This window comes from Schistocerca nitens, chromosome 7 (assembly GCF_023898315.1).
Source record: "Schistocerca nitens isolate TAMUIC-IGC-003100 chromosome 7, iqSchNite1.1, whole genome shotgun sequence".
In the NCBI taxonomy this organism is placed as follows: Eukaryota; Metazoa; Arthropoda; class Insecta; order Orthoptera; family Acrididae; genus Schistocerca; species Schistocerca nitens.
The window spans coordinates 455,692,412-456,269,127 of NC_064620.1; the positions used below are offsets into that span (position 1 = coordinate 455,692,412).

The 576,716-nt window shown below is 41.6% G+C and overlaps 132 non-coding genes and 4 pseudogenes across 132 annotated transcripts; all 136 read left to right on the plus strand.

Moving 5' to 3' along the window:
• Positions 1-107,353: 107,353 nt before the first annotated feature.
• On the plus strand, positions 107,354-107,460 carry LOC126196775 (U6 spliceosomal RNA). Its single transcript, XR_007539219.1, has one exon. It is a non-coding gene; the product is annotated as a U6 spliceosomal RNA (small nuclear RNA).
• Positions 107,461-109,953: 2,493 nt separating this feature from the next.
• LOC126196673 (U6 spliceosomal RNA) lies at positions 109,954-110,060 on the plus strand. The gene has a single exon (XR_007539130.1). It is a non-coding gene; the product is annotated as a U6 spliceosomal RNA (small nuclear RNA).
• Positions 110,061-112,553: 2,493 nt separating this feature from the next.
• On the plus strand, positions 112,554-112,660 carry LOC126196674 (U6 spliceosomal RNA). Its single transcript, XR_007539131.1, has one exon. It is a non-coding gene; the product is annotated as a U6 spliceosomal RNA (small nuclear RNA).
• Positions 112,661-115,153: 2,493 nt separating this feature from the next.
• Positions 115,154-115,260, plus strand: LOC126196675 (U6 spliceosomal RNA). Its single transcript, XR_007539132.1, has one exon. It is a non-coding gene; the product is annotated as a U6 spliceosomal RNA (small nuclear RNA).
• A 2,493-nt stretch (positions 115,261-117,753) lies between these two features.
• Positions 117,754-117,860, plus strand: LOC126196676 (U6 spliceosomal RNA). The gene has a single exon (XR_007539133.1). It is a non-coding gene; the product is annotated as a U6 spliceosomal RNA (small nuclear RNA).
• Positions 117,861-120,352: 2,492 nt separating this feature from the next.
• On the plus strand, positions 120,353-120,459 carry LOC126196677 (U6 spliceosomal RNA). Its single transcript, XR_007539134.1, has one exon. It is a non-coding gene; the product is annotated as a U6 spliceosomal RNA (small nuclear RNA).
• A 2,493-nt stretch (positions 120,460-122,952) lies between these two features.
• On the plus strand, positions 122,953-123,059 carry LOC126196678 (U6 spliceosomal RNA). Its single transcript, XR_007539135.1, has one exon. It is a non-coding gene; the product is annotated as a U6 spliceosomal RNA (small nuclear RNA).
• Positions 123,060-125,551: 2,492 nt separating this feature from the next.
• On the plus strand, positions 125,552-125,658 carry LOC126196679 (U6 spliceosomal RNA). The gene has a single exon (XR_007539136.1). It is a non-coding gene; the product is annotated as a U6 spliceosomal RNA (small nuclear RNA).
• Positions 125,659-128,151: 2,493 nt separating this feature from the next.
• LOC126196680 (U6 spliceosomal RNA) lies at positions 128,152-128,258 on the plus strand. The gene has a single exon (XR_007539137.1). It is a non-coding gene; the product is annotated as a U6 spliceosomal RNA (small nuclear RNA).
• Positions 128,259-130,751: 2,493 nt separating this feature from the next.
• LOC126196681 (U6 spliceosomal RNA) lies at positions 130,752-130,858 on the plus strand. The gene has a single exon (XR_007539138.1). It is a non-coding gene; the product is annotated as a U6 spliceosomal RNA (small nuclear RNA).
• Positions 130,859-133,350: 2,492 nt separating this feature from the next.
• On the plus strand, positions 133,351-133,457 carry LOC126196682 (U6 spliceosomal RNA). Its single transcript, XR_007539139.1, has one exon. It is a non-coding gene; the product is annotated as a U6 spliceosomal RNA (small nuclear RNA).
• A 2,493-nt stretch (positions 133,458-135,950) lies between these two features.
• LOC126196684 (U6 spliceosomal RNA) lies at positions 135,951-136,057 on the plus strand. The gene has a single exon (XR_007539140.1). It is a non-coding gene; the product is annotated as a U6 spliceosomal RNA (small nuclear RNA).
• Positions 136,058-138,550: 2,493 nt separating this feature from the next.
• LOC126196685 (U6 spliceosomal RNA) lies at positions 138,551-138,657 on the plus strand. Its single transcript, XR_007539141.1, has one exon. It is a non-coding gene; the product is annotated as a U6 spliceosomal RNA (small nuclear RNA).
• A 2,492-nt stretch (positions 138,658-141,149) lies between these two features.
• On the plus strand, positions 141,150-141,256 carry LOC126196686 (U6 spliceosomal RNA). Its single transcript, XR_007539142.1, has one exon. It is a non-coding gene; the product is annotated as a U6 spliceosomal RNA (small nuclear RNA).
• Positions 141,257-143,749: 2,493 nt separating this feature from the next.
• Positions 143,750-143,856, plus strand: LOC126196687 (U6 spliceosomal RNA). Its single transcript, XR_007539143.1, has one exon. It is a non-coding gene; the product is annotated as a U6 spliceosomal RNA (small nuclear RNA).
• A 2,492-nt stretch (positions 143,857-146,348) lies between these two features.
• On the plus strand, positions 146,349-146,455 carry LOC126196688 (U6 spliceosomal RNA). The gene has a single exon (XR_007539144.1). It is a non-coding gene; the product is annotated as a U6 spliceosomal RNA (small nuclear RNA).
• Positions 146,456-148,954: 2,499 nt separating this feature from the next.
• Positions 148,955-149,061, plus strand: LOC126196689 (U6 spliceosomal RNA). Its single transcript, XR_007539145.1, has one exon. It is a non-coding gene; the product is annotated as a U6 spliceosomal RNA (small nuclear RNA).
• Positions 149,062-151,553: 2,492 nt separating this feature from the next.
• Positions 151,554-151,660, plus strand: LOC126196690 (U6 spliceosomal RNA). The gene has a single exon (XR_007539146.1). It is a non-coding gene; the product is annotated as a U6 spliceosomal RNA (small nuclear RNA).
• Positions 151,661-154,152: 2,492 nt separating this feature from the next.
• Positions 154,153-154,259, plus strand: LOC126196691 (U6 spliceosomal RNA). Its single transcript, XR_007539147.1, has one exon. It is a non-coding gene; the product is annotated as a U6 spliceosomal RNA (small nuclear RNA).
• A 2,492-nt stretch (positions 154,260-156,751) lies between these two features.
• On the plus strand, positions 156,752-156,858 carry LOC126196692 (U6 spliceosomal RNA). The gene has a single exon (XR_007539148.1). It is a non-coding gene; the product is annotated as a U6 spliceosomal RNA (small nuclear RNA).
• A 2,496-nt stretch (positions 156,859-159,354) lies between these two features.
• LOC126196828 (U6 spliceosomal RNA) lies at positions 159,355-159,450 on the plus strand (annotated as a pseudogene).
• A 2,492-nt stretch (positions 159,451-161,942) lies between these two features.
• On the plus strand, positions 161,943-162,049 carry LOC126196693 (U6 spliceosomal RNA). Its single transcript, XR_007539149.1, has one exon. It is a non-coding gene; the product is annotated as a U6 spliceosomal RNA (small nuclear RNA).
• A 2,491-nt stretch (positions 162,050-164,540) lies between these two features.
• On the plus strand, positions 164,541-164,647 carry LOC126196695 (U6 spliceosomal RNA). The gene has a single exon (XR_007539150.1). It is a non-coding gene; the product is annotated as a U6 spliceosomal RNA (small nuclear RNA).
• Positions 164,648-167,123: 2,476 nt separating this feature from the next.
• Positions 167,124-167,230, plus strand: LOC126196696 (U6 spliceosomal RNA). Its single transcript, XR_007539151.1, has one exon. It is a non-coding gene; the product is annotated as a U6 spliceosomal RNA (small nuclear RNA).
• Positions 167,231-169,724: 2,494 nt separating this feature from the next.
• On the plus strand, positions 169,725-169,831 carry LOC126196697 (U6 spliceosomal RNA). The gene has a single exon (XR_007539152.1). It is a non-coding gene; the product is annotated as a U6 spliceosomal RNA (small nuclear RNA).
• Positions 169,832-172,308: 2,477 nt separating this feature from the next.
• LOC126196698 (U6 spliceosomal RNA) lies at positions 172,309-172,415 on the plus strand. The gene has a single exon (XR_007539153.1). It is a non-coding gene; the product is annotated as a U6 spliceosomal RNA (small nuclear RNA).
• A 2,477-nt stretch (positions 172,416-174,892) lies between these two features.
• On the plus strand, positions 174,893-174,999 carry LOC126196699 (U6 spliceosomal RNA). The gene has a single exon (XR_007539154.1). It is a non-coding gene; the product is annotated as a U6 spliceosomal RNA (small nuclear RNA).
• Positions 175,000-177,491: 2,492 nt separating this feature from the next.
• On the plus strand, positions 177,492-177,598 carry LOC126196700 (U6 spliceosomal RNA). The gene has a single exon (XR_007539155.1). It is a non-coding gene; the product is annotated as a U6 spliceosomal RNA (small nuclear RNA).
• Positions 177,599-180,091: 2,493 nt separating this feature from the next.
• LOC126196701 (U6 spliceosomal RNA) lies at positions 180,092-180,198 on the plus strand. Its single transcript, XR_007539156.1, has one exon. It is a non-coding gene; the product is annotated as a U6 spliceosomal RNA (small nuclear RNA).
• A 2,477-nt stretch (positions 180,199-182,675) lies between these two features.
• LOC126196702 (U6 spliceosomal RNA) lies at positions 182,676-182,782 on the plus strand. Its single transcript, XR_007539157.1, has one exon. It is a non-coding gene; the product is annotated as a U6 spliceosomal RNA (small nuclear RNA).
• A 2,477-nt stretch (positions 182,783-185,259) lies between these two features.
• LOC126196703 (U6 spliceosomal RNA) lies at positions 185,260-185,366 on the plus strand. The gene has a single exon (XR_007539158.1). It is a non-coding gene; the product is annotated as a U6 spliceosomal RNA (small nuclear RNA).
• Positions 185,367-187,859: 2,493 nt separating this feature from the next.
• On the plus strand, positions 187,860-187,966 carry LOC126196704 (U6 spliceosomal RNA). Its single transcript, XR_007539159.1, has one exon. It is a non-coding gene; the product is annotated as a U6 spliceosomal RNA (small nuclear RNA).
• A 2,493-nt stretch (positions 187,967-190,459) lies between these two features.
• Positions 190,460-190,566, plus strand: LOC126196706 (U6 spliceosomal RNA). Its single transcript, XR_007539160.1, has one exon. It is a non-coding gene; the product is annotated as a U6 spliceosomal RNA (small nuclear RNA).
• A 2,493-nt stretch (positions 190,567-193,059) lies between these two features.
• Positions 193,060-193,166, plus strand: LOC126196707 (U6 spliceosomal RNA). The gene has a single exon (XR_007539161.1). It is a non-coding gene; the product is annotated as a U6 spliceosomal RNA (small nuclear RNA).
• Positions 193,167-195,659: 2,493 nt separating this feature from the next.
• LOC126196670 (U6 spliceosomal RNA) lies at positions 195,660-195,766 on the plus strand. Its single transcript, XR_007539128.1, has one exon. It is a non-coding gene; the product is annotated as a U6 spliceosomal RNA (small nuclear RNA).
• A 2,493-nt stretch (positions 195,767-198,259) lies between these two features.
• On the plus strand, positions 198,260-198,366 carry LOC126196824 (U6 spliceosomal RNA). The gene has a single exon (XR_007539262.1). It is a non-coding gene; the product is annotated as a U6 spliceosomal RNA (small nuclear RNA).
• Positions 198,367-200,859: 2,493 nt separating this feature from the next.
• On the plus strand, positions 200,860-200,966 carry LOC126196708 (U6 spliceosomal RNA). Its single transcript, XR_007539162.1, has one exon. It is a non-coding gene; the product is annotated as a U6 spliceosomal RNA (small nuclear RNA).
• A 2,493-nt stretch (positions 200,967-203,459) lies between these two features.
• Positions 203,460-203,566, plus strand: LOC126196709 (U6 spliceosomal RNA). The gene has a single exon (XR_007539163.1). It is a non-coding gene; the product is annotated as a U6 spliceosomal RNA (small nuclear RNA).
• Positions 203,567-206,059: 2,493 nt separating this feature from the next.
• LOC126196804 (U6 spliceosomal RNA) lies at positions 206,060-206,166 on the plus strand. Its single transcript, XR_007539244.1, has one exon. It is a non-coding gene; the product is annotated as a U6 spliceosomal RNA (small nuclear RNA).
• Positions 206,167-208,659: 2,493 nt separating this feature from the next.
• Positions 208,660-208,753, plus strand: LOC126196834 (U6 spliceosomal RNA; annotated as a pseudogene).
• Positions 208,754-211,246: 2,493 nt separating this feature from the next.
• On the plus strand, positions 211,247-211,340 carry LOC126196836 (U6 spliceosomal RNA; annotated as a pseudogene).
• A 2,493-nt stretch (positions 211,341-213,833) lies between these two features.
• LOC126196710 (U6 spliceosomal RNA) lies at positions 213,834-213,940 on the plus strand. The gene has a single exon (XR_007539164.1). It is a non-coding gene; the product is annotated as a U6 spliceosomal RNA (small nuclear RNA).
• A 2,494-nt stretch (positions 213,941-216,434) lies between these two features.
• Positions 216,435-216,541, plus strand: LOC126196713 (U6 spliceosomal RNA). The gene has a single exon (XR_007539165.1). It is a non-coding gene; the product is annotated as a U6 spliceosomal RNA (small nuclear RNA).
• A 2,494-nt stretch (positions 216,542-219,035) lies between these two features.
• On the plus strand, positions 219,036-219,142 carry LOC126196714 (U6 spliceosomal RNA). Its single transcript, XR_007539166.1, has one exon. It is a non-coding gene; the product is annotated as a U6 spliceosomal RNA (small nuclear RNA).
• Positions 219,143-221,635: 2,493 nt separating this feature from the next.
• LOC126196715 (U6 spliceosomal RNA) lies at positions 221,636-221,742 on the plus strand. Its single transcript, XR_007539167.1, has one exon. It is a non-coding gene; the product is annotated as a U6 spliceosomal RNA (small nuclear RNA).
• A 2,493-nt stretch (positions 221,743-224,235) lies between these two features.
• Positions 224,236-224,342, plus strand: LOC126196716 (U6 spliceosomal RNA). Its single transcript, XR_007539168.1, has one exon. It is a non-coding gene; the product is annotated as a U6 spliceosomal RNA (small nuclear RNA).
• A 2,472-nt stretch (positions 224,343-226,814) lies between these two features.
• On the plus strand, positions 226,815-226,921 carry LOC126196780 (U6 spliceosomal RNA). Its single transcript, XR_007539224.1, has one exon. It is a non-coding gene; the product is annotated as a U6 spliceosomal RNA (small nuclear RNA).
• A 2,472-nt stretch (positions 226,922-229,393) lies between these two features.
• Positions 229,394-229,500, plus strand: LOC126196781 (U6 spliceosomal RNA). Its single transcript, XR_007539225.1, has one exon. It is a non-coding gene; the product is annotated as a U6 spliceosomal RNA (small nuclear RNA).
• Positions 229,501-231,993: 2,493 nt separating this feature from the next.
• Positions 231,994-232,100, plus strand: LOC126196793 (U6 spliceosomal RNA). The gene has a single exon (XR_007539235.1). It is a non-coding gene; the product is annotated as a U6 spliceosomal RNA (small nuclear RNA).
• Positions 232,101-234,572: 2,472 nt separating this feature from the next.
• LOC126196717 (U6 spliceosomal RNA) lies at positions 234,573-234,679 on the plus strand. The gene has a single exon (XR_007539169.1). It is a non-coding gene; the product is annotated as a U6 spliceosomal RNA (small nuclear RNA).
• Positions 234,680-237,172: 2,493 nt separating this feature from the next.
• LOC126196719 (U6 spliceosomal RNA) lies at positions 237,173-237,279 on the plus strand. Its single transcript, XR_007539170.1, has one exon. It is a non-coding gene; the product is annotated as a U6 spliceosomal RNA (small nuclear RNA).
• Positions 237,280-239,772: 2,493 nt separating this feature from the next.
• Positions 239,773-239,879, plus strand: LOC126196795 (U6 spliceosomal RNA). The gene has a single exon (XR_007539237.1). It is a non-coding gene; the product is annotated as a U6 spliceosomal RNA (small nuclear RNA).
• A 2,492-nt stretch (positions 239,880-242,371) lies between these two features.
• Positions 242,372-242,478, plus strand: LOC126196720 (U6 spliceosomal RNA). Its single transcript, XR_007539171.1, has one exon. It is a non-coding gene; the product is annotated as a U6 spliceosomal RNA (small nuclear RNA).
• A 2,492-nt stretch (positions 242,479-244,970) lies between these two features.
• On the plus strand, positions 244,971-245,077 carry LOC126196721 (U6 spliceosomal RNA). The gene has a single exon (XR_007539172.1). It is a non-coding gene; the product is annotated as a U6 spliceosomal RNA (small nuclear RNA).
• Positions 245,078-247,647: 2,570 nt separating this feature from the next.
• Positions 247,648-247,754, plus strand: LOC126196722 (U6 spliceosomal RNA). The gene has a single exon (XR_007539173.1). It is a non-coding gene; the product is annotated as a U6 spliceosomal RNA (small nuclear RNA).
• A 2,496-nt stretch (positions 247,755-250,250) lies between these two features.
• On the plus strand, positions 250,251-250,346 carry LOC126196830 (U6 spliceosomal RNA; annotated as a pseudogene).
• Positions 250,347-252,838: 2,492 nt separating this feature from the next.
• On the plus strand, positions 252,839-252,945 carry LOC126196725 (U6 spliceosomal RNA). The gene has a single exon (XR_007539174.1). It is a non-coding gene; the product is annotated as a U6 spliceosomal RNA (small nuclear RNA).
• Positions 252,946-255,436: 2,491 nt separating this feature from the next.
• Positions 255,437-255,543, plus strand: LOC126196726 (U6 spliceosomal RNA). The gene has a single exon (XR_007539175.1). It is a non-coding gene; the product is annotated as a U6 spliceosomal RNA (small nuclear RNA).
• A 2,476-nt stretch (positions 255,544-258,019) lies between these two features.
• On the plus strand, positions 258,020-258,126 carry LOC126196727 (U6 spliceosomal RNA). Its single transcript, XR_007539176.1, has one exon. It is a non-coding gene; the product is annotated as a U6 spliceosomal RNA (small nuclear RNA).
• Positions 258,127-260,620: 2,494 nt separating this feature from the next.
• LOC126196728 (U6 spliceosomal RNA) lies at positions 260,621-260,727 on the plus strand. The gene has a single exon (XR_007539177.1). It is a non-coding gene; the product is annotated as a U6 spliceosomal RNA (small nuclear RNA).
• Positions 260,728-263,204: 2,477 nt separating this feature from the next.
• Positions 263,205-263,311, plus strand: LOC126196729 (U6 spliceosomal RNA). Its single transcript, XR_007539178.1, has one exon. It is a non-coding gene; the product is annotated as a U6 spliceosomal RNA (small nuclear RNA).
• A 2,477-nt stretch (positions 263,312-265,788) lies between these two features.
• On the plus strand, positions 265,789-265,895 carry LOC126196730 (U6 spliceosomal RNA). The gene has a single exon (XR_007539179.1). It is a non-coding gene; the product is annotated as a U6 spliceosomal RNA (small nuclear RNA).
• A 2,492-nt stretch (positions 265,896-268,387) lies between these two features.
• On the plus strand, positions 268,388-268,494 carry LOC126196732 (U6 spliceosomal RNA). Its single transcript, XR_007539180.1, has one exon. It is a non-coding gene; the product is annotated as a U6 spliceosomal RNA (small nuclear RNA).
• A 2,493-nt stretch (positions 268,495-270,987) lies between these two features.
• On the plus strand, positions 270,988-271,094 carry LOC126196733 (U6 spliceosomal RNA). Its single transcript, XR_007539181.1, has one exon. It is a non-coding gene; the product is annotated as a U6 spliceosomal RNA (small nuclear RNA).
• Positions 271,095-273,587: 2,493 nt separating this feature from the next.
• On the plus strand, positions 273,588-273,694 carry LOC126196734 (U6 spliceosomal RNA). The gene has a single exon (XR_007539182.1). It is a non-coding gene; the product is annotated as a U6 spliceosomal RNA (small nuclear RNA).
• Positions 273,695-276,166: 2,472 nt separating this feature from the next.
• On the plus strand, positions 276,167-276,273 carry LOC126196783 (U6 spliceosomal RNA). The gene has a single exon (XR_007539226.1). It is a non-coding gene; the product is annotated as a U6 spliceosomal RNA (small nuclear RNA).
• Positions 276,274-278,745: 2,472 nt separating this feature from the next.
• On the plus strand, positions 278,746-278,852 carry LOC126196784 (U6 spliceosomal RNA). The gene has a single exon (XR_007539227.1). It is a non-coding gene; the product is annotated as a U6 spliceosomal RNA (small nuclear RNA).
• A 2,493-nt stretch (positions 278,853-281,345) lies between these two features.
• Positions 281,346-281,452, plus strand: LOC126196794 (U6 spliceosomal RNA). The gene has a single exon (XR_007539236.1). It is a non-coding gene; the product is annotated as a U6 spliceosomal RNA (small nuclear RNA).
• A 2,472-nt stretch (positions 281,453-283,924) lies between these two features.
• On the plus strand, positions 283,925-284,031 carry LOC126196735 (U6 spliceosomal RNA). The gene has a single exon (XR_007539183.1). It is a non-coding gene; the product is annotated as a U6 spliceosomal RNA (small nuclear RNA).
• Positions 284,032-286,503: 2,472 nt separating this feature from the next.
• Positions 286,504-286,610, plus strand: LOC126196799 (U6 spliceosomal RNA). The gene has a single exon (XR_007539240.1). It is a non-coding gene; the product is annotated as a U6 spliceosomal RNA (small nuclear RNA).
• Positions 286,611-289,103: 2,493 nt separating this feature from the next.
• LOC126196736 (U6 spliceosomal RNA) lies at positions 289,104-289,210 on the plus strand. Its single transcript, XR_007539184.1, has one exon. It is a non-coding gene; the product is annotated as a U6 spliceosomal RNA (small nuclear RNA).
• A 2,492-nt stretch (positions 289,211-291,702) lies between these two features.
• LOC126196796 (U6 spliceosomal RNA) lies at positions 291,703-291,809 on the plus strand. The gene has a single exon (XR_007539238.1). It is a non-coding gene; the product is annotated as a U6 spliceosomal RNA (small nuclear RNA).
• Positions 291,810-294,513: 2,704 nt separating this feature from the next.
• On the plus strand, positions 294,514-294,620 carry LOC126196791 (U6 spliceosomal RNA). The gene has a single exon (XR_007539233.1). It is a non-coding gene; the product is annotated as a U6 spliceosomal RNA (small nuclear RNA).
• A 2,586-nt stretch (positions 294,621-297,206) lies between these two features.
• Positions 297,207-297,313, plus strand: LOC126196790 (U6 spliceosomal RNA). The gene has a single exon (XR_007539232.1). It is a non-coding gene; the product is annotated as a U6 spliceosomal RNA (small nuclear RNA).
• Positions 297,314-299,806: 2,493 nt separating this feature from the next.
• Positions 299,807-299,913, plus strand: LOC126196785 (U6 spliceosomal RNA). Its single transcript, XR_007539228.1, has one exon. It is a non-coding gene; the product is annotated as a U6 spliceosomal RNA (small nuclear RNA).
• Positions 299,914-302,405: 2,492 nt separating this feature from the next.
• Positions 302,406-302,512, plus strand: LOC126196737 (U6 spliceosomal RNA). Its single transcript, XR_007539185.1, has one exon. It is a non-coding gene; the product is annotated as a U6 spliceosomal RNA (small nuclear RNA).
• Positions 302,513-305,005: 2,493 nt separating this feature from the next.
• LOC126196786 (U6 spliceosomal RNA) lies at positions 305,006-305,112 on the plus strand. Its single transcript, XR_007539229.1, has one exon. It is a non-coding gene; the product is annotated as a U6 spliceosomal RNA (small nuclear RNA).
• Positions 305,113-307,604: 2,492 nt separating this feature from the next.
• On the plus strand, positions 307,605-307,711 carry LOC126196738 (U6 spliceosomal RNA). Its single transcript, XR_007539186.1, has one exon. It is a non-coding gene; the product is annotated as a U6 spliceosomal RNA (small nuclear RNA).
• A 2,492-nt stretch (positions 307,712-310,203) lies between these two features.
• LOC126196739 (U6 spliceosomal RNA) lies at positions 310,204-310,310 on the plus strand. The gene has a single exon (XR_007539187.1). It is a non-coding gene; the product is annotated as a U6 spliceosomal RNA (small nuclear RNA).
• A 2,492-nt stretch (positions 310,311-312,802) lies between these two features.
• Positions 312,803-312,909, plus strand: LOC126196740 (U6 spliceosomal RNA). The gene has a single exon (XR_007539188.1). It is a non-coding gene; the product is annotated as a U6 spliceosomal RNA (small nuclear RNA).
• Positions 312,910-315,400: 2,491 nt separating this feature from the next.
• Positions 315,401-315,507, plus strand: LOC126196741 (U6 spliceosomal RNA). The gene has a single exon (XR_007539189.1). It is a non-coding gene; the product is annotated as a U6 spliceosomal RNA (small nuclear RNA).
• A 2,491-nt stretch (positions 315,508-317,998) lies between these two features.
• Positions 317,999-318,105, plus strand: LOC126196743 (U6 spliceosomal RNA). Its single transcript, XR_007539190.1, has one exon. It is a non-coding gene; the product is annotated as a U6 spliceosomal RNA (small nuclear RNA).
• A 2,491-nt stretch (positions 318,106-320,596) lies between these two features.
• LOC126196744 (U6 spliceosomal RNA) lies at positions 320,597-320,703 on the plus strand. The gene has a single exon (XR_007539191.1). It is a non-coding gene; the product is annotated as a U6 spliceosomal RNA (small nuclear RNA).
• A 2,491-nt stretch (positions 320,704-323,194) lies between these two features.
• Positions 323,195-323,301, plus strand: LOC126196745 (U6 spliceosomal RNA). Its single transcript, XR_007539192.1, has one exon. It is a non-coding gene; the product is annotated as a U6 spliceosomal RNA (small nuclear RNA).
• Positions 323,302-325,792: 2,491 nt separating this feature from the next.
• On the plus strand, positions 325,793-325,899 carry LOC126196746 (U6 spliceosomal RNA). Its single transcript, XR_007539193.1, has one exon. It is a non-coding gene; the product is annotated as a U6 spliceosomal RNA (small nuclear RNA).
• Positions 325,900-328,390: 2,491 nt separating this feature from the next.
• Positions 328,391-328,497, plus strand: LOC126196774 (U6 spliceosomal RNA). Its single transcript, XR_007539218.1, has one exon. It is a non-coding gene; the product is annotated as a U6 spliceosomal RNA (small nuclear RNA).
• Positions 328,498-330,990: 2,493 nt separating this feature from the next.
• Positions 330,991-331,097, plus strand: LOC126196671 (U6 spliceosomal RNA). The gene has a single exon (XR_007539129.1). It is a non-coding gene; the product is annotated as a U6 spliceosomal RNA (small nuclear RNA).
• A 2,492-nt stretch (positions 331,098-333,589) lies between these two features.
• Positions 333,590-333,696, plus strand: LOC126196747 (U6 spliceosomal RNA). Its single transcript, XR_007539194.1, has one exon. It is a non-coding gene; the product is annotated as a U6 spliceosomal RNA (small nuclear RNA).
• A 2,491-nt stretch (positions 333,697-336,187) lies between these two features.
• LOC126196748 (U6 spliceosomal RNA) lies at positions 336,188-336,294 on the plus strand. The gene has a single exon (XR_007539195.1). It is a non-coding gene; the product is annotated as a U6 spliceosomal RNA (small nuclear RNA).
• A 2,491-nt stretch (positions 336,295-338,785) lies between these two features.
• On the plus strand, positions 338,786-338,892 carry LOC126196749 (U6 spliceosomal RNA). Its single transcript, XR_007539196.1, has one exon. It is a non-coding gene; the product is annotated as a U6 spliceosomal RNA (small nuclear RNA).
• Positions 338,893-341,383: 2,491 nt separating this feature from the next.
• On the plus strand, positions 341,384-341,490 carry LOC126196751 (U6 spliceosomal RNA). Its single transcript, XR_007539197.1, has one exon. It is a non-coding gene; the product is annotated as a U6 spliceosomal RNA (small nuclear RNA).
• A 2,493-nt stretch (positions 341,491-343,983) lies between these two features.
• On the plus strand, positions 343,984-344,090 carry LOC126196752 (U6 spliceosomal RNA). Its single transcript, XR_007539198.1, has one exon. It is a non-coding gene; the product is annotated as a U6 spliceosomal RNA (small nuclear RNA).
• Positions 344,091-346,582: 2,492 nt separating this feature from the next.
• On the plus strand, positions 346,583-346,689 carry LOC126196753 (U6 spliceosomal RNA). The gene has a single exon (XR_007539199.1). It is a non-coding gene; the product is annotated as a U6 spliceosomal RNA (small nuclear RNA).
• A 2,493-nt stretch (positions 346,690-349,182) lies between these two features.
• LOC126196755 (U6 spliceosomal RNA) lies at positions 349,183-349,289 on the plus strand. Its single transcript, XR_007539200.1, has one exon. It is a non-coding gene; the product is annotated as a U6 spliceosomal RNA (small nuclear RNA).
• A 2,493-nt stretch (positions 349,290-351,782) lies between these two features.
• Positions 351,783-351,889, plus strand: LOC126196756 (U6 spliceosomal RNA). The gene has a single exon (XR_007539201.1). It is a non-coding gene; the product is annotated as a U6 spliceosomal RNA (small nuclear RNA).
• A 2,493-nt stretch (positions 351,890-354,382) lies between these two features.
• LOC126196757 (U6 spliceosomal RNA) lies at positions 354,383-354,489 on the plus strand. The gene has a single exon (XR_007539202.1). It is a non-coding gene; the product is annotated as a U6 spliceosomal RNA (small nuclear RNA).
• A 2,493-nt stretch (positions 354,490-356,982) lies between these two features.
• LOC126196758 (U6 spliceosomal RNA) lies at positions 356,983-357,089 on the plus strand. The gene has a single exon (XR_007539203.1). It is a non-coding gene; the product is annotated as a U6 spliceosomal RNA (small nuclear RNA).
• Positions 357,090-359,582: 2,493 nt separating this feature from the next.
• LOC126196668 (U6 spliceosomal RNA) lies at positions 359,583-359,689 on the plus strand. Its single transcript, XR_007539126.1, has one exon. It is a non-coding gene; the product is annotated as a U6 spliceosomal RNA (small nuclear RNA).
• Positions 359,690-362,182: 2,493 nt separating this feature from the next.
• Positions 362,183-362,289, plus strand: LOC126196759 (U6 spliceosomal RNA). Its single transcript, XR_007539204.1, has one exon. It is a non-coding gene; the product is annotated as a U6 spliceosomal RNA (small nuclear RNA).
• A 2,493-nt stretch (positions 362,290-364,782) lies between these two features.
• Positions 364,783-364,889, plus strand: LOC126196669 (U6 spliceosomal RNA). The gene has a single exon (XR_007539127.1). It is a non-coding gene; the product is annotated as a U6 spliceosomal RNA (small nuclear RNA).
• Positions 364,890-367,382: 2,493 nt separating this feature from the next.
• On the plus strand, positions 367,383-367,489 carry LOC126196760 (U6 spliceosomal RNA). Its single transcript, XR_007539205.1, has one exon. It is a non-coding gene; the product is annotated as a U6 spliceosomal RNA (small nuclear RNA).
• A 2,493-nt stretch (positions 367,490-369,982) lies between these two features.
• Positions 369,983-370,089, plus strand: LOC126196761 (U6 spliceosomal RNA). The gene has a single exon (XR_007539206.1). It is a non-coding gene; the product is annotated as a U6 spliceosomal RNA (small nuclear RNA).
• Positions 370,090-372,583: 2,494 nt separating this feature from the next.
• Positions 372,584-372,690, plus strand: LOC126196805 (U6 spliceosomal RNA). The gene has a single exon (XR_007539245.1). It is a non-coding gene; the product is annotated as a U6 spliceosomal RNA (small nuclear RNA).
• Positions 372,691-375,183: 2,493 nt separating this feature from the next.
• Positions 375,184-375,290, plus strand: LOC126196762 (U6 spliceosomal RNA). Its single transcript, XR_007539207.1, has one exon. It is a non-coding gene; the product is annotated as a U6 spliceosomal RNA (small nuclear RNA).
• Positions 375,291-377,782: 2,492 nt separating this feature from the next.
• LOC126196825 (U6 spliceosomal RNA) lies at positions 377,783-377,889 on the plus strand. The gene has a single exon (XR_007539263.1). It is a non-coding gene; the product is annotated as a U6 spliceosomal RNA (small nuclear RNA).
• Positions 377,890-380,361: 2,472 nt separating this feature from the next.
• LOC126196763 (U6 spliceosomal RNA) lies at positions 380,362-380,468 on the plus strand. Its single transcript, XR_007539208.1, has one exon. It is a non-coding gene; the product is annotated as a U6 spliceosomal RNA (small nuclear RNA).
• A 2,491-nt stretch (positions 380,469-382,959) lies between these two features.
• On the plus strand, positions 382,960-383,066 carry LOC126196764 (U6 spliceosomal RNA). The gene has a single exon (XR_007539209.1). It is a non-coding gene; the product is annotated as a U6 spliceosomal RNA (small nuclear RNA).
• Positions 383,067-385,558: 2,492 nt separating this feature from the next.
• On the plus strand, positions 385,559-385,665 carry LOC126196776 (U6 spliceosomal RNA). Its single transcript, XR_007539220.1, has one exon. It is a non-coding gene; the product is annotated as a U6 spliceosomal RNA (small nuclear RNA).
• Positions 385,666-388,144: 2,479 nt separating this feature from the next.
• Positions 388,145-388,251, plus strand: LOC126196811 (U6 spliceosomal RNA). The gene has a single exon (XR_007539251.1). It is a non-coding gene; the product is annotated as a U6 spliceosomal RNA (small nuclear RNA).
• A 2,493-nt stretch (positions 388,252-390,744) lies between these two features.
• LOC126196821 (U6 spliceosomal RNA) lies at positions 390,745-390,851 on the plus strand. The gene has a single exon (XR_007539260.1). It is a non-coding gene; the product is annotated as a U6 spliceosomal RNA (small nuclear RNA).
• A 2,493-nt stretch (positions 390,852-393,344) lies between these two features.
• Positions 393,345-393,451, plus strand: LOC126196778 (U6 spliceosomal RNA). The gene has a single exon (XR_007539222.1). It is a non-coding gene; the product is annotated as a U6 spliceosomal RNA (small nuclear RNA).
• A 2,479-nt stretch (positions 393,452-395,930) lies between these two features.
• On the plus strand, positions 395,931-396,037 carry LOC126196813 (U6 spliceosomal RNA). Its single transcript, XR_007539252.1, has one exon. It is a non-coding gene; the product is annotated as a U6 spliceosomal RNA (small nuclear RNA).
• A 2,493-nt stretch (positions 396,038-398,530) lies between these two features.
• LOC126196822 (U6 spliceosomal RNA) lies at positions 398,531-398,637 on the plus strand. The gene has a single exon (XR_007539261.1). It is a non-coding gene; the product is annotated as a U6 spliceosomal RNA (small nuclear RNA).
• Positions 398,638-401,130: 2,493 nt separating this feature from the next.
• LOC126196820 (U6 spliceosomal RNA) lies at positions 401,131-401,237 on the plus strand. Its single transcript, XR_007539259.1, has one exon. It is a non-coding gene; the product is annotated as a U6 spliceosomal RNA (small nuclear RNA).
• A 2,493-nt stretch (positions 401,238-403,730) lies between these two features.
• LOC126196810 (U6 spliceosomal RNA) lies at positions 403,731-403,837 on the plus strand. The gene has a single exon (XR_007539250.1). It is a non-coding gene; the product is annotated as a U6 spliceosomal RNA (small nuclear RNA).
• Positions 403,838-406,330: 2,493 nt separating this feature from the next.
• Positions 406,331-406,437, plus strand: LOC126196807 (U6 spliceosomal RNA). Its single transcript, XR_007539247.1, has one exon. It is a non-coding gene; the product is annotated as a U6 spliceosomal RNA (small nuclear RNA).
• A 2,492-nt stretch (positions 406,438-408,929) lies between these two features.
• On the plus strand, positions 408,930-409,036 carry LOC126196814 (U6 spliceosomal RNA). The gene has a single exon (XR_007539253.1). It is a non-coding gene; the product is annotated as a U6 spliceosomal RNA (small nuclear RNA).
• A 2,475-nt stretch (positions 409,037-411,511) lies between these two features.
• On the plus strand, positions 411,512-411,618 carry LOC126196767 (U6 spliceosomal RNA). The gene has a single exon (XR_007539210.1). It is a non-coding gene; the product is annotated as a U6 spliceosomal RNA (small nuclear RNA).
• Positions 411,619-414,090: 2,472 nt separating this feature from the next.
• Positions 414,091-414,197, plus strand: LOC126196768 (U6 spliceosomal RNA). Its single transcript, XR_007539211.1, has one exon. It is a non-coding gene; the product is annotated as a U6 spliceosomal RNA (small nuclear RNA).
• A 2,493-nt stretch (positions 414,198-416,690) lies between these two features.
• On the plus strand, positions 416,691-416,797 carry LOC126196808 (U6 spliceosomal RNA). The gene has a single exon (XR_007539248.1). It is a non-coding gene; the product is annotated as a U6 spliceosomal RNA (small nuclear RNA).
• Positions 416,798-419,289: 2,492 nt separating this feature from the next.
• Positions 419,290-419,396, plus strand: LOC126196815 (U6 spliceosomal RNA). The gene has a single exon (XR_007539254.1). It is a non-coding gene; the product is annotated as a U6 spliceosomal RNA (small nuclear RNA).
• A 2,475-nt stretch (positions 419,397-421,871) lies between these two features.
• On the plus strand, positions 421,872-421,978 carry LOC126196769 (U6 spliceosomal RNA). Its single transcript, XR_007539212.1, has one exon. It is a non-coding gene; the product is annotated as a U6 spliceosomal RNA (small nuclear RNA).
• A 2,472-nt stretch (positions 421,979-424,450) lies between these two features.
• On the plus strand, positions 424,451-424,557 carry LOC126196770 (U6 spliceosomal RNA). The gene has a single exon (XR_007539213.1). It is a non-coding gene; the product is annotated as a U6 spliceosomal RNA (small nuclear RNA).
• A 2,469-nt stretch (positions 424,558-427,026) lies between these two features.
• LOC126196771 (U6 spliceosomal RNA) lies at positions 427,027-427,133 on the plus strand. The gene has a single exon (XR_007539214.1). It is a non-coding gene; the product is annotated as a U6 spliceosomal RNA (small nuclear RNA).
• Positions 427,134-429,602: 2,469 nt separating this feature from the next.
• LOC126196772 (U6 spliceosomal RNA) lies at positions 429,603-429,709 on the plus strand. The gene has a single exon (XR_007539216.1). It is a non-coding gene; the product is annotated as a U6 spliceosomal RNA (small nuclear RNA).
• A 2,469-nt stretch (positions 429,710-432,178) lies between these two features.
• LOC126196809 (U6 spliceosomal RNA) lies at positions 432,179-432,285 on the plus strand. Its single transcript, XR_007539249.1, has one exon. It is a non-coding gene; the product is annotated as a U6 spliceosomal RNA (small nuclear RNA).
• Positions 432,286-434,765: 2,480 nt separating this feature from the next.
• Positions 434,766-434,872, plus strand: LOC126196667 (U6 spliceosomal RNA). Its single transcript, XR_007539125.1, has one exon. It is a non-coding gene; the product is annotated as a U6 spliceosomal RNA (small nuclear RNA).
• A 2,491-nt stretch (positions 434,873-437,363) lies between these two features.
• LOC126196831 (U6 spliceosomal RNA) lies at positions 437,364-437,469 on the plus strand. The gene has a single exon (XR_007539266.1). It is a non-coding gene; the product is annotated as a U6 spliceosomal RNA (small nuclear RNA).
• A 2,492-nt stretch (positions 437,470-439,961) lies between these two features.
• LOC126196817 (U6 spliceosomal RNA) lies at positions 439,962-440,068 on the plus strand. Its single transcript, XR_007539256.1, has one exon. It is a non-coding gene; the product is annotated as a U6 spliceosomal RNA (small nuclear RNA).
• Positions 440,069-442,560: 2,492 nt separating this feature from the next.
• On the plus strand, positions 442,561-442,667 carry LOC126196819 (U6 spliceosomal RNA). Its single transcript, XR_007539258.1, has one exon. It is a non-coding gene; the product is annotated as a U6 spliceosomal RNA (small nuclear RNA).
• A 2,491-nt stretch (positions 442,668-445,158) lies between these two features.
• On the plus strand, positions 445,159-445,265 carry LOC126196779 (U6 spliceosomal RNA). Its single transcript, XR_007539223.1, has one exon. It is a non-coding gene; the product is annotated as a U6 spliceosomal RNA (small nuclear RNA).
• A 2,486-nt stretch (positions 445,266-447,751) lies between these two features.
• On the plus strand, positions 447,752-447,858 carry LOC126196787 (U6 spliceosomal RNA). The gene has a single exon (XR_007539230.1). It is a non-coding gene; the product is annotated as a U6 spliceosomal RNA (small nuclear RNA).
• An 8,038-nt stretch (positions 447,859-455,896) lies between these two features.
• LOC126196773 (U6 spliceosomal RNA) lies at positions 455,897-456,003 on the plus strand. The gene has a single exon (XR_007539217.1). It is a non-coding gene; the product is annotated as a U6 spliceosomal RNA (small nuclear RNA).
• A 2,660-nt stretch (positions 456,004-458,663) lies between these two features.
• On the plus strand, positions 458,664-458,770 carry LOC126196788 (U6 spliceosomal RNA). The gene has a single exon (XR_007539231.1). It is a non-coding gene; the product is annotated as a U6 spliceosomal RNA (small nuclear RNA).
• Positions 458,771-461,681: 2,911 nt separating this feature from the next.
• Positions 461,682-461,788, plus strand: LOC126196826 (U6 spliceosomal RNA). Its single transcript, XR_007539264.1, has one exon. It is a non-coding gene; the product is annotated as a U6 spliceosomal RNA (small nuclear RNA).
• Positions 461,789-540,500: 78,712 nt separating this feature from the next.
• Positions 540,501-540,575, plus strand: Trnas-uga (transfer RNA serine (anticodon UGA)). The gene has a single exon. It is a non-coding gene; the product is annotated as a tRNA-Ser (tRNA).
• Positions 540,576-576,716: the final 36,141 nt, after the last annotated feature.

A 576,716-nucleotide genomic window follows, 5' to 3' on the forward strand; every position in this document is an offset into this window, starting at 1 on the left:
TGTCCTTAGGTTAGTTAGGTTTAAGTAGTTCTAAGTTCTAGGGGACTGATGACCATAGATGTTAAGTCCTGTAGTACTCAGAGCCATTTTAATCATGAATGCTATGGGTAAATCCTTTCCCATTTTTCCCTGTTTCTGACCGCATGATTGCTGGCGTCCCGTGGTTATTATAAATTCTTTTTCAAAATCCAGGTATTGCAATATCGGTGGACTAAACAGTTTTTCCTTCAACTGCTGGAATGCTTCTTCTTGGCTCGACCCCCACTCATATGGAATTTCCTTCTTCAATAAATCATGTAGCGGTTTGGTCATTTTGCTAAAATTCTTTGTAAAGCGCCTGTAATATGCAGTGAGCCCCGATTTCAATTGCTTTGTCTGACGCAGTTAGGACGTGACCCAGAAAAGTTACCTCTTTTCTTAGAAACTCACATTTATCTATTCTTAATTTCAAGCGTCCTTGTCTCAGACGTTCGAATACCTCTTCCGGGTGTGCATTATGTTCCTCTAACGATGCACCCACTACTACTATATCATCGAGGTAAATAAAAACCCTGTCGCCTTGTACTCCACTGAGTACCATATTCATTAGTCTCTGGAACGTCGACGGCGCGATCTTCAGTTCCATGGTCATTTTATTGTACTCATAATGTCCTGTGGGAGTCCTAAAAGCTGTTTTCTCTCGGTCCTTATCGTCTGTCAAAAATCTTGGGAAGGGGATAAACCATATTTAATGAAATGCCGTTTAACTTCCTATAATCCTTTCTTTGGCAATACTAATATGGGGAAATTCCATGGGCTATTACTATCGGGTATTATCCCATCAGCTAGCATCCCTTCTACTTCCTTTTGTAGCGATTCTTGCTGCTGGGGTATTCTATACGGACTTTGATATATTATCATTCCTTTCGCTTCTGGTATTAACGGTATACTATGTTTCACTACTGTAGTGTGAGTCAATACGTCCCCAGGTAATTGAAATACATCATTATGTGCAGCGCATTTCCTCTCGAGAGCCTGTTCTTCCTCACTATTTAAATGTTTCGTTCGCATGTTTTAACATGCTGAGCCTTGACTTATTTACGTTCTTCGCCCTGGTGGACACTTGACTAATTTTATAACTACTTGGTTGCGGCAAATCTTCTGCTGACACTTCTGGCATGTCTAATTGTACCTCTTCTTTGCGAATATTTAATATACTCATAAAACAAGTTCCTACTTGGACTGTTATTATTGCCTAGGGGATAATCAAGCCCCGCCTTACTTCTTGTTTCGGAATTATCACTTCTGTACCGTTCACTTTCTTACGAATATTTCCTCCCTGGAACAGATCGTAATTTTCCGCGATATTAGCCCCTGCTGGCTACGTTTATCATACTTAAAATCTTTTACTGGTTGCCCCTGCTGGCTACATTTCACTGATTAACCCTTACTGGCCTTAAGTACCCATTTCTCTCTTGTGAACATGTTCTTCCGACTTCTCTGTGCTATTCTTTCTTTTAATTACCTGCTCTTCAAATGATTTCCTTGGATGAGCTATTTCCCTTCTCAGTTTTTCCATCTACTTTTTGGCAGCTTCTAATTCACTTTCCATGAAATACACTTTAGCTTTTAAATAACGGTTTTCCTTCCTTATTTTATCGTCTTCTCTTCTTTCATCTTCATACTTTTTATTTCTGTATTTAAATTCACTTTCAGTGCATGGCACTCTCTCTTTATCTGTGAGATTCCCTCTATGCCCCTCGATATCACCGTGTGTATTCGGTCCACGCGGCCCTCGCCTTGCATACCTCACTTTCTGCTAATGGTGACGCTCCCATTCGTCCATGTTTGGTAACTGCTGCTTAACTGGCCCGTTCTCTGTTTACTACTCGATCTGGCTTCAATAACAGTGCATCCTCTAACCATTCACCTCGTAACTTAAACTTTCTACGTGCATAATCTAGCACTACTCTGTGCTTTTCTAGGAAATCCCTTCCTAGTAACCCTTTGAACGGCAAATCCATTTGTGTCCTTACAACTTGAAATTCATAGTAATATCCTTTACTAGTTTTCGTCCGCAGCTTTACTCTAACCTCTTCTTCAGTTCTAATTTCCTCATTTGCGATACTCCTTATCGTCACTGCCTTTCTGCTTCTCCTATTTTCTGCTTTAACACCTCAGCTTTAATTGTACTTATGGTCCGCTCCGCTGCTCGCTAACAGCCCTATATTGCTCTCTATTGTGTCATTGCTACTTAGCTGTACGTAATCATTTTTACTAATGCAGTTTGCTGTATGTGATATTCCTGTCGCAACGTAATGGACCATGTTTCAGTGTGATCTCTAACAATAAGTTTACTGCGGGCAGAACCCATTATTTGACCTACAATATATTTAAGAAACAATCTTTTAGACTTTGGTTCTACTAGTTCGTAAGCACTGTCGCAATTGTCTATAAATTCAGAGAGTTGCTCTCTGTCTCCATCAAATTTTCTAGGCACTAACTTCGTTGCTTCACTATAGTTTAAATACAGTCAGTTATTACTATCGTTGGGAGTTGAATAGGCTGTAGAAGTCATTTTCACTAATCTTCCTGTAGTCTTGCGCTGCGTGCTGTAGTGTTGTGAGCCTCTTGCTCACGTTTGCTGGCGATGCTGACGCCTTGCTGGTTTTCGCGAGCCGCCTCCTCACGTTTGCAGCCGATGATGCTTTTGGTACGGTGGGCCTCTCACCAATATCTGCAACCGATGTCGCTTTCAGGAACGGTGGGCCTCTGCCCACATCTGCTGCCGCTGTTGCTTCTCGAAATGTGGACCTACGTCTGCAGCTACTCTCTGTCCTAATCCTCTCATACTCCGTTACTCCTTCCCTTGCACCTATTCCAGTACCCTGGATATCTGTTTCCCTTAGACAATCACCTAGCATACCCCACATCTGACACCAATTTTTCTTCCGCCCCTGTCGTGTCGTGAGAGGGAGTTAGATCGATACATGTTATATTTAGGGGTCTTACCTCATTCGTTCTGCTCGAAGAGTGGAAGCAGGCGCAGGCAGCTTCAACTCCGACATCTAGAAGGAGTAAGCTATTGCTAATGTGCAGGATACAGAACTCGGTTAGGAGTGGTTACTTATTCAGGGCAGAATTCATTTCTATAGCTTGACAACTGAAAAATGTCCTACTGGCACTGCCTTCTATTAATTTTATCAGTTGAACACCTTGATCTGGAATCTGCCTCCGTAAATGCTACGGAGCCTAGGCTGGCATGTCGGGTGCTCTTTTATAGTCGGGGCACACAGTTTCAAATACCGGCTCCATGGCCATTGTTCGGTCTTCACAGCTGAACTATTTGCCCTCTATCAGGCTGTTCTTTACATCCGCCGCCACCATCATTATGCTTACGTCGTCTGCTCTGATTCCCTGAGCGCCATCCAGAGCCTCAGTGATCCGTATCCGGTTCACCCTTTCGTGCACCGGATCCAACGTTCTTTTCAGCAGCTGGCGGACGACAGTTCTCCGGTTACCTTTATGTGGGTTCCTGGCCATGTTGGTATCCCTGGGAACGAAGCTGCAGATGCCGCGGCCAAGGCTGCGGTCCTCCAGCCTCAGACAGCTTCTTGTTGTGTGCCTTGATCTGATTTTAGCAGGGTCATTTGTCAGCGCATTTTATCGCTGTGGCATGCCGATTGGTCTACACCTTCTGAAAACAAGCTTCGGGCCTTGAAACCTCTCCCCACGGCTTGGACGACCTCTCCACGCCCTTCTCGGCGGGAGGAGGTCGTCTTGACCCGGTTAGGGATTGGACACTGCCGGTTCAGCCACCGCCATCTGCTGACGGCTGCACCGGTGGCGTTCTGCCCACGTGGGCAATTGCTGACGGTACGCCACATTTTAACGTCATGTCCGAATTTTAATACACTGCGCATTGATCTTGGCCTGCCATGTACTCTGGATGAAATTTTAGCGGATGACCCAGGAGCAACTGCTCGCGTTCTTCGTTTTATCCACTTGACAAACCTGTCTAAGGACATTTGATTCTGCTGTTTTCTTTTGATCCCTTGCCTGTTAATGTGCCTTTTATAGTGATGTCCTTTTTTGTTGCTGTTTTAACATTGTGCCTCGCAGTGCATTCATAATTTAGTCTGGGCGCTAGTAACCACTGTAGTTGTGCGCCCTAAAACCACAAAAAAAAAAGAGGCTGGCAAATCCTACTGAGTTCCCATATCTGCCGTAGAACAGCACGGAGCTTGCGTCGTTATACTCAGCAGATCTCGACTGACTACAGGCTCCTCCTGACCCCCTATTTATACTGCTTTCGTGCATCACAGAAGTCTACTAGGACATTCTATATCTCCTGCTGAGAGGCTGACCACTTACTTGGTGTATTTCCATCATCATGTGATATGTGAAAGCTACTTGGATCCCTGTTTTGAGTCTGGCCGCAGCGGTCATTTAGTCACGTAATGTTGTTTGTCTCCTGGCACCGCTTCAGCGGTGCTGGTCAGCATCATCTACAAATAGTTGCAAAGCTTCCGGGAACTTGAGCCTAGCTGCTTTTCCTGCTGAACAAGTCTTAATACAGTTAATTTATAATCGTCGCTGGTTGAGATTCGCAACAAGGATCCTATCAGCACTATTTAGAACCAATTTCAAATGCACATATCGTACACTTCAAACTTTTCTTTTACTCTTCCCTTGAATACTTCATTGGTGTTGTTGTAAATTACCTTACGTAAAATGCTTATCACATAAGTAGCACTGGTAGGCAGAGGTACGTTCATTATTTGTAACAGGAAGCATTATTTTGCTCAGCTTTGTGGGCTCGCTGTAGAAATATGGCACTTCAGAGGTCTACGGTAACTGTACTCATTTTCTCAAATTTCACATTTAAAAGCACTCATTTCAAAGTACTGTTGCAACGTAGAAGCATAAGAGGCAAAACAATATTATGACGACGAAGCAAACGCTGTAAAAGCCACAAAGGAAATTTGTTAAAAACGCAAATACTGCTACAATGCACAAGTAGAAGCGGTAAAACACTGCTAAGATGTCCGAGGAAATGTGTTAAAAGATACAAATACTGCGACGATGCAAATACTGCCAAGGGTAAAACACTGTTCGCTATTGTAATGTGCAAAGCGGCAAACAAACGGAGTAAATCACGTGATCAATCAATAAAATGTGGTGAAAAACAGAGACTGTGCACTCTTTGGGAAGATCCCAAAGCATATTCTTGGGTGCACTTAGTCGCTGTGGTGGGGGTAAAAGGGTGGGACTTTTTCTGGTACTTGTTCATTTCTGTGGAGGGCAGTGAATGAGTGGGATCTGTTTCCGGTGAAATCCTGGCGCTAACTATTCCTGACTCAGCGACACTTCCCACCTTGCGTAGCGGCCTGGAGCCACGTGCCGCATTGTCCGCCTCCTCTCTCCTGGTTTGTGACAGGAACCTGTTGGTCCCCCCCCCCCCCCCCCCCCGTACGCATCTGCTGGGCGCAGCGCTGAAGGCGTGCGGTTTTCTAGGCATGAAATGCATCCAAGACAGTTTCTTCTACAATCCTTTACAAATGAAATGCGACCAACACAGTAGAACAAACTAGGTTTATTACACGGTGACAAATAACGTCTTAAACATCAGGGGGTTGTAGTGTTATCGTAAGGATAAAAAGTAACTTATGTCGAGGTATCCCTATAGTTCTAGAACTAGTGTGATGAAGGAGTGCATGTGGGAGAAGTTGAAGAAGAGAAATATGCCCAACCCCGTGCAAAGGAACCATAATATCTTTGAGTATGCGACCTTATAAATTTAGTGTACAAGCACATACTGTAGCATGAAATTATTAGCATTGGTAAGGTAATAATACTTGAAATACTGCAGGCCTGCGTAAATAACTACGGAATGCGCAAAAGTAATTATTATTATTATACAAGCACATTTTTACCGTCTCCTGTGGATAACATAGTTAAACAAGATAAGAATATATGAAAATTGCAAATTTTTCTGAATGCGGGATTGTCCACTATGGTTTTTGACGACTATTCTGCAGAGAGGGCTCACTGCAAGGTCGTACGAATCTCTGCAGGGTACACAAATGCTGCGCCGTAGTAAGCCTTCCCATCTTGTGAAGCAGGTTGTGTATCTGAAACTTTTGCAAGTGGCATAGAAACGGTGAAATTTTTGATATGTCACGTATATCATATTGGTCAAACTGTGGTGCATGTGCATTCCCAATTACTGAGTAATTTGCTTGGTACCAGTTAATGTCGTGGTGAAGGTTTGTGGATAAGGTGGATAGTACAGTGCCGATATTGTTCATAGTCGGCACAACGTGACGAATGCGCAACGCCTCTTGAGGACAATAGTACAACCCAGACGCAACTAAGGCTTGGGTGAGTTACACGAGCGAAGAAAGTGGGAAGAGCGTAGCTCTCCCTATAACGGCAAGTCCATATGTGCTCATGCGTCAACAGTGTTGTTTATTGCAACTAGGGCATATTTCCGTCGTGGGGGCCATTACGTCAGTGGTAGGCCACATCGACATGACCAAGAAATAGCTAGTTTCCGAGCACCAGATTCCCTCAACTATTTGCGTAAAGGGGTACAAAAACGGCACAGTAGCTCATTAACAGCATAATTCGGCGCAGCTACCTCCTTCAAAACATTCCGCATATTTTTCAATATCGGAGTCCCCACTCCATCACCTGAATGCCTTGTAAAACTCCGCTGAACATGTGAACATTATGTCATGAGATCCAGAAGTAGTTAGTGATATTTTATCTTAAAAATGATGCAATTGTTGTTTGGTTAATGAATGTTGAGTATTGTCAGTAACAAATCTCCCAGTTAAAATGAATTGCTCAACCAATGTGTTCAAAGATGCGCTGACGAAAGCAGCAGGTGCAACACCAAAATAACAATGGATATTTATGCCATGAACGAAATTCAGGAGAGAAAAAAAATAAAGTTAGAAATCTTAACAGTAGTCCAATCAGGAGACTAAATAAGGAAAAATACGTACCTAACCTAATACTTGGATACCACTGCGTCCAGAAACAGCCATTTTAATTCACATTCCAACAGCATGAGCCAGAGAGAAGAAAAAAACGTTAGCCTAATGTATGCAAGAAAAACTTGCTGCTTCTAATATGTATATTATCTGTGAGGACTAGCAATGGACATTGTTCATTCCCAGAAGTGTTTCATATGGCTTATGTGATGTAACCCAATAGACGTGTGTAACTTCACAAATTGTAATTCCAACGCATTTGCATGAGCTACTCTCTGGACATGGAACGGGCCATTGTAAACGGAGAAGAACTTGGGGCATTTGGACTAGGCCTTATTGGATAGGCGGAATGATTTGAGTTGGACCTTTTCACCCACGTGAAACTCTCTAACGTGTGCCTTCTTATTGGCATGTGGATTCCTACTGAGCACCGCTGCCTTTATTCTTTTGAGCACTAATTCGACAATGGTGTCGTGTTGCTCTCTACCCCCATGGAAAGTCTACCAACTTTCGAATGAAGTCGACGGCTTGTTTGTTTCTGAGCACAGTAAGAGGGGCAATGTGGGTAACACCATGTGTGGTCTCACTCAGTACGTTATGGAAGTCTGGAAGAAAGACATCCCAGGATGTATGCTGTTTGGAGCAGTATGCCCTAGACATGTTTCCGAGCTCTTACATGATACGCTCCGCCGGTTTTGAGCTCTGGTGGTGCGAGGATATGTAAACAGGCTTCAATCTGTGTCTTCGTAATGTATCCTTCCAGAGGTTAGAGCGAAACTGTGGACCATTGTCCAATATCACCTTATCTACATGTCCAACTTGGGGAAAAAAGTCCCTTTGAAAGACTTATGGCCGGCCGAAGTGGCCGTGCGGAAAGGCGCTGCAGTCTGGAACTGCAAGACCACTACGGTCGCAGGTTCGAATCCTGCCTCGGGCATGGATGTTTGTGATGTCCTTAGGTTAGTTAGGTTTAACTAGTTCTAAGTTCTAGGGGACTAATGACCTCAGCAGTTGAGTCCCATAGTGCTCAGAGCCATTTGAACCATTTGAAAGACTTTTGATACAGTTAATGATGTTGCACGTTTCAAGGGAGCTAGGGTAACAAATTTGGATGTTAGTTCCAGAAACAAAAGTATGTGGCAGAATCCTCATTTTGTTCGTGGCAACAATCCCATGAGGTCCATTGCAGCCAAGTGTTTTAGTTCGTTCGGTACGATTGGGTAGAGAGATACCTGAATGCTCGTCTCGTGGTATGTTTAGATTTCTGGCAAGACTTGCACATTGATAGCACTCTTCTAACACTCCTCTCCATATTGTTGAAGTGCACAAGGGTCCTCAGCTTGAGGAAGCACTTCCTGTCACTAAAGTGGCTGTAGCTCAGGTACGTGTGCCAAATGACTTTCTCGACTAGATGACCTATTTTGTTTTATCTAGCAGACAGTGACAAAATAGACGTAATCAGATCGAGAAACCACACCAGTCTTGGGTGTTATTTGCGTTAACAGCTTTTTTAGTATTAGATAACGACATTTCGACTTTTCATGTAGCAAAACGTTTGACGAAATAATAGATTCTTTCGCAGAAAGGAAACCACACCATGTAAAGCTGTAACAAGATCAGAGAGAAAAAATGCTAGGAGCTAAGGATTGAAGAAATGTGTACTTTCATGCTTCTCTCTTGTCTTTATTGGTTTTATGTATCCTGCATTTAATTTTATGTCACACAAAGCAGCAAGTTTTTAGCTAATGGGCATTAAAGAGTGAAAATTTTCTGAATTTTTCTTTAAAAATAATCCCATTCGCTATTAATTGCGAGTTTATTTATTTATTTATTTATTTTTAAAAGAAAAAGAGGGACAGGCTGTCATACCGGCCGACTGGGAGCATGAGAGGCACCACAGGACACTTCAATTTCCACTGTCCTGAATATAGTTTGATGCATCCATTACAAAAACTAACGTTTCAATTCCACAGAGCGAAATACAGTAACGTGCGATAAAAGAATGCTATATGAAGAGGTGTGGCACTGCACTTTGCCACACTTAATACCAAATAATAACTCTTACATTTCCTCGAACACACATGTTTTATGCTTCAGGCTTTTCAGAAGGATGTGCGCTACAAGATAAAGATATTTGTGAAAATTCGATTTTTTTTAGTATTGACCCGTTAGCAAAAAATATCGTAGATCCGGGGATTATGCGTAGAACAGTCTGAGTTATAGTGGGTAGTATCCTCGTGACACTTGTTTACATTTAGTGATTTTTTGCTGTTTCCCCTTCGGTTACTGTCAAGTCAAATGAAAACAAAACTGATATCTCTGGCTGGGAGCTATCAAGTGAATTAAATTACGTTCACATAATTACGGAAGGATAAAATATGTTTTTAGTTTCAGATTTTATTTCCACGTTTCCGACAGTCAAGCATTAATCGCCTTTCAGAACAAAGAAGTTATTTTTGTCTGTTTGCTAAAGAAATTTGACTTTTAGTAACCTTTTCCGCAAAGGCAGTCAATGTATTTGAAACGAAATGTTTTATTCCACAATACTGGCTAGTTTCAACTGTCCGCTGCATTTCAAGTGCACGTTTTCATCTTCTCGCACGTATGGCATTATGCCATAATAAAGAATCAAACCTGATGTAATACAGTACTGGTGGTCCAAGAAAATTTACGTCCCGAAAATCACACTGAAAAACTTAATATGAGGTCGAGGTCTACTTCATTAGGAATCTGGACATCCGAATGTGCACTTTAAGTACGCACTTAAAATGTGCACATTTTAGAATGGTTCATGAACTTCCGATGCTCTTAGAATATCCTCTTATGTCTTGTTTATTTTATGACATGATGTATGATCTTTCACATACATACATACGGGCTTACTACGTCATGGTAGCTGCTCAAGTGCGGTGTCGCCTGTTACCTGCACTCTCTGGTAACTACTGAAACGAACCTATTTCTAGCAGGTCACGGAAAAATGTTGCGAATGTTGGTTTGAAAAGCGTTACTTTCCAAGTAAATATCCTTTCAATTAAGTTGAACAATGTGCGATAATATACCATAAATTCTTAAATCACAGAGTGTTTGACTCTCATTTAAAAATCAACTCTTTGATGATGAGCCATTTAGAAGAATTTCGAACCCTGGAGATCAGACATTTATGTCATTATTAAAAATTTTACTGGCACTTTTGTGTTATATATCTTAAAGTGTAACACACGCAAAAAAGATAAAAATTATATGTGAATGCTTACCTTCTCTTACAGCTTATTAACCTTAGAGATGAATATTATATGTAAAAGCTTCGCTTATATTGTAGCAACACTATGTATATTAATTTAAACTATTAACTTTCCCTGTTTGTTTGTTTGTGCTACTTAACAGTGATGTTGCTATTGGCTGACTACATCACATGTCCTATGCTCTGAATGTCCGCTGCCATCGACTGGCGAGATCACGTTACATGAGCTATGACTGGCTTACAAAAGCGCATCACAATCTCTATTTCAATGATTCGGAAAGTGACATGCGGTGTTTAGTGGAATTCCAATGTATACTTTCATAAGCGTACATGTTGCTGCACATCAAAGATATTTGCAAAACGTGTCTTTTCCCCCGAGTTTTGTTTTCTAAAGTGCCGGGAAATTCTACGTCCGTGTATAAAACTATAACCATTCAAAGGATTGGTAAGTTGTGCAGTTCCGAGGGAAAATATATTGTCGTTTAACACAGTAAAAGTGTATTTTCACCCGGGAGAAAGTGTATTTTAAATCGGGAAATCCGGGAAAAATTTTTTCCTTGCCCACGTATACACCCTGTGTAGACTTCCCTCGTTGGCGACCATACATTCGACCAGTAATTGCTTCACAATGCCTCGACGGAGGAACGTAGCTGGAATACAGTGCCTTGGCTGCTTGAGAATGTGCCTTTGGCAGTGCAGCAGGTTATGTGGTTTCTGCGTGTTGGAGCACCACCCCACATCTGCATTACAATTTTCTGAAATCTCAACAACTTCCCTGGACGTTGGATAGGACACGGAGGCCGTGTAGCATAGCCTGCCAGATCACTGGAGTTAAACCCCCTGGATTTTTCCCTCTGGGGACATCTAAAAAGGTTGAGTATACTGAACCATTTCCTTTTGTGCAGACCCTCCAACAGCATGTTCACGACGCCTGTGACGGTACTCGGAGAGGGGCCATAACATGCAAAAGAATGCGGCAATCCATGATGTGAGATGTGAACGTGTCCACTGCAACCCATGGAGGCCATTTTGGGCATCTGTTGCGAATTGGGTGCGATACAACTCTGTACTGTGTTCTGGGACGATTTGTATCGTTACATGCTCACTATCCATTTCTGCACACATGTTCATCGGACCTTATTTCCTCCATCTCCAGGCAGGAATCCATTCCTGCAGTTTATTGGTTTTATCAATGTTCACCCTGGATAGTGAACGATCGTTTATACTGGAGCGGATGGGAGACAACACAAGAGAACAAGCATAATTTTTCAACTCTATGAAGTTACAAACACTGCACTTTTTTTTTTGGAATCATAGTCGTCACAGACGTGTGAATTAATACAACACTATTAGTACCACAATGCAGAACTAAAATTGAGATATGGTTCTTGTGGTGTGTGTGTGTGTGTGTGTGTTTGTGTGTGTGTGTGTGTGAGAGAGAGAGAGAGAGAGAGAGAGCACTACATAAGAGTCTCTTGTTTCTCATTATACTTTGGTTATTAGCAACTGGAAACATTTACATTACAAATAACTTCCCATTTCTGTAGATGCTGTACCTCAAACAGTTCCTGACATCTGCAGTGACATACGCGAAACACTTAAGGATTTTATTAAAGTACTTCTAAGGGAGATAATATCAAAAAGTACCAGTGCCGGTACTAAAATATGAAATATTTTAAAATTTTCTCGGCGAATTAAATGTTCTAAGAGATTTCGTCATTGCAGCTGGCGGTCGTAAATTTCATTCCACGCTTCCACCGGACACCTGCCAGTTATCTTCAGGTGAGCCATCGAAGACTGACAAAGACATTCTCCGCTCCGCCTTATATAGCACGCTGATTGTATTGCCACGCTTGTGTCAGCGTCATGGTGACAGAAGGATCATGCTGCCCAGTGGCAGCACCACTGCAAGGACCAGCTGTCTTTGGCGTTGCCGCTTGTCGCAGTTATTGGAGTATTCTGGCGTCTTTGTCTAGAGCAAATCTCGGAGATGATGGGATTCCACGCACTATCCAGCTAGTAACCGCTATCGGGGTTAATCAGATTTTCCTCGATGCATATTTCAACATACTCTTTTATAACGGAGTTCCAGAAAGATGTTTCTGTGGCCAAAATTAATGTTTAGTCACACTCCATAAAATGTCTGTTGGAGATACAATGTTCAGCTACTGCAGACTTGCTGTGTTGCAGAAGGCGCGTGCAACGTATGCTTTGTGCAACGTTCTTCCACTTTGTGTGTTCTTCATTATCTCCAGAGACCATCAAGCGGTTAAGACCACATGGCAGCGTACCACCAAGACTGTTGGTACTACTGGCTTCTTGGACGGTCCATTCAGTATTGTTCATGTTGAGGAGGCTATAATCTCTCAGGCTTTATTCTCCATCATCCTTTAAGAGGTAAATCATGAAATTTAATCGTCAGGGTAAAAAATCACCCCGCCATCAATTTTTTTTTTTACCAAATAGGTGGTACTTTCTTTTCTAGACATAGAAAATGTCTTCTGGCAAAATATTAGGAACTCCAGAGGAAATAATAAGAGAATTTGAGTGTCAAGGGGCTGAAAACGTATATTACAGTGACTCAAGCGAAGATGAGAGTGAGCCGGCCGGGGTGGCCGAGCGGTTCTAGGCGCTTCAGTCTGGAACCGCGCGGTCTCTACAGTCACAGGTTCGAATCCTGCCTCGGGCATGGATGTGTGTGATGTCCTTAGGTTAGTTAGATTTAAGTAGTTCTAAGTTCTAAGGGACTGATGACCTCAGATGTTAAGTCCCATAGTGCTCAGAGCCATTTGAACCTTTTTTTTTAAAAAAAAAGATGAGAATGAATCTGAAGATGGGTCGTATCACAGACGACAAGGAGGATTACGAATTCGATGTAATGCAATTTTTGGTTGATTCATCAGATGAAGATGATTGCCAAGTAAGTAGAAATTTATATGGCAGAAATGGGTATTGTTGGAACACACACCCATTTCATAAAAAAGCGTCGAGAGTGCCAGCAAAGAATATAGCAGTACAAGTAACCTGGCACACTAGGCGAGGCAACAAACGAAATGTCTTCCCTGAAATTATTTGAAATGATGTTTACTAATGACATGGTTTCACTATTACGTATACAAACCAAAAAATTACTGATTCAAGGGCAAAATTGACATCACCACAATGGCATATTGGAAATACCAACCAAAATGAAATAAAAGCATTATTTGGTTACTTTTTATGAGTGGAGCTGTAAAAAATGCACTTGTCAATATTGTACTGATGCGTGATCCATAGTATACAGCCCCCCTTTTTCTGAGGAGCTATGACGAAAAACCTATGTGACTTTTTGATCAGTAATCTAAGATTTGATGACCAACATGCTAGATTGCAAAGAAGAACGGCAGACAAGTTCGCTGCATTCCTTGATTTATGGTGTATGTTTTTCTAGCATAGTCAAGAACTGTACACTCCCTGTGCTCCTCTAACCATTGACAAGACACTCCTTAGTTTCTGAGGCAGATGCCCATTCAAAGTGTATCTGTCAAGGCGGACAAATACGGGCTAAAGATAATTTCATTATATGATGCGAAGACATATTGCTTTTATAGGGACATCCCATAGTTGGGGAAACAAGACTAGGATTAAATGTGTTTCAATTCCTAAATATTATGTGATGAAATAATGTGGACTTATATATAGAACCAACTGGAACATTGCTATGGACAACTGGTTTGCTTCTTGTCAAATCGCCAGCAAACTGGCCGACAAAATGACGACAATGATTGGCACCTTACGCAATAAGAAATCTGAAATTCCAGAATCCCTGCCACAGACCAAGAATACGCCAGTTTCTTCATCTGTATTCATCTACAGGAGAGAAAAAAGTTGGAGTCATACGCTCCAAAGAAAAATAAAAAAGTTATTCTTTTGTCAATGATGCATGAGATAGGTGAAATAGATGAGAAGGCTAACGAATCGATACTCTGCCTCAACAAGACCTCTGCACGAAAAACCAGGCACTGGCCAATGCGATACTTATATGGGCTATTAAATGCGCTAGAAATAAACGCGTATGCCTTGTAAAAGGGCAATGACGGCACAAACAGTGAAAGCAATTTTCTGGTCATTGGCTTTTGGGCTGATTAAAACAGAAATGAATGACAGGCTAACGAGAAAAAATTCACTCATAGAGCTTTGCATACCCATGGGACAGAGTTTGACTCATTCTGGGAACGATATTCCAATATCAGCAGCACGACTAGGAACAGTCTTTTCTTTTACATGAGGAGCTATTTTTTCATAGTTGTTAGCTTTATATTTTTTACCAATTTGCATATTATTTCTGATATGCAAAACAATTTCTTCAATGATTCTTATGCTTTATGATCTGTTGTGTTTTGCAATGTTATAACAAAAAGCTTAATGCAAAACAATTTCTTCAATGATTCTTATGCTTTATGATCTGTTGTGTTTTGCAATGTTATAACAAAAAGCTTAATTGAATACAATAGATACGTGCAGTCTCATATTTCCATGTATGACAACCATGATACAATAAAATACATTGATATTATAATTTTTATTTGCTTTGTCATATTGTAAAACATTAACAATACTTGTAATAAATGTTGCATATTGCTTGATTATTACTTTGTATTACTCCAGAACAATTTTTTTTAACAGAGATATTTTAGAAAAACGTAGTGTAAATTTTTACCCCACTTTATTTATGTCTTGGGATTCGCACCTTGTTGCTGTAGGGTTAATCAACACAATCGCTGCAGCACGGAAGTGGTGTAATACGAAAAGGCTGCACGCAGAATGGCAGTTTCAAGAGTTTTGGTGCTCAGTTCCTATTTGAGCTAGGAACATGGGCTAAAAGTTCTTTGTTTAGCATGAACCAGCAGCCATTTGTATAGCTATTCGAATGTAGCAGTGTTAGAGTATATTGAGCAAGGTTTGAATGTCGAACTGGAGCTGGCACCCAGGCAAACTGTGTGGATAGATTAATTCCTTTTCCAAAGGCATTAACTGGGTTGAAGATAATGCTCAGCTAATGGCACTATCCGTATCTGCATCTTTCGGATTTTCTGTCCAAAAAAGTGCAAAAAACGTTCTTCTGGGAGGATTTTGAAGCGTGTCACTTCTATATTTTGAACTTGTACAAATCGGCCGAAACTTTGCACGAAGGTAGATAAACGGATAAAGTGGAAACGGACTTTTTTTAATCCAATAGCCTTTATCCGTTGTCGACATATGATGGTTTAAAGTCGAGCTCAATGTAGCACATAAAATTCGTTCTTAAGTGAACTGAATGTGTGGAAATGATTTGTAGTGCATTCTTATTATAAAATTGAAAACTCGCTTTCAAAAATATAGCACTTCTGTATTTCAGACTTTTGGGAATTGGTTCAAATTATCTAAAAATAGACTACAGTCCCTGATTCTGTGCCCAATATCTAGAATATTCACCAGCCATAATAAACAATATCATATGGCTGAAGATCATACATGTAATGGCAAAAACAAGTTCCTGTGGAGGGATAAAATTTCTAGTGGTGAATTTGTTCCAGGGCTTGGGAGGGGGGGTGGGGGGGCTTATTAGAATAAGTTTTTGGTTTATATTTAGGGGAGAGGGTAATTGCCCCCCACTCCCCCCCGACAGGACCACTTCTCCTCCAAACCAATCTCATGTTACATATATGGTGAGGGGCGTAAGAATAAAAAGACACAAATTAATGTTCTTGTAGCGAGTGGGATGCATCTTCAGTAAATAGTATCTGAGGGTGGGGGTGCATCTACAGTATAATAGGAAGCGTACCAAAATAGGGTTGCCTGCGTTATAAACTTTAATGATATGTTGTGTCATATTACAAGACATGTCATATGCCATGTTGGATGAAGTGATGGCATTTGATGACATGACATCATGTATCATGTTACTTTACTTAACATTTCAACGTGAAAGTCACCGAAGTGGCATCAATTAAAAAGACCTGCACCAGGCAACCGGTCTACCCGACGGGAGGCCCTAGCCACACGACATTTCATTTCACTTGACATGATGCTTTATATTACATGATATGGGCACAAGCACTAATGAGTAAAAAAAATGCGAATTATGTCAAGAAGTTCGAAGCTGCCAGATAAGTCAAAATCTAGTTCCCTTGTTTTACATCCCTAACTCTGCCCAGGACATATGACGTATTCATTTTTTCGTGCTGTGATAGGAACATTTTTCATTCTGGTAGATTCATATTTGCACTTAACTTACTTCCAAGGAAATTAATTGTGCGTACCATTTTAATAAAAATAAATACAAAGCTTGTGCTTATTACTCTGTTCCCACATGCTTATCACTGTTCCCACCTGATGGAAGCATCTAATCTAATGAGTTTGTCATCTTTCCCATGTCCCCAGTTGGACATTTGAGTGCTTCAGTAATTTTCTACCATCAATATTTATTTTTATTTGGCACTTGATGTTGGGTCCTGCTAGCATCTATTATATCTATGTTCGCATATCACCAGCATTATGTTCTCTCCAAACCACTCCATCGCTCATGCAATTCTGCTAGCACTTAAGTCCAGAGCATGGCAAATTTTTTGTTGATTTGCCGGTAGTCAACAATTAGCAGAATAGCAGCAAGCACCACTGAATGCAAACGGAATGTGACCAAAAGCTATTCGACAGCCCTCGCCTACTGTCACTGGCTTCCAGCATGAGGGTAATTACCCCCTGAGGGCTAAATTTGATGCGAAGGTAAAAACAAAAGGGTTCAGCTATGTTTTGGTCCCAAAAATGAATAATTTAAAAGCTCATTACTATTATTACTATTTTCTTAGACTGTAATACCCATTACATAAGTCTCATATAACGACAGTTTTTATGTTAAATACTAGCTTTAACGTGTGACGCAGTGGAGTGGAGGCTGCAGCTGGTGAAGCAGATGTGTGAACAACTTCCTCACATAGTGTGGAGAAATAAGCAGTATCAATTGTCTCTTTGGCTTATTAGTTTGTGGTTGAATAGAACACGTTCAGAAACTACATATCATTTATCTTTCGTCGTTTTCAAAATAAGGCTGTTGAAACAAAAATCTTTTACATTTTCAAGTTTAATTAGGAACCAATGTTGTTGGTGATGGGTAGGGGGCACAAGCTAATACCCGACTGCATGCAGGAGTAATGCTCTTATAAAAGTTGGGAACCACTGGTTTACAGCATATTCCTGTTCGCCGATGTGTCGTTCCTTTGTGTTTGGTCGTTTGTAAACCAGCTTATACGAGCATAATGTATTAGCACCACATCATGGAAAACCCAAAGAAACACTCAACTTCCCCAATAACCCTTGGTTGTTCGTCATTATTGGTGGCACGGAAGACACATGCTTCCACTGCTTGCTTTACTCTTTTGTTCCGAGCTAGTAGTGATACACTGAGTACTCGTCTGTGGGACTAGGTGCTTTAAAAAATCATTTGGATTGGACCGACACAGTCGCACCATTAATGGTGCTGCCACACTTTGGCAGCGGTGTGAGCGGTCATGGTACCCAGCGAGCAGTGACCTGTGTCACATTCAAAATACTCTTTAAGATATTGGAAACCCATCTGTTACTAATTCACTTTTTCCACTATCACCTAGATTGTGACAGCTGGTCTTTGAACACCAGGGCTTCCACTTCTCTGGCAATACCCGTTACCTTACAGACAGATACTGTACCACTTCGTTTTTGGTAATTCCAACTTGTCTACCAGACTGGAAGTGTCTGCATCACCTAACCAGAGTGCGATATGATGGTACATTGTTGCCGCATCCTGCCACCATCTCAACATGGATGGTCACAGCATTCTTACCTTTCAAAAGCAGACATAAAAGTTATTGGAGGATACTCCATTTTACCATAGACTATGCCTTTTAGTTTTGGCCCCTCTGCTGTTGTGCTGTGAGACTATGGTGTGGGGATTTCAATGTGTACCAGGCCTGCAGACATGCACGTGCAAACAAACAAAAATTAATTATGTAATTTCATTGCCGGCCGGAGTGGTCGTGCGGTTCTAAGCGCTACAGTCTGGGACCGCACGACTGCTATGGTCGCAGGTTCGAATCCTGCCTCGGGCATGGATGTGTGTGGTGTCCTTACGTTAGTTAGGTTTAAGTAGTTCTAAGTTCTAGGGGACTTATGTCCTCAGATGTTGAGTCCCATAGTGCTCAGAGCCATTTGAACCATTTTTGTCATTTCATTTTTTCATGGTGGTAATTTAAACTTAATATAAGGGGTGGTAAAAAAAATTTCGTTCTACGGTTTTACAGTCCATAATTGGTATGCCAATCAGGCAACGTTAGTGTGAGCATTGTGGCAGTCATATCTCTGATGCACCAGGTTGATGATACCTGTTTGGTGAACACTGTGCCCTGTTGCGAGAAGATGCCTGCTGCACAACCTCATCCAACTGAAATCGTCGACCCTTCAAGGCCTTTTTTAACACTATGAATACCAGAGGTGGGTGTGGGGTGGGGCAAATACTTTATGCTCATTTTTTGAGCTCATTTATGTTTTACAATTTTGAAAAACAAATTTATTGTTAGTAAGAATTCTTGTATCAGATTCCATAAATGTTTTAAATTTTTCAGTTAAACGTAATCCAGAAATAAATTTGTGTCACTTTCCCCAGTTGAGTCATATTCGGTATTCTCAGGTTCAGGACCTTATTTGTACATCAATATATCTCTAAAAAAGAATGTTGTGAGGAAAAACCAACACCAAATAATGAAATTAGCATTTTGACTATTTTAATGATGGACACAAAGAATCCCCCGTCCTCCATATTTGTAGTAAATGTTATTGAAAGTGTTTGCTGAAAGTATGCTAAAGAGTTTGCTAAAAGATATTTGCAGGTTCTGGACCGGATGTACACATCAGTATCTCTTTCAAAAGTATGTTGTTAATATAAGTCAACAACAATAAAGAAATTTTTAAATTTTTGTAGGTGAGCTTAAAATACCCTCCTCTGCCTCCCACCTCGATAATGAGTGTTACAGAAAATTCATTGGTATTGCTAGGGGAGATGTCTTAAGACTAAAGGGTGGGTGCTTGAGTGTCTCCCATTTGAGTTGGCATAACTTCTGCTGGCCTCCCAGATTGACTGGCTCCTTGTCTTGAGTCGCGACCAGCACGGAACTTGGCGCACTATTCCACATCAGTGGTTTTTGACAGATGTGCCTCATACACATTCACCATTCTCCATCATCGGATCATATATATTGGTGTTTGTCCTTCAGTAGCCAAGAAAAGAATATGTTGGTCCTGTTTGGACGCATTTCGTAATAATGTCACCACAATTCACGTGTCCATATTTACCATATCCATGTCAGAAAGACACGAATGGCACACTAATCCCTTGCCAACATGTTGGTGCTTATACATCTGCACTTGAGTCACTCAACATTGCGTATATACTGCAGCAATGCTCTCAAATGGAACCTTTTTGATCTCCCCTAATTCTATGTGTCATACATATGCTATGCAGGAAGTATCATTCTTCTAGAAATGGAGGTTATACTTACGTTAAAAGCACTCTTGTCGTCAGGCCACAAGTGGCCCATCGGGACCATCCGACCGCCGTGTCATCCTCAGCTGAGGATGCGAATAGGAGGGGCGTGTGGTCAGCACACTGCTCTCCTGGTCGTTTTCTTTGACTGGAGCCACTACTATTCGGTCGAGTAGCTCCTCAATTGGCATCGTGAGGCTGAGTGCACCCCGAAAAATGGCAACAGTGCATGGCGGCCCGGATGGTCACCCATCCGAGAGCCGACCATACCCGACAGCGGTGATCTGACGGGAACCGGTGTATCCACTGTGGCAAGACTATTGCTATACTTATGTTAACTACTTACATAATTAACTGCTCTTGACTTGCCTGGTGTCTTTAGTGTGTAGTGTAATAGAACCAAAAACAATCAATAAATAGGTGACCCAACTTCATTATTTTTGACACTGTCTGTACAGTTACTAAAACGGGCTTTTTTTCTTCTCATATCTAACGAAAATCCAGATATTAGCAGATTAGCAGGACGAAAGTTGAAGGAGACTAACAGCACATAGGTTCGGCTACATAGTATAAGAGAGCACGCAGCGTTCTAGGGCAAGAAACAAATTAATAAATGAGATCACGACTGTGTGTAGTATTGTATTGTAAAAGCTGCAACAGCTGTGAAAACCAGTAGGCCAACGTTCATATCTGTTTTCCTGCTTGTTGGTACACTTCATCATAAGGTGAATCCCAACAATCTTCAGGGATTGGACAAAAACACGTAAACATCACGAGAAATGCATGCTTGAACATATATGCAAATGCTAGCCAAGCCTGCAGGTTGCGCTGCTGTATTTGAACATTAACTGCACTTCTACAATAACTGAAAATGTCGCAAGTGCCATAACAAACATTGTTCTGTGTAGTTGTGAATGTATTATGTAGAAACCAAGTGAATTCGAACGTGGGCACATTGTTGGTGCTTGTATGATAGGTACTTCTCAACCAAGGAAGCCGAACTGTTCTGCGTTTCAAGAGGCACTGTATCGAAGACACATACCAGATAGAGCAAAAGCGGAAAAACATCATCCGCTAAGTCAGAACGTGGACGAAAGTGGGTGATGAGCGTTTGTTGCAGACAGTCATTGAAGAGGACTCCGATGAAAAATAAGACAATGACAGCTGCAATAGTCACTGCAGAACAGAATGTCACACTTGTGAACCCTCACAGCACCGAAAACAAAATAAAGAGAGCTCCATAAGATGGGAATTGCAGAGTAAGCTGGAATTCCAAAAATCGCCCATCAGTGGTGCAAATTCCCGAATGAGCTAAAGACATAAAACCTGCACTATCAAGCAATGGAAAAGTCATTTGGCTGGACAAGACTTCATTCACACTGTTTCTGATGTCTATTCGAGTTAATGTCCCAAGAGTGAAACGTGGTAGCGGTTCGATAATGATTTGGGCAGCCATGTAGTGGTATTCCATGATTACTCTGAAATGTCATTCATATGACTGTGTGCCCATTTTGGCTGGTTGGGTTCATCCCATGATGTAGTGTCCCTTTCCTGTGTTCCAAGATGAAAGGGTCCCCGTTCACATAATTTGCGTCATCCAAGACTGGTTTTGCAAGCACCAGGATGAATTATTTCTTCTACCCTGCCCATCACAGTCATCAGATCTCAATAGTATTGAACCATTGTTGATCGCTTTTGAGAGAAGGGTGAATGATGCTATTCACCTCCAACAGTGTTACTTGATTGTGCCACTATTTTGCAGGAAGAATTGTCTTAGGTCGCGTTGGAAACCATTCAGAACCTGTATTTATCCATTCTGAGGCGATTGGAAGCTGTTTTCAGTGTCAGTAGGTTTCCTACACTGTTTGTGGCATCGTAATATGTCGTGTTTTTGGAGTTAACATATTTTTGTCCTGACGCTATACATCTGGATCTATGTGGGCCACCTGTTAAGTCTATAAAAAAGCTGTTAGAAAAACATTGTTAGTACAGATCTTGTTGTTTCACAAAATATTCGCCATATTTGTCTACTTCTGTACCGTACACGTATGAAGCAGTTGCGAAAATATTGTTCCCAGTCGGATTTTGTTACCTCAGAAACATTGTTTGGCAAGTATTCAACAGATTGTTGAGGAGATTAAAATCTCTGATACACATTTTTGTTTGACATAATGGAATAAAAACGAGTCGTTAGGGAAGATCAGTTTGGATTCCGTAGAAATGTTGGAACACGTGAGGCAATACTGACCCTACGACTTACCTTAGAAGAAAGATTAAGGAAAGGCAAACCTATGTTTCTAGCATTTGTAGATTTAGAGAAAGCTTTTGACAATGTTGATTGGAATACTCTCTTTCAAATTCTGAAGGTTGGTTCAAATGACTCTGAGCACTAGGGGACTTAACTGCTACGGTCATCAGTCCCCTAGAACTTAGAACTACTTAAACCTAACTAACCTAAGGACAGCACACAACACCCAGCCATCACGAGGCAGAGAAAATCCCTGCCCCGCCGGGAATCGAACCCGGGAACCCGGGCGTGGGAAGCGAGAACGCTACCGCACGACCACGAAGGTGGCAGGGATAAAATACACGGAGCGATTTGTACAGAAAGCAGATGGCAGTTATAAGAGTCGAGGGGTATGAAAGGGAAGCAGTGGTTGGGAAGGGAGTGAGACAGGGTTGTAGCCTATCCCCGATGCTATTCAATCTGTATATTGAGCAAGCAATAAAGGAAACAAAAGAAAAGTTCGGAGTAGGTATTAAAATCCATAGAGAAGAAATAAAAACTTTGAGGTTGACCGATGACATTGTAATTCTGTCAGAGACAGCAAAGGACTTGAACGGAATGGACAGTGTCTTAAAGGAGGATATAAGATGAACATTAACAAAAGCAAAATGAGGATAATGGAATGTAGTCGAATTAAGTCAGGTGATGCTGAGGGAATTAGATTAGGAAATGAGACACTTAAAGTAGTAAAGGAGTTTTGCTATTTGGGGAGCAAAATAACTGATGATTGTCAAAGTAGAGAGGATATAAAATGTAGACTGGCAATGGTAAGGAAAGGGTTTCTGAAGAAGAAAAATTTGTTAACATCGAATATAGATTTAAATGCCAGGAAGTCGTTTCTGAAAGTATTTGTATTGAGTTGTAGCCATGTATGGAAGTGAAACGTGGACAATAAATAGTTTAGACAAGAAGAGAATAGAAGCTTTCGAAATGTGGTGCTACAGAAGAATGCTTAAGATTAGATGGGTAGATCACATAACTAATGAGGAGGTATTGAATAGAATTGGGGAGAAGAGGAGCTTGTGGCACAACTTGACTAGAAGAAGGGATCGGTTGGTAGGACATGTTCTGAGGAATCGGGGGATCACCAATTTAGTATTGGAGGGCAGTGTGGAGGGTAAAAATCATAGAGGGAGACCAAGAGATGAATACACTAAGCAGATTCAGAAGGATGTAGGCTGCAGTAGGTACTGGGAGATGAAGAAGCTTGCACAGGATAGAGTAGCATGGAGAGCTGCATGAAACCAGTCTCAGGACTGAAGACCACAACCTACAACAACAACAACAACAGGCAATAAATCAGGCCATTAATGAATATGGACATGTGAAGGCCACTTTGCCAGATTAGAGGATATTGGGAAATTTATTGTTAACTTAAAATTTTTTTCGATTCAGATATTCATTCTCAGTACTTACGCACCAGCTGTTGTGACTCATGTGTTAAGTAGAAGTATTGCATCGGCAGAAGTAGTTTGTTGTGAGAAAACATTGAATTTCTTAGACCCTACACAACACAAGAACAGCCAATGAAGAGCATGGGAGAGGACTCCTTGTCGGCTGCAAGAAGCGACCAGTGTGTCGGACCAACAGATGGATGTTCTCTCTGGCATTCAGCTAAGCATGACATCCAACCTCTCCTCCCTCTCCTAACTGTTCTTGGACTTCTGTTCTGCTATGAAATGACATGTTCCGTGACTACTGCATCTGGCTGGTGGTCTGTTCTTCAATGCCAGGGCGTCTCTGATTGTACACCAATATTTCAGAATGTAATGACTTTTCTGTAATTATGGATTTCATTCGATAGACTCTACCTTTGGATGCCCAATCTCCTAATAACTATTAAATTTACTACGTTGCATCTGTACAGACAACCACTACTGTCTTCACCATGAACACTCATCCTTCCACTATTATACAAACGATACCATTGGCTCTTCAACACCTTCACTCACTACAGTTGATATATGGCACAGCTTTGGTGATGATTGTCAACAGCTTGAAATTTTTCCATGCTGAAAGATTTTTTAAGAACAGATTTCACATTTGGTGTGTTTTTTCTGTTGCAGCCCTCTTTTTTAAACGTCGTCTGTAGGTGAATAAAGGCAATATGATTTTCTCACTGCCGCAGCTTTAAGCTCGCTGACTGACTGCATTAAAAGTGTAGGGGCTGCTCTGTCCACTATGTCCACTTCCCGTCCTACATGAAAACTGAAATCCATGTATACCTAAATAAACAGAACACAAGCACAAGAAGCAAACTCAGGATGTGACGAAGCATACCGTTTTCACAGTGCCTGTGTCCAACAAAATATAATTCTCATCCCACCAAACACTTCATGAACGACATGGCTTATTATATGTTTCAAACATACTTCACATACAGCTTTAAGTGCATATATATCTTGAATGGGTAGCTTGAGAGATGAAACATTGAAGGCAGCAGAGTCTAAAAAAATGGCTCTGAGCACTATGGGACTTAACTTCTTTGGTCATCAGTCCCCTAGAACTTAGAACTACTTAAACCTAACTAACCTAAGGACATCGCACACATCCATGCCCAAGGCAGGATTCGAACTTGCGACCGTGGCGGTCAGAGTGTAAAACACGACCTAGAAGAAATTCTTGGGAATCAGAGGATATATTGAATTCAATTGATGAAAGGAGATGCTGAAATTTAGTGCAAAAGAAACAGGTGGAAGGGAATACAGTCGTCTAAAATATGCCGACGGAAAAAAATCACAACACCAAGAAGGATTTGTGCGACATAAACAAAAGTTTGTTAGCATGTTTCTACATCTGAAAGACGATGTCTGTTCTGATTTCGCACCAGTCGCATGAAAGTGGCGTCAGTAGCGCCACTATGAGGACGCAAATCGGGTTTGCCTTAAATACACGCTGTAATGGTCATGATCGTTAGTTACCTTTGAGATTGGACATGTTAAGTTGGTGTTAGTTAAGAATGTCTTTAAGGTGACAAAGAAGTCATTGTTAACACCTCTTGTATGTTCCTTCTGTCATATTGCAGAAAGAGCTGGCAGGACTAGCCACTCTACGATTGCTCGCAGCGGTGTTCATGAGAATGTACGGTTGTAGGAATGCTGGCATCCAGACAGACAATTGGTGCTATGTAGAGGGAAGACCATCACATTCGGCATACAGCCGTGGTGCATTGTACTGTATCTGCAGCAGCAATTTGAGCAGCAGTTGGCACCACAGTGACTCAATGAACTGTTTCAAATCGGTTACTTCAAAGATAGCTCTGGTCAGATGCCCTGTTGCATGCATTCCACTAACCCCAAACCGCTACCATTTGCAATTTCAGTGATGTCAAGTGACGTCTCATTGGAATGCAGGGTGGAAGTCAGTTGTGTTTTCTGATGAAAGTCGATTTGGTCTCAATACCTGTGATGGCTGTGTGTTGGTTAGGAGGAGGCCGGTTGAGGGCCTGCAACCAACCTGGTAATATTGTAAACACACAGGACCTACATCTTTATGGTCTGGTATGCAAGTTTGTATGACAGCAGGAGCACTCTCGTGGTTATCTGATGCACCTTTACAGCAAATTTATGCACCAGTTTGGTGATTTGATCTGTTGTGCTGCCATTTATGAACAGCATTCCAGGGTGTTTTCCAACAGGATAATGCTTGCCTACTTACCACTGTTGTGACTCAGCATACTCCACAGTGTCAACATGTTGTCTTAGCCTGCTTGATCATCAGTTCTGTCTCCACTCATCACATACAGGATATCATGGACAACTGTAGCAGCATCCACAACCAGCATTGACTGACCCTATATTGACCTACAGGCGTGGAACTCTTATCTCACAAACTGGTGTCTGACACCTGTGCAACACAATGCATGTATGTTTGTATGCTATGAATAGTGGCAGGAATAGGGGGTGGGGGTGGGGATAAAATATATTATATAATGGAAACTGATTAATAATTGCTGCTTGATTAATCAAAAAAATTGAAAAGAATAATTGAAAGAAATTGGAAGGTACAAAATTCCTGAGTGAACTTTAACTCACAATAATATCAACAGACCTTTAAAGTCAATACATTTTTAGATTATCATTAATCATTTAAAATTACATTCTTCTTTTTCCTGCTACCTATGACAATACTAGTTCTGATTCGCCCCTCCTCTGGTCACACAAATTCTTCTTGTCTGCTTCGATCCTCTTGATACAGGATTCTCGGCGTGGGCAAAGTGATCAACAGATGCAGTTATTAATAAACTTCGTCTCCGTAATAACTTTTACAACACTTCTTTAATGTACGGTCAGAATACACGTTTTTGAACAATATAATGCGGCAGAACTCTTTATACATCCGCTCGCTACTACTGATAGAGACAAACAGGTGAAGATACAGAAATTAATCAATTGAAGAGTGTATCTCAACTTGTTTTGTTTTTATCTCAAGATTGTCACTGGTAAAAAATAGGCCGAAATATCAGAACCCTTCGAAATCAAAACTGGAGTCTGACAGGGGGACGGACTATCCCCAATGCTTTTCAATATTGTTCTAGAAAAGATCATCAGGGAATGGGAATCTCATGTAAAAAGCTACCAAATTGGTATCAAAAAAGAGAACCGAATTAAAGTCAAGTGCCTTGCTTTTGCTGATGATATTGCAATTATCACCGATAACGGAACAGAAACGATTCACACAGTGGAGAAACTACATGAAATTTCACAATAAAACCGGACTACAGACATCTTATGAAAAAAAAACACTAATATATGGAAAGACAGCCAGAAACTAAATCCCCTTTAACCACAAAACACGGTAAAATTGCACAAGTCTGCCATTTTAATTACCTCAGAGAAACTATAAAGTCCTCAGGATTAAACCTAATCACCAATGAATAAAGAATCATCAAGCTCCAGAAGGCCTACAAGCTAACATGGATGCATTACAACAAGAACTGCATGTCGACAGATGCAAAATTAAAGCACTATAGAACACTGATTCTTCCAGAAGGAATCTATGTAGCTGAAACAATGGTGATTGATGGTCATTCAAAAATTAGGGAAATAGAAATGCAGGAAAGAAAAATTCTCAGGAAGATTTACAGGGCAGTCAACAAAAATGGTATTTGGATGAAGAGACCACAAAATGAGCTCTTTATAAAGAGCAACACAGTAACAGATGAAATCGGAAAATGACGAGCCTAATTTTATGCACATATCTACAGGATGGAAGACTCCAGAACAGCAAGGAAACTTTTCAGTATTATAACAAAGAGTAAATGCGGCACGGAATGGCTGAAAGAAGTCCAGAAGGATCTGCTGCAGCTCAACATAGTTAAGATTATTTATTTCCAACTAGCTAACGGTTTCATTACATACTCGAACACCAACTTATAAAAGACAGAGATGAAAAAACACAGTTTTACACAGCTCAGATTCAACTTATCTTACATGCCAAAGATATAAAGCATCACAGATATGACAAACTTTGTAATTTTAATTTCCAATTTTAACACTTCCTCCAAATAAAAAATATGAAAGAAAACCACTAAATGTCACATGGATTTAATCTTCTGCACTCCCAATTCCTTCATGCAGCATCTCAAATCAGACCATTTCCAGTTTCTTGGTTAGTAGATCAGCTGGTTGATATGTCCTGTCGATGTGTTCTAATCCAACTAATCCAAGATCCCCATTCAAAAATCTCTCTCTGATGTAAAAGTGGCGGACTTCAATGTGCTTTGACTTTCAATGATACATTGGATTTTTAGACAACTTCACTGTACTTGCATTGTCAACACAGTACGTGGGGTGTGCCACTTGTTTGGATGTTCAAGTCAGTTCATACAGCAACCTTTCCAGCTAGAGTAAATTCCTTTGCTCCTTCACTGGCTAATATTATAGCAGATGTTGCCACTGTCTTTTGTAATTGACTGGTCCATGATACAGCCCCATGGGAGAGTGTTGTGACAACACCTGTAGTTGAATGGCTTGTGTCCTTGTCACCAGCATAATCAGCATCACTATAGACTTTTAAAACAAACTGCATTGTTTTTGTAAATAATTCCACAAGTCATCGTATTCTTCAGATATCTAAAAATTCTTTTCACTTGATTCCAGTATTCAACTGCAGGATCTTCCATGGCTCTAGCCACTTTGTTCACCGCAAAAGCAATATCCGGATGGGACACTGTAGTCAAGTACATCAGACATCCCACTGCTTCACGATAAAGAACTTTGGCTGTGATCTTCTCCTTGACATCACTTTCTTCACATCCATTAACTGCTATTGACCCCTCTTTCATTTTGCTGTATTTTCGTACCTAAAAGGTTGTTGAGAGATCCCCTAGTTTTATGAAACTCCAACTTCAACATTTCCATGAACTCTTCAATATCCGCTTTATTGCTGCCCACAGCTAAACCGTCATCAACATAGATTGCAACATATAAACAATTTTTGTTGCTCCGATGTTAGAAGAGACAATGATCAGCCCTATTGTTTCCAAATCCAGCTTTGTTCATGAAGTCTATGAAACACTTGTTCCAACAATATGGCGCCTGCTTGAGACCATACAGACTTTTCTTCAGTAAACATACACGTCTTCAAAACTTTCAGGTTGTTCCATGTATACATATTCTTCTAGTACACCATTGAGAAAAGCTGTTTTGTTGTCGAACTGGTTGAGTTTCATTTTCTGTGCAGCAGCTACTACCAACAGGGTTCGAATCATACCATAGCGTGCAACAGGGCTGAATGTTTCTTCATAGTCAATTCCCTCCCTTTGTACATGTCCCTTGGTCACAAGTCGACCCATGAAACGTCCATTCCCATTTTCTGCAAGACCCAAGCATTCTGCAAAACCTGTGTATGACTTGGGCAGTCAACTAATACCCAAGTATTATTCTCTTTGGGGGACTTCAGTACTTCATGAATAGCCTCCAGACACTGAATTTTATTGCTAGACTGCAAAGCTTCAGTATAAGAGCTTGGATCCTTATCCCTGATTATAGCGGTTCCAGCCATGTACACACAATCTCCACTGGTCATCAATTCTGGTTTTTTCTTCTCACATTTGCTTCTTTGCAACTTGCAGAACTTAACGTTGTGTCTAAATCTTCTTCCTCCTCACGTAATCATCCTGTCCTTTTGTTATGATTGACGTTTTCTGATTCCTTTTTCTCATCAGAAGTCTCATTAGGTTCACTTTGTCTAATGGTTTCATCCTGAGCAACTTAAAATTCAGTAACATTGGTTTGCAGATTGCATACAACTTCAGCCTTAAATTTCACACCATGACTTAACACAACCTTCTCCTGAGATGGAATCCAGACCCAGAAGCCACCTCTGTCATTCACATATCCAACCAAATGTCCACGCACAGCTTTGTCGTCTGACTTTGTGTGAAAATTCTTGTTTTCATGCACATAACTTTCTGTTCCAAAGATTCTCAGATCATTCAGGTTGCCTACTGGTTGTCCATACCGCAGTTCATATGGAGGTTTGTTTTCAGTAGAGGACTTCCAGTGCAATTCAAAAGGTATGTATCAGTATTGCATGCTTCTGCCCATAGTTCTTTTGGCAGTTTCCTGGGGATCAACATAGAATGTGCACATTCCACAATGGGTTTCTCTTTCGGCAACACCATTTTGCTTTGGTGTTAAAGGTAGGGTGATGCAGTGCTCGATGCCTCTGTTTGCCAGCAATTCCGAGACATTCTTGTTATCAAATTCTTTTCCTCCATCACACCTGAACTGTTTAACAATATGACCATCTGTCTTCGCTTCATTCAAGAACTTTTCCAATACTGAACTGACTTCACTCTTGTGCTTCAGGAAGAAAATTTTTCGAAATTTGCTAAAGTCAACTTTAAAACATACACAGTAACAAGATTTTCCAAGAGTTTCTATAGTCATAGGTCCATTTACATCAGCATGGATTTGTTCACCAGTAACCATTGGTCGATTCATTCGAGTCCTGAATGGCAATCTATGCATTTTACCCACTGCACATCCATCACAAAATTCTTCTTTGCGCCCTTCCGCATTGATGTTCATCTGCTTCAAAACACTTTTCACATGTAGTTTGTGTTGGGGGCCAGATCTATCATTGCAAATTTGCAGCGTATTTGACGTGTCACCGAGTTCACTTGAACTGATTGGAATTGTTTAAATACACGTATGTCAAGAACCATTATTGACATGACTAGTCATCATTGTTTCATCAGTCACTTTGTCTTCAATGTGGACACTTTTGTCATAAAGTCTTGAGCAAAAACCTTTTCGTGCAGCTGCTTTTACAGAGAACAATTGAGCACTTGCTTCAGGAACATAAAACACTTCTCTCAGTTCAACATTCTTTGTGGAATTATTCAACTGAATCTGAATTTTCACAGTTCCCTGTCCATGAGCCAACATGCTTATACCTCTTTTCCCAATTGAAATCTTTTTCAGAAACAGAAAATTTTGTATAAGACACAAAATATAGTTTATTTGCTGTGATATCATTTGTGGCACCACTATCACAATACCAACTGTCGACTTCAAAATCGTTATTGACTGAGGCACCAAAAACATGTGCCAAAACTGCAACATTATTTTCAGACTGATTGATGCAAATGTTTTCATCTGACTTTTTCATTGAACTCTCTGCTGCCCAATGCCCCACCTGCCCACATTTATGAGATGGAAATATTCATTTGCACATTCCGGTTCTACATTCTTTTTCAATTTTTCACTATCGTCACATTTATTTCGCTGAATTTTCTTCTTAGGGGTACTGTGTACAACAAATGCAGCTGATTCAACCATACTTTGATCACGCAAAGTGGTGTACAATTTTTCAATCAGAAGACTCACACTTTGATTTTTGGATGGAATTGTATCCCATAAGTCCTTAAAGTTGTCATATTCTTTGCCTAGTGTGGATAAAATTCGGCCATTTAAGATTCTTTCAGACAAAACATTTTCTTCGTGCTTCTGAAGTTCATTGATCAAGTCCACAAAAAGCTTCTGCAATTTCGAGACATGAGTGGTAATATCCTCTTTGTCATCATGTTGAACAAGAAAAAATGACTATCAACATGTTCAGTCATTGCGTACCACTACACTCGAACTGTGCACATAATTTGTCCCAAATTTCACTTGCATGAGTGCATGTTAAAACGAGTTCAGCTACTGACTTCCCTAGCGCACATGCTAATAAATAGCTGCTTTTGCATTGTCTTTCATCCACTGGTGATTTGCCGCCCTTTTTTCCACGTTCGCATCGTCTCCCACTTCAGGACACTTGTTCATACCTGTGACGATGTCCTCAAGTGCATATGCTCACAACAGCATCTATATAATGCCACTTCCATTTCGCCCAGTCTTCAGGTGCTTCGAGCGTGTCCACATGTATTTTATAGTAACCAATGCTGCCTGCCATTTCCGTTGAACACACACAAATATAATGGGCAAATTCACATTATTTGTTATAAATTCACGGGCGAGCAAAAAGAAACGCTTCACTGCTTTTCATGCGCTGTCTGGGCCCATAATCTGTTAAGATTATTTATTTCCAACTAGCTAACAGTTTCATTACATACTCGAACACCAACATATGAAAGACAGAGAGCTAAAAACACAGTTTTACATAGCATAAATTCAACTTGTCTTACATGCCAAAGATATAAAGCATCGCAGATATGATGAACTTCGTAATTTTTATTTCCAGTTTTAACAAACATAAAAAATTTGAAGACCACATTGAATGCCGGAATAAAATAACAAGTGTGAAGTTTGAGGAAAGAACATCGCACCAGCCTGGTAAAAAAATGGACAGAAGAACAGAAGAAGGAGCATTCTGAGAGGAGTATGATTCATTACAGCTAGTGTTCAACATTCTGGCGATGACGCTGGTTATTAATGTACCAGCATTTCAGATTTGCAGTGTTTTATCTCATGCTTCCATTAACCTGTGATCTTAGAACATTAGTCATTTAAATATGTTACCTAGCCAAATGTATTTCAAAAGTTTTGTTGCTCTACATTAACTATTTTTTGGTGTTGCATGTTACTGTCAGTGTATGTGACTGACAGGAAGTGCAAAATAACTAAGCAGGAATGGCTATAGGACAAAAGCAAGGCTGTAGAAACATTTATAATTAAGCAAAAATAGTCACTGCTTATAAAATGTGATATCCCACCCTGGTGAGTTTGAAGGCCTACTGGGAGGTATTAAAATCGAGGACAGCCGCGAACAGTGCTGCCACACTTGGGGGTGCTGGTGTTGCCAGTGGAGGCGCCGTCTCAAGGATATGCTGCCTCACCACCCTACCAGCACCCGTAGCTGTCCTTTAAAGCCAGCAGCTCTGCCATCCCTCTTGTGGGGAATTGAAATAAATGAAAGCTGTGTGGCCAGTCGTGATTTCTCTGTGCTGTTGTATTGATGTTGCAGAACGTAGTTGCATGTTTTGATTCTGATTTGGCTACATCTTAGGTTTTCGATCCTGTTTTACTAACTGGGCTTGTATTTTGTCGTGCTGTCTCCTTTGTTTGCCTTCTTCATGTTGTTGTCCACCATTTTACTCCCAGGCAACTCACTGTGGCACCCTAGTTCTTGAGTCGTTCCTGATCTTGTCAATTTCTAGTCACTATAAGTGGGAATGGGGTAAAACGTTAGCAGCATCCCATGGACACAAAGCTCATACAACTCATGAGACAGCAACAGCACCACTAACAACAGATAGAGTTTCTGTGCCAGGAACTGGATCTTTTAAAGGATCAGCTGCAGGTTCAGGATATCCAACCCCTCGAAGCTGTGGTCACTTCCCAGGCAGAAAGCTGTCCACCCACATTTCCGCCATTTAATGATGCCAAAGAGGATTGGGACATGTATATGTAGCGGTTGAAACAGCATTTCATTGCCATTCGGGTTTCTGATAATGCTCACGAATTCTCACTCTTCCTTTCTTGAACTTCCCCAGATATGTTTTTCTTACTAAAGTAGTTGGCTCTACTCTTGAATCCTGTCATGCAAATTTTCAAGGAGATGTGTTCACTGGTGTCAAATTTATTGTTCTCATGATTCCATGTGGTCATCTTGCATTTTAAATTGCACCAATACAACAAGCGACCTGATCAGTCATAATGCTTGTGGGTGGTGTATTTGCAAGGGTTGAGTTGACATTGTGATTTCACTTGCACATACTTGGCTTGCGAAACCCCATATGCAGATACTTTGATTTGTGACATAGGAGTGCAGTTACCCTGATCTGGAAGTATGTACCATAGCCCTGATAATTGCACCCTCTTTCCAGATGACACTGGTAGCAAATGAGTGCCTCATGGCTCAAACCCCAGGTACAAATGGTCCAGCCCCATCTCGGGCAGAGTTCCTGTCAGTGTCTTCATGATTAATTGGTTTCAGATGTGTCAATCACCTCTGAACCACCAGTCACATCTCATTGATGTAAGCAGCGGCATCCTGACTGCTTCACAGCACAATAATGTGTGCACTGTCTGGATCACTGGGCATACTGCACCAATTGTGGAGAAGATAGGCATCTTGGACTGTCTCTCATAGATCATTGGGACAGTTGGATCGCATCCACATGTCTATCAAGGGACAGTGCATGAACTTAAGACAGTTGTTCCCCACCGCTACCACCTTATTTATTAACCTAGTGAGTGTACACCAGGATGTTCATTTTCAGGTGGACACAGGTGAAAACATTCCTTCATAAACATCAAAACATATGCTTTCATTCCCCTGATCCCCCCACCCAACCCCTACGTTGGTTCCAGTTCAATCCATACCATTGTCAATTCACAATCACTGCTGACTACAGAAAAGTCACATGGTTGATAACACTGTGGTCAATAGCCATTTGGCTGGCAACTTTTTTGGTCAGGATGCCTTCTTACTGTTTGGCACAGTTCCCTTCTATAAACTTGACACTCTCTGTGCTGCCTCCATGCCTCATTTGAATCTGGCTGTAGGTGAGCCAAAAATTTCCAGGCTTATATTCCCTTATGTCCAGATGCAGAATCCTTTTCTTGCCACGTCCTATTCTGGGCTCCTTATGGATGGCCATTAGGTATGAATGTAATCACCTCCACAAAGCTGGGGTAACTGAACCAGTTAAAACCAGTGCTTCGGCCACGCCACTGATAGTGGTAAAGAAGCCCAATGTCTTCCTCTATGCGGTGATTTTAAACCGAACATCAGTGTCCAGTCACAAGTGAAAACCTACCCTATACTGCGTACAGAGGACCTCCTAACAAAGCTAGTCAAAGGTGAATATTTGTCTAAGATTGATCTTGCAGATTCACATTTGTAGATCCCACTGAATGAGGAAATTAAAATGCATGTGGTAATCAACATTCTCTTTGGATTATAAAAATCAAGTACTTGCCCTCTGAGATCATTTCCACACTGGCAAGCTTCCAGAGATACCTGGAACAGTTAATAGTGTCCATCCCTGCTTGTACTAATTACCTTCATGGCTTAATTGTCATGGGCACTATGCATCAGGACCATTTGTGCAACCCTGCACCCTCTTTACCTCGTTGTGCGATACAGAGCTCAAGTGTCACCTTCATAAATGCCAGTTGCTTCAGGAGCAAGTAGAATACCTTGGACACTGGCTCAACAAAGAAGGGATTCAGCCCACTGATGACAACAGCTTTCTATTGACTTTCTACCCTGCCCCAAAATTTACAAGAGCTGCAGTTTTCTTTTTTGGAACAATGAATGATTAGTCTTAAGTTTCTCTCACAAGTGGTCTCTGCTGTGCATCTGCTTAACCAGTTCTGGAAGAAGGGCATTCGGTATAGGTGGATGGCTGCCTGCGATTGTGCTTTCACACAGGTGAAGCATCTGCACTCGGCACCCTGCCTTATGCCACTTTCCATCATGTCCTCTGGTTGTGGCTGCTGATGTTTCCCATTATGGCACTTGTGCAGTGCTGGTGCATAGGAATGATGACTGTACTGAGAAATGGATTGCCTATGAGTCAAAGATGCTGACACACATACTTAAGAAATACATATCGAAAAGCAAGCTTTGGCAATAATCTTTGCGATTAAGAAGTTTTATGTTTACCTATTTGGGACCAGGTTTACCCTACTTACAGACCACAAACTGCTGGTAACTCTTGGCTTTGAGTGGACAGTACAATGCCTCCAATGTTGGAGGCTTTTCCTCAGCTCCTACAATTATATCATTAAATACTGTCCGCCTTGATAGCTGAGTGGTCAGTGTGACAGAATGCCATGCAAATGGGCCCAGGTTCGATTCCTGGCTTCGTCGGAGATTTTCTCCGCTCAGGGACTGGGTGTTGTGTTGTCTTCATCATCATCTCATCCCCATCAACGCCCAATTTGCCGAAGTAGCATCAACTAAAAGGACTTGCACCAGGCAATTGGTATACTCAACGTGAGGCCCTAGCCATATGACATGTCTTTTTTTTTCGTTAAATACTAGCCTACAGCAAAAGACACTAATGCAGATGGTCTCTCTCACCTGCCATCAAAACCAGACCCCGCATTTGACCACAGGGAAATCTCCTGTTTACACATAGACATGAAACAAGAGTGTGCCTTGGACAGACACAACTACTCTCATTGCTAAATATAGGTATCACAAGCCTATCTTACTGTGCATCATCCGCGCGGTCTGAGGCGCCTTGTCATGGTTGATGCAGCTACCCCTGTCGGAGGTTCGAGTCCTTGCTCGGGCATGGATGTGTGTGTTGTCCTCAGCGTAAGTTAGATTAAGTAGTGTGTGAGCTTAGGGACCAATTACCTCAGCAGTTTGGCCACATAAGACTTACCACAAATTTCAAATTTATTGTGCATCATGCACTATGTGTTCCAGAGGTTGTCCACCATATTTTTCCAAGTCTGCTGATCCTCAACTCTGGATCTGGGCTCTACTCTCCCGCTGTCTGAGTCATCTCCAACATTCTTGTACTTAATGCGGAGGCAAATAATCATCGTGCCATCATCCTGCCTATCATGCCTCTTGTTGTTGTTGTGGTCTTCAGTCCTGAGACTGGTTTGATGCAGCTCTCCAAGCTTCTTCATCTCCCAGTACCTACTGCAACCTACATCCTTCTGAATCTGCTTAGTGTATTCATCTCTTGGTCTCCCCCTACGATTTTTACCCTCCACGCTGCCCTCCAATACTAAATTGGTGATCCTTTGATGCCTCAGAACATGTCCTACCAACCGATCCCTTCTTCTGGTCAAATTGTGCCACAAACTTCTCTTCTCCCCAATCCTATTCAATACTTCCTCATTAGTTATGTGATCTACCCATCTAATCTTCAGCATTCTTCTGTAGCACCACATTTCGAAAGCTTCTATTCTCTTCTTGTCCAAACTATTTACCGTCCATGTTTCATTTCCATACATGGTTACACTCCATACAAATACTTTCAGAAATGACTTCCTGACACTTAAATCTATACTCGATGTTAACAAATTTCTCTTCTTCAGAAACGCTTTCCTTGCCATTGCCAGTCTACATTTTATATCCTCTATACTTTGACCATCATCAGTTATTTTGCTCCCCAAATAGCAAAACTCCTTTACTACTTTAAGTAAAGTCTAATCTAATAGCCTCAACATCACCCGACTTAATTCAACTACATTCCATTATCTTCATTTTCAGTAGTTGCAAGGGCAACAGTCTGGATGATTGACTGATCTGGCCTTGTAACAATAACCAAAACGGCCTTGCTGTGCTGGTACTGCGAACGGCTGAAAGCAAGGGGAAACTACGGCCGTAATTTTTCCCAAGGGCATGCAGCTTTACTTTAAATGATGGCCTCTTAAGTTTTGCAATTCCTCCATTGGACTATAACATGGATGAAAGCCCTCACAAAGTGACATGCCTATTGGCCACGACTAAACAAAGACGTGGAGGCCATGGTGCACAGCAGCTTTTCGTGCACCTGACATCAGACTGCTCTAATCGCAGTCCCCCCCCCCCCCCGCCCCGCCCCCGCCCATTCCCTGGGGCCCCATTCATCTGGACTTTAATGGTCCCTTTCCGGCCTCTACATGGCTTATTGTTGTGGATGCTTTTTCTAACTACGACTATGTGGTCAGCACGGCATCCACGACCGGTGACACCACTCCCCACAATGCACTCTAGCCATCAGAGGGGTTTCCTTGCACTATGTGTCAGGCAGTGGACCCCAGTTCATGGCGAGAACTTTTTAATGGATTTGCACCTTTACAGGCATCAAGCACTTGTATAGACTGTTGTTTCACCCATCCTCAAGTGGTGAAGTTAGTATATTTAAACAACAGATGTTTAAAGCAGTGGGCACTCTCACCACCACAGCTGTGCTTCTGATGTTTCTGAGCATCTACAGGACCACCTCTGTCCACTCACCTCCATCTCATGGCCACACAGCCAATGGAATCTCAGTTACAGCACACCGAGTGCCACATGCTTTCTGTGGGCTCAATTGTGTGACCACAATCATATGGGAAAAACCCTCATGGATGTCAGCCTTGGTGGTTGCCACCCATGGGTGGCACTCCAAGACATTTGCTACTCCCTGCATGCATGCAATTTATGCTCCAGAGCACCAGTGGTGATTCTTGTGGATGTGAGCATGGAAGTGGAGGCCTCAGTCCAACCACTGTCCTCTTAACCGTTGTCACCTGTACTGTCATTGGCCATGGTACCATGCCCCAGAATGTCGTCCTACCAACTGATGGGCTTCTGTGCCAAGACTCCATTTGTGCCATTGGTTTGCCCTCCAAGTGTCATCCAGGTGCGACAGGAGTGAATGTTACCTAAGTATCAGTCTAATACGGCATGATTGCAAAATACAGAAGAATGGAAAAGTGGTAGAAGCTGACTTGAGAGAAGATCAGTCTAGGTTCTGGAGAAACGTATGAAAATGCAAGGCAGTACTGACCCAATGGGTTATCTTAGAAGATAGGCTAAGTAGAGGAAAACCTACATTTATAAATTTGTAGTCTTGGGTAAATGTTAATTGGAGTACACTGTTTGAAATTCTGAAGGAAGCAGGGGTAAAATGCAGTGAATGAAAGATTATTTGGAACAGAAATCAGATGGCAGTTACAGGAGTCAAAGGGTATAAAAGAAAATGGTACAGGGCTTTAGCCTACTTCCAATGTTATTTGGTCTGTACATTCAGCAAGCAATAACAAACAAAGGAGGATTGAGAAGAAAAGTAGAATGGAATGGGTGTTATCTTGAAACAGAATAGAGAATGAACATCATCAGAAGTAAAGCAGGGGTAAAGGAGTGTAACTAGATTAAATCAGACGATTCTGAGGGAATTAGGTTATGAAATGAGACACTAAAAGTAGTAGGTCAGGTTTGCTATTTGGACAGCAAAATAACAGATGATGGTGAAAGTACAGAGAGTATAAAATTATGATTGCCTGTATCACGGAAAAAAATTCCTGAAAAATAGAAATTTGTTAAAATGTAGTATAAATTTAAGTGTTAGGAAGTATTTCCTAAAGACATTTGTCTGGAGTAGCCTTGTGCAGAAGGAAAACTTGAATGATAAACAGTTCAAACAGGAAGAGAACAGAAGTTTTTGAAATGTAATGCTATAGAAGAATGCTGAAGATCAGATGGGTAGATTGTGTAACTATTTAAAAGGTACTGAATAGAATCGGGGAGAGAAGAAATCTGGGGCACAACCTGACTAAAAGAAGGGATCGTTTTCTGAGACATCCAGGACTCACCAATTTAGTCCTTGATGTCTTAGAAGTTATTTGGAAATGAAGAAGCTTGGACAAGGTGGAGTAGTGTGGAGAGCTGCATCAAACCAGTCTTTGGACTGAAGACCATTACAGCAACAACAACAACAGTATCAAGCATCACAGTTTCAACAGTGTTATAATTTTATACAACATAAGATGGAAGTATGCATTCACCATTATAATAAATACTCATAATTGCACCATAATTGTGAACACTGTTCTGGAGACTATGGCAGTTGGCTACCTGAACTTGAAATGGGTGGACACTGATTTTAGTAAAATGTTAATTATTATTATTATTATTTATTATTTTTTTTTTATTTTGTGGTGGGTGTGATCATGATCGCCATGGTCCTCTCCTCTTATCTACACATGGATGTAAAGGTGTCCACATTTTGGCTTTTGGAGAGTTATATTGTGGAACAATAAAAACAATGAAAGTAGAATTAGGCTTGACGAATTGTAAATTACAGTGTTACAACAAAGAAGATCCCCCTAATATGACACAACATTTGAATTTTGTGCTGCATGTACATCTGATTATTGTAATAAATCTTTGTGAATACTAGTTTCATCGAAGTTAAACCTCGGGTTCTGTGCTTGCAGATGACTGATTGTGGAGATATACCCAAACCAGAGATGAGAGGACTTGCATTAAAGCATGCCAAACGTGGCTTTAGCTTTGGTCTGGCACTGGCCGTAGGTGCAGCTCTGTCATACAAGATACTTGTAGCTTCTGCAAGGAAAAGGGATTTTGCAGAATTTTACAAGTAAGTATTATGTTTCTTCATAATGAATTACTAGGAAATAAATAATGTCAAATGAAATGAATTTGGCTGCTCTGCTGTTCCAGGAGGAATCATCAGTATTCAGGGATATGAAAGGAACAATCATTCGGAGCAGAAAGTCTAGTAAACATGGGCTCTGAAATGCATACCTGAAGAGCTGCTCATAGCTCTCAAAGTACTTTGCTTCAGATGATCATTCCTGCTGTATCCCTGATTACTGACCATTCCTCATGGGATACCCTGTATTAGTACTGCATTCCAGACCAAATGTAACCTCAGTAAATGAAGTACCAACTAATGTAATGATGTTTTGTCCTATTTTAAGTTTATAGTATATTTATGCTATTTCTTTGCATTTGGAATTTATGTTGTTATGTGCCAAAGTCAAGTGATGTTCCGGTCAGGCTGATAGCACAGTTATGAGACCAAGAATTTTAGATTCTAAGAACTGCAAACAATAATCTGTAGATGAAGAATTACATATCTACAGCCACATTCATGTAACTGATCTGCAGGTCATACATTAGTATTTGGCAGAGGATTCGTAGAACATTTTTCAGAGTACTTCATGACTGCTCCACTCTGAAATAGCACAAGGGAAGATGTGAGCACCCAAATCTTTCTATATGAGACCTGACTTATCTTATTTTATTATGATGGCCATTTCTCTCTATGTAGGTGCGAATCAATACGATATTTTTGCATTTGGAAGAGGAAATTGATGTCTGAAATTTCTTGAACAGATCTCAAAAATATTTCATCGTAATACAAAACAAGTTACCTTTATTTGACCTTTTTTGATGTACTCCATTGAGTCTATCTGGTAACGCCAAGAGGAATAGTATTTCCAATGAGAATATTGAGTATAAGAAGGAGTACTTTAGTAGAAGAGATGCTAAACATTTAGCCTGCTAAACGTTTAACATGCTTTACAGTCTTCAGTGAAAAGCATCTATTTGATCCTGCATATTTTGTAATAAAATCTATTTACCTCCTGTTACAGGATGTATACGACCCGGGACAACCGGGAGGTCCGGGCAAACCCCGGGAATTCTTTTAGAATTCCGGGAATTTTTCATTGTTTTAGTTTTCAGTTCAATTTTTGTAACTGACTGGTAAGAACCAGTACTCTAACAAAGAATGTTACTGCATCTTGCTACTGCAGAATAATACTGCAGCAATAAAACAAGAACGAGAGAGAAAAAAACGAAAATAAAACTTAAGTTGCAAAGGAAATGCACCATATACAACAACAAAACACAGTGCTCATATAAACGTCTGCCAACAGCTAAATGTGTCAAAAGGCTTTAGGAAGACTATGCAATGCTCCATAACAACAAATTGCCTCCAATGAGCGTGACGGCACAACTGTTTACATTAGATTCGTTTGAGTAGTTGTGAGCGAGCTTATGCGCACGTGCAGTTTAGTCGCGTGTCAGTAGTACCACAGTCTAACATAGACTGTGGAAGTACCTTCCCCTGCTTCTGGCTACAGAAGTGTGGCAGTTAGCTGTATCAGTAAAAGCAGCAAGCAGCCAGATGCTATCCAGAAAAAATTCACTGGCGCGCCTAAGCCGTCAGATTCGCGTATGTGCAACAGGCCCGGAACTAGGGGGCAGGGGCAAACCGGCGTATCTGCCTTGGGCGTTTAGGCAGGGGGGGGGGGGGCGTCAAATTCATATTATTGAGGAAAAAGACCTTGTATCACGAAGCACCTAGCAACCAGCGTACGTTGGTCTATCGACTACTCATATGATTTTGAACGCATCACTGTTGGTTTTTGAACGAATTGTAAGTTGATTTCTGAATGTATCATAAGTTGATTTTTCAATGTGTACATAGTGTACGTGATGTCTCTGGCAGGGGAATCCCTGTCACATCTAGAAGTAAACTTACCTGCAGACAAAAGTGGACGGGTCTATACGAGCTGAGCGGAATAAAGCCAAACGGGTGAATGCCAATCGTTGTTTATGTGGTTTACCGGGTTTGCAAATGATCAGTGTTGTTATAAATAATAGAGAAATCCATAGATTCGGACTACCAGAGTGGAAATACATGACTAACAGGAATACAAATTGTCTTATCCGTGTATCCAAGAGGATGAAATTTTCACAGAAAATTTTTGGCCAGACCGCTACACTACTAAGGACCAGTTATACAGACCCCGGCTAGCAGCCGCTAAAGTTCTATTCTGGGATTAGCATGGAAAATGCGTTGTACGAACAGATAATAACGCCTAACCGGAGAATAAATGCAGGATACTAAACCGGTGATTGTGGCAGGGTTAGTGAATTTAATGAGAATAAGTTTTGACACTGGCAGGAATAGTTACAGAATTAGTGATGACAAGAGTGTTTGCTAGACAGAGGAATGAGAAGAAACAGGGACTCACACAAATTACGGAAGAATATGACGATTCCAAATTTATATAAAAATTTTTTACTACTACTCTTCGATCTCGTGCTTCAGAAGCTAGTGAGTATGAATGAAACATGAAACTATTTCCTAACACAAAACTTTTTGCTTTTAGTAGGCTTAATAGGCATATGATATTGGTGCTTTGTGAATTATATTCTGTCGTGTTATAAAAATGACGATTTGTGGCAAAACAGCCACGTTTATTTGGTGTGTCTAACAATTGCTGCAATATTAGGCCTATTTCATTTTATCCAACAGACAGTGACAAAATACACGTAATCAGATCGGAAAGCCACACCAGTCTTGGGTACTATTTGTATTAACAGCTTTTCTAGTATTAGACAACGACATTTCGGTTTTTCATTTAGCAAAATGTTCACGAACTTTGATGAGGTAATAGATTGTTTCCCAGAAAGGAAAGTATGCCACATAAAGCTGTGGCAAGATTAGAGAGAGGAAAAAAAAGCTAGGACTTAAGGATTGAAGAAATGTATACTGTCTTGCTTGTCTCTTGTCTTGACTCGTTTTATGTATCCTATATTTAATTTTGTGTCACACAAAACAGCAAGTTGTTAGATAATAGGCAGTAAAGAGTGCAGATTTTCTGAAGAGTTCTTGTTCTTTTGATTACAAATAATCCCATTCGCTGTTAATTACAAGATTTTTTTTAAAGGGGCAGGCTGTCAAACCGGCCGACTGGGAGCAGGAGAGGCACCACAGGAGATTTTAATTTCCACTGGCCTGAAAATAGTTTGAATGGCACCCATTACAATTACACGTTTGAATTCCACAGAGTGAAATACAGAGGCGTGCGATGGAAGAATGCTGTGTGAAGCACACAGACCAAATCATTTGTCTTACATTTTCTCAAACATATATGTTTTATGTATCAGACTCTTCAGAAAGATGTGAGCTACAAAATGAAGATATTTTTGAAAAGTTGATTTTTTAAATTTTTGGTGTCCTACCTCAAACGCTTGAGGGAGGGGGAGTGCCACTATCTGTTACAGGGTGTATACGACCCGGGACAACCAGGAGATCAAAGCCCGTGATTTTTTTCATCCGGGAGAAAACCGGGAAAAACCTGCGATATTTTAAGAATTCCGGGAATTTTTCATTGTTTGAGTTTTGAGTTAAATTTTTGTAATTTTGACTGGTAAGAGCCGATACTCTAACAAAGGATATTACTGTATCCCGCTACTGCAGAATAATACTTCAACAATAAAACATAAACAAGACGAGAAAACAAAAATAACTTAAATTGCAAAGGAAATGCGCCATATACAACAATGACACACAGTGCTCATGCAAGCATCTGCCAATTGAAAATGTGTCAAAGGCTTTAGGAAGACTATGCAGTGCTTCATAACAACAAATTGCCTCCAATGAGCGTGAAGTCACATTTGAGTAGTAGATTCTCCCGCTTCTGGCTTCAGGAATGTGGCTGTTGGCTGTGCAAGCAGTCACAGCAAGCAGCTAGATGCTACCGGAAAAAGGGGCGCCAAATTCATATTCTTGAGGAAAAACAATTTGTTTCACAAAGCGTGTCTATCGATTATTCATATTATTTTGAAACGGTTCCCTGTTGGTTTTTGAACATTTTTGAACACATTTTAAGTTGATTTCTGAATGAATCATAAGTTGACTTTTGAATGCATAGTGTAGGTGATGTCGCTGTCAGGAGAATCCTCGTCGCATCTTGAAATAAACTTTCTGCAGATAAAAGGGGGCGGGGCAATACGAACTGAGGAAGTAAAGCCGAATGGATGAATACCAACCGCTGTCTGATTATGTGGTTGATTGTTTTTGCGAATAATCAGCATTGTTACAATTACTAGTGAAATCCATAGATTCAGACTACCAGAATGGAAATAAACGACTAACAGGAATAACAGGTGAGAAAGATCATGTATTATCTTCTCAGTGTATCCAAGAAAATGAAATTTTGACAGAAAATTTTGGCCAGACCGCTACACTACTAAGGCCCAGTTATACAGTCCCCGGCTAGCAGACGCGTAAGTTCTATTCTATTCCGGAAAACGTGTCGTTCGAACACGTAATAACGCCAAACCGGAAAATAATCGCAGGATAACTAAACCTGTGATTCTGACAGGGTTAGTGAAGTTAATCGCCAAACAAATTTTGACAATGGCAGCAATAGCTACAGAATTGGTGATGACAATATTGTTAGAACGATGAAGGAGAACAAACGGGGACATCACACAAATTATGGAAGAATAAGACAATTCCAAATTTATATAAATATATATTGGTACATTTTGTCTGCTTGTGTCTGTATAGGAGTGGATGGATATGTGTGCGTGTGTGTGCGAGTGTATACCTGTCCTTTTTTTCCCCTAAGGTGAGTCTTTCCGCTCCCGGGATTGGGATGACTCCTTACCCTCTCCCTTAAAACCCACATCCTTCTGTCTTTCCCTCTCCTTCCCTCTTTCTTGATGAAGCAATTGTTGGTTGCGAAAGCTTGAATTTTGTGTGTGTGTTTGTGTTTGTGTTTGTGTGTGTGTCTATCAACATGCCAATGCTTTTGTTTGGTAAGTTACATCATCTTTGTTTTTAGATATATTTTTCCCACGTGGCATGTTCCCTCTATTATATTCATATCATTTGTATAGTTTGATGCATATAAACAACAAACAAGTGTGAATGATGTAAGGTTACTGCAAAAAATGATTTGCTTTACATGTTTTCTGGATGTGTTGCTTATTGATCGTGATTCACTGAAAATGCCTGGCTTATGATTTGTATCTTTAAAGAGTAAAAAAAGTTCTAGAAATATTTTACTGTATTTCCAGTTTTATGTAATTTTTGGCTGTCATTGTAAGTTATTTTCAGGCATGTGAAAACTCCTTTTAGCCCATTTTTATCACTGCAGTACTGCTTTGGGCATATTTGCGTAGGTCTGAAGTGCCCATTGTACACAGACAGTGCATCATACAGTTTTATTGATGAGAAGATGCTGACTAAATATATAGTTTCATGATCTCAGAATCCTTACAATGACCCTTTAGCCCTTGCCATGTGTTCACAATGCCAGTTAAAACTACGTTTACTTCTCAGACCTGATATTACATGCCAAGGTATGATAAGTTTCAAACTCTAGATTTAACATATAATGTTATCGAAAATAGGTTCAAAATTCACTGAAAACTTCATCTTGAGAACATATGTTAAAAATTTGCTATGATTAGGTATTATAGAAGTGGCCATCCCCACAGTTTGTCTTTTGGTATCCAAAAATCATGATCTTTCCAGGTGCATCTGATAAAAAATTTTGAAAACAGAAAAATGACATTTCTAGATCAAGAGATAAAGAAAGTACAATTAAAAATTGAGCAACTTCATTGGTTAGTTATTTCGATAAATGCAGCCTATAGTGCCAAAATGGATAAATATGGGTCTTTGCAGTTTTCTGCATAAGTAGAATAACTTAGAACCTTTGGATCTTGGAAATGGAAATTGACAATGAAAAAAAATTGAAGTTATTGAAAATTTATTCTTAAACCCATTAGATAAAAATATTGTTAATCTGCCATGAATAGAAGTTATAGAAGTGCCCAGCTCCACAATTATCACTTTTGCATACCCAAAAATCACAAAATTTGGGGCTTTCTCAGGAACTGCCCATGAACAAATGATAAGGCAATAAGCCACCTAAGGTCCACCCTGGACCACACCTAATACAAAAGAATGTACTGGTTGTCTCAGTGCAGAAATGTGTTGTCATCCTGAGCACTGAGTAAGTCGTTCCCTTTGTTCCAGTGGGTCACTGGCTCAGTTGACTGTGCCCTGCCGAACTGCACACTTAGAGCATTATCATTGCTATCTCTTTACTATATATCATTGAGCTACAGTTTTCATGCATTGTAGCATCAATGGAAGTTCTTTATAAGCAGACACATGTAATGAAGTTCTTTATAATCAGGCATGTGTGATTCTTTGCAGCATCATTAGATTTATTTTGATAGAAGGAAGCAGGTAAGTGAAAATCTCATTGAAAAATATTGCAGGAATTGTTAGCTATTTCAATTGCAATACTTGAAGATGTTTATTACAGGCTAGCAATGAATCCCCTAGATTCCTTCTAACAGCTAAACCTTTCATTGTTTCTGGTAGGCTATTAAAATTTCCTGCTCATGAATAATAGACATCTTTCTGGGCCAAAGTGAGTGACAATAAGTCTTTATAAAGATTTTTTTTTGTGTTCTGAGTATTGGTCCTGTGTACAGAGCCGTAGCCACTTGTTTGGAGAGGCTTCCATATGAAGTTTCGAATTCAGGTCACTAGCAAAGTAAGCAAATCATGGCAGAATTTTATATTTATATTTTTTTCTGTCTGGTTGCATTCAAACTGTGGATGAAGATTTTTAGAGTATGCTTCTCCCCTCTGAATGTATTATAAAGCTATAATCCCAATAAAAAACCTTTTGTACCTTCAAGTCATTATATCTTGGGCTATTGTCATATTTCTTACATAATTAAAACTTACGGTTAACAGAAGCCAAGAAACACCAGAGAAAAAAAATTTCTGGGCAAAATTGTATGTCTCCTCTTTTGTGGGAGAGCCAAAGTGCAGATATTTATGACCTTTCTTTTTCAGTGAACGTTCTTTTCTATTACAAGTTGTGACTCTGAAAATTAGTTGAATGATTTTTGATATTGGTTTGTAAACTAGTGTCTGTCCGAAGAACCCAAGAATAGATCTGGATATGGTTATTTGTGAACAAATTGGAAGATTATATACATCAGTACAGTTTCACTGACATTTTTCTGGCTGTGATTCTGCCTCATAACATAAAATACTTGTACTATTGAAGTAACAAATGTTTCAACTGTGTTGCAGCTGTCTTCCTTAGGAAATGATCTGTTAGTGTTGGGGGAATTACTATAAAAAAAAAGTTGAATTCTTTTATCTTGGCGGCTCGCGCATGCCCGCCTAGATGCGGGAGATTGCTGCGTTGCCAGTTGCACACGACGCACGCGCCAAGAGAAGCAGCGCCATAGTATAGCATAGTTCGCAAGCTTACGTTTAGGGGGGAGCGCGCAGTTCATGAAGTAAAGCCACCACGGCCGCATTAACCCTTTCGCTGCTACAAAGACGTGCTCCCTGCATTCCGCGCTGTGGGCGATTTTGTCACTGCACTGCTCGCCTGTGCAGACACATTGTTTTCCGACTGCTTTGACACTCTTTATCATTCTATTCCACAAAAACTATTTGGCTCAAAAATTAGATTTTTACCTATCTTCTTGACTGATACCTTCCCCCCATAAATGACTTAATTTTGTTTCGATGTTCAACGCAGTTATTATGCAGCATTAAATATAGTAAACCATTGCACGAAATTTTGAAGAGTTGGCAGAAGCAAAGTCCATGGAGTATACTTTCCGGATGGTCGATTTTAGTTGCCACAATGTTGAGAATGAAATGTGGATAAGATACCTATATATTTCATTTAATTTAAGTACCACATAAGTGTCGTATGTAATATTGAGAAATATTCCACCTTTCGCGACTGTAACAAAAGTTTTACTTACACTGGGCACGTTTGGCTTTATTTCAAAGCACTTCAATCAATCAAAAGGAAGTAGACAAAATACATTAAACAAAACTGCGGACTTACAAAAACATTAGGACTTCAATGTACCGTCTGTCAGTGAAGTGCTCAGAGCTATGTCAAATATAATTTGGCACACACAAACAGCATTTATTTGCTAAAACACTGATGAGCCAACACAAATGTTGAATATTGTGCTACCACAGCACAAAACTACGAAAGGTGACTTGGCAATGGAGGACACAAAATACAGTCCTCTTATGATGCTTCAAAAGAGAGAAACGCGTCTGGTCTAAATAAGTCGCTTATTACAGTTGCAGAAGAGGGATATATTACAATACCATTGGTAAAACTGCGACTGTGGAACAAAAACAAGAAATAGAACATGAATACCATTGTGTATGTGCCATACCTGACGATGGAAGTGCTTTAAAATAAAGCCAAACGCGCCCTGTGTAAATAAAACTTTTATTACAGTCGCGAAAGACGGAATATTTCTCAATATTACATACGACACCTATGTGGTACTTAAATTAAATGAGATATTGTTATACAGTAAATACTGTATGAAATTTAGGTATCTTGTCCACATTTCATTCTCAACATTGTGGCAACTAAAATCGCCCATACGGAAAGTATACGCTATGGACCTTTACCTCTGCAAACTCTTCAAAATTTCGTGCAATGGTTTACTACATTTAATGCTGCACATCAAAACAAAATTAAGTCATTTATGGGGGGAAGGTATCAGTCAAGAAGACGTGTAAAAATCAAATTTTTTGGCCAAATAATTTTTGTGAAATCGAATGATAAGTGTGGCAAAGCAGTGGGAACACCATGTGTCTGCACAGGCGAGAAGTGCAGTGATGACAAAATCGCGCACAGCGCGGAATGCGGGGAGCACGTGTCTGCAGCAGCGAGAAAGTTAATGAAGAGGCAAAGCACTAGAAATTTCATTCAAACTAATAAAATTCGTGAAGTAAGGCACTCCAATATTGTTTTTGAATAAAGAAAATATTAAGCACCACACAAGGTTTGAACTCATAACCTTTCACTTGGCAGCCCAACACCTTAACCGTTCCGCTACCTTTTTTTTTTTTCCTTTATTAAAACAACCATATATCTACATAAGCACAAAACAAAATATTGAAGTGCTGGAACTGATTCAACACAAATTGTACCCTACAAGAGACTGAAGAACACATTTCAATATAGTGCCATTTGTAAGCTTACAAAATAGAACACAAATAGTAAACTGACAATTGCCTCCTCAGTTCAGACAGAGACATAGATCCGAAACGCAAACATATATATAATTGATTGTCTTAACTGGAATGACAGTTCTGTCATTTGATTCATAACCGTCCAAACTCAAAGTCATTTGGAGCACACAAACGGATAACAAGTGATGCACAGGAACATAAATTAATGAAAACGTCATAATGAAGTTAATAACACCATTGAGAAGTCGGGAGTAGTCCTAGAAACTGGTATAACCATTTACTCGTTGTGTATTTTGTTCGCTACACAGTCTTGCATGTGATTTGTGTCCTTACCGGCATCGAGAATTACCCTACGCCTTGTTTTTCAAAAATTATGTCTAACATGTTAGCAAACATCTTCCTGAAATTTGGGTAACGTTTCATCTTCCAGCGTGCCGTTCTCATGTAAGCCTCGAAACTAATGAGATTATCTTCACTATTGTGGATGATGATATATGTCACAAACTTTCCTAACATCCACATCACGGTGTTGTTCTTGGTAGCGGGAAAATGTTTCGCGTCCGGCCAGAGCAGGATGTCGGTGCAGTGGCTGGCTGGGCTGCTGCGGGTAATCAGGCCGAGTCTCTGCTGCACCCATTTCCAGTTAATGAGATGACCGCCACAAGTGAAGCGATGGCGTAAGGTGTCGACCAGGCCACAGCGGACGCATTTATCACTGTCACTTAAACCGATTCTATGCAACCTTTCATTAGTGGGTATAACATCGTTTACCACTTTATACCATGTGGACGCCACTTCAGCAGTGTGGACGGTTAAACTTATGTTGTCCCAAACTGCCTTCCAATGAACACCCGGGTATTTAAGTTCAATGGGATTCTGGACTATTGGAGATGTCCATCTTTTTAATAACAGGTGCGTCGTCGGTAAATTCTGCGTGAAATAATGCCCATCAATATAGCTTACTTTAAGAAAAAACTGCTTGACATGTTGTAGTTTGTAATGTATTTTACCTACATCAATGGGTGGATGCGTATCGGTGGGTTGTAAGGTTAGGAAGAGCCAACTGGTTACGCTGAGAGGTTCCTTGTCCAACAAATGGGTGATTCGTTTAATATATAACGCAGTACACTTTCGGTTTATGTCAGGCATGTTTAGTCCGCCGGCCTGTCTGGAAGACGTCAGCGTGGTATATTTCACTTTGAACAGATGCCCTTGCCAGATAAATCTATTAGAGAGTTTCATCACGTGTTTGGCCTGCATCTTGGGGACTGGAAATAGTTGGGCCATATAGTACGCTTTACTGAATATATAACTACTGAGGAGTCGTATGCGTTGGAGAATGTTAACGGACCGCCAATTGTTTTCATAGATGGCACCTTGCATTTTATTGGTGACCTGCTTCCAATTTTTTGCATTCATTTTTAGCGGGCATTTGTCGATAATCATCCCCAGAGTGGTGTGGTTTTCGACACGCTTCGCCCAAGGTATAATAACTGCGTCGAATCCTCGAATGTTGACAAAGGTGCATTTACCGGCGTTGATTTTAGCACCGGAAGCACGACAGTACTCGTCTACCGCGGTCTTGAGGGTTGATACGTCTCCGTCGTTGCGCAATAACACTCCGACGTCGTCGGCGTAAGCACGAACCACGAAGGACGTCCCGGCGATCGAAAGGCCTGCAAGTTTGTCATGAATAGAGCGTAAGAGCGGCTCGAGCGATAAAACAAATAACATCATGGAGAGAGGGCTCCCCTGCGGCACTCCTCTTTGGACCTCGATAGGTTGAGTAAGCTGTCCATTTACGCTGATTCTGGTTGTAATGCCCGTGACGAAATGTTGCACGACCTTTATAACCCGTTGCTCAAAACCACACCGCTGCAGTAGCTGTAGGAGGTACTCGTGGCGGACACGATCAAAAGCCTTGCAAAAGTCGATAAACAGCAATGCGAGATTCACGTTAGTGACTGACGCTATGGCTATTACATCTCTATATTCCGAAAGGGGCGTCATAATTGTGCGACCAGGGATGCATGATTGATGGTTGTGAATCACTTGCTTCATTAACGGAGACAATCTGCTGTTGAGTGCTCTGGCGAAGGTTTTGTAATCAAAATTGAGTAAAGTAATAGGTCGGAAGTTATCTAAGGTTTTTCGGTGTTTGCTTTTTGGTATCAATACAATTCGGCCTTCCTTCATTTCGGCCGGCACGTCACTCCCTCGCATCACTTCATTGAGAACATCTGTAAATGCGTGTCCGATTATGGGCCAGAAGCGCACATAAAATTCCCGTGGCAAACCATCAGGGCCAGGGGATTTATTTGATGCCGAGCCAGAAATCAGTTCAAGGACTTCGTCTGGAGCAAAATCGTGTACGACCGCCAAGTTGTCCGCAGGCGTGACTACGGTGGGCAGAACACTCACGATATCGCCGCCGTCATCACCATATGTATCGCATTGTGAGTACAGATCCGTGAAATACCGGTAAACTGCAGTAAGAATATCACTCTGTCGGGTCAAACGGAGTCCATCCTCTGTGTCCAGCTCCCCGATAAAAGCTCGCTTGCGATGGGCACGATGTTTTATGAGGTGATACAGCGATGCGAGTTCGTCCTCTTGGAGCGATTTTGCTTTAGATCTGATCTTCAGTCCTTCAAGCTGCGTTCGCTTTATGCCTATAAGCTTCGCCTTTATTTGTTTGATGGTCGTCAGCTGTGTGTTGGTTGGTGTCGTAGTCGCATACAACTCTCGCAGAACTGTTTGGTAAAAATCAATCGTGCGTTTGACATCTTGCGCCCGTTGCCAACTGTAGTTTCTTAAAGATAATCGCATTTTCCGTTTGACCACAGCATTCCACCAGGCTATCTTGCTCGGATATCTACAGCATTGCTTGAGACAATCCGCCCATGTCGTGGAGATGACATCTTGTAGCAAGGCATCGGCGAGAATAGAAACATTTAGGCTCCACGGAATCCTATGCCATTTAGTATGCTGTTTGTTCAGATTTATTGTGACACAGAGGGCGCAGTGGTCGGAGAAGCTAGCCGGAATGACATCGGCGTCCAGAACATGTTGGCAAATGTTCTCAGAGATGTACAAACGGTCTAGACGGCTACATGCGGTGGTGGTCAGGTACGTGTACTTTACCAGGGTAGGAAATTTTAGTTCCCACGCATCCTTCAGCTGCAGGTGACGCACCAGATCATGTAGTTCCCTACAGTAATTAAAGTTTGGCGATTGGTCTTTCCTGTGGATCACACAGTTGAAATCACCACTAATTATCAACTGGGTTGGGTTGCGGCGTAGCAAGTATATGATGTCTTGTTTAAAGAAGTTAGCTCTTTCTGATTTTAAGGTCGTTCCAGATGGAGCATAGATATTGACGAGGGTGACGTCAAAAATTTGGCAAGCTATGCCTCTACCGGAGTCCAACATTTCGATATTGCTCACTGGGATTCCGTCTCGTGATAGAATGGCCGTACCTGTACCCCCGTCCGCCACGGTGTTTACGATTGTTGCAAATCCTGATACATGAAAACTTAGGATAGACACTTCCTGTAACAGAACTATATCAGCTTCGGACTCATAGATAAACTGCCGTAGCATTGCTAATTTTAAATCTGTCCTAACTCTATTAATGTTCAGGGACAAAAACTTATAAGCTTGACTCATGATCGTCCGAGACTTGTGGGTGATGGGAAGCGTAGGAAGCCCAGTCCATCTCACCGTCGGACTTCGAACCTACATCCGCAGGTTTTGTGCCAGTTTTTGCACTGACTTTACTTTTTGAGTTACTTCCAGCCACGGAGTCCTTTGATTTAACTTTATTTTGCCGTCGCAAAGGCGTCCGAAGTGTCATTGAAGACGGCGGAGTCGGCGAGTCATGGCTGTAAGCAGTATGTGAAAGTCCTTGCTTCGGAACGGGTGACGGCAAGTCCGAAGACGCGGCTTCAGTAGGCTCACTGTGTTTGTTTGGAGCCGCACTGACTGTATACAGCTGTCCGGGTCCTCGTGTTGTTTGGTAGCAGTTTCGAGGTGGCGGCTGTTTATGTTATGCTCTACACCGCGTGCTTCATCCGCCGTGTTTACGAGTTGCAGTTGACTGCCTGCCGCCTCTTGTGTGTTGGCCACCTGCGGCGAGTCGGCCAGCGGCATCGGAACGGATTGCTGTAAACACTCGGCTGCAATCGCATTGACAGTTTCTGCGTCGGGCGGTTGAATGGGAATTTGGCGGGTCGTAACTGAGCCATCCGACACCTGCGTGTCCTGCGTGGAGGCCCGTGGCTCCGCGTCATCGGTTTGATTTTTTACTACTTGTTCGCCGGAACCACTACCGTCACTTATAGTACGTCGTCGTTTGTTACCTACAGATAATGCAACACCGGTGGCTAAGGGGTGACTGGCCACGGGTTTTTGAGGCAAGGGTGGGAAGGTGCTGTTACCGAGATCGTTGTCCTCTGACACAGATGCACTCGGTTGGGAGTCAGTCACAGAAGGCGTCTGATTTTGAGTTAGGATATCAGCCAATGTTAATCTCTGTCGTTGTTGCAGATTGTTTCGAAGTACGACAACTCGCCGTGGGCAATCCTCTCGTAAATGGCCACTCGTGTTACAGATAAAACAAGTGCCTACTTGCCCATCGTAAATGACATGAGCCTTATAACCATAAACCATTATATAGGATGGGATATTGACTTTAACGGCCATGTCAACTGAGCGAACCCCACTATAACATTGGAGTTTGTGACGGCTCGACCATTTTTCGTTTCTAATCTGTCGGATGTCACCGTATTTGGCGAGGACATCTCTAAGAAAACAATTCTCAACCTCAGGTGGCAAATTGAACACTCGCACTTGTTTATACTCAATGTCAGCGTTAGTTATTGAAACTGTACTCACCGACTGATCACGATGTCGGAACTCTGCTTTCCCACCAGTATTCACCAAAATTTTCTCCAGTTGTATCTGGTCTAAAAACTTCACAAAGAAACAGTATTCTGCCATGTCATAATATGCTGTGTGGACCTGATCAGATGTGATGCCAATAATATCTACTATCCAGTCATGGATTTCTAGAGAACTCGGTTGCACATTCCTGGAAGATTTCTCAAATGCAAAACACAGGCTATTCTTACGAGGTACACTGGGAGCCATAACTGCACTATATGAGCGGTCGGGACCGCTGTGAGTAAATTAAGAAGATTGTGTACGACGGTAGTGATGAAGCACTGAGAATATCACAGGTCACAATCCAAGAATTATTATAAACACGGCTTGTGGCGCTACGACTACGCGGAAGTACCGACACGTCCGGTCGCTGTCGCGTCCCAAGCGGAACTATACCTCAGCTCATCCAACAGTGTAACACCATAAATCGAACAGTGTAACTCCATAAGGACTCTAACACCTCACGCAACTACTTATAAACACTGTTGGTATGACTATGAATTACTCACGCTTCGTCGAAGTACAATAGGAAACAAACAATTACCGCTGTTCTTTATTGTGAAAAGCGATTAGTGAGAATGATACAAACACCTTTCCTTGCTGTCGCCTAAATTAGGAGGCTTATTGGTTGTTTGGTTTAATTAATTAATAGAATATGAAGCAATTGGTATAAAGAATGCTTTTTCCAAACTTTCTATAAAAGAAAGTCTGCTATCAAGACATTGCTTTTGTTTAATTACTTTATTTATGACTGAACGTTTCTAAAACCGAACACACTCGTCCGTGCTCTGCATTGCAGTCGAGATCTGGCAACGTCGTTCTCTGTTCATTGGCTGACTGTGTTTTGTGACGTCAGATGCGCAGAACGAACCTAAACTCGGCCGCCAAGATATATGACACGCACTTTACTACACAGCAAGAAAGCTGCTGAGTCTCTACCAGTGTTGTTGGACTACACACTTGATTGTTATAAAATTTTAATGCCTCTAAAATATCACCTGTGAATTGTGATTTGTAGTCTAATATTGCACTTTCCTCCTTCAGTCATTTTTATATTTATTTCACAAAATTATTTCCATTTCAGAAGCATGCTTCCATTTTTGCATTGTAAGAATTGCCTCTACCAATCACACGCCTCAGGGAATTTCATTGCAATATGGACAAGTTGAATTGGTTTCTACTAGAAGTGGATAACTTCTCAAAAACTGAAAATGCAGATTTTGTTGGTTTTATATAGGTGAGACATAGATGCATCAAATGGAAATAAAACAAGACACCATAATTATCTTGCCATTTCTAGAGACCGGATTTAAACCCACAGTTGTTTCTAATAGGTGATAACTCCAAGTTCAGGAAATAAACATGTGACTGGTCTTGAATATTGCTGAATGAATGAACGAATGTTGTAAACTTTGAATAACTATTCCACAAGAAAACAGATGAAAGGTGAACTTGATTAGCTTTTAGTATGCTTTTGTATTTTCTGTGTTTTGTGTCCCACAAAGGCTTTCATTGCACTGTAATAAGAAGTGCTTACGTAAAAAAAAGCATTGTTTGAAAAAAAGCATTGTTTGCTCCCAAGCAGTTTCTGTGTGATGAGCACAGTTCAGGAAAGAAAGGGCAAGGATATTGGAGGAATGAGAAGTCCATACTTTTACATCAGCTTAACACAGGACATATTGTACCACCAAGAACATAGGGCTTCTTCAGACAGAAGCATATGATGGGAAAGTTCCCATAAACAAGAAGGAGGAAGATGATGTTTTAAATGCGAAATTTTGCACCTACCAGTTTCTAGACGTAATTTTTGTTTACAAAGAGTGACAGTTTATGTGTGATGTATTACGGCAGAGAAAGAAGCCTGAAACCACTGGAGGCAATAGAACAGTTTACGCCAAAGTCGTAACGCAACACACTGGTCATGAATGGTGAAGGTTCGAACCATTGAAACACATCGTGGAAATAAATTAAACAGTGACTGGTATTATGCAGACAGTACATCGTGTCAGTCAACTGCGGCTGTGAACAAATGAAAACTTTGACTGCCCAAGAGGACAGCAGCAGTGTGGGGGAATAAGCCCCACCTCTCTCTTGAATGGCTGCTTTCTGTGCTTCCATGAAAGCAGAACTGATATAATGGTCATAGGGACCAGTGATTACTCAGTGATTACTTTTTTTGTGGTGAGAGATGCATTCGAATCCCTTTATGCACCAGCATTAGTCCTTCCACTCATTTCACAATATGAAAAGAAAACAAGCAATCCACATCACAAAGTAAATTGGAGTGCGAACAGCATTTGGTAGGGACTACAGCGGAATTGTTTGTGTTTGACAGGTTCAAAATACTCCCCACCTGAAACTGCTATGATACAGTGTCCAGTTAGAAGCAGTAGATTTGTTGTTTCATTTGAGGATGGTACAAACTACTGTCAGATCTTTTTTTAACATTTTTGCATTTGTTTCTGCATAAACTTAGGGCAGTTTTCTGAACATGTGGGCTGAAGTGTTATATGATTAATACGAGACATATCCAGTGGTTTAGGGTCAAAAGCATTGAGAAACAGTGTTATTTGGTTATCTTTAACTGTATTCAATAACATGCTTTTTTGTATAATTGTATGCTCAGGACAGCCATATTTACTTAGTATTACATTTATTGCCATGTAAATACTGTCATTCATTTTTATAAGTTACTTCTTTCACGTAATTTAAATAAATGCCTTACAATATGTTTGCTTCCTAATTTATGGCTATTGTAGTAGCCACCAGAAAGATCGCGGGAGGCGCACATTGGCACGGCGCGTCACGGACGGTAGTTGCCGCAAGTAGAGTCCCGTCCACCAGAGGGCACGCGAGAATTCGGACGCGACCTCTGCCGGCGTAACAACAAGAACAACAACAACTCCGGCAGCACGGGCCGTGCCCAGTCAGTTAACATCGGGCATGCCTAGGACACAGTCCCGGTCTACGCTAAGTGAAGTGCGACGTAACGTGAACAGTGTTACTACACAATTGGCGACGAGGATGGGATGTTCTTTCGCGTGTTGCGTCGTTGTTCCGGTTTCGCAGCTTCTCCATGGCATGGAGGATTTGGTGCGGGTTTTGGTGGCGCAGCAGACGGAGCTCATGGCCACCATGAAACAAGTGCTTCCGGCGTTGCTCTCCACGCCGTCTGCTCCGACGCAGTTCCCTCCTCCCTTTCCCCCGTATGACGAGACAGCGGAGGATTGGAACGCATATGAACATAGCCTTCGGCAGCATTTCCAGGCGTTTCATGTTGCCGATGCGGAGGTATGTCGTGCTCTCTTCTTGTCTTGGATATCTCCCTCGCTGTATCAAGTTTTGCGGCAGCTAGCGCCGTTGCAGGAACCCTCGTCCTTGTCTTTTGACGCATTGTGTTCATTGCTGTCTTCATATTATCGCCGCCGCACGCATGTTGTGGCGGCTAGGGTCGAGTTCTGTCAATGCAAGAAACAGCCCCATCAGTCTTACCGGGCGTGGGCCGCTACCCTGCACGGTCTTAGTTGCAAGTGTCATTTTGTCACGGAGCAGTCGCGAGAGTCGTATGCCCACGTTATGGTACGCGACGTCATTGTTTGTTCGGCCCCTGATAGGGAGGTCCGGCAACGGGCCCTGCAGTTAGAAGACACTTCCCTCGAGGAAGTCCTGTCCATTGCTCAATCGTACGAAGTCTCTCACGCAGCAGGTCAACAGCTGGAAGCGTGGTGCGACGTCGCGGAGGTTCAGGGCGGCGCGGCCGCGTCCACTGTGTCCGGGGTGGACGACGTGCGAGCGGTACAATCCGGCCGTTACGGCCGCTCCCGCACGGCGCGTAAACAGAATTCCGGCCGCCGGCCCCTGTTGCCGTCCTGTGCGTCGTGCTATATACATCATGATCGGTCAGAGTGCCCCCAGCGTTGGGTCGTTTGTCGCAAATGTAATAAAAAAGGTCACATTGCTAAAGTTTGCCGCTCAGCCTCAAAAGAATCGAAGGAAGCAAGTACAGAGGACATGGACGTTGACATTCAGGAAGTTTCATCGGGCCAGGCTCCCGACGCATCGGCACGCAAACTCTTTATTGAGGTGTCGGTTCGGTCGCGCCGGTTACAACTGCAAGTAGATACGGGCGCGGCAGTTTCGTTGTTGAATGCACAAACTTATTCCGACCTTGGATCGCCCCCGTTGGCGCCAGTTTACCGGCGTCCACGCGGTTATGGTAAACAGTTCATTCCCCTACTGGGTCAATTCACTACCGACGTGACTTACAAATCAGTCACTCGGCCTATTACTTTTATTGTTGTCAGTGATGCGAGCTCCGCTAACCTTTTTGGCCTGGATGCCTTTCAAGCTTTCGGTTTTTCTATCGCTGACACCATACAGTTGGTCTCCGCAGACGTTCCCTATCACTCATTGGAATCTTTGATCTCAGACTTTCCAGATATTTTTGAGGAGGGCCTGGGGCGTGTTTCCGATTTTGAAGCTCACTTAACGTTGAAGGCGTCGGCTCGCCCGCGTTTTCTACGCGCGAGGGAGATCCCCTTGGCTCTCCGCCCTCAGGTAAAGGAAGAGCTAGACCAGCTGACAGCCCTAGGGGTCGTTCTTCCCGTTTCTTCCAGTGAGTGGGCTTCGCCCCTCGTTATTGTTCAGAAGCCCTCGGGAAAATTACGTCTTTGTGGCGATTTCAAGGCCACCATTAATTCCCAATTGGTGGTGGACACCTATCCTTTGCCTCGTGCTGATGAATTGTTCTCCGCCATAGCGGGAGGCCAATATTTTTCGAAAATCGATCTGTCGGAGGCTTATCATCAGATACCACTTGATGAGGACTCCAAGCGGCTGGCGGTCGTCAACACCCCGTTTGGCCTTTACCAATACCAGCGGTTGGCCTTTGGAATATCCAGTGCCCCGGCGATATTCCAGCGTTATCTTGAGCATGTCACGTCGACAATCCCTCATTGTATTAATTACCTGGTTGACATAATTGTCACAGGCCGCAGCACGAAGGAACACTTGCACAACCTTCGCACCCTCTTTCTCAAATTCAGGTCTGTGGGCTTGCATTGCAACCTGCATAAGTCAACCTTCTTCCAACCGTCCATTGAGTATGTGGGCTACACCATATCTCGGCATGGCATCCAGCCACTAGGAAGTTTGGTCCAAGGTATCCTCAACCTTCCTCGGCCCACTTCGCTGAAAGAGTTACAAGCTTTTTTAGGCAAGATAGCCTATTACCACCGGTTAATTTCCAGGGCTTCCACTATAGCCCACCCCCTGTACTGCCTTCTGCATAAGGGTGTTCCTTTTGATTGGTCGCCTGCATGCGAGCGAGCGTTCACCTCGTTGAAGGGCCTCCTCACGTCAGCCCCTTGTTTGGCTACTTTTGATCCCCATAAGCCGTTGGTCCTGGCTACAGATGCTTCGCAGTATGGGGTGGGGGCGGTCGTGGCCAATCGCAATGCAGATGGTTCCGAGCAACCACTGGCGTTTGCGTCTAAAACGCTTAGGCCCGCGCAGGCCCATTACTCCCAGGTGGAAAAAGAGGCTTTGGCCATTGTCTACGCTGTTACCAAGTTTCACCCTTTCTTGTATGGCACGAAGTTTCAGTTAATCACTGACCATAAGCTGTTAATATCATTATTTGGCCCCGCCTCTCAGATTCCGGATAGGGCGGCCCACAGACTACAGCGCTGGACCTTGTTCCTCTCTAAGTACCATTATGACATTCATTTTCGCCCTACAGGACAGCATGCCAACGCCGACGCTCTTTCCCGTCTTCCGGTGGGCCCGGATCCTACGTTCGATCGAGAGGAGATTATGTGTTTTCATTTGGATGTGGCGTCCCGCCAAGCGGTTGATGGCTTCCCGATCACTAGTTCTCGAGTCGGCAGGGAAACGGCGGCTGACCAGGTTCTCCGGCAAGTAGTTCGCCTCATTCAGCAGGGGTGGTCATCCCACCCTCCGGGCTGGGCCTCGGACCCTCTTCGTAATTATTTTCTTCTACGAGACCGCCTCTCAGTCTTGGAAGGAGTTCTCCTTCTGGCTACCGATGATACAGCTCCTCGCGTGGTTGTTCCTGCAAGTTTACGAAGGGAGGTCCTCACGTTATTACATGCAAGGCACCGGGGTGTTTCCCGTACTAAAACCTTGGCTCGCAGACATGTGTACTGGCCCAGTATTGACAGAGAAATTGAGCACTTGGTGGCCGCCTGTTCCCAGTGTGCGAGCCAACAAGCATCTCCCAGGGCAGCGTTCTCTTCATGGCCGCCGGCAACCCAAGCATGGGAACGTGTTCACATCGATTTTGCGGGCCCGTTTCTCAATGGCTTTTGGCTCATTGTCATTGATGCTTATTCCAGATTCCCATTGTGGTTCGCTGCTCCTCAACCACTTCAGAAGTTGCAATCCAGGCACTAGCAAAAATCTTTTCTGTGGAAGGTCTGCCAATCACCCTGGTCTCGGACAATGGACCGCAGTTTATTTCGCAGACCTTCCAGGATTTTTGTAGGCGCTTCGGTAGTCGGCACGTTTGCTCTCCCCCCTTCCATCCACAATCGAATGGTGAAGCCGAGCGCATGGTGCGCACATTTAAGACGCAGATGAAGAAGTATGTGCACGACTTTCCTGCAGAGGAAGCATTGACGTTTTTCTTGACGGCATACCGGACCACACCAATGGGAGAACGCAGCCCCGCAGACCTCCTCCATGGGCGTCAACCTAGGACTCTGCTGCACCTCCTCCAGCCTGGTCCTCGCCAGTCTTCACAAAACGGAGTACCTGGCTTTCCACTGGGTATGTAGGTCTGGGCCCGTGGGTTTGGTCGCAATCCACTTTGGATACCGGCGGTGGTCCTGCGCCGAAATGGCCGCCGGCTCCATACCTTGCAGGCGGGGGATCGGGTGGTACGTCGTCACCAAAATCAGCTACGTCCACGTTCGGGCACCCACCCTCCGACCTCTCGGACACCAGCTTCCCCGTTGCCGGCACCTGTATTGGTTTCACAGGGGACGTTACCTCCTCTCCCCGCTGTGACTCTGCCGCACTGCGATGGTTCTCAGCCTTGGCAGCCTCCAGTAGCTCCAGCACCGGCATCGCCATCATTCGAGATGCCCCAGCAAGAGCCGGCCCCCCTAGCAGGCCCGGTTTCTCAGGGGGCTAGTTCACCTGTGGTCGTCCCTTCCCCTTCATCCCCGCCACTGGGTCTTGCCCTCCCGAGGTGGAACAGGATCCAGAGTTCGACAGCTTGTCGCCCGTTCTGTCCCGGGCTCCGGTTGTGGGACGATGGGGGCCTCTTCGTGTGGGTCACTTCCAGCCGTATTAGACGGTTCCGGCTCGAGGGTTGGCAGATCCCCTCGACTCCGGCCATCCAATGGATGTGGAGGTCAACGCTCCTGCCCGACGCTCCACCTTCCGACGCAGTGGATCACAGTGGCTTCACCCCCCGAAGGAGGTGGAGGAGTGTAGTAGCCACCAGAAATATCGCGGGAGGCACACATTGGCACGGCGCGTCACGGACGGTAGTTGGCGCAACAACAAGAACAACAACAACTCCGGCAACACGGGCCATGCCCAGTCAGTTAACATCGGGCATGCCTAGGACACAGTCCCGGTCTACGCTAAGTGAAGTGCGACGTAACGTGAACAGTGTTACTACAGCTATAAAGAGAGAATTCCAGGTCATAAAAAATCATATGAGCTACAAATATTTTATAAATAAGGCTATCCTAGCCAAGGGGCCAGCTAAGTACTTCAGGAGCCAAGTTACCGAACAGCTTACGGAACTGCACAGAGGCTCATTTGTGCTAACTCGACCATTTGGTGTGCTCACCGACCAACCTGATCGGCACAGTGATTAAAAAGTACAGAATAGGGCTGCTAACCAAGAGTAATGTCTTCATGTTGGAGCATTACAATGGGAGTGATTCCGTCTTCATTAGCAGTCCAACATCATTTGCAGCTGACTGGGCTGATTAGGTTGCATGTTTCATAAACCACAAATGCATTACACTGTAGTGGGCAGTAGAAAAAGTGTTAATCAAGTGCTGTATGGCAAAGCATGTTTTTGGAGAGCCTTTTGACAATGGATACATATATGGTTGGACACAATCTTGGTGCCTGAAATCTTGCAGCCTATGTTATAGAGCAGAATAACAGTCATCAAGAGTGATAGTTTGGGTGCCATTTAGTACACATCCCTCAACTTGGGGCAACTCCATATCCTATATTCTAACAATACAGACATAATAATTTTCCAGTGACTGCTGTTGATATTTTGTGAATTTGCATGCAGTCCACTCGAGAGATTCCCCAAGAAAATATCTGTGCCCTTTTGGATTCCATGCTATGACAATTACAGGCTTATCATTGTAGAATGTAGCAGAGTCACACTGTACCAATTTTTCAAACCCAAATTATGTTAAGTTTTATAATCCTAATGATAGTTATGTTGCCATGTACGCTACGCTACAAAATTAAAGGATAACATGTTTGAAACTACATAATTTTCTCTGTCTCATGCCTAACTTCAAAATTTGGCTCAGAATGTCTACAACATTTCTCTGTAATAGTGGAAAAGGGTGGTGCCATGCAATGTCACTCTCGGGTTGAGTGCCACTTCAAACAGCACCCCAATGCTACTGTGGATGTGTCACATGACGGGCAGTTATCAAGTCCTCTCTGACATTTCACCCCTGCTTCTGCTACCTCTGCAGAGAACAGAACCCAGACACCCAGCATTGAAATCACACAGTTTTCTTACGGTTGGCCAAGGCAAACATTTAAGACACATTGCTGCTCAGATTTGACACGAAAAGGCTTCAGGGGATGACATAAAGGGCGCAAAGGAAACCACGTCTTCCCTTGGGGCATTGATTCATACACACTTAGCTGTTGAAAATGACAGTTTGTAATGCAGTGACAGAGGACAGTGTTCTTGACAGCATTCAACACTGCTGCCATCCTCTGGACGTTTCTATTCTACTCTTAAGAATATTGTGTGGTGCAGCCTCATTGTACATGGTTAAAATGGCTCTGAGCACTATGGGACTTAACTGCTGAGGTCATCAGTCCCCTAGAACTTAGAACTACTTAAACCGAACTAACCTAAGGACATCACACACATCCATCCATGCCCGAGGCAGGACTCGAACCTGCGATATACAGGTTGGAGCCAGTGGCCTTGCTGCTGTAGTAACACTAGTTCCTGTCAGATCACCGAAGTTAAGTGGTATCAGGTTTGGTTGGCATTTGGATGGGTGACCATCTGGGTATTACAAGTGCTGTTGGAAGGCTGGGTGCATTCAGCCCTTGTGAGGCCAGTTGGGAAGCTACTTGACTTGGAAGTGGTAGCTCCGGTCAAGAAAACTGACAGTGGCTGAAGGAGCACTGTGTTGACCACGTGCTCTACCATATCCACAACCAGTAATGCCTATTGGCTGAGGATAACACAGCTATTAGTTGGTACCATTGGGCCTTCCCAGGCCTGTTAGTTTAGTTTTTAGATTTTGTACAGGGTGGAACCATCAGGGACTGTTCAGAACCATTCGACAAAATTTGAACATGATCTGAAGCAGCAGTTGGTTTTATATTTTTTATGTGCTTCTGTTTCATGCCCTACAGTTCATCAAGGATGAGGGATCGTTGCTACATTATTGTGTGTGAATAAAATGACAAAGGGTCCCCTAAGACACTCCCCTCCCCAGTTCAGCAAGACACAAAGTGCCAGCCATGCACATTTGTTGAGCATTTTAAAAATGTACCTGTCCGAAACTCTGACATAAATTTAGTCTCATGGTTGCTCTAATTACTGAAAGTTGGGCAACCTCTTTGACATTCAATAGGTGAGGTTTATCTACCATCAGGTATTAGAGCAGTCATGAGACTAAATTGGTGTAAAATTTTCTGACAGGTACATTTTTAAAGTGGTCACCAAAGGTGTGTTGTTGGCACCGAGGATGTTGTCTAACTGGAGAATCTTAGAGGAACCCATTCTTGTTTTATTCATGCACATAAGTATTGTAGCTGATGATCCAGCTGTCTCTACCACTGACTTTTGTGCAATTCGCAATTCCTTAAAATACCACATGCAAGGTTTTTGTGTTTTCTCTCTCACTGTGCCTAAAATATTAATTGTACACAAAAAATGAGCAGGACCTTTTAGTACGAAATTTAATGTAGTTACGATTTGTACTGGAATATGCTTTTGCTAGAGGCCATAGCTTTAGAATTATTTAAGAAAAACGTACAAAAGTGATCTTCAAGTGCATTCTCCTTGAGTAACTCGAAAAATATAGGCTCCAGCTAAATGTATCCCAGTGCAAAATTTGACCAGATTAAATTTCCTATAGAAAGGTTCTGTTAATTTTTTTCTTGGGGTAATAGTTTGCACATACCAAGTGGGAGAATATAAAAATTTTTCACATTGTTTTTAAAAGCATTGTGGGTTGCATAAAACCAAACAGTGGGGGCAGCTGAATCTCCCTGTGTATTCTGAAGATGCAGGCAAAACTCATAAAACATTGAATAGGGCCGTGCAGTTTGAGGCGCCATGTCACAGATTGCGTGGCCCCTCCCACTGGAGGTTAGGGTCCTCCCTCAGGCATGGGTGTGTATGTTGTTCTTAGCATAAGTTAGTTTAAGTTAGTGTAAGTAGTGTGTAGGTCTAGGGACTGATGACCTCAGCAGTTTGGTCAATTACGAATTCATACACAATTGAACATTGAAGAAATATCCAGAAGCTGACTGCGAGTGAACACCACATATTATTCCTGCTGCTCACATTTCTGTAATCGATACTTGCATTCTAGTACTAAGTTACCCCAGAGAATTATTCCCTATAACAGGTTATCAAGCAGAAGTATCCAAAATATTGTAGGAGGATGATACGTTGGCTTGCAACACTAGCAGTTACACAAAAATCAAAATTATCTGAACTTAACAGGCTGAGCAGCAGAGTAATATGCTTCTTCCAATTTTCATAAATATGTTCACCCAGAAATTTGGATCATTCTGCCCTGTTTACCGACTCCTGCATATTGCTACATCAGTTATTGGAATGACTGTTTGTTTGGTGTACAGAACTAAAGATAACGTGTTTTCTCAAAATCCATAGTGCTCAGAGCCATTTGAACCATTGTCTCAAAATAAAGACAGTTTGTTTTCAGAGAAAGTCTTAATAATTTTTTGAAAAACAAGATCAATTGTTTCTTCTGTTGCTTCCTCTCTAATGAGGTTTATTGTGAGACTAGTTTAGCCTGCAAAAAGTACCAGTTTTCTTCAAAAATGTTAAGTGAAAGGTCATTCAAGCAAACCAGGAATAGAAATAGACTCAAAATTAATCCTGTCACTGAAAATCTCTCAAGCTGCAACATAAGATCGTGCAGAAGGCATACAACCATGATGTAAAATTGGGAGTACTTCTTATGTCAATGCAAAATGGATCACTAGAAATGAACTGGTCACTAGTTGAAAAATTTTATATTGATGCTTTTCAGGTACTGCCTATCTTCAGAATGTCAAATAGAATTGCCTACATACAAAGTATGGCAAAAAATGTATCCGTCCTCACTACCAGTGCTATTTGACATTGAAGATGAGCTGCAACCAAAACATGTCAGTATAAAATTTTTGATCAACTAATGACCATTTCTAACGACTGATTTAGCACTGAAAAGAGAAGTGCTCTCAACTAAAATCTCCTCTGCTTACAACATTGTTTGCATTATTCAGAATAACATTTTGCATACTATTATTTAAGTATGATTCAAATCAGATGTTCATAAATCCATCAGTTCCACAAAACTTAGAAACGTTTTTTAAAATGGAGTTACATGATCTACACATTCAAATGCCTTGGGAAGACCACAAAAAATACCAACTGGTGATGCTAAGGCTTGTAGTAATTGATGAATTAGAATTCTCAGTCGAGAAAACCTTCTGGAATTGAAACTGTGATGCGCTAAGTTAATTATTCTGGACCTACTCTTGAGTACATTTCTTTTTTGAATATTTTGAAACAGACACCAGAAAGGAAATTGATCTATAATTGTTCAAGTACTTCATGTCACCTTTCTTATAAAGAGCTTTAACAGTTATATGTATTAAGACTGATCTGGCCTTCTAACATCAACCAAAACAGCCTTGCTGTGCTGGTACAGCAAATGGCTCAAAGCAAGGGAAAAATACAGACGAATTTTTCCAGAGGGCATGCAGCTCTACTGTATGGTTAAATGATAGTGGCATCCTCTTGGGTAAAATTTTTCGGAGATATGATAGTCCCCCACTCAGATCTCCAGGCAGGGACTACTCAGGAGGACGTTGCTATCAGGAGGAACAAAATTGGTGTTCTATGGATCGGAGCATGGAATAACAGATGCCCTAATCAGGCAGGTGGGTTAGAAGATTTAAAAAGGGAAATTGATAGGTTACAGTTAGATATGGTTGGAATTAGTGAAGCTTGGTGGCAGGAGGAACAGGACCTCTGGTCAAGGGAATAAAGGGCTATAAATACAAAATAAAGTAGAGGTAATGCAGAAGTAGGTTTAATAATGAGTAAAAAAATAGAAATGTGGATAAATAAAAAAATAGAAACGCAGATACGCTACTACGAACAGCACAGTGAACGCGTTATTGTAGTCGAGATAAACATGAAGCTGGCACCCATCACAATAGCAGTATATGCCAACGAGCTCTGCAGATGAGGAGTATATTGAGGAAATGCATGAGATAAAAGAAATAATTCTGATAGTTAAGGGAGCTGAATATTTAATAGTCATGGGGGACTGGAATTTGATAGTAGGAAAAGGAAGAGAACGAAAAGTAGTAGGTGAATATGAACTGTGGTAAAGGAATGAAAGAGGAATCTTCCTGGTAGAATTTTGCACAGAGTATAATTTAATCATAGCTAACACTTTGTTTAAAAATCATGAAAGAAGGTTGTATACATTGAAGAGATCTAGTGACACTGGAAGGTTTCAGATTGACTGCATAATGGTTATACAGAAATTTAGGAACCAGATTTTAAATTGTAAGACATTTCTAGGGGCAGTGTGGTCTCTGACCACAATTTATTCATTATGAACTGCATACTGAAACTGAAGAAACTGCAAAAAGGCAGGAATTTAAGGTGATGATACCTGGATAAACTGAAAGAACCAGAGGTTTTAGAGGGTTTCATAGGGAGCATTAGGGAACGATTGACAAGATCAGGAGAAAGAGGTACAATAGAAGATAAATGAGTAACTTTGAGTGATGAAATAGTGAAAGCAGCAGACAATCAAGTAGGTAAATGGATGGGTAACACAAGGGATATTGAATTTAATCAATGAAAGGAGAAAATATAAAAATGCAATACATGAAGTAGACAAAAGGGAATACATATGTCTAAAAATATGAGATCAACAGAAAGTTCAAAATGGCTAAGCGGGAATGGCTAGAGGACAAACGGAAGGAGGTAGAAGCATATATCACTAGTGGTAAGATAGATACTGCCTACAGGAAAATTAAAGAGACCTTTAGAGGAAAGAGGAACACCTGTATGAATATCAAGAGCTCAGATGGAAAACCAGTCCTAAGCAAAGAAGGGACAGCAGAAAGGTGGAAGCAGTACATTGAAGGTCTACACAAGGGAGCTGTAGTTGAGGTCAATATTATGGAAATGGAAGAGGACATATAGGAAGATGAGAAGGGAGATGTGATACTGCGTGAAGAATTTGACAAAGCACTGAAACATGTAAGTCAAAACAAGGCGCCAGGAGTAGACAAGAATCCATTAGAGCTCCTGATCACCTTGGGAGAGCCAGCCATACAAAACTCTTTCATCTGGTGAGCAAGATAAATGAGACAGGCGAAATACTCTCAATGAGACAGGCGAAATACTCTCAGACTTCAAGAAGAATATAATTATCCCAATTCCAAAGAAAGCAGTTGCTGACAGGTGTGAAAATTATGGAACTGTCTGTTTAATAAGTCATGGCTGCAAAATATTTACATGGATCATTTGCAGAAGAATGGAAAAACTCTCATACAAGATAGGTTAAGGAAAGGCAAACCTACATTTATAGCATTTGAAGACTTAGAGAAAGCTTTTGATAATGTTGACTAGAATACTCTCAAATTATGAACGTGGCAGGGGTGAAATACAGGGAGCAAAAGTCTGTTTACAATTTGTAATGAAATCAGATGACAGCTATGAGAGTCGATAGGATTGAAAGGGAAGTATTGGCTGAGAAAGGAGTGAGACGGGATTGTAGCTTATCCACAGTGTTATCTAATTTGTATATTGAACAAGCAGTAAAGGAAACAATAGAAAAATTTGGAGTAGGAATTAAAGTCCAGGGAGAAGAAATAAAAACTTAGAGGTTTGCTGATGACATTGTAATTCTGTCAGAGACAGCAAAGGACTTGAAAGAACAGTTGAACAGAACAGATATTATCTCACACCCCCCCATGAACCATGGATCTTGCCATTGGTGGGGAGGCTTGCATGCCTCAGTGATACCGATAGCCGTACCGTAGGTGCAACCACAACAGAGGGGTATCTGTTGAGAGGCCAGACAAACGTGTGGTTCCTGAAGAGGGGCAGCAGCCTTTTCAGTAGTTGCAGGGGCAACAGTCTGGATGATTGACTGATCTGACCTTGTAACACTAACCAAAACGGCCTTGCTGTGCTGGTACTGCGAACAGCTGAAATCAAGGGGAAACTACAGCCGAAATTTTTCCCGAAGGCTTGCAGCTTTACTGTATGGTTAAAGGATGATGGCGTCCTCTTGGGTAAAATATTCCGGAGGTAAAATAGTCCCCTACTCAGATCTCCGGGTGGGGACTACTCAAGAAGATGTAGTTATCAGGAGAAAGAAAACTGGCATTCTACGGATCGGAGCGTGGAATGTCAGATCCCTTAATCGGGCAGGTAGGTTAGAAAATTTAGAAAGGGAAATGGCTAGGTTAAAGTTAGATATAGTGGGAATTAGAGACGTTCGGTGGCAGGAGGAACAAGACTTTTGGTCAGGCCAATACAGGGTTATAAATACAAACTGAAATAGGGGTAAAGCAGGAGTCGGTTTAATAATGAATAAAAAAACTAGGAGTGTGGTTAAGCTACTACAAACAGCATAGTGAACGCATTATTGTGGCCAAGATAGACACGAAGCAAACGCCTACTACAGTAGTACAAGTTTATGTGCCTACTAGCTCTGCATATGACGAAGAAATTGAAGAAATGTATGATGAAATTAAAGAAATTATTCAGATAGTGAAGGGAGACAAATTTAATAGTCATGGGTGACTGGAATTCGGCAGTAGGAAAAGGGAGAGAAGGAAACGTAGTAGGTCAATATGGATTGGGGGGTAAGAAATGATAGAGGAAGCCGCCTGGAAGAATTTTGCACAGAGCACAACTTAATCATAGCTAACACATGGTTTAAGAATCATGACAGAAGGTTGTATACATGGAATAACCCAGGAGATACTAAAAGGTATCAGATAGGTTATATAATGGTAAGACAGAGATTTAGGAACCAGGTTTTAAATTGTAAGACATTTCCAGGGGCAGATGTGGACTCTGACCACAATCTATTGGTTATGACCTGTAGATTAAAACTGAAGAAACTGCAAAAAGGTGGCAATTTAAGGAGATGGGACCTGGATAAACTGACTAAACCAGAGGTTGTACAGAGTTTCAGGGAGAGCATAAGGGAAAAATTGACAGGAATGGGGGAAAGAAATACAGTAGAAGAAGAATGGGTAGCTCTGAGGGATGAAGTAGTGAAGGCAGCAGAGGATCAAGTAAGTAAAAAGATGAGGGCTAGTAGAAATCCTTGGGTAACAGAAGAAATATTGAATTTAATTGATGAAAGGAGAAAATATAAAAATGCAGTAAATGAAGCAGGCAAAAAGGAATACAAACGTCTCAAAAATGAGATCGACAGGAAGTGCAAAATGTCTAAGCAGGGATGGCTAGAGGACAAATGTAAGGATATAGAGGCTTATCCCACTAGGAGTAAGATAGATACTGTCTACAGGAAAATTAAAGAGATCTTTGGTGCAAAGCGAACCACTTGTATGAATATCAAGAGCTCAGATGGAAACCCAGTTCTAAGCAAAGAAGGGAAAGCAGAAAGGTGTGGGGGGACTGATGACCTTCGCTGTTTAGTCCCCCTTAAACATCCCAACAACCACCACCGCAGAAAGGTGGAAGGAGTATATAGAGGGTCTATACAAGGGTGATGTACCTGAGGACAATATTATGGAAATGGAAGAGGATGTAGATGAAGATGAAAAGGGAGATATGATACTGCGTGAAGAGTGACAGAGCACCGAAAGACCTAAGTCAAAACAAGGCCCCGGGAGTAGATAACATTCCATTAGAACTACTGACAGCCTTGGGAGAGCCAGTCCTGACAAAACTCTACCATCTGGCGAGCAAGATGTATGAGACAGGCGAAATACCCTGAGACTTCAAGAAGAATATAATAATTCCAACCCCAAAGAAAGCAGGTGTTGACAGATGTGAAAATTACCATACTATCAGTTTAATAAGTCACGGCTGCAAAATACTAATACGAATTCTTTACAGATGAATGGAAAAACTAGTAGAAGCCGACCTCAGGGTAGATCATCAGCTATAGCCTCAGCAACGACCCATACCAATGTTGGACTGGTGCTTGCTTTCGTGCGGCGTGATCAGCCCCAGTTGAAACACTCTGTCAGGAGGGTAAATATGGAGTTGGATCAGTTGCGTAGGGCGGCCACTCTGTCAGACAGTGGATTGGCTCCTGTCGAGGCTATTGATAGGGGGGATTTCACAAGGCATGGCCTACATCTCAATAGGAAAGGGAAGGGTAAACTGGCAAGGTTGTTAGCAAAATCCATAAGGGGGGGACACTAGTACTCATTGATGTACCTCTTTTTTAGGCTAATATCAGTGTTCAATGAGAAGTTCAGGCAGGCAGGTGCTAAAGAGGTCCAAAACTCAAAAAATTCTCACAACAGGAAAGTAAATGATAATGTTACCACATTTAACCAAAATATTGGTGGATTAAAGAAAAAAGTAGATTCTCAGAAAAGTAAAGTAAAAAATGTTACCATTTTTCACCAGAATATTCCGGGATTGAAGAATAAAGTAGATGAGCTCCTGGTTTGTTTAGATGGCATTGAATTTAATAAGGTAATAGATATACTATGCCTGTCTGAGCATCACATTGTGTCTGATATGGAAAAGGTAAATATCAGTGGTTATAAACTAGCTGCACATAAGAGTAGAGAGAATAAGGTGAGAGGAGGAGTTGCCACATATGTCAAAAGTTATCACTGTGTAGAAAGCTTAGATACAAAAAAGTTTTGTCTAGAGCAACATATAGAAGCATGTGCCTGTCAACTTAAACTGAAGGAGGGCTCTTTTACAATTGTAACAGTACATAGGTCCCCTTCAGGAAACTTTCATTTATTCCTGGAAAACTTGGATGCCTTGTTGTGCTATCTGTCAGATAGGTGAAAGCAAATTATTATTTGTGGGAACTTCAATGTTGATTCATTGAAAGAGTGTAATAGGAAGAATGGCCTGGAAGTCTTGCTCGGTTCTTTCAATTTGACATCTGTCATTAATTTTCCTACTTGGGTAGTAAAGGACAGCAGCACATTGATGGATAACACTTTTATAGACCAAGATAGGTTTAAAAACATAAATTCTTGTCCTGTTGAGAATGGGCTTTCTGATCATGATGCTCCGCTAGTTACAGTATATGACATAGCTCCATTCAGTAATCAAAACTACCCTCCAAAATTGTGCGTTCAATTAATGACTCAACAATTAGAAATTTCAGAGAAAATCTTCAGCAGTTAGACTGGGATGAGGTGTACAAGGAACCCGATGCTAATTCAAAATATAACTTATTTCATGATACACTCGTAAGAGAATTTGAAAACTGTTTCCCCAAGAAAGTAGTTAAATATAATTACAAGAAACTATGCAAAAAACCTTGGCTTACTAAAGGAATAAAAATATCTTGTAACCATGAAAGGGAACTGTATCTAACATCAAGAAAGAGTAATGATCCAGAAACAGCCAAATATTATAAAAACTACTGTGCTACATTAATAAAGGTTATTAAAAAGTCCAGAAGCATGTGCATCATGTCTGAGATTAATACCTCTGATAACAAAATCAAAACAATTTGGAATATTATTACAAGGGAGACAGGACAACCAAGAGTACAGGATGATGGCATCACCATCAAAGCGAATGGAAACTTGATAAACAACAAGCCGGAAGTTGAAAACATTTTGAATAATCATTTTTTAAATGTTGTAGAGAAAATAGGATCTGAATGTTCATTAGAAGAAGCAAGGCAGTTAATGGAAGAGGCCTTACCCACACCATTTGATACAGTTGAAATTCCACCCACTTCTCCGTCTGAAATTAGGAAGATAATAAACTCTCTCAAGAATAAAAGCTCACATGGGATTGCTAGCATTTCCAGCAGGATAATAAAAGCTTTTTCCCAAGAAATACGTGGGATTCTTAGCCACATATGTAATAGCTCTCTGAGGCAGGGTATTTTCCCAGATAGACTGAAGTATGCCATTGTTATACCACTGCATAAAAAAGGGGATATGTCTCATGTCAACAACTACCGCCCAATCTCTCTTCTGACTGCCTTATCCAAAATTCTTGAAAAAGTAATGTATTGTAGAGTAGCTTCACATCTTTGTAAAAATAAAGTTTTAACAAAATGTCAGTTTGGTTTCCAGGAGGGTTTTTCAAAGGAAAATGCTATATATACTTTCACTAATGAAATATTAAATGCTCTGAGTAACCGGAGTCACCCGTTGTGATTTTTTGTGATCTATCAAAGGCTTTTGATTGTGTAAATCATGGAATACTTCTAGATAAGCTCAAGTACTGTGGTATGAATGGGACAGTGCTCCAATGGTTTAAATCATACCTAACTGGAAGAGTGTAGAAAGTTGAAATAAGCAGTTCACATAATATGCAAAAAATTGGTGATTTCTCGAACTGGGGACCAATCAAAAATGGGTGCTGCAAGGTTTGGTCTTGGGTCCTCTGCTGTTCTTAATATATATTAATGACTTGCCATTCTATATTCACGAAGATGCAAAGCTGGTACTTTTTGCCGATGATACAAGTATAGCTATCACACCGACAGACAAGAATTAACTGGTGAAATTGTAAATGATGTTTTTCAGAAAATCATTAAGTGGTTCTCTGCAAATGGGCTCTCATTAAACTTTGACAAAACACAGTATATAGAGTTCCACACAGTAAATGGAATGACCCCATTAATAAATATAGACTTCGATCAGAAATCGGTAGCTAAGGTAGAATATTCAAAATTTCTAGGTGTATGCATTGATGAGGGGTTGAACTGGAAAAAAACACACTGAGGATCTACTGAAACGTTTGAGTTCAGCTACTTATGCTATTAGGGTCATTGCAAATTTTGGCGATATACGTCTGAGTAAATTAGCTTACCACGCCTATTTTCATTCTCTGCTTTCGTATGGCATCATATTCTGGGGTAACTCATGATTGAGTAAAAGAGTGTTCATTGCACAAAAGCGTGTAATCATAATAATTGCTGGAGCTCATCCAAGATCAAACTGCAGACACGTATTTAAAGAGCTAGAAATCTTCACTGTAGCCTCACAAAATATATATATATTCACTTATGAAATTTATTATTAACAATCCGAACGAATTCAAAAGTAATAGAAGTGTACATGGCTACAACACTAGGAGAAAGGATGATCTTCACTACTCAAGGTTAAATCTAATTTTGGCTCAGAAGGGGGTAAATTATGCTGCCACAAAAATCTTTGGCCACTTACCTAATAGTATCAAAAGTCTGACAGATAGCCATATAGCATTTAAAAGGAAATTAAAAGAATTTCTTAATGGCAACTCCTCCTACTCATTAGTTGAATTATTCATGATCTACGGAACGAGTACTAATCTAATGTAATCTAATCTCTAATCTAATCAGTTTGGATTCCGTAGAAATATCAAAACACGTGAGGCAATACTGACCCTACGACTTATCTTAGAAGCTAGATTAAGGAAAGGCAAACCTACGTTTCTAGCATTTGTAGACTTAGAGAAAGCTTTTGACAATGTTGACTGGAATACTCTCTTTCGAATTCTGAAGGTGGCAGGGATAAAATACAGGGAGCAAAAGGCTATTTACAATTTGTACAGAAACGAGATGGCAGTTACTAGGTATTAGAATCCATGGAGAAGAAATAAAAACTTTAAGGTTCGCCGATGACATTGTAATTCTGTCAGAGACAGCAAAGGACTTGGAAGAGCAGTTGAACGGAATGGACAGTGTCTTGAAAGGAGGATATAAGATGAACATCAACAAAAGCAAAACGAGAATAATGGAATGTTGTTGAATTAAGTTGGGTGATGCTGAGGGAATTAGATTAGGAAATAAGACACTTAAAGTAGCAAAGGAGTTTTGCTATTTGGGGAGAAAAATAACTGATGATGGTCGAAGTAGAGAGGATATAAAATGTAGACTGGCAATGGCAAGGAAAGCGTTTCTGAAGAAGAGAAATTTATTAATATTGAGTATAGATTTAAGTGTCAGGAAGTCGTTTCTGAAAGTATTTGTATTGAGTGTAGACATGTAGTTTGGACAAGAAGAGAATAGAAGCTTTTGAAATGTGGTGCTACAGAAAAATGCTGAAGATTAGATGGGTAGATCACATAACTGATGAGGAGGTATTGAATGGGATTGGGGAGAAGAGAAGCTTGTGGCACAACTTGAATAGAAGAAGGGATCGGTTGGTAGGACATGTTCTGAGGCATCAAGGGATCACCAATTTAATATTGGAGGGCAGCGTGGAGGGTAAAAATCATAGAGGGAGACCAAGAGATGAATACACTAAGCAGATTCAGAAGGATGTAGGTTGCAGTAGGTACTGGGAGATGAAGAAGCTTGCACAGGATACAGTAGCACGGAGAGCTGCATCAAACCAGTCTCAGGACTGAAGACCACAACAACAAAAACGTTATCTCGAAAGGAGGATATAAGACGAACATCAACAAAAGCAAAATGAGGATAATGGAATGTAGTGAAATTAAATCAGGTGATGTTGAGGGAATAAGATCAGGAAATGAGAAGTGAGAAATAAAAACGTGTAGGTTTGCTGATGACATTGTAATTCTTTCAGAGACAGCAAAGGACTTGAAAGAACAGTTGAACAGAACGGATATTATCTCAAAAGGAGGATATAAGATGAACACCAACAAAAGCAAAATGAGGATAGTGGAATGTAGTCAAATTAAATCAGGTGATGCTGAGGGAATAAGATCAGGAAATGAGACATTTAACTAGTAAATGAGTTTTGCTATCTGAAAAGCAAAGTAACTTATGATAGTTGAAGTAGGAAGGATGTAAAATGTAGACTGGTAATGACAAGAAAAGCGTTTCTGAAGAAGAGAAATTCGTTAATATTGAGTATAGATTTAAGTGTCAGGAAGTGTGAACTGTAGCCATGTATGGAAGTGAAATATGGATGCTAAGCAGTTTAGACAAGAAGAGAATAGAAACTTTTGAAATGTGGTGCTATAGAAGAATACTGAAGATTAGATGGGTAGATCAAGTAAGTAATGGGGAGATACTGAATAGAACTGGGAGAAGAGAAATTTGTGGCACAACCTGAGTAAAAGAAGGGTTCGGTTGATAGGACACATTCTGAGGCATCAAGAGATCAGAATATAGTACTGGAGTAAAGTGTGGGGGTAAAAATTGTAGAGGGAGACCAAGAGATGAATACAGTAATCAGATTCCGGGGGATGTAGGTTGCAGTTGTTATTCTAAGAGTAAGAGGTGTGCACAGGATAAAGTAGCTTGGAGATCTGCCTCAAACCAGTCTTTGGACTGAAAACCACAACAGCAACAACAATCTATTAAGAGAAAAAAAAAAAAAATTCCCTATGCCAGAGTTGCACTTGTGGAATTCAGTTTGAAATTCCATCAACACCACACCATATTTTATTTTTGAGAACTTTATCTTGCAAATTCAGAAAAGGATGTTGGTGCTTCTTCTTATAGTTTCTGTAGCACAACTTGCGACTGTTCAAAGTTAAGCCTGCGATACACATACAAATTAGTTATGCTCCAGACTCACATATGTGATTCATTTGCTGTATAAATTGAGAGTGTAATTGAAATTCTGCTGTGCTATCCATACATTACTTTCTTCACTTCCCTTCTGATGTATAGTATTTTGCTGTGGGGAAGCTCACCTGGATCTAATACTGTATTTAAATGACAAAAAAGGCCATCAGATGCATTGTGGGACTCTCACCAAGAGAATCATCTAGACACTACTTCAAGGAAATGAAAATTATGAGAGTACCAAGTTTATATATTTATAGTTGCCTAGTGTTCATGAAAGAAAACGTGGATAATTGTGAGCTTAGGATGTCAGTACACCATCATAACAGTAGACAGAGACATACAATAGAAGCCTCATGCCAGAATAGCAAAGATCCACAATAGCTATAAATATCTTCGTGTCACATATTTTAACAAACTACCCAAAAATGCCCACTCAGTGCCTCTGAATAAATTCAACAATGTAATAACAAAGTGGGTAATAAACAAAAGCTTATATACAGTGAAAGAATGTGTAATAGATGATTGGAGTTTCGAGATGAGACTATGCTAAATTATAAATTGTAATATTTTATGAAGCTACCAGTGTGGTATGTTGATTCATTGTGCCATATTTTATATGGCAATATAGAGATAAAATGTATGATTATTATAACTGTATACAGAATATTCAGATACAAAGAGTCTAACATGATATGCTGATTCATTGTGGCATACTGTATTTGGGTTGCAAAAAGTGATCAGTATATGTTACAATGTACTTTTCTGAAGTTGTTACTTATATAAAAAGCCTCCTTGCAACACAATTAAGCAAGGATAATTGTAAAATAAGTGTAATGCTATGACTATAAAACATATGATGACACCAAATACATGTAAACATGTTCAAAGGTGAATAAATATTCTATTTTATTCTATCTATCAGGACAGGGAAGTTAGCCTGATCAAATTCAGATATTGAATTAATGATGCCAACCTTCCTGAGCATCTTCATAAGCAGGTTTCCATTCTTGCTTATGCAAATCATGGGCTAGGACCCTCAGTGGCATGACACAGTGTGTAATTAATTGAACTACGAAAATTCGTAGTTCACATACAGATGGCAAACATACCATTTCTTTGCATAGATTATGTCTGTCATGCAGCGATGAGGAAGGGTATCTGACCAATGATTCAAGAACTTTTTAAGAACCATCAGGTACAGAACTCAGGAAGCAGGAAAAAATGTGATGGACTAAAAGGCAGTAGAGTAGTGATAACACTACTACGAGTACCAAGAGACTCATTGTGGGGACTGATCAATACTGCACAATCTGTGTGCAAGTTGTTTTGGGATAATGTCTTGCTGACAATGAACAAATTTGCACAGAGGTTTGATGAGGAACTGCATAAACATTCTGTGATGTTTAGCAATGACCCATTTACACTGAGGTGACAGAAGTCATGGGATAACTCCTAATATCATATTGAACATATTTTTGTCTAGCATAATACAGAAACTCAATGTGACATTGAATCAACAAGTCATTGAAAGTCCCCTGCAGAAATGTTCAGCTTTGCTGCTTCTATAGCCATCCATAATTATGAAAGTGTTGGCAGTGCAGGATTTTGTTCGTGGACTGATCTCACAATTATGTCCCATAAATGTACAGTGGGATTCATGTCGGGTGATCTGGATGGCCAGATTATTCACTTGAATTGTCCAGAATGTTCTTCAAACGAGTCACTAACAACTGTGGCCTGGTGACATTGTACATTGTGATCCATAAAATTCCATTGTTGTTTGGGACATGAAGAGCTTGAATGGCTGCAAATGGTCTTCTAGTAGCCAAACAGAACCATTTCCAGCCAGCGATCAGTTCATCTGGACCAGAGGACTCATTCCATTCCATTCCTTTCCGTGTAGTCACAGCCCACACAATTATGGAACCACCCCTAGCTTGCACAGTGCCATGTTGACAACTTGGGTCTGTGCCACATGTGAACCCTACCATCAGTTCTTACCAACTGAAATCTGGACTCGTCTGATCAGGCTATGATTTTTGTTAACAAAGACTCTCACACCTGTCGTCTGCTGCTGTAGCCCATTAATGCTAAATTTTCCTGCACTGTCCTAAAAGACAGGTTTGTCATGCATCCCACATTGATTTCATGGATTAGTTCACACAGTATTGCTTATCTGTTAGCACTGACAACTCTACTCAAATGTTGCTGTTCTTGATTGTTAAGTGAAGACCTTTGGCCACTGTGTTGTCCGTGGTGAGAGGTAATTCCTGAAATTTGGTATTCTTGGCATACTCTTGGCACTGTGGATCTCAGAATATTGAACTCTGTAATGACATCTAAACTGAAATGTCCCCTGCATCTATCTTCAGCAAGCTTTCTGCTTTCAAAATCTGTTAATTCCCATCATGAAGCCATAATTACGTTAAAAACCTTTTCACATGAATCGCCTGAGTATAAATGACAGCTCTGCCAGTGTACTGTCCTATTGTACCTTGTATGCATGATACTCCTGCAATCTGTATATGTGCATATTGCTATACCATGTCTTCTGTCACCTCAGTGTATGTCAGACCATGAACATCAATATGTAGCCTCTCTACACTACAGCTTGTCTTTAAGGAAAGGAAGATTACCTAGGAAAACTTGTGATCACACAATTACAAGTTTGGGTGGAACATATTTTAAAAGTGTTACACGAAACATGCCCTGCAGATAAAATTGATAATATTTCAACGTGCCCCTCATGGTTTATTCTGTAATACTTCTTTTTCCCATTTATCTATGGGTTGGTATTGTCACATTGGTTGTGCTAGTGTTAGTGGTGGTTGGTAGCTGAAAGCCCTGCATGAGGCCACTATCCCCCCCCCCCTCCTCCTCCTCTCTCACCACCTGTAACCCTGACTGAATTTGTGTACCCCATCTGCTTCTAGAGTCAAGAGTTAATCTTATATTAAAGTGTGAGACTATTTTTTAAGTGTTTACATATCATATAACTGAGAGGGGATATGTGTACTGCTCTGGTATTTATCTTGTTGGATGTGAGAAACCTCCTAAAAATTACATCCATGCTGGCCAGCAAACTGTCCCCAAACATAAATTGCTGTGTGGATTCAACTCAGAGCATGTGCACCTGCCCAGGTCCAGGAAGTGGGCACTTTTAACACGTATGGCTATCTAAGGGGGGGGGGGGGGGCCTCACTTTTTTCCTCTAGTATATAGCAGAAATATAACAAGACAGTGATGCTGAAAGGCAGCACAAATTTTGAAGTTACAATAAAGTTAACTGTATGCAGATAAACTAAGCTTGTGGTGATATTGTTCTGTAGAAAATTGGCTACTGATCTATCACCTATTGTTTGTCCACCGAATGCTTATTGGACATCAATACTGGTTGGACATGCAGGCGGCAAACTGCCCTCTAATTTGTTGATGCCAGCTTTCGAATGCAGCACTACTACTTTCTTCTAGTTGTTCTTTGCTTGCTTTTGAGCTTATGTGGACCAAATTTCTTTCGTCCCAAAAAGAAAGAAAAGGCTTTGTTCCGTATGATGTCAACCAAAGGTACGTTGTGTGGGAGACCTATACAGGTTGTGTAAATTTGTGGGAGGGTAGTACTGATGTCAACTTCATGTGGAATCAATGATGAGGAGTTAAAAAGTATGCCATACCAGGATTTGAACGAGGAGTCTGTTGCTCTTGCTTACTAGGAAGTTGTGTTAACTGTTCTGCAGTTCGGACACAGTGTTCATTGCAATTGTGTGGACTATTTCTGCACACCTCTCAGCTGACCCACATTCCCATGAAGCACCATGTATGCACAGTCACCAACCATGACTTCCATTCTCGCTACTTTGAGATTCCTGCAGGAGGTCAAACATAATTCTGCATCCACTCAGTAGGTAGTGGACTCATTGCCAATTGAGGGGAATCCATTGTGTGAATGCATCGTGTCTGTTCTCTTGGACATGCCTGAAAGAACAGACATCATGTGCTCATATGAAAGACCTATACAGGGAGCATCACCTAAAACTTGCACCACAGATATTGTGGAAATGGAAAGTGCTTTTGATGTGCAATTTTCACAGAATAGATTGGTAGCCAGGGGCTCTCATTGCTTAGCCAGTAAATGGATTGTAATAATGTTTAGGAAGTGTATTTTTTGTGCAAATGTATGCTTTTAAATGGAACAATGCCTATTGACATTAACAAACTAAAAGAAGAATATCAATGGTGTTTGTTGCAGGATTCTAGTAAGAGTCATTTAGGAGCTATTGTGTTTTGAAAAGTTTCCACACCGACACTTGTTTGTGCCATTCAAACTATGTAGTTGCGGGGTACAATGCTGTTATGTTTGCTTACAGTGTGCTTGTTTGTTCCTTGAGTGCATTATGACTTACTAGTCAGTCAGTGTGTGATAGTGCAAGCAGTAGACTGTGAGTGGATGATGGGGTTTACCAATGTAGAGAAAGCCAACATGCTCATCGTGTATGAAGAGTGCAGGGACAATGCAGTTTGTTCTTGTACAGTGTATGTGGTAAGACATTCTAATAGACATTAACCATCTTGGCAATTATTTATCAACCTCTGCAACCAATTATGTATAAAAGTGTAGTGTAACACCTAGACAATGTAATAGAAGGAAACAAGTGACAATGACAGAAGAGCAGTAATTAATGTTCCTGCTGCTGTTGCAGTTAATACATACATTAGCTCCTGGGCAGTTGCCTGAGGAAGTGCCCTGAGTCAGGCATGTGTGCTACACATTCTCTATTGACCTAGGCTTCATCCCTATTGCATATCTTTCCATGGTGAGCTGCATGGAAACAATTGTGAGATTCATGTTAACTTGTATACATAGGCATTAAGACACAATAATTCAGTTGTCTCATGTATCTTGTTTAGTGACGAAGCCACATTTATCAGACATGACCAGGTGAAATGCCGAAACAGGTGCTGTTGGTCAGTTGACACTTCCCTGTTGGCTTCTTCAGGTGGAACACTAGCGTCCGTGGGAATGTAAACTTGTGGTATGGGATATTGCACCATCAGCTCGTAGACCTGTTTTTCATAGACAGAACATGGAACACGCACAAGTATCACACCCTCTTAACAGACCACCTTCCATGGGTGCTAGATGTTCCTCTGCAGACTGGAAGGAATCTGTGGTAGCAACATGATGGCTTTATTTGGTGCATGAAGTGCTATAGCATGTCTTCATGAATTGTTTTCACATTGCTGGATTGGAAGAAGAGGACCTATCCCTTGCTGACCCGTTCCCTGGATTTGATACCTGTAGACTTTTTTCTGAGTGGAAAGTTGAAAGATGCTCTCTACAAGAGCGAGCTACACCTGATAATATATGAACATATTATTGCAGTCAGTTTGCACATCTGTGCTGAAATGCTACCACGTATACAGCAGTAATTCCATATCAGACTGTAAGCAAGTATTGCCACTGCCGGTGATTATTTTGAGCACAACTTGTAATGGTCAATTGTGTCATTACTTGTGAGAATCCACATAACTAGTGTATGCGCTTGTGTTGGTCTTCAATGTGTGCTACGACATGTATTTTACAAGTGTCAGTGTGGGACTTTTCAAAATACGATATCTGATAAATTACTCTTAGTAGAATGTTGCAACAAATGCCATTGACATCGTAATTTACCCTACTTTTAGTTTTTTAATATCAATAGGCATTGTTCCATTTAAAAAGTGTGTGTTTGCGCAAAAAATACACTTTCTAAGTGTTATAATAAAGTACACTCTTTTGATTGGCTAACATGTGAGGCCCAGGCAACCAATCCATTCTATGAAAACTGCACATCCATAGCACTTTCCATTTCTGCAATATTTGTGGTGCACGTTTTACATGAATTTCACTCCGTACAGTGACTGATCCATCAAGGCAATGAACAGAAGGTAGTTTTCCATAAAACCAAGTACAGCTGGAATTCACCTCGTCTGAAATGTAGTTATTTTAGTGAATTTCCGGTTTGAGGAAAGGAACATAACACAGTCTTATGTCATGGATAAAAGGTACCCCTCTTTGTGGTGAACATATAAGGTATTTCAGAAGGAAATTGATGAACATTAAGAGAGAGTAGTATTGGAAATTTTGAAGAGGAAACATGGTAGAAACATACTGTGTGTTCTTAATGCCTCTCGAGATACACCTGTTTGAAACAGGTTTTGCATGTAAAATCATAACATTACTGTGTATTTAATGTCGTGAGGAGTTAATGATAACCAACTAATTGGTCCAGATATTGCAAACAACTGTCTGAAAAAGAGGGTGATATTTACAATTCCCTGTTTGTTACTGTAGAACTTGTAGATGTTAATCCGACAAAAAAGGGAAACAAGGGAGAAATGTTTTGATTACATTCCAAATGCTTTTGTACACGTTGAGGAAAACTGTAGACAGTAATTCCTAATACCTAAACTGTTTAAAATACAGTAAAGCTATGTATAGAATTTTCTAACATGCTTTGTCAAAGGATATTGGCCATAAAACACAAGAATAAAAAATCTGTCGTTTTACCTTTACCTGCAATATATCTGACTCTATATTAGAAAATTACATTGAGAATAGATTGTATAATTGTGCAATGACTTCCCTGTAGACTCCTCCAAAGCATCAGATTTTTTGTGTATGTTTGCATCTGTGTGAAACACCATGTATGTAAATTTTCATTTTGAGCAGGCCTTAGTTCGGTTGAGCCATAACTAGAGACTAAACAGCTCATGTTGAAAGTGCTCTCTGTTTGTCACCAGTGAATCAGTGTGTTGTTTGTCAGATTGGGGGGAGCTGGTAGGTAGTGCCGATATTATTAAGATTATCAACGTTTCAGTACTAACGTTGTACCATGTGAATGCGGTGTAGGATTTGCCTATTCCCATTATTTTATTGCCTCACCTTGTAAGTATTCTGGAAACTGCTGAAAGATGTCAAAGAATATTAAAAGGGAACAGATAAGGTTCGACTCCTGGCAATGACACAGTCCGTGGTTCTCGCTCCTAATGATGATCGTGGAGACAGCTGGCAAAAGCTTGAGTGTTTTATTTGATTTGACATGGCTTGAAAACCGAGAAAAGTTTCACATTTTCAGTTTCAGTCTTTGGGTGACAAGAGGCGAAGAGTTGGTGGCATAAACTTCCTGATCACCAAATTTTCAGTTAATGCCCTCCATCAAACCTTGTCCAGAGTGGATGAAACTAAGGATATGATGCTGTTGATGGTCTGCCGGTTAAGGACATCAAACTCAGCAGTCTCCTTGGAGCCATTTGAGAGGAACGGACTTTGTGCCAGCACTGGAATTCAGACTGTCCCTTCTCTTTCACCATCATTACCAGCACTCATCACAGTTACCAAGAACAACAGTGCACTTAAGGCACTCATGCTTTGCAAATGGAAGGAGCCCAGTGGTTTTGAATAAATAAAGCATTTCTGATTTAGTTGACCAAACATCCACTGCATATTACAGGCAACAGGGTCATAAAGTATTGAAATTTTCAATGTGATATTGTTTTTCGAACTTCTACATCTATATCTACATGGTCTGTGAGAAGAGTGATTTTTGATAAGCCTCTGTGTCATTCCAAGTCTCTCAAATTTTACCTTCATGGTCTTTTGTAAGATATACATAGGGGGAAGCAATATATTGACTCACTCTTCTAGAAATATGCACTCTCAGAGTTAAAACAATAACCAAACCACATTGTAGAAGGCCTCTCTTGTGTTGTCTGCAACTGCAGTTAGTTGAGCATCTCCATGACTTGCCCCTGTCACATTTACTAGAGGAGCTTGTAACATAACATGCTGTTGTTTTTTTATTTTTTATTTTCTTTATTTTGTCTGTCAATCCTATCTGGTGTTGATACCAGATTGACACACAGTATCAAGGTGTTGGTTAAATGAGGGTTTTGTAAGCTTCTTCTATTGTGGGTGGACTACACTACTTCAGGATTGTTACTACAAATTTCAATCTGACATTTGCATTACATGCAATTAGTTTTATGTCGTGATTCCATCTTAATTCACTGCATAATGTCTCTTAGATATTTTTATAGATGTGACTGCTTCAAGTGGTTGTCCTGCAATCCTACAATAATGGGTCATTCTACCTATATCTGTGTAATATATTGCAGTTGTTTATGTCGAGGCTCAATTGCCATGCTTTCCACCAGACATAGGTCCCTTACATTACTTCCTGAATTTTGCTACAATTTTGTAGTGTTGTGACTTATCCGTGTACAACAGTATCACCCTCAAAAAGTCTCGTGAAAGTTCTGACACTTTCCACTAGGTCATTCCTATACACTGAGCTGACAAAAGTCATGGGATAGCTTTACACATACACAGATGGCAGTATTATCATATATACAAGGTATTAAATGACAGTGTATTGGCAGAGCTATCATTTGTACTCAGGTGTTCCATGTGAAAAGGTTTCCAATGTGATAATGGTCACATGAAGGGAATTAACAGACTTTGAATGTGGAATAGCAATTGGAGCTAAAATTCATTAGACATTCCATTTTGGAAATCGTTAGGGAATTCAGTATTCTGAGACCCCCAGTATCAAGCGTGTGCTGAGAATACCAAATTTCAGCCATTACCTCTCACCATGGACAACTCAATGACCAACGGCCTTCACTTAATGATGGAGAGCAGTTGTGTTTGCTTATAGTTGCCTGAAATAACTGCAGAAATAAATGTGGTATGTACAATGAACTTATTCATTAGGGGCAGCAGACATCTGATACAAGTGCCTTTGCTATCAGCACAACTTCACCTGTAGCGCCTCCCTGGGCTCATGACCATGTTGGCTGGTCCGTAGATGACTGGGAAACTGTGGCCGTGTCAGATGGATCCCAATTTCAGTTGGTAAGAACTAACAGTAAGATTTGAGTATGGCGTAGACCATATGAAGTCATAGACCCAAGCTGTCAACAGGGCATAATGCAAGCCAGTCATGGTACCATAATGGTGTGGGCCGTGTTTACATAGAATTGACTGAGTCCTCTAGTCCAACTGGACTGACCATTGACTGCCATTGATTATGTTTGAGTACTTGGAGACCATTTGCAGCCATTATGGACTTCATGTTCCCAAAAAATTATGGAATTTTTTTGGATGACAATGTACCATGTTACTAGACCACAGTTGTTCGCAATTGGTTTGAAGTTCTTCTGGACAGTTGTAGCAAATGATTTGGCCACCCAGATTGCCAGGCATCAATTCTGTCAAAGATGTAGGGGACGTAATACCACCTCATTGTATATTGTGAAAAGTAATGGTTCTATAACACTCTCTTAGAGCATGCAAAAAGTTATGTTTACATCTGAAGATTTCTCTGCGTTAAGAATGACATGCTGTGTTCTGTTTGCCAGAAACTTTTCAATCCAATCACACTGCTAAGCAGATATTCTATACTCTCTTAGTTTGTTCACTACTCGGCAGAGTGGAACTGTATTGGAAGCCTTCTGGTAGTCAGTGAACAGGGCATCAACCTGGGTGGCAATATCTACTGCTCTCTGGGGCTCGTGAATGAATGGAGTGAGCTGAATTTCACATGCTCAGCTGAACCACATTCTTACTGACAACTGTAATAAAAATTAATTGACACAATAGCAGAGGCCATTTTGTTGAATATACGTATATCATTCCTCGGTGATCTCTTGCCAATCTCAAGAAAAATGAGATGCTCAAATGTTTAGAAAGATGGAAATAATGAATATGCGTGTGGACTCAAGTGATTTCTAGTTGTCATGCGACCACAATTAATTTAACATGTTTGGCAAATACAAAAATTTGCAGCATCAGTCTTGAATTCTTTCCTGTCAGTACTCATACTCATCATTTTCCGGTGGAATGCTATGCATCTATAGTCACTTACTCATCCACTCCATGGGGACTATTGATGTGATAAAACTTGTCACTGTGTAAGGACACAGTTAAAGGTTGTAAAGGTGGCATGCTAATATGCGAGGACAAATAAATCCGTAACAATGTGAGCAAACTCTTTTCTGATGTGTACGAGGGGCATTCAGTAACTAATGGCTCTTTCTTCTGTGGATGGGGGGGTGGGGGTGGTCAGTTTCACTTGAAAAGATGCGGAATTTGTCGTGGGATATCATGGAATATTCCCTCTTCAGCCTCTATAGTTTCCAGAAGTTTCAGTAGTTGGTGGCCCTATTCATAGCTTTCAAAAAGGCAGCTATAACGGGAGCGCATTCCAAGCAGAGCGCTGTCATTGAGTTTCTTTTTGCGCAAAATCAGAGCAAGTCAGATACTCATAGGCACTTGCAGACTATCTAAGGAGATCTGATAGTAAGTCATTGGGCATTGCATCTGTCATTGCAAGCTTGTGGAACACAGCTGTGACACTTGCAATGTTGGAAGGTGTGGACACTCTCATTCAAGGTGTTTGATGGATCACAATCAAAAACTCGTTGCACAATTGGATGTCTCTGTTGGTAGTGCTGACACACATATCCGCCAGTTGGGGCACTCAGGAAAGGACTGTGCCCGCTGGGTTCCTTGCTGGCAACAGAAGACCATAAAGAGCAACAAAAGGCCATCTGTGCAGAATTGCTTGAGCATTATGAGGCTGATCATGACAATTTTTTGTCGAACATTGTCACAGCCGATGTAAAATGGCAATACATGGAGTTGTGCCACACCACCTCTCATCTGAAGAAGGAGTTCAAAGCTGCACCCTCAGCCATTAAAGTAATGGTGACAGTATTCTGGGTCCCTGAAGGGGTTATTCTGTTTGGTATCCTACCTCATGATGCAGTGATCATTTTTGAAGTTACTGTGCTATCCTCATGAAATTGAAGAAATGACTTCATCATGTTCATCTCCACAACAATGCAAATGAACTTCTCCTTCTCCATACAACACAATGCTTCACATAAGTCTGCACATTTGAGAGTAGCCTGAAAAACTTGATTGGACTGTTCTTTGTCATCCCCCCACAGCCTGGATCTCACATCTTTCAACTTCCATCTGTTTGCCTGAATGAAGTATGCACTTTGCAGGAAGCAGTACATGAATGATTGGGAGGTTATTTATGCTGTGAGACATTGGCTCTGGCGTCAACCAATAGAGTGGTACCATGTGGGCATACAGGCCTTCCCCAGCAAGGTGGTGTAAGGCCTCGTTGTACAGAGATTATGTTGAAAAATAGGGTTTTGAAGCCAAAAGAATGGGGAATAATGTGGTCTGCTGAAATCATGAATAAAATCAACCTGCTTTCAGAAAAAAAGTGTTATGTTGCTTATTGATCATCCCTTGTACGATCACTTACAGCAAAGCATATTTCATACAATCACTACTTTTTGTCTTCCATTTCTGAATGGTCTGAGAGGAATTTCACCGTATGTATGAGGATGAGTCAAATGAAAACTTGAAATTTATAATAACAAATCGAAATATCATGCCATTATCCTGTAAGTTGGTAAGAGTGCTACAAACAGCATGCAGAATGCCTTGTAGGTGGCAGCATAGTGCAGATTCATACATACCGTCACAGTATCAGTATAAAGATGGCCACCCCACTTGCTGTTCTTGCAACAGGGAAGAACAGCATTCTGTTATTTGGTTTTTGCACAGTGAAGGTGTGAAACCTATTGAAATTTATCAACGAATGAAAGTTCAGTATGGTGATGCACGTTTGTCACAGCAGCAATTTTATGAATGGAGTAGAAAGTTCGCAAATGGTGTGACTTCAGTGGAAGACACTCCTAGTCCATGTCAGGCACAATGAGTTGTGACTCCAGAGAACATTGCAGCAGTTGAAGCCATAGTGAAGGAAAACCACTGAGTGACACTGAATGACATTGCAGCATGTTTACGGATTAGTCACGGGTCAGCACAACACATTGTGCACGATGTGCTCCAGTTTCACAAAGTGTCTGCAAGGTGGGTGCCATGGCAGCTGACTCCTGAAATGAGAGAACGAAGTGTTGATGCTTGAGAAGAACTTCTTCGGCTCTTTGAATGGGAAGGTGATGGATTACTTGCAAGAATCGTTACTGGGGATGAAACCTGGGTTCACTTCCACCAACCGGAAATGAAGAGAGCAAGCAAAGATTGGCACCATTCCTCATCACCAAAACCAAAGAAGTTTTGAACAGAACCATCAGCAGGGAAGGTTATACTGACTCTCTTTTGGGATGAAAAAGGCATCATTTTGGAGCATTACATGCCTAGAGGGACCACTGTCACCAGTGCATCACACACAGATGTCCTAAAACCTCATCTGCGGCCTGCAGTCAAATCAAAGTGACGTGGATTGCTGTCAGCAGGTGTCCTTTTGTAACATGACAATGCAAGGCCCCACACTGCCCTTACAACAGTTGCAACAACCACAGACCTGCATTTTGAGTGTCTTCCTCTTCCTCATCCACCATACTCACCAGACCTTGCCCCAAGTGATTTCCATATGTTTGAACCACTCAGAGACGCAGTGTGTGGAAAGAAGTTCCATTCTAATGAAGAAGTATGCCATGTGGTGCATGAGTGGTTGTGTGGACTACCAGAATAATTTTTTTGTAAAGGAATTTATGCACTTTGTAAGCGCTGGAGGACTTGCGTTTAGTGTGGGGGAGATGATGACGAGAAGTGATTCAGCTTTGTACCACTTCTGCACAATAACTAATATTTAAAAAAAATATTTAAGGTTTTCATTTGTCTGACACTCGTATCTTTGTAAGTTCTCACAGAACTGTGAAAACAAGTGAATCATTTTACCCGACTTGTTGGTTATTGATCTTTTAAATTTAAATAGTCATAAATTTAAACCACTGTAGATTTAAGCAATTCATCCTAGAAACATGAACCAAAATATTGCTTCCTCCTACGTGTATCTTGTGAAAAGACCATAATGTAAAATGAGAAATATTTGAGCTCAAGGAGGCAGAACACCAATAAATCTTTCCACAAACAAACCATGACTAGAACAGGAAACAATGGAAGTGAGAGTGGTAACAAAATAGCCTCTGCTACACACCATAAGGGTGTCTGCCAACTGTAGATGTTGATGTAGGAACGACCTTTACATGTTACAGCAACCACACACAGAGAGAGAGAGAGAGAGAGAGAGAGAGAGAGAGAGAGAGAGAGAGAGATAGTATTTCAGCACTGTCTTCTTACTATTTCAGGAACTACGATCCAGAGGCAGCTGTAGAGCGGATGGTTGAAGCAGGTGTCCTGCAGTCAGGAAAATATGCTGACAAGAAAAAGGGGACATTCTGGTGACTTATTCTCTCACTTGATGTCAGTTCTTATTAGTATAGTTATAAATGTATGTATGAGTAAAATAAAGATCTCTTTGTTACTTTATGTAAAGGATTCTTTCTTTGTGCATTCTGCAAGTCAATATAACCACTGTCTTTCCAGGTCTTATCTCCGCCTACCTTAGCATTGCCCAGTTCTACACTGTCCTTTCTAAATGCAGTCCACTTGCAGTGCATTCAGACTGAGACCATATGTCGTACAGGAACCTAAGTATGTGGTTGTGACATATCTAGTAATACTTCAGACTTGTGATAAATACAGGGTGGCACACAAAATGTGCTACAATTTTGTTTTTGAATATAAACTTTACTGTCAGTACAATCTGAAAGGAACATATACTACAATGAAGAGCCGTCCGTGGAGATTTATTCTAACTCCGCACATGCTCAATATGTCCACCAATTTGTTTCCTAACATCCTTCAAACGAACACTGAAGTTAGTGATTACCCTACGGCACATGTCTTTCTTAATTTCACTGTAAGCTTGAAGAATAAGTCTTCTGAGCGCCATTAAATAACGTGGACGTTTCGGGAAATTTTTTTCCTTTAGGTACCCCCAAAGAAAAAAGTCACATGGATTGAGGTCTGGACTATTGGGGGGCCAATTTTGTCTATCATTGAAGGGACCTGGAAACCTGCGTGAAATGATCCGTATGTCAAAATGCTTGTGTAAAAACTCCAATACAGTGTTTGCAGTAAGTGACCTTGCTCCATCTTGCATGAACCACTGCGTGTTGAAGGGCAAGGCAGTAGCAAGAAGTTGTGGAATGAAGCTATTGCCAACCATGCTCAAATAACACTCGCTGTTCACAGTTTCTTCAAAGAAAAAGGGTCCAATAAGTCCGTGATTAGAAATTGCTGCCCACACTGTAATCCTCAGAGCATAATGTTGTCATTCATGAAGCACTTGCAGGTTTTCAGTAGCCCAAAAGCATACATTTGTTTTGTTAACCACACCATCTAATTGAAAATGCACCACGTCTGAAAACCAAATGTTGTTGAGAGTTTCTTCCCTATCCTCCGCCCACTGAGCAAACAGTAGTCTTTGCTGCTTGTGTTCTTCAGTGAGCTTCTGTGCACAGGTCATCTGTAAGGGTACATGTGGAGGTCACTGTTAAGAATGCGCTGAACGGAACACGATTTCCTGGGACACCTCTGTACAGCAACTCATACCGCTTCAATATGCTCCGGCAAACAAACAGGCTTAGGCCACGGTCGCTTTGCTTCCAATACTGTTCCTTCCTGTACAAATTAGCATACAACCTAAGGATGTTCTTCTTGCAAGGGACCCATTGTGTGTTAAACTGTTGTCGAAAATGCCTCTTGAGTCCCAACAAGGCTTTTCGTTTCGTGAAAAAGTAACACAATTGCTGATCGTTGCTGTGTCGCCAGTCTTCCATTGTCAGCCATTGCTGCTTACTAGTCTCCTAGCGGCAGTATCGTGAATTACACGTCATTTCGTAACTCATTTGTTTTTCCAAGCTCTGCTGGTACTGCTGTAGAGATCCCAGCGGGATATCTAATGTGCGTCATAAATTGTGAAAGAAACAATTGGTAACACATTTCATGCGCCACCCTGTATGTTTTCAAAAGATCCTGCCTTGAGCAGAAGATGGTTTGTCCTTAATTATTTAGCTGATATTTCATCATCATCCTCACTAAATTCCCTCTACTTTTCTTAATAGCACATATGCTGTCAGTCCAAATAGTTTTGAGACTGGATTAACAAAAAATAGAGAAAAGTCCTGATGATGACTTTAGCTCTTCAGGTGTTTTATGAGTCTCCTCTCACTTGAGTGTGACACGTGGAATGCTCATACAACCGTGCAAAACTATCAGGAAAGTCCTTCTTTGGGTCATTGTTCAACTGGTGCATTGCATTGGCTTGATTGTCTGTTACGTCATCAAAGAGGTGACACTTCATGTGAATTTCTGCACTGTGTTGTTTTGTGGAAGATATGCTGGAAGATATGACATGCTAGCTTAATTGCACTTAGAAGTGTAGCATATTTTGTATTTGAAAAGTTTATGGTTATGCGGACTGATGAAGAATTTTGTAAATATGTTGCTATGGTTTGTAGTTTCTTTCACAGTGAGCAAACCAGCATTCCCATTGCCAAAAGGGTCATGCCTCATAACTGTGCTGTAGCAGCCACTGGTGGGTTTCTTTATTATAGATTTCAAACCTGATGATACATTTCTTTGCATGCCAGAGGACAAAGTTACAAGATATCTCTTTTAGGAACCTATATTTCCTTAAAGCTACTTGATTTTTTTTTTACAGGTTTCATTAATTTGCTGCAGAATTTTATGAGGAAGACTATACTGCCGATCAGAAGATGCCAGTGAGGGCGCTGGTGTAATTGCGATAATGTACTGTGCTGGAACCCAGTACTTGTCACTCCTTGATGCCTAATAAAATGAATTTGCTAGGCCTTGTGTGTACATACAACTTACTAAAGCATCTGTCTACCCAGTGGAAGTCTCACGGATATTTCCAATCCACCATTCTTTTTCATAAATAGATGCAGCAAATTTTTCTTTCTTTCTACAGATCTAATCTGTTTTGCTTCTGCTCTGAGAGCATTAATGGCATTGAATTCGCTTTCATCAGCAAGGAAGAAATTGAATGAAATAAAATTTCTCAAGAAGAGCGATTTCAACATGGGCATACTTCAGCAGAAACTAGAGAAAAATCATAATTTTTTGCCGATTGATGGAACAACAATTGAGGTCAGCAGATTTTTCAAATGACGCATCATCTTTTTTCTGGCTAAAATTAGTGACAGTAGTGAAGGAGTTGTATTAACATTAGACCTCTAGCCAGTACAATTCACTGAATGCTTTTATAAATAAACGAGAGGTGGGTTGGAAATATCAGTGAGACTTCCACTGACAAGGGAAACTCCGCATCACATTCCCCCCCCCCCCCCCCCCCACACACACACACAAAAGTAACTGAGTACATCAAGGAAAATTTCATCTATTTGTGTGCTTGTTATGGCACAGATTGTCAGCTAAGGAAAAGAACTTTGTCAAGGATACATCCAACCCCATAATTAATTCACATCTTTTTTTGAAAGCCACCACATATTCACTCTCATTGCTGGTGTACAGGTAAACTTTATTTCCTGGAACATCACCTTTGAAGAAAGCACCAGCTCACAGATTTCCATTGATGCTTTTAGAGCAATTTTACAAGTATTGTCCTTTGTTTAAGTTCCACATTGATACTCATTTGGTTTATAAAATGGCTTTTCCCCAATGCTTTCACTTATTCAGTGGTGGCTTATGAACTAATTCAGATGCACTCCTTGTTGAACAGAGAGTTGTTAAGAAGCATTCATCTATTCTTTGCAGAGTTAAATATATGCTGTCATTCACACTTTTGGGCGACGTGTGTATATATCAAAACACAAATATTCTACATCTGTCAAAACACTTGTAATCCAAATGCATATGTATATACATTCCCCCCCCCCCCTCTCTCTCTCTCTCTCTCTCTCTCTCTCTCTCTCTCTCTCTCTCTCTCTCTCTCTCTCTCTATTGCATTCATGTGATTAACAAAGATCACATACATTTCTGTAAATGGTGTAAGAACTATACGTACATCACAAGTAATCCAAATGTATAAGTGTGAGGGTTATCCGAAATCATTTTCATTGCGTGTGTTTGTGAGCATAACAAAAATTGTGGATGTGACACTTGACAATGGTGAAAGAATTGTACTAAAGCATATATGTATCAAAATAGATAATATACACTGATAAACCAGAATATTATGATTACTGGCCAACTATCAATATAAACCTGTCCAGGTGAAGCAGTATTACCTGGTAAGGAGTGACTGCTAGTCAGACACATTCAAAAGGGTGTATACGCCCTGGGACAATGAGGAAATTGACAAACAACTGGGAATAAATTTTTGTTACTTTGTATTGTATTGTATTGTATATTTATTGGTCCTGTGAATCATAGACTGAGCAGGGGTACATAATGATATAGTCAAATAATTTGCAATAAAGTTTAACAGAAAAACTGTTGTATGGTTTTCAGTATATAGCAGTATAACTCTAACATATGGGAATAACATTTCACAAATACACAAATAAATTTTACACATGCACATTTCATACTTTATATATATATATATATATATATATATATATATATATATATATATATATATATATATAATACACAGATAAATCTACATGTACATATTTCTTATTTTGGCCTTAATTGTATGAACTATTTAAATTTTTCACATATTTAGATTGCAGATGAAAATTCATAAACACTATACTAGCAATTCTGTAGCAAGTAGTCACTCGCTGCAGTTTTGAATTTATACATGTCAGTTATTGCCTTAATTTAGTTTTAGGTAGTTTGTTATACAGTTTTTTTCCTGCTTGCAAGGGTCCTTTTTGTTTTAGTGTTGTATGTGAAAACTGCATATGTAAATCTTGATTATTCCTTGTGTTGTATGAATGGATATTTTGGTTTTTTGGAGTAATCTTGCTATTTTCATCTACGATTTTCCTTATAAACATTATTGTTTCTAAGATATATAGGCATGGTAATGGAAGAATATGAAACTTTTTAAATGAGGCTTTGCATGAAGATTGAGGTGCTGAACCTTCCATGGCTCTTATAATTCTTTGTTGTGCAATAAAACAGCTTTTGCTGGGTGGTGAATTTCCCCACCAAATAAAACCATATCTTAGTAGTGATTCTACTTGGGCATGGTACACATTTTTTATGGCTTGCATTGATGTGCATCCAGCAAGAATTCTTATACTATAAAAATGGTATTTAATTTACTGCATAGGTGTTGTGTGTGTTTCTGCTATCTTATGTCATCTTGGATCCAAACTCCCAAAAATTTGGTGCTATTTACAATTTCAAGTCTTTTGCCTAACAGTTCTACAGTTGGAGTTAAAGGCTGTTTATTGTGCACTGTGTGTAGATGCATATTGTTTGTTTTATGTGTGTTTATTATTAAGTTGTTCATTGCGAACCATTCTGATACATGTGAAGTGCTTTTTATTATTTAATTTTGGGGCTCTTCTGGGGTATTTCCTTTGATAAGTATATTTGTATCATCGGCATATTTAATGTACTTTTAGTTAGGGCTGGATTGTTCCAGGTCATTTACAAACAGAAAGAACAAGATTGGTCCCAGTACGGAACCCTGTGGCACACCGTATTTACCACACTGTTTTTCTGATTGATAGGAAGTTAAAAATTTTTTCCTTCTTTGTACAAGACTTCAACTATTTTGTATCTGTTTTGTAGATATGACTTTACCCACTCATAGGCTGGGCCTCTGACACCAACATTTTCTACGTTTCAAAGCAATAGACTGTGGTTAATGATGTCAAATGCTTTTGAAAGATATAGGAATATTGCTGCTATGTGTTCTTTTTTATCTAATGCAATTAAAGCTTCATTTAAGAAATCGATAATAGCTGTATCAGTGGATTTACATTTTCGGAAACTATGCTCTGTAGCTGAGAAAAGTTTATTTTTTTCAGTGAAATCTACGAGTCTTATAAAAGATTTTTTCAATTAGTTTAGAAAAAACTGGTAAGAACTGATAACTAACAAAGAATTTTACTTTAGCCTACTACTGCAGAATAATGTGCAGCAATACAACATAAACGAGAGAAAAACACCAAAGTAAAACTTAAGTTACGAGGAAAATGCTCATTTAGAACAACAAAATGCAGTATGCAAAAAAAGTCTGCTGACAGCAAAATGTGTCAAAGCCTTTAGGACGAAGACTATATGATATTTTGTAACAACAAACGGCTTTTAATGAACATGACATCACAACTGTGTACATTTCTAACAAGTAACTGGAAAATTTTACGAACGGTTGTTTGAGAGGCATTACTTACAAAGTAATTTTTCTTTTATGCAAGATGAATTATGTGACATGTAAGAATGGACAATGAATTTCTCAGATTTGACTCTCATTCAAAACTTAACACTTTGAGGAGCAACTACTTAGCAAAATTTTGGACCCAAAAGACCAGAGATATATAACATTATTTAAAATTTTACTTGACCTTTGTGTTTGATATATTTTAAGGGATAACACATGCAAAAAAGGTTGATATTATACTTGAAAGCTTAGCTTTTCGTCTAGCTAGACTCTTTAAGTATATTAATTTAAATTGTTAACTTTTCCTATTTGTGCAAGATGGCCGCCGAGTAAGTGACGCCAGAAAACATCTCCAGAAAGTTAAGTGATTTAGACAGGAATATAATTTAGTTTAACGCCGACAACAAATTAAATACGTGCATTAGTGTATCGTTTAGTCTTGCCGTTAAAGGTTTGACTTTTCTTTGCGTATTTTTTCAGAAAACACGAAAAGATCGTAACTTCGCGAAGTCGCGCTTAGGCTTAAATTTTGTAAACTTGTTTATTTCTTGTTTCACGGTAATTTAACTAGTTTGTCGGTAACAAATAAATTAACTACCGTAAACAGCGAATAACTTCATTGTTTTAATACAGATTTCAGAAAAACAGCGGAATTTTAAATCAGAAACTTGCTTATATACATTTGTGAATAGGCTTAATTCTTGTAACGTCTTTTATGATTTTCGGTAATTTAATTGATTTTTTTCTAGCTAAAGTATTATTTTTGCCATGAGTGAGAAGTGCCTGACTTGCCGTAGAATTGTTAGTTCCGGGGTTTGGTGTGATGGATGCAGTAGTTTTTTTCACTGGGGGGACTGCAGTGGCGTGGGTGTTGGGAAAGTGGATCAGGCTCATCAGTGGTTATGTAGGATTTGCAGCAGAGATAGGAAGATAGTGGAACAGGAGGGGAAAATTGCTGCTCTTCAGGCTGAGCTAGATCAGGCTAGGGAAGATCTGGACAGGTTAAGGAGGGAGAAGGGCAAAGAGAGGTGGGAAGTGGCAACAGGTAGCAGAAGGAACAGGCCTAGAACTAAGTCTGACAGTTTTGTGGTGAATGTCCAAAATAAGTTTGACCTGTTGCTTCAGTTAGAAACTGATGAGCCTCAAGCAGAGGTAGGTGTAGACAGGACACAACAAACTTTCAATAGGAAATTGAAATAGAATGTAGGAAAGTCATCGAAAAGGAAGAAAGTTTTGTTGTTAGGCAGTTCTCATGCCAGAGGTGTAGGCCAACTTCTGCAGGAGGAATTAGAACCAGAATACCAGGTCACAAATTTTTTCAAACCAAGTGCTAGTCTGGATCAGGTGACAGAGGATTTAGGTTCACTCTGTAAAGGATTTACCAGGGAATACACCGTGGTTATTGTGGGAGGGCCAGGGAACAGCATCGACAGAGATCCTGGGTACAGTATAGAGTGTGACCTGGTAAAGATTGCGTCGGCATCGAGACACACCAATGTTGAGTTTGTATCTGTCCTGAGACGCCATGACCGGCCTCATTTGAGCTCTTCTGTTGGGAGAGTTAATTTGGAGTTGGAACGGCTGCTTGGGTCGGGTGCGGGGGCTCATATTGGTGTGGTTCCTGTTGATTATCTCAGTAGGTGGGACTATACTAGGCACGGCCTACATCTCAACAGGAAAGGGAAGGGAAAACTGGCTGGGGTAATAGCAGGAAATTTAAGGGGGGGAGGCACTGCCATGAATGGTAAAATACCAGTGGTTACAGGTGTTGGAGCAGCACCTTTTTTAGGATAGGTAAGACAGAAAGATGTCAAGTTCTACGGGAGGTTAGGATTGAAACAAATCTTCAGTTTAGGAAAGAAATTAAACAGCACAATTCTAGCACATTGGATCACCAATCACAGCTGTCAATTATAAATTTTCACCAATCACCAGAAATTTTATCTCCACCAAGTTGTATCTCAGTCCTAGGTAATTGCATTGATGAATTAAAGTCACCCAACCCAGTTGACATAATCTGCCTCTCTGAACACCATGTGACCACTGGTATAGGAACTAGGCCTAAGCACAATGAGAAACTCAGACAGGAGAGTACTGCAAATGTTAGAATAAGGAAAGGTTCTCATAAAAGTATAATTAAAAATAATGTAAGTATATTTCATCAAAATATTGGGAGTTTAAAGAATAAAGTAGATGAGCTTCTGGTTTGTTTAGAAGATTTAGAAGCTGAGAATGAAATACACTCCTGGAAATTGAAATAAGAACACCGTGAATTCATTGTCCCAGGAAGGGGAAACTTTATTGACACATTCCTGGGGTCAGATACATCACATGATCACACTGATAGAACCACAGGCACATAGACACAGGCAACAGAGCATGCACAATGTCGGCACTAGTACAGTGTATATCCACCTTTTGCAGCAATGCAGGCTGCTATTCTCCCATGGAGACGATCGTAGAGATGCTGGATGTAGTCCTGTGGAACGGCTTGCCATGCCATTTCCACCTGGCGCCTCAGTTGGACCTGCGTTCGTGCTGGACGTGCAGACCGCGTGAGACGACGCTTCATCCAGTCCCAAACATGCTCAATGGGGGACAGATCCGGAGATCTTGCTGGCCAGGGTAGTTGACTTACACCTTCTAGAGCACGTTGGGTGGCACGGGATACATGCGGACGCGCATTGTCCTGTTGGAACAGCAAGTTCCCTTGCCGGTCTAGGAATGGTAGAACGATGGGTTCGATGACGGTTTGGATGTACCGTGCACTATTCAGTGTCCCCTCGACGATCACCAGTGGTGTACGGCCAGTGTAGGAGATCGCTCCCCACACCATGATGCCGGGTGTTGGCCCTGTGTGCCTCAGTCGTATGCAGTCCTGATTGTGGCGCTCACCTGCACGGCACCTGTCGCGACACCACTGGAGGCGGGCTGCACGATGTTGGGACGTGAGCGGAAGACGGCCTAACGGTGTGCGGGACCGTAGCCCAGCTTCATGGAGACGGTTGCGAATGATCCTCGCCGATACCCCAGGAGCAACAGTGTCCCTAATTTGCTGGGAAGTGGCGGTGCGGTCCCCTACGGCACTGCGTAGGATCCTACGGTCTTGGTGTGCATCCGTGCGTTGCTGCGGTCCGGTCCCAGGTCGACGGGCACGTGCACCTTCCGCCGACCACTGGCGACAACATCAATGTACTGTGGAGACCTCACGCCCCACGTGTTGAGCAATTCGGCGGTACGTCCACCCGGCCTCCCGCATGCCCACTATACGCCCTCGCTCAAAGTCCGTCAACTGCACATACGGTTCACGTCCACACTGTCGCGGCATGCTACCAGTGTTAAAGACTGCGATGGAGCTCCGTATGCCACGGCAAACTGGCTGACACTGACGGCGGCGGTGCACAAATGCTGCGCAGCTAGCGCCATTCGACGGCCAACACCGCGGTTCCTGGTGTGTCCGCTGTGCCGTGCGTGTGATCATTGCTTGTACAGCCCTCTCGCAGTGTCCGGAGCAAGTATGGTGGGTCTGACACACCGGTGTCAGTGTGTTCTTTTTTCCATTTCCAGGAGTGTAGATATACTATGCCTGTCTGAGCATCACATTGTTACTGATATGGATAAGGAAAATGTAAGTGGATATAAGCTCTCTGCACATGTAATGAGAGAAAATATGGAGAAAGGAGGAGTTGCCATATATGTCAAAAGTTATCATTGTGCAAAAAGTATAGAAACAAAAAAGTTTTGTGTAGAGAAACATATAGAAGCATGTGCCTGTGAGCTTAAATTAAATAAAGGCACATTTATAATTGTAACTGTATATAGGTCCCCATCAGGAAATTTTCATCTATTTCTGAAAAATTTGGACTCCTTGTTGTGCTATCTGTCAGACAGAGGGAAACAAATTATTATTTGTGGGGACTTCAATATAGATTCTCTTAAAGAGGGTAATAGGAAAAATGACCTTTAAGTATTACTTGGTTCTTTCAATTTGACACCCGTTATTGATTTTCCTACTCGGGTGGTAAAGGATAGCAGCTCACTGATAGATAACTTCTTTATAGACCAAGATAAGTTTAACCAGATTAATGCTCAGCCTGTTGAGAATGGTCTTTCTGATTATGGTGCATAGCTAGTTACAATATATGACATAGCTCCATTCAGCAATACTAAACAGTCCTCCAAAGTAGTACGTTCAGTCAACAATTTAACAATTGCAAATTTCAGGGAAAGCCTACAGCAGTTAGACTGGGATGAGGTGTACCGTGAACCTGATGCCAATTTAAAATATAATTTATTTCATGACATTTTTGTAAATGCATTTGAAAACTGCTTCCCCAAGAAAATAGTTAAATATACTCGTAAGAAACCTTGTAACAAACCATGGCTTACTAAGGGTATAAAAATATCTTGTAACCGGAAAAGGGAAATGTATCTGACAGCAAGAAAGAGTAGTGACCCAGAAACTATCAAAAATTATAAAAACTACTGTGTTATATTAAGAAAAGTTATTAAAAAATCCAGGAGTATGTGTATCATGTCTGAAATCAGCAACTCTGATAATAAAATTAAAACAATTTGGAATATTATTAAACGAGAAACAGGTCAACCAAGAGCAGAGGAAGAAGGTATTACCATCAAATTGAATGAAAACTTTACGAACAAAAAGTCAGAAGTTGAAAATATTTTTAATAATCATTTTCTAAATGTTGTGGATATAGTAGGATCCAGGTGTTCATTAGAAGATGCTAGGCTGTTAATGGAAGAGGCCATACCTATGCAATTCGATACAATTGAAATCTCACTCACTTCGCCCTCTGAAATTAGGAAAATAATAAACTTGCTTAAAAGCAAAAACTCACATGGAATTGATGGCATTTCCAGCAAAATACTAAAAGCTTGTTCTCATCAGATAAGTAAGATTCTCAGCCACCTGTGTAATAGCTCTCTGCAACAGGGCATTTTCCCTGATAGACTGAAATATGCTATTGTTATACCTTTGCATAAAAAGGGGGATAGATCTGATGTCAACAATTACCGTCCAATCTCCCTTCTAACAGCTTTATCCAAAATTTTTGAGAAAGTAATGTATTCAAGAGTAGCTTCACATATATGTAAAAATGAAGTACTAACAAAATGTCAGTTTGGTTTCCAGAAAGGTTTTTCAACAGAAAATGCCATATATGCTTTCACGAGTCAAATTTTGAATGATATGAATAACCGAACACCACCCATTGGGATTTTTTGTGATCTCTCAAAGGCTTTTGATTGTGTAAATCATGAAATTCTGCTAGACAAGCTCAAGTATTGTGGCATGAGTGGGACAGTGCACAAATGGTTTAATTCGTACCTAACTGGAAGAGTGCAGAAAGTTGAAATAAGTAGTTCTCATAACATGCAAAGATCAGCACATTCCTCAAACTGGGGAACTATCAAGAATGGGGTTCCACAAGGGTCAGTCTTGGGTCCTTTGTTGTTCTTAATATATATTAATGACTTGCCATTCTATATTCATGAAGAGGCAAAGTTAGTTCTCTTTGCTGATGATACAAGTATAGTAATCACACCTGACAAACAAGAATTAACTGATGAAATTGTCAATACTGTCTTTCAGAAAATTACTAAGTGGTTCCTTGTAAACGGACTCTCACTGAATTTTGATAAGACACAGTACATACAGTTCCGTACAGTGAATGGTATGACGCCATTAATAAATATAGACCTTAATCAGAAGCATATAGCTAAGGTAGAATATTCCAAATTTTTAGGTGTGTCCATTGATGAGAGATTAAATTGGAAGAAACACATTGATGATCTGCTGAAACGTTTGAGTTCAGCTACTTATGCAATAAGGGTCATTGCAAATTTTGGTGACAAACATCTTAGTAAATTAGCTTACTACGCCTATTTTCACTCATTGCTTTCATATGGCATCATATTTTGGGGTAATTCATCACTGAGGAATAAAGTATTTATTGCACAAAAGCGTGTAATCAGAATAATAGCTGGAATCCACCCAAGATCATCCTGCAGACATTTATTTAAGGATCTAGGGATATTCACAGTAGCTTCTCAGTATATATACTCTCTTATGAAATTTGTTATTAACAACCAAACCCAATTCAAAAGTAATAGCAGTGTGCATAACTACAATACCAGGAGAAAGGATGATCTTCACTATTCACGATTAAATCTAACTTTGGCACAGAAAGGGGTGAATTATACTGGTACTAAAGTCTTTGGTCACTTACCAAATAGTATCAAACGTCTGACAGATAACCAACAAGTATTTAAGAAGAAATTAAAAGAATTTCTGAATGACAACTCCTTCTACTCCATAGAGGAATTTTTAGATATAAATCAAGAAAATAAAAAAAAAATAAAAATAAAAAATAAAGAAAAATTAAAAAAAAACAAAAAAATAAAGTTGTTATATTAACTTAAGTATGTTGTTAAATTAACCTAATTATGTCATGTATTGGAAAATTCGACTCATTCCACATCATTACGAAATATCGTATTCATGATCCATGGAACTTGTATTAATCTAATCTAATCTAATCTGTGTGTTCATGTAGCGTTACAGTGATGTTGCTGTTGGTTGGCTACATCATATATCCTATGCTCAGAATACCAGCTGTCATTGGCTGGTGAGATGATGTGACATGAGCGGTGACTGGCTGACAAAAATGCATAACTGTCTCAATTAAAGTGCTTCAGAAACTAAAGTGCCAAGACGTGCTATGTTGGTGTATAAGATACCATTCAAAGGTTTGAGAAGTTTCGCAGTTCTGAGGGAAAGTTATACTGTCACTTGAAATGCAAAAAGAGTATTTTTACCTCAGAAAAAGTGTCTTTTTAACAGGGAAATCTGCGAAAAATCTGGAAATTTATTTTCCTTGTCAACATATATAACCTGAGCATCATGCATGTAGCGTCAATAAGAATGCTGTTCTTGTGTAGAATGGAGAAGGCACGCGATCTGTCTTAGTTTGACTTAGGGCAGGTTATGAAGCAGTTTGCTCAGCACAAGCATTTTGAAAACTGTATGACTTGTCAGGTATTTGAGAAGTGCTGTGGTGAGTGTCTTCAACATGAGGCGAAACCAAGGTGAAACTACGTCCAGATGTGCCACCCCTTATTACAGATGTTTGACATTGTAGGCTGGGCAGACTGGTAAAACAGGACAGGCAGTGAACTGTGGCAGAACTAACATCAAGCTTTAAAGATGGGCAGAGTACAAATGAGTGGCACAGTGGCAGAGCACCGCATGGTCCAATGAACCCTGATACCTTCTTCATCAAGCTGATGGGAGGGCATGAATCTGTTGTCTTCCTGGGGAACAGTTCCTTGACACCAGCACTGCGGGATGCAATGCACCATCTCACAAGCCAAGGAGTGTGATGGAGTGGTCTGAGGAACATAGTTGCGAGTTCCAATGGATGAGCTTCCAGATCTGAGCCTGATCGAACACATCTCGGGTGTAATTAAACTTGGTGTCAGAGCTCATTGCCCCCTTCCTGGAATTCATGGGAATTAGGTGACCTGTGTGAGCAGATGTGGTGCCAGTGACCTAACAAGGCCCCACTGCTTCCATGCCATGATGCATCACCACTGCTATGCGTGTCAAAGGTGGACATACTGGCTATTAGGTAGGTGAGCATAATGTATTATCGTATGTGTACGACACAGGTAATGCAAAGGCATGGGTATACATATTACAAAAGTAATTTTCACTGCATGTGTATCATGTGTGCAATGGAAAACTGGAACTTGTCTGAATAGTGGCACTAAAAATAATATTAAAGTTACACTAATGCATCGTATAAGCGTTACATCTTCCATATGGAGCTAAAGATTGCACAATAATAATGTCGCAGGTGAAGCTGAGTAGCACCTTCACTGTGGTGTAGCGGTTATTATACTAGACTGTTGCATGGAGGGGCGTGATTTCAAAACTCACCTGAACTGTAAAATGTCAATTTCTATATTTGGTTCGAGGACATTCTAGAAGTATCCACAAATATCAAGAATCATTGTACTGGAATGTTCTGCAACTGTGTATATACTGTATATGTTCTGGCCAGAGGCTGTTTGCTCTGTGCTCTTTTATGTGCAAGTGCTGAATAAACCTTCGTTAAGTTAGTGTTCGTCATTCATCTAATTACACCTTCTTCTACGTGAAATTATTCTGCTGGAGGCGCTGGGTATTGGAACTTGTGATAGCGTACTATATTGATGACACAGTGGCTCCCATCAGGCCACAACAGAGCCGCCGTTTACGTGGCGAGTTCGAGCCATATTCAACATATCGCAATCTATTGGAAACAGAAGAAGAAGAAGAGGATGTTACGATGACAACAACTGTGTGCCACCACATGAGACATCCTTCCGGGTTCTCTGGTGACGATGGCCAAGATCCAAACAAGTGGCTGAAGGTATATGAGGGTATAGCCAAATTTAACAAATGGGATGACACTGTGTGTTTGGATAACGTATTTTTCTACTTGGAGGGCAGTGCCAAGTAATGGTATGAGAACAACGAGGAGAAGTTCACAAGCTGGGAAGTATTCCAGGCGAAACTGTGCAAGTATTTTGGTGACACACAATGACAGAAGAGCAAGGCTGAAGATAAATTAAACTGTAGGGCACAGTGTCCAAGAGAAACTACAGCTTCCTACATGCAAGACGCCTTAGAGCTGTGTAAAATAGTGGATTCTAGAATGAAGGAGGAAGATAAGGTTGCACATCTCATGTAGGGTGTTGCTGAGGACATGTATGAAACCCTACTCCTGAAGGAGGTTTCGACAGCAGATGACTTAATAAAATGATGCCTGTATATCGAGACAATGAATCAAAAAAGAATTACACGCAAGGAGTTTGAATGGCTTCCAAACATCGAATCAATGACTGTGATGGAGGAAGAAACTGATTTCACAAGTGTTCTTCGTCAGATAGTGAGAGAGGAAGTTCAGAAGGCACTTGGATTGCGTGGCGAGCAAAAACCGAGACACTTCAAGAAGTCATTAGGGAGGAAGTGGAACACAAATTGAACCCAATCTGTTGTCCTTCATTTCCCTTTAAAACGGTGAAACAGTTGAGATCCAGGCGAAGTTTCGTTACCACAATGCCGCATCAGGAACCTATTAGGGAAACAAGGAAGACTGACGTCTGGAGGACTGAGGATAACCAACCAGTTTCCACTACGGACGACCTGGACATGTGGTGCGCTATTGTCGAGAAAGCTGACAGATATTTGATGATGCCTGTGCCCGAAGACAGCAGATCTATCTTAGCCAATGCCAAATTTGGGATGACGAAGATTAACAAGAAGATGTGGGTGCAGGATGATGTAGGTCACCATTGCCGCAAGCTAGTAGCTGGAGAGGTCGCTCTCCAACACGCCGATCAAGGTCTCCATCGCCGTTTACAATCTCCAGCCAATCACCTAGCTGCCGCAACCTGGAAAACTTAAGGGTATGACCTTCCTTGGAGGTGAGGCCGCTGTAGAGAAAATTCCTCCGTCGTCGATCACTACAAAAATGCTAGATGAGATAAGATACTGTTGACAGGAAGATGCGCATCCGAGTGTGTGGAGACTTTGTGATACAGATGAACTGATCATTCCTGCATTCAGCACTAGAAAGGTAACTGTCGTGTGTCATGCCAAGCATCAAATTATTGATCTTGTAGTGGAATGGAAGACAAGCATACCACTGAAGAGTAACTTCATCAACCCAGTCTCTGTTGTTTCATTTAAGAATGGATTCGGTGAGTTGCGGATAGTTCACTGTCGCCGAGAAATGCAGATCCTTCCAAGACGCATGTGCATAGCAAATGCTCAGCTGTTGATTGCAGAACAGCTGAGCATCATAGAAACCCCCCATGCCAAGTCTGTGGGCGAAATTAGTGCTACCACTATGAGACAAGATCTTATAGCTCGACTATCACCAGATCTCACTAACGAACAACAGAAGTAGTATTTGACATTCTTCAAGAGTTCTCTGAATGCTTCAATCGACAGGTGAAGAGCAAATTAGACAAATTGATGGTGAAGCACTGGATTAGCACAGGAGACCATCAACCAATAAGCCAGAGAGCATCCAGAGAGCATATCATGTGTCAGCAATGGAACATCGAATGTTTCATGACGAGGTAGAGAAATTGATGAATGACGTCATTCAGCCTTTGCAGAACCCATGGTCGTCACCAGTGGTTCTCATCAGGAAGAAGGATGGCAATTGGCGCTTTTGTGTTGATTACAGGAAGCTTAATAAGACAACTAAAAAGGACGTTTACCCTCTTCCACGAATTGACGATACAATAGATTGTCTGAAGGGGGCTAAGTTTTTCTCAACCATGGACATGTACTCAGGATACTGACAAATCGAAGTAGATGAGGCTGATCGTGAGAAAACTGCATTCATCATCCCTGAGGGCCTCTATGAGTTTAAGGTAATGCCATTTGGTTTGTGTAATGCAACAGCAACTTTTGAACGGATGATGCATAATCTTCTAAGTCAGCTGAAGTGGACGATGTGTCTTTGTTATTTAGGTGACATTATAGTGTTCTCAGATACATTTACCGAGCGAGGTGGCGCAGTGGTTAGCACACTGGACTCGCATTCGGGAGGACGACGGTTCAATCACGCGTCCGGCCATCCTGATTTAGGTTTTCCGTGATTTCCCTAAATTGCTCCAGGCAAATGCCAGGATGGTTCCTCTGAAAGGGATGAGACCGATGACCTCGCTGTTTGGTCTCTTTCCCCAAAACCAACCAACAACCAGACACATTTGATGATCACATAAAAAGACTGAGGGCTGCTCTTAATTGTCTCCAACAAGGCGGACTGAAACTTGTGTCAAATGAAGGTGAGTGGCCAAACCCAGAAAGGGTGAGATATATAACGGAATTTCCTATTCCTAAAAGTAGTAGAGATGTGAGAAGCTTCCTCGGATTATGTTCTTATTACCGTCATTTTATCACTGACTTTCATATTAAAGCCAGGCCTCTCCAAGAGTTGTTAAAAGCTGATTCTAAATTTATCTTTGTTGGTGCTCAGCAAGATTCTTTTGATGTGCTGAGAAAAGCTCTGCCAATTGACCCTGTACTTGATCTGTATGATGAAAGAGCACCTACAGAACTACACACAGATGCCAGTGGGTATCGGATTGGTGCTGTTCTGGTGCAAATTTCAAATGGAAAGAGAAGGTTATAGCCTGTGCTTCTACTTACAAAAGCTGAGAGAAACTGCTCAACTACAGAAAGAGAATGTCTTACTGTGATCTGAGCCAGGTGCAAATTTCGACAGTGTCTCTATGGAATGCCATTCACAGTTGTTACAGACCATCATTCACTTTGTTGGTTGACAGATCTTAAGGATCCAACAGTATGATTCTCCAGGTGGGCACTATGTCTTCAAGTGTATGACATTATGGAAGAAAACATCAAGATGCCGACTGTCTCTCAAGAAACTTTGTGTAATACCACCAAGACTTTGATGAAGATAGTGACTGTCTCGCTGCACTCCAGGCTTTCTCTGCTGAGCAGAAAAAAGACGCCAAGATATCTCAAATTACGCGTGCCTTAAATTGGTAAGAGGATGTCAAAGAACAATTTAAGGTAGGTACTGGAATACTTTGCAAGAAAAACATTGATCCATTTGGAAAGAGGAGGCTACCGGTGATTCCTAAACACATGCACTTACATGTTCTACAGAAATCCCAAGACACACCTGAGGCCAGACATTAGGATTTGTCAAGATATACCATAGGATTCGCAAGAGATGTTTGTGGCCGGGATTATTTAGGAGTGTCCATCACTATGTGTCACACTGTTGAGAGTGCCAGAGCAGAAAGGCCAGAGTAATGCAATTTGTGTTAGCATCGAAGACAGTTTCGCAAAAATATTCGCTACCTGCTCCAATCAGAGTCATTTATCCCACACATTAGAGAAGTATGTTTCATAGGTATGCCTATAAGACACTAAACTCGGGATGTGAGAACATGGTGACAATAGGTGCCAACACGTCTTGCTGCCGCCTAGTGGCAGAGCAGCTGCTCTGGGTGGATGCTGCGAGAGCAAGCGACTCTACGATCTAAGTTTTACATCCAATACTGCCAAATAATACAGTTGACAGAGCTGCCACTTACTAAGAACGACACCTCGCAGTAATTAATTCACAGATTAGCACTCGGCAGGCCTTGTGATCCTCGCCAGAGCTGCGTAAAGCTACGTCCAAGCCGAACCATGTTTGACGCGACGCCATAACTATATATACAATTTCAGAGGGCTCCTCGAATGTACGCGCTTCGGCGGTACATATACTAAAATTGGAACGATACAGAGAAGATTAGCATGGCCCCTGCGCAAGGATGACACGCAAAATCGTGAAGCGTTCCACATTTTTTTCGCAATCTCACTCTCTCATGTCTCACATCAGCTGCTAATACCCTCAGCCACCTACACAAGTTTCGCTTCATATCTGCACCCACTTGTCACAAACTATGCTGTCCATTTACGCAGTTCTCCTCCACTCTCTTTCATTCACAACAGAACATGATAAAACTGGCAATAAACCTATCCCTTACATCACCAATGCACATCTAAAATGTCACTCTAATAACAACTCAGCAAGCACACCAAAACCACAACTACACTGACACAAGTACATGTCACTAGCACCCCTTCAGCTCATTCGCAAACGTGACACAAATCACAGCGAGTCTAAGACTAAGCCTAGCACAGGCAAAAGCCTCTTCTCTTCCTCAGTATCACACTCTGCTGGCACAACATCTCTTCCTACTGTCTCAATCACGTCATTTCATAACACACACCTACTGCCACACACAACATTTGGAAACCTGACATCAACTTTACACAAGATAGCTGCATGTTCCAAGTCTTTCTCACTCACATACTTTCACTCAGACTATTGCTTAAATACACTCTAGCGCTCTAAAATTAGCTTGCATTACCTAATATTTATTTTTCTCTAACGCCTACAAAGCTTCTGGTGCCTGTATGCCACTATCACATACTTTCTGCACACAGACCCACAACATTTAACTTTATTCATCTTCATGGCTGCAGCTGATGCCATAATTGTTTCAGCAGCATAAATAAACATGTGAAGGTAGATGTCTCTTTAATCATTAAGTGTGCAAGTTACCCCTTTACAGGAAGTTCATTTAACATTATGTTTCAAGTAACTCTCCTAGTGGCCTTGCTGTCCAGCTGCAGCCTCATAATACAGACTGCAGGTGACACCTCATCAGATTCTTAACTGAAGCATATCTGCCTGTGTAATAAGCCACTGCCCTTCACCTAAAAACCAACTATTACAGCAAATCTGTGGTGCACCAGCATGTCATGTACAAATTTCACTAGTGCGACACACAAAGTATTTTACAAACATGTCTGGCAATCTGCCACTACATATAGTTACCTAAATTAAATTCAAAAGTGTCAGCCAATGAATGCCACAACACTGAAGTGTTTAGAAAGCAGACCAGTATGCTAATATTAACATATAGTATTTAGATGTGAGGCTCTACTATTTTGACAGCACTTTGAATCCCATCAATGTCATACAAGTCGATGCTGTTCACAATTACAGCTGATGCACCTCTCATCCTGTGTCTAGCAGAAAGATTGGACAAACCCTGCATGCAATATTCATCATGTCACATACACAGAAGCTCTAGCACATAAGCAAATACAGAGGCAGTCAAGACACAAAACACTAGCAAGCTTCAAGATTTTGGAACAGACAGCAACATCACAAACCAGTTTGTGTCACATGACACCAGTAGCTACTCAGTTATTAACTGCTTTCAGATACTAAACCTATCACTCTTTGTTTTGCACTAGCAATTCTTCCTGCAATAACAACATTCACCAAACTGGATTACATCTGATTGACATTTCACAGGAACATAACTACAGCTACTAACACAATGCTAACCTGGTTTCTCTTACCACATGTCCGCTCAATATTTTAGGCTCATTCACCCATCTCCATCACAGTGTTTCACTCTTGCCAAGTAGACCTGCCCTGTGTAATCTTGGATCAACACAAATATATCACCTGGTATTGTACTGAAAACGGAACTATGTCCATCATTCCTACTACTATCTCACACAACTCGCATTCACCCATCCATGCGCTAGTAATGGCCTACACTGCTGTGTTTCAAAGTGTGCAATATGAATGGTGGTTTTAATGGTTCGTGAGGCTACTGTGTCTCTTTTTGCAGTCACTATTGTCTTCTGGCACCATTGGATGAATAGGAGTTACTCAATAATGTACATGGTCACAGACTGTGTCTTCTTGTGGTGTACTTGATGTGTGAGTTAAAAGTTGCCTTGCATATGCGCACTCTGTCATTAAATCGATTAGTATCGTAAGAAAGTACCACTGAAAGAGTAATGCAATTTGTGTTAGCAGTGAAGACAGTTTCGCAAAAATATTCGCTTGTTTTGAGAGTCTTCAAGACCTGCTACCAGCTCCAATCAGCGTCATTTATCCCACACATTAGAGAAGTGTGTTTCATAGGTATGCCTATGAGACACTAAACTCGCGATGTGAGAACATGGCGACAATACGTGCCAACACGTCTTGCTGCCGCCTAGCGGCAGCTGTGTGAACCTGCTGCTGCTCTGGGTGGATGCTGCGAGAGCAAGCGACTCTACGATCTAAGTTTTACATCCAATACTGCCAAATAATACAGTTGACAGAGCTGCCACTTACTAAGAACGACACCTCGCAGTAATTAATTCACAGATTAGCACTCGGCAGGCCTTGTGATCCTCGCCAGAGCTGCGTAAAGCTACGTCCAAGCCGAACCATGTTTGACGCGACGCCATAACTATATATACAGTTTCAGAGGGCTGCTCAAATGTACTCGCTTCGGCGGTACATATACTAAAATTGGAACGATACAGAGAAGATTAGCATGGCCCCTGCGCAAGGATGACACGCAAAATCGTGAAGCGTTCCACATTTTTTTCGCAATCTCACTCTCTCATGTCTCACATCAGCTGCTAATACCCTCAGCCACCTACACAAGTTTCGCTTCATATCTGCACCCACTTGTCACAAACTATGCTGACCATTTACGCAGTTCTCCTCCACTCTCTTTCATTCACAACAGAACATGATAAAACTGGCAATAAACCTATCCCTTACATCACCAATGCACATCTAAAATGTCACTCTAATAACAACTCAGCAAGCACACCAAAACCACAACTACACTGACACAAGTACATGTCACTAGCACCCCTTCAGCTCATTCGCAAACGTGACACAAATCACAGCGAGTCTAAGACTAAGCCTAGCACAGGCAAAAGCCTCTTCTCTTCCTCAGTATCACACTCTGCTGGCACAACATCTCTTCCTACTGTCTCAATCACGTCATTTCATAACACACACCTACTGCCACACACAACATTTGGAAACCTGACATCAACTTTACACAAGATAGCTGCATGTTCCAAGTCTTTCTCACTCACATACTTTCACTCAGACTATTGCTTAAATACACTCTAGCGCTCTAAAATTAGCTTGCATTACCTAATATTTATTTTTCTCTAACGCCTACAAACCTTCTGGTGCCTGTATGCCACTATCACATACTTTCTGCACACAGACCCACAACATTTAACTTTATTCATCTTCATGGCTGCAGCTGATGCCATAATTGTTTCAGCAGCATAAATAAACATGTGAAGGTAGATGTCTCTTTAATCATTAAGTGTGCAAGTTACCCCTTTACAGGAAGTTCATTTAACATTATGTTTCAAGTAACTCTCCTAGTGGCCTTGCTGTCCAGCTGCAGCCTCATAATACAGACTGCAGGTGACACCTCATCAGATTCTTAACTGAAGCATATCTGCCTGTGTAATAAGCCACTGCCCTTCACCTAAAAACCAACTATTACAGCAAATCTGTGGTGCACCAGCATGTCATGTACAAATTTCACTAGTGCGACACACAAAGTATTTTACAGACATGTCTGGCAATCTGCCACTACATATAGTTACCTAAATTAAATTCAAAAGTGTCAGCCAATGAATGCCACAACACTGAAGTGTTTAGAAAGCAGACCAGTATGCTAATATTAACATATAGTATTTAGATGTGAGGCTCTACTATTTTGACAGCACTTTGAATCCCATCAATGTCATACAAGTCGATGCTGTTCACAATTACAGCTGATGCACCTCTCATCCTGTGTCTAGCAGAAAGATTGGACAAACCCTGCATGCAATATTCATCATGTCACATACACAGAAGCTCTAGCACATAAGCAAATACAGAGGCAGTCAAGACACAAAACACTAGCAAGCTTCAAGATTTTGGAACAGACAGCAACATCACAAACCAGTTTGTGTCACATGACACCAGTAGCTACTCAGTTATTAACTGCTTTCAGATACTAAACCTATCACTCTTTGTTTTGCACTAGCAATTCTTCCTGCAATAACAACATTCACCAAACTGGATTACATCTGATTGACATTTCACAGGAACATAACTACAGCTACTAACACAATGCTAACCTGGTTTCTCTTACCACATGTCCGCTCAATATTTTAGGCTCATTCACCCATCTCCATCACAGTGTTTCACTCTTGCCAAGTAGACCTGCCCTGTGTAATCTTGGATCAACACAAATATATCACCTGGTATTGTACTGAAAACGGAACTATGTCCATCATTCCTACTACTATCTCACACAACTCGCATTCACCCATCCATGCGCTAGTAATGGCCTACACTGCTGTGTTTCAAAGTGTGCAATATGAATGGTGGTTTTAATGGTTCGTGAGGCTACTGTGTCTCTTTTTGCAGTCACTATTGTCTTCTGGCACCATTGGATGAATAGGAGTTACTCAATAATGTACATGGTCACAGACTGTGTCTTCTTGTGGTGTACTTGATGTGTGAGTTAAAAGTTGCCTTGCATATGCGCACTCTGTCATTAAATCGATTAGTATCGAAAGAAAGTACCACTGAAAGAGTAATGCAATTTGTGTTAGCAGTGAAGACAGTTTCGCAAAAATATTCGCTTGTTTTGAGAGTCTTCAAGACCTGCTACCAGCTCCAATCAGCGTCATTTATCCCACACATTAGAGAAGTGTGTTTCATAGGTATGCCTATGAGACACTAAACTCGCGATGTGAGAACATGGCGACAATACGTGCCAACACGTCTTGCTGCCGCCTAGCGGCAGCTGTGTGAACCTGCTGCTGCTCTGGGTGGATGCTGCGAGAGCAAGCGACTCTACGATCTAAGTTTTACATCCAATACTGCCAAATAATACAGTTGACAGAGCTGCCACTTACTAAGAACGACACCTCGCAGTAATTAATTCACAGATTAGCACTCGGCAGGCCTTGTGATCCTCGCCAGAGCTGCGTAAAGCTACGTCCAAGCCGAACCATGTTTGACGCGACGCCATAACTATATATACAGTTTCAGAGGGCTGCTCAAATGTACTCGCTTCGGCGGTACATATACTAAAATTGGAACGATACAGAGAAGATTAGCATGGCCCCTGCGCAAGGATGACACGCAAAATCGTGAAGCGTTCCACATTTTTTTCGCAATCTCACTCTCTCATGTCTCACATCAGCTGCTAATACCCTCAGCCACCTACACAAGTTTCGCTTCATATCTGCACCCACTTGTCACAAACTATGCTGACCATTTACGCAGTTCTCCTCCACTCTCTTTCATTCACAACAGAACATGATAAAACTGGCAATAAACCTATCCCTTACATCACCAATGCACATCTAAAATGTCACTCTAATAACAACTCAGCAAGCACACCAAAACCACAACTACACTGACACAAGTACATGTCACTAGCACCCCTTCAGCTCATTCGCAAACGTGACACAAATCACAGCGAGTCTAAGACTAAGCCTAGCACAGGCAAAAGCCTCTTCTCTTCCTCAGTATCACACTCTGCTGGCACAACATCTCTTCCTACTGTCTCAATCACGTCATTTCATAACACACACCTACTGCCACACACAACATTTGGAAACCTGACATCAACTTTACACAAGATAGCTGCATGTTCCAAGTCTTTCTCACTCACATACTTTCACTCAGACTATTGCTTAAATACACTCTAGCGCTCTAAAATTAGCTTGCATTACCTAATATTTATTTTTCTCTAACGCCTACAAACCTTCTGGTGCCTGTATGCCACTATCACATACTTTCTGCACACAGACCCACAACATTTAACTTTATTCATCTTCATGGCTGCAGCTGATGCCATAATTGTTTCAGCAGCATAAATAAACATGTGAAGGTAGATGTCTCTTTAATCATTAAGTGTGCAAGTTACCCCTTTACAGGAAGTTCATTTAACATTATGTTTCAAGTAACTCTCCTAGTGGCCTTGCTGTCCAGCTGCAGCCTCATAATACAGACTGCAGGTGACACCTCATCAGATTCTTAACTGAAGCATATCTGCCTGTGTAATAAGCCACTGCCCTTCACCTAAAAACCAACTATTACAGCAAATCTGTGGTGCACCAGCATGTCATGTACAAATTTCACTAGTGCGACACACAAAGTATTTTACAGACATGTCTGGCAATCTGCCACTACATATAGTTACCTAAATTAAATTCAAAAGTGTCAGCCAATGAATGCCACAACACTGAAGTGTTTAGAAAGCAGACCAGTATGCTAATATTAACATATAGTATTTAGATGTGAGGCTCTACTATTTTGACAGCACTTTGAATCCCATCAATGTCATACAAGTCGATGCTGTTCACAATTACAGCTGATGCACCTCTCATCCTGTGTCTAGCAGAAAGATTGGACAAACCCTGCATGCAATATTCATCATGTCACATACACAGAAGCTCTAGCACATAAGCAAATACAGAGGCAGTCAAGACACAAAACACTAGCAAGCTTCAAGATTTTGGAACAGACAGCAACATCACAAACCAGTTTGTGTCACATGACACCAGTAGCTACTCAGTTATTAACTGCTTTCAGATACTAAACCTATCACTCTTTGTTTTGCACTAGCAATTCTTCCTGCAATAACAACATTCACCAAACTGGATTACATCTGATTGACATTTCACAGGAACATAACTACAGCTACTAACACAATGCTAACCTGGTTTCTCTTACCACATGTCCGCTCAATATTTTAGGCTCATTCACACATCTCCATCACAGTGTTTCACTCTTGCCAAGTAGACCTGCCCTGTGTAATCTTGGATCAACACAAATATATCACCTGGTATTGTACTGAAAACGGAACTATGTCCATCATTCCTACTACTATCTCACACAACTCGCATTCACCCATCCATGCGCTAGTAATGGCCTACACTGCTGTGTTTCAAAGTGTGCAATATGAATGGTGGTTTTAATGGTTCGTGAGGCTACTGTGTCTCTTATTGCAGTCACTATTGTCTTCTGGCACCACTGGATGAATAGGAGTTACTCAATAATGTACATGGTCACAGACTGTGTCTTCTTGTGGTGTACTTGATGTGTGAGTTAAAAGTTGCCTTGCATATGCGCACTCTGTCATTAAATCGATTAGTATCGTAAGAAAGTACCACTGAAAGAGTAATGCAATTTGTGTTAGCAGTGAAGACAGTTTCGCAAAAATATTCGCTTGTTTTGAGAGTCTTCAAGACCTGCTACCAGCTCCAATCAGCGTCATTTATCCCACACATTAGAGAAGTGTGTTTCATAGGTATGCCTATGAGACACTAAACTCGCGATGTGAGAACATGGCGACAATACGTGCCAACACGTCTTGCTGCCGCCTAGCGGCAGCTGTGTGAACCTGCTGCTGCTCTGGGTGGATGCTGCGAGAGCAAGCGACTCTACGATCTAAGTTTTATATCCAATACTGCCAAATAAAACAGTTGACAGAGCTGCCACTTACTAAGAACGACACCTCGCAGTAATTAATTCACAGATTAGCACTCGGCAGGCCTTGTGATCCTCGCCAGAGCTGCGTAAAGCTACGTCCAAGCCGAACCATGTTTGACGCGACGCCATAACTATATATACAATTTCAGAGGGCTCCTCGAATGTACTCGCTTCGGCGGTACATATACTAAAATTGGAACGATACAGAGAAGATTAGCATGGCCCCTGCGCAAGGATGACACGCAAAATCGTGAAGCGTTCCACATTTTTTTCGCAATCTCACTCTCTCATGTCTCACATCAGCTGCTAATACCCTCAGCCACCTACACAAGTTTCGCTTCATATCTGCACCCACTTGTCACAAACTATGCTGACCATTTACGCAGTTCTCCTCCACTCTCTTTCATTCACAACAGAACATGATAAAACTGGCAATAAACCTATCCCTTACATCACCAATGCACATCTAAAATGTCACTCTAATAACAACTCAGCAAGCACACCAAAACCACAACTACACTGACACAAGTACATGTCACTAGCACCCCTTCAGCTCATTCGCAAACGTGACACAAATCACAGCGAGTCTAAGACTAAGCCTAGCACAGGCAAAAGCCTCTTCTCTTCCTCAGTATCACACTCTGCTGGCACAACATCTCTTCCTACTGTCTCAATCACGTCATTTCATAACACACACCTACTGCCACACACAACATTTGGAAACCTGACATCAACTTTACACAAGATAGCTGCATGTTCCAAATCTTTCTCACTCACATACTTTCACTCAGACTACGGCTTAAATACACTCTAGCGCTCTAAAATTAGCTTGCATTACCTAATATTTATTTTTCTCTAACGCCTACAAAGCTTCTGGTGCCTGTATGCCACTATCACATACTTTCTGCACACAGACCCACAACATTTAACTTTATTCATCTTCATGGCTGCAGCTGATGCCATAATTGTTTCAGCAGCATAAATAAACATGTGAAGGTAGATGTCTCTTTAATCATTAAGTGTGCAAGTTACCCCTTTACAGGAAGTTCATTTAACATTATGTTTCAAGTAACTCTCCTAGTGGCCTTGCTGTCCAGCTGCAGCCTCATAATACAGACTGCAGGTGACACCTCATCAGATTCTTAACTGAAGCATATCTGCCTGTGTAATAAGCCACTGCCCTTCACCTAAAAACCAACTATTACAGCAAATCTGTGGTGCACCAGCATGTCATGTACAAATTTCACTAGTGCGACACACAAAGTATTTTACAAACATGTCTGGCAATCTGCCACTACATATAGTTACCTAAATTAAATTCAAAAGTGTCAGCCAATGAATGCCACAACACTGAAGTGTTTAGAAAGCAGACCAGTATGCTAATATTAACATATAGTATTTAGATGTGAGGCTCTACTATTTTGACAGCACTTTGAATCCCATCAATGTCATACAAGTCGATGCTGTTCACAATTACAGCTGATGCACCTCTCATCCTGTGTCTAGCAGAAAGATTGGACAAACCCTGCATGCAATATTCATCATGTCACATACACAGAAGCTCTAGCACATAAGCAAATACAGAGGCAGTCAAGACACAAAACACTAGCAAGCTTCAAGATTTTGGAACAGACAGCAACATCACAAACTAGTTTGTGTCACATGACACCAGTAGCTACTCAGTTATTAACTGCTTTCAGATACTAAACCTATCACTCTTTGTTTTGCACTAGCAATTCTTCCTGCAATAACAACATTCACCAAACTGGATTACATCTGATTGACATTTCACAGGAACATAACTACAGCTACTAACACAATGCTAACCTGGTTTCTCTTACCACATGTCCGCTCAATATTTTAGGCTCATTCACACATCTCCATCACAGTGTTTCACTCTTGCCAAGTAGACCTGCCCTGTGTAATCTTGGATCAACACAAATATATCACCTGGTATTGTACTGAAAACGGAACTATGTCCATCATTCCTACTACTATCTCACACAACTCGCATTCACCCATCCATGCGCTAGTAATGGCCTACACTGCTGTGTTTCAAAGTGTGCAATATGAATGGTGGTTTTAATGGTTCGTGAGGCTACTGTGTCTCTTATTGCAGTCACTATTGTCTTCTGGCACCACTGGATGAATAGGAGTTACTCAATAATGTACATGGTCACAGACTGTGTCTTCTTGTGGTGTACTTGATGTGTGAGTTAAAAGTTGCCTTGCATATGCGCACTCTGTCATTAAATCGATTAGTATCGTAAGAAAGTACCACTGAAAGAGTAATGCAATTTGTGTTAGCAGTGAAGACAGTTTCGCAAAAATATTCGCTTGTTTTGAGAGTCTTCAAGACCTGCTACCAGCTCCAATCAGCGTCATTTATCCCACACATTAGAGAAGTGTGTTTCATAGGTATGCCTATGAGACACTAAACTCGCGATGTGAGAACATGGCGACAATACGTGCCAACACGTCTTGCTGCCGCCTAGCGGCAGCTGTGTGAACCTGCTGCTGCTCTGGGTGGATGCTGCGAGAGCAAGCGACTCTACGATCTAAGTTTTACATCCAATACTGCCAAATAATACAGTTGACAGAGCTGCCACTTACTAAGAACGACACCTCGCAGTAATTAATTCACAGATTAGCACTCGGCAGGCCTTGTGATCCTCGCCAGAGCTGCGTAAAGCTACGTCCAAGCCGAACCATGTTTGACGCGACGCCATAACTATATATACAATTTCAGAGGGCTCCTCGAATGTACTCGCTTCGGCGGTACATATACTAAAATTGGAACGATACAGAGAAGATTAGCATGGCCCCTGCGCAAGGATGACACGCAAAATCGTGAAGCGTTCCACATTTTTTTCGCAATCTCACTCTCTCATGTCTCACATCAGCTGCTAATACCCTCAGCCACCTACACAAGTTTCGCTTCATATCTGCACCCACTTGTCACAAACTATGCTGTCCATTTACGCAGTTCTCCTCCACTCTCTTTCATTCACAACAGAACATGATAAAACTGGCAATAAACCTATCCCTTACATCACCAATGCACATCTAAAATGTCACTCTAATAACAACTCAGCAAGCACACCAAAACCACAACTACACTGACACAAGTACATGTCACTAGCACCCCTTCAGCTCATTCGCAAACGTGACACAAATCACAGCGAGTCTAAGACTAAGCCTAGCACAGGCAAAAGCCTCTTCTCTTCCTCAGTATCACACTCTGCTGGCACAACATCTCTTCCTACTGTCTCAATCACGTCATTTCATAACACACACCTACTGCCACACACAACATTTGGAAACCTGACATCAACTTTACACAAGATAGCTGCATGTTCCAAATCTTTCTCACTCACATACTTTCACTCAGACTACTGCTTAAATACACTCTAGCGCTCTAAAATTAGCTTGCATTACCTAATATTTATTTTTCTCTAACGCCTACAAAGCTTCTGGTGCCTGTATGCCACTATCACATACTTTCTGCACACAGACCCACAACATTTAACTTTATTCATCTTCATGGCTGCAGCTGATGCCATAATTGTTTCAGCAGCATAAATAAACATGTGAAGGTAGATGTCTCTTTAATCATTAAGTGTGCAAGTTACCCCTTTACAGGAAGTTCATTTAACATTATGTTTCAAGTAACTCTCCTAGTGGCCTTGCTGTCCACCTGCAGCCTCATAATACAGACTGCAGGTGACACCTCATCAGATTCTTAACTGAAGCATATCTGCCTGTGTAATAAGCCACTGCCCTTCACCTAAAAACCAACTATTACAGCAAATCTGTGGTGCACCAGCATGTCATGTACAAATTTCACTAGTGCGACACACAAAGTATTTTACAAACATGTCTGGCAATCTGCCACTACATATAGTTACCTAATTAAATTCAAAAGTGTCAGCCAATGAATACCACAACACTGAAGTGTTTAGAAAGCAGACCAGTATGCTAATATTAACATATAGTATTTAGATGTGAGGCTCTACTATTTTGACAGCACTTTGAATCCCATCAATGTCATACAAGTCGATGCTGTTCACAATTACAGCTGATGCACCTCTCATCCTGTGTCTAGCAGAAAGATTAGACAAACCCTGCATGCAATATTCATCATGTCACATACACAGAAGCTCTAGCACATAAGCAAATACAGAGGCAGTCAAGACACAAAACACTAGCAAGCTTCAAGATTTTGGAACAGACAGCAACATCACAAACCAGTTTGTGTCACATGACACCAGTAGCTACTCAGTTATTAACTGCTTTCAGATACTAAACCTATCACTCTTTGTTTTGCACTAGCAATTCTTCCTGCAATAACAACATTCACCAAACTGGATTACATCTGATTGACATTTCACAGGAACATAACTACAGCTACTAACACAATGCTAACCTGGTTTCTCTTACCACATGTCCGCTCAATATTTTAGGCTCATTCACACATCTCCATCACAGTGTTTCACTCTTGCCAAGTAGACCTGCCCTGTGTAATCTTAGATCAACACAAATATATCACCTGGTATTGTACTGAAAACGGAACTATGTCCATCATTCCTACTACTATCTCACACAACTCGCATTCACCCATCCATGCGCTAGTAATGGCCTACACTGCTGTGTTTCAAAGTGTGCAATATGAATGGTGGTTTTAATGGTTCGTGAGGCTACTGTGTCTCTTTTTGCAGTCACTATTGTCTTCTGGCACCATTGGATGAATAGGAGTTACTCAATAATGTACATGGTCACAGACTGTGTCTTCTTGTGGTGTACTTGATGTGTGAGTTAAAAGTTGCCTTGCATATGCGCACTCTGTCATTAAATCGATTAGTATCGTAAGAAAGTACCACTGAAAGAGTAATGCAATTTGTGTTAGCAGTGAAGACAGTTTCGCAAAAATATTCGCTTGTTTTGAGAGTCTTCAAGACCTGCTACCAGCTCCAATCAGCGTCATTTATCCCACACATTAGAGAAGTGTGTTTCATAGGTATGCCTATGAGACACTAAACTCGCGATGTGAGAACATGGCGACAATACGTGCCAACACGTCTTGCTGCCGCCTAGCGGCAGCTGTGTGAACCTGCTGCTGCTCTGGGTGGATGCTGCGAGAGCAAGCGACTCTACGATCTAAGTTTTACATCCAATACTGCCAAATAAAACAGTTGACAGAGCTGCCACTTACTAAGAACGACACCTCGCAGTAATTAATTCACAGATTAGCACTCGGCAGGCCTTGTGATCCTCGCCAGAGCTGCGTAAAGCTACGTCCAAGCCGAACCATGTTTGACGCGACGCCATAACTATATATACAATTTCAGAGGGCTCCTCGAATGTACTCGCTTCGGCGGTACATATACTAAAATTGGAACGATACAGAGAAGATTAGCATGGCCCCTGCGCAAGGATGACACGCAAAATCGTGAAGCGTTCCACATTTTTTTCGCAATCTCACTCTCTCATGTCTCACATCAGCTGCTAATACCCTCAGCCACCTACACAAGTTTCGCTTCATATCTGCACCCACTTGTCACAAACTATGCTGACCATTTACGCAGTTCTCCTCCACTCTCTTTCATTCACAACAGAACATGATAAAACTGGCAATAAACCTATCCCTTACATCACCAATGCACATCTAAAATGTCACTCTAATAACAACTCAGCAAGCACACCAAAACCACAACTACACTGACACAAGTACATGTCACTAGCACCCCTTCAGCTCATTCGCAAACGTGACACAAATCACAGCGAGTCTAAGACTAAGCCTAGCACAGGCAAAAGCCTCTTCTCTTCCTCAGTATCACACTCTGCTGGCACAACATCTCTTCCTACTGTCTCAATCACGTCATTTCATAACACACACCTACTGCCACACACAACATTTGGAAACCTGACATCAACTTTACACAAGATAGCTGCATGTTCCAAATCTTTCTCACTCACATACTTTCACTCAGACTACTGCTTAAATACACTCTAGCGCTCTAAAATTAGCTTGCATTACCTAATATTTATTTTTCTCTAACGCCTACAAAGCTTCTGGTGCCTGTATGCCACTATCACATACTTTCTGCACACAGACCCACAACATTTAACTTTATTCATCTTCATGGCTGCAGCTGATGCCATAATTGTTTCAGCAGCATAAATAAACATGTGAAGGTAGATGTCTCTTTAATCATTAAGTGTGCAAGTTACCCCTTTACAGGAAGTTCATTTAACATTATGTTTCAAGTAACTCTCCTAGTGGCCTTGCTGTCCAGCTGCAGCCTCATAATACAGACTGCAGGTGACACCTCATCAGATTCTTAACTGAAGCATATCTGCCTGTGTAATAAGCCACTGCCCTTCACCTAAAAACCAACTATTACAGCAAATCTGTGGTGCACCAGCATGTCATGTACAAATTTCACTAGTGCGACACACAAAGTATTTTACAAACATGTCTGGCAATCTGCCACTACATATAGTTACCTAAATTAAATTCAAAAGTGTCAGCCAATGAATGCCACAACACTGAAGTGTTTAGAAAGCAGACCAGTATGCTAATATTAACATATAGTATTTAGATGTGAGGCTCTACTATTTTGACAGCACTTTGAATCCCATCAATGTCATACAAGTCGATGCTGTTCACAATTACAGCTGATGCACCTCTCATCCTGTGTCTAGCAGAAAGATTGGACAAACCCTGCATGCAATATTCATCATGTCACATACACAGAAGCTCTAGCACATAAGCAAATACAGAGGCAGTCAAGACACAAAACACTAGCAAGCTTCAAGATTTTGGAACAGACAGCAACATCACAAACCAGTTTGTGTCACATGACACCAGTAGCTACTCAGTTATTAACTGCTTTCAGATACTAAACCTATCACTCTTTGTTTTGCACTAGCAATTCTTCCTGCAATAACAACATTCACCAAACTGGATTACATCTGATTGACATTTCACAGGAACATAACTACAGCTACTAACACAATGCTAACCTGGTTTCTCTTACCACATGTCCGCTCAATATTTTAGGCTCATTCACACATCTCCATCACAGTGTTTCACTCTTGCCAAGTAGACCTGCCCTGTGTAATCTTGGATCAACACAAATATATCACCTGGTATTGTACTGAAAACGGAACTATGTCCATCATTCCTACTACTATCTCACACAACTCGCATTCACCCATACATGCGCTAGTAATGGCCTACACTGCTGTGTTTCAAAGTGTGCAATATGAATGGTGGTTTTAATGGTTCGTGAGGCTACTGTGTCTCTTATTGCAGTCACTATTGTCTTCTGGCACCACTGGATGAATAGGAGTTACTCAATAATGTACATGGTCACAGACTGTGTCTTCTTGTGGTGTACTTGATGCGTGAGTTAAAAGTTGCCTTGCATATGCGCACTCTGTCATTAAATCGATTAGTATCGTAAGAAAGTACCACTGAAAGAGTAATGCAATTTGTGTTAGCAGTGAAGACAGTTTCGCAAAAATATTCGCTTGTTTTGAGAGTCTTCAAGACCTGCTACCAGCTCCAATCAGCGTCATTTATCCCACACATTAGAGAAGTGTGTTTCATAGGTATGCCTATGAGACACTAAACTCGCGATGTGAGAACATGGCGACAATACGTGCCAACCCGTCTTGCTGCCGCCTAGCGGCAGCTGTGTGAACCTGCTGCTGCTCTGGGTGGATGCTGCGAGAGCAAGCGACTCTACGATCTAAGTTTTACATCCAATACTGCCAAATAATACAGTTGACAGAGCTGCCACTTACTAAGAACGACACCTCGCAGTAATTAATTCACAGATTAGCACTCGGCAGGCCTTGTGATCCTCGCCAGAGCTGCGTAAAGCTACGTCCAAGCCGAACCATGTTTGACGCGACGCCATAACTATATATACAATTTCAGAGGGCTCCTCGAATGTACTCGCTTCGGCGGTACATATACTAAAATTGGAACGATACAGAGAAGATTAGCATGGCCCCTGCGCAAGGATGACACGCAAAATCGTGAAGCGTTCCACATTTTTTTCGCAATCTCACTCTCTCATGTCTCACATCAGCTGCTAATACCCTCAGCCACCTACACAAGTTTCGCTTCATATCTGCACCCACTTGTCACAAACTATGCTGTCCATTTACGCAGTTCTCCTCCACTCTCTTTCATTCACAACAGAACATGATAAAACTGGCAATAAACCTATCCCTTACATCACCAATGCACATCTAAAATGTCACTCTAATAACAACTCAGCAAGCACACCAAAACCACAACTACACTGACACAAGTACATGTCACTAGCACCCCTTCAGCTCATTCGCAAACGTGACACAAATCACAGCGAGTCTAAGACTAAGGCTAGCACAGGCAAAAGCCTCTTCTCTTCCTCAGTATCACACTCTGCTGGCACAACATCTCTTCCTACTGTCTCAATCACGTCATTTCATAACACACACCTACTGCCACACACAACATTTGGAAACCTGACATCAACTTTACACAAGATAGCTGCATGTTCCAAATCTTTCTCACTCACATACTTTCACTCAGACTACTGCTTAAATACACTCTAGCGCTCTAAAATTAGCTTGCATTACCTAATATTTATTTTTCTCTAACGCCTACAAAGCTTCTGGTGCCTGTATGCCACTATCACATACTTTCTGCACACAGACCCACAACATTTAACTTTATTCATCTTCATGGCTGCAGCTGATGCCATAATTGTTTCAGCAGCATAAATAAACATGTGAAGGTAGATGTCTCTTTAATCATTAAGTGTGCAAGTTACCCCTTTACAGGAAGTTCATTTAACATTATGTTTCAAGTAACTCTCCTAGTGGCCTTGCTGTCCACCTGCAGCCTCATAATACAGACTGCAGGTGACACCTCATCAGATTCTTAACTGAAGCATATCTGCCTGTGTAATAAGCCACTGCCCTTCACCTAAAAACCAACTATTACAGCAAATCTGTGGTGCACCAGCATGTCATGTACAAATTTCACTAGTGCGACACACAAAGTATTTTACAAACATGTCTGGCAATCTGCCACTACATATAGTTACCTAAATTAAATTCAAAAGTGTCAGCCAATGAATACCACAACACTGAAGTGTTTAGAAAGCAGACCAGTATGCTAATATTAACATATAGTATTTAGATGTGAGGCTCTACTATTTTGACAGCACTTTGAATCCCATCAATGTCATACAAGTCGATGCTGTTCACAATTACAGCTGATGCACCTCTCATCCTGTGTCTAGCAGAAAGATTAGACAAACCCTGCATGCAATATTCATCATGTCACATACACAGAAGCTCTAGCACATAAGCAAATACAGAGGCAGTCAAGACACAAAACACTAGCAAGCTTCAAGATTTTGGAACAGACAGCAACATCACAAACCAGTTTGTGTCACATGACACCAGTAGCTACTCAGTTATTAACTGCTTTCAGATACTAAACCTATCACTCTTTGTTTTGCACTAGCAATTCTTCCTGCAATAACAACATTCACCAAACTGGATTACATCTGATTGACATTTCACAGGAACATAACTACAGCTACTAACACAATGCTAACCTGGTTTCTCTTACCACATGTCCGCTCAATATTTTAGGCTCATTCACACATCTCCATCACAGTGTTTCACTCTTGCCAAGTAGACCTGCCCTGTGTAATCTTAGACAACACAAATATATCACCTGGTATTGTACTGAAAACGGAACTATGTCCATCATTCCTACTACTATCTCACACAACTCGCATTCACCCATCCATGCGCTAGTAATGGCCTACACTGCTGTGTTTCAAAGTGTGCAATATGAATGGTGGTTTTAATGGTTCGTGAGGCTACTGTGTCTCTTTTTGCAGTCACTATTGTCTTCTGGCACCATTGGATGAATAGGAGTTACTCAATAATGTACATGGTCACAGACTGTGTCTTCTTGTGGTGTACTTGATGTGTGAGTTAAAAGTTGCCTTGCATATGCGCACTCTGTCATTAAATCGATTAGTATCGTAAGAAAGTACCACTGAAAGAGTAATGCAATTTGTGTTAGCAGTGAAGACAGTTTCGCAAAAATATTCGCTTGTTTTGAGAGTCTTCAAGACCTGCTACCAGCTCCAATCAGCGTCATTTATCCCACACATTAGAGAAGTGTGTTTCATAGGTATGCCTATGAGACACTAAACTCGCGATGTGAGAACATGGCGACAATACGTGCCAACACGTCTTGCTGCCGCCTAGCGGCAGCTGTGTGAACCTGCTGCTGCTCTGGGTGGATGCTGCGAGAGCAAGCGACTCTACGATCTAAGTTTTACATCCAATACTGCCAAATAATACAGTTGACAGAGCTGCCACTTACTAAGAACGACACCTCGCAGTAATTAATTCACAGATTAGCACTCGGCAGGCCTTGTGATCCTCGCCAGAGCTGCGTAAAGCTACGTCCAAGCCGAACCATGTTTGACGCGACGCCATAACTATATATACAATTTCAGAGGGCTCCTCGAATGTACTCGCTTCGGCGGTACATATACTAAAATTGGAACGATACAGAGAAGATTAGCATGGCCCCTGCGCAAGGATGACACGCAAAATCGTGAAGCGTTCCACATTTTTTTCGCAATCTCACTCTCTCATGTCTCACATCAGCTGCTAATACCCTCAGCCACCTACACAAGTTTCGCTTCATATCTGCACCCACTTGTCACAAACTATGCTGACCATTTACGCAGTTCTCCTCCACTCTCTTTCATTCACAACAGAACATGATAAAACTGGCAATAAACCTATCCCTTACATCACCAATGCACATCTAAAATGTCACTCTAATAACAACTCAGCAAGCACACCAAAACCACAACTACACTGACACAAGTACATGTCACTAGCACCCCTTCAGCTCATTCGCAAACGTGACACAAATCACAGCGAGTCTAAGACTAAGCCTAGCACAGGCAAAAGCCTCTTCTCTTCCTCAGTATCACACTCTGCTGGCACAACATCTCTTCCTACTGTCTCAATCACGTCATTTCATAACACACACCTACTGCCACACACAACATTTGGAAACCTGACATCAACTTTACACAAGATAGCTGCATGTTCCAAATCTTTCTCACTCACATACTTTCACTCAGACTACGGCTTAAATACACTCTAGCGCTCTAAAATTAGCTTGCATTACCTAATATTTATTTTTCTCTAACGCCTACAAAGCTTCTGGTGCCTGTATGCCACTATCACATACTTTCTGCACACAGACCCACAACATTTAACTTTATTCATCTTCATGGCTGCAGCTGATGCCATAATTGTTTCAGCAGCATAAATAAACATGTGAAGGTAGATGTCTCTTTAATCATTAAGTGTGCAAGTTACCCCTTTACAGGAAGTTCATTTAACATTATGTTTCAAGTAACTCTCCTAGTGGCCTTGCTGTCCACCTGCAGCCTCATAATACAGACTGCAGGTGACATCTCATCAGATTCTTAACTGAAGCATATCTGCCTGTGTAATAAGCCACTGCCCTTCACCTAAAAACCAACTATTACAGCAAATCTGTGGTGCACCAGCATGTCATGTACAAATTTCACTAGTGCGACACACAAAGTATTTTACAAACATGTCTGGCAATCTGCCACTACATATAGTTACCTAAATTAAATTCAAAAGTGTCAGCCAATGAATACCACAACACTGAAGTGTTTAGAAAGCAGACCAGTATGCTAATATTAACATATAGTATTTAGATGTGAGGCTCTACTATTTTGACAGCACTTTGAATCCCATCAATGTCATACAAGTCGATGCTGTTCACAATTACAGCTGATGCACCTCTCATCCTGTGTCTAGCAGACAGATTGGACAAACCCTGCATGCAATATTCATCATGTCACATACACAGAAGCTCTAGCACATAAGCAAATACAGAGGCAGTCAAGACACAAAACACTAGCAAGCTTCAAGATTTTGGAACAGACAGCAACATCACAAACCAGTTTGTGTCACATGACACCAGTAGCTACTCAGTTATTAACTGCTTTCAGATACTAAACCTATCACTCTTTGTTTTGCACTAGCAATTCTTCCTGCAATAACAACATTCACCAAACTGGATTACATCTGATTGACATTTCACAGGAACATAACTACAGCTACTAACACAATGCTAACCTGGTTTCTCTTACCACATGTCCGCTCAATATTTTAGGCTCATTCACACATCTCCATCACAGTGTTTCACTCTTGCCAAGTAGACCTGCCCTGTGTAATCTTGGATCAACACAAATATATCACCTGGTATTGTACTGAAAACGGAACTATGTCCATCATTCCTACTACTATCTCACACAACTCGCATTCACCCATCCATGCGCTAGTAATGGCCTACACTGCTGTGTTTCAAAGTGTGCAATATGAATGGTGGTTTTAATGGTTCGTGAGGCTACTGTGTCTCTTATTGCAGTCACTATTGTCTTCTGGCACCACTGGATGAATAGGAGTTACTCAATAATGTACATGGTCACAGACTGTGTCTTCTTGTGGTGTACTTGATGTGTGAGTTAAAAGTTGCCTTGCATATGCGCACTCTGTCATTAAATCGATTAGTATCGTAAGAAAGTACCACTGAAAGAGTAATGCAATTTGTGTTAGCAGTGAAGACAGTTTCGCAAAAATATTCGCTTGTTTTGAGAGTCTTCAAGACCTGCTACCAGCTCCAATCAGCGTCATTTATCCCACACATTAGAGAAGTGTGTTTCATAGGTATGCCTATGAGACACTAAACTCGCGATGTGAGAACATGGCGACAATACGTGCCAACACGTCTTGCTGCCGCCTAGCGGCAGCTGTGTGAACCTGCTGCTGCTCTGGGTGGATGCTGCGAGAGCAAGCGACTCTACGATCTAAGTTTTATATCCAATACTGCCAAATAATACAGTTGACAGAGCTGCCACTTACTAAGAACGACACCTCGCAGTAATTAATTCACAGATTAGCACTCGGCAGGCCTTGTGATCCTCGCCAGAGCTGCGTAAAGCTACGTCCAAGCCGAACCATGTTTGACGCGACGCCATAACTATATATACAATTTCAGAGGGCTCCTCGAATGTACTCGCTTCGGCGGTACATATACTAAAATTGGAACGATACAGAGAAGATTAGCATGGCCCCTGCGCAAGGATGACACGCAAAATCGTGAAGCGTTCCACATTTTTTTCGCAATCTCACTCTCTCATGTCTCACATCAGCTGCTAATACCCTCAGCCACCTACACAAGTTTCGCTTCATATCTGCACCCACTTGTCACAAACTATGCTGTCCATTTACGCAGTTCTCCTCCACTCTCTTTCATTCACAACAGAACATGATAAAACTGGCAATAAACCTATCCCTTACATCACCAATGCACATCTAAAATGTCACTCTAATAACAACTCAGCAAGCACACCAAAACCACAACTACACTGACACAAGTACATGTCACTAGCACCCCTTCAGCTCATTCGCAAACGTGACACAAATCACAGCGAGTCTAAGACTAAGGCTAGCACAGGCAAAAGCCTCTTCTCTTCCTCAGTATCACACTCTGCTGGCACAACATCTCTTCCTACTGTCTCAATCACGTCATTTCATAACACACACCTACTGCCACACACAACATTTGGAAACCTGACATCAACTTTACACAAGATAGCTGCATGTTCCAAATCTTTCTCACTCACATACTTTCACTCAGACTACGGCTTAAATACACTCTAGCGCTCTAAAATTAGCTTGCATTACCTAATATTTATTTTTCTCTAACGCCTACAAAGCTTCTGGTGCCTGTATGCCACTATCACATACTTTCTGCACACAGACCCACAACATTTAACTTTATTCATCTTCATGGCTGCAGCTGATGCCATAATTGTTTCAGCAGCATAAATAAACATGTGAAGGTAGATGTCTCTTTAATCATTAAGTGTGCAAGTTACCCCTTTACAGGAAGTTCATTTAACATTATGTTTCAAGTAACTCTCCTAGTGGCCTTGCTGTCCACCTGCAGCCTCATAATACAGACTGCAGGTGACATCTCATCAGATTCTTAACTGAAGCATATCTGCCTGTGTAATAAGCCACTGCCCTTCACCTAAAAACCAACTATTACAGCAAATCTGTGGTGCACCAGCATGTCATGTACAAATTTCACTAGTGCGACACACAAAGTATTTTACAAACATGTCTGGCAATCTGCCACTACATATAGTTACCTAAATTAAATTCAAAAGTGTCAGCCAATGAATACCACAACACTGAAGTGTTTAGAAAGCAGACCAGTATGCTAATATTAACATATAGTATTTAGATGTGAGGCTCTACTATTTTGACAGCACTTTGAATCCCATCAATGTCATACAAGTCGATGCTGTTCACAATTACAGCTGATGCACCTCTCATCCTGTGTCTAGCAGACAGATTGGACAAACCCTGCATGCAATATTCATCATGTCACATACACAGAAGCTCTAGCACATAAGCAAATACAGAGGCAGTCAAGACACAAAACACTAGCAAGCTTCAAGATTTTGGAACAGACAGCAACATCACAAACCAGTTTGTGTCACATGACACCAGTAGCTACTCAGTTATTAACTGCTTTCAGATACTAAACCTATCACTCTTTGTTTTGCACTAGCAATTCTTCCTGCAATAACAACATTCACCAAACTGGATTACATCTGATTGACATTTCACAGGAACATAACTACAGCTACTAACACAATGCTAACCTGGTTTCTCTTACCACATGTCCGCTCAATATTTTAGGCTCATTCACACATCTCCATCACAGTGTTTCACTCTTGCCAAGTAGACCTGCCCTGTGTAATCTTGGATCAACACAAATATATCACCTGGTATTGTACTGAAAACGGAACTATGTCCATCATTCCTACTACTATCTCACACAACTCGCATTCACCCATCCATGCGCTAGTAATGGCCTACACTGCTGTGTTTCAAAGTGTGCAATATGAATGGTGGTTTTAATGGTTCGTGAGGCTACTGTGTCTCTTATTGCAGTCACTATTGTCTTCTGGCACCACTGGATGAATAGGAGTTACTCAATAATGTACATGGTCACAGACTGTGTCTTCTTGTGGTGTACTTGATGTGTGAGTTAAAAGTTGCCTTGCATATGCGCACTCTGTCATTAAATCGATTAGTATCGTAAGAAAGTACCACTGAAAGAGTAATGCAATTTGTGTTAGCAGTGAAGACAGTTTCGCAAAAATATTCGCTTGTTTTGAGAGTCTTCAAGACCTGCTACCAGCTCCAATCAGCGTCATTTATCCCACACATTAGAGAAGTGTGTTTCATAGGTATGCCTATGAGACACTAAACTCGCGATGTGAGAACATGGCGACAATACGTGCCAACACGTCTTGCTGCCGCCTAGCGGCAGCTGTGTGAACCTGCTGCTGCTCTGGGTGGATGCTGCGAGAGCAAGCGACTCTACGATCTAAGTTTTACATCCAATACTGCCAAATAATACAGTTGACAGAGCTGCCACTTACTAAGAACGACACCTCGCAGTAATTAATTCACAGATTAGCACTCGGCAGGCCTTGTGATCCTCGCCAGAGCTGCGTAAAGCTACGTCCAAGCCGAACCATGTTTGACGCGACGCCATAACTATATATACAATTTCAGAGGGCTCCTCGAATGTACTCGCTTCGGCGGTACATATACTAAAATTGGAACGATACAGAGAAGATTAGCATGGCCCCTGCGCAAGGATGACACGCAAAATCGTGAAGCGTTCCACATTTTTTTCGCAATCTCACTCTCTCATGTCTCACATCAGCTGCTAATACCCTCAGCCACCTACACAAGTTTCGCTTCATATCTGCACCCACTTGTCACAAACTATGCTGTCCATTTACGCAGTTCTCCTCCACTCTCTTTCATTCACAACAGAACATGATAAAACTGGCAATAAACGTATCCCTTACATCACCAATGCACATCTAAAATGTCACTCTAATAACAACTCAGCAAGCACACCAAAACCACAACTACACTGACACAAGTACATGTCACTAGCACCCCTTCAGCTCATTCGCAAACGTGACACAAATCACAGCGAGTCTAAGACTAAGCCTAGCACAGGCAAAAGCCTCTTCTCTTCCTCAGTATCACACTCTGCTGGCACAACATCTCTTCCTACTGTCTCAATCACGTCATTTCATAACACACACCTACTGCCACACACAACATTTGGAAACCTGACATCAACTTTACACAAGATAGCTGCATGTTCCAAATCTTTCTCACTCACATACTTTCACTCAGACTACTGCTTAAATACACTCTAGCGCTCTAAAATTAGCTTGCATTACCTAATATTTATTTTTCTCTAACGCCTACAAAGCTTCTGGTGCCTGTATGCCACTATCACATACTTTCTGCACACAGACCCACAACATTTAACTTTATTCATCTTCATGGCTGCAGCTGATGCCATAATTGTTTCAGCAGCATAAATAAACATGTGAAGGTAGATGTCTCTTTAATCATTAAGTGTGCAAGTTACCCCTTTACAGGAAGTTCATTTAACATTATGTTTCAAGTAACTCTCCTAGTGGCCTTGCTGTCCACCTGCAGCCTCATAATACAGACTGCAGGTGACATCTCATCAGATTCTTAACTGAAGCATATCTGCCTGTGTAATAAGCCACTGCCCTTCACCTAAAAACCAACTATTACAGCAAATCTGTGGTGCACCAGCATGTCATGTACAAATTTCACTAGTGCGACACACAAAGTATTTTACAAACATGTCTGGCAATCTGCCACTACATATAGTTACCTAAATTAAATTCAAAAGTGTCAGCCAATGAATACCACAACACTGAAGTGTTTAGAAAGCAGACCAGTATGCTAATATTAACATATAGTATTTAGATGTGAGGCTCTACTATTTTGACAGCACTTTGAATCCCATCAATGTCATACAAGTCGATGCTGTTCACAATTACAGCTGATGCACCTCTCATCCTGTGTCTAGCAGACAGATTGGACAAACCCTGCATGCAATATTCATCATGTCACATACACAGAAGCTCTAGCACATAAGCAAATACAGAGGCAGTCAAGACACAAAACACTAGCAAGCTTCAAGATTTTGGAACAGACAGCAACATCACAAACCAGTTTGTGTCACATGACACCAGTAGCTACTCAGTTATTAACTGCTTTCAGATACTAAACCTATCACTCTTTGTTTTGCACTAGCAATTCTTCCTGCAATAACAACATTCACCAAACTGGATTACATCTGATTGACATTTCACAGGAACATAACTACAGCTACTAACACAATGCTAACCTGGTTTCTCTTACCACATGTCCGCTCAATATTTTAGGCTCATTCACACATCTCCATCACAGTGTTTCACTCTTGCCAAGTAGACCTGCCCTGTGTAATCTTAGACAACACAAATATATCACCTGGTATTGTACTGAAAACGGAACTATGTCCATCATTCCTACTACTATCTCACACAACTCGCATTCACCCATCCATGCGCTAGTAATGGCCTACACTGCTGTGTTTCAAAGTGTGCAATATGAATGGTGGTTTTAATGGTTCGTGAGGCTACTGTGTCTCTTATTGCAGTCACTATTGTCTTCTGGCACCACTGGATGAATAGGAGTTACTCAATAATGTACATGGTCACAGACTGTGTCTTCTTGTGGTGTACTTGATGTGTGAGTTAAAAGTTGCCTTGCATATGCGCACTCTGTCATTAAATCGATTAGTATCGTAAGAAAGTACCACTGAAAGAGTAATGCAATTTGTGTTAGCAGTGAAGACAGTTTCGCAAAAATATTCGCTTGTTTTGAGAGTCTTCAAGACCTGCTACCAGCTCCAATCAGCGTCATTTATCCCACACATTAGAGAAGTGTGTTTCATAGGTATGCCTATGAGACACTAAACTCGCGATGTGAGAACATGGCGACAATACGTGCCAACACGTCTTGCTGCCGCCTAGCGGCAGCTGTGTGAACCTGCTGCTGCTCTGGGTGGATGCTGCGAGAGCAAGCGACTCTACGATCTAAGTTTTACATCCAATACTGCCAAATAATACAGTTGACAGAGCTGCCACTTACTAAGAACGACACCTCGCAGTAATTAATTCACAGATTAGCACTCGGCAGGCCTTGTGATCCTCGCCAGAGCTGCGTAAAGCTACGTCCAAGCCGAACCATGTTTGACGCGACGCCATAACTATATATACAATTTCAGAGGGCTCCTCGAATGTACTCGCTTCGGCGGTACATATACTAAAATTGGAACGATACAGAGAAGATTAGCATGGCCCCTGCGCAAGGATGACACGCAAAATCGTGAAGCGTTCCACATTTTTTTCGCAATCTCACTCTCTCATGTCTCACATCAGCTGCTAATACCCTCAGCCACCTACACAAGTTTCGCTTCATATCTGCACCCACTTGTCACAAACTATGCTGTCCATTTACGCAGTTCTCCTCCACTCTCTTTCATTCACAACAGAACATGATAAAACTGGCAATAAACCTATCCCTTACATCACCAATGCACATCTAAAATGTCACTCTAATAACAACTCAGCAAGCACACCAAAACCACAACTACACTGACACAAGTACATGTCACTAGCACCCCTTCAGCTCATTCGCAAACGTGACACAAATCACAGCGAGTCTAAGACTAAGGCTAGCACAGGCAAAAGCCTCTTCTCTTCCTCAGTATCACACTCTGCTGGCACAACATCTCTTCCTACTGTCTCAATCACGTCATTTCATAACACACACCTACTGCCACACACAACATTTGGAAACCTGACATCAACTTTACACAAGATAGCTGCATGTTCCAAATCTTTCTCACTCACATACTTTCACTCAGACTACTGCTTAAATACACTCTAGCGCTCTAAAATTAGCTTGCATTACCTAATATTTATTTTTCTCTAACGCCTACAAAGCTTCTGGTGCCTGTATGCCACTATCACATACTTTCTGCACACAGACCCACAACATTTAACTTTATTCATCTTCATGGCTGCAGCTGATGCCATAATTGTTTCAGCAGCATAAATAAACATGTGAAGGTAGATGTCTCTTTAATCATTAAGTGTGCAAGTTACCCCTTTACAGGAAGTTCATTTAACATTATGTTTCAAGTAACTCTCCTAGTGGCCTTGCTGTCCACCTGCAGCCTCATAATACAGACTGCAGGTGACATCTCATCAGATTCTTAACTGAAGCATATCTGCCTGTGTAATAAGCCACTGCCCTTCACCTAAAAACCAACTATTACAGCAAATCTGTGGTGCACCAGCATGTCATGTACAAATTTCACTAGTGCGACACACAAAGTATTTTACAAACATGTCTGGCAATCTGCCACTACATATAGTTACCTAAATTAAATTCAAAAGTGTCAGCCAATGAATACCACAACACTGAAGTGTTTAGAAAGCAGACCAGTATGCTAATATTAACATATAGTATTTAGATGTGAGGCTCTACTATTTTGACAGCACTTTGAATCCCATCAATGTCATACAAGTCGATGCTGTTCACAATTACAGCTGATGCACCTCTCATCCTGTGTCTAGCAGACAGATTGGACAAACCCTGCATGCAATATTCATCATGTCACATACACAGAAGCTCTAGCACATAAGCAAATACAGAGGCAGTCAAGACACAAAACACTAGCAAGCTTCAAGATTTTGGAACAGACAGCAACATCACAAACCAGTTTGTGTCACATGACACCAGTAGCTACTCAGTTATTAACTGCTTTCAGATACTAAACCTATCACTCTTTGTTTTGCACTAGCAATTCTTCCTGCAATAACAACATTCACCAAACTGGATTACATCTGATTGACATTTCACAGGAACATAACTACAGCTACTAACACAATGCTAACCTGGTTTCTCTTACCACATGTCCGCTCAATATTTTAGGCTCATTCACACATCTCCATCACAGTGTTTCACTCTTGCCAAGTAGACCTGCCCTGTGTAATCTTGGATCAACACAAATATATCACCTGGTATTGTACTGAAAACGGAACTATGTCCATCATTCCTACTACTATCTCACACAACTCGCATTCACCCATCCATGCGCTAGTAATGGCCTACACTGCTGTGTTTCAAAGTGTGCAATATGAATGGTGGTTTTAATGGTTCGTGAGGCTACTGTGTCTCTTATTGCAGTCACTATTGTCTTCTGGCACCACTGGATGAATAGGAGTTACTCAATAATGTACATGGTCACAGACTGTGTCTTCTTGTGGTGTACTTGATGTGTGAGTTAAAAGTTGCCTTGCATATGCGCACTCTGTCATTAAATCGATTAGTATCGTAAGAAAGTACCACTGAAAGAGTAATGCAATTTGTGTTAGCAGTGAAGACAGTTTCGCAAAAATATTCGCTTGTTTTGAGAGTCTTCAAGACCTGCTACCAGCTCCAATCAGCGTCATTTATCCCACACATTAGAGAAGTGTGTTTCATAGGTATGCCTATGAGACACTAAACTCGCGATGTGAGAACATGGCGACAATACGTGCCAACACGTCTTGCTGCCGCCTAGCGGCAGCTGTGTGAACCTGCTGCTGCTCTGGGTGGATGCTGCGAGAGCAAGCGACTCTACGATCTAAGTTTTACATCCAATACTGCCAAATAATACAGTTGACAGAGCTGCCACTTACTAAGAACGACACCTCGCAGTAATTAATTCACAGATTAGCACTCGGCAGGCCTTGTGATCCTCGCCAGAGCTGCGTAAAGCTACGTCCAAGCCGAACCATGTTTGACGCGACGCCATAACTATATATACAATTTCAGAGGGCTCCTCGAATGTACTCGCTTCGGCGGTACATATACTAAAATTGGAACGATACAGAGAAGATTAGCATGGCCCCTGCGCAAGGATGACACGCAAAATCGTGAAGCGTTCCACATTTTTTTCGCAATCTCACTCTCTCATGTCTCACATCAGCTGCTAATACCCTCAGCCACCTACACAAGTTTCGCTTCATATCTGCACCCACTTGTCACAAACTATGCTGTCCATTTACGCAGTTCTCCTCCACTCTCTTTCATTCACAACAGAACATGATAAAACTGGCAATAAACGTATCCCTTACATCACCAATGCACATCTAAAATGTCACTCTAATAACAACTCAGCAAGCACACCAAAACCACAACTACACTGACACAAGTACATGTCACTAGCACCCCTTCAGCTCATTCGCAAACGTGACACAAATCACAGCGAGTCTAAGACTAAGCCTAGCACAGGCAAAAGCCTCTTCTCTTCCTCAGTATCACACTCTGCTGGCACAACATCTCTTCCTACTGTCTCAATCACGTCATTTCATAACACACACCTACTGCCACACACAACATTTGGAAACCTGACATCAACTTTACACAAGATAGCTGCATGTTCCAAATCTTTCTCACTCACATACTTTCACTCAGACTACTGCTTAAATACACTCTAGCGCTCTAAAATTAGCTTGCATTACCTAATATTTATTTTTCTCTAACGCCTACAAAGCTTCTGGTGCCTGTATGCCACTATCACATACTTTCTGCACACAGACCCACAACATTTAACTTTATTCATCTTCATGGCTGCAGCTGATGCCATAATTGTTTCAGCAGCATAAATAAACATGTGAAGGTAGATGTCTCTTTAATCATTAAGTGTGCAAGTTACCCCTTTACAGGAAGTTCATTTAACATTATGTTTCAAGTAACTCTCCTAGTGGCCTTGCTGTCCACCTGCAGCCTCATAATACAGACTGCAGGTGACATCTCATCAGATTCTTAACTGAAGCATATCTGCCTGTGTAATAAGCCACTGCCCTTCACCTAAAAACCAACTATTACAGCAAATCTGTGGTGCACCAGCATGTCATGTACAAATTTCACTAGTGCGACACACAAAGTATTTTACAAACATGTCTGGCAATCTGCCACTACATATAGTTACCTAAATTAAATTCAAAAGTGTCAGCCAATGAATACCACAACACTGAAGTGTTTAGAAAGCAGACCAGTATGCTAATATTAACATATAGTATTTAGATGTGAGGCTCTACTATTTTGACAGCACTTTGAATCCCATCAATGTCATACAAGTCGATGCTGTTCACAATTACAGCTGATGCACCTCTCATCCTGTGTCTAGCAGACAGATTGGACAAACCCTGCATGCAATATTCATCATGTCACATACACAGAAGCTCTAGCACATAAGCAAATACAGAGGCAGTCAAGACACAAAACACTAGCAAGCTTCAAGATTTTGGAACAGACAGCAACATCACAAACCAGTTTGTGTCACATGACACCAGTAGCTACTCAGTTATTAACTGCTTTCAGATACTAAACCTATCACTCTTTGTTTTGCACTAGCAATTCTTCCTGCAATAACAACATTCACCAAACTGGATTACATCTGATTGACATTTCACAGGAACATAACTACAGCTACTAACACAATGCTAACCTGGTTTCTCTTACCACATGTCCGCTCAATATTTTAGGCTCATTCACACATCTCCATCACAGTGTTTCACTCTTGCCAAGTAGACCTGCCCTGTGTAATCTTGGATCAACACAAATATATCACCTGGTATTGTACTGAAAACGGAACTATGTCCATCATTCCTACTACTATCTCACACAACTCGCATTCACCCATCCATGCGCTAGTAATGGCCTACACTGCTGTGTTTCAAAGTGTGCAATATGAATGGTGGTTTTAATGGTTCGTGAGGCTACTGTGTCTCTTATTGCAGTCACTATTGTCTTCTGGCACCACTGGATGAATAGGAGTTACTCAATAATGTACATGGTCACAGACTGTGTCTTCTTGTGGTGTACTTGATGTGTGAGTTAAAAGTTGCCTTGCATATGCGCACTCTGTCATTAAATCGATTAGTATCGTAAGAAAGTACCACTGAAAGAGTAATGCAATTTGTGTTAGCAGTGAAGACAGTTTCGCAAAAATATTCGCTTGTTTTGAGAGTCTTCAAGACCTGCTACCAGCTCCAATCAGCGTCATTTATCCCACACATTAGAGAAGTGTGTTTCATAGGTATGCCTATGAGACACTAAACTCGCGATGTGAGAACATGGCGACAATACGTGCCAACACGTCTTGCTGCCGCCTAGCGGCAGCTGTGTGAACCTGCTGCTGCTCTGGGTGGATGCTGCGAGAGCAAGCGACTCTACGATCTAAGTTTTACATCCAATACTGCCAAATAATACAGTTGACAGAGCTGCCACTTACTAAGAACGACACCTCGCAGTAATTAATTCACAGATTAGCACTCGGCAGGCCTTGTGATCCTCGCCAGAGCTGCGTAAAGCTACGTCCAAGCCGAACCATGTTTGACGCGACGCCATAACTATATATACAATTTCAGAGGGCTCCTCGAATGTACTCGCTTCGGCGGTACATATACTAAAATTGGAACGATACAGAGAAGATTAGCATGGCCCCTGCGCAAGGATGACACGCAAAATCGTGAAGCGTTCCACATTTTTTTCGCAATCTCACTCTCTCATGTCTCACATCAGCTGCTAATACCCTCAGCCACCTACACAAGTTTCGCTTCATATCTGCACCCACTTGTCACAAACTATGCTGTCCATTTACGCAGTTCTCCTCCACTCTCTTTCATTCACAACAGAACATGATAAAACTGGCAATAAACCTATCCCTTACATCACCAATGCACATCTAAAATGTCACTCTAATAACAACTCAGCAAGCACACCAAAACCACAACTACACTGACACAAGTACATGTCACTAGCACCCCTTCAGCTCATTCGCAAACGTGACACAAATCACAGCGAGTCTAAGACTAAGGCTAGCACAGGCAAAAGCCTCTTCTCTTCCTCAGTATCACACTCTGCTGGCACAACATCTCTTCCTACTGTCTCAATCACGTCATTTCATAACACACACCTACTGCCACACACAACATTTGGAAACCTGACATCAACTTTACACAAGATAGCTGCATGTTCCAAATCTTTCTCACTCACATACTTTCACTCAGACTACTGCTTAAATACACTCTAGCGCTCTAAAATTAGCTTGCATTACCTAATATTTATTTTTCTCTAACGCCTACAAAGCTTCTGGTGCCTGTATGCCACTATCACATACTTTCTGCACACAGACCCACAACATTTAACTTTATTCATCTTCATGGCTGCAGCTGATGCCATAATTGTTTCAGCAGCATAAATAAACATGTGAAGGTAGATGTCTCTTTAATCATTAAGTGTGCAAGTTACCCCTTTACAGGAAGTTCATTTAACATTATGTTTCAAGTAACTCTCCTAGTGGCCTTGCTGTCCACCTGCAGCCTCATAATACAGACTGCAGGTGACACCTCATCAGATTCTTAACTGAAGCATATCTGCCTGTGTAATAAGCCACTGCCCTTCACCTAAAAACCAACTATTACAGCAAATCTGTGGTGCACCAGCATGTCATGTACAAATTTCACTAGTGCGACACACAAAGTATTTTACAAACATGTCTGGCAATCTGCCACTACATATAGTTACCTAAATTAAATTCAAAAGTGTCAGCCAATGAATACCACAACACTGAAGTGTTTAGAAAGCAGACCAGTATGCTAATATTAACATATAGTATTTAGATGTGAGGCTCTACTATTTTGACAGCACTTTGAATCCCATCAATGTCATACAAGTCGATGCTGTTCACAATTACAGCTGATGCACCTCTCATCCTGTGTCTAGCAGAAAGATTAGACAAACCCTGCATGCAATATTCATCATGTCACATACACAGAAGCTCTAGCACATAAGCAAATACAGAGGCAGTCAAGACACAAAACACTAGCAAGCTTCAAGATTTTGGAACAGACAGCAACATCACAAACCAGTTTGTGTCACATGACACCAGTAGCTACTCAGTTATTAACTGCTTTCAGATACTAAACCTATCACTCTTTGTTTTGCACTAGCAATTCTTCCTGCAATAACAACATTCACCAAACTGGATTACATCTGATTGACATTTCACAGGAACATAACTACAGCTACTAACACAATGCTAACCTGGTTTCTCTTACCACATGTCCGCTCAATATTTTAGGCTCATTCACACATCTCCATCACAGTGTTTCACTCTTGCCAAGTAGACCTGCCCTGTGTAATCTTAGACAACACAAATATATCACCTGGTATTGTACTGAAAACGGAACTATGTCCATCATTCCTACTACTATCTCACACAACTCGCATTCACCCATCCATGCGCTAGTAATGGCCTACACTGCTGTGTTTCAAAGTGTGCAATATGAATGGTGGTTTTAATGGTTCGTGAGGCTACTGTGTCTCTTTTTGCAGTCACTATTGTCTTCTGGCACCATTGGATGAATAGGAGTTACTCAATAATGTACATGGTCACAGACTGTGTCTTCTTGTGGTGTACTTGATGTGTGAGTTAAAAGTTGCCTTGCATATGCGCACTCTGTCATTAAATCGATTAGTATCGTAAGAAAGTACCACTGAAAGAGTAATGCAATTTGTGTTAGCAGTGAAGACAGTTTCGCAAAAATATTCGCTTGTTTTGAGAGTCTTCAAGACCTGCTACCAGCTCCAATCAGCGTCATTTATCCCACACATTAGAGAAGTGTGTTTCATAGGTATGCCTATGAGACACTAAACTCGCGATGTGAGAACATGGCGACAATACGTGCCAACACGTCTTGCTGCCGCCTAGCGGCAGCTGTGTGAACCTGCTGCTGCTCTGGGTGGATGCTGCGAGAGCAAGCGACTCTACGATCTAAGTTTTACATCCAATACTGCCAAATAATACAGTTGACAGAGCTGCCACTTACTAAGAACGACACCTCGCAGTAATTAATTCACAGATTAGCACTCGGCAGGCCTTGTGATCCTCGCCAGAGCTGCGTAAAGCTACGTCCAAGCCGAACCATGTTTGACGCGACGCCATAACTATATATACAATTTCAGAGGGCTCCTCGAATGTACTCGCTTCGGCGGTACATATACTAAAATTGGAACGATACAGAGAAGATTAGCATGGCCCCTGCGCAAGGATGACACGCAAAATCGTGAAGCGTTCCACATTTTTTTCGCAATCTCACTCTCTCATGTCTCACATCAGCTGCTAATACCCTCAGCCACCTACACAAGTTTCGCTTCATATCTGCACCCACTTGTCACAAACTATGCTGACCATTTACGCAGTTCTCCTCCACTCTCTTTCATTCACAACAGAACATGATAAAACTGGCAATAAACCTATCCCTTACATCACCAATGCACATCTAAAATGTCACTCTAATAACAACTCAGCAAGCACACCAAAACCACAACTACACTGACACAAGTACATGTCACTAGCACCCCTTCAGCTCATTCGCAAACGTGACACAAATCACAGCGAGTCTAAGACTAAGCCTAGCACAGGCAAAAGCCTCTTCTCTTCCTCAGTATCACACTCTGCTGGCACAACATCTCTTCCTACTGTCTCAATCACGTCATTTCATAACACACACCTACTGCCACACACAACATTTGGAAACCTGACATCAACTTTACACAAGATAGCTGCATGTTCCAAATCTTTCTCACTCACATACTTTCACTCAGACTACTGCTTAAATACACTCTAGCGCTCTAAAATTAGCTTGCATTACCTAATATTTATTTTTCTCTAACGCCTACAAAGCTTCTGGTGCCTGTATGCCACTATCACATACTTTCTGCACACAGACCCACAACATTTAACTTTATTCATCTTCATGGCTGCAGCTGATGCCATAATTGTTTCAGCAGCATAAATAAACATGTGAAGGTAGATGTCTCTTTAATCATTAAGTGTGCAAGTTACCCCTTTACAGGAAGTTCATTTAACATTATGTTTCAAGTAACTCTCCTAGTGGCCTTGCTGTCCACCTGCAGCCTCATAATACAGACTGCAGGTGACATCTCATCAGATTCTTAACTGAAGCATATCTGCCTGTGTAATAAGCCACTGCCCTTCACCTAAAAACCAACTATTACAGCAAATCTGTGGTGCACCAGCATGTCATGTACAAATTTCACTAGTGCGACACACAAAGTATTTTACAAACATGTCTGGCAATCTGCCACTACATATAGTTACCTAAATTAAATTCAAAAGTGTCAGCCAATGAATACCACAACACTGAAGTGTTTAGAAAGCAGACCAGTATGCTAATATTAACATATAGTATTTAGATGTGAGGCTCTACTATTTTGACAGCACTTTGAATCCCATCAATGTCATACAAGTCGATGCTGTTCACAATTACAGCTGATGCACCTCTCATCCTGTGTCTAGCAGACAGATTGGACAAACCCTGCATGCAATATTCATCATGTCACATACACAGAAGCTCTAGCACATAAGCAAATACAGAGGCAGTCAAGACACAAAACACTAGCAAGCTTCAAGATTTTGGAACAGACAGCAACATCACAAACCAGTTTGTGTCACATGACACCAGTAGCTACTCAGTTATTAACTGCTTTCAGATACTAAACCTATCACTCTTTGTTTTGCACTAGCAATTCTTCCTGCAATAACAACATTCACCAAACTGGATTACATCTGATTGACATTTCACAGGAACATAACTACAGCTACTAACACAATGCTAACCTGGTTTCTCTTACCACATGTCCGCTCAATATTTTAGGCTCATTCACACATCTCCATCACAGTGTTTCACTCTTGCCAAGTAGACCTGCCCTGTGTAATCTTGGATCAACACAAATATATCACCTGGTATTGTACTGAAAACGGAACTATGTCCATCATTCCTACTACTATCTCACACAACTCGCATTCACCCATCCATGCGCTAGTAATGGCCTACACTGCTGTGTTTCAAAGTGTGCAATATGAATGGTGGTTTTAATGGTTCGTGAGGCTACTGTGTCTCTTATTGCAGTCACTATTGTCTTCTGGCACCACTGGATGAATAGGAGTTACTCAATAATGTACATGGTCACAGACTGTGTCTTCTTGTGGTGTACTTGATGTGTGAGTTAAAAGTTGCCTTGCATATGCGCACTCTGTCATTAAATCGATTAGTATCGTAAGAAAGTACCACTGAAAGAGTAATGCAATTTGTGTTAGCAGTGAAGACAGTTTCGCAAAAATATTCGCTTGTTTTGAGAGTCTTCAAGACCTGCTACCAGCTCCAATCAGCGTCATTTATCCCACACATTAGAGAAGTGTGTTTCATAGGTATGCCTATGAGACACTAAACTCGCGATGTGAGAACATGGCGACAATACGTGCCAACACGTCTTGCTGCCGCCTAGCGGCAGCTGTGTGAACCTGCTGCTGCTCTGGGTGGATGCTGCGAGAGCAAGCGACTCTACGATCTAAGTTTTACATCCAATACTGCCAAATAATACAGTTGACAGAGCTGCCACTTACTAAGAACGACACCTCGCAGTAATTAATTCACAGATTAGCACTCGGCAGGCCTTGTGATCCTCGCCAGAGCTGCGTAAAGCTACGTCCAAGCCGAACCATGTTTGACGCGACGCCATAACTATATATACAATTTCAGAGGGCTCCTCGAATGTACTCGCTTCGGCGGTACATATACTAAAATTGGAACGATACAGAGAAGATTAGCATGGCCCCTGCGCAAGGATGACACGCAAAATCGTGAAGCGTTCCACATTTTTTTCGCAATCTCACTCTCTCATGTCTCACATCAGCTGCTAATACCCTCAGCCACCTACACAAGTTTCGCTTCATATCTGCACCCACTTGTCACAAACTATGCTGTCCATTTACGCAGTTCTCCTCCACTCTCTTTCATTCACAACAGAACATGATAAAACTGGCAATAAACCTATCCCTTACATCACCAATGCACATCTAAAATGTCACTCTAATAACAACTCAGCAAGCACACCAAAACCACAACTACACTGACACAAGTACATGTCACTAGCACCCCTTCAGCTCATTCGCAAACGTGACACAAATCACAGCGAGTCTAAGACTAAGGCTAGCACAGGCAAAAGCCTCTTCTCTTCCTCAGTATCACACTCTGCTGGCACAACATCTCTTCCTACTGTCTCAATCACGTCATTTCATAACACACACCTACTGCCACACACAACATTTGGAAACCTGACATCAACTTTACACAAGATAGCTGCATGTTCCAAATCTTTCTCACTCACATACTTTCACTCAGACTACTGCTTAAATACACTCTAGCGCTCTAAAATTAGCTTGCATTACCTAATATTTATTTTTCTCTAACGCCTACAAAGCTTCTGGTGCCTGTATGCCACTATCACATACTTTCTGCACACAGACCCACAACATTTAACTTTATTCATCTTCATGGCTGCAGCTGATGCCATAATTGTTTCAGCAGCATAAATAAACATGTGAAGGTAGATGTCTCTTTAATCATTAAGTGTGCAAGTTACCCCTTTACAGGAAGTTCATTTAACATTATGTTTCAAGTAACTCTCCTAGTGGCCTTGCTGTCCACCTGCAGCCTCATAATACAGACTGCAGGTGACACCTCATCAGATTCTTAACTGAAGCATATCTGCCTGTGTAATAAGCCACTGCCCTTCACCTAAAAACCAACTATTACAGCAAATCTGTGGTGCACCAGCATGTCATGTACAAATTTCACTAGTGCGACACACAAAGTATTTTACAAACATGTCTGGCAATCTGCCACTACATATAGTTACCTAAATTAAATTCAAAAGTGTCAGCCAATGAATACCACAACACTGAAGTGTTTAGAAAGCAGACCAGTATGCTAATATTAACATATAGTATTTAGATGTGAGGCTCTACTATTTTGACAGCACTTTGAATCCCATCAATGTCATACAAGTCGATGCTGTTCACAATTACAGCTGATGCACCTCTCATCCTGTGTCTAGCAGAAAGATTAGACAAACCCTGCATGCAATATTCATCATGTCACATACACAGAAGCTCTAGCACATAAGCAAATACAGAGGCAGTCAAGACACAAAACACTAGCAAGCTTCAAGATTTTGGAACAGACAGCAACATCACAAACCAGTTTGTGTCACATGACACCAGTAGCTACTCAGTTATTAACTGCTTTCAGATACTAAACCTATCACTCTTTGTTTTGCACTAGCAATTCTTCCTGCAATAACAACATTCACCAAACTGGATTACATCTGATTGACATTTCACAGGAACATAACTACAGCTACTAACACAATGCTAACCTGGTTTCTCTTACCACATGTCCGCTCAATATTTTAGGCTCATTCACACATCTCCATCACAGTGTTTCACTCTTGCCAAGTAGACCTGCCCTGTGTAATCTTAGACAACACAAATATATCACCTGGTATTGTACTGAAAACGGAACTATGTCCATCATTCCTACTACTATCTCACACAACTCGCATTCACCCATCCATGCGCTAGTAATGGCCTACACTGCTGTGTTTCAAAGTGTGCAATATGAATGGTGGTTTTAATGGTTCGTGAGGCTACTGTGTCTCTTTTTGCAGTCACTATTGTCTTCTGGCACCATTGGATGAATAGGAGTTACTCAATAATGTACATGGTCACAGACTGTGTCTTCTTGTGGTGTACTTGATGTGTGAGTTAAAAGTTGCCTTGCATATGCGCACTCTGTCATTAAATCGATTAGTATCGTAAGAAAGTACCACTGAAAGAGTAATGCAATTTGTGTTAGCAGTGAAGACAGTTTCGCAAAAATATTCGCTTGTTTTGAGAGTCTTCAAGACCTGCTACCAGCTCCAATCAGCGTCATTTATCCCACACATTAGAGAAGTGTGTTTCATAGGTATGCCTATGAGACACTAAACTCGCGATGTGAGAACATGGCGACAATACGTGCCAACACGTCTTGCTGCCGCCTAGCGGCAGCTGTGTGAACCTGCTGCTGCTCTGGGTGGATGCTGCGAGAGCAAGCGACTCTACGATCTAAGTTTTACATCCAATACTGCCAAATAATACAGTTGACAGAGCTGCCACTTACTAAGAACGACACCTCGCAGTAATTAATTCACAGATTAGCACTCGGCAGGCCTTGTGATCCTCGCCAGAGCTGCGTAAAGCTACGTCCAAGCCGAACCATGTTTGACGCGACGCCATAACTATATATACAATTTCAGAGGGCTCCTCGAATGTACTCGCTTCGGCGGTACATATACTAAAATTGGAACGATACAGAGAAGATTAGCATGGCCCCTGCGCAAGGATGACACGCAAAATCGTGAAGCGTTCCACATTTTTTTCGCAATCTCACTCTCTCATGTCTCACATCAGCTGCTAATACCCTCAGCCACCTACACAAGTTTCGCTTCATATCTGCACCCACTTGTCACAAACTATGCTGACCATTTACGCAGTTCTCCTCCACTCTCTTTCATTCACAACAGAACATGATAAAACTGGCAATAAACCTATCCCTTACATCACCAATGCACATCTAAAATGTCACTCTAATAACAACTCAGCAAGCACACCAAAACCACAACTACACTGACACAAGTACATGTCACTAGCACCCCTTCAGCTCATTCGCAAACGTGACACAAATCACAGCGAGTCTAAGACTAAGACTAAGCCTAGCACAGGCAAAAGCCTCTTCTCTTCCTCAGTATCACACTCTGCTGGCACAACATCTCTTCCTACTGTCTCAATCACGTCATTTCATAACACACACCTACTGCCACACACAACATTTGGAAACCTGACATCAACTTTACACAAGATAGCTGCATGTTCCAAATCTTTCTCACTCACATACTTTCACTCAGACTACGGCTTAAATACACTCTAGCGCTCTAAAATTAGCTTGCATTACCTAATATTTATTTTTCTCTAACGCCTACAAAGCTTCTGGTGCCTGTATGCCACTATCACATACTTTCTGCACACAGACCCACAACATTTAACTTTATTCATCTTCATGGCTGCAGCTGATGCCATAATTGTTTCAGCAGCATAAATAAACATGTGAAGGTAGATGTCTCTTTAATCATTAAGTGTGCAAGTTACCCCTTTACAGGAAGTTCATTTAACATTATGTTTCAAGTAACTCTCCTAGTGGCCTTGCTGTCCACCTGCAGCCTCATAATACAGACTGCAGGTGACATCTCATCAGATTCTTAACTGAAGCATATCTGCCTGTGTAATAAGCCACTGCCCTTCACCTAAAAACCAACTATTACAGCAAATCTGTGGTGCACCAGCATGTCATGTACAAATTTCACTAGTGCGACACACAAAGTATTTTACAAACATGTCTGGCAATCTGCCACTACATATAGTTACCTAAATTAAATTCAAAAGTGTCAGCCAATGAATACCACAACACTGAAGTGTTTAGAAAGCAGACCAGTATGCTAATATTAACATATAGTATTTAGATGTGAGGCTCTACTATTTTGACAGCACTTTGAATCCCATCAATGTCATACAAGTCGATGCTGTTCACAATTACAGCTGATGCACCTCTCATCCTGTGTCTAGCAGACAGATTGGACAAACCCTGCATGCAATATTCATCATGTCACATACACAGAAGCTCTAGCACATAAGCAAATACAGAGGCAGTCAAGACACAAAACACTAGCAAGCTTCAAGATTTTGGAACAGACAGCAACATCACAAACCAGTTTGTGTCACATGACACCAGTAGCTACTCAGTTATTAACTGCTTTCAGATACTAAACCTATCACTCTTTGTTTTGCACTAGCAATTCTTCCTGCAATAACAACATTCACCAAACTGGATTACATCTGATTGACATTTCACAGGAACATAACTACAGCTACTAACACAATGCTAACCTGGTTTCTCTTACCACATGTCCGCTCAATATTTTAGGCTCATTCACACATCTCCATCACAGTGTTTCACTCTTGCCAAGTAGACCTGCCCTGTGTAATCTTGGATCAACACAAATATATCACCTGGTATTGTACTGAAAACGGAACTATGTCCATCATTCCTACTACTATCTCACACAACTCGCATTCACCCATCCATGCGCTAGTAATGGCCTACACTGCTGTGTTTCAAAGTGTGCAATATGAATGGTGGTTTTAATGGTTCGTGAGGCTACTGTGTCTCTTATTGCAGTCACTATTGTCTTCTGGCACCACTGGATGAATAGGAGTTACTCAATAATGTACATGGTCACAGACTGTGTCTTCTTGTGGTGTACTTGATGTGTGAGTTAAAAGTTGCCTTGCATATGCGCACTCTGTCATTAAATCGATTAGTATCGTAAGAAAGTACCACTGAAAGAGTAATGCAATTTGTGTTAGCAGTGAAGACAGTTTCGCAAAAATATTCGCTTGTTTTGAGAGTCTTCAAGACCTGCTACCAGCTCCAATCAGCGTCATTTATCCCACACATTAGAGAAGTGTGTTTCATAGGTATGCCTATGAGACACTAAACTCGCGATGTGAGAACATGGCGACAATACGTGCCAACACGTCTTGCTGCCGCCTAGCGGCAGCTGTGTGAACCTGCTGCTGCTCTGGGTGGATGCTGCGAGAGCAAGCGACTCTACGATCTAAGTTTTACATCCAATACTGCCAAATAATACAGTTGACAGAGCTGCCACTTACTAAGAACGACACCTCGCAGTAATTAATTCACAGATTAGCACTCGGCAGGCCTTGTGATCCTCGCCAGAGCTGCGTAAAGCTACGTCCAAGCCGAACCATGTTTGACGCGACGCCATAACTATATATACAATTTCAGAGGGCTCCTCGAATGTACTCGCTTCGGCGGTACATATACTAAAATTGGAACGATACAGAGAAGATTAGCATGGCCCCTGCGCAAGGATGACACGCAAAATCGTGAAGCGTTCCACATTTTTTTCGCAATCTCACTCTCTCATGTCTCACATCAGCTGCTAATACCCTCAGCCACCTACACAAGTTTCGCTTCATATCTGCACCCACTTGTCACAAACTATGCTGTCCATTTACGCAGTTCTCCTCCACTCTCTTTCATTCACAACAGAACATGATAAAACTGGCAATAAACCTATCCCTTACATCACCAATGCACATCTAAAATGTCACTCTAATAACAACTCAGCAAGCACACCAAAACCACAACTACACTGACACAAGTACATGTCACTAGCACCCCTTCAGCTCATTCGCAAACGTGACACAAATCACAGCGAGTCTAAGACTAAGGCTAGCACAGGCAAAAGCCTCTTCTCTTCCTCAGTATCACACTCTGCTGGCACAACATCTCTTCCTACTGTCTCAATCACGTCATTTCATAACACACACCTACTGCCACACACAACATTTGGAAACCTGACATCAACTTTACACAAGATAGCTGCATGTTCCAAATCTTTCTCACTCACATACTTTCACTCAGACTACTGCTTAAATACACTCTAGCGCTCTAAAATTAGCTTGCATTACCTAATATTTATTTTTCTCTAACGCCTACAAAGCTTCTGGTGCCTGTATGCCACTATCACATACTTTCTGCACACAGACCCACAACATTTAACTTTATTCATCTTCATGGCTGCAGCTGATGCCATAATTGTTTCAGCAGCATAAATAAACATGTGAAGGTAGATGTCTCTTTAATCATTAAGTGTGCAAGTTACCCCTTTACAGGAAGTTCATTTAACATTATGTTTCAAGTAACTCTCCTAGTGGCCTTGCTGTCCACCTGCAGCCTCATAATACAGACTGCAGGTGACACCTCATCAGATTCTTAACTGAAGCATATCTGCCTGTGTAATAAGCCACTGCCCTTCACCTAAAAACCAACTATTACAGCAAATCTGTGGTGCACCAGCATGTCATGTACAAATTTCACTAGTGCGACACACAAAGTATTTTACAAACATGTCTGGCAATCTGCCACTACATATAGTTACCTAAATTAAATTCAAAAGTGTCAGCCAATGAATACCACAACACTGAAGTGTTTAGAAAGCAGACCAGTATGCTAATATTAACATATAGTATTTAGATGTGAGGCTCTACTATTTTGACAGCACTTTGAATCCCATCAATGTCATACAAGTCGATGCTGTTCACAATTACAGCTGATGCACCTCTCATCCTGTGTCTAGCAGAAAGATTAGACAAACCCTGCATGCAATATTCATCATGTCACATACACAGAAGCTCTAGCACATAAGCAAATACAGAGGCAGTCAAGACACAAAACACTAGCAAGCTTCAAGATTTTGGAACAGACAGCAACATCACAAACCAGTTTGTGTCACATGACACCAGTAGCTACTCAGTTATTAACTGCTTTCAGATACTAAACCTATCACTCTTTGTTTTGCACTAGCAATTCTTCCTGCAATAACAACATTCACCAAACTGGATTACATCTGATTGACATTTCACAGGAACATAACTACAGCTACTAACACAATGCTAACCTGGTTTCTCTTACCACATGTCCGCTCAATATTTTAGGCTCATTCACACATCTCCATCACAGTGTTTCACTCTTGCCAAGTAGACCTGCCCTGTGTAATCTTAGACAACACAAATATATCACCTGGTATTGTACTGAAAACGGAACTATGTCCATCATTCCTACTACTATCTCACACAACTCGCATTCACCCATCCATGCGCTAGTAATGGCCTACACTGCTGTGTTTCAAAGTGTGCAATATGAATGGTGGTTTTAATGGTTCGTGAGGCTACTGTGTCTCTTTTTGCAGTCACTATTGTCTTCTGGCACCATTGGATGAATAGGAGTTACTCAATAATGTACATGGTCACAGACTGTGTCTTCTTGTGGTGTACTTGATGTGTGAGTTAAAAGTTGCCTTGCATATGCGCACTCTGTCATTAAATCGATTAGTATCGTAAGAAAGTACCACTGAAAGAGTAATGCAATTTGTGTTAGCAGTGAAGACAGTTTCGCAAAAATATTCGCTTGTTTTGAGAGTCTTCAAGACCTGCTACCAGCTCCAATCAGCGTCATTTATCCCACACATTAGAGAAGTGTGTTTCATAGGTATGCCTATGAGACACTAAACTCGCGATGTGAGAACATGGCGACAATACGTGCCAACACGTCTTGCTGCCGCCTAGCGGCAGCTGTGTGAACCTGCTGCTGCTCTGGGTGGATGCTGCGAGAGCAAGCGACTCTACGATCTAAGTTTTACATCCAATACTGCCAAATAATACAGTTGACAGAGCTGCCACTTACTAAGAACGACACCTCGCAGTAATTAATTCACAGATTAGCACTCGGCAGGCCTTGTGATCCTCGCCAGAGCTGCGTAAAGCTACGTCCAAGCCGAACCATGTTTGACGCGACGCCATAACTATATATACAATTTCAGAGGGCTCCTCGAATGTACTCGCTTCGGCGGTACATATACTAAAATTGGAACGATACAGAGAAGATTAGCATGGCCCCTGCGCAAGGATGACACGCAAAATCGTGAAGCGTTCCACATTTTTTTCGCAATCTCACTCTCTCATGTCTCACATCAGCTGCTAATACCCTCAGCCACCTACACAAGTTTCGCTTCATATCTGCACCCACTTGTCACAAACTATGCTGACCATTTACGCAGTTCTCCTCCACTCTCTTTCATTCACAACAGAACATGATAAAACTGGCAATAAACCTATCCCTTACATCACCAATGCACATCTAAAATGTCACTCTAATAACAACTCAGCAAGCACACCAAAACCACAACTACACTGACACAAGTACATGTCACTAGCACCCCTTCAGCTCATTCGCAAACGTGACACAAATCACAGCGAGTCTAAGACTAAGCCTAGCACAGGCAAAAGCCTCTTCTCTTCCTCAGTATCACACTCTGCTGGCACAACATCTCTTCCTACTGTCTCAATCACGTCATTTCATAACACACACGTACTGCCACACACAACATTTGGAAACCTGACATCAACTTTACACAAGATAGCTGCATGTTCCAAATCTTTCTCACTCACATACTTTCACTCAGACTACTGCTTAAATACACTCTAGCGCTCTAAAATTAGCTTGCATTACCTAATATTTATTTTTCTCTAACGCCTACAAAGCTTCTGGTGCCTGTATGCCACTATCACATACTTTCTGCACACAGACCCACAACATTTAACTTTATTCATCTTCATGGCTGCAGCTGATGCCATAATTGTTTCAGCAGCATAAATAAACATGTGAAGGTAGATGTCTCTTTAATCATTAAGTGTGCAAGTTACCCCTTTACAGGAAGTTCATTTAACATTATGTTTCAAGTAACTCTCCTAGTGGCCTTGCTGTCCAGCTGCAGCCTCATAATACAGACTGCAGGTGACACCTCATCAGATTCTTAACTGAAGCATATCTGCCTGTGTAATAAGCCACTGCCCTTCACCTAAAAACCAACTATTACAGCAAATCTGTGGTGCACCAGCATGTCATGTACAAATTTCACTAGTGCGACACACAAAGTATTTTACAAACATGTCTGGCAATCTGCCACTACATATAGTTACCTAATTAAATTCAAAAGTGTCAGCCAATGAATACCACAACACTGAAGTGTTTAGAAAGCAGACCAGTATGCTAATATTAACATATAGTATTTAGATGTGAGGCTCTACTATTTTGACAGCACTTTGAATCCCATCAATGTCATACAAGTCGATGCTGTTCACAATTACAGCTGATGCACCTCTCATCCTGTGTCTAGCAGAAAGATTGGACAAACCCTGCATGCAATATTCATCATGTCACATACACAGAAGCTCTAGCACATAAGCAAATACAGAGGCAGTCAAGACACAAAACACTAGCAAGCTTCAAGATTTTGGAACAGACAGCAACATCACAAACCAGTTTGTGTCACATGACACCAGTAGCTACTCAGTTATTAACTGCTTTCAGATACTAAACCTATCACTCTTTGTTTTGCACTAGCAATTCTTCCTGCAATAACAACATTCACCAAACTGGATTACATCTGATTGACATTTCACAGGAACATAACTACAGCTACTAACACAATGCTAACCTGGTTTCTCTTACCACATGTCCGCTCAATATTTTAGGCTCATTCACACATCTCCATCACAGTGTTTCACTCTTGCCAAGTAGACCTGCCCTGTGTAATCTTGGATCAACACAAATATATCACCTGGTATTGTACTGAAAACGGAACTATGTCCATCATTCCTACTACTATCTCACACAACTCGCATTCACCCATCCATGCGCTAGTAATGGCCTACACTGCTGTGTTTCAAAGTGTGCAATATGAATGGTGGTTTTAATGGTTCGTGAGGCTACTGTGTCTCTTTTTGCAGTCACTATTGTCTTCTGGCACCATTGGATGAATAGGAGTTACTCAATAATGTACATGGTCACAGACTGTGTCTTCTTGTGGTGTACTTGATGTGTGAGTTAAAAGTTGCCTTGCATATGCGCACTCTGTCATTAAATCGATTAGTATCGTAAGAAAGTACCACTGAAAGAGTAATGCAATTTGTGTTAGCAGTGAAGACAGTTTCGCAAAAATATTCGCTTGTTTTGAGAGTCTTCAAGACCTGCTACCAGCTCCAATCAGCGTCATTTATCCCACACATTAGAGAAGTGTGTTTCATAGGTATGCCTATGAGACACTAAACTCGCGATGTGAGAACATGGCGACAATACGTGCCAACACGTCTTGCTGCCGCCTAGCGGCAGCTGTGTGAACCTGCTGCTGCTCTGGGTGGATGCTGCGAGAGCAAGCGACTCTACGATCTAAGTTTTACATCCAATACTGCCAAATAATACAGTTGACAGAGCTGCCACTTACTAAGAACGACACCTCGCAGTAATTAATTCACAGATTAGCACTCGGCAGGCCTTGTGATCCTCGCCAGAGCTGCGTAAAGCTACGTCCAAGCCGAACCATGTTTGACGCGACGCCATAACTATATATACAATTTCAGAGGGCTCCTCGAATGTACTCGCTTCGGCGGTACATATACTAAAATTGGAACGATACAGAGAAGATTAGCATGGCCCCTGCGCAAGGATGACACGCAAAATCGTGAAGCGTTCCACATTTTTTTCGCAATCTCACTCTCTCATGTCTCACATCAGCTGCTAATACCCTCAGCCACCTACACAAGTTTCGCTTCATATCTGCACCCACTTGTCACAAACTATGCTGACCATTTACGCAGTTCTCCTCCACTCTCTTTCATTCACAACAGAACATGATAAAACTGGCAATAAACCTATCCCTTACATCACCAATGCACATCTAAAATGTCACTCTAATAACAACTCAGCAAGCACACCAAAACCACAACTACACTGACACAAGTACATGTCACTAGCACCCCTTCAGCTCATTCGCAAACGTGACACAAATCACAGCGAGTCTAAGACTAAGCCTAGCACAGGCAAAAGCCTCTTCTCTTCCTCAGTATCACACTCTGCTGGCACAACATCTCTTCCTACTGTCTCAATCACGTCATTTCATAACACACACGTACTGCCACACACAACATTTGGAAACCTGACATCAACTTTACACAAGATAGCTGCATGTTCCAAATCTTTCTCACTCACATACTTTCACTCAGACTACTGCTTAAATACACTCTAGCGCTCTAAAATTAGCTTGCATTACCTAATATTTATTTTTCTCTAACGCCTACAAAGCTTCTGGTGCCTGTATGCCACTATCACATACTTTCTGCACACAGACCCACAACATTTAACTTTATTCATCTTCATGGCTGCAGCTGATGCCATAATTGTTTCAGCAGCATAAATAAACATGTGAAGGTAGATGTCTCTTTAATCATTAAGTGTGCAAGTTACCCCTTTACAGGAAGTTCATTTAACATTATGTTTCAAGTAACTCTCCTAGTGGCCTTGCTGTCCAGCTGCAGCCTCATAATACAGACTGCAGGTGACACCTCATCAGATTCTTAACTGAAGCATATCTGCCTGTGTAATAAGCCACTGCCCTTCACCTAAAAACCAACTATTACAGCAAATCTGTGGTGCACCAGCATGTCATGTACAAATTTCACTAGTGCGACACACAAAGTATTTTACAAACATGTCTGGCAATCTGCCACTACATATAGTTACCTAATTAAATTCAAAAGTGTCAGCCAATGAATACCACAACACTGAAGTGTTTAGAAAGCAGACCAGTATGCTAATATTAACATATAGTATTTAGATGTGAGGCTCTACTATTTTGACAGCACTTTGAATCCCATCAATGTCATACAAGTCGATGCTGTTCACAATTACAGCTGATGCACCTCTCATCCTGTGTCTAGCAGAAAGATTGGACAAACCCTGCATGCAATATTCATCATGTCACATACACAGAAGCTCTAGCACATAAGCAAATACAGAGGCAGTCAAGACACAAAACACTAGCAAGCTTCAAGATTTTGGAACAGACAGCAACATCACAAACCAGTTTGTGTCACATGACACCAGTAGCTACTCAGTTATTAACTGCTTTCAGATACTAAACCTATCACTCTTTGTTTTGCACTAGCAATTCTTCCTGCAATAACAACATTCACCAAACTGGATTACATCTGATTGACATTTCACAGGAACATAACTACAGCTACTAACACAATGCTAACCTGGTTTCTCTTACCACATGTCCGCTCAATATTTTAGGCTCATTCACACATCTCCATCACAGTGTTTCACTCTTGCCAAGTAGACCTGCCCTGTGTAATCTTGGATCAACACAAATATATCACCTGGTATTGTACTGAAAACGGAACTATGTCCATCATTCCTACTACTATCTCACACAACTCGCATTCACCCATCCATGCGCTAGTAATGGCCTACACTGCTGTGTTTCAAAGTGTGCAATATGAATGGTGGTTTTAATGGTTCGTGAGGCTACTGTGTCTCTTATTGCAGTCACTATTGTCTTCTGGCACCACTGGATGAATAGGAGTTACTCAATAATGTACATGGTCACAGACTGTGTCTTCTTGTGGTGTACTTGATGTGTGAGTTAAAAGTTGCCTTGCATATGCGCACTCTGTCATTAAATCGATTAGTATCGTAAGAAAGTACCACTGAAAGAGTAATGCAATTTGTGTTAGCAGTGAAGACAGTTTCGCAAAAATATTCGCTTGTTTTGAGAGTCTTCAAGACCTGCTACCAGCTCCAATCAGCGTCATTTATCCCACACATTAGAGAAGTGTGTTTCATAGGTATGCCTATGAGACACTAAACTCGCGATGTGAGAACATGGCGACAATACGTGCCAACACGTCTTGCTGCCGCCTAGCGGCAGCTGTGTGAACCTGCTGCTGCTCTGGGTGGATGCTGCGAGAGCAAGCGACTCTACGATCTAAGTTTTACATCCAATACTGCCAAATAATACAGTTGACAGAGCTGCCACTTACTAAGAACGACACCTCGCAGTAATTAATTCACAGATTAGCACTCGGCAGGCCTTGTGATCCTCGCCAGAGCTGCGTAAAGCTACGTCCAAGCCGAACCATGTTTGACGCGACGCCATAACTATATATACAATTTCAGAGGGCTCCTCGAATGTACTCGCTTCGGCGGTACATATACTAAAATTGGAACGATACAGAGAAGATTAGCATGGCCCCTGCGCAAGGATGACACGCAAAATCGTGAAGCGTTCCACATTTTTTTCGCAATCTCACTCTCTCATGTCTCACATCAGCTGCTAATACCCTCAGCCACCTACACAAGTTTCGCTTCATATCTGCACCCACTTGTCACAAACTATGCTGTCCATTTACGCAGTTCTCCTCCACTCTCTTTCATTCACAACAGAACATGATAAAACTGGCAATAAACGTATCCCTTACATCACCAATGCACATCTAAAATGTCACTCTAATAACAACTCAGCAAGCACACCAAAACCACAACTACACTGACACAAGTACATGTCACTAGCACCCCTTCAGCTCATTCGCAAACGTGACACAAATCACAGCGAGTCTAAGACTAAGCCTAGCACAGGCAAAAGCCTCTTCTCTTCCTCAGTATCACACTCTGCTGGCACAACATCTCTTCCTACTGTCTCAATCACGTCATTTCATAACACACACCTACTGCCACACACAACATTTGGAAACCTGACATCAACTTTACACAAGATAGCTGCATGTTCCAAATCTTTCTCACTCACATACTTTCACTCAGACTACTGCTTAAATACACTCTAGCGCTCTAAAATTAGCTTGCATTACCTAATATTTATTTTTCTCTAACGCCTACAAAGCTTCTGGTGCCTGTATGCCACTATCACATACTTTCTGCACACAGACCCACAACATTTAACTTTATTCATCTTCATGGCTGCAGCTGATGCCATAATTGTTTCAGCAGCATAAATAAACATGTGAAGGTAGATGTCTCTTTAATCATTAAGTGTGCAAGTTACCCCTTTACAGGAAGTTCATTTAACATTATGTTTCAAGTAACTCTCCTAGTGGCCTTGCTGTCCACCTGCAGCCTCATAATACAGACTGCAGGTGACACCTCATCAGATTCTTAACTGAAGCATATCTGCCTGTGTAATAAGCCACTGCCCTTCACCTAAAAACCAACTATTACAGCAAATCTGTGGTGCACCAGCATGTCATGTACAAATTTCACTAGTGCGACACACAAAGTATTTTACAAACATGTCTGGCAATCTGCCACTACATATAGTTACCTAAATTAAATTCAAAAGTGTCAGCCAATGAATACCACAACACTGAAGTGTTTAGAAAGCAGACCAGTATGCTAATATTAACATATAGTATTTAGATGTGAGGCTCTACTATTTTGACAGCACTTTGAATCCCATCAATGTCATACAAGTCGATGCTGTTCACAATTACAGCTGATGCACCTCTCATCCTGTGTCTAGCAGAAAGATTAGACAAACCCTGCATGCAATATTCATCATGTCACATACACAGAAGCTCTAGCACATAAGCAAATACAGAGGCAGTCAAGACACAAAACACTAGCAAGCTTCAAGATTTTGGAACAGACAGCAACATCACAAACCAGTTTGTGTCACATGACACCAGTAGCTACTCAGTTATTAACTGCTTTCAGATACTAAACCTATCACTCTTTGTTTTGCACTAGCAATTCTTCCTGCAATAACAACATTCACCAAACTGGATTACATCTGATTGACATTTCACAGGAACATAACTACAGCTACTAACACAATGCTAACCTGGTTTCTCTTACCACATGTCCGCTCAATATTTTAGGCTCATTCACACATCTCCATCACAGTGTTTCACTCTTGCCAAGTAGACCTGCCCTGTGTAATCTTAGATCAACACAAATATATCACCTGGTATTGTACTGAAAACGGAACTATGTCCATCATTCCTACTACTATCTCACACAACTCGCATTCACCCATCCATGCGCTAGTAATGGCCTACACTGCTGTGTTTCAAAGTGTGCAATATGAATGGTGGTTTTAATGGTTCGTGAGGCTACTGTGTCTCTTTTTGCAGTCACTATTGTCTTCTGGCACCATTGGATGAATAGGAGTTACTCAATAATGTACATGGTCACAGACTGTGTCTTCTTGTGGTGTACTTGATGTGTGAGTTAAAAGTTGCCTTGCATATGCGCACTCTGTCATTAAATCGATTAGTATCGTAAGAAAGTACCACTGAAAGAGTAATGCAATTTGTGTTAGCAGTGAAGACAGTTTCGCAAAAATATTCGCTTGTTTTGAGAGTCTTCAAGACCTGCTACCAGCTCCAATCAGCGTCATTTATCCCACACATTAGAGAAGTGTGTTTCATAGGTATGCCTATGAGACACTAAACTCGCGATGTGAGAACATGGCGACAATACGTGCCAACACGTCTTGCTGCCGCCTAGCGGCAGCTGTGTGAACCTGCTGCTGCTCTGGGTGGATGCTGCGAGAGCAAGCGACTCTACGATCTAAGTTTTACATCCAATACTGCCAAATAAAACAGTTGACAGAGCTGCCACTTACTAAGAACGACACCTCGCAGTAATTAATTCACAGATTAGCACTCGGCAGGCCTTGTGATCCTCGCCAGAGCTGCGTAAAGCTACGTCCAAGCCGAACCATGTTTGACGCGACGCCATAACTATATATACAATTTCAGAGGGCTCCTCGAATGTAGTCGCTTCGGCGGTACATATACTAACGATACAGAGAAGATTAGCATGGCCCCTGCGCAAGGATGACACGCAAAATCGTGAAGCGTTCCACATTTTTTTCGCAATCTCACTCTCTCATGTCTCACATCAGCTGCTAATACCCTCAGCCACCTACACAAGTTTCGCTTCATATCTGCACCCACTTGTCACAAACTATGCTGACCATTTACGCAGTTCTCCTCCACTCTCTTTCATTCACAACAGAACATGATAAAACTGGCAATAAACCTATCCCTTACATCACCAATGCACATCTAAAATGTCACTCTAATAACAACTCAGCAAGCACACCAAAACCACAACTACACTGACACAAGTACATGTCACTAGCACCCCTTCAGCTCATTCGCAAACGTGACACAAATCACAGCGAGTCTAAGACTAAGCCTAGCACAGGCAAAAGCCTCTTCTCTTCCTCAGTATCACACTCTGCTGGCACAACATCTCTTCCTACTGTCTCAATCACGTCATTTCATAACACACACGTACTGCCACACACAACATTTGGAAACCTGACATCAACTTTACACAAGATAGCTGCATGTTCCAAATCTTTCTCACTCACATACTTTCACTCAGACTACTGCTTAAATACACTCTAGCGCTCTAAAATTAGCTTGCATTACCTAATATTTATTTTTCTCTAACGCCTACAAAGCTTCTGGTGCCTGTATGCCACTATCACATACTTTCTGCACACAGACCCACAACATTTAACTTTATTCATCTTCATGGCTGCAGCTGATGCCATAATTGTTTCAGCAGCATAAATAAACATGTGAAGGTAGATGTCTCTTTAATCATTAAGTGTGCAAGTTACCCCTTTACAGGAAGTTCATTTAACATTATGTTTCAAGTAACTCTCCTAGTGGCCTTGCTGTCCAGCTGCAGCCTCATAATACAGACTGCAGGTGACACCTCATCAGATTCTTAACTGAAGCATATCTGCCTGTGTAATAAGCCACTGCCCTTCACCTAAAAACCAACTATTACAGCAAATCTGTGGTGCACCAGCATGTCATGTACAAATTTCACTAGTGCGACACACAAAGTATTTTACAAACATGTCTGGCAATCTGCCACTACATATAGTTACCTAAATTAAATTCAAAAGTGTCAGCCAATGAATACCACAACACTGAAGTGTTTAGAAAGCAGACCAGTATGCTAATATTAACATATAGTATTTAGATGTGAGGCTCTACTATTTTGACAGCACTTTGAATCCCATCAATGTCATACAAGTCGATGCTGTTCACAATTACAGCTGATGCACCTCTCATCCTGTGTCTAGCAGAAAGATTGGACAAACCCTGCATGCAATATTCATCATGTCACATACACAGAAGCTCTAGCACATAAGCAAATACAGAGGCAGTCAAGACACAAAACACTAGCAAGCTTCAAGATTTTGGAACAGACAGCAACATCACAAACCAGTTTGTGTCACATGACACCAGTAGCTACTCAGTTATTAACTGCTTTCAGATACTAAACCTATCACTCTTTGTTTTGCACTAGCAATTCTTCCTGCAAAAACAACATTCACCAAACTGGATTACATCTGATTGACATTTCACAGGAACATAACTACAGCTACTAACACAATGCTAACCTGGTTTCTCTTACCACATGTCCGCTCAATATTTTAGGCTCATTCACACATCTCCATCACAGTGTTTCACTCTTGCCAAGTAGACCTGCCCTGTGTAATCTTGGATCAACACAAATATATCACCTGGTATTGTACTGAAAACGGAACTATGTCCATCATTCCTACTACTATCTCACACAACTCGCATTCACCCATCCATGCGCTAGTAATGGCCTACACTGCTGTGTTTCAAAGTGTGCAATATGAATGGTGGTTTTAATGGTTCGTGAGGCTACTGTGTCTCTTTTTGCAGTCACTATTGTCTTCTGGCACCATTGGATGAATAGGAGTTACTCAATAATGTACATGGTCACAGACTGTGTCTTCTTGTAGTGTACTTGATGTGTGAGTTAAAAGTTGCCTTGCATATGCGCACTCTGTCATTAAATCGATTAGTATCGTAAGAAAGTACCACTGAAAGAGTAAGGCAATTTGTGTTAGCAGTGAAGACAGTTCGCAAAAATATTCGCTTGTTTTGAGAGTCTTCAAGACCTGCTACCAGCTCCAATCAGCGTCATTTATCCCACACATTAGAGAAGTGTGTTTCATAGGTATGCCTATGAGACACTAAACTCGCGATGTGAGAACATGGCGACAATACGTGCCAACCCGTCTTGCTGCTGCCTAGCGGCAGCTGTGTGAACCTGCTGCTGCTCTGGGTGGATGCTGCGAGAGCAAGCGACTCTACGATCTATGTTTTACATCCAATACTGCCAAATAAAACAGTTGACAGAGCTGCCACTTACTAAGAACGACACCTCGCAGTAATTAATTCACAGATTAGCACTCGGCAGGCCTTGTGATCCTCGCCAGAGCTGCGTAAAGCTACGTCCAAGCCGAACCATGTTTGACGCGACGCCATAACTATATATACAATTTCAGAGGGCTCCTCGAATGTACTCGCTTCGGCGGTACATATACTAAAATTGGAACGATACAGAGAAGATTAGCATGGCCCCTGCGCAAGGATGACACGCAAAATCGTGAAGCGTTCCACATTTTTTTCGCAATCTCACTCTCTCATGTCTCACATCAGCTGCTAATACCCTCAGCCACCTACACAAGTTTCGCTTCATATCTGCACCCACTTGTCACAAACTATGCTGACCATTTACGCAGTTCTCCTCCACTCTCTTTCATTCACAACAGAACATGATAAAACTGGCAATAAACCTATCCCTTACATCACCAATGCACATCTAAAATGTCACTCTAATAACAACTCAGCAAGCACACCAAAACCACAACTACACTGACACAAGTACATGTCACTAGCACCCCTTCAGCTCATTCGCAAACGTGACACAAATCACAGCGAGTCTAAGACTAAGCCTAGCACAGGCAAAAGCCTCTTCTCTTCCTCAGTATCACACTCTGCTGGCACAACATCTCTTCCTACTGTCTCAATCACGTCATTTCATAACACACACCTACTGCCACACACAACATTTGGAAACCTGACATCAACTTTACACAAGATAGCTGCATGTTCCAAATCTTTCTCACTCACATACTTTCACTCAGACTACTGCTTAAATACACTCTAGCGCTCTAAAATTAGCTTGCATTACCTAATATTTATTTTTCTCTAACGCCTACAAAGCTTCTGGTGCCTGTATGCCACTATCACATACTTTCTGCACACAGACCCACAACATTTAACTTTATTCATCTTCATGGCTGCAGCTGATGCCATAATTGTTTCAGCAGCATAAATAAACATGTGAAGGTAGATGTCTCTTTAATCATTAAGTGTGCAAGTTACCCCTTTACAGGAAGTTCATTTAACATTATGTTTCAAGTAACTCTCCTAGTGGCCTTGCTGTCCAGCTGCAGCCTCATAATACAGACTGCAGGTGACACCTCATCAGATTCTTAACTGAAGCATATCTGCCTGTGTAATAAGCCACTGCCCTTCACCTAAAAACCAACTATTACAGCAAATCTGTGGTGCACCAGCATGTCATGTACAAATTTCACTAGTGCGACACACAAAGTATTTTACAAACATGTCTGGCAATCTGCCACTACATATAGTTACCTAATTAAATTCAAAAGTGTCAGCCAATGAATACCACAACACTGAAGTGTTTAGAAAGCAGACCAGTATGCTAATATTAACATATAGTATTTAGATGTGAGGCTCTACTATTTTGACAGCACTTTGAATCCCATCAATGTCATACAAGTCGATGCTGTTCACAATTACAGCTGATGCACCTCTCATCCTGTGTCTAGCAGAAAGATTGGACAAACCCTGCATGCAATATTCATCATGTCACATACACAGAAGCTCTAGCACATAAGCAAATACAGAGGCAGTCAAGACACAAAACACTAGCAAGCTTCAAGATTTTGGAACAGACAGCAACATCACAAACCAGTTTGTGTCACATGACACCAGTAGCTACTCAGTTATTAACTGCTTTCAGATACTAAACCTATCACTCTTTGTTTTGCACTAGCAATTCTTCCTGCAATAACAACATTCACCAAACTGGATTACATCTGATTGACATTTCACAGGAACATAACTACAGCTACTAACACAATGCTAACCTGGTTTCTCTTACCACATGTCTGCTCAATATTTTAGGCTCATTCACACATCTCCATCACAGTGTTTCACTCTTGCCAAGTAGACCTGCCCTGTGTAATCTTGGATCAACACAAATATATCACCTGGTATTGTACTGAAAACGGAACTATGTCCATCATTCCTACTACTATCTCACACAACTCGCATTCACCCATCCATGCGCTAGTAATGGCCTACACTGCTGTGTTTCAAAGTGTGCAATATGAATGGTGGTTTTAATGGTTCGTGAGGCTACTGTGTCTCTTTTTGCAGTCACTATTGTCTTCTGGCACCATTGGATGAATAGGAGTTACTCAATAATGTACATGGTCACAGACTGTGTCTTCTTGTGGTGTACTTGATGTGTGAGTTAAAAGTTGCCTTGCATATGCGCACTCTGTCATTAAATCGATTAGTATCGAAAGAAAGTACCACTGAAAGAGTAATGCAATTTGTGTTAGCAGTGAAGACAGTTCGCAAAAATATTCGCTTGTTTTGAGAGTCTTCAAGACCTGCTACCAGCTCCAATCAGCGTCATTTATCCCACACATTAGAGAAGTGTGTTTCATAGGTATGCCTATGAGACACTAAACTCGCGATGTGAGAACATGGCGACAATACGTGCCAACACGTCTTGCTGCCGCCTAGCGGCAGCTGTGTGAACCTGCTGCTGCTCTGGGTGGATGCTGCGAGAGCAAGCGACTCTACGATCTAAGTTTTACATCCAATACTGCCAAATAAAACAGTTGACAGAGCTGCCACTTACTAAGAACGACACCACGCAGTAATTAATTCACAGATTAGCACTCGGCAGGCCTTGTGATCCTCGCCAGAGCTGCGTAAAGCTACGTCCAAGCCGAACCATGTTTGACGCGACGCCATAACTATATATACAATTTCAGAGGGCTCCTCGAATGTACTCGCTTCGGCGGTACATATACTAAAATTGGAACGATACAGAGAAGATTAGCATGGCCCCTGCGCAAGGATGACACGCAAAATCGTGAAGCGTTCCACATTTTTTTCGCAATCTCACTCTCTCATGTCTCACATCAGCTGCTAATACCCTCAGCCACCTACACAAGTTTCGCTTCATATCTGCACCCACTTGTCACAAACTATGCTGACCATTTACGCAGTTCTCCTCCACTCTCTTTCATTCACAACAGAACATGATAAAACTGGCAATAAACCTATCCCTTACATCACCAATGCACATCTAAAATGTCACTCTAATAACAACTCAGCAAGCACACCAAAACCACAACTACACTGACACAAGTACATGTCACTAGCACCCCTTCAGCTCATTCGCAAACGTGACACAAATCACAGCGAGTCTAAGACTAAGCCTAGCACAGGCAAAAGCCTCTTCTCTTCCTCAGTATCACACTCTGCTGGCACAACATCTCTTCCTACTGTCTCAATCACGTCATTTCATAACACACACGTACTGCCACACACAACATTTGGAAACCTGACATCAACTTTACACAAGATAGCTGCATGTTCCAAATCTTTCTCACTCACATACTTTCACTCAGACTACTGCTTAAATACACTCTAGCGCTCTAAAATTAGCTTGCATTACCTAATATTTATTTTTCTCTAACGCCTACAAAGCTTCTGGTGCCTGTATGCCACTATCACATACTTTCTGCACACAGACCCACAACATTTAACTTTATTCATCTTCATGGCTGCAGCTGATGCCATAATTGTTTCAGCAGCATAAATAAACATGTGAAGGTAGATGTCTCTTTAATCATTAAGTGTGCAAGTTACCCCTTTACAGGAAGTTCATTTAACATTATGTTTCAAGTAACTCTCCTAGTGGCCTTGCTGTCCAGCTGCAGCCTCATAATACAGACTGCAGGTGACACCTCATCAGATTCTTAACTGAAGCATATCTGCCTGTGTAATAAGCCACTGCCCTTCACCTAAAAACCAACTATTACAGCAAATCTGTGGTGCACCAGCATGTCATGTACAAATTTCACTAGTGCGACACACAAAGTATTTTACAAACATGTCTGGCAATCTGCCACTACATATAGTTACCTAATTAAATTCAAAAGTGTCAGCCAATGAATACCACAACACTGAAGTGTTTAGAAAGCAGACCAGTATGCTAATATTAACATATAGTATTTAGATGTGAGGCTCTACTATTTTGACAGCACTTTGAATCCCATCAATGTCATACAAGTCGATGCTGTTCACAATTACAGCTGATGCACCTCTCATCCTGTGTCTACCAGAAAGATTGGACAAACCCTGCATGCAATATTCATCATGTCACATACACAGAAGCTCTAGCACATAAGCAAATACAGAGGCAGTCAAGACACAAAACACTAGCAAGCTTCAAGATTTTGGAACAGACAGCAACATCACAAACCAGTTTGTGTCACATGACACCAGTAGCTACTCAGTTATTAACTGCTTTCAGATACTAAACCTATCACTCTTTGTTTTGCACTAGCAATTCTTCCTGCAATAACAACATTCACCAAACTGGATTACATCTGATTGACATTTCACAGGAACATAACTACAGCTACTAACACAATGCTAACCTGGTTTCTCTTACCACATGTCCGCTCAATATTTTAGGCTCATTCACACATCTCCATCACAGTGTTTCACTCTTGCCAAGTAGACCTGCCCTGTGTAATCTTGGATCAACACAAATATATCACCTGGTATTGTACTGAAAACGGAACTATGTCCATCATTCCTACTACTATCTCACACAACTCGCATTCACCCATCCATGCGCTAGTAATGGCCTACACTGCTGTGTTTCAAAGTGTGCAATATGAATGGTGGTTTTAATGGTTCGTGAGGCTACTGTGTCTCTTTTTGCAGTCACTATTGTCTTCTGGCACCATTGGATGAATAGGAGTTACTCAATAATGTACATGGTCACAGACTGTGTCTTCTTGTGGTGTACTTGATGTGTGAGTTAAAAGTTGCCTTGCATATGCGCACTCTGTCATTAAATCGATTAGTATCGTAAGAAAGTACCACTGAAAGAGTAATGCAATTTGTGTTAGCAGTGAAGACAGTTTCGCAAAAATATTCGCTTGTTTTGAGAGTCTTCAAGACCTGCTACCAGCTCCAATCAGCGTCATTTATCCCACACATTAGAGAAGTGTGTTTCATAGGTATGCCTATGAGACACTAAACTCGCGATGTGAGAACATGGCGACAATACGTGCCAACACGTCTTGCTGCCGCCTAGCGGCAGCTGTGTGAACCTGCTGCTGCGAGAGCAAGCGACTCTACGATCTAAATTTTACATCCAATACTGCCAAATAAAACAGTTGACAGAGCTGCCACTTACTAAGAACGACACCTCGCAGTAATTAATTCACAGATTAGCACTCGGCAGGCCTTGTGATCCTCGCCAGAGCTGCGTAAAGCTACGTCCAAGCCGAACCATGTTTGACGCGACGCCATAACTATATATACAATTTCAGAGGGCTCCTCGAATGTACTCGCTTCGGCGGTACATATACTAAAATTGGAACGATACAGAGAAGATTAGCATGGCCCCTGCGCAAGGATGACACGCAAAATCGTGAAGCGTTCCACATTTTTTTCGCAATCTCACTCTCTCATGTCTCACATCAGCTGCTAATACCCTCAGCCACCTACACAAGTTTCGCTTCATATCTGCACCCACTTGTCACAAACTATGCTGACCATTTACGCAGTTCTCCTCCACTCTCTTTCATTCACAACAGAACATGATAAAACTGGCAATAAACCTATCCCTTACATCACCAATGCACATCTAAAATGTCACTCTAATAACAACTCAGCAAGCACACCAAAACCACAACTACACTGACACAAGTACATGTCACTAGCACCCCTTCAGCTCATTCGCAAACGTGACACAAATCACAGCGAGTCTAAGACTAAGCCTAGCACAGGCAAAAGCCTCTTCTCTTCCTCAGTATCACACTCTGCTGGCACAACATCTCTTCCTACTGTCTCAATCACGTCATTTCATAACACACACCTACTGCCACACACAACATTTGGAAACCTGACATCAACTTTACACAAGATAGCTGCATGTTCCAAATCTTTCTCACTCACATACTTTCACTCAGACTACTGCTTAAATACACTCTAGCGCTCTAAAATTAGCTTGCATTACCTAATATTTATTTTTCTCTAACGCCTACAAAGCTTCTGGTGCCTGTATGCCACTATCACATACTTTCTGCACACAGACCCACAACATTTAACTTTATTCATCTTCATGGCTGCAGCTGATGCCATAATTGTTTCAGCAGCATAAATAAACATGTGAAGGTAGATGTCTCTTTAATCATTAAGTGTGCAAGTTACCCCTTTACAGGAAGTTCATTTAACATTATGTTTCAAGTAACTCTCCTAGTGGCCTTGCTGTCCAGCTGCAGCCTCATAATACAGGCTGCAGGTGACACCTCATCAGATTCTTAACTGAAGCATATCTGCCTGTGTAATAAGCCACTGCCCTTCACCTAAAAACCAACTATTACAGCAAATCTGTGGTGCACCAGCATGTCATGTACAAATTTCACTAGTGCGACACACAAAGTATTTTACAAACATGTCTGGCAATCTGCCACTACATATAGTTACCTAAATTAAATTCAAAAGTGTCAGCCAATGAATACCACAACACTGAAGTGTTTAGAAAGCAGACCAGTATGCTAATATTAACATATAGTATTTAGATGTGAGGCTCTACTATTTTGACAGCACTTTGAATCCCATCAATGTCATACAAGTCGATGCTGTTCACAATTACAGCTGATGCACCTCTCATCCTGTGTCTAGCAGAAAGATTGGACAAACCCTGCATGCAATATTCATCATGTCACATACACAGAAGCTCTAGCACATAAGCAAATACAGAGGCAGTCAAGACACAAAACACTAGCAAGCTTCAAGATTTTGGAACAGACAGCAACATCACAAACCAGTTTGTGTCACATGACACCAGTAGCTACTCAGTTATTAACTGCTTTCAGATACTAAACCTATCACTCTTTGTTTTGCACTAGCAATTCTTCCTGCAATAACAACATTCACCAAACTGGATTACATCTGATTGACATTTCACAGGAACATAACTACAGCTACTAACACAATGCTAACCTGGTTTCTCTTACCACATGTCCGCTCAATATTTTAGGCTCATTCACACATCTCCATCACAGTGTTTCACTCTTGCCAAGTAGACCTGCCCTGTGTAATCTTGGATCAACACAAATATATCACCTGGTATTGTACTGAAAACGGAACTATGTCCATCATTCCTACTACTATCTCACACAACTCGCATTCACCCATCCATGCGCTAGTAATGGCCTACACTGCTGTGTTTCAAAGTGTGCAATATGAATGGTGGTTTTAATGGTTCGTGAGGCTACTGTGTCTCTTTTTGCAGTCACTATTGTCTTCTGGCACCATTGGATGAATAGGAGTTACTCAATAATGTACATGGTCACAGACTGTGTCTTCTTGTGGTGTACTTGATGTGTGAGTTAAAAGTTGCCTTGCATATGCGCACTCTGTCATTAAATCGATTAGTATCGTAAGAAAGTACCACTGAAAGAGTAATGCAATTTGTGTTAGCAGTGAAGACAGTTTCGCAAAAATATTCGCTTGTTTTGAGAGTCTTCAAGACCTGCTACCAGCTCCAATCAGCGTCATTTATCCCACACATTAGAGAAGTGTGTTTCATAGGTATGCCTATGAGACACTAAACTCGCGATGTGAGAACATGGCGACAATACGTGCCAACCCGTCTTGCTGCTGCCTAGCGGCAGCTGTGTGAACCTGCTGCTGCTCTGGGTGGATGCTGCGAGAGCAAGCGACTCTACGATCTAAGTTTTACATCCAATACTGCCAAATAATACAGTTGACAGAGCTGCCACTTACTATGAACGACACCTCGCAGTAATTAATTCACAGATTAGCACTCGGCAGGCCTTGTGATCCTCGCCAGAGCTGCGTAAAGCTACGTCTCAAGCCGAACCATGTTTGACGCGACGCCATAACTATATATACAATTTCAGAGGGCTCCTCGAATGTACTCGCTTCGGCGGTACATATACTAAAATTGGAACGATACAGAGAAGATTAGCATGGCCCCTGCGCAAGGATGACACGCAAAATCGTGAAGCGTTCCACATTTTTTTCGCAATCTCACTCTCTCATGTCTCACATCAGCTGCTAATACCCTCAGCCACCTACACAAGTTTCGCTTCATATCTGCACCCACTTGTCACAAACTATGCTGACCATTTACGCAGTTCTCCTCCACTCTCTTTCATTCACAACAGAACATGATAAAACTGGCAATAAACCTATCCCTTACATCACCAATGCACATCTAAAATGTCACTCTAATAACAACTCAGCAAGCACACCAAAACCACAACTACACTGACACAAGTACATGTCACTAGCACCCCTTCAGCTCATTCGCAAACGTGACACAAATCACAGCGAGTCTAAGACTAAGCCTAGCACAGGCAAAAGCCTCTTCTCTTCCTCAGTATCACACTCTGCTGGCACAACATCTCTTCCTACTGTCTCAATCACGTCATTTCATAACACACACCTACTGCCACACACAACATTTGGAAACCTGACATCAACTTTACACAAGATAGCTGCATGTTCCAAATCTTTCTCACTCACATACTTTCACTCAGACTACTGCTTAAATACACTCTAGCGCTCTAAAATTAGCTTGCATTACCTAATATTTATTTTTCTCTAACGCCTACAAAGCTTCTGGTGCCTGTATGCCACTATCACATACTTTCTGCACACAGACCCACAACATTTAACTTTATTCATCTTCATGGCTGCAGCTGATGCCATAATTGTTTCAGCAGCATAAATAAACATGTGAAGGTAGATGTCTCTTTAATCATTAAGTGTGCAAGTTACCCCTTTACAGGAAGTTCATTTAACATTATGTTTCAAGTAACTCTCCTAGTGGCCTTGCTGTCCAGCTGCAGCCTCATAATACAGACTGCAGGTGACACCTCATCAGATTCTTAACTGAAGCATATCTGCCTGTGTAATAAGCCACTGCCCTTCACCTAAAAACCAACTATTACAGCAAATCTGTGGTGCACCAGCATGTCATGTACAAATTTCACTAGTGCGACACACAAAGTATTTTACAAACATGTCTGGCAATCTGCCACTACATATAGTTACCTAAATTAAATTCAAAAGTGTCAGCCAATGAATACCACAACACTGAAGTGTTTAGAAAGCAGACCAGTATGCTAATATTAACATATAGTATTTAGATGTGAGGCTCTACTATTTTGACAGCACTTTGAATCCCATCAATGTCATACAAGTCGATGCTGTTCACAATTACAGCTGATGCACCTCTCATCCTGTGTCTAGCAGAAAGATTGGACAAACCCTGCATGCAATATTCATCATGTCACATACACAGAAGCTCTAGCACATAAGCAAATACAGAGGCAGTCAAGACACAAAACACTAGCAAGCTTCAAGATTTTGGAACAGACAGCAACATCACAAACCAGTTTGTGTCACATGACACCAGTAGCTACTCAGTTATTAACTGCTTTCAGATACTAAACCTATCACTCTTTGTTTTGCACTAGCAATTCTTCCTGCAATAACAACATTCACCAAACTGGATTACATCTGATTGACATTTCACAGGAACATAACTACAGCTACTAACACAATGCTAACCTGGTTTCTCTTACCACATGTCCGCTCAATATTTTAGGCTCATTCACACATCTCCATCACAGTGTTTCACTCTTGCCAAGTAGACCTGCCCTGTGTAATCTTGGATCAACACAAATATATCACCTGGTATTGTACTGAAAACGGAACTATGTCCATCATTCCTACTACTATCTCACACAACTCGCATTCACCCATCCATGCGCTAGTAATGGCCTACACTGCTGTGTTTCAAAGTGTGCAATATGAATGGTGGTTTTAATGGTTCGTGAGGCTACTGTGTCTCTTTTTGCAGTCACTATTGTCTTCTGGCACCATTGGATGAATAGGAGTTACTCAATAATGTACATGGTCACAGACTGTGTCTTCTTGTGGTGTACTTGATGTGTGAGTTAAAAGTTGCCTTGCATATGCGCACTCTGTCATTAAATCGATTAGTATCGTAAGAAAGTACCACTGAAAGAGTAATGCAATTTGTGTTAGCAGTGAAGACAGTTTCGCAAAAATATTCGCTTGTTTTGAGAGTCTTCAAGACCTGCTACCAGCTCCAATCAGCGTCATTTATCCCACACATTAGAGAAGTGTGTTTCATAGGTATGCCTATGAGACACTAAACTCGCGATGTGAGAACATGGCGACAATACGTGCCAACACGTCTTGCTGCCGCCTAGCGGCAGCTGTGTGAACCTGCTGCTGCGAGAGCAAGCGACTCTACGATCTAAGTTTTACATCCAATACTGCCAAATAAAACAGTTGACAGAGCTGCCACTTACTAAGAACGACACCTCGCAGTAATTAATTCACAGATTAGCACTCGGCAGGCCTTGTGATCCTCGCCAGAGCTGCGTAAAGCTACGTCCAAGCCGAACCATGTTTGACGCGACGCCATAACTATATATACAATTTCAGAGGGCTCCTCGAATGTACTCGCTTCGGCGGTACATATACTAAAATTGGAACGATACAGAGAAGATTAGCATGGCCCCTGCGCAAGGATGACACGCAAAATCGTGAAGCGTTCCACATTTTTTTCGCAATCTCACTCTCTCATGTCTCACATCAGCTGCTAATACCCTCAGCCACCTACACAAGTTTCGCTTCATATCTGCACCCACTTGTCACAAACTATGCTGACCATTTACGCAGTTCTCCTCCACTCTCTTTCATTCACAACAGAACATGATAAAACTGGCAATAAACCTATCCCTTACATCACCAATGCACATCTAAAATGTCACTCTAATAACAACTCAGCAAGCACACCAAAACCACAACTACACTGACACAAGTACATGTCACTAGCACCCCTTCAGCTCATTCGCAAACGTGACACAAATCACAGCGAGTCTAAGACTAAGCCTAGCACAGGCAAAAGCCTCTTCTCTTCCTCAGTATCACACTCTGCTGGCACAACATCTCTTCCTACTGTCTCAATCACGTCATTTCATAACACACACCTACTGCCACACACAACATTTGGAAACCTGACATCAACTTTACACAAGATAGCTGCATGTTCCAAATCTTTCTCACTCACATACTTTCACTCAGACTACTGCTTAAATACACTCTAGCGCTCTAAAATTAGCTTGCATTACCTAATATTTATTTTTCTCTAACGCCTACAAAGCTTCTGGTGCCTGTATGCCACTATCACATACTTTCTGCACACAGACCCACAACATTTAACTTTATTCATCTTCATGGCTGCAGCTGATGCCATAATTGTTTCAGCAGCATAAATAAACATGTGAAGGTAGATGTCTCTTTAATCATTAAGTGTGCAAGTTACCCCTTTACAGGAAGTTCATTTAACATTATGTTTCAAGTAACTCTCCTAGTGGCCTTGCTGTCCAGCTGCAGCCTCATAATACAGACTGCAGGTGACACCTCATCAGATTCTTAACTGAAGCATATCTGCCTGTGTAATAAGCCACTGCCCTTCACCTAAAAACCAACTATTACAGCAAATCTGTGGTGCACCAGCATGTCATGTACAAATTTCACTAGTGCGACACACAAAGTATTTTACAAACATGTCTGGCAATCTGCCACTACATATAGTTACCTAAATTAAATTCAAAAGTGTCAGCCAATGAATCCCACAACACTGAAGTGTTTAGAAAGCAGACCAGTATGCTAATATTAACATATAGTATTTAGATGTGAGGCTCTACTATTTTGACAGCACTTTGAATCCCATCAATGTCATACAAGTCGATGCTGTTCACAATTACAGCTGATGCACCTCTCATCCTGTGTCTAGCAGAAAGATTGGACAAACCCTGCATGCAATATTCATCATGTCACATACACAGAAGCTCTAGCACATAAGCAAATACAGAGGCAGTCAAGACACAAAACACTAGCAAGCTTCAAGATTTTGGAACAGACAGCAACATCACAAACCAGTTTGTGTCACATGACACCAGTAGCTACTCAGTTATTAACTGCTTTCAGATACTAAACCTATCACTCTTTGTTTTGCACTAGCAATTCTTCCTGCAATAACAACATTCACCAAACTGGATTACATCTGATTGACATTTCACAGGAACATAACTACAGCTACTAACACAATGCTAACCTGGTTTCTCTTACCACATGTCCGCTCAATATTTTAGGCTCATTCACACATCTCCATCACAGTGTTTCACTCTTGCCAAGTAGACCTGCCCTGTGTAATCTTGGATCAACACAAATATATCACCTGGTATTGTACTGAAAACGGAACTATGTCCATCATTCCTACTACTATCTCACACAACTCGCATTCACCCATCCATGCGCTAGTAATGGCCTACACTGCTGTGTTTCAAAGTGTGCAATATGAATGGTGGTTTTAATGGTTCGTGAGGCTACTGTGTCTCTTTTTGCAGTCACTATTGTCTTCTGGCACCATTGGATGAATAGGAGTTACTCAATAATGTACATGGTCACAGACTGTGTCTTCTTGTGGTGTACTTGATGTGTGAGTTAAAAGTTGCCTTGCATATGCGCACTCTGTCATTAAATCGATTAGTATCGAAAGAAAGTACCACTGAAAGAGTAATGCAATTTGTGTTAGCAGTGAAGACAGTTTCGCAAAAATATTCGCTTGTTTTGAGAGTCTTCAAGACCTGCTACCAGCTCCAATCAGCGTCATTTATCCCACACATTAGAGAAGTGTGTTTCATAGGTATGCCTATGAGACACTAAACTCGCGATGTGAGAACATGGCGACAATACGTGCCAACACGTCTTGCTGCCGCCTAGCGGCAGCTGTGTGAACCTGCTGCTGCGAGAGCAAGCGACTCTACGATCTAAGTTTTACATCCAATACTGCCAAATAAAACAGTTGACAGAGCTGCCACTTACTAAGAACGACACCTCGCAGTAATTAATTCACAGATTAGCACTCGGCAGGCCTTGTGATCCTCGCCAGAGCTGCGTAAAGCTACGTCCAAGCCGAACCATGTTTGACGCGACGCCATAACTATATATACAATTTCAGAGGGCTCCTCGAATGTACTCGCTTCGGCGGTACATATACTAAAATTGGAACGATACAGAGAAGATTAGCATGGCCCCTGCGCAAGGATGACACGCAAAATCGTGAAGCGTTCCACATTTTTTTCGCAATCTCACTCTCTCATGTCTCACATCAGCTGCTAATACCCTCAGCCACCTACACAAGTTTCGCTTCATATCTACACCCACTTGTCACAAACTATGCTGACCATTTACGCAGTTCTCCTCCACTCTCTTTCATTCACAACAGAACATGATAAAACTGGCAATAAACCTATCCCTTACATCACCAATGCACATCTAAAATGTCACTCTAATAACAACTCAGCAAGCACACCAAAACCACAACTACACTGACACAAGTACATGTCACTAGCACCCCTTCAGCTCATTCGCAAACGTGACACAAATCACAGCGAGTCTAAGACTAAGCCTAGCACAGGCAAAAGCCTCTTCTCTTCCTCAGTATCACACTCTGCTGGCACAACATCTCTTCCTACTGTCTCAATCACGTCATTTCATAACACACACCTACTGCCACACACAACATTTGGAAACCTGACATCAACTTTACACAAGATAGCTGCATGTTCCAAATCTTTCTCACTCACATACTTTCACTCAGACTACTGCTTAAATACACTCTAGCGCTCTAAAATTAGCTTGCATTACCTAATATTTATTTTTCTCTAACGCCTACAAAGCTTCTGGTGCCTGTATGCCACTATCACATACTTTCTGCACACAGACCCACAACATTTAACTTTATTCATCTTCATGGCTGCAGCTGATGCCATAATTGTTTCAGCAGCATAAATAAACATGTGAAGGTAGATGTCTCTTTAATCATTAAGTGTGCAAGTTACCCCTTTACAGGAAGTTCATTTAACATTATGTTTCAAGTAACTCTCCTAGTGGCCTTGCTGTCCAGCTGCAGCCTCATAATACAGACTGCAGGTGACACCTCATCAGATTCTTAACTGAAGCATATCTGCCTGTGTAATAAGCCACTGCCCTTCACCTAAAAACCAACTATTACAGCAAATCTGTGGTGCACCAGCATGTCATGTACAAATTTCACTAGTGCGACACACAAAGTATTTTACAAACATGTCTGGCAATCTGCCACTACATATAGTTACCTAATTAAATTCAAAAGTGTCAGCCAATGAATACCACAACACTGAAGTGTTTAGAAAGCAGACCAGTATGCTAATATTAACATATAGTATTTAGATGTGAGGCTCTACTATTTTGACAGCACTTTGAATCCCATCAATGTCATACAAGTCGATGCTGTTCACAATTACAGCTGATGCACCTCTCATCCTGTGTCTAGCAGAAAGATTGGACAAACCCTGCATGCAATATTCATCATGTCACATACACAGAAGCTCTAGCACATAAGCAAATACAGAGGCAGTCAAGACACAAAACACTAGCAAGCTTCAAGATTTTGGAACAGACAGCAACATCACAAACCAGTTTGTGTCACATGACACCAGTAGCTACTCAGTTATTAACTGCTTTCAGATACTAAACCTATCACTCTTTGTTTTGCACTAGCAATTCTTCCTGCAATAACAACATTCACCAAACTGGATTACATCTGATTGACATTTCACAGGAACATAACTACAGCTACTAACACAATGCTAACCTGGTTTCTCTTACCACATGTCCGCTCAATATTTTAGGCTCATTCACACATCTCCATCACAGTGTTTCACTCTTGCCAAGTAGACCTGCCCTGTGTAATCTTGGATCAACACAAATATATCACCTGGTATTGTACTGAAAACGGAACTATGTCCATCATTCCTACTACTATCTCACACAACTCGCATTCACCCATCCATGCGCTAGTAATGGCCTACACTGCTGTGTTTCAAAGTGTGCAATATGAATGGTGGTTTTAATGGTTCGTGAGGCTACTGTGTCTCTTTTTGCAGTCACTATTGTCTTCTGGCACCATTGGATGAATAGGAGTTACTCAATAATGTACATGGTCACAGACTGTGTCTTCTTGTGGTGTACTTGATGTGTGAGTTAAAAGTTGCCTTGCATATGCGCACTCTGTCATTAAATCGATTAGTATCGTAAGAAAGTACCACTGAAAGAGTAATGCAATTTGTGTTAGCAGTGAAGACAGTTTCGCAAAAATATTCGCTTGTTTTCAGAGTCTTCAAGACCTGCTACCAGCTCCAATCAGCGTCATTTATCCCACACATTAGAGAAGTGTGTTTCATAGGTATGCCTATGAGACACTAAACTCGCGATGTGAGAACATGGAGACAATACGTGCCAACACGTCTTGCTGCCGCCTAGCGGCAGCTGTGTGAACCTGCTGCTGCTCTGGGTGGATGCTGCGAGAGCAAGCGACTCTACGATCTAAGTTTTACATCCAATACTGCCAAATAAAACAGTTGACAGAGCTGCCACTTACTAAGAACGACACCTCGCAGTAATTAATTCACAGATTAGCACTCGGCAGGCCTTGTGATCCTCGCCAGAGCTGCGTAAAGCTACGTCCAAGCCGAACCATGTTTGACGCGACGCCATAACTATATATACAATTTCAGAGGGCTCCTCGAATGTACTCGCTTCGGCGGTACATATACTAAAATTGGAACGATACAGAGAAGATTAGCATGGCCCCTGCGCAAGGATGACACGCAAAATCGTGAAGCGTTCCACATTTTTTTCGCAATCTCACTCTCTCATGTCTCACATCAGCTGCTAATACCCTCAGCCACCTACACAAGTTTCGCTTCATATCTGCACCCACTTGTCACAAACTATGCTGACCATTTACGCAGTTCTCCTCCACTCTCTTTCATTCACAACAGAACATGATAAAACTGGCAATAAACCTATCCCTTACATCACCAATGCACATCTAAAATGTCACTCTAATAACAACTCAGCAAGCACACCAAAACCACAACTACACTGACACAAGTACATGTCACTAGCACCCCTTCAGCTCATTCGCAAACGTGACACAAATCACAGCGAGTCTAAGACTAAGCCTAGCACAGGCAAAAGCCTCTTCTCTTCCTCAGTATCACACTCTGCTGGCACAACATCTCTTCCTACTGTCTCAATCACGTCATTTCATAACACACACCTACTGCCACACACAACATTTGGAAACCTGACATCAACTTTACACAAGATAGCTGCATGTTCCAAATCTTTCTCACTCACATACTTTCACTCAGACTACTGCTTAAATACACTCTAGCGCTCTAAAATTAGCTTGCATTACCTAATATTTATTTTTCTCTAACGCCTACAAAGCTTCTGGTGCCTGTATGCCACTATCACATACTTTCTGCACACAGACCCACAACATTTAACTTTATTCATCTTCATGGCTGCAGCTGATGCCATAATTGTTTCAGCAGCATAAATAAACATGTGAAGGTAGATGTCTCTTTAATCATTAAGTGTGCAAGTTACCCCTTTACAGGAAGTTCATTTAACATTATGTTTCAAGTAACTCTCCTAGTGGCCTTGCTGTCCAGCTGCAGCCTCATAATACAGACTGCAGGTGACACCTCATCAGATTCTTAACTGAAGCATATCTGCCTGTGTAATAAGCCACTGCCCTTCACCTAAAAACCAACTATTACAGCAAATCTGTGGTGCACCAGCATGTCATGTACAAATTTCACTAGTGCGACACACAAAGTATTTTACAAACATGTCTGGCAATCTGCCACTACATATAGTTACCTAAATTAAATTCAAAAGTGTCAGCCAATGAATACCACAACACTGAAGTGTTTAGAAAGCAGACCAGTATGCTAATATTAACATATAGTATTTAGATGTGAGGCTCTACTATTTTGACAGCACTTTGAATCCCATCAATGTCATACAAGTCGATGCTGTTCACAATTACAGCTGATGCACCTCTCATCCTGTGTCTAGCAGAAAGATTGGACAAACCCTGCATGCAATATTCATCATGTCACATACACAGAAGCTCTAGCACATAAGCAAATACAGAGGCAGTCAAGACACAAAACACTAGCAAGCTTCAAGATTTTGGAACAGACAGCAACATCACAAACCAGTTTGTGTCACATGACACCAGTAGCTACTCAGTTATTAACTGCTTTCAGATACTAAACCTATCACTCTTTGTTTTGCACTAGCAATTCTTCCTGCAATAACAACATTCACCAAACTGGATTACATCTGATTGACATTTCACAGGAACATAACTACAGCTACTAACACAATGCTAACCTGGTTTCTCTTACCACATGTCCGCTCAATATTTTAGGCTCATTCACACATCTCCATCACAGTGTTTCACTCTTGCCAAGTAGACCTGCCCTGTGTAATCTTGGATCAACACAAATATATCACCTGGTATTGTACTGAAAACGGAACTATGTCCATCATTCCTACTACTATCTCACACAACTCGCATTCACCCATCCATGCGCTAGTAATGGCCTACACTGCTGTGTTTCAAAGTGTGCAATATGAATGGTGGTTTTAATGGTTCGTGAGGCTACTGTGTCTCTTTTTGCAGTCACTATTGTCTTCTGGCACCATTGGATGAATAGGAGTTACTCAATAATGTACATGGTCACAGACTGTGTCTTCTTGTGGTGTACTTGATGTGTGAGTTAAAAGTTGCCTTGCATATGCGCACTCTGTCATTAAATCGATTAGTATCGTAAGAAAGTACCACTGAAAGAGTAATGCAATTTGTGTTAGCAGTGAAGACAGTTTCGCAAAAATATTCGCTTGTTTTGAGAGTCTTCAAGACCTGCTACCAGCTCCAATCAGCGTCATTTATCCCACACATTAGAGAAGTGTGTTTCATAGGTATGCCTATGAGACACTAAACTCGCGATGTGAGAACATGGCGACAATACGTGCCAACCCGTCTTGCTGCTGCCTAGCGGCAGCTGTGTGAACCTGCTGCTGCTCTGGGTGGATGCTGCGAGAGCAAGCGACTCTACGATCTAAGTTTTACATCCAATACTGCCAAATAATACAGTTGACAGAGCTGCCACTTACTATGAACGACACCTCGCAGTAATTAATTCACAGATTAGCACTCGGCAGGCCTTGTGATCCTCGCCAGAGCTGCGTAAAGCTACGTCCAAGCCGAACCATGTTTGACGCGACGCCATAACTATATATACAATTTCAGAGGGCTCCTCGAATGTACTCGCTTCGGCGGTACATATACTAAAATTGGAACGATACAGAGAAGATTAGCATGGCCCCTGCGCAAGGATGACACGCAAAATCGTGAAGCGTTCCACATTTTTTTCGCAATCTCACTCTCTCATGTCTCACATCAGCTGCTAATACCCTCAGCCACCTACACAAGTTTCGCTTCATATCTGCACCCACTTGTCACAAACTATGCTGACCATTTACGCAGTTCTCCTCCACTCTCTTTCATTCACAACAGAACATGATAAAACTGGCAATAAACCTATCCCTTACATCACCAATGCACATCTAAAATGTCACTCTAATAACAACTCAGCAAGCACACCAAAACCACAACTACACTGACACAAGTACATGTCACTAGCACCCCTTCAGCTCATTCGCAAACGTGACACAAATCACAGCGAGTCTAAGACTAAGCCTAGCACAGGCAAAAGCCTCTTCTCTTCCTCAGTATCACACTCTGCTGGCACAACATCTCTTCCTACTGTCTCAATCACGTCATTTCATAACACACACCTACTGCCACACACAACATTTGGAAACCTGACATCAACTTTACACAAGATAGCTGCATGTTCCAAATCTTTCTCACTCACATACTTTCACTCAGACTACTGCTTAAATACACTCTAGCGCTCTAAAATTAGCTTGCATTACCTAATATTTATTTTTCTCTAACGCCTACAAAGCTTCTGGTGCCTGTATGCCACTATCACATACTTTCTGCACACAGACCCACAACATTTAACTTTATTCATCTTCATGGCTGCAGCTGATGCCATAATTGTTTCAGCAGCATAAATAAACATGTGAAGGTAGATGTCTCTTTAATCATTAAGTGTGCAAGTTACCCCTTTACAGGAAGTTCATTTAACATTATGTTTCAAGTAACTCTCCTAGTGGCCTTGCTGTCCAGCTGCAGCCTCATAATACAGACTGCAGGTGACACCTCATCAGATTCTTAACTGAAGCATATCTGCCTGTGTAATAAGCCACTGCCCTTCACCTAAAAACCAACTATTACAGCAAATCTGTGGTGCACCAGCATGTCATGTACAAATTTCACTAGTGCGACACACAAAGTATTTTACAAACATGTCTGGCAATCTGCCACTACATATAGTTACCTAAATTAAATTCAAAAGTGTCAGCCAATGAATACCACAACACTGAAGTGTTTAGAAAGCAGACCAGTATGCTAATATTAACATATAGTATTTAGATGTGAGGCTCTACTATTTTGACAGCACTTTGAATCCCATCAATGTCATACAAGTCGATGCTGTTCACAATTACAGCTGATGCACCTCTCATCCTGTGTCTAGCAGAAAGATTGGACAAACCCTGCATGCAATATTCATCATGTCACATACACAGAAGCTCTAGCACATAAGCAAATACAGAGGCAGTCAAGACACAAAACACTAGCAAGCTTCAAGATTTTGGAACAGACAGCAACATCACAAACCAGTTTGTGTCACATGACACCAGTAGCTACTCAGTTATTAACTGCTTTCAGATACTAAACCTATCACTCTTTGTTTTGCACTAGCAATTCTTCCTGCAATAACAACATTCACCAAACTGGATTACATCTGATTGACATTTCACAGGAACATAACTACAGCTACTAACACAATGCTAACCTGGTTTCTCTTACCACATGTCCGCTCAATATTTTAGGCTCATTCACACATCTCCATCACAGTGTTTCACTCTTGCCAAGTAGACCTGCCCTGTGTAATCTTGGATCAACACAAATATATCACCTGGTATTGTACTGAAAACGGAACTATGTCCATCATTCCTACTACTATCTCACACAACTCGCATTCACCCATCCATGCGCTAGTAATGGCCTACACTGCTGTGTTTCAAAGTGTGCAATATGAATGGTGGTTTTAATGGTTCGTGAGGCTACTGTGTCTCTTTTTGCAGTCACTATTGTCTTCTGGCACCATTGGATGAATAGGAGTTACTCAATAATGTACATGGTCACAGACTGTGTCTTCTTGTGGTGTACTTGATGTGTGAGTTAAAAGTTGCCTTGCATATGCGCACTCTGTCATTAAATCGATTAGTATCGTAAGAAAGTACCACTGAAAGAGTAATGCAATTTGTGTTAGCAGTGAAGACAGTTTCGCAAAAATATTCGCTTGTTTTGAGAGTCTTCAAGACCTGCTACCAGCTCCAATCAGCGTCATTTATCCCACACATTAGAGACGTGTGTTTCATAGGTATGCCTATGAGACACTAAACTCGCGATGTGAGAACATGGCGACAATACGTGCCAACACGTCTTGCTGCCGCCTAGCGGCAGCTGTGTGAACCTGCTGCTGCGAGAGCAAGCGACTCTACGATCTAAGTTTTACATCCAATACTGCCAAATAAAACAGTTGACAGAGCTGCCACTTACTAAGAACGACACCTCGCAGTAATTAATTCACAGATTAGCACTCGGCAGGCCTTGTGATCCTCGCCAGAGCTGCGTAAAGCTACGTCCAAGCCGAACCATGTTTGACGCGACGCCATAACTATATATACAATTTCAGAGGGCTCCTCGAATGTACTCGCTTCGGCGGTACATATACTAAAATTGGAACGATACAGAGAAGATTAGCATGGCCCCTGCGCAAGGATGACACGCAAAATCGTGAAGCGTTCCACATTTTTTTCGCAATCTCACTCTCTCATGTCTCACATCAGCTGCTAATACCCTCAGCCACCTACACAAGTTTCGCTTCATATCTGCACCCACTTGTCACAAACTATGCTGACCATTTACGCAGTTCTCCTCCACTCTCTTTCATTCACAACAGAACATGATAAAACTGGCAATAAACCTATCCCTTACATCACCAATGCACATCTAAAATGTCACTCTAATAACAACTCAGCAAGCACACCAAAACCACAACTACACTGACACAAGTACATGTCACTAGCACCCCTTCAGCTCATTCGCAAACGTGACACAAATCACAGCGAGTCTAAGACTAAGCCTAGCACAGGCAAAAGCCTCTTCTCTTCCTCAGTATCACACTCTGCTGGCACAACATCTCTTCCTACTGTCTCAATCACGTCATTTCATAACACACACCTACTGCCACACACAACATTTGGAAACCTGACATCAACTTTACACAAGATAGCTGCATGTTCCAAATCTTTCTCACTCACATACTTTCACTCAGACTACTGCTTAAATACACTCTAGCGCTCTAAAATTAGCTTGCATTACCTAATATTTATTTTTCTCTAACGCCTACAAAGCTTCTGGTGCCTGTATGCCACTATCACATACTTTCTGCACACAGACCCACAACATTTAACTTTATTCATCTTCATGGCTGCAGCTGATGCCATAATTGTTTCAGCAGCATAAATAAACATGTGAAGGTAGATGTCTCTTTAATCATTAAGTGTGCAAGTTACCCCTTTACAGGAAGTTCATTTAACATTATGTTTCAAGTAACTCTCCTAGTGGCCTTGCTGTCCAGCTGCAGCCTCATAATACAGACTGCAGGTGACACCTCATCAGATTCTTAACTGAAGCATATCTGCCTGTGTAATAAGCCACTGCCCTTCACCTAAAAACCAACTATTACAGCAAATCTGTGGTGCACCAGCATGTCATGTACAAATTTCACTAGTGCGACACACAAAGTATTTTACAAACATGTCTGGCAATCTGCCACTACATATAGTTACCTAAATTAAATTCAAAAGTGTCAGCCAATGAATACCACAACACTGAAGTGTTTAGAAAGCAGACCAGTATGCTAATATTAACATATAGTATTTAGATGTGAGGCTCTACTATTTTGACAGCACTTTGAATCCCATCAATGTCATACAAGTCGATGCTGTTCACAATTACAGCTGATGCACCTCTCATCCTGTGTCTAGCAGAAAGATTGGACAAACCCTGCATGCAATATTCATCATGTCACATACACAGAAGCTCTAGCACATAAGCAAATACAGAGGCAGTCAAGACACAAAACACTAGCAAGCTTCAAGATTTTGGAACAGACAGCAACATCACAAACCAGTTTGTGTCACATGACACCAGTAGCTACTCAGTTATTAACTGCTTTCAGATACTAAACCTATCACTCTTTGTTTTGCACTAGCAATTCTTCCTGCAATAACAACATTCACCAAACTGGATTACATCTGATTGACATTTCACAGGAACATAACTACAGCTACTAACACAATGCTAACCTGGTTTCTCTTACCACATGTCCGCTCAATATTTTAGGCTCATTCACACATCTCCATCACAGTGTTTCACTCTTGCCAAGTAGACCTGCCCTGTGTAATCTTGGATCAACACAAATATATCACCTGGTATTGTACTGAAAACGGAACTATGTCCATCATTCCTACTACTATCTCACACAACTCGCATTCACCCATCCATGCGCTAGTAATGGCCTACACTGCTGTGTTTCAAAGTGTGCAATATGAATGGTGGTTTTAATGGTTCGTGAGGCTACTGTGTCTCTTTTTGCAGTCACTATTGTCTTCTGGCACCATTGGATGAATAGGAGTTACTCAATAATGTACATGGTCACAGACTGTGTCTTCTTGTGGTGTACTTGATGTGTGAGTTAAAAGTTGCCTTGCATATGCGCACTCTGTCATTAAATCGATTAGTATCGAAAGAAAGTACCACTGAAAGAGTAATGCAATTTGTGTTAGCAGTGAAGACAGTTTCGCAAAAATATTCGCTTGTTTTGAGAGTCTTCAAGACCTGCTACCAGCTCCAATCAGCGTCATTTATCCCACACATTAGAGAAGTGTGTTTCATAGGTATGCCTATGAGACACTAAACTCGCGATGTGAGAACATGGCGACAATACGTGCCAACACGTCTTGCTGCCGCCTAGCGGCAGCTGTGTGAACCTGCTGCTGCGAGAGCAAGCGACTCTACGATCTAAGTTTTACATCCAATACTGCCAAATAAAACAGTTGACAGAGCTGCCACTTACTAAGAACGACACCTCGCAGTAATTAATTCACAGATTAGCACTCGGCAGGCCTTGTGATCCTCGCCAGAGCTGCGTAAAGCTACGTCCAAGCCGAACCATGTTTGACGCGACGCCATAACTATATATACAATTTCAGAGGGCTCCTCGAATGTACTCGCTTCGGCGGTACATATACTAAAATTGGAACGATACAGAGAAGATTAGCATGGCCCCTGCGCAAGGATGACACGCAAAATCGTGAAGCGTTCCACATTTTTTTCGCAATCTCACTCTCTCATGTCTCACATCAGCTGCTAATACCCTCAGCCACCTACACAAGTTTCGCTTCATATCTACACCCACTTGTCACAAACTATGCTGACCATTTACGCAGTTCTCCTCCACTCTCTTTCATTCACAACAGAACATGATAAAACTGGCAATAAACCTATCCCTTACATCACCAATGCACATCTAAAATGTCACTCTAATAACAACTCAGCAAGCACACCAAAACCACAACTACACTGACACAAGTACATGTCACTAGCACCCCTTCAGCTCATTCGCAAACGTGACACAAATCACAGCGAGTCTAAGACTAAGCCTAGCACAGGCAAAAGCCTCTTCTCTTCCTCAGTATCACACTCTGCTGGCACAACATCTCTTCCTACTGTCTCAATCACGTCATTTCATAACACACACCTACTGCCACACACAACATTTGGAAACCTGACATCAACTTTACACAAGATAGCTGCATGTTCCAAATCTTTCTCACTCACATACTTTCACTCAGACTACTGCTTAAATACACTCTAGCGCTCTAAAATTAGCTTGCATTACCTAATATTTATTTTTCTCTAACGCCTACAAAGCTTCTGGTGCCTGTATGCCACTATCACATACTTTCTGCACACAGACCCACAACATTTAACTTTATTCATCTTCATGGCTGCAGCTGATGCCATAATTGTTTCAGCAGCATAAATAAACATGTGAAGGTAGATGTCTCTTTAATCATTAAGTGTGCAAGTTACCCCTTTACAGGAAGTTCATTTAACATTATGTTTCAAGTAACTCTCCTAGTGGCCTTGCTGTCCAGCTGCAGCCTCATAATACAGACTGCAGGTGACACCTCATCAGATTCTTAACTGAAGCATATCTGCCTGTGTAATAAGCCACTGCCCTTCACCTAAAAACCAACTATTACAGCAAATCTGTGGTGCACCAGCATGTCATGTACAAATTTCACTAGTGCGACACACAAAGTATTTTACAAACATGTCTGGCAATCTGCCACTACATATAGTTACCTAATTAAATTCAAAAGTGTCAGCCAATGAATACCACAACACTGAAGTGTTTAGAAAGCAGACCAGTATGCTAATATTAACATATAGTATTTAGATGTGAGGCTCTACTATTTTGACAGCACTTTGAATCCCATCAATGTCATACAAGTCGATGCTGTTCACAATTACAGCTGATGCACCTCTCATCCTGTGTCTAGCAGAAAGATTGGACAAACCCTGCATGCAATATTCATCATGTCACATACACAGAAGCTCTAGCACATAAGCAAATACAGAGGCAGTCAAGACACAAAACACTAGCAAGCTTCAAGATTTTGGAACAGACAGCAACATCACAAACCAGTTTGTGTCACATGACACCAGTAGCTACTCAGTTATTAACTGCTTTCAGATACTAAACCTATCACTCTTTGTTTTGCACTAGCAATTCTTCCTGCAATAACAACATTCACCAAACTGGATTACATCTGATTGACATTTCACAGGAACATAACTACAGCTACTAACACAATGCTAACCTGGTTTCTCTTACCACATGTCCGCTCAATATTTTAGGCTCATTCACACATCTCCATCACAGTGTTTCACTCTTGCCAAGTAGACCTGCCCTGTGTAATCTTGGATCAACACAAATATATCACCTGGTATTGTACTGAAAACGGAACTATGTCCATCATTCCTACTACTATCTCACACAACTCGCATTCACCCATCCATGCGCTAGTAATGGCCTACACTGCTGTGTTTCAAAGTGTGCAATATGAATGGTGGTTTTAATGGTTCGTGAGGCTACTGTGTCTCTTTTTGCAGTCACTATTGTCTTCTGGCACCATTGGATGAATAGGAGTTACTCAATAATGTACATGGTCACAGACTGTGTCTTCTTGTGGTGTACTTGATGTGTGCTGTTAAAAGTTGCCTTGCATATGCGCACTCTGTCATTAAATCGATTAGTATCGTAAGAAAGTACCACTGAAAGAGTAATGCAATTTGTGTTAGCAGTGAAGACAGTTTCGCAAAAATATTCGCTTGTTTTGAGAGTCTTCAAGACCTGCTACCAGCTCCAATCAGCGTCATTTATCCCACACATTAGAGAAGTGTGTTTCATAGGTATGCCTATGAGACACTAAACTCGCGATGTGAGAACATGGAGACAATACGTGCCAACACGTCTTGCTGCCGCCTAGCGGCAGCTGTGTGAACCTGCTGCTGCTCTGGGTGGATGCTGCGAGAGCAAGCGACTCTACGATCTAAGTTTTACATCCAATACTGCCAAATAAAACAGTTGACAGAGCTGCCACTTACTAAGAACGACACCTCGCAGTAATTAATTCACAGATTAGCACTCGGCAGGCCTTGTGATCCTCGCCAGAGCTGCGTAAAGCTACGTCCAAGCCGAACCATGTTTGACGCGACGCCATAACTATATATACAATTTCAGAGGGCTCCTCGAATGTACTCGCTTCGGCGGTACATATACTAAAATTGGAACGATACAGAGAAGATTAGCATGGCCCCTGCGCAAGGATGACACGCAAAATCGTGAAGCGTTCCACATTTTTTTCGCAATCTCACTCTCTCATGTCTCACATCAGCTGCTAATACCCTCAGCCACCTACACAAGTTTCGCTTCATATCTGCACCCACTTGTCACAAACTATGCTGACCATTTACGCAGTTCTCCTCCACTCTCTTTCATTCACAACAGAACATGATAAAACTGGCAATAAACCTATCCCTTACATCACCAATGCACATCTAAAATGTCACTCTAATAACAACTCAGCAAGCACACCAAAACCACAACTACACTGACACAAGTACATGTCACTAGCACCCCTTCAGCTCATTCGCAAACGTGACACAAATCACAGCGAGTCTAAGACTAAGCCTAGCACAGGCAAAAGCCTCTTCTCTTCCTCAGTATCACACTCTGCTGGCACAACATCTCTTCCTACTGTCTCAATCACGTCATTTCATAACACACACCTACTGCCACACACAACATTTGGAAACCTGACATCAACTTTACACAAGATAGCTGCATGTTCCAAATCTTTCTCACTCACATACTTTCACTCAGACTACTGCTTAAATACACTCTAGCGCTCTAAAATTAGCTTGCATTACCTAATATTTATTTTTCTCTAACGCCTACAAAGCTTCTGGTGCCTGTATGCCACTATCACATACTTTCTGCACACAGACCCACAACATTTAACTTTATTCATCTTCATGGCTGCAGCTGATGCCATAATTGTTTCAGCAGCATAAATAAACATGTGAAGGTAGATGTCTCTTTAATCATTAAGTGTGCAAGTTACCCCTTTACAGGAAGTTCATTTAACATTATGTTTCAAGTAACTCTCCTAGTGGCCTTGCTGTCCAGCTGCAGCCTCATAATACAGACTGCAGGTGACACCTCATCAGATTCTTAACTGAAGCATATCTGCCTGTGTAATAAGCCACTGCCCTTCACCTAAAAACCAACTATTACAGCAAATCTGTGGTGCACCAGCATGTCATGTACAAATTTCACTAGTGCGACACACAAAGTATTTTACAAACATGTCTGGCAATCTGCCACTACATATAGTTACCTAAATTAAATTCAAAAGTGTCAGCCAATGAATACCACAACACTGAAGTGTTTAGAAAGCAGACCAGTATGCTAATATTAACATATAGTATTTAGATGTGAGGCTCTACTATTTTGACAGCACTTTGAATCCCATCAATGTCATACAAGTCGATGCTGTTCACAATTACAGCTGATGCACCTCTCATCCTGTGTCTAGCAGAAAGATTGGACAAACCCTGCATGCAATATTCATCATGTCACATACACAGAAGCTCTAGCACATAAGCAAATACAGAGGCAGTCAAGACACAAAACACTAGCAAGCTTCAAGATTTTGGAACAGACAGCAACATCACAAACCAGTTTGTGTCACATGACACCAGTAGCTACTCAGTTATTAACTGCTTTCAGATACTAAACCTATCACTCTTTGTTTTGCACTAGCAATTCTTCCTGCAATAACAACATTCACCAAACTGGATTACATCTGATTGACATTTCACAGGAACATAACTACAGCTACTAACACAATGCTAACCTGGTTTCTCTTACCACGTGTCCGCTCAATATTTTAGGCTCATTCACACATCTCCATCACAGTGTTTCACTCTTGCCAAGTAGACCTGCCCTGTGTAATCTTGGATCAACACAAATATATCACCTGGTATTGTACTGAAAACGGAACTATGTCCATCATTCCTACTACTATCTCACACAACTCGCATTCACCCATCCATGCGCTAGTAATGGCCTACACTGCTGTGTTTCAAAGTGTGCAATATGAATGGTGGTTTTAATGGTTCGTGAGGCTACTGTGTCTCTTTTTGCAGTCACTATTGTCTTCTGGCACCATTGGATGAATAGGAGTTACTCAATAATGTACATGGTCACAGACTGTGTCTTCTTGTGGTGTACTTGATGTGTGAGTTAAAAGTTGCCTTGCATATGCGCACTCTGTCATTAAATCGATTAGTATCGTAAGAAAGTACCACTGAAAGAGTAATGCAATTTGTGTTAGCAGTGAAGACAGTTTCGCAAAAATATTCGCTTGTTTTGAGAGTCTTCAAGACCTGCTACCAGCTCCAATCAGCGTCATTTATCCCACACATTAGAGAAGTGTGTTTCATAGGTATGCCTATGAGACACTAAACTCGCGATGTGAGAACATGGCGACAATACGTGCCAACACGTCTTGCTGCCGCCTAGCGGCAGCTGTGTGAACCTGCTGCTGCTCTGGGTGGATGCTGCGAGAGAAAGCGACTCTACGATCTAAGTTTTACATCCAATACTGCCAAATAATACAGTTGACAGAGCTGCCACTTACTAAGAACGACACCTCGCAGTAATTAATTCACAGATTAGCACTCGGCAGGCCTTGTGATCCTCGCCAGAGCTGCGTAAAGCTACGTCCAAGCCGAACCATGTTTGACGCGACGCCATAACTATATATACAATTTCAGAGGGCTCCTCGAATGTACTCGCTTCGGCGGTACATATACTAAAATTGGAACGATACAGAGAAGATTAGCATGGCCCCTGCGCAAGGATGACACGCAAAATCGTGAAGCGTTCCACATTTTTTTCGCAATCTCACTCTCTCATGTCTCACATCAGCTGCTAATACCCTCAGCCACCTACACAAGTTTCGCTTCATATCTGCACCCACTTGTCACAAACTATGCTGTCCATTTACGCAGTTCTCCTCCACTCTCTTTCATTCACAACAGAACATGATAAAACTGGCAATAAACCTATCCCTTACATCACCAATGCACATCTAAAATGTCACTCTAATAACAACTCAGCAAGCACACCAAAACCACAACTACACTGACACAAGTACATGTCACTAGCACCCCTTCAGCTCATTCGCAAACGTGACACAAATCACAGCGAGTCTAAGACTAAGCCTAGCACAGGCAAAAGCCTCTTCTCTTCCTCAGTATCACACTCTGCTGGCACAACATCTCTTCCTACTGTCTCAATCACGTCATTTCATAACACACACCTACTGCCACACACAACATTTGGAAACCTGACATCAACTTTACACAAGATAGCTGCATGTTCCAAATCTTTCTCACTCACATACTTTCACTCAGACTACTGCTTAAATACACTCTAGCGCTCTAAAATTAGCTTGCATTACCTAATATTTATTTTTCTCTAACGCCTACAAAGCTTCTGGTGCCTGTATGCCACTATCACATACTTTCTGCACACAGACCCACAACATTTAACTTTATTCATCTTCATGGCTGCAGCTGATGCCATAATTGTTTCAGCAGCATAAATAAACATGTGAAGGTAGATGTCTCTTTAATCATTAAGTGTGCAAGTTACCCCTTTACAGGAAGTTCATTTAACATTATGTTTCAAGTAACTCTCCTAGTGGCCTTGCTGTCCAGCTGCAGCCTCATAATACAGGCTGCAGGTGACACCTCATCAGATTCTTAACTGAAGCATATCTGCCTGTGTAATAAGCCACTGCCCTTCACCTAAAAACCAACTATTACAGCAAATCTGTGGTGCACCAGCATGTCATGTACAAATTTCACTAGTGCGACACACAAAGTATTTTACAAACATGTCTGGCAATCTGCCACTACATATAGTTACCTAAATTAAATTCAAAAGTGTCAGCCAATGAATACCACAACACTGAAGTGTTTAGAAAGCAGACCAGTATGCTAATATTAACATATAGTATTTAGATGTGAGGCTCTACTATTTTGACAGCACTTTGAATCCCATCAATGTCATACAAGTCGATGCTGTTCACAATTACAGCTGATGCACCTCTCATCCTGTGTCTAGCAGAAAGATTGGACAAACCCTGCATGCAATATTCATCATGTCACATACACAGAAGCTCTAGCACATAAGCAAATACAGAGGCAGTCAAGACACAAAACACTAGCAAGCTTCAAGATTTTGGAACAGACAGCAACATCACAAACCAGTTTGTGTCACATGACACCAGTAGCTACTCAGTTATTAACTGCTTTCAGATACTAAACCTATCACTCTTTGTTTTGCACTAGCAATTCTTCCTGCAATAACAACATTCACCAAACTGGATTACATCTGATTGACATTTCACAGGAACATAACTACAGCTACTAACACAATGCTAACCTGGTTTCTCTTACCACATGTCCGCTCAATATTTTAGGCTCATTCACACATCTCCATCACAGTGTTTCACTCTTGCCAAGTAGACCTGCCCTGTGTAATCTTGGATCAACACAAATATATCACCTGGTATTGTACTGAAAACGGAACTATGTCCATCATTCCTACTACTATCTCACACAACTCGCATTCACCCATCCATGCGCTAGTAATGGCCTACACTGCTGTGTTTCAAAGTGTGCAATATGAATGGTGGTTTTAATGGTTCGTGAGGCTACTGTGTCTCTTTTTGCAGTCACTATTGTCTTCTGGCACCATTGGATGAATAGGAGTTACTCAATAATGTACATGGTCACAGACTGTGTCTTCTTGTGGTGTACTTGATGTGTGAGTTAAAAGTTGCCTTGCATATGCGCACTCTGTCATTAAATCGATTAGTATCGTAAGAAAGTACCACTGAAAGAGTAATGCAATTTGTGTTAGCAGTGAAGACAGTTTCGCAAAAATATTCGCTTGTTTTGAGAGTCTTCAAGACCTGCTACCAGCTCCAATCAGCGTCATTTATCCCACACATTAGAGAAGTGTGTTTCATAGGTATGCCTATGAGACACTAAACTCGCGATGTGAGAACATGGCGACAATACGTGCCAACACGTCTTGCTGCCGCCTAGCGGCAGCTGTGTGAACCTGCTGCTGCTCTGGGTGGATGCTGCGAGAGCAAGCGACTCTACGATCTAAGATTTACATCCAATACTGCCAAATAAAACAGTTCACAGAGCTGCCACTTACTAAGAACGACACCTCGCAGTAATTAATTCACAGATTAGCACTCGGCAGGCCTTGTGATCCTCACCAGAGCTGCGTAAAGCTACGTCCAAGCCGAACCATGTTTGACGCGACGCCATAACTATATATACAATTTCAGAGGGCTCCTCGAATGTACTCGCTTCGGCGGTACATATACTAAAATTGGAACGATACAGAGAAGATTAGCATGGCCCCTGCGCAAGGATGACACGCAAAATCGTGAAGCGTTCCACATTTTTTTCGCAATCTCACTCTCTCATGTCTCACATCAGCTGCTAATACCCTCAGCCACCTACACAAGTTTCGCTTCATATCTGCACCCACTTGTCACAAACTATGCTGTCCATTTACGCAGTTCTCCTCCACTCTCTTTCATTCACAACAGAACATGATAAAACTGGCAATAAACCTATCCCTTACATCACCAATGCACATCTAAAATGTCACTCTAATAACAACTCAGCAAGCACACCAAAACCACAACTACACTGACACAAGTACATGTCACTAGCACCCCTTCAGCTCATTCGCAAACGTGACACAAATCACAGCGAGTCTAAGACTAAGCCTAGCACAGGCAAAAGCCTCTTCTCTTCCTCAGTATCACACTCTGCTGGCACAACATCTCTTCCTACTGTCTCAATCACGTCATTTCATAACACACACCTACTGCCACACACAACATTTGGAAACCTGACATCAACTTTACACAAGATAGCTGCATGTTCCAAATCTTTCTCACTCACATACTTTCACTCAGACTACTGCTTAAATACACTCTAGCGCTCTAAAATTAGCTTGCATTACCTAATATTTATTTTTCTCTAACGCCTACAAAGCTTCTGGTGCCTGTATGCCACTATCACATACTTTCTGCACACAGACCCACAACATTTAACTTTATTCATCTTCATGGCTGCAGCTGATGCCATAATTGTTTCAGCAGCATAAATAAACATGTGAAGGTAGATGTCTCTTTAATCATTAAGTGTGCAAGTTACCCCTTTACAGGAAGTTCATTTAACATTATGTTTCAAGTAACTCTCCTAGAGGCCTTGCTGTCCAGCTGCAGCCTCATAATACAGGCTGCAGGTGACACCTCATCAGATTCTTAACTGAAGCATATCTGCCTGTGTAATAAGCCACTGCCCTTCACCTAAAAACCAACTATTACAGCAAATCTGTGGTGCACCAGCATGTCATGTACAAATTTCACTAGTGCGACACACAAAGTATTTTACAAACATGTCTGGCAATCTGCCACTACATATAGTTACCTAAATTAAATTCAAAAGTGTCAGCCAATGAATACCACAACACTGAAGTGTTTAGAAAGCAGACCAGTATGCTAATATTAACATATAGTATTTAGATGTGAGGCTCTACTATTTTGACAGCACTTTGAATCCCATCAATGTCATACAAGTCGATGCTGTTCACAATTACAGCTGATGCACCTCTCATCCTGTGTCTAGCAGAAAGATTGGACAAACCCTGCATGCAATATTCATCATGTCACATACACAGAAGCTCTAGCACATAAGCAAATACAGAGGCAGTCAAGACACAAAACACTAGCAAGCTTCAAGATTTTGGAACAGACAGCAACATCACAAACCAGTTTGTGTCACATGACACCAGTAGCTACTCAGTTATTAACTGCTTTCAGATACTAAACCTATCACTCTTTGTTTTGCACTAGCAATTCTTCCTGCAATAACAACATTCACCAAACTGGATTACATCTGATTGACATTTCACAGGAACATAACTACAGCTACTAACACAATGCTAACCTGGTTTCTCTTACCACGTGTCCGCTCAATATTTTAGGCTCATTCACACATCTCCATCACAGTGTTTCACTCTTGCCAAGTAGACCTGCCCTGTGTAATCTTGGATCAACACAAATATATCACCTGGTATTGTACTGAAAACGGAACTATGTCCATCATTCCTACTACTATCTCACACAACTCGCATTCACCCATCCATGCGCTAGTAATGGCCTACACTGCTGTGTTTCAAAGTGTGCAATATGAATGGTGGTTTTAATGGTTCGTGAGGCTACTGTGTCTCTTTTTGCAGTCACTATTGTCTTCTGGCACCATTGGATGAATAGGAGTTACTCAATAATGTACATGGTCACAGACTGTGTCTTCTTGTGGTGTACTTGATGTGTGAGTTAAAAGTTGCCTTGCATATGCGCACTCTGTCATTAAATCGATTAGTATCGTAAGAAAGTACCACTGAAAGAGTAATGCAATTTGTGTTAGCAGTGAAGACAGTTTCGCAAAAATATTCGCTTGTTTTGAGAGTCTTCAAGACCTGCTACCAGCTCCAATCAGCGTCATTTATCCCACACATTAGAGAAGTGTGTTTCATAGGTATGCCTATGAGACACTAAACTCGCGATGTGAGAACATGGCGACCATACGTGCCAACACGTCTTGCTGCCGCCTAGCGGCAGCTGTGTGAACCTGCTGCTGCTCTGGGTGGATGCTGCGAGAGAAAGCGACTCTACGATCTAAGTTTTACATCTAATACTGCCAAATAAAACAGTTGACAGAGCTGCCACTTACTAAGAACGACACCTCGCAGTAATTAATTCACAGATTAGCACTCGGCAGGCCTTGTGATCCTCGCCAGAGCTGCGTAAAGCTACGTCCAAGCCGAACCATGTTTGACGCGACGCCATAACTATATATACAATTTCAGAGGGCTCCTCGAATGTACTCGCTTCGGCGGTACATATACTAAAATTGGAACGATACAGAGAAGATTAGCATGGCCCCTGCACAAGGATGACACGCAAAATCGTGAAGCGTTCCACATTTTTTTCGCAATCTCACTCTCTCATGTCTCACATCAGCTGCTAATACCCTCAGCCACCTACACAAGTTTCGCTTCATATCTGCACCCACTTGTCACAAACTATGCTGTCCATTTACGCAGTTCTCCTCCACTCTCTTTCATTCACAACAGAACATGATAAAACTGGCAATAAACCTATCCCTTACATCACCAATGCACATCTAAAATGTCACTCTAATAACAACTCAGCAAGCACACCAAAACCACAACTACACTGACACAAGTACATGTCACTAGCACCCCTTCAGCTCATTCGCAAACGTGACACAAATCACAGCGAGTCTAAGACTAAGCCTACCACAGGCAAAAGCCTCTTCTCTTCCTCAGTATCACACTCTGCTGGCACAACATCTCTTCCTACTGTCTCAATCACGTCATTTCATAACACACACCTACTGCCACACACAACATTTGGAAACCTGACATCAACTTTACACAAGATAGCTGCATGTTCCAAATCTTTCTCACTCACATACTTTCACTCAGACTACTGCTTAAATACACTCTAGCGCTCTAAAATTAGCTTGCATTACCTAATATTTATTTTTCTCTAACGCCTACAAAGCTTCTGGTGCCTGTATGCCACTATCACATACTTTCTGCACACAGACCCACAACATTTAACTTTATTCATCTTCATGGCTGCAGCTGATGCCATAATTGTTTCAGCAGCATAAATAAACATGTGAAGGTAGATGTCTCTTTAATCATTAAGTGTGCAAGTTACCCCTTTACAGGAAGTTCATTTAACATTATGTTTCAAGTAACTCTCCTAGTGGCCTTGCTGTCCAGCTGCAGCCTCATAATACAGACTGCAGGTGACACCTCATCAGATTCTTAACTGAAGCATATCTGCCTGTGTAATAAGCCACTGCCCTTCACCTAAAAACCAACTATTACAGCAAATCTGTGGTGCACCAGCATGTCATGTACAAATTTCACTAGTGCGACACACAAAGTATTTTACAAACATGTCTGGCAATCTGCCACTACATATAGTTACCTAAATTAAATTCAAAAGTGTCAGCCAATGAATACCACAACACTGAAGTGTTTAGAAAGCAGACCAGTATGCTAATATTAACATATAGTATTTAGATGTGAGGCTCTACTATTTTGACAGCACTTTGAATCCCATCAATGTCATACAAGTCGATGCTGTTCACAATTACAGCTGATGCACCTCTCATCCTGTGTCTAGCAGAAAGATTGGACAAACCCTGCATGCAATATTCATCATGTCACATACACAGAAGCTCTAGCACATAAGCAAATACAGAGGCAGTCAAGACACAAAACACTAGCAAGCTTCAAGATTTTGGAACAGACAGCAACATCACAAACCAGTTTGTGTCACATGACACCAGTAGCTACTCAGTTATTAACTGCTTTCAGATACTAAACCTATCACTCTTTGTTTTGCACTAGCAATTCTTCCTGCAATAACAACATTCACCAAACTGGATTACATCTGATTGACATTTCACAGGAACATAACTACAGCTACTAACACAATGCTAACCTGGTTTCTCTTACCACGTGTCCGCTCAATATTTTAGGCTCATTCACACATCTCCATCACAGTGTTTCACTCTTGCCAAGTAGACCTGCCCTGTGTAATCTTGGATCAACACAAATATATCACCTGGTATTGTACTGAAAACGGAACTATGTCCATCATTCCTACTACTATCTCACACAACTCGCATTCACCCATCCATGCGCTAGTAATGGCCTACACTGCTGTGTTTCAAAGTGTGCAATATGAATGGTGGTTTTAATGGTTCGTGAGGCTACTGTGTCTCTTTTTGCAGTCACTATTGTCTTCTGGCACCATTGGATGAATAGGAGTTACTCAATAATGTACATGGTCACAGACTGTGTCTTCTTGTGGTGTACTTGATGTGTGAGTTAAAAGTTGCCTTGCATATGCGCACTCTGTCATTAAATCGATTAGTATCGTAAGAAAGTACCACTGAAAGAGTAATGCAATTTGTGTTAGCAGTGAAGACAGTTTCGCAAAAATATTCGCTTGTTTTGAGAGTCTTCAAGACCTGCTACCAGCTCCAATCAGCGTCATTTATCCCACACATTAGAGAAGTGTGTTTCATAGGTATGCCTATGAGACACTAAACTCGCGATGTGAGAACATGGCGACAATACGTGCCAACACGTCTTGCTGCCGCCTAGCGGCAGCTGTGTGAACCTGCTGCTGCTCTGGGTGGATGCTGCGAGAGCAAGCGACTCTACGATCTAAGTTTTACATCCAATACTGCCAAATAAAACAGTTGACAGAGCTGCCACTTACTAAGAACGACACCTCGCAGTAATTAATTCACAGATTAGCACTCGGCAGGCCTTGTGATCCTCACCAGAGCTGCGTAAAGCTACGTCCAAGCCGAACCATGATTGACGCGACGCCATAAGTATATATACAATTTCAGAGGGCTCCTCGAATGTACTCGCTTCGGCGGTACATATACTAAAATTGGAATGATACATAGAAGATTAGCATGGCCCCTGTGCAGGGATGACACGCAAAATCGTGAAGCGTTTCACATTTTTTTCGCAATCTCACTCTCTCATGTCTCACATCAGCTGCTAATACCCTCAGCCACCTACACAAGTTTTGCTTCATATCTGCACCCACTTGTCACAAACTATGCTGTCCATTTACGCAGTTCTCCTCCACTCTCTTTCATTCACAACAGAACATGATAAAACTGGCAATAAACCTATCCCTCACATCACCAATGCACATCTAAAATGTCACTCTAATAACAACTCAGCAAGCACACCAAAACCACAACTACACTGACACAAGTACATGTCACTAGCACCCCTTCAGCTCATTCGCAAACGTGACACAAATCACAGCGATTCTAAGACTAAGCCTAGCACAGGCAAAAGCCTCTTCTCTTCCTCAGTATCACACTCTGCTGGCACAACATCTCTTCCTACTGTCTCAATCACGTCATTTCATAACACACACCTACTGCCACACACAACATTTGGAAACCTGACATCAACTTTACACAAGATAGCTGCATGTTCCAAATCTTTCTCACTCACATACTTTCACTCAGACTACTGCTTAAATACACTCTAGCGCTCTAAAATTAGCTTGCATTACCTAATATTTATTTTTCTCTAACGCCTACAAAGCTTCTGGTGCCTGTATGCCACTATCACATACTTTCTGCACACAGACCCACAACATTTAACTTTATTCATCTTCATGGCTGCAGCTGATGCCATAATTGTTTCAGCAGCATAAATAAACATGTGAAGGTAGATGTCTCTTTAATCATTAAGTGTGCAAGTTACCCCTTTACAGGAAGTTCATTTAACATTATGTTTCAAGTAACTCTCCTAGAGGCCTTGCTGTCCAGCTGCAGCCTCATAATACAGGCTGCAGGTGACACCTCATCAGATTCTTAACTGAAGCATATCTGCCTGTGTAATAAGCCACTGCCCTTCACCTAAAAACCAACTATTACAGCAAATCTGTGGTGCACCAGCATGTCATGTACAAATTTCACTAGTGCGACACACAAAGTATTTTACAAACATGTCTGGCAATCTGCCACTACATATAGTTACCTAAATTAAATTCAAAAGTGTCAGCCAATGAATACCACAACACTGAAGTGTTTAGAAAGCAGACCAGTATGCTAATATTAACATATAGTATTTAGATGTGAGGCTCTACTATTTTGACAGCACTTTGAATCCCATCAATGTCATACAAGTCGATGCTGTTCACAATTACAGCTGATGCACCTCTCATCCTGTGTCTAGCAGAAAGATTGGACAAACCCTGCATGCAATATTCATCATGTCACATACACAGAAGCTCTAGCACATAAGCAAATACAGAGGCAGTCAAGACACAAAACACTAGCAAGCTTCAAGATTTTGGAACAGACAGCAACATCACAAACCAGTTTGTGTCACATGACACCAGTAGCTACTCAGTTATTAACTGCTTTCAGATACTAAACCTATCACTCTTTGTTTTGCACTAGCAATTCTTCCTGCAATAACAACATTCACCAAACTGGATTACATCTGATTGACATTTCACAGGAACATAACTACAGCTACTAACACAATGCTAACCTGGTTTCTCTTACCACGTGTCCGCTCAATATTTTAGGCTCATTCACACATCTCCATCACAGTGTTTCACTCTTGCCAAGTAGACCTGCCCTGTGTAATCTTGGATCAACACAAATATATCACCTGGTATTGTACTGAAAACGGAACTATGTCCATCATTCCTACTACTATCTCACACAACTCGCATTCACCCATCCATGCGCTAGTAATGGCCTACACTGCTGTGTTTCCAAGTGTGCAATATGAATGGTGGTTTTAATGGTTCGTGAGGCTACTGTGTCTCTTTTTGCAGTCACTATTGTCTTCTGGCACCATTGGATGAATAGGAGTTACTCAATAATGTACATGGTCACAGACTGTGTCTTCTTGTGGTGTACTTGATGTGTGAGTTAAAAGTTGCCTTGCATATGCGCACTCTGTCATTAAATCGATTAGTATCGTAAGAAAGTACCACTGAAAGAGTAATGCAATTTGTGTTAGCAGTGAAGACAGTTTCGCAAAAATATTCGCTTGTTTTGAGAGTCTTCAAGACCTGCTACCAGCTCCAATCAGCGTCATTTATCCCACACATTAGAGAAGTGTGTTTCATAGGTATGCCTATGAGACACTAAACTCGCGATGTGAGAACATGGCGACAATACGTGCCAACACGTCTTGCTGCCGCCTAGCGGCAGCTGTGTGAACCTGCTGCTGCTCTGGGTGGATGCTGCGAGAGCAAGCGACTCTACGATCTAAGTTTTACATCCAATACTGCCAAATAAAACAGTTCACAGAGCTGCCACTTACTAAGAACGACACCTCGCAGTAATTAATTCACAGATTAGCACTCGGCAGGCCTTGTGATCCTCACCAGAGCTGCGTAAAGCTACGTCCAAGCCGAACCATGTTTGACGCGACGCCATAACTATATATACAATTTCAGAGGGCTCCTCGAATGTACTCGCTTCGGCGGTACATATACTAAAATTGGAACGATACAGAGAAGATTAGCATGGCCCCTGCGCAAGGATGACACGCAAAATCGTGAAGCGTTCCACATTTTTTTCGCAATCTCACTCTCTCATGTCTCACATCAGCTGCTAATACCCTCAGCCACCTACACAAGTTTCGCTTCATATCTGCACCCACTTGTCACAAACTATGCTGTCCATTTACGCAGTTCTCCTCCACTCTCTTTCATTCACAACAGAACATGATAAAACTGGCAATAAACCTATCCCTTACATCACCAATGCACATCTAAAATGTCACTCTAATAACAACTCAGCAAGCACACCAAAACCACAACTACACTGACACAAGTACATGTCACTAGCACCCCTTCAGCTCATTCGCAAACGTGACACAAATCACAGCGAGTCTAAGACTAAGCCTAGCACAGGCAAAAGCCTCTTCTCTTCCTCAGTATCACACTCTGCTGGCACAACATCTCTTCCTACTGTCTCAATCACGTCATTTCATAACACACACCTACTGCCACACACAACATTTGGAAACCTGACATCAACTTTACACAAGATAGCTGCATGTTCCAAATCTTTCTCACTCACATACTTTCACTCAGACTACTGCTTAAATACACTCTAGCGCTCTAAAATTAGCTTGCATTACCTAATATTTATTTTTCTCTAACGCCTACAAAGCTTCTGGTGCCTGTATGCCACTATCACATACTTTCTGCACACAGACCCACAACATTTAACTTTATTCATCTTCATGGCTGCAGCTGATGCCATAATTGTTTCAGCAGCATAAATAAACATGTGAAGGTAGATGTCTCTTTAATCATTAAGTGTGCAAGTTACCCCTTTACAGGAAGTTCATTTAACATTATGTTTCAAGTAACTCTCCTAGAGGCCTTGCTGTCCAGCTGCAGCCTCATAATACAGGCTGCAGGTGACACCTCATCAGATTCTTAACTGAAGCATATCTGCCTGTGTAATAAGCCACTGCCCTTCACCTAAAAACCAACTATTACAGCAAATCTGTGGTGCACCAGCATGTCATGTACAAATTTCACTAGTGCGACACACAAAGTATTTTACAAACATGTCTGGCAATCTGCCACTACATATAGTTACCTAAATTAAATTCAAAAGTGTCAGCCAATGAATACCACAACACTGAAGTGTTTAGAAAGCAGACCAGTATGCTAATATTAACATATAGTATTTAGATGTGAGGCTCTACTATTTTGACAGCACTTTGAATCCCATCAATGTCATACAAGTCGATGCTGTTCACAATTACAGCTGATGCACCTCTCATCCTGTGTCTAGCAGAAAGATTGGACAAACCCTGCATGCAATATTCATCATGTCACATACACAGAAGCTCTAGCACATAAGCAAATACAGAGGCAGTCAAGACACAAAACACTAGCAAGCTTCAAGATTTTGGAACAGACAGCAACATCACAAACCAGTTTGTGTCACATGACACCAGTAGCTACTCAGTTATTAACTGCTTTCAGATACTAAACCTATCACTCTTTGTTTTGCACTAGCAATTCTTCCTGCAATAACAACATTCACCAAACTGGATTACATCTGATTGACATTTCACAGGAACATAACTACAGCTACTAACACAATGCTAACCTGGTTTCTCTTACCACATGTCCGCTCAATATTTTAGGCTCATTCACACATCTCCATCACAGTGTTTCACTCTTGCCAAGTAGACCTGCCCTGTGTAATCTTGGATCAACACAAATATATCACCTGGTATTGTACTGAAAACGGAACTATGTCCATCATTCCTACTACTATCTCACACAACTCGCATTCACCCATCCATGCGCTAGTAATGGCCTACACTGCTGTGTTTCCAAGTGTGCAATATGAATGGTGGTTTTAATGGTTCGTGAGGCTACTGTGTCTCTTTTTGCAGTCACTATTGTCTTCTGGCACCATTGGATGAATAGGAGTTACTCAATAATGTACATGGTCACAGACTGTGTCTTCTTGTGGTGTACTTGATGTGTGAGTTAAAAGTTGCCTTGCATATGCGCACTCTGTCATTAAATCGATTAGTATCGTAAGAAAGTACCACTGAAAGAGTAATGCAATTTGTGTTAGCAGTGAAGACAGTTTCGCAAAAATATTCGCTTGTTTTGAGAGTCTTCAAGACCTGCTACCAGCTCCAATCAGCGTCATTTATCCCACACATTAGAGAAGTGTGTTTCATAGGTATGCCTATGAGACACTAAACTCGCGATGTGAGAACATGGCGACAATACGTGCCAACACGTCTTGCTGCCGCCTAGCGGCAGCTGTGTGAACCTGCTGCTGCTCTGGGTGGATGCTGCGAGAGCAAGCGACTCTACGATCTACGTTTTACATCCAATACTGCCAAATAAAACAGTTCACAGAGCTGCCACTTACTAAGAACGACACCTCGCAGTAATTAATTCACAGATTAGCACTCGGCAGGCCTTGTGATCCTCACCAGAGCTGCGTAAAGCTACGTCCAAGCCGAACCATGTTTGACGCGACGCCATAACTATATATACAATTTCAGAGGGCTCCTCGAATGTACTCGCTTCGGCGGTACATATACTAAAATTGGAACGATACAGAGAAGATTAGCATGGCCCCTGCGCAAGGATGACACGCAAAATCGTGAAGCGTTCCACATTTTTTTCGCAATCTCACTCTCTCATGTCTCACATCAGCTGCTAATACCCTCAGCCACCTACACAAGTTTCGCTTCATATCTGCACCCACTTGTCACAAACTATGCTGTCCATTTACGCAGTTCTCCTCCACTCTCTTTCATTCACAACAGAACATGATAAAACTGGCAATAAACCTATCCCTTACATCACCAATGCACATCTAAAATGTCACTCTAATAACAACTCAGCAAGCACACCAAAACCACAACTACACTGACACAAGTACATGTCACTAGCACCCCTTCAGCTCATTCGCAAACGTGACACAAATCACAGCGAGTCTAAGACTAAGCCTAGCACAGGCAAAAGCCTCTTCTCTTCCTCAGTATCACACTCTGCTGGCACAACATCTCTTCCTACTGTCTCAATCACGTCATTTCATAACACACACCTACTGCCACACACAACATTTGGAAACCTGACATCAACTTTACACAAGATAGCTGCATGTTCCAAATCTTTCTCACTCACATACTTTCACTCAGACTACTGCTTAAATACACTCTAGCGCTCTAAAATTAGCTTGCATTACCTAATATTTATTTTTCTCTAACGCCTACAAAGCTTCTGGTGCCTGTATGCCACTATCACATACTTTCTGCACACAGACCCACAACATTTAACTTTATTCATCTTCATGGCTGCAGCTGATGCCATAATTGTTTCAGCAGCATAAATAAACATGTGAAGGTAGATGTCTCTTTAATCATTAAGTGTGCAAGTTACCCCTTTACAGGAAGTTCATTTAACATTATGTTTCAAGTAACTCTCCTAGAGGCCTTGCTGTCCAGCTGCAGCCTCATAATACAGGCTGCAGGTGACACCTCATCAGATTCTTAACTGAAGCATATCTGCCTGTGTAATAAGCCACTGCCCTTCACCTAAAAACCAACTATTACAGCAAATCTGTGGTGCACCAGCATGTCATGTACAAATTTCACTAGTGCGACACACAAAGTATTTTACAAACATGTCTGGCAATCTGCCACTACATATAGTTACCTAAATTAAATTCAAAAGTGTCAGCCAATGAATACCACAACACTGAAGTGTTTAGAAAGCAGACCAGTATGCTAATATTAACATATAGTATTTAGATGTGAGGCTCTACTATTTTGACAGCACTTTGAATCCCATCAATGTCATACAAGTCGATGCTGTTCACAATTACAGCTGATGCACCTCTCATCCTGTGTCTAGCAGAAAGATTGGACAAACCCTGCATGCAATATTCATCATGTCACATACACAGAAGCTCTAGCACATAAGCAAATACAGAGGCAGTCAAGACACAAAACACTAGCAAGCTTCAAGATTTTGGAACAGACAGCAACATCACAAACCAGTTTGTGTCACATGACACCAGTAGCTACTCAGTTATTAACTGCTTTCAGATACTAAACCTATCACTCTTTGTTTTGCACTAGCAATTCTTCCTGCAATAACAACATTCACCAAACTGGATTACATCTGATTGACATTTCACAGGAACATAACTACAGCTACTAACACAATGCTAACCTGGTTTCTCTTACCACATGTCCGCTCAATATTTTAGGCTCATTCACACATCTCCATCACAGTGTTTCACTCTTGCCAAGTAGACCTGCCCTGTGTAATCTTGGATCAACACAAATATATCACCTGGTATTGTACTGAAAACGGAACTATGTCCATCATTCCTACTACTATCTCACACAACTCGCATTCACCCATCCATGCGCTAGTAATGGCCTACACTGCTGTGTTTCCAAGTGTGCAATATGAATGGTGGTTTTAATGGTTCGTGAGGCTACTGTGTCTCTTTTTGCAGTCACTATTGTCTTCTGGCACCATTGGATGAATAGGAGTTACTCAATAATGTACATGGTCACAGACTGTGTCTTCTTGTGGTGTACTTGATGTGTGAGTTAAAAGTTGCCTTGCATATGCGCACTCTGTCATTAAATCGATTAGTATCGTAAGAAAGTACCACTGAAAGAGTAATGCAATTTGTGTTAGCAGTGAAGACAGTTTCGCAAAAATATTCGCTTGTTTTGAGAGTCTTCAAGACCTGCTACCAGCTCCAATCAGCGTCATTTATCCCACACATTAGAGAAGTGTGTTTCATAGGTATGCCTATGAGACACTAAACTCGCGATGTGAGAACATGGCGACAATACGTGCCAACACGTCTTGCTGCCGCCTAGCGGCAACTGTGTGAACCTGCTGCTGCTCTGGGTGGATGCTGCGAGAGCAAGCGACTCTACGATCTAAGTTTTACATCCAATACTGCCAAATAAAACAGTTGACAGAGCTGCCACTTACTAAGAACGACACCTCGCAGTAATTAATTCACAGATTAGCACTCGGCAGGCCTTGTGATCCTCACCAGAGCTGCGTAAAGCTACGTCCAAGCCGAACCATGTTTGACGCGACGCCATAACTATATATACAATTTCAGAGGGCTCCTCGAATGTACTCGCTTCGGCGGTACATATACTAAAATTGGAACGATACAGAGAAGATTAGCATGGCCCCTGCGCAGGGATGACACGCAAAATCGTGAAGCGTTTCACATTTTTTTCGCAATCTCACTCTCTCATGTCTCACATCAGCTGCTAATACCCTCAGCCACCTACACAAGTTTCGCTTCATATCTGCACCCACTTGTCACAAACTATGCTGTCCATTTACGCAGTTCTCCTCCACTCTCTTTCATTCACAACAGAACATGATAAAACTGGCAATAAACCTATCCCTCACATCACCAATGCACATCTAAAATGTCACTCTAATAACAACTCAGCAAGCACACCAAAACCACAACTACACTGACACAAGTACATGTCACTAGCACCCCTTCAGCTCATTCGCAAACGTGACACAAATCACAGCGATTCTAAGACTAAGCCTAGCACAGGCAAAAGCCTCTTCTCTTCCTCAGTATCACACTCTGCTGGCACAACATCTCTTCCTACTGTCTCAATCACGTCATTTCATAACACACACCTACTGCCACACACAACATTTGGAAACCTGACATCAACTTTACACAAGATAGCTGCATGTTCCAAATCTTTCTCACTCACATACTTTCACTCAGACTACTGCTTAAATACACTCTAGCGCTCTAAAATTAGCTTGCATTACCTAATATTTATTTTTCTCTAACGCCTACAAAGCTTCTGGTGCCTGTATGCCACTATCACATACTTTCTGCACACAGACCCACAACATTTAACTTTATTCATCTTCATGGCTGCAGCTGATGCCATAATTGTTTCAGCAGCATAAATAAACATGTGAAGGTAGATGTCTCTTTAATCATTAAGTGTGCAAGTTACCCCTTTACAGGAAGTTCATTTAACATTATGTTTCAAGTAACTCTCCTAGAGGCCTTGCTGTCCAGCTGCAGCCTCATAATACAGGCTGCAGGTGACACCTCATCAGATTCTTAACTGAAGCATATCTGCCTGTGTAATAAGCCACTGCCCTTCACCTAAAAACCAACTATTACAGCAAATCTGTGGTGCACCAGCATGTCATGTACAAATTTCACTAGTGCGACACACAAAGTATTTTACAAACATGTCTGGCAATCTGCCACTACATATAGTTACCTAAATTAAATTCAAAAGTGTCAGCCAATGAATACCACAACACTGAAGTGTTTAGAAAGCAGACCAGTATGCTAATATTAACATATAGTATTTAGATGTGAGGCTCTACTATTTTGACAGCACTTTGAATCCCATCAATGTCATACAAGTCGATGCTGTTCACAATTACAGCTGATGCACCTCTCATCCTGTGTCTAGCAGAAAGATTGGACAAACCCTGCATGCAATATTCATCATGTCACATACACAGAAGCTCTAGCACATAAGCAAATACAGAGGCAGTCAAGACACAAAACACTAGCAAGCTTCAAGATTTTGGAACAGACAGCAACATCACAAACCAGTTTGTGTCACATGACACCAGTAGCTACTCAGTTATTAACTGCTTTCAGATACTAAACCTATCACTCTTTGTTTTGCACTAGCAATTCTTCCTGCAATAACAACATTCACCAAACTGGATTACATCTGATTGACATTTCACAGGAACATAACTACAGCTACTAACACAATGCTAACCTGGTTTCTCTTACCACGTGTCCGCTCAATATTTTAGGCTCATTCACACATCTCCATCACAGTGTTTCACTCTTGCCAAGTAGACCTGCCCTGTGTAATCTTGGATCAACACAAATATATCACCTGGTATTGTACTGAAAACGGAACTATGTCCATCATTCCTACTACTATCTCACACAACTCGCATTCACCCATCCATGCGCTAGTAATGGCCTACACTGCTGTGTTTCAAAGTGTGCAATATGAATGGTGGTTTTAATGGTTCGTGAGGCTACTGTGTCTCTTTTTGCAGTCACTATTGTCTTCTGGCACCATTGGATGAATAGGAGTTACTCAATAATGTACATGGTCACAGACTGTGTCTTCTTGTGGTGTACTTGATGTGTGAGTTAAAAGTTGCCTTGCATATGCGCACTCTGTCATTAAATCGATTAGTATCGTAAGAAAGTACCACTGAAAGAGTAATGCAATTTGTGTTAGCAGTGAAGACAGTTTCGCAAAAATATTCGCTTGTTTTGAGAGTCTTCAAGACCTGCTACCAGCTCCAATCAGCGTCATTTATCCCACACATTAGAGAAGTGTGTTTCATAGGTATGCCTATGAGACACTAAACTCGCGATGTGAGAACATGGCGACCATACGTGCCAACACGTCTTGCTGCCGCCTAGCGGCAGCTGTGTGAACCTGCTGCTGCTCTGGGTGGATGCTGCGAGAGCAAGCGACTCTACGATCTAAGTTTTACATCCAATACTGCCAAATAAAACAGTTGACAGAGCTGCCACTTACTAAGAACGACACCTCGCAGTAATTAATTCACAGATTAGCACTCGGCAGGCCTTGTGATCCTCGCCAGAGCTGCGTAAAGCTACGTCCAAGCCGAACCATGTTTGACGCGACGCCATAACTATATATACAATTTCAGAGGGCTCCTCGAATGTACTCGCTTCGGCGGTACATATACTAAAATTGGAACGATACAGAGAAGATTAGCATGGATGACACGCAAAATCGTGAAGCGTTCCACATTTTTTTCGCAATCTCACTCTCTCATGTCTCACATCAGCTGCTAATACCCTCAGCCACCTACACAAGTTTCGCTTCATATCTGCACCCACTTGTCACAAACTATGCTGACCATTTACGCAGTTCTCCTCCACTCTCTTTCATTCACAACAGAACATGATAAAACTGGCAATAAACCTATCCCTTACATCACCAATGCACATCTAAAATGTCACTCTAATAACAACTCAGCAAGCACACCAAAACCACAACCACACTGACACAAGTACATGTCACTAGCACCCCTTCAGCTCATTCGCAAACGTGACACAAATCACAGCGAGTCTAAGACTAAGCCTAGCACAGGCAAAAGCCTCTTCTCTTCCTCAGTATCACACTCTGCTGGCACAACATCTCTTCCTACTGTCTCAATCACGTCATTTCATAACACACACCTACTGCCACACACAACATTTGGAAACCTGACATCAACTTTACACAAGATAGCTGCATGTTCCAAATCTTTCTCACTCACATACTTTCACTCAGACTACTGCTTAAATACACTCTAGCGCTCTAAAATTAGCTTGCATTACCTAATATTTATTTTTCTCTAACGCCTACAAAGCTTCTGGTGCCTGTATGCCACTATCACATACTTTCTGCACACAGACCCACAACATTTAACTTTATTCATCTTCATGGCTGCAGCTGATGCCATAATTGTTTCAGCAGCATAAATAAACATGTGAAGGTAGATGTCTCTTTAATCATTAAGTGTGCAAGTTACCCCTTTACAGGAAGTTCATTTAACATTATGTTTCAAGTAACTCTCCTAGTGGCCTTGCTGTCCAGCTGCAGCCTCATAATACAGGCTGCAGGTGACACCTCATCAGATTCTTAACTGAAGCATATCTGCCTGTGTAATAAGCCACTGCCCTTCACCTAAAAACCAACTATTACAGCAAATCTGTGGTGCACCAGCATGTCATGTACAAATTTCACTAGTGCGACACACAAAGTATTTTACAAACATGTCTGGCAATCTGCCACTACATATAGTTACCTAAATTAAATTCAAAAGTGTCAGCCAATGAATACCACAACACTGAAGTGTTTAGAAAGCAGACCAGTATGCTAATATTAACATATAGTATTTAGATGTGAGGCTCTACTATTTTGACAGCACTTTGAATCCCATCAATGTCATACAAGTCGATGCTGTTCACAATTACAGCTGATGCACCTCTCATCCTGTGTCTAGCAGAAAGATTGGACAAACCCTGCATGCAATATTCATCATGTCACATACACAGAAGCTCTAGCACATAAGCAAATACAGAGGCAGTCAAGACACAAAACACTAGCAAGCTTCAAGATTTTGGAACAGACAGCAACATCACAAACCAGTTTGTGTCACATGACACCAGTAGCTACTCAGTTATTAACTGCTTTCAGATACTAAACCTATCACTCTTTGTTTTGCACTAGCAATTCTTCCTGCAATAACAACATTCACCAAACTGGATTACATCTGATTGACATTTCACAGGAACATAACTACAGCTACTAACACAATGCTAACCTGGTTTCTCTTACCACATGTCCGCTCAATATTTTAGGCTCATTCACACATCTCCATCACAGTGTTTCACTCTTGCCAAGTAGACCTGCCCTGTGTAATCTTGGATCAACACAAATATATCACCTGGTATTGTACTGAAAACGGAACTATGTCCATCATTCCTACTACTATCTCACACAACTCGCATTCACCCATCCATGCGCTAGTAATGGCCTACACTGCTGTGTTTCAAAGTGTGCAATATGAATGGTGGTTTTAATGGTTCGTGAGGCTACTGTGTCTCTTTTTGCAGTCACTATTGTCTTCTGGCACCATTGGATGAATAGGAGTTACTCAATAATGTACATGGTCACAGACTGTGTCTTCTTGTGGTGTACTTGATGTGTGAGTTAAAAGTTGCCTTGCATATGCGCACTCTGTCATTAAATCGATTAGTATCGTAAGAAAGTACCACTGAAAGAGTAATGCAATTTGTGTTAGCAGTGAAGACAGTTTCGCAAAAATATTCGCTTGTTTTGAGAGTCTTCAAGACCTGCTACCAGCTCCAATCAGCGTCATTTATCCCACACATTAGAGAAGTGTGTTTCATAGGTATGCCTATGAGACACTAAACTCGCGATGTGAGAACATGGCGACCATACGTGCCAACACGTCTTGCTGCCGCCTAGCGGCAGCTGTGTGAACCTGCTGCTGCTCTGGGTGGATGCTGCGAGAGCAAGCGACTCTACGATCTAAGTTTTACATCCAATACTGCCAAATAAAACAGTTGACAGAGCTGCCACTTACTAAGAACGACACCTCGCAGTAATTAATTCACAGATTAGCACTCGGCAGGCCTTGTGATCCTCGCCAGAGCTGCGTAAAGCTACGTCCAAGCCGAACCATGTTTGACGCGACGCCATAACTATATATACAATTTCAGAGGGCTCCTCGAATGTACTCGCTTCGGCGGTACATATACTAAAATTGGAACGATACAGAGAAGATTAGCATGGATGACACGCAAAATCGTGAAGCGTTCCACATTTTTTTCGCAATCTCACTCTCTCATGTCTCACATCAGCTGCTAATACCCTCAGCCACCTACACAAGTTTCGCTTCATATCTGCACCCACTTGTCACAAACTATGCTGACCATTTACGCAGTTCTCCTCCACTCTCTTTCATTCACAACAGAACATGATAAAACTGGCAATAAACCTATCCCTTACATCACCAATGCACATCTAAAATGTCACTCTAATAACAACTCAGCAAGCACACCAAAACCACAACCACACTGACACAAGTACATGTCACTAGCACCCCTTCAGCTCATTCGCAAACGTGACACAAATCACAGCGAGTCTAAGACTAAGCCTAGCACAGGCAAAAGCCTCTTCTCTTCCTCAGTATCACACTCTGCTGGCACAACATCTCTTCCTACTGTCTCAATCACGTCATTTCATAACACACACCTACTGCCACACACAACATTTGGAAACCTGACATCAACTTTACACAAGATAGCTGCATGTTCCAAATCTTTCTCACTCACATACTTTCACTCAGACTACTGCTTAAATACACTCTAGCGCTCTAAAATTAGCTTGCATTACCTAATATTTATTTTTCTCTAACGCCTACAAAGCTTCTGGTGCCTGTATGCCACTATCACATACTTTCTGCACACAGACCCACAACATTTAACTTTATTCATCTTCATGGCTGCAGCTGATGCCATAATTGTTTCAGCAGCATAAATAAACATGTGAAGGTAGATGTCTCTTTAATCATTAAGTGTGCAAGTTACCCCTTTACAGGAAGTTCATTTAACATTATGTTTCAAGTAACTCTCCTAGTGGCCTTGCTGTCCAGCTGCAGCCTCATAATACAGACTGCAGGTGACACCTCATCAGATTCTTAACTGAAGCATATCTGCCTGTGTAATAAGCCACTGCCCTTCACCTAAAAACCAACTATTACAGCAAATCTGTGGTGCACCAGCATGTCATGTACAAATTTCACTAGTGCGACACACAAAGTATTTTACAAACATGTCTGGCAATCTGCCACTACATATAGTTACCTAAATTAAATTCAAAAGTGTCAGCCAATGAATACCACAACACTGAAGTGTTTAGAAAGCAGACCAGTATGCTAATATTAACATATAGTATTTAGATGTGAGGCTCTACTATTTTGACAGCACTTTGAATCCCATCAATGTCATACAAGTCGATGCTGTTCACAATTACAGCTGATGCACCTCTCATCCTGTGTCTAGCAGAAAGATTGGACAAACCCTGCATGCAATATTCATCATGTCACATACACAGAAGCTCTAGCACATAAGCAAATACAGAGGCAGTCAAGACACAAAACACTAGCAAGCTTCAAGATTTTGGAACAGACAGCAACATCACAAACCAGTTTGTGTCACATGACACCAGTAGCTACTCAGTTATTAACTGCTTTCAGATACTAAACCTATCACTCTTTGTTTTGCACTAGCAATTCTTCCTGCAATAACAACATTCACCAAACTGGATTACATCTGATTGACATTTCACAGGAACATAACTACAGCTACTAACACAATGCTAACCTGGTTTCTCTTACCACATGTCCGCTCAATATTTTAGGCTCATTCACACATCTCCATCACAGTGTTTCACTCTTGCCAAGTAGACCTGCCCTGTGTAATCTTGGATCAACACAAATATATCACCTGGTATTGTACTGAAAACGGAACTATGTCCATCATTCCTACTACTATCTCACACAACTCGCATTCACCCATCCATGCGCTAGTAATGGCCTACACTGCTGTGTTTCAAAGTGTGCAATATGAATGGTGGTTTTAATGGTTCGTGAGGCTACTGTGTCTCTTTTTGCAGTCACTATTGTCTTCTGGCACCATTGGATGAATAGGAGTTACTCAATAATGTACATGGTCACAGACTGTGTCTTCTTGTGGTGTACTTGATGTGTGAGTTAAAAGTTGCCTTGCATATGCGCACTCTGTCATTAAATCGATTAGTATCGTAAGAAAGTACCACTGAAAGAGTAATGCAATTTGTGTTAGCAGTGAAGACAGTTTCGCAAAAATATTCGCTTGTTTTGAGAGTCTTCAAGACCTGCTACCAGCTCCAATCAGCGTCATTTATCCCACACATTAGAGAAGTGTGTTTCATAGGTATGCCTATGAGACACTAAACTCGCGATGTGAGAACATGGCGACCATACGTGCCAACACGTCTTGCTGCCGCCTAGCGGCAGCTGTGTGAACCTGCTGCTGCTCTGGGTGGATGCTGCGAGAGCAAGCGACTCTACGATCTAAGTTTTACATCCAATACTGCCAAATAAAACAGTTGACAGAGCTGCCACTTACTAAGAACGACACCTGGCAGTAATTAATTCACAGATTAGCACTCGGCAGGCCTTGTGATCCTCGCCAGAGCTGCGTAAAGCTACGTCCAAGCCGAACCATGTTTGACGCGACGCCATAACTATATATACAATTTCAGAGGGCTCCTCGAATGTACTCGCTTCGGCGGTACATATACTAAAATTGGAACGATACAGAGAAGATTAGCATGGCCCCTGCGCAAGGATGACACGCAAAATCGTGAAGCGTTCCACATTTTTTTTCGCAATCTCACTCTCTCATGTCTCACATCAGCTGCTAATACCCTCAGCCACCTACACAAGTTTCGCTTCATATCTGCACCCACTTGTCACAAACTATGCTGACCATTTACGCAGTTCTCCTCCACTCTCTTTCATTCACAACAGAACATGATAAAACTGGCAATAAACCTATCCCTTACATCACCAATGCACATCTAAAATGTCACTCTAATAACAACTCAGCAAGCACACCAAAACCACAACCACACTGACACAAGTACATGTCACTAGCACCCCTTCAGCTCATTCGCAAACGTGACACAAATCACAGCGAGTCTAAGACTAAGCCTAGCACAGGCAAAAGCCTCTTCTCTTCCTCAGTATCACACTCTGCTGGCACAACATCTCTTCCTACTGTCTCAATCACGTCATTTCATAACACACACCTACTGCCACACACAACATTTGGAAACCTGACATCAACTTTACACAAGATAGCTGCATGTTCCAAATCTTTCTCACTCACATACTTTCACTCAGACTACTGCTTAAATACACTCTAGCGCTCTAAAATTAGCTTGCATTACCTAATATTTATTTTTCTCTAACGCCTACAAAGCTTCTGGTGCCTGTATGCCACTATCACATACTTTCTGCACACAGACCCACAACATTTAACTTTATTCATCTTCATGGCTGCAGCTGATGCCATAATTGTTTCAGCAGCATAAATAAACATGTGAAGGTAGATGTCTCTTTAATCATTAAGTGTGCAAGTTACCCCTTTACAGGAAGTTCATTTAACATTATGTTTCAAGTAACTCTCCTAGTGGCCTTGCTGTCCAGCTGCAGCCTCATAATACAGACTGCAGGTGACACCTCATCAGATTCTTAACTGAAGCATATCTGCCTGTGTAATAAGCCACTGCCCTTCACCTAAAAACCAACTATTACAGCAAATCTGTGGTGCACCAGCATGTCATGTACAAATTTCACTAGTGCGACACACAAAGTATTTTACAAACATGTCTGGCAATCTGCCACTACATATAGTTACCTAAATTAAATTCAAAAGTGTCAGCCAATGAATACCACAACACTGAAGTGTTTAGAAAGCAGACCAGTATGCTAATATTAACATATAGTATTTAGATGTGAGGCTCTACTATTTTGACAGCACTTTGAATCCCATCAATGTCATACAAGTCGATGCTGTTCACAATTACAGCTGATGCACCTCTCATCCTGTGTCTAGCAGAAAGATTGGACAAACCCTGCATGCAATATTCATCATGTCACATACACAGAAGCTCTAGCACATAAGCAAATACAGAGGCAGTCAAGACACAAAACACTAGCAAGCTTCAAGATTTTGGAACAGACAGCAACATCACAAACCAGTTTGTGTCACATGACACCAGTAGCTACTCAGTTATTAACTGCTTTCAGATACTAAACCTATCACTCTTTGTTTTGCACTAGCAATTCTTCCTGCAATAACAACATTCACCAAACTGGATTACATCTGATTGACATTTCACAGGAACATAACTACAGCTACTAACACAATGCTAACCTGGTTTCTCTTACCACATGTCCGCTCAATATTTTAGGCTCATTCACACATCTCCATCACAGTGTTTCACTCTTGCCAAGTAGACCTGCCCTGTGTAATCTTGGATCAACACAAATATATCACCTGGTATTGTACTGAAAACGGAACTATGTCCATCATTCCTACTACTATCTCACACAACTCGCATTCACCCATCCATGCGCTAGTAATGGCCTACACTGCTGTGTTTCAAAGTGTGCAATATGAATGGTGGTTTTAATGGTTCGTGAGGCTACTGTGTCTCTTTTTGCAGTCACTATTGTCTTCTGGCACCATTGGATGAATAGGAGTTACTCAATAATGTACATGGTCACAGACTGTGTCTTCTTGTGGTGTACTTGATGTGTGAGTTAAAAGTTGCCTTGCATATGCGCACTCTGTCATTAAATCGATTAGTATCGTAAGAAAGTACCACTGAAAGAGTAATGCAATTTGTGTTAGCAGTGAAGACAGTTTCGCAAAAATATTCGCTTGTTTTGAGATTCTTCAAGACCTGCTACCAGCTCCAATCAGCGTCATTTATCCCACACATTAGAGAAGTGTGTTTCATAGGTATGCCTATGAGACACTAAACTCGCGATGTGAGAACATGGCGACCATACGTGCCAACACGTCTTGCTGCCGCCTAGCGGCAGCTGTGTGAACCTGCTGCTGCTCTGGGTGGATGCTGCGAGAGCAAGCGACTCTACGATCTAAGTTTTACATCCAATACTGCCAAATAAAACAGTTGACAGAGCTGCCACTTACTAAGAACGACACCTCGCAGTAATTAATTCACAGATTAGCACTCGGCAGGCCTTGTGATCCTCGCCAGAGCTGCGTAAAGCTACGTCCAAGCCGAACCATGTTTGACGCGACGCCATAACTATATATACAATTTCAGAGGGCTCCTCGAATGTACTCGCTTCGGCGGTACATATACTAAAATTGGAACGATACAGAGAAGATTAGCATGGCCCCTGCGCAAGGATGACACGCAAAATCGTGAAGCGTTCCACATTTTTTTTCGCAATCTCACTCTCTCATGTCTCACATCAGCTGCTAATACCCTCAGCCACCTACACAAGTTTCTCTTCATATCTGCACCCACTTGTCACAAACTATGCTGTCCATTTACGCAGTTCTCCTCCACTCTCTTTCATTCACAACAGAACATGATAAAACTGGCAATAAACCTATCCCTTACATCACCAATGCACATCTAAAATGTCACTCTAATAACAACTCAGCAAGCACACCAAAACCACAACTACACTGACACAAGTACATGTCACTAGCACCCCTTCAGCTCATTCGCAAACGTGACACAAATCACAGCGATTCTAAGACTAAGCCTAGCACAGGCAAAAGCCTCTTCTCTTCCTCAGTATCACACTCTGCTGGCACAACATCTCTTCCTACTGTCTCAATCACGTCATTTCATAACACACACCTACTGCCACACACAACATTTGGAAACCTGACATCAACTTTACACAAGATAGCTGCATGTTCCAAATCTTTCTCACTCACATACTTTCACTCAGACTACTGCTTAAATACACTCTAGCGCTCTAAAATTAGCTTGCATTACCTAATATTTATTTTTCTCTAACGCCTACAAAGCTTCTGGTGCCTGTATGCCACTATCACATACTTTCTGCACACAGACCCACAACATTTAACTTTATTCATCTTCATGGCTGCAGCTGATGCCATAATTGTTTCAGCAGCATAAATAAACATGTGAAGGTAGATGTCTCTTTAATCATTAAGTGTGCAAGTTACCCCTTTACAGGAAGTTCATTTAACATTATGTTTCAAGTAACTCTCCTAGAGGCCTTGCTGTCCAGCTGCAGCCTCATAATACAGGCTGCAGGTGACACCTCATCAGATTCTTAACTGAAGCATATCTGCCTGTGTAATAAGCCACTGCCCTTCACCTAAAAACCAACTATTACAGCAAATCTGTGGTGCACCAGCATGTCATGTACAAATTTCACTAGTGCGACACACAAAGTATTTTACAAACATGTCTGGCAATCTGCCACTACATATAGTTACCTAAATTAAATTCAAAAGTGTCAGCCAATGAATACCACAACACTGAAGTGTTTAGAAAGCAGACCAGTATGCTAATATTAACATATAGTATTTAGATGTGAGGCTCTACTATTTTGACAGCACTTTGAATCCCATCAATGTCATACAAGTCGATGCTGTTCACAATTACAGCTGATGCACCTCTCATCCTGTGTCTAGCAGAAAGATTGGACAAACCCTGCATGCAATATTCATCATGTCACATACACAGAAGCTCTAGCACATAAGCAAATACAGAGGCAGTCAAGACACAAAACACTAGCAAGCTTCAAGATTTTGGAACAGACAGCAACATCACAAACCAGTTTGTGTCACATGACACCAGTAGCTACTCAGTTATTAACTGCTTTCAGATACTAAACCTATCACTCTTTGTTTTGCACTAGCAATTCTTCCTGCAATAACAACATTCACCAAACTGGATTACATCTGATTGACATTTCACAGGAACATAACTACAGCTACTAACACAATGCTAACCTGGTTTCTCTTACCACATGTCCGCTCAATATTTTAGGCTCATTCACACATCTCCATCACAGTGTTTCACTCTTGCCAAGTAGACCTGCCCTGTGTAATCTTGGATCAACACAAATATATCACCTGGTATTGTACTGAAAACGGAACTATGTCCATCATTCCTACTACTATCTCACACAACTCGCATTCACCCATCCATGCGCTAGTAATGGCCTACACTGCTGTGTTTCAAAGTGTGCAATATGAATGGTGGTTTTAATGGTTCGTGAGGCTACTGTGTCTCTTTTTGCAGTCACTATTGTCTTCTGGCACCATTGGATGAATAGGAGTTACTCAATAATGTACATGGTCACAGACTGTGTCTTCTTGTGGTGTACTTGATGTGTGAGTTAAAAGTTGCCTTGCATATGCGCACTCTGTCATTAAATCGATTAGTATCGTAAGAAAGTACCACTGAAAGAGTAATGCAATTTGTGTTAGCAGTGAAGACAGTTTCGCAAAAATATTCGCTTGTTTTGAGAGTCTTCAAGACCTGCTACCAGCTCCAATCAGCGTCATTTATCCCACACATTAGAGAAGTGTGTTTCATAGGTATGCCTATGAGACACTAAACTCGCGATGTGAGAACATGGCGACAATACGTGCCAACACGTCTTGCTGCCGCCTAGCGGCAGCTGTGTGAACCTGCTGCTGCTCTGGGTGGATGCTGCGAGAGCATGCGACTCTACGATCTATGTTTTACATCCAATACTGCCAAATAATACAGTTGACAGAGCTGCCACTTACTAAGAACGACACCTCGCAGTAATTAATTCACAGATTAGCACTCGGCAGGCCTTGTGATCCTCGCCAGAGCTGCGTAAAGCTACGTCCAAGCCCAACCATGTTTGACGCGACGCCATAACTATATATACAATTTCAGAGGGCTGCTCGAATGTACTCGCTTCGGCGGTACATATACTAAAATTGGAACGATACAGAGAAGATTAGCATGGCCCCTGCGCAAGGATGACACGCAAAATCGTGAAGCGTTCCACATTTTTTTCGCAATCTCACTCTCTCATGTCTCACATCAGCTGCTAATACCCTCAGCCACCTACACAAGTTTCGCTTCATATCTGCACCCACTTGTCACAAACTATGCTGACCATTTACGCAGTTCTCCTCCACTCTCTTTCATTCACAACAGAACATGATAAAACTGGCAATAAACCTATCCCTTACATCACCAATGCACATCTAAAATGTCACTCTAATAACAACTCAGCAAGCACACCAAAACCACAACCACACTGACACAAGTACCTGTCACTAGCACCCCTTCAGCTCATTTGCAAACGTGACACAAATCACAGCGAGTCTAAGACTAAGCCTAGCACAGGCAAAAGCCTCTTCTCTTCCTCAGTATCACACTCTGCTGGCACAACATCTCTTCCTACTGTCTCAATCACGTCATTTCATAACACACACCTACTGCCACACACAACATTTGGAAACCTGACATCAACTTTACACAAGATAGCTGCATGTTCCAAATCTTTCTCACTCACATACCTTCACTCAGACTACTGCTTAAATACACTCTAGCGCTCTAAAATTAGCTTGCATTACCTAATATTTATTTTTCTCTAACGCCTACAAAGCTTCTGGTGCCTGTATGCCACTATCACATACTTTCTGCACACAGACCCACAAACTTTAACTTTATTCATCTTCATGGCTGCAGCTGATGCCATAATTGTTTCAGCAGCATAAATAAACATGTGAAGGTAGATGTCTCTTTAATCATTAAGTGTGCAAGTTACCCCTTTACAGGAAGTTCATTTAACATTATGTTTCAAGTAACTCTCCTAGTGGCCTTGCTGTCCAGCTGCAGCCTCATAATACAGACTGCAGGTGACACCTCATCAGATTCTTAACTGAAGCATATCTGCCTGTGTAATAAGCCACTGCCCTTCACCTAAAAACCAACTATTACAGCAAATCTGTGGTGCACCAGCATGTCATGTACAAATTTCACTAGTGCGACACACAAAGTATTTTACAAACATGTCTGGCAATCTGCCACTACATATAGTTACCTAAATTAAATTCAAAAGTGTCAGCCAATGAATACCACAACACTGAAGTGTTTAGAAAGCAGACCAGTATGCTAATATTAACATATAGTATTTAGATGTGAGGCTCTACTATTTTGACAGCACTTTGAATCCCATCAATGTCATACAAGTCGATGCTGTTCACAATTACAGCTGATGCACCTCTCATCCTGTGTCTAGCAGAAAGATTGGACAAACCCTGCATGCAATATTCATCATGTCACATACACAGAAGCTCTAGCACATAAGCAAATACAGAGGCAGTCAAGACACAAAACACTAGCAAGCTTCAAGATTTTGGAACAGACAGCAACATCACAAACCAGTTTGTGTCACATGACACCAGTAGCTACTCAGTTATTAACTGCTTTCAGATACTAAACCTATCACTCTTTGTTTTGCACTAGCAATTCTTCCTGCAATAACAACATTCACCAAACTGGATTACATCTGACTGACATTTCACAGGAACATAACTACAGCTACTAACACAATGCTAACCTGGTTTCTCTTACCACATGTCCGCTCAATATTTTAGGCTCATTCACACATCTCCATCACAGTGTTTCACTCTTGCCAAGTAGACCTGCCCTGTGTAATCTTGGATCAACACAAATATATCACCTGGTATTGTACTGAAAACGGAACTATGTCCATCATTCCTACTACTATCTCACACAACTCGCATTCACCCATCCATGCGCTAGTAATGGCCTACACTGCTGTGTTTCAAAGTGTGCAATATGAATGGTGGTTTTAATGGTTCGTGAGGCTACTGTGTCTCTTTTTGCAGTCACTATTGTCTTCTGGCACCATTGGATGAATAGGAGTTACTCAATAATGTACATGGTCACAGACTGTGTCTTCTTGTGGTGTACTTGATGTGTGAGTTAAAAGTTGCCTTGCATATGCGCACTCTGTCATTAAATCGATTAGTATCGTAAGAAAGTACCACTGAAAGAGTAATGCAATTTGTGTTAGCAGTGAAGACAGTTTCGCAAAAATATTCGCTTGTTTTGAGAGTCTTCAAGACCTGCTACCAGCTCCAATCAGCGTCATTTATCCCACACATTAGAGAAGTGTGTTTCATAGGTATGCCTATGAGACACTAAACTCGCGATGTGAGAACATGGCGACAATACGTGCCAACACGTCTTGCTGCCGCCTAGCGGCAGCTGTGTGAACCTGCTGCTGCTCTGGGTGGATGCTGCGAGAGCATGCGACTCTACGATCTAAGTTTTACATCCAATACTGCCAAATAATACAGTTGACAGAGCTGCCACTTACTAAGAACGACACCTCGCAGTAATTAATTCACAGATTAGCACTCGGCAGGCCTTGTGATCCTCGCCAGAGCTGCGTAAAGCTACGTCCAAGCCGAACCATGTTTGACGCGACGCCATAACTATATATACAATTTCAGAGGGCTCCTCGAATGTACTCGCTTCGGCGGTACATATACTAAAATTGGAACGATACAGAGAAGATTAGCATGGCCCCTGCGCAAGGATGACACGCAAAATCGTGAAGCGTTCCACATTTTTTTCGCAATCTCACTCTCTCATGTCTCACATCAGCTGCTAATACCCTCAGCCACCTACACAAGTTTCGCTTCATATCTGCACCCACTTGTCACAAACTATGCTGACCATTTACGCAGTTCTCCTCCACTCTCTTTCATTCACAACAGAACATGATAAAACTGGCAATAAACCTATCCCTTACATCACCAATGCACATCTAAAATGTCACTCTAATAACAACTCAGCAAGCACACCAAAACCACAACCACACTGACACAAGTACCTGTCACTAGCACCCCTTCAGCTCATTTGCAAACGTGACACAAATCACAGCGAGTCTAAGACTAAGCCTAGCACAGGCAAAAGCCTCTTCTCTTCCTCAGTATCACACTCTGCTGGCACAACATCTCTTCCTACTGTCTCAATCACGTCATTTCATAACACACACCTACTGCCACACACAACATTTGGAAACCTGACATCAACTTTACACAAGATAGCTGCATGTTCCAAATCTTTCTCACTCACATACCTTCACTCAGACTACTGCTTAAATACACTCTAGCGCTCTAAAATTAGCTTGCATTACCTAATATTTATTTTTCTCTAACGCCTACAAAGCTTCTGGTGCCTGTATGCCACTATCACATACTTTCTGCACACAGACCCACAAACTTTAACTTTATTCATCTTCATGGCTGCAGCTGATGCCATAATTGTTTCAGCAGCATAAATAAACATGTGAAGGTAGATGTCTCTTTAATCATTAAGTGTGCAAGTTACCCCTTTACAGGAAGTTCATTTAACATTATGTTTCAAGTAACTCTCCTAGTGGCCTTGCTGTCCAGCTGCAGCCTCATAATACAGGCTGCAGGTGACACCTCATCAGATTCTTAACTGAAGCATATCTGCCTGTGTAATAAGCCACTGCCCTTCACCTAAAAACCAACTATTACAGCAAATCTGTGGTGCACCAGCATGTCATGTACAAATTTCACTAGTGCGACACACAAAGTATTTTACAAACATGTCTGGCAATCTGCCACTACATATAGTTACCTAAATTAAATTCAAAAGTGTCAGCCAATGAATACCACAACACTGAAGTGTTTAGAAAGCAGACCAGTATGCTAATATTAACATATAGTATTTAGATGTGAGGCTCTACTATTTTGACAGCACTTTGAATCCCATCAATGTCATACAAGTCGATGCTGTTCACAATTACAGCTGATGCACCTCTCATCCTGTGTCTAGCAGAAAGATTGGACAAACCCTGCATGCAATATTCATCATGTCACATACACAGAAGCTCTAGCACATAAGCAAATACAGAGGCAGTCAAGACACAAAACACTAGCAAGCTTCAAGATTTTGGAACAGACAGCAACATCACAAACCAGTTTGTGTCACATGACACCAGTAGCTACTCAGTTATTAACTGCTTTCAGATACTAAACCTATCACTCTTTGTTTTGCACTAGCAATTCTTCCTGCAATAACAACATTCACCAAACTGGATTACATCTGATTGACATTTCACAGGAACATAACTACAGCTACTAACACAATGCTAACCTGGTTTCTCTTACCACATGTCCGCTCAATATTTTAGGCTCATTCACACATCTCCATCACAGTGTTTCACTCTTGCCAAGTAGACCTGCCCTGTGTAATCTTGGATCAACACAAATATATCACCTGGTATTGTACTGAAAACGGAACTATGCCCATCATTCCTACTACTATCTCACACAACTCGCATTCACCCATCCATGCGCTAGTAATGGCCTACACTGCTGTGTTTCAAAGTGTGCAATATGAATGGTGGTTTTAATGGTTCGTGAGGCTACTGTGTCTCTTTTTGCAGTCACTATTGTCTTCTGGCACCATTGGATGAATAGGAGTTACTCAATAATGTACATGGTCACAGACTGTGTCTTCTTGTGGTGTACTTGATGTGTGAGTTAAAAGTTGCCTTGCATATGCGCACTCTGTCATTAAATCGATTAGTATCGTAAGAAAGTACCACTGAAAGAGTAATGCAATTTGTGTTAGCAGTGAAGACAGTTTCGCAAAAATATTCGCTTGTTTTGAGAGTCTTCAAGACCTGCTACCAGCTCCAATCAGCGTCATTTATCCCACACATTAGAGAAGTGTGTTTCATAGGTATGCCTATGAGACACTAAACTCGCGATGTGAGAACATGGCGACAATACGTGCCAACACGTCTTGCTGCCGCCTAGCGGCAGCTGTGTGAACCTGCTGCTGCTCTGGGTGGATGCTGCGAGAGCAAGCGACTCTACGATCTAAGTTTTACATCCAATACTGCCAAATAATACAGTTGACAGAGCTGCCACTTACTAAGAACGACACCTCGCAGTAATTAATTCACAGATTAGCACTCGGCAGGCCTTGTGATCCTCGCCAGAGCTGCGTAAAGCTACGTCCAAGCCGAACCATGTTTGACGCGACGCCATAACTATATATACAATTTCAGAGGGCACCTCGAATGTACTCGCTTCGGCGGTACATATACTAAAATTGGAACGATACAGAGAAGATTAGCATGGCCCCTGCGCAAGGATGACACGCAAAATCGTGAAGCGTTCCACATTTTTTTCGCAATCTCACTCTCTCATGTCTCACATCAGCTGCTAATACCCTCAGCCACCTACACAAGTTTCGCTTCATATCTGCACCCACTTGTCACAAACTATGCTGACCATTTACGCAGTTCTCCTCCACTCTCTTTCATTCACAACAGAACATGATAAAACTGGCAATAAACCTATCCCTTACATCACCAATGCACATCTAAAATGTCACTCTAATAACAACTCAGCAAGCACACCAAAGTACATGTCACTAGCACCCCTTCAGCTCATTCGCAAACGTGACACAAATCACAGCGAGTCTAAGACTAAGCCTAGCACAGGCAAAAGCCTCTTCTCTTCCTCAGTATCACACTCTGCTGGCACAACATCTCTTCCTACTGTCTCAATCACGTCATTTCATAACACACACCTACTGCCACACACAACATTTGGAAACCTGACATCAACTTTACACAAGATAGCTGCATGTTCCAAATCTTTCTCACTCACATACTTTCACTCAGACTACTGCTTAAATACACTCTAGCGCTCTAAAATTAGCTTGCATTACCTAATATTTATTTTTCTCTAACGCCTACAAAGCTTCTGGTGCCTGTATGCCACTATCACATACTTTCTGCACACAGACCCACAACATTTAACTTTATTCATCTTCATGGCTGCAGCTGATGCCATAATTGTTTCAGCAGCATAAATAAACATGTGAAGGTAGATGTCTCTTTAATCATTAAGTGTGCAAGTTACCCCTTTACAGGAAGTTCATTTAACATTATGTTTCAAGTAACTCTCCTAGTGGCCTTGCTGTCCAGCTGCAGCCTCATAATACAGGCTGCAGGTGACACCTCATCAGATTCTTAACTGAAGCATATCTGCCTGTGTAATAAGCCACTGCCCTTCACCTAAAAACCAACTATTACAGCAAATCTGTGGTGCACCAGCATGTCATGTACAAATTTCACTAGTGCGACACACAAAGTATTTTACAAACATGTCTGGCAATCTGCCACTACATATAGTTACCTAAATTAAATTCAAAAGTGTCAGCCAATGAATACCACAACACTGAAGTGTTTAGAAAGCAGACCAGTATGCTAATATTAACATATAGTATTTAGATGTGAGGCTCTACTATTTTGACAGCACTTTGAATCCCATCAATGTCATACAAGTCGATGCTGTTCACAATTACAGCTGATGCACCTCTCATCCTGTGTCTAGCAGAAAGATTGGACAAACCCTGCATGCAATATTCATCATGTCACATACACAGAAGCTCTAGCACATAAGCAAATACAGAGGCAGTCAAGACACAAAACACTAGCAAGCTTCAAGATTTTGGAACAGACAGCAACATCACAAACCAGTTTGTGTCACATGACACCAGTAGCTACTCAGTTATTAACTGCTTTCAGATACTAAACCTATCACTCTTTGTTTTGCACTAGCAATTCTTCCTGCAATAACAACATTCACCAAACTGGATTACATCTGATTGACATTTCACAGGAACATAACTACAGCTACTAACACAATGCTAACCTGGTTTCTCTTACCACATGTCCGCTCAATATTTTAGGCTCATTCACACATCTCCATCACAGTGTTTCACTCTTGCCAAGTAGACCTGCCCTGTGTAATCTTGGATCAACACAAATATATCACCTGGTATTGTACTGAAAACGGAACTATGTCCATCATTCCTACTACTATCTCACACAACTCGCATTCACCCATCCATGCGCTAGTAATGGCCTACACTGCTGTGTTTCAAAGTGTGCAATATGAATGGTGGTTTTAATGGTTCGTGAGGCTACTGTGTCTCTTTTTGCAGTCACTATTGTCTTCTGGCACCATTGGATGAATAGGAGTTACTCAATAATGTACATGGTCACAGACTGTGTCTTCTTGTGGTGTACTTGATGTGTGAGTTAAAAGTTGCCTTGCATATGCGCACTCTGTCATTAAATCGATTAGTATCGTAAGAAAGTACCACTGAAAGAGTAATGCAATTTGTGTTAGCAGTGAAGACAGTTTCGCAAAAATATTCGCTTGTTTTGAGAGTCTTCAAGACCTGCTACCAGCTCCAATCAGCGTCATTTATCCCACACATTAGAGAAGTGTGTTTTATAGGTATGCCTATGAGACACTAAACTCGCGATGTGAGAACATGGCGACAATACGTGCCAACACGTCTTGCTGCCGCCTAGCGGCAGCTGTGTGAACCTGCTGCTGCTCTGGGTGGATGCTGCGAGAGCATGCGACTCTACGATCTATGTTTTACATCCAATACTGCCAAATAATACAGTTGACAGAGCTGCCACTTACTAAGAACGACACCTCGCAGTAATTAATTCACAGATTAGCACTCGGCAGGCCTTGTGATCCTCGCCAGAGCTGCGTAAAGCTACGTCCAAGCCGAACCATGTTTGACGCGACGCCATAACTATATATACAATTTCAGAGGGCTCCTCGAATGTACTCGCTTCGGCGGTACATATACTAAAATTGTAACGATACAGAGAAGATTAGCATGGCCCCTGCGCAAGGATGACACGCAAAATCGTGAAGCGTTCCACATTTTTTTCGCAATCTCACTCTCTCATGTCTCACATCAGCTGCTAATACCCTCAGCCACCTACACAAGTTTCGCTTCATATCTGCACCCACTTGTCACAAACTATGCTGACCATTTACGCAGTTCTCCTCCACTCTCTTTCATTCACAACAGAACATGATAAAACTGGCAATAAACCTATCCCTTACATCACCAATGCACATCTAAAATGTCACTCTAATAACAACTCAGCAAGCACACCAAAGTACATGTCACTAGCACCCCTTCAGCTCATTCGCAAACGTGACACAAATCACAGCGAGTCTAAGACTAAGCCTAGCACAGGCAAAAGCCTCTTCTCTTCCTCAGTATCACACTCTGCTGGCACAACATCTCTTCCTACTGTCTCAATCACGTCATTTCATAACACACACCTACTGCCACACACAACATTTGGAAACCTGACATCAACTTTACACAAGATAGCTGCATGTTCCAAATCTTTCTCACTCACATACTTTCACTCAGACTACTGCTTAAATACACTCTAGCGCTCTAAAATTAGCTTGCATTACCTAATATTTATTTTTCTCTAACGCCTACAAAGCTTCTGGTGCCTGTATGCCACTATCACATACTTTCTGCACACAGACCCACAAACTTTAACTTTATTCATCTTCATGGCTGCAGCTGATGCCATAATTGTTTCAGCAGCATAAATAAACATGTGAAGGTAGATGTCTCTTTAATCATTAAGTGTGCAAGTTACCCCTTTACAGGAAGTTCATTTAACATTATGTTTCAAGTAACTCTCCTAGTGGCCTTGCTGTCCAGCTGCAGCCTCATAATACAGGCTGCAGGTGACACCTCATCAGATTCTTAACTGAAGCATATCTGCCTGTGTAATAAGCCACTGCCCTTCACCTAAAAACCAACTATTACAGCAAATCTGTGGTGCACCAGCATGTCATGTACAAATTTCACTAGTGCGACACACAAAGTATTTTACAAACATGTCTGGCAATCTGCCACTACATATAGTTACCTAAATTAAATTCAAAAGTGTCAGCCAATGAATACCACAACACTGAAGTGTTTAGAAAGCAGACCAGTATGCTAATATTAACATATAGTATTTAGATGTGAGGCTCTACTATTTTGACAGCACTTTGAATCCCATCAATGTCATACAAGTCGATGCTGTTCACAATTACAGCTGATGCACCTCTCATCCTGTGTCTAGCAGAAAGATTGGACAAACCCTGCATGCAATATTCATCATGTCACATACACAGAAGCTCTAGCACATAAGCAAATACAGAGGCAGTCAAGACACAAAACACTAGCAAGCTTCAAGATTTTGGAACAGACAGCAACATCACAAACCAGTTTGTGTCACATGACACCAGTAGCTACTCAGTTATTAACTGCTTTCAGATACTAAACCTATCACTCTTTGTTTTGCACTAGCAATTCTTCCTGCAATAACAACATTCACCAAACTGGATTACATCTGATTGACATTTCACAGGAACATAACTACAGCTACTAACACAATGCTAACCTGGTTTCTCTTACCACATGTCCGCTCAATATTTTAGGCTCATTCACACATCTCCATCACAGTGTTTCACTCTTGCCAAGTAGACCTGCCCTGTGTAATCTTGGATCAACACAAATATATCACCTGGTATTGTACTGAAAACGGAACTATGTCCATCATTCCTACTACTATCTCACACAACTCGCATTCACCCATCCATGCGCTAGTAATGGCCTACACTGCTGTGTTTCAAAGTGTGCAATATGAATGGTGGTTTTAATGGTTCGTGAGGCTACTGTGTCTCTTTTTGCAGTCACTATTGTCTTCTGGCACCATTGGATGAATAGGAGTTACTCAATAATGTACATGGTCACAGACTGTGTCTTCTTGTGGTGTACTTGATGTGTGAGTTAAAAGTTGCCTTGCATATGCGCACTCTGTCATTAAATCGATTAGTATCGTAAGAAAGTACCACTGAAAGAGTAATGCAATTTGTGTTAGCAGTGAAGACAGTTTCGCAAAAATATTCGCTTGCTTTGAGAGTCTTCAAGACCTGCTACCAGCTCCAATCAGCGTCATTTATCCCACACATTAGAGAAGTGTGTTTCATAGGTATGCCTATGAGACACTAAACTCGCGATGTGAGAACATGGCGACAATACGTGCCAACACGTCTTGCTGCCGCCTAGCGGCAGCTGTGTGAACCTGCTGCTGCTCTGGGTGGATGCTGCGAGAGCAAGCGACTCTACGATCTAAGTTTTACATCCAATACTGCCAAATAATACAGTTGACAGAGCTGCCACTTACTAAGAACGACACCTCGCAGTAATTAATTCACAGATTAGCACTCGGCAGGCCTTGTGATCCTCGCCAGAGCTGCGTAAAGCTACGTCCAAGCCGAACCATGTTTGACGCGACGCCATAACTATATATACAATTTCAGAGGGCTCCTCGAATGTACTCGCTTCGGCGGTACATATACTAAAATTGTAACGATACAGAGAAGATTAGCATGGCCCCTGCGCAAGGATGACACGCAAAATCGTGAAGCGTTCCACATTTTTTTCGCAATCTCACTCTCTCATGTCTCACATCAGCTGCTAATACCCTCAGCCACCTACACAAGTTTCGCTTCATATCTGCACCCACTTGTCACAAACTATGCTGACCATTTACGCAGTTCTCCTCCACTCTCTTTCATTCACAACAGAACATGATAAAACTGGCAATAAACCTATCCCTTACATCACCAATGCACATCTAAAATGTCACTCTAATAACAACTCAGCAAGCACACCAAAACCACAACCACACTGACACAAGTACATGTCACTAGCACCCCTTCAGCTCATTCGCAAACGTGACACAAATCACAGCGAGTCTAAGACTAAGCCTAGCACAGGCAAAAGCCTCTTCTCTTCCTCAGTATCACACTCTGCTGGCACAACATCTCTTCCTACTGTCTCAATCACGTCATTTCATAACACACACCTACTGCCACACACAACATTTGGAAACCTGACATCAACTTTACACAAGATAGCTGCATGTTCCAAATCTTTCTCACTCACATACTTTCACTCAGACTACTGCTTAAATACACTCTAGCGCTCTAAAATTAGCTTGCATTACCTAATATTTATTTTTCTCTAACGCCTACAAAGCTTCTGGTGCCTGTATGCCACTATCACATACTTTCTGCACACAGACCCACAACATTTAACTTTATTCATCTTCATGGCTGCAGCTGATGCCATAATTGTTTCAGCAGCATAAATAAACATGTGAAGGTAGATGTCTCTTTAATCATTAAGTGTGCAAGTTACCCCTTTACAGGAAGTTCATTTAACATTATGTTTCAAGTAACTCTCCTAGTGGCCTTGCTGTCCAGCTGCAGCCTCATAATACAGGCTGCAGGTGACACCTCATCAGATTCTTAACTCAAGCATATCTGCCTGTGTAATAAGCCACTGCCCTTCACCTAAAAACCAACTATTACAGCAAATCTGTGGTGCACCAGCATGTCATGTACAAATTTCACTAGTGTGACACACAAAGTATTTTACAAACATGTCTGGCAATCTGCCACTACATGTACTTACCTAAATTAAATTCAAAAGTGTCAGCCAATGAATACCACAACACTGAAGTGTTTTGAAAGCAGACCAGTATGCTAATATTAACATATAGTATTTAGATGTGAGGCTCTACTATTTTGACAGCACTTTGAATCCCATCAATGTCATACAAGTCGATGCTGTTCACAATTACAGCTGATGCACCTCTCATCCTGTGTCTAGCAGAAAGATTGGACAAACCCTGCATGCAATATTCATCATGTCACATACACAGAAGCTCTAGCACATAAGCAAATACAGAGGCAGTCAAGACACAAAACACTAGCAAGCTTCAAGATTTTGGAACAGACAGCAACATCACAAACCAGTTTGTGTCACATGACACCAGTAGCTACTCAGTTATTAACTGCTTTCAGATACTAAACCTATCACTCTTTGTTTTGCACTAGCAATTCTTCCTGCAATAACAACATTCACCAAACTGGATTACATCTGATTGACATTTCACAGGAACATAACTACAGCTACTAACACAATGCTAACCTGGTTTCTCTTACCACATGTCCGCTCAATATTTTAGGCTCATTCACACATCTCCATCACAGTGTTTCACTCTTGCCAAGTAGACCTGCCCTGTGTAATCTTGGATCAACACAAATATATCACCTGGTATTGTACTGAAAACGGAACTATGTCCATCATTCCTACTACTATCTCACACAACTCGCATTCACCCATCCATGCGCTAGTAATGGCCTACACTGCTGTGTTTCAAAGTGTGCAATATGAATGGTGGTTTTAATGGTTCGTGAGGCTACTGTGTCTCTTTTTGCAGTCACTATTGTCTTCTGGCACCATTGGATGAATAGGAGTTACTCAATAATGTACATGGTCACAGACTGTGTCTTCTTGTGGTGTACTTGATGTGTGAGTTAAAAGTTGCCTTGCATATGCGCACTCTGTCATTAAATCGATTAGTATCGTAAGAAAGTACCACTGAAAGAGTAATGCAATTTGTGTTAGCAGTGAAGACAGTTTCGCAAAAATATTCGCTTGTTTTGAGAGTCTTCAAGACCTGCTACCAGCTCCAAACAGCGTCATTTATCCCACACATTAGAGAAGTGTGTTTCATAGGTATGCCTATGAGACACTAAACTCGCGATGTGAGAACATGGCGACAATACGTGCCAACACGTCTTGCTGCCGCCTAGCGGCAGCTGTGTGAACCTGCTGCTGCTCTGGGTGGATGCTGCGAGAGCAAGCGACTCTACGATCTAAGTTTTACATCCAATACTGCCAAATAATACAGTTGACAGAGCTGCCACTTACTAAGAACGACACCTCGCAGTAATTAATTCACAGATTAGCACTCGGCAGGCCTTGTGATCCTCGCCAGAGCTGCGTAAAGCTACGTCCAAGCCGAACCATGTTTGACGCGACGCCATAACTATATATACAATTTCAGAGGGCTCCTCGAATGTACTCGCTTCGGCGGTACATATACTAAAATTGGAACGATACAGAGAAGATTAGCATGGCCCCTGCGCAAGGATGACACGCAAAATCGTGAAGCGTTCCACACTTTTTTCGCAATCTCACTCTCTCATGTCTCACATCAGCTGCTAATACCCTCAGCCACCTACACAAGTTTCGCTTCATATCTGCACCCACTTGTCACAAACTATGCTGACCATTTACGCAGTTCTCCTCCACTCTCTTTCATTCACAACAGAACATGATAAAACTGGCAATAAACCTATCCCTTACATCACCAATGCACATCTAAAATGTCACTCTAATAACAACTCAGCAAGCACACCAAAGTACATGTCACTAGCACCCCTTCAGCTCATTCGCAAACGTGACACAAATCACAGCGAGTCTAAGACTAAGCCTAGCACAGGCAAAAGCCTCTTCTCTTCCTCAGTATCACACTCTGCTGGCACAACATCTCTTCCTACTGTCTCAATCACGTCATTTCATAACACACACCTACTGCCACACACAACATTTGGAAACCTGACATCAACTTTACACAAGATAGCTGCATGTTCCAAATCTTTCTCACTCACATACTTTCACTCAGACTACTGCTTAAATACACTCTAGCGCTCTAAAATTAGCTTGCATTACCTAATATTTATTTTTCTCTAACGCCTACAAAGCTTCTGGTGCCTGTATGCCACTATCACATACTTTCTGCACACAGACCCACAACATTTAACTTTATTCATCTTCATGGCTGCAGCTGATGCCATAATTGTTTCAGCAGCATAAATAAACATGTGAAGGTAGATGTCTCTTTAATCATTAAGTGTGCAAGTTACCCCTTTACAGGAAGTTCATTTAACATTATGTTTCAAGTAACTCTCCTAGTGGCCTTGCTGTCCAGCTGCAGCCTCATAATACAGGCTGCAGGTGACACCTCATCAGATTCTTAACTGAAGCATATCTGCCTGTGTAATAAGCCACTGCCCTTCACCTAAAAACCAACTATTACAGCAAATCTGTGGTGCACCAGCATGTCATGTACAAATTTCACTAGTGCGACACACAAAGTATTTTACAAACATGTCTGGCAATCTGCCACTACATATAGTTACCTAAATTAAATTCAAAAGTGTCAGCCAATGAATACCACAACACTGAAGTGTTTAGAAAGCAGACCAGTATGCTAATATTAACATATAGTATTTAGATGTGAGGCTCTACTATTTTGACAGCACTTTGAATCCCATCAATGTCATACAAGTCGATGCTGTTCACAATTACAGCTGATGCACCTCTCATCCTGTGTCTAGCAGAAAGATTGGACAAACCCTGCATGCAATATTCATCATGTCACATACACAGAAGCTCTAGCACATAAGCAAATACAGAGGCAGTCAAGACACAAAACACTAGCAAGCTTCAAGATTTTGGAACAGACAGCAACATCACAAACCAGTTTGTGTCACATGACACCAGTAGCTACTCAGTTATTAACTGCTTTCAGATACTAAACCTATCACTCTTTGTTTTGCACTAGCAATTCTTCCTGCAATAACAACATTCACCAAACTGGATTACATCTGATTGACATTTCACAGGAACATAACTACAGCTACTAACACAATGCTAACCTGGTTTCTCTTACCACATGTCCGCTCAATATTTTAGGCTCATTCACACATCTCCATCACAGTGTTTCACTCTTGCCAAGTAGACCTGCCCTGTGTAATCTTGGATCAACACAAATATATCACCTGGTATTGTACTGAAAACGGAACTATGTCCATCATTCCTACTACTATCTCACACAACTCGCATTCACCCATCCATGCGCTAGTAATGGCCTACACTGCTGTGTTTCAAAGTGTGCAATATGAATGGTGGTTTTAATGGTTCGTGAGGCTACTGTGTCTCTTTTTGCAGTCACTATTGTCTTCTGGCACCATTGGATGAATAGGAGTTACTCAATAATGTACATGGTCACAGACTGTGTCTTCTTGTGGTGTACTTGATGTGTGAGTTAAAAGTTGCCTTGCATATGCGCACTCTGTCATTAAATCGATTAGTATCGTAAGAAAGTACCACTGAAAGAGTAATGCAATTTGTGTTAGCAGTGAAGACAGTTTCGCAAAAATATTCGCTTGTTTTGAGAGTCTTCAAGACCTGCTACCAGCTCCAATCAGCGTCATTTATCCCACACATTAGAGAAGTGTGTTTCATAGGTATGCCTATGAGACACTAAACTCGCGATGTGAGAACATGGCGACAATACGTGCCAACACGTCTTGCTGCCGCCTAGCGGCAGCTGTGTGAACCTGCTGCTGCTCTGGGTGGATGCTGCGAGAGCAAGCGACTCTACGATCTATGTTTTACATCCAATACTGCCAAATAATACAGTTGACAGAGCTGCCACTTACTAAGAACGACACCTCGCAGTAATTAATTCACAGATTAGCACTCGGCAGGCCTTGTGATCCTCGCCAGAGCTGCGTAAAGCTACGTCCAAGCCGAACCATGTTTGACGCGACGCCATAACTATATATACAATTTCAGAGGGCTCCTCGAATGTACTCGCTTCGGCGGTACATATACTAAAATTGGAACGATACAGAGAAGATTAGCATGGCCCCTGCGCAAGGATGACACGCAAAATCGTGAAGCGTTCCACATTTTTTTCGCAATCTCACTCTCTCATGTCTCACATCAGCTGCTAATACCCTCAGCCACCTACACAAGTTTCGCTTCATATCTGCACCCACTTGTCACAAACTATGCTGACCATTTACGCAGTTCTCCTCCACTCTCTTTCATTCACAACAGAACATGATAAAACTGGCAATAAACCTATCCCTTACATCACCAATGCACATCTAAAATGTCACTCTAATAACAACTCAGCAAGCACACCAAAACCACAACCACACTGACACAAGTACATGTCACTAGCACCCCTTCAGCTCATTCGCAAACGTGACACAAATCACAGCGAGTCTAAGACTAAGCCTAGCACAGGCAAAAGCCTCTTCTCTTCCTCAGTATCACACTCTGCTGGCACAACATCTCTTCCTACTGTCTCAATCACGTCATTTCATAACACACACCTACTGCCACACACAACATTTGGAAACCTGACATCAACTTTACACAAGATAGCTGCATGTTCCAAATCTTTCTCACTCACATACTTTCACTCAGACTACTGCTTAAATACACTCTAGCGCTCTAAAATTAGCTTGCATTACCTAATATTTATTTTTCTCTAACGCCTACAAAGCTTCTGGTGCCTGTATGCCACTATCACATACTTTCTGCACACAGACCCACAACATTTAACTTTATTCATCTTCATGGCTGTAGCTGATGTCATAATTGTTTCAGCAGCATAAATAAACATGTGAAGGTAGATGTCTCTTTAATCATTAAGTGTGCAAGTTACCCCTTTACAGGAAGTTCATTTAACATTATGTTTCAAGTAACTCTCCTAGTGGCCTTGCTGTCCAGCTGCAGCCTCATAATACAGGCTGCAGGTGACACCTCATCAGATTCTTAACTGAAGCATATCTGCCTGTGTAATAAGCCACTGCCCTTCACCTAAAAACCAACTATTACAGCAAATCTGTGGTGCACCAGCATGTCATGTACAAATTTCACTAGTGCGACACACAAAGTATTTTACAAACATGTCTGGCAATCTGCCACTACATATAGTTACCTAAATTAAATTCAAAAGTGTCAGCCAATGAATACCACAACACTGAAGTGTTTAGAAAGCAGACCAGTATGCTAATATTAACATATAGTATTTAGATGTGAGGCTCTACTATTTTGACAGCACTTTGAATCCCATCAATGTCATACAAGTCGATGCTGTTCACAATTACAGCTGATGCACCTCTCATCCTGTGTCTAGCAGAAAGATTGGACAAACCCTGCATGCAATATTCATCATGTCACATACACAGAAGCTCTAGCACATAAGCAAATACAGAGGCAGTCAAGACACAAAACACTAGCAAGCTTCAAGATTTTGGAACAGACAGCAACATCACAAACCAGTTTGTGTCACATGACACCAGTAGCTACTCAGTTATTAACTGCTTTCAGATACTAAACCTATCACTCTTTGTTTTGCACTAGCAATTCTTCCTGCAATAACAACATTCACCAAACTGGATTACATCTGATTGACATTTCACAGGAACATAACTACAGCTACTAACACAATGCTAACCTGGTTTCTCTTACCACATGTCCGCTCAATATTTTAGGCTCATTCACACATCTCCATCACAGTGTTTCACTCTTGCCAAGTAGACCTGCCCTGTGTAATCTTGGATCAACACAAATATATCACCTGGTATTGTACTGAAAACGGAACTATGTCCATCATTCCTACTACTATCTCACACAACTCGCATTCACCCATCCATGCGCTAGTAATGGCCTACACTGCTGTGTTTCAAAGTGTGCAATATGAATGGTGGTTTTAATGGTTCGTGAGGCTACTGTGTCTCTTTTTGCAGTCACTATTGTCTTCTGGCACCATTGGATGAATAGGAGTTACTCAATAATGTACATGGTCACAGACTGTGTCTTCTTGTGGTGTACTTGATGTGTGAGTTAAAAGTTGCCTTGCATATGCGCACTCTGTCATTAAATCGATTAGTATCGTAAGAAAGTACCACTGAAAGAGTAATGCAATTTGTGTTAGCAGTGAAGACAGTTTCGCAAAAATATTCGCTTGTTTTGAGAGTCTTCAAGACCTGCTACCAGCTCCAATCAGCGTCATTTATCCCACACATTAGAGAAGTGTGTTTCATAGGTATGCCTATGAGACACTAAACTCGCGATGTGAGAACATGGCGACAATACGTGCCAACACGTCTTGCTGCCACCTAGCGGCAGCTGTGTGAACCTGCTGCTGCTCTGGGTGGATGCTGCGAGAGCAAGCGACTCTACGATCTAAGTTTTACATCCAATACTGCCAAATAATACAGTTGACAGAGCTGCCACTTACTAAGAACGACACCTCGCAGTAGTTAATTCACAGATTAGCACTCGGCAGGCCTTGTGATCCTCGCCAGAGCTGCGTAAAGCTACGTCCAAGCCGAACCATGTTTGACGCGACGCCATAACTATATATACAATTTCAGAGGGCTCCTCGAATGTACTCGCTTCGGCGGTACATATACTAAAATTGGAACGATACAGAGAAGATTAGCATGGCCCCTGCGCAAGGATGACACGCAAAATCGTGAAGCGTTCCACATTTTTTTCGCAATCTCACTCTCTCATGTCTCACATCAGCTGCTAATACCCTCAGCCACCTACACAAGTTTCGCTTCATATCTGCACCCACTTGTCACAAACTATGCTGACCATTTACGCAGTTCTCCTCCACTCTCTTTCATTCACAACAGAACATGATAAAACTGGCAATAAACCTATCCCTTACATCACCAATGCACATCTAAAATGTCACTCTAATAACAACTCAGCAAGCACACCAAAACCACAACCACACTGACACAAGTACATGTCACTAGCACCCCTTCAGCTCATTCGCAAACGTGACACAAATCACAGCGAGTCTAAGACTAAGCCTAGCACAGGCAAAAGCCTCTTCTCTTCCTCAGTATCACACTCTGCTGGCACAACATCTCTTCCTACTGTCTCAATCACGTCATTTCATAACACACACGTACTGCCACACACAACATTTGGAAACCTGACATCAACTTTACACAAGATAGCTGCATGTTCCAAATCTTTCTCACTCACATACTTTCACTCAGACTACTGCTTAAATACACTCTAGCGCTCTAAAATTAGCTTGCATTACCTAATATTTATTTTTCTCTAACGCCTACAAAGCTTCTGGTGCCTGTATGCCACTATCACATACTTTCTGCACACAGACCCACAACATTTAACTTTATTCATCTTCATGGCTGCAGCTGATGCCATAATTGTTTCAGCAGCATAAATAAACATGTGAAGGTAGATGTCTCTTTAATCATTAAGTGTGCAAGTTACCCCTTTACAGGAAGTTCATTTAACATTATGTTTCAAGTAACTCTCCTAGTGGCCTTGCTGTCCAGCTGCAGCCTCATAATACAGGCTGCAGGTGACACCTCATCAGATTCTGAACTCAAGCATATCTGCCTGTGTAATAAGCCACTGCCCTTCACCTAAAAACCAACTATTACAGCAAATCTGTGGTGCACCAGCATGTCATGTACAAATTTCACTAGTGCGACACACAAAGTATTTTACAAACATGTCTGGCAATCTGCCACTACATGTAGTTACCTAAATTAAATTCAAAAGTGTCAGCCAATGAATACCACAACACTGAAGTGTTTAGAAAGCAGACCAGTATGCTAATATTAACATATAGTATTTAGATGTGAGGCTCTACTATTTTGACAGCACTTTGAATCCCATCAATGTCATACAAGTCGATGCTGTTCACAATTACAGCTGATGCACCTCTCATCCTGTGTCTAGCAGAAAGATTGGACAAACCCTGCATGCAATATTCATCATGTCACATATACAGAAGCTCTAGCACATAAGCAAATACAGAGGCAGTCAAGACACAAAACACTAGCAAGCTTCAAGATTTTGGAACAGACAGCAACATCACAAACCAGTTTGTGTCACATGACACCAGTAGCTACTCAGTTATTAACTGCTTTCAGATACTAAACCTATCACTCTTTGTTTTGCACTAGCAATTCTTCCTGCAATAACAACATTCACCAAACTGGATTACATCTGATTGACATTTCACAGGAACATAACTACAGCTACTAACACAATGCTAACCTGGTTTCTCTTACCACATGTCCGCTCAATATTTTAGGCTCATTCACACATCTCCATCACAGTGTTTCACTCTTGCCAAGTAGACCTGCCCTGTGTAATCTTGGATCAACACAAATATATCACCTGGTATTGTACTGAAAACGGAACTATGTCCATCATTCCTACTACTATCTCACACAACTCGCATTCACCCATCCATGCGCTAGTAATGGCCTACACTGCTGTGTTTCAAAGTGTGCAATATGAATGGTGGTTTTAATGGTTCGTGAGGCTACTGTGTCTCTTTTTGCAGTCACTATTGTCTTCTGGCACCATTGGATGAATAGGAGTTACTCAATAATGTACATGGTCACAGACTGTGTCTTCTTGTGGTGTACTTGATGTGTGAGTTAAAAGTTGCCTTGCATATGCGCACTCTGTCATTAAATCAATTAGTATCGTAAGAAAGTACCACTGAAAGAGTAATGCAATATGTGTTAGCAGTGAAGACAGTTTCGCAAAAATATTCGCTTGTTTTGAGAGTCTTCAAGACCTGCTACCAGCTCCAAACAGCGTCATTTATCCCACACATTAGAGAAGTGTGTTTCATAGGTATGCCTATGAGACACTAAACTCGCGATGTGAGAACATGGCGACAATACGTGCCAACACGTCTTGCTGCCGCCTAGCGGCAGCTGTGTGAACCTGCTGCTGCTCTGGGTGGATGCTGCGAGAGCAAGCGACTCTACGATCTAAGTTTTACATCCAATACTGCCAAATAATACAGTTGACAGAGCTGCCACTTACTAAGAACGACACCTCGCAGTAATTAATTCACAGATTAGCACTCGGCAGGCCTTGTGATCCTCGCCAGAGCTGCGTAAAGCTACGTCCAAGCCGAACCATGTTTGACGCGACGCCATAACTATATATACAATTTCAGAGGGCTCCTCGAATGTACTCGCTTCGGCGGTACATATACTAAAATTGGAACGACACAGAGAAGATTAGCATGGCCCCTGCGCAAGGATGACACGCAAAATCGTGAAGCGTTCCACATTTTTTTCGCAATCTCACTCTCTCATGTCTCACATCAGCTGCTAATACCCTCAGCCACCTACACAAGTTTCGCTTCATATCTGCACCCACTTGTCACAAACTATGCTGACCATTTACGCAGTTCTCCTCCACTCTCTTTCATTCACAACAGAACATGATAAAACTGGCAATAAACCTATCCCTTACATCACCAATGCACATCTAAAATGTCACTCTAATAACAACTCAGCAAGCACACCAAAACCACAACCACACTGACACAAGTACATGTCACTAGCACCCCTTCAGCTCATTCGCAAACGTGACACAAATCACAGCGAGTCTAAGACTAAGGCTAGCACAGGCAAAAGCCTCTTCTCTTCCTCAGTATCACACTCTGCTGGCACAACATCTCTTCCTACTGTCTCAATCACGTCATTTCATAACACACACCTACTGCCACACACAACATTTGGAAACCTGACATCAACTTTACACAAGATAGCTGCATGTTCCAAATCTTTCTCACTCACATACTTTCACTCAGACTACTGCTTAAATACACTCTAGCGCTCTAAAATTAGCTTGCATTACCTAATATTTATTTTTCTCTAACGCCTACAAAGCTTCTGGTGCCTGTATGCCACTATCACATACTTTCTGCACACAGACCCACAACATTTAACTTTATTCATCTTCATGGCTGCAGCTGATGCCATAATTGTTTCAGCAGCATAAATAAACATGTGAAGGTAGATGTCTCTTTAATCATTAAGTGTGCAAGTTACCCCTTTACAGGAAGTTCATTTAACATTATGTTTCAAGTAACTCTCCTAGTGGCCTTGCTGTCCACCTGCAGCCTCATAATACAGACTGCAGGTGACACCTCATCAGATTCTTAACTGAAGCATATCTGCCTGTGTAATAAGCCACTGCCCTTCACCTAAAAACCAACTATTACAGCAAATCTGTGGTGCACCAGCATGTCATGTACAAATTTCACTAGTGCGACACACAAAGTATTTTACAAACATGTCTGGCAATCTGCCACTACATATAGTTACCTAAATTAAATTCAAAAGTGTCAGCCAATGAATACCACAACACTGAAGTGTTTAGAAAGCAGACCAGTATGCTAATATTAACATATAGTATTTAGATGTGAGGCTCTACTATTTTGACAGCACTTTGAATCCCATCAATGTCATACAAGTCGATGCTGTTCACAATTACAGCTGATGCACCTCTCATCCTGTGTCTAGCAGAAAGATTAGACAAACCCTGCATGCAATATTCATCATGTCACATACACAGAAGCTCTAGCACATAAGCAAATACAGAGGCAGTCAAGACACAAAACACTAGCAAGCTTCAAGATTTTGGAACAGACAGCAACATCACAAACCAGTTTGTGTCACATGACACCAGTAGCTACTCAGTTATTAACTGCTTTCAGATACTAAACCTATCACTCTTTGTTTTGCACTAGCAATTCTTCCTGCAATAACAACATTCACCAAACTGGATTACATCTGATTGACATTTCACAGGAACATAACTACAGCTACTAACACAATGCTAACCTGGTTTCTCTTACCACATGTCCGCTCAATATTTTAGGCTCATTCACACATCTCCATCACAGTGTTTCACTCTTGCCAAGTAGACCTGCCCTGTGTAATCTTAGACAACACAAATATATCACCTGGTATTGTACTGAAAACGGAACTATGTCCATCATTCCTACTACTATCTCACACAACTCGCATTCACCCATCCATGCGCTAGTAATGGCCTACACTGCTGTGTTTCAAAGTGTGCAATATGAATGGTGGTTTTAATGGTTCGTGAGGCTACTGTGTCTCTTTTTGCAGTCACTATTGTCTTCTGGCACCATTGGATGAATAGGAGTTACTCAATAATGTACATGGTCACAGACTGTGTCTTCTTGTGGTGTACTTGATGTGTGAGTTAAAAGTTGCCTTGCATATGCGCACTCTGTCATTAAATCGATTAGTATCGTAAGAAAGTACCACTGAAAGAGTAATGCAATTTGTGTTAGCAGTGAAGACAGTTTCGCAAAAATATTCGCTTGTTTTGAGAGTCTTCAAGACCTGCTACCAGCTCCAATCAGCGTCATTTATCCCACACATTAGAGAAGTGTGTTTCATAGGTATGCCTATGAGACACTAAACTCGCGATGTGAGAACATGGCGACAATACGTGCCAACACGTCTTGCTGCCGCCTAGCGGCAGCTGTGTGAACCTGCTGCTGCTCTGGGTGGATGCTGCGAGAGCAAGCGACTCTACGATCTAAGTTTTACATCCAATACTGCCAAATAATACAGTTGACAGAGCTGCCACTTACTAAGAACGACACCTCGCAGTAATTAATTCACAGATTAGCACTCGGCAGGCCTTGTGATCCTCGCCAGAGCTGCGTAAAGCTACGTCCAAGCCGAACCATGTTTGACGCGACGCCATAACTATATATACAATTTCAGAGGGCTCCTCGAATGTACTCGCTTCGGCGGTACATATACTAAAATTGGAACGATACAGAGAAGATTAGCATGGCCCCTGCGCAAGGATGACACGCAAAATCGTGAAGCGTTCCACATTTTTTTCGCAATCTCACTCTCTCATGTCTCACATCAGCTGCTAATACCCTCAGCCACCTACACAAGTTTCGCTTCATATCTGCACCCACTTGTCACAAACTATGCTGACCATTTACGCAGTTCTCCTCCACTCTCTTTCATTCACAACAGAACATGATAAAACTGGCAATAAACCTATCCCTTACATCACCAATGCACATCTAAAATGTCACTCTAATAACAACTCAGCAAGCACACCAAAACCACAACTACACTGACACAAGTACATGTCACTAGCACCCCTTCAGCTCATTCGCAAACGTGACACAAATCACAGCGAGTCTAAGACTAAGCCTAGCACAGGCAAAAGCCTCTTCTCTTCCTCAGTATCACACTCTGCTGGCACAACATCTCTTCCTACTGTCTCAATCACGTCATTTCATAACACACACGTACTGCCACACACAACATTTGGAAACCTGACATCAACTTTACACAAGATAGCTGCATGTTCCAAATCTTTCTCACTCACATACTTTCACTCAGACTACTGCTTAAATACACTCTAGCGCTCTAAAATTAGCTTGCATTACCTAATATTTATTTTTCTCTAACGCCTACAAAGCTTCTGGTGCCTGTATGCCACTATCACATACTTTCTGCACACAGACCCACAACATTTAACTTTATTCATCTTCATGGCTGCAGCTGATGCCATAATTGTTTCAGCAGCATAAATAAACATGTGAAGGTAGATGTCTCTTTAATCATTAAGTGTGCAAGTTACCCCTTTACAGGAAGTTCATTTAACATTATGTTTCAAGTAACTCTCCTAGTGGCCTTGCTGTCCAGCTGCAGCCTCATAATACAGACTGCAGGTGACACCTCATCAGATTCTTAACTGAAGCATATCTGCCTGTGTAATAAGCCACTGCCCTTCACCTAAAAACCAACTATTACAGCAAATCTGTGGTGCACCAGCATGTCATGTACAAATTTCACTAGTGCGACACACAAAGTATTTTACAAACATGTCTGGCAATCTGCCACTACATATAGTTACCTAATTAAATTCAAAAGTGTCAGCCAATGAATACCACAACACTGAAGTGTTTAGAAAGCAGACCAGTATGCTAATATTAACATATAGTATTTAGATGTGAGGCTCTACTATTTTGACAGCACTTTGAATCCCATCAATGTCATACAAGTCGATGCTGTTCACAATTACAGCTGATGCACCTCTCATCCTGTGTCTAGCAGAAAGATTGGACAAACCCTGCATGCAATATTCATCATGTCACATACACAGAAGCTCTAGCACATAAGCAAATACAGAGGCAGTCAAGACACAAAACACTAGCAAGCTTCAAGATTTTGGAACAGACAGCAACATCACAAACCAGTTTGTGTCACATGACACCAGTAGCTACTCAGTTATTAACTGCTTTCAGATACTAAACCTATCACTCTTTGTTTTGCACTAGCAATTCTTCCTGCAATAACAACATTCACCAAACTGGATTACATCTGATTGACATTTCACAGGAACATAACTACAGCTACTAACACAATGCTAACCTGGTTTCTCTTACCACATGTCCGCTCAATATTTTAGGCTCATTCACACATCTCCATCACAGTGTTTCACTCTTGCCAAGTAGACCTGCCCTGTGTAATCTTGGATCAACACAAATATATCACCTGGTATTGTACTGAAAACGGAACTATGTCCATCATTCCTACTACTATCTCACACAACTCGCATTCACCCATCCATGCGCTAGTAATGGCCTACACTGCTGTGTTTCAAAGTGTGCAATATGAATGGTGGTTTTAATGGTTCGTGAGGCTACTGTGTCTCTTTTTGCAGTCACTATTGTCTTCTGGCACCATTGGATGAATAGGAGTTACTCAATAATGTACATGGTCACAGACTGTGTCTTCTTGTGGTGTACTTGATGTGTGAGTTAAAAGTTGCCTTGCATATGCGCACTCTGTCATTAAATCGATTAGTATCGTAAGAAAGTACCACTGAAAGAGTAAGGCAATTTGTGTTAGCAGTGAAGACAGTTTCGCAAAAATATTCGCTTGTTTTGAGAGTCTTCAAGACCTGCTACCAGCTCCAATCAGCGTCATTTATCCCACACATTAGAGAAGTGTGTTTCATAGGTATGCCTATGAGACACTAAACTCGCGATGTGAGAACATGGCGACAATACGTGCCAACCCGTCTTGCTGCTGCCTAGCGGCAGCTGTGTGAACCTGCTGCTGCTGTGGGTGGATGCTGCGAGAGCAAGCGACTCTACGATCTAAGTTTTACATCCAATACTGCCAAATAAAACAGTTGACAGAGCTGCCACTTACTAAGAACGACACCTCGCAGTAATTAATTCACAGATTAGCACTCGGCAGGCCTTGTGATCCTCGCCAGAGCTGCGTAAAGCTACGTCCAAGCCGAACCATGTTTGACGCGACGCCATAACTATATATACAATTTCAGAGGGCTCTTCGAATGTACTCGCTTCGGCGGTACATATACTAAAATTGGAACGATACAGAGAAGATTAGCATGGCCCCTGCGCAAGGATGACACGCAAAATCGTGAAGCGTTCCACATTTTTTTCGCAATCTCACTCTCTCATGTCTCACATCAGCTGCTAATACCCTCAGCCACCTACACAAGTTTCGCTTCATATCTGCACCCACTTGTCACAAACTATGCTGACCATTTACGCAGTTCTCCTCCACTCTCTTTCATTCACAACAGAACATGATAAAACTGGCAATAAACCTATCCCTTACATCACCAATGCACATCTAAAATGTCACTCTAATAACAACTCAGCAAGCACACCAAAACCACAACTACACTGACACAAGTACATGTCACTAGCACCCCTTCAGCTCATTCGCAAACGTGACACAAATCACAGCGAGTCTAAGACTAAGACTAAGCCTAGCACAGGCAAAAGCCTCTTCTCTTCCTCAGTATCACACTCTGCTGGCACAACATCTCTTCCTACTGTCTCAATCACGTCATTTCATAACACACACCTACTGCCACACACAACATTTGGAAACCTGACATCAACTTTACACAAGATAGCTGCATGTTCCAAATCTTTCTCACTCACATACTTTCACTCAGACTACGGCTTAAATACACTCTAGCGCTCTAAAATTAGCTTGCATTACCTAATATTTATTTTTCTCTAACGCCTACAAAGCTTCTGGTGCCTGTATGCCACTATCACATACTTTCTGCACACAGACCCACAACATTTAACTTTATTCATCTTCATGGCTGCAGCTGATGCCATAATTGTTTCAGCAGCATAAATAAACATGTGAAGGTAGATGTCTCTTTAATCATTAAGTGTGCAAGTTACCCCTTTACAGGAAGTTCATTTAACATTATGTTTCAAGTAACTCTCCTAGTGGCCTTGCTGTCCACCTGCAGCCTCATAATACAGACTGCAGGTGGGGGACTGATGACCTTAGCTGTTTAGTCCCCCTTAAACATCCCAACAACCACCACCACCAGACTGCAGGTGACATCTCATCAGATTCTTAACTGAAGCATATCTGCCTGTGTAATAAGCCACTGCCCTTCACCTAAAAACCAACTATTACAGCAAATCTGTGGTGCACCAGCATGTCATGTACAAATTTCACTAGTGCGACACACAAAGTATTTTACAAACATGTCTGGCAATCTGCCACTACATATAGTTACCTAAATTAAATTCAAAAGTGTCAGCCAATGAATACCACAACACTGAAGTGTTTAGAAAGCAGACCAGTATGCTAATATTAACATATAGTATTTAGATGTGAGGCTCTACTATTTTGACAGCACTTTGAATCCCATCAATGTCATACAAGTCGATGCTGTTCACAATTACAGCTGATGCACCTCTCATCCTGTGTCTAGCAGACAGATTGGACAAACCCTGCATGCAATATTCATCATGTCACATACACAGAAGCTCTAGCACATAAGCAAATACAGAGGCAGTCAAGACACAAAACACTAGCAAGCTTCAAGATTTTGGAACAGACAGCAACATCACAAACCAGTTTGTGTCACATGACACCAGTAGCTACTCAGTTATTAACTGCTTTCAGATACTAAACCTATCACTCTTTGTTTTGCACTAGCAATTCTTCCTGCAATAACAACATTTACCAAACTGGATTACATCTGATTGACATTTCACAGGAACATAACTACAGCTACTAACACAATGCTAACCTGGTTTCTCTTACCACATGTCCGCTCAATATTTTAGGCTCATTCACACATCTCCATCACAGTGTTTCACTCTTGCCAAGTAGACCTGCCCTGTGTAATCTTGGATCAACACAAATATATCACCTGGTATTGTACTGAAAACGGAACTATGTCCATCATTCCTACTACTATCTCACACAACTCGCATTCACCCATCCATGCGCTAGTAATGGCCTACACTGCTGTGTTTCAAAGTGTGCAATATGAATGGTGGTTTTAATGGTTCGTGAGGCTACTGTGTCTCTTATTGCAGTCACTATTGTCTTCTGGCACCACTGGATGAATAGGAGTTACTCAATAATGTACATGGTCACAGACTGTGTCTTCTTGTGGTGTACTTGATGTGTGAGTTAAAAGTTGCCTTGCATATGCGCACTCTGTCATTAAATCGATTAGTATCGTAAGAAAGTACCACTGAAAGAGTAATGCAATTTGTGTTAGCAGTGAAGACAGTTTCGCAAAAATATTCGCTTGTTTTGAGAGTCTTCAAGACCTGCTACCAGCTCCAATCAGCGTCATTTATCCCACACATTAGAGAAGTGTGTTTCATAGGTATGCCTATGAGACACTAAACTCGCGATGTGAGAACATGGCGACAATACGTGCCAACACGTCTTGCTGCCGCCTAGCGGCAGCTGTGTGAACCTGCTGCTGCTCTGGGTGGATGCTGCGAGAGCAAGCGACTCTACGATCTAAGTTTTACATCCAATACTGCCAAATAATACAGTTGACAGAGCTGCCACTTACTAAGAACGACACCTCGCAGTAATTAATTCACAGATTAGCACTCGGCAGGCCTTGTGATCCTCGCCAGAGCTGCGTAAAGCTACGTCCAAGCCGAACCATGTTTGACGCGACGCCATAACTATATATACAATTTCAGAGGGCTCCTCGAATGTACTCGCTTCGGCGGTACATATACTAAAATTGGAACGATACAGAGAAGATTAGCATGGCCCCTGCGCAAGGATGACACGCAAAATCGTGAAGCGTTCCACATTTTTTTCGCAATCTCACTCTCTCATGTCTCACATCAGCTGCTAATACCCTCAGCCACCTACACAAGTTTCGCTTCATATCTGCACCCACTTGTCACAAACTATGCTGTCCATTTACGCAGTTCTCCTCCACTCTCTTTCATTCACAACAGAACATGATAAAACTGGCAATAAACGTATCCCTTACATCACCAATGCACATCTAAAATGTCACTCTAATAACAACTCAGCAAGCACACCAAAACCACAACTACACTGACACAAGTACATGTCACTAGCACCCCTTCAGCTCATTCGCAAACGTGACACAAATCACAGCGAGTCTAAGACTAAGCCTAGCACAGGCAAAAGCCTCTTCTCTTCCTCAGTATCACACTCTGCTGGCACAACATCTCTTCCTACTGTCTCAATCACGTCATTTCATAACACACACCTACTGCCACACACAACATTTGGAAACCTGACATCAACTTTACACAAGATAGCTGCATGTTCCAAATCTTTCTCACTCACATACTTTCACTCAGACTACTGCTTAAATACACTCTAGCGCTCTAAAATTAGCTTGCATTACCTAATATTTATTTTTCTCTAACGCCTACAAAGCTTCTGGTGCCTGTATGCCACTATCACATACTTTCTGCACACAGACCCACAACATTTAACTTTATTCATCTTCATGGCTGCAGCTGATGCCATAATTGTTTCAGCAGCATAAATAAACATGTGAAGGTAGATGTCTCTTTAATCATTAAGTGTGCAAGTTACCCCTTTACAGGAAGTTCATTTAACATTATGTTTCAAGTAACTCTCCTAGTGGCCTTGCTGTCCACCTGCAGCCTCATAATACAGACTGCAGGTGACACCTCATCAGATTCTTAACTGAAGCATATCTGCCTGTGTAATAAGCCACTGCCCTTCACCTAAAAACCAACTATTACAGCAAATCTGTGGTGCACCAGCATGTCATGTACAAATTTCACTAGTGCGACACACAAAGTATTTTACAAACATGTCTGGCAATCTGCCACTACATATAGTTACCTAAATTAAATTCAAAAGTGTCAGCCAATGAATACCACAACACTGAAGTGTTTAGAAAGCAGACCAGTATGCTAATATTAACATATAGTATTTAGATGTGAGGCTCTACTATTTTGACAGCACTTTGAATCCCATCAATGTCATACAAGTCGATGCTGTTCACAATTACAGCTGATGCACCTCTCATCCTGTGTCTAGCAGAAAGATTAGACAAACCCTGCATGCAATATTCATCATGTCACATACACAGAAGCTCTAGCACATAAGCAAATACAGAGGCAGTCAAGACACAAAACACTAGCAAGCTTCAAGATTTTGGAACAGACAGCAACATCACAAACCAGTTTGTGTCACATGACACCAGTAGCTACTCAGTTATTAACTGCTTTCAGATACTAAACCTATCACTCTTTGTTTTGCACTAGCAATTCTTCCTGCAATAACAACATTCACCAAACTGGATTACATCTGATTGACATTTCACAGGAACATAACTACAGCTACTAACACAATGCTAACCTGGTTTCTCTTACCACATGTCCGCTCAATATTTTAGGCTCATTCACACATCTCCATCACAGTGTTTCACTCTTGCCAAGTAGACCTGCCCTGTGTAATCTTAGATCAACACAAATATATCACCTGGTATTGTACTGAAAACGGAACTATGTCCATCATTCCTACTACTATCTCACACAACTCGCATTCACCCATCCATGCGCTAGTAATGGCCTACACTGCTGTGTTTCAAAGTGTGCAATATGAATGGTGGTTTTAATGGTTCGTGAGGCTACTGTGTCTCTTTTTGCAGTCACTATTGTCTTCTGGCACCATTGGATGAATAGGAGTTACTCAATAATGTACATGGTCACAGACTGTGTCTTCTTGTGGTGTACTTGATGTGTGAGTTAAAAGTTGCCTTGCATATGCGCACTCTGTCATTAAATCGATTAGTATCGTAAGAAAGTACCACTGAAAGAGTAATGCAATTTGTGTTAGCAGTGAAGACAGTTTCGCAAAAATATTCGCTTGTTTTGAGAGTCTTCAAGACCTGCTACCAGCTCCAATCAGCGTCATTTATCCCACACATTAGAGAAGTGTGTTTCATAGGTATGCCTATGAGACACTAAACTCGCGATGTGAGAACATGGCGACAATACGTGCCAACACGTCTTGCTGCCGCCTAGCGGCAGCTGTGTGAACCTGCTGCTGCTCTGGGTGGATGCTGCGAGAGCAAGCGACTCTACGATCTAAGTTTTACATCCAATACTGCCAAATAAAACAGTTGACAGAGCTGCCACTTACTAAGAACGACACCTCGCAGTAATTAATTCACAGATTAGCACTCGGCAGGCCTTGTGATCCTCGCCAGAGCTGCGTAAAGCTACGTCCAAGCCGAACCATGTTTGACGCGACGCCATAACTATATATACAATTTCAGAGGGCTCCTCGAATGTAGTCGCTTCGGCGGTACATATACTAACGATACAGAGAAGATTAGCATGGCCCCTGCGCAAGGATGACACGCAAAATCGTGAAGCGTTCCACATTTTTTTCGCAATCTCACTCTCTCATGTCTCACATCAGCTGCTAATACCCTCAGCCACCTACACAAGTTTCGCTTCATATCTGCACCCACTTGTCACAAACTATGCTGACCATTTACGCAGTTCTCCTCCACTCTCTTTCATTCACAACAGAACATGATAAAACTGGCAATAAACCTATCCCTTACATCACCAATGCACATCTAAAATGTCACTCTAATAACAACTCAGCAAGCACACCAAAACCACAACTACACTGACACAAGTACATGTCACTAGCACCCCTTCAGCTCATTCGCAAACGTGACACAAATCACAGCGAGTCTAAGACTAAGCCTAGCACAGGCAAAAGCCTCTTCTCTTCCTCAGTATCACACTCTGCTGGCACAACATCTCTTCCTACTGTCTCAATCACGTCATTTCATAACACACACGTACTGCCACACACAACATTTGGAAACCTGACATCAACTTTACACAAGATAGCTGCATGTTCCAAATCTTTCTCACTCACATACTTTCACTCAGACTACTGCTTAAATACACTCTAGCGCTCTAAAATTAGCTTGCATTACCTAATATTTATTTTTCTCTAACGCCTACAAAGCTTCTGGTGCCTGTATGCCACTATCACATACTTTCTGCACACAGACCCACAACATTTAACTTTATTCATCTTCATGGCTGCAGCTGATGCCATAATTGTTTCAGCAGCATAAATAAACATGTGAAGGTAGATGTCTCTTTAATCATTAAGTGTGCAAGTTACCCCTTTACAGGAAGTTCATTTAACATTATGTTTCAAGTAACTCTCCTAGTGGCCTTGCTGTCCAGCTGCAGCCTCATAATACAGACTGCAGGTGACACCTCATCAGATTCTTAACTGAAGCATATCTGCCTGTGTAATAAGCCACTGCCCTTCACCTAAAAACCAACTATTACAGCAAATCTGTGGTGCACCAGCATGTCATGTACAAATTTCACTAGTGCGACACACAAAGTATTTTACAAACATGTCTGGCAATCTGCCACTACATATAGTTACCTAAATTAAATTCAAAAGTGTCAGCCAATGAATACCACAACACTGAAGTGTTTAGAAAGCAGACCAGTATGCTAATATTAACATATAGTATTTAGATGTGAGGCTCTACTATTTTGACAGCACTTTGAATCCCATCAATGTCATACAAGTCGATGCTGTTCACAATTACAGCTGATGCACCTCTCATCCTGTGTCTAGCAGAAAGATTGGACAAACCCTGCATGCAATATTCATCATGTCACATACACAGAAGCTCTAGCACATAAGCAAATACAGAGGCAGTCAAGACACAAAACACTAGCAAGCTTCAAGATTTTGGAACAGACAGCAACATCACAAACCAGTTTGTGTCACATGACACCAGTAGCTACTCAGTTATTAACTGCTTTCAGATACTAAACCTATCACTCTTTGTTTTGCACTAGCAATTCTTCCTGCAAAAACAACATTCACCAAACTGGATTACATCTGATTGACATTTCACAGGAACATAACTACAGCTACTAACACAATGCTAACCTGGTTTCTCTTACCACATGTCCGCTCAATATTTTAGGCTCATTCACACATCTCCATCACAGTGTTTCACTCTTGCCAAGTAGACCTGCCCTGTGTAATCTTGGATCAACACAAATATATCACCTGGTATTGTACTGAAAACGGAACTATGTCCATCATTCCTACTACTATCTCACACAACTCGCATTCACCCATCCATGCGCTAGTAATGGCCTACACTGCTGTGTTTCAAAGTGTGCAATATGAATGGTGGTTTTAATGGTTCGTGAGGCTACTGTGTCTCTTTTTGCAGTCACTATTGTCTTCTGGCACCATTGGATGAATAGGAGTTACTCAATAATGTACATGGTCACAGACTGTGTCTTCTTGTGGTGTACTTGATGTGTGAGTTAAAAGTTGCCTTGCATATGCGCACTCTGTCATTAAATCGATTAGTATCGTAAGAAAGTACCACTGAAAGAGTAAGGCAATTTGTGTTAGCAGTGAAGACAGTTCGCAAAAATATTCGCTTGTTTTGAGAGTCTTCAAGACCTGCTACCAGCTCCAATCAGCGTCATTTATCCCACACATTAGAGAAGTGTGTTTCATAGGTATGCCTATGAGACACTAAACTCGCGATGTGAGAACATGGCGACAATACGTGCCAACCCGTCTTGCTGCTGCCTAGCGGCAGCTGTGTGAACCTGCTGCTGCTCTGGGTGGATGCTGCGAGAGCAAGCGACTCTACGATCTATGTTTTACATCCAATACTGCCAAATAAAACAGTTGACAGAGCTGCCACTTACTAAGAACGACACCTCGCAGTAATTAATTCACAGATTAGCACTCGGCAGGCCTTGTGATCCTCGCCAGAGCTGCGTAAAGCTACGTCCAAGCCGAACCATGTTTGACGCGACGCCATAACTATATATACAATTTCAGAGGGCTCCTCGAATGTACTCGCTTCGGCGGTACATATACTAAAATTGGAACGATACAGAGAAGATTAGCATGGCCCCTGCGCAAGGATGACACGCAAAATCGTGAAGCGTTCCACATTTTTTTCGCAATCTCACTCTCTCATGTCTCACATCAGCTGCTAATACCCTCAGCCACCTACACAAGTTTCGCTTCATATCTGCACCCACTTGTCACAAACTATGCTGACCATTTACGCAGTTCTCCTCCACTCTCTTTCATTCACAACAGAACATGATAAAACTGGCAATAAACCTATCCCTTACATCACCAATGCACATCTAAAATGTCACTCTAATAACAACTCAGCAAGCACACCAAAACCACAACTACACTGACACAAGTACATGTCACTAGCACCCCTTCAGCTCATTCGCAAACGTGACACAAATCACAGCGAGTCTAAGACTAAGCCTAGCACAGGCAAAAGCCTCTTCTCTTCCTCAGTATCACACTCTGCTGGCACAACATCTCTTCCTACTGTCTCAATCACGTCATTTCATAACACACACCTACTGCCACACACAACATTTGGAAACCTGACATCAACTTTACACAAGATAGCTGCATGTTCCAAATCTTTCTCACTCACATACTTTCACTCAGACTACTGCTTAAATACACTCTAGCGCTCTAAAATTAGCTTGCATTACCTAATATTTATTTTTCTCTAACGCCTACAAAGCTTCTGGTGCCTGTATGCCACTATCACATACTTTCTGCACACAGACCCACAACATTTAACTTTATTCATCTTCATGGCTGCAGCTGATGCCATAATTGTTTCAGCAGCATAAATAAACATGTGAAGGTAGATGTCTCTTTAATCATTAAGTGTGCAAGTTACCCCTTTACAGGAAGTTCATTTAACATTATGTTTCAAGTAACTCTCCTAGTGGCCTTGCTGTCCAGCTGCAGCCTCATAATACAGACTGCAGGTGACACCTCATCAGATTCTTAACTGAAGCATATCTGCCTGTGTAATAAGCCACTGCCCTTCACCTAAAAACCAACTATTACAGCAAATCTGTGGTGCACCAGCATGTCATGTACAAATTTCACTAGTGCGACACACAAAGTATTTTACAAACATGTCTGGCAATCTGCCACTACATATAGTTACCTAATTAAATTCAAAAGTGTCAGCCAATGAATACCACAACACTGAAGTGTTTAGAAAGCAGACCAGTATGCTAATATTAACATATAGTATTTAGATGTGAGGCTCTACTATTTTGACAGCACTTTGAATCCCATCAATGTCATACAAGTCGATGCTGTTCACAATTACAGCTGATGCACCTCTCATCCTGTGTCTAGCAGAAAGATTGGACAAACCCTGCATGCAATATTCATCATGTCACATACACAGAAGCTCTAGCACATAAGCAAATACAGAGGCAGTCAAGACACAAAACACTAGCAAGCTTCAAGATTTTGGAACAGACAGCAACATCACAAACCAGTTTGTGTCACATGACACCAGTAGCTACTCAGTTATTAACTGCTTTCAGATACTAAACCTATCACTCTTTGTTTTGCACTAGCAATTCTTCCTGCAATAACAACATTCACCAAACTGGATTACATCTGATTGACATTTCACAGGAACATAACTACAGCTACTAACACAATGCTAACCTGGTTTCTCTTACCACATGTCCGCTCAATATTTTAGGCTCATTCACACATCTCCATCACAGTGTTTCACTCTTGCCAAGTAGACCTGCCCTGTGTAATCTTGGATCAACACAAATATATCACCTGGTATTGTACTGAAAACGGAACTATGTCCATCATTCCTACTACTATCTCACACAACTCGCATTCACCCATCCATGCGCTAGTAATGGCCTACACTGCTGTGTTTCAAAGTGTGCAATATGAATGGTGGTTTTAATGGTTCGTGAGGCTACTGTGTCTCTTTTTGCAGTCACTATTGTCTTCTGGCACCATTGGATGAATAGGAGTTACTCAATAATGTACATGGTCACAGACTGTGTCTTCTTGTGGTGTACTTGATGTGTGAGTTAAAAGTTGCCTTGCATATGCGCACTCTGTCATTAAATCGATTAGTATCGAAAGAAAGTACCACTGAAAGAGTAATGCAATTTGTGTTAGCAGTGAAGACAGTTCGCAAAAATATTCGCTTGTTTTGAGAGTCTTCAAGACCTGCTACCAGCTCCAATCAGCGTCATTTATCCCACACATTAGAGAAGTGTGTTTCATAGGTATGCCTATGAGACACTAAACTCGCGATGTGAGAACATGGCGACAATACGTGCCAACACGTCTTGCTGCCGCCTAGCGGCAGCTGTGTGAACCTGCTGCTGCTCTGGGTGGATGCTGCGAGAGCAAGCGACTCTACGATCTAAGTTTTACATCCAATACTGCCAAATAAAACAGTTGACAGAGCTGCCACTTACTAAGAACGACACCACGCAGTAATTAATTCACAGATTAGCACTCGGCAGGCCTTGTGATCCTCGCCAGAGCTGCGTAAAGCTACGTCCAAGCCGAACCATGTTTGACGCGACGCCATAACTATATATACAATTTCAGAGGGCTCCTCGAATGTACTCGCTTCGGCGGTACATATACTAAAATTGGAACGATACAGAGAAGATTAGCATGGCCCCTGCGCAAGGATGACACGCAAAATCGTGAAGCGTTCCACATTTTTTTCGCAATCTCACTCTCTCATGTCTCACATCAGCTGCTAATACCCTCAGCCACCTACACAAGTTTCGCTTCATATCTGCACCCACTTGTCACAAACTATGCTGACCATTTACGCAGTTCTCCTCCACTCTCTTTCATTCACAACAGAACATGATAAAACTGGCAATAAACCTATCCCTTACATCACCAATGCACATCTAAAATGTCACTCTAATAACAACTCAGCAAGCACACCAAAACCACAACTACACTGACACAAGTACATGTCACTAGCACCCCTTCAGCTCATTCGCAAACGTGACACAAATCACAGCGAGTCTAAGACTAAGCCTAGCACAGGCAAAAGCCTCTTCTCTTCCTCAGTATCACACTCTGCTGGCACAACATCTCTTCCTACTGTCTCAATCACGTCATTTCATAACACACACGTACTGCCACACACAACATTTGGAAACCTGACATCAACTTTACACAAGATAGCTGCATGTTCCAAATCTTTCTCACTCACATACTTTCACTCAGACTACTGCTTAAATACACTCTAGCGCTCTAAAATTAGCTTGCATTACCTAATATTTATTTTTCTCTAACGCCTACAAAGCTTCTGGTGCCTGTATGCCACTATCACATACTTTCTGCACACAGACCCACAACATTTAACTTTATTCATCTTCATGGCTGCAGCTGATGCCATAATTGTTTCAGCAGCATAAATAAACATGTGAAGGTAGATGTCTCTTTAATCATTAAGTGTGCAAGTTACCCCTTTACAGGAAGTTCATTTAACATTATGTTTCAAGTAACTCTCCTAGTGGCCTTGCTGTCCAGCTGCAGCCTCATAATACAGACTGCAGGTGACACCTCATCAGATTCTTAACTGAAGCATATCTGCCTGTGTAATAAGCCACTGCCCTTCACCTAAAAACCAACTATTACAGCAAATCTGTGGTGCACCAGCATGTCATGTACAAATTTCACTAGTGCGACACACAAAGTATTTTACAAACATGTCTGGCAATCTGCCACTACATATAGTTACCTAATTAAATTCAAAAGTGTCAGCCAATGAATACCACAACACTGAAGTGTTTAGAAAGCAGACCAGTATGCTAATATTAACATATAGTATTTAGATGTGAGGCTCTACTATTTTGACAGCACTTTGAATCCCATCAATGTCATACAAGTCGATGCTGTTCACAATTACAGCTGATGCACCTCTCATCCTGTGTCTACCAGAAAGATTGGACAAACCCTGCATGCAATATTCATCATGTCACATACACAGAAGCTCTAGCACATAAGCAAATACAGAGGCAGTCAAGACACAAAACACTAGCAAGCTTCAAGATTTTGGAACAGACAGCAACATCACAAACCAGTTTGTGTCACATGACACCAGTAGCTACTCAGTTATTAACTGCTTTCAGATACTAAACCTATCACTCTTTGTTTTGCACTAGCAATTCTTCCTGCAATAACAACATTCACCAAACTGGATTACATCTGATTGACATTTCACAGGAACATAACTACAGCTACTAACACAATGCTAACCTGGTTTCTCTTACCACATGTCCGCTCAATATTTTAGGCTCATTCACACATCTCCATCACAGTGTTTCACTCTTGCCAAGTAGACCTGCCCTGTGTAATCTTGGATCAACACAAATATATCACCTGGTATTGTACTGAAAACGGAACTATGTCCATCATTCCTACTACTATCTCACACAACTCGCATTCACCCATCCATGCGCTAGTAATGGCCTACACTGCTGTGTTTCAAAGTGTGCAATATGAATGGTGGTTTTAATGGTTCGTGAGGCTACTGTGTCTCTTTTTGCAGTCACTATTGTCTTCTGGCACCATTGGATGAATAGGAGTTACTCAATAATGTACATGGTCACAGACTGTGTCTTCTTGTGGTGTACTTGATGTGTGAGTTAAAAGTTGCCTTGCATATGCGCACTCTGTCATTAAATCGATTAGTATCGTAAGAAAGTACCACTGAAAGAGTAATGCAATTTGTGTTAGCAGTGAAGACAGTTTCGCAAAAATATTCGCTTGTTTTGAGAGTCTTCAAGACCTGCTACCAGCTCCAATCAGCGTCATTTATCCCACACATTAGAGAAGTGTGTTTCATAGGTATGCCTATGAGACACTAAACTCGCGATGTGAGAACATGGCGACAATACGTGCCAACACGTCTTGCTGCCGCCTAGCGGCAGCTGTGTGAACCTGCTGCTGCGAGAGCAAGCGACTCTACGATCTAAATTTTACATCCAATACTGCCAAATAAAACAGTTGACAGAGCTGCCACTTACTAAGAACGACACCTCGCAGTAATTAATTCACAGATTAGCACTCGGCAGGCCTTGTGATCCTCGCCAGAGCTGCGTAAAGCTACGTCCAAGCCGAACCATGTTTGACGCGACGCCATAACTATATATACAATTTCAGAGGGCTCCTCGAATGTACTCGCTTCGGCGGTACATATACTAAAATTGGAACGATACAGAGAAGATTAGCATGGCCCCTGCGCAAGGATGACACGCAAAATCGTGAAGCGTTCCACATTTTTTTCGCAATCTCACTCTCTCATGTCTCACATCAGCTGCTAATACCCTCAGCCACCTACACAAGTTTCGCTTCATATCTGCACCCACTTGTCACAAACTATGCTGACCATTTACGCAGTTCTCCTCCACTCTCTTTCATTCACAACAGAACATGATAAAACTGGCAATAAACCTATCCCTTACATCACCAATGCACATCTAAAATGTCACTCTAATAACAACTCAGCAAGCACACCAAAACCACAACTACACTGACACAAGTACATGTCACTAGCACCCCTTCAGCTCATTCGCAAACGTGACACAAATCACAGCGAGTCTAAGACTAAGCCTAGCACAGGCAAAAGCCTCTTCTCTTCCTCAGTATCACACTCTGCTGGCACAACATCTCTTCCTACTGTCTCAATCACGTCATTTCATAACACACACCTACTGCCACACACAACATTTGGAAACCTGACATCAACTTTACACAAGATAGCTGCATGTTCCAAATCTTTCTCACTCACATACTTTCACTCAGACTACTGCTTAAATACACTCTAGCGCTCTAAAATTAGCTTGCATTACCTAATATTTATTTTTCTCTAACGCCTACAAAGCTTCTGGTGCCTGTATGCCACTATCACATACTTTCTGCACACAGACCCACAACATTTAACTTTATTCATCTTCATGGCTGCAGCTGATGCCATAATTGTTTCAGCAGCATAAATAAACATGTGAAGGTAGATGTCTCTTTAATCATTAAGTGTGCAAGTTACCCCTTTACAGGAAGTTCATTTAACATTATGTTTCAAGTAACTCTCCTAGTGGCCTTGCTGTCCAGCTGCAGCCTCATAATACAGGCTGCAGGTGACACCTCATCAGATTCTTAACTGAAGCATATCTGCCTGTGTAATAAGCCACTGCCCTTCACCTAAAAACCAACTATTACAGCAAATCTGTGGTGCACCAGCATGTCATGTACAAATTTCACTAGTGCGACACACAAAGTATTTTACAAACATGTCTGGCAATCTGCCACTACATATAGTTACCTAAATTAAATTCAAAAGTGTCAGCCAATGAATACCACAACACTGAAGTGTTTAGAAAGCAGACCAGTATGCTAATATTAACATATAGTATTTAGATGTGAGGCTCTACTATTTTGACAGCACTTTGAATCCCATCAATGTCATACAAGTCGATGCTGTTCACAATTACAGCTGATGCACCTCTCATCCTGTGTCTAGCAGAAAGATTGGACAAACCCTGCATGCAATATTCATCATGTCACATACACAGAAGCTCTAGCACATAAGCAAATACAGAGGCAGTCAAGACACAAAACACTAGCAAGCTTCAAGATTTTGGAACAGACAGCAACATCACAAACCAGTTTGTGTCACATGACACCAGTAGCTACTCAGTTATTAACTGCTTTCAGATACTAAACCTATCACTCTTTGTTTTGCACTAGCAATTCTTCCTGCAATAACAACATTCACCAAACTGGATTACATCTGATTGACATTTCACAGGAACATAACTACAGCTACTAACACAATGCTAACCTGGTTTCTCTTACCACATGTCCGCTCAATATTTTAGGCTCATTCACACATCTCCATCACAGTGTTTCACTCTTGCCAAGTAGACCTGCCCTGTGTAATCTTGGATCAACACAAATATATCACCTGGTATTGTACTGAAAACGGAACTATGTCCATCATTCCTACTACTATCTCACACAACTCGCATTCACCCATCCATGCGCTAGTAATGGCCTACACTGCTGTGTTTCAAAGTGTGCAATATGAATGGTGGTTTTAATGGTTCGTGAGGCTACTGTGTCTCTTTTTGCAGTCACTATTGTCTTCTGGCACCATTGGATGAATAGGAGTTACTCAATAATGTACATGGTCACAGACTGTGTCTTCTTGTGGTGTACTTGATGTGTGAGTTAAAAGTTGCCTTGCATATGCGCACTCTGTCATTAAATCGATTAGTATCGTAAGAAAGTACCACTGAAAGAGTAATGCAATTTGTGTTAGCAGTGAAGACAGTTTCGCAAAAATATTCGCTTGTTTTGAGAGTCTTCAAGACCTGCTACCAGCTCCAATCAGCGTCATTTATCCCACACATTAGAGAAGTGTGTTTCATAGGTATGCCTATGAGACACTAAACTCGCGATGTGAGAACATGGCGACAATACGTGCCAACCCGTCTTGCTGCTGCCTAGCGGCAGCTGTGTGAACCTGCTGCTGCTCTGGGTGGATGCTGCGAGAGCAAGCGACTCTACGATCTAAGTTTTACATCCAATACTGCCAAATAATACAGTTGACAGAGCTGCCACTTACTATGAACGACACCTCGCAGTAATTAATTCACAGATTAGCACTCGGCAGGCCTTGTGATCCTCGCCAGAGCTGCGTAAAGCTACGTCTCAAGCCGAACCATGTTTGACGCGACGCCATAACTATATATACAATTTCAGAGGGCTCCTCGAATGTACTCGCTTCGGCGGTACATATACTAAAATTGGAACGATACAGAGAAGATTAGCATGGCCCCTGCGCAAGGATGACACGCAAAATCGTGAAGCGTTCCACATTTTTTTCGCAATCTCACTCTCTCATGTCTCACATCAGCTGCTAATACCCTCAGCCACCTACACAAGTTTCGCTTCATATCTGCACCCACTTGTCACAAACTATGCTGACCATTTACGCAGTTCTCCTCCACTCTCTTTCATTCACAACAGAACATGATAAAACTGGCAATAAACCTATCCCTTACATCACCAATGCACATCTAAAATGTCACTCTAATAACAACTCAGCAAGCACACCAAAACCACAACTACACTGACACAAGTACATGTCACTAGCACCCCTTCAGCTCATTCGCAAACGTGACACAAATCACAGCGAGTCTAAGACTAAGCCTAGCACAGGCAAAAGCCTCTTCTCTTCCTCAGTATCACACTCTGCTGGCACAACATCTCTTCCTACTGTCTCAATCACGTCATTTCATAACACACACCTACTGCCACACACAACATTTGGAAACCTGACATCAACTTTACACAAGATAGCTGCATGTTCCAAATCTTTCTCACTCACATACTTTCACTCAGACTACTGCTTAAATACACTCTAGCGCTCTAAAATTAGCTTGCATTACCTAATATTTATTTTTCTCTAACGCCTACAAAGCTTCTGGTGCCTGTATGCCACTATCACATACTTTCTGCACACAGACCCACAACATTTAACTTTATTCATCTTCATGGCTGCAGCTGATGCCATAATTGTTTCAGCAGCATAAATAAACATGTGAAGGTAGATGTCTCTTTAATCATTAAGTGTGCAAGTTACCCCTTTACAGGAAGTTCATTTAACATTATGTTTCAAGTAACTCTCCTAGTGGCCTTGCTGTCCAGCTGCAGCCTCATAATACAGACTGCAGGTGACACCTCATCAGATTCTTAACTGAAGCATATCTGCCTGTGTAATAAGCCACTGCCCTTCACCTAAAAACCAACTATTACAGCAAATCTGTGGTGCACCAGCATGTCATGTACAAATTTCACTAGTGCGACACACAAAGTATTTTACAAACATGTCTGGCAATCTGCCACTACATATAGTTACCTAAATTAAATTCAAAAGTGTCAGCCAATGAATACCACAACACTGAAGTGTTTAGAAAGCAGACCAGTATGCTAATATTAACATATAGTATTTAGATGTGAGGCTCTACTATTTTGACAGCACTTTGAATCCCATCAATGTCATACAAGTCGATGCTGTTCACAATTACAGCTGATGCACCTCTCATCCTGTGTCTAGCAGAAAGATTGGACAAACCCTGCATGCAATATTCATCATGTCACATACACAGAAGCTCTAGCACATAAGCAAATACAGAGGCAGTCAAGACACAAAACACTAGCAAGCTTCAAGATTTTGGAACAGACAGCAACATCACAAACCAGTTTGTGTCACATGACACCAGTAGCTACTCAGTTATTAACTGCTTTCAGATACTAAACCTATCACTCTTTGTTTTGCACTAGCAATTCTTCCTGCAATAACAACATTCACCAAACTGGATTACATCTGATTGACATTTCACAGGAACATAACTACAGCTACTAACACAATGCTAACCTGGTTTCTCTTACCACATGTCCGCTCAATATTTTAGGCTCATTCACACATCTCCATCACAGTGTTTCACTCTTGCCAAGTAGACCTGCCCTGTGTAATCTTGGATCAACACAAATATATCACCTGGTATTGTACTGAAAACGGAACTATGTCCATCATTCCTACTACTATCTCACACAACTCGCATTCACCCATCCATGCGCTAGTAATGGCCTACACTGCTGTGTTTCAAAGTGTGCAATATGAATGGTGGTTTTAATGGTTCGTGAGGCTACTGTGTCTCTTTTTGCAGTCACTATTGTCTTCTGGCACCATTGGATGAATAGGAGTTACTCAATAATGTACATGGTCACAGACTGTGTCTTCTTGTGGTGTACTTGATGTGTGAGTTAAAAGTTGCCTTGCATATGCGCACTCTGTCATTAAATCGATTAGTATCGTAAGAAAGTACCACTGAAAGAGTAATGCAATTTGTGTTAGCAGTGAAGACAGTTTCGCAAAAATATTCGCTTGTTTTGAGAGTCTTCAAGACCTGCTACCAGCTCCAATCAGCGTCATTTATCCCACACATTAGAGAAGTGTGTTTCATAGGTATGCCTATGAGACACTAAACTCGCGATGTGAGAACATGGCGACAATACGTGCCAACACGTCTTGCTGCCGCCTAGCGGCAGCTGTGTGAACCTGCTGCTGCGAGAGCAAGCGACTCTACGATCTAAGTTTTACATCCAATACTGCCAAATAAAACAGTTGACAGAGCTGCCACTTACTAAGAACGACACCTCGCAGTAATTAATTCACAGATTAGCACTCGGCAGGCCTTGTGATCCTCGCCAGAGCTGCGTAAAGCTACGTCCAAGCCGAACCATGTTTGACGCGACGCCATAACTATATATACAATTTCAGAGGGCTCCTCGAATGTACTCGCTTCGGCGGTACATATACTAAAATTGGAACGATACAGAGAAGATTAGCATGGCCCCTGCGCAAGGATGACACGCAAAATCGTGAAGCGTTCCACATTTTTTTCGCAATCTCACTCTCTCATGTCTCACATCAGCTGCTAATACCCTCAGCCACCTACACAAGTTTCGCTTCATATCTGCACCCACTTGTCACAAACTATGCTGACCATTTACGCAGTTCTCCTCCACTCTCTTTCATTCACAACAGAACATGATAAAACTGGCAATAAACCTATCCCTTACATCACCAATGCACATCTAAAATGTCACTCTAATAACAACTCAGCAAGCACACCAAAACCACAACTACACTGACACAAGTACATGTCACTAGCACCCCTTCAGCTCATTCGCAAACGTGACACAAATCACAGCGAGTCTAAGACTAAGCCTAGCACAGGCAAAAGCCTCTTCTCTTCCTCAGTATCACACTCTGCTGGCACAACATCTCTTCCTACTGTCTCAATCACGTCATTTCATAACACACACCTACTGCCACACACAACATTTGGAAACCTGACATCAACTTTACACAAGATAGCTGCATGTTCCAAATCTTTCTCACTCACATACTTTCACTCAGACTACTGCTTAAATACACTCTAGCGCTCTAAAATTAGCTTGCATTACCTAATATTTATTTTTCTCTAACGCCTACAAAGCTTCTGGTGCCTGTATGCCACTATCACATACTTTCTGCACACAGACCCACAACATTTAACTTTATTCATCTTCATGGCTGCAGCTGATGCCATAATTGTTTCAGCAGCATAAATAAACATGTGAAGGTAGATGTCTCTTTAATCATTAAGTGTGCAAGTTACCCCTTTACAGGAAGTTCATTTAACATTATGTTTCAAGTAACTCTCCTAGTGGCCTTGCTGTCCAGCTGCAGCCTCATAATACAGACTGCAGGTGACACCTCATCAGATTCTTAACTGAAGCATATCTGCCTGTGTAATAAGCCACTGCCCTTCACCTAAAAACCAACTATTACAGCAAATCTGTGGTGCACCAGCATGTCATGTACAAATTTCACTAGTGCGACACACAAAGTATTTTACAAACATGTCTGGCAATCTGCCACTACATATAGTTACCTAAATTAAATTCAAAAGTGTCAGCCAATGAATCCCACAACACTGAAGTGTTTAGAAAGCAGACCAGTATGCTAATATTAACATATAGTATTTAGATGTGAGGCTCTACTATTTTGACAGCACTTTGAATCCCATCAATGTCATACAAGTCGATGCTGTTCACAATTACAGCTGATGCACCTCTCATCCTGTGTCTAGCAGAAAGATTGGACAAACCCTGCATGCAATATTCATCATGTCACATACACAGAAGCTCTAGCACATAAGCAAATACAGAGGCAGTCAAGACACAAAACACTAGCAAGCTTCAAGATTTTGGAACAGACAGCAACATCACAAACCAGTTTGTGTCACATGACACCAGTAGCTACTCAGTTATTAACTGCTTTCAGATACTAAACCTATCACTCTTTGTTTTGCACTAGCAATTCTTCCTGCAATAACAACATTCACCAAACTGGATTACATCTGATTGACATTTCACAGGAACATAACTACAGCTACTAACACAATGCTAACCTGGTTTCTCTTACCACATGTCCGCTCAATATTTTAGGCTCATTCACACATCTCCATCACAGTGTTTCACTCTTGCCAAGTAGACCTGCCCTGTGTAATCTTGGATCAACACAAATATATCACCTGGTATTGTACTGAAAACGGAACTATGTCCATCATTCCTACTACTATCTCACACAACTCGCATTCACCCATCCATGCGCTAGTAATGGCCTACACTGCTGTGTTTCAAAGTGTGCAATATGAATGGTGGTTTTAATGGTTCGTGAGGCTACTGTGTCTCTTTTTGCAGTCACTATTGTCTTCTGGCACCATTGGATGAATAGGAGTTACTCAATAATGTACATGGTCACAGACTGTGTCTTCTTGTGGTGTACTTGATGTGTGAGTTAAAAGTTGCCTTGCATATGCGCACTCTGTCATTAAATCGATTAGTATCGAAAGAAAGTACCACTGAAAGAGTAATGCAATTTGTGTTAGCAGTGAAGACAGTTTCGCAAAAATATTCGCTTGTTTTGAGAGTCTTCAAGACCTGCTACCAGCTCCAATCAGCGTCATTTATCCCACACATTAGAGAAGTGTGTTTCATAGGTATGCCTATGAGACACTAAACTCGCGATGTGAGAACATGGCGACAATACGTGCCAACACGTCTTGCTGCCGCCTAGCGGCAGCTGTGTGAACCTGCTGCTGCGAGAGCAAGCGACTCTACGATCTAAGTTTTACATCCAATACTGCCAAATAAAACAGTTGACAGAGCTGCCACTTACTAAGAACGACACCTCGCAGTAATTAATTCACAGATTAGCACTCGGCAGGCCTTGTGATCCTCGCCAGAGCTGCGTAAAGCTACGTCCAAGCCGAACCATGTTTGACGCGACGCCATAACTATATATACAATTTCAGAGGGCTCCTCGAATGTACTCGCTTCGGCGGTACATATACTAAAATTGGAACGATACAGAGAAGATTAGCATGGCCCCTGCGCAAGGATGACACGCAAAATCGTGAAGCGTTCCACATTTTTTTCGCAATCTCACTCTCTCATGTCTCACATCAGCTGCTAATACCCTCAGCCACCTACACAAGTTTCGCTTCATATCTACACCCACTTGTCACAAACTATGCTGACCATTTACGCAGTTCTCCTCCACTCTCTTTCATTCACAACAGAACATGATAAAACTGGCAATAAACCTATCCCTTACATCACCAATGCACATCTAAAATGTCACTCTAATAACAACTCAGCAAGCACACCAAAACCACAACTACACTGACACAAGTACATGTCACTAGCACCCCTTCAGCTCATTCGCAAACGTGACACAAATCACAGCGAGTCTAAGACTAAGCCTAGCACAGGCAAAAGCCTCTTCTCTTCCTCAGTATCACACTCTGCTGGCACAACATCTCTTCCTACTGTCTCAATCACGTCATTTCATAACACACACCTACTGCCACACACAACATTTGGAAACCTGACATCAACTTTACACAAGATAGCTGCATGTTCCAAATCTTTCTCACTCACATACTTTCACTCAGACTACTGCTTAAATACACTCTAGCGCTCTAAAATTAGCTTGCATTACCTAATATTTATTTTTCTCTAACGCCTACAAAGCTTCTGGTGCCTGTATGCCACTATCACATACTTTCTGCACACAGACCCACAACATTTAACTTTATTCATCTTCATGGCTGCAGCTGATGCCATAATTGTTTCAGCAGCATAAATAAACATGTGAAGGTAGATGTCTCTTTAATCATTAAGTGTGCAAGTTACCCCTTTACAGGAAGTTCATTTAACATTATGTTTCAAGTAACTCTCCTAGTGGCCTTGCTGTCCAGCTGCAGCCTCATAATACAGACTGCAGGTGACACCTCATCAGATTCTTAACTGAAGCATATCTGCCTGTGTAATAAGCCACTGCCCTTCACCTAAAAACCAACTATTACAGCAAATCTGTGGTGCACCAGCATGTCATGTACAAATTTCACTAGTGCGACACACAAAGTATTTTACAAACATGTCTGGCAATCTGCCACTACATATAGTTACCTAATTAAATTCAAAAGTGTCAGCCAATGAATACCACAACACTGAAGTGTTTAGAAAGCAGACCAGTATGCTAATATTAACATATAGTATTTAGATGTGAGGCTCTACTATTTTGACAGCACTTTGAATCCCATCAATGTCATACAAGTCGATGCTGTTCACAATTACAGCTGATGCACCTCTCATCCTGTGTCTAGCAGAAAGATTGGACAAACCCTGCATGCAATATTCATCATGTCACATACACAGAAGCTCTAGCACATAAGCAAATACAGAGGCAGTCAAGACACAAAACACTAGCAAGCTTCAAGATTTTGGAACAGACAGCAACATCACAAACCAGTTTGTGTCACATGACACCAGTAGCTACTCAGTTATTAACTGCTTTCAGATACTAAACCTATCACTCTTTGTTTTGCACTAGCAATTCTTCCTGCAATAACAACATTCACCAAACTGGATTACATCTGATTGACATTTCACAGGAACATAACTACAGCTACTAACACAATGCTAACCTGGTTTCTCTTACCACATGTCCGCTCAATATTTTAGGCTCATTCACACATCTCCATCACAGTGTTTCACTCTTGCCAAGTAGACCTGCCCTGTGTAATCTTGGATCAACACAAATATATCACCTGGTATTGTACTGAAAACGGAACTATGTCCATCATTCCTACTACTATCTCACACAACTCGCATTCACCCATCCATGCGCTAGTAATGGCCTACACTGCTGTGTTTCAAAGTGTGCAATATGAATGGTGGTTTTAATGGTTCGTGAGGCTACTGTGTCTCTTTTTGCAGTCACTATTGTCTTCTGGCACCATTGGATGAATAGGAGTTACTCAATAATGTACATGGTCACAGACTGTGTCTTCTTGTGGTGTACTTGATGTGTGAGTTAAAAGTTGCCTTGCATATGCGCACTCTGTCATTAAATCGATTAGTATCGTAAGAAAGTACCACTGAAAGAGTAATGCAATTTGTGTTAGCAGTGAAGACAGTTTCGCAAAAATATTCGCTTGTTTTCAGAGTCTTCAAGACCTGCTACCAGCTCCAATCAGCGTCATTTATCCCACACATTAGAGAAGTGTGTTTCATAGGTATGCCTATGAGACACTAAACTCGCGATGTGAGAACATGGAGACAATACGTGCCAACACGTCTTGCTGCCGCCTAGCGGCAGCTGTGTGAACCTGCTGCTGCTCTGGGTGGATGCTGCGAGAGCAAGCGACTCTACGATCTAAGTTTTACATCCAATACTGCCAAATAAAACAGTTGACAGAGCTGCCACTTACTAAGAACGACACCTCGCAGTAATTAATTCACAGATTAGCACTCGGCAGGCCTTGTGATCCTCGCCAGAGCTGCGTAAAGCTACGTCCAAGCCGAACCATGTTTGACGCGACGCCATAACTATATATACAATTTCAGAGGGCTCCTCGAATGTACTCGCTTCGGCGGTACATATACTAAAATTGGAACGATACAGAGAAGATTAGCATGGCCCCTGCGCAAGGATGACACGCAAAATCGTGAAGCGTTCCACATTTTTTTCGCAATCTCACTCTCTCATGTCTCACATCAGCTGCTAATACCCTCAGCCACCTACACAAGTTTCGCTTCATATCTGCACCCACTTGTCACAAACTATGCTGACCATTTACGCAGTTCTCCTCCACTCTCTTTCATTCACAACAGAACATGATAAAACTGGCAATAAACCTATCCCTTACATCACCAATGCACATCTAAAATGTCACTCTAATAACAACTCAGCAAGCACACCAAAACCACAACTACACTGACACAAGTACATGTCACTAGCACCCCTTCAGCTCATTCGCAAACGTGACACAAATCACAGCGAGTCTAAGACTAAGCCTAGCACAGGCAAAAGCCTCTTCTCTTCCTCAGTATCACACTCTGCTGGCACAACATCTCTTCCTACTGTCTCAATCACGTCATTTCATAACACACACCTACTGCCACACACAACATTTGGAAACCTGACATCAACTTTACACAAGATAGCTGCATGTTCCAAATCTTTCTCACTCACATACTTTCACTCAGACTACTGCTTAAATACACTCTAGCGCTCTAAAATTAGCTTGCATTACCTAATATTTATTTTTCTCTAACGCCTACAAAGCTTCTGGTGCCTGTATGCCACTATCACATACTTTCTGCACACAGACCCACAACATTTAACTTTATTCATCTTCATGGCTGCAGCTGATGCCATAATTGTTTCAGCAGCATAAATAAACATGTGAAGGTAGATGTCTCTTTAATCATTAAGTGTGCAAGTTACCCCTTTACAGGAAGTTCATTTAACATTATGTTTCAAGTAACTCTCCTAGTGGCCTTGCTGTCCAGCTGCAGCCTCATAATACAGACTGCAGGTGACACCTCATCAGATTCTTAACTGAAGCATATCTGCCTGTGTAATAAGCCACTGCCCTTCACCTAAAAACCAACTATTACAGCAAATCTGTGGTGCACCAGCATGTCATGTACAAATTTCACTAGTGCGACACACAAAGTATTTTACAAACATGTCTGGCAATCTGCCACTACATATAGTTACCTAAATTAAATTCAAAAGTGTCAGCCAATGAATACCACAACACTGAAGTGTTTAGAAAGCAGACCAGTATGCTAATATTAACATATAGTATTTAGATGTGAGGCTCTACTATTTTGACAGCACTTTGAATCCCATCAATGTCATACAAGTCGATGCTGTTCACAATTACAGCTGATGCACCTCTCATCCTGTGTCTAGCAGAAAGATTGGACAAACCCTGCATGCAATATTCATCATGTCACATACACAGAAGCTCTAGCACATAAGCAAATACAGAGGCAGTCAAGACACAAAACACTAGCAAGCTTCAAGATTTTGGAACAGACAGCAACATCACAAACCAGTTTGTGTCACATGACACCAGTAGCTACTCAGTTATTAACTGCTTTCAGATACTAAACCTATCACTCTTTGTTTTGCACTAGCAATTCTTCCTGCAATAACAACATTCACCAAACTGGATTACATCTGATTGACATTTCACAGGAACATAACTACAGCTACTAACACAATGCTAACCTGGTTTCTCTTACCACATGTCCGCTCAATATTTTAGGCTCATTCACACATCTCCATCACAGTGTTTCACTCTTGCCAAGTAGACCTGCCCTGTGTAATCTTGGATCAACACAAATATATCACCTGGTATTGTACTGAAAACGGAACTATGTCCATCATTCCTACTACTATCTCACACAACTCGCATTCACCCATCCATGCGCTAGTAATGGCCTACACTGCTGTGTTTCAAAGTGTGCAATATGAATGGTGGTTTTAATGGTTCGTGAGGCTACTGTGTCTCTTTTTGCAGTCACTATTGTCTTCTGGCACCATTGGATGAATAGGAGTTACTCAATAATGTACATGGTCACAGACTGTGTCTTCTTGTGGTGTACTTGATGTGTGAGTTAAAAGTTGCCTTGCATATGCGCACTCTGTCATTAAATCGATTAGTATCGTAAGAAAGTACCACTGAAAGAGTAATGCAATTTGTGTTAGCAGTGAAGACAGTTTCGCAAAAATATTCGCTTGTTTTGAGAGTCTTCAAGACCTGCTACCAGCTCCAATCAGCGTCATTTATCCCACACATTAGAGAAGTGTGTTTCATAGGTATGCCTATGAGACACTAAACTCGCGATGTGAGAACATGGCGACAATACGTGCCAACACGTCTTGCTGCCGCCTAGCGGCAGCTGTGTGAACCTGCTGCTGCTCTGGGTGGATGCTGCGAGAGCATGCGACTCTACGATCTAAGTTTTACATCCAATACTGCCAAATAATACAGTTGACAGAGCTGCCACTTACTAAGAACGACACCTCGCAGTAATTAATTCACAGATTAGCACTCGGCAGGCCTTGTGATCCTCGCCAGAGCTGCGTAAAGCTACGTCCAAGCCGAACCATGTTTGACGCGACGCCATAACTATATATACAATTTCAGAGGGCTCCTCGAATGTACTCGCTTCGGCGGTACATATACTAAAATTGGAACGATACAGAGAAGATTAGCATGGCCCCTGCGCAAGGATGACACGCAAAATCGTGAAGCGTTCCACATTTTTTTCGCAATCTCACTCTCTCATGTCTCACATCAGCTGCTAATACCCTCAGCCACCTACACAAGTTTCGCTTCATATCTGCACCCACTTGTCACAAACTATGCTGACCATTTACGCAGTTCTCCTCCACTCTCTTTCATTCACAACAGAACATGATAAAACTGGCAATAAACCTATCCCTTACATCACCAATGCACATCTAAAATGTCACTCTAATAACAACTCAGCAAGCACACCAAAACCACAACCACACTGACACAAGTACCTGTCACTAGCACCCCTTCAGCTCATTTGCAAACGTGACACAAATCACAGCGAGTCTAAGACTAAGCCTAGCACAGGCAAAAGCCTCTTCTCTTCCTCAGTATCACACTCTGCTGGCACAACATCTCTTCCTACTGTCTCAATCACGTCATTTCATAACACACACCTACTGCCACACACAACATTTGGAAACCTGACATCAACTTTACACAAGATAGCTGCATGTTCCAAATCTTTCTCACTCACATACCTTCACTCAGACTACTGCTTAAATACACTCTAGCGCTCTAAAATTAGCTTGCATTACCTAATATTTATTTTTCTCTAACGCCTACAAAGCTTCTGGTGCCTGTATGCCACTATCACATACTTTCTGCACACAGACCCACAAACTTTAACTTTATTCATCTTCATGGCTGCAGCTGATGCCATAATTGTTTCAGCAGCATAAATAAACATGTGAAGGTAGATGTCTCTTTAATCATTAAGTGTGCAAGTTACCCCTTTACAGGAAGTTCATTTAACATTATGTTTCAAGTAACTCTCCTAGTGGCCTTGCTGTCCAGCTGCAGCCTCATAATACAGGCTGCAGGTGACACCTCATCAGATTCTTAACTGAAGCATATCTGCCTGTGTAATAAGCCACTGCCCTTCACCTAAAAACCAACTATTACAGCAAATCTGTGGTGCACCAGCATGTCATGTACAAATTTCACTAGTGCGACACACAAAGTATTTTACAAACATGTCTGGCAATCTGCCACTACATATAGTTACCTAAATTAAATTCAAAAGTGTCAGCCAATGAATACCACAACACTGAAGTGTTTAGAAAGCAGACCAGTATGCTAATATTAACATATAGTATTTAGATGTGAGGCTCTACTATTTTGACAGCACTTTGAATCCCATCAATGTCATACAAGTCGATGCTGTTCACAATTACAGCTGATGCACCTCTCATCCTGTGTCTAGCAGAAAGATTGGACAAACCCTGCATGCAATATTCATCATGTCACATACACAGAAGCTCTAGCACATAAGCAAATACAGAGGCAGTCAAGACACAAAACACTAGCAAGCTTCAAGATTTTGGAACAGACAGCAACATCACAAACCAGTTTGTGTCACATGACACCAGTAGCTACTCAGTTATTAACTGCTTTCAGATACTAAACCTATCACTCTTTGTTTTGCACTAGCAATTCTTCCTGCAATAACAACATTCACCAAACTGGATTACATCTGATTGACATTTCACAGGAACATAACTACAGCTACTAACACAATGCTAACCTGGTTTCTCTTACCACATGTCCGCTCAATATTTTAGGCTCATTCACACATCTCCATCACAGTGTTTCACTCTTGCCAAGTAGACCTGCCCTGTGTAATCTTGGATCAACACAAATATATCACCTGGTATTGTACTGAAAACGGAACTATGCCCATCATTCCTACTACTATCTCACACAACTCGCATTCACCCATCCATGCGCTAGTAATGGCCTACACTGCTGTGTTTCAAAGTGTGCAATATGAATGGTGGTTTTAATGGTTCGTGAGGCTACTGTGTCTCTTTTTGCAGTCACTATTGTCTTCTGGCACCATTGGATGAATAGGAGTTACTCAATAATGTACATGGTCACAGACTGTGTCTTCTTGTGGTGTACTTGATGTGTGAGTTAAAAGTTGCCTTGCATATGCGCACTCTGTCATTAAATCGATTAGTATCGTAAGAAAGTACCACTGAAAGAGTAATGCAATTTGTGTTAGCAGTGAAGACAGTTTCGCAAAAATATTCGCTTGTTTTGAGAGTCTTCAAGACCTGCTACCAGCTCCAATCAGCGTCATTTATCCCACACATTAGAGAAGTGTGTTTCATAGGTATGCCTATGAGACACTAAACTCGCGATGTGAGAACATGGCGACAATACGTGCCAACACGTCTTGCTGCCGCCTAGCGGCAGCTGTGTGAACCTGCTGCTGCTCTGGGTGGATGCTGCGAGAGCAAGCGACTCTACGATCTAAGTTTTACATCCAATACTGCCAAATAATACAGTTGACAGAGCTGCCACTTACTAAGAACGACACCTCGCAGTAATTAATTCACAGATTAGCACTCGGCAGGCCTTGTGATCCTCGCCAGAGCTGCGTAAAGCTACGTCCAAGCCGAACCATGTTTGACGCGACGCCATAACTATATATACAATTTCAGAGGGCACCTCGAATGTACTCGCTTCGGCGGTACATATACTAAAATTGGAACGATACAGAGAAGATTAGCATGGCCCCTGCGCAAGGATGACACGCAAAATCGTGAAGCGTTCCACATTTTTTTCGCAATCTCACTCTCTCATGTCTCACATCAGCTGCTAATACCCTCAGCCACCTACACAAGTTTCGCTTCATATCTGCACCCACTTGTCACAAACTATGCTGACCATTTACGCAGTTCTCCTCCACTCTCTTTCATTCACAACAGAACATGATAAAACTGGCAATAAACCTATCCCTTACATCACCAATGCACATCTAAAATGTCACTCTAATAACAACTCAGCAAGCACACCAAAGTACATGTCACTAGCACCCCTTCAGCTCATTCGCAAACGTGACACAAATCACAGCGAGTCTAAGACTAAGCCTAGCACAGGCAAAAGCCTCTTCTCTTCCTCAGTATCACACTCTGCTGGCACAACATCTCTTCCTACTGTCTCAATCACGTCATTTCATAACACACACCTACTGCCACACACAACATTTGGAAACCTGACATCAACTTTACACAAGATAGCTGCATGTTCCAAATCTTTCTCACTCACATACTTTCACTCAGACTACTGCTTAAATACACTCTAGCGCTCTAAAATTAGCTTGCATTACCTAATATTTATTTTTCTCTAACGCCTACAAAGCTTCTGGTGCCTGTATGCCACTATCACATACTTTCTGCACACAGACCCACAACATTTAACTTTATTCATCTTCATGGCTGCAGCTGATGCCATAATTGTTTCAGCAGCATAAATAAACATGTGAAGGTAGATGTCTCTTTAATCATTAAGTGTGCAAGTTACCCCTTTACAGGAAGTTCATTTAACATTATGTTTCAAGTAACTCTCCTAGTGGCCTTGCTGTCCAGCTGCAGCCTCATAATACAGGCTGCAGGTGACACCTCATCAGATTCTTAACTGAAGCATATCTGCCTGTGTAATAAGCCACTGCCCTTCACCTAAAAACCAACTATTACAGCAAATCTGTGGTGCACCAGCATGTCATGTACAAATTTCACTAGTGCGACACACAAAGTATTTTACAAACATGTCTGGCAATCTGCCACTACATATAGTTACCTAAATTAAATTCAAAAGTGTCAGCCAATGAATACCACAACACTGAAGTGTTTAGAAAGCAGACCAGTATGCTAATATTAACATATAGTATTTAGATGTGAGGCTCTACTATTTTGACAGCACTTTGAATCCCATCAATGTCATACAAGTCGATGCTGTTCACAATTACAGCTGATGCACCTCTCATCCTGTGTCTAGCAGAAAGATTGGACAAACCCTGCATGCAATATTCATCATGTCACATACACAGAAGCTCTAGCACATAAGCAAATACAGAGGCAGTCAAGACACAAAACACTAGCAAGCTTCAAGATTTTGGAACAGACAGCAACATCACAAACCAGTTTGTGTCACATGACACCAGTAGCTACTCAGTTATTAACTGCTTTCAGATACTAAACCTATCACTCTTTGTTTTGCACTAGCAATTCTTCCTGCAATAACAACATTCACCAAACTGGATTACATCTGATTGACATTTCACAGGAACATAACTACAGCTACTAACACAATGCTAACCTGGTTTCTCTTACCACATGTCCGCTCAATATTTTAGGCTCATTCACACATCTCCATCACAGTGTTTCACTCTTGCCAAGTAGACCTGCCCTGTGTAATCTTGGATCAACACAAATATATCACCTGGTATTGTACTGAAAACGGAACTATGTCCATCATTCCTACTACTATCTCACACAACTCGCATTCACCCATCCATGCGCTAGTAATGGCCTACACTGCTGTGTTTCAAAGTGTGCAATATGAATGGTGGTTTTAATGGTTCGTGAGGCTACTGTGTCTCTTTTTGCAGTCACTATTGTCTTCTGGCACCATTGGATGAATAGGAGTTACTCAATAATGTACATGGTCACAGACTGTGTCTTCTTGTGGTGTACTTGATGTGTGAGTTAAAAGTTGCCTTGCATATGCGCACTCTGTCATTAAATCGATTAGTATCGTAAGAAAGTACCACTGAAAGAGTAATGCAATTTGTGTTAGCAGTGAAGACAGTTTCGCAAAAATATTCGCTTGTTTTGAGAGTCTTCAAGACCTGCTACCAGCTCCAATCAGCGTCATTTATCCCACACATTAGAGAAGTGTGTTTTATAGGTATGCCTATGAGACACTAAACTCGCGATGTGAGAACATGGCGACAATACGTGCCAACACGTCTTGCTGCCGCCTAGCGGCAGCTGTGTGAACCTGCTGCTGCTCTGGGTGGATGCTGCGAGAGCATGCGACTCTACGATCTATGTTTTACATCCAATACTGCCAAATAATACAGTTGACAGAGCTGCCACTTACTAAGAACGACACCTCGCAGTAATTAATTCACAGATTAGCACTCGGCAGGCCTTGTGATCCTCGCCAGAGCTGCGTAAAGCTACGTCCAAGCCGAACCATGTTTGACGCGACGCCATAACTATATATACAATTTCAGAGGGCTCCTCGAATGTACTCGCTTCGGCGGTACATATACTAAAATTGTAACGATACAGAGAAGATTAGCATGGCCCCTGCGCAAGGATGACACGCAAAATCGTGAAGCGTTCCACATTTTTTTCGCAATCTCACTCTCTCATGTCTCACATCAGCTGCTAATACCCTCAGCCACCTACACAAGTTTCGCTTCATATCTGCACCCACTTGTCACAAACTATGCTGACCATTTACGCAGTTCTCCTCCACTCTCTTTCATTCACAACAGAACATGATAAAACTGGCAATAAACCTATCCCTTACATCACCAATGCACATCTAAAATGTCACTCTAATAACAACTCAGCAAGCACACCAAAGTACATGTCACTAGCACCCCTTCAGCTCATTCGCAAACGTGACACAAATCACAGCGAGTCTAAGACTAAGCCTAGCACAGGCAAAAGCCTCTTCTCTTCCTCAGTATCACACTCTGCTGGCACAACATCTCTTCCTACTGTCTCAATCACGTCATTTCATAACACACACCTACTGCCACACACAACATTTGGAAACCTGACATCAACTTTACACAAGATAGCTGCATGTTCCAAATCTTTCTCACTCACATACTTTCACTCAGACTACTGCTTAAATACACTCTAGCGCTCTAAAATTAGCTTGCATTACCTAATATTTATTTTTCTCTAACGCCTACAAAGCTTCTGGTGCCTGTATGCCACTATCACATACTTTCTGCACACAGACCCACAAACTTTAACTTTATTCATCTTCATGGCTGCAGCTGATGCCATAATTGTTTCAGCAGCATAAATAAACATGTGAAGGTAGATGTCTCTTTAATCATTAAGTGTGCAAGTTACCCCTTTACAGGAAGTTCATTTAACATTATGTTTCAAGTAACTCTCCTAGTGGCCTTGCTGTCCAGCTGCAGCCTCATAATACAGGCTGCAGGTGACACCTCATCAGATTCTTAACTGAAGCATATCTGCCTGTGTAATAAGCCACTGCCCTTCACCTAAAAACCAACTATTACAGCAAATCTGTGGTGCACCAGCATGTCATGTACAAATTTCACTAGTGCGACACACAAAGTATTTTACAAACATGTCTGGCAATCTGCCACTACATATAGTTACCTAAATTAAATTCAAAAGTGTCAGCCAATGAATACCACAACACTGAAGTGTTTAGAAAGCAGACCAGTATGCTAATATTAACATATAGTATTTAGATGTGAGGCTCTACTATTTTGACAGCACTTTGAATCCCATCAATGTCATACAAGTCGATGCTGTTCACAATTACAGCTGATGCACCTCTCATCCTGTGTCTAGCAGAAAGATTGGACAAACCCTGCATGCAATATTCATCATGTCACATACACAGAAGCTCTAGCACATAAGCAAATACAGAGGCAGTCAAGACACAAAACACTAGCAAGCTTCAAGATTTTGGAACAGACAGCAACATCACAAACCAGTTTGTGTCACATGACACCAGTAGCTACTCAGTTATTAACTGCTTTCAGATACTAAACCTATCACTCTTTGTTTTGCACTAGCAATTCTTCCTGCAATAACAACATTCACCAAACTGGATTACATCTGATTGACATTTCACAGGAACATAACTACAGCTACTAACACAATGCTAACCTGGTTTCTCTTACCACATGTCCGCTCAATATTTTAGGCTCATTCACACATCTCCATCACAGTGTTTCACTCTTGCCAAGTAGACCTGCCCTGTGTAATCTTGGATCAACACAAATATATCACCTGGTATTGTACTGAAAACGGAACTATGTCCATCATTCCTACTACTATCTCACACAACTCGCATTCACCCATCCATGCGCTAGTAATGGCCTACACTGCTGTGTTTCAAAGTGTGCAATATGAATGGTGGTTTTAATGGTTCGTGAGGCTACTGTGTCTCTTTTTGCAGTCACTATTGTCTTCTGGCACCATTGGATGAATAGGAGTTACTCAATAATGTACATGGTCACAGACTGTGTCTTCTTGTGGTGTACTTGATGTGTGAGTTAAAAGTTGCCTTGCATATGCGCACTCTGTCATTAAATCGATTAGTATCGTAAGAAAGTACCACTGAAAGAGTAATGCAATTTGTGTTAGCAGTGAAGACAGTTTCGCAAAAATATTCGCTTGCTTTGAGAGTCTTCAAGACCTGCTACCAGCTCCAATCAGCGTCATTTATCCCACACATTAGAGAAGTGTGTTTCATAGGTATGCCTATGAGACACTAAACTCGCGATGTGAGAACATGGCGACAATACGTGCCAACACGTCTTGCTGCCGCCTAGCGGCAGCTGTGTGAACCTGCTGCTGCTCTGGGTGGATGCTGCGAGAGCAAGCGACTCTACGATCTAAGTTTTACATCCAATACTGCCAAATAATACAGTTGACAGAGCTGCCACTTACTAAGAACGACACCTCGCAGTAATTAATTCACAGATTAGCACTCGGCAGGCCTTGTGATCCTCGCCAGAGCTGCGTAAAGCTACGTCCAAGCCGAACCATGTTTGACGCGACGCCATAACTATATATACAATTTCAGAGGGCTCCTCGAATGTACTCGCTTCGGCGGTACATATACTAAAATTGTAACGATACAGAGAAGATTAGCATGGCCCCTGCGCAAGGATGACACGCAAAATCGTGAAGCGTTCCACATTTTTTTCGCAATCTCACTCTCTCATGTCTCACATCAGCTGCTAATACCCTCAGCCACCTACACAAGTTTCGCTTCATATCTGCACCCACTTGTCACAAACTATGCTGACCATTTACGCAGTTCTCCTCCACTCTCTTTCATTCACAACAGAACATGATAAAACTGGCAATAAACCTATCCCTTACATCACCAATGCACATCTAAAATGTCACTCTAATAACAACTCAGCAAGCACACCAAAACCACAACCACACTGACACAAGTACATGTCACTAGCACCCCTTCAGCTCATTCGCAAACGTGACACAAATCACAGCGAGTCTAAGACTAAGCCTAGCACAGGCAAAAGCCTCTTCTCTTCCTCAGTATCACACTCTGCTGGCACAACATCTCTTCCTACTGTCTCAATCACGTCATTTCATAACACACACCTACTGCCACACACAACATTTGGAAACCTGACATCAACTTTACACAAGATAGCTGCATGTTCCAAATCTTTCTCACTCACATACTTTCACTCAGACTACTGCTTAAATACACTCTAGCGCTCTAAAATTAGCTTGCATTACCTAATATTTATTTTTCTCTAACGCCTACAAAGCTTCTGGTGCCTGTATGCCACTATCACATACTTTCTGCACACAGACCCACAACATTTAACTTTATTCATCTTCATGGCTGCAGCTGATGCCATAATTGTTTCAGCAGCATAAATAAACATGTGAAGGTAGATGTCTCTTTAATCATTAAGTGTGCAAGTTACCCCTTTACAGGAAGTTCATTTAACATTATGTTTCAAGTAACTCTCCTAGTGGCCTTGCTGTCCAGCTGCAGCCTCATAATACAGGCTGCAGGTGACACCTCATCAGATTCTTAACTCAAGCATATCTGCCTGTGTAATAAGCCACTGCCCTTCACCTAAAAACCAACTATTACAGCAAATCTGTGGTGCACCAGCATGTCATGTACAAATTTCACTAGTGTGACACACAAAGTATTTTACAAACATGTCTGGCAATCTGCCACTACATGTACTTACCTAAATTAAATTCAAAAGTGTCAGCCAATGAATACCACAACACTGAAGTGTTTTGAAAGCAGACCAGTATGCTAATATTAACATATAGTATTTAGATGTGAGGCTCTACTATTTTGACAGCACTTTGAATCCCATCAATGTCATACAAGTCGATGCTGTTCACAATTACAGCTGATGCACCTCTCATCCTGTGTCTAGCAGAAAGATTGGACAAACCCTGCATGCAATATTCATCATGTCACATACACAGAAGCTCTAGCACATAAGCAAATACAGAGGCAGTCAAGACACAAAACACTAGCAAGCTTCAAGATTTTGGAACAGACAGCAACATCACAAACCAGTTTGTGTCACATGACACCAGTAGCTACTCAGTTATTAACTGCTTTCAGATACTAAACCTATCACTCTTTGTTTTGCACTAGCAATTCTTCCTGCAATAACAACATTCACCAAACTGGATTACATCTGATTGACATTTCACAGGAACATAACTACAGCTACTAACACAATGCTAACCTGGTTTCTCTTACCACATGTCCGCTCAATATTTTAGGCTCATTCACACATCTCCATCACAGTGTTTCACTCTTGCCAAGTAGACCTGCCCTGTGTAATCTTGGATCAACACAAATATATCACCTGGTATTGTACTGAAAACGGAACTATGTCCATCATTCCTACTACTATCTCACACAACTCGCATTCACCCATCCATGCGCTAGTAATGGCCTACACTGCTGTGTTTCAAAGTGTGCAATATGAATGGTGGTTTTAATGGTTCGTGAGGCTACTGTGTCTCTTTTTGCAGTCACTATTGTCTTCTGGCACCATTGGATGAATAGGAGTTACTCAATAATGTACATGGTCACAGACTGTGTCTTCTTGTGGTGTACTTGATGTGTGAGTTAAAAGTTGCCTTGCATATGCGCACTCTGTCATTAAATCGATTAGTATCGTAAGAAAGTACCACTGAAAGAGTAATGCAATTTGTGTTAGCAGTGAAGACAGTTTCGCAAAAATATTCGCTTGTTTTGAGAGTCTTCAAGACCTGCTACCAGCTCCAAACAGCGTCATTTATCCCACACATTAGAGAAGTGTGTTTCATAGGTATGCCTATGAGACACTAAACTCGCGATGTGAGAACATGGCGACAATACGTGCCAACACGTCTTGCTGCCGCCTAGCGGCAGCTGTGTGAACCTGCTGCTGCTCTGGGTGGATGCTGCGAGAGCAAGCGACTCTACGATCTAAGTTTTACATCCAATACTGCCAAATAATACAGTTGACAGAGCTGCCACTTACTAAGAACGACACCTCGCAGTAATTAATTCACAGATTAGCACTCGGCAGGCCTTGTGATCCTCGCCAGAGCTGCGTAAAGCTACGTCCAAGCCGAACCATGTTTGACGCGACGCCATAACTATATATACAATTTCAGAGGGCTCCTCGAATGTACTCGCTTCGGCGGTACATATACTAAAATTGGAACGATACAGAGAAGATTAGCATGGCCCCTGCGCAAGGATGACACGCAAAATCGTGAAGCGTTCCACACTTTTTTCGCAATCTCACTCTCTCATGTCTCACATCAGCTGCTAATACCCTCAGCCACCTACACAAGTTTCGCTTCATATCTGCACCCACTTGTCACAAACTATGCTGACCATTTACGCAGTTCTCCTCCACTCTCTTTCATTCACAACAGAACATGATAAAACTGGCAATAAACCTATCCCTTACATCACCAATGCACATCTAAAATGTCACTCTAATAACAACTCAGCAAGCACACCAAAGTACATGTCACTAGCACCCCTTCAGCTCATTCGCAAACGTGACACAAATCACAGCGAGTCTAAGACTAAGCCTAGCACAGGCAAAAGCCTCTTCTCTTCCTCAGTATCACACTCTGCTGGCACAACATCTCTTCCTACTGTCTCAATCACGTCATTTCATAACACACACCTACTGCCACACACAACATTTGGAAACCTGACATCAACTTTACACAAGATAGCTGCATGTTCCAAATCTTTCTCACTCACATACTTTCACTCAGACTACTGCTTAAATACACTCTAGCGCTCTAAAATTAGCTTGCATTACCTAATATTTATTTTTCTCTAACGCCTACAAAGCTTCTGGTGCCTGTATGCCACTATCACATACTTTCTGCACACAGACCCACAACATTTAACTTTATTCATCTTCATGGCTGCAGCTGATGCCATAATTGTTTCAGCAGCATAAATAAACATGTGAAGGTAGATGTCTCTTTAATCATTAAGTGTGCAAGTTACCCCTTTACAGGAAGTTCATTTAACATTATGTTTCAAGTAACTCTCCTAGTGGCCTTGCTGTCCAGCTGCAGCCTCATAATACAGGCTGCAGGTGACACCTCATCAGATTCTTAACTGAAGCATATCTGCCTGTGTAATAAGCCACTGCCCTTCACCTAAAAACCAACTATTACAGCAAATCTGTGGTGCACCAGCATGTCATGTACAAATTTCACTAGTGCGACACACAAAGTATTTTACAAACATGTCTGGCAATCTGCCACTACATATAGTTACCTAAATTAAATTCAAAAGTGTCAGCCAATGAATACCACAACACTGAAGTGTTTAGAAAGCAGACCAGTATGCTAATATTAACATATAGTATTTAGATGTGAGGCTCTACTATTTTGACAGCACTTTGAATCCCATCAATGTCATACAAGTCGATGCTGTTCACAATTACAGCTGATGCACCTCTCATCCTGTGTCTAGCAGAAAGATTGGACAAACCCTGCATGCAATATTCATCATGTCACATACACAGAAGCTCTAGCACATAAGCAAATACAGAGGCAGTCAAGACACAAAACACTAGCAAGCTTCAAGATTTTGGAACAGACAGCAACATCACAAACCAGTTTGTGTCACATGACACCAGTAGCTACTCAGTTATTAACTGCTTTCAGATACTAAACCTATCACTCTTTGTTTTGCACTAGCAATTCTTCCTGCAATAACAACATTCACCAAACTGGATTACATCTGATTGACATTTCACAGGAACATAACTACAGCTACTAACACAATGCTAACCTGGTTTCTCTTACCACATGTCCGCTCAATATTTTAGGCTCATTCACACATCTCCATCACAGTGTTTCACTCTTGCCAAGTAGACCTGCCCTGTGTAATCTTGGATCAACACAAATATATCACCTGGTATTGTACTGAAAACGGAACTATGTCCATCATTCCTACTACTATCTCACACAACTCGCATTCACCCATCCATGCGCTAGTAATGGCCTACACTGCTGTGTTTCAAAGTGTGCAATATGAATGGTGGTTTTAATGGTTCGTGAGGCTACTGTGTCTCTTTTTGCAGTCACTATTGTCTTCTGGCACCATTGGATGAATAGGAGTTACTCAATAATGTACATGGTCACAGACTGTGTCTTCTTGTGGTGTACTTGATGTGTGAGTTAAAAGTTGCCTTGCATATGCGCACTCTGTCATTAAATCGATTAGTATCGTAAGAAAGTACCACTGAAAGAGTAATGCAATTTGTGTTAGCAGTGAAGACAGTTTCGCAAAAATATTCGCTTGTTTTGAGAGTCTTCAAGACCTGCTACCAGCTCCAATCAGCGTCATTTATCCCACACATTAGAGAAGTGTGTTTCATAGGTATGCCTATGAGACACTAAACTCGCGATGTGAGAACATGGCGACAATACGTGCCAACACGTCTTGCTGCCGCCTAGCGGCAGCTGTGTGAACCTGCTGCTGCTCTGGGTGGATGCTGCGAGAGCAAGCGACTCTACGATCTATGTTTTACATCCAATACTGCCAAATAATACAGTTGACAGAGCTGCCACTTACTAAGAACGACACCTCGCAGTAATTAATTCACAGATTAGCACTCGGCAGGCCTTGTGATCCTCGCCAGAGCTGCGTAAAGCTACGTCCAAGCCGAACCATGTTTGACGCGACGCCATAACTATATATACAATTTCAGAGGGCTCCTCGAATGTACTCGCTTCGGCGGTACATATACTAAAATTGGAACGATACAGAGAAGATTAGCATGGCCCCTGCGCAAGGATGACACGCAAAATCGTGAAGCGTTCCACATTTTTTTCGCAATCTCACTCTCTCATGTCTCACATCAGCTGCTAATACCCTCAGCCACCTACACAAGTTTCGCTTCATATCTGCACCCACTTGTCACAAACTATGCTGACCATTTACGCAGTTCTCCTCCACTCTCTTTCATTCACAACAGAACATGATAAAACTGGCAATAAACCTATCCCTTACATCACCAATGCACATCTAAAATGTCACTCTAATAACAACTCAGCAAGCACACCAAAGTACATGTCACTAGCACCCCTTCAGCTCATTCGCAAACGTGACACAAATCACAGCGAGTCTAAGACTAAGCCTAGCACAGGCAAAAGCCTCTTCTCTTCCTCAGTATCACACTCTGCTGGCACAACATCTCTTCCTACTGTCTCAATCACGTCATTTCATAACACACACCTACTGCCACACACAACATTTGGAAACCTGACATCAACTTTACACAAGATAGCTGCATGTTCCAAATCTTTCTCACTCACATACTTTCACTCAGACTACTGCTTAAATACACTCTAGCGCTCTAAAATTAGCTTGCATTACCTAATATTTATTTTTCTCTAACGCCTACAAAGCTTCTGGTGCCTGTATGCCACTATCACATACTTTCTGCACACAGACCCACAACATTTAACTTTATTCATCTTCATGGCTGTAGCTGATGTCATAATTGTTTCAGCAGCATAAATAAACATGTGAAGGTAGATGTCTCTTTAATCATTAAGTGTGCAAGTTACCCCTTTACAGGAAGTTCATTTAACATTATGTTTCAAGTAACTCTCCTAGTGGCCTTGCTGTCCAGCTGCAGCCTCATAATACAGACTGCAGGTGACACCTCATCAGATTCTTAACTCAAGCATATCTGCCTGTGTAATAAGCCACTGCCCTTCACCTAAAAACCAACTATTACAGCAAATCTGTGGTGCACCAGCATGTCATGTACAAATTTCACTAGTGCGACACACAAAGTATTTTACAAACATGTCTGGCAATCTGCCACTACATATAGTTACCTAAATTAAATTCAAAAGTGTCAGCCAATGAATACCACAACACTGAAGTGTTTAGAAAGCAGACCAGTATGCTAATATTAACATATAGTATTTAGATGTGAGGCTCTACTATTTTGACAGCACTTTGAATCCCATCAATGTCATACAAGTCGATGCTGTTCACAATTACAGCTGATGCACCTCTCATCCTGTGTCTAGCAGAAAGATTGGACAAACCCTGCATGCAATATTCATCATGTCACATACACAGAAGCTCTAGCACATAAGCAAATACAGAGGCAGTCAAGACACAAAACACTAGCAAGCTTCAAGATTTTGGAACAGACAGCAACATCACAAACCAGTTTGTGTCACATGACACCAGTAGCTACTCAGTTATTAACTGCTTTCAGATACTAAACCTATCACTCTTTGTTTTGCACTAGCAATTCTTCCTGCAATAACAACATTCACCAAACTGGATTACATCTGATTGACATTTCACAGGAACATAACTACAGCTACTAACACAATGCTAACCTGGTTTCTCTTACCACATGTCCGCTCAATATTTTAGGCTCATTCACACATCTCCATCACAGTGTTTCACTCTTGCCAAGTAGACCTGCCCTGTGTAATCTTGGATCAACACAAATATATCACCTGGTATTGTACTGAAAACGGAACTATGTCCATCATTCCTACTACTATCTCACACAACTCGCATTCACCCATCCATGCGCTAGTAATGGCCTACACTGCTGTGTTTCAAAGTGTGCAATATGAATGGTGGTTTTAATGGTTCGTGAGGCTACTGTGTCTCTTTTTGCAGTCACTATTGTCTTCTGGCACCATTGGATGAATAGGAGTTACTCAATAATGTACATGGTCACAGACTGTGTCTTCTTGTGGTGTACTTGATGTGTGAGTTAAAAGTTGCCTTGCATATGCGCACTCTGTCATTAAATCGATTAGTATCGTAAGAAAGTACCACTGAAAGAGTAATGCAATTTGTGTTAGCAGTGAAGACAGTTTCGCAAAAATATTCGCTTGTTTTGAGAGTCTTCAAGACCTGCTACCAGCTCCAATCAGCGTCATTTATCCCACACATTAGAGAAGTGTGTTTCATAGGTATGCCTATGAGACACTAAACTCGCGATGTGAGAACATGGCGACAATACGTGCCAACACGTCTTGCTGCCGCCTAGCGGCAGCTGTGTGAACCTGCTGCTGCTCTGGGTGGATGCTGCGAGAGCAAGCGACTCTACGATCTGAGTTTTACATCCAATACTGCCAAATAATACAGTTCACAGAGCTGCCACTTACTAAGAACGACACCTCGCAGTAATTAATTCACAGATTAGCACTCGGCAGGCCTTGTGATCCTCGCCAGAGCTGCGTAAAGCTACGTCCAAGCCGAACCATGTTTGACGCGACGCCATAACTATATATACAATTTCAGAGGGCTCCTCGAATGTACTCGCTTCGGCGGTACATATACTAAAATTGGAACGTTACAGAGAAGATTAGCATGGCCCCTGCGCAAGGATGACACGCAAAATCGTGAAGCGTTCCACATTTTTTTCGCAATCTCACTCTCTCATGTCTCACATCAGCTGCTAATACCCTCAGCCACCTACACAAGTTTCGCTTCATATCTGCACCCACTTGTCACAAACTATGCTGACCATTTACGCAGTTCTCCTCCACTCTCTTTCATTCACAACAGAACATGATAAAACTGGCAATAAACCTATCCCTTACATCACCAATGCACATCTAAAATGTCACTCTAATAACAACTCAGCAAGCACACCAAAACCACAACCACACTGACACAAGTACATGTCACTAGCACCCCTTCAGCTCATTCGCAAACGTGACACAAATCACAGCGAGTCTAAGACTAAGCCTAGCACAGGCAAAAGCCTCTTCTCTTCCTCAGTATCACACTCTGCTGGCACAACATCTCTTCCTACTGTCTCAATCACGTCATTTCATAACACACACCTACTGCCACACACAACATTTGGAAACCTGACATCAACTTTACACAAGATAGCTGCATGTTCCAAATCTTTCTCACTCACATACTTTCACTCAGACTACTGCTTAAATACACTCTAGCGCTCTAAAATTAGCTTGCATTACCTAATATTTATTTTTCTCTAACGCCTACAAAGCTTCTGGTGCCTGTATGCCACTATCACATACTTTCTGCACACAGACCCACAACATTTAACTTTATTCATCTTCATGGCTGTAGCTGATGTCATAATTGTTTCAGCAGCATAAATAAACATGTGAAGGTAGATGTCTCTTTAATCATTAAGTGTGCAAGTTACCCCTTTACAGGAAGTTCATTTAACATTATGTTTCAAGTAACTCTCCTAGTGGCCTTGCTGTCCAGCTGCAGCCTCATAATACAGGCTGCAGGTGACACCTCATCAGATTCTTAACTGAAGCATATCTGCCTGTGTAATAAGCCACTGCCCTTCACCTAAAAACCAACTATTACAGCAAATCTGTGGTGCACCAGCATGTCATGTACAAATTTCACTAGTGCGACACACAAAGTATTTTACAAACATGTCTGGCAATCTGCCACTACATATAGTTACCTAAATTAAATTCAAAAGTGTCAGCCAATGAATACCACAACACTGAAGTGTTTAGAAAGCAGACCAGTATGCTAATATTAACATATAGTATTTAGATGTGAGGCTCTACTATTTTGACAGCACTTTGAATCCCATCAATGTCATACAAGTCGATGCTGTTCACAATTACAGCTGATGCACCTCTCATCCTGTGTCTAGCAGAAAGATTGGACAAACCCTGCATGCAATATTCATCATGTCACATACACAGAAGCTCTAGCACATAAGCAAATACAGAGGCAGTCAAGACACAAAACACTAGCAAGCTTCAAGATTTTGGAACAGACAGCAACATCACAAACCAGTTTGTGTCACATGACACCAGTAGCTACTCAGTTATTAACTGCTTTCAGATACTAAACCTATCACTCTTTGTTTTGCACTAGCAATTCTTCCTGCAATAACAACATTCACCAAACTGGATTACATCTGATTGACATTTCACAGGAACATAACTACAGCTACTAACACAATGCTAACCTGGTTTCTCTTACCACATGTCCGCTCAATATTTTAGGCTCATTCACACATCTCCATCACAGTGTTTCACTCTTGCCAAGTAGACCTGCCCTGTGTAATCTTGGATCAACACAAATATATCACCTGGTATTGTACTGAAAACGGAACTATGTCCATCATTCCTACTACTATCTCACACAACTCGCATTCACCCATCCATGCGCTAGTAATGGCCTACACTGCTGTGTTTCAAAGTGTGCAATATGAATGGTGGTTTTAATGGTTCGTGAGGCTACTGTGTCTCTTTTTGCAGTCACTATTGTCTTCTGGCACCATTGGATGAATAGGAGTTACTCAATAATGTACATGGTCACAGACTGTGTCTTCTTGTGGTGTACTTGATGTGTGAGTTAAAAGTTGCCTTGCATATGCGCACTCTGTCATTAAATCGATTAGTATCGTAAGAAAGTACCACTGAAAGAGTAATGCAATTTGTGTTAGCAGTGAAGACAGTTTCGCAAAAATATTCGCTTGTTTTGAGAGTCTTCAAGACCTGCTACCAGCTCCAATCAGCGTCATTTATCCCACACATTAGAGAAGTGTGTTTCATAGGTATGCCTATGAGACACTAAACTCGCGATGTGAGAACATGGCGACAATACGTGCCAACACGTCTTGCTGCCACCTAGCGGCAGCTGTGTGAACCTGCTGCTGCTCTGGGTGGATGCTGCGAGAGCAAGCGACTCTACGATCTAAGTTTTACATCCAATACTGCCAAATAATACAGTTGACAGAGCTGCCACTTACTAAGAACGACACCTCGCAGTAATTAATTCACAGATTAGCACTCGGCAGGCCTTGTGATCCTCGCCAGAGCTGCGTAAAGCTACGTCCAAGCCGAACCATGTTTGACGCGACGCCATAACTATATATACAATTTCAGAGGGCTCCTCGAATGTACTCGCTTCGGCGGTACATATACTAAAATTGGAACGATACAGAGAAGATTAGCATGGCCCCTGCGCAAGGATGACACGCAAAATCGTGAAGCGTTCCACATTTTTTTCGCAATCTCACTCTCTCATGTCTCACATCAGCTGCTAATACCCTCAGCCACCTACACAAGTTTCGCTTCATATCTGCACCCACTTGTCACAAACTATGCTGACCATTTACGCAGTTCTCCTCCACTCTCTTTCATTCACAACAGAACATGATAAAACTGGCAATAAACCTATCCCTTACATCACCAATGCACATCTAAAATGTCACTCTAATAACAACTCAGCAAGCACACCAAAACCACAACCACACTGACACAAGTACATGTCACTAGCACCCCTTCAGCTCATTCGCAAACGTGACACAAATCACAGCGAGTCTAAGACTAAGCCTAGCACAGGCAAAAGCCTCTTCTCTTCCTCAGTATCACACTCTGCTGGCACAACATCTCTTCCTACTGTCTCAATCACGTCATTTCATAACACACACCTACTGCCACACACAACATTTGGAAACCTGACATCAACTTTACACAAGATAGCTGCATGTTCCAAATCTTTCTCACTCACATACTTTCACTCAGACTACTGCTTAAATACACTCTAGCGCTCTAAAATTAGCTTGCATTACCTAATATTTATTTTTCTCTAACGCCTACAAAGCTTCTGGTGCCTGTATGCCACTATCACATACTTTCTGCACACAGACCCACAACATTTAACTTTATTCATCTTCATGGCTGCAGCTGATGCCATAATTGTTTCAGCAGCATAAATAAACATGTGAAGGTAGATGTCTCTTTAATCATTAAGTGTGCAAGTTACCCCTTTACAGGAAGTTCATTTAACATTATGTTTCAAGTAACTCTCCTAGTGGCCTTGCTGTCCAGCTGCAGCCTCATAATACAGGCTGCAGGTGACACCTCATCAGATTCTGAACTCAAGCATATCTGCCTGTGTAATAAGCCACTGCCCTTCACCTAAAAACCAACTATTACAGCAAATCTGTGGTGCACCAGCATGTCATGTACAAATTTCACTAGTGCGACACACAAAGTATTTTACAAACATGTCTGGCAATCTGCCCTACATGTAGTTACCTAAATTAAATTCAAAAGTGTCAGCCAATGAATACCACAACACTGAAGTGTTTAGAAAGCAGACCAGTATGCTAATATTAACATATAGTATTTAGATGTGAGGCTCTACTATTTTGACAGCACTTTGAATCCCATCAATGTCATACAAGTCGATGCTGTTCACAATTACAGCTGATGCACCTCTCATCCTGTGTCTAGCAGAAAGATTGGACAAACCCTGCATGCAATATTCATCATGTCACATATACAGAAGCTCTAGCACATAAGCAAATACAGAGGCAGTCAAGACACAAAACACTAGCAAGCTTCAAGATTTTGGAACAGACAGCAACATCACAAACCAGTTTGTGTCACATGACACCAGTAGCTACTCAGTTATTAACTGCTTTCAGATACTAAACCTATCACTCTTTGTTTTGCACTAGCAATTCTTCCTGCAATAACAACATTCACCAAACTGGATTACATCTGATTGACATTTCACAGGAACATAACTACAGCTACTAACACAATGCTAACCTGGTTTCTCTTACCACATGTCCGCTCAATATTTTAGGCTCATTCACACATCTCCATCACAGTGTTTCACTCTTGCCAAGTAGACCTGCCCTGTGTAATCTTGGATCAACACAAATATATCACCTGGTATTGTACTGAAAACGGAACTATGTCCATCATTCCTACTACTATCTCACACAACTCGCATTCACCCATCCATGCGCTAGTAATGGCCTACACTGCTGTGTTTCAAAGTGTGCAATATGAATGGTGGTTTTAATGGTTCGTGAGGCTACTGTGTCTCTTTTTGCAGTCACTATTGTCTTCTGGCACCATTGGATGAATAGGAGTTACTCAATAATGTACATGGTCACAGACTGTGTCTTCTTGTGGTGTACTTGATGTGTGAGTTAAAAGTTGCCTTGCATATGCGCACTCTGTCATTAAATCAATTAGTATCGTAAGAAAGTACCACTGAAAGAGTAATGCAATATGTGTTAGCAGTGAAGACAGTTTCGCAAAAATATTCGCTTGTTTTGAGAGTCTTCAAGACCTGCTACCAGCTCCAAACAGCGTCATTTATCCCACACATTAGAGAAGTGTGTTTCATAGGTATGCCTATGAGACACTAAACTCGCGATGTGAGAACATGGCGACAATACGTGCCAACACGTCTTGCTGCCGCCTAGCGGCAGCTGTGTGAACCTGCTGCTGCTCTGGGTGGATGCTGCGAGAGCAAGCGACTCTACGATCTAAGTTTTACATCCAATACTGCCAAATAATACAGTTGACAGAGCTGCCACTTACTAAGAACGACACCTCGCAGTAATTAATTCACAGATTAGCACTCGGCAGGCCTTGTGATCCTCGCCAGAGCTGCGTAAAGCTACGTCCAAGCCGAACCATGTTTGACGCGACGCCATAACTATATATACAATTTCAGAGGGCTCCTCGAATGTACTCGCTTCGGCGGTACATATACTAAAATTGGAACGACACAGAGAAGATTAGCATGGCCCCTGCGCAAGGATGACACGCAAAATCGTGAAGCGTTCCACATTTTTTTCGCAATCTCACTCTCTCATGTCTCACATCAGCTGCTAATACCCTCAGCCACCTACACAAGTTTCGCTTCATATCTGCACCCACTTGTCACAAACTATGCTGACCATTTACGCAGTTCTCCTCCACTCTCTTTCATTCACAACAGAACATGATAAAACTGGCAATAAACCTATCCCTTACATCACCAATGCACATCTAAAATGTCACTCTAATAACAACTCAGCAAGCACACCAAAACCACAACCACACTGACACAAGTACATGTCACTAGCACCCCTTCAGCTCATTCGCAAACGTGACACAAATCACAGCGAGTCTAAGACTAAGCCTAGCACAGGCAAAAGCCTCTTCTCTTCCTCAGTATCACACTCTGCTGGCACAACATCTCTTCCTACTGTCTCAATCACGTCATTTCATAACACACACCTACTGCCACACACAACATTTGGAAACCTGACATCAACTTTACACAAGATAGCTGCATGTTCCAAATCTTTCTCACTCACATACAATCACTCAGACTACTGCTTAAATACACTCTAGCGTTCTAAAATTAGCTTGCATTACCTAATATTTGCCGGCCGAAGTGGCCGTGCGGTTAAAGGCGCTGCAGTCTGGAACCGCAAGACCGCTACGGTCGCAGGTTCGAATTCTGCCTCGGGCATGGATGTGGTGATGTCCTTAGGTTAGTTAGGTTTAACTAGTTCTAAGTTCTAGGGGACAAATGACCTCAGCAGTTGAGTCCCATAGTGCTCAGAGCCATTTAAACCATTTGAACCTAATATTTATTTTTCTCTAACGCCTACAAAGCTTCTGGTGCCTGTATGCCACTATCACATACTTTCTGCACACAGACCCACAACATTTAACTTTATTCATCTTCATGGCTGTAGCTGATGTCATAATTGTTTCAGCAGCATAAATAAACATGTGAAGGTAGATGTCTCTTTAATCATTAAGTGTGCAAGTTACCCCTTTACAGGAAGTTCATTTAACATTATGTTTCAAGTAACTCTCCTAGTGGCCTTGCTGTCCAGCTGCATCCTCATAATACAGACTGCAGGTGACACCTCATCAGATTCTTAACTCAAGCATATCTGCCTGTGTAATAAGCCACTGCCCTTCACCTAAAAACCAACTATTACAGCAAATCTGTGGTGCACCAGCATGTCATGTACAAATTTCACTAGTGCGACACACAAAGTATTTTACAAACATGGCTGGCAATCTGCCACTACATATAGTTACCTAAATTAAATTCAAAAGTGTCAGCCAATGAATACCACAACACTGAAGTGTTTAGAAAGCAGACCAGTATGCTAATATTAACATATAGTATTTAGATGTGAGGCTCTACTATTTTGACAGCACTTTGAATCCCATCAATGTCATACAAGTCGATGCTGTTCACAATTACAGCTGATGCACCTCTCATCCTGTGTCTAGCGGAAAGATTGGACAAACCCTGCATGCAATATTCATCATGTCACATACACAGAAGCTCTAGCACATAAGCAAATACAGAGGCAGTCAAGACACAAAACACTAGCAAGCTTCAAGATTTTGGAACAGACAGCAACATCACAAACCAGTTTGTGTCACATGACACCAGTAGCTACTCAGTTATTAACTGCTTTCAGATACTAAACCTATCACTCTTTGTTTTGCACTAGCAATTCTTCCTGCAATAACAACATTCACCAAACTGGATTACATCTGATTGACATTTCACAGGAACATAACTACAGCTACTAACACAATGCTAACCTGGTTTCTCTTACCACATGTCCGCTCAATATTTTAGGCTCATTCACACATCTCCATCACAGTGTTTCACTCTTGCCAAGTAGACCTGCCCTGTGTAATCTTGGATCAACACAAATATATCACAGGGTATTGTACTGAAAACGGAACTATGTCCATCATTCCTACTACTATCTCACACAACCCGCATTCACCCATCCATGCGCTAGTAATGGCCTACACTGCTGTGTTTCAAAGTGTGCAATATGAATGGTGGTTTTAATGGTTCGTGAGGCTACTGTGTCTCTTTTTGCAGTCACTATTGTCTTCTGGCACCATTGGATGAATAGGAGTTACTCAATAATGTACATGGTCACAGACTGTGTCTTCTTGTGGTGTACTTGATGTGTGAGTTAAAAGTTGCCTTGCATATGCGCACTCTGTCATTAAATCGATTAGTATCGTAAGAAAGTACCACTGAAAGAGTAATGCAATTTGTGTTAGCAGTGAAGACAGTTTCGCAAAAATATTCGCTTGTTTTGAGAGTCTTCAAGACCTGCTACCAGCTCCAATCAGCGTCATTTATCCCACACATTAGAGAAGTGTGTTTCATAGGTATGCCTATGAGACACTAAACTCGCGATGTGAGAACATGGCGACAATACGTGCCAACACGTCTTGCTGCCGCCTAGCGGCAGCTGTGTGAACCTGCTGCTGCTCTGGGTGGATGCTGCGAGAGCAAGCGACTCTACGATCTAAGTTTTACATCCAATACTGCCAAATAATACAGTTGACAGAGCTGCCACTTACTAAGAACGACACCTCGCAGTAATTAATTCACAGATTAGCACTCGGCAGGCCTTGTGATCCTCGCCAGAGCTGCGTAAAGCTACGTCCAAGCCGAACCATGTTTGACGCGACGCCATAACTATATATACAATTTCAGACGGCTCCTCGAATGTACTCGCTTCGGCGGTACATATACTAAAATTGGAACGATACAGAGAAGATTAGCATGGCCCCTGCGCAAGGATGACGCGCAAAATCGTGAAGCGTTCCACATTTTTTTCGCAATCTCACTCTCTCATGTCTCACATCAGCTGCTAATACCCTCAGCCACCTACACAAGTTTCGCTTCATATCTGCACCCACTTGTCACAAACTATGCTGACCATTTACGCAGTTCTCCTCCACTCTCTTTCATTCACAACAGAACATGATAAAACTGGCAATAAACCTATCCCTTACATCACCAATGCACATCTAAAATGTCACTCTAATAACAACTCAGCAAGAACACCAAAACCACAACCACACTGACACAAGTACATGTCACTAGCACCCCTTCAGCTCATTCGCAAACGTGACACAAATCACAGCGAGTCTAAGACTAAGCCTAGCACAGGCAAAAGCCTCTTCTCTTCCTCAGTATCACACTCTGCTGGCACAACATCTCTTCCTACTGTCTCAATCACGTCATTTCATAACACACACCTACTGCCACACACAACATTTGGAAACCTGACATCAACTTTACACAAGATAGCTGCATGTTCCAAATCTTTCTCACTCACATACTTTCACTCAGACTACTGCTTAAATACACTCTAGCGCTCTAAAATTAGCTTGCATTACCTAATATTTATTTTTCTCTAACGCCTACAAAGCTTCTGGTGCCTGTATGCCACTATCACATGCTTTCTGCACACAGACCCACAACATTTAACTTTATACACCTTCATGTCTGCAGCTGATGCCATAATTGTTTCAGCAGCATAAATAAACATGTGAAGGTAGATGTCTCTTTAATCATTAAGTGTGCAAGTTACCCCTTTACAGGAAGTTCATTTAACATTATGTTTCAAGTAACTCTCCTAGTGGCCTTGCTGTCCAGCTGCAGCCTCATAATACAGACTGCAGGTGACACCTCATCAGATTCTTAACTCAAGCATATCTGCCTGTGTAATAAGCCACTGCCCTTCACCTAAAAACCAACTATTACAGCAAATCTGTGGTGCACCAGCATGTCATGTACAAATTTCACTAGTGCGACACACAAAGTATTTTACAAACATGTCTGGCAATCTGCCACTACATGTAGTTACCTAAATTAAATTCAAAAGTGTCAGCCAATGAATACCACAACACTGAAGTGTTTTGAAAGCAGACCAGTATGATAATATTAACATATAGTATTTAGATGTGAGGCTCTACTATTTTGACAGCACTTTGAATCCCATCAATGTCATACAAGTCGATGCTGTTCACAATTACAGCTGATGCACCTCTCATCCTGTGTCTAGCAGAAAGATTGGACAAACCCTGCATGCAATATTCATCATGTCACATACACAGAAGCTCTAGCACATAAGCAAATACAGAGGCAGTCAAGACACAAAACACTAGCAAGCTTCAAGATTTTGGAACAGACAGCAACATCACAAACCAGTTTGTGTCACATGACACCAGTAGCTACTCAGTTATTAACTGCTTTCAGATACTAAACCTATCACTCTTTGTTTTGCACTAGCAATTCTTCCTGCAATAACAACATTCACCAAACTGGATTACATCTGATTGACATTTCACAGGAACATAACTACAGCTACTAACACAATGCTAACCTGGTTTCTCTTACCACATGTCCGCTCAATATTTTAGGCTCATTCACACATCTCCATCACAGTGTTTCACTCTTGCCAAGTAGACCTGCCCTGTGTAATCTTGGATCAACACAAATATATCACCTGGTATTGTACTGAAAACGGAACTATGTCCATCATTCCTACTACTATCTCACACAACTCGCATTCACCCATCCATGCGCTAGTAATGGCCTACACTGCTGTGTTTCAAAGTGTGCAATATGAATGGTGGTTTTAATGGTTCGTGAGGCTAATGTGTCTCTTTTTGCAGTCACTATTGTCTTCTGGCACCATTGGATGAATGAAGTGTGCAATATGAATGGTGGTTTTAATGGTTCGTGAGGCTAATGTGTCTCTTTTTGCAGTCACTATTGTCTTCTGGCACCATTGGATGAATAGGAGTTACTCAATAATGTACATGGTCACAGACTGTGTCTTCTTGTGGTGTACTTGATGTGTGAGTTAAAAGTTGCCTTGCATATGCGCACTCTGTCATTAAATCGATTAGTATCGTAAGAAAGTACCACTGAAAGAGTAATGCAATTTGTGTTAGCAGTGAAGACAGTTTCGCAAAATATTCGCTTGTTTTGAGAGTCTTCAAGACCTGCTACCAGCTCCAAACAGCGTCATTTATCCCACACATTAGAGAAGTGTGTTTCATAGGTATGCCTATGAGACACTAAACTCGCGATGTGAGAACATGGCGACAATACGTGCCAACACGTCTTGCTGCCGCCTAGCGGCAGCTGTGTGAACCTGCTGCTGCTCTGGGTGGATGCTGCGAGAGCAAGCGACTCTACGATCTAAGTTTTACATCCAATACTGCCAAATAATACAGTTGACAGAGCTGCCACTTACTAAGAACGACACCTCGCAGTAATTAATTCACAGATTAGCACTCGGCAGGCCTTGTGATCCTCGCCAGAGCTGCGTAAAGCTACGTCCAAGCCGAACCATGTTTGACGCGACGCCATAACTATATATACAATTTCAGACGGCTCCTCGAATGTACACGCTTCGGCGGTACATATACTAAAATTGGAACGATACAGAGAAGATTAGCATGGCCCCTGCGCAAGGATGACACGCAAAATCATGAAGCGTTCCACATTTTTTTCGCAATCTCACTCTCTCATGTCTCACATCAGCTGCTAATACCCTCAGCCACCTACACAAGTTTCGCTTCATATCTGCACCCACTTGTCACAAACTATGCTGACCATTTACGCAGTTCTCCTCCACTCTCTTTCATTCACAACAGAACATGATAAAACTGGCAATAAACCTATCTCTTACATCACCAATGCACATCTAAAATGTCACTCTAATAACAACTCAGCAAGCACACCAAAACCACAACTACACTGACACAAGTACATGTCACTAGCACCCCTTCAGCTCATTCGCAAACGTGACACAAATCACAGCGAGTCTAAGACTAAGCCTAGCACAGGCAAAAGCCTCTTCTCTTCCTCAGTATCACACTCTGCTGGCACAACATCTCTTCCTACTGTCTCAATCACGTCATTTCATAACACACACCTACTGCCACACACAACATTTGGAAACCTGACATCAACTTTACACAAGATAGCTGCATGTTCCAAATCTTTCTCACTCACATACCTTCACTCAGACTACTGCTTAAATACACTCTAGCGCTCTAAAATTAGCTTGCATTACCTAATATTTATTTTTCTCTAACGCCTACAAAGCTTCTGGTGCCTGTATGCCACTATCACATACTTTCTGCACACAGACCCACAAACTTTAACTTTATTCATCTTCATGGCTGCAGCTGATGCCATAATTGTTTCAGCAGCATAAATAAACATGTGAAGGTAGATGTCTCTTTAATCATTAAGTGTGCAAGTTACCCCTTTACAGGAAGTTCATTTAACATTATGTTTCAAGTAACTCTCCTAGTGGCCTTGCTGTCCAGCTGCAGCCTCATAATACAGACTGCAGGTGACACCTCATCAGATTCTTAACTCAAGCATATCTGCCTGTGTAATAAGCCACTGCCCTTCACCTAAAAACCAACTATTACAGCAAATCTGTGGTGCACCAGCATGTCATGTACAAATTTCACTAGTGCGACACACAAAGTATTTTACAAACATGTCTGGCAATCTGCCACTACATATAGTTACCTAAATTAAATTCAAAAGTGTCAGCCAATGAATACCACAACACTGAAGTGTTTAGAAAGCAGACCAGTATGCTAATATTAACATATAGTATTTAGATGTGAGGCTCTACTATTTTGACAGCACTTTGAATCCCATCAATGTCATACAAGTCGATGCTGTTCACAATTACAGCTGATGCACCTCTCATCCTGTGTCTAGCAGAAAGATTGGACAAACCCTGCATGCAATATTCATCATGTCACATACACAGAAGCTCTAGCACATAAGCAAATACAGAGGCAGTCAAGACACAAAACACTAGCAAGCTTCAAGATTTTGGAACAGACAGCAACATCACAAACCAGTTTGTGTCACATGACACCAGTAGCTACTCAGTTATTAACTGCTTTCAGATACTAAACCTATCACTCTTTGTTTTGCACTAGCAATTCTTCCTGCAATAACAACATTCACCAAACTGGATTACATCTGATTGACATTTCACAGGAACATAACTACAGCTACTAACACAATGCTAACCTGGTTTCTCTTACCACATGTCCGCTCAATATTTTAGGCTCATTCACACATCTCCATCACAGTGTTTCACTCTTGCCAAGTAGACCTGCCCTGTGTAATCTTGGATCAACACAAATATATCACAGGGTATTGTACTGAAAACGGAACTATGTCCATCATTCCTACTACTATCTCACACAACTCGCATTCACCCATCCATGCGCTAGTAATGGCCTACACTGCTGTGTTTCAAAGTGTGCAATATGAATGGTGGTTTTAATGGTTCGTGAGGCTACTGTGTCTCTTTTTGCAGTCACTATTGTCTTCTGGCACCATTGGATGAATAGGAGTTACTCAATAATGTACATGGTCACAGACTGTGTCTTCTTGTGGTGTACTTGATGTGTGGGTTAAAAGTTGCCTTGCATATGCGCACTCTGTCATTAAATCGATTAGTATCGTAAGAAAGTACCACTGAAAGAGTAATGCAATTTGTGTTAGCAGTGAAGACAGTTTCGCAAAAATATTCGCTTGTTTTGAGAGTCTTCAAGACCTGCTACCAGCTCCAATCAGCGTCATTTATCCCACACATTAGAGAAGTGTGTTTCATAGGTATGCCTATGAGACACTAAACTCGCGATGTGAGAACATGGCGACAATACGTGCCAACACGTCTTGCTGCCACCTAGCGGCAGCTGTGTGAACCTGCTGCTGCTCTGGGTGGATGCTGCGAGAGCAAGCGACTCTACGATCTAAGTTTTACATCCAATACTGCCAAATAATACAGTTGACAGAGCTGCCACTTACTAAGAACGACACCTCGCAGTAATTAATTCACAGATTAGCACTCGGCAGGCCTTGTGATCCTCGCCAGAGCTGCGTAAAGCTACGTCCAAGCCGAACCATGTTTGACGCGACGCCATAACTATATATACAATTTCAGAGGGCTCCTCGAATGTACTCGCTTCGGCGGTACATATACTAAAATTGTAACGATACAGAGAAGATTAGCATGGCCCCTGCGCAAGGATGACACGCAAAATCGTGAAGCGTTCCACATTTTTTTCGCAATCTCACTCTCTCATGTCTCACATCAGCTGCTAATACCCTCAGCCACCTACACAAGTTTCGCTTCATATCTGCACCCACTTGTCACAAACTATGCTGACCATTTACGCAGTTCTCCTCCACTCTCTTTCATTCACAACAGAACATGATAAAACTGGCAATAAACCTATCCCTTACATCACCAATGCACATCTAAAATGTCACTCTAATAACAACTCAGCAAGCACACCAAAACCACAACTACACTGACACAAGTACATGTCACTAGCACCCCTTCAGCTCATTCGCAAACGTGACACAAATCACAGCGAGTCTAAGACTAAGCCTAGCACAGGCAAAAGCCTCTTCTCTTCCTCAGTATCACACTCTGCTGGCACAACATCTCTTCCTACTGTCTCAATCACGTCATTTCATAACACACACCTACTGCCACACACAACATTTGGAAACCTGACATCAACTTTACACAAGATAGCTGCATGTTCCAAATCTTTCTCACTCACATACTTTCACTCAGACTACTGCTTAAATACACTCTAGCGCTCTAAAATTAGCTTGCATTACCTAATATTTATTTTTCTCTAACGCCTACAAAGCTTCTGGTGCCTGTATGCCACTATCACATACTTTCTGCACACAGACCCACAACATTTAACTTTATTCATCTTCATGGCTGCAGCTGATGCCATAATTGTTTCAGCAGCATAAATAAACATGTGAAGGTAGATGTCTCTTTAATCATTAAGTGTGCAAGTTACCCCTTTACAGGAAGTTCATTTAACATTATGTTTCAAGTAACTCTCCTAGTGGCCTTGCTGTCCAGCTGCAGCCTCATAATACAGGCTGCAGGTGACACCTCATCAGATTCTTAACTGAAGCATATCTGCCTGTGTAATAAGCCACTGCCCTTCACCTAAAAACCAACTATTACAGCAAATCTGTGGTGCACCAGCATGTCATGTACAAATTTCACTAGTGCGACACACAAAGTATTTTACAAACATGTCTGGCAATCTGCCACTACATATAGTTACCTAAATTAAATTCAAAAGTGTCAGCCAATGAATACCACAACACTGAAGTGTTTAGAAAGCAGACCAGTATGCTAATATTAACATATAGTATTTAGATGTGAGGCTCTACTATTTTGACAGCACTTTGAATCCCATCAATGTCATACAAGTCGATGCTGTTCACAATTACAGCTGATGCACCTCTCATCCTGTGTCTAGCAGAAAGATTGGACAAACCCTGCATGCAATATTCATCATGTCACATACACAGAAGCTCTAGCACATAAGCAAATACAGAGGCAGTCAAGACACAAAACACTAGCAAGCTTCAAGATTTTGGAACAGACAGCAACATCACAAACCAGTTTGTGTCACATGACACCAGTAGCTACTCAGTTATTAACTGCTTTCAGATACTAAACCTATCACTCTTTGTTTTGCACTAGCAATTCTTCCTGCAATAACAACATTCACCAAACTGGATTACATCTGATTGACATTTCACAGGAACATAACTACAGCTACTAACACAATGCTAACCTGGTTTCTCTTACCACATGTCCGCTCAATATTTTAGGCTCATTCACACATCTCCATCACAGTGTTTCACTCTTGCCAAGTAGACCTGCCCTGTGTAATCTTGGATCAACACAAATATATCACCTGGTATTGTACTGAAAACGGAACTATGTCCATCATTCCTACTACTATCTCACACAACTCGCATTCACCCATCCATGCGCTAGTAATGGCCTACACTGCTGTGTTTCAAAGTGTGCAATATGAATGGTGGTTTTAATGGTTCGTGAGGCTACTGTGTCTCTTTTTGCAGTCACTATTGTCTTCTGGCACCATTGGATGAATAGGAGTTACTCAATAATGTACATGGTCACAGACTGTGTCTTCTTGTGGTGTACTTGATGTGTGAGTTAAAAGTTGCCTTGCATATGCGCACTCTGTCATTAAATCGATTAGTATCGTAAGAAAGTACCACTGAAAGAGTAATGCAATTTGTGTTAGCAGTGAAGACAGTTTCGCAAAAATATTCGCTTGTTTTGAGAGTCTTCAAGACCTGCTACCAGCTCCAATCAGCGTCATTTATCCCACACATTAGAAAGTGTGTTTCATAGGTATGCCTATGAGACACTAAACTCGCGATGTGAGAACATGGCGACAATACGTGCCAACACGTCTTGATGCCGCCTAGCGGCAGCTGTGTGAACCTGCTGCTGCTCTGGGTGGATGCTGCGAGAGCAAGCGACTCTACGATCTAAGGTTTACATCCAATACTGCCAAATAATACAGTTGACAGAGCTGCCACTTACTAAGAACGACACCTCGCAGTAATTAATTCACAGATTAGCACTCGGCAGGCCTTGTGATCCTCGCCAGAGCTGCGTAAAGCTACGTCCAAGCCGAACCATGTTTGACGCGACGCCATAACTATATATACAATTTCAGAGGGCTCCTCGAATGTACTCGCTTCGGCGGTACATATACTAAAATTGGAACGATACAGAGAAGATTAGCATGGCCCCTGCGCAAGGATGACACGCAAAATCGTGAAGCGTTCCACATTTTTTTCGCAATCTCACTCTCTCATGTCTCACATCAGCTGCTAATACCCTCAGCCACCTACACAAGTTTCGCTTCATATCTGCACCCACTTGTCACAAACTATGCTGACCATTTACGCAGTTCTCCTCCACTCTCTTTCATTCACAACAGAACATGATAAAACTGGCAATAAACCTATCCCTTACATCACCAATGCACATCTAAAATTTCACTCTAATAACAACTCAGCAAGCACACCAAAACCACAACCACACTGACACAAGTACATGTCACTAGCACCCCTTCAGCTCATTCGCAAACGTGACACAAATCACAGCGAGTCTAAGACTAAGCCTAGCACAGGCAAAAGCCTCTTCTCTTCCTCAGTATCACACTCTGCTGGCACAACATCTCTTCCTACTGTCTCAATCACGTCATTTCATAACACACACCTACTGCCACACACAACATTTGGAAACCTGACATCAACTTTACACAAGATAGCTGCATGTTCCAAATCTTTCTCACTCACATACTTTCACTCAGACTACTGCTTAAATACACTCTAGCGCTCTAAAATTAGCTTGCATTACGTAATATTTATTTTTCTCTAACGCCTACAAAGCTTCTGGTGCCTGTATGCCACTATCACATACTTTCTGCACACAGACCCACAACATTTAACTTTATTCATCTTCATGGCTGCAGCTGATGCCATAATTGTTTCAGCAGCATAAATAAACATGTGAAGGTAGATGTCTCTTTAATCATTAAGTGTGCAAGTTACCCCTTTACAGGAAGTTCATTTAACATTATGTTTCAAGTAACTCTCCTAGTGGCCTTGCTGTCCAGCTGCAGCCTCATAATACAGGCTGCAGGTGACACCTCATCAGATTCTTAACTGAAGCATATCTGCCTGTGTAATAAGCCACTGCCCTTCACCTAAAAACCAACTATTACAGCAAATCTGTGGTGCACCAGCATGTCATGTACAAATTTCACTAGTGCGACACACAAAGTATTTTACAAACATGTCTGGCAATCTGCCACTACATATAGTTACCTAAATTAAATTCAAAAGTGTCAGCCAATGAATACCACAACACTGAAGTGTTTAGAAAGCAGACCAGTATGCTAATATTAACATATAGTATTTAGATGTGAGGCTCTACTATTTTGACAGCACTTTGAATCCCATCAATGTCATACAAGTCGATGCTGTTCACAATTACAGCTGATGCACCTCTCATCCTGTGTCTAGCAGAAAGATTGGACAAACCCTGCATGCAATATTCATCATGTCACATACACAGAAGCTCTAGCACATAAGCAAATACAGAGGCAGTCAAGACACAAAACACTAGCAAGCTTCAAGATTTTGGAACAGACAGCAACATCACAAACCAGTTTGTGTCACATGACACCAGTAGCTACTCAGTTATTAACTGCTTTCAGATACGAAACCTATCACTCTTTGTTTTGCACTAGCAATTCTTCCTGCAATAACAACATTCACCAAACTGGATTACATCTGATTGAAATTTCACAGGAACATAACTACAGCTACTAACACAATGCTAACCTGGTTTCTCTTACCACATGTCCGCTCAATATTTTAGGCTCATTCACACATCTCCATCACAGTGTTTCACTCTTGCCAAGTAGACCTGCCCTGTGTAATCTTGGATCAACACAAATATATCACCTGGTATTGTACTGAAAACGGAACTATGTCCATCATTCCTACTACTATCTCACACAACTCGCATTCACCCATCCATGCGCTAGTAATGGCCTACACTGCTGTGTTTCAAAGTGTGCAATATGAATGGTGGTTTTAATGGTTCGTGAGGCTACTGTGTCTCTTTTTGCAGTCACTATTGTCTTCTGGCACCATTGGATGAATAGGAGTTACTCAATAATGTACATGGTCACAGACTGTGTCTTCTTGTGGTGTACTTGATGTGCGAGTTAAAAGTTGCCTTGCATATGCGCACTCTGTCATTAAATCGATTAGTATCGTAAGAAAGTACCACTGAAAGAGTAATGCAATTTGTGTTAGCAGTGAAGACAGTTTCGCAAAAATATTCGCTTGTTTTGAGAGTCTTCAAGACCTGCTACCAGCTCCAATCAGCGTCATTTGTCCCACACATTAGAGAAGTGTGTTTCATAGGTATGCCTATGAGACACTAAACTCGCGATGTGAGAACATGGCGACAATACGTACCAACACGTCTTGCTGCCGCCTAGCGGCAGCTGTGTGAACCTGCTGCTGCTCTGGGTGGATGCTGCGAGAGCAAGCGACCCTACGATCTAAGTTTTACATCCAATACTGCCAAATAATACAGTTGACAGAGCTGCCACTTACTAAGAACGACACCTCGCAGTAATTAATTCACAGATTAGCACTCGGCAGGCCTTGTGATCCTCGCCAGAGCTGCGTAAAGCTACGTCCAAGCCGAACCATGTTTGACGCGACGCCATAACTATATATACAATTTCAGAGGGCTCCTCGAATGTACTCGCTTCGGCGGTACATATACTAAAATTGTAACGATACAGAGAAGATTAGCATGGCCCCTGCGCAAGGATGACACGCAAAATCGTGAAGCGTTCCACATTTTTTTCGCAATCTCACTCTCTCATGTCTCACATCAGCTGCTAATACCCTCAGCCACCTACACAAGTTTCGCTTCATATCTGCACCCACTTGTCACAAACTATGCTGACCATTTACGCAGTTCTCCTCCACTCTCTTTCATTCACAACAGAACATGATAAAACTGGCAATAAACCTATCCCTTACATCACCAATGCACATCTAAAATGTCACTCTAATAACAACTCAGCAAGCACACCAAAACCACAACTACACTGACACAAGTACATGTCACTAGCACCCCTTCAGCTCATTCGCAAACGTGACACAAATCACAGCGAGTCTAAGACTAAGCCTAGCACAGGCAAAAGCCTCTTCTCTTCCTCAGTATCACACTCTGCTGGCACAACATCTCTTCCTACTGTCTCAATCACGTCATTTCATAACACACACCTACTGCCACACACAACATTTGGAAACCTGATATCAACTTTACACAAGATAGCTGCATGTTCCAAATCTTTCTCACTCACATACTTTCACTCAGACTACTGCTTAAATACACTCTAGCGCTCTAAAATTAGCTTGCATTACCTAATATTTATTTTTCTCTAACGCCTACAAAGCTTCTGGTGCCTGTATGCCACTATCACATACTTTCTGCACACAGACCCACAACATTTAACTTTATTCATCTTCATGGCTGCAGCTGATGCCATAATTGTTTCAGCAGCATAAATAAACATGTGAAGGTAGATGTCTCTTTAATCATTAAGTGTGCAAGTTACCCCTTTACAGGAAGTTCATTTAACATTATGTTTCAAGTAACTCTCCTAGTGGCCTTGCTGTCCAGCTGCAGCCTCATAATACAGGCTGCAGGTGACACCTCATCAGATTCTTAACTGAAGCATATCTGCCTGTGTAATAAGCCACTGCCCTTCACCTAAAAACCAACTATTACAGCAAATCTGTGGTGCACCAGCATGTCATGTACAAATTTCACTAGTGCGACACACAAAGTATTTTACAAACATGTCTGGCAATCTGCCACTACATATAGTTACCTAAATTAAATTCAAAAGTGTCAGCCAATGAATACCATAACACTGAAGTGTTTAGAAAGCAGACCAGTATGCTAATATTAACATATAGTATTTAGATGTGAGGCTCTACTATTTTGACAGCACTTTGAATCCCATCAATGTCATACAAGTCGATGCTGTTCACAATTACAGCTGATGCACCTCTCATCCTGTGTCTAGCAGAAAGATTGGACAAACCCTGCATGCAATATTCATCATGTCACATACACAGAAGCTCTAGCACATAAGCAAATACAGAGGCAGTCAAGACACAAAACACTAGCAAGCTTCAAGATTTTGGAACAGACAGCAACATCACAAACCAGTTTGTGTCACATGACACCAGTAGCTACTCAGTTATTAACTGCTTTCAGATACTAAACCTATCACTCTTTGTTTTGCACTAGCAATTCTTCCTGCAATAACAACATTCACCAAACTGGATTACATCTGATTGACATTTCACAGGAACATAACTACAGCTACTAACACAATGCTAACCTGGTTTCTCTTACCACATGTCCGCTCAATATTTTAGGCTCATTCACACATCTCCATCACAGTGTTTCACTCTTGCCAAGTAGACCTGCCCTGTGTAATCTTGGATCAACACAAATATATCACCTGGTATTGTACTGAAAACGGAACTATGTCCATCATTCCTACTACTATCTCACACAACTCGCATTCACCCATCCATGCGCTAGTAATGGCCTACACTGCTGTGTTTCAAAGTGTGCAATATGAATGGTGGTTTTAATGGTTCGTGAGGCTACTGTGTCTCTTTTTGCAGTCACTATTGTCTTCTGGCACCATTGGATGAATAGGAGTTACTCAATAATGTACATGGTCACAGACTGTGTCTTCTTGTGGTGTACTTGATGTGTGAGTTAAAAGTTGCCTTGCATATGCGCACTCTGTCATTAAATCGATTAGTATCGTAAGAAAGTACCACTGAAAGAGTAATGCAATTTGTGTTAGCAGTGAAGACAGTTTCGCAAAAATATTCGCTTGTTTTGAGAGTCTTCAAGACCTGCTACCAGCTCCAATCAGCGTCATTTATCCCACACATTAGAAAGTGTGTTTCATAGGTATGCCTATGAGACACTAAACTCGCGATGTGAGAACATGGCGACAATACGTGCCAACACGTCTTGATGCCGCCTAGCGGCAGCTGTGTGAACCTGCTGCTGCTCTGGGTGGATGCTGCGAGAGCAAGCGACTCTACGATCTAAGGTTTACATCCAATACTGCCAAATAAAACAGTTGACAGAGCTGCCACTTACTAAGAACGACAGCTCGCAGTAATTAATTCACAGATTAGCACTCGGCAGGCCTTGTTATCCTCGCCAGAGCTGCGTAAAGCTACGTCCAAGCCGAACCATGTTTGACGCGACGCCATAACTATATATAAAATTTCAGAGGGCTCCTCAAATGTACTCGCTTCGGCGGTACATATACTAAAATTGGAACGATACAGAGAAGATTAGCATGGCCCCTGCGCAAGGATGACACGCAAAATCGTGAAGCGTTCCACATTTTTTTCGCAATCTCACTCTCTCATGTCTCACATCAGCTGCTAATACCCTCAGCCACCTACACAAGTTTCGCTTCATATCTGCACCCACTTGTCACAAACTATGCTGACCATTTACGCAGTTCTCCTCCACTCTCTTTCATTCACAACAGAACATGATAAAACTGGCAATAAACCTATCTCTTACATCACCAATGCACATCTAAAATGTCACTCTAATAACAACTCAGCAAGCACACCAAAACCACAACTACACTGACACAAGTACATGTCACTAGCACCCCTTCAGCTCATTCGCAAACGTGACACAAATCACAGCGAGTCTAAGACTAAGCCTAGCACAGGCAAAAGCCTCTTCTCTTCCTCAGTATCACACTCTGCTGGCACAACATCTCTTCCTACTGTCTCAATCACGTCATTTCATAACACACACCTACTGCCACACACAACATTTGGAAACCTGATATCAACTTTACACAAGATAGCTGCATGTTCCAAATCTTTCTCACTCACATACTTTCACTCAGACTACTGCTTAAATACACTCTAGCGCTCTAAAATTTGCTTGCATTACCTAATATTTATTTTTCTCTAACGCCTACAAAGCTTCTGGTGCCTGTATGCCACTATCACATACTTTCTGCACACAGACCCACAACATTTAACTTTATTCATCTTCATGGCTGCAGCTGATGCCATAATTGTTTCAGCAGCATAAATAAACATGTGAAGGTAGATGTCTCTTTAATCATTAAGTGTGCAAGTTACCCCTTTACAGGAAGTTCATTTAACATTATGTTTCAAGTAACTCTCCTAGTGGCCTTGCTGTCCAGCTGCAGCCTCATAATACAGGCTGCAGGTGACACCTCATCAGATTCTTAACTGAAGCATATCTGCCTGTGTAATAAGCCACTGCCCTTCACCTAAAAACCAACTATTACAGCAAATCTGTGGTGCACCAGCATGTCATGTACAAATTTCACTAGTGCGACACACAAAGTATTTTACAAACATGTCTGGCAATCTGCCACTACATATAGTTACCTAAATTAAATTCAAAAGTGTCAGCCAATGAATACCACAACACTGAAGTGTTTAGAAAGCAGACCAGTATGCTAATATTAACATATAGTATTTAGATGTGAGGCTCTACTATTTTGACAGCACTTTGAATCCCATCAATGTCATACAAGTCGATGCTGTTCACAATTACAGCTGATGCACCTCTCATCCTGTGTCTAGCAGAAAGATTGGACAAACCCTGCATGCAATATTCATCATGTCACATACACAGAAGCTCTAGCACATAAGCAAATACAGAGGCAGTCAAGACACAAAACACTAGCAAGCTTCAAGATTTTGGAACAGACAGCAACATCACAAACCAGTTTGTGTCACATGACACCAGTAGCTACTCAGTTATTAACTGCTTTCAGATACTAAACCTATCACTCTTTGTTTTGCACTAGCAATTCTTCCTGCAATAACAACATTCACCAAACTGGATTACATCTGATTGACATTTCACAGGAACATAACTACAGCTACTAACACAATGCTAACCTGGTTTCTCTTACCACATGTCCGCTCAATATTTTAGGCTCATTCACACATCTCCATCACAGTGTTTCACTCTTGCCAAGTAGACCTGCCCTGTGTAATCTTGGATCAACACAAATATATCACCTGGTATTGTACTGAAAACGGAACTATGTCCATCATTCCTACTACTATCTCACACAACTCGCATTCACCCATCCATGCGCTAGTAATGGCCTACACTGCTGTGTTTCAAAGTGTGCAATATGAATGGTGGTTTTAATGGTTCGTGAGGCTACTGTGTCTCTTTTTGCAGTCACTATTGTCTTCTGGCACCATTGGATGAATAGGAGTTACTCAATAATGTACATGGTCACAGACTGTGTCTTCTTGTGGTGTACTTGATGTGTGAGTTAAAAGTTGCCTTGCATATGCGCACTCTGTCATTAAATCGATTAGTATCGTAAGAAAGTACCACTGAAAGAGTAATGCAATTTGTGTTAGCAGTGAAGACAGTTTCGCAAAAATATTCGCTTGTTTTGAGAGTCTTCAAGACCTGCTACCAGCTCCAATCAGCGTCATTTATCCCACACATTAGAAAGTGTGTTTCATAGGTATGCCTATGAGACACTAAACTCGCGATGTGAGAACATGGCGACAATACGTGCCAACACGTCTTGATGCCGCCTAGCGGCAGCTGTGTGAACCTGCTGCTGCTCTGGGTGGATGCTGCGAGAGCAAGCGACTCTACGATCTAAGGTTTACATCCAATACTGCCAAATAAAACAGTTGACAGAGCTGCCACTTACTAAGAACGACACCTCGCAGTAATTAATTCACAGATTAGCACTCGGCAGGCCTTGTTATCCTCGCCAGAGCTGCGTAAAGCTACGTCCAAGCCGAACCATGTTTGACGCGACGCCATAACTATATATAAAATTTCAGAGGGCTCCTCAAATGTACTCGCTTCGGCGGTACATATACTAAAATTGGAACGATACAGAGAAGATTAGCATGGCCCCTGCGCAAGGATGACACGCAAAATCGTGAAGCGTTCCACATTTTTTTCGCAATCTCACTCTCTCATGTCTCACATCAGCTGCTAATACCCTCAGCCACCTACACAAGTTTCGCTTCATATCTGCACCCACTTGTCACAAACTATGCTGACCATTTACGCAGTTCTCCTCCACTCTCTTTCATTCACAACAGAACATGATAAAACTGGCAATAAACCTATCTCTTACATCACCAATGCACATCTAAAATGTCACTCTAATAACAACTCAGCAAGCACACCAAAACCACAACTACACTGACACAAGTACATGTCACTAGCACCCCTTCAGCTCATTCGCAAACGTGACACAAATCACAGCGAGTCTAAGACTAAGCCTAGCACAGGCAAAAGCCTCTTCTCTTCCTCAGTATCACACTCTGCTGGCACAACATCTCTTCCTACTGTCTCAATCACGTCATTTCATAACACACACCTACTGCCACACACAACATTTGGAAACCTGATATCAACTTTACACAAGATAGCTGCATGTTCCAAATCTTTCTCACTCACATACTTTCACTCAGACTACTGCTTAAATACACTCTAGCGCTCTAAAATTTGCTTGCATTACCTAATATTTATTTTTCTCTAACGCCTACAAAGCTTCTGGTGCCTGTATGCCACTATCACATACTTTCTGCACACAGACCCACAACATTTAACTTTATTCATCTTCATGGCTGCAGCTGATGCCATAATTGTTTCAGCAGCATAAATAAACATGTGAAGGTAGATGTCTCTTTAATCATTAAGTGTGCAAGTTACCCCTTTACAGGAAGTTCATTTAACATTATGTTTCAAGTAACTCTCCTAGTGGCCTTGCTGTCCAGCTGCAGCCTCATAATACAGGCTGCAGGTGACACCTCATCAGATTCTTAACTGAAGCATATCTGCCTGTGTAATAAGCCACTGCCCTTCACCTAAAAACCAACTATTACAGCAAATCTGTGGTGCACCAGCATGTCATGTACAAATTTCACTAGTGCGACACACAAAGTATTTTACAAACATGTCTGGCAATCTGCCACTACATATAGTTACCTAAATTAAATTCAAAAGTGTCAGCCAATGAATACCACAACACTGAAGTGTTTAGAAAGCAGACCAGTATGCTAATATTAACATATAGTATTTAGATGTGAGGCTCTACTATTTTGACAGCACTTTGAATCCCATCAATGTCATACAAGTCGATGCTGTTCACAATTACAGCTGATGCACCTCTCATCCTGTGTCTAGCAGAAAGATTGGACAAACCCTGCATGCAATATTCATCATGTCACATACACAGAAGCTCTAGCACATAAGCAAATACAGAGGCAGTCAAGACACAAAACACTAGCAAGCTTCAAGATTTTGGAACAGACAGCAACATCACAAACCAGTTTGTGTCACATGACACCAGTAGCTACTCAGTTATTAACTGCTTTCAGATACTAAACCTATCACTCTTTGTTTTGCACTAGCAATTCTTCCTGCAATAACAACATTCACCAAACTGGATTACATCTGATTGACATTTCACAGGAACATAACTACAGCTACTAACACAATGCTAACCTGGTTTCTCTTACCACATGTCCGCTCAATATTTTAGGCTCATTCACACATCTCCATCACAGTGTTTCACTCTTGCCAAGTAGACCTGCCCTGTGTAATCTTGGATCAACACAAATATATCACCTGGTATTGTACTGAAAACGGAACTATGTCCATCATTCCTACTACTATCTCACACAACTCGCATTCACCCATCCATGCGCTAGTAATGGCCTACACTGCTGTGTTTCAAAGTGTGCAATATGAATGGTGGTTTTAATGGTTCGTGAGGCTACTGTGTCTCTTTTTGCAGTCACTATTGTCTTCTGGCACCATTGGATGAATAGGAGTTACTCAATAATGTACATGGTCACAGACTGTGTCTTCTTGTGGTGTACTTGATGTGTGAGTTAAAAGTTGCCTTGCATATGCGCACTCTGTCATTAAATCGATTAGTATCGTAAGAAAGTACCACTGAAAGAGTAATGCAATTTGTGTTAGCAGTGAAGACAGTTTCGCAAAAATATTCGCTTGTTTTGAGAGTCTTCAAGACCTGCTACCAGCTCCAATCAGCGTCATTTATCCCACACATTAGAAAGTGTGTTTCATAGGTATGCCTATGAGACACTAAACTCGCGATGTGAGAACATGGCGACAATACGTGCCAACACGTCTTGATGCCGCCTAGCGGCAGCTGTGTGAACCTGCTGCTGCTCTGGGTGGATGCTGCGAGAGCAAGCGACTCTACGATCTAAGGTTTACATCCAATACTGCCAAATAAAACAGTTGACAGAGCTGCCACTTACTAAGAACGACACCTCGCAGTAATTAATTCACAGATTAGCACTCGGCAGGCCTTGTGATCCTCGCCAGAGCTGCGTAAAGCTACGTCCAAGCCGAACCATGTTTGACGCGACGCCATAACTATATATACAATTTCAGAGGGCTCCTCGAATGTACTCGCTTCGGCGGTACATATACTAAAATTGGAACGATACAGAGAAGATTAGCATGGCCCCTGCGCAAGGATGACACGCAAAATCGTGAAGCGTTCCACATTTTTTTCGCAATCTCACTCTCTCATGTCTCACATCAGCTGCTAATACCCTCAGCCACCTACACAAGTTTCGCTTCATATCTGCACCCACTTGTCACAAACTATGCTGACCATTTACGCAGTTCTCCTCCACTCTCTTTCATTCACAACAGAACATGATAAAACTGGCAATAAACCTATCCCTTACATCACCAATGCACATCTAAAATTTCACTCTAATAACAACTCAGCAAGCACACCAAAACCACAACCACACTGACACAAGTACATGTCACTAGCACCCCTTCAGCTCATTCGCAAACGTGACACAAATCACAGCGAGTCTAAGACTAAGCCTAGCACAGGCAAAAGCCTCTTCTCTTCCTCAGTATCACACTCTGCTGGCACAACATCTCTTCCTACTGTCTCAATCACGTCATTTCATAACACACACCTACTGCCACACACAACATTTGGAAACCTGACATCAACTTTACACAAGATAGCTGCATGTTCCAAATCTTTCTCACTCACATACTTTCACTCAGACTACTGCTTAAATACACTCTAGCGCTCTAAAATTAGCTTGCATTACCTAATATTTATTTTTCTCTAACGCCTACAAAGCTTCTGGTGCCTGTATGCCACTATCACATACTTTCTGCACACAGACCCACAACATTTAACTTTATTCATCTTCATGGCTGCAGCTGATGCCATAATTGTTTCAGCAGCATAAATAAACATGTGAAGGTAGATGTCTCTTTAATCATTAAGTGTGCAAGTTACCCCTTTACAGGAAGTTCATTTAACATTATGTTTCAAGTAACTCTCCTAGTGGCCTTGCTGTCCAGCTGCAGCCTCATAATACAGGCTGCAGGTGACACCTCATCAGATTCTTAACTGAAGCATATCTGCCTGTGTAATAAGCCACTGCCCTTCACCTAAAAACCAACTATTACAGCAAATCTGTGGTGCACCAGCATGTCATGTACAAATTTCACTAGTGCGACACACAAAGTATTTTACAAACATGTCTGGCAATCTGCCACTACATATAGTTACCTAAATTAAATTCAAAAGTGTCAGCCAATGAATACCACAACACTGAAGTGTTTAGAAAGCAGACCAGTATGCTAATATTAACATATAGTATTTAGATGTGAGGCTCTACTATTTTGACAGCACTTTGAATCCCATCAATGTCATACAAGTCGATGCTGTTCACAATTACAGCTGATGCACCTCTCATCCTGTGTCTAGCAGAAAGATTGGACAAACCCTGCATGCAATATTCATCATGTCACATACACAGAAGCTCTAGCACATAAGCAAATACAGAGGCAGTCAAGACACAAAACACTAGCAAGCTTCAAGATTTTGGAACAGACAGCAACATCACAAACCAGTTTGTGTCACATGACACCAGTAGCTACTCAGTTATTAACTGCTTTCAGATACTAAACCTATCACTCTTTGTTTTGCACTAGCAATTCTTCCTGCAATAACAACATTCACCAAACTGGATTACATCTGATTGACATTTCACAGGAACATAACTACAGCTACTAACACAATGCTAACCTGGTTTCTCTTACCACATGTCCGCTCAATATTTTAGGCTCATTCACACATCTCCATCACAGTGTTTCACTCTTGCCAAGTAGACCTGCCCTGTGTAATCTTGGATCAACACAAATATATCACCTGGTATTGTACTGAAAACGGAACTATGTCCATCATTCCTACTACTATCTCACACAACTCGCATTCACCCATCCATGCGCTAGTAATGGCCTACACTGCTGTGTTTCAAAGTGTGCAATATGAATGGTGGTTTTAATGGTTCGTGAGGCTACTGTGTCTCTTTTTGCAGTCACTATTGTCTTCTGGCACCATTGGATGAATAGGAGTTACTCAATAATGTACATGGTCACAGACTGTGTCTTCTTGTGGTGTACTTGATGTGTGAGTTAAAAGTTGCTTGCATATGCGCACTCTGTCATTAAATCGATTAGTATCGTAAGAAAGTACCACTGAAAGAGTAATGCAATTTGTGTTAGCAGTGAAGACAGTTTCGCAAAAATATTCGCTTGTTTTGAGAGTCTTCAAGACCTGCTACCAGCTCCAATCAGCGTCATTTATCCCACACATTAGAAAGTGTGTTTCATAGGTATGCCTATGAGACACTAAACTCGCGATGTGAGAACATGGCGACAATACGTGCCAACACGTCTTGATGCCGCCTAGCGGCAGCTGTGTGAACCTGCTGCTGCTCTGGGTGGATGCTGCGAGAGCAAGCGACTCTACGATCTAAGGTTTACATCCAATACTGCCAAATAAAACAGTTGACAGAGCTGCCACTTACTAAGAACGACAGCTCGCAGTAATTAATTCACAGATTAGCACTCGGCAGGCCTTGTGATCCTCGCCAGAGCTGCGTAAAGCTACGTCCAAGCCGAACCATGTTTGACGCGACGCCATAACTATATATACAATTTCAGAGGGCTCCTCGAATGTACTCGCTTCGGCGGTACATATACTAAAATTGGAACGATACAGAGAAGATTAGCATGGCCCCTGCGCAAGGATGACACGCAAAATCGTGAAGCGTTCCACATTTTTTTCGCAATCTCACTCTCTCATGTCTCACATCAGCTGCTAATACCCTCAGCCACCTACACAAGTTTCGCTTCATATCTGCACCCACTTGTCACAAACTATGCTGACCATTTACGCAGTTCTCCTCCACTCTCTTTCATTCACAACAGAACATGATAAAACTGGCAATAAACCTATCCCTTACATCACCAATGCACATCTAAAATTTCACTCTAATAACAACTCAGCAAGCACACCAAAACCACAACCACACTGACACAAGTACATGTCACTAGCACCCCTTCAGCTCATTCGCAAACGTGACACAAATCACAGCGAGTCTAAGACTAAGCCTAGCACAGGCAAAAGCCTCTTCTCTTCCTCAGTATCACACTCTGCTGGCACAACATCTCTTCCTACTGTCTCAATCACGTCATTTCATAACACACACCTACTGCCACACACAACATTTGGAAACCTGACATCAACTTTACACAAGATAGCTGCATGTTCCAAATCTTTCTCACTCACATACTTTCACTCAGACTACTGCTTAAATACACTCTAGCGCTCTAAAATTAGCTTGCATTACCTAATATTTATTTTTCTCTAACGCCTACAAAGCTTCTGGTGCCTGTATGCCACTATCACATACTTTCTGCACACAGACCCACAACATTTAACTTTATTCATCTTCATGGCTGCAGCTGATGCCATAATTGTTTCAGCAGCATAAATAAACATGTGAAGGTAGATGTCTCTTTAATCATTAAGTGTGCAAGTTACCCCTTTACAGGAAGTTCATTTAACATTATGTTTCAAGTAACTCTCCTAGTGGCCTTGCTGTCCAGCTGCAGCCTCATAATACAGGCTGCAGGTGACACCTCATCAGATTCTTAACTCAAGCATATCTGCCTGTGTAATAAGCCACTGCCCTTCACCTAAAAACCAACTATTACAGCAAATCTGTGGTGCACCAGCATGTCATGTACAAATTTCACTAGTGCGACACACAAAGTATTTTACAAACATGTCTGGCAATCTGCCACTACATATAGTTACCTAAATTAAATTCAAAAGTGTCAGCCAATGAATACCACAACACTGAAGTGTTTAGAAAGCAGACCAGTATGCTAATATTAACATATAGTATTTAGATGTGAGGCTCTACTATTTTGACAGCACTTTGAATCCCATCAATGTCATACAAGTCGATGCTGTTCACAATTACAGCTGATGCACCTCTCATCCTGTGTCTAGCAGAAAGATTGGACAAACCCTGCATGCAATATTCATCATGTCACATACACAGAAGCTCTAGCACATAAGCAAATACAGAGGCAGTCAAGACACAAAACACTAGCAAGCTTCAAGATTTTGGAACAGACAGCAACATCACAAACCAGTTTGTGTCACATGACACCAGTAGCTACTCAGTTATTAACTGCTTTCAGATACTAAACCTATCACTCTTTGTTTTGCACTAGCAATTCTTCCTGCAATAACAACATTCACCAAACTGGATTACATCTGATTGACATTTCACAGGAACATAACTACAGCTACTAACACAATGCTAACCTGGTTTCTCTTACCACATGTCCGCTCAATATTTTAGGCTCATTCACACATCTCCATCACAGTGTTTCACTCTTGCCAAGTAGACCTGCCCTGTGTAATCTTGGATCAACACAAATATATCACCTGGTATTGTACTGAAAACGGAACTATGTCCATCATTCCTACTACTATCTCACACAACTCGCATTCACCCATCCATGCGCTAGTAATGGCCTACACTGCTGTGTTTCAAAGTGTGCAATATGAATGGTGGTTTTAATGGTTCGTGAGGCTACTGTGTCTCTTTTTGCAGTCACTATTGTCTTCTGGCACCATTGGATGAATAGGAGTTACTCAATAATGTACATGGTCACAGACTGTGTCTTCTTGTGGTGTACTTGATGTGTGAGTTAAAAGTTGCTTGCATATGCGCACTCTGTCATTAAATCGATTAGTATCGTAAGAAAGTACCACTGAAAGAGTAATGCAATTTGTGTTAGCAGTGAAGACAGTTTCGCAAAAATATTCGCTTGTTTTGAGAGTCTTCAAGACCTGCTACCAGCTCCAATCAGCGTCATTTATCCCACACATTAGAAAGTGTGTTTCATAGGTATGCCTATGAGACACTAAACTCGCGATGTGAGAACATGGCGACAATACGTGCCAACACGTCTTGATGCCGCCTAGCGGCAGCTGTGTGAACCTGCTGCTGCTCTGGGTGGATGCTGCGAGAGCAAGCGACTCTACGATCTAAGGTTTACATCCAATACTGCCAAATAAAACAGTTGACAGAGCTGCCACTTACTAAGAACGACACCTCGCAGTAATTAATTCACAGATTAGCACTCGGCAGGCCTTGTGATCCTCGCCAGAGCTGCGTAAAGCTACGTCCAAGCCGAACCATGTTTGACGCGACGCCATAACTATATATACAATTTCAGAGGGCTCCTCGAATGTACTCGCTTCGGCGGTACATATACTAAAATTGGAACGATACAGAGAAGATTAGCATGGCCCCTGCGCAAGGATGACACGCAAAATCGTGAAGCGTTCCACATTTTTTTCGCAATCTCACTCTCTCATGTCTCACATCAGCTGCTAATACCCTCAGCCACCTACACAAGTTTCGCTTCATATCTGCACCCACTTGTCACAAACTATGCTGACCATTTACGCAGTTCTCCTCCACTCTCTTTCATTCACAACAGAACATGATAAAACTGGCAATAAACCTATCCCTTACATCACCAATGCACATCTAAAATGTCACTCTAATAACAACTCAGCAAGCACACCAAAACCACAACCACACTGACACAAGTACATGTCACTAGCACCCCTTCAGCTCATTCGCAAACGTGACACAAATCACAGCGAGTCTAAGACTAAGCCTAGCACAGGCAAAAGCCTCTTCTCTTCCTCAGTATCACACTCTGCTGGCACAACATCTCTTCCTACTGTCTCAATCACGTCATTTCATAACACACACCTACTGCCACACACAACATTTGGAAACCTGATATCAACTTTACACAAGATAGCTGCATGTTCCAAATCTTTCTCACTCACATACTTTCACTCAGACTACTGCTTAAATACACTCTAGCGCTCTAAAATTAGCTTGCATTACCTAATATTTATTTTTCTCTAACGCCTACAAAGCTTCTGGTGCCTGTATGCCACTATCACATACTTTCTGCACACAGACCCACAACATTTAACTTTATTCATCTTCATGGCTGCAGCTGATGCCATAATTGTTTCAGCAGCATAAATAAACATGTGAAGGTAGATGTCTCTTTAATCATTAAGTGTGCAAGTTACCCCTTTACAGGAAGTTCATTTAACATTATGTTTCAAGTAACTCTCCTAGTGGCCTTGCTGTCCAGCTGCAGCCTCATAATACAGGCTGCAGGTGACACCTCATCAGATTCTTAACTGAAGCATATCTGCCTGTGTAATAAGCCACTGCCCTTCACCTAAAAACCAACTATTACAGCAAATCTGTGGTGCACCAGCATGTCATGTACAAATTTCACTAGTGCGACACACAAAGTATTTTACAAACATGTCTGGCAATCTGCCACTACATATAGTTACCTAAATTAAATTCAAAAGTGTCAGCCAATGAATACCATAACACTGAAGTGTTTAGAAAGCAGACCAGTATGCTAATATTAACATATAGTATTTAGATGTGAGGCTCTACTATTTTGACAGCACTTTGAATCCCATCAATGTCATACAAGTCGATGCTGTTCACAATTACAGCTGATGCACCTCTCATCCTGTGTCTAGCAGAAAGATTGGACAAACCCTGCATGCAATATTCATCATGTCACATACACAGAAGCTCTAGCACATAAGCAAATACAGAGGCAGTCAAGACACAAAACACTAGCAAGCTTCAAGATTTTGGAACAGACAGCAACATCACAAACCAGTTTGTGTCACATGACACCAGTAGCTACTCAGTTATTAACTGCTTTCAGATACTAAACCTATCACTCTTTGTTTTGCACTAGCAATTCTTCCTGCAATAACAACATTCACCAAACTGGATTACATCTGATTGACATTTCACAGGAACATAACTACAGCTACTAACACAATGCTAACCTGGTTTCTCTTACCACATGTCCGCTCAATATTTTAGGCTCATTCACACATCTCCATCACAGTGTTTCACTCTTGCCAAGTAGACCTGCCCTGTGTAATCTTGGATCAACACAAATATATCACCTGGTATTGTACTGAAAACGGAACTATATCCATCATTCCTACTACTATCTCACACAACTCGCATTCACCCATCCATGCGCTAGTAATGGCCTACACTGCTGTGTTTCAAAGTGTGCAATATGAATGGTGGTTTTAATGGTTCGTGAGGCTACTGTGTCTCTTTTTGCAGTCACTATTGTCTTCTGGCACCATTGGATGAATAGGAGTTACTCAATAATGTACATGGTCACAGACTGTGTCTTCTTGTGGTGTACTTGATGTGTGAGTTAAAAGTTGCTTGCATATGCGCACTCTGTCATTAAATCGATTAGTATCGTAAGAAAGTACCACTGAAAGAGTAATGCAATTTGTGTTAGCAGTGAAGACAGTTTCGCAAAAATATTCGCTTGTTTTGAGAGTCTTCAAGACCTGCTACCAGCTCCAATCAGCGTCATTTATCCCACACATTAGAAAGTGTGTTTCATAGGTATGCCTATGAGACACTAAACTCGCGATGTGAGAACATGGCGACAATACGTGCCAACACGTCTTGATGCCGCCTAGCGGCAGCTGTGTGAACCTGCTGCTGCTCTGGGTGGATGCTGCGAGAGCAAGCGACTCTACGATCTAAGGTTTACATCCAATACTGCCAAATAAAACAGTTGACAGAGCTGCCACTTACTAAGAACGACACCTCGCAGTAATTAATTCACAGATTAGCACTCGGCAGGCCTTGTTATCCTCGCCAGAGCTGCGTAAAGCTACGTCCAAGCCGAACCATGTTTGACGCGACGCCATAACTATATATAAAATTTCAGAGGGCTCCTCAAATGTACTCGCTTCGGCGGTACATATACTAAAATTGGAACGATACAGAGAAGATTAGCATGGCCCCTGCGCAAGGATGACACGCAAAATCGTGAAGCGTTCCACATTTTTTTCGCAATCTCACTCTCTCATGTCTCACATCAGCTGCTAATACCCTCAGCCACCTACACAAGTTTCGCTTCATATCTGCACCCACTTGTCACAAACTATGCTGACCATTTACGCAGTTCTCCTCCACTCTCTTTCATTCACAACAGAACATGATAAAACTGGCAATAAACCTATCCCTTACATCACCAATGCACATCTAAAATTTCACTCTAATAACAACTCAGCAAGCACACCAAAACCACAACTACACTGACACAAGTACATGTCACTAGCACCCCTTCAGCTCATTCGCAAACGTGACACAAATCACAGCGAGTCTAAGACTAAGCCTAGCACAGGCAAAAGCCTCTTCTCTTCCTCAGTATCACACTCTGCTGGCACAACATCTCTTCCTACTGTCTCAATCACGTCATTTCATAACACACACCTACTGCCACACACAACATTTGGAAACCTGATATCAACTTTACACAAGATAGCTGCATGTTCCAAATCTTTCTCACTCACATACTTTCACTCAGACTACTGCTTAAATACACTCTAGCGCTCTAAAATTTGCTTGCATTACCTAATATTTATTTTTCTCTAACGCCTACAAAGCTTCTGGTGCCTGTATGCCACTATCACATACTTTCTGCACACAGACCCACAACATTTAACTTTATTCATCTTCATGGCTGCAGCTGATGCCATAATTGTTTCAGCAGCATAAATAAACATGTGAAGGTAGATGTCTCTTTAATCATTAAGTGTGCAAGTTACCCCTTTACAGGAAGTTCATTTAACATTATGTTTCAAGTAACTCTCCTAGTGGCCTTGCTGTCCAGCTGCAGCCTCATAATACAGGCTGCAGGTGACACCTCATCAGATTCTTAACTGAAGCATATCTGCCTGTGTAATAAGCCACTGCCCTTCACCTAAAAACCAACTATTACAGCAAATCTGTGGTGCACCAGCATGTCATGTACAAATTTCACTAGTGCGACACACAAAGTATTTTACAAACATGTCTGGCAATCTGCCACTACATATAGTTACCTAAATTAAATTCAAAAGTGTCAGCCAATGAATACCACAACACTGAAGTGTTTAGAAAGCAGACCAGTATGCTAATATTAACATATAGTATTTAGATGTGAGGCTCTACTATTTTGACAGCACTTTGAATCCCATCAATGTCATACAAGTCGATGCTGTTCACAATTACAGCTGATGCACCTCTCATCCTGTGTCTAGCAGAAAGATTGGACAAACCCTGCATGCAATATTCATCATGTCACATACACAGAAGCTCTAGCACATAAGCAAATACAGAGGCAGTCAAGACACAAAACACTAGCAAGCTTCAAGATTTTGGAACAGACAGCAACATCACAAACCAGTTTGTGTCACATGACACCAGTAGCTACTCAGTTATTAACTGCTTTCAGATACTAAACCTATCACTCTTTGTTTTGCACTAGCAATTCTTCCTGCAATAACAACATTCACCAAACTGGATTACATCTGATTGACATTTCACAGGAACATAACTACAGCTACTAACACAATGCTAACCTGGTTTCTCTTACCACATGTCCGCTCAATATTTTAGGCTCATTCACACATCTCCATCACAGTGTTTCACTCTTGCCAAGTAGACCTGCCCTGTGTAATCTTGGATCAACACAAATATATCACCTGGTATTGTACTGAAAACGGAACTATGTCCATCATTCCTACTACTATCTCACACAACTCGCATTCACCCATCCATGCGCTAGTAATGGCCTACACTGCTGTGTTTCAAAGTGTGCAATATGAATGGTGGTTTTAATGGTTCGTGAGGCTACTGTGTCTCTTTTTGCAGTCACTATTGTCTTCTGGCACCATTGGATGAATAGGAGTTACTCAATAATGTACATGGTCACAGACTGTGTCTTCTTGTGGTGTACTTGATGTGTGAGTTAAAAGTTGCTTGCATATGCGCACTCTGTCATTAAATCGATTAGTATCGTAAGAAAGTACCACTGAAAGAGTAATGCAATTTGTGTTAGCAGTGAAGACAGTTTCGCAAAAATATTCGCTTGTTTTGAGAGTCTTCAAGACCTGCTACCAGCTCCAATCAGCGTCATTTATCCCACACATTAGAAAGTGTGTTTCATAGGTATGCCTATGAGACACTAAACTCGCGATGTGAGAACATGGCGACAATACGTGCCAACACGTCTTGATGCCGCCTAGCGGCAGCTGTGTGAACCTGCTGCTGCTCTGGGTGGATGCTGCGAGAGCAAGCGACTCTACGATCTAAGGTTTACATCCAATACTGCCAAATAAAACAGTTGACAGAGCTGCCACTTACTAAGAACGACACCTCGCAGTAATTAATTCACAGATTAGCACTCGGCAGGCCTTGTGATCCTCGCCAGAGCTGCGTAAAGCTACGTCCAAGCCGAACCATGTTTGACGCGACGCCATAACTATATATACAATTTCAGAGGGCTCCTCGAATGTACTCGCTTCGGCGGTACATATACTAAAATTGGAACGATACAGAGAAGATTAGCATGGCCCCTGCGCAAGGATGACACGCAAAATCGTGAAGCGTTCCACATTTTTTTCGCAATCTCACTCTCTCATGTCTCACATCAGCTGCTAATACCCTCAGCCACCTACACAAGTTTCGCTTCATATCTGCACCCACTTGTCACAAACTATGCTGACCATTTACGCAGTTCTCCTCCACTCTCTTTCATTCACAACAGAACATGATAAAACTGGCAATAAACCTATCCCTTACATCACCAATGCACATCTAAAATTTCACTCTAATAACAACTCAGCAAGCACACCAAAACCACAACCACACTGACACAAGTACATGTCACTAGCACCCCTTCAGCTCATTCGCAAACGTGACACAAATCACAGCGAGTCTAAGACTAAGCCTAGCACAGGCAAAAGCCTCTTCTCTTCCTCAGTATCACACTCTGCTGGCACAACATCTCTTCCTACTGTCTCAATCACGTCATTTCATAACACACACCTACTGCCACACACAACATTTGGAAACCTGATATCAACTTTACACAAGATAGCTGCATGTTCCAAATCTTTCTCACTCACATACTTTCACTCAGACTACTGCTTAAATACACTCTAGCGCTCTAAAATTAGCTTGCATTACCTAATATTTATTTTTCTCTAACGCCTACAAAGCTTCTGGTGCCTGTATGCCACTATCACATACTTTCTGCACACAGACCCACAACATTTAACTTTATTCATCTTCATGGCTGCAGCTGATGCCATAATTGTTTCAGCAGCATAAATAAACATGTGAAGGTAGATGTCTCTTTAATCATTAAGTGTGCAAGTTACCCCTTTACAGGAAGTTCATTTAACATTATGTTTCAAGTAACTCTCCTAGTGGCCTTGCTGTCCAGCTGCAGCCTCATAATACAGACTGCAGGTGACACCTCATCAGATTCTTAACTGAAGCATATCTGCCTGTGTAATAAGCCACTGCCCTTCACCTAAAAACCAACTATTACAGCAAATCTGTGGTGCACCAGCATGTCATGTACAAATTTCACTAGTGCGACACACAAAGTATTTTACAAACATGTCTGGCAATCTGCCACTACATATAGTTACCTAAATTAAATTCAAAAGTGTCAGCCAATGAATACCACAACACTGAAGTGTTTAGAAAGCAGACCAGTATGCTAATATTAACATATAGTATTTAGATGTGAGGCTCTACTATTTTGACAGCACTTTGAATCCCATCAATGTCATACAAGTCGATGCTGTTCACAATTACAGCTGATGCACCTCTCATCCTGTGTCTAGCAGAAAGATTGGACAAACCCTGCATGCAATATTCATCATGTCACATACACAGAAGCTCTAGCACATAAGCAAATACAGAGGCAGTCAAGACACAAAACACTAGCAAGCTTCAAGATTTTGGAACAGACAGCAACATCACAAACCAGTTTGTGTCACATGACACCAGTAGCTACTCAGTTATTAACTGCTTTCAGATACTAAACCTATCACTCTTTGTTTTGCACTAGCAATTCTTCCTGCAATAACAACATTCACCAAACTGGATTACATCTGATTGACATTTCACAGGAACATAACTACAGCTACTAACACAATGCTAACCTGGTTTCTCTTACCACATGTCCGCTCAATATTTTAGGCTCATTCACACATCTCCATCACAGTGTTTCACTCTTGCCAAGTAGACCTGCCCTGTGTAATCTTGGATCAACACAAATATATCACCTGGTATTGTACTGAAAACGGAACTATGTCCATCATTCCTACTACTATCTCACACAACTCGCATTCACCCATCCATGCGCTAGTAATGGCCTACACTGCTGTGTTTCAAAGTGTGCAATATGAATGGTGGTTTTAATGGTTCGTGAGGCTACTGTGTCTCTTTTTGCAGTCACTATTGTCTTCTGGCACCATTGGATGAATAGGAGTTACTCAATAATGTACATGGTCACAGACTGTGTCTTCTTGTGGTGTACTTGATGTGTGAGTTAAAAGTTGCTTGCATATGCGCACTCTGTCATTAAATCGATTAGTATCGTAAGAAAGTACCACTGAAAGAGTAATGCAATTTGTGTTAGCAGTGAAGACAGTTTCGCAAAAATATTCGCTTGTTTTGAGAGTCTTCAAGACCTGCTACCAGCTCCAATCAGCGTCATTTATCCCACACATTAGAAAGTGTGTTTCATAGGTATGCCTATGAGACACTAAACTCGCGATGTGAGAACATGGCGACAATACGTGCCAACACGTCTTGATGCCGCCTAGCGGCAGCTGTGTGAACCTGCTGCTGCTCTGGGTGGATGCTGCGAGAGCAAGCGACTCTACGATCTAAGGTTTACATCCAATACTGCCAAATAAAACAGTTGACAGAGCTGCCACTTACTAAGAACGACACCTCGCAGTAATTAATTCACAGATTAGCACTCGGCAGGCCTTGTGATCCTCGCCAGAGCTGCGTAAAGCTACGTCCAAGCCGAACCATGTTTGACGCGACGCCATAACTATATATACAATTTCAGAGGGCTCCTCGAATGTACTCGCTTCGGCGGTACATATACTAAAATTGGAACGATACAGAGAAGATTAGCATGGCCCCTGCGCAAGGATGACACGCAAAATCGTGAAGCGTTCCACATTTTTTTCGCAATCTCACTCTCTCATGTCTCACATCAGCTGCTAATACCCTCAGCCACCTACACAAGTTTCGCTTCATATCTGCACCCACTTGTCACAAACTATGCTGACCATTTACGCAGTTCTCCTCCACTCTCTTTCATTCACAACAGAACATGATAAAACTGGCAATAAACCTATCCCTTACATCACCAATGCACATCTAAAATTTCACTCTAATAACAACTCAGCAAGCACACCAAAACCACAACCACACTGACACAAGTACATGTCACTAGCACCCCTTCAGCTCATTCGCAAACGTGACACAAATCACAGCGAGTCTAAGACTAAGCCTAGCACAGGCAAAAGCCTCTTCTCTTCCTCAGTATCACACTCTGCTGGCACAACATCTCTTCCTACTGTCTCAATCACGTCATTTCATAACACACACCTACTGCCACACACAACATTTGGAAACCTGACATCAACTTTACACAAGATAGCTGCATGTTCCAAATCTTTCTCACTCACATACTTTCACTCAGACTACTGCTTAAATACACTCTAGCGCTCTAAAATTAGCTTGCATTACCTAATATTTATTTTTCTCTAACGCCTACAAAGCTTCTGGTGCCTGTATGCCACTATCACATACTTTCTGCACACAGACCCACAACATTTAACTTTATTCATCTTCATGGCTGCAGCTGATGCCATAATTGTTTCAGCAGCATAAATAAACATGTGAAGGTAGATGTCTCTTTAATCATTAAGTGTGCAAGTTACCCCTTTACAGGAAGTTCATTTAACATTATGTTTCAAGTAACTCTCCTAGTGGCCTTGCTGTCCAGCTGCAGCCTCATAATACAGGCTGCAGGTGACACCTCATCAGATTCTTAACTGAAGCATATCTGCCTGTGTAATAAGCCACTGCCCTTCACCTAAAAACCAACTATTACAGCAAATCTGTGGTGCACCAGCATGTCATGTACAAATTTCACTAGTGCGACACACAAAGTATTTTACAAACATGTCTGGCAATCTGCCACTACATATAGTTACCTAAATTAAATTCAAAAGTGTCAGCCAATGAATACCACAACACTGAAGTGTTTAGAAAGCAGACCAGTATGCTAATATTAACATATAGTATTTAGATGTGAGGCTCTACTATTTTGACAGCACTTTGAATCCCATCAATGTCATACAAGTCGATGCTGTTCACAATTACAGCTGATGCACCTCTCATCCTGTGTCTAGCAGAAAGATTGGACAAACCCTGCATGCAATATTCATCATGTCACATACACAGAAGCTCTAGCACATAAGCAAATACAGAGGCAGTCAAGACACAAAACACTAGCAAGCTTCAAGATTTTGGAACAGACAGCAACATCACAAACCAGTTTGTGTCACATGACACCAGTAGCTACTCAGTTATTAACTGCTTTCAGATACTAAACCTATCACTCTTTGTTTTGCACTAGCAATTCTTCCTGCAATAACAACATTCACCAAACTGGATTACATCTGATTGACATTTCACAGGAACATAACTACAGCTACTAACACAATGCTAACCTGGTTTCTCTTACCACATGTCCGCTCAATATTTTAGGCTCATTCACACATCTCCATCACAGTGTTTCACTCTTGCCAAGTAGACCTGCCCTGTGTAATCTTGGATCAACACAAATATATCACCTGGTATTCTACTGAAAACGGAACTATGTCCATCATTCCTACTACTATCTCACACAACTCGCATTCACCCATCCATGCGCTAGTAATGGCCTACACTGCTGTGTTTCAAAGTGTGCAATATGAATGGTGGTTTTAATGGTTCGTGAGGCTACTGTGTCTCTTTTTGCAGTCACTATTGTCTTCTGGCACCATTGGATGAATAGGAGTTACTCAATAATGTACATGGTCACAGACTGTGTCTTCTTGTGGTGTACTTGATGTGTGAGTTAAAAGTTGCTTGCATATGCGCACTCTGTCATTAAATCGATTAGTATCGTAAGAAAGTACCACTGAAAGAGTAATGCAATTTGTGTTAGCAGTGAAGACAGTTTCGCAAAAATATTCGCTTGTTTTGAGAGTCTTCAAGACCTGCTACCAGCTCCAATCAGCGTCATTTATCCCACACATTAGAAAGTGTGTTTCATAGGTATGCCTATGAGACACTAAACTCGCGATGTGAGAACATGGCGACAATACGTGCCAACACGTCTTGATGCCGCCTAGCGGCAGCTGTGTGAACCTGCTGCTGCTCTGGGTGGATGCTGCGAGAGCAAGCGACTCTACGATCTAAGGTTTACATCCAATACTGCCAAATAAAACAGTTGACAGAGCTGCCACTTACTAAGAACGACACCTCGCAGTAATTAATTCACAGATTAGCACTCGGCAGGCCTTGTGATCCTCGCCAGAGCTGCGTAAAGCTACGTCCAAGCCGAACCATGTTTGACGCGACGCCATAACTATATATACAATTTCAGAGGGCTCCTCGACTGTACTCGCTTCGGCGGTACATATACTAAAATTGGAACGATACAGAGAAGATTAGCATGGCCCCTGCGCAAGGATGACACGCAAAATCGTGAAGCGTTACACATTTTTTTCGCAATCTCACTCTCTCATGTCTCACATCAGCTGCTAATACCCTCAGCCACCTACACAAGTTTCGCTTCATATCTGCACCCACTTGTCACAAACTATGCTGACCATTTACGCAGTTCTCCTCCACTCTCTTTCATTCACAACAGAACATGATAAAACTGGCAATAAACCTATCCCTTACATCACCAATGCACATCTAAAATGTCACTCTAATAACAACTCAGCAAGCACACCAAAACCACAACCACACTGACACAAGTACATGTCACTAGCACCCCTTCAGCTCATTCGCAAACGTGACACAAATCACAGCGAGTCTAAGACTAAGCCTAGCACAGGCAAAAGCCTCTTCTCTTCCTCAGTATCACACTCTGCTGGCACAACATCTCTTCCTACTGTCTCAATCACGTCATTTCATAACACACACCTACTGCCACACACAACATTTGGAAACCTGACATCAACTTTACACAAGATAGCTGCATGTTCCAAATCTTTCTCACTCACATACTTTCACTCAGACTACTGCTTAAATACACTCTAGCGCTCTAAAATTAGCTTGCATTACCTAATATTTATTTTTCTCTAACGCCTACAAAGCTTCTGGTGCCTGTATGCCACTATCACATACTTTCTGCACACAGACCCACAACATTTAACTTTATTCATCTTCATGGCTGCAGCTGATGCCATAATTGTTTCAGCAGCATAAATAAACATGTGAAGGTAGATGTCTCTTTAATCATTAAGTGTGCAAGTTACCCCTTTACAGGAAGTTCATTTAACATTATGTTTCAAGTAACTCTCCTAGTGGCCTTGCTGTCCAGCTGCAGCCTCATAATACAGGCTGCAGGTGACACCTCATCAGATTCTTAACTCAAGCATATCTGCCTGTGTAATAAGCCACTGCCCTTCACCTAAAAACCAACTATTACAGCAAATCTGTGGTGCACCAGCATGTCATGTACAAATTTCACTAGTGCGACACACAAAGTATTTTACAAACATGTCTGGCAATCTGCCACTACATATAGTTACCTAAATTAAATTCAAAAGTGTCAGCCAATGAATACCACAACACTGAAGTGTTTAGAAAGCAGACCAGTATGCTAATATTAACATATAGTATTTAGATGTGAGGCTCTACTATTTTGACAGCACTTTGAATCCCATCAATGTCATACAAGTCGATGCTGTTCACAATTACAGCTGATGCACCTCTCATCCTGTGTCTAGCAGAAAGATTGGACAAACCCTGCATGCAATATTCATCATGTCACATACACAGAAGCTCTAGCACATAAGCAAATACAGAGGCAGTCAAGACACAAAACACTAGCAAGCTTCAAGATTTTGGAACAGACAGCAACATCACAAACCAGTTTGTGTCACATGACACCAGTAGCTACTCAGTTATTAACTGCTTTCAGATACTAAACCTATCACTCTTTGTTTTGCACTAGCAATTCTTCCTGCAATAACAACATTCACCAAACTGGATTACATCTGATTGACATTTCACAGGAACATAACTACAGCTACTAACACAATGCTAACCTGGTTTCTCTTACCACATGTCCGCTCAATATTTTAGGCTCATTCACACATCTCCATCACAGTGTTTCACTCTTGCCAAGTAGACCTGCCCTGTGTAATCTTGGATCAACACAAATATATCACCTGGTATTGTACTGAAAACGGAACTATGTCCATCATTCCTACTACTATCTCACACAACTCGCATTCACCCATCCATGCGCTAGTAATGGCCTACACTGCTGTGTTTCAAAGTGTGCAATATGAATGGTGGTTTTAATGGTTCGTGAGGCTACTGTGTCTCTTTTTGCAGTCACTATTGTCTTCTGGCACCATTGGATGAATAGGAGTTACTCAATAATGTACATGGTCACAGACTGTGTCTTCTTGTGGTGTACTTGATGTGTGAGTTAAAAGTTGCCTTGCATATGCGCACTCTGTCATTAAATCGATTAGTATCGTAAGAAAGTACCACTGAAAGAGTAATGCAATTTGTGTTAGCAGTGAAGACAGTTTCGCAAAAATATTCGCTTGTTTTGAGAGTCTTCAAGACCTGCTACCAGCTCCAATCAGCGTCATTTATCCCACACATTAGAGAAGTGTGTTTCATAGGTATGCCTATGAGACACTAAACTCGCGATGTGAGAACATGGCGACAATACGTACCAACACGTCTTGCTGCCGCCTAGCGGCAGCTGTGTGAACCTGCTGCTGCTCTGGGTGGATGCTGCGAGAGCAAGCGACTCTACGATCTAAGTTTTACATCCAATACTGCCAAATAAAACAGTTGACAGAGCTGCCACTTACTAAGAACGACACCTCGCAGTAATTAATTCACAGATTAGCACTCGGCAGGCCTTGTGATCCTCGCCAGAGCTGCGTAAAGCTACGTCCAAGCCGAACCATGTTTGACGCGACGCCATAACTATATATACAATTTCAGAGGGCTCCTCGAATGTACTCCCTTCGGCGGTACATATACTAAAATTGGAACGATACAGAGAAGATTAGCATGGCCCCTGCGCAAGGATGACACGCAAAATCGTGAAGCGTTCCACATTTTTTTCGCAATCTCACTCTCTCATGTCTCACATCAGCTGCTAATACCCTCAGCCACCTACACAAGTTTCGCTTCATATCTGCACCCACTTGTCACAAACTATGCTGACCATTTACGCAGTTCTCCTCCACTCTCTTTCATTCACAACAGAACATGATAAAACTGGCAATAAACCTATCCCTTACATCACCAATGCACATCTAAAATGTCACTCTAATAACAACTCAGCAAGCACACCAAAACCACAACTACACTGACACAAGTACATGTCACTAGCACCCCTTCAGCTCATTCGCAAACGTGACACAAATCACAGCGAGTCTAAGACTAAGCCTAGCACAGGCAAAAGCCTCTTCTCTTCCTCAGTATCACACTCTGCTGGCACAACATCTCTTCCTACTGTCTCAATCACGTCATTTCATAACACACACCTACTGCCACACACAACATTTGGAAACCTGATATCAACTTTACACAAGATAGCTGCATGTTCCAAATCTTTCTCACTCACATACTTTCACTCAGACTACTGCTTAAATACACTCTAGCGCTCTAAAATTAGCTTGCATTACCTAATATTTATTTTTCTCTAACGCCTACAAAGCTTCTGGTGCCTGTATGCCACTATCACATACTTTCTGCACACAGACCCACAACATTTAACTTTATTCATCTTCATGGCTGCAGCTGATGCCATAATTGTTTCAGCAGCATAAATAAACATGTGAAGGTAGATGTCTCTTTAATCATTAAGTGTGCAAGTTACCCCTTTACAGGAAGTTCATTTAACATTATGTTTCAAGTAACTCTCCTAGTGGCCTTGCTGTCCAGCTGCAGCCTCATAATACAGGCTGCAGGTGACACCTCATCAGATTCTTAACTGAAGCATATCTGCCTGTGTAATAAGCCACTGCCCTTCACCTAAAAACCAACTATTACAGCAAATCTGTGGTGCACCAGCATGTCATGTACAAATTTCACTAGTGCGACACACAAAGTATTTTACAAACATGTCTGGCAATCTGCCACTACATATAGTTACCTAAATTAAATTCAAAAGTGTCAGCCAATGAATACCATAACACTGAAGTGTTTAGAAAGCAGACCAGTATGCTAATATTAACATATAGTATTTAGATGTGAGGCTCTACTATTTTGACAGCACTTTGAATCCCATCAATGTCATACAAGTCGATGCTGTTCACAATTACAGCTGATGCACCTCTCATCCTGTGTCTAGCAGAAAGATTGGACAAACCCTGCATGCAATATTCATCATGTCACATACACAGAAGCTCTAGCACATAAGCAAATACAGAGGCAGTCAAGACACAAAACACTAGCAAGCTTCAAGATTTTGGAACAGACAGCAACATCACAAACCAGTTTGTGTCACATGACACCAGTAGCTACTCAGTTATTAACTGCTTTCAGATACTAAACCTATCACTCTTTGTTTTGCACTAGCAATTCTTCCTGCAATAACAACATTCACCAAACTGGATTCCATCTGATTGACATTTCACAGGAACATAACTACAGCTACTAACACAATGCTAACCTGGTTTCTCTTACCACATGTCCGCTCAATATTTTAGGCTCATTCACACATCTCCATCACAGTGTTTCACTCTTGCCAAGTAGACCTGCCCTGTGTAATCTTGGATCAACACAAATATATCACCTGGTATTGTACTGAAAACGGAACTATGTCCATCATTCCTACTACTATCTCACACAACTCGCATTCACCCATCCATGCGCTAGTAATGGCCTACACTGCTGTGTTTCAAAGTGTGCAATATGAATGGTGGTTTTAATGGTTCGTGAGGCTACTGTGTCTCTTTTTGCAGTCACTATTGTCTTCTGGCACCATTGGATGAATAGGAGTTACTCAATAATGTACATGGTCACAGACTGTGTCTTCTTGTGGTGTACTTGATGTGTGAGTTAAAAGTTGCCTTGCATATGCGCACTCTGTCATTAAATCGATTAGTATCGTAAGAAAGTACCACTGAAAGAGTAATGCAATTTGTGTTAGCAGTGAAGACAGTTTCGCAAAAATATTCGCTTGTTTTGAGAGTCTTCAAGACCTGCTACCAGCTCCAATCAGCGTCATTTATCCCACACATTAGAAAGTGTGTTTCATAGGTATGCCTATGAGACACTAAACTCGCGATGTGAGAACATGGCGACAATACGTGCCAACACGTCTTGATGCCGCCTAGCGGCAGCTGTGTGAACCTGCTGCTGCTCTGGGTGGATGCTGCGAGAGCAAGCGACTCTACGATCTAAGGTTTATATCCAATACTGCCAAATAAAACAGTTGACAGAGCTGCCACTTACTAAGAACGACACCTCGCAGTAATTAATTCACAGATTAGCACTCGGCAGGCCTTGTGATCCTCGCCAGAGCTGCGTAAAGCTACGTCCAAGCCGAACCATGTTTGACGCGACGCCATAACTATATATAAAATTTCAGAGGGCTCCTCAAATGTACTCGCTTCGGCGGTACATATACTAAAATTGGAACGATACAGAGAAGATTAGCATGGCCCCTGCGCAAGGATGACACGCAAAATCGTGAAGCGTTCCACATTTTTTTCGCAATCTCACTCTCTCATGTCTCACATCAGCTGCTAATACCCTCAGCCACCTACACAAGTTTCGCTTCATATCTGCACCCACTTGTCACAAACTATGCTGACCATTTACGCAGTTCTCCTCCACTCTCTTTCATTCACAACAGAACATGATAAAACTGGCAATAAACCTATCCCTTACATCACCAATGCACATCTAAAATGTCACTCTAATAACAACTCAGCAAGCACACCAAAACCACAACTACACTGACACAAGTACATGTCACTAGCACCCCTTCAGCTCATTCGCAAACGTGACACAAATCACAGCGAGTCTAAGACTAAGCCTAGCACAGGCAAAAGCCTCTTCTCTTCCTCAGTATCACACTCTGCTGGCACAACATCTCTTCCTACTGTCTCAATCACGTCATTTCATAACACACACCTACTGCCACACACAACATTTGGAAACCTGATATCAACTTTACACAAGATAGCTGCATGTTCCAAATCTTTCTCACTCACATACTTTCACTCAGACTACTGCTTAAATACACTCTAGCGCTCTAAAATTTGCTTGCATTACCTAATATTTATTTTTCTCTAACGCCTACAAAGCTTCTGGTGCCTGTATGCCACTATCACATACTTTCTGCACACAGACCCACAACATTTAACTTTATTCATCTTCATGGCTGCAGCTGATGCCATAATTGTTTCAGCAGCATAAATAAACATGTGAAGGTAGATGTCTCTTTAATCATTAAGTGTGCAAGTTACCCCTTTACAGGAAGTTCATTTAACATTATGTTTCAAGTAACTCTCCTAGTGGCCTTGCTGTCCAGCTGCAGCCTCATAATACAGGCTGCAGGTGACACCTCATCAGATTCTTAACTGAAGCATATCTGCCTGTGTAATAAGCCACTGCCCTTCACCTAAAAACCAACTATTACAGCAAATCTGTGGTGCACCAGCATGTCATGTACAAATTTCACTAGTGCGACACACAAAGTATTTTACAAACATGTCTGGCAATCTGCCACTACATATAGTTACCTAAATTAAATTCAAAAGTGTCAGCCAATGAATACCACAACACTGAAGTGTTTAGAAAGCAGACCAGTATGCTAATATTAACATATAGTATTTAGATGTGAGGCTCTACTATTTTGACAGCACTTTGAATCCCATCAATGTCATACAAGTCGATGCTGTTCACAATTACAGCTGATGCACCTCTCATCCTGTGTCTAGCAGAAAGATTGGACAAACCCTGCATGCAATATTCATCATGTCACATACACAGAAGCTCTAGCACATAAGCAAATACAGAGGCAGTCAAGACACAAAACACTAGCAAGCTTCAAGATTTTGGAACAGACAGCAACATCACAAACCAGTTTGTGTCACATGACACCAGTAGCTACTCAGTTATTAACTGCTTTCAGATACTAAACCTATCACTCTTTGTTTTGCACTAGCAATTCTTCCTGCAATAACAACATTCACCAAACTGGATTACATCTGATTGACATTTCACAGGAACATAACTACAGCTACTAACACAATGCTAACCTGGTTTCTCTTACCACATGTCCGCTCAATATTTTAGGCTCATTCACACATCTCCATCACAGTGTTTCACTCTTGCCAAGTAGACCTGCCCTATGTAATCTTGGATCAACACAAATATATCACCTGGTATTGTACTGAAAACGGAACTATGTCCATCATTCCTACTACTATCTCACACAACTCGCATTCACCCATCCATGCGCTAGTAATGGCCTACACTGCTGTGTTTCAAAGTGTGCAATATGAATGGTGGTTTTAATGGTTCGTGAGGCTACTGTGTCTCTTTTTGCAGTCACTATTGTCTTCTGGCACCATTGGATGAATAGGAGTTACTCAATAATGTACATGGTCACAGACTGTGTCTTCTTGTGGTGTACTTGATGTGTGAGTTAAAAGTTGCTTGCATATGCGCACTCTGTCATTAAATCGATTAGTATCGTAAGAAAGTACCACTGAAAGAGTAATGCAATTTGTGTTAGCAGTGAAGACAGTTTCGCAAAAATATTCGCTTGTTTTGAGAGTCTTCAAGACCTGCTACCAGCTCCAATCAGCGTCATTTATCCCACACATTAGAAAGTGTGTTTCATAGGTATGCCTATGAGACACTAAACTCGCGATGTGAGAACATGGCGACAATACGTGCCAACACGTCTTGATGCCGCCTAGCGGCAGCTGTGTGAACCTGCTGCTGCTCTGGGTGGATGCTGCGAGAGCAAGCGACTCTACGATCTAAGGTTTACATCCAATACTGCCAAATAAAACAGTTGACAGAGCTGCCACTTACTAAGAACGACACCTCGCAGTAATTAATTCACAGATTAGCACTCGGCAGGCCTTGTGATCCTCGCCAGAGCTGCGTAAAGCTACGTCCAAGCCGAACCATGTTTGACGCGACGCCATAACTATATATACAATTTCAGAGGGCTCCTCGAATGTACTCGCTTCGGCGGTACATATACTAAAATTGGAACGATACAGAGAAGATTAGCATGGCCCCTGCGCAAGGATGACACGCAAAATCGTGAAGCGTTCCACATTTTTTTCGCAATCTCACTCTCTCATGTCTCACATCAGCTGCTAATACCCTCAGCCACCTACACAAGTTTCGCTTCATATCTGCACCCACTTGTCACAAACTATGCTGACCATTTACGCAGTTCTCCTCCACTCTCTTTCATTCACAACAGAACATGATAAAACTGGCAATAAACCTATCTCTTACATCACCAATGCACATCTAAAATGTCACTCTAATAACAACTCAGCAAGCACACCAAAACCACAACTACACTGACACAAGTACATGTCACTAGCACCCCTTCAGCTCATTCGCAAACGTGACACAAATCACAGCGAGTCTAAGACTAAGCCTAGCACAGGCAAAAGCCTCTTCTCTTCCTCAGTATCACACTCTGCTGGCACAACATCTCTTCCTACTGTCTCAATCACGTCATTTCATAACACACACCTACTGCCACACACAACATTTGGAAACCTGATATCAACTTTACACAAGATAGCTGCATGTTCCAAATCTTTCTCACTCACATACTTTCACTCAGACTACTGCTTAAATACACTCTAGCGCTCTAAAATTTGCTTGCATTACCTAATATTTATTTTTCTCTAACGCCTACAAAGCTTCTGGTGCCTGTATGCCACTATCACATACTTTCTGCACACAGACCCACAACATTTAACTTTATTCATCTTCATGGCTGCAGCTGATGCCATAATTGTTTCAGCAGCATAAATAAACATGTGAAGGTAGATGTCTCTTTAATCATTAAGTGTGCAAGTTACCCCTTTACAGGAAGTTCATTTAACATTATGTTTCAAGTAACTCTCCTAGTGGCCTTGCTGTCCAGCTGCAGCCTCATAATACAGACTGCAGGTGACACCTCATCAGATTCTTAACTGAAGCATATCTGCCTGTGTAATAAGCCACTGCCCTTCACCTAAAAACCAACTATTACAGCAAATCTGTGGTGCACCAGCATGTCATGTACAAATTTCACTAGTGCGACACACAAAGTATTTTACAAACATGTCTGGCAATCTGCCACTACATATAGTTACCTAAATTAAATTCAAAAGTGTCAGCCAATGAATACCACAACACTGAAGTGTTTAGAAAGCAGACCAGTATGCTAATATTAACATATAGTATTTAGATGTGAGGCTCTACTATTTTGACAGCACTTTGAATCCCATCAATGTCATACAAGTCGATGCTGTTCACAATTACAGCTGATGCACCTCTCATCCTGTGTCTAGCAGAAAGATTGGACAAACCCTGCATGCAATATTCATCATGTCACATACACAGAAGCTCTAGCACATAAGCAAATACAGAGGCAGTCAAGACACAAAACACTAGCAAGCTTCAAGATTTTGGAACAGACAGCAACATCACAAACCAGTTTGTGTCACATGACACCAGTAGCTACTCAGTTATTAACTGCTTTCAGATACTAAACCTATCACTCTTTGTTTTGCACTAGCAATTCTTCCTGCAATAACAACATTCACCAAACTGGATTACATCTGATTGACATTTCACAGGAACATAACTACAGCTACTAACACAATGCTAACCTGGTTTCTCTTACCACATGTCCGCTCAATATTTTAGGCTCATTCACACATCTCCATCACAGTGTTTCACTCTTGCCAAGTAGACCTGCCCTGTGTAATCTTGGATCAACACAAATATATCACCTGGTATTGTACTGAAAACGGAACTATGTCCATCATTCCTACTACTATCTCACACAACTCGCATTCACCCATCCATGCGCTAGTAATGGCCTACACTGCTGTGTTTCAAAGTGTGCAATATGAATGGTGGTTTTAATGGTTCGTGAGGCTACTGTGTCTCTTTTTGCAGTCACTATTGTCTTCTGGCACCATTGGATGAATAGGAGTTACTCAATAATGTACATGGTCACAGACTGTGTCTTCTTGTGGTGTACTTGATGTGTGAGTTAAAAGTTGCTTGCATATGCGCACTCTGTCATTAAATCGATTAGTATCGTAAGAAAGTACCACTGAAAGAGTAATGCAATTTGTGTTAGCAGTGAAGACAGTTTCGCAAAAATATTCGCTTGTTTTGAGAGTCTTCAAGACCTGCTACCAGCTCCAATCAGCGTCATTTATCCCACACATTAGAAAGTGTGTTTCATAGGTATGCCTATGAGACACTAAACTCGCGATGTGAGAACATGGCGACAATACGTGCCAACACGTCTTGATGCCGCCTAGCGGCAGCTGTGTGAACCTGCTGCTGCTCTGGGTGGATGCTGCGAGAGCAAGCGACTCTACGATCTAAGGTTTACATCCAATACTGCCAAATAAAACAGTTGACAGAGCTGCCACTTACTAAGAACGACACCTCGCAGTAATTAATTCACAGATTAGCACTCGGCAGGCCTTGTGATCCTCGCCAGAGCTGCGTAAAGCTACGTCCAAGCCGAACCATGTTTGACGCGACGCCATAACTATATATACAATTTCAGAGGGCTCCTCGAATGTACTCGCTTCGGCGGTACATATACTAAAATTGGAACGATACAGAGAAGATTAGCATGGCCCCTGCGCAAGGATGACACGCAAAATCGTGAAGCGTTCCACATTTTTTTCGCAATCTCACTCTCTCATGTCTCACATCAGCTGCTAATACCCTCAGCCACCTACACAAGTTTCGCTTCATATCTGCACCCACTTGTCACAAACTATGCTGACCATTTACGCAGTTCTCCTCCACTCTCTTTCATTCACAACAGAACATGATAAAACTGGCAATAAACCTATCCCTTACATCACCAATGCACATCTAAAATGTCACTCTAATAACAACTCAGCAAGCACACCAAAACCACAACCACACTGACACAAGTACATGTCACTAGCACCCCTTCAGCTCATTCGCAAACGTGACACAAATCACAGCGAGTCTAAGACTAAGCCTAGCACAGGCAAAAGCCTCTTCTCTTCCTCAGTATCACACTCTGCTGGCACAACATCTCTTCCTACTGTCTCAATCCCGTCATTTCATAACACACACCTACTGCCACACACAACATTTGGAAACCTGACATCAACTTTACACAAGATAGCTGCATGTTCCAAATCTTTCTCACTCACATACTTTCACTCAGACTACTGCTTAAATACACTCTAGCGCTCTAAAATTAGCTTGCATTACCTAATATTTATTTTTCTCTAACGCCTACAAAGCTTCTGGTGCCTGTATGCCACTATCACATACTTTCTGCACACAGACCCACAACATTTAACTTTATTCATCTTCATGGCTGCAGCTGATGCCATAATTGTTTCAGCAGCATAAATAAACATGTGAAGGTAGATGTCTCTTTAATCATTAAGTGTGCAAGTTACCCCTTTACAGGAAGTTCATTTAACATTATGTTTCAAGTAACTCTCCTAGTGGCCTTGCTGTCCAGCTGCAGCCTCATAATACAGGCTGCAGGTGACACCTCATCAGATTCTTAACTCAAGCATATCTGCCTGTGTAATAAGCCACTGCCCTTCACCTAAAAACCAACTATTACAGCAAATCTGTGGTGCACCAGCATGTCATGTACAAATTTCACTAGTGCGACACACAAAGTATTTTACAAACATGTCTGGCAATCTGCCACTACATATAGTTACCTAAATTAAATTCAAAAGTGTCAGCCAATGAATACCACAACACTGAAGTGTTTAGAAAGCAGACCAGTATGCTAATATTAACATATAGTATTTAGATGTGAGGCTCTACTATTTTGACAGCACTTTGAATCCCATCAATGTCATACAAGTCGATGCTGTTCACAATTACAGCTGATGCACCTCTCATCCTGTGTCTAGCAGAAAGATTGGACAAACCCTGCATGCAATATTCATCATGTCACATACACAGAAGCTCTAGCACATAAGCAAATACAGAGGCAGTCAAGACACAAAACACTAGCAAGCTTCAAGATTTTGGAACAGACAGCAACATCACAAACCAGTTTGTGTCACATGACACCAGTAGCTACTCAGTTATTAACTGCTTTCAGATACTAAACCTATCACTCTTTGTTTTGCACTAGCAATTCTTCCTGCAATAACAACATTCACCAAACTGGATTACATCTGATTGACATTTCACAGGAACATAACTACAGCTACTAACACAATGCTAACCTGGTTTCTCTTACCACATGTCCGCTCAATATTTTAGGCTCATTCACACATCTCCATCACAGTGTTTCACTCTTGCCAAGTAGACCTGCCCTGTGTAATCTTGGATCAACACAAATATATCACCTGGTATTGTACTGAAAACGGAACTATGTCCATCATTCCTACTACTATCTCACACAACTCGCATTCACCCATCCATGCGCTAGTAATGGCCTACACTGCTGTGTTTCAAAGTGTGCAATATGAATGGTGGTTTTAATGGTTCGTGAGGCTACTGTGTCTCTTTTTGCAGTCACTATTGTCTTCTGGCACCATTGGATGAATAGGAGTTACTCAATAATGTACATGGTCACAGACTGTGTCTTCTTGTGGTGTACTTGATGTGTGAGTTAAAAGTTGCTTGCATATGCGCACTCTGTCATTAAATCGATTAGTATCGTAAGAAAGTACCACTGAAAGAGTAATGCAATTTGTGTTAGCAGTGAAGACAGTTTCGCAAAAATATTCGCTTGTTTTGAGAGTCTTCAAGACCTGCTACCAGCTCCAATCAGCGTCATTTATCCCACACATTAGAAAGTGTGTTTCATAGGTATGCCTATGAGACACTAAACTCGCGATGTGAGAACATGGCGACAATACGTACCAACACGTCTTGATGCCGCCTAGCGGCAGCTGTGTGAACCTGCTGCTGCTCTGGGTGGATGCTGCGAGAGCAAGCGACTCTACGATCTAAGGTTTACATCCAATACTGCCAAATAAAACAGTTGACAGAGCTGCCACTTACTAAGAACGACACCTCGCAGTAATTAATTCACAGATTAGCACTCGGCAGGCCTTGTGATCCTCGCCAGAGCTGCGTAAAGCTACGTCCAAGCCGAACCATGTTTGACGCGACGCCATAACTATATATACAATTTCAGAGGGCTCCTCGAATGTACTCGCTTCGGCGGTACATATACTAAAATTGGAACGATACAGAGAAGATTAGCATGGCCCCTGCGCAAGGATGACACGCAAAATCGTGAAGCGTTCCACATTTTTTTCGCAATCTCACTCTCTCATGTCTCACATCAGCTGCTAATACCCTCAGCCACCTACACAAGTTTCGCTTCATATCTGCACCCACTTGTCACAAACTATGCTGACCATTTACGCAGTTCTCCTCCACTCTCTTTCATTCACAACAGAACATGATAAAACTGGCAATAAACCTATCCCTTACATCACCAATGCACATCTAAAATGTCACTCTAATAACAACTCAGCAAGCACACCAAAACCACAACCACACTGACACAAGTACATGTCACTAGCACCCCTTCAGCTCATTCGCAAACGTGACACAAATCACAGCGAGTCTAAGACTAAGCCTAGCACAGGCAAAAGCCTCTTCTCTTCCTCAGTATCACACTCTGCTGGCACAACATCTCTTCCTACTGTCTCAATCACGTCATTTCATAACACACACCTACTGCCACACACAACATTTGGAAACCTGACATCAACTTTACACAAGATAGCTGCATGTTCCAAATCTTTCTCACTCACATACTTTCACTCAGACTACTGCTTAAATACACTCTAGCGCTCTAAAATTAGCTTGCATTACCTAATATTTATTTTTCTCTAACGCCTACAAAGCTTCTGGTGCCTGTATGCCACTATCACATACTTTCTGCACACAGACCCACAACATTTAACTTTATTCATCTTCATGGCTGCAGCTGATGCCATAATTGTTTCAGCAGCATAAATAAACATGTGAAGGTAGATGTCTCTTTAATCATTAAGTGTGCAAGTTACCCCTTTACAGGAAGTTCATTTAACATTATGTTTCAAGTAACTCTCCTAGTGGCCTTGCTGTCCAGCTGCAGCCTCATAATACAGGCTGCAGGTGACACCTCATCAGATTCTTAACTGAAGCATATCTGCCTGTGTAATAAGCCACTGCCCTTCACCTAAAAACCAACTATTACAGCAAATCTGTGGTGCACCAGCATGTCATGTACAAATTTCACTAGTGCGACACACAAAGTATTTTACAAACATGTCTGGCAATCTGCCACTACATATAGTTACCTAAATTAAATTCAAAAGTGTCAGCCAATGAATACCACAACACTGAAGTGTTTAGAAAGCAGACCAGTATGCTAATATTAACATATAGTATTTAGATGTGAGGCTCTACTATTTTGACAGCACTTTGAATCCCATCAATGTCATACAAGTCGATGCTGTTCACAATTACAGCTGATGCACCTCTCATCCTGTGTCTAGCAGAAAGATTGGACAAACCCTGCATGCAATATTCATCATGTCACATACACAGAAGCTCTAGCACATAAGCAAATACAGAGGCAGTCAAGACACAAAACACTAGCAAGCTTCAAGATTTTGGAACAGACAGCAACATCACAAACCAGTTTGTGTCACATGACACCAGTAGCTACTCAGTTATTAACTGCTTTCAGATACTAAACCTATCACTCTTTGTTTTGCACTAGCAATTCTTCCTGCAATAACAACATTCACCAAACTGGATTACATCTGATTGACATTTCACAGGAACATAACTACAGCTACTAACACAATGCTAACCTGGTTTCTCTTACCACATGTCCGCTCAATATTTTAGGCTCATTCACACATCTCCATCACAGTGTTTCACTCTTGCCAAGTAGACCTGCCCTGTGTAATCTTGGATCAACACAAATATATCACCTGGTATTGTACTGAAAACGGAACTATGTCCATCATTCCTACTACTATCTCACACAACTCGCATTCACCCATCCATGCGCTAGTAATGGCCTACACTGCTGTGTTTCAAAGTGTGCAATATGAATGGTGGTTTTAATGGTTCGTGAGGCTACTGTGTCTCTTTTTGCAGTCACTATTGTCTTCTGGCACCATTGGATGAATAGGAGTTACTCAATAATGTACATGGTCACAGACTGTGTCTTCTTGTGGTGTACTTGATGTGTGAGTTAAAAGTTGCCTTGCATATGCGCACTCTGTCATTAAATCGATTAGTATCGTAAGAAAGTACCACTGAAAGAGTAATGCAATTTGTGTTAGCAGTGAAGACAGTTTCGCAAAAATATTCGCTTGTTTTGAGAGTCTTCAAGACCTGCTACCAGCTCCAATCAGCGTCATTTATCCCACACATTAGAGAAGTGTGTTTCATAGGTATGCCTATGAGACACTAAACTCGCGATGTGAGAACATGGCGACAATACGTGCCAACACGTCTTGCTGCCGCCTAGCGGCAGCTGTGTGAACCTGCTGCTGCTCTGGGTGGATGCTGCGAGAGCAAGCGACTCTACGATCTAAGGTTTACATCCAATACTGCCAAATAATACAGTTGACAGAGCTGCCACTTACTAAGAACGACACCTCGCAGTAATTAATTCACAGATTAGCACTCGGCAGGCCTTGTGATCCTCGCCAGAGCTGCGTAAAGCTACGTCCAAGCCGAACCATGTTTGACGCGACGCCATAACTATATATACAATTTCAGAGGGCTCCTCGAATGTACTCGCTTCGGCGGTACATATACTAAAATTGGAACGATACAGAGAAGATTAGCATGGCCCCTGCGCAAGGATGACACGCAAAATCGTGAAGCGTTCCACATTTTTTTCGCAATCTCACTCTCTCATGTCTCACATCAGCTGCTAATACCCTCAGCCACCTACACAAGTTTCGCTTCATATCTGCACCCACTTGTCACAAACTATGCTGACCATTTACGCAGTTCTCCTCCACTCTCTTTCATTCACAACAGAACATGATAAAACTGGCAATAAACCTATCCCTTACATCACCAATGCACATCTAAAATGTCACTCTAATAACAACTCAGCCAGCACACCAAAACCACAACCGCACTGACACAAGTACATGTCACTAGCACCCCTTCAGCTCATTCGCAAACGTGACACAAATCACAGCGAGTCTAAGACTAAGCCTAGCACAGGCAAAAGCCTCTTCTCTTCCTCAGTATCACACTCTGCTGGCACAACATCTCTTCCTACTGTCTCAATCACGTCATTTCATAACACACACCTACTGCCACACACAACATTTGGAAACCTGACATCAACTTTACACAAGATAGCTGCATGTTCCAAATCTTTCTCACTCACATACTTTCACTCAGACTACTGCTTAAATACACTCTAGCGCTCTAAAATTAGCTTGCATTACCTAATATTTATTTTTCTCTAACGCCTACAAAGCTTCTGGTGCCTGTATGCCACTATCACATACTTTCTGCACACAGACCCACAACATTTAACTTTATTCATCTTCATGGCTGCAGCTGATGCCATAATTGTTTCAGCAGCATAAATAAACATGTGAAGGTAGATGTCTCTTTAATCATTAAGTGTGCAAGTTACCCCTTTACAGGAAGTTCATTTAACATTATGTTTCAAGTAACTCTCCTAGTGGCCTTGCTGTCCAGCTGCAGCCTCATAATACAGGCTGCAGGTGACACCTCATCAGATTCGTAACTTAAGCATATCTGCCTGTGTAATAAGCCACTGCCCTTCACCTAAAAACCAACTATTACAGCAAATCTGTGGTGCACCAGCATGTCATGTACAAATTTCACTAGTGCGACACACAAAGTATTTTACAAACATGTCTGGCAATCTGCCACTACATATAGTTACCTAAATTAAATTCAAAAGTGTCAGCCAATGAATACCACAACACTGAAGTGTTTAGAAAGCAGACCAGTATGCTAATATTAACATATAGTATTTAGATGTGAGGCTCTACTATTTTGACAGCACTTTGAATCCCATCAATGTCATACAAGTCGATGCTGTTCACAATTACAGCTGATGCACCTCTCATCCTGTGTCTAGCAGAAAGATTGGACAAACCCTGCATGCAATATTCATCATGTCACATACACAGAAGCTCTAGCACATAAGCAAATACAGAGGCAGTCAAGACACAAAACACTAGCAAGCTTCAAGATTTTGGAACAGACAGCAACATCACAAACCAGTTTGTGTCACATGACACCAGTAGCTACTCAGTTATTAACTGCTTTCAGATACTAAACCTATCACTCTTTGTTTTGCACTAGCAATTCTTCCTGCAATAACAACATTCACCAAACTGGATTACATCTGATTGACATTTCACAGGAACATAACTACAGCTACTAACACAATGCTAACCTGGTTTCTCTTACCACATGTCCGCTCAATATTTTAGGCTCATTCACACATCTCCATCACAGTGTTTCACTCTTGCCAAGTAGACCTGCCCTGTGTAATCTTGGATCAACACAAATATATCACCTGGTATTGTACTGAAAACGGAACTATGTCCATCATTCCTACTACTATCTCACACAACTCGCATTCACCCATCCATGCGCTAGTAATGGCCTACACTGCTGTGTTTCAAAGTGTGCAATATGAATGGTGGTTTTAATGGTTCGTGAGGCTACTGTGTCTCTTTTTGCAGTCACTATTGTCTTCTGGCACCATTGGATGAATAGGAGTTACTCAATAATGTACATGGTCACAGACTGTGTCTTCTTGTGGTGTACTTGATGTGTGAGTTAAAAGTTGCCTTGCATATGCGCACTCTGTCATTAAATCGATTAGTATCGTAAGAAAGTACCACTGAAAGAGTAATGCAATTTGTGTTAGCAGTGAAGACAGTTTCGCAAAAATATTCGCTTGTTTTGAGAGTCTTCAAGACCTGCTACCAGCTCCAATCAGCGTCATTTATCCCACACATTAGAAAGTGTGTTTCATAGGTATGCCTATGAGACACTAAACTCGCGATGTGAGAACATGGCGACAATACGTGCCAACACGTCTTGATGCCGCCTAGCGGCAGCTGTGTGAACCTGCTGCTGCTCTGGGTGGATGCTGCGAGAGCAAGCGACTCTACGATCTAAGGTTTACATCCAATACTGCCAAATAAAACAGTTGACAGAGCTGCCACTTACTAAGAACGACACCTCGCAGTAATTAATTCACAGATTAGCACTCGGCAGGCCTTGTGATCCTCGCCAGAGCTGCGTAAAGCTACGTCCAAGCCGAACCATGTTTGACGCGACGCCATAACTATATATACAATTTCAGAGGGCTCCTCGAATGTACTCGCTTCGGCGGTACATATACTAAAATTGGAACGATACAGAGAAGATTAGCATGGCCCCTGCGCAAGGATGACACGCAAAATCGTGAAGCGTTCCACATTTTTTTCGCAATCTCACTCTCTCATGTCTCACATCAGCTGCTAATACCCTCAGCCACCTACACAAGTTTCGCTTCATATCTGCACCCACTTGTCACAAACTATGCTGACCATTTACGCAGTTCTCCTCCACTCTCTTTCATTCACAACAGAACATGATAAAACTGGCAATAAACCTATCCCTTACATCACCAATGCACATCTAAAATGTCACTCTAATAACAACTCAGCAAGCACACCAAAACCACAACCGCACTGACACAAGTACATGTCACTAGCACCCCTTCAGCTCATTCGCAAACGTGACACAAATCACAGCGAGTCTAAGACTAAGCCTAGCACAGGCAAAAGCCTCTTCTCTTCCTCAGTATCACACTCTGCTGGCACAACATCTCTTCCTACTGTCTCAATCACGTCATTTCATAACACACACCTACTGCCACACACAACATTTGGAAACCTGACATCAACTTTACACAAGATAGCTGCATGTTCCAAATCTTTCTCACTCACATACTTTCACTCAGACTACTGCTTAAATACACTCTAGCGCTCTAAAATTAGCTTGCATTACCTAATATTTATTTTTCTCTAACGCCTACAAAGCTTCTGGTGCCTGTATGCCACTATCACATACTTTCTGCACACAGACCCACAACATTTAACTTTATTCATCTTCATGGCTGCAGCTGATGCCATAATTGTTTCAGCAGCATAAATAAACATGTGAAGGTAGATGTCTCTTTAATCATTAAGTGTGCAAGTTACCCCTTTACAGGAAGTTCATTTAACATTATGTTTCAAGTAACTCTCCTAGTGGCCTTGCTGTCCAGCTGCAGCCTCATAATACAGGCTGCAGGTGACACCTCATCAGATTCTTAACTGAAGCATATCTGCCTGTGTAATAAGCCACTGCCCTTCACCTAAAAACCAACTATTACAGCAAATCTGTGGTGCACCAGCATGTCATGTACAAATTTCACTAGTGCGACACACAAAGTATTTTACAAACATGTCTGGCAATCTGCCACTACATATAGTTACCTAAATTAAATTCAAAAGTGTCAGCCAATGAATACCACAACACTGAAGTGTTTAGAAAGCAGACCAGTATGCTAATATTAACATATAGTATTTAGATGTGAGGCTCTACTATTTTGACAGCACTTTGAATCCCATCAATGTCATACAAGTCGATGCTGTTCACAATTACAGCTGATGCACCTCTCATCCTGTGTCTAGCAGAAAGATTGGACAAACCCTGCATGCAATATTCATCATGTCACATACACAGAAGCTCTAGCACATAAGCAAATACAGAGGCAGTCAAGACACAAAACACTAGCAAGCTTCAAGATTTTGGAACAGACAGCAACATCACAAACCAGTTTGTGTCACATGACACCAGTAGCTACTCAGTTATTAACTGCTTTCAGATACTAAACCTATCACTCTTTGTTTTGCACTAGCAATTCTTCCTGCAATAACAACATTCACCAAACTGGATTACATCTGATTGACATTTCACAGGAACATAACTACAGCTACTAACACAATGCTAACCTGGTTTCTCTTACCACATGTCCGCTCAATATTTTAGGCTCATTCACACATCTCCATCACAGTGTTTCACTCTTGCCAAGTAGACCTGCCCTGTGTAATCTTGGATCAACACAAATATATCACCTGGTATTGTACTGAAAACGGAACTATGTCCATCATTCCTACTACTATCTCACACAACTCGCATTCACCCATCCATGCGCTAGTAATGGCCTACACTGCTGTGTTTCAAAGTGTGCAATATGAATGGTGGTTTTAATGGTTCGTGAGGCTACTGTGTCTCTTTTTGCAGTCACTATTGTCTTCTGGCACCATTGGATGAATAGGAGTTACTCAATAATGTACATGGTCACAGACTGTGTCTTCTTGTGGTGTACTTGATGTGTGAGTTAAAAGTTGCCTTGCATATACGCACTCTGTCATTAAATCGATTAGTATCGTAAGAAAGTACCACTGAAAGAGTAATGCAATTTGTGTTAGCAGTGAAGACAGTTTCGCAAAAATATTCGCTTGTTTTGAGAGTCTTCAAGACCTGCTACCAGCTCCAATCAGCGTCATTTATCCCACACATTAGAGAAGTGTGTTTCATAGGTATGCCTATGAGACACTAAACTCGCGATGTGAGAACATGGCGACAATACGTGCCAACACGTCTTGCTGCCGCCTAGCGGCAGCTATGTGAACCTGCTGCTGCTCTGGGTGGATGCTGCGAGAGCAAGCGACTCTACGATCTAAGGTTTACATCCAATACTGCCAAATAAAACAGTTGACAGAGCTGCCACTTACTAAGAACGACACCTCGCAGTAATTAATTCACAGATTAGCACTCGGCAGGCCTTGTGATCCTCGCCAGAGCTGCGTAAAGCTACGTCCAAGCCGAACCATGTTTGACGCGACGCCATAACTATATATACAATTTCAGAGGGCTCTTCGAATGTACTCGCTTCGGCGGTACATATACTAAAATTGGAACGATACAGAGAAGATTAGCATGGCCCCTGCGCAAGGATGACACGCAAAATCGTGAAGCGTTCCACATTTTTTTCGCAATCTCACTCTCTCATGTCTCACATCAGCTGCTAATACCCTCAGCCACCTACACAAGTTTCGCTTCATATCTGCACCCACTTGTCACAAACTATGCTGACCATTTACGCAGTTCTCCTCCACTCTCTTTCATTCACAACAGAACATGATAAAACTGGCAATAAACCTATCCCTTACATCACCAATGCACATCTAAAATGTCACTCTAATAACAACTCAGCAAGCACACCAAAACCACAACCGCACTGACACAAGTACATGTCACTAGCACCCCTTCAGCTCATTCGCAAACGTGACACAAATCACAGCGAGTCTAAGACTAAGCCTAGCACAGGCAAAAGCCTCTTCTCTTCCTCAGTATCACACTCTGCTGGCACAACATCTCTTCCTACTGTCTCAATCACGTCATTTCATAACACACACCTACTGCCACACACAACATTTGGAAACCTGACATCAACTTTACACAAGATAGCTGCATGTTCCAAATCTTTCTCACTCACATACTTTCACTCAGACTACTGCTTAAATACACTCTAGCGCTCTAAAATTAGCTTGCATTACCTAATATTTATTTTTCTCTAACGCCTACAAAGCTTCTGGTGCCTGTATGCCACTATCACATACTTTCTGCACACAGACCCACAACATTTAACTTTATTCATCTTCATGGCTGCAGCTGATGCCATAATTGTTTCAGCAGCATAAATAAACATGTGAAGGTAGATGTCTCTTTAATCATTAAGTGTGCAAGTTACCCCTTTACAGGAAGTTCATTTAACATTATGTTTCAAGTAACTCTCCTAGTGGCCTTGCTGTCCAGCTGCAGCCTCATAATACAGGCTGCAGGTGACACCTCATCAGATTCTTAACTGAAGCATATCTGCCTGTGTAATAAGCCACTGCCCTTCACCTAAAAACCAACTATTACAGCAAATCTGTGGTGCACCAGCATGTCATGTACAAATTTCACTAGTGCGACACACAAAGTATTTTACAAACATGTCTGGCAATCTGCCACTACATATAGTTACCTAAATTAAATTCAAAAGTGTCAGCCAATGAATACCACAACACTGAAGTGTTTAGAAAGCAGACCAGTATGCTAATATTAACATATAGTATTTAGATGTGAGGCTCTACTATTTTGACAGCACTTTGAATCCCATCAATGTCATACAAGTCGATGCTGTTCACAATTACAGCTGATGCACCTCTCATCCTGTGTCTAGCAGAAAGATTGGACAAACCCTGCATGCAATATTCATCATGTCACATACACAGAAGCTCTAGCACATAAGCAAATACAGAGGCAGTCAAGACACAAAACACTAGCAAGCTTCAAGATTTTGGAACAGACAGCAACATCACAAACCAGTTTGTGTCACATGACACCAGTAGCTACTCAGTTATTAACTGCTTTCAGATACTAAACCTATCACTCTTTGTTTTGCACTAGCAATTCTTCCTGCAATAACAACATTCACCAAACTGGATTACATCTGATTGACATTTCACAGGAACATAACTACAGCTACTAACACAATGCTAACCTGGTTTCTCTTACCACATGTCCGCTCAATATTTTAGGCTCATTCACACATCTCCATCACAGTGTTTCACTCTTGCCAAGTAGACCTGCCCTGTGTAATCTTGGATCAACACAAATATATCACCTGGTATTGTACTGAAAACGGAACTATGTCCATCATTCCTACTACTATCTCACACAACTCGCATTCACCCATCCATGCGCTAGTAATGGCCTACACTGCTGTGTTTCAAAGTGTGCAATATGAATGGTGGTTTTAATGGTTCGTGAGGCTACTGTGTCTCTTTTTGCAGTCACTATTGTCTTCTGGCACCATTGGATGAATAGGAGTTACTCAATAATGTACATGGTCACAGACTGTGTCTTCTTGTGGTGTACTTGATGTGTGAGTTAAAAGTTGCCTTGCATATACGCACTCTGTCATTAAATCGATTAGTATCGTAAGAAAGTACCACTGAAAGAGTAATGCAATTTGTGTTAGCAGTGAAGACAGTTTCGCAAAAATATTCGCTTGTTTTGAGAGTCTTCAAGACCTGCTACCAGCTCCAATCAGCGTCATTTATCCCACACATTAGAGAAGTGTGTTTCATAGGTATGCCTATGAGACACTAAACTCGCGATGTGAGAACATGGCGACAATACGTGCCAACACGTCTTGCTGCCGCCTAGCGGCAGCTATGTGAACCTGCTGCTGCTCTGGGTGGATGCTGCGAGAGCAAGCGACTCTACGATCTAAGGTTTACATCCAATACTGCCAAATAAAACAGTTGACAGAGCTGCCACTTACTAAGAACGACACCTCGCAGTAATTAATTCACAGATTAGCACTCGGCAGGCCTTGTGATCCTCGCCAGAGCTGCGTAAAGCTACGTCCAAGCCGAACCATGTTTGACGCGACGCCATAACTATATATACAATTTCAGAGGGCTCTTCGAATGTACTCGCTTCGGCGGTACATATACTAAAATTGGAACGATACAGAGAAGATTAGCATGGCCCCTGCGCAAGGATGACACGCAAAATCGTGAAGCGTTCCACATTTTTTTCGCAATCTCACTCTCTCATGTCTCACATCAGCTGCTAATACCCTCAGCCACCTACACAAGTTTCGCTTCATATCTGCACCCACTTGTCACAAACTATGCTGACCATTTACGCAGTTCTCCTCCACTCTCTTTCATTCACAACAGAACATGATAAAACTGGCAATAAACCTATCCCTTACATCACCAATGCACATCTAAAATGTCACTCTAATAACAACTCAGCAAGCACACCAAAACCACAACCACACTGACACAAGTACATGTCACTAGCACCCCTTCAGCTCATTCGCAAACGTGACACAAATCACAGCGAGTCTAAGACTAAGCCTAGCACAGGCAAAAGCCTCTTCTCTTCCTCAGTATCACACTCTGCTGGCACAACATCTCTTCCTACTGTCTCAATCACGTCATTTCATAACACACACCTACTGCCACACACAACATTTGGAAACCTGACATCAACTTTACACAAGATAGCTGCATGTTCCAAATCTTTCTCACTCACATACTTTCACTCAGACTACTGCTTAAATACACTCTAGCGCTTTAAAATTAGCTTGCATTACCTAATATTTATTTTTCTCTAACGCCTACAAAGCTTCTGGTGCCTGTATGCCACTATCACATACTTTCTGCACACAGACCCACAACATTTAACTTTATTCATCTTCATGGCTGCAGCTGATGCCATAATTGTTTCAGCAGCATAAATAAACATGTGAAGGTAGATGTCTCTTTAATCATTAAGTGTGCAAGTTACCCCTATACAGGAAGTTCATTTAACATTATGTTTCAAGTAACTCTCCTAGTGGCCTTGCTGTCCAGCTGCAGCCTCATAATACAGGCTGCAGGTGACACCTCATCAGATTCTTAACTCAAGCATATCTGCCTGTGTAATAAGCCACTGCCCTTCACCTAAAAACCAACTATTACAGCAAATCTGTGGTGCACCAGCATGTCATGTACAAATTTCACTAGTGCGACACACAAAGTATTTTACAAACATGTCTGGCAATCTGCCACTACATATAGTTACCTAAATTAAATTCAAAAGTGTCAGCCAATGAATACCACAACACTGAAGTGTTTAGAAAGCAGACCAGTATGCTAATATTAACATATAGTATTTAGATGTGAGGCTCTACTATTTTGACAGCACTTTGAATCCCATCAATGTCATACAAGTCGATGCTGTTCACAATTACAGCTGATGCACCTCTCATCCTGTGTCTAGCAGAAAGATTGGACAAACCCTGCATGCAATATTCATCATGTCACATACACAGAAGCTCTAGCACATAAGCAAATACAGAGGCAGTCAAGACACAAAACACTAGCAAGCTTCAAGATTTTGGAACAGACAGCAACATCACAAACCAGTTTGTGTCACATGACACCAGTAGCTACTCAGTTATTAACTGCTTTCAGATACTAAACCTATCACTCTTTGTTTTGCACTAGCAATTCTTCCTGCAATAACAACATTCACCAAACTGGATTACATCTGATTGACATTTCACAGGAACATAACTACAGCTACTAACACAATGCTAACCTGGTTTCTCTTACCACATGTCCGCTCAATATTTTAGGCTCATTCACACATCTCCATCACAGTGTTTCACTCTTGCCAAGTAGACCTGCCCTGTGTAATCTTGGATCAACACAAATATATCACCTGGTATTGTACTGAAAACGGAACTATGTCCATCATTCCTACTACTATCTCACACAACTCGCATTCACCCATCCATGCGCTAGTAATGGCCTACACTGCTGTGTTTCAAAGTGTGCAATATGAATGGTGGTTTTAATGGTTCGTGAGGCTACTGTGTCTCTTTTTGCAGTCACTATTGTCTTCTGGCACCATTGGATGAATAGGAGTTACTCAATAATGTACATGGTCACAGACTGTGTCTTCTTGTGGTGTACTTGATGTGTGAGTTAAAAGTTGCCTTGCATATGCGCACTCTGTCATTAAATCGATTAGTATCGTAAGAAAGTACCACTGAAAGAGTAATGCAATTTGTGTTAGCAGTGAAGACAGTTTCGCAAAAATATTCGCTTGTTTTGAGAGTCTTCAAGACCTGCTACCAGCTCCAATCAGCGTCATTTATCCCACACATTAGAGAAGTGTGTTTCATAGGTATGCCTATGAGACACTAAACTCGCGATGTGAGAACATGGCGACAATACGTACCAACACGTCTTGCTGCCGCCTAGCGGCAGCTGTGTGAACCTGCTGCTGCTCTGGGTGGATGCTGCGAGAGCAAGCGACTCTACGATCTAAGTTTTACATCCAATACTGCCAAATAATACAGTTGACAGAGCTGCCACTTACTAAGAACGACACCTCGCAGTAATTAATTCACAGATTAGCACTCGGCAGGCCTTGTGATCCTCGCCAGAGCTGCGTAAAGCTACGTCCAAGCCGAACCATGTTTGACGCGACGCCATAACTATATATACAATTTCAGAGGGCTCCTCGAATGTACTCGCTTCGGCGGTACATATACTAAAATTGGAACGATACAGAGAAGATTAGCATGGCCCCTGCGCAAGGATGACACGCAAAATCGTGAAGCGTTCCACATTTTTTTCGCAATCTCACTCTCTCATGTCTCACATCAGCTGCTAATACCCTCAGCCACCTACACAAGTTTCGCTTCATATCTGCACCCACTTGTCACAAACTATGCTGACCATTTACGCAGTTCTCCTCCACTCTCTTTCATTCACAACAGAACATGATAAAACTGGCAATAAACCTATCCCTTACATCACCAATGCACATCTAAAATGTCACTCTAATAACAACTCAGCAAGCACACCAAAACCACAACCACACTGACACAAGTACATGTCACTAGCACCCCTTCAGCTCATTCGCAAACGTGACACAAATCACAGCGAGTCTAAGACTAAGCCTAGCACAGGCAAAAGCCTCTTCTCTTCCTCAGTATCACACTCTGCTGGCACAACATCTCTTCCTACTGTCTCAATCACGTCATTTCATAACACACACCTACTGCCACACACAACATTTGGAAACCTGATATCAACTTTACACAAGATAGCTGCATGTTCCAAATCTTTCTCACTCACATACTTTCACTCAGACTACTGCTTAAATACACTCTAGCGCTCTAAAATTAGCTTGCATTACCTAATATTTATTTTTCTCTAACGCCTACAAAGCTTCTGGTGCCTGTATGCCACTATCACATACTTTCTGCACACAGACCCACAACATTTAACTTTATTCATCTTCATGGCTGCAGCTGATGCCATAATTGTTTCAGCAGCATAAATAAACATGTGAAGGTAGATGTCTCTTTAATCATTAAGTGTGCAAGTTACCCCTTTACAGGAAGTTCATTTAACATTATGTTTCAAGTAACTCTCCTAGTGGCCTTGCTGTCCAGCTGCAGCCTCATAATACAGGCTGCAGGTGACACCTCATCAGATTCTTAACTCAAGCATATCTGCCTGTGTAATAAGCCACTGCCCTTCACCTAAAAACCAACTATTACAGCAAATCTGTGGTGCACCAGCATGTCATGTACAAATTTCACTAGTGCGACACACAAAGTATTTTACAAACATGTCTGGCAATCTGCCACTACATATAGTTACCTAAATTAAATTCAAAAGTGTCAGCCAATGAATACCACAACACTGAAGTGTTTAGAAAGCAGACCAGTATGCTAATATTAACATATAGTATTTAGATGTGAGGCTCTACTATTTTGACAGCACTTTGAATCCCATCAATGTCATACAAGTCGATGCTGTTCACAATTACAGCTGATGCACCTCTCATCCTGTGTCTAGCAGAAAGATTGGACAAACCCTGCATGCAATATTCATCATGTCACATACACAGAAGCTCTAGCACATAAGCAAATACAGAGGCAGTCAAGACACAAAACACTAGCAAGCTTCAAGATTTTGGAACAGACAGCAACATCACAAACCAGTTTGTGTCACATGACACCAGTAGCTACTCAGTTATTAACTGCTTTCAGATACTAAACCTATCACTCTTTGTTTTGCACTAGCAATTCTTCCTGCAATAACAACATTCACCAAACTGGATTACATCTGATTGACATTTCACAGGAACATAACTACAGCTACTAACACAATGCTAACCTGGTTTCTCTTACCACATGTCCGCTCAATATTTTAGGCTCATTCACACATCTCCATCACAGTGTTTCACTCTTGCCAAGTAGACCTGCCCTGTGTAATCTTGGATCAACACAAATATATCACCTGGTATTGTACTGAAAACGGAACTATGTCCATCATTCCTACTACTATCTCACACAACTCGCATTCACCCATCCATGCGCTAGTAATGGCCTACACTGCTGTGTTTCAAAGTGTGCAATATGAATGGTGGTTTTAATGGTTCGTGAGGCTACTGTGTCTCTTTTTGCAGTCACTATTGTCTTCTGGCACCATTGGATGAATAGGAGTTACTCAATAATGTACATGGTCACAGACTGTGTCTTCTTGTGGTGTACTTGATGTGTGAGTTAAAAGTTGCCTTGCATATGCGCACTCTGTCATTAAATCGATTAGTATCGTAAGAAAGTACCACTGAAAGAGTAATGCAATTTGTGTTAGCAGTGAAGACAGTTTCGCAAAAATATTCGCTTGTTTTGAGAGTCTTCAAGACCTGCTACCAGCTCCAATCAGCGTCATTTATCCCACACATTAGAGAAGTGTGTTTCATAGGTATGCCTATGAGACACTAAACTCGCGATGTGAGAACATGGCGACAATACGTACCAACACGTCTTGCTGCCGCCTAGCGGCAGCTGTGTGAACCTGCTGCTGCTCTGGGTGGATGCTGCGAGAGGAAGCGACTCTACGATCTAAGTTTTACATCCAATACTGCCAAATAATACAGTTGACAGAGCTGCCACTTACTAAGAACGACACCTCGCAGTAATTAATTCACAGATTAGCACTCGGCAGGCCTTGTGATCCTCGCCAGAGCTGCGTAAAGCTACGTCCAAGCCGAACCATGTTTGACGCGACGCCATAACTATATATACAATTTCAGACGGCTCCTCGAATGTACTCGCTTCGGCGGTACATATACTAAAATTGGAACGATACAGAGAAGATTAGCATGGCCCCTGCGCAAGGATGACACGCAAAATCGTGAAGCGTTCCACATTTTTTTCGCAATCTCACTCTCTCATGTCTCACATCAGCTGCTAATACCCTCAGCCACCTACACAAGTTTCGCTTCATATCTGCACCCACTTGTCACAAACTATGCTGACCATTTACGCAGTTCTCCTCCACTCTCTTTCATTCACAACAGAACATGATAAAACTGGCAATAAACCTATCCCTTACATCACCAATGCACGTCTAAAATTTCACTCTAATAACAACTCAGCAAGCACACCAAAACCACAACCACACTGACACAAGTACATGTCACTAGCACCCCGTCAGCTCATTCGCAAACGTGACACAAATCACAGCGAGTCTAAGACTAAGCCTAGCACAGGCAAAAGCCTCTTCTCTTCCTCAGTATCACACTCTGCTGGCACAACATCTCTTCCTACTGTCTCAATCACGTCATTTCATAACACACACCTACTGCCACACACAACATTTGGAAACCTGATATCAACTTTACACAAGATAGCTGCATGTTCCAAATCTTTCTCACTCACATACTTTCACTCAGACTACTGCTTAAATACACTCTAGCGCTCTAAAATTAGCTGGAATTACCTAATATTTATTTTTCTCTAACGCCTACAAAGCTTCTGGTGCCTGTATGCCACTATCACATACTTTCTGCACACAGACCCACAACATTTAACTTTATTCATCTTCATGGCTGCAGCTGATGCCATAATTGTTTCAGCAGCATAAATAAACATGTGAAGGTAGATGTCTCTTTAATCATTAAGTGTGCAAGTTACCCCTTTACAGGAAGTTCATTTAACATTATGTTTCAAGTAACTCTCCTAGTGGCCTTGCTGTCCAGCTGCAGCCTCATAATACAGGCTGCAGGTGACACCTCATCAGATTCTTAACTCAAGCATATCTGCCTGTGTAATAAGCCACTGCCCTTCACCTAAAAACCAACTATTACAGCAAATCTGTGGTGCACCAGCATGTCATGTACAAATTTCACTAGTGCGACACACAAAGTATTTTACAAACATGTCTGGCAATCTGCCACTACATATAGTTACCTAAATTAAATTCAAAAGTGTCAGCCAATGAATACCACAACACTGAAGTGTTTAGAAAGCAGACCAGTATGCTAATATTAACATATAGTATTTAGATGTGAGGCTCTACTATTTTGACAGCACTTTGAATCCCATCAATGTCATACAAGTCGATGCTGTTCACAATTACAGCTGATGCACCTCTCATCCTGTGTCTAGCAGAAAGATTGGACAAACCCTGCATGCAATATTCATCATGTCACATACACAGAAGCTCTAGCACATAAGCAAATACAGAGGCAGTCAAGACACAAAACACTAGCAAGCTTCAAGATTTTGGAACAGACAGCAACATCACAAACCAGTTTGTGTCACATGACACCAGTAGCTACTCAGTTATTAACTGCTTTCAGATACTAAACCTATCACTCTTTGTTTTGCACTAGCAATTCTTCCTGCAATAACAACATTCACCAAACTGGATTACATCTGATTGACATTTCACAGGAACATAACTACAGCTACTAACACAATGCTAACCTGGTTTCTCTTACCACATGTCCGCTCAATATTTTAGGCTCATTCACACATCTCCATCACAGTGTTTCACTCTTGCCAAGTAGACCTGCCCTGTGTAATCTTGGATCAACACAAATATATCACCTGGTATTGTACTGAAAACGGAACTATGTCCATCATTCCTACTACTATCTCACACAACTCGCATTCACCAATCCATGCGCTAGTAATGGCCTACACTGCTGTGTTTCAAAGTGTGCAATATGAATGGTGGTTTTAATGGTTCGTGAGGCTACTGTGTCTCTTTTTGCAGGCACTATTGTCTTCTGGCACCATTGGATGAATAGGAGTTACTCAATAATGTACATGGTCACAGACTGTGTCTTCTTGTGGTGTACTTGATGTGTGAGTTAAAAGTTGCCTTGCATATGCGCACTCTGTCATTAAATCGATTAGTATCGTAAGAAAGTACCACTGAAAGAGTAATGCAATTTGTGTTAGCAGTGAAGACAGTTTCGCAAAAATATTCGCTTGTTTTGAGAGTCTTCAAGACCTGCTACCAGCTCCAATCAGCGTCATTTATCCCACACATTAGAGAAGTGTGTTTCATAGGTATGCCTATGAGACACTAAACTCGCGATGTGAGAACATGGCGACAATACGTACCAACACGTCTTGCTGCCGCCTAGCGGCAGCTGTGTGAACCTGCTGCTGCTCTGGGTGGATGCTGCGAGAGGAAGCGACTCTACGATCTAAGTTTTACATCCAATACTGCCAAATAATACAGTTGACAGAGCTGCCACGTACTAAGAACGACACCTCGCAGTAATTAATTCACAGATTAGCACTCGGCAGGCCTTGTGATCCTCGCCAGAGCTGCGTAAAGCTACGTCCAAGCCGAACCATGTTTGACGCGACGCCATAACTATATATACAATTTCAGACGGCTCCTCGAATGTACTCGCTTCGGCGGTACATATACTAAAATTGGAACGATACAGAGAAGATTAGCATGGCCCCTGCGCAAGGATGACACGCAAAATCGTGAAGTGTTCCACATTTTTTTCGCAATCTCACTCTCTCATGTCTTACATCACCTGCTAATACCCTCAGCCACCTACACAAGTTTCGCTTCATATCTGCACCCACTTGTCACAAACTATGCTGACCATTTACGCAGTTCTCCTCCACTCTCTTTCATTCACAACAGAACATGATAAAACTGGCAATAAACCTATCCCTTACATCACCAATGCACATCTAAAATGTCACTCTAATAACAACTCAGCAAGCACACCAAAACCACAACTACACTGACACAAGTACATGTCACTAGCACCCCTTCAGCTCATTCGCAAACGTGACACAAATCACAGCGAGTCTAAGACTAAGCCTAGCACAGGCAAAAGCCTCTTCTCTTCCTCAGTATCACACTCTGCTGGCACAACATCTCTTCCTACTGTCTCAATCACGTCATTTCATAACACACACCTACTGCCACACACAACATTTGGAAACCTGATATCAACTTTACACAAGATAGCTGCATGTTCCAAATCTTTCTCACTCACATACTTTCACTCAGACTACTGCTTAAATACACTCTAGCGCTCTAAAATTAGCTTGCATTACCTAATATTTATTTTTCTCTAACGCCTACAAAGCTTCTGGTGCCTGTATGCCACTATCACATACTTTCTGCACACAGACCCACAACATTTAACTTTATTCATCTTCATGGCTGCAGCTGATGCCATAATTGTTTCAGCAGCATAAATAAACATGTGAAGGTAGATGTCTCTTTAATCATTAAGTGTGCAAGTTACCCCTTTACAGGAAGTTCATTTAACATTATGTTTCAAGTAACTCTCCTAGTGGCCTTGCTGTCCAGCTGCAGCCTCATAATACAGGCTGCAGGTGACACCTCATCAGATTCTTAACTCAAGCATATCTGCCTGTGTAATAAGCCACTGACCTTCACCTAAAAACCAACTATTACAGCAAATCTGTGGTGCACCAGCATGTCATGTACAAATTTCACTAGTGCGACACACAAAGTATTTTACAAACATGTCTGGCAATCTGCCACTACATATAGTTACCTAAATTAAATTCAAAAGTGTCAGCCAATGAATACCACAACACTGAAGTGTTTAGAAAGCAGACCAGTATGCTAATATTAACATATAGTATTTAGATGTGAGGCTCTACTATTTTGACAGCACTTTGAATCCCATCAATGTCATACAAGTCGATGCTGTTCACAATTACAGCTGATGCACCTCTCATCCTGTGTCTAGCAGAAAGATTGGACAAACCCTGCATGCAATATTCATCATGTCACATACACAGAAGCTCTAGCACATAAGCAAATACAGAGGCAGTCAAGACACAAAACACTAGCAAGCTTCAAGATTTTGGAACAGACAGCAACATCACAAACCAGTTTGTGTCACATGACACCAGTAGCTACTCAGTTATTAACTGCTTTCAGATACTAAACCTATCACTCTTTGTTTTGCACTAGCAATTCTTCCTGCAATAACAACATTCACCAAACTGGATTACATCTGATTGACATTTCACAGGAACATAACTACAGCTACTAACACAATGCTAACCTGGTTTCTCTTACCACATGTCCGCTCAATATTTTAGGCTCATTCACACATCTCCATCACAGTGTTTCACTCTTGCCAAGTAGACCTGCCCTGTGTAATCTTGGATCAACACAAATATATCACCTGGTATTGTACTGAAAACGGAACTATGTCCATCATTCCTACTAGTATCTCACACAACTCGCATTCACCCATCCATGCGCTAGTAATGGCCTACACTGCTGTGTTTCAAAGTGTGCAATATGAATGGTGGTTTTAATGGTTCGTGAGGCTACTGTGTCTCTTTTTGCAGTCACTATTGTCTTCTGGCACCATTGGATGAATAGGAGTTACTCAATAATGTACATGGTCACAGACTGTGTCTTCTTGTGGTGTACTTGATGTGTGAGTTAAAAGTTGCCTTGCATATGCGCACTCTGTCATTAAATCGATTAGTATCGTAAGAAAGTACCAATGAAAGAGTAATGCAATTTGTGTTAGCAGTGAAGACAGTTTCGCAAAAATATTCGCTTGTTTTGAGAGTCTTCAAGACCTGCTACCAGCTCCAATCAGCGTCATTTATCCCACACATTAGAGAAGTGTGTTTCATAGGTATGCCTATGAGACACTAAACTCGCGATGTGAGAACATGGCGACAATACGTACCAACACGTCTTGCTGCCGCCTAGCGGCAGCTGTGTGAACCTGCTGCTGCTCTGGGTGGATGCTGCGAGAGGAAGCGACTCTACGATCTAAGTTTTACATCCAATACTGCCAAATAATACAGTTGACAGAGCTGCCACTTACTAAGAACGACACCTCGCAGTAATTAATTCACAGATTAGCACTCGGCAGGCCTTGTGATCCTCGCCAGAGCTGCGTAAAGCTACGTCCAAGCCGAACCATGTTTGACGCGACGCCATAACTATATATACAATTTCAGACGGCTCCTCGAATGTACTCGCTTCGGCGGTACATATACTAAAATTGGAACGATACAGAGAAGATTAGCATGGCCCCTGCGCAAGGATGACACGCAAAATCGTGAAGCGTTCCACATTTTTTTCGCAATCTCACTCTCTCATGTCTCACATCAGCTGCTAATACCCTCAGCCACCTACACAAGTTTCGCTTCATATCTGCACCCACTTGTCACAAACTATGCTGACCATTTACGCAGTTCTCCTCCACTCTCTTTCATTCACAACAGAACATGATAAAACTGGCAATAAACCTATCCCTTACATCACCAATGCACGTCTAAAATTTCACTCTAATAACAACTCAGCAAGCACACCAAAACCACAACCACACTGACACAAGTACATGTCACTAGCACCCCGTCAGCTCATTCGCAAACGTGACACAAATCACAGCGAGTCTAAGACTAAGCCTAGCACAGGCAAAAGCCTCTTCTCTTCCTCAGTATCACACTCTGCTGGCACAACATCTCTTCCTACTGTCTCAATCACGTCATTTCATAACACACACCTACTGCCACACACAACATTTGGAAACCTGATATCAACTTTACACAAGATAGCTGCATGTTCCAAATCTTTCTCACTCACATACTTTCACTCAGACTACTGCTTAAATACACTCTAGCGCTCTAAAATTAGCTGGAATTACCTAATATTTATTTTTCTCTAACGCCTACAAAGCTTCTGGTGCCTGTATGCCACTATCACATACTTTCTGCACACAGACCCACAACATTTAACTTTATTCATCTTCATGGCTGCAGCTGATGCCATAATTGTTTCAGCAGCATAAATAAACATGTGAAGGTAGATGTCTCTTTAATCATTAAGTGTGCAAGTTACCCCTTTACAGGAAGTTCATTTAACATTATGTTTCAAGTAACTCTCCTAGTGGCCTTGCTGTCCAGCTGCAGCCTCATAATACAGGCTGCAGGTGACACCTCATCAGATTCTTAACTCAAGCATATCTGCCTGTGTAATAAGCCACTGCCCTTCACCTAAAAACCAACTATTACAGCAAATCTGTGGTGCACCAGCATGTCATGTACAAATTTCACTAGTGCGACACACAAAGTATTTTACAAACATGTCTGGCAATCTGCCACTACATATAGTTACCTAAATTAAATTCAAAAGTGTCAGCCAATGAATACCACAACACTGAAGTGTTTAGAAAGCAGACCAGTATGCTAATATTAACATATAGTATTTAGATGTGAGGCTCTACTATTTTGACAGCACTTTGAATCCCATCAATGTCATACAAGTCGATGCTGTTCACAATTACAGCTGATGCACCTCTCATCCTGTGTCTAGCAGAAAGATTGGACAAACCCTGCATGCAATATTCATCATGTCACATACACAGAAGCTCTAGCACATAAGCAAATACAGAGGCAGTCAAGACACAAAACACTAGCAAGCTTCAAGATTTTGGAACAGACAGCAACATCACAAACCAGTTTGTGTCACATGACACCAGTAGCTACTCAGTTATTAACTGCTTTCAGATACTAAACCTATCACTCTTTGTTTTGCACTAGCAATTCTTCCTGCAATAACAACATTCACCAAACTGGATTACATCTGATTGACATTTCACAGGAACATAACTACAGCTACTAACACAATGCTAACCTGGTTTCTCTTACCACATGTCCGCTCAATATTTTAGGCTCATTCACACATCTCCATCACAGTGTTTCACTCTTGCCAAGTAGACCTGCCCTGTGTAATCTTGGATCAACACAAATATATCACCTGGTATTGTACTGAAAACGGAACTATGTCCATCATTCCTACTACTATCTCACACAACTCGCATTCACCAATCCATGCGCTAGTAATGGCCTACACTGCTGTGTTTCAAAGTGTGCAATATGAATGGTGGTTTTAATGGTTCGTGAGGCTACTGTGTCTCTTTTTGCAGGCACTATTGTCTTCTGGCACCATTGGATGAATAGGAGTTACTCAATAATGTACATGGTCACAGACTGTGTCTTCTTGTGGTGTACTTGATGTGTGAGTTAAAAGTTGCCTTGCATATGCGCACTCTGTCATTAAATCGATTAGTATCGTAAGAAAGTACCACTGAAAGAGTAATGCAATTTGTGTTAGCAGTGAAGACAGTTTCGCAAAAATATTCGCTTGTTTTGAGAGTCTTCAAGACCTGCTACCAGCTCCAATCAGCGTCATTTATCCCACACATTAGAGAAGTGTGTTTCATAGGTATGCCTATGAGACACTAAACTCGCGATGTGAGAACATGGCGACAATACGTACCAACACGTCTTGCTGCCGCCTAGCGGCAGCTGTGTGAACCTGCTGCTGCTCTGGGTGGATGCTGCGAGAGGAAGCGACTCTACGATCTAAGTTTTACATCCAATACTGCCAAATAATACAGTTGACAGAGCTGCCACGTACTAAGAACGACACCTCGCAGTAATTAATTCACAGATTAGCACTCGGCAGGCCTTGTGATCCTCGCCAGAGCTGCGTAAAGCTACGTCCAAGCCGAACCATGTTTGACGCGACGCCATAACTATATATACAATTTCAGACGGCTCCTCGAATGTACTCGCTTCGGCGGTACATATACTAAAATTGGAACGATACAGAGAAGATTAGCATGGCCCCTGCGCAAGGATGACACGCAAAATCGTGAAGTGTTCCACATTTTTTTCGCAATCTCACTCTCTCATGTCTTACATCACCTGCTAATACCCTCAGCCACCTACACAAGTTTCGCTTCATATCTGCACCCACTTGTCACAAACTATGCTGACCATTTACGCAGTTCTCCTCCACTCTCTTTCATTCACAACAGAACATGATAAAACTGGCAATAAACCTATCCCTTACATCACCAATGCACATCTAAAATGTCACTCTAATAACAACTCAGCAAGCACACCAAAACCACAACCACACTGACACAAGTACATGTCACTAGCACCCCTTCAGCTCATTCGCAAACGTGACACAAATCACAGCGAGTCTAAGACTAAGCCTAGCACAGGCAAAAGCCTCTTCTCTTCCTCAGTATCACACTCTGCTGGCACAACATCTCTTCCTACTGTCTCAATCACGTCATTTCATAACACACACCTACTGCCACACACAACATTTGGAAACCTGACATCAACTTTACACAAGATAGCTGCATGTTCCAAATCTTTCTCACTCACATACTTTCACTCAGACTACTGCTTAAATACACTCTAGCGCTCTAAAATTAGCTTGCATTACCTAATATTTACTTTTCTCTAACGCCTACAAAGCTTCTGGTGCCTGTATGCCACTATCACATACTTTCTGCACACAGACCCACAACATTTAACTTTATTCATCTTCATGGCTGCAGCTGATGCCATAATTGTTTCAGCAGCATAAATAAACATGTGAAGGTAGATGTCTCTTTAATCATTAAGTGTGCAAGTTACCCCTTTACAGGAAGTTCATTTAACATTATGTTTCAAGTAACTCTCCTAGTGGCCTTGCTGTCCAGCTGCAGCCTCATAATACAGGCTGCAGGTGACACCTCATCAGATTCTTAACTCAAGCATATCTGCCTGTGTAATAAGCCACTGCCCTTCACCTAAAAACCAACTATTACAGCAAATCTGTGGTGCACCAGCATGTCATGTACAAATTTCACTAGTGCGACACACAAAGTATTTTACAAACATGTCTGGCAATCTGCCACTACATATAGTTACCTAAATTAAATTCAAAAGTGTCAGCCAATGAATACCACAACACTGAAGTGTTTAGAAAGCAGACCAGTATGCTAATATTAACATATAGTATTTAGATGTGAGGCTCTACTATTTTGACAGCACTTTGAATCCCATCAATGTCATACAAGTCGATGCTGTTCACAATTACAGCTGATGCACCTCTCATCCTGTGTCTAGCAGAAAGATTGGACAAACCCTGCATGCAATATTCATCATGTCACATACACAGAAGCTCTAGCACATAAGCAAATACAGAGGCAGTCAAGACACAAAACACTAGCAAGCTTCAAGATTTTGGAACAGACAGCAACATCACAAACCAGTTTGTGTCACATGACACCAGTAGCTACTCAGTTATTAACTGCTTTCAGATACTAAACCTATCACTCTTTGTTTTGCACTAGCAATTCTTCCTGCAATAACAACATTCACCAAACTGGATTACATCTGATTGACATTTCACAGGAACATAACTACAGCTACTAACACAATGCTAACCTGGTTTCTCTTACCACATGTCCGCTCAATATTTTAGGCTCATTCACACATCTCCATCACAGTGTTTCACTCTTGCCAAGTAGACCTGCCCTGTGTAATCTTGGATCAACACAAATATATCACCTGGTATTGTACTGAAAACGGAACTATGTCCATCATTCCTACTACTATCTCACACAACTCGCATTCACCCATCCATGCGCTAGTAATGGCCTACACTGCTGTGTTTCAAAGTGTGCAGTATGAATGGTGGTTTTAATGGTTCGTGAGGCTACTGTGTCTCTTTTTGCAGTCACTATTGTCTTCTGGCACCATTGGATGAATAGGAGTTACTCAATAATGTACATGGTCACAGACTGTGTCTTCTTGTGGTGTACTTGATGTGTGAGTTAAAAGTTGCCTTGCATATGCGCACTCTGTCATTAAATCGATTAGTATCGTAAGAAAGTACCACTGAAAGAGTAATGCAATTTGTGTTAGCAGTGAAGACAGTTTCGCAAAAATATTCGCTTGTTTTGAGAGTCTTCAAGACCTGCTACCAGCTCCAATCAGCGTCATTTATCCCACACATTAGAGAAGTGTGTTTCATAGGTATGCCTATGAGACACTAAACTCGCGATGTGAGAACATGGCGACAATACGTACCAACACGTCTTGCTGCCGCCTAGCGGCAGCTGTGTGAACCTGCTGCTGCTCTGGGTGGATGCTGCGAGAGCAAGCGACTCTACGATCTAAGTTTTACATCCAATACTGCCAAATAAAACAGTTGACAGAGCTGCCACTTACTAAGAACGACACCTCGCAGTAATTAATTCACAGATTAGCACTCGGCAGGCCTTGTGATCCTCGCCAGAGCTGCGTAAAGCTACGTCCAAGCCGAACCATGTTTGACGCGACGCCATAACTATATATACAATTTCAGACGGCTCCTCGAATGTACTCGCTTCGGCGGTACATATACTAAAATTGGAACGATACAGAGAAGATTAGCATGGCCCCTGCGCAAGGATGACACGCAAAATCGTGAAGCGTTCCACATTTTTTTCGCAATCTCACTCTCTCATGTCTCACATCAGCTGCTAATACCCTCAGCCTCCTACACAAGTTTCGCTTCATATCTGCACCCACTTGTCACAAACTATGCTGACCATTTACGCAGTTCTCCTCCACTCTCTTTCATTCACAACAGAACATGATAAAACTGGCAATAAACCTATCCCTTACATCACCAATGCACATCTAAAATTTCACTCTAATAACAACTCAGCAAGCACACCAAAACCACAACCACACTGACACAAGTACATGTCACTAGCACCCCTTCAGCTCATTCGCAAACGTGACACAAATCACAGCGAGTCTAAGACTAAGCCTAGCACAGGCAAAAGCCTCTTCTCTTCCTCAGTATCACACTCTGCTGGCACAACATCTCTTCCTACTGTCTCAATCACGTCATTTCATAACACACACCTACTGCCACACACAACATTTGGAAACCTGACATCAACTTTACACAAGATAGCTGCATGTTCCAAATCTTTCTCACTCATATACTTTCACTCAGACTACTGCTTAAATACACTCTAGCGCTCTAAAATTAGCTTGCATTACCTAATATTTATTTTTCTCTAACGCCTACAAAGCTTCTGGTGCCTGTATGCCACTATCACATACTTTCTGCACACAGACCCACAACATTTAACTTTATTCATCTTCATGGCTGCAGCTGATGCCATAATTGTTTCAGCAGCATAAATAAACATGTGAAGGTAGATGTCTCTTTAATCATTAAGTGTGCAAGTTACCCCTTTACAGGAAGTTCATTTAACATTATGTTTCAAGTAACTCTCCTAGTGGCCTTGCTGTCCAGCTGCAGCCTCATAATACAGGCTGCAGGTGACACCTCATCAGATTCTTAACTCAAGCATATCTGCCTGTGTAATAAGCCACTGCCCTTCACCTAAAAACCAACTATTACAGCAAATCTGTGGTGCACCAGCATGTCATGTACAAATTTCACTAGTGCGACACACAAAGTATTTTACAAACATGTCTGGCAATCTGCCACTACATATAGTTACCTAAATTAAATTCAAAAGTGTCAGCCAATGAATACCACAACACTGAAGTGTTTAGAAAGCAGACCAGTATGCTAATATTAACATATAGTATTTAGATGTGAGGCTCTACTATTTTGACAGCACTTTGAATCCCATCAATGTCATACAAGTCGATGCTGTTCACAATTACAGCTGATGCACCTCTCATCCTGTGTCTAGCAGAAAGATTGGACAAACCCTGCATGCAATATTCATCATGTCACATACACAGAAGCTCTAGCACATAAGCAAATACAGAGGCAGTCAAGACACAAAACACTAGCAAGCTTCAAGATTTTGGAACAGACAGCAACATCACAAACCAGTTTGTGTCACATGACACCAGTAGCTACTCAGTTATTAACTGCTTTCAGATACTAAACCTATCACTCTTTGTTTTGCACTAGCAATTCTTCCTGCAATAACAACATTCACCAAACTGGATTACATCTGATTGACATTTCACAGGAACATAACTACAGCTACTAACACAATGCTAACCTGGTTTCTCTTACCACATGTCCGCTCAATATTTTAGGCTCATTCACACATCTCCATCACAGTGTTTCACTCTTGCCAAGTAGACCTGCCCTGTGTAATCTTGGATCAACACAAATATATCACCTGGTATTGTACTGAAAACGGAACTATGTCCATCATTCCTACTACTATCTCACACAACTCGCATTCACCCATCCATGCGCTAGTAATGGCCTACACTGCTGTGTTTCAAAGTGTGCAGTATGAATGGTGGTTTTAATGGTTCGTGAGGCTACTGTGTCTCTTTTTGCAGTCACTATTGTCTTCTGGCACCATTGGATGAATAGGAGTTACTCAATAATGTACATGGTCACAGACTGTGTCTTCTTGTGGTGTACTTGATGTGTGAGTTAAAAGTTGCCTTGCATATGCGCACTCTGTCATTAAATCGATTAGTATCGTAAGAAAGTACCACTGAAAGAGTAATGCAATTTGTGTTAGCAGTGAAGACAGTTTCGCAAAAATATTCGCTTGTTTTGAGAGTCTTCAAGACCTGCTACCAGCTCCAATCAGCGTCATTTATCCCACACATTAGAGAAGTGTGTTTCATAGGTATGCCTATGAGACACTAAACTCGCGATGTGAGAACATGGCGACAATACGTACCAACACGTCTTGCTGCCGCCTAGCGGCAGCTGTGTGAACCTGCTGCTGCTCTGGGTGGATGCTGCGAGAGCAAGCGACTCTACGATCTAAGTTTTACATCCAATACTGCCAAATAATACAGTTGACAGAGCTGCCACTAACTAAGAACGACATCTCGCAGTAATTAATTCACAGATTAGCACTCGGCAGGCCTTGTGATCCTCGCCAGAGCTGCGTAAAGCTACGTCCAAGCCGAACCATGTTTGACGCGACGCCATAACTATATATACAATTTCAGACGGCTCCTCGAATGTACTCGCTTCGGCGGTACATATACTAAAATTGGAACGATACAGAGAAGATTAGCATGGCCCCTGCGCAAGGATGACACGCAAAATCGTGAAGCGTTCCACATTTTTTTCGCAATCTCACTCTCTCATGTCTCACATCAGCTGCTAATACCCTCAGCCACCTACACAAGTTTCGCTTCATATCTGCACCCACTTGTCACAAACTATGCTGACCATTTACGCAGTTCTCCTCCACTCTCTTTCATTCACAACAGAACATGATAAAACTGGCAATAAACCTATCCCTTACATCACCAATGCACATCTAAAATGTCACTCTAATAACAACTCAGCAAGCACACCAAAACCACAACCACACTGACACAAGTACATGTCACTAGCACCCCTTCAGCTCATTCGCAAACGTGACACAAATCACAGCGAGTCTAAGACTAAGCCTAGCACAGGCAAAAGCCTCTTCTCTTCCTCAGTATCACACTCTGCTGGCACAACATCTCTTCCTACTGTCTCAATCACGTCATTTCATAACACACACCTACTGCCACACACAACATTTGGAAACCTGACATCAACTTTACACAAGATAGCTGCATGTTCCAAATCTTTCTCACTCACATACTTTCACTCAGACTACTGCTTAAATACACTCTAGCGCTCTAAAATTAGCTTGCATTACCTAATATTTATTTTTCTCTAACGCCTACAAAGCTTCTGGTGCCTGTATGCCACTATCACATACTTTCTGCACACAGACCCACAACATTTAACTTTATTCATCTTCATGGCTGCAGCTGATGCCATAATTGTTTCAGCAGCATAAATAAACATGTGAAGGTAGATGTCTCTTTAATCATTAAGTGTGCAAGTTACCCCTTTACAGGAAGTTCATTTAACATTATGTTTCAAGTAACTCTCCTAGTGGCCTTGCTGTCCAGCTGCAGCCTCATAATACAGGCTGCAGGTGACACCTCATCAGATTCTTAACTCAAGCATATCTGCCTGTGTAATAAGCCACTGCCCTTCACCTAAAAACCAACTATTACAGCAAATCTGTGGTGCACCAGCATGTCATGTACAAATTTCACTAGTGCGACACACAAAGTATTTTACAAACATGTCTGGCAATCTGCCACTACATATAGTTACCTAAATTAAATTCAAAAGTGTCAGCCAATGAATACCACAACACTGAAGTGTTTAGAAAGCAGACCAGTATGCTAATATTAACATATAGTATTTAGATGTGAGGCTCTACTATTTTGACAGCACTTTGAATCCCATCAATGTCATACAAGTCGATGCTGTTCACAATTACAGCTGATGCACCTCTCATCCTGTGTCTAGCAGAAAGATTGGACAAACCCTGCATGCAATATTCATCATGTCACATACACAGAAGCTCTAGCACATAAGCAAATACAGAGGCAGTCAAGACACAAAACACTAGCAAGCTTCAAGATTTTGGAACAGACAGCAACATCACAAACCAGTTTGTGTCACATGACACCAGTAGCTACTCAGTTATTAACTGCTTTCAGATACTAAACCTATCACTCTTTGTTTTGCACTAGCAATTCTTCCTGCAATAACAACATTCACCAAACTGGATTACATCTGATTGACATTTCACAGGAACATAACTACAGCTACTACAACAATGCTAACCTGGTTTCTCTTACCACATGTCCGCTCAATATTTTTAGGCTCATTCACACATCTCCATCACAGTGTTTCACTCTTGCCAAGTAGACCTGCCCTGTGTAATCTTGGATCAACACAAATATATCACCTGGTATTGTACTGAAAACGGAACTATATCCATCATTCCTACTACTATCTCACACAACTCGCATTCACCCATCCATGCGCTAGTAATGGCCTACACTGCTGTGTTTCAAAGTGTGCAATATGAATGGTGGTTTTAATGGTTCGTGAGGCTACTGTGTCTCTTTTTGCAGTCACTATTGTCTTCTGGCACCATTGGATGAATAGGAGTTACTCAATAATGTACATGGTCACAGACTGTGTCTTCTTGTGGTGTACTTGATGTGTGAGTTAAAAGTTGCCTTGCATATGCGCACTCTGTCATTAAATCGATTAGTATCGTAAGAAAGTACCACTGAAAGAGTAATGCAATTTGTGTTAGCAGTGAAGACAGTTTCGCAAAAATATTCGCTTGTTTTGAGAGTCTTCAAGACCTGCTACCAGCTCCAATCAGCGTCATTTATCCCACACATTAGAGAAGTATGTTTCATAGGTATGCCTATGAGACACTAAACTCGCGATGTGAGAACATGGCGACAATACGTGCCAACACGTCTTGATGCCGCCTAGCGGCAGCTGTGTGAACCTGCTGCTGCTCTGGGTGGATGCTGCGAGAGCAAGCGACTCTACGATCTAAGGTTTACATCCAATACTGCCAAATAAAACAGTTGACAGAGCTGCCACTTACTAAGAACGACACCTCGCAGTAATTAATTCACAGATTAGCACTCGGCAGGCCTTGTGATCCTCGCCAGAGCTGCGTAAAGCTACGTCCAAGCCGAACCATGTTTGACGCGACGCCATAACTATATATACAATTTCAGACGGCTCCTCGAATGTACTCGCTTCGGCGGTACATATACTAAAATTGGAACGATACACAGAAGATTAGCATGGCCCCTGCGCAAGGATGACACGCAAAATCGTGAAGCGTTCCACATTTTTTTCGCAATCTCACTCTCTCATGTCTCACATCAGCTGCTAATACCCTCAGCCACCTACACAAGTTTCGCTTCATATCTGCACCCACTTGTCACAAACTATGCTGACCATTTACGCAGTTCTCCTCCACTCTCTTTCATTCACAACAGAACATGATAAAACTGGCAATAAACCTATCCCTTACATCACCAATGCACATCTAAAATGTCACTCTAATAACAACTCAGCAAGCACACCAAAACCACAACCACACTGACACAAGTACATGTCACTAGCACCCCTTCAGCTCATTCGCAAACGTGACACAAATCACAGCGAGTCTAAGACTAAGCCTAGCACAGGCAAAAGCCTCTTCTCTTCCTCAGTATCACACTCTGCTGGCACAACATCTCTTCCTACTGTCTCAATCACGTCATTTCATAACACACACCTACTGCCACACACAACATTTGGAAACCTGACATCAACTTTACACAAGATAGCTGCATGTTCCAAATCTTTCTCACTCACATACTTTCACTCAGACTACTGCTTAAATACACTCTAGCGCTCTAAAATTAGCTTGCATTACCTAATATTTATTTTTCTCTAACGCCTACAAAGCTTCTGGTGCCTGTATGCCACTATCACATACTTTCTGCACACAGACCCACAACCTTTAACTTTATTCATCTTCATGGCTGCAGCTGATGCCATAATTGTTTCAGCAGCATAAATAAACATGTGAAGGTAGATGTCTCTTTAATCATTAAGTGTGCAAGTTACCCCTTTACAGGAAGTTCATTTAACATTATGTTTCAAGTAACTCTCCTAGTGGCCTTGCTGTCCAGCTGCAGCCTCATAATACAGGCTGCAGGTGACACCTCATCAGATTCTTAACTCAAGCATATCTGCCTGTGTAATAAGCCACTGCCCTTCACCTAAAAACCAACTATTACAGCAAATCTGTGGTGCACCAGCATGTCATGTACAAATTTCACTAGTGCGACACACAAAGTATTTTACAAACATGTCTGGCAATCTGCCACTACATATAGTTACCTAAATTAAATTCAAAAGTGTCAGCCAATGAATACCACAACACTGAAGTGTTTAGAAAGCAGACCAGTATGCTAATATTAACATATAGTATTTAGATGTGAGGCTCTACTATTTTGACAGCACTTTGAATCCCATCAATGTCATACAAGTCGATGCTGTTCACAATTACAGCTGATGCACCTCTCATCCTGTGTCTAGCAGAAAGATTGGACAAACCCTGCATGCAATATTCATCATGTCACATACACAGAAGCTCTAGCACATAAGCAAATACAGAGGCAGTCAAGACACAAAACACTAGCAAGCTTCAAGATTTTGGAACAGACAGCAACATCACAAACCAGTTTGTGTCACATGACACCAGTAGCTACTCAGTTATTAACTGCTTTCAGATACTAAACCTATCACTCTTTGTTTTGCACTAGCAATTCTTCCTGCAATAACAACATTCACCAAACTGGATTACATCTGATTGACATTTCACAGGAACATAACTACAGCTACTAACACAATGCTAACCTGGTTTCTCTTACCACATGTCCGCTCAATATTTTAGGCTCATTCACACATCTCCATCACAGTGTTTCACTCTTGCCAAGTAGACCTGCCCTGTGTAATCTTGGATCAACACAAATATATCACCTGGTATTGTACTGAAAACGGAACTATGTCCATCATTCCTACTACTATCTCACACAACTCGCATTCACCCATCCATGCGCTAGTAATGACCTACACTGCTGTGTTTCAAAGTGTGCAATGTGAATGGTGGTTTTAATGGTTCGTGAGGCTACTGTGTCTCTTTTTGCAGTCACTATTGCCTTCTGGCACCATTGGATGAATAGGAGTTACTCAATAATGTACATGGTCACAGACTGTGTCTTCTTGTGGTGTACTTGATGTGTGAGTTAAAAGTTGCCTTGCATATGCGCACTCTGTCATTAAATCGATTAGTATCGTAAGAAAGTACCACTGAAAGAGTAATGCAATTTGTGTTAGCAGTGAAGACAGTTTCGCAAAAATATTCGCTTGTTTTGAGAGTCTTCAAGACCTGCTACCAGCTCCAATCAGCGTCATTTATCCCACACATTAGAGAAGTGTGTTTCATAGGTATGCCTATGAGACACTAAACTCGCGATGTGAGAACATGGCGACAATACGTGCCAACACGTCTTGCTGCCGCCTAGCGGCAGCTATGTGAACCTGCTGCTGCTCTGGGTGGATGCTGCGAGAGCAAGCGACTCTACGATCTAAGGTTTACATCCAATACTGCCAAATAAAACAGTTGACAGAGCTGCCACTTACTAAGAACGACACCTCGCAGTAATTAATTCACAGATTAGCACTCGGCAGGCCTTGTGATCCTCGCCAGAGCTGCGTAAAGCTACGTCCAAGCCAAACCATGTTTGACGCGACGCCATAACTATATATACAATTTCAGAGGGCTCCTCGAATGTACTCGCTTCGGCGGTACATATACTAAAATTGGAACGATACAGAGAAGATTAGCATGGCCCCTGCGCAAGGATGACACGCAAAATCGTGAAGCGTTCCACATTTTTTTCGCAATCTCACTCTCTCATGTCTCACATCAGCTGCTAATACCCTCAGCCACCTACACAAGTTTCGCTTCATATCTGCACCCACTTGTCACAAACTATGCTGACCATTTACGCAGTTCTCCTCCACTCTCTTTCATTCACAACAGAACATGATAAAACTGGCAATAAACCTATCCCTTACATCACCAATGCACATCTAAAATGTCACTCTAATAACAACTCAGCAAGCACACCAAAACCACAACTACACTGACACAAGTACATGTCACTAGCACCCCTTCAGCTCATTCGCAAACGTGACACAAATCACAGCGAGTCTAAGACTAAGCCTAGCACAGGCAAAAGCCTCTTCTCTTCCTCAGTATCACACTCTGCTGGCACAACATCTCTTCCTACTGTCTCAATCACGTCATTTCATAACACACACCTACTGCCACACACAACATTTGGAAACCTGACATCAACTTTACACAAGATAGCTGCATGTTCCAAATCTTTCTCACTCACATACTTTCACTCAGACTACTGCTTAAATACACTCTAGCGCTCTAAAATTAGCTTGCATTACCTAATATTTATTTTTCTCTAACGCCTACAAAGCTTCTGGTGCCTGTATGCCACTATCACATACTTTCTGCACACAGACCCACAACATTTAACTTTATTCATCTTCATGGCTGCAGCTGATGCCATAATTGTTTCAGCAGCATAAATAAACATGCGAAGGTAGATGTCTCTTTAATCATTAAGTGTGCAAGTTACCCCTTTACAGGAAGTTCATTTAACATTATGTTTCAAGTAACTCTCCTAGTGGCCTTGCTGTCCAGCTGCAGCCTCATAATACAGACTGCAGGTGACACTCATCAGATTCTTAACTGAAGCATATCTGCCTGTGTAATAAGCCACTGCCCTTCACCTAAAAACCAACTATTACAGCAAATCTGTGGTGCACCAGCATGTCATGTACAAATTTCACTAGTGCGACACACAAAGTATTTTACAAACATGTCTGGCAATCTGCCACTACATATAGTTACCTAAATTAAATTCAAAAGTGTCAGCCAATGAATACCACAACACTGAAGTGTTTAGAAAGCAGACCAGTATGCTAATATTAACATATAGTATTTAGATGTGAGGCTCTACTATTTTGACAGCACTTTGAATCCCATCAATGTCATACAAGTCGACGCTGTTCACAATTACAGCTGATGCACCTCTCATCCTGTGTCTAGCAGAAAGATTGGACAAACCCTGCATGCAATATTCATCATGTCACATACACAGAAGCTCTAGCACATAAGCAAATACAGAGGCAGTCAAGACACAAAACACTAGCAAGCTTCAAGATTTTGGAACAGACAGCAACATCACAAACCAGTTTGTGTCACATGACACCAGTAGCTACTCAGTTATTAACTGCTTTCAGATACTAAACCTATCACTCTTTGTTTTGCACTAGCAATTCTTCCTGCAATAACAACATTCACCAAACTGGATTACATCTGATTGACATTTCACAGGAACATAACTACAGCTACTAACACAATGCTAACCTGGTTTCTCTTACCACATGTCCGCTCAATATTTTAGGCTCATTCACACATCTCCATCACAGTGTTTCACTCTTGCCAAGTAGACCTGCCCTGTGTAATCTTGGATCAACACAAATATATCACCTGGTATTGTACTGAAAACGGAACTATGTCCATCATTCCTACTACTATCTCACACAACTCGCATTCACCCATCCATGCGCTAGTAATGGCCTACACTACTGTGTTTCAAAGTGTGCAATATGAATGGTGGTTTTAATGGTTCGTGAGGCTACTGTGTCTCTTTTTGCAGTCACTATTGTCTTCTGGCACCATTGGATGAATAGGAGTTACTCAATAATGTACATGGTCACAGACTGTGTCTTCTTGTGGTGTACTTGATGTGTGAGTTAAAAGTTGCCTTGCATATGCGCACTCTGTCATTAAATCGATTAGTATCGTAAGAAAGTACCACTGAAAGAGTAATGCAATTTGTGTTAGCAGTGAAGACAGTTTCGCAAAAATATTCGCTTGTTTTGAGAGTCTTCAAGACCTGCTACCAGCTCCAATCAGCGTCATTTATCCCATACATTAGAGAAGTGTGTTTCATAGGTATGCCTATGAGACACTAAACTCGCGATGTGAGAACATGGCGACAATACGTGCCAACACGTCTTGCTGCCGCCTAGCGGCAGCTGTGTGAACCTGCTGCTGCTCTGGGTGGATGCTGCGAGAGCAAGCGACTCTACGATCTAAGTTTTACATCCAATACTGCCAAATAATACAGTTGACAGAGCTGCCACTCACTAAGAACGACACCTCGCAGTAATTAATTCACAGATTAGCACTCGGCAGGCCTTGTGATCCTCGCCAGAGCTGCGTAAAGCTACGTCCAAGCCGAACCATGTTTGACGCGACGCCATAACTATATATACAATTTCAGACGGCTCCTCGAATGTACTCGCTTCGGCGGTACATATACTAAAATTGGAACGATACAGCTAAGGTTAGCATGGCCCCTGCGTAAGGATGACACGCAAAATCGTGAAGCGTTCCACATTTTTTTCGCAATCTCACTCTCTCATGTCTCACATCAGCTGCTAATACCCTCAGCCACCTACACAAGTTTCGCTTCATATCTGCACCCACTTGTCACAAACTATGCTGACCATTTACGCAGTTCTCCTCCACTCTCTTTCATTCACAACAGAACATGATAAAACTGGCAATAAACCTATCCCTTACATCACCAATGAACATCTAAAATGTCACTCTAATAACAACTCAGCAAGCACACCAAAACCACATGTCACTAGCACCCCTTCAGCTCATTCGCAAACGTGACACAAATCACAGCGAGTCTAAGACTAAGCCTAGCACAGGCAAAAGCCTCTTCTCTTCCTCAGTATCACACTCTGCTGGCACAACATCTCTTCCTACTGTCTCAGTCACGTCATTTCATAACACACACCTACTGCCACACACAACATTTGGAAACCTGACATCAACTTTACACAAGATAGCTGCATGTTCAAAATCTTTCTCACTCACATACTTTCACTCAGACTACTGCTTAAATACACTCTAGCGCTCTAAAATTAGCTTGCATTACCTAATATTTATTTTTCTCTAACGCCTACAAAGCTTCTGGTGCCTGTATGCCACTATCACATACTTTCTGCACACAGACCCACAACATTTAACTTTATTCATCTTCATGGCTGCAGCTGATGCCATAATTGTTTCAGCAGCATAAATAAACATGTGAAGGTAGATGTCTCTTTAATCATTAAGTGTGCAAGTTACCCCTTTACAGGAAGTTCATTTAACATTATGTTTCAAGTAACTCTCCTAGTGGCCTTGCTGTCCAGCTGCAGCCTCATAATACAGGCTGCAGGTGACACCTCATCAGATTCTTAACTGAAGCATATCTGCCTGTGTAATAAGCCACTGCCCTTCACCTAAAAACCAACTATTACAGCAAATCTGTGGTGCACCAGCATGTCATGTACAAATTTCACTAGTGCGACACACAAAGTATTTTACAAACATGTCTGGCAATCTGCCACTACATATAGTTACCTAAATTAAATTCAAAAGTGTCAGCCAATGAATACCACAACACTGAAGTGTTTAGAAAGCAGACCAGTATGCTAGTATTAACATATAGTATTTAGATGTGAGGCTCTACTATTTTGACAGCACTTTGAATCCCATCAATGTCATACAAGTCGATGCTGTTCACAATTACAGCTGATGCACCTCTCATCCTGTGTCTAGCAGAAAGATTGGACAAACCCTGCATGCAATATTCATCATGTCACATACACAGAAGCTCTAGCACATAAGCAAATACAGAGGCAGTCAAGACACAAAACACTAGCAAGCTTCAAGATTTTGGAACAGACAGCAACATCACAAACCAGTTTGTGTCACATGACACCAGTAGCTACTCAGTTATTAACTGCTTTCAGATACTAAACCTATCACTCTTTGTTTTGCACTAGCAATTCTTCCTGCAATAACAACATTCACCAAACTGGATTACATCTGATTGACATTTCACAGGAACATAACTACAGCTACTAACACAATGCTAACCTGGTTTCTCTTACCACATGTCCGCTCAATATTTTAGGCTCATTCACACATCTCCATCACAGTGTTTCACTCTTGCCAAGTAGACCTGCCCTGTGTAATCTTGGATCAACACAAATATATCACCTGGTATTGTACTGAAAACGGAACTATGTCCATCATTCCTACTACTATCTCACACAACTCGCATTCACCCATCCATGCGCTAGTAATGACCTACACTGCTGTGTTTCAAAGTGTGCAATATGAATGGTGGTTTTAATGGTTCGTGAGGCTACTGTGTCTCTTTTTGCAGTCACTATTGTCTTCTGGCACCATTGGATGAATAGGAGTTACTGAATAATGTACATGGTCACAGACTGTGTCTTCTTGTGGTGTACTTGATGTGTGAGTTAAAAGTTGCCTTGCATATGCGCACTCTGTCATTAAATCGATTAGTATCGTAAGAAAGTACCACTGAAAGAGTAATGCAATTTGTGTTAGCAGTGAAGACAGTTTCGCAAAAATATTCGCTTGTTTTGAGAGTCTTCAAGACCTGCTACCAGCTCCAATCAGCGTCATTTATCCCACACATTAGAAAGTGTGTTTCATAGGTATGCCTATGAGACACTAAACTCGCGATGTGAGAACATGGCGACAATACGTGCCAACACGTCTTGATGCCGCCTAGTGGCAGCTGTGTGAACCTGCTGCTGCTCTGGGTGGATGCTGCGAGAGCAAGCGACTCTACGATCTAAGGTTTACATCCAATACTGCCAAATAAAACAGTTGACAGAGCTGCCACTTACTAAGAACGACACCTCGCAGTAATTAATTCACAGATTAGCACTCGGCAGGCCTTGTGATCCTCGCCAGAGCTGCGTAAAGCTACGTCCAAGCCGAACCATGTTTGACGCGACGCCATAACTATATATACAATTTCAGGCGGCTCCTCGAATGTACTCGCTTCGGCGGTACATATACTAAAATTGGAACGATACAGAGAAGATTAGCATGGCCCCTGCGCAAGGATGACACGCAAAATCGTGAAGCGTTCCACATTTTTTTCGCAATCTCACTCTCTCATGTCTCACATCAGCTGCTAATACCCTCAGCCACCTACACAAGTTTCGCTTCATATCTGCACCCACTTGTCACAAACTATGCTGACCATTTACGCAGTTCTCCTCCACTCTCTTTCATTCACAACAGAACATGATAAAACTGGCAATAAACCTATCCCTTACATCACCAATGCACATCTAAAATGTCACTCTAATAACAACTCAGCAAGCACACCAAAACCACAACCACACTGACACAAGTACATGTCACTAGCACCCCTTCAGCTCATTCGCAAACGTGACACAAATCACAGCGAGTCTAAGACTAAGCCTAGCACAGGCAAAAGCCTCTTCTCTTCCTCAGTATCACACTCTGCTGGCACAACATCTCTTCCTACTGTCTCAATCACGTCATTTCATAACACACACCTACTGCCACACACAACATTTGGAAACCTGACATCAACTTTACACAAGATAGCTGCATGTTCCAAATCTTTCTCACTCACATACTTTCACTCAGACTACTGCTTAAATACACTCTAGCGCTCTAAAATTAGCTTGCATTGCCTAATATTTATTTTTCTCTAACGCCTACAAAGCTTCTGGTGCCTGTATGCCACTATCACATACTTTCTGCACACAGACCCACAAACTTTAACTTTATTCATCTTCATGGCTGCAGCTGATGCTATAATTGTTTCAGCAGCATAAATAAACATGTGAAGGTAGATGTCTCTTTAATCATTAAGTGTGCAAGTTACCCCTTTACAGGAAGTTCATTTAACATTATGTTTCAAGTAACTCTCCTAGTGGCCTTGCTGTCCAGCTGCAGCCTCATAATACAGACTGCAGGTGACACTCATCAGATTCTTAACTGAAGCATATCTGCCTGTGTAATAAGCCACTGCCCTTCACCTAAAAACCAACTATTACAGCAAATCTGTGGTGCACCAGCATGTCATGTACAAATTTCACTAGTGCGACACACAAAGTATTTTACAAACATGTCTGGCAATCTGCCACTACATATAGTTACCTAAATTAAATTCAAAAGTGTCAGCCAATGAATACCACAACACTGAAGTGTTTAGAAAGCAGACCAGTATGCTAGTATTAACATATAGTATTTAGATGTGAGGCTCTACTATTTTGACAGCACTTTGAATCCCATCAATGTCATACAAGTCGATGCTGTTCACAATTACAGCTGATGCACCTCTCATCCTGTGTCTAGCAGAAAGATTGGACAAACCCTGCATGCAATATTCATCATGTCACATACACAGAAGCTCTAGCACATAAGCAAATACAGAGGCAGTCAAGACACAAAACACTAGCAAGCTTCAAGATTTTGGAACAGACAGCAACATCACAAACCAGTTTGTGTCACATGACACCAGTAGCTACTCAGTTATTAACTGCTTTCAGATACTAAACCTATCACTCTTTGTTTTGCACTAGCAATTCTTCCTGCAATAACAACATTCACCAAACTGGATTACATCTGATTGACATTTCACAGGAACATAACTACAGCTACTAACACAATGCTAACCTGGTTTCTCTTACCACATGTCCGCTCAATATTTTAGGCTCATTCACACATCTCCATCACAGTGTTTCACTCTTGCCAAGTAGACCTGCCCTGTGTAATCTTGGATCAACACAAATATATCACCTGGTATTGTACTGAAAACGGAACTATGTCCATCATTCCTACTACTATCTCACACAACTCGCATTCACCCATCCATGCGCTAGTAATGACCTACACTGCTGTGTTTCAAAGTGTGCAATATGAATGGTGGTTTTAATGGTTCGTGAGGCTACTGTGTCTCTTTTTGCAGTCACTATTGTCTTCTGGCACCATTGGATGAATAGGAGTTACTCAATAATGTACATGGTCACAGACTGTGTCTTCTTGTGGTGTACTTGATGTGTGAGTTAAAAGTTGCCTTGCATATGCGCACTCTGTCATTAAATCGATTAGTATCGTAAGAAAGTACCACTGAAAGAGTAATGCAATTTGTGTTAGCAGTGAAGACAGTTTCGCAAAAATATTCGCTTGTTTTGAGAGTCTTCAAGACCTGCTACCAGCTCCAATCAGCGTCATTTATCCCACACATTAGAAAGTGTGTTTCATAGGTATGCCTATGAGACACTAAACTCGCGATGTGAGAACATGGCGACAATACGTGCCAACACGTCTTGATGCCGCCTAGTGGCAGCTGTGTGAACCTGCTGCTGCTCTGGGTGGATGCTGCGAGAGCAAGCGACTCTACGATCTAAGGTTTACATCCAATACTGCCAAATAAAACAGTTGACAGAGCTGCCACTTACTAAGAACGACACCTCGCAGTAATTAATTCACAGATTAGCACTCGGCAGGCCTTGTGATCCTCGCCAGAGCTGCGTAAAGCTACGTCCAAGCCGAACCATGTTTGACGCGACGCCATAACTATATATACAATTTCAGGCGGCTCCTCGAATGTACTCGCTTCGGCGGTACATATACTAAAATTGGAACGATACAGAGAAGATTAGCATGGCCCCTGCGCAAGGATGACACGCAAAATCGTGAAGCGTTCCACATTTTTTTCGCAATCTCACTCTCTCATGTCTCACATCAGCTGCTAATACCCTCAGCCACCTACACAAGTTTCGCTTCATATCTGCACCCACTTGTCACAAACTATGCTGACCATTTACGCAGTTCTCCTCCACTCTCTTTCATTCACAACAGAACATGATAAAACTGGCAATAAACCTATCCCTTACATCACCAATGCACATCTAAAATGTCACTCTAATAACAACTCAGCAAGCACACCAAAACCACAACCACACTGACACAAGTACATGTCACTAGCACCCCTTCAGCTCATTCGCAAACGTGACACAAATCACAGCGAGTCTTAGACTAAGCCTAGCACAGGCAAAAGCCTCTTCTCTTCCTCAGTATCACACTCTGCTGGCACAACATCTCTTCCTACTGTCTCAATCACGTCATTTCATAACACACACCTACTGCCACACACAACATTTGGAAACCTGACATCAACTTTACACAAGATAGCTGCATGTTCCAAATCTTTCTCACTCACATACTTTCACTCAGACTACTGCTTAAATACACTCTAGCGCTCTAAAATTAGCTTGCATTACCTAATATTTATTTTTCTCTAACGCCTACAAAGCTTCTGGTGCCTGTATGCCACTATCACATACTTTCTGCACACAGACCCACAAACTTTAACTTTATTCATCTTCATGGCTGCAGCTGATGCTATAATTGTTTCAGCAGCATAAATAAACATGTGAAGGTAGATGTCTCTTTAATCATTAAGTGTGCAAGTTACCCCTTTACAGGAAGTTCATTTAACATTATGTTTCAAGTAACTCTCCTAGTGGCCTTGCTGTCCAGCTGCAGCCTCATAATACAGACTGCAGGTGACACTCATCAGATTCTTAACTGAAGCATATCTGCCTGTGTAATAAGCCACTGCCCTTCACCTAAAAACCAACTATTACAGCAAATCTGTGGTGCACCAGCATGTCATGTACAAATTTCACTAGTGCGACACACAAAGTATTTTACAAACATGTCTGGCAATCTGCCACTACATATAGTTACCTAAATTAAATTCAAAAGTGTCAGCCAATGAATACCACAACACTGAAGTGTTTAGAAAGCAGACCAGTATGCTAATATTAACATATAGTATTTAGATGTGAGGCTCTACTATTTTGACAGCACTTTGAATCCCATCAATGTCATACAAGTCGATGCTGTTCACAATTACAGCTGATGCACCTCTCATCCTGTGTCTAGCAGAAAGATTGGACAAACCCTGCATGCAATATTCATCATGTCACATACACAGAAGCTCTAGCACATAAGCAAATACAGAGGCAGTCAAGACACAAAACACTAGCAAGCTTCAAGATTTTGGAACAGACAGCAACATCACAAACCAGTTTGTGTCACATGACACCAGTAGCTACTCAGTTATTAACTGCTTTCAGATACTAAACCTATCACTCTTTGTTTTGCACTAGCAATTCTTCCTGCAATAACAACATTCACCAAACTGGATTACATCTGTTTGACATTTCACAGGAACATAACTACAGCTACTAACACAATGCTAACCTGGTTTCTCTTACCACATGTCCGCTCAATATTTTAGGCTCATTCACACATCTCCATCACAGTGTTTCACTCTTGCCAAGTAGACCTGCCCTGTGTAAACTTGGATCAACACAAATATATCACCTGGTATTGTACTGAAAACGGAACTATGTCCATCATTCCTACTACTATCTCACACAACTCGCATTCACCCATCCATGCGCTAGTAATGGCCTACACTACTGTGTTTCAAAGTGTGCAATATGAATGGTGGTTTTAATGGTTCGTGAGGCTACTGTGTCTCTTTTTGCAGTCACTATTGTCTTCTGGCACCATTGGATGAATAGGAGTTACTCAATAATGTACATGGTCACAGACTGTGTCTTCTTGTGGTGTACTTGATGTGTGAGTTAAAAGTTGCCTTGCATATGCGCACTCTGTCATTAAATCGATTAGTATCGTAAGAAAGTACCACTGAAAGAGTAATGCAATTTGTGTTAGCAGTGAAGACAGTTTCGCAAAAATATTCGCTTGTTTTGAGAGTCTTCAAGACCTGCTACCAGCTCCAATCAGCGTCATTTATCCCACACATTAGAGAAGTGTGTTTCATAGGTATGCCTATGAGACACTAAACTCGCGATGTGAGAACATGGCGACAATACGTGCCAACACGTCTTGCTGTCGCCTAGCGGCAGCTGCGTGAACCTGCTGCTGCTCTGGGTGGATGCTGCGAGAGCAAGCGACTCTACGATCTAAGTTTTACATCCAATACTGCCAAATAATACAGTTGACAGAGCTGCCACTCACTAAGAACGACACCTCGCAGTAATTAATTCACAGATTAGCACTCGGCAGGCCTTGTGATCCTCGCCAGAGCTGCGTAAAGCTACGTCCAAGCCGAACCATGTTTGACGCGACGCCATAACTATATATACAATTTCAGAGGGCTCCTCGAATGTACTCGCTTCGGCGGTACATATACTAAAATTGGAACGATACAGAGAAGATTAGCATGGCCCCTGCGTAAGGATGACACGCAAAATCGTGAAGCGTTCCACATTTTTTTCGCAATCTCACTCTCTCATGTCTCACATCAGCTGCTAATACCCTCAGCCACCTACACAAGTTTCGCTTCATATCTGCACCCACTTGTCACAAACTATGCTGACCATTTACGCAGTTCTCCTCCACTCTCTTTCATTCACAACAGAACATGATAAAACTGGCAATAAACCTATCCCTTACATCACCAATGCACATCTAAAATGTCACTCTAATAACAACTCAGCAAGCACACCAAAACCACAACCACACTGACACAAGTACATGTCACTAGCACCCCTTCAGCTCATTCGCAAACGTGACACAAATCACAGCGAGTCTAAGACTAAGCCTAGCACAGGCAAAAGCCTCTTCTCTTCCTCAGTATCACACTCTGCTGGCACAACATCTCTTCCTACTGTCTCAATCACGTCATTTCATAACACACACCTACTGCCACACACAACATTTGGAAACCTGACATCAACTTTACACAAGATAGCTGCATGTTCCAAATCTTTCTCACTCACATACTTTCACTCAGACTACTGCTTAAATACACTCTAGCGCTCTAAAATTAGCTTGCATTACCTAATATTTATTTTTCTCTAACGCCTACAAAGCTTCTGGTGCCTGTATGCCACTATCACATACTTTCTGCACACAGACCCACAACATTTAACTTTATTCATCTTCATGGCTGCAGCTGATGCCATAATTGTTTCAGCAGCATAAATAAACATGTGAAGGTAGATGTCTCTTTAATCATTAAGTGTGCAAGTTACCCCTTTACAGGAAGTTCATTTAACATTATGTTTCAAGTAACTCTCCTAGTGGCCTTGCTGTCCAGCTGCAGCCTCATAATACAGGCTGCAGGTGACACCTCATCAGATTCTTAACTGAAGCATATCTGCCTGTGTAATAAGCCACTGCCCTTCACCTAAAAACCAACTATTACAGCAAATCTGTGGTGCACCAGCATGTCATGTACAAATTTCACTAGTGCGACACACAAAGTATTTTACAAACATGTCTGGCAATCTGCCACTACATATAGTTACCTAAATTAAATTCAAAAGTGTCAGCCAATGAATACCACAACACTGAAGTGTTTAGAAAGCAGACCAGTATGCTAATATTAACATATAGTATTTAGATGTGAGGCTCTACTATTTTGACAGCACTTTGAAGCCCATCAATGTCATACAAGTCGATGCTGTTCACAATTACAGCTGATGCACCTCTCATCCTGTGTCTAGCAGAAAGATTGGACAAACCCTGCATGCAATATTCATCATGTCACATACACAGAAGCTCTAGCACATAAGCAAATACAGAGGCAGTCAAGACACAAAACACTAGCAAGCTTCAAGATTTTGAAACAGACAGCAACATCACAAACCAGTTTGTGTCACATGACACCAGTAGCTACTCAGTTATTAACTGCTTTCAGATACTAAACCTATCACTCTTTGTTTTGCACTAGCAATTCTTCCTGCAATAACAACATTCACCAAACTGGATTACATCTGATTGACATTTCACAGGAACATAACTACAGCTACTAACACAATGCTAACCTGGTTTCTCTTACCACATGTCCGCTCAATATTTTAGGCTCATTCACACATCTCCATCACAGTGTTTCACTCTTGCCAAGTAGACCTGCCCTGTGTAATCTTGGATCAACACAAATATATCACCTGGTATTGTACTGAAAACGGAACTATGTCCATCATTCCTACTAGTATCTCACACAACTCGCATTCACCCATCCATGCGCTAGTAATGGCCTACACTGCTGTGTTTCAAAGTGTGCAATATGAATGGTGGTTTTAATGGTTCGTGAGGCTACTGTGTCTCTTTTTGCAGTCACTATTGTCTTCTGGCACCATTGGATGAATAGGAGTTACTCAATAATGTACATGGTCACAGACTGTGTCTTCTTGTGGTGTACTTGATGTGTGAGTTAAAAGTTGCCTTGCATATGCGCACTCTGTCATTAAATCGATTAGTATCGTAAGAAAGTACCACTGAAAGAGTAATGCAATTTGTGTTAGCAGTGAAGACAGTTTCGCAAAAATATTCGCTTGTTTTGAGAGTCTTCAAGACCTGCTACCAGCTCCAATCAGCGTCATTTATCCCACACATTAGAGAAGTGTGTTTCATAGGTATGCCTATGAGACACTAAACTCGCGATGTGAGAACATGGCGACAATACGTGCCAACACGTCTTGAACCTGCTGCTGCTCTGGGTGGATGCTGCGAGAGCAAGCGACTCTACGATCTAAGTTGATCTAAGTTTTACATCCAATACTGCCAAATAATACAGTTGACAGAGCTGCCACTTACTAAGAACGACACCTCGCAGTAATTAATTCACAGATTAGCACTCGGCAGGCCTTGTGATCCTCGCCAGAGCTGCGTAAAGCTACGTCCAAGCCGAACCATGTTTGACGCGACGCCACAACTATATATACAATTTCAGGCGGCTCCTTGAATGTACTCGCTTCGGCGGTACATATACTAAAATTCGAACGATACAGAGAAGATTAGCATGGCCCCTGCGCAATGATGACACGCAAAATCGTGAAGCGTTCCACATTTTTTTCGCAATCTCACTCTCTCATGTCTCACATCAGCTGCTAATACCCTCAGCCACCTACACAAGTTTCGCTTCATATCTGCACCCACTTGTCACAAACTATGCTGACCATTTACGCAGTTCTCCTCCACTCTCTTTCATTCACAACACAACATGATAAAACTGGCAACAAACCTATCCCTTACATCACCAATGCACATCTAAAATGTCACTCTAATAACAACTCAGCCAGCACACCAAAACCACAACCACACTGACACAAGTACATGTCACTAGCACCCCTTCAGCTCATTCGCAAACGTGACACAAATCACAGCGAGTCTAAGACTAAGCCTAGCACAGGCAAAAGCCTCTTCTCTTCCTCAGTATCACACTCTGCTGGCACAACATCTCTTCCTACTGTCTCAATCACGTCATTTCATAACACACACCTACTGCCACACACAACATTTGGAAACCTGACATCAACTTTACTCAAGATAGCTGCATGTTCCAAATCTTTCTCACTCACATACTTTCACTCAGACTACTGCTTAAATACACTCTAGCGCTCTAAAATTAGCTTGCATTACCTAATATTTATTTTTCTCTAACGCCTACAAAGCTTCTGGTGCCTGTATGCCACTATCACATACTTTCTGCACACAGACCCACAACATTTAACTTTATTCATCTTCATGGCTGCAGCTGATGCCATAATTGTTTCAGCAGCATAAATAAACATGTGAAGGTAGATGTCTCTTTAATCATTAAGTGTGCAAGTTACCCCTTTACAGGAAGTTCATTTAACATTATGTTTCAAGTAACTCTCCTAGTGGCCTTGCTGTCCAGCTGCAGCCTCATAATACAGGCTGCAGGTGACACCTCATCAGATTCTTAACTCAAGCATATCTGCCTGTGTAATAAGCCACTGCCCTTCACCTAAAAACCAACTATTACAGCAAATCTGTGGTGCACCAGCATGTCATGTACAAATTTCACTAGTGCGACACACAAAGTATTTTACAAACATGTCTGGCAATCTGCCACTACATATAGTTACCTAAATTAAATTCAAAAGTGTCAGCCAATGAATACCACAACACTGAAGTGTTTAGAAAGCAGACCAGTATGCTAATATTAACATATAGTATTTAGATGTGAGGCTCTACTATTTTGACAGCACTTTGAAGCCCATCAATGTCATACAAGTCGATGCTGTTCACAATTACAGCTGATGCACCTCTCATCCTGTGTCTAGCAGAAAGATTGGACAAACCCTGCATGCAATATTCATCATGTCACATACACAGAAGCTCTAGCACATAAGCAAATACAGAGGCAGTCAAGACACAAAACACTAGCAAGCTTCAAGATTTTGAAACAGACAGCAACATCACAAACCAGTTTGTGTCACATGACACCAGTAGCTACTCAGTTATTAACTGCTTTCAGATACTAAACCTATCACTCTTTGTTTTGCACTAGCAATTCTTCCTGCAATAACAACATTCACCAAACTGGATTACATCTGATTGACATTTCACAGGAACATAACTACAGCTACTAACACAATGCTAACCTGGTTTCTCTTACCACATGTCCGCTCAATATTTTAGGCTCATTCACACATCTCCATCACAGTGTTTCACTCTTGCCAAGTAGACCTGCCCTGTGTAATCTTGGATCAACACAAATATATCACCTGGTATTGTACTGAAAACGGAACTATGTCCATCATTCCTACTAGTATCTCACACAACTCGCATTCACCCATCCATGCGCTAGTAATGGCCTACACTGCTGTGTTTCAAAGTGTGCAATATGAATGGTGGTTTTAATGGTTCGTGAGGCTACTGTGTCTCTTTTTGCAGTCACTATTGTCTTCTGGCACCATTGGATGAATAGGAGTTACTCAATAATGTACATGGTCACAGACTGTGTCTTCTTGTGGTGTACTTGATGTGTGAGTTAAAAGTTGCCTTGCATATGCGCACTCTGTCATTAAATCGATTAGTATCGTAAGAAAGTACCACTGAAAGAGTAATGCAATTTGTGTTAGCAGTGAAGACAGTTTCGCAAAAATATTCGCTTGTTTTGAGAGTCTTCAAGACCTGCTACCAGCTCCAATCAGCGTCATTTATCCCACACATTAGAGAAGTGTGTTTCATAGGTATGCCTATGAGACACTAAACTCGCGATGTGAGAACATGGCGACAATACGTGCCAACACGTCTTGCTGCCGCCTAGCGGCAGCTGTGTGAACCTGCTGCTGCTCTGGGTGGATGCTGCGAGAGCAAGCGACTCTACGATCTAAGTTTTACATCCAATACTGCCAAATAATACAGTTGACAGAGCTGCCACTTACTAAGAACGACACCTCGCAGTAATTAATTCACAGATTAGCACTCGGCAGGCCTTGTGATCCTCGCCAGAGCTGCGTAAAGCTACGTCCAAGCCGAACCATGTTTGACGCGACGCCACAACTATATATACAATTTCAGGCGGCTCCTCGAATGTACTCGCTTCGGCGGTACATATACTAAAACTCGAACGATACAGAGAAGATTAGCATGGCCCCTGCGCAATGATGACACGCAAAATCGTGAAGCGTTCCACATTTCTTTCGCAATCTCACACTCTCATGTCTCACATCAGCTGCTAATACCCTCAGCCACCTACACAAGTTTCGCTTCATATCTGCACCCACTTGTCACAAACTATGCTGACCATTTACGCAGTTCTCCTCCACTCTCTTTCATTCACAACAGAACATGATAAAACTGGCAATAAACCTATCCCTTACATCACCAATGCATATCTAAAATGTCACTCTAATAACAACTCAGCAAGCACACCAAAACCACAACCACACTGACACAAGTACATGTCACTAGCACCCCTTCAGCTCATTCGCAAACGTGACACAAATCACAGCGAGTCTAAGACTAAGCCTAGCACAGGCAAAAGCCTCTTCTCTTCCTCAGTATCACACTCTGCTGGCACAACATCTCTTCCTACTGTCTCAATCACGTCATTTCATAACACACACCTACTGCCACACACAACATTTGGAAACCTGACATCAACTTTACTCAAGATAGCTGCATGTTCCAAATCTTTCTCACTCACATACTTTCACTCAGACTACTGCTTAAATACACTCTAGCGCTCTAAAATTAGCTTGCATTACCTAATATTTATTTTTCTCTAACGCCTACAAAGCTTCTGGTGCCTGTATGCCACTATCACATACTTTCTGCACACAGACCCACAACATTTAACTTTATTCATCTTCATGGCTGCAGCTGATGCCATAATTGTTTCAGCAGCATAAATAAACATGTGAAGGTAGATGTCTCTTTAATCATTAAGTGTGCAAGTTACCCCTTTACAGGAAGTTCATTTAACATTATGTTTCAAGTAACTCTCCTAGTGGCCTTGCTGTCCAGCTGCAGCCTCATAATACAGGCTGCAGGTGACACCTCATCAGATTCTTAACTGAAGCATATCTGCCTGTGTAATAAGCCACTGCCCTTCACCTAAAAACCAACTATTACAGCAAATCTGTGGTGCACCAGCATGTCATGTACAAATTTCACTAGTGCGACACACAAAGTATTTTACAAACATGTCTGGCAATCTGCCACTACATATAGTTACCTAAATTAAATTCAAAAGTGTCAGCCAATGAATACCACAACACTGAAGTGTTTAGAAAGCAGACCAGTATGCTAATATTAACATATAGTATTTAGATGTGAGGCTCTACTATTTTGACAGCACTTTGAAGCCCATCAATGTCATACAAGTCGATGCTGTTCACAATTACAGCTGATGCACCTCTCATCCTGTGTCTAGCAGAAAGATTGGACAAACCCTGCATGCAATATTCATCATGTCACATACACAGAAGCTCTAGCACATAAGCAAATACAGAGGCAGTCAAGACACAAAACACTAGCAAGCTTCAAGATTTTGAAACAGACAGCAACATCACAAACCAGTTTGTGTCACATGACACCAGTAGCTACTCAGTTATTAACTGCTTTCAGATACTAAACCTATCACTCTTTGTTTTGCACTAGCAATTCTTCCTGCAATAACAACATTCACCAAACTGGATTACATCTGATTGACATTTCACAGGAACATAACTACAGCTACTAACACAATGCTAACCTGGTTTCTCTTACCACATGTCCGCTCAATATTTTAGGCTCATTCACACATCTCCATCACAGTGTTTCACTCTTGCCAAGTAGACCTGCCCTGTGTAATCTTGGATCAACACAAATATATCACCTGGTATTGTACTGAAAACGGAACTATGTCCATCATTCCTACTACTATCTCACACAACTCGCATTCACCCATCCATGCGCTAGTAATGGCCTACACTGCTGTGTTTCAAAGTGTGCAATATGAATGGTGGTTTTAATGGTTCGTGAGGCTACTGTGTCTCTTTTTGCAGTCACTATTGTCTTCTGGCACCATTGGATGAATAGGAGTTACTCAATAATGTACATGGTCACAGACTGTGTCTTCTTGTGGTGTACTTGATGTGTGAGTTAAAAGTTGCCTTGCATATGCGCACTCTGTCATTAAATCGATTAGTATCGTAAGAAAGTACCACTGAAAGAGTAATGCAATTTGTGTTAGCAGTGAAGACAGTTTCGCAAAAATATTCGCTTGTTTTGAGAGTCTTCAAGACCTGCTACCAGCTCCAATCAGCGTCATTTATCCCACACATTAGAGAAGTGTGTTTCATAGGTATGCCTATGAGACACTAAACTCGCGATGTGAGAACATGGCGACAATACGTGCCAACACGTCTTGCTGTCGCCTAGCGGCAGCTGCGTGAACCTGCTGCTGCTCTGGGTGGATGCTGCGAGAGCAAGCGACTCTACGATCTAAGTTTTACATCCAATACTGCCAAATAATACAGTTGACAGAGCTGCCACTCACTAAGAACGACACCTCGCAGTAATTAATTCACAGATTAGCACTCGGCAGGCCTTGTGATCCTCGCCAGAGCTGCGTAAAGCTACGTCCAAGCCGAACCATGTTTGACGCGACGCCATAACTATATATACAATTTCAGAGGGCTCCTCGAATGTACTCGCTTCGGCGGTACATATACTAAAATTGGAACGATACAGAGAAGATTAGCATGGCCCCTGCGTAAGGATGACACGCAAAATCGTGAAGCGTTCCACATTTTTTTCGCAATCTCACTCTCTCATGTCTCACATCAGCTGCTAATACCCTCAGCCACCTACACAAGTTTCGCTTCATATCTGCACCCACTTGTCACAAACTATGCTGACCATTTACGCAGTTCTCCTCCACTCTCTTTCATTCACAACAGAACATGATAAAACTGGCAATAAACCTATCCCTTACATCACCAATGCATATCTAAAATGTCTATCTAATAACAACTCAGCAAGCACACCAAAACCACAACCACACTGACACAAGTACATGTCACTAGCACCCCTTCAGCTCATTCGCAAACGTGACACAAATCACAGCGAGTCTAAGACTAAGCCTAGCACAGGCAAAAGCCTCTTCTCTTCCTCAGTATCACACTCTGCTGGCACAACATCTCTTCCTACTGTCTCAATCACGTCATTTCATAACACACACCTACTGCCACACACAACATTTGGAAACCTGACATCAACTTTACACAAGATAGCTGCATGTTCCAAATCTTTCTCACTCACATACTTTCACTCAGACTACTGCTTAAATACACTCTAGCGCTCTAAAATTAGCTTGCATTACCTAATATTTATTTTTCTCTAACGCCTACAAAGCTTCTGGTGCCTGTATGCCACTATCACATACTTTCTGCACACAGACCCACAACATTTAACTTTATTCATCTTCATGGCTGCAGCTGATGCCATAATTGTTTCAGCAGCATAAATAAACATGTGAAGGTAGATGTCTCTTTAATCATTAAGTGTGCAAGTTACCCCTTTACAGGAAGTTCATTTAACATTATGTTTCAAGTAACTCTCCTAGTGGCCTTGCTGTCCAGCTGCAGCCTCATAATACAGGCTGCAGGTGACACCTCATCAGATTCTTAACTGAAGCATATCTGCCTGTGTAATAAGCCACTGCCCTTCACCTAAAAACCAACTATTACAGCAAATCTGTGGTGCACCAGCATGTCATGTACAAATTTCACTAGTGCGACACACAAAGTATTTTACAAACATGTCTGGCAATCTGCCACTACATATAGTTACCTAAATTAAATTCAAAAGTGTCAGCCAATGAATACCACAACACTGAAGTGTTTAGAAAGCAGACCAGTATGCTAATATTAACATATAGTATTTAGATGTGAGGCTCTACTATTTTGACAGCACTTTGAAGCCCATCAATGTCATACAAGTCGATGCTGTTCACAATTACAGCTGATGCACCTCTCATCCTGTGTCTAGCAGAAAGATTGGACAAACCCTGCATGCAATATTCATCATGTCACATACACAGAAGCTCTAGCACATAAGCAAATACAGAGGCAGTCAAGACACAAAACACTAGCAAGCTTCAAGATTTTGAAACAGACAGCAACATCACAAACCAGTTTGTGTCACATGACACCAGTAGCTACTCAGTTATTAACTGCTTTCAGATACTAAACCTATCACTCTTTGTTTTGCACTAGCAATTCTTCCTGCAATAACAACATTCACCAAACTGGATTACATCTGATTGACATTTCACAGGAACATAACTACAGCTACTAACACAATGCTAACCTGGTTTCTCTTACCACATGTCCGCTCAATATTTTAGGCTCATTCACACATCTCCATCACAGTGTTTCACTCTTGCCAAGTAGACCTGCCCTGTGTAATCTTGGATCAACACAAATATATCACCTGGTATTGTACTGAAAACGGAACTATGTCCATCATTCCTACTACTATCTCACACAACTCGCATTCACCCATCCATGCGCTAGTAATGGCCTACACTGCTGTGTTTCAAAGTGTGCAATATGAATGGTGGTTTTAATGGTTCGTGAGGCTACTGTGTCTCTTTTTGCAGTCACTATTGTCTTCTGGCACCATTGGATGAATAGGAGTTACTCAATAATGTACATGGTCACAGACTGTGTCTTCTTGTGGTGTACTTGATGTGTGAGTTAAAAGTTGCCTTGCATATGCGCACTCTGTCATTAAATCGATTAGTATCGTAAGAAAGTACCACTGAAAGAGTAATGCAATTTGTGTTAGCAGTGAAGACAGTTTCGCAAAAATATTCGCTTGTTTTGAGAGTCTTCAAGACCTGCTACCAGCTCCAATCAGCGTCATTTATCCCACACATTAGAGAAGTGTGTTTCATAGGTATGCCTATGAGACACTAAACTCGCGATGTGAGAACATGGCGACAATACGTGCCAACACGTCTTGAACCTGCTGCTGCTCTGGGTGGATGCTGCGAGAGCAAGCGACTCTACGATCTAAGTTGATCTAAGTTTTACATCCAATACTGCCAAATAATACAGTTGACAGAGCTGCCACTTACTAAGAACGACACCTCGCAGTAATTAATTCACAGATTAGCACTCGGCAGGCCTTGTGATCCTCGCCAGAGCTGCGTAAAGCTACGTCCAAGCCGAACCATGTTTGACGCGACGCCACAACTATATATACAATTTCAGGCGGCTCCTTGAATGTACTCGCTTCGGCGGTACATATACTAAAATTCGAACGATACAGAGAAGATTAGCATGGCCCCTGCGCAATGATGACACGCAAAATCGTGAAGCGTTCCACATTTTTTTCGCAATCTCACTCTCTCATGTCTCACATCAGCTGCTAATACCCTCAGCCACCTACACAAGTTTCGCTTCATATCTGCACCCACTTGTCACAAACTATGCTGACCATTTACGCAGTTCTCCTCCACTCTCTTTCATTCACAACACAACATGATAAAACTGGCAATAAACCTATCCCTTACATCACCAATGCACATCTAAAATGTCACTCTAATAACAACTCAGCCAGCACACCAAAACCACAACCACACTGACACAAGTACATGTCACTAGCACCCCTTCAGCTCATTCGCAAACGTGACACAAATCACAGCGAGTCTAAGACTAAGCCTAGCACAGGCAAAAGCCTCTTCTCTTCCTCAGTATCACACTCTGCTGGCACAACATCTCTTCCTACTGTCTCAATCACGTCATTTCATAACACACACCTACTGCCACACACAACATTTGGAAACCTGACATCAACTTTACTCAAGATAGCTGCATGTTCCAAATCTTTCTCACTCACATACTTTCACTCAGACTACTGCTTAAATACACTCTAGCGCTCTAAAATTAGCTTGCATTACCTAATATTTATTTTTCTCTAACGCCTACAAAGCTTCTGGTGCCTGTATGCCACTATCACATACTTTCTGCACACAGACCCACAACATTTAACTTTATTCATCTTCATGGCTGCAGCTGATGCCATAATTGTTTCAGCAGCATAAATAAACATGTGAAGGTAGATGTCTCTTTAATCATTAAGTGTGCAAGTTACCCCTTTACAGGAAGTTCATTTAACATTATGTTTCAAGTAACTCTCCTAGTGGCCTTGCTGTCCAGCTGCAGCCTCATAATACAGGCTGCAGGTGACACCTCATCAGATTCTTAACTCAAGCATATCTGCCTGTGTAATAAGCCACTGCCCTTCACCTAAAAACCAACTATTACAGCAAATCTGTGGTGCACCAGCATGTCATGTACAAATTTCACTAGTGCGACACACAAAGTATTTTACAAACATGTCTGGCAATCTGCCACTACATATAGTTACCTAAATTAAATTCAAAAGTGTCAGCCAATGAATACCACAACACTGAAGTGTTTAGAAAGCAGACCAGTATGCTAACATTAACATATAGTATTTAGATGTGAGGCTCTACTATTTTGACAGCACTTTGAATCCCATCAATGTCATACAAGTCGATGCTGTTCACAATTACAGCTGATGCACCTCTCATCCTGTGTCTAGCAGAAAGATTGGACAAACCCTGCATGCAATATTCATCATGTCACATACACAGAAGCTCTAGCACATAAGCAAATACAGAGGCAGTCAAGACACAAAACACTAGCAAGCTTCAAGATTTTGGAACAGACAGCAACATCACAAACCAGTTTGTGTCACATGACACCAGTAGCTACTCAGTTATTAACTGCTTTCAGATACTAAACCTATCACTCTTTGTTTTGCACTAGCAATTCTTCCTGCAATAACAACATTCACCAAACTGGATTACATCTGATTGACATTTCACAGGAACATAACTACAGCTACTAACACAATGCTAACCTGGTTTCTCTTACCACATGTCCGCTCAATATTTTAGGCTCATTCACATATCTCCATCACAGTGTTTCACTCTTGCTAAGTAGACCTGCCCTGTGTAATCTTGGATCAACACAAATATATCACCTGGTATTGTACTGAAAACGGAACTATGTCCATCATTCCTACTAGTATCTCACACAACTCGCATTCACCCATCCATGCGCTAGTAATGGCCTACACTGCTGTGTTTCAAAGTGTGCAATATGAATGGTGGTTTTAATGGTTCGTGAGGCTACTGTGTCTCTTTTTGCAGTCACTATTGTCTTCTGGCACCATTGGATGAATAGGAGTTACTCAATAATGTACATGGTCACAGACTGTGTCTTCTTGTGGTGTACTTGATGTGTGAGTTAAAAGTTGCCTTGCATATGCGCACTCTGTCATTAAATCGATTAGTATCGTAAGAAAGTACCACTGAAAGAGTAATGCAATTTGTGTTAGCAGTGAAGACAGTTTCGCAAAAATATTCGCTTGTTTTGAGAGTCTTCAAGACCTGCTACCAGCTCCAATCAGCGTCATTTATCCCACACATTAGAGAAGTGTGTTTCATAGGTATGCCTATGAGACACTAAACTCGCGATGTGAGAACATGGCGACAATACGTGCCAACACGTCTTGCTGCCGCCTAGCGGCAGCTGTGTGAACCTGCTGCTGCTCTGGGTGGATGCTGCGAGAGCAAGCGACTCTACGATCTAAGTTTTACATCCAATACTGCCAAATAATACAGTTGACAGAGCTGCCACTTACTAAGAACGACACCTCGCAGTAATTAATTCACAGATTAGCACTCGGCAGGCCTTGTGATCCTCGCCAGAGCTGCGTAAAGCTACGTCCAAGCCGAACCATGTTTGACGCGACGCCACAACTATATATACAATTTCAGGCGGCTCCTCGAATGTACTCGCTTCGGCGGTACATATACTAAAACTCGAACGATACAGAGAAGATTAGCATGGCCCCTGCGCAATGATGACACGCAAAATCGTGAAGCGTTCCACATTTCTTTCGCAATCTCACACTCTCATGTCTCACATCAGCTGCTAATACCCTCAGCCACCTACACAAGTTTCGCTTCATATCTGCACCCACTTGTCACAAACTATGCTGACCATTTACGCAGTTCTCCTCCACTCTCTTTCATTCACAACAGAACATGATAAAACTGGCAATAAACCTATCCCTTACATCACCAATGCATATCTAAAATGTCACTCTAATAACAACTCAGCAAGCACACCAAAACCACAACCACACTGACACAAGTACATGTCACTAGCACCCCTTCAGCTCATTCGCAAACGTGACACAAATCACAGCGAGTCTAAGACTAAGCCTAGCACAGGCAAAAGCCTCTTCTCTTCCTCAGTATCACACTCTGCTGGCACAACATCTCTTCCTACTGTCTCAATCACGTCATTTCATAACACACACCTACTGCCACACACAACATTTGGAAACCTGACATCAACTTTACTCAAGATAGCTGCATGTTCCAAATCTTTCTCACTCACATACTTTCACTCAGACTACTGCTTAAATACACTCTAGCGCTCTAAAATTAGCTTGCATTACCTAATATTTATTTTTCTCTAACGCCTACAAAGCTTCTGGTGCCTGTATGCCACTATCACATACTTTCTGCACACAGACCCACAACATTTAACTTTATTCATCTTCATGGCTGCAGCTGATGCCATAATTGTTTCAGCAGCATAAATAAACATGTGAAGGTAGATGTCTCTTTAATCATTAAGTGTGCAAGTTACCCCTTTACAGGAAGTTCATTTAACATTATGTTTCAAGTAACTCTCCTAGTGGCCTTGCTGTCCAGCTGCAGCCTCATAATACAGGCTGCAGGTGACACCTCATCAGATTCTTAACTGAAGCATATCTGCCTGTGTAATAAGCCACTGCCCTTCACCTAAAAACCAACTATTACAGCAAATCTGTGGTGCACCAGCATGTCATGTACAAATTTCACTAGTGCGACACACAAAGTATTTTACAAACATGTCTGGCAATCTGCCACTACATATAGTTACCTAAATTAAATTCAAAAGTGTCAGCCAATGAATACCACAACACTGAAGTGTTTAGAAAGCAGACCAGTATGCTAATATTAACATATAGTATTTAGATGTGAGGCTCTACTATTTTGACAGCACTTTGAAGCCCATCAATGTCATACAAGTCGATGCTGTTCACAATTACAGCTGATGCACCTCTCATCCTGTGTCTAGCAGAAAGATTGGACAAACCCTGCATGCAATATTCATCATGTCACATACACAGAAGCTCTAGCACATAAGCAAATACAGAGGCAGTCAAGACACAAAACACTAGCAAGCTTCAAGATTTTGAAACAGACAGCAACATCACAAACCAGTTTGTGTCACATGACACCAGTAGCTACTCAGTTATTAACTGCTTTCAGATACTAAACCTATCACTCTTTGTTTTGCACTAGCAATTCTTCCTGCAATAACAACATTCACCAAACTGGATTACATCTGATTGACATTTCACAGGAACATAACTACAGCTACTAACACAATGCTAACCTGGTTTCTCTTACCACATGTCCGCTCAATATTTTAGGCTCATTCACACATCTCCATCACAGTGTTTCACTCTTGCCAAGTAGACCTGCCCTGTGTAATCTTGGATCAACACAAATATATCACCTGGTATTGTACTGAAAACGGAACTATGTCCATCATTCCTACTACTATCTCACACAACTCGCATTCACCCATCCATGCGCTAGTAATGGCCTACACTGCTGTGTTTCAAAGTGTGCAATATGAATGGTGGTTTTAATGGTTCGTGAGGCTACTGTGTCTCTTTTTGCAGTCACTATTGTCTTCTGGCACCATTGGATGAATAGGAGTTACTCAATAATGTACATGGTCACAGACTGTGTCTTCTTGTGGTGTACTTGATGTGTGAGTTAAAAGTTGCCTTGCATATGCGCACTCTGTCATTAAATCGATTAGTATCGTAAGAAAGTACCACTGAAAGAGTAATGCAATTTGTGTTAGCAGTGAAGACAGTTTCGCAAAAATATTCGCTTGTTTTGAGAGTCTTCAAGACCTGCTACCAGCTCCAATCAGCGTCATTTATCCCACACATTAGAGAAGTGTGTTTCATAGGTATGCCTATGAGACACTAAACTCGCGATGTGAGAACATGGCGACAATACGTGCCAACACGTCTTGCTGCCGCCTAGCGGCAGCTGTGTGAACCTGCTGCTGCTCTGGGTGGATGCTGCGAGAGCAAGCGACTCTACGATCTAAGTTTTACATCCAATACTGCCAAATAATACAGTTGACAGAGCTGCCACTTACTAAGAACGACACCTCGCAGTAATTAATTCACAGATTAGCACTCGGCAGGCCTTGTGATCCTCGCCAGAGCTGCGTAAAGCTGCGTCCAAGCCGAACCATGTTTGACGCGACGCCACAACTATATATACAATTTCAGGCGGCTCCTCGAATGTACTCGCTTCGGTGGTACATATACTAAAACTCGAACGATACAGAGAAGATTAGCATGGCCCCTGCGCAATGATGACACGCAAAATCGTGAAGCGTTCCACATTTCTTTCGCAATCTCACACTCTCATGTCTCACATCAGCTGCTAATACCCTCAGCCACCTACACAAGTTTCGCTTCATATCTGCACCCACTTGTCACAAACTATGCTGACCATTTACGCAGTTCTCCTCCACTCTCTTTCATTCACAACAGAACATGATAAAACTGGCAATAAACCTATCCCTTACATCACCAATGCATATCTAAAATGTCTATCTAATAACAACTCAGCAAGCACACCAAAACCACAACCACACTGACACAAGTACATGTCACTAGCACCCCTTCAGCTCATTCGCAAACGTGACACAAATCACAGCGAGTCTAAGACTAAGCCTAGCACAGGCAAAAGCCTCTTCTCTTCCTCAGTATCACACTCTGCTGGCACAACATCTCTTCCTACTGTCTCAATCACGTCATTTCATAACACACACCTACTGCCACACACAACATTTGGAAACCTGACATCAACTTTACTCAAGATAGCTGCATGTTCCAAATCTTTCTCACTCACATACTTTCACTCAGACTACTGCTTAAATACACTCTAGCGCTCTAAAATTAGCTTGCATTACCTAATATTTATTTTTCTCTAACGCCTACAAAGCTTCTGGTGCCTGTATGCCACTATCACATACTTTCTGCACACAGACCCACAACATTTAACTTTATTCATCTTCATGGCTGCAGCTGATGCCATAATTGTTTCAGCAGCATAAATAAACATGTGAAGGTAGATGTCTCTTTAATCATTAAGTGTGCAAGTTACCCCTTTACAGGAAGTTCATTTAACATTATGTTTCAAGTAACTCTCCTAGTGGCCTTGCTGTCCAGCTGCAGCCTCATAATACAGGCTGCAGGTGACACCTCATCAGATTCTTAACTGAAGCATATCTGCCTGTGTAATAAGCCACTGCCCTTCACCTAAAAACCAACTATTACAGCAAATCTGTGGTGCACCAGCATGTCATGTACAAATTTCACTAGTGCGACACACAAAGTATTTTACAAACATGTCTGGCAATCTGCCACTACATATAGTTACCTAAATTAAATTCAAAAGTGTCAGCCAATGAATACCACAACACTGAAGTGTTTAGAAAGCAGACCAGTATGCTAATATTAACATATAGTATTTAGATGTGAGGCTCTACTATTTTGACAGCACTTTGAATCCCATCAATGTCATACAAGTCGATGCTGTTCACAATTACAGCTGATGCACCTCTCATCCTGTGTCTAGCAGAAAGATTGGACAAACCCTGCATGCAATATTCATCATGTCACATACACAGAAGCTCTAGCACATAAGCAAATACAGAGGCAGTCAAGACGCAAAACACTAGCAAGCTTCAAGATTTTGGAACAGACAGCAACATCACAAACCAGTTTGTGTCACATGACACCAGTAGCTACTCAGTTATTAACTGCTTTCAGATACTAAACCTATCACTCTTTGTTTTGCACTAGCAATTCTTCCTGCAATAACAACATTCACCAAACTGGATTACATCTGATTGACATTTCACAGGAACATAACTACAGCTACTAACACAATGCTAACCTGGTTTCTCTTACCACATGTCCGCTCAATATTTTAGGCTCATTCACACATCTCCATCACAGTGTTTCACTCTTGCCAAGTAGACCTGCCCTGTGTAATCTTGGATCAACACAAATATATCACCTGGTATTGTACTGAAAACGGAACTATGTCCATCATTCCTACTACTATCTCACACAACTCGCATTCACCCATCCATGCGCTAGTAATGGCCTACACTGCTGTGTTTCAAAGTGTGCAATATGAATGGTGGTTTTAATGGTTCGTGAGGCTACTGTGTCTCTTTTTGCAGTCACTATTGTCTTCTGGCACCATTGGATGAATAGGAGTTACTCAATAATGTACATGGTCACAGACTGTGTCTTCTTGTGGTGTACTTGATGTGTGAGTTAAAAGTTGCCTTGCATATGCGCACTCTGTCATTAAATCGATTAGTATCGTAAGAAAGTACCACTGAAAGAGTAATGCAATTTGTGTTAGCAGTGAAGACAGTTTCGCAAAAATATTCGCTTGTTTTGAGAGTCTTCAAGACCTGCTACCAGCTCCAATCAGCGTCATTTATCCCACACCTTAGAGAAGTGTGTTTCATAGGTATGCCTATGAGACACTAAACTCGCGATGTGAGAACATGGCGACAATACGTGCCAACACGTCTTGCTGCCGCCTAGCGGCAGCTGTGTGAACCTGCTGCTGCTCTGGGTGGATGCTGCGAGAGCAAGCGACTCTACGATCTAAGTTTTACATCCAATACTGCCAAATAATACAGTTGACAGAGCTGCCACTTACTAAGAACGACACCTCGCAGTAATTAATTCACAGATTAGCACTCGGCAGGCCTTGTGATCCTCGCCAGAGCTGCGTAAAGCTACGTCCAAGCCGAACCATGTTTGACGCGACGCCACAACTATATATACAATTTCAGACGGCTCCTCGAATGTACTCGCTTCGGCGGTACATATACTAAAATTGGAACGATACAGAGAAGATTAGCATGGCCTCTGCGCAATGATGACACGCAAAATCGTGAAGCGTTCCACATTTTTTTCGCAATCTCACTCTCTCATGTCTCACATCAGCTGCTAATACCCTCAGCCACCTACACAAGTTTCGCTTCATATCTGCACCCACTTGTCACAAACTATGCTGACCATTTACGCAGTTCTCCTCCACTCTCTTTCATTCACAACAGAACATGATAAAACTGGCAATAAACCTATCCCTTACATCACCAATGCATATCTAAAATGTCACTCTAATAACAACTCAGCAAGCACACCAAAACCACAACCACACTGACACAAGTACATGTCACTAGCACCCCTTCAGCTCATTCGCAAACGTGACACAAATCACAGCGAGTCTAAGACTAAGCCTAGCACAGGCAAAAGCCTCTTCTCTTCCTCAGTATCACACTCTGCTGGCACAACATCTCTTCCTACTGTCTCAATCACGTCATTTCATAACACACACCTACTGCCACACACAACATTTGGAAACCTGACATCAACTTTACTCAAGATAGCTGCATGTTCCAAATCTTTCTCACTCACATACTTTCACTCAGACTACTGCTTAAATACACTCTAGCGCTCTAAAATTAGCTTGCATTACCTAATATTTATTTTTCTCTAACGCCTACAAAGCTTCTGGTGCCTGTATGCCACTATCACATACTTTCTGCACACAGACCCACAACATTTAACTTTATTCATCTTCATGGCTGCAGCTGATGCCATAATTGTTTCAGCAGCATAAATAAACATGTGAAGGTAGATGTCTCTTTAATCATTAAGTGTGCAAGTTACCCCTTTACAGGAAGTTCATTTAACATTATGTTTCAAGTAACTCTCCTAGTGGCCTTGCTGTCCAGCTGCAGCCTCATAATACAGGCTGCAGGTGACACCTCATCAGATTCTTAACTCAAGCATATCTGCCTGTGTAATAAGCCACTGCCCTTCACCTAAAAACCAACTATTACAGCAAATATGTGGTGCACCAGCATGTCATGTACAAATTTCACTAGTGCGACACACAAAGTATTTTACAAACATGTCTGGCAATCTGCCACTACATATAGTTACCTAAATTAAATTCAAAAGTGTCAGCCAATGAATACCACAACACTGAAGTGTTTAGAAAGCAGACCAGTATGCTAATATTAACATATAGTATTTAGATGTGAGGCTCTACTATTTTGACAGCACTTTGAAGCCCATCAATGTCATACAAGTCGATGCTGTTCACAATTACAGCTGATGCACCTCTCATCCTGTGTCTAGCAGAAAGATTGGACAAACCCTGCATGCAATATTCATCATGTCACATACACAGAAGCTCTAGCACATAAGCAAATACAGAGGCAGTCAAGACACAAAACACTAGCAAGCTTCAAGATTTTGAAACAGACAGCAACATCACAAACCAGTTTGTGTCACATGACACCAGTAGCTACTCAGTTATTAACTGCTTTCAGATACTAAACCTATCACTCTTTGTTTTGCACTAGCAATTCTTCCTGCAATAACAACATTCACCAAACTGGATTACATCTGATTGACATTTCACAGGAACATAACTACAGCTACTAACACAATGCTAACCTGGTTTCTCTTACCACATGTCCGCTCAATATTTTAGGCTCATTCACACATCTCCATCACAGTGTTTCACTCTTGCCAAGTAGACCTGCCCTGTGTAATCTTGGATCAACACAAATATATCACCTGGTATTGTACTGAAAACGGAACTATGTCCATCATTCCTACTACTATCTCACACAACTCGCATTCACCCATCCATGCGCTAGTAATGGCCTACACTGCTGTGTTTCAAAGTGTGCAATATGAATGGTGGTTTTAATGGTTCGTGAGGCTACTGTGTCTCTTTTTGCAGTCACTATTGTCTTCTGGCACCATTGGATGAATAGGAGTTACTCAATAATGTACATGGTCACAGACTGTGTCTTCTTGTGGTGTACTTGATGTGTGAGTTAAAAGTTGCCTTGCATATGCGCACTCTGTCATTAAATCGATTAGTATCGTAAGAAAGTACCACTGAAAGAGTAATGCAATTTGTGTTAGCAGTGAAGACAGTTTCGCAAAAATATTCGCTTGTTTTGAGAGTCTTCAAGACCTGCTACCAGCTCCAATCAGCGTCATTTATCCCACACATTAGAGAAGTGTGTTTCATAGGTATGCCTATGAGACACTAAACTCGCGATGTGAGAACATGGCGACAATACGTGCCAACACGTCTTGCTGCCGCCTAGCGGCAGCTGTGTGAACCTGCTGCTGCTCTGGGTGGATGCTGCGAGAGCAAGCGACTCTACGATCTAAGTTTTACATCCAATACTGCCAAATAATACAGTTGACAGAGCTGCCACTTACTAAGAACGACACCTCGCAGTAATTAATTCACAGATTAGCACTCGGCAGGCCTTGTGATCCTCGCCAGAGCTGCGTAAAGCTACGTCCAAGCCGAACCATGTTTGACGCGACGCCATAACTATATATACAATTTCAGAGGGCTCCTCGAATGTACTCGCTTCGGCGGTACATATACTAAAATTGGAACGATACAGAGAAGATTAGCATGACCCCTGCGCAATGATGACACGCAAAATCGTGAAGCGTTCCACATTTTTTTCGCAATCTCACTCTCTCATGTCTCACATCAGCTGCTAATACCCTCAGCCACCTACACAAGTTTCGCTTCATATCTGCACCCACTTGTCACAAACTATGCTGACCATTTACGCAGTTCTCCTCCACTCTCTTTCATTCAAAACAGAACATGATAAAACTGGCAATAAACCTATCCCTTACATCACCAATGCACATCTAAAATGTCACTCTAATAACAACTCAGCTAGCACACCAAAACCACAACCACACTGACACAAGTACATGTCACTAGCACCCCTTCAGCTCATTCGCAAACGTGACACAAATCACAGCGAGTCTAAGACTAAGCCTAGCACAGGCAAAAGCCTCTTCTCTTCCTCAGTATCACACTCTGCTGGCACAACATCTCTTCCTACTGTCTCAATCACGTCATTTCATAACACACACCTACTGCCACACACAACATTTGGAAACCTGACATCAACTATACTCAAGATAGCTGCATGTTCCAAATCTTTCTCACTCACATACTTTCACTCAGACTACTGCTTAAATACACTCTAGCGCTCTAAAATTAGCTTGCATTACCTAATATTTATTTTTCTCTAACGCCTACAAAGCTTCTGGTGCCTGTATGCCACTATCACATACTTTCTGCACACAGACCCACAACATTTAACTTTATTCATCTTCATGGCTGCAGCTGATGCCATAATTGTTTCAGCAGCATAAATAAACATGTGAAGGTAGATGTCTCTTTAATCATTAAGTGTGCAAGTTACCCCTTTACAGGAAGTTCATTTAACATTATGTTTCAAGTAACTCTCCTAGTGGCCTTGCTGTCCAGCTGCAGCCTCATAATACAGGCTGCAGGTGACACCTCATCAGATTCTTAACTGAAGCATATCTGCCTGTGTAATAAGCCACTGCCCTTCACCTAAAAACCAACTATTACAGCAAATCTGTGGTGCACCAGCATGTCATGTACAAATTTCACTAGTGCGACACACAAAGTATTTTACAAACATGTCTGGCAATCTGCCACTACATATAGTTACCTAAATTAAATTCAAAAGTGTCAGCCAATGAATACGACAACACTGAAGTGTTTAGAAAGCAGACCAGTATGCTAATATTAACATATAGTATTTAGATGTGAGGCTCTACTATTTTGACAGCACTTTGAAGCCCATCAATGTCATACAAGTCGATGCTGTTCACAATTACAGCTGATGCACCTCTCATCCTGTGTCTAGCAGAAAGATTGGACAAACCCTGCATGCAATATTCATCATGTCACATACACAGAAGCTCTAGCACATAAGCAAATACAGAGGCAGTCAAGACACAAAACACTAGCAAGCTTCAAGATTTTGGAACAGACAGCAACAACACACACCAGTTTGTGTCACATGACACCAGTAGCTATCAGTTATTAACTGCTTTCAGATACTAAACCTATCACTCTTTGTTTTGCACTAGCAATTCTTCCTGCAATAACAACATTCACCAAACTGGATTACATCTGATTGACATTTCACAGGAACATAACTACAGCTACTAACACAATGCTAACCTGGTTTCTCTTACCACATGTCCGCTCAATATTTTAGGCTCATTCACACATCTCCATCACAGTGTTTCACTCTTGCCAAGTAGACCTGCCCTGTGTAATCTTGGATCAACACAAATATATCACCTGGTATTGTACTGAAAACGGAACTATGTCCATCATTCCTACTACTATCTCACACAACTCGCATTCACCCATCCATGCGCTAGTAATGGCCTACACTGCTGTGTTTCAAAGTGTGCAATATGAATGGTGGTTTTAATGGTTCGTGAGGCTACTGTGTCTCTTTTTGCAGTCACTATTGTCTTCTGGCACCATTGGATGAATAGGAGTTACTCAATAATGTACATGGTCACAGACTGTGTCTTCTTGTGGTGTACTTGATGTGTGAGTTAAAAGTTGCCTTGCATATGCGCACTCTGTCATTAAATCGATTAGTATCGTAAGAAAGTACCACTGAAAGAGTAATGCAATTTGTGTTAGCAGTGAAGACAGTTTCGCAAAAATATTCGCTTGTTTTGAGAGTCTTCAAGACCTGCTACCAGCTCCAATCAGCGTCATTTATCCCACACCTTAGAGAAGTGTGTTTCATAGGTATGCCTATGAGACACTAAACTCGCGATGTGAGAACATGGCGACAATACGTGCCAACACGTCTTGCTGCCGCCTAGCGGCAGCTGTGTGAACCTGCTGCTGCTCTGGGTGGATGCTGCGAGAGCAAGCGACTCTACGATCTAAGTTTTACATCCAATACTGCCAAATAATACAGTTGACAGAGCTGCCACTTACTAAGAACGACACCTCGCAGTAATTAATTCACAGATTAGCACTCGGCAGGCCTTGTGATCCTCGCCAGAGCTGCGTAAAGCTACGTCCAAGCCGAACCATGTTTGACGCGACGCCATAACTATATATACAATTTCAGAGGGCTCCTCGAATGTACTCGCTTTGGCGGTACATATACTAAAATTCGAACGATACAGAGAAGATTAGCATGGCCCCTGCGCAATGATGACACGCAAAATCGTGAAGCGTTCCACATTTTTTTCGCAATCTCACTCTCTCATGTCTCACATCAGCTGCTAATACCCTCAGCCACCTACACAAGTTTCGCTTCATATCTGCACCCACTTGTCACAAACTATGCTGACCATTTACGCAGTTCTCCTCCACTCTCTTTCATTCACAACACAACATGATAAAACTGGCAATAAACCTATCCCTTACATCACCAATGCACATCTAAAATGTCACTCTAATAACAACTCAGCAAGCACACCAAAACCACAACCACACTGACACAAGTACATGTCACTAGCACCCCTTCAGCTCATTCGCAAACGTGACACAAATCACAGCGAGTCTAAGACTAAGCCTAGCACAGGCAAAAGCCTCTTCTCTTCCTCAGTATCACACTCTGCTGGCACAACATCTCTTCCTACTGTCTCAATCACGTCATTTCATAACACACACCTACTGCCACACACAACATTTGGAAACCTGACATCAACTATACTCAAGATAGCTGCATGTTCCAAATCTTTCTCACTCACATACTTTCACTCAGACTACTGCTTAAATACACTCTAGCGCTCTAAAATTAGCTTGCATTACCTAATATTTATTTTTCTCTAACGCCTACAAAGCTTCTGGTGCCTGTATGCCACTATCACATACTTTCTGCACAGAAACCCACAACATTTAACTTTATTCATCTTCATGGCTGCAGCTGATGCCATAATTGTTTCAGCAGCATAAATAAACATGTGAAGGTAGATGTCTCTTTAATCATTAAGTGTGCAAGTTACCCCTTTACAGGAAGTTCATTTAACATTATGTTTCAAGTAACTCTCCTAGTGGCCTTGCTGTCCAGCTGCAGCCTCATAATACAGGCTGCAGGTGACACCTCATCAGATTCTTAACTGAAGCATATCTGCCTGTGTAATAAGCCACTGCCCTTCACCTAAAAACCAACTATTACAGCAAATCTGTGGTGCACCAGCATGTCATGTACAAATTTCACTAGTGCGACACACAAAGTATTTTACAAACATGTCTGGCAATCTGCCACTACATATAGTTACCTAAATTAAATTCAAAAGTGTCAGCCAATGAATACCACAACACTGAAGTGTTTAGAAAGCAGACCAGTATGCTAACATTAACATATAGTATTTAGATGTGAGGCTCTACTATTTTGACAGCACTTTGAATCCCATCAATGTCATACAAGTCGATGCTGTTCACAATTACAGCTGATGCACCTCTCATCCTGTGTCTAGCAGAAAGATTGGACAAACCCTGCATGCAATATTCATCATGTCACATACACAGAAGCTCTAGCACATAAGCAAATACAGAGGCAGTCAAGACACAAAACACTAGCAAGCTTCAAGATTTTGGAACAGACAGCAACATCACAAACCAGTTTGTGTCACATGACACCAGTAGCTACTCAGTTATTAACTGCTTTCAGATACTAAACCTATCACTCTTTGTTTTGCACTAGCAATTCTTCCTGCAATAACAACATTCACCAAACTGGATTACATCTGATTGACATTTCACAGGAACATAACTACAGCTACTAACACAATGCTAACCTGGTTTCTCTTACCACATGTCCGCTCAATATTTTAGGCTCATTCACATATCTCCATCACAGTGTTTCACTCTTGCTAAGTAGACCTGCCCTGTGTAATCTTGGATCAACACAAATATATCACCTGGTATTGTACTGAAAACGGAACTATGTCCATCATTCCTACTACTATCTCACACAACTCGCATTCACCCATCCATGCGCTAGTAATGGCCTACACTGCTGTGTTTCAAAGTGTGCAATATGAATGGTGGTTTTAATGGTTCGTGAGGCTACTGTCTCTCTTTTTGCAGTCACTATTGTCTTCTGGCACCATTGGATGAATAGGAGTTACTCAATAATGTACATGGTCACAGACTGTGTCTTCTTGTGGTGTACTTGATGTGTGAGTTAAAAGTTGCCTTGCATATGCGCACTCTGTCATTAAATCGATTAGTATCGTAAGAAAGTACCACTGAAAGAGTAATGCAATTTGTGTTAGCAGTGAAGACAGTTTCGCAAAAATATTCGCTTGTTTTGAGAGTCTTCAAGACCTGCTACCAGCTCCAATCAGCGTCATTTATCCCTCACATTAGAGTAGTGTGTTTCATAGGTATGCCTATGAGACACTAAACTCGCGATGTGAGAACATGGCGACAATACGTGCCGACACGTCTTGAACCTGCTGCTGCTGCTGCTCTGGGTGGATGCTGCGAGAGCAAGCGACTCTACGATCTAAGTTTTACATCCAATACTGCCAAATAATACAGTTGACAGAGCTGCCACTTACTAAGAACGACACCTCACAGTAATTAATTCACAGATTAGCACTCGGCAGGCCTTGTGATCCTCGCCAGAGCTGCGTAAAGCTACGTCCAAGCCGAACCATGTTTGACGCGACGCCATAACTATATATACAATTTCAGAGGGCTCCTCGAATGTACTCGCTTCGGCGGTACATATACTAAAATTGGAACGATACAGAGAAGATTAGCATGGCCCCTGCGCAAGGATGACACGCAAAATCGTGAAGCGTTCCACATTTTTTTCGCAGTCTCACTCTCTCATGTCTCACATCAGCTGCTAATACCCTCAGCCACCTACACAAGTTTCGCTTCATATCTGCACCCACTTGTCACAAACTATGCTGACCATTTACGCAGTTCTCCTCCACTCTCTTTCATTCACAACAGAACATGATAAAACTGGCAATAAACCTATCCCTTACATCACCAATGCACATCTAAAATGTCACTCTAATAACAACTCAGCAAGCACACCAAAACCACAACCACACTGACACAAGTACATGTCACTAGCACCCCTTCAGCTCATTCGCAAACGTGACACAAATCACAGCGAGTCTAAGACTAAGCCTAGCACAGGCAAAAGCCTCTTCTCTTCCTCAGTATCACACTCTGCTGGCACAACATCTCTTCCTACTGTCTCAATCACGTCATTTCATAACACACACCTACTGCCACACACAACATTTGGAAACCTGACATCAACTATACTCAAGATAGCTGCATGTTCCAAATCTTTCTCACTCACATACTTTCACTCAGACTACTGCTTAAATACACTCTAGCGCTCTAAAATTAGCTTGCATTACCTAATATTTATTTTTCTCTAACGCCTACAAAGCTTCTGGTGCCTGTATGCCACTATCACATACTTTCTGCACAGAAACCCACAACATTTAACTTTATTCATCTTCATGGCTGCAGCTGATGCCATAATTGTTTCAGCAGCATAAATAAACATGTGAAGGTAGATGTCTCTTTAATCATTAAGTGTGCAAGTTACCCCTTTACAGGAAGTTCATTTAACATTATGTTTCAAGTAACTCTCCTAGTGGCCTTGCTGTCCAGCTGCAGCCTCATAATACAGGCTGCAGGTGACACCTCATCAGATTCTTAACTGAAGCATATCTGCCTGTGTAATAAGCCACTGCCCTTCACCTAAAAACCAACTATTACAGCAAATCTGTGGTGCACCAGCATGTCATGTACAAATTTCACTAGTGCGACACACAAAGTATTTTACAAACATGTCTGGCAATCTGCCACTACATATAGTTACCTAAATTAAATTCAAAAGTGTCAGCCAATGAATACCACAACACTGAAGTGTTTAGAAAGCAGACCAGTATGCTAATATTAACATATAGTATTTAGATGTGAGGCTCTACTATTTTGACAGCACTTTGAATCCCATCAATGTCATACAAGTCGATGCTGTTCACAATTACAGCTGATGCACCTCTCATCCTGTGTCTAGCAGAAAGATTGGACAAACCCTGCATGCAATATTCATCATGTCACATACACAGAAGCTCTAGCACATAAGCAAATACAGAGGCAGTCAAGACACAAAACACTAGCAAGCTTCAAGATTTTGGAACAGACAGCAACATCACAAACCAGTTTGTGTCACATGACACCAGTAGCTACTCAGTTATTAACTGCTTTCAGATACTAAACCTATCACTCTTTGTTTTGCACTAGCAATTCTTCCTGCAATAACAACATTCACCAAACTGGATTACATCTGATTGACATTTCACAGGAACATAACTACAGCTACTAACACAATGCTAACCTGGTTTCTCTTACCACATGTCCGCTCAATATTTTAGGCTCATTCACATATCTCCATCACAGTGTTTCACTCTTGCTAAGTAGACCTGCCCTGTGTAATCTTGGATCAACACAAATATATCACCTGGTATTGTACTGAAAACGGAACTATGTCCATCATTCCTACTACTATCTCACACAACTCGCATTCACCCATCCATGCGCTAGTAATGGCCTACACTGCTGTGTTTCAAAGTGTGCAATATGAATGGTGGTTTTAATGGTTCGTGAGGCTACTGTCTCTCTTTTTGCAGTCACTATTGTCTTCTGGCACCATTGGATGAATAGGAGTTACTCAATAATGTACATGGTCACAGACTGTGTCTTCTTGTGGTGTACTTGATGTGTGAGTTAAAAGTTGCCTTGCATATGCGCACTCTGTCATTAAATCGATTAGTATCGTAAGAAAGTACCACTGAAAGAGTAATGCAATTTGTGTTAGCAGTGAAGACAGTTTCGCAAAAATATTCGCTTGTTTTGAGAGTCTTCAAGACCTGCTACCAGCTCCAATCAGCGTCATTTATCCCACACATTAGAGTAGTGTGTTTCATAGGTATGTCTATGAGACACTAAACTCGCGATGTGAGAACATGGCGACAATACGTGCCAACACGTCTTGAACCTGCTGCTGCTGCTCTGGGTGGATGCTGCGAGAGCAAGCGACTCTACGATCTAAGTTTTACATCCAATACTGCCAAATAATACAGTTGACAGAGCTGCCACTTACTAAGAACGACACCTCACAGTAATTAATTCACAGATTAGCACTCGGCAGGCCTTGTGATCCTCGCCAGAGCTGCGTAAAGCTACGTCCAAGCCGAACCATGTTTGACGCGACGCCATAACTATATATACAATTTCAGAGGGCTCCTCGAATGTACTCGCTTCGGCGGTACATATACTAAAATTGGAACGATACAGAGAAGATTAGCATGGCCCCTGCGCAAGGATGACACGCAAAATCGTGAAGCGTTCCACATTTTTTTCGCAGTCTCACTCTCTCATGTCTCACATCAGCTGCTAATACCCTCAGCCACCTACACAAGTTTCGCTTCATATCTGCACCCACTTGTCACAAACTATGCTGACCATTTACGCAGTTCTCCTCCACTCTCTTTCATTCACAACAGAACATGATAAAACTGGCAATAAACCTATCCCTTACGTCACCAATGCACCTCTAAAATGTCACTCTAATAACAACTCAGCAAGCACACCAAAACCACAACCACACTGACACAAGTACATGTCACTAGCACCCCTTCAGCTCATTCGCAAACGTGACACAAATCACAGCGAGTCTAAGACTAAGCCTAGCACAGGCAAAAGCCTCTTCTCTTCCTCAGTATCACACTCTGCTGGCACAACATCTCTTCCTACTGTCTCAATCACGTCATTTCATAACACACACCTACTGCCACACACAACATTTGGAAACCTGACATCAACTATACTCAAGATAGCTGCATGTTCCAAATCTTTCTCACTCACATACTTTCACTCAGACTACTGCTTAAATACACTCTAGCGCTCTAAAATTAGCTTGCATTACCTAATATTTATTTTTCTCTAACGCGTACAAAGCTTCTGGTGCCTGTATGCCACTATCACATACTTTCTGCACACAAACCCACAACATTTAACTTTATTCATCTTCATGGCTGCAGCTGATGCCATAATTGTTTCAGCAGCATAAATAAACATGTGAAGGTAGATGTCTCTTTAATCATTAAGTGTGCAAGTTACCCCTTTACAGGAAGTTCATTTAACATTATGTTTCAAGTAACTCTCCTAGTGGCCTTGCTGTCCAGCTGCAGCCTCATAATACAGGCTGCAGGTGACACCTCATCAGATTCTTAACTGAAGCATATCTGCCTGTGTAATAAGCCACTGCCCTTCACCTAAAAACCAACTATTACAGCAAATCTGTGGTGCACCAGCATGTCATGTACAAATTTCACTAGTGCGACACACAAAGTATTTTACAAACATGTCTGGCAATCTGCCACTACATATAGTTACCTAAATTAAATTCAAAAGTGTCAGCCAATGAATACCACAACACTGAAGTGTTTAGAAAGCAGACCAGTATGCTAACATTAACATATAGTATTTAGATGTGAGGCTCTACTATTTTGACAGCACTTTGAATCCCATCAATGTCATACAAGTCGATGCTGTTCACAATTACAGCTGATGCACCTCTCATCCTGTGTCTAGCAGAAAGATTGGACAAACCCTGCATGCAATATTCATCATGTCACATACACAGAAGCTCTAGCACATAAGCAAATACAGAGGCAGTCAAGACACAAAACACTAGCAAGCTTCAAGATTTTGGAACAGACAGCAACATCACAAACCAGTTTGTGTCACATGACACCAGTAGCTACTCAGTTATTAACTGCTTTCAGATACTAAACCTATCACTCTTTGTTTTGCACTAGCAATTCTTCCTGCAATAACAACATTCACCAAACTGGATTACATCTGATTGACATTTCACAGGAACATAACTACAGCTACTAACACAATGCTAACCTGGTTTCTCTTACCACATGTCCGCTCAATATTTTAGGCTCATTCACACATCTCCATCACAGTGTTTCACTCTTGCCAAGTAGACCTGCCCTGTGTAATCTTGGATCAACACAAATATATCACCTGGTATTGTACTGAAAACGGAACTATGTCCATCATTCCTACTACTATCTCACACAACTCGCATTCACCCATCCATGCGCTAGTAATGGCCTACACTGCTGTGTTTCAAAGTGTGCAATATGAATGGTGGTTTTAATGGTTCGTGAGGCTACTGTGTCTCTTTTTGCAGTCACTATTGTCTTCTGGCACCATTGGATGAATAGGAGTTACTCAATAATGTACATGGTCACAGACTGTGTCTTCTTGTGGTGTACTTGATGTGTGAGTTAAAAGTTGCCTTGCATATGCGCACTCTGTCATTAAATCGATTAGTATCGTAAGAAAGTACCACTGAAAGAGTAATGCAATTTGTGTTAGCAGTGAAGACAGTTTCGCAAAAATATTCGCTTGTTTTGAGAGTCTTCAAGACCTGCTACCAGCTCCAATCAGCGTCATTTATCCCACACATTAGAGAAGTGTGTTTCATAGGTATGCCTATGAGACACTAAACTCGCGATGTGAGAACATGGCGACAATACGTGCCAACACGTCTTGCTGCCGCCTAGCGGCAGCTGTGTGAACCTGCTGCTGCTCTGGGTGGATGCTGCGAGAGCAAGCGACTCTACGATCTAAGTTTTACATCCAATACTGCCAAATAATACAGTTGACAGAGCTGCCACTTACTAAGAACGACACCTCGCAGTAATTAATTCACAGATTAGCACTCGGCAGGCCTTGTGATCCTCGCCAGAGCTGCGTAAAGCTACGTCCAAGCCGAACCATGTTTGACGCGACGCCATAACTATATATACAATTTCAGAGGGCTCCTCGAATGTACTCGCTTCGGCGGTACATATACTAAAATTGGAACGATACAGAGAAGATTAGCATGACCCCTGCGCAATGATGACACGCAAAATCGTGAAGCGTTCCACATTTTTTTCGCAATCTCACTCTCTCATGTCTCACATCAGCTGCTAATACCCTCAGCCACCTACACAAGTTTCGCTTCATATCTGCACCCACTTGTCACAAACTATGCTGACCATTTACGCAGTTCTCCTCCACTCTCTTTCATTCAAAACAGAACATGATAAAACTGGCAATAAACCTATCCCTTACATCACCAATGCACATCTAAAATGTCACTCTAATAACAACTCAGCTAGCACACCAAAACCACAACCACACTGACACAAGTACATGTCACTAGCACCCCTTCAGCTCATTCGCAAACGTGACACAAATCACAGCGAGTCTAAGACTAAGCCTAGCACAGGCAAAAGCCTCTTCTCTTCCTCAGTATCACACTCTGCTGGCACAACATCTCTTCCTACTGTCTCAATCACGTCATTTCATAACACACACCTACTGCCACACACAACATTTGGAAACCTGACATCAACTATACTCAAGATAGCTGCATGTTCCAAATCTTTCTCACTCACATACTTTCACTCAGACTACTGCTTAAATACACTCTAGCGCTCTAAAATTAGCTTGCATTACCTAATATTTATTTTTCTCTAACGCCTACAAAGCTTCTGGTGCCTGTATGCCACTATCACATACTTTCTGCACACAGACCCACAACATTTAACTTTATTCATCTTCATGGCTGCAGCTGATGCCATAATTGTTTCAGCAGCATAAATAAACATGTGAAGGTAGATGTCTCTTTAATCATTAAGTGTGCAAGTTACCCCTTTACAGGAAGTTCATTTAACATTATGTTTCAAGTAACTCTCCTAGTGGCCTTGCTGTCCAGCTGCAGCCTCATAATACAGGCTGCAGGTGACACCTCATCAGATTCTTAACTGAAGCATATCTGCCTGTGTAATAAGCCACTGCCCTTCACCTAAAAACCAACTATTACAGCAAATCTGTGGTGCACCAGCATGTCATGTACAAATTTCACTAGTGCGACACACAAAGTATTTTACAAACATGTCTGGCAATCTGCCACTACATATAGTTACCTAAATTAAATTCAAAAGTGTCAGCCAATGAATACGACAACACTGAAGTGTTTAGAAAGCAGACCAGTATGCTAATATTAACATATAGTATTTAGATGTGAGGCTCTACTATTTTGACAGCACTTTGAAGCCCATCAATGTCATACAAGTCGATGCTGTTCACAATTACAGCTGATGCACCTCTCATCCTGTGTCTAGCAGAAAGATTGGACAAACCCTGCATGCAATATTCATCATGTCACATACACAGAAGCTCTAGCACATAAGCAAATACAGAGGCAGTCAAGACACAAAACACTAGCAAGCTTCAAGATTTTGGAACAGACAGCAACAACACACACCAGTTTGTGTCACATGACACCAGTAGCTATCAGTTATTAACTGCTTTCAGATACTAAACCTATCACTCTTTGTTTTGCACTAGCAATTCTTCCTGCAATAACAACATTCACCAAACTGGATTACATCTGATTGACATTTCACAGGAACATAACTACAGCTACTAACACAATGCTAACCTGGTTTCTCTTACCACATGTCCGCTCAATATTTTAGGCTCATTCACACATCTCCATCACAGTGTTTCACTCTTGCCAAGTAGACCTGCCCTGTGTAATCTTGGATCAACACAAATATATCACCTGGTATTGTACTGAAAACGGAACTATGTCCATCATTCCTACTACTATCTCACACAACTCGCATTCACCCATCCATGCGCTAGTAATGGCCTACACTGCTGTGTTTCAAAGTGTGCAATATGAATGGTGGTTTTAATGGTTCGTGAGGCTACTGTGTCTCTTTTTGCAGTCACTATTGTCTTCTGGCACCATTGGATGAATAGGAGTTACTCAATAATGTACATGGTCACAGACTGTGTCTTCTTGTGGTGTACTTGATGTGTGAGTTAAAAGTTGCCTTGCATATGCGCACTCTGTCATTAAATCGATTAGTATCGTAAGAAAGTACCACTGAAAGAGTAATGCAATTTGTGTTAGCAGTGAAGACAGTTTCGCAAAAATATTCGCTTGTTTTGAGAGTCTTCAAGACCTGCTACCAGCTCCAATCAGCGTCATTTATCCCACACCTTAGAGAAGTGTGTTTCATAGGTATGCCTATGAGACACTAAACTCGCGATGTGAGAACATGGCGACAATACGTGCCAACACGTCTTGCTGCCGCCTAGCGGCAGCTGTGTGAACCTGCTGCTGCTCTGGGTGGATGCTGCGAGAGCAAGCGACTCTACGATCTAAGTTTTACATCCAATACTGCCAAATAATACAGTTGACAGAGCTGCCACTTACTAAGAACGACACCTCGCAGTAATTAATTCACAGATTAGCACTCGGCAGGCCTTGTGATCCTCGCCAGAGCTGCGTAAAGCTACGTCCAAGCCGAACCATGTTTGACGCGACGCCATAACTATATATACAATTTCAGAGGGCTCCTCGAATGTACTCGCTTTGGCGGTACATATACTAAAATTCGAACGATACAGAGAAGATTAGCATGGCCCCTGCGCAATGATGACACGCAAAATCGTGAAGCGTTCCACATTTTTTTCGCAATCTCACTCTCTCATGTCTCACATCAGCTGCTAATACCCTCAGCCACCTACACAAGTTTCGCTTCATATCTGCACCCACTTGTCACAAACTATGCTGACCATTTACGCAGTTCTCCTCCACTCTCTTTCATTCACAACACAACATGATAAAACTGGCAATAAACCTATCCCTTACATCACCAATGCACATCTAAAATGTCACTCTAATAACAACTCAGCAAGCACACCAAAACCACAACCACACTGACACAAGTACATGTCACTAGCACCCCTTCAGCTCATTCGCAAACGTGACACAAATCACAGCGAGTCTAAGACTAAGCCTAGCACAGGCAAAAGCCTCTTCTCTTCCTCAGTATCACACTCTGCTGGCACAACATCTCTTCCTACTGTCTCAATCACGTCATTTCATAACACACACCTACTGCCACACACAACATTTGGAAACCTGACATCAACTATACTCAAGATAGCTGCATGTTCCAAATCTTTCTCACTCACATACTTTCACTCAGACTACTGCTTAAATACACTCTAGCGCTCTAAAATTAGCTTGCATTACCTAATATTTATTTTTCTCTAACGCCTACAAAGCTTCTGGTGCCTGTATGCCACTATCACATACTTTCTGCACAGAAACCCACAACATTTAACTTTATTCATCTTCATGGCTGCAGCTGATGCCATAATTGTTTCAGCAGCATAAATAAACATGTGAAGGTAGATGTCTCTTTAATCATTAAGTGTGCAAGTTACCCCTTTACAGGAAGTTCATTTAACATTATGTTTCAAGTAACTCTCCTAGTGGCCTTGCTGTCCAGCTGCAGCCTCATAATACAGGCTGCAGGTGACACCTCATCAGATTCTTAACTGAAGCATATCTGCCTGTGTAATAAGCCACTGCCCTTCACCTAAAAACCAACTATTACAGCAAATCTGTGGTGCACCAGCATGTCATGTACAAATTTCACTAGTGCGACACACAAAGTATTTTACAAACATGTCTGGCAATCTGCCACTACATATAGTTACCTAAATTAAATTCAAAAGTGTCAGCCAATGAATACCACAACACTGAAGTGTTTAGAAAGCAGACCAGTATGCTAACATTAACATATAGTATTTAGATGTGAGGCTCTACTATTTTGACAGCACTTTGAATCCCATCAATGTCATACAAGTCGATGCTGTTCACAATTACAGCTGATGCACCTCTCATCCTGTGTCTAGCAGAAAGATTGGACAAACCCTGCATGCAATATTCATCATGTCACATACACAGAAGCTCTAGCACATAAGCAAATACAGAGGCAGTCAAGACACAAAACACTAGCAAGCTTCAAGATTTTGGAACAGACAGCAACATCACAAACCAGTTTGTGTCACATGACACCAGTAGCTACTCAGTTATTAACTGCTTTCAGATACTAAACCTATCACTCTTTGTTTTGCACTAGCAATTCTTCCTGCAATAACAACATTCACCAAACTGGATTACATCTGATTGACATTTCACAGGAACATAACTACAGCTACTAACACAATGCTAACCTGGTTTCTCTTACCACATGTCCGCTCAATATTTTAGGCTCATTCACATATCTCCATCACAGTGTTTCACTCTTGCTAAGTAGACCTGCCCTGTGTAATCTTGGATCAACACAAATATATCACCTGGTATTGTACTGAAAACGGAACTATGTCCATCATTCCTACTACTATCTCACACAACTCGCATTCACCCATCCATGCGCTAGTAATGGCCTACACTGCTGTGTTTCAAAGTGTGCAATATGAATGGTGGTTTTAATGGTTCGTGAGGCTACTGTCTCTCTTTTTGCAGTCACTATTGTCTTCTGGCACCATTGGATGAATAGGAGTTACTCAATAATGTACATGGTCACAGACTGTGTCTTCTTGTGGTGTACTTGATGTGTGAGTTAAAAGTTGCCTTGCATATGCGCACTCTGTCATTAAATCGATTAGTATCGTAAGAAAGTACCACTGAAAGAGTAATGCAATTTGTGTTAGCAGTGAAGACAGTTTCGCAAAAATATTCGCTTGTTTTGAGAGTCTTCAAGACCTGCTACCAGCTCCAATCAGCGTCATTTATCCCTCACATTAGAGTAGTGTGTTTCATAGGTATGCCTATGAGACACTAAACTCGCGATGTGAGAACATGGCGACAATACGTGCCGACACGTCTTGAACCTGCTGCTGCTGCTGCTCTGGGTGGATGCTGCGAGAGCAAGCGACTCTACGATCTAAGTTTTACATCCAATACTGCCAAATAATACAGTTGACAGAGCTGCCACTTACTAAGAACGACACCTCACAGTAATTAATTCACAGATTAGCACTCGGCAGGCCTTGTGATCCTCGCCAGAGCTGCGTAAAGCTACGTCCAAGCCGAACCATGTTTGACGCGACGCCATAACTATATATACAATTTCAGAGGGCTCCTCGAATGTACTCGCTTCGGCGGTACATATACTAAAATTGGAACGATACAGAGAAGATTAGCATGGCCCCTGCGCAAGGATGACACGCAAAATCGTGAAGCGTTCCACATTTTTTTCGCAGTCTCACTCTCTCATGTCTCACATCAGCTGCTAATACCCTCAGCCACCTACACAAGTTTCGCTTCATATCTGCACCCACTTGTCACAAACTATGCTGACCATTTACGCAGTTCTCCTCCACTCTCTTTCATTCACAACACAACATGATAAAACTGGCAATAAACCTATCCCTTACATCACCAATGCACATCTAAAATGTCACTCTAATAACAACTCAGCAAGCACACCAAAACCACAACCACACTGACACAAGTACATGTCACTAGCACCCCTTCAGCTCATTCGCAAACGTGACACAAATCACAGCGAGTCTAAGACTAAGCCTAGCACAGGCAAAAGCCTCTTCTCTTCCTCAGTATCACACTCTGCTGGCACAACATCTCTTCCTACTGTCTCAATCACGTCATTTCATAACACACACCTACTGCCACACACAACATTTGGAAACCTGACATCAACTATACTCAAGATAGCTGCATGTTCCAAATCTTTCTCACTCACATACTTTCACTCAGACTACTGCTTAAATACACTCTAGCGCTCTAAAATTAGCTTGCATTACCTAATATTTATTTTTCTCTAACGCCTACAAAGCTTCTGGTGCCTGTATGCCACTATCACATACTTTCTGCACAGAAACCCACAACATTTAACTTTATTCATCTTCATGGCTGCAGCTGATGCCATAATTGTTTCAGCAGCATAAATAAACATGTGAAGGTAGATGTCTCTTTAATCATTAAGTGTGCAAGTTACCCCTTTACAGGAAGTTCATTTAACATTATGTTTCAAGTAACTCTCCTAGTGGCCTTGCTGTCCAGCTGCAGCCTCATAATACAGGCTGCAGGTGACACCTCATCAGATTCTTAACTGAAGCATATCTGCCTGTGTAATAAGCCACTGCCCTTCACCTAAAAACCAACTATTACAGCAAATCTGTGGTGCACCAGCATGTCATGTACAAATTTCACTAGTGCGACACACAAAGTATTTTACAAACATGTCTGGCAATCTGCCACTACATATAGTTACCTAAATTAAATTCAAAAGTGTCAGCCAATGAATACCACAACACTGAAGTGTTTAGAAAGCAGACCAGTATGCTAATATTAACATATAGTATTTAGATGTGAGGCTCTACTATTTTGACAGCACTTTGAATCCCATCAATGTCATACAAGTCGATGCTGTTCACAATTACAGCTGATGCACCTCTCATCCTGTGTCTAGCAGAAAGATTGGACAAACCCTGCATGCAATATTCATCATGTCACATACACAGAAGCTCTAGCACATAAGCAAATACAGAGGCAGTCAAGACACAAAACACTAGCAAGCTTCAAGATTTTGGAACAGACAGCAACATCACAAACCAGTTTGTGTCACATGACACCAGTAGCTACTCAGTTATTAACTGCTTTCAGATACTAAACCTATCACTCTTTGTTTTGCACTAGCAATTCTTCCTGCAATAACAACATTCACCAAACTGGATTACATCTGATTGACATTTCACAGGAACATAACTACAGCTACTAACACAATGCTAACCTGGTTTCTCTTACCACATGTCCGCTCAATATTTTAGGCTCATTCACATATCTCCATCACAGTGTTTCACTCTTGCTAAGTAGACCTGCCCTGTGTAATCTTGGATCAACACAAATATATCACCTGGTATTGTACTGAAAACGGAACTATGTCCATCATTCCTACTACTATCTCACACAACTCGCATTCACCCATCCATGCGCTAGTAATGGCCTACACTGCTGTGTTTCAAAGTGTGCAATATGAATGGTGGTTTTAATGGTTCGTGAGGCTACTGTCTCTCTTTTTGCAGTCACTATTGTCTTCTGGCACCATTGGATGAATAGGAGTTACTCAATAATGTACATGGTCACAGACTGTGTCTTCTTGTGGTGTACTTGATGTGTGAGTTAAAAGTTGCCTTGCATATGCGCACTCTGTCATTAAATCGATTAGTATCGTAAGAAAGTACCACTGAAAGAGTAATGCAATTTGTGTTAGCAGTGAAGACAGTTTCGCAAAAATATTCGCTTGTTTTGAGAGTCTTCAAGACCTGCTACCAGCTCCAATCAGCGTCATTTATCCCACACATTAGAGTAGTGTGTTTCATAGGTATGCCTATGAGACACTAAACTCGCGATGTGAGAACATGGCGACAATACGTGCCAACACGTCTTGAACCTGCTGCTGCTGCTCTGGGTGGATGCTGCGAGAGCAAGCGACTCTACGATCTAAGTTTTACATCCAATACTGCCAAATAATACAGTTGACAGAGCTGCCACTTACTAAGAACGACACCTCACAGTAATTAATTCACAGATTAGCACTCGGCAGGCCTTGTGATCCTCGCCAGAGCTGCGTAAAGCTACGTCCAAGCCGAACCATGTTTGACGCGACGCCATAACTATATATACAATTTCAGAGGGCTCCTCGAATGTACTCGCTTCGGCGGTACATATACTAAAATTGGAACGATACAGAGAAGATTAGCATGGCCCCTGCGCAAGGATGACACGCAAAATCGTGAAGCGTTCCACATTTTTTTCGCAGTCTCACTCTCTCATGTCTCACATCAGCTGCTAATACCCTCAGCCACCTACACAAGTTTCGCTTCATATCTGCACCCACTTGTCACAAACTATGCTGACCATTTACGCAGTTCTCCTCCACTCTCTTTCATTCACAACAGAACATGATAAAACTGGCAATAAACCTATCCCTTACGTCACCAATGCACCTCTAAAATGTCACTCTAATAACAACTCAGCAAGCACACCAAAACCACAACCACACTGACACAAGTACATGTCACTAGCACCCCTTCAGCTCATTCGCAAACGTGACACAAATCACAGCGAGTCTAAGACTAAGCCTAGCACAGGCAAAAGCCTCTTCTCTTCCTCAGTATCACACTCTGCTGGCACAACATCTCTTCCTACTGTCTCAATCACGTCATTTCATAACACACACCTACTGCCACACACAACATTTGGAAACCTGACATCAACTATACTCAAGATAGCTGCATGTTCCAAATCTTTCTCACTCACATACTTTCACTCAGACTACTGCTTAAATACACTCTAGCGCTCTAAAATTAGCTTGCATTACCTAATATTTATTTTTCTCTAACGCGTACAAAGCTTCTGGTGCCTGTATGCCACTATCACATACTTTCTGCACACAAACCCACAACATTTAACTTTATTCATCTTCATGGCTGCAGCTGATGCCATAATTGTTTCAGCAGCATAAATAAACATGTGAAGGTAGATGTCTCTTTAATCATTAAGTGTGCAAGTTACCCCTTTACAGGAAGTTCATTTAACATTATGTTTCAAGTAACTCTCCTAGTGGCCTTGCTGTCCAGCTGCAGCCTCATAATACAGGCTGCAGGTGACACCTCATCAGATTCTTAACTGAAGCATATCTGCCTGTGTAATAAGCCACTGCCCTTCACCTAAAAACCAACTATTACAGCAAATCTGTGGTGCACCAGCATGTCATGTACAAATTTCACTAGTGCGACACACAAAGTATTTTACAAACATGTCTGGCAATCTGCCACTACATATAGTTACCTAAATTAAATTCAAAAGTGTCAGCCAATGAATACCACAACACTGAAGTGTTTAGAAAGCAGACCAGTATGCTAACATTAACATATAGTATTTAGATGTGAGGCTCTACTATTTTGACAGCACTTTGAATCCCATCAATGTCATACAAGTCGATGCTGTTCACAATTACAGCTGATGCACCTCTCATCCTGTGTCTAGCAGAAAGATTGGACAAACCCTGCATGCAATATTCATCATGTCACATACACAGAAGCTCTAGCACATAAGCAAATACAGAGGCAGTCAAGACACAAAACACTAGCAAGCTTCAAGATTTTGGAACAGACAGCAACATCACAAACCAGTTTGTGTCACATGACACCAGTAGCTACTCAGTTATTAACTGCTTTCAGATACTAAACCTATCACTCTTTGTTTTGCACTAGCAATTCTTCCTGCAATAACAACATTCACCAAACTGGATTACATCTGATTGACATTTCACAGGAACATAACTACAGCTACTAACACAATGCTAACCTGGTTTCTCTTACCACATGTCCGCTCAATATTTTAGGCTCATTCACACATCTCCATCACAGTGTTTCACTCTTGCCAAGTAGACCTGCCCTGTGTAATCTTGGATCAACACAAATATATCACCTGGTATTGTACTGAAAACGGAACTATGTCCATCATTCCTACTACTATCTCACACAACTCGCATTCACCCATCCATGCGCTAGTAATGGCCTACACTGCTGTGTTTCAAAGTGTGCAATATGAATGGTGGTTTTAATGGTTCGTGAGGCTACTGTGTCTCTTTTTGCAGTCACTATTGTCTTCTGGCACCATTGGATGAATAGGAGTTACTCAATAATGTACATGGTCACAGACTGTGTCTTCTTGTGGTGTACTTGATGTGTGAGTTAAAAGTTGCCTTGCATATGCGCACTCTGTCATTAAATCGATTAGTATCGTAAGAAAGTACCACTGAAAGAGTAATGCAATTTGTGTTAGCAGTGAAGACAGTTTCGCAAAAATATTCGCTTGTTTTGAGAGTCTTCAAGACCTGCTACCAGCTCCAATCAGCGTCATTTATCCCACACATTAGAGAAGTGTGTTTCATAGGTATGCCTATGAGACACTAAACTCGCGATGTGAGAACATGGCGACAATACGTGCCAACACGTCTTGAACCTGCTGCTGCTCTGGGTGGATGCTGCGAGAGCAAGCGACTCTACGATCTAAGTTTTACATCCAATACTGCCAAATAAAACAGTTGACAGAGCTGCCACTTACTAAGAACGACACCTCGCAGTAATTAATTCACAGATTAGCACTCGGCAGGCCTTGTGATCCTCGCCAGAGCTGCGTAAAGCTACGTCCAAGCCGAACCATGTTTGACGCGACGCCATAACTATATATACAATTTCAGAGGGCTCCTCGAATGTACTCGCTTCGGCGGTACATATACTAAAATTGGAACGATACAGAGAAGATTAGCATGGCCCCTGCGCAAGGATGACACGCAAAATCGTGAAGCGTTCCACATTTTTTTCGCAATCTCACTCTCTCATGTCTCACATCAGCTGCTAATACCCTCAGCCACCTACACAAGTTTCGCTTCATATCTGCACCCACTTGTCACAAACTATGCTGACCATTTACGCAGTTCTCCTCCACTCTCTTTCATTCACAACACAACATGATAAAACTGGCAATAAACCTATCCCTTACATCACCAATGCACATCTAAAATGTCACTCTAATAACAACTCAGCAAGCACACCAAAACCACAACTACACTGACACAAGTACATGTCACTAGCACCCCTTCAGCTCATTCGCAAACGTGACACAAATCACAGCGAGTCTAAGACTAAGCCTAGCACAGGCAAAAGCCTCTTCTCTTCCTCAGTATCACACTCTGCTGGCACAACATCTCTTCCTACTGTCTCAATCACGTCATTTCATAACACACACCTACTGCCACACACAACATTTGGAAACCTGACATCAACTATACTCAAGATAGCTGCATGTTCCAAATCTTTCTCACTCACATACTTTCACTCAGACTACTGCTTAAATACACTCTAGCGCTCTAAAATTAGCTTGCATTACCTAATATTTATTTTTCTCTAACGCGTACAAAGCTTCTGGTGCCTGTATGCCACTATCACATACTTTCTGCACACAAACCCACAACATTTAACTTTATTCATCTTCATGGCTGCAGCTGATGCCATAATTGTTTCAGCAGCATAAATAAACATGTGAAGGTAGATGTCTCTTTAATCATTAAGTGTGCAAGTTACCCCTTTACAGGAAGTTCATTTAACATTATGTTTCAAGTAACTCTCCTAGTGGCCTTGCTGTCCAGCTGCAGCCTCATAATACAGGCTGCAGGTGACACCTCATCAGATTCTTAACTGAAGCATATCTGCCTGTGTAATAAGCCACTGCCCTTCACCTAAAAACCAACTATTACAGCAAATCTGTGGTGCACCAGCATGTCATGTACAAATTTCACTAGTGCGACACACAAAGTATTTTACAAACATGTCTGGCAATCTGCCACTACATATAGTTACCTAAATTAAATTCAAAAGTGTCAGCCAATGAATACCACAACACTGAAGTGTTTAGAAAGCAGACCAGTATGCTAACATTAACATATAGTATTTAGATGTGAGGCTCTACTATTTTGACAGCACTTTGAATCCCATCAATGTCATACAAGTCGATGCTGTTCACAATTACAGCTGATGCACCTCTCATCCTGTGTCTAGCAGAAAGATTGGACAAACCCTGCATGCAATATTCATCATGTCACATACACAGAAGCTCTAGCACATAAGCAAATACAGAGGCAGTCAAGACACAAAACACTAGCAAGCTTCAAGATTTTGGAACAGACAGCAACATCACAAACCAGTTTGTGTCACATGACACCAGTAGCTACTCAGTTATTAACTGCTTTCAGATACTAAACCTATCACTCTTTGTTTTGCACTAGCAATTCTTCCTGCAATAACAACATTCACCAAACTGGATTACATCTGATTGACATTTCACAGGAACATAACTACAGCTACTAACACAATGCTAACCTGGTTTCTCTTACCACATGTCCGCTCAATATTTTAGGCTCATTCACACATCTCCATCACAGTGTTTCACTCTTGCCAAGTAGACCTGCCCTGTGTAATCTTGGATCAACACAAATATATCACCTGGTATTGTACTGAAAACGGAACTATGTCCATCATTCCTACTAGTATCTCACACAACTCGCATTCACCCATCCATGCGCTAGTAATGGCCTACACTGCTGTGTTTCAAAGTGTGCAATATGAATGGTGGTATTAATGGTTCGTGAGGCTACTGTGTCTCTTTTTGCAGTCACTATTGTCTTCTGGCACCATTGGATGAATAGGAGTTACTCAATAATGTACATGGTCACAGACTGTGTCTTCTTGTGGTGTACTTGATGTGTGAGTTAAAAGTTGCCTTGCATATGCGCACTCTGTCATTAAATCGATTAGTATCGTAAGAAAGTACCACTGAAAGAGTAATGCAATTTGTGTTAGCAGTGAAGACAGTTTCGCAAAAATATTCGCTTGTTTTGAGAGTCTTCAAGACCTGCTACCAGCTCCAATCAGCGTCATTTATCCCACACATTAGAGAAGTGTGTTTCATAGGTATGCCTATGAGACACTAAACTCGCGATGTGAGAACATGGCGACAATACGTGCCAACACGTCTTGAACCTGCTGCTGCTCTGGGTGGATGCTGCGAGAGCAAGCGACTCTACGATCTAAGTTTTACATCCAATACTGCCAAATAAAACAGTTGACAGAGCTGCCACTTACTAAGAACGACACCTCGCAGTAATTAATTCACAGATTAGCACTCGGCAGGCCTTGTGATCCTCGCCAGAGCTGCGTAAAGCTACGTCCAAGCCGAACCATGTTTGACGCGACGCCATAACTATATATACAATTTCAGAGGGCTCCTCGAATGTACTCGCTTCGGCGGTACATATACTAAAATTGGAACGATACAGAGAAGATTAGCATGGCCCCTGCGCAAGGATGACACGCAAAATCGTGAAGCGTTCCACATTTTTTTCGCAATCTCACTCTCTCATGTCTCACATCAGCTGCTAATACCCTCAGCCACCTACACAAGTTTCGCTTCATATCTGCACCCACTTGTCACAAACTATGCTGACCATTTACGCAGTTCTCCTCCACTCTCTTTCATTCACAACAGAACATGATAAAACTGGCAATAAACCTATCCCTTACATCACCAATGCACATCTAAAATGTCACTCTAATAACAACTCAGCAAGCACACCAAAACCACAACTACACTGACACAAGTACATGTCACTAGCACCCCTTCAGCTCATTCGCAAACGTGACACAAATCACAGCGAGTCTAAGACTAAGCCTAGCACAGGCAAAAGCCTCTTCTCTTCCTCAGTATCACACTCTGCTGGCACAACATCTCTTCCTACTGTCTCAATCACGTCATTTCATAACACACACCTACTGCCACACACAACATTTGGAAACCTGATATCAACTTTACACAAGATAGCTGCATGTTCCAAATCTTTCTCACTCACATACTTTCACTCAGACTACAGCTTAAATACACTCTAGCGCTCTAAAATTAGCTTGCATTACCTAATATTTATTTTTCTCTAACGCCTACAAAGCTTCTGGTGCCTGTATGCCACTATCACATACTTTCTGCACACAGACCCACAACATTTAACTTTATTCATCTTCATGGCTGCAGCTGATGCCATAATTGTTTCAGCAGCATAAATAAACATGTGAAGGTAGATGTCTCTTTAATCATTAAGTGTGCAAGTTACCCCTTTACAGGAAGTTCATTTAACATTATGTTTCAAGTAACTCTCCTAGTGGCCTTGCTGTCCAGCTGCAGCCTCATAATACAGACTGCAGGTGACACCTCATCAGATTCTTAACTGAAGCATATCTGCCTGTGTAATAAGCCACTGCCCTTCACCTAAAAACCAACTATTACAGCAAATCTGTGGTGCACCAGCATGTCATGTACAAATTTCACTAGTGCGACACACAAAGTATTTTACAAACATGTCTGGCAATCTGCCACTACATATAGTTACCTAAATTAAATTCAAAAGTGTCAGCCAATGAATACCACAACACTGAAGTGTTTAGAAAGCAGACCAGTATGCTAATATTAACATATAGTATTTAGATGTGAGGCTCTACTATTTTGACAGCACTTTGAATCCCATCAATGTCATACAAGTCGATGCTGTTCACAATTACAGCTGATGCACCTCTCATCCTGTGTCTAGCAGAAAGATTGGACAAACCCTGCATGCAATATTCATCATGTCACATACACAGAAGCTCTAGCACATAAGCAAATACAGAGGCAGTCAAGACACAAAACACTAGCAAGCTTCAAGATTTTGGAACAGACAGCAACATCACAAACCAGTTTGTGTCACATGACACCAGTAGCTACTCAGTTATTAACTGCTTTCAGATACTAAACCTATCACTCTTTGTTTTGCACTAGCAATTCTTCCTGCAATAACAACATTCACCAAACTGGATTACATCTGATTGACATTTCACAGGAACATAACTACAGCTACTAACACAATGCTAACCTGGTTTCTCTTACCACATGTCCGCTCAATATTTTAGGCTCATTCACACATCTCCATCACAGTGTTTCACTCTTGCCAAGTAGACCTGCCCTGTGTAATCTTGGATCAACACAAATATATCACCTGGTATTGTACTGAAAACGGAACTATGTCCATCATTCCTACTACTATCTCACACAACTCGCATTCACCCATCCATGCGCTAGTAATGGCCTACACTGCTGTGTTTCAAAGTGTGCAATATGAATGGTGGTTTTAATGGTTCGTGAGGCTACTGTGTCTCTTTTTGCAGTCACTATTGTCTTCTGGCACCATTGGATGAATAGGAGTTACTCAATAATGTACATGGTCACAGACTGTGTCTTCTTGTGGTGTACTTGATGTGTGAGTTAAAAGTTGCCTTGCATATGCGCACTCTGTCATTAAATCGATTAGTATCGTAAGAAAGTACCACTGAAAGAGTAATGCAATTTGTGTTAGCAGTGAAGACAGTTTCGCAAAAATATTCGCTTGTTTTGAGAGTCTTCAAGACCTGCTACCAGCTCCAATCAGCGTCATTTATCCCACACATTAGAGAAGTGTGTTTCATAGGTATGCCTATGAGACACTAAACTCGCGATGTGAGAACATGGCGACAATACGTGCCAACACGTCTTGAACCTGCTGCTGCTCTGGGTGGATGCTGCGAGAGCAAGCGACTCTACGATCTAAGTTTTACATCCAATACTGCCAAATAAAACAGTTGACAGAGCTGCCACTTACTAAGAACGACACCTCACAGTAATTAATTCACAGATTAGCACTCGGCAGGCCTTGTGATCCTCGCCAGAGCTGCGTAAAGCTACGTCCAAGCCGAACCATGTTTGACGCGACGCCATAACTATATATACAATTTCAGAGGGCTCCTCGAATGTACTCGCTTCGGCGGTACATATACTAAAATTGGAACGATACAGTGAAGATTAGCATGGCCTCTGCGCAAGGATGACACGCAAAATCGTGAAGCGTTCCACATTTTTTTCGCAATCTCACTCTCTCATGTCTCACATCAGCTGCTAATACCCTCAGCCACCTACACAAGTTTCGCTTCATATCTGCACCCACTTGTCACAAACTATGCTGACCTTTTACGCAGCTCTCCTCCACTCTCTTTCATTCACAACAGAACATGATAAAACTGGCAATAAACCTATCCCTTACATCACCAATGCACATCTAAAATGTCACTCTAATAACAACTCAGCAAGCACACCAAAACCACAACTACACTGACACAAGTACATGTCACTAGCACCCCTTCAGCTCATTCGCAAACGTGACACAAATCACAGCGAGTCTAAGACTAAGCCTAGCACAGGCAAAAGCCTCTTCTCTTCCTCAGTATCACACTCTGCTGGCACAACATCTCTTCCTACTGTCTCAATCACGTCATTTCATAACACACACCTACTGCCACACACAACATTTGGAAACCTGACATCAACTATACTCAAGATAGCTGCATGTTCCAAATCTTTCTCACTCACATACTTTCACTCAGACTACTGCTTAAATACACTCTAGCGCTCTAAAATTAGCTTGCATTACCTAATATTTATTTTTCTCTAACGCCTACAAAGCTTCTGGTGCCTGTATGCCACTATCACATACTTTCTGCACACAAACCCACAACATTTAACTTTATTCATCTTCATGGCTGCAGCTGATGCCATAATTGTTTCAGCAGCATAAATAAACATGTGAAGGTAGATGTCTCTTTAATCATTAAGTGTGCAAGTTACCCCTTTACAGGAAGTTCATTTAACATTATGTTTCAAGTAACTCTCCTAGTGGCCTTGCTGTCCAGCTGCAGCCTCATAATACAGGCTGCAGGTGACACCTCATCAGATTCTTAACTGAAGCATATCTGCCTGTGTAATAAGCCACTGCCCTTCACCTAAAAACCAACTATTACAGCAAATCTGTGGTGCACCAGCATGTCATGTACAAATTTCACTAGTGCGACACACAAAGTATTTTACAAACATGTCTGGCAATCTGCCACTACATATAGTTACCTAAATTAAATTCAAAAGTGTCAGCCAATGAATACCACAACACTGAAGTGTTTAGAAAGCAGACCAGTATGCTAATATTAACATATAGTATTTAGATGTGAGGCTCTACTATTTTGACAGCACTTTGAAGCCCATCAATGTCATACAAGTCGATGCTGTTCACAATTACAGCTGATGCACCTCTCATCCTGTGTCTAGCAGAAAGATTGGACAAACCCTGCATGCAATATTCATCATGTCACATACACAGAAGCTCTAGCACATAAGCAAATACAGAGGCAGTCAAGACACAAAACACTAGCAAGCTTCAAGATTTTGGAACAGACAGCAACATCACAAACCAGTTTGTGTCACATGACACCAGTAGCTACTCAGTTATTAACTGCTTTCAGATACTAAACCTATCACTCTTTGTTTTGCACTAGCAATTCTTCCTGCAATAACAACATTCACCAAACTGGATTACATCTGATTGACATTTCACAGGAACATAACTACAGCTACTAACACAATGCTAACCTGGTTTCTCTTACCACATGTCCGCTCAATATTTTAGGCTCATTCACACATCTCCATCACAGTGTTTCACTGTTACCAAGTAGACCTGCCCTGTGTAATCTTGGATCAACACAAATATATCACCTGGTATTGTACTGAAAACGGAACTATGTCCATCATTCCAACTACTATCTCACACAACTCGCATTCACCCATCCATGCGCTAGTAATGGAATACACTGCTGTGTTTCAAAGTGTGCAATATGAATGGTGGTTTTAATGGTTCGTGCGGCTACTGTGTCTCTTTTTGCAGTCACTATTGTCTTCTGGCGCCATTGGATTAATAGGAGTTACTCAATAATTTACATGGTCACAGACTGTGTCTTCTTGTGGTGTACTTGATGTGTGAGTTAAAAGTTGCCTTGCATATGCGCACTCTGTCATTAAATCGATTAGTATCGTAAGAAAGTACCACTGAAAGAGTAATGCAATTTGTGTTAGCAGTGAAGACAGTTTCGCAAAAATATTCGCTTGTTTTGAGAGTCTTCAAGACCTGCTACCAGCTCCAATCAGCGTCATTTATCCCACACATTAGAGAAGTGTGTTTCATAGGTATGCCTATGAGACACTAAACTCGCGATGTGAGAACATGGCGACAATACGTGCCAACACGTCTTGAACCTGCTGCTGCTCTGGGTGGATGCTGCGAGAGCAAGCGACTCTACGATCTAAGTTGATCTAAGTTTTACATCCAATACTGCCAAATAAAACAGTTGACAGAGCTGCCACTTACTAAGAACGACACCTCGCAGTAATTAATTCACAGATTAGCACTCGGCAGGCCTTGTGATCCTCGCCAGAGCTGCGTAAAGCTACGTCCAAGCCGAACCATGTTTTGACGCGACGCCATAACTATATATACAATTTCAGAGGGCTCCTCGAATGTACTCGCTTCGGCAGTACATATACTAAAATTGGAACGATACAGAGAAGATTAGCATGGCCCCTGCGCAAGGATGACACGCAAAATCGTGAAGCGTTCCACATTTTTTTCGCAATCTCACTCTCTCATGTCTCACATCAGCTGCTAATACCCTCAGCCACCTACACAAGTGTCGCTTAATATCTGCACCCACTTGTCACAAACTATGCTGTGCATTTACGCAGTTCTCCTCGACTCTCTTTCATTCACAACACAACATGATAAAACTGGCAATAAACCTATCCCTTACATCACCAATGCACATCTAAAATGTCACTCTAATAACAACTCAGCAAGCACACCAAAACCACAACTACACTGACACAAGTACATGTCACTAGCACCCCTTCAGCTCATTCGCAAACGTGACACAAATCACAGCGAGTCTAAGACTAAGCCTAGCACAGGCAAAAGCCTCTTCTCTTCCTCAGTATCACACTCTGCTGGCACAACATCTCTTCCTACTGTCTCAATCACGTCATTTCATAACACACACCTACTGCCACACACAACATTTGGAAACCTGACATCAACTTTACACAAGATAGCTGCATGTTCCAAATCTTTCTCACTCACATACTTTCACTCAGACTACTGCTTAAATACACTCTAGCGCTCTAAAATTAGCTTGCATTACCTAATATTTATTTTTCTCTAACGCCTACAAAGCTTCTGGTGCCTGTATGCCACTCACATACTTTCTGCACACAGACCCACAACATTTACCTTTATTCACCTTCATGGCTTCAGCTGATGCCATAATTGTTTCAGCAGCATAAATAATCATGTGAAGGAAGATGTCTCTTTAATAATTAAGTGTGCAAGTTACCCCTTTACAGGAAGTTCATTTAACATTATGTTTCAAGTAACTCTCCTAGTGGCCTTGCTGTCCAGCTGCAGCCTCATAATACAGACTGCAGGTGACACCTCATCAGATTCTTAACTGAAGCATATCTGCCTGTGTAATAAGCCACTGCCCTTCACCTAAAAACCAACTATTACAGCAAATCTGTGGTGCACCAGCATGTCATGTACAAATTTCACTAGTGCGACACACAAAGTATTTTACAAACATGTCTGGCAATCTGCCACTACATATAGTTACCTAAATTAAATTCAAAAGTGTCAGCCAATGAATACCACAACACAGAAGTGTTTAGAAAGCAGACCAGTATGCTAATATTAACATATAGTATTTAGATGTGAGGCTCTACTATTTTGACAGCACTTTGAATCCCATCAATGTCATACAAGTCGATGCTGTTCACAATTACAGCTGATGCACCTCTCATCCTGTGTCTAGCAGAAAGATTGGACAAACCCTGCATGCAATATTCATCATGTCACATACACAGAAGCTCTAGCACATAAGCAAATACAGAGGCAGTCAAGACACAAAACACTAGCAAGCTTCAAGATTTTGGAACAGACAGCAACATCACAAACCAGTTTGTGTCACATGACACCAGTAGCTACTCAGTTATTAACTGCTTTCAGATACTAAACCTATCACTCTTTGTTTTGCACTAGCAATTCTTCCTGCAATAACAACATTCACCAAACTGGATTACATCTGATTGACATTTCACAGGAACATAACTACAGCTACTAACACAATGCTAACCTGGTTTCTCTTACCACATGTCCGCTCAATATTTTAGGCTCATTCACACATCTCCATCACAGTGTTTCACTGTTACCAAGTAGACCTGCCCTGTGTAATCCTGGATCAACACAAATATATCACCTGGTATTGTACTGAAAACGGAACTATGTCCATCATTCCAACTACTATCTCACACAACTCGCATTCACCCATCCATGCGCTAGTAATGGAATACACTGCTGTGTTTCATAGTGTGCAATATGAATAGTGGTTTTAATGGTTCGTGCGGCTACTGTGTCTCTTTTTGCAGTCACTATTGTTTTCTGGCGCCATTGGATTAATAGGAGTTACTCAATAATTTACATGGTCACAGACTGTGTCTTCTTGTGGTGTACTTGATGTGTGAGTTAAAAGTTGCCTTGCATATGCGCACTCTGTCATTAAATCGATTAGTATCGTAAGAAAGTACCACTGAAAGAGTAATGCAATTTGTGTTAGCAGTGAAGACAGTTTCGCAAAAATATTCGCTTGTTTTGAGAGTCTTCAAGACCTGCTACCAGCTCCAATCAGCGTCATTTATCCCACACATTAGAGAAGTGTGTTTCATAGGTATGCCTATGAGAGACTAAACTCGCGATGTGAGAACATGGCGACAATACGTGCCAACACGTCTTGCTGCCGCCTAGCGGCAGCTGTGTGAACCTGCTGCTGCTCTGGGTGGATGCTGCGAGAGCAAGCGACTCTACGATCTAAGTTTTTCATCCAATACTGCCAAATAATACAGTTGACAGAGCTGCCACTTACTAAGAACGACACCTCGCAGTAATTAATTCACAGATTAGCACTCGGCAGGCCTTGTGGTCCTCGCCAGAGCTGCGTAAAACTACGTCCAAGCCGAACCATGTTTGACGCGACGCCATAACTATATATACAATTACAGAGGGCTCCTCGAATGTACTCGCTTCGGCGGTACATATACTAATAATGGAACGAGACAGAGAAGATTAGTATGGCCCCTCGCAAGGATGACACGCAAAATCGTGAAGCGTTCCACATTTTTTTCGCAATCTCACTCTCTCATGTCTCACATCAGCTGCTAATACCCTCAGCCACCTACACAAGTTTCGCTTCATATCTGCACCCACTTGTCACAAACTATGCTGTCCATTTACGCAGTTCTCCTCCACTCTCTTTCATTCACAACAGAACATGATAAAACTGGCAATAAACCTATCCCTTACATCACCAATGCACATCTAAAATGTCACTCTAATAACAACTTAGCAACCACACCAAAACCACAACTACACTGACAAAAGTACATGTCACTAGCAGCCCTTCAGCTCATTCACAAACCTGACACAAATCACAGCCAGTCTATGACTAATCCTAGCACAGGCAAAAGCCTCTTGTCTTCCTCAGTATCACACTCTGCTGGCACAACATCTCTTCCTACTGTCTCAATCACGTCATTTCATAACACACACCTACTGCCACACACAACATTTGGAAACCTGACATCAACTTTACACAAGATAGCTGCATGTTCCAAATCTTTCTCACTCACATACTTTCACTCAGAGTACTGCTTAAATACACTCTAGCGCTCTAAAATTAGCTTGCATTACCTAGTATTTATTTTTCTCTAACGCCTACAAAGCTTCTGGTGCCTGTATGCCACTCACATACTTTCTGCACACAGACCCACAACATTTAACTTTATTCATCTTCATGGCTGCAGCTGATGCCATAATTGTTTCAGCAGCATAAATAAACATGTGAAGGAAGATGTCTCTTTAATCATTAAGTGTGCAAGTTACCCCTTTACAGGAAGTCCATTTAACATTATGTTTCAAGTAACTTTCCTAGTGGCCTTGCTGTCCAGCTGCAGCCTCATAATACAGACTGCAGGTGACACCTCATCAGATTCTTAACTGAAGCATATCTGCCTGTGTAATAAGCCACTGCCCTTCACCTAAAAACCAACTATTACAGCAAATCTGTGGTGCACCAGCATGTCATGTACAAATTTCACTAGTGCGACACACAAAGTATTTTACAAACATGTCTGGCAATCTGCCACTACATATAGTTACCTAAATTAAATTCAAAAGTGTCAGCCAATGAATACCACAACACTGAAGTGTTTAGAAAGCAGACCAGTATGCTAATATTAACATATAGTATTTAGATGTGAGGCTCTACTATTTTGACAGCACTTTGAATTCCATCAATGTCATACAAGTCGATGCTGTTCACAATTACAGCTGATGCACCTCCCATCCTGTGTCTAGCAGAAAGATTGGACAAACCCTGCATGCAATATTCATCATGTCACATACACAGAAGCTCTAGCACATAAGCAAATACAGAGGCAGTCAAGACACAAAACACTAGCAAGCTTCAAGATTTTGGAACAGACAGCAACATCACAAACCAGTTTGTGTCACATGACACCAGTAGCTACTCAGTTATTGACTGCTTTCAGATACTAAATCTATCACTCTTTGTTTTGCACTAGCAATTCTTCCTGCAATAACAACATTCACCAAACTGGATTACATCTGATTGACATTTCACAGGAACATAACTACAGCTACTAACACAATGCTAACCTAGGTTTCTCTTACCACATGTCCGCTCAATATTTTAGGCTCATTCACACATCTCCATCACAGTGTTTCACTCTTGCCAAGTAGACCTGCCCTGTGTAATCTTGGATCAACACAAATATATCACCTGGTATTGTACTGAAAACGGAACTATGTCCATCATTCCTACTACTATCTCACACAACTCGCATTCACCCATCCATGCGCTAGTAATGACCTACACTGCTGTGTTTCATAGTGTGCAATATGAATGGTGTTTTCAATGGTTCATGAGGCTACTGTGTCTCTTTTTGCAGTCACTATTGTCTTCTGGCGCCATTGGATGAATAGGAGTTAATGAATAATTTACATGGTCACGGACTGTGTCTTCTTGTGGTGTACTTGATGTGTGAGTTAAAAGTTGCCTTGCATATGCGCACTCTGTCATTAAATCGATTAGTATCGTAAGAAAGTACCACCGAAAGAGTAATGCAATTTGTGTTAGCAGTGAAGACAGTTTCGCAAAAATATTCGCTTGTTTTGAGAGTCTTCAAGACCTGCTACCAGCTCCAATCAGCGTCATTTATCCCACACATTAGAGAAGTGTGTTTCATAGGTATGCCTATGAGACACTAAACTCGCGATGTGAGAACATGGCGACAATACGTGCCAACACGTCTTGCTGCCGCCTAGCGGCAGCTGTGTGAACCTGCTGCTGCTCTGGGTGGATGCTGCGAGAGCAAGCGACTCTACGATCTATGTTTTACATCCAATACTGCCAAATAATACAGTTGACAGAACTGCCACTTACTAAGAACGACACCTCGCAGTAATTAATTCACAGATTAGCACTCGGCTGGCCTTGTGGTCCTCGCCAGAGCTGCGTAAAACTACGTCCAAGCCGAACCATGTTTGACGCGACGCCATAACTATATATACAATTTCAGAGGGCTCCTCGAATGTACTCGCTTCGGCGGTACATATACTAATAATGGAACGAGACAGAGAAGATTAGTATGGCCCCTGCGCAAGGATGACACGCAAAATCGTGAAGCGTTCCACATTTTTTTCGCAATCTCACTCTCTCATGTCTCACATCAGCTGCTAATACCCTCAGCCGCCTACACAAGTTTCGCTTCATATCTGCACCCACTTGTCACAAACTATGCTGTCCATTTACGCAGTTCTCCTCCACTCTCTTTCATTCACAACAGAACATGATAAAACTGGCACTAAACCTATCCCTTACATCACCAATGCACATCTAAAATGTCACTCTAACAACAACTTAGCAAGCACACCAAAACCACAACTACACTGACAAAAGTACATGTCACTAGCAGCCCTTCAGCTCATTCACAAACCTGACACAAATCACAGCCAGTCTATGACTATTTCTAGCACAGGCAAAAGCCTCTTGTCTTCCTCAGTATCACACTCTGCTGGCACAACATCTCTTCCTACTGTCTCAATCACGTCATTTCATAACACACACCTACTGCCACACACAACATTTGGAAACCTGACATCAACTTTACACAAGATAGCTGCATGTTCCAAATCTTTCTCACTCACATACTTTCACTCAGTCTACTGCTTAAATACACTCTAGCGCTCTAAAATTAGCTTGCATTACCTAATATTTATTTTTCTCTAACGCCTACAAAGCTTCTGGTGCCTGTATGCCACTCCCATACTTTCTGCACATAGACCCACAACATTTAACTTTATTCATCTTCATGGCTGCAGCTGATGCCATAATTGTTTCAGCAGCATAAATAAACATGTGAAGGAAGATGTCTCTTTAATCATTAAGTGTGCAAGTTACCCCTTTACAGGAAGTTCATTTAACATTATGTTTCAAGTAACTTTCCTAGTGGCCTTGCTGTCCAGCTGCAGCCTCATAATACAGACTGCAGGTGACACCTCATCAGATTCTTAACTGAAGCATATCTGCCTGTGTAATAAGCCACTGCCCTTCACCTAAAAACCAACTATTACAGCAAATCTGTGGTGCACCAGCATGTCATGTACAAATTTCACTAGTGCGACACACAAAGTATTTTACAAACATGTCTGGCAATCTGCCACTACATATAGTTACCTAAATTAAATTCAAAAGTGTCAGCCAATGAATACCACAACACTGAAGTGTTTAGAAAGCAGACCAGTATGCTAATATTAACATATAGTATTTAGATGTGAGGCTCTACTATTTTGACAGCACTTTGAATTCCATCAATGTCATACAAGTCGATGCTGTTCACAATTACAGCTGATGCACCTCCCATCCTGTGTCTAGCAGAAAGATTGGACAAACCCTGCATGCAATATTCATCATGTCACATACACAGAAGCTCTAGCACATAAGCAAATACAGAGGCAGTCAAGACACAAAACACTAGCAAGCTTCAAGATTTTGGAACAGACAGCAACATCACAAACCAGTTTGTGTCACATGACACCAGTAGCTACTCAGTTATTGACTGCTTTCAGATACTAAATCTATCACTCTTTGTTTTGCACTAGCAATTCTTCCTGCAATAACAACATTCACCAAACTGGATTACATCTGATTGACATTTCACAGGAACATAACTACAGCTACTAACACAATGCTAACCTAGGTTTCTCTTACCACATGTCCGCTCAATATTTTAGGCTCATTCACACATCTCCATCACAGTGTTTCACTCTTGCCAAGTAGACCTGCCCTGTGTAATCTTGGATCAACACAAATATATCACCTGGTATTGTACTGAAAACGGAACTATGTCCATCATTCCAACTACTATCTCACACAACTCGCATTCACCCATCCATGCGCTAGTAATGGAATACACTGCTGTGTTTCAAAGTGTGCAATATGAATGGTGGTTTTAATGGTTCGTGAGGCTACTGTGTCTCTTTTTGCAGTCACTATTGTCTTCTGGCGCCATTGGATGAATAGGAGTTAATGAATAATTTACATGGTCACGGACTGTGTCTTCTTGTGGTGTACTTGATGTGTGAGTTAAAAGTTGCCTTGCATATGCGCACTCTGTCATTAAATCGATTAGTATCGTAAGAAAGTACCACCGAATGAGTAATGCAATTTGTGTTAGCAGTGAAGACAGTTTCGCAAAAATATTCGCTTGTTTTGAGAGTCTTCAAGACCTGCTACCAGCTCCAATCAGCGTCATTTATCCCACACATTAGAGAAGTGTGTTTCATAGGTATGCCTATGAGAGACTAAACTCGCGATGTGAGAACATGGCGACAATACGTGCCAACACGTCTTGCTGCCGCCTAGCGGCAGCTGTGTGAACCTGCTGCTGCTCTGGGTGGATGCTGCGAGAGCAAGCGACTCTACGATCTATGTTTTACATCCAATACTGCCAAATAATACAGTTGACAGAACTGCCACTTACTAAGAACGACACCTCGCAGTAATTAATTCACAGATTAGCACTCGGCTGGCCTTTTGGTCCTCGCCAGAGCTGCGTAAAACTACGTCCAAGCCGAACCATGTTTGACGCGACGCCATAACTATATATACAATTTCAGAGGGCTCCTCGAATGTACTCGCTTCGGCGGTACATATACTAATAATGGAACGAGACAGAGAAGATTAGTATGGCCCCTGCGCAAGGATGACACGCGAAATCGTGAAGCATTCCACATTTTTTTCGCAATCTCACTCTCTCATGTCTCACATCAGCTGCTAATACCCTCAGCCACCTACACAAGTTTCGCTTCATATCTGCACCCACTTGTCACAAACTATGCTGTCCATTTACGCAGTTCTCCTCCACTCTCTTTCATTCACAACAGAACATGATAAAACTGGCACTAAACCTATCCCTTACATCACCAATGCACATCTAAAATGTCACTCTAACAACAACTTAGCAAGCACACCAAAACCACAACTACACTGACAAAAGTACATGTCACTAGCAGCCCTTCAGCTCATTCACAAACCTGACACAAATCACAGCCAGTCTATGACTAATTCTAGCACAGGCAAAAGCCTCTTGTCTTCCTCAGTATCACACTCTGCTGGCACAACATCTCTTCCTACTGTCTCAATCACGTCATTTCATAACACACACCTACTGCCACACACAACATTTGGAAACCTGACATCAACTTTACACAAGATAGCTGCATGTTCCAAATCTTTCTCACTCACATACTTTCACTCAGAGTACTGCTTAAATACACTCTAGCGCTCTAAAATTAGCTTGCATTACCTAATATTTATTTTTCTCTAACGCCTACAAAGCTTCTGGTGCCTGTATGCCACTCCCATACTTTCTGCACATAGACCCACAACATTTAACTTTATTCATCTTCATGGCTGCAGCTGATGCCATAATTGTTTCAGCAGCATAAATAAACATGTGAAGGAAGATGTCTCTTTAATCATTAAGTGTGCAAGTTACCCCTTTACAGGAAGTTCATTTAACATAATGTTTCAAGTAACTTTCCTAGTGGCCTTGCTGTCCAGCTGCAGCCTCATAATACAGACTGCAGGTGACACCTCATCAGATTCTTAACTGAAGCATATCTGCCTGTGTAATAAGCCACTGCCCTTCACCTAAAAACCAACTATTACAGCAAATCTGTGGTGCACCAGCATGTCATGTACAAATTTCACTAGTGCGACACACAAAATATTTTACAAACATGTCTGGCAATCTGCCACTACATATAGTTACCTAAATTAAATTCAAAAGTGTCAGCCAATGAATACCACAACACTGAAGTGTTTAGAAAGCAGACCAGTATGCTAATATTAACATATAGTATTTAGATGTGAGGCTCTACTATTTTGACAGCACTTTGAATCCCATCAATGTCATACAAGTCGATGCTGTTCACAATTACAGCTGATGCACCTCTCATCCTGTGTCTAGCAGAAAGATTGGACAAACCCTGCATGCAATATTCATCATGTCACATACACAGAAGCTCTAGCACATAAGCAAATACAGAGGCAGTCAAGACACAAAACACTAGCAAGCTTCAAGATTTTGGAACAGACAGCAACATCACAAACCAGTTTGTGTCACATGACACCAGTAGCTACTCAGTTATTAACTGCTTTCAGATACTAAACCTATCACTCTTTGTTTTGCACTAGCAATTCTTCCTGCAATAACAACATTCACCAAACTGGATTACATCTGATTGACATTTCACAGGAACATAACTACAGCTACTAACACAATGCTAACCTGGTTTCTCTTACCACATGTCCGCTCAATATTTTAGGCTCATTCACACATCTCCATCACAGTGTTTCACTGTTACCAAGTAGACCTGCCCTGTGTAATCTTGGATCAACACAAATATATCACCTGGTATTGTACTGAAAACGGAACTATGTCCATCATTCCAACTACTATCTCACACAACTCGCATTCACCCATCCATGCGCTAGTAATGGAATACACTGCTGTGTTTCAAAGTGTGCAATATGAATGGTGGTTTTAATGGTTCGTGAGGCTACTGTGTCTCTTTTTGCAGTCACTATTGTCTTCTGGCGCCATTGGATGAATAGGAGTTACTCAATAATTTACATGGTCACAGACTGTCTCTTCTTGTGGTGTACTTGATGTGTGAGTTAAAAGTTGCCTTGCATATGCGCACTCTGTCATTAAATCGATTAGTATCGTAAGAAAGTACCACTGAAAGAGTAATGCAATTTGTGTTAGCAGTGAAGACAGTTTCGCAAAAATATTCGCTTGTTTTGAGAGTCTTCAAGACCTGCTACCAGCTCCAATCAGCGTCATGTATCCCACACATTAGAGAAGTGTGTTTCATAGGTATGCCTATGAGACACTAAACTCGCGATGTGAGAACATGGCGACAATATGTGCCAACACGTCTTGCTGCTGCCTAGCTGCAGCTGTGTGAACCTGCTGCTGCTCTGGGTGGATGCTGCGAGAGCAAGCGACTCTACGATCTAAGTTTTACATCCAATACTGCCAAATAATACAGTTGACAGAGCTGCCACTTACTAAGAACGACACCTCGCAGTAATTAATTCACAGATTAGCACTCGGCAGGCCTTGTGGTCCTCGCCAGAGCTGCGTAAAGCTACGTCCAAGCCGAACCATGTTTGACGCGACGCCATAACTATATATGCAATTTACGAGGGCTTCTCGAATGTACTCGCTTCGGCGGTACATATACTAAAATTGGAACGATACAGAGAAGATTAGCATGGCCCCTGCGTAAGGATGACACGCAAAATCGTGAAGCGTTCCACATTTTTTTCGCAATCTCACTCTCTCATGTCTCACATCAGCTGCTAATACCCTCAGCCACCTACACAAGTTTCGCTTCATATCTGCACCCACTTGTCACAAACTATGCTGTCCATTTACGCAGTTCTCCTCCACTCTCTTTCATTCACAACAGAACATGATAAAACTGGCAATAAACCTATCCCTTACATCACCAATGCACATCTAAAATGTCACTCTAATAACAACTTAGGAAGCACACCAAAACCACAACTACACTGACAAAAGTACATGTCACTAGCAGCCCTTCAGCTCATTCACAAACCTGACACAAATCACAGCCAGTCTATGACTAATTCTAGCACAGGCAAAAGCCTCTTGTCTTCCTCAGTATCACACTCTGCTGGCACAACATCTCTTCCTACTGTCTCAATCACGTCATTTCATAACACACACCTACTGCCACACACAACATTTGGAAACCTGACATCAACTTTACACAAGATAGCTGCATGTTCCAAATCTTTCTCACTCACATACTTTCACTCAGACTACTGCTTAAATACACTCTAGCGCTCTACAATTAGCTTGCATTACCTAATATTTATTTTTCTCTAACGCCTACAAAGCTTCTGGTGCCTGTATGCCACTCCCATACTTTCTGCACATAGACCCACAACATTTAACTTTATTCATCTTCATGGCTGCAGCTGATGCCGTAATTGTTTCAGCAGCATAAATAAACATGTGAAGGAAGATGTCTCTTTAATCATTAAGTGTGCAAGTTACCCCTTTACAGGAAGTTCATTTAACATTATGTTTCAAGTAACTTTCCTAGTGGCCTTGCTGTCCAGCTGCAGCCTCATAATACAGACTGCAGGTGACACCTCATCAGATTCTTAACTGAAGCATATCTGCCTGTGTAATAAGCCACTGCCCTTCACCTAAAAACCAACTATTACAGCAAATCTGTGGTGCACCAGCATGTCATGTACAAATTTCACTAGTGCGACACACAAAGTATTTTACAAACATGTCTGGCAATCTGCCACTACATATAGTTACCTAAATTAAATTCAAAAGTGTCAGCCAATGAATACCACAACACTGAAGTGTTTAGAAACCAGACCAGTATGCTAATATTAACATATAGTATTTAGATGTGAGGCTCTACTATTTTGACAGCACTTTGAATCCCATCAATGTCATACAAGTCGATGCTGTTCACAATTACAGCTGATGCACCTCTCATCCTGTGTCTAGCAGAAAGATTGGACAAACCCTGCATGCAATATTCATCATGTCACATACACAGAAGCTCTAGCACATAAGCAAATACAGAGGCAGTCAAGACACAAAACACTAGCAAGCTTCAAGATTTTGGAACAGACAGCAACATCACAAACCAGTTTGTGTCACATGACACCAGTAGCTACTCAAACTGCTTTCAGATACTAAATCTATCACTCTTTGTTTTGCACTAGCAATTCTTCCTGCAATAACAACATTCACCAAACTGGATTACATCTGATTGACATTTCACAGGAACATAACTACAGCTACTAACACAATGCTAACCTAGGTTTCTCTTACCACATGTCCGCTCAATATTTTAGGCTCATTCACACATCTCCATCACAGTGTTTCACTCTTGCCAAGTAGACCTGCCCTGTGTAATCTTGGATCAACACAAATATATCACCTGGTATTGTACTGAAAACGGAACTATGTCCATCATTCCTACTACTATCTCACACAACTCGCATTCGCCCATCCATGCGCTAGTAATGACCTACACTGCTGTGTTTCATAGTGTGCAATATGAATGGTGTTTTCAATGGTTCATGAGGCTACTGTATCTCTTTTTGCAGTCACTATTGTCTTCTGGCGCCATTGGATGAATAGGAGTTACTCAATAATTTACATGGTCACAGACTGTCTCTTCTTGTGGTGTACTTGATGTGTGAGTTAAAAGTTGCCTTGCATATGCGCACTCTGTCATTAAATCGATTAGTATCGTAAGAAAGTACCACCGAAACAGTAATGCAATTTGTGTTAGCAGTGAAGACAGTTTCGCAAAAATATTCGCTTGTTTTGAGAGTCTTCAAGACCTGCTACCAGCTCCAATCAGCGTCATTTATCCCACACATTAGAGAAGTGTGTTTCATAGGTATGCCTATGAGACACTAAACTCGCGATGTGAGAACATGGCGACAATACGTGCCAACACGTCTTGCTGCCGCCTAGCGGCAGCTGTGTGAACCTGCTGCTGCTCTGGGTGGATGCTGCGAGAGCAAGCGACTCTACGATCTATGTTTTACATCCAATACTGCCAAATAATACAGTTGACAGAACTGCCACTTACTAAGAACGACACCTCGCAGTAATTAATTCACAGATTAGCACTCGGCAGGCCTTGTGGTCCTCGCCAGAGCTGAGTAAAGCTACGTCCAAGCCGAACCATGTTTGACGCGACGCCATAGCTATATATACAATTTCAGAGGGCTCCTCGAATGTACTCGCTTCGGCGGTACGTATACTAAAATTGGAACGATACAGAGAAGATTAGCATGGCCCCTGCGCAAGGATGACACGCAAAATCGTGAAGCGTTCCACATTTTTTTCGCAATCTCACTCTCTCATGTCTCACATCAGCTGCTAATACCCTCAGCCACCTACACAAGTTTCGCTTCATATCTGCACCCACTTGTCACAAACTATGCTGTCCATTTACGCAGTTTTCCTCCACTCTCTTTCATTCACAACAGAACATGATAAAACTGGCAATAAACCTATCCCTTACATCACCAATGCACATCTAAAATGTCACTCTAATAACAACTCAGCAAGCACACCAAAACCACAACTACACTGACACAAGTACATGTCACTAGCACCCCTTCAGCTCATTCGCAAACGTGACACAAATCACAGCGAGTCTAAGACTAAGCCTAGCACAGGCAAAAGCCTCTTCTCTTCCTCAGTATCACACTCTGCTGGCACAACATCTCTTCCTACTGTCTCAATCACGTCATTTCATAACACACACCTACTGCCACACACAACATTTGGAAACCTGACATCAACTTTACACAAGATAGCTGCATGTTCCAAATCTTTCTCACTCACATACTTTCACTCAGACTACTGCTTGAATACAGTCTAACGCTCTAAAATTAGCTTGCATTACCTAATATTTATTTTTCTCTAACGCCTACAAAGCTTCTGGTGCCTGTATGCCACTCACATACTTTCTGCACACAGCCCCACAACATTTAACTATATTCATCTTCATGGCTGCAGCTGATGCCATAATTGTTTCAGCAGCATAAATAAACATGTGAAGGAAGATGTCTCTTTAATCATTAAGTGTGCAAGTTACCCCTTTACAGGAAGTTCATTTAACATTATGTTTCAAGTAACTTTCCTAGTGGCCTTGCTGTCCAGCTGCAGCCTCATAATACAGACTGCAGGTGACACCTCATCAGATTCTTAACTGAAGCATATCTGCCTGTGTAATAAGCCACTGCCCTTCACCTAAAAACTAAGTATTACAGCAAATCTGTGGTGCATCAGCATGTTATGTACAAATATCACTAGTGCGACACACAAAGTATTTTACAAACATGTCTGGCAATCTGCCACTACATATAGTTACCTAAATTAAATTCAAAAGTGTCAGCCAATGAATACCACAACACCAAAGTGTTTAGAAAGCAGACCAGTATGCTAATATTAACATATAGCATTTAGATGTGAGGCTCTACTATTTTGACAGCACTTTGAATCCCATCAATGTCATACAAGTCGATGCTGTTCACAATTACAGCTGATGCACCTCTCATCCTGTGTCTAGCAGAAAGATTGGACAAACCCTGCATGCAATATTCATCATGTCACATACACAGAAGCTCTAGCACATAAGCAAATACAGAGGCAGTCAAGACACAAAACACTAGCAAGCTTCAAGATTTTGGAACAGACAGCAACATCACAAACCAGTTTGTGTCACATGACACCAGTAGCTACTCAGTTATTAACTGCTTTCAGATACTAAACCTATCACTCTTTGTTTTGCACTAGCAATTCTTCCTGCAATAACAACATTCACCAAACTGGATTACATCTGATTGACATTTCACAGGAACATAACTACAGCTACTAACACAATGCTAACCTGGTTTCTCTTACCACATGCCCCTCAATATTTTACGCTCATTCACACATCTCCATCACAGTGTTTCACTGTTGCCAAGTAGACCTGCCCTGTGTAAACTTGGATCAACACAAATATATCACCTGGTATTGTACTGAAAACGGAACTATGTCCATCATTCCTACTACTATCTCACACAACTCGCATTCACCCATCCATGCGCTAGTAATGACCTACACTGCTGTGTTTCAAAGTGTGCAATATGAATGGTGTTTTTAATGGTTCGTGAGGCTACTGTGTCTCTTTTTGCAGTCACTATTGTCTTCTGGCGCCATTGGATGAATAGGAGTTACTCAATAATGTACATGGTCACAGACTGTGTCTTCTTGTGGTGTACTTGATGTGTGAGTTAAAAGTTGCCTTGCATATGCGCACTCTGTCATTAAATCGATTAGTATCGTAAGAAAGTACCACTGAAAGAGTAATGCAATTTGTGTTAGCAGTGAAGACAATTTCGCAAAAATATTCGCTTGTTTTGAGAGTCTTCAAGACCTGCTACCAGCTCCAATCAGCGTCATTTATCCCACACATTTTTTTTTTTTTTTTTTTTTTTTTTTGGGTCTCCTTCCTCCCCTTCAACCCATCCTTTACGCTCGCCAAGTGTTACCTTCTCGGCCCGGCTTCTCCGCCTTTAAGAATGAATGTAACGAACGAAGTATGCCCCTTCTGTTGCCTTTGTTTGCAACATGGCTTGAATAAAAATAAATGTAATTTCCATTGAGAAGGCAGTCTCATAATTGTTGTGGAAATGTAACTGCATCTGTAAATTTCGTTCTCCGTGAGTGGAAATACGGAAAGAAGCAAACTCATCATTCCTGATAAGTATAATTTCCTTTTTCAGAAGGTAATGAAGTAAAATAGGCTTCTTCTGCTCGATTTTACACTTAATTAACATAAATGTGTCTTCTTGTGAAAAGAAAAGAAAGAAAGACAGAAACTAAATAAATGGTGTATACCAGTTTCTTCACTGTGTTTCCCCGAAACCAAAGTAAGAGATACACATAGGCTTAATTGGTCTATACTGATGATCTTCTCTGACTACTTTCTGTTGGAAATCGTCCTCCTGCTACGTGAAGTACAAACTTTAACCAAAAATCATTCGTCTAATATACGAAATGCTTGGATGTGCAATGTAAATTACGCATTTCTATTGGTTACAGGAGTGTTTTAGTTAAAAAGTTTGCGTAATTTTCTTTGTATTTTTTAGTACACATCAACTTGTGGTGCTCAGTTGTAAGGTATACCCAGAAGTCCTCCCTATTGCTTGATTCTTTTGTTAGGACGTGTTGCATCGTTTGGCCTTTCAACCAGTTAATTGCATTTCGTTTTGTTTTAGGGTAAGGTATACCGTCAGGGGTTAAAAATTCAGCAGTCGTAACGGCATTGGGCGCAGTTCTGCTGACGCTCGCTATCTTTTGTCTTATATAGAGCCATATTTCTTTTACCCTGTCACACAGCAATCTATGCTCTTCGGTATCTGGTATTTTGCATAATGGACACAGCGGTGACTCGGCCAATCGAATAGAGTGAAGTTTAGAGTTCGTCGTAATTTTTCTGTTTACAGCAAAGTACCAGGTCGATTTGACATACGTTGGCAAGTTCCGGCAGTGAATATTTTCCCATATTGTTTCCCAGTTATAACAAGGATACTTTTGTTCTACGTCGTTTCTGGGTTTGTCTTTCATCAAGTTAGTATAAAGTTCTTTTACTTTCATGATGTCTTTCCCAGGAATCCTTGCCTGTATATAGCTGTATTCTACGAAAAAGTATTTCAAGTGGTATAGTCCGTTGGGTATGTGTTGAACATTTATAGGTGCACTGACGTCAGCAGGAGCTATTTCGTTTAACAAATGTGCAGCAAGGGTACCACTTGGCTCTTTCCATTGTTTGTATGTGGTAGCAAGGTATAAGGCTTGCGCTTTTTTGCTGACATCGGTAAGATTTAACCCACCACATTTCGTAGGGAGCATCAGAATGTCATATTTGACTTTGAAAGTACGTCCGCGGCTCACAAAGTGTCCTAGTGCAGATGCGATGCTTTTCAACAAAGTCGCAGGTGGTGGCAGAACTTGTGCTACATAATTAACTTTGGATGTGATGTATACATTTGCCACTGTTACTTTTTGAAGTTCATCGAGTTTCCTAATACTATGTGCTTGTACAGAGGCGCGTATGCTGTTAAGTAATTTTCGATAATTCGCAGCAATAGTGTGCTTGATATTTCTTTTAAAATCTATGCCGAGACATTTCATGGTTACAAGCTTGCGTAACAGATCCTGCGTTTGCGTCCCAATTCCACGGCCGATGTTGAAAATCCCCGACTTTGTTCTATTAAGTTTTGCACCAGATGCCTGTTCATATTTTGTTACTATTCGTAGTGCGCTCTGTACTTCAGCGCCATTCACGACTAGGAAGCCAACATCATCAGCGTATGCCTTGCACACGATCTTTTCTCCATGTATTTGTAGTCCTTGTAGATGTTTCATAAGGGAGGCAAGCAGGGGCTCGATGGCGATGGCGAAGAGTGCCATTGACATTGGACACCCTTGCCTAATGGAGCTGGTGACGTCAATCGGACGGCTAATGTGTCCATTGATGACAAATCTAGCTGAGTTGTTTGTTAATGTATTTCTTACTACCGCAATGAATCGAGGTGGGAAGCCCATTGCGCCCATGGTGCGAAGGAGAAAACTATGGTTAACTCTGTCGAAGGCTTTGTCAAAGTCGAGTGAGATGAGTGCACATTTTATTTTGCAGACGTCGGCCGTTGAGATTAGGTCCCTGTAATCACAGAGGGTCTGGAGAATTCTTCTGTCTTTGCCCACACTTGTTTGATAAGGGCCAGTGACGCTGGTCATTGTGGTTTTCAGCCTGCGAGCGAGGATGCGGCCAAAGATTTTGTAATCGCTGTTTAAAAGCGTAATTGGCCTCAGAGCGCTTACAGATTTCGTATTCGTAGTTTTTGGCACTAGCACTACGAGTCCCTCACGAAATTCTTTCGGGATGTCATTCGCAGGGTTTAGCAGTTCGTTGCAGATGAGAGTAAACTTGCCTTTTACAAGGCCACTGAATCTGCGATAAAATTCTGCTGGAATTCCATCTGCCCCTGGAGCCTTATTTTTCGTGCTTCCATATATAGCTTCTTCGACATCTTCTTCAGTCACTTCCGAGAGGAGAGTCTGTGCTTCCGCGTGGCATACTTTGCCCTGGAGGTTGATCATTAACTCGTCTTGAAGCTGTTCGTCAACCGGCTGACTAGACATTAAGGATTCAAAATGCTGTACGATTGACTCTTTAATCTCTCTTTGCTTCGTCAGCTTCCTTCCATCATCAGTTGTTATTTCAGATAATATCTTGCGAGACGCCCTTTTGCTTTCACGAATGACATGCTAAATGGAAGTAACCTCGTGCTGGGCTATGTTCTGGGCACGCAACCTTATTTGGTAGCCTTCCAGTTGTTTACGCCGTAGTGCTAAAATTTTTGCTTTAATTTTGTTAATTCTTTCGTACTTGTCCACAACTGTTGCATCGCACTTGTACAAATCCCTTAGACACTGAAAGTAAAATTCTATAGTTGATTTGTACCAAAAGTTTTTGTCTTTGGAGTAGTTTATGAAAAACCTCCGTATTTTAGGTTTGGCATGTTTCAGCCACCAGTCAGTGCCACAGTTGTACGAGCTAAATTTGCTTTCACACTCTCTCAATACCTTGTGAAATGCCTCCTGACAAGCATGGTCTTCCAGATGTGACACATTGAGCTTCCATGTGCCTCTACCTCTGAATGTCCCTTGTTTTATCAGATTGATTGTGCATATGTATGCAGCATGATCTGAAAAAACGGTAGGCCATACTTCGGACTGCAAAAAGAGGTGTTTCAAATTGTGCGTTACATATATCCTGTCGAGACGGCTCGCCGAGTGACTTGTGGCGTGGGTGAAGCCAGGGGCTGCACCGTGCATATGTTCCCATGAGTCTATTAGTCTTAAGTCATTAACTATACGTTCCAGTTCAGTACACTTGTTGAAATTGGGAGTTTGGTCTTTGGCATGCAAAACACAATTAAAATCCCCTCCTAGGATAAGGTGTTCATATCGAGTTCCAAATAGTGGGACAATTTCTTCTTTAAAGAACTCCGTTCTGCGGTGCCTGTTACTGGATCCTGAAGGGGCATACACGTTAATGAGTCGTACTTTGTTTATTGTGGCCGCTATGCCTTTACTGTTTGGTAGTTTTACTACATCTTGGACTACTATGCCCTCCTTTGTGAGCAGAGCCGTGCCCATTTCCGCTCCATGCCCTGGGTTTGTAATGGCGTTGAAGCCAGGTACGTTACCAAGCTCAATGTCTGTCACTTCTTGTAAAAGTATAATGTCACTGTCAGAAGCATATATAAAATCTTTTAAGTTCTGTAGTTTAAAGGAACTATGAATCTTATTAAGGTTTACTGTCGCGATTTTGTATGCTTGTATGTCAGACATTCTTCGTTCTACTTGATCTAACTTTAAAAAACATTCTTCTGTTTTGTCTCGCAAACGTCAGCTTTAAAACGCATCTTAATAATATTCACCGGTAGCAAATGTTTCAGCGGTGTGTCCATGTTCTTTAGAATGTTCGTTCGAGGAGACGTCGTCGTTGAAGAAATCAGCCACCTGTGGGGCTAGCTTACAGTCTGTCTTAGTTTCTGAAATTTCTGTCATTTCAGCGTCAGCATTGTTGCGGTCGCTTTCGTCTGCCCAGCTGGTTGAGGTTGTCGTCGTGGGTGGGACGAGTGAAGCTTCATGAGAGTGACTCGTTTCTTGAGGGTGGTTGGATGCTTTCTTTGTTGGCTTTCCTTGGACGTCTCGTTTTTCCAGCGGAGAAGGGGAACGCCCCACAGAAACTGGTGTCGCTTTCGTGTTGCTACAGATCTGTTGGCTTAAGGTACTACCTATTTCCTTCGCTTTTTGTCGGAGTGTGTGAGCTGTCTCCTCTGCACCTTTGCGCAACAGCCGGCGTTTCTTATTTTTCTTCGGAGAATTGCCTCTCGACGGACTTTCTTCAGTATCCAGGTTAGTGTCGCTTTCCTGCAAGGTGTGTCGGTCTTCAGCTCCCGGCGGATCTGCTGCCTTTACAATTGCAGGCGCCTGTGTCGGTGGAACTTCAACTGTTTCCGTAGATTGGCGGGACTCTTGTAGGTCGTCAGCTATGACGGCACTAACGTCCATCGGAATTTCAGTGTTTGGAGAATTTGTATTTGCACACGATTCAGGGGCTGAGGAGACAATCGGCCGTTCGCGTGCCACGGCGGCGTAAAATCCTGGCAGTGTTGTCATCGCCGGTGGCCTGGCGGCCTCGCCGGCCGGCAGCTGTGCAACGCGCCGCTGTATACATTCTGCGCGAACGTGCCCAGGCTTGTTACAGGCGGCACAGGTTCGCGGTTGGTCATCATAAATTACAATCCCTCTATATCCGCAGACATTGATGTACGACGTGATGTGCTTTTGTAACTCTACACGAAGCTGCCGTACGCCATTTAGTACTGGGAATTTATGTGCGCTTGACCATTTCTCGGCAAAGTTGCTGACCACTTTCCCGAAGGGTGAAATTACACCATTAATTTGGTCTGTTGTAATCTCAAAAGGTAACTCGAAGATTCGAATCGTGCGAAAGCCAAAATCAGCATGTGCAACGGTGACTTCACCAAAGTTTCCATCTGAGTGCTTAAAATTCATGACACCTCAGGAAGACTCAACTATTTTCTCGCACAACTCGGAACTACGCATTTTAACAAACACGACACAAGCTACAATCGACAGGTGGATCCCAATTACATCATTAAAGGAAAGCTTCACATCTTCTTCTAACCAACTTTCTACTTCAAAAGACTTGGGTCTGGCATATCGAGGATCGAAAGTAAGTTTCAACGTATCTTTTCGACTTGGTTGAGCCATCACTGCATGCTACTCATTATTTCTCGAAGCGTTCTATAATAGAGTTTTAAGCCGCAGCAAGCGCAAGACTTACTACGCGGAAGCACAGACGGCGCAGCGCACACCACACTACGTCCTACCTCCACGCCGTCCGCCGGCGAACTGACATTTAGAGAAGTGTGTTTCATAGGTATGCCTATGAGACACTAAACTCGGGATGTGAGAACATGGCGACAATACGTGCCAACACGTCTTGCTGCCGCCTAGCGGCAGCTGTGTCAACCTGCTGCTGCTCTGGATGGATGCTGTGAGAGCAAGCGACTCTACGATCTAAGTTTTACATCCAATACTGCCAAATAATACAGTTGACAGAGCTGCCACTTACTAAGAACGACACCTCGCAGTAATTAATTCACAGATTAGCACTAGGCAGGCCTTCTGGTCCTCGCCAGAGCTGCGTAAAGCTACGTCCAAGCCGAACCATGTTTGACGCGACGCCATAACTATATATACAATTTCAGAGGGCTCCTCGAATGTACTCGCTTCGGCGGTACATATACTAAAATTGGAACGATACAGAGAAGATTAGCATGGCCCCTGCGCAAGGATGACACGCAAAATCGTGAAGCGTTCCACATTTTTTTCGCAATCTCACTCACTCATGTCTCACATCAGCTGCTAATACCCTCAGCCACCTACACAAGTTTCGCTTCATATCTGCACCCACTTGTCACAAACTATGCTGTCCATTTACGCAGTTCTCCTCCACTCTCTTTCATTCACAACAGAACATGATAAAACTGGCAATAAACCTACCCCTTACATCACCAATGCACATCAAAAATGTCACTCTAATAACAACTCAGCAAGCACACCACAACTACACTGACACAAGTACATGTCACTAGCACCCCTTCAGCTCATTCGCAAACCTGACACAAATCACAGCCAGTCTAAGACGAAGCCTAGCACAGGCAAAAGCCTCTTCTCTTCCTCAGTATCACACTCGGCTGGCACAACATCTCTTCCTACTGTCTCAATCACGTCATTTCATAACACACACCTACTGCCACACACAACATTTGGAAACCTGACATCAGCTTTACACAAGATAGCTGCATGTTCCAAATCTTTCTCACTCACATACTTTCACTCAGACTACTGCTTAAATACACTCTAGCGCTCTAAAATTAGCTTGCATCACCTAATATTTATTTTTCTCTAACGCCTACAAAGCTTCTGGTGCCTGTATGCCACTATCACATACTGACTGCACACAGACCCACAACATTTAACTTTATTCATCTTCATGGCTGCAGCTGATGCCATAATTGTTTCAGCAGCATAAATAAACATGTGAAGGAAGATGTCTCTTTAATCATTAAGTGTGCAAGTTACCCCTTTACAGGAAGTTCATTTAACATTATGTTTCAAGTAACTTTCCTAGTGGCCTTGCTGTCCAGCTGCAGCCTCATAATACAGATTGCAGGTGACACCTCATCAGGTTCTTAACTGAAGCATATCTGCCTGTGTAATAAGCCACTGCCCTTCACCTAAAAACCAACTATTACAGCAAATCTGTGGTGCACCGGCATGTCATGTACAAATTTCACTAGTGCGACGCACAAAGTATTTTACAAAAATGTCTGGCAATCTGCCACTACATATAGTTACCTAAATTAAATTCAAAAGTGTCAGCCAATGAATACCACAACACTGAAGTGTTTAGAAAGCAGACCAGGATGATAATATTAACATGTAGTATTTAGATGTGAGGCTCTACTATTTTGACAGCACTTTGAATCCCATCAATGTCATACAAGTCGATGCTGTTCACAATTACAGCTGATGCACCTCTCATCCTGTGTCTAGCAGAAAGATTGGACAAACCCTGCATGCAATATTCATCATGTCACATACACAGAAGCTCTAGCACATAAGCAAATACAGAGGCAGTCAAGACACAAAACACTAGCAAGCTTCAAGATTTTGGAACAGACAGCAACATCACAAACCAGTTTGTGTCACATGACACCAGTAGCTACTCAAACTGCTTTCAGATACTAAATCTATCACTCTTTGTTTTGCACTAGCAATTCTTCCTGCAATAACAACATTCACCAAACTAGATTACATCTGATTGACATTTCACAGGAACATAACTACAGCTACTAACACAATGCTAACCTAGGTTTCTCTTACCACATGTCCGCTCAATATTTTAGGCTCATTCACACATCTCCATCACAGTGTTTCACTCTTGCCAAGTAGACCTGCCCTGTGTAATCTTGGATCAACACAAATATATCACCTGGTATTGTACTGAAAACGGAACTATGTCCATCATTCCTACTACTATCTCACACAACTCGCATTCGCCCATCCATGCGCTAGTAATGACCTACACTGCTGTGTTTCATAGTGTGCAATATGAATGGTGTTTTCAATGGTTCATGAGGCTACTGTGTCTCTTTTTGCAGTCACTATTGTCTTCTGGCGCCATTGGATGAATAGGAGTTAATGAATAATTTACATGGTCACGGACTGTGTCTTCTTGTGGTGTACTTGATGTGGGAGTTAAAAGTTGCCTTGCATATGCGCACTCTGTCATTAAATCGATTAGTATCGTAAGAAAGTACCACTGAAAGAGTAATGCAATTTGTGTTAGCAGTGAAGACAGTTTCGCAAAAAAATTCGCTTGTTTTGAGAGTCTTCAAGACCTGCTACCAGCTCCAATCAGCGTCATTTATCCCACACATTAGAGAAGTGTGTTTCATAGGTATGCCTATGAAACACTAAACTCGGGATGTGAGAACATGGCGACAATACGTGTCAACACGTCTTGCTGCCGGCTAGCGGCAGCTGTGTCAACCTGCTGCTGCTCTGGGTGGATGCTGTGAGAGCAAGCGACTCTACGATCTAAGTTTTACATTCAATACTGTCAAATAATACAGTTGACAGAGCTGACACTTACTAAGAAAGACACCTCGCAGTAATTAATTCACAGATTAGCACTCGGCAGGCCTTGTGGTCCTCGCCAGAGCTGCGTTCAAAAAATGGCTCTGAGCACTATGGGAGTCAACTGCTAAGGTCATTAGTCCCCTAGAACTTAGAACTAGTTAAACCTAACTATCCTAAGGACATCACAAACATCCATGCCCGAGGCAGGATTCGAACCTGCGACCGTAGCGGTCTTGCGGTTCCAGACTGCAGCGCCAGAGCTGCGTAAAGCTACGTCCAAGCCGAACCATGTCTGACGCGACGCCATAACTATATATACAATTTCAGAGGGCTCCTCGAATGTACTCGCTTCGGCGGTACATATACAAAAATTGGAACGATACAGAGAAGATTAGCATGGCCCCTGCGCAAGGATGACACGCAAAATCGTGAAGCGTTCCACATTTTTTTGGCAATCTCACTCTCTCATGTCTCACATCAGCTGCTAATACACTCAGCCACCTACACAAGTTTCGCTTCATATCTGCACCCACTTGTCACAAACTATGCTGTCCATTTACGCAGTTCTCCTCCACTCTCTTTCATTCACAACAGAACATGATAAAGCTGGCAATAAACCTACCCCTTACATCAACAATGCACATCAAAAATGTCACTCTAATAACAACTCAGCAAGCACACCACAACTACACTGACACAAGTACATGTCACTAGCACACCTTCAGCTCATTCGCAAACCTGACACAAATCACAGCCAGTCTAAGACTAAGCCTAGCACAGGCAAAAGCCTCTTCTCTTCCTCAGTATCACACTCGGCTGGCACAACATCTCTTCCTACTGTCTCAATCACGTCATTTCATAACACACACCTACTGCCACACACAACATTTGGAAACCTGACATCAACTTTACACAAGATAGCTGCATGTTCAAAATCTTTCTCACTCACATACTTTCACTCAGACTACTGCTTAAATACACTCTAGCGCTCTAAAATTGGCTTGCATCACTTAATATTTATTTTTCTCTAACGCCTACAAAGCTTCTGGTGCCTGTATGCCACTATCACATACTGACTGCACACAGACCCACAACATTTAACTTTATTCATCTTCATGGCTGCAGCTGATGCCATAATTGTTTCAGCAGCATAAATAAACATGTGAAGGAAGATGTCTCTTTAATCATTAAGTGTGCAAGTTACCTCTTTACAGGAAGGTCATTTAACATTATGTTTCAAGTAACTTTCCTAGTGGCCTTGCTGTCCAGCTGCAGCCTCATAATACAGACTGCAGGTGACACCTCATCAGATTCTTAACTGAAGCATATCTGCCTGTGTAATAAGCCACTGCCCTTCACCTAAAAACCAACTATTACAGCAAATCTGTGGTGCACCAGCATGTCATGTACAAATTTCACTAGTGTGATGCACAAAGTATTTTACAAAAATGTCTGGCAATCTGCCACTACATATAGTTACCTAAATTAAATTCAAAAGTGTTAGCCAATGAATACCACTACACTGAAGTGTTTAGAAAGCAGACCAGGATGATAATATTAACATGTAGTATTTAGATGTGAGGCTCTACTATTTTGACAGCACTTTGAATCCCATCAATGTCATACAAGTCGATGCTGTTCACAATTACAGCTGATGCACCTCTCATCCTGTGTCTAGCAGAAAGATTGGACAAACCCTGCATGCAGTATTCATCATGTCACATACACAGAAGCTCTAGCACATACGCAAATACAGAGGCAGTCAAGACACAAAACACTAGCAAGCTTCAAGATTTTGGAACAGACAGCAACATCACAAACCAGTTTGTGTCACATGACACCAGTAGCTACTCAGTTATTAACTGCTTTCAGATACTAAATATATCACTCTTTGTTTTGCACTAGCAATTCTTCCTGCAATAACAACATTCACCAAACTGGATTACATCTGATTGACATTTCACAGGAACATAACTACAGCTGCTAACACAATGCTAACCTGGTTTCTCTTACCACATGTCCCCTCAATATTTTAGGCTCATTCACACATCTCCATCACAGTGTATCACTCTTGCCAAGTAGACCTGCCCTGTGTAAACTTGGATCAACACAAATATATCACCTGGTATTGTACTGAAAACGGAACTAAGTCCATCATTCCTACTACTATCTCACACAACTCGCATTCGCCCATCCATGCGCTAGTAATGACCTACACTGCTGTGTTTGAAAGTGTGTAATATGAATGCTGTTTTTAATGGTTCATGTGGCTACTGAGTCTCTTCTTGCAATCACTATTGTCTTCTGGCGCCATTGGATGAAAAGGACCATGCTTGGTCTCTGTGGAGTTACTCAATAATGTACATGGTCACAGCCTGTGTTTTCTTGTGGTGTACGTGATGTGTGAGTTAAAAGTTGCCTTGCATATGCGCACTCTGTAATTAAAAAGATTAGTATCGTAAGAAAGTACCACTGCAAGAGTAACGCAATTTGTGTTAGCAGTGAAGGCAGTTTCGCAAATATATTCGCCTGATTTGAGAGTCTTGAAGACTGCTTCAATCAGAGTTATTTATCCCACACATTAGAGAAGTGTGTTTCATAGGTATGCCTATAAGACACTAACCTCGGATTGTGAGAACATGGCGACAGCTCATCAGATTCTTAACTGAAGCATATCTGCCTGTGTAATAAGCCACTGCCCTTCACCTAGAAACCAACTATTACAGCAAATCTGTGGTGCACCAGCATGTCATGTACAAATTTCACTGGTGTGACCCACAAAGTTTTTTCCCACATGTCTGGCAATCTGCCACTACATATAATTACCTAAATTAATTTCAAAAGTGTCATCCAATGATTACCACAACACTGAAGTGTTTAGAAAGCAGTCCATTCTGCTAATATTAACATATATTATTTAGATGTGAGTCTCTACTATTTTGACAGCACTTTGAATCCCATCAATGTCATACAAGTCGATGCTGTTCACAATTTCAGCTGATGCATTTCTTATCCTGTTTCGAGGAGAAAGATTGGACTAACTTTGCTTGCAAATATTCAACATGTTACATAGTTCCCAATACGCTGTGCTGCCGCCTAGCGACAGCTGTGTGATACTACTGCTGCTCTGGGTGGATGCTGCGAGTGCATGCAACTGTACGATATAATTTTTATATCCAATACTGCCAAATATGCAGTTGACAGTACTGCGACTTACTAGGAACAACAACTTGCAGTAATTAGTTTACATATTATCACTTGACAGGCCTTGTGTTCTTCACCAGAGCTGCGTGTAGCTACACCCAAGATGAACCATGTTAGACGCAACTGTGTATACAACTTCACGGGTCTCCTCGAATGTACTCGCTTCGGCGGCACATATGCTGAAACTGGAACGGTACAGAGAAGATTAGCACGGCCGCTGCGCAAGGATGACACCCAAAATCGCGAAGTGTTTCACATTTTTTTAGCAATCTCACTCTCTTATGTCTCTCATTAACTACTAATACCCTCAGCCACCTATACAAGTTTCGGTTTATATCTGCACCAACTTGTCACAAACTATGCTTTCCATTTACTGACTTCTCCTCCACTCTCTTTTATTCACAACAGAACATAACAAAACTTGTAATGAACATATACCTCACATTAGCAATGCACATCTAAAATTTCAGTCTACTAACAAGTCAGCAATCTCATCGAAACCACCATGCACACTAACACAAGTACCTGTCACTAGCACCCATTAAGCTCATTGGCAAATGTGACACAAATCACAGCCAGTGTAAGCCTAAGCCCAGTACAGGCAATAGCCTCTTCTTTTCCTTAGTATCACACTCGCCACCACAACGTTTCTTACTACTGTCTCAATGATGTCCTTTCATGACACACGCTCACTGTCACATACAACATTTGAAAACCTTACATCAACTTTACGCAAGATAGCTGCATTTTCCAGATCTTTCTCACTCACATACTTTGACCCAAACTGATGGACTGATATGAATGGCCCCTCTTTCAAGACATGCCAATAAATTATACTTCAAAACTCGTACTTTTGGAGGTACTGTACGTTTATTTTTTATCGGTTATCATTGGTTTACATTTATCTACATATAGTTAACGTTGTTTCTTTTACCTTTATTTTACAATAGCTGTCTTAAAAACTTAGGTTGAAAAGTATACCGTTAGTAGAGAAACTATGTAACTGTTGCGTATGTTAAATAAATGTAAACATCTGAAGATGAGTGCCATGAAGTTTCAAATGCCATCATCGAAAAATTAATGCCTATAAATGCAACTGGTAGCAGATAATTCATTACATTTACCTTCAGTTTCTACAGTTGCATTTTCTAATGCATCTACAATGGACAAGAATTAGTTGCTAATGTTAATACGAGAAAGGACAGAAAAACAAAATATGGCAATGAGACAGGGGCAGTCTCAGTCGACAAGCAGTTAAGGGTAGCTTTTCGAGTTTTGAAAATAAGAAGGCCAGTAGTGTGAGATTTAGCGTTTAACTGTCGGCGAAGTTTATTAGCAAGCTTTTTTTTTAATATTCTTCCAGAAGTACTTTTGATGGCTGATCGCCAAGGTATGGGTTGTTTCTATATTACTGTTTGTCAGAAAAGGGAACAGTCAGAAGCAGTGGTCTGCAACATTCCACGATAATAGGACTTGTAGAACAGCAAGGTCATTATAAGTGATTTAAATGGTAGAGAGGTAGTGGCCACGCAGGCTCAACAGCACCCTCTTTTGTGTGACCAGACAGGTCAGTGTTACACAACACTCAGTCTGTGCAGAGCCGTAATATGGAGTGGAAACATGTAACCAACTACCACTATGTCTCACCAACATCACAGGGTGGAATATCGGCATGTGAATGCGTTCAAACAGGGTGGATGGACCAGTCACCAAGAGCCAGGTTTGTTGTGCCGAGAAATTGCGGCTTGTACAGGTCGTGTTGCTTCAAGAGTGAGGCATATATTGAACCAGAGAGAATGGGGACTATACAGCGCCGTCAGGGCACTGGATGACACAATTTGACGCAGGTCAATCTGACTGCCATTATTTCCACTTGGCTGCAACGGGCAGAACAGTGTCATTCACAAGTGTTGACACAATGTTGGAGCACTGCAGTTGGTGTGGTCATGTATGTGGTTTGACACCGTCTTCTGGGAGCTGGACTGGTGGCATGCATGCCATGGCGTCAACTTCCACTGACCAGAACCCACCAGTGCCACAGGCTTCAGTTGGCACGTGAACACCAACACTGGTGTAATCAGTGGCAAAATGTAGTATTTGTGGACGAATCCCACTTCAGCTTGTTCTAAAGTGATGGCCACGTACACTTTCGACGCCACCAGGTTGAACAAAATTTGATCGACCGTACTGTTGAGCGGCATAGTATGCAAACGCCAAGGGAGATTGTTTGGGGTGCCATTGCATATAAAAAATTATATCTTCTCCTATGTCTCGAGGGCAATCTGAATAGCTACCACTTCATCAGAAAGGTTTTAAAGCTTGAGGCATTGCTGGTGCTGCAGACTATTCCACATGCCATATTTCAGAAGGACAACACCTGACCACATGTGGTGAAGAATGTAAATGCTTTCTTCGAAGAACAACGGGTGCCACTGCTCGCCTGGCCTGCCATGTGGATGTGGCTACAAACTATGTGGCAGAGAATTCCCCAGCATCGTATCCAAGAGGTCTTTCATTCCATGCCGCAACATCTAGTGTCTCTGATTGAATGACATGGTGGGCGTGCCCTGTACCGAATTTCCACAGTCGTATTGCATGTACAGGTCTATAAATCTAATCATTTGTGTAGTGTTATGTCCATAATAGGTGGAATAAAATTCATTATGATCACATGTCTCAGAGTTACACTTTCTTCTGACAGTAAATAGGTTAAGCCACCATTTCGTTGTTCATTTTAAAAAAGTTTAAAAATCGAAATCACTTGAACTTAACGTATTATATCATCTGTATTGTTCAGAAGTCAAATTGTAAAAATGGAAACAACAGACTGGCGCACACCTGAATATTCGTCACAGGTGGCGGCAATGCGATGGCCTCGCTCTCTCTCCATGAATTTCTTCGTCGCTGCGGATTGAAAATAATGGCCGGCAGTATTAACAGGGAGAGTAAAGCATGAAGAATATACAGTACTCTAGCAGCTGCCCAGCCCTACGCTGTATGCTACGCCATGAATCAGTGCAACTCAGTCATTTCTGGGGCACTGGTTATTCTTTGTGTTTTACTGCCCCTGTTAATACATATCGATAAAAATAATATCGCACTTGACTAATTTGGAATCGCTCTGTCGAATGGGCACATAAAATTCCAATTTAAAAAGTCATTTTGTGTGTCGAAGGGGAAACAGGACGATGCTCTCCGTTGAGCTAGGCGTTGCGTGAATCAAATGGTGAGCAGTATTTGCTTTTACTGACTCTGTCTACACATTGCAGGAGCAGAATTGCAAATATCAGCGGAAACGCCAGAGAAAATGCATTTGATGACTCTTTAAGAGAGATACTCTGTGTATAGGACAGAATATATAATCTGTGTATGGAGTGGAAGGTTACCTACAACTTGTATGGAAACTGGACTACAGTTCTAAGAGTCGAAGGGCGTGAAAGAGTGATAGTAATCGAGAAAGGAGTGAGGGAGGGCTGTAACAATCAACCATATTATTCAATTTGGACGTTGAGCGAGTATTACTTAGGGAACATTGGAAAGAGAGAAGAGATAAAAAGAGTAAGGCTGGCGATGACGCTTTAATTAACACCTTGCCAATGGACTTGGAAGATCAGTTGAACAGAATGGATAATGTGAATGGGGTGGATGGTGAGTTAAAAGAGATGACAAGATGAAAATGAATAACAAAAACTGAAGATAATTAAGTCGAACCAAGTCAGGGGGTGAATAGGTAATTACATTAGGAAATGAGTCACTAAATTTGCACACCAGATTTTCTATTTGAGTAGTGAACTACTGACAGAAGCAGACATAAAGAGGATATGAAATGTAGACACAATAAGAAGGAACGTTTTACTGGAAAAGAGAAATATACAGGGTGATTCAAAAAGAATACCACAACTTTAGGAATTTAAAACTCTGCAACGACAAAAGGCAGAGCTAAGCACTATCTGTCGGCGAATTAAGGGAGCTATAAAGTTTCATTTAGTTGTACATTTGTTCGCTTGAGGCGCTGTTGACTAGGCGTCAGCGTCAGTTGATGCTAAGATGGCGACCGCTCAACAGAAAGCTTTTTGTGTTATTGAGTGCGGCAGAAGTGAATCGACGACAGTTGTTCAGCGTGCATTTCGAACGAAGTATGGTGTTAAACCTCCTGATAGGTGGTGTATTAAACGTTGGTATAAACAGTTTACAGAGAATGGGTGTTTGTGCAAAGGGAAAAGTTCTGGATGGCCGAGAACGAGTGATGAAAATGTAGCACGCATCCAGCAAGCATTTGTTCGCAGCCCAGGAAAATCGACTCGCAGAGCTAGCAGAGAGCTGCAAATTCCACAATCAACTGTATGGAGAGTCCTACGAAAAAGGTTAGTTATGAAACCTTATCGTCTGTAATTGGTTCAAGCACTGTCTGCAGCTGATAAGATTAAAAGAATCGATTTCTGTGATTTTATCCTTGCTCAAATGGATACAGATGAATCTTTCGTTTCAAAGATTGTGTTTAGTGATGAAGCAACTTTCCACACTAACGGGAAAGTCAACTGTCACAATGTCTGTATATGGGGCACTGAGAATCCGCGGGAAACAACTCAGTATGAACGTGACTCACCTAAGGTGAACGTTTTCTGTGCCATTTCAGCCAATAAAGTTTTTGATCCCTTTTTCTTCGAAGGTGCTACTGTAACTGGACTACAGTATCTGGAGATGTTAGAGAATTGGCTGTTCCCTCAGCTCGAACAAGAAGCACAACAATTCATATTTCAGCAGGATGGAGCGCCACCACATTGGCACTTATCTGTCCATAACTACCTGAACGTCAACTACCCGAGGCGATGGATCGGCCGCCAGGCAGCCCGTGACAGAGCGCTTCATCACTGGCCTCCAAGAAGCCCTGATCTTACCCCCTGCGATTTTTTCTTATGGGGGTATGTTAAGGATATGGTGTTTCGGCCACCTCTCCCAGCCACCATTGATGATTTGAAACGAGAAATAACAGCAGCTATCCAAGCTGTTACGCCTGATTTGCTACAGAGAGTGTGGAACAAGTTGGAGTATCGGGTTGATATTGCTCGAGTGTCTGGAGGGGGCCATATTGAACATCTCTGAACTTGTTTTTGAGTGAAAAAAACCTTTTTAAATACTCTTTGTAATGATGTATAACAGAAGGTTATATTATGTTTCTTTCATTAAATACACATTTTTAAAGTTGTATTCTTTTTGAATCACCCTGTATTAACATATAATATAAGAGAAAATTAAGAATCTTTTGTTGAAGCACAGCCATATCTCGTAGTGAAAGATGGAAAACAAATAGCGCTGACAAGGAGATAGTACTCTTAGACTCTTTTGAAACTTGTACTGCACCATAATGCAGTAGATAAGATCAGTACACTGAGTAAGTAATGAAGCGAAAGGGCATTGAATTGGGGACAAATGGGCGTCATAATGCTACTTGATTAAAATAATGAGTAGTTCAGTGGGACACAATCTGAGGAACCAAGGAAAGGACTTGTTCATTGAGAGAAGTATGGGGGCTAACAATTGTAGAGTAAGACTAATATTTAATGCTATAAGCAGAAGCAAGTGGATGTAGGATGCGGTAGTTATGCAAGTATGAAGAGAGACATATTAACCTGGATTGCTGCCTTAAACCGGTCTTTGGGCTGATGATAGCAAGAAGAATGTAAATCGCATGAAGGATGTGTGATCTGCAAAATTATGACGAGGTTGTGGCTACCTCACCCCGCTGTCTTCTACATCTATTCCCATCCGAGGCGGCGAAAATGAAAGGAGCTTGCTTCAGTTTAAGGGTGCAGTAAATGTTTACAGGCTTCCAGGATTTTAAATGGGTTACCTGTCTAGAATTTGACATTGTAAGGTTGTGACGATATCCCTTATTGCAGAGGACCCTTACTTGTTTGATACTGGAAGACGTGGAAGTATGTCATAACTCTAATAATACAGAAATGATTAACAAATATGTTGATGTATTCTGAAATTAGAATTGCAAAAACACATGGGCAGCCTTCACTGACATTAAAATGCCTGTAGCAAGACACATCAGCTACGGTGATGAAGCTGCAGCTGCTGGTCCATCATGAAGCTCGAACTGCGTGGGCATTACGTTGTGACAGTGAAAGCTCTACAATTAGCTGGCGCCACACTCTTATAAGCTTCTGGCACAAGGGGAAAAATAGTGCCAATTGTCAATAGATGCTTCTCATCGTGTCACTACATCTGCACGAAGATGAAGAACAACGATTTAAAACGTGAGTAGTTCTTAACTTTTTCCGCTTTTCTGAGTGAATTATCAGCTCCTCTCAGAATCACAGCAGAAGAGATCTATTATCGGTTCCTCAGTATGTTCGTATATTATTATTCCAGGCTACCATAAAGTTTATTTTACTCGGAAATTTCATGAACTTCTTCAGTTCTGGGGGTATCGTATATAGACTTCCAGGTTTTGCTTTTTTTCTCGTACGAAGCTGAATTTCTAGCCTGTGGTATCATCACTTGTTCGTTCTTCTGCCGAGCACCGTGAGGTGAGAGCAATGATTCGAAACTTTGGATTTTGATCTGCACAGCATGTCTCCACGATATAAAGATAAACACGTATTTTTTTCTGATGACATGTGCTTTCACATGTTTTAATATGGTATTAAAACTGTACAGACATCTCTCAGTTACTAGCGAACTATCAATTAACGTTGTTGGGGATTTATAAGCTCAAACTCTGTTTATGCCAGCTGAATTGTCGTTAGATTTTTTTCCACTTGTTTACCAAGCGTGACTGATGAAGAATTGGTCAACAGAATTAATCCAGGGTAGTCTGACATAGAATCTGAAGAGTCTGATGATGAAAATGACGCTTTGATCCAAAGAGATCAAAAGGAAGAAAGTCTGTCATGAGAGGAAACTGTGCCTCTTGCTCAAAAGCGAGAAATATTTGAGTTCTGGAGGCATATAAATAAGAAAGACTAAATGTGTTACTGAAAGAATTACTGCCTTTTTCTAGATAGTTTGCTTAGAAATTTATTTGAAAGTTTTTATTTTCAGACAGGTGGCAGTTCAGGTAACTTCCAATGTAACTTTTCAATTAACAGATCTGCAGCCACAGATGAACTCAAGCAGCTGGCTGAATATTTTTCCAAGTACTTTCTTGGTTCATTTTTCAGGGTACGCCTCAGTTCATAAATATTAAGCACATCTGTAAAACACGCAAATCACTTCATTCTACAGCACAAGAAATGCACAACTATTGGGGAGTGAGTGTTGTTGCAGCACTTTTAGATGTACCACGACAAAGAATGTGCTGGGAGAGGAAAAGGAGATACCCATTGTGAATCTTCAGGTTTTGGCGGCGAAAAGACCGTCCCATTAAGTTTCGGGTGTGCAGCCGCAACAAATCTCCTTCTTCTTCTAATATTTCGGCTGTATGTCGTCCAGCCATCTTCACAGTGAGTCGCAAGACTGTCGCTCTAGTGCTCGCTTCGTTTCTTTATACCCGTGTACCGCGCGACTGCGCATGCGGCCACAGATGCAAATGCGCCAGAGATGTTGGTCGGCGGCAGAGACGTGCATAATGCGCGAGTTGTATCTATGACTCCGCAGTCGATCTGTATTGGCATATCGATATATCATTGTGAGCTGCCCTGTGACGACGTGTTTGTGAGTTTATTACAGCAAGTACCGGATTCCATGATTTATCAAGATTGAAACCACTATCTCTATTAATTAAATTCGTCGTCAAGGGAATTTCAATTGCCTCCTTCACTATCGAGTCCCAAAAGGATGATGTAGTTGCCAAAATTTCGACGTTGTCATACAACTTACTGTGCCCATTATCAATACAGTGCTCCGCCACTGCCGACTTGTTAGCTTGTAAAAGTCGTGTGTACTTCCGGTGTTCTTGGACTGTACGAGTTGTTTGTCCGATGTAAGAAAGGCCACATTCACATGGATTTTCGGAGCAGCAAATCATCTTTGATGGAGCCCACGAGTGCAGCTGTCTTGGTTGAAGGACGGCAGTCTTGCGACTCACTCTGAAGATGGCTGGACGGTATACAGCCGAAATATTAGAAGAAGAAGGAGATTCTTGCGGCTGCACACCCTAAACTTAATGGAACAGTCTTTGAGCCGACAAAATTTGAAGATTCATATGAAGTACCTCTGCGGGGAGGAGATGGTTTTATGTGTTCGACGATTGGATAAGCTTCGACACTTGACAGCAAGATTACTGAGCTCTTTACGTTTTTTACTAAGGTTCCGTGACCAGGGCATAATTCCGAAGTTTGCCAGATTAGTACATTTTATAAAAACGACGTCTATGAATCAGATTTTACCAAAAGCTAGTTCTGCTATTGTTGAGGAGAAGATCCACTTTACTCGCCGAAAATTAGACCTGGTTTCTGAAGAACTTTATCGCCTGCACCTGAAGATGTCTGTGGAGATACCCTATGGTTCTTGGAATTGGATTGATGGTACAACTTGGGCCAAATCAGACTGGATTCGTGAGGTGGCCACATCCTGACAGACTACAAAATTTAGTCGACTGAAGACGACATCGCAGCGAGAAACTGTTATTCTTCGCTCTGTTATTAATATGACAGGTAGAGATTTGGACGAAGCTACGATGATGGTCTTGAGTTAGGGACTGAATTTTGCACCCACGCCACAGGTTCTGCCATTGCCTTCGTTTATCAGCGCCATTGAAGAAGCTATTCGACCACTTACCTCGGATTCAGCAGAGGAAATAAGACGTGAAACATGCCGTGCAATTATGAAGGCTCGCCCACAAAGGAGCAATATATCTGCGGCAGAGAGGGCTGCTATACGCAAGCTTCGCCTGGATACTCAGACGGATAAAGGTAATGCAGATAAAGGTAATGCTACTGTTTTATTGTCTCGGGACGGATACCATGATAAAATGTACAATTTATTGAGTGACAGCATGTACCGGAAGATCAGCAGGGATCCCACTAATCGAGTGGCGAAGAAAACTGTTTCGCTTCTGAATGATTCTCCCTTTCCACCAGAAGCTGTTCGGAAATTGAAACCAAGTGGTCCGGTTCCTCCCAGACTTTATGGACTACCAAAGGTCCACAAGAAAGATGTTCCTCTGCGCTCCATAGTGAGTAACATAGGCTCTCCGACCTATGACGTTGCCAAACACCTGGCATCATTGTTGAGGCCTCTTGTGGGAAAATGTACTCACCATATACGAAACTCTGCTGACTTCATTAGTAAACTGAAATCATTGAAAATGAACCCATTTGATATATTAGTTAGTTTTGATGTGGTGGCTTTATTTACAAAGGTTCCCCTTCCAGAATCTCTACAGCTTATTGAAAGAAGTTTTGACAAAGAGATTTCAGCTTTATTTAAACATGGTCTGACCTCCACATATTTCTTATTTAACAACGAATTTTTTGAACAGACGGACGGAGTCGCCATGGGTAGTCCCTTATCCCCTCTGGTGGCCAATTTATTTATGGAGGACTTCGAGGAGAAGGCGCTTGAATCTGCTGATTTGAAACCCATGGTATTCTGGAGGTATGTTGATGACACCTTTGCAGTTTGGCCCCATGGTTTGGCCCCAACTTGCAAGACTTCTTAAGACATCTGAACTCCCTCCACGATCAAATAAAGTTCACAATGGAAATTGAAAAGGAGGGATGCCTTCCATTCTTGGATGTTTTGATTCGGCGCAGAGAGGATGGCACTTTGGGACATGAAGTGTATAGGAAGCCAACGCACACCGATCTGTATTTATGTGCAAATAGCTGCCACCATCCTGCCCAGACAATGAGTGTTCTCCGAACTTTGACCCACCGAGTGTATACTATTTCTGACGAAAGCAGTCTGCAAGATGAACTTTCCCACTTACAAACAAAGAGTGTTTGAAGACAATTGTTACTCTCCAATACAGAGGGCACTGAAAATGAAACTGAAAGAGGCCACAAAGAAAGCAGCAGAAGATGAAGAAACCTTTAAATCGATGGCCTTCCTGCCATATGAGGGTAGCCTCTCAACAAAAATAGGATGGATTCTCGGCAGACACAAAGTAAAAGTGATTTTTTGTCCTCCACCCAAGACAGCTGCACTCGTGGGCTCCGTCAAAGATGATTTGCTGCTCCGAAAATCTGGAGTTTACAAAATTCCATGTGAATGTGGCCTTTCCTACATCGGACAAACAACTCGTACAGTCCAAGAACACTGGAGGTACACACGACTTTTACAACCTAGCAAGTCGGCAGTGGCGGAGCACTGTATTGATAATGGTCACAGTAAGTTGTATGACAACGTCGAAATTTTGGCAACTACATCATCCTTTTGGGACTCGATAGTGAAGGAGGCAATTGAAATTCCCTTGACGACGAATTTAATTAATAGAGATAGTGGTTTCAATCTTGATAAATCATGGAATCCGGTACTTGCTGTAATAAACTCACAAAGACGTAGTCACGGGGCAGCTCACATTGATACATCGATATGCCAACACAGATCGACTGCGGAGTCATAGATACAACTCGCGCATTATGCACGTCTCTGCCGCCGACCAATGTCTCTGGCGTATTTGCATCTGTGGCCGCATACGCAGTCGCGCGGTACACGAGTATAAAGGGACGAAGCGAGCACTGGAGCGGCAGTCTTGCAACTCACTCTGAAGATGGCTGGACGATATACAGCCGAAATATTAGACGAAGAAGGAGATTTCTTGCGGCTGCACGCCCGAAACTTAATGGAATAGATACCCATTAATTTCAGACAATATTACAAGGGACAGATATTTCTTCCTGAGTAATTGCCTAAAATTATTTGACGAATTACAGTCGTTGAAAGTATTAGTACCATCTTTGTAGTCTGACATCACTCCAAATCCACAGCAAATACGAACAATATGTGTAATGTTTAGCGCTGCTTTTCTGGTAATGAAGTAACATAAAACCATAATTGTATGTAAAATTGTCCTATTTATGTCCAGAGGGGCATTGAAAGGAAGAAGTGATTGAGAAGGGAGTGAGATAGGTTTGTAGTCTATCCTCAATGTTATTCAATCTCTGCCTGAGCAAGAAGTAAAGAAAACTAAAGAAAAATGTAGAGTAGCAATCAAAGTTTAGGTAGGAGAAATGAAAACTTTGAGGTGCAAATGACATTGTAATTCTGTCAGAGTCAGAAAAGAACTTGAAAGAACAGTTGAACTGAATGGACAGTGTCTTGAAAGGAGGATATAAGATGAATACCAACAAAAACACGACAAAGGTAATGGAATTTTGTCGAAGTAAACAGGTGACACCGAGGGCATTAATTAGGAAATGGGACACTGAAAGTAGTAGATGAGCTTTGTTATTTGGGCAGCAAAATAACTATGATGGCTGAAGTGGATTTGTTACCAAATGTAGACTGGCAATGGCAAGAAAAGCGTTGATGAAGGAAAAAAAATTGTTAATATCGAATATAGATTTAAGTGTTACAAAGTGTTTTCTGACAGTAATTGTGTGGAGTGTAGCCATGTATCGAAGTGAAGTGTGGACGATAAACAGTTTAGGTAAGATGAGAATAGAAGATTTTAAAATATACTGTTACAGAAGAATGCTGAAGATTACGAGTAGATCACGTAACTAATGAGGAGGTATGGAATAGAATTGGGGAAAAATAAATTTGTGGAACAATCTGATTAGAAGAAGATACCGGCTGATAGGGACTTTCTGATCAAGGGATAACGAGTTCAGCAGTGGAGAGAAATGCAGAGGCAAAAATCGTAGAGGAAGACCTAGAGATGAATATAGTAAGTAGGTTCAAACAGAGATGAAGAGGCTTGCACAGGATAGTGTAATGTTGAGAACTGCATTAAACCAGTTTCCGACTGAAGACCGCGAAAGTAACAACAACAACAACAACAACAACATGTCCCAAGGTATCACATGATAACATCTACTACAAATAATTCACTATTGTTGTAAAATTTTTACTGAGGTTAATTTATTGTTAACTAGCACTAACCAAAAGCAGTTAACACAGATGTAGCTCGGGACTGAAGAGGTTAATAATTTAAGAGGCAACTGAATTCATAAAGAGCTCGAAATAAAAAATAGAAAATATGGATACACCGTTGGGCTGTTCGTTGAAATAAGGACCTGAACCTGTCATTTGACTGGTTGCTTATTAATGCGTACTGAGTTCTTTCCTTGTTTGTTGCCTTGTACGACGACTCACGCGCACCTCGTCACGTAGTAGTGGTTCTGAAGGTCCGATGTGTTACCACATGTAACATTGTTACGATGTGGGGGAATGTTGCTGCTGCCGTCTAGACACAGGGCCGTGACAACTGCAGACCGCCACAGCCGCGACTCGACAGTCGCCACGCCGCGGTCGAATGCGCCCCCAGGGTGCCACTGAGCTGAGGGATGCGACTGCAGTTTGCGGCTGCCGATGCGTCACGACTCGCTCGCTTCGTGCCGCCCCAGGCGATCGTATGTCGCCGGACGTCTTACCGCCTCGCAGAGCCGAAACTTCGCGGACGCTCCTACTCTTGGACGACACTCACTTATCATTCTACGCTTCCCTATGCTGAAGTTAGAGGCGCACCGTCCCTGGAAGTGCTTCCACCGAAACCGTTCACTTTTGTCAACAAAATACTTACAGTGAGTGATAAAAGATAATCCTGCATTACGACTATTTTTGTCATCAAATGCGAGGGAGTAGCTTACGTCGTGACTTACGCGTTACGCTACACTGTTTCGGACAGTTTCATGACGAGCTAGATAAAGTCATATAACATATGTTGAGGTGATAAAAGATATGAGATATGGACATAAACAGATGGCGGTAGTATCACGTAAACAAGGTGGAAATGGGCAGCGTGTTGGCAGAGCTGCCATTTGTATGCAGGTGATTCATGTAATAAGATTTCCGTCGTGATTATGGCAGCACGACGGGAAAACACACTTTGAACACGGAATGATATTTGGAGCTAGACACATGGTACATTCCATTTCGGAAATGCTTAGGAAATTCAATATTGCGAGATCCAGTGTCAAGAGTGTGCCAAGAATACCAAATTTCAGGCGTTACCTCTCACAACGGACAACTCAGTGGCCGACAACCATTACTTAATATGATATTTCAGTGTGTGTGTTATTCTGATTACAATGCAAAGTTCCTTTGGACATGCATGCATACACTGCAATATCGTATTTATTTACCGATACTGGGCAAGCGACTTTCAAGTACAAATCTAACCTGTACAGGAATATACATAATGGACGTGTTTCGAGTCCCGGCTGGCACAAATTATCATTCTCGTTATTCCATTATACTGCTGGTGGTTATCCATATTCCCAACTGAGAATTCATTTAATGCCTTCACTTAACGACCGAGAGCAGCGTCGTTTAAAAGTTGCCATTCCTAATAGGCAACCAACATTGCGGGAAATAACCGCAGAAACCAACAACGAACGCATCCGTTAGGATAATGTGGTGAAATTGTCATTAGGGGGCCATGGCATCAGGCAATAGTGCCTTTACTGACAGCACGACATCGCCCAAAGCGTCCCTCCTATGCTTGTAACCATGCTGGTGGGACCCAGGACGACTGAAAAGCCGTAGCCTGGTCAGATGAGTCCCGAGTTCCACCTAGGAGCCACACCGTGTTGCTGCAGTACTCCGGAAAAAGGAGGCCCGACAAGGTACCCCATGATTTTTGTTATCTCAGTATACTGTTTCGGACAATTTCGTGTGGAGTTAGTTTAAGTCATCATATAATTTGTTAACCACTGCATAGAAATGAATGAAAATGCAGGAGAATGTTGCCAGGGGCCACCCGGTTGAGCACAGAAAACCGGACGTCACATGGCCCGAGGTCTACATGTCTACAAGGTGTCCCAGAAGGAATGGTCAATTTTCAGGAATACTGCAGGAACGTGCATTTCAAATAAAAAAGTCTAGTAAACATGGGTGCTAAAACATATACATTGAGAGATATGAGCACCTCTTCATCTTTGATATTGTGAAACAAATCTCTTCTACTACAACTCCTTGCCTTCCGTATTTTGAGAGGTGGTAGTGTGGTCCAAAATGTAAATCAAATTGTCCAGTATACATGGGCTCTAAAGTGCATACCCCAAAACTTTGAGTGCCATGCCTATAAAGTTACATTGCCTTCCATGCTGGAAAGAATGCCATGCCAGTAATATTAGAGGCACAACATTTTAGTGAGGACTGCCATATTATGGCCCATCTTGTCCAAACTACATATTATTGTTTTGGTCCACACTACTGCCTGCCAAAACATGGAAGGAGAAGAGCTAGCAGTAGTAGACATTTGTTTCAGTCTACTGGAGATGAGGAAGTCCTTACAGAGTTTAGGGCATACATTTTAGAGCGCTTGTTCACTGGACGTTTTTGCTTCAAATGATCATTTCTGTCATATAAGTAGTATATATATGCCAATTTTGAACCAAAGAGCACATTTTTTAAAAATTATGATTTGAAACCAAGATTTTAGTTTTGCTGTTCACCACATTTAAAAATTTATCTATATCCGTGAATGAAATCTTCATTTAGTTAAAAAATGAAAATATTATAAATTTTCTCTTTGGAAATAGGTTCCCTGAAATTGTGTTGTCTATATCCATTAAATAAATTTTTATTTACTGATAAAATAGAAAATATAATAAACTTTTTTCTTTATAAATAAGGTCTCCAAGATGGTGTTTATCTATATCCACAAATCTAATATTCATTTATTTAAAAATAAAAATTTAGTAGATTTTTCTCTTTGTGAATCAGCTTTGTCAAACCTCATTCATCTATATCATTGATTGAAATTTTAATTGAAAACTCAGAGTACACTTCAGTGGTAAATGTTTTAATTTTTTAAAAAGCTTAATTTTTTCTACAGAAACAAAAGCAAAACAAAAATCTACTCCTAAGCTGAGCTATTTCAACACGTAGAAAATTTTTGTAAAGAGGAACATGGATTAAGCTATGCTAATTCAGAAAATTGTTGTAAAGAAAAAGGTAATTCAAATGTAACTAAACAAGTCTTGAGGAATTTATTGATCCTTTTAATATGAAAGAAATGAAGAAGAGAGAAATAAGATATAAAATATAAAAGAACTTTGAGCAATTTGTAAAACGAAAAAATTAACACGTTAACTGCCATTTGGACCATCCATTTCTATGCCACATTGAAATCATGAATATTACTTCAGAAGCAAAAGTGATTTTTTGCATCAGATGTCTTCTTTTGAAGATGCAGAATTAACTTACTTAATAAAATGTCAAATTATGACTGATATGGACTGATAACATGTGTCCACTATATATGGCTTATTTGGCCCAACAACAAAATTTTAACATAATTATAATCTGTGGTCACATTAGCCACATGTGGCTCACACAATTAAAAACCACAATATGTGCAAAAGAATCGTTTCTCAAGAAATGATTTAAATGCTTAGTTTATTTGATTATATTAGCTACATATAATATTATTTACAATTTGTTTTACTTGGTCTGACAGTGTTCATGCATAAAGATCTTAGAATATTCTACTTCTTCAACACAGCATTGTCAATGTCACTAAAACACTCATTGCACATAAAACTGTGACAATTATTGCATTTAATGTACACCCTCTTCACTTTCTTAGCAGCAGCCTTTCTTTCTTCTGTTCTTTGCATGCATTTATAACAGCTCCAACAACATCTTTGACTGCTCTGCTTTGGTTCCACTACTGTCACCAGGCGATGGCTGTTATCTTCATGGAATACTTGTAGTGTTGCTCATGGTTTTGGATCTTTGGCATTCGATAGCAGCAGAGTCAAGCACCCCCTGAAAGGAATTATTTGTATGTGAGGCTTTGATCCCTTGTTTGTCAAGTTGTACAGTACTTGAGCATTTACAAACATGTTACAAAAAGGATTTCAGAAACGATCTTTCTGTACCATTTAACTGTATGCCGAAGTTAGGAATCACCATGGGTACCGATTGTAAAAATATTAAGTGTTACAAGCAAGAGAGTGTTCAGTGGAGCCACCACTTTTAGACCCATGCTTGAAATGCGTTACCTGTGAGCCCTATGAGGCTCATGAGGACTCTAAATACAACATGTGAGCCAGTTATGGTTCACACAGCCAATAGTACAATGTGTATGTGAACTAAATATGGCTCACATGGCGTCACAACCCGTGTAATTGTGAGCCACATTGGCTCACGTGGCAGTGAATGTGCTAAAAATTATTCCAAACTTAATCCACAAGAAGTAATAACTCTTATTCTAAATCCTGTTGACAATATTAATAATAAAAATAAAGAATTGAATAAAAAATCTCCTAAAATGAACTTCATGTAATCTGTAAAAAAACAATTTAATAAAGTATTCCAAACTTAATAAACAACAATTAATCGATCTTAATAATAGGTCTGAGAGTAATCTTAATTGTAGTTTTAATGATAATTATTTTCTAAAGGTTCTAGTAGATAAATATCAAGAAAATAAACAAAAAATGTATCAGAAAATGTACCTGATTTAAATTTTCTAGATGATGACGATTTGTTTAAAATCACCTAAATGAATTAATAGAAAATCCTCTGCTTTTAAATCGAGAATAATTATTTACAAAATTGATAATGTTGATAATATTATTGGTAATAAGAATTTTTTAATCAAGTTAAAGAAGAAATAATCATTGACTTTGAGATTATGTCATACAAAGAAGAGTGATAAAAGCTAACATGAAATTTTATTCTAATCCAAAAAATAAAGATGAAACACAAGAACGTAATTTTACAGTAAGCCATGAAGGTAAATTATGAACAACTGATTTAGAAGATTATTATCAAAAAACAACAAACAAACAATTAACTAAAATGGAAGAAATGCTAAGAAAAAATCTGGATGGTCTTTAGTTTATACATATAGTTAAGAATTAAATGTTAATAGACACAATCCAGGTTTTGGTTCTCTGTTTTTAGTTCTTATATCGATTTTGCCAGAAGAAGTAAGATAAAAAAGATGTAAGTAATGTAAAAAACACAGGTCAAAAACGTTTTCCTTATTCAATAAAATCAGCTTTATATCCATCAAACAATTATATAGAAAGAGTTGTTAGGTTAGGTTAGGTTAAAAATATTGGATTAGAATTAGTTGAAATTTTTGATAAGAGAAAGTTAAGAACAAAACATTCTCGGGTTTCAAGTCATGTCAATTCAAATAAAATCCTTGAGGTTTTGATGACATCTCCGCCATCAGCATCAGGAGTTCACTGACTGGCATGGCTGAAATGGTTTCTCGCTTATATAGGCATGATGACATCATAAGCAGCCAAACAGATAGACCCAATGTGGCACACACGCGTATGTCGACCTGGGCAGCTGGCGGAGTTAATGCCCATGGCAGCACTGGTGATGTCAGGTGGCGCCAAGGGAAGGCGCCAAGTTTGAAACTGGCGCTCCCTCATTGTGCATCTGTCTTTGCTTTCTTTCGATGTCCAACACCCGCCCCCATGCCCTGCTGAGTGTGTACCCCTGGTCCCTGTTGAAATTGTTGTTGTTCAAACGAATCTCGGCTGCTTCCTTTGTAATGGAGTCCCAATGTATAGGTTCATGAGTCAACACTTTTGTACGTTGGCCTCCTTTCTTCCGCTCAAGCAAAACGTCCAAGAATGGTAGCTTGCCGTGCTTCTCAATCTCGACAGTAAATTTAATTTTGGGATGGACACCATTCATGTGATCGACGAACTGCTATAGCGTATCTTCACCATGAGGCCATATCACGAAGGTGTCATCAATGTATCGTTCAAAGCAAGATGGCTGTAATGTCCAAGTTTTCGGAGCCTGCTCCTAAATGTGCTCCATGAACAAGTTCGCGACTGCTGGAGGCACTGGTGATCCCATGGCTGTGCAATCCGTCATCTCATAATATTCATCACAGTACATAAAATTTACATGGTCGTTAGGACGTGATTCCACATGGAAAATGTAGGGAGGTCTGGTGGCACAAGGTGTTAATTTCTTCAGTACCTCATCTGGGAAACCAGAAAGCTTTAATAACTTCCCTGTCTATCTGACAATGCCCTGCATGGGATCACAACTACGTGGCCTGTTCTAAAAATACAGCATCATGAGGTGGTAATCTGCAGAGTTCAGAACCACGGTGGCATTCCCTTTGTCAGCTGGCAAGACAACCAAGTCTTCATTCTCACGTAATAACCGTAAGCAACGTCGTTCCTCCTGGCTAATATTAGATTCTGGTGGCTTAGCTTTCACCAGGATATGGCTGGTAGTTAGCCTGACGTCCTCAGCTGCATTGTGCGAAAGATTCCTATTGCACTGCTCTATTCCACAAATTATATCCAATATTGACAGATGTCGTGGAGCTGGAGAAAAGTTGAGGCCTTTACTCAGTGCTGATATAGAGCCATCGTCAAATTTTTCGTTGGAAAGGTTAACAATCGTTCTGTGGGCCTTATCGGATTTCACTACAGTTCTTCCGCGATTCAGTTGGTCAGACTTGGCACATTGCTTCGACATTGCCTTGGATAAACTTGCATGTTGTTGCACTGACATGGGTACATCCACCAACTCCCAATCAAATGGTGACAATGTTGATGACAAAGACAGATGACAGCCAAATAGGTTCCTGGCATTATGATCAAGCTCATACCTTGTCTGTCGTATCCGCTGTCACCTTATGGCGAGACTGGTCCTCTACAAAACTCTGTCCACTGCATCAGTTCGAATGTGGTGTTTGACTTCTGCAAAGCAAGGAATTACCTCCTTGTCCCAGCAGCTTTGTAAAAATGCCAAAGAACTCAGCAGATGTGATCTCTTTTTCTGCAGTTTTTCTAAGTCTCACACTACACATTATGTCCTCACTGTAGAAGCAAGCTATGTGTCCTCAGAGTCTTTTGCTATGGCATACATGAATAAAACGTTCTCAGTTTCAAGCCACATCAATTCGAATAAAATCCTCGAGCTTTTGCTGACCATCACCACCATCGTGATCAGGAGTTCACTGACTGCCTATATAAGCGAGAAACTGCAGCAGCCCCAACAGTCAGTGACAGCTGAGTGGTTCTAGGTGCTTCAGTCAGAAACTGCACGAATGCTACAGTTGCAGGTTCGAATCCTGCCTCGGGCATGGATGTGTGTGATGTACTTAGGTTAGTTAGGTTTAAGTAGTTCTACATTCTAGGGGACTGATGACCTCAGATGTTAAATCTAATAGTGCTCAGAGCCATTTGAACCATTTGAACTCCTGACGGCAATGGCGGAGATGGTCATTGTAAGCTCAAGGATTTTATTCGAACTGACATGGCTTGAAAACCGAGAATGTGTTATTTAGTTATGGCATCGCGAGAGACTCTGAGGACACGAGAGAAAGTTAATTTCCCTTTCACTTGACAGATATTCAAAAATTTGAAAACCAGTCAAATATTTCAATTAATATTTATGTTTCTGATGAAAAATCTATTGTACAATCTCTTTGCAATATAAAAAATTAACAAGAAAAGCATGTAAACCCTCTTTCAAATCGAGATAAAAATAATTCATGTTAATGGTGGATGAAAAATCTGTCTAGATTAAGTACTTCATCATCAACTAAAAATGGGCATAAAATTTATACTTGTGATTTATGCTTAAGATACTCATGCTCTCAAGAAAAAGTAGAAAATGATGAAATGATTGTAAAGAAGATAAGGAAATTAAAATAGATGTGCCTGTAGAGGAAAAAATGAAATTTAAAAATTCATTATTGGTACTTCTTGTAATTTATAGACGCTTCGAATGTCATTTAAAAGATGTTCACACTTGTCAAAAAAGCTTAGATTAATGAATGTGCAAAACGTTTATCAATTTCATTTAGTTACTATGTTAAATATTCTATATGTGATCACAAAAAACCTGTTGCATATACTGGTAAAGCTGCAGTCCAGAAAGCATTGAAATGTTGAAAGAAGAATGTAGAGAAATTGCTAAAATATATGACTAAAATATTCGAATGATAATGATCAATGGAGATAAAGTAAATGTTATAAATTTAAAAAACTTGTTTTATTTGTGAAACGAAATTCACTTAGGGAGATAAAAGTAAGAAATCATTGTCATTTAACACGAAAATATCTAGGAGCTGCACACAAATATTATAATCTTAATTATTAAAATCCTTAGTTTATTCCAATTTATATTCATATTTTAGCTAATTCCTATCTATCTATATCCGAATCCCGCTCCAGCTACTGCTGGGTCTGGGTGCTGACGAGTCCTCTCCATTTGGCTCGGTCCTCCCACCACTTTTCTTCCTCCACTTGCTGCCAGGTCATACCTCTCCTTTCAACAGACATTCTCACTCCAATTTTCCACCGTGTTCTTGGGCGCCCTGTGGGTCTTTTCCCATCCATCTTTAGTTCTTCCATAATTTTGGGGAGTCTCTGCCCATGCATCCTCTTAACATGCCCATACCATCTTAATCTCTTTATTTCAATTTCTTCTCTCATACTTTTTTGTTTGAGGTCCTTTCTAATCTCTACATTCCTTACTCTGTCCATTCTTGTTTTTCCCTTAACTGCGCTGAGAAATTTCATTTCCCTAATTTTAGCTAATTCCTATGTTCATTAATTTATCAAAGAATTAGCAATTGATAATCAAGGTATTAATGCTATTCCACATAAGAAACAATTAGTAATGAGGTTGAAAACGGATTAACATTAAAATTGTTAGATACAATTAAATTAATTGCTTCAAGAATTAATAAATTATCTTCTAATTGGAATAAAGAACAATTTAGAGAAACAGGAAATTTTTTTAAAGATGGGCTGTTAGATTTATTAATTAAAAACGAGTTTATCTTTACAAATGTATAGATTCTGTGGAAAATTTACAAGAAACAAAATTAGCTAAAATGTTTTTATATGAGACTTATTAAAAGAAACTACTATTTGTAATGAAGATTATAACTGTGTTAAAAATGTTTGGAAAAAATTCGATATCAAAAATTTATTTGAATATGCAAAGTTATGTAATATTTTACAGCTCCTGCTTTATCTTGGATTTCCATTTAAAAATGACAAAAATTGAATTAAATTTATTAAACAATTATGATATAGTTTTATTTCTAGAAAAAGGAATTCCTCAAACTATGCTACATCAAAAAATAAATATATGAAAACTTTTGAGCCAGAAAAATAATCAAAATATATTGCATAGTTACATGCAAATAATTTATATGATTGCGCCACATCCCAATTTTTACCAATTAGAGATTTTAGTTGGGAAAATCCAAAATATTTTAAATCTACAAAATACTTAGAATACCAGGTAATAATAAAATTGTTTTATTTTAGAAGTCGATTTAGAATATGCAAAAAATGCATGATTTACACAAAGATTTACCATTAGCATCAGAAAGAGGAACAACATAAAATAATACAGAAAAATATGTTTCACGTTATACAAACCTTAAACAGTTTTTAAAACTTGGATTCAACTGATGAAAATTCATAGAAACTTATCATTTGAACAATGAGATTGGTTGAAAAAATATATTGATTTTAATACAGAAATGTGAACTAAAGCCCAAAACGATTTTTAAAAAGATTGTATAAATTGATATAGAATTCAATATTTGGAAAAAATGGAAAATATTGGAAATAGACAAAAATATCAGATTGAGGAAGATATACAAAACATATTCAAAACCAAATTATGAACATACTGCTGTAGTTTCAGAAAATATTGTTGCAGTTTGTATAAAAAAACAGTAACAGTCAATAAACCAGTTTATATTTGAATGAATATTCTAGATATGTAGCAGATGAGTTTTGCTATTTGGGGAGCAAAATAACTCACAATGTTCAAAGTAGAGAGGATATAAAATATAGACTGGCAATGGCAAGGAAAGAGTTTTTGAAGGAGAGGAATTTGTTAACACTGAGATTTAAGTATCAGGAAGTCTTTTCTGAAAGTATTTGTATGGAGTGAAGCCATGTATGGAAGTGAAACATGGACAATAAATAGTTTCGACAAGAACAGAATAGGAGTTATCGAAATGTGATGCACAGAAGAATACTGAAGATGAGATGTCTACGTAATACAACTAATGAGGAGGTACTAAATAGAATTGGGGAAAGAGGAATTTGTGGCAAAACGTGACTAGAATAAGGGATCATCAATTTAGTATTGGAGGAAGTGCAGAAGGTAAAAGTCGTAGAGGGAGACCAAGGCTTGAATACACTAAACAGTTTCAGAAGCATGTAAGTTGCAGTAGTTAGTTGGAGATGACGAAGCTTGCACAGGATAGGGTAGCATGGAGAGCTGCATCAAACCAGTCTCTGAACTGAAGACCACAATAACAATCAAATTGTATAAATTTCGAGAATATGTTTATGATTTCCATTATTACGTTATGAATCGAAAATGTGATGAAAATACTGTTTTATTTTACATAGATACTTATTCTTTTATTTATGATACAAGAGCTAAAGACTTTTATGAAGATATGAACTCCATGATAAAAGAATTTGACACAATAGATTATTCAGAAAATAATATTTATGAATTTCCATGTGAAAATAAAGTTTCGGGTAAAATGAAGGATAGAGATTGCTATAAAATTATGTTAGGGTATGTTAATTTAAGACCAAAAATGTATGGTTATAAAGTTGACAATCAGAAAGAGAAAAATGTAAAGGAGTTCTAAAGTAAATTATAAAATTGAAATTGGTCTGACAAATACAAATCTTGGTTAGACAACAAAATAAAGCAATACAGAAAAATGAATTTAAAGAGATTATTTAACTGTCAATTGTATACAGTTAATTTAATAAAATTATTTTAATTTCTGATGATGATAAACTTATTTTACTAGATGGAGTTAATGCATTACCATATTGTCATTATAAATTAAACTGAAATAAAATAATAGATTGTAACAATGACTTCATTTGTGAATTTAACAGTTGTGTTGAAGATTAATAAAAAAATAGATTTTAAAATAAAAGAAATTATTCTGTTTTAATACCTTTTCATGATGTGGTAATTTCTTCAGATAAACCTTAAAAACAAATTTTCCACAAAAAAATTAAAATTTTTATAGTACCTTTCTTTCTGATTTTGATAATTGAAAACCGTTTTCCCTTATTTTGATTGATTACAATCGTAGTTACGAGTATATTAAGAAGAATTATTCATTTATATTTCAGTATTTTCGCAACTAAATGATTTTCTATTCCAGTTATTAATAAGTTGTTTTACATGATCATACTTGTTTCTCTATATTCTGTTTGTTTATTTTTATACTATCAATACAATTTGTGTTCAAAAGCATATTTTTAATTGTAATTTTTATTTCTTGATAAATGTTTTTTGTTGTTTGCAAAATTTACAAATCATTACTGAAGAAAAACTTTTTAGAATTTTAAAAATTATAGTTTAATAGAGTTTGTTGTATACAAATACAGTCGTTTTTATATCTAAAAAAATAACCAACTTAAATATAATGGTAAAAAATGTTAATTATAGTTCGTAAAGAAATAATAAATGATTTTATGGAAGTCAAGTTACTGATAATTTAGGGTATAAAGGTTCTCAAGGTGCTGTAAAACAGCATCTTAAAAAAATATAGTAAAACTTATTTCATTACCGATAAAACATTGTCATCTAAAAATATTAATCTTCACCCAAAATTTATTAATGAATTTTGTTTATTTTATTTAATTATGAAATCACAAATGCCATTTGCATAAAATTTTCAAGATTGGGTTTGTGATGAAGTTTTACCATCATTTTGGAAATAAAGGTTAATGAAAACAGCTCTATGATGGTCATATAAATCATTTAAAAGTTCTAAGGATAATTATATCATAATCAGGCAAAATAATTTATAGAACTACAGTAGTGTTGCATGAAAGAAATAAACAAATACATAGTTTATTACCATACATTGTTCCGTGAACAAATTTAGTACTTCCTTTTTTTAAGACTATGTGATAAGAAGTTAATTATAACTATTATGTTATTCGAACACAATTAAAAATGTCAACAAACAAGTAAAAAATATTAGAACTACACATCCAAAATGTGATGAATTATGAAGAATTAATTATATACCAGATTCGATGAATTTATTCCAAAGAATTAAAGAAAGCTTGAATGCTGTTTGTTGTCAAAATTATTTCAACATTTTGGATAATTATTTACAAGAAAAATTGTATGATGCTAAATTTCCAACTACTATTTTCATGATTAAATTTGAAATAACATTATAACGTTTTTATTTACATTTAATAACAAAACTCATTTAATATATGATTCCATGTATTCAGATTTAAAATTATTAAATAATTCCGACATGAAATCATTTTTGTGTAATGTTATTTGAATATCAAAATGTACTTTTTTAAAAAAACTGTAAGCATAATGAATATTATAATTAATACCAAGAATTTTCAATAATTAAATTAATTTATAGACGCTATTTTTTATTAACATTTTAAAATATATTATCGACACCAAAACATTTAACGCATAGTTCAACATCTTTCTTCCTCAAACCTTTTTCAAGAAGATGAATATCTTTAAAATTCGGTTTCAGTAGTTCTTATCTTAAAATTTCACTTATTTCTTCTTTATTGAAATCTTTCAGTTTATATGTGGTAGGATTAGAGTGAGTAACATCTTCAATTTCACACATTTCTATAGACCAATTGGCTGTATTACCTTTTTCAAATATTCCATGAATTTACTTACTGGTACTTTATCACCAGTTTTATGTTTAGCATTAATATCTAAAAATCTGTTACATGACAGGTTTCATTATTTTTCATTTTTATATACATTTTTGTGTTTAATTTTTATTGTTGAATGTTTTTGATTACATTCAGCAACTAATTTCGAAACTATTTCAACACATATATTATTTCCTTGTAAGTCATATTTTTCACATTTTTTCTTTTAATTTTCTATTAAATCGTCCAACAACACATGCTTTTAATTTACCAGAAGTTGAATAATGATTAAAATCAAATTTTTTGGTTACATATTGATATTCTGTAGCATATAATTATGTACTATTATGTAATTTTTAGGTTTCTCAATTCAAATATTTTTGCAAAAGAATTAACTATTTTTATCTGTTATATCTTTAACTGGAACAGCGAAAGCAAATTTAAAAGAAATCTATAATAGTAATATACATTTATATCCTTTATTTATTTTTGATTGTACCTTCAAATTTCAAGAAACTTTTGATTTATCAGCATTTGATATATCAACTATTTCAAAGGAACTTAGATAATTTTTATAATTATTTCTGATTGATTTATGTAATTCATTACAATTTCCTCATGAATATTTAATCCATTGCCCAGAAGTCTTCTTAGTTTTACAAATCGAAAAAATTCCTTCAGTTCTTGGTTTCCCATTTGTAGTTGTTACTGTATGAGGATTACGCGTTTCAGTGAACTTTTTACACTTCAAACAGTGGATATGGATAAGATTCTCCATTTAAAAAATAGAAAAAAACGTAATCAAATTATTTTACCAAATATAATTGCCTTCACAAGAACTGGAACAGTTTTAAAATAATATTTTGTACTTACAGTTAGAAAATTTTATTTTCATACTATTTTTTTTACATCAACAAAAGCAAAACGAGGATAATGGAATGTAGTCAAATTAAGTCGGGTGATGTTGAGGGTATTAGATTAGGAAATGAGACACTTAAAGTAGTAAAGGATTTTTGCTATTTGGGGAGCAAAATAACTGATGATGGTCGAAGTAGAGAGGATATAAAATGTAGACTGGCAATGGCAAGGAAAGCGTTTCTGAAGAAGAGAAATTTGTTAACATCGAGTATAGATTTAAGTGTCAGGAAGTCGTTTCTGAAAGTATTTGTATGGAGTGTAGCCATGTGTGGAAGTGAAACGTGGACGATAAATAGTTTAGACAAGAAGAGAATAGAAGCTTTCGAAATGTGGTGCTACAGAAGAATGCTGAAGATTAGATGGGTAGATCACATAACTAATGAGGAGGTACTGAATAGGATTGGGGAGAAGAGGAGTTTGTGGCACAACTTGACCAGAAGAAGGGATCGGTTGGTAGGACATGTTCTGAGGCATCAAGGGATCACCAATTCAGTATTGGAAGGCAGCATGGAGGGTAAAAATCGTAGGGGGAGACCAAGAGATGAATACACTAAGCAGATTCAGAAGGATGTAGGTTGCAGTAGGTACTGGGAGATGAAGAAGCTTGCACAGGATAGAGTAGCATGGAGAGCTGCATCAAACCAGTCTCAGGACTGAAGACCACAACAACAACAACAACAACAACTATTTTTTTGATTGGATTTCAACAGTAATTTCGTAATGTTTATCAAAAACCTTCATTGAAAGATCAGAATCATTAATTGTTAAATCTTTCATATAATTTTTAAGAAAACCTCTCTTTTTTTAAGAATAAAATCATTTTCGTTGAAATGGTGCATTTTTGTTTGCCTCAAGTCATAAAGTAAATTGAAGTAATTTTTAAGATTACTTAATTCGTTTAAATATGGAATTGAGTCTGTTTATGAGAAATAATCTGAAAAAGTCATTCCTATTTCCCTTTTTGTAAAATTAGATTAGTTTTATTAAGCTGATGAAAAACAGTTTTACTGATGTAATTGCTCAACTGCGTTAACATACTTGTACATCCAGCTATAGTAACAAGATTCTTTAATTCATTAACTAAATGTTGGTTGATCACTGTATCTTCAATATCAATTGGATCATTCATACTTACAATAGTTCCCCCTTCAGAACTAATTACTTTCAAAATGCCATTAAATTCTTTCTGAAACTGTTTAATTTCATTATCATTTTTGAGTCTACAGTAGGTTGAAATGTTTAAGTTTTATTTGTAATGCTTGTAATGATGTGTTTGTTAATATTCTGACACTAATTATTATTGAATTGTTTTATCTATTGTTGACTGAGCGTTTTTAAATTTGATTGCTAATCTTTCATTTTTGATTGAGAATCTTCGAATTTCGAAATTAATTTGTTCACTTTTGGTTTTAATGAGTGAAAGATCAGTAATTACTTCTAAATCGTTATTAAGTTTAGCATATAACTTCATTTCCAGAAATGTCCATCTATTACATTTAAACTATTGTTATACTTATAATTGGTGCATAATAGTTTTAAAGGATATAAACACAAATGACCACAAATAAATTCATTAAGATTTTGTATCCTTTCAATGTCATAATACAAATAATTTCTTACAAAATAATTTACTGGATGTTTTGGCATGTTACCATCAAGTGAATAAAAAACAATGATGTTTGTTTTTCTCATAATAAAAAATCCAAATTTTTTGGTTTATTAGGTAATTCATTAACCATAAAAACACTATGAAGATATTTAATTTTTAATTGTGTAACCAATCTTTCAATCTCAAAATTACATAAGTGATAATTAAATTTAAATAATTTCGCTGAATATTTTCTACAGCCACTTCCTTCTTATTCTTCTACTTCTTTCTCAGCCTTTTATTGTATATAACTGCATATTTTTCTTTGAGCAGCAAACAGCTGTATTTTCTGGATAAAATGTAGAAATAAATATTGAACTAGATACTACTAATTATTATAATTATACTGAATTTGGTATGCTTTACTTCATTTTCGTCGTTTTACCAACTAATCTGAAAGATAACCAGTTGAATAGTTTTTCTTTGTTTGATAAAGTTAAATTAGAAAATATTTCTGTAGAAAAATGGAAGAAATGAAGTTTTTCCTCAAGAATTTTGGAATTTTGATCCCCAAATAACTTTTTAAAAGCTTAAATGCTTTTATAGATTTTAAAAGAATAACGCAACTAAATAGCGATGTAAATGTAAATCTACTCAGCTTTATTCACAATATCTTAGCAATGTCATTAATGTGACCAGAAGAATGAATATTATAACTACTCAGGAAACAACTACGAAATTATGTGCATTTGTTAATGAAAATATCCCTAATGACACAATCTCATCAACAATTATGGATGGTAAAAAGAATTTAATTTGTTATTCCCAGCACAGAATTTTAACTGAAAATATTTCATTATATAAATGAATAAAAATTTTAAAAAAGTTGTAGAAGTTTGTCTTAATTTTTTCATTTCCTTTTTAAACACTATCAGAAAGATGGAGAAGATAAAAACAGAAGCAACTTAGATTTAAAAAATGATGACATTTAATTTTTGAAAATCTAAATTTTTTTAGTATACATAAAGGCAAAACAAAATGAACATGAATGGTAGCATTAAAAATCTAGTAACTGAACTTAACAGTTATAGTAACGGTTGTGCAGAAGTGTTTTCTAAATTATCAGAGCTTAAAATAATTAAATCTTACAATTTTCAAAAGCTGAAATTTTGTTAACTATTTAGAGTGAAAAAGTTTTATCAGTTTTATGTGATAAATATTAAATTACTGATCCAGAGCATTACACTAAAATCTTTTCAGAAGATGATGATAAACTTGAGAAAATTGTTGGATTAAATTTTATTTATTGAGGTAAAAAACAAAATAAAAATCGTTCAGTTAAAGTTCTTGAATTTGAATTTTTAGAATTTTTGTATTGTTAAAATTTTGTTTTTTGAATAGTAAATTTTAATTGAATAAATTTTTTTTAACTAAATGAAAAATTCGTTCATGGATATAGATTAATTTTTAAATGGGGAATGGAAAACTAAAATCTTGGTTTTAAATTTGAGAATTTTTAAAACATATGCTCTTTGGTCCAGAATTGGCATACATACACATGAATATTGAAAATTCCTCCATGGACGTACTGTAAATCGACAAATGGGCCTGATACTGCTACACAAGACAGCTGAAGGAACGAGAAAGGACAGTGTGTGTCAATCATTGAGCAGTTATGGTGTACTCTGGTGGTGTTCTTCACTACAGTATGGCTTGGAGACAACAGCTGAATGACTGCACATGGGGAAGAATCATCAGTAAACTGGAAAAAGGACGAAGTGTAAGGATTGTAGGCCATGGGATAGGGGGTAATTGCTCACAACATTGTTTGACGTGCATGAGGAGCTTTCCAAACCACAGGCACTGCTGTCCCATGGAGAGGAGGTGGTCAGTGATGGCCAACTACAGCAGCAGATGACCACTATATTGTACAACAGACAAGAAGGACACACATCAAAGAGTGGGTGCAATAGCAACCACATTTAAAACGACTCCAAGGCAAGGAATCTCAAGTACCACACTGGCGACTGCATGGAGGTGGTCTCTTTGACAGATGATCAGTACCTTATATTTGGTTGACACCCACATGTTAGCAGCACAATTTGCAATTGTGCCAAGAGCATAAGGACGGACCAACAAGAAGTGGCATCATGTGATCCTTTACAATGAGAGCACGTTCAGTCTAAGTAGTGATTCTCACATGGCACAAAATGGAAACATGTTATGCACCCAGGAAACTTCTCGAACTTAATCGTTTTGTTGGTCCAGGTTTCATGGTCTGGGATGTATGATGTTGCATAAGCGCACTGACCTCCTCATCTTTGACCAAGGTACACTGACCAGACAGTGTTATTGTGGCTGTGTACCTTCCCCATGTGCGTCTTTTCATGAGTGATTGGGTCCTCATATCATTTTTATGGATAACAATGCACGACCGCATATTACGGCGTAAATGGACTGTTCTACCCCCTCCCCCCCCCCCCCCCGCCCCCACAACATAAATCCCATCGAGCACATGTTGGATGCGTCATCACCATCACCACGGACGGCAATGCATACTCTGCAATGTGCGCCAACGAATATCCAACAATAGTCAAGCACGCTGGTGATGAGTGGAATGCAGTGCCACAAGAACTCCTTACCAACATTGTGGCCAGCATAGAAGCGCGTTGCATAGCTTGTATTGCTATCTGTGGTAATCACACATCCTATTAAGACCTATGTCCTGCTTATTTTAATTTCCAGGGGATCATCAAAATCGTGTTGACTTCAATGTAATTATTGTCCGGATCATCTCATTGCTTAATTTTTCAGTTAGCTTCTGCACTGTAATGTACTGTAGTAGTTATTTCTACGCATGTTCCCGAGTTTCATCGTGCTATGTTACTTGGCAGTGACACCATGCGAAAGTTACTTTCGTCCTTAAGTTATGCACACCAGTGTAATGTGTCTGATCACTCACTTTTTGTCACAAAGTACTTATAATGCGAAACACAGTCGAGTCTTCAGACCATTTCCGTCACCAAACGCGAGGTTGTAATCGGGTTGCCTGTTTTAGGCGACTCCCCTTGCCTCCCACAAATCTTCGTGGTTTACTGGATAACATTCGAAATGGAGCTCATTTTCTGCAGTACTCATTGGAACCCTATTACCTTTTTCAAAGAAAACTTTAGTCTAATTTCAAACATGTACCCGACTGATACAATTAAACATGACCCTGACTTCAATTTACCCTCGATATGTTGGCGAAAGTACATGTTTAAATCCGGAGCTACACATAAAAGATCATGCGAAGTTTTGCTAAACACAGTCTCTGAAAATGTTTTTGACTAATTAGTTCATGAGGCAACTCGAAAAGCAAACTGTTGTGAAAAAACACTTGACTTCTTAGCAACAAATAATCCTGAGATAAAAACGAGCATAAAAACGGATTCAAGGTTGTCGTAGCAAGCCTGCATACCGTATCTCAGAAATCCACCAAAAATAATTTATCTATTCAAAAAAGCAGATAAAAATTCTCTTGACGCCTTCCTGATAGAGAATACCGACTCCTTCCACATCAAGCATTTAAGAGTAGACCGGATGTAACTTGAATTCAGAGAAATAGCATGGACAACAATTGATTTATACCTAACAGATCAACAAATGACGGAAATGATTCCCTATGGATGCTACACAAAACTGGTCAGAACACTGTTGCAGAAAAAACGAAGAAAGCATGCCAAATATAAAACAATGCAAAATGCTTAAGACTGGCGATCTTTTACAGAAGCTTGAAATTTAGTGCAAACTTCAATGCAAGATGCTTATAATAGTTTCCACAACAAAACTTTGTCTTGAAACGTGTCAGAAGATCGAAAGAGATTCTGGTGGTATGCAAAGTATTCTAGCGGCAAGACACAATCAATGCCGTCTCTGCGCTATATCAATGGAAAAACCATCGGTGACAGTGCTGCCAAAGTAGAGTTACTAAACACAGCCTTCTGAAATTCCTTCACCAAAGAAAATGAATTAAATATTCCTCAAATAAAGAGCAGCTACCAACATGAGTAACTCAGAAGTAGATACCCTCGGAGTAAAGAAGCAACTTCAATTACTTAACAAAACCCTACCCAGAGCGTATACAAATTAGGTTCCTTTTAGAGTGTGCTGATGTAACAACTCCATGCTTAACAATTATGTAGAATCACTCGATCGACGAAATATCCGTACTCAGAAACTGAAAAGTTGCCCAAATCACATCAATATTCAAGAAAGGCAATAGGAGTAATCCACTAAATTACACCCATGTAGTTAACGTCGATATACAACAGGATTTTCGAACGTATATTGTGTTCGACCATTATGAATGACCTCGAAGAGAACGTTCTGTTATCACATAGTCAACACGGACTTAGAAAACACCGTTTTCGTGGAACGCAAGTACCTCTATACTCACACGAAGTGTTGAGTGCTACCGACAAGGGATTTAGAATTGATTCTATATTTCTAGATTTCTAGAAGGTTTTCGACAGCATATCTCAAAAGCGGCTTGTAATCAAATCGCGTATTTATGGAATATCGTCTCACTTATGCGACTGGATTCGTGGTTTCCTCTCAAAGGTCACAGTTCGTAGAACTGACGGAAAGTCATCGAGTAAAACAGAATTGGTTTCTGGCATTCCCCAAGGTAGTGTTCTACTCCCTCTCCCGTTCCTTACCTTTGCAGGTAGTTTAGGAGACAATGTAGTTAGCCGTCTTAGATTGTTTGCAGATGATGCTGTCGTTTATCGTCCAGTAAGGTCATCAGAAAATCTAAACAAGTTGCAAAAATTTTTGGAAAAAATGCTTGTTTGGTGCGAAAATTGGCAATTGGCTCTATATGGCGAGAAGTTGTAGGTCGTCCACATGAGTGGTAAATGGAATCCATTAAGCTTCGGTTACACGATAAATCAATCAAATCTAACGGTCGTAAATTCAACTAAATATCTAGGAATTACGCTTACGAACAACGTAAACTGGAAAGAACACATGGAAAATGTTGTGGAGTAGGCGAACAGAAGACTGCGTTTTATTGGCAGAACACTTAGAAGATACAACAGATCTACTAAAGAGACTGCCTACACTAGCCTTGTCCGTTCTCTTTTGTAGTATTGCTGCGCGGTTTGGGATCCTTACCAGACAGGATTAATGGAGTATATCGAAAGAGTTCGAAGAAGAGCATCACGTTCACGTTTCGTATTATCTATAACTAGGGGAGACAGTGTCACTGACATGATACAGGATTTGGGGTGGACGTAATTAAAATACAGGCGTTTCTCGTAGTGGCGGGGTCTCCTCACGAAATTTCAGTATCCATCTTTCTCCTCCGAATGCGAAAATATTTTGTTGATTACGATCTACATAGAGTGAAATGATCATCATAATAAAACAAGGAAAATCAGAGCTCACACGGAAAGATATAGATGTTCGGTATTGCCGCGCGTTCTTCGACGTGTTTTGATGAACTTACCTAGGTAGGTGTAGACATAGATCAATCCTAAATTTCTAAGTGTCTCTTTGCTAATGTTTGCTCATTCGCTGATAAGTCGCTGCCGTATATTTTCTGGGGTTATTGGTACTTCCACGTAACATTTCTCGTATAGCGTTCTACGGGGGAGCCGGCCGCTGGTGGCCGAGCGGTTCTGGCGCTACAGTCTGGAACCGCGCGACCGCTACGGTCGCAGGTTCGAATCCTGCCTCGGGCATGGATGTTTGTGATGTCCTTAGGTTAGTTAGGTTTGAAGTAGTTCTAAGTTCTAGGGGACTTATGACCTCAGCAGTTGAGTCCCATAGTGCTCAGAGCCATTTGAACCATTTTCTACGGGAAAAAAATCGGAAGAAGTCAAATCGGATGAACTTGCAGTCCAATTTTGAGGACCTCCTCGTCCAGCCCATTGATCAGGATACTTTCGATTCAAAATTTTTTTGATATCCGCGAGTAATGTGCTGGACATCCATTCTATCGAAACCATGTATCCATTTTTGTTTGAAGTGGGACATCTTTCATTAGTATTGGGAAGATATTAACTAAAACTTCGCCGTACATTCAACCATTCACGTTACCAGCTCTGAAGTCTACGCCAGGTTTCAGAGTACTTAAAATACTGCACCAAATATTCACACTCCATGGTGATGCTCGCCTTGATTTAACCAATGCGAATTTTCACTGAACAGCAAAGCAGATATTATGCCGATTCAATTGTCTACGAATCATAAAAAGTTGTATCATCAAAGAAAACTATCGGTGAAATAAAATCCTTATAAGCTGCTAATTGTTGTATCCAACTGCAAAAGTTCAAGCGGCTTCGAAAATCGTTACCATACAGATATTGATGCCACGATAAGTGATATGGATGGAATTTATGTTCAAGCAGAATGGGCAGAACACTCCTTTGCGAAACTCCTGAACGTTGTTTGATTTTCCGAGAAATAATGTGAGAATTTGCAACTGCAGCTAAAACATTCACTTCGCCATTTTCGTTCGCCACCGGGCGTAGTCGGACTCATCATTTGGGTTGAACACTTCCATTTTCGGTAAACAATTGGATATAACTGCGAAAAGTCGTTTCGGAACGAACAATCCTGTCAAGGAACAGATTAGCATACTTAGACGAGTTTCTGCTACATGTCTATTTTATTCAAAATACGAGAAAATTTATCTACTCTCTCTGCAATCGTCAACATCGTAGAACAGTTAGGAAAATATGTTTGCGATTCGAGTGCTTGAAATAAATTGAAGCCGCGCGGGATTAGCAGTGCGGTCTCAGGCGCTGCAGTCATGGAATGTGCGGCTGGTCCCGGCGGAGGTTCGAGTCCTCCCTCGGGCATGGGTGTGTGTGTTTGTCTTTAGGATAATTTAGTTTAAGTAGTGTGTATGCTTAGAGACTGATGACCTTAGGAGTTAAGTCCCATAAGATTTCACACACATTTGAACATTTTTTTGAAATAAACTGAAACGTGATTGCTTCGCACTGCCTTCTTCTCGGCTGCTAGGATTAAATGCCTCATCCGGTATATTCAAGGTGACTAGGCTAAGCTGCTCAGCTCACCGTTTAAGATATCGTAATGCTGTTTTCACGGAAGTGTGTTGTGAAGGAGTTCTCACTAAATGACGTTTCGTGTATTCGTATTTTCATACCTATATTTATTACAGAGATGCCGATGTCAACTTCACTTCCTCATTTCACTGCTATTATCGTTGTTCTGAAACAGGGGTGGCCAAGATTTTGGCTCGCGGGCCGTGCCCGGGCCCGAGTTCCAAATCGCTAAGCTTTACTTCACGTTCCCACAACGCCAAGCCGTTCTTTCCGGGCCTGAGGAGGGGGAAGTGTGGGAAACAACGAAAGTGCGGAATTTAAATGGCAGTACAGTCGTACTGCATTCGGCCGCGTTTCTCAACAACACAGATCACAAAGAAAACAATTTTATAGTATTAATTAATTATTTTTCGTGCGCTGAAGACATAATATCATTTATATCTTATACAAACTCTCGACACACGGACAGACGCAGACAATTTCACAGAGTTTCGCACTCAATTTGGCACGTAATCGTGACTTATTCAGTTTCATAATCGAAATAAGGTCTTTCACACGAATATGTCGATCGAAATATTGAAGTACTTTTCCGACCTCATTATAGAGACTTGGAAAATCTACCTGAGAAAAGTAATGTAGACGTCCTGGAAAGTTTCAATGTAAAAAGATTTGCAATTAAAAGTGGAATTACCTTGCAGGTCAATCAGTTACATCTGCACGTTCAAAGTGGCGCTTTCAACTGAAACGGCAAACTGTTTCGAATATAGCTCGAAAACAGATGTAAGATGGCAGTGTCCTCAAAAATCTTTATGAAACTATCGTTGTAATGCTTGCAAGGCCACAATGAATTCTTCAAACCTCGCACCTCGCGCTTTCTTTTACGCTAGTGAGCTTAGGAAATTGGATTGTCTTTGTCAGGATGTGTTCCTGACAGAATGTGATTTTCTTTTCAAATGCTTCTCCATCCAGTCGGAAAGCAGTTACCTTGTAGTGTCGTATTGTCGGCAGTGTGCAATCAAGCCTATTTAAAATGCAAAGTCTGCAATCGATTCCGGATATTCTAATTTTTGTTCCTGCAGTCCTTTCTCCTTCATAAATTCAACAACAGCGTGATTTAAATCTAATAATCGTTCCATGCATCCCCCTTGACTTAATCAACGTACTTTTGGGTAATATGTAAAACCTCTACACTCTTCGTTAATTTTCATAGAAAACTGTTGCAACTGAAAACTGAATAACTTCAGAAATTTTACTATTCTTACCATCAATTTCTTCAAGTGCTCCATGCCTGCAAGTTTAGCACAAAGTGCTTCATGACCCGCAGAACGACGAACCCCATCTGTCGATCCTTGTAATTTTTGCTCTTTCATTGGCATCTAAAAGTTTAAATTCTTTCTGCATGGTACTATAGTGCCGTTTCGTACTAGATAAGCAGTACCCATCGCTTATGCGAATCGAGGATCCTCATTCCTTTCTTCCATCATCACTGCCTCTTTTTGTGCAAGAAGCCACTGGATATGTGAAGGTTCTTCATAGCACGAACAAATAGCGAAGGGTAAACATAAGTGTCACCACGATTCTACCGAGCTCAAAAAGTTGTGCCGATAGCAAAATGCTAACTGAAATGACGCGCTGTACCGCGTGCTTCCGATAAAGACCGAGCAAAGCCGACTTACAGGCCGGTTCTTGGCCCACACGTGCCGGGCAGACGCTGCACGCATGAAGTGCAGCACATTGTGGCTGGCCCTGTTCTTAGAGATGCAGTTTCAGTGGCACTTCAATCTTCCAAATCCGATTAGTAATATCGGAGAAATTACAACAATTATAACTCAGGATGTCTCTGTCTCGAACAGAAAACAGATTTCTGCCATATGCGGAAGTTCATGTTGTTATACAGAACTGTCCCGTCAGACAGTATCGGCCCTCCGGCGTAGATAAGAGAGTCAGCATACAAAAGCGGAGTAGTAGACTGGTGCTAAGAAGGGATAGTCCCCACCACACCGCCCTCAGATTTAGTGGTAAGAGGATCCAATGGACAGCCCGTCACAAACTGAATACAGATCAAGCATGAAAACAGGAAGAAGGTGAACTGGACTGTGAAAAAAAAGTAAGAAGTGCAAAATAGGAACAGTGAACGGTCCAAGAGTAGAAGTGTAATATAGAGCACGTTGGCAAAGTAAGTGGCGTCGTAGTTAAGTGGTTACGGCGTTAGACTGACAAGTGGGCGAGCCGTGATCACAAGCGCGTTTTGCCTTCTTTTTCTTTTTTTTCTTTTTACAACGTTATGAACTCTCCGTCCGGTCATTGAAACGTTTGTTCTCTTTCTGTAGTCTTGGCATTGTTGCGTTATGTATTGGTTATGGAATATGAGTCATGCGGTAAGAATACGTTACCGTAGCAGGTAATTGGTTATTTGGCGGCCGTGGCGTGCGGAAGTGATCCTTGATTACGTCTCCACTGCTAGCGACCGAGCGCCGTTGGCGTCGGGGAGAGTAACAGCGTAGAGCGTTCGCAACTTACTAGCGCAGAGCTGATCGGCCTACTAATGGCAGAACCTGTAAGGAAAGATGCTTTGAAGCTTATGTTTGACAGTAACTATGCACGACCTAAATCGCTTGAAGTAGAGGACTTTCTGGAAGAAGTAGTTAACAGGTGAGGATGTAATTGGAATTCATCTGTCGAGCAGTAGTAGTACCGTCTACCTTAAGTTAAAGAATCCCGAAAAATGTGACCAAATTGTAGAATTATATAGGAACAACTTAAAGTTCAAACATTCTGACGGTAATGTCTGTAATAAAGTTACTCACGCCGAACCTGGAATCAGAAGTATTAGAGTTTTCGAACTGCCATTTGAAATAACCCCAGAGCAGATAAATGCAGTGCTGAAGCCTTATGGCACCATTCTAAGCAACATTGCTGAGAAGTGGTCCGGTGCATATAAATTCCCGGTCTTAAATGGTGTGCGGCAGGTTAAAACTGGTAAAGCATATTCCCTCCTATATTAACGTATGTGGATACAGGACTATTGTTATATATGAGGGGCAACTTAGAACGTGCGCTGGATGTGGCTCCACAGGACACGTACGCGATTAGTGTCTGCAGCGCCGAGTGACACAACTACCGACGAGGGAGGCACCTGTTCCACTCACCATGTTACGGATACCGATAACGTACGTCGCAGAGGCCGTTACTGATAACACTACAGGCCATGTCCAAGAGGACACTCGAATGAGAACGACCAACACAGAAGAGAGGCTAGAAGATACAGTTACAGCTCATCGCTGTGACACTTAACGAGGCTGTCATAGTGCACAACAGCGGAAACAACATTGGCACGACCGTAGCTCGGAACAACGAGAAGCAATCTTCACATGAAATTGAAGCACAGATGACAAACGACGAAACACCAGCAAGCTCCACCAACGAAATACAAAACAAAAAACGCAGGATTGCCCGTCACGGAGCTCAAAAAATTGCGTCCACCTTGAGAGAAAAAGCGATGCAGATGCGATAGAAACTACACGGCATGCCATCGAACAGCCAGGAAGAACATCAACAAATGTCGAATAAATCACTAACGGCAGTATTGCCAGGTCGAGGAACAGGAAAATTAGAGGATTCCACAAAAACCATAATGATTCAAAAAGGAGTAGCAAACACGAACAACCACCCTAAAGACGTACCCAAGGGGAAAAAAGAATCACCATCTAGGGGCATGGGAGGAGGATAAGGCAGCCGGTGTTCAAAACCAAGCAATGGAAAGAACACCTGAAGAAAAGGCACAATGAATCGGAGGAGAGGGACTCCGTCCAACACGAGACCCCCCCCCCCCTCCCAAATCACAAGCAGCACACGCTGAATCTACCGTCTCTGGAGAACGATTAGTAACAAACCCCGCAAAGCAACGAATCCTGCTCCTAACAGTATGGACGTGTCTGCAACACGACAGGGCAACTAACGTTGGCATGAGGATGTCGAGGAGTGTAATCCGCCTGCAACACACGGTGGCTGACGCGATCCGTTGAAGCTCGGTGGGATTGATGCAGACATGGAAGACAACTTCTGTTAACAGAATGAGATTTTCACTCTGCAGCGGAATGTGCGCTGATATGAAACATCCTGGCAGATTAAAACTGTGTGCCGGACCGAGACTCGAGCTCGGGACCTTTGCCTTTCGCGGGCAAGTGCTCTACCAACTGAGCTACCCAAGCACGACTCACGCCCCGTCCTCACAGCTTTACTTCTGCCAGTACCTCCCTCGTCTCCTACTGTGAGGACGGAGCGTGAGTCGTGCTTGGGTAGCTCAGTTGGTAGAGCACTTGCCAGCGAAAGGCGAAGGTCCCGAGTTAGAGTCTCGGTCCGGCACGCAGTTTTAATGTGCCAGGAAGTTTTAGCTTCTGTTAACACACAGCTGTGAATCGAAGACTGACAGAAATGTGTAGTAGCACTGATTTACGATCGTATCGTATAGCTACAATTTACATTTACACAATCACTAGTTTGACAAAAATTGAATGCCTACGTGATTTTATACATGATTTCGATATAGACGTAGTCATATTGCAAATGGATGATGAATTTCTGTCGAAACAGCCACAGCTCAGCTGACTAATATTTACTCTCCGTTCGGTTCGCAAGCCAGACTGGGTAGATCTACCCTCTTTAAGGAAAGCACGGTTGAGTTAATCAATCCCGCGGACGAGAGCACCATCCTTGCTGGCGACTTTAACTGTGTTCTTTCCGCCACTGACTATATGTCCAGTCCTAACATGTGCTTGGAACTGGGAGCCTTAGTGAAAGGACTGCACCTCATCGACACCTGGCACAGCCAGCCAAGAGCGAACCCAGGGATGACATGTGTTACTAGCCATTCCATGAGTAGGATAGACCACATCTACACTTCGCGTCGCCTAAGAAATAGCGTTCTCAGCGTCGAAACTTATCCTGTCAGTTTGTGTGACCATTTGGCAATTGTGGCTATGATTAACATGCCCAGGCAAAGGACATTTCGTGGTAGGTTGGTCTGGAAATTCAATAACTTACAACTGATGGACACTCTACTTGAGCACGAGTTAAAGCGAGGTTGGGAAATGTGCTTAAGCAATATACGGCGCTACGGAACTAAAATAGAACGGTGGGTAACACAAGCGAAATCTAAAATACGAACTTTGTTCAAACGCTACGCTTTTGAAAAGAAACAGTGGGAAAGACACACAGTGGAATTCTACTTCCAGTGCCCAAGTGAACTATACGCAAATACCGCCAATGCATCACGTCACACCATGAGAATAAAACGGGTCAAGGCCAAAATAACCGCTCCGAAACGCCTGCATATATAGAGGGAGTTAAAATAAGATCGACAGACAAAAGTGGCATTGAGAATGAAAAAACTGCGCTTTTCCACCTTCTCTCCGATTTCAAAAGAGGACGCTGGCTGCACATAAGTTCTCTCCGAAATGATGATGGAGACCAACTTATCCATCGACAGGACATCAAAAAGTTTGCCCATGACTATTTCGCGAGACTGTATGCTGAAGGGGACACAGAGAATTGTGAAGCCTTTTTAAACTGCGTTGACTCGACTGTGAAGGACACAGAAAACGCAGAACTGGAAACTCCTATCACTACAGAAGAACTGTACAAAGCCTTGAAAGGCAGCCCAAGGAACAAATCCCCTGGTCCTGATGGACTACCAGTAGAGTTTTACCTTAAATACTGGAATTTAGTCGGTAGCACGCTGACTGGAGTGCTCGACAAAATATTTACGTCTGCCACTATTCCCTGTGAGTTTTTAGAAGGGCTTATAGTGTTGGTTCCTAAAAGTGGATGTACCAGTGGTTTAAAAACCAAGCGTCCTATGTAGCTCCTAAACGCTGACTACAACATAGTTGCTAGAGTATTCCTTCGTCTATTGAACATCATTGCTGGTCGCCTTATCGGTCAATATCAGTCGTGTGCCGTCCCAAGGAGGACAATGCACCAAGGGCTGGACGAATACCGGGATGTAACGGTTGTCGTCTCGGCGTCCAGCTGCAGAGTGGCCATCATGTCAATAGACATGGGCAAAACATTTGACAGGGTCTATCACAACTACTTGCTACGTGTCACGTCGAAAGTGGGGACCAAGCCATCTTTCGTCAATATCATCAGGAGATTATACACTCATACAACTTCAGGCATTCCTGTCAATGGACAACGCACAGCAAGAATTCCCATCTTAGAATCGATACGACAAGGCTGCCCCCTCTCGATGCTGCTGTTCTCGTTATTTATCGAGCCTCTTCTACGATCATTACTTGTCAAACTCCCGGGAATTGAAATTGGAGGCAACAAATATGTCTCTAGATGTTACCATGATGACTTGGTCGTGTATCTGGCTGATCCGACCCATGTTATGAAGACACAGGACGTATAGTTCTTGTTCTGGAGCGAAAATTAATGTAAGTAAATCTAGCATTTTACAGTTAAGCAGAGGGATAGGACTCGTTGAAACAGGACCCGTTGAACAAGCAGATACGATCAAACTTCTGGGGATACGGTTTAGCAAGTGTCCTGTCAAGAGAGCGGCCTGGAATTGAAAAATGAAGCTTAACAGTCTCCGAGCGGTATTACGAAAGAATTCCACCCGTTCTTTAGATGTGATACAAAAAGTCACGTTGATAAATCTCGCTATACTTCCTAAGGTGTATTACCTCGCAAGTAGATTCCCTTTGCCTTCAACAATAGGGAAAGTAATTGAACCTGCTGTAACGTGGTTCATATGGAGAGGGAGAATCCTTGGGGTAGATTATCAAATCATGACTCTAACTGAAACGAGAGGTGGTTTATATCTCACTAACGTTAGAGACAAATGCAGAGCTCTGTTGATGTCTCGGACAGCAAAGGCCCTAGCAGCAGGTGATGGAAATCTCACAGCTTACGTTGTGAATGCAGTGTCTCCTCCAGACAACAGGGTGCCAGTTATGGTCGGCCATATAAATTATATGTTGTCGCATACTAAAACATATATTATTGAGAACAGCTACATCCGACAAAGGGCAAGGAACTACACAAGCAAGGAAGTTTAGGAAGTACTTACGGAATATAAGTGCATAAGGAAATTAGCGAATAAATTCCCCACGTTCACTTGGAGTCGTGTTTGGCAAAACATTCATGTTAAAACCTTACCGTCACATGTAGAAGCTACGCGGTATTGCGCTTTATACAACACCGTAAGCACAAATGGGCTTCTCTTTAAAATCGACTTGTCAAATACCGGCCAATGCTTGGACTGTCTGAAGACTGATACTCTAGTTCACCGTTTTACTTGTGGCGCCACTATCGAGGTGTGGCAATGGACACGACATAAACTGGCCATCATGAACCTCATGACTGTTGACAATACCGCTCTGGAAGAACTGCTCGCTCCCACAAGATTGCCTTATCCAAATCAGGAACGACTTTCACCCTATTGGTTAATGGGTTAGCTCGTAGGGCTCGGTTTGGCAAGGAAGAGAAAATCTCTAGTCGAATTTCAATACTACCTCATGCAAAGAAAATGGAAGGCCAAGATGGGTGGCTATTTGCCAGCAGTTTTGAACACAGCGTGACAAAGTAAAGATCGCCGTCTACGTATGCAGTCGTGCCTCACTGCCTTCTCACACTGCAGAAGGAATTTGATTTAACGCATGCATCCTTATCCTGAATGGAAGAGATGTATCCTCAAGGTTCATTATATTAACATAACATCCATGTTCAAATTTTCAGAGTTTATTTATGAGTGCACGGCGCACGGTCAGTGCTTTCAGGACAGTGTTTTGTATTTTGGAGAAATCTAAAGGCACATTTAGCTCTTAGGCAACAGGCATGCCCGAAACCACCATTTCTGTTCGTCATTATCTGGGGCAACGACGATGCAACTTCAAGTGTGCACCGTCGGGCGAGTGGCGTGCTCCAAGTTGCGAGAAGCCGAAATAGTAAACTAAATGTGGAAGACGACTCACAGGACAATCAGGACATGGCTGTGGACTCAATGGAATCCAGTTCTTCGAGAAGACAAACTTGAAGCCGTCACTAGGCTGCAATTGTTTCCCCGTCAAGTGGGCGAGCCTCGATCAGAACTGCATCGTGCCTTTTTTTACTTTTTACAACATTACGAACTGCACGTCAAGTCATTGTTTCTGTTTCTGTAGTCTTGGCATCATCATGTTATGTATTAATTATAGAATATGAGTCATGCGGTAAGAATACGTTACCGTAGCAAGTAAATGTGATACTATACACTGGTTATAGGATATGAGTCATGTGGTAAGAATACGTTACCATCACACATAAATGTGATGAATAGTGAGAGTAGGTGAGATACCACATAGACTTCTCACAAAAATGAAAACAACAAATAAAAGGGTGTGAACTATGTTACGAAAACGGATTTCAAGAGTCAAGTCTTCCAGAGCGGAACGCAACTCCAAAGAGGTTGAAAACATATGTTTTGATAGAGCACAGAGAAACTATGTGATTGTGAAATCGTTGTGTTCCTTTGTTGTAGCTTATGTGACAAACTATTATGTTTTCATCATTTCCTTGGAAGTGATCACATTCACATTCATACGAACACCTTAATCGGGCAAGAAGGCATATCTCACTCACTCACCAGTCGAACAAAATAGGTGTGTCGATAAGAGATTCCTGTCATATGACACACGTACGGTCACCAATGGCGTGTATGACACGCCAGAGGTGTTCTCCGATGAAGGATTCAGTTGAATTTTCGCCTTGTCGTCGAAAGTTTGTGGTTCCCATTTGAGAGCTACTTCCTTTCGGCTGCTAATCGAGTACTTGTGCAGAACCAACTATCTTTAAAGGTCCCTACTTCATACGTCGATGTTGCAAAAGGAACGGCGCAAAAAAAAAGAAAAAAAAGTGGCACGGCGGAGATTTGAATACGGATCGCCCACTTTGCATTCCACCACCGTAACCACTTGACCACACGGCGCCATTTTGATTTTTTTTCACAGTCCAGTAGACCTTCTTCCTGTTTTCATGCTTTATCTGCGTTTAGTTTATGGCAGGATGTCCACTGGGCCTTTCCCTTGTAAGCACTCTTGGCTACATATGGTTGGATCGCCACACCAACTAAAGGGCAAAGGAAGTGTTTTGTAAAGATGATTTTACAGTTAATTGCGGTTACGTTCTGCTCTATTTTCTGCGAGAGCACTGGTAAAAAAACTGCAAAATCATGTCAGCAGAAGGAACAAAAGGAAATGAGGAAATAATTTGGTCACAAACACTTCCTTAAAATTCCATTTGTGTCATCAAGTGTTAGAAATGCCCATCGTCTACTACAATACATATTTTTAGTCGCTGGTACAAGGACTTCTGGATAGATTGAAGAGATTCCTTAAGTATCGTCGCACATGCTACAAGAGTGTGATGTTTTAAATCGTCTTGGGTCGTCGGAACTTGTGGATGGCTTTTCATCTTTTGGTTTAGCCCAGAGAAGAAAGTCCAGCGGTGTCGAATCAGGCGAACGTTCAGGTGATACATTCACGTCCTATCTAGCTGTCCAGAAAGTGCTGCATGAGCGGTTTCTTAGCGACTAGCGAGCAAAGAGCCGGGTACCCACCGTGTTGGTACCAGATTCTTTTCGTATTTTTAATGGTATTTCCTCTAGGAGAGGCGGTAGCACTTCGGTAAGAAATTGTGCTTATCTTCAGAGAAGTGAGGGCCAATCATCTAGTCTCCAACAATCTCACATGAAACGTTCGCACTCCAATGCCTCTGATGTTCAGTCTGCCTTAGCCAGCGCTGATTCTCAGTAGTCAAATAATGCGTATTTCTTATATTCAGCTTTCAATGGTTTCTAAACGTAGCTTCATCAATAACGAGAATTCTCTGGAACAAGAACCTGTTATCCTGCTGTTGCGTTGAGAATTCCATGCATCTTTTGCACTCCCGCACATGATACGAATGGAAGCTGTTTGCATGCAAAATGCGAACAGCGACAATTTGAGACACTATAATCAAATGTACGAGAGGTGCCGCCAGTGAATTCAGTGTAATCTGGAATCGAATACAGCAGATGCAATGGTCCGAAACGAGGCACTTAAATTACGTGGATATGTGATGCTTGTGGTTGGAATGCATTTACCTAGGAGAAATTTTAGATGAATGTTGGAGGATACTGGAAGCATTGCAGGTAAATATTAACAAATACGCCTCCTTTATCAATCAGATCCTACACGTCAAAAACTGTAATCTAGTCCTCTACCCACAGTACCACCAGGTCATTGCTGCCATACTGAATTGAAATTAGAAATTGATGTAGACGTAAGTACAGTGCTGCCAGATCGTCGTTCTAAGGTGCTGTCCACACTGAGGAGGTACACTATGAGATGCATGAAGCAATAGTGCGGCACTCGTTTTACCACTGGGGCGATACAATATGTGACTTGATCCGCGATACCACTCACGATATGACAAGGAACATGACAGCACGAGTTACGTCTCTATTACAGATTCAGTTGCAGTCATGAGCTCTTGAGAGGACGTTATTGGACTTCCCATTATTTAAATCTCAAAAAACTGAAAAAGAAAAGGAAGCACTGGGTCCACCCGTACAATGGGATGCACCCCGTATAATGCTACAAATATCAAACACAGTTCGATGGTGGTTTCTTGTGGGGTCTCTCAAAACGAATACAAATTCCACGAATAATACAGGGTGAGTCCATATAGTTTCCAACTATAGAGCAGCTACCATTAGATATTCTGACAAAGCAGGATACAAACAATTTCAACTTGCTGTTTTTCCTGCTGATTAGCTACTCACTACAATAAGATAAGCTGGTGAGAGTACGCGAATGACATTTAAAATACAACAATGGAAGAGTTATTATTTCTAATTCTACCTAGCGTGGTACGTTAGTCAGTGTCGTAAGTACCTTCAGAAGAAATGTTGCTGAATTTGAAGTGACATATCAATTTTGTAGCCGTATATGTTGAACGTTGTGTAGAAGTAGACAATGTGTTTTAAAAATAGAAGAAGCACACCTTGATAAAGAAAATCCCGACGTGTCCTTTCTGGCTTCGTCCAGCTGCTCATTCAGAAGTAACAGGAATATATCTCCCTCATGTCCTTTGCATGTTTTGTCGTTAAGTTGCCTGAAATGAGGGAGCGTAGACTGAAGAAATCAGTCAGCATTATCAGCTGATGACTCCCAATTTTTTTTCCAACTTTTGCTTTTATCGGCAGCATGAAGAGCCCAGCACTCCACATAGCAGGCCATAGCAGGCACTCGTGTGGCGTCTAGCTACCAACCTCGTCGGGGCAACCTCCTATTCATCTCTGATATTTTCTCGAGAATGGACAGAAGTATCACTTTCCTCCTACAATTAAAAAAATTTATATATGTTACCTATATTGTGTATGCAGCAGTGTACGACATAAAATTCACTAAACTTAAACTGGACGCTGACTACATTCCTCATTGCAATTATTTCAAAATAAGTCCAATGGTTTACTTATTTGCAAATTATCACAATAACCATGGGAAATAATGAAGGAAAAACCAGTTCATTACCAAGTGTGATGTGGGATTATAAGACATGATTTTTTTTTTACTGGGTAGTTTACTTAGAAAAGAATGAGAAAGGTTGCAAAGAGAAAAACAAATGGGAATCTAAAAACTATGGTTTTTAATTTTTTATACAAAAAGTAACCGCTTCAGTGAGAAACTAAGTAGAGAGACGGGTGTGGTTTTGCTTCATTTATACGAAGGTAAGTCAATAATTATCAGCAATTTAGTTATACTTATGTTTATTTTGGTAGCACTGTCGTTTTAAGTTGATGACGCATGCTTGTTCATTTGTTGTTATATCTTTGCAATTTTCAAGCTGCTAGGTTAGTTTCGTTATCGTTGCCGTGCTGTTAATCATGACTGCTCCGCTGTCTATTTGTACCATTGAAAGCAAGGTTCAGTGATCCGTTCTTTGTGGTCGGAAGACGTATCAGGGGCCGAAATTCATCGAAGACTTTCGGTACAGTTCGGGAACAATGTTTTGCCACAATCGAGTGTCTAAGAATTCATTGAAAAATTCTGAAATGGCCGCACAAGTGTTACGTATGATGAAGGAGCAGGACAACCGTCTACCGCCACAAACGGAGAAACCATTGAGTGTTCACGTGAAATGATTCTCTTAGACAGACTATTAACTATTGACGAACTGGCACATCATCTGCAAATTAGTCACGGTTCTGCCTACGAAATCATCCATAACAGACTTGGGTTTCATAAAGTTTGTGCAAGATGGGTCCAAAAACAACTCACACAGTTGCATAATCAAACGCGCTTGGGCATCTTTCAAAAAAACATTTGGATCGCTGTGGTAACGAAGGGGACAACTTCTTAGACAGGATCATTCCTGGTGAAGAAACGTGGATCCACCATTACGAGCCGGAGAGCAAACTGTACAGTATGGAATGGAAACATCCAAATTCACTGTGCAAGAAAAAGTTCAAGACCCACCCGTCCGCAGGCAAACTGATGTTTACGGTTTTTCTGGACGCACAAGGTCCAGCACTGGAACATTAATGGGAAAGGGGCACAACAATAAACAGTGTACGTTACAGTGAGATGCCTATTGCCAGGTTAAAGCCTGCAACTCGAAGCAAACGCCGAGGATTGTTGTCAAAAGGTGTTGTGATGTTGAACGACAATGCCCGTCGGCATACTGCTGCCCACACTGCTGAACGCTCCACAAACTCAAATTTGAAGTACTGGATCATCCTCCGTATAGTCCCGATCTCGCCCCTTGTATCACTTGTTTGGTCCACTCAAACAGGCATAAGGGGCCGTTGATTTGTTTCGGACGAAGCAGTGAAATAAGCGGTGCATTCCTGGATCGGAGCTCAACCGAAAACCTTCTTTTATGAGGGCATCAGGAAGCTTGTACAACGATGGACCAAGTGCGTTGAAACGCAAGGAGACTATGTCAAAAAATGATGTTCTTGTAAGTTTCCTATTTGATTACAATAAAGTTTCATAACTGTTTTGCGGATAATGATTGACTTATCAAATAATATTTTAGAGGCACACCTGATGAAATCTGTATTATACGACACAGCTGTGTGAGCAACCTGCACATCCTCCTGCTCCGGGCTGTGTGATAAGAGATACCTGTCAGGCGGTATGCTGTCGTCCCAATGTGAACCAGTTAAGTCACATCAATTGCTTTTCTTTTTACGCCACCAACCCTGCTTGTTTCTACGTCGTATTGCGCGTCGCATTGTGTACTGTATCATCGATCATATCGCTTCAACGAAAACCACACCTAAGACCTCTGTTTTCCCATGAAAATATGCACAGTATTAAATTTGTAACAAAAGTCATTCCACTCCACTCTCAGACTCTGCGGCACTGGTACAGCAAACATGGTTATGTTAATTCAGTCGTGGTTGCAATGAAAATGGACTTATTAGTTCTTCATTTACGACACGTTTCGCCTCTTCAGACAATCTAGAAATATTACATAGCACGGTACAAATATAATGATCAAATAAAAAAATTCTAAAACAAAAAAACAATGTATAAGTCTGTAACATGCGAATTACAGGTTCTAAATTGTGTTTAAGGGAAGGGGGGGGGGATGGGGTGAGGATGATAGCTAAAGAGTGTACTAGCTCCCATAGTATGAAATACAAAAATTTAACTCTTACCGGACGATGGGGTAAGTAATCGTCTCATGAAATGAGGAGTCAAACTCATAAAATGACACCCACCGAAGAATGAACCAAGTGCATATATAACGCTATTTTTATCTCAAACAAGAACGTCATTAAGTGGTACATAAAATTATTAGCCATAGCCATAAAAGAGGAACAGGCAAAAGCCTGCCTTGTGAAGGTTTACAGTAAACACACCATAGGACAATAATGGTAATGAAGGAGAACTCTCATATGGTAAAATCAAATGCGACTTTTTAAAAATACGGGATCTGCCAACAGCATAGAAAATCATCTGGAGAAGGAAAACAACACTGTTAAAATATATAAACCATGACTTTATACAACAGGAGAAAACAAACTCTCTGGATGTCGAAAGAGCTAAGACACAAGACACAGACATTCTTTGACTTAACATATGGAGACGACGCTCCTTAAACACAAAATAAGGCTTGTTTCCACCTTTCATACATCCTGAGCCATACGTGCTTGACCTCTTGTTCGCGTTAATCAGCCAGTCAGGCAGACAGTAGGAGCCGACCGAGACAGACGCAGCAACAGGTAAGTAACCGATTTTGTGACATTTACGAGTTCCTAACCAGGAGCGAATTTTATTATATTATCTGTGTGCTTTAATAGTTTAGTTTCTTGAGTTTCTGCGTAAAAATGTAATATGTAATAGCCACACTTCTCGCGTTTTCGTTTGCGTCGGAAAGTAAACCGATTTTGTGACATATTGAAAGTTCCTAATCAGGGGAAAATTATTTAGCTTAACATGAGTGCTTCGGTAATTAAGTTTTTGAATATCTGCGTATTACTAGACACAGTTCGTGCGTTTTTGTCAGGGTCTACAGTAGAGTTGCGCAGCACGCGCCGATAGTCCGTTTAGCTGCATAGTTTAGTTTTCCACGGTCTTTGGTATGGACAGGGACTGCGATTGTTGTGTGCGGATGCGAGCCGAGTTCGTGACACTTCGCTCTCAGCTTCAGGCTGTGATGGCTTCGGTTACACAGCTTGAGACTGCAGTGGATGGGCACCACTGTTGTGGGCCGACCGTGGGTTCAAATGGCCCTAAGCACTATGGGACTTAACATCTGAGGTCATCAGTACCATAGACCTAGAACTAATTACACCTAACTAACCTAAGGACATCACACGCATCCATGCCAGAGGCAGGATTCGAACCTGCGACCGTAGCAGCAGCGCGGTTCCCCTGCCGTAGGGAACCAACGGACGTCCAGCATGTCAGAGTCCTGTGGTCGGTCCTCACCAGTTGCCAACCCAGTAACTACTCGCACTGAGGCTGACCCCTTCCCTGTGGTCGAGTGGGAGGTCGCCCCAGGGCGAAGCAGGCGGCGAAAGACTTCCCAGGCGGCCGCACATAACGCTTCCTCGGTTCGTCTGACAAATAAGTTCCAGGTGGCTAACATGTCACTGAGCCAGATACTGTCGCCTGTCCTGTTTCAGAGGAAACCACTCAGCCTGCAAGATCCAGGCAATCACAGAGAGTGGGATTATTGGTAGTTGGGAGCTCCAACGTTAGGCGCGTTATGGGGTGCCTTAGGGACTTCGCTGACAAGAAGGGTGAGAAAACAAATGTGCACTCCGTGTGCATACCGGGTGGAGTCATTCCAAATGTGGAAAGGGTCCTCCCGGATGCCGTGAAGAGCACAGGGTGCAGCCAACTGCAGGTGGTTGATCACGTCAGTACCAATGATGTGTGTCACTTTGGATCAGAAGAGATTCTCTCTGGTTTCGAGCGGCTAACAGAAGCGGTAAAGGCTGCCAGTCTTGCTTGCAAGATGAAAGCAGAGCTGACCATTTGCAGCATAGTCGACAGGACCGATTGCGGACCTCTGTTACAGAGCCGAGTGGAGGGTCTGAAACAGAGGCTTCACGGTTCTGAGACCGTGTAGGCTGCAGATTCCTCGACGTGCGCCAAAGGGTGGTTGGGTTTCGGATTCCGCTGAATAGGTCAGGTGTCCACTATACGCAGGAGGCGCGGCTACACGGGTAGCAGGGGCTATGTGGCGTGAACTGGGTGGTTTTTTATGTTAGAGGGTCTCGGGAAAACACAAGAAGGGCTTCAGTCACAAAGGGTGTAGGCTGAACAAAGGAAGAACGTAGATACAGGAACCATTGGTATAACAGTTGTAAATTGTCCTGTGTTGGGAAAGTACCAGAGTTCCAAGCGATAATAGAAAGCACTGATGCTCAAATCGTCATATGCACTGAAAGCTGGCTACAGCCGGATATAATCTCAGCCGAAATTTTTGCGAAGGACCTAACGAGTTTCGAAAGGATAGGCTAAACCTGGTTTGCGGTGGCGTGTTTGTTGCTGTCAGTAGTAGTTTAACTTGTCGCGAAATTGAAGTAGATACTTCCTGTGAGTTAGTATGGGCAGAGGTCATTGTTGGCAACCGGAATAAAATAATAATTGGATCCTTTTACCGACCTTCCAATTCAGATGATACAGTTGCTGAAAGGTTCAAAGAAAACTTGAGTTTGATTCCAAACACGTATCCGACTCATACGTAATAGTTGATGGTGACTTTTATTTACCCTCATTATGTTGGCGAAAATACATGTTTAATTCCGGAGGTACGCATAAAATATCATCCGAAATTGTGCTAAACGCATTCTCTGAAAATTATTTCGAACAGTTAGTTCATGAGCCCACGCGAATAGTAAACGGTTGTGAAAACACACTTGACCTCTGAGCAACAAATAATCCTGAGTTAATAACAAGCATCAAAACCGATTCAGAAATTAGTGAACACAGCGATGACGCAGCGAGATTGAATATTGTAATCCCCAAATATTAGAAAAATAAGCGAAAAATATATCTATTCAAAAAAGCAGATAAAAATTCACTTGACGCCTTCCTAAGAGACAATCTCCACTCATTCCAAATTAATAATATAAGTATAGACCAGATGTGGCTTAAATTCAAAGAAATAGCATGGGTAGCAATTGAGAGACCTATACCAAATAAATTAACAAACGACGGAGCTGATCCTCGTTGGTACACAAAACAGGTCAGATCACTGTTGCAGAAACAACGAAACAACCATGCCAAATCTAAACAGACGCAAAATCCCCAAGATTGGCGATCTTTTACAGAAGCTAGAAATTTTGCGCGGACTTCAGTGCGAGATGGTTATAACAGTTTCCACAACGAAACTTTGTCTCGAAACCTGGCATAAAATCCAAAGAGATCCTTGTCGTATGTGAAGAATGTTAGTGGCAAGAAACAATCAATGCGTTCTCTGCGCGATAACAGTGGAGATACTATCGAAGGCATTGCTGCCAAAGCAGAGTTACTAAACACAGCCTTCCGAAACGCCTTCACCAAAGAAGACGAAATCAGTATTCCAGAATTCGAAGCGAGAACAGCTGCCAACATGAGAAATGTAGAAATAAATATCCTCGGAGTAATGAAGCAACTTAAATCACTTAATAAAAGCAGGTCTTCTGATCCAGACTGAATACCAATTAGGTTCCTTTCGGAGTGTGCTGATGCATTAGCTCCATACTTAAAAATCATATACAACCGTTCGCTCGACGAAAGATCCGTACCCAAAGACTGGAAAGTGGCACAGGTCACACCAGTATTCAAGAAAGGTAGTAGGAGTAATCCACTAAATTACAGGCGCATATCGTTAACGTCGATATGCAACAGGATTTTTGAACATATATTGTGTTCGAACATAATGAATTACGTTGAAGAAAACGGTCTATTGACACACAGTCAACATGGGTTTAGAAAACACCGTTCCTGTGAAACACAACTAGCTCTTTATCCACATGAAGTGTTGAGTGCTATTGACAAGGGATTTGAGATCGATTACGTATTTCTGGATTTCCGGAAGGCTTTTGACACTGTACCACAAAAGCGGCTCGTAGTGAAATTGTGGTGTCACCGCCAGACACCACAGTTGCTAGGTGGTAGCTTAAATCGGCCGCGGTCCATTAGTACATGTCGGACTCGCGTGTCGCCACTGGCACTGATCGCAGACCGAGCGCCACCACACGGCAGGTCTCGAGAGACGGACTAGCACTCGCCCCAGTTGTACGACGACGTGGCTAGCGACTACACTGACGAAGCCTTTCTCTCATTTGCCGAGAGACAGTTAGAATAGCCTTCAGCTAAGTCCATGTCTACGACCTAGCAAGGCGCCATTAGCCTTAGATAGCTTGTATCTAGAGAGTCTCACTTGTATTATCAAGAGAAATGTACCACAATGAATTAAAGTTAAGTATACGAGAAGCTCCGTTCTTTTCTTTATAGCTTTCATCACGTATCCTGTTTCAGACTTAACGCCAGTCGGCGTGTGTGTACGCGTGCCTTTCGGTTACCCGTCACTGTGGACTGGCTGCCTTGTCAGTCCACTACAGAAATTGCGTGCTTGTGGAATATCGTCTCAGTGACTAGATTTGAGATTTCCTGTCAGAGAAGTCACAGAACGTAGTAAATGACTGAAAGTCATCGAGTAAGACAATGTGATTTCTGCGCGTTCCCCAAGGTAGTGTTATAGACTTGTGGCAGTGATATTTTTCATGTCTAGAGCAAAGTGATATCAAAAGTGCGCGAGAGTTTTTTTTGGTCATGTGTTGTTTTTTATCTTTGCCGTAAGACTATAGGACCTCCAAGTTTTTGTTACTTCTCTGTTGTTTTTTCTAGTTTCTTCTCATTCTGAGTTTTCACGAATAAATATGTTTTCGTTAACTCATGATACCGGACGGCTATGCAATTATTTGTTGTAGGCAAGTCGCCTACAGACTCTTTGCTGTTCCTTATGTACATAAACGATTTGGAAGACAATCTGAGTAGCCGTCTTCGGTTGTTTGCAGATGACGCTGTCGTTTATCGACTAATAAAGTCATCATAAGATCAAAACAAACTGCAAAACGATTTAGAAAAGATATCTGCATGGTTCGAAAATTGGCAGTTGACCCTAAATAAAGAAAAGTGTGAGGTCATCCACAAGAGTGCTAAAAGGAACTCGTTAAACTTCGGTTACACGATAAATCAGTCTCATCTAAAAGTAGTAAATTCAACTAAATACCTAAGTATTACAATTATGAACAACTTAAATCGGAAGGAACACAAAGAAAATGTTGTGGGGAAGGCTAACCAAAGACTGCGTTGTATTGGCAGGACACTTAGGAAATGCAAGAGACCTACTAAGGAGACTGCGTACACTACGCTTGTCCGACCTCTTTTAGAATACTGCAGCGCGGTGTGGGATCCTTACCAGATAGGACTGACGGAGTACATCGGAAAAGTTTAAAGAAAGGCAGCACGTTTTTTATTATCGCGAAATATGGGTTAGAGTCTCACAGAAATGATTCAGGATTTGGGCTGGACATCATTAAAACAAAGGCATTTTTTGTTGTGACGGAATCTTCTCACGTAATTCCAATCAACAACTTTCTTCTCCGAACGAGAAAATATTTTTTTGACACTGACCTACATAGGGAGGAACAATCACCACGACAAAGTAAGGGATATTAGAACTCGCACGGAATGATAAAGGTCTTCATTGTGAAGTGGTTCGATCAACCCGCTGCCAGGCACTTACATGTGATTTACAGAGTATCCATGTAGATGTAGATGTAGATGCTAACACTGGGAACCTCGCTAGGTAACGACGCTACGATTTCTAGGTATAGAGCCGGCCTTGAGGCCGAGCGGATCTAGGCGCTGCAGTCCGGAATCGCGCTGCTGATGCGGTCGCAGATTCGACTCCTGCCTCGGGCATGGATGTGTGTGATGTCCTTAGGTCAGTTAGGTGTAAGTAGTTCTAAGTCTAGGGGACTTATGACATCAGATGTTAAGTTCCGTAGTGCTTAGAGCCATTTGAACCATCTAGCTATAGAAGACTGTGTGTAAACAATCGGGGAGAACACACAGTGTGTGAACCAATATAAATTGATAAACTCATTTGAAGATGGGCATCATAGCTTCGAAAAACGCCTGATTTTTCGATACTAATCGTTCGTTTAAAACCTCGGAGATTTGATGCGAATATTTTCTTTATTCTCTACGTGCAGAATTATAAGATTTTCCAAACTAGGGTACTGATGGCCTGAGGCTATAAGATGTTCAGCGAAAGTGAAATGTTTTATTAATTTGACCTTTTTATGTAGGAAGCGTTCGCTGAATCTAACAGTAAATCACCTACCCGTCTGTCCGATATATTCGGCCGGACATTCTGGGCACTTAATTTCATAAGCCCCCGATTTAAAAAAATTAACGATTATTGAGTTGCTCATTATGGGGACGAGCATACTGAACACGAGAATAAAGCAATTTGGACATTAGTCTGTTTATATAACTTTGCTAAATTATAAGAAAAAGGACCTAAAAAGGAATCACAACTTGTGTAACCGCACACACCTAAGATGTGGGTGGGAGGTGGGGGGAGGAGAGTGGCCAGACTTTGCAAGACATTTTCTCGTTCGGATTGTAACCGGTGCAGCAACGATGGACTTATCCATTTTTTTGTGCTAGATGACACAGATTGTTCAGCTCTTTCCTAATAGCATTGTAAGAAAGGGGGAGCAGACAAATTCTTACAACAGCTCGTCTTTTAGCGCCTCGGATGACTGGAGGTGGAATGTATGAGAGGTTTATACCATCATCATTACCATTGCAGATAATGAAAATATCATCAATGTATCTTCTATACAAGATGGTGTGCCTGCTAGTAGGGACCTCCGTTTGAAAAACACAGATTCTACGTGATTTACAAAGAAGTCGACCAGGAAGCCGGAGATACAACTCACCATCGCCAAACCGTCGTCTTATTTGTAATTAAACAACACTGTTAAATGAAAAGTATTTGTGGAGGATGATCACCTGTAACACAGTGATAATCTCTTTAATTTGTTCCATTAGGAGCTATCCTTTCTCAGACAAGATTCTTCGAATAATATCTGTAGTTTCCATTAGCAGGAAATTAGTATACAGGTTTTTGATATCGAGAGAACTGAGATGGCAAACTCCTGGAAAAACCTGATCATGAAAACACGTAAACAACTCCTTACGATTACGTATAGAGTAATCTACATCAAAAGCTACGTTATCCTTTAAAATTTAAAGAAGAAATCTGCAGGCATAATGAGCGGGTCTACCGATATCAGTGACAATTAATCTTGCTCGGTTACGTTCTTTATGAGTTTTTATCTGTGCATGTGGCCTAGGGACTCTAGGGTTCATTATTTGCAAATCACACAGATGATGAGGAGGAAAATGTACAGACAGCATTTCTTAAATGCTTGTCTAATGCAACAGTGGGACTTGAGCCGATTCGATGAATCCCATTTTCAGCAAAAAAAGTTTTCAATCTTATTTACACAATCACGTTTGTAAATCACAACGCCTGTATTCCCCTTGTCAGCTCTTACTACAATCGCCTTTTCTTCATCTAATTTTTGTTTTATGGTCTTCAGGGTCCTATATTCGTAGTCAAATGATGTCTTGTTGGCTGCTCTCTGAATAATTTCTCTGGCTTTAACCGTCAATTGGATCACATCTTTTTCGATCGCAGCCCTGCCTAAGGCCATTTCTACGTCTGTGGCAAGGGAAATAACCGTCCTATGATTTAATTGTGGTGTTAATTGCTATTTTAGGCCTTTATTCAAGAGTGCTGTTTGCTGATGGTTGAATGATATGTTAGTGAGATTAATTATTGGATCAGCAAACCGAAAGCTGTGCTTCTCTCCACTGTAGGGGACACTACGTGACTTATTGCAGACTTCCCTGAGCTTATCCACATTCCTATTTTCGCCATCACTAATCAGTTGAGCTATCTTCCATACAAGTAAATTAACAAGAAATATCATGTTGTCAGAGCAACAAAGGTATTAATAGATCTAAAGTGAGCACATATGCTAGGTATCCTAGGGCATTAAGCCTATCTTTAATTTCATTCGAAATATAACCTAGGCTCATTTGAACATAGCAGGAGATGCATTATCAAAATGATTAATTTTGAGGTACCCATGCACATACGCAGGAACAATCGTATCATTTAAACAACTACTTGCCCCACTAGGCAAGTTGTACCAAAAGTCATTCCACTCCCTTCACAAACTATATGGCACTGGTACAGAAACTGTGGTTATGTTATAGAGAGAATTCAGTCGTGATTACAATAAAGACTGATGTATTAGTTCTTCATTTGTGATGCGTTTCACCTGTATTGAAAGGCATCTTCAGACAATCGAGAAAATTCCAAAAATTTGGTGCCCAAAATGTCCAACCGAATATATCAGACAGACGGGGAGGTCTTTTACTGTTAGATTCAGCGAACGATTTCTAAATAAAAAAGGGCAAATTAAAAAATATATATCTCGCCTCCGCTGAACATCTTAAATCCTCAGGACATCAGTCCTCCAGTTTGGAAAATCTTATAACTCTGCTCGTACAAAACAAATCGCAAAAATGAAATTTGCTTGAGGAATTCGAAATTTCGAAACATACTCGCATCAAATCTCCGAGGTTTTAAGCGTCAATTAGTATCGAAAAATCAGGCGTTTTTCGAAGCGATGATGCGCATTTTTAAATGAGTTTATCAGTTTATATTAGTTCACACACTGTGAGTTCTTCCCGATTGTTTACACGCAGCCTTCTATAGCTAGAAATCGTAGCGTCGCCACCAGGTGAGTTTCTCCGTAACACGACACCATAGGCCTTAGTTTTCGTTTAGTCAGGCCAGTGCTAGCACGTAAGGCTGTGCACGTATGGCAGATGTAGACAAGCATTATTTTATGTTTAAGGGGCGTCGTCTCCATATGTTAAGTTAAAGAATGTCTGTGTCTTAGCTCTTTCGACATCCATACAGATTGTTTTCTCCTGTTGTATAAAGTCATAGTTTATATATTTTAACAGTGTTTTTCTCCTTCTCCAGATGACTTTTTATGCTGTTGAAAGAACCTGTATTTTTAAAAAGTCGCATTGGATTTTACCATTTTACCATTATTGGCTTGCGGTGTGTTACCACATTACTGTAAACCTTCACAAGGCAGGCTTTTGCCTGTTCCTCTTTTATGGATATGGCTAACAATCTTATGTACCACTTAATGACATTATTGTTTCAGGCAAAAACAGCGACCATCGGCGTTCTTCCGTATTTTAGCGTTATACATCCACGTGGCCCATTCATTCCTGGGTGTAATTTTATGCGTTTGACTCCCCATTTCATGAGAAAATTATTTAGCCATAGTCTGGTAAGTGTCAAATTTTTGTATTTCATACTATGGGTCCCAGTACACTCTTTTGCTACCATCTCCGCTCCATCGCCCCCTCCTTATATGCAATTTATTACTTATGTCGTAGAGTTAAAGAATTTTTACGTGGTTTGTTGCTTTAGAAGTTTTTTATGTGGCCATTTATTTGTATTGGGTTATATAGTTTTCCTAGATTGTATGAAGATGCTTTTCTATACAGGCGAAGCGCGTCGCAAATGAAAAACTAATAAATCCATCTTCATTGCATCCACGACTGAATTATCTGTATAGTACAGCGTTTGTGTAGAAACATGTTTGTATTGCTAGGGATACAAGAAATATTCTTGTGAGTGGTTGGATACGAATTTTCCTTCATCCTGTGTATGTAAATTGTGACTTTTCGATGTGTCTGAAAAATCAGATGACATAAAGATAATACTAAATGGAATCGGAAAGTCATGTACCGTTTATAGTGAAAAAGTTTTTACAGAGCTATCAGTATTTTTGCAGGTCATTCCAAGAACCTGCAGGTCTAAAAAAAACTTATTTTTACGGAAACTGACAACATAATAAAGGTTTCATAGAGATGATTAATCTAATCTGAGTTGCAGCCACCTCCAGGCGTTATTGGTAGCACTACTTGACAAGTGTCATTGAGCAATTATGGTATACTTTTCCTCACATTTAATAAGTATCCACCATGTATTGTCAGTACAAACAAGGAAGTCTGCATGTTATGACGCCTGCACACGGTTGCCTCGTAGGGAATAAGAACTCTCTGAAAGTCAATGATATCTTTTCTATGCTAAAATTATAGAATAATCACTTGGGCAAACAAGAAAATGGAAGAGAAAGTTGTGGCTGCAGTTTACTTTTACCTTCTACTGACGACATTTTCGCAAGCTTGTAAATGTCAATTACGTCTATGCGTGTTTGTTCCAAGTGTAACCCTAGAATACTTAAAGAACACAGACCCAGATCCAAAGCATGAAGGCATGGGGCCACGGGGTCATAGGTACCCTTGGTACAAGCGTCCATATTTTTACACAAATAAATTTCCAAACCGCACAGCTAACTTTCAGAGACTAAAATAGAGTGAAAACTAATAGTCTCGATATTAGTAAAAAGGCTTAGAACTTGCAAGCTATGTTTAGCACAGGATACTTCCCAGTTGTGTGTGCAAGTGCCTGTTCTCAAAGGATGGGCTTGCGGCCTTACCATATCATACCTGCTGGATGGAGGCGCCTATTCACAGGCTGACCTACCTGTTGTCAACAATAGGTTCAATATAGTTTATGAATACAGAGGAAGGTGAAAAAGAAAAGATTGAAAGTAAAAGACCCTCTACCAAGAAAAAAATTACAGAAGAGCTGACTTCTTGAACGTAGGTAGAAACGATCCAAAGGAGCACCATTCCCCTCATATAGGTTCGTATAGCCATAGTTTGTAGACCAGTGTTCACAATGGTAGTGTTTAGCGAAACACTAGTAACTTTGAAAGCACACTTTGATTTAATATTGCGTACATTACGATTAGAGTTGCGATCTACCAAAAATATGGTTCGAAAGTTTTGGTACAGTACTATATGACTTAGTACATGGAAGGATTGCCAGCAGTATTCACAGCCTTGGTAGGGAAAGAAACATAAACGGATGTGTAAGAGAGAAATGGGAGCCGAGAAGTGCTCATCGTTTGTTTGTTTGTTTTACACATAATTAGAACGACACAACATTCAGAGTTTCTCGTTGTGTATTTTATATTCTTACACAATACAAATTGCATTTTACAAGTAATAAAAAATAGTTGATTGCATACATTACTCTCCTTAGTTCATTATCGTTTTGTGTGTAAGCCTATAGGAGCTCATGACAGCTTATCTGCTGTTCTTGGGACATGCACAACACAGAACCTAAATTCTTGCAGATAAAAGAGCAGGCCGCCAAGACATCAATATGCGAGCATTGCGATCGTTAGGAATTATAGAGCCGTGGCTGTCTGAATTTAGTAAATCTCCACACAGCTGCTAAGGCATCAAATTCCGCCACTGAGCAATTCCTTTTGCCTTTGCTCAGGATGCGACTACCAAATGCGATAGTTTGTTTTACTTTTACTCTTCAAACTCATGTTGTTCTGCTTTTGTCCAGTTCTATGTCTCATTCTTAACCATCAAACGACACAAATTAGATGTGATCTCTTTGACAAAATTCTACAAAAAATTACCAGTCCCATGAATCAACATATTTGTGATTTCGTTTTTGGTACTGGATAGTTTACAATCACCTTGAGCTTTTCTGAGCATTGCTGGATACCATCAGCAGATATTAAATGGAGCAGGAACTTACTTCCATGTTTATGAACTCCAGCTTTGTTGACTCTGACTCCCTGTTCCCTGAAAGCAATAAGTAACTGGTCAAAAACAGCATTGTGGTCTTCTCACATCTTTTCTGTGAGTACATCATCGATGTACAGTGTCACTTTGTTCCTCAATGCTTCCATGTTCACAGAACCCAGTCCCGTGATGAAGGCAGATGACAAAAGATTTATCCCAAATGGTAAATGGTTATATTGACAGCACTGCCTGTGACATAAATATGCTGTTTACTGTCATCATACAGGGTGCAGTTCAACCTGCCGTTAACTTTCACATAAATCGACCGATGTAAAGACTTGCACACTATGAAATTGCAGCAGTAATTCTTTTAGAATTTTCCGTCTATCACTCTCCATTTCAGTTATGATATTGAACTGTTGAGAATCAAGCACCAACTGGACAGATCCATCTTTTGTCATGATGAATTGAATGCTTTTTCTGTTACACCTTCCCATAACACAGCTTTGATTTCATTCTATACCTTTCGTTTGAAGATGAATGATAGTACAGTTTAACAACAAATTTTCTACACACCTTAATCTGGAACTGATACAACAATGTTCAGCTCCGTAAATCATAGAGCAGCCAAGAATTGTCCGCTAGTCATTTCTACAAAGTTGTCAAAATGCAGTCTCATCTCTCCGTTCGTAATCTCCACCAGTACAAGTACTTTGGCCAATCATTTCGAATTTATTCATGAAGTCAAGCCCTAGTATTGCTCATAGTGTGAATTCCTGTATGATCATAAAGTCTGCACTAAATTCAAGTGTCTGTCAGATCGAATTGGCTGGAACCTGTTCCTTGATGTCAACACTTTTGCCACTCACGGCACCCCATATTTCCACGCTTTTCATCTCACACATCAGCTATCACTGTCCTCTATCACACACATCATATACACATTTATCTAGGACAGACGCCTGACTACAAGTGTCCAGCACACCTTTAACTATTCTACCACTTATAGTTACACTAAGTATGTTAGCTACCACTACTACCTACTTCACTCTATTATCCTGAAATGTTTTCTGAAACTCCTGGAAATTACATAGAATGTCCCATTTGAGCTCATACTTTGGACAGTCCTCCCTGGAGTGGATGTTGCAAGTCAGTTTTATTACTGATTTCTTTGCTTCCTGTTCAGTCGATTGTTCCGAGAATTTGGCTTGCGGGTCTCTACTATTTCGGCTCCCTGTCTTTACTGTTTGTCTCTTCTCCCATTATTTCTTCTTTCATCCAGCCTATATTGTAGCCCTCATTATCCACATTGATTCTGACGGTTCCATCGATTTCCTTTCCTTAGAGGCGTCGTGTCTCTCCAGTTCAAACTGAATTGGTACAAAGCATACTGGCTCTTTTGCTCCTGCACCACAGTGGTACCAAAGCTCTTAATGTAAGTACTGGAATCCTCTCATATCTTTAATATTTTAATTTTCTATCGTAATCTGTCTCTGTAAGCGATAAAGCACCGTCATTAGACAAATTCTAATCAACTCTGTTGATTCATAGGGTGTTTCTAAACACTGATTATGGCTAACCACATATTTAAAATACTGAATCGGATATGGCCATTTGCATTCTACATATGTCAGCCGTACTGAGAATTCTGAACTTTACTCGATCCTAATTAGCCTTTGACCAGCACTCACTAGAGAATGCAAACTTAAAATCTTTATATATCTTACTCTCTCTCACGGTTACTTGCATTCATGCGGCTGTTTCTTCTTCGAAACACAGAGAGACGAAGATTATTTTCAATGCCTGTCACCACTTTGGCAATAGCTCTTAAAACTGATCTATCCAAATTTTAGGATGTAAACTATTTGAAGGAGTTAGAAATAAAGATTATTTTTTTACTGTTTTCGAACTTCATCATCAGCGTCCTGACATACTGCACCTACCATTGCAGCTGAATTTAGAGATGGAGGTGAATGTGTGGGTACGCATCCAATACTGTGCAGGGAAATCTGTCTGTTAGGTCTCGTAATCCTTCTTATTGCCTTTCTTCTGTTTCGCTCATGTTCGTATCACTGTCTTTTACATTACTTTCAGAGTTGCCCCTCCTATCTTCTTTCTCCCCCAGCACAACAGAACCACCACTTAGAAGTTCTGACATTACATGTGAGCCTGTGTTTCCTTAAATTGTAATATCTCTTTGATTTCGTCATGATTGTGTAAATTCGTCGGAGTGATCCACTCAGATGATGAATCATTATGCATTGAAAACTATTTCATGGCTATGGTCAAAACTCCCTCATCTACTTTATTTATTGCGTCTACCAACGACCTGAGACTTTCTTCAACAAATTTTACTTCCACTATGACTTCTCCTTTCCTTGTTTTAATTGTCTTGATATCTTATCATTAACATCAACATCTTTCCTTATTTCATCAGAAGTTTCTTTTGTAGTTTACGACAGCGTCTCTAATGTATTAGCAACATCACGTACATGTTCATCAACTTTCTGCATTAGCTGATCGTGCATCTGCTGAACTTCCTCTTCGAGTTTCTTATTTCGTTGATTCTTACTCGACCTTCCCATCTATTTTTTGGAATTTTGCCTCACTTTTCTTTTCGATTTTTTCGAACTGTTGTACCAGAAAAGCTTGCAAATCAAATGCTACCGGAAAGTGAGGATTCGGTCCACTACTTTCGACACTGTGCGCCACTGTTTCGTGACCAGTGGTTTCGGGTGCTTCCCTCGCCTGTGAAATTGCCACACTATCCTTGCCCACGGCTTCAGTTTGTAAAATATCCCTGCATATCTAATCCACTATATAGTATTTCTGAATTACCAAACAATTCTGTCCAATGTCACTCAGCCTTGGTAAACTCCTTACCGACGCATGCATTACTTTTGGCGTACTCTCATGAAATTAACCCTAGCTGTCCGTAACATCTGAACACAAGTTATAATATCTCGACCAAATTCGTTAAAACTTTGTACACAACACAGTAAACACTCCAAAATGCAAAATTTATACATTTAATCCCCCATGAAAGTTCAACCATGATCTTCAAACTTGATGACGGCAGACTGATACAAACCACCTCTTCTTTTTGAAAGAAAGTACGTGAGTTGATTATGCGCCAGCAATTGAGTAATACTTTAGCTCCGTTAGCTAAGTGATTATTAAGGTTGGAAAGATAATCCTCTCTGCGCTGCTCTGACTGCTAAGGAAAAAGCAAAATTTTAACTCAAAGTAAAATTTCTGGCTGCTAAATCAGGAGATTGCAAATAAACGAAAACCCGGTCAGATGCCGCCGGCTCTCTATGTCAAGTTGTTTCTTAGCCATCAACATACCCCAGTGGATGTTATAAAGAGCTGCACCACATAACCTTACCGATGAGCTTGCTTCCCATAGAATCAGCAGAATTTAATTGCGGGTGTTATGCAATGGATAATGTAATTTATTAAACTGGGGTGGCCCTAGCTTACTTGAGAAATGGGTGGTGTAACTCACAAGACAAAAAAATAGAGAGTTTCTTCAAACTACCGAATGAAACGATGCTCACTATAAAAGCCTATTTATTTATGATTAATTTCTAATGGTCGGGTTTCACAGTCATGTAGAATTTTCTAAAGGATATCACATTCGCCATTGACTATAGAAACTATTTGTTTTACAACTGCAGTTCCAACCTTTGGATTAATTTCTAGTGTCACTGCAAAAGACTTTTCTTCAGCACATGTTAAGACTTTAAAATCCTCCGATATATATACATGTGAAAAAATCAGTTTTTGAAAATGGTATCTACGTATGTCGGAGAATTTTAAAGTCTGACATGTGTGGGAGCAAAACCTTTGCAGTACCACTTGAAAATATCCCAGAGGCCGAAATGGCGATTTTGAAATAAATAATTTCTATAGTCAATGGCGAACACGATGTCCTTTATAAAATCTGTTTATCACAATTTGCTATGGACTTAGAGTCAAAGACAAGTACATAAGGACATGAAATCATTACGTTCATTGAGTATTAATATAACTTTGCAATGGAATTGAAATAACAGCATCTTGACAACCGATGGATTATGGCATTGGGGTAAATACGTTAAAGTTAACACAATACTTGCGGGAACAATTAAGTTCGGAGAGGGTAGCCAAATGTTAATCCTAGAGGACAGAAAACAAAACGAAGAATCATGCATGCACCCACTATCTTGACTGAGCAGTTGTTGAGTTCGAGATTGCTCAGAAAAGCACTTGAAATAGAAACTTAAATCTGAAAGCTCTGTGTACATCCTGTAATTTGATTTGCAAACACTGCAGTTACCTTACTTAGCTTTACCGGTTCCCGTTAGCAGATGGAAGTAAGTTCCACAGAGTGGTCCCAGCAAGAAGCAGAATTTTAATTCAACCATTCTGTATCTGAGCCTCATGCACCAATGACACTGATTCTGCAGAGCGCCGATCAATTATGTCGCTTCTAATAATGAAGAAATCTCCCTTCCATACTCAGTTTAAACATAATTTACCAATGGTATAGGTTTTTAGTGCTGGAGTTCAGAAACAAGCAACTACTGACTCTCACCAACTGTCCAAGATCGCGTTTTAGCCAACCAGGCCCTCTCCACATACGCACAGTAATTTCTTTTCTCTCAATTTATATTGTCCATTGATAGCTGCTGTTACTACTTAACAGAGTCAAAAACAAGGTAATTAACTTGGCACCAGCCTTACTGCTGTGTGTCTCATGGCTTTAAACACAAAAGAGCCAGATGGCCTCCAGTCTCACTCTACTTCAGAGATCGTATCTTTTCATTGATTCACTCCTATCGTTTCGTAGGACTGTGGACTTGTGAAGAGCAGGGCACGATGATTCTGTGCTCCCTCGTTGTATGCTCGTGGTGCATCTCCTCAGTGCCAGCGGACTGCTCACGTTACAAATACGACATAATGGCTTTCTGCCATTAAGGACTTGAAACATATGGCGCAGTTTTGAAGGAGATTAACCCGCACAGCATATACTGGTCCGAACTTTCTACTGAAAAGTCCCCTTAGAAAAATTAGTGAATTACTGTTCTGATAAACCTCTTACGTTATTTGATTTTCAAACAGCTGAGCAAAACTGAACGTACTCAGACATTTCCCTCTTTACTTATTCTGATCATCACTAAACTGACACACAATATTTTTAGCGCAACGCAATCTGACTTTCAATAATCCCTACAAAAGAATGGCCCTGACTAACAATAATCTATACCATTCATGAATCACTTACCTCAAAAAATCTTCATTACTCGAACTACTGCAATACATCGTGCGCCACTACTGCCAACTAAATAAAAGATTCTAACTACTGAAGTCACTAACTACTGATAGGCATAGTTACCAAATGAAAGATTTTGATAAAGAACAAACAATGTATTTACCTTAATAGTGTTCAAAAGTCATAATGTATATATATCAGTTCATGACATCCAGTCTTACAAATTTTCTGTCTCTGATGGACACACGTCCATATCATCCGCTCTCAAAACTCCGCCATCTCTCTCCCCACATCCACCACTGCTGGCGGCTCACCTCCAACTGCGCAATGCTACGCGCTGTTCACATACAACTGCCCAACACTACAATAGCGACTGTTCCAACAATGCCACCCAGCCACAGACTGCACACAGCACTGCCAGAGATTTTCATACAGGGCGTTACATGGCGTTACCAATATAAAAACCTAAACAGCCCACTTACACTACCTGCTGCCTTTCTTTCCATGCTATGGAGGCAGTGATTATCCTTCGGCAAGGCCTACCGCCCGTCTTAATGGCCAGATCTCCCCTGCTCACGGGCCTCTAGTTAACTTGCAATCAGTAAAATCCCACCTACATTTAAACAGAGTTCCAGAAGAAGAATTTTATATGAAAATATAGTAATAGGACATGGAAATCACTCACATTAACTTTATTAGAAGTTGTATTCTCATTTCTAAATTGAGGTTAATTTATATTGGTTGTTTTTATTAATTTATTGGATTTAAATTATGGTACATGGTAGTGTTGATAAAATCTGTTGTGTAACAACATGTATACTTCATTACTCGTCAAGAATGTTCTTTCCACTGACCTTCGTCTTCTGTAAAACTGTCCCTTATGCAGAAGACGTCGTGTGGCGCCTACCCTCCCCATCTCACCTCTCCTCCGCTTGCGATCCTCAACGACTCGATGATAGAAGTAGCTATACAGAATGTACAACCACTACAGAGGGTTCTTTGTGGAGAGAGACCAGTCTAAACCATGGTTCTAGGAGAAGCAGCACCCTATGCAGTAGTCTTAGGAGCCACAGGCTGGATGATTGACTGATATGGCCTTGTAACATTACACAACATGGCTTTGATATTCTTGTACTGCAAACAGCTGAAAGGAAGGAGAAACAAAATCCATTATTTTCTGAGGCCATGCTGCTCAATTATATGGCTTGCTAATCATTTTGGGTAAAATGTTCCATAGGTAAAATAGTCTCTCATTCGGATTTCCGGCGGGGAGTACACAGGATGATGTAGTCATAACGAAAAACAAAATGGCTTTCTACAGGTTGGATCATGGACTGTTAGATCCCATAAACGCATAAATAGGTTAGATAATTTAGAAAGAGAGATGCATGGGTTGAAGGTATGAATAGTGGGAATTAGTGAAGTGCAGTGACAAGAACAACAAGACTTTTCGCCAGGTCAATGCGGGGTACTTAATACAAAATCTGAAGGGGTAATGCAGGAGGAGATATAGTAATGAAGAAGAAAATACGAAAGTGGGTAACCGATTGTAACAGCATAATGAACGCTTTAGCCAAGATGAACACAAAGCCAAAACCCACCACAATAATAGAAGTTTATGTACTAATTGACACTGCAAATGAAGAGATTGAAAGAATGTATGATGGGATAAAGGAAATTATTCTGATAATCAAAGGAGACGAAAATTTAATTGTGACTGAAATCCGGCAGTAGGAAAAGAGGAGAAGGAAAAATTGTACGAGACCGTGAACTCGGGGGAAGTAATGACAGTGGAAGTTACTAGTAGAATTTCAGACAGAGCATAATTAGTCATTGCTAACACTAGTTTAAGAATCATGAAAGAGGTTGTGTACGTAGAAAATACTTGAGGGCAATGAAAGGCATCAAAGTAGTTATACAATGATAAGATAGAGAGACCGAAACCAGATGTTAAACTATAAGATATTTCCAACAGCATATGTGGACACTGATCATAATTAATTAGTTATTGATTGCAGACTGAACATACTACAGAAAGGTAGGAAATTAAGGTGGTGAGACCTGGATGAATTGAAGGAACGAGGGGTTGCTGTGCGTTTGAGAGGAAACAACAGGCAACGTTGGAATGTGGCTTTGAAGACATCAAATAGGGTAGGCACCAAGACGATCACAAAGATAAAATGGCAATGCGTAGCACAAATCGCTGTATGTCACAGAAGGTATTGAATTTAACTGATGAATGCAGCAAATAAAGCATGTGAAAGCGAACGCAGATAGATTGACAGATAGCGCAAAATGGCTAAGAAGGAAGAGCTGGAGTACAAATGCAAGGCTGTAGAAGAATACATAACTAAGGGAGACACAGATGCATCTTAAGAGAAAATGAAACAGAAATTTTGAGGAAAAAGAAAGCAGCTATATGAATATCAAGAGCTCAGTTGGTAAACAAATACTAAGCAAAGAAGGGAAAGCTCAAAGGTGGAAGGAATATATAGAGGATTTACGTAAGGGAAACAGACTTGATGACAATGCTGCAGAAAGAGAAGATGGTGTATGAGGATGATTTGAGATATAAGATATGTACTGCAAGATGAAATTGACGGAACATTGATAGACATAAGGGGAAACAAGGCTCCTAGGATTCTCTCAGAATTATTGAAATCCTTGGGAGAGCCAACCACGAAAAAGTTATTCCAATTGGTGTGCAAAGTACATTTGACTGTGAAATATCTTCAGACTTTAGGAATAATGTAATAATTCTAATTCTAAAGAAGGCGGGTGCTGACAGGTGTAATTAATACAGAACCATCGGTTTAATAACTCATGACTGAAAATATTGACACAAACTATTTACAGACGACTAAAAAAATTGGTAGAGGCCGATCTCAGGGAAAATCAGTTTTTTTTATCGAGAAATGTAGGTACATGCAAGGAAATAGTAACCCTGACCAGTATGATTACCTGCAAAGATAGGTTAAAGAAAGGGAAACCTACGTTTCTGGCATTTGTAGATTCAAAGAAAGCTTTTGACAATGTTGACTGGCATACATTCTTTGCAATTCTGAAGGTAGAAGAGGTATAATACAACTAGCATATACACCACTTGCACAGAAACCAGACTGCAATTATAAGAATCGCAGGACATGAAAGGGAAGTCGTAATTGAGAATGAGTGAGACGGGATTATAGCCTGTTCCTGATGTTATTCCATACGTACATTGAGCAAGCACTAAAGGAAACCAAGGAGAAATTTGGGAACGGTACTGAAGTTAAATAGAAACTATAAGTTTGCCAAGAACCTCAGAGATGGGAATGGAATGGATAGTGTCTTGAAAAGGGGTGTACACTAAGAGGACAGAAGTAATGTGATACCTCATAATATCATGTCGGACCTTCTTTTGCTCGGCGTCATGCAGCAGCTCGATGTAGCGTGGACTCAACAAGTCATTGGAAGTCTCCTGCAAAAATATTGAGCCATAGTTCCTCTATAACCGTCCATAATTGCGAAAGTAGTGCCGGTGAAGGATTTTGCACACGAACTGACCTCTAGATTATACCCCATAAAAGTTTTATGGGATTGATGTCAGGCGATCATTCGCTAAAATGTAACAAAATGTTCTTCAAACCAGCAGCGAAGAATTGTGACCGACTGAATGACGCATTCTCATTCATAAGAATTCCATCGTTGTTTGGGAACATGAAGTCCATGAACGGCAGCAAATGGTCTCCATGTAACCAAACAAAACCATTTCCAGTCAAAGATAATTTCATTCGCAGCAGAGGACCCAGTCCACTCCGTGTAAACACAGTTCACATAATTATGGAGGTAACATTAGCTTGCACAGTGTCTTGTTGACAACTTGGGGCCATGACTTCGTAGGGTCAGCACCACTCTTGAACTCGATCCTCAGCTCTTACCAACCAAAACTGGGGCTCATCTGACCACACACGGTTTTCCAGTCTTGTAGGGTCCAACCGATACGGCCACGAGACCGGAAGAGGCCTGCAAGCGATGTCAAGCCGTCACCAAAGGTAGTAGCATCAGTCGTCTACTGCCATATCGCATTAATGCCAAATTTCACCGCACTGTCCTAATGGTGACGTTCGTCGTACGCCCAAATTTAATTTTTGTGTTTATTTCACTGAGTGTTCTTTGTCTGTTAGCACAGACAACTCTACGCAAACGCCGCTGCTCTCGGTCGTTAACTGAAGGCCGTCGGCCACTGCATTGTCGTGGTGAGAGATAGTGCCTGAAATTAGATATTCTCGGCACACTTTTGAGAGTGTGGATCTCGGAATATTGCATTCCCTAACGATTTCCGAAATTGGAATGTCCCATACATCTAGCTCCAACTACAATTTAGTATTCAAAGTCTGTTAATTCACAGGACGCAGCCATATTCGCGTCGGAAATCTTTTCACATGAATCATTTGAGCACAAATGACAGCTCCGCCGATGCCCTGCCATTTTATACCTTGTGGATACTACCGCCATCTGCTTATGTGCATATCGCTATCCCGTGGCTATGGTCACCTGAGTGTAAGATGAACACCAAAGAAAGTAACACAATACCACTGAAGTGTCATCGAATTAAATCAGACAATGCTGAGGAAATTAGATTAGGAAGTGAGAAACTAAAGGTAGTAGGAATTTTGCTGTTTTGGCAATGAAATAAATGATGACGCCCGAAGTGGAGAGCATATAAAATGCAGAATGTCAATTGCAAAGAACCATTTCTCAAAACGAGGAATCTGTTAGAAAATAATATCAGTTGAAGTGTTCTTAAGTCTTTTCTGAAAGTATTTGTCTGGAGTGTAGCCTTGTACAGAAGTGAAATGAGGACGACGTGAAGTTCCGACAAGAATAGAATAGAAGTGTTTGAAATTCAGGGTGGAAGGATATCTATAAGATTTTCTGATGACATTTCTATCCTCAGTGAAGGTGAAGAAGAATTACTGGATCCGCTGAATGGAATGAGCTCTTTAATGAGTACAGAATATGGATTGACTGTAAACCAAGGAAGAATGCGAATAACAAATGAGGAAGTACTAAACCAAATCGGGGAAAAAATAAATGCAAAACTTCACTAAAAGAATGGATTGGTTGATAAGACACATCCTGGGGCATCAAGGAACTGTCAGTGTGATAATATATTGAGGGATGAAAGAGTCTGGCACAGTGTAAACTATCAAGCAGAGATGCATAAAAACCTGTCATTGGACTGAAGACCTCTATAGCAATAGCGCGTCGATAGCACTAATGTTGCTGCAAACAGGGTCGCTACAAATCATTAATAGACTGCTTGGCTGTTATCAACGAATATTCACGAATTTCGTAAGGCTGTCAAAAGAGTTTCTATTTTTTGTGGGAGCTATCCTCGTGGAATGTATATCACTCATATTTACAATTGCTTTGAAAAGTAACGACACACTACTGAAATAAAACATTCACAGCGTATGTGTGTACTAAATGTAACTCTTTCTGTGCACATTCACCATCAGACTGCCTAGCCACACATTCACGTCAGTCTGCTGTGGAGTATCTATTCTCACGCGCTACCAACACAGGCCTGGAAAAGCGTCAGTTCCTTGCAAGAGCACTCTCTGAACAGCCAATGGGAGACGAGAAACGTATTTCTCGGTCGTTGCATGTGTTTGGCCATGCATGTTGTGCATGATCACGATGAAATGTGTGTCACCCACTTGAGTTTATCCTATAATCTTCATCATTACAATCTGAATAGAACACGTTATGCTGGAATGGCTGCCTCTCAATAAACCAACATCATGCTTCAGATCTGGCTGGTATCACCATAAGGCCAATGAGCCGAAAATATGAGAATCTGTTGATGAGATTTGCATTTTGGACTGTGGGAGATAACGGCTGAATTAGTATGGAAAGGTATAAAATGGACTAAAAAAATTGTTTTCAAATCTGAGCTTTCATAGTGTCTGAAACGGAAGCTTTAGAGTCAAAGCTGTTATCAGTTTTGACTTATTGCAGTCACACAAGGGTTTTTAATGTAGAAATCATTCATAAAACTGAGGGTTACTCTGTGAGTAATGAATAAAGCACTCTGGGGATTATCAGGAGAGACAGGAAAACAATTAAACGACCAAGGAACGAAACAGAGCGGAAGAAGTTCCTTATGACAGTAGTAACAATAAACTGGAAATATGCAGCACACGTGGTCAAGTTAAGGGATCCTTGGAAGATCTCCACCGGATTCCATGTCCGAAACGTTGACTTAATGGAAAGGTGGTAGATTACATTAGGAAAATTCAGAAGCAAAATGGATGCACGTACCTGAATATGACAGTGTGGAGAGAACTCTGATTTAGGCTTTTACTCGGTGAAGTGCTGAGTAAAAGCAGTTTAGTTCAGGTGATATCCTGTAAACCTTTGTGGTGGTAATTTCTTTACATGCAGTTATTAATAACTGGAGTTTTGGAGTACCGTCTGTGAATAATAGTAAAAATGTCCTGCGTTCCATTTTAGAACCGAACCAAACTTTAAATTTTGAATAAAAATCATCAGAAATGATAACCTAAGAAATCATGCATAAGAAGTCAACCTCTTTCTCCCGACTGCCTTGTCAAAGGGGCCGAGGAGTTGACAGACGATCAGGGCATTTCTTTGCTTTGGCGGCGGGAACCGACCCCTAAAAGGCTGAAGAATCGACAATGATCAACGGCTTGAGGATGCAAAAGGCATGGAAAACCAATTCATTAAAGAGACACTTAACGCATATCCACAGGACATGGGGTCTGTAAACGCAAAATAGTGGTGATGATTTATTCCTTGGCCAAATATTCCAGATTAATACTCCATTCGTATCTCCGGGAGGGGATTGCCAAATGGCAGCGACCATGAGAAGCAAATGGAATAACCAATGAAAAGGTAACATTCCATAGGACAGAGTGGGGAATGTGAAATGTTTGGAATGTGGTATGCAATCTAGAACATCTTAAAAGGGGAATACAGAAGCACATTCTAGATGTAGGGGTGGGGGGGGGGGGAGGGGCAGTGAAGTGAAATGGGAGGAAGATAAGGATTTCTTGTCATACGAATAAAGGGCAATATCAACAACTGTAGCGCCCAGAACCGCACGGCCACTCCGGCCGGCTCTGCTACATACAACTGCATTAATCTATTATGGGTACCCATCCCTCCAAGGCATTGGACAGAAATTACGTCATGGATTGGGATGACTCATTTTAACTATCAGCAGCATCCAGAGAGGAGAAGAACTCATAAACAATGCATGCAGACGTAGTAGTAATAGTAACTGTAGAATAAATATGTATCCCTGTACGTATGTGCTCACTGACGATCCGAGTCCGAACCAAAGATGGACTTAAAGGTCACACAATATAACCTACTTGAGGTATTCTATTGAAAAGCAATAGATGGTATAAGTACCAAGCATAAGAAACACTCAAACACAGAAGAAGAAGAATGATTGCGTTAGAACTCACCATATTATGGACACAGCAAACTGCCTACACCCCAAGCATCAACTTGTGGGAGCGGGCATGAACTGGTAGCGCACATCTGGAGGAGGGATGGGCTCAACATGATCCTAATTCGCCCCGACCAAAATCGTTGAAGAAACCTACAAGGAAGAGGAAGAAATACATTAGATGATCATAGTAAGATTCACAAACATGAAGGTATATACAATGAGGTTTACAAAAATCATGGGATACCTCGTAATATTGTGTCAGACCTCCTTTTGCCCGGCATAGTGAAGCAATTCTATGTTCCCTGTACAAATATCGATGCATTCTGCGTCTAGAGCCGTCCCTGAATGCGGAAGTATTGCCAGTGCAGGATTTTGTCCACGAACTAACCTCTCGATTGCGCCCCATAAACATATTCCCTGGGTTCACGTTGGGCGATCTAGTTGGCCAAATCATTCGCTCGAGCTGTCCAGAGTGTTCTTCAAATCAGTGGCGAGTAGTTGTGGCCTGGTGACATGGCGCATTGTCATTCATAAAAATTCCATCGTTGTTTGGGAACATGAAGTCCATGAATGCTTGCAAACGGTCTACAAGCAGCTGAACATAATAATTTATAGTCTATGTTCAGTTCAGTTGGACCAGAGGACACAGTGCATTCCTTGAAAAAGGAGCTCACACTGTTACAGAGCCAGCAGCGGCTTGCGCAGTGCCTTGTTGACAATTTGAATCCATGGCTTCGCGAGGTTTACGCCATACCGAACACTATCTTGAGGTCTTACAACTGTAATCGGGGTTCATCCGACCAGGCCGCGATTTTCCAGCCGCCTAGGATCCACCGAATGAGAGCACGAGCCTAGAAGAGGCGCTGCAGGCATTGTCATGCTGTTAGTAAAGGTCGTCTGGTGCCAGAGCCCATTAAAGCCGTATTTCGCCGCACTGTCCTAAAGGATACATTCGTCGAGAGTCACACATTGATTTCTGCGGTTATTTCCCCCGGGTTGCTTGTCTGTTAGCACTGACAACTCTATGCAAATGCCGCTTTTCTCAATCGTTAAGTGCAGGCCGTTGGCCCAGAATACTGAATGCTCTAACGATTTCCGAAACGGAATGTCCCATGCATCTATCTGCAACTGCCACTCCACATTCATAGTCTGATAATTCCTGTTATGTGGCCATAGTCATGTTGGAAACCTTTTCACATGAATCACGTGAGTGGCTCTGCCACTGCACTGCCCTTTTACACCTTGTGGATGGGACACGGTCGCCCTCTGTATAAATACATATTGCCATCCCACGACTTTTGTCACCTCATTGAATAACGATGGGCACTGACCATCACAAAAATTTTCCATTAGCATTACCGGAGCTACAGGTCCAAACTAGCTCGCTCTCCCTTCAGGAGAATCAGAGAATAGGAAATCGATTGTGTGGTAGCACCATCTATAGCAACAGACAAAAATCATCATTACTATATTTAGGTTATATAGAAACCAAGAGTGCTTAGAGGCACAAAACGTTCGTGGTACATACCGCCATCAATGTGAGCTTGCTTGCCTGTCTGCTCATCAGAGGAAGAACAAGAAGACTGCTGACGTTTTATCACTTCAACTGGTTCTGGTGGATGTCTGATAATGTCTGAGATGCAGTCCCACAGCGTGGGCTATTAATAGTTCACTGGTGGTGACAGATAGCGTCTGTGGTAGTGTCAGGTTTGATCAATAAAGCTCCCCCACGACATGTTTTCAACATATCAGAGCAGAGGATGCTGATGCTATATTTCTCGACCAATCAGAGCAGATCCGATATTGCAGTGGATGTGTTATTCTTAATTATGATACAAAGTTTCTTTGTACATGAATGTATATCCAAACAAAGAGGCACTGCGGCGACTACAGCCGTTGTGAGATACATTAAATGTATTTGCAAATTGCGAATAAGGAGATCTATCAACTGTAGAATGGAATGACGACAATGGAAGTTTGTGTTGCATCGGGTCTCGAACCCGGATTTCCCGCTTATCGCGTGCGGTCGCCTTACCATTTGACTATCCGTGCACGACTCACAGTTTGACCAAAACTTCCATATATCGTCAACCATGCGTCTACAACCTGTAGTGGATGTACGAGTACAGGTTGTAGATGGATGGTTGACGACGTATGGATGTTTGGGTCTGCTCATGAGTCGTGCAAGGATAGCCAAATGACGAGGTGACCGCTCGCGATAAGCGGGAAATACGGGTTCGAGTCCCGCTTCGCCACAAATTTTCATGGTCGTCATTCCATTCTACTGCTGATGGTTGTCCATATTCGCAGCTGCGAATACATTTACTGTAAATCAGAGCAGAGGACGCTGACACTTTTTTTCCAACCAATCGAGAATGGGATGCCAACGCCATTGCAGGTAGAAACAGGAAGTTTTGCTTCGCAGAGGTGGTATGGCGATGTAATACGGCCAAGACACATGTGTAGCCATCTGCGAGCATGAACCTACCAGACAAGTATTGTGTGGGAGACCAGGCGCAGCTAGCGTTGGTACAATAAATACCATGTGCGATATACAATAAGTTTTATAGCAGGCAACGTCCATCAGAGCACATGGGCTCCACAGTAATGGCCTGTGCGCTATATGGTAAATTGTTCTATCAGACAAATAATATCTGTTGGGAGCGGATGCAGCTGGCCCCTCGATCACGCCCCATATACACTCCTGGAAATAAGAACACCGTGAATTCATTGTCCCAGGAAGGGGAAACTTTATTGACACATTCCTGGGGTCAGATACATCACATGATCACACTGACAGAACCACAGGCACATAGACACAGGCAACAGAGCATGCACAATGTCGGCACTAGTACAGTGTATATCCACCTTCCGCAGCAATGCAGGCTGCTATTCTCCCATGGAGACGATCGTAGAGATGCTGGATGTAGTCCTGTGGAACGGCTTGCCATGCCATTTCCACCTGGCGCCTCAGTTGGACCAGCGTTCGTGCTGGACGTGCAGACCGCGTGAGACGACGCTTCATCCAGTCCCAAACATGCTCAATGGGGGACAGATCCGGAGATCTTGCTGGCCAGGGTAGTTGACTTACACCTTCTAGAGCACGTTGGGTGGCACGGGATACATGCGGACGTGCATTGTCCTGTTGGAACAGCAAGTTCCCTTGCCGGTCTAGGAATGGTAGAACGATGGGTTCGATGACGGTTTGGATGTACCGTGCACTATTCAGTGTCCCCTCGACGATCACCAGTGGTGTACGGCCAGTGTAGGAGATCGCTCCCCACACCATGATGCCGGGTGTTGGCCCTGTGTGCCTCGGTCGTATGCAGTCCTGATTGTGGCACTCACCTGCACGGCGCCAAACACGCATACGACCATCATTGGCACCAAGGCAGAAGCGACTCTCATCGCTGAAGACGACACGTCTCCATTCGTCCCTCCATTCACGCCTGTCGCGACACCACTGGAGGCGGGCTGCACGATGTTGGGGCGTGAGCGGAAGACGGCCTAACGGTGTGCGGGACCGTAGCCCAGCTTCATGGAGACGGTTGCGAATGGTCCTCGCCGATACCCCAGGAGCAACAGTGTCCCTAATTTGCTGGGAAGTGGCGGTGCGGTCCCCTACGGCACTGCGTAGGATCCTACGGTCTTGGCGTGCATCCGTGCGTCGCTGCGGTCCGGTCCCAGGTCGACGGGCACGTGCACCTTCCGCCGACCACTGGCGACAACATCGATGTACTGTGGAGACCTCACGCCCCACGTGTTGAGCAATTCGGCGGTACGTCCACCCGGCCTCCCGCATGCCCACTATACGCCCTCGCTCAAAGTCCGTCAACTGCACATACGGTTCACGTCCACGCTGTCGCGGCATGCTACCAGTGTTAAAGACTGCGATGGAGCTCCGTATGCCACGGCAAACTGGCTGACACTGACGGCGGCGGTGCACAAATGCTGCGCAGCTAGCGCCATTCGACGGCCAACACCGCGGTTCCTGGTATGTCCGCTGTGTCGTGCGTGTGATCATTGCTTGTACAGCCCTCTCGCAGTGTCCGGAGCAAGTATGGTGGGTCTGACACACCGGTGTCAATGTGTTCTTTTTTCCATTTCCATGAGTGTATGATCGACGGGATTCACTCAGGCAATCTGGGTGGCCAAATCATTCACTCGAATTGTCCAGAAAGTTTTTCAAACCAATCGCGAAATGAGTGCTATATGAGAAACATTTGCACCACATAACATCTGCCAGAGCAGATGCTGCTCCACTGTACATCCACAGCAGAGTCCTATATTGTATATACAATAAATTTTGTAAAAAATACGAGTGTACGACTTCGTACTGTAGGATGCGATAAGTTCTTAAAGCAGGCCCTGTTACACTCGTATATTTACACAAATGGCTCTTCCTTAAGGCTTCGCTTCACATATGATCTTAATGACTGCACTAGTTATATCTAGACTTGGCTTTATTGAATGTGAAAAATTCTGGGAACGTGCTGTTGTTATTTAGAGCGTCTCAGTATGATCATGTTAGCAAGATGAGGTCCTCCTCAATGAAATGCAGATACTGTGAAACTGAAAGCCTAACAGTGAACAGAGAGCAGCAGTCAGTGTGTTTTAAAGTCCTTGCAACACCCCAGCAGGTTGTATACACAGTACATCCTCAGTACTCCATCCTAAACACACACGGCTGCCCAACGCAGCCTGCTGCCGGTGTGAACACAGGGGTCACCGGCCAGGTAGCCAAACAGCCAGGTGGCGCACTGTATTGGATGTTGAGATGCCACATATTCGTTTTGTGTGCGAATGTAATACAATTCATCGAATGATTGCTTGGTCATATGCTTACTGGGGAGTTCGTTTCCGAACGCGGGAGATACATGCTCTTGGCTGTCAATACTTTGAAAAACATATTCGAGAACTGTCTGAAATTCTAGTTCCACTTGTGGAAGCAAGCCACAGGGAACGTATGCGGTTGAAGTTAGATACTCACTATTAATATCTGTTAGTGTGTGAGGGATAAGAGAATAAGTCAGATGCATAATTTCTTTGAAAAATCATTTATTGGTCATCCAACTTAAAAATAACTTCACATTATTTCAGGTAGAAATAAAAGCATTGGTTATTCCTTCCTCTTCTTTGTCTCCATACATCCTTGAGTTGGCGCATTTCTGGGTACCCCTGCCTCACAAGATCACGTCCTGCAGTGCTCTTGAGTATCTTTCTTATCCAAAATGCCTTCTCACTGCCTTTGACATAAACGACACTATCCATCTGATCGAAATTCCAAAACATCGAGAGACCATGTTCCAGAGACTAGCCAAGTTCGTCCCAGTTCTTTGAATGATGTTTCTCCTTCAGTCATAGTGCAGCCCTCCGAATTTTAGCACATTTAATAGTTGTGAAAGATTCAGGAGCCTCAACACTCCCAGAAAATGCCGCTGTTATGTGTCCAACGTTCGTAAAAGTAAGAAATGCCACGCAATAATGTTCGCAATCTTAGGTGTCATTGTGAAACGCTGCCGATGTGATGCACCACTCGTTAATTAATACTACTCGTTGCACTATTCCAGGCAGTGGACATTAGTTTACCATTTGATCATGCAACAACGATGCGTACGCAACCGTTTCCTTAGGGAAATCGTCTGATGAGTGAAATTCTGTATGAAGATAGATTGGTCCACCCTTGATCACTTGTTTGTGTTTCGAAAATCTATAATTCGACATGTGCTAACTCTTGCAACCTCTTTGGGTCAGTATACTTCCAGATCCTACGTCTTCCGCCTAGTAGGAGGGACAGAACTTTGAAAACAGGTCGTATAATAGGCTATACACTGTGTTACTCCAGTTCGACTGTAAGCTACTGTACGAGTAAAATTCACCATTTAAAGACACGTTAGCTTTTGTTAGTTCACAATTGTTGAATGTGTTCGAATCTTTCTTCAAGTTCCCTTTTCTCTTAGTCTGTAGTGTCATTATAGTGAACATAGGTGTTTCTGCTTGAATAGCCGTTTTCACAGACCAACTTTGTTTCTATGTAGATGGGAGAGCTGCATATCCATACGGTTTCCATGGACGGAAAGATAATGGCAGCGGAACACAGGAATTCAGTATCTTCAGTAATTGTACGTGATCTGCGTCAAATACTGAAATGTGCTGCATCTTCCAGAGTTTATTCGACATAATTTTATTCTCTTCAGGATAAGGTTCTCCATGAAGGTGAGTTGTTATCCGTCGCCCTTCTCACTGAAATCAGTTCTTGTTTCGATTTAATGATGACTCGTCAGATTTCTCTGAAGAATCCCATAACTCCAGAATGAGATCTTCACTCTGCAGCGGAGTGTGCGCTGATATGAAACTTCCTGGCAGATTAAAACTGTGTGCCCGACCGAGACTCGAACTCGGGACCTTTGCCTTTCGCGGGCAAGTGCTCTACCAACTGAGCTACCGAAGCACGACTCACGACCGGTACTCACAGCTTTACTTCTGCCAGTACCTCGTCTCCTACCTTCCAAACTTTACAGAAGTTCTCATTCTGGAAACATCCCCCAGGCTGTGGTTAAGCCATGTCTCCGCAATATCCTTTCTTTCAGGAGTGCTAGTTCTGCAAGTTCGCAGGAGAGCTTCTGTAAAGTTTGGAAGGTAGGAGACGAGGTACTGGCAGAAGTAAAGCTGTGAGTACCGGTCGTGAGTCGTGCTTCGGTAGCTCAGTTGGTAGAGCACTTGCCCGTGAAAGGCAAAGGTCCCGAGTTCGAGTCTCGGTCGGGCACACAGTTTTAATCTGCCAGGAAGTTTCAATCCCATAACTATCTTAAATGACCAACAAACACTAAAGGGACTACATTCTCTTATCGCTTCGTCTATGAACTATCCTCCATTAAGCAGACCATTCACGCCAGAGGTAGCTGTGGAAACGTATGTGCCACGTTGTGATAGCACTCAGTTTCTGCTTGTCATAGTGAACTAGAGTTGTTATATCGAGTGATGCCATTGTGTAACTTATATTCCTCATAAACACTACATGGAATCTTGAAGTGCGGAAGGTTTTGACTAATTGAAGCAGCTGTTTTTGTAAGTTGTCCATTGGGTAGTACATCTGTGAGTATCTCTTTTGTCTCATGAGCTGTCTAAGCCCTTTTCTATATGGTTCTAAATGGATTCCTTTCTGATGGCGACAGGTTCCATAATTCTATTATGTATTTTTTCTTTCTGAGGTTGCTATTATGCAATCTATGCATTCTTCACCATCCCTGATATGGCCACAGTGCCTCTGGGCAAACAGCCGACAGCCAGCAATCTGGTCAATGCTGAAATTAAGAAAGCAGTATGTTAAACTATTTTTTTATATAATTGCTTCCACTGTTCAGACATTTGTCACAGGGGTAAACCAACTTGCCTATGCCGCCAATGAAGACACTACTGAACACAGTTTGTTCTGTCATCGTCGTTGTCAGAGCGCCTCCCTCAAAATCATGCTAGAAGTTCAAGAACAAGTGGCAAACAGAAAGTACGAGATCGGGGCTGTTTGGTGTTGAATGCTCAGTCAAAGCATTGTGATTCTACATGACAACGCACATCCCCATTCTGCTGGTGTCGCAGGTTCGAATCCTGCCTCGGGCATGGATGTTTGTGATGTCCTTAGGTTAGTTAGGTTTGAAGTAGTTCTAAGTTCTAGGGGACTAATGACCACAGCAGTTGAGTCCCATAGTGCTAGAGCCATTTGAACCATTTTCTGCTGGTGTCACTCAAAACTTTATTCAGCAATTCGATGGGGAGCAGTTTGATCATCTGTGGTACAGCCCCCATCTTGCACCATGTGACTGCCGCTTGTTCTTGAACATGGTAGCGACGACGATGCAAGAAACGGTGTTCAGCAGTGGCTGTCTTAGCTGGCGGCGTCTTTCTATGGAGAAGGTTCAAATGGTTCAAATGGATCTGAGCACTATGGGACTCAACTGCTGTGGTCATCAGTCCCCTAGAACTTAGAACTACTTAAACCGAAGTAACCTAAGGAGATCACACAACACCCAGCCATCACGAGGCAGAGAAAATCCCTGACCCCGCCGGTATGGAGAAGGTGTAGAAAAGTTTCATGCTATGAATAATGTCTGATAACTCTGAAGGAAAATAATTTAAGATATGCTTTTTCTTGTAAAATTAGATTTAGGTTTATAAAAAGGAGTTTTTTTTTACCAAAACGGTACTTACTATCTGGACATGCCTCATACAACATAATTCAAAAATTCAGTGGCTCATCTGATGATGGCTTTTTCTCATCTGTGGGAAGGAGAAGAAATTTGTTAGGTACACATGTATGGTCATATTCTCCTTCTTCTAATAACTCCATCACCACTTATACCTACTTGCCGTCTCCATCAAGGAGTAGATGAGCTGTGATGCTCAGTTCGTTATTTTCACCTTTTAAGCCCTCTTACTCGACTGATATAGCACTCTTTTAAATTATCATTAATGTATAGCATTCACAGCAGAGTATGCTCAACCATTTGGTAATGGGAGCCACTACCTTTCTCTCACTGCAAGTACTATACTGACTGTTCTAAACGAGCGACATGCCTTTAAACATTATGAATTAGATGCATATGACACGGAGAGAGGGAGATACAGCCTGCCACTATGAAAGAGAGAGCTTATGTGTGTAATTATGCATCTGAAGAGGTGGAGGGGAGCACTTGGGGTGACTGCTGGTAGTCCGCCCTGCATGTGTCAGACTCACTCCAGTAGTGCCTGGCTACACAAACGGAAGGTGTCCCCTGCTTTGGCATCCAATGACCCCATGGTCGAATGCAGTGCCGGCATATGTGTGTGTTTGTGTGTATGTGTGTGTGTTTGTTTGTGTATGTGTGTGTATGGGAGATACAGGGTAGTACAGCGAGCTTTACAGAGTAAAAATGGTAGAGGGAGAGAGAGATTGGAATACATTCAATGAATAATTAAGGACGCAGGTTGCAATTGCTACTCCTAGATGAAAAGGTTTACGCAGGAGACGAAAGCGTGGCGGGCTGCATAGAAAGCGCTCAGAAGGCTGATGGCACAAGCTGTTTGTTGTTTAAAAACTCATATCTACTGCTGTGATAATAATAAATAAGAAACACATACATCGAAAATGTTGTGCAGTAATACCATTAAAATAACCAATTAAATTCTGCATATAATTCTGTAGCTGTTTAGATATTTACGTGTATCATTCATACAGCACATTCGCATGAGGTAGAACAATCAATCTTAAAGTCCACTGAAGGTTATTGATGTTTTGATCGTACTCATCTGTGCCAGGTATTAAGAAACGAAGCAGAAGCCACTGCTCTGAAGGTTTACTTTCTACATTCATTGTTTCTTCTTCTTTTCATCTTTGCAAGAACAATTAACAGTAAAATTGTACACTGATTACAGGTACAATAAATACGAGAATTTCAACTACTGACTATCACTTTTTCAACCAACATACTTATCAGAACTGAATATTTAATCTGACTTGTCTTTTTTCTGTACAACGAAACGATACATACCCAGATATGACTTTAATTTTTAAACCAGTATCTACCCAGTCGCCACTACAACCACGATATGTGATTTGTAGACGCATCTCAGTACTATAGACTGCTAATTTCACGAGTAAAACTATAATTTTTTAAAAATTTTCCTCTATAATCCTTTTAGTGACTTCTAGGTCGATACTTGTCTGATATATTGTTTGTCGCAACCGATTGTGATTGATTAGTATTCACACCCAGATACAAAGTGACTCCATGTTTTCCCTATCACATTGTGACACGTTTTTCTGCTACGAGAACCCTTAACCTGCTGCCAGAGTATAAATCTACGTAACTACCTCATTACTTTTCATCTGTGACGCCGTGTAATGAAGAAAAACAACTGCAGGTGGTGCCACAAATTTCAGATGACAGGAAAAACTCCTACTCGTGGAAATGTACACGCTATCAAGGAGAAATATCGCCGTACAGTACCAGGAAACGGAGCTAATTTTAGAGTTTAATCAAATTTTGTTTTACAAGTTGCAATTAACATTCATTCGTGTTCCAGCATAAATATCTATAAGGATGTACAAAATTGGATTGTTTTCTAAATCTTCCGAATGTATTAAGGAAATATAGATGATAAATAGACAGTTATGTCGCTTTGCTGCTATGAAAATCTATCATGGATCCTCGATACAGTATAAAATTTGCAGAGTTTAAAAGAGGGGGAGCAGTGATTTTCCAGATATATTATGTATCGAAAATTTTATGTAAATCACCTTCGTCTCAGAGAGTGGTATGGACATAATGATATTGATTGTGACACGGAGGACAGTCAGTGTTGGAGTAGGACACAATGAGAGACCTTATTGTACAAATGAAATGACACAATTTCAGAGACTTTCCTCGTATCATACAAATATGATTTTATGTATACTGACTGAAGCTGCGAGTGAAAACATGTACCATGGCTGGGAATCGAACCTGGTTCTCCTGCTTGCTACACAGGTGTGTTAGCCACTAAGCCAACTCTGCACAAGTATTCACACAACTACACAGATTACCCTCCTTTATCCAAATTCTTAACATCGCCCCAGTGTACTTTAAGTTCCCCCGTACACGCGAATAGAATTTCCGGGCTCTCCATATTTCTGGAATAGCACTTCGAGCGTAAATGGGGTATCCAGCCTGAAGCCCAGGTGCAGGTACCTACACAAATGAAATGACACAGCTCAAGAGACTTTACTGGTCTCATACAGGTATGATTTTATGTGTATAGACTCAAATGGCGAGTGCAAATTTGTAGTGAGGCCGGGAATCGAACCTGTTGACTGGGGCGAAAGTGAGAATTTGTATCGTGGAGGGAGGCGTGTAGTTGTGTGAAACACTGTGCCGAAGTTTCTTAAAGGCTAATTGACCTGCCTACTGAGCAGGAGACCAGCGTCCGATTCTCGGCCTTGGTACAAATTTTCACTCGGCGCCTTATTCTATAAACAGAAGAGCTTATTTTAGTTTACGAACTTCATCATGTCACGAGTTCGTGTACCATCGGTGTTTGAGATTTCATTCACAAAAAAATAATATCCCATTCACTAACTCATATTCTTCTGTTGAAGTGGAAACTGTAAGAGATGTTCAGTTCCTGAAAGTGATCATACGGTACACATTTGATTTCAAGAGCTCGTAGGCTACCGAAAAGGTAATTCTTTCCCATTTTCCTTACTGTACGCCGCCGCCAACAAAGAACTGCTCACCCTGCCAGTACCTAACACCACCACACTGTTACACTGTTGGCCATTAAAATTGCTACACTACGAAGATGACGCGCTACAGACGCGAAATTTAACCGACAGGAAGAAGATGCTGTGATAAGCAAATGATTAGCTTTTCAGAGCATTCACACAAGGTTGGCGCCGGTGGCGACACTTACAACGTGCTGACATGAGGAAAGTTTCCAACCGATTTCTCACACACAAACAGCAGTTGACCGTCGTTGCCTGGTGAAACGTTGTTGTGATGCTTCGTGTAAGGAGGAGAAATGCGTACCATCACGTTTCCGACTTTGATAAAGGTCGGATTGTAGCCTATCGCGATTGCGGTTTATCGTATCGCGACATTGCTGCTCGCGTTGGTCGAGATTCAATGACTGTTAGCAGAATATGGTATCGGTGGGTTCAGGAGGGTAATACAGAACGCCGTGCTGGATCCCAACGGCCTCTTATCACCAGCAGTCGAGATGGCAGGCATCTTATCCGCATGACTGTAACGGATCGTGCAGCCCCGTCTCGGTCCCTGAGTCAACAGATGGGGAAGTTTGCAAGACAACAACCATCTGCACGAAAGTTCGACGACGTTTGCAGCAGCACGGACTACCAGCTAGGAGACCAAGGCTGCAGTTTTCGTCATCGCCATACTGGCGTATCACCCCGCTTGATGGTATGGGGTGCCATTGGTTACACGTCTCGGTCACCTCTTGTTCGCATTGACGGCACTTTGACAGTGGACGTTACATTTCAGATGTGTTACGACCCGTGGCTCTACCCTTCAGTCTATCCCTGCGAAACCCTACATTTCAGCAGGATAATGCACGACCGCATGTTGCAGTCCTGTACGTGCCTTTTTGGATACAGAAAATGTTCGACTGCTCTCCTGGCCAGCACACTCTGCAGATCTCTCACCAACTGAAAACGTCTGGTCAATGGTGGCCGAGCAACTGGCTCGTCACAATACGCCAGTCACTAGTCTTGATGAACTGTGGTATCGTGTTGAAGCTGCATGGGCAGCTCGTATATTTGTCCAATGAATACCCGTTTATCATCTGCATTTCTTCTTGGTGTAGCAATTTTAATGGCCAGTAGTGCATGTTTCAGTTTCCAAGAGAGATAAATTAGCAACAATGTTTCCTATTCTCTAGATCTGGCTACCAAAATGTTTGTGTTGGAGAGACGTTGATCATTTGACGGACGTGAATGAATGAGTTAGATAATTGTTTACTATGGCTCAAATGGCTCTGAGCACTATGGGACTCAACTTCTGAGGTCATTAGTCCCCTAGAACTTAGAACTAGTTAAACCTAACTAACCTAAGGACATCACAAACATCCATGCCCGAGGCAGGATTCGAACCTGCGACCGTAGCGGTCTTGCGGTTCCAGACTGCAGCGCCTTTAACCGCACGGCCACTTCGGCCGGCTTATTTACTATGATTTGAATATTTTGTTAGTATGTTGACGAGGTTACCTGGAATGTGATGTGACTGCTGCTGTTGCCCAATCTACGTTAGTGTTTGAAACTGTGATGATGCTCCCAAATACCTTGAAGCTTTGAAGCTAAGAATGCCGAATGTTTGTTATTGCCGTGATTATGATGGGGAGTGGGACAAAGAATACGTGTATTTGTGTTGGAAATACGGAAATGGAAAGGATGAGTATGGAAGTTGGAGCACAGAGCCGTCTATGTGGTGATTATAAGAGCGTGGAAGTCTGAATGTGTAAGGATACTAGTAGGTTCGAGACTTTATAAAGTGCCTCTCTGCTGTATACTTATGTAAAACGATGCTGCCTCTCTCCTCTTCAGCTCGATGACGCATTATATATTTTCTTCCGCTGTTGACTTTTGGGAAGGGGCAATGAAAGATTTTGAATATACTAGTAGCTGGTAGTTCACACTCTGTGCGATTTTTTATGGAAATTATCACTCATTTCGAAACCAGTTTAATTACATTCAATTTTAGCAACATTCCGTATGCCACAATATGACATTAATTACTAAACAGTGAAACATTAAGACCGTCAGATCACGGCACGTCAGAACGCACTAGCGAGCGCAGCTACCCAAAGACGACGACGGAGTTTAGCCACCTCTAATGCACAGTGTAGACATTACTTCTCCAAGAGCATACTCGAAGCAACAGTCTCTGTATTACAAGCCATTGACCATGAGTAAAGATTATTCTAAATTAGTGGACCCGGCGAAACCATCAGCAGCTGCAGTAATATAATAATGGTTGGTTGGTTGGTTGGTTGGTTTGGGGACGGAGACCAGACAGCGTGGTCATCGGTCTCATCGGATTAGGGAAGGATGGGGAAGGAAGTCGGCCGTGCCCTTTCAGAGGAACCATCCCGGCATTTACCTGGAGTGATTTAGGGAAATCACGGAAAACCTAAATCAGGATGGCCGGACGCGGGATTGAACCGTCGTCCTCCCGAATGCGAGTCCAGTGCCTAACCACTGCGCCACCTCGCTCGGTAATATAATAATGCAACACGTTTTTCTGAAGGATTACAGCACACCATATTATTCATCACGCTGTTGGCTACAAACCCCTCTTTTTCACCATAATCTCCGCTCAATGCGACGGCGTTACGCCATCTTATTGGGAGGGCCTGTATGCTCTCATGGTACCAATCAACTGGTCGACATCTGAGCCAACATCTTGTAGCATCAGTAACTTCCCCATCATCCATCTACTACTTCCCGCGGAGTGCGCCCTTCGTTGGGCCAAAGTAATGGAAGTCGGAAGGTGCGAGTCCCGGGCTGCACGGTGAATGCACAAGAACAGTTCAGTGAAGTTTTGTGAGGTGCTCCCGGGTGCACAGACCTGTGTGACGTGCTGTGTTGTCATGGAGAAATAGAATTTCATTTACTTTTTTTAGGCGACGAACATGTTGCAGGAGTCATGGCTGTGTGTGACTGGCCAGCACGGGGGAGATAGGTCAGGTTTGCACGACCTTGCTGTGATGATGTCGGACGCCTCGCCCGACGACTCACCATGTTTTTGTTCACTGTCAGATCTCCGTAGGCATTCTGCAAGTGCTGATGAATATCTGCGATGCTCTGGTTTCCCACCAAAAGAAACTCAATGTCAGCGCTCTGTTTAGAACTCACCTCCGTTACCGACATCATTTTGAAGGCTACGTATAGCGCCGCCACCTACCAGAACGTCATGGAACTACATCATGTGATCAAAAGAATCTGGACACCTGGCTGAAACTGACTTACAAGTTCGTGGCGCCTTCCATCGGTAATGCTGGAATTCAGTATGGTGTTGGCCCACCCTTAGCCTTGATGACAGCTTCCACTCTCGCAGGCATGCTTTCAGTCAGGTGCTGGAAGGTTTCTTGGGGAATGGCAGCCCATTATTCACGGAGTGCTGCACTGAGGAGAGGTATCGATGTCAGTCGGTGAGACCTGGCACGATGTCGGCGTTCCAAAACATCCGAAAAGTGTTCTGTAGGATTCAGGTCACGACTCTGTGCAGGCCAGTCCATTACAGGGGTGTTATTGTCGTGTAACCACTCCGCCACAGGCCGTGTATTATAAACAGGTGCTCGATCGTGTTGAAACATGCAATCGGCATCCCCAATTTGCTCTTCAACAGTGGGAAGCAAGAAGATGGTTAAAACTTCCATGTAGGCCTGTGCCACGCAAAACGACAAGGGGTGCAAGCTCCGTCTATGGGAAACACGACCAGACCATAACACCAACCCCTCCGAATTTTACTGTTGGCACTACATACGCTGGCAGATGACGTTCACCGGGCATTGGCCATACCCACACCCTGCAATCGGATCGCCATATTGTGTACCGTGATTCGTCACTCCACACAACGTTTTTACACTGTTCAATCGTCCAATGTTTACGTTCCTTACACCAAGCGATGCGTCGTTTGGCGTTTGCCTGTGTGATGTGTAGCTTAAGCGCAGCCGCTCGATCATGAATTCCAAGTTTTCTCACCTCCCGTCTAACTGTCATAGTACTTGCAGAGGATCCTGACGCAGTTTGGAATTCCTGTGTGATGGTCTGGATAGATGTCTGCTTATTACACATTACGCCCCTCTTCAACTGTCGACGGTCTCTGTCAGTCAACAGACGAGGTCAGCCTATACGCTTTTGTACGTGTCCCTTCACGTTTCCACTTCACTATCGCACCGGAAACAATGGAACTAGGGATGTTTAGGAGTGTCCATCGCACACACACTGCAGTGACAATAATCATATAGTCTTATCCCTATATATATAAAATTCTCGTGTCACAGTGTTAGTTGCCACACTCCTCTGGAACTGCTGTATCGATTCTGATGAAATTTTACATATATATTCCGTACGTCTGAGAATCGGTTTTAATCTATTTTTCTTACCCCTAAGTGATAAGGGTTGACCACCCCAAAAATTGTTTCTTATTTTTTGGATAAAACTTTTTATTTTTACTTTTTTATGATGTGGCATTACGAAATACACGTAACCCTAAATTTTCATCCTCCTACTACCAGCCCCTATTTTTTAATATCGATTTTAGTCATTTAATAATTTCCAACCCAGGTCGATAACTGATCAATTATCACTTGATCAGTTATCCCCGCCAGGTATATACCGGTGATAGTCTTCCACTATTCGATAGACAGGGAATTGAAGGAAACGTACCAAAAGCAACGACTCGAATATCCCTCTTTGAATCGACGTAACTAGACCGAGAAGTTTAAATAGGCAGCACGCGTCATTCGTCAAACCGACATTTAGACCTAGCGCACACGCATCGATTTTTATCGCACGGAAATATATCGTCCGATCAAATTCTTTTAGTGGAACAAAGAAGATCCTATGCTCTTCTTTGTTCCTCTAAAAGAATTTAATCGTACAATATTTTTACGTACGATAAAAATCGATGTGTGTGCGCTTGGCCCTACTCATAATGCTGGCGAATACGTTTCGACACGAAATTGCCGCTATGTTTGTATGCTCATGGACGAGCCGTGCATCGGCTGCAGTTGTCAAATCCTCGCGATCTACCTTGGAAACGCTAGAACTAATAGTGACCGATACTGGCGGACTTCCCCCTAAGCCTTTTCTCACTCCCTACAGTTTTCAGCCATTATTATTGTTGTGTCACGAGCTCCCACCAACAACGGCTATTATGTTACATGTACACATTGTGTTACAAGTATAGATTATTATTATAGAGTAGAGATAATTTATATGACAAAACAACGTTTTCCGAGTCAGCTATAACATATAAAGACTTTCAGAGGGGGAACGATGTTCGCCGATTATACATTGTGTTACACGTATACATTATTCCTATGGACTAGAGATAATTTATATGGCAAAACAACGTTTGCCGGGTGAGCTATAACATACAAAGATTTTCTGAGGCGGAGGGGGCTCTGAGCACTATGGGACTTAACATCTATGGTCATCAGTCCTCTAGAACTTAGAACTACTTTAAACCTAACTAACCTAAGGACAGCACACAACACCCAGTCATCACGAGGCAGAGAAAATCCCTGACCCCTCTGAGGCGGAACGAAGTTCGCCGGGTATAGTTAGTAAGCTTATAAAAATATCGCCAAATATAACAATTATGCTGACGTGAGAGGATTTAGGAAGCTCGCAACATCTGTCGGTGAATACATGAGGAAAAGGCTACGCCTCATATAAGAAATACTCTTACATTTGTGGGCGGATTTTAATAATCGTTAGGCGGTGAAGGAATGAAGCACATCTCTCTGGCCGGACAGCGGAGCATAAGCTGCATATCGAGTGCGCTGCCTCATCTGGTATTCGGGACAATATGACGCTAGGTATCGGCAGCTTCTATAAAATCTTAATTTCTGCGGCCATTAGTCACGGCCCGTTTAGTATTTATGTAAGAGACTATCTAAAAGTTTCCAACTGAGGGTGTAGCTGCAGCGCATACGCCACGTAGCACGATGCCGATGCAGGTATATAAACACCGACATGTAAGTAAGGGGTTACCGTCACATTATTGTCTTCCCGACGTGCATGTGGTAAATTCGGAAATGTGAACTACGTCCAAACATGGCCAAAGTGCTGTTACTTTTTCTTCTAAAGACATACACTGGTTGATATCTATCGGCGGATGATGAATTCGTATGGGGCAAGATGACTCTCGAGAACCATCTTTTGGAATGATACGACAAGGGGTGCTGCTGTTTCATGACAACGCAGCTCCGCATGTCGCAAATGTAACGTAGAAGTTACGCCAAGTGGAAAACATTCGAGCCGCGCGGGATTAGCCGAGCGGTCTAGGGCGCCGCAGTCGTGGACTGTATGGCTGGTCCCGGCGGAGGTTCGAGTCCTCCCTCGGGCATGGGTGTGTGTGTTTGTCCTTAGGATAATTTAGGTTAAGTAGTGTGTAAGCTTAGGGACTGGTGACCTTATCAGTTGAGTCCCATAAGATTTCACACACATTTGAACAGTTTTGAAAACAATCGAGCGCACCCCCTACAGTTATGATCCCTCCCCATGAGATTATCACGCCTTCATCCCTTAGAAAAGCCTTGAAAGGTCGATGGTTCATGTCGGACCAGGATGTGCATCCGGCAGTTACGAAATTCTTCATGTAGCAGGACAATGTGTTTCACCAACAGATTATCTTCAACATGGCGCGTCTGTGGGATGCTTGCCTAAATGCTTATGGGGATTTTGCCGGATCGGCGTATCGATTTTGTACTGTTCTGCTCTTTGATTACTCCTTATATGATCTCTGTTGAGGAGTGGCCTAATGTTTCAGAGTTAAGCATACATTAATTACAAGTAACAAGTAATAGCAATAAACTAGCATGCATGACTGAGCCATGGCCAACTCGAGCTTATGCCGTTTTTTCTTTTTGGCTTTTTCTCACCATCGAGTGGCGCCTTATTGCTCTCTCAGTTACTGCCTGAACAAGTTGCTCAGTTGCCTCCGTCAGTGGCAGCAGTAGCGTTATCGAAACTAGTAGCGCTGTACCATTTTTGGTGTGACCGCTATATTTTCCTTGTGGTGGTGTGTGTGAGCAGTCTGTCGGTTGCGACAGAGCAGTGAGCAGTGAGGAAGTCTCCGTGGTTTGTCGTTAGGACGGGGTCGCAGGCGGCGTGCACGCGCGTTCGGAGTGGTGAGGTACTAGCTGCGAGAGCTGCAAGGTTCGTCGCCCACCGAGCCTGGATACTGGAGTTGAGTAATCAGTTAACCTGTTACGAAACCTCAGCAGCTGTGACATCTCTTCGTTCATTGCCAGTTGTTGCTTCCTGGGCCGTTCCTGCAAGCAGCAACGTATGGTGTGCTGGAGTCGGCAAATTTTGTAGCTGTTTTCTGTATGGTGTTTAACTATTGAAATGACTGTAACTTATTAGTGAAGTGCACCAGCGGTATCTTCTGCCTTGTGGCCGTTAACGTTCCGGTTACCCGCCCTGGTCGTTACCGTAGTTTTCCGGCAGTGTGTTTTCCTCGTCGTGTTGATTCTGTCCGGCATGGAGTGTAGTTCGACAGCTTGATGTTATTCTCCTTTTTTTTCTTTGAGTTGTTATTGTGCCTTGACTGTATTTAGATGCAAATTATCAAGACATAGTGCCTCTGCGATCTTCGTCCTCGCTGATATTTTCGGTTGTCGTTCCGTTGGTTGGGTGGAAGGGAATTGATTAGGTTGTTGGTTGGTTCTTGGTGGAGCCGTCCCTAGATCGTGCTGCCACCCAATTATTTAGTGTTACGCTTGGCTGCCTGTCTCACCTAAACTGTTGTTAGTTTCCTCCCCAGGCCGACCCTTGGAACACTTCTGAGCACCACTGTTCTGTTGTTTGGGACTGTGATTCCCTTTTGTCTCAAGTACTGTGCGAGACCTTCAACCATGTATTAATTTGGTTTGTTTTAATGTTCATTATGTGGTCTCCAGCAGAACCTTATGTGAAATACTTTAAGATACGGCCTTCAGCCGTCTGAAGTAAAAAAATCATCATTTGAAAATTTTCTCTCTACCTTAATTTATTATCCAGGCCTTAAGCCTTGAGTTGTTCTATGTTCAGTTCATGGCCTTCAGCTGAACCTTATGTGAAATATTTTAAGATTAGGCCATCAGCCTACTTAAGTTAAAATTTGAAAGGTCTTTGTCTAAAACCTTTTAAAATTTCTTTACTGGAGCTCTTGTTATCCAGGCCTTAAGCCCTCAGTTCTTGTATTTTGTAACTAAGGCCTTCAGCCGTGTGTATTCCTTAATGCAATTTTAATAACCTATGTTCTGGCCTTCAGCCACCGACAACCCTCGTCGACAGCCTGGGTGTATACAAACGTTGCGATATGACCGCCGCAGAGCGGGTGGAAGTTAGTTTGTGATGTTTCCTCTCATTGTTTTTCCAAATTTTTACGTGTACTGGGACTTGGCAGATAGCCGAAATCAATTCGCTGCATTAAGCTATGCTTCAAAATGAGGCGGTAGCAAGCAGGAAGCTGTTTCCCACGGAGCCAAAGGTTGCGACTGGACCATATGGAAGGGTGGTGAATCTTGAGAGTGGGAAGAGGAACGTGAGTTTTGAATACAGATCTTACTCGGCAGTAAATACGGAGTTACCACTAGTGTACTGGCGCGAAGTGCTGATTTTACTTTATTAAATATTAATGATTCATGTCCTTTGTCATTACTGGTACTAGGAGAAGCTTGCAGGTCAGACTTCAATACAATAATAAAGCTGTGCAGCAAACAAGTAAATTCATTGAACAAATGAGTATTGTTAACTTACCAAGGGTGTACTAATGGCCACAAGTTTTACGATACAAGCAAGATATTTCGGCTGGGTACTAATCTCGCCAATAGGTGATAGGATGTACTCGGGCCTGTTCATGTGTGATAGTTGGCGGTGTGACGTACAGGGAACTTATTCTTATGCGATAGTCGACTTCACCATGCTCTCGGATTTTGATTAACTTATTGAGAGGAATTTCTTCGAAATACTAAACTGTTATCATTTTACGGTGTTTGCAAATAAATGTATCGTAATGTTTTCCCGGCACTTATTTCATATAAATTAACAACCGCATCAGCGATTAAAATCATAGGTCACCTGCTTCCATCTTCTGAAGAATCCAGTGCCCTGCAAGAGTGGCCCTGAGGCACAAGATCAACGAGAGCTTCACAGAGAACATGTAGGAGGAAATGCTACGCATCGATTCACTAAGATAACCTATAAAACTGTGATATTAATTAGCACAGTCTCAGGTGGGAAGAATTGGTCGGTATACTATACTCCACATACTACATTTTGTGGAATCGCGGCTGAGCTGACGAACTTATATGGAGGTTTGGGACCACGAGGCAGGTTCCCACCTCAAGCAGGTCATTGCCTGCTATGCCAAGCCACAGTACGCTCTCTGCCACTGCGGCTGGATTCTGAGTATGTTGCTGCTCCGTTCAGCTAAAGTCTGCTGAATTCGTCTTTTCGCCATACTGTACAGCCACGTGCTTTTCACTCTGTCAGCATCGCTCAACTACACGTGAGGGGCTCTGAAATATTTCCTCTGGATGTCTGCGCTTCCTTAACCTATGTCCTGTGCACCACTCTGAGCTTGCTTACATTGTTATCTAGTGCCACTCATTGCATCCTGTGACAGACGCTGAACTTCTGCAACTTCAAATGTCATTTCGTTCAGTTTTGCTTATTTTCTTGTGGAATTCGATTTTTCCAGGATACAGTTATGCAGTAATTTAAACTGTATTCATGTTTTGAGGCCAATATGCAGGTACTCCCTCCTAACTTTGTCACCTCATATATTTCCAAAATGAAAAAAAAAAATGTGAAAAATGCAATTAACCGGGAATGCATTTATGTCAGTGGCTCACACAGTGGCCACGAATGCACAATCCCTAGACGTAAACAAACACAACTTTCGACGCAAAATTACGCTTCTTTAAATGGCATATGTGTGTTTTTTCTATGGAGATGAAAACTAGAGGAGTAATTAGTGATGGTAGACTTGTTTTCATGTTCTATACCTCATACATTGTTAAATAGTTAGACTTTTAAATAACCGAAACGGCACCGCATTTTTTGCCGTAATGCGGGTTGCCTGCACAGTCCTGAAGCCTGTTGTACACAACCCTTGCGCACTACGGTAGAAACTGTGGCACCGTTGCCGTCGTTTAAAGTCTACGTATTTCATAAGGTATAAGGTTCAGAACAGCGGAAACAAGTATGCCGTCACTAAGTATGCCTTTAGTTTTATTTTCCACAGAACGAACTTACATGTTCCATTCAAAGAAAGGTAAATCTGTGTTGAAAATGATGCTTTCTTACTTTTACGGGTTTTGCATTCATGTCCATTGTGTGAGCCCCTGACATAGGTGCATCACTGCAAAAGTGCATTTTTCATATTTTGTTTCGTTTCAGTTATGAGATAGCAGAGTTAGGTACGATACCGAGTATACAGTAACCGTGTTTACATATTGTAGTAGGTTACAGCAGCATTATAATAATTCTTGTGCAGAAACAGAAATTATAATAACAGAGAAGGAGAGATGAAAAGGCGCAAAACCATTTGAGAGCCTGGGCAACCGTAGTACAGGACGAGGAAAATAAAACTGGCACGTAAAAATACTTATAAGTCTGACTCGAAATAGAACCTCCTCAATGAACGGGAGAACTGACCATCATAGAAAATGCTGGGAACCGCGATTTCTATGCAACAAGCGGTTGCTGTCACATGTCTGTGTATGTGCATTCCCCGTATGTTCCAAAGCGAGTATTTGTCTGTCTCGTTACGTGTGTGTGTGTGGGGGGGGGGGGGGGGGAGGGGGAGGAGTGAGAGTAGCAGACATGTTTAGTGAACATTTATATGCGACACAAAATGGTGCTCACTATAAAACAACGCGTATTCATTGTCCACTGTTATACGATGCACCATTTGTGGAAAACGAGTGCAGAGCTCTTTGCACAGGAGCTTAAAACTAGATGTATTTTGGCAAAACTTTAAGCAACGTGTACTATGCAAAAGTTTGTGGCAAAACGGCTCGAAACGGGCCGCAGCGGGCTTTGTAGCGAGTAGAACAGTAACTATCCGAATAAAGTTCTAACACTAGAAAACATCTACTCGAATTAAGGAAAGCCTGGCACAAAGACTGACGAAACCGCAACGTTTTTTATCTGTGCAAATGGTATAAGAGATCGTAGTGTCGAAACAATATCAGAAAAGGACCTGCATCTGTATGCTTACAAATTCAATGTTCTGCTTGGGTTTTAAAGTTTCCAGACGAATTTCCGCGTGTTGAATTTTGTTGGTGTTTCTGAGTGAAGTGGACTCAGGCACTGGTTGACCTTCCGCAAGTGTAACTATTTATGGAACAATTTTAACCTTATTTTGTAGACCCTGATCTTTCATATAGTCCCTAATCCGACTCTGCAACGTATGGTTGACTTAGACCAGGCATATTTGGAGTGCGTGGTCACTTTTCCATACTCCTTCTGATGAGCCATGTGCGGCAGATGTGCTGCCTTTTAGCTTAACTTGGACCTTTATGTTTTATACTGATCTCTGATATTTTCATTGTTGTCTACATTTTGACCTTGTGTGATCATTGTTCTCTACATATTTTTGACATTATTTGTTTTTGGACTACTAGTATCGTTGCAGGGATCTTACTGTTCTGAGGTATTTAGTTATTCAAAAATTATATTAATCCATCGCCTCCTCCCCAGTATCTCTACGATCTCCTCCCACCCCTCTAGCTGTTCATGTCCTAACCCCCTCTCTCTCTGTCCATCTGCTCCTCCCCCTCTGTCTGTCAATTGACTCCACGCCCCTCTCAGTTCATCTCCGTCCTGTTTCTGTCTATCCATCTCTTCATCCCTCTCTGTCCATCTCCTCCTTCCCCCTTTTCTGTCCCTCACTCGATTATCACCCACACTCCCACCCCTATGGGAGGTTGGTGATATTTATCCGCATAGCATTCCTTTCCAGACAGTAAGTAATATGTACACCAAGTTTCGCTGAAATCGATACAGTGACTTACGAGGAGGTGTTGAACATATGCGTCTTTAACATACAAGGAGGTGACAAAGTCATGGGATACCTCCTTTTGCCCGGACCTCCTTTTACTCGGCTTAGTGCACCAATATGTCATGCACTCAACATGTCGTTGGAAGTCCGGTGGAGAAATACTGGACCATGCTGCCTCTATAGCCGTTCATAATTGCGAAAGTGTTCTCGGTGCACGACTTTGTCCACGAACTGATCTCTCGATTATGTTCCACAAATGTTTGATGGGATTCATGTCGAGTGGTCTGTGTGGCCAAATCATTCGTTCGAATTGTCCAGAATGTTCTTCAAACCAATCGCGAGAAATTGTGGCTCTGTGACATAGTATATTGTCATCCATAACATGAAGTTCATGAATAGTTGAAAATGATGATGATTGGTTCAGTTCAGTTGGAGCAGAGGATCCAGTCCATTCCATGTAAACACAGTGCACACCATTAATGAGCCACCACTAGATTGCACAGTGTCTTGTTGACAACTTAGGTCCATGGCTTCGATGGAACTACGTCACACACGAACCCTACAATCCGCTTTTACCAACTGAAATCGGGACTGATTGGGCCACGGTTTTCCAGTCGTCTAGGGTACAACCGATATGGTGAAGAACCCAGGAGAGGCGCTGCAGGCGCTGTAGTGCAGTTAGCAAAGGCACTCATGTCGGTCGTCTGCTGCCATAGCCCAGTAATGCCAAATTTCGCCGCTCTGTCCTAAGGGAAACTTTCTTCGCACATTTCACATTGATTTCTGCGGTTGTTTCATGCAGTGTTGCTTGTCTGTAAACATTGACAACGCTAGGCAAAAGCTGCTGCTCTGAGTCGTAAAATGAAGGCCGTCGGCCACTGTGTTGTCCGTGGTGAGAGATAATGCCTGAAACTTTGTATTCACGGCACACTCTTGACACTGTGGATCTGGGAATATTAAATTCCCTAACTATTTCCTAGGTGGAATGTCCTATGCGTCTAACTCCAACTACCATTCTGCGTTCACAGTTTGTTAATTTCCGTGGTGCGACCATAATTACGCCGGAAAACTCTTTACATGAATCTCCTGAGTAAAAATGGCAGTTCCGCCAATGCACTGCCATTTTACATCTTGTGGAAGCGATACCAGCAACATCTGTATGTCTCTTCGATATATATTGCTCTCGTATATGTTTGATTCTCCTCTGTTTTACAGTATACGACTCCAGAGAGGATGTTTATCTGTCTATGGTATTCAGCCACGCGGCTTGATCTTAGGTCGCGATACGCGTTGACAAACTTACTGGCTCGCTGCAGTAGGCGTTCTCGTGACCTGGTTGACACACCGAACAGCACAAATGACAGGCAAATGGCATTTTATAGCGTTAAACTATTTCAGGTAAACTGGATACAGGAAGTAAATGCCAACAGGACGCTTTCGAACTATCCTTGTCATCCACACTAGCACTAGTGGTAATGGGAAATTTTGCTCCCACAGTATTTTTGTACCGGTAAAAAGTTATGAACCTAAGAAATTTCATTGAAATTGCTCCAGGTGCTCTTGAGCTATGCTTGAGTGTCACCCTCTTCTCGTTCCCTCTTCTATGAGACATAGGTGATTATTAGACACACAGTGATTCTTTGCAGATAGTAAGTAACCAGTAAACGCGCGATTCTTTAAAGAATCTTGCTTCCGCGTAAAAATCAGCTTCAAATCTTTGATTTTTTGCAAATGAGGTAATGTTTTGAATATCTGTTGTTAATTGTGGAAGCGAGGAAATATTAGAGAAGGTTTGAAATTATGTTCTGAGATCGTTGTGAGTCTCTAAGTGCTCTGATTATAAAACACTGGATGAGTATAATCTGTGTAATTTACGACGGGTTTTAGGAGAACTTAGTGTTTCATGCATCTCAGTGTTTATGACGTCATAGTTCCTGAACTATGTGTCGTACAATTATACAATTTCGCAGTTACATCCAGTAGTGTATGAAGATACTGCCTGTGAAATGAGTTCCGAATAGAGTTCACAGCAAAATAGTAATGAATTAAACGTCATGCCCCATGCAGCAACGTTCATTTACCTCAATATTTATGATGTCATATATCCAGAAGTATGTGTCGTAAAATTATATAATTTTGCAGCCACATTTGTTAGTGGTACATGTGGAGACTGTCTGCAAAGAAGTAATAATTAAAAATATCATGCGTGATGTGGCAATTGTACTGCATGAAAAGCGGAAATGTAATAGTCAATGAACATTTTCTTTCGTAAATTTATAGTGGGTCGGCGGCGTCGGGTAGAAGAATTTTAATAAAGGTTTGAAATTATGCGTAAAGTTTGTTGCATGTGGCTAAGTGCCTTCATTCTCAAATACTGGATGAATATACTCTGGCTATTTGTGCGCAATGCGTTACGCTCCTTTCCCACCCTCACTTCCATCTCTTCGAGAGGTGGGTGATTCTTACCCCATCAAAGTGTTTGTTTCTAGGTAGCAAGTAATATGTGTACTACTTTTGGTAGTCACGCGAATGTCTAGTAGCACACTGCGGGCATGATTTAAGCACTGCATTTGCTTGCTTGCGCGGCACACGTGGCGGAGAGCTTGGCGGCAGCTGCGCGGACGGACGCGAGGGCTGTTTAATATTCCGTGCAGCGCGCCCGGCGGGCCGGTTAATGTGACACACGGCTGGTGAAGTATCAAATGATTTCTGAACCAAGTCAAGTGTGTCCTGCCGATCCAATATGTCCATCACTTGTTGAAGGGAGGGATTGACTAGTTTCGAAATCTGTTCCCGTATAAGAACATCAGAAACGTTCTGTACAATTTCATCACGGACCATAGTATCTGAATAAGGGAGTCCACATTGACACTCAAAAGCACAATCCCTAGTAAGGCCTTGCAAATTTGCAACCCACTCCCGATTAGGCTGACCAGCCGTACGTTTTGTACGAAAGAAGGTATACCTTTTTGCAACTACATTGACTGATTCTTTAAAATATGCATCTAATGCAGACAAAATTTCGTCGTAGGACAGAGTTGCTACGTCGCGTCGGGGAAATAATTTGACTATCACACGGTATGTGTGGACGCCGACGGACGAAATGAGATACGGCTGCCGCTCATTACCTTGAATTCTGTAGGCAGCGAGATGGAATCCAAATTGGCGTGACCACTCCGTCCAGCTTTCCAGTGCAGCATCAAAAGGACGAAAAGGTGGTGCAACAGCGTGTTGTGGCTGCGGTAGCGGTGGAGCGGCGGCCGCCGCATCGTTTTGCATCGCACGTTGACCCTGGACGAGCTGTCCCAGGGCATCCAATAAGGCCTGCGTCTGCTGATTCTGCAAGCGATAAAATTCGGACAGTACATCTGGAGATTGTGGCGAAGCCATTACACAAGTAAATCAGGGCAATATAGTTACGAACGCAGAATTATCGTCGCCAACTGTTGTGGACTGGCAAGACAGCCAATCCACTATGACGGAAAGCCGAAAGGCATGTGTTTAAGCTCACGCAGGCTGGCGTGAGGTCTGGAACAGGACAAGGTCTTGAGACTAGCAAAAAAAGGTCCGTAGCTTCTGGAATACTTAACTTTAATCCATAATTGGTGAACATCGGTCTGACGGTACATGCATCCCAAGATAAATAGCAAATGATAATGGCGCCTTGCTAGGTCGTAGCAAATGACGTAGCTGAAGGCTATGCTAACTATCGTCTCGGCAATTGAGAGCGTAATTTGTCAGTGAACCATCGCTAGCAAAGTCGGCTGTACAACTGAGGCGAGTGCTAGGATGTCTCTCTAGACCTGCCGTGTGGCGGCGCTCGGTCTGCAATCACTGATAGTGGCGACACGCGGGTCCGACGTATACTAGCGGACCGCGGTCGATTTAAAGGCTACCACCTAGCAAGTGTGGTGTCTGGCGGTGACACCACAATAATTTTGCACTATGTTCACTGGTATCTGCGGATACTGTCTGCGAAATCCGTTGCGAATAGCGTATGTAGCAAAGAAGTAATAAACTTCAACGTCATACATGGTGCAGCAGTTTTGCACGTATCTCAAGGTTTATGATATCACATCTCCTAAACTGTGTGTCATACAATGGTACATTTTTGTAATTACATTCAGCCGGAAACACTTAGAGATCCTTTGTGGTGGCTACCTGTACGAATCTTACAATAGCTGTTGACTAATGGCCACCAATGTCTCTTTGATCCAAACAGCTCTACTCAAGCTCAACACAAAGTTGGCTGAATTGCCCGTAACGTCCACAGAAACACTGAAACCCAAGAACTCTGAAATACCACACACAGGCAACTCACACGTTGACCCTGGCAGGCCAAAGTAAGAATAAAAGTATATGACATGTATACACGATGAACAGATTGTCTGGACACATTCAGAACATAAAACTTAAATTACAATTGAGAAATCACTCTCCCTTAGTGTGGTAATCCCGCTGAATCTATTAAATCACGCACTCTCCCTTCCATCGTTCCCTCCAGATTCAAGCAGAGATGCATCAAACATTGGAGGTGCGAAGAGATGTAAAACAGAAATTTTCTTAGCAAATTCAGTGGAACAGATCAGAAGGAGCCGTTTCTTTACCTTACGCTGCAAGAGAAAAGATAAGTAGGGAGTGTTCTTGTGATGGAAGGGCATATCCAATCATCTTTATGTCAATATGAACAGGGTATTAAATATAGAAAAGAAAAATACCTGTCAACAGAAAACCTGTCAATAGGAAACAAAATTTGTATCAAGCATGCTAGTATGAGCATTACCATAAATAAACATGTTATCAACGGAAGATAAGTGAGTGCAAAATGTAGATTCTGAGTGAAATCAAGAACATGACAATCAATAAAAATTATCAGTACTCTTAGTCTTTTGGAAGAACTCAGATGAATAAAATATACAAAATCACAAGATAGAATAACATGAGAACATCAGTAAAAACATAGGCATTGCCTAAGAATATGTCAAAGCAGAACTAAAATACTCTAAATCATCATAGAAAGAAGTAAATAGAACACAGTTTAAAATGGCATAAAATACATAATATGGCAAGATGGAATGCCATTAAAACCAACAATAAACAAAATCAAACATAAGCATGAAGTAACATCAAGTTTACACAATGTACATGAAGTATAATTTTTCTAGTGTTCTGGGCATGATACACTCCTGGAAATTGAAATAAGAACACCGTGAATTCATTGTCCCAGGAAGGGGAAACTTTATTGACACATTCCTGGGGTCAGATACATCACATGATCACACTGACAGAACCACAGGCACATAGACACAGGCAACAGAGCATGCACAATGTCGGCACTAGTACAGTGTATATCCACCTTTCGCAGCAATGCAGGCTGCTATTCTCCCATGGAGACGATCGTAGAGATGCTGGATGTAGTCCTGTGGAACGGCTTGCCATGCCATTTCCACCTGGCGCCTCAGTTGGACCAGCGTTCGTGCTGGACGTGCAGACCGCGTGAGACGACGCTTCATCCAGTCCCAAACATGCCCAATGGGGGACAGATCCGGAGATCTTGCTGGCCGGGGTAGTTGACTTACACCTTCTAGAGCACGTTGGGTGGCACGGGATACATGCGGACGTGCATTGTCCTGTTGGAACAGCAAGTTCCCTTGCCGGTCTAGGAATGGTAGAACGATGGGTTCGATGACGGTTTGGATGTACCGTGCACTATTCAGTGTCCCCTCGACGATCACCAGTGGTGTACGGCCAGTGTAGGAGATCGCTCCCCACACCATGATGCCGGGTGTTGGCCCTGTGTGCCTCGGTCGTATGCAGTCCTGATTGTGGCGCTCACCTGCACGGCGCCAAACACGCATACGACCATCATTGGCACCAAGGCAGAAGCGACTCTCATCGCTGAAGACGACACGTCTCCATTCGTCCCTCCATTCACGCCTGTCGCGACACCACTGGAGGCGGGCTGCACGATGTTGGGGCGTGAGCGGAAGACGGCCTAACGGTGTGTGGGACCGTAGCCCAGCTTCATGGAGACGGTTGCGAATGGTCCTCGCCGATACCCCAGAAGCAACAGTGTCCCTAATTTGCTGGGAAGTGGCGGTGCGGTCCCCTACGGCACTGCGTAGGATCCTACGGTCTTGGCGTGCATCCGTGCGTCGCTGCGGTCCGGTCCCAGGTCGACGGGCACGTGCACCTTCCGCCGACCACTGGCGACAACATCGATGTACTGTGGAGACCTCACGCCCCACGTGTTGAGCAATTCGGCGGTACGTCCACCCGGCCTCCCGCATGCCCACTATATGCCCTCGCTCAAAGTCCGTCAACTGCACATACGGTTCACGTCCACGCTGTCGCGGCATGCTACCAGTGTTAAAGACTGCGATGGAGCTCCGTATGCCACGGCAAACTGGCTGACACTGACGGCGGCGGTGCACAAATGCTGCGCAGCTAGCGCCATTCGACGGCCAACACCGCGGTTCCTGGTGTGTCCGCTGTGCCGTGCGTGTGATCATTGCTTGTACAGCCCTCTCGCAGTGTCCGGAGCAAGTATGGTGGGTCTGACACACCGGTGTCAATGTGTTCTTTTTTCCATTTCCAGGAGTGTAGATGTTAAAGTGTTCGCCTTTGAATCTTCTATGGCGTTAACTCCTTTAATTGAAATTAACCAATAGTTCTCAAGTAGCGATTTCTTCACTTTAATAACTAAATTACTGGCCAAGTGAACCCAAGAACACTGAATTTAGAATTAGTGAAGTTGACCAAAATTGATGAACTGTGCAAAACAAACATTAAAAAAATATCACGGCTAATATTTTATCAGTCCTACTGTGAAGCACACACACATACAACTTTAAATAGAGGCGGGTATTAATATTACCCAGTTAATCATGTGGATTAAAGTTCGTAAAATACACGAGGAAACAATAATATAAAAACAATTACATGAACAATTTTCGTTTCTGCTGAAAAGAGAACACACGAGATTCATTGTATGTTCGTTGGTCTTGGGAACACCTATCACACGCCCCAACACTAATGGAATCGAGACATGTGGGTGAACTTCTATTTAGAATACTTGGAGGAAAGTGGAAGGACTTGATGTGCAGTTGTCAGTGACTGGTGACTATTCATCTGCGACGTAACTCGCCTCCATGCTTCTGATATCTCTCCAACTGTCTTGATGCAGTTCGTATAGACCTCAAATTATACTGCGTTTGCAGTCATACTACAGGACATGGTAGGATGCACATACATTGCAGATGGGCATCGCCCACAGGGTCTAGATGACAACAACCCCAAGAACCACACTGCCATAGATAGCCAATTTGTTACGAGCACATGGATTCACCCAGCTGACATCTCGTAGTGGCGTGATGTTGCCAGAGAGTGGAATGCTGACAGCCACAACGGGTGGCACATGCCTTGCTCTACCTCTTCTTCCATCTATGTATTTGCAGCAGCACTTCAGTTGCTGAGCCCGCACTGTGAGTCAGACACGACCCTTGACACTGCTGCAATGGGCCCATTATGTGGTATGGTTTTGTCAGCGAATGGAGCGCTGACAGCCACTCTTGATAACAGAGCCCCCTGAGTGTACGGTTTCTCCACTTTTTTCTGCCTGTGTATGTCATGCAGTACTGCAATACCCGATTCTGGCTGTGTGTTAGACATGCCATTTGATTCGTGCTGCAGTGGCTGGTTGTACTAGGATGGTACACAATGTTTTGCAAGCCCTTCTCGCCTGCAGGTCACGTGTAAGCAATGGCCTGCAAATATTTTGACTGCTCCTCGCGGCTCCCTGAATGGTCTACGGGCGATACGGTCGAGGCTCGCCGCCAAGACAGCTGTGTACTCGAGGTCGCTGTCGGCGTCAGAATTGGCGAGCTGCGGCCGGCCCATGTAGTGGCGGCCTGATGTCAGGAGAGGTGGGGGCTGGCACTCTACTTGCCCTTCCTCTGAAGCAGCCGCTCAGCGGAGCAGCACCGCCTCTACAGAAGTCCCCGGCTCTACGTTATCAGTTTTTAGTGACGTGACAATGGCTAGGCATTGCCACACGGCGTTGTTAATAATTGGCAACCAATGCTGTACAATCGCAATAAAGTCATGAGATGTTCAAATGACTCTTTTATTAGAACATGTTACGCGTTTCGGGATTACACCCATCTTCAGACATCACACTTCTTCCTAACCCAGCAAGCGTGCAGCCTTGAAGTTTGTGATGTCTGAAGATGGGTCTAATCCCGAAACGCGTAACATGTTCTAATAAAAGAGTCAATTGAACATCTCATGACTTCATTGCGATTGTACAGCATTGGTTGCCAATTATTAACATAAAAATGATCGCAGGCCTCAGACTGGATTTTATGTCCTGTACATCACATGGCGTTGTGAATATTGATCGATCAGAGCTGCTTGTTGGGTGATATTTATTGTGGTTTTACGACTACGTCAATTTTAGTGAGCGTTTTCACGACAGTGTACAAGTGTTGTATTCCTCACTCTATACGAAATTATCCAGATGGACCTAAGATCCCTGTGGTTTCCTTTCCGAAAGACGACAATTTTAGTCGTAAATGGATTGCCACCATTCATATGGCTGCGTTTTCACCAAATAAATGTTCCAAAGAAACTGTTTGCTGCTGCATTAATCAACAGGTTCTTATAAGTCTTTGTGATTTACTGTACCAGGAACCATTATTCGTCTTGTGTCATTAGCCTTACTTAGTAAACAAATTTAAATACAAGCTGTAACGATCGTGAACGGTAGTTCCCTTTGAGACAGAACGCGGCGAGTTGTAGTCAAGAATGCCCTTAAAGCGACGAAGACGACATTATCAGCACCTCACTGAGTTTGAATGAGGTAATGTAATAGGACTACGAGGAGATGGATGTTCCCTGTGCCGTATTGCAGAAAGACTTGGCAGTAATGTAGCCACTGCACATGATTTTCAAGAATGTAGCCACTGCACACGATTGCTGGTGGTGGTTGTGGTTATGAGAATGCATGGTCGCAAGAAGACCGGGTTCGGAGAGCCACGTGGCACTACCGAGAGGGAATACCATCGTGTTCGGCGCGAGCCTCTGGCGCATCGTACTGTATGTGCAGCAGCAATATGAGCAGCAGTTGGCACCACAGTGAGATAACGAGGTGTTACAAATCGATTACTTCGACGACAGTTCTGACCAGACGTTCTGCAGCATGATTGTACTAACCCCAAACTACCGCCATGTGATATGGTCTCAAGCGAGAGCTCATTGGAGGGCAGAGTGGAGGTCTGTTGTATTTTATGATAAAAGCTGGTTCTACCTCGGTGGCAGTGATGGCGGTGTGACGGTTAGAAGGAGGCCAGTTGAGAGCCTGCAACCAACCTGTCTGCCTGCTAGACACACTGGACCTGCACATGGAGCTATAGTGCGGGGTGCGATTTCTTACGACAGTAGGAGGACTCCCGCGATTATCCCATGCACCCTGACTGCAAATTTGCCCTTCAGGCTGCCATTCTGCTGCCATTCATGAACAGCATTCAGGATAACACTCGCCCACGTACCACTGTTACAACCCCACATGCTCAACAGTGTGTCGACATGTTGCACTGGCCTGCTCGATTAACAAATATGTTCCAACCCAGCGCGTAAGGAACATCATCGGACGAAAATGCCAAGATCATCCACAAACAGCATTAACCGTCCCTGTACTGACCGACCAGGTCCAATAGGTGTGGAACTCCATCCCACAAACTGATAACTGGCACCTACACAATACAACGCATTCACGTCTGCATGCTTGCCTTCAACATTCTGGCGGTTGTACCGGCTGTTAATGTAGGAGCATTTCACATTTGCAGTGATTTGTCTCGCGCTTACATCAACGTGTGATCTCGCAATGCCAGACACTCGAATATGTTACCTAGACAAATGTATTCCCGAAATTTCATCACTCTACTTTAATAATTTTCGGTGTTACGATTTTCAGTGTACGTAGACGTGAAGAATAAAGATGTATAATGTTAATAACATTTATCTTATTTAAAAAGCTTTGAGAGTATTCACGTAAAAAAATTCGGAGGTATTACTTTCAGCACGTCCTCGTAGATGTAAAGAAGTGGACAAACTTGTACAGAAGAACAAAGAAAGGATACCAGCGTACGCAAGAAGGAGTATTGGAGATACAGTTAACTCAAGGAAAAGGAAGAGGAAATACAGTGTAGCCTGACCGTTAATGGTCACTTCGCCCGTAATAATAAAATCAGGGATGCACCGCGAATTTTGACATCTCTGGGTTGCTACACTACAAAGTTAGCTGGTATTTTGGGTGAGAGAAGAGCTGTATCGCTAAATCAGCAGATCTCTTTCTACTGGCAGCAATGAGCGTAAAAATTCTTGCCGACAGTCACTGGATAGAACCACTGCCGTCGCCGCTGTGTGTTCCCTCGGCACGCGAGGAAGGCCGGCTGGTCCGGCGGTGGCTGAAAAATTGAAATGCGGGTCACGGTCACGCCGCCTGGAGGGCCGCGAGATCCCGGCTCGGCCAGGATCACAATTCACTTTGTCTGCGGATGCCACCCGACTTGCTGCCACCGAGCCAAGCAGTCCCGCACAGTGTTCTGCTGTATGTAGTTTCCAACATCTCTAGCAGAAGGAATCAGTGATTATTTCGTACATAAATGACGACTGCGATAATTACACTATGTGATCGAAAGTATCCGGACACCTGTCTGAAAATGACTTACAAGTTCGTGGCGCCCTCTGTCGGTAATGCTGGAATTCAATATGGTGCTGGCCCACCCTTAATCTTGATGACAACTTTCACTCTCGCAGGCATATGTTAAATCAGGTGCTGGAAGGTTTCTTGGGGAATGGCACCCCATTCTTCACGTACTGCTGCACTGAGGAAAAGTATCGATGTCGGTCGGTAAGGCCTGGCACGAAGTTGGCGTTCCAAAACATCCCAAAGGTGTTCTATAGGATTCAGGACAGGACTCTGTGCAGGTCAGTACATTACAGGTATGTTATTGTCGTGTAACCACTCCGCCAAAGACAGTGCACTATGAACAGGTGCTCGATCGTGTTGAAGCCGGCCGCGGTGGCCGAGCGGTTCTAGGCGCTTCAGTCCGGAATCGCGCGACTGCTACGGTCGCAGGTTCGAATCCTGCCTCGGGTATGGATGTGTGTAATTGTCCTTAGGTTAGTTAGGTTTAAGTAGTTCTAAGTTCTAGGGGACTGATGACCTGAGCTGTTAAGTCCTATAGTGCTCCGAGCCATTTGATCATGTTGAAAGATGCAATCACCATCCCGGAATTACTCTCCAGCATTTGGAAGGAAGAACGTGCTTAAAACATCAATGTAAACCTGTGCTGTGATGGTGCCGCGAAAAACAACGAGGGGTGCAAGCCTCCTCCATGAAAAACACGACCACACAACAATACCACCGCCTCCGAATTTTACTGTTGGCACTACACACACTGGCAGATGACGTTCACCGGGCATTCGCCATACCCACATCCTGCCATCGGATCGCCACATTGTGCACCGTGATTCGTCACTCCATACAACGCTTTTCCACTGTTCAATTGTCCAACGTTTTGCTCCGTACAGCAAGCGACATATTGTTTGGCATTTACCGGCCTCATGTGCGCCTTATGAGCAGCCGCTCGACCATGAAATCCAAGTTTTCTCACCTCCCGTCTAAGTGTCATAGTACTTGCAGTGGATCCTGATGCAGTTTGTAACTCCTGTGTGATGGTCTGGATAGATGTCTGCCTATTACACATTACGACCCTCTTAAACTGTCGACGGTCTGTCAGTCAACAGACGAGGTCGACCCGTACGCATTTGTGCTGTACGTGTCCCTTCACATTTCCATTTCACTATCACATCGGAGACATTGGGCCTAGGGATGTTTAGGAGTGTGTAAATCTTGCGTAGAGACGTATGATACAAGTGACACCCAATCACCTGACCACGTTCGAAGTCCGTGAGTTCCGCAGAGCGCCCCATTCTGCACTCTCACGATATCTAATGACTACTAAGGTCGCTGATACGGACTACCTGGCAGTAGGTCGCTCCACAGTCCACCTAATACGAAAAACGTCTATTTATAGGGGTGTCCGAACACTTTTGACCACAGAGTCTATGAACTATAAATAAAACAGTTTTCGGCGCCATTCACTTGTTTTTTGTTCCAGTACGTGTTTCGATCCTTCACGCCGTCGTCTTCAGGTAAAGAGAAACGTAGTTGTTTCCTTCGTATTATTTCAGAGCACTGCACGCCGGCCGCGGTGGCCGTGCGGTTCTAGGCACTTCAGTCCGGAACCGTAGGACTGCTACGGTCGCAGGTTCGCATCCTGCCTCGGGCATGGATGTGTGTGATGTCCTTAGGTTAGTTAGGTTTAAGTAGTTCTAAGTTCTAGGGGACTGATGACCTAAGATGTTAAGTCCCATAGTGCTCAGAGCCATTTGAACCATTTTTTTCAGAGCACTGCTGACGCCTCACAGGAACAAATCCAATGGAAAAGGAGTTGTATTTCGTCTTTAGCTGATGATAAAAATGATTCATTTTTTCCACAAATAGTACTGCTAAGGGTAAAAACATAAATTTTATTTTATCTGTATTGAAACTTGAAAAATACTTGAAAAAACCATTATGTTAATGTTACGAATGGTTTCGGGCTACTATTTGGAATCTTCGGATGACGAACTTATCCAGTAATATGAATGTAATCCATAGCAGTATGTCGTCCGTTCCTGCTAAAGTTCTTGGGCAGCGTAGGAGCACATAGCATGCTGCTGACGAATACATGACTGAATTATGAAAGTAGGCCATCCGAGAATGACAATGATAGATCGAAACCGGTTATACCATTATAATAAGGATTTTTCGAAGTATTTGTAGCTGGTTGCGCTATTCTCTAACAGCAACATAAATAATCAAGAGTAATGTGTACCTGTAAGTAAATTACGAATAAACAGATTCTTCGAACTGGTATTGTAGCTGTATTCAGTATGGATTCTACTTTGCCTGTAAGTAGACATTACTCTCGCATAAATTGTCTTTATAACTTAAGTAGTAATGTTTCAGGAAAAAATAACCTCTTCAGGTGATCTGCTGTTCTGACAACAAGTCTGTGCTCTGCGCTATTATCAGTGGTGTGACTACGTAATTCCTGCACCTGAAGATGAGTGAACCGTCGATAAAATAAGTGTTACAGTTAACACAATAATGACTGTTGCAGAAAACTAACTTATTAATTAGAGCTTGTAACCCGGGGCTTTGAGAGGGTACTATCATTCTTGGAGGCTAGGAGATGAAAGACTCAATCTTAATTGGATCAAGTTTCCTAAAATGAAATGATGAAGATGGAATAACATGAAATGATATGAGCGAAAACCGGTCAGAAATGCTAAACTTGTAGTGCAATTAACGTTTCTTTTAGTTTAATTTTTCGTTCTAGTAAGTTCTTGCTCTACCCTGACCTTAGGTCATCCTAACTAACACCTCGCCTTTCTTCGTCGCAAATACGATTCCCGCGAAAGAAAATCTCCTCCAGCGTTAACAAGATCATCTTCTTATGTGTTATCCGTCGAGAATATGTTGACGAGAATTAAAATTCTTCTAAAAATTATTAATGCTCTCAATAATTAAAACACTGATAACATTAATATGGAAATTAAATTTTTCACCAGATACTAAAACTAATAAAACTGCTTCCTGCCTAAACATCAAAAACTAATGTCCCAAAATCTTATACTAAGAACTATTATGTTTCTAAGTTAAGTACAACGAAAAAGTAAAATCTTCATGCTTTTGGGGCTTCTTGGTGTTTGATGAAATCACAAGGTATAACGTTTTAAAGTTAACTTGGCTTAAAGACAGCTACGAAGAAGACCCTTTTTGAGTTGGAGCTTCTGCGACAGTGCACTGCTTAAAAAGTTTTTAAAACTTTTCTAGTGCAACAAGTGTTTTTTAATCTTTTGGTGCGAGTCCACCAGATATGTAACATAATCTTGTATTTCTAGAGCGTGATTAATCTTGATGTATTGCACCTAAAACCTGCTAAGCAAGTGAAGCCATTGTATTTTGCTACAGGATGTTACCCCCAATTAAGTTTTGTTATGCCTCTGATATTTATCGTGGTCTCCGATGTTCTACTCACTAACTGCAATATTTTTCTCTTTTATTTTTATAGCTGGTTTAAATCTTTGCTGCTCGTGATATAATCTAATATCTACACAAACACTCCGAAAGTAAGTAGTACCTGTTCGGGGGTAGTAGGTGAAGCGGCACTTCACCAATATCTTCATCTTGCCGCACTTTAAAAAAGTTTATTTGTCTTGCCATATATGCTGGTTTTTACTCCAAACGTATTTCCCTTTTTTGTACCGGGTGGAACTCTCTTGCAGCAGCTAGCGCGATTCTTATCAGGTGAAATGAAGTAGCCCCCCCCCCCCCTTTTCTCGCAGCTCAAACTCATGGGAGAAGCCACAGGCCAAACATAACTGTATCGATGCTGCCAAAATCGTGACGTCACCCACTTGAGCTAGTCTGTGGAGGAGCATGCTGTGAAGTACATGGAAATTTTTTCTCGGCTGCTTTCGCTGGAGCTCTAACTCGAAATTACTGAGTGTAATTGTGGATAACTGGTAAAAGTTGACAGAGGTTTTCAAAACCATAGCTGGCTGTGAATAGTGTGGTGATAATTCCACTCACTTGCCGGAAGTGTTGTGAACGGCATGAACAATTTTGAATTTACATTTTTGGCAGTAGTGTTTCATGATATATTTTGTTTGAAAGATTTATTGTTCAATGTTTTGCAGATAAAGTCATTGGATTTTAACTACTGCGTGTCTAAAGCATGGAATACTTGTGATACCCTAAGAAACAAGATGGACTAACCATATTTTTCCATTATCTTTCAAAAGGCCAGCACAGTGACAGATATGTACCTCTCACGAGAGCACAGTTCCATCTCTCGGGATGAATACGATCAGACGTATCTAGACTTGTACTACGAAATTTTGGGCAATGTTTTGATGGTAATGGGTGGGAGATTTCGCGATTGTGAAAAAATTCGCTTTGTTTGCCTTGCAGCCACCACAAAATTTGAAGAATTCCACATATTTACCTTCTTGTGCAAATGAAAACTTGCAAAATTTATTTGAGCTTGCGTTCTTTGTCAAACAAACCTTAAGAAAAGAACTTTATTATTTACATGCCGATGTGAAGCATACAAAGATTTTCACCGGTAAGTTGTGAGAAACGCTTATGAGGATTTTTAAGGATACTTAGAAACTGTTGTCCCTCATTCTATCTCTTTTAATACAGCATATTTGGAACGAAGTTTCTCTTGCCTGAAGCGTATAACATACCTGAGGAATACTATTTCAGTAGTGAGACTTTATTCTATAGCGAATATTTCAATTCAGAAAGAACTTCTAGGGCAGTTAATAAAACCACAGTCGTTCTGTGAAGCCATACCGACAAGCTTGCAGCCTTAAAAGACCGAAGGTTTGGTGTGGTGTACAAGAAACAGGTAAGTTCAGTTATTAAGATAAGCTTTTGTAAATACAAGGTTATTCTAAGGGACTGAAGCGATTTCACAGATTTGCTGTAGTCATATTATTTGACATATTGTCTCAGGGCTTTGTGCACATACAAGAAGTCAAAAAGTTTTTAACGAATCAGAAGTGCTCCACAAATGCCGCCCTACTGGTTCTGCGGATATAAAGTCGATAATCAAGTTCTTACCACGTTCGCCCTAGCTGTTAAAAAGCATTGTTGACGTGATCTTGCAGTTCTGGTAGGTTTGTTGGCAGTGGAGGCGTAAACACTTATTCTTTCACATAACCCCACAAAAACAAGAATACCGAATGGGTTTAGGTCGGGAGACCGTGGAGGCCATGAAATGAAATGCTGATCGTCAGCCCATCACAACCGATCCATCTTTTCTGAACTTCCCGTTTAAGAATTCATGAATGTCGTGGTGGAAGTGGGGTGGAGCACCATCCTGTAGATGAATGAAGGCCACACTGTCGGTATGCAGTTGGGGTATGAGTCAGTTTTCCAGTATGTCCAGATAGGCGCGTCCTATAACAGTATTTTCACAGAAGAAAAAGGGAATTTAAACCGTTGAACTGCACGGAACACATTTACTTTTAGTGAATCTCGATGTGCTGGATGGTAGCGTTGGGATTCTCTGTTCTGCAGACTCGCACACTATGACTGTTCACTGTGTCATCCACAATGAATGTTGCTTCATCACTGAAGATCAGTTTCTCACAAAACCCATACTCTTCCGTAAGCTCTTGCAACTGTGCCGAAAATTCAGAGACTGACTTTGTCATCGTGAGTCATAGCTTGTGGTAATTGCAAGCGCTAGGGCTTTCAGATTCAGTCGTTTCTTGAAGACCTAACAGACGGTCGGTTGTGGTTCAGCTCTGTGCTTTCCCTGTTCGTCGACTTCTGCGGATTACGCACGAATCTGGCGCACGCGCGGTCAACTGTTTCTTCACTCACTGCAGGTCGACCAGTTGATTTCCCTTGCAGAGGCTTCCTGAATCTTTAAATTGCCCATATCATCGCCGAATTAAATTGACAGTAGCTGGATCATTATTGAATTTGCTTCTGAAACGTCGTTGCGCTGATACGGCAGAATGATGTTAGTGCAGGGGTAGGCAAATAGCGGACCGCGGGCCACATGTGGCCTGCTGAGAGATTTTGTGTGGCCCGTCAAGACATTTACAAAAATCCTAGGAAAAACAAAATTTCCCTTTCCCGCGCGACTAAAAATATCCGCGAGCGTCTGCGCTACTTGGTAGTGCGTGCTACCGACAGATGTATCTACAGTCACGCAACCAACCTAGCTGCATGTGGGCGCGGTGGATTATGGGAGCACTACCATCAGCCACCACGGGCACGGAAAAAAGCACTGTGCGTCCTGCTATCAGCGCAAATTTATGTTCCACGCGGTGGCTGATGGGAGCCCTGTATTTCTCCCGAGTGAATAGTACGACGTTCAGAGCAATTTTCTTCTTTTTCGGGTGGTTTACTCGTGTTGGGTCTGTGCAGCAGTACAACGTAATATATATATATATATATATATATATATATATATATATATATATATATATATATATATATACTCCTGAAAATGGAAAAAAGAACACATTGACACCGGTGTGTCAGACCCACCATACTTGCTCCGGACACTGCGAGAGGGCTGTACAAGCAATGATCACACGCACGGCACAGCGGACACACCAGGAACCGCGGTGTTGGCCGTCGAATGGCGCTAGCTGCGCAGCATTTGTGCACCGCCGCCGTCAGTGTCAGCCAGTTTGCCGTGGCATACGGAGCTCCATCGCAGTCTTTAACACTGGTAGCATGCCGCGACAGCGTGGACGTGAACCGTATGTGCAGTTGACGGACTTTGAGCGAGGGCGTATAGTGGGCATGCGGGAGGCCGGGTGGACGTACCGCCGAATTGCTCAACACGTGGGGCGTGAGGTCTCCACAGTACATCGACGTTGTCGCCAGTGGTCGGCGGATGGTGCACGTGCCCGTCGACCTGGGACCGGACCGCAGCGACGCACGGATGCACGTCAAGTCCGTAGGATCCTACGCAGTGCCGTAGGGGACCGCACCGCCACTTCCCAGCAAATTAGGGACACTGTTGCTCCTGGGGCATCGGCGAGGACCATTCGCAACCGTCTCCATGAAGCTGGGCTACGGTCCCACACACCGTTAGGCCGTCTTCCGCTCACGCCCCAACATCGTGCAGCCCGCCTCCAGTGGTGTCGCGACAGGCGTGAATGGAGGGACGAATGGAGACTTGTCGTCTTCAGCGATGAGAGTCGCTTCTGTATTGGTGCCAATGATGGTCGTATGCGTGTTTGGCGCCGTGCAGCTGAGCGCCACAATCAGGACTGCATACGACCGAGGCACACAGGGCCAACACCCGGCATCATGGTTTGGGGAGCGATCTCCTACACTGGCCGTACACCACTGGTGATCGTCGAGGGGACACTGGATAGTGCACGGTACATGCAAACCGTCATCGAACCCATCGTTCTACCATTCCTAGACCGGCAAGGGAACTTGCTGTTCCAACAGGACAATGCACGTCCGCATGTATCCCGTGCCACCCAACGTGCTCTAGAAGGTGTAAATCAACTACCCTGGCCAGCAAGATCTCCGGATCTGTCCCCCATTGAGCATGTTTGGGACTGGATGAAGCGTCGTCTCACGCGGTCTGCACGTCCAGCACGAACGCTGGTCCAACTGAGGCGCCAGGTGGAAATGGCATGGCAAGCCGTTCCACAGGACTACATCCAGCATCTCTACGATCGTCTCCATGGGAGAATAGCAGCCTGCATTGCTGCGAAGGGTGGATATACACTGTACTAGTGCCGACATTGTGCATGCTCTGTTGCCTGTGTCTATGTGCCTGTGGTTCTGTCAGTGTGATCATGTGATGTATCTGACCCCAGGAATGTGTCAATAAAGTTTCCCCTTCCTGGGACAATGAATTCACGGTGTTCTTATTTCAATTTCCAGGAGTATATATATATATATATATATATATATATATATATATATATATATATATATATATCCTAAGAAGAAGCGTAAAGTCGGTGATAAGTGCCGTCTGTTTAATGAAGACTGGACGACCAAATACTTCTTTATTGATGCAGGAAATAAAGCCGCATGCTTACTATGCCATGATACAGTTGCCGTATTCAAGGAGTACAGTCTGAAACGACATCACGAAACAAAACACAGTGACTTTGGCTGAAAACTTATAGATGAAGAACGAAAAAGAAAAGCAGCGCAGTTCGTGAAACGCTTGAAGCAACAAGAGTTATTTACGAAGCAAACACCGCTTCAAAAAAGTGCTACAGAAGCAAGTTTCATGGTCTCCTATAACCTTGCTAAACGAAACAAACATTTTTCGGATGGCGAGTTTATTAAACAGTGCATGGTTGAGTGTGCAAGTGTATTGTGTCCTGAGGTTAGAACCAAATTTGAGAGCATTTCGTTGTCAAGGAGGACTATAGCGCGGCGCGTTGATTTAATCAGTGACGAACTTGCAGACCAGCTAAAGACTGTGAGCGAAGATTTTGTTTGGTTTTCACTGGCAATGGACAAAAGCACAGATATTGAAGACACTGCACAAGTGCTCATCTTTATCCGTGGAATTAATGAACATTTCGTCATCACCGAGGAATTACTTGGTATAGTATCCATGAAAGATAGAACCACTGGTCAGGACTTGTTAGAATGTGTTGTTAATTGTGTGGAAACAAGTGGCTTATCCTGGAACAAAATGGTAAGCATTACAACAGATGGGGCCAGAGCTTTCTGTGGGAAAATATAGGTATGGTGAAACTTTTAAAAAACAAGTTACAAGCCGAAGACACAGACAGTGATATTTTGGATTTTCATTGTATTTTACATCAGGAAAGCCTCTGCAACACTGCACTAGACTTAAAGCATGTGGTAGATCCTGTTGTTGGTGTCGTGAACACAATAAGAGCCAGGGAACTCCATCACAGACAGTTCAAATCTCTTTTTGAGGAGGTGGGGGCAGAACATGAAGATGTAATTTACCATAACAGTGTGAGGTGGTCGCGCTTGGGCAAAGAGTCTGGGCAATA